Below are 576,716 nucleotides of genomic sequence, written 5' to 3' on the forward strand. Positions count from 1 at the left end.
GCTTACAATCAGATATTCGTCGCCCCTGAGGATATCCCGAAAACGGCCGTGATTACCCCTTTTGGGTTATTTGAGTTTACGGTTATGACCTATGGTCTCCGTAATGCTGGACAGACTTTTCAAAGATATGTCTCTCGGGCGCTCGGAGATCTTGATTATGTCTATGCCTATGTTGATGATATACTCATTGCTTCTTCCTCTGTTGCTGAACATAAGTCTCATCTCCATGAAGTTTCTACACGCTTAAAAAAGTTTCATCTTCATCTCAATTTGGACAAATGTCTTTTCGGAAGGGCTGAACTCGAGTTTTTAGGATATTTGGTGGACAGTAGAGGTATTAGACCAACTTCTGAAAAAGTTAAGGCGTTTGTCGATTTTCCACGTCCCAAGACTATCGTCGAATTGCGTCGATTCCTGGGTCTCGTTAACTTTTATCGACGAAATATAAAACACGCCGCCCAAATTCAGGCTCCACTTAACAACTTCCTTCGAGATTCACGAAAAAATGATAAGCGCGTCATTCCATGGGATTCGTTGTCTGAGGCAGCTTTTGAGCAAGTTAAACACGAGCTTGTAAATGCTGCATTGCTTTCTCATCCTTCTATCAATGCTGAAACCCGGCTAATTACTGATGCCTCTAACATCGGTATTGGAGCGGCTCTTAAATAAAGGATCGAGAATGATTGGAAACCCTTTTTTTTTTCTTGTAAGCTCACTCCTGTCCAGTGTAATTATAGTGCCTATGATCGGGAGCTGACTGCAATGTTTGAGGCGGTAAAATATTTCAAATACTTCCTCGAGGCACGAGACTTCAAGATAGTTACTGACCATAAACCTCTTGTTTATGCGTTCAAACAACGTCTTGATAAGACCTCACCTCGACAGTTAAATCAATTATCGTTCTTGTCGCAGTTTACTACAAAAATTGAGTATATTTCAGGTCCTCAGAATGTCGTGGCTGACGCATTGTCCAGGGTGGATGCTGTTTTGTTTCCTTCCGAGATCACTTTAGCTGAATTTGCTGAAGCTCAAAGTAATTGCCCAGAGTTGAAGACTTTTCTACAAGATAAAAATACATAATTAAATTTAAAGAAAATTATGTTTGGTAGGGGAGGCGATTTTATTTTTTGTGACCTTTCAGGCGAGGTTTTACGCCGTTCGTTCCCACTTCTTTGCGTGATCGTGTTTTTCGTTTGCTTCACTCTCCAGCACATCCAGGTGCCAGGGTCACAGATCGTGTTATCCGGAAAAGATACGTATGGCCTAATATGCATAAAGACATTTCTAAATTATGTAAGAATTGTATTGATTGCCAACGATCAAAAACATCTAGGCATGTCGGTCTTATTCCTTCGCAGATTGTTGCTCCGGATTCTCGCTTTCTCCATATTAACATGGACATCGTCGGTCCCCTTCCTGTCGATTCAGGTTTCAAATATTGTTTAACAATAATCGATCGGTTTTCACGGTGGCCTGAGGCTATTCCTATGCAAAATATGGAAGCATCAACAGTTATTCGCGCATTTATGGATAATTGGGTTTCACGTTTTGGGTCTCCCGAAACCATAACCACTGACCAGGGAAGTCAGTTCGAGTCGATGCTCTTTAAAGGTCTTCTTAAATTCATAGGTTGCCAACGTGTTCGTACTACTCCTTACCATCCTGCCTCAAACGGCATGATAGAGCGTTGGCACAGAACGTTCAAGGCCGCTCTTATGTGTCACGCTACTCGCGAATGGACCCGTGTTCTCCCTACAGTCCTTCTCGGATTAAAATCAAATGTCCTGGATTGCGGTTCTTCTCCGGCCGAATTTTTATACGGCACAACGCTTCGTATTCCTGGCGAGTTTGTCGTCAATGACGATTTTTCCCCGGATCCTCAAGTTTTCCTCGAGGAATTCCGCGAGTTAATGAGGAAGGTCAAACCCATACCAGTTGAGCATCGTCATAAAAAGAGAGCATTCGTGTTCAAAGATTTATATACATGCTCTCATGTATTTTTGCGAGCCGGACATATAAAAAGGTCCTTAGAACCTCCTTATTCTGGTCCACATCGAATCATTGAACGAAAATCTGATCGTATTTTTCAAGTCGACGTGAATGGATCTTCACGCAATGTTTCGGTCGAGTTGCTCAAGCCTGCATATTTTGCACGAGAAGCAGAGACTAATGTAAATAATTCTTCAGCAAATCCTGTGAAAAAGGGCCCGAGCACCTCGACTGAAAATCAAACATCTTCGTCGCATTCTGATGTGGCACTGACTTTCGTTAGTGATCATGTAAATTTTAATTTTAATAAACCAGCGACATTAAGAACTTACTCTCGTAAGAAAAAGGTAAATTTCAGATAGATTAATTATAAACTTAAATTAGACATTATTATTACCAGCCATGCTAAAATGTAATAAATATTTAACTGTTTAAAATTTTTTTTTAATCAAAGCTTAATATTTTTATTTGTAATTTACAGTATTATTATTTGTTTTACAATTGTTATTTTTCTTCACATAATTTTTATATTGTTGTTATTTTTTTTATTATACATATTGTAACGTTGATTTAGAATAATCACGTTATAAAAACCCAAATTGGGTCCGCCGAAACTTATCTGATTAATTCTCGATATATTATTATAGATTAAATCTGTGGAAGAAAGGCATAACAGCATAACTGCATTTGTCATGATTTCGAGATAAATTAATTTTAATGTTCTCTCACTTCTGTCAATTCAGAAAATCAACAGATTTGTTCGGTCTTTTGCATTTAGTATTATTATTTAAAATATTTTCAAAATTCTTTTATAACATTTAATAAAACACACGATTTGATATAAATTTTGATAATTTTTCATCGGAATCATGAGTTTTATTGCACTTATGCGGTTATGCAAGTTCAGATTGTATATGAGTCCAACTTCAGACACTTTTAATGTCACAATTTATTTTGGTTTGATTTGTCATAATAAAAAAAATTTTCATACAAAGACAAATTAAACTATTAATTCGTTAGAAAAAATTATAAGAGTTTATTTAGTTATAAAATTTATTTTTTTATAAAATGTTTTTAATTTATTGAAACGAGAAAAAATTTACTTTACTGTTCAACTTGAAGAATTTTTCAATTTATTTTTTGAAATACTTTCCAAAATTTTTTAGAATAGAAATACCCTTAAAAATAAGTACATAATTAAATGCACAATTTAGGCAATAAAAAATTTGTTCCAGTTTTATTAAAATAAATATATTTAATTTAAAGTACGAAAAATGTATTTTACTAAAAACATTTTATTGCAAAATTCTTATTGTTTTTATTCATAAAGGTTATTTTCATTTTTATTTATGTCAATTTTTTTTGTAAGCTGAATGCAGTTATGTTATTATGCTGGTCTCCTTTTGTCAAAAACGCAATTATGCGATTATGTTTTCCATTATTTTCTACATTAATAACCATTTTAATGATTTTTCAGCTATTGAACTTTAAAGAGCAATATTAAATATATACAAATCTGATGTTATCTCAAATTTGATAAAAATCTCAGTTATGCTGTTATGCCTTTCTTCCACAGAAATACGGTAGCCAGAATCGAACTCAACATTTTATTCCATTATTGTGTCTTTGAATTGTATAGAATCGATATAATATTCAAATGTTGAGTTGTAAAAGAATCAAATTGTTTATTTGCAAGGGAATTCTACACGTTCTGGTTGATTATAAAATACTAATTTATGTATTGTCATTTAATCATCAACCGACCGAAAAGGCATCAACAATTTATAATAATCGGCATGAATCTACTGTCAACCGGCAATCACCTGTCACAAACGTTGGGACTATTGTCATGCTGCAGGGGCGAACCCATATTGCGCATGACCTATATACGGGACCGATGCAGGAAGCCGAGTAACATATTTTCGACAGTTCGTGCCTGGCCGCCGATAGACTTTAACGGTGACACCGCGGTTCAACCGAAAGTTCAGTAAAAATTAGAAAATGGATTACCAGGCTTTGTTGGCCAGAATCAAAGGTTAGTGTCCAGTTTCCATCTTCCTCGTTGTTCTGGAGATAATACCGGTGTACGGTGTGACCGAGGAATAACGTTGAGACGAGCGACCGCATGGCAAGCCGATAGAACGCCGCCATTTTCAGTCGACCGACGAGTATCACCGGCGTGTGGAAGTTCTCATTCTCTCGCAAGTTTTATCTTGTTAAAAATAAAAGTGATTGATTTAATTTTTAATTGAATTTCTCAAGTCAAATTTATTTTATTTAAGTGTTAATTCATTGTGTCTGTCTCTCTCTTCTGTGTGCGGTACTCACGCCTGAGTTTTGTGATATATAAAGTCAACTTCGTAAAGATGAAATAGTGAGCTCGGTTTGAGCTAGTCCGGGAAAGTTCCTATTTTGTTTCTGCTATAGTGATCCGGGTAGTTCACCTACCTGGCGCCGGGGAAGTTCCCTAAAACGGATCATCGATGGTGTATTATAAATTCGGAGTGTGGAATTTATAATTCGGTAACCGGAAAACCGGTAGTTGTCATTTTTGTAACGATTAACGGGTAAAACCCGTAAGCAAAGGTAAATATCGTTACAATATATCATTATCATTTGGGGAGGAGTATGTGGGGAATACTTTCCTTTCCCCTCAGATATGTTATAAGCATGGGCTGGAGCGAGCCTTAGCAACGGTTGCTATGCAGGCTAAGCGTGCGCATAGACTTCACGAGGGAGTTCAGTTCTGCGGTAACTGGTACGCTGTTAAGTACATCTACTTATGTATATAAAAATATTAAATTATAATTAAAGTTAATAAATGATATTTTATACAATTGAAGTATTTAATTATTTATGGTGACATTAAGGAATATTGTTTATAGTTTGGGGATCTATATTATTTCGTATATATTACTCCAAAATCCCCACATGAAATGTTACGAGCAAAAATGTAAATTACTCGCGCAAACGCGATTACTGCTCGGTGATTCGTTGAGTTCAGAATTTGGTTAAATCCTTGATAGGAACCGGGAAATTTCAAATAATAAACATGAATATTCCGTTAAAACGGAGGGAAAAACGTCACAAGTAGAATAGATCATTCAATAATTAATAACATTAATTATTGAAGGAAATCAGTCTTCTTGAGAGTAAACCCAAATAATTTATTTACTAAAGTTCAGGAATACAAAAATGACTAAGGAAACTTAGAAGCAACCTATCTAGTCAATAGTCAACTTAAATCTGCCTATATACAACGTCTCGAGGTAGTCTGAGACTCATGCTCTATGGTGTGATCCTTGGTGAGGGAGATGCGCATGCTCAGCCTCACAGGACCAACAGCCACACACACACATACTATGTATTTACACTCCATGCTATTCTACACAAACATAACATATCTCAGTTATACATTTGCGAGGATTATTTTATATTACATTTAGTGGATAGTAATTATATTAATTATAACAATATTAATTAATATTATCGATGTTACATACATGAATAACCTTATTATTTACTAATTATTATACTAGAACGTAGAGCGTAGAATATTCTTTTAGTTGATAATTATTTACAACAATCTCATTCAACAATGAGGATATTGAATTAAACATATAGATTAAAATATCATTAAGATACAATTATGAATAATTAATTCTATTAATTATTACCGAATGTGAAGTAATTAATTATATTCAAATGCATGTAATTAATGACTTAGTTAATATTCTATTTTATACAAAATGCATATTTGTCGTTGTAGTATATAAAAAATACGAAATCTGGAATTTCCCAATACGTGATTTTATCCTGAGAAAAAGGATAAAATGTACGTTGGTCAACCGATGTGTTTTATGGTTTTACCTCCAAGGAGGGTCTACTTGAGAATTGAAAGACAGTTTTTTATGACATCTTTGGGGTTATCTCTCTTAGTTTATGGTTGACAATTGTGTTTGAGTTTTAAGGGTATATTGTCTTCAGAGTGACAATACACAAACTCATATGGCTGGAAATGTGTTTAAAACCTTACTATTTTTTGTAGCGATATTTTCAAAGACATACTGGGCCTGCGAAACATATTTATTTTATCTTTTGTTATATTTCGGCTATTGATAGAGAGATATTTGAAGAATACAATATTCTAGGAACATATTTACTAAATTGAACGCAGAAAGTTCTTCTCAATCTATGGACAGGATATTATTTTAAATATAAAATTAATATTATATTTTCCCGCGACTTCTAATCGCATTTCGATTAATATCGAATCACGATTCGAGCGAGATAATAGTCGCTCGTTACAGAAATTCGCAAGTTACATACCTTTACGTTATTAGCTTGACTTACGTTATTTACGTAACTCACGTAATTAATGTAAATTGCACTAGTTAGGTAACTTACGTACTTTACGCAAATTAGTAATTTACTTAACTTACTTTTGTTACGTACAATTCGTTAGTACAGTTAGTTTTGAGTCGGCATATCGTATTCCGTGACTGCTATTGGTGATATAATCACAAATAACTATAGTAAAATAAGAAGGCAAGGCAGTCGGTCACCTTATTTTACAATAGTCCTGTTTTAATGACTACGACTGTCTGTATCACTGATTCCCTGAGACCGCTGCAAATGTGAGTAGAATCCAAGATTTCCTTTTAACGTAGACTATTGTAATCATAACAAGACTCTGCGTGGATGAGTACAGTTCCCTTTCTGAACCTGTACATCTAAATTATTAATGAATCCAAAAAATAAATTTCAACACGATTAATACAGTGTTTGGATTCATTAAAGTAACTATAGTAATCGTTCCTACTAAATTCTTAATAAATTACATAGTTTTCGTAATCATTACAAAAAGTGGTCACATATCCGAGCTGTAATATAGACTATTGTAATCATTACGAAAGAATTTTTCTCCGTGTAGCTGTTACCTATAGAATAATTTAAAAGATAACATTTTTGTAATTTATCATAAATTTTTCGAAGAATTTTTTATTGAAATTTTGTAAAGATAATTGAATTTCTTTTGAGTAATAATAATAATAAATTAAATACTTCATTTGGCGGGCGTGACAGTTGCTACTTATTTATATTACTTAATAAAAAAATTTTAAATACAAATTCCATAAAATTCAATTATTTGTTTAATTTTTAAATAAAAAATTATTCCAAAATAATTCATAAAAATAATTTTTTCTCGACAGTTTTTCAATAATTAAATTATTTTAGAAAATCAATTTTAAATCTGTAAAGTCTAATTATTGTTAAAAACAGGAAAAGTTTGAAATAAATAAAATCTTTTCAACGCTGAAGAATAACATTCAGAATTTTCTTATGAATTCTTGAAATTGAATATTATTCCAGCACTTTTGACAAAATTCTCTGACTTTTTTCTGATTTTCCTGAATAAATTTAGAAAAATAGTGATTTTGTGTAGAATTCTACTGAATAATTGAATTTTTTAATGTTAATGACATAAAAATAATATTATTTAATTTTGACTAGAAAACTATTAGAAACAAAATAACAAATAAGTAATTAATTGTAATTAAATGTAATTTATTTTTGATAATTAATAAGTCAAAAATACTGTAATAAACATATCGTCCATTATCGTCTCATTGGCAATCACGCTTTTCTATGAACAATAGTCAACCTTATAATATAACATGCTTAACGGAATAAAAATTTAAGTCTTATTCTCATGTGACATGTAATGTAAAAATTACATTATTGTTATATATGTTAAAAGTGAAATAAGAAACTTCACGCGCGTGTTATTTGTGCTAGTGATGTAAATAATGCATCAGTGCTCATAAATTAAAAAATTTTCCTTTTTTTGTCGAAGTGAGCATGTGAGCCTCCGGAAAGCATAACCACACATAAAATTGTGACGCCCATTGAATTAGCATGGCGGTCAGAATTTTATGGATGGTTATACTTTCCGGAAGCTCACACGGAGAAAAAAGAATAATCAAATTTACTATGAGGAGTGTCAAACTTGAAAAAGTTGACGCTCTTCTGTTTAGAACTTAACCTGAGGAGTGTTAAATTTGCATTTCTCATAATAAGTTTAATTATCCTTAATTTTCCTTTTTTCTCCGTGCATGTTTTTTAGATTTGCCCATTTGTTAATTAAAATTGTTTTTTAGTAATTTAAATAAATTGTATTATGCATTATTATTTGTTGGGTGGTTATACTAGACTAATTTAAATTGATTTCGATGTTGTGCAACGGGTAAATAAAAAAATAAACAGTATTTTTTACAAAAATATTGTAAATTGTTAACTTTGAGTAACAAAAAAATGAATAAACAATTCAAAAATCAGTTTCAAGGGATCTCTTAGAAATTTTATCTCCTTTCATTTAAGACCAAGAACGTCAAAATCCAATAAATTTTGTAGGCTCTAGATAATTTTGAAGAGTAAAGTGTAAAATATCCCACTGTGAGGCGTCCTGCGTAAAAAATGCTGCGCTGGCGCTGAAACATGGTCGCGCTTCCACAAAAATTGCAACATCTCGAAAACTATTAAAGTCTCCATCGTTTTCTTTCTTTTAAATAAAAGGTGAAATTATAAGGAATATTTTATTATAATTATATCGAAAATACTCAAAAATCGGTCCCGTGCTTAATAAATCGATTCAACAAAATTTTTTTACTGTATTTTTGAAAAAAAAAATTTTTTTTCTTTTGAAAAATTCTGAAAGGACATGATTGGAAGTATAACATATTTAAATTTCATTAAAATCCGTCAAATTGTTTCGGAAATATTCATATTTAAAAAAAATCTTATATAAAAATTCAAAATGGCATAACTTTTACAATTTTTAAAAATCCTTTAGTACATTTATTTTTGTTATCAAATATAACAACTTCACCAAATTACAGAATAATCCGAAGACCCCATGCACTTTAACCCTCGCTGGTTCTTACAATTCTTAATCTAGTGGACTGGCGTTATACATACAGAAATAATTTTTACAGTTTATCTTCATATTTTTTTTGCGAAAAACTGAAAAAACTTTTGTTTTATAAAAAAGTGTGTACCCCCCGTTTTTAAAAGGGTTTTTTTAAAAGGTTTTTAAAAATTTCGTCCAAAAAGCGTATATTTAACCCTAGCGCTTATAGTTTTTTACCTAGAGAGCTGAAAATTGGTACACTTTTGTATTTTTACGTGTAGATTACAAGAAAAATATAGTGGAAATAATTAGACTTTATCTTCATTGCGTTTTGAGCGAAAACCTATGTAAATTTTTTTTTTCAATTTTGGATAATAATTTTACCTATGCTAGCTCTTTTAATTCTTAGTCTAGTGGACTGGCATTGGGCATTTTTTATTTATTTCCACGTGAAGATTACAGAAAAAAATTATTGGAGTTCATCTTCATATTTTTTTGCGAAAAACTAAAATTTTTTTCGTTTTAGAAAAAAAAATGTGAACCCCTCCTTGGTATTCACAATTCTTGGCCTATTGGACTGCAGTTTTGCTTATTTTATGTATTTTCGTGTGTAGGTTTCAGGGAAAATATAGCGAACATGATTGGATTTGATCTTCATATTTTTTCAGCGAAAAACTCAAAGTTTTTAAAAACTTCAACAAAAAGCGAGTATTTTACCCTAGCGTTCACAGTTTTTTATCTGAAGAGAAGAAAATTGATTATTTATTTTCACCTGTAGATTACAGAAAAAATGCAGCGAAAAATAGTGGAGTTGATCTTTATGGGTGATTCTCTGCGTAGTGCAGAACTTGGTTTTTTCATGTTGTAATGGAAAAATAAATAATTTTCATATGTTAACTTAAAATTACTTTTGTAAGCACAAACAATAACTTTCTTAAGTTAATTCAGGAAAAGAATCAATTATATTAATTCTAAGAATTTCTCAGTCGCTTCTTGGAAGTTGTTTATCATGGACAGCATTGGAAAGAAAATGGAGAGAAACATGCTCAAACAGATTGAGATTGTTAAGCGAAGAATTATTAAAGAAAATCCCATTGTTTGGAATGAACTCGCAGAGGTTGATCAGGAGAGCGAGGAAGCATTCCAACGTGCATTTTTATGGGAACCGCGAAGTAATGATCAACTTATTGATATTAATTTTACTAACCCGTTAGTGGACAGAAACAAATCATTAACAAAAGTTTTTACTCCTCCTGTTAAATCATCGGTTTTAGTATTTGATAAAAATTTTGAGGAAAAGAAGGAAGAAGAAGAAGTTTTAATTTTAGAGGAAAAGTTAGTGAAAAATACTGTAGTTTCTAATAAAATCGAGCATTCTTCAATGAAGTCTGTGGCAATAAATAAAATAGCAAAACAGATGGTTTCGTCAAAGTCAACGGGAAAAATAAAGAAAATTTCTGCAATGAAAACTGCAGCTTCGTCCGCCACGACCGCTGTTAGAAAAATAGAGAAAGAGAAGAGTAATATTGTTACCAAGAATACTTTTTCGAGAAACTTACCTAGAATAGTTTCTGAATGTATTGTAGTTGACCCGATTAAAATTATTGAAGAGCCGGTTAATAATGTTAATGCTTCTCAATCATATGAAGAGTTGGTAGCCGATTTGCAATTAAATATCGACGATATTGACACGAATCCGAAAATTTTACCGAACTCTGCGGAAAATCCAATTCCGCTTCCGGAAAATTTTCGTCGCTTCGTCAGTACGGTTGCGAAACTTCCGGAAGGACCATGGGTGGAAATTCCTGTGGGCCCTGATCGCTATCGTCTTTGGGTGGACGATGGAAAGTGGGCACTGCGGCTGGATCAACGCTATGGACATATTTGACATGCGAAAAAAACATTGTAAGTGGTACTGCATTTTTGTTTTTTATTTTTTTGTATTTCATTCCCAAGAACGCTTAATAGATTTCACTAGTTAAGCGGGGGGGATGTAACGATAGCGTACGCGCATTGAAAATGCAGCGGTACCAGTGCACTCGGCAGCGTGAAGGAGAGACACGTACGCGCACAAGCCTTGCGTCGCTGACTCCCCTTCCCGCACCGTCACAGCTCTCTCGGCCTCCGTCTTTCTATATCTTTCGTTGCACGATTATCAATTTTCAGTTCGCGGCTCGACGCCTCGAGGAGCACTTCGGGTAAAGAGCTTTGAACTCACTCCTCCTAAATACATCGATACCTTCACTCAAGGGGCTCTTGGTGAAGCTATCGATGAGAAAGGTTAAGTACACCTGGTTATGGGAGAACCCATGCTAAGGTGAACACCTTCACTCTCTCGACCTGGTCTCTGCGACTTCCCTGCGGGAGCTCTCACGAGAAGATGCGGAGACCAATGCACTCTACCACTTGGACCTCACTGCGGGAGCTCTCACGAGAGGACCTCGTTGTAGAGGGTGACACCTGCAGCCTGAAACTCTGCCCCCCAGGTGTATATAGGAGCACTTATTACACCTGAGGCTAAGCGACGGAGACGATTTCTTCCCTCAGGGAGCACCCTGGATAAGAAATCGTCCGTTGAGTTTCCTTATGCAACCCCTGCGCGTCAAGCAAGAATGTCGGCAGCGTACCGACATTGGAGTTGGTCACTCGGTTACCAGTCAGGCCACTCCCTCAGAGTGCACGTACTAGTCGCGTTTGTCACGTTGGGCAATGGGGCGAATTGTAGAATAGTTCCGCGTAGGGAAATTTAATATCTTGAGCTTAGCTAAGCAATGGTTTCTTTTATTTTTATTTTATTTACAGGCGAGAGAACTTGGGTGTAAAACCTGCAGGTCAGGGGGAAGTCACTTCGGGGTAAAGCGACACGAGGCGAGACATTTCGTTAATATTATTTTTCTTATTTTATTGTTATTCTTTTAGGGGCCGTCCATAAATTACGTAACACGTTTTTAGTGAAATTTTGAACCCCCCCTCCTCCTATGTAACAAGTTGTAACAAAATCGTTTTACCACCCCCCCCCCTATCATTGTTACGTAATTTTTTAAAATATTTTTTTACTAACGTTTTTCGAAACAAATTTGTTTATTACTGTTATTTTTAGTATTTATATCCTACAATAGCAATTCAAAATTAAGTTACATATAAAAAACATTTAGAGGAATAATTTTATTAATCATACTGTGCAACCAAAAATATAACATTGATTTTTTAACAATAATTTTATATTATTTATGATCAATAATACTGTTATAGCTTTAAATATATAGATTTCTTCTCTTAAATTAATAATATATGTAATTCTTTATCACAGCGAACAATTAGAATTATATTAATAATTGTTTTTAAATATGATGTTATAGTTTGAATTAAAATCATAATAATACTGGCAATGATTTAACTTTAAAGCTATAATCTCCTCTCTTAAATTAATAACGCATGTTGTCTTCAATTGTATAATCACAATCTTCGATAAATGGGTTTTGCAACCAATTTTCAAATGAGGTAACAACTGGAATAAGTAATTCTTTGTTTGTTTGTGACGACTCGGTTTCATTATTTATGAATTGTTCATCGATATCTTCGATGTCAATCCATTCTGCTTCTTCGCCCGAAATATGTGTTACATAACAAAGTGCTTCACGAGCACGTCGAGCAACTACACGTAGTGGTCGTATTCTAGAAGTTTCAAGTACTCCGTAAGGGTGCAAAGATTTTTTGTGTTTTTGAGCACTTTTCTTTGTAGCTGTGTAAAATCCACAATATTTACACGTTCTATTGAGAAGATCAGATTGCACAGAAGGACAATACATATCGTACGGCATAATCAGAAATCCATCGTGATTTGGCTTTAGATCTAGCGAATGTCGTTGTAAAAGACTAGCAAATGTTGTTAATATTCCCTCATTAGGTGATGGAATCCGAAGTCCTGATTGATCTCGAAGTACAGGAATCGGCGGCAGAAGTCGTCCAAAGATTAATACTTTCTTCAAGTCGCTTCGAAGAGGTTGGCAACAGCTAACATTATCACATTTAATAATCTGCAAAAAGTCAATATTCTGCGTAAAAAATGATCTATTTTTTAATGTATGCATCTATATATATTTATACATTACATACATGCAGGTAATATTTACCTGTAGAAAGTATTGACTTTCAAAAACATGTTTACAATACCATGTTGGACTTGGAACTTCAGGTGATTCTAAATTTTCATTTAATGATGGAGAAATATATTCAGCAAACACTTCAAATCCATCTATTTTTGTGTTACTCCATATATCGCTCAAGATATTCCCAGCATGTTCAAAATTTTCTAGCTCGAGCTGAGAATCGATGGTTTCACCATTATCTCCCAAATGCTTTCCGAACTTGTCATGAGGCAAAATCACACCTGTTAGTTCTCTGCTTAAGGGCGCCATTCGCCGCTCAACTCTGTTGAAAGCGCTCCGGTTTGGCGCATTTGTGAAAATAAAAATACCATCCAAATCAAATTCCTTAAAATGATTGATTGCATGTGCTATCACTTTTTCATATCTACAAATATTTTGTAACAATTTAATAATTTAGAATTTAGAATAATAATAATAAATATAATAATTGTTAATACATAAACGTACCTTGGATTTTCATCCGGCCCACCATCTACTGATAATATTAGTACCGGTTTAATAGATCCATTACTATTCCGCATTATCGTATTGAAACTTTCGAGTTCTAATAATCTTTTCAGATCAAACGCATGGGTAGAGGCAGTTGATGAGTTGTGCTTTGCACTCCTTATTGCTATGTAAGTTGGTCCCGAGTAAGAGACGTTAGTTTTTTTTCCTATTGGCCCATCTTTAATGACAATCCCGGCGTAGACTGAAGGAATAAGTTTATGTCCACCTGCGACTACCCAATCGTGATCTGGGAGTTGTACTCTATATTCGAGGTGCATAATTATGGGAGCTTGCAATTTTGCTGCAGTTTTCCCCAGAGGTACACGAGCCTTGTCGTCTTGGGATAGAAAAGCAACCTAAATTTATTTTAAATTATTTTTATTATTTTATAAAAATTAAAAGACTTTAAATTAATTCAAAGTTATTTATTTAAATTAAATCTTAAATTAAGTTTAAAAATCTTACCTCTTCAGGACTGAGCGTTGAAGCTAATGTTTCAATACAATTTATTGTGGCCTTGCAAAAATGTTGATCTACATGGCTTTTATGTAGATCAGTTTGTGGACGGGAAAGCTTAACCGGCACAGTTTGAATATGCTTTTTTCCTTCATTCGTAGCTGAATTTCTCGGCAATAAACGCAAATAAGTTGCACTTCTAGATATTGTTATTCCCTTTTCAAGAAGATGAGCCTGCAATTGACTAAGTGTTTTGCACGTTCTTATTGTTTCTGATCGACGACGAGAATCCGCAGAGCCACCATGTAACGCAATTTGCGTTATTGCATTTAAAAGTTCAGGTTGCTCTGTTTCTAGTCTGGGTCGTCCAGGTTCATCTCGAATTCCTAATAATTTTGCAATATTTTTATCATTCTTCTGAAGTTTATCAAGATTTTTTTTCGTGTTTGTCTGAATTCTTTTTGTCTATCAGCGTTTCGTTTTAATTTATCCAATGTTTTATTTTCACATTCCAAAGTTTCACGTAACCTTTTTATTCTTTGATCTGTTAAATTATCTCCAAGACCTGCATCTCGTCTAGTTACGGCAGAATTAAGTTCTGATTCTAGTACATGGATTTTTGAAATTTGAGCAGTTTGAGCTGGAGTGTCACGCTTGGGAGTAAGTGCAATAACTGCATGTTCTAAATCTTCTTCATCATTTGTAATGTCCAATACATCTATTTTTCTTTTTTTACCTTTTTTAAATAAATTTGAAAATAAAATTTAAATAGATTTTAATCATTTTTGGTAATTAGTGTTAATAGAATTATTAAATAGTATTTTAACATAAAGAATTTTTGCAAACTGTCAGAAATATTATATTTTCAACTAAGTTTCAAAATCTATTTATTTATAATGTTCAACAATAATTTAAAAGCTTAATTTTTAATTATTTTTAATATTTAACGTTTAAAAAATTATATTACAAAAAGGTTCCTAAAGTTGGAATTATTAACTATTTTTTTATTTTTAATGATAAAATTTTAACTATTTTCACTTCTTTTACTTTTTAGGAAGTAAAAAATTATTTAAGAGAATTTTTTAACCTTAAATCTTGGGAAAAATCGATGGTAACTTTAGGAATCTTTACAAGAAAATAATATTACAAGGCAATTTAAATTGGATACCAAAGCAATAAACAAAGAAATCGTTATTCTTACTTGTCGACAAGTGTGATGCTTCGCTAATTTCTTCATCGTATAATTTACCGTTTTCACGTGAAATAGATTTTAAATGATCTGAAGATTCTGTTAAAATTGGTGACAAGCTTGATACGGTAAGGGACTCTACATTCGATGCCGATGAACTTGGTTGACTTTGATTTGCTAACGCTGAAAATTTAGATGTTTGCTACAACAAATATTCGAATAATAGTTAAATGCATATAAATAGTCAACGATTAATAATTCAGCTTGCATATTATATTTTAAAACAAAAATAATTTATTCTATTTAAACTATTAAAAGTTTCAAATCATTGACCGACACATTTTTATTGACAGTTTATAGGTTATGTTCGTAATGTATAAAAAAAACTTACCGTAGTAAAAAACTTTAAGATATTATTACATTTGTTCTTCTGTGACAAATTTAAATAATCTGATATTAATTCTTCGGCTTTTTTGACCAAATCGTCTTGTAACTTATATTTGTCTTTTAGGTCTTTCCAAATAATAACGACTTCTTCCTGTGCTTTACCAGCAGACTTGGTTGAATGCGATTTCTTATAAGCATCAAATAATCGCTGATAGATATTACCAATATCAGGTTTCATTTTGTAATTAAAGAAAAAATATGACACTAGTTTTTTAAATCATCACTAATCACTAACAAAACTAAAGAAGTACAAAATCATGACAGATGCGAACAGATGATTTTAAAACAGCTAAAATAGTATCGATATAATCGATTCCCAAGAATCGATTCGCGAAATGATTCGATTTTTACTTATATTGAAGTGGCGGCAAGGGACAGCTTTTCAAAAATTTATCGATTATAAAGAGATTAAATACCTTATAAATATTACGTAACAATGATGATTGACCCCCCCCCCTCCCATGTAACATATGATAACATTTTCTCGAACCCCCCCTCCCCCCTAAACGTGTTACGTAATTTATGGACGGCCCCTTACTATGATTTATTATTTTATATTTTAGTTCTTTGTTTTATATTCTTAATATTTTAGGCTACGATACTATTTTGTTATTTTACATTTATTTTATTCTTATTTCATTTTACTTTGTTAATTTTGTTATAAACCTTTTATTCTTTATTTTGTTAGAATATATTTATCTTACGAAGGTTTAATTAATGTCTCATTATTGACTACACCTCTCCTCGAAATTACAGCAAATTGATACATAGATGGCGCTTCACGCCAATCTCTATGGATAATTATTTATTTAATTAAGATTTAAGGGAACCCGGACTTCATCCGGCGAGCGAATTCCCAGCAAATAAAAACCCTATCATTACAATCTGTATGATCCAATCACAGTTTTTAAAGCTTTTTTGAATTTGAAATGTTTCCCGCCTACCCGCCATGCGTTCTCTATGGCGTCTACGCACTTCCGTAACCTCATTGTATTTTACTGTGCGATCCACAGCAGTTGTAAAATTTTCTTTTTGACAAAATTCTTATTTAAAATTTGTGCTTTTAAATCAAATAATGTCCATTAGAAGTTCAGATACAGGTGAGACATCGTCTCACAAAAGGAAAAGTGAAAATATTGCAGATTCGCCGAGAGAAAAGAAAATAAAAACAAGTGAGGTTAGGTCAAAACGTGGTCGTTGTTCTAGTAGTGAATCGAGTGAATATTCTTATTCTTCGTATCAAAAACATAATAATAAAAAGTTTTGTGAAATGAATCGGTATGAGCGCAATGATCGCTCTCGACGCTCACGTTCTCGAGAAAGATCTTATGAGCACAAAGACGGCTCTCGACGTTCACATTCTCGTGAAAGATCTCATGAGCGCAAAGATCGCTCTCGACGTTCACATTCTCGTGAAAGATCTCATGAGCGCAAAGATCGCTCTCGACGTTCACATTCTCGTGAAAGATCTCATGAGCGCAAAGATCGCTCTCGACGCTCTCGTTCTCGTGAAAAGTCTCATGAGCGCAAAGATCGCTCTCATAACTCACATTCTCGTGAAAAGTCTCATGAGCGCAAAGATCGCTCTCTTACATGCTCGTGAGAAGTCCCAGGAGCGTAAAGTTCGCTATCGTCGTTCACGTTCTCGTGAACAGCGTCATAAGCGCAAAGATCGCTCTAGACGTTCAAGATCACCAAAAAGAACGGATGATCATAACAGACGGGACACATTTATTTCAGAGACAGAGCACAACTCTTTCAGTGATACATCTCGGTATCATGTTACAGACAGAGAATATGAATCATCTGATACAGAGAAAAATATTTCTTTTAAGTCCATCGACAATATGAAAGATTTTATGGAAGGCGATGTACAGTTAAGTGAAAAAACACTCCACATTTTAGGAGATAATTCGAAAGGCGGTAATCCTGATCATGCTAAAGTGCATAACGTTCTGCTGACAAAATGGACGGATATTCTACAAAATGGTTTAATAAAAGAAACCTTAGATGAAGTATTAAAAAAGCTTCCTTTCCCGAAGGAATTCGAAGCCATTGCTGCTCCGTTGGTAGACCCTGAATTTAAATACTCACTCGGTGAATCAGGTCTTAAAAAAGATAATTTCCAAATTATCTCTCAAAATAAAATAGGTGCAGCAATGTATGCTATTGCTCTCGCCTTGACCATTATTTTTAATGACGGTTGCAAAGTTGACCTAAAAATTACTCAGTATTTAAGCGATGCAGGTCGAATTCTTGGTGACGTGCATTATAATGTGTCAATAATGAGAAGAGCATTTATTTTACCAAAAGTTAATCAAACTGTCAAAGAAATTAGTGATGGCTTGCCAATTAGTAAATTCCTGTTCGGAGAAGAGTTGATTTCAAGAATGAAGGCAGCTAAAGCGGTCGAGAAATCCAGTAAAGATCTAATGAGACCATCAACATCTGGTGTCAAATTTAAAAGATCTAACCAAAGAAGTCAGCCAAAGAAGACACATACTCCAAACTACAAAAGGACTCCGACAAACTGGAGAGGCTCGAACAGAGGTGGCTACAAGAGCCGGAACAGGGGCAACCTGGACGGGCCGAAGAAAACGAACCGCCCATATCGTCGTCAGTATTAGAGGTAAGCAAAACATCAGGGCGTATAAGGTATTTTGAAAATTCATGGGTAAAATTAACTCAAGATTCAATTATCCTCCAATATGTTACAGGTTATAAAATACCTTTTTCAAGAGATGTATTCCAAAAATTCAAGCCGAGTATTCCTTCAATGACCGAGTTAGAAATTCGAGAATATTCTCTAGCTATAGATAAGCTCGTTAAAAAAGGAAGTATTAGAAAATGTCAACCGTGTAAGAAACAATTTTTATCGTCTTATTTCTTAGTTGACAAACCTAACGGTGAAAAAAGGTTTATTTTAAATTTAAAAAAGTTGAATGAGTTTATAGAACCACCGCATTTCAAATTGGAGGATCATAAAACAGTCATTCGAATATTAACTCCAAACTGTTTTATGGCGTCGTTAGATCTAAAAGACGCATTCATGTTAATACCAGTCGCGGAAGAATTTAAAAAATATTTGCGTTTTGAGTTTTGGGAACCCTCTATGAATTCAATTGTCTCCCTTTTGGACTTTGTACAGATCCTTTCGTGTTTACCAAGTTGTTAAAACCTGTAGCCCAAGTATTGAGAAGTGAAGGTTTAAAATCAGTAATTTACTTAGACGATGTTCTTTTAATAGGAAAAACTAAAGAAATTTGCCATGCAAACATAATACGAACAAAGGAATTACTTGTCTCATTAGGTTTTATCGTAAACGTCGAAAAATCATCACTAAACCCATCTCAAAAATGTAAATTTCTTGGTTTTATGTATGATAGTCGTGAATTTAACGTCAAATTGCCACAAGAAAAAAGAGAAAAGATTTTAAAATTAACAAATAAATTTTATATTAAAGAAGCTTGCAAAATTCGAGATTTCGCCCAATGTATCGGTGTACTCGTTTCAGCTTGCCCGGCAGTCAATTATGGTTGGCTATATACAAAAAATATGGAAAGACAAAAATTTTTAGCATTAAAGAAAAGTGATAATAATTTCGATGTCGGAATGAAGTTATCACAGGAAGTAAAATTAGAACTAGATTGGTGGAAAAGAAATGTCATCATATCAAAAAATCCTATTCGAGATTCAAGTTTTCATTCCGAGATATTTTCAGATGCTTCCTTAACAGGCTGGGGCGCGTATTGTCAGGGTGAAAAGACTCATGGCTGGTGGAATTTAGACGAGCGAAACGAAAATATAAATATGTTAGAACTGCGAGCAGCGTTTAATGCTTTAAAGTGTTTCGCTTCAAATTATCAGTCTTGCCAAGTTCTTTTACGAATTGACAACACAACAGCGATTTCTTATATCAATCGCATGAGCGGTTTACAGTTCCCAAATTTGTCTGAAATCGCCAAAGAAATCTGGCAATGGTGCGAAAAGAAAAATTTGTGGATATTCGCATCCTATATTAAGTCTAAAGACAATTTCATTGCAGATAAAGAGTCGCGCATTCTACCACCTGAGACTGAATGGGAGTTGAACAATAAATATTTTCAATTAATTGTTGAAAAATACGGAAGTTTTGACATTGACCTTTTCGCGACCAGCGTTAATAATAAATGCGATAAATTCGTTACTTGGTTCAAAGATCCAAATTCCATAGCTATTGACGCCTTTACAATTTCGTGGACAAAACATTACTTTTATGCGTTTCCTCCCTTTTCTATTATTCTAAATATATATATAAATATATATAAATATATATATATATATATGTATTAAACAAATTCATAAACGATAAAGCGGAGGGAATACTCATTATCCCCTTATGGCCTACTCAGGCCTGGTACCCTTTATTTTTAGAACTCTTGATAGAGGAACCATATTACCTTTCTCCTAAAAAAGACTTACTTATTTCTCCTTTCAGGAAGATCCATCCCCTAGCAGAGAGCCTTACCCTGGTGGCAGGGAGGTTATCGGGAAAGCATTTCGAAGAAGAGGGGTTCCGGAGAGCGCGATTCCATTAATGGTAAAATCGTTGTCAGTTGGGACACTAAAACAGTACGACAAACCACTTTGACTATGGTGGGACTTTTGTTTAAGAAAGAAGATTCAAATATTCGATGCCAAAGCTACGGAAATTATAATGTTTTTAACTGAAATTTTAGACAACATTAACACTTATGGCACCTTAAACTCGTTCCGATCAGCAATTTCTTTAATAACAATGTCAGAAGTTGGCTCCGATCCGTTAATGAAGAGATTTTTTAAAGGTATTTCGATCGAAAAGCCGCAAGCACCTCGCTAAGACATCACATGGGACCCTCAAATAGTTGTCACCTATATAAAAACATTAGATGAAAATTCAAAATTATCTTTGAAACTTTTGTCCTACAAGCTCGTAGTCTTATTAGCATTAACTACTTCACAAAGGGTGCAGACTCTGTCAAAAATTTCAATACAGAATATTATAATTTCAGACGAAATAATCCAGATCAAAATTCCAGGTAGAATAAAAACCTCAGGAGTCAATAAATCGCAGCCGTGCTTAAAACTTCCATTTTTTCAAGAGGAACCAGAAGTGTGTGTCGCTTCGACATTATCAGAATATATTAAACGGACTGAACCAATTAGAGGAGATGTTGAGGAACTTTTCATTACTTTTAAAAAACCCAATAAAGCAGCTTCGAGTCCAACACTCTCACGATGGATCAAGTGCATATTAACAGAAAGTAGAATTGGTACCTCTTTCTTTAAAGCCCATAGCACACGACATGCATCTAGTTCGGCAGCTAAACGACAAGGAGTTAGTGTGGACATTATCTTTCAGACAGCAGATTGGACAAAAAAGTCACTTGCTTTTACAAAGTTCTACGATAGGCCACTTCTTAATGAAGACACCTTCGCAAAGGCCGTAATTTTAAATAATAATATAACTCATAAATCAGATTAATAATCATTATATAGTTTGTAATACAAAATTGAAAATTGTAAGAAAATTAGTCAAGTCGTAATTATATGAGTCGTCTCGTTCGAATAGATCATTCCCTCCCTACCCAGTAAAATTATTTAAATAAATTTGTACCCTATTTCGCTATTTGGGAGCTTTAAAATAATGAGGTTCCGGAAGTGCGTAGACGCCATAGAGGACGCATGGCGGGTAGGCGGGAAATATATCAAATTCAAAAAAGCTTTAAAAACTGTGATTGGATCATACAGATAGAGTATGGGGCGCATGATTATTCCTCAAATTTCAATTTCCTAATGTTCAAAACATCGAAATTCTTATCATTGAAACATCATTTCGCATAATTTTCAGTTTTCGAAATTTCATTCAACATAATTTTTAATTTATCGATTTATTCTTTATCCTATTATTTAAATAGTCGAATTGTTTTTTAATATAATTTTTAATATGTCGAAAATTTTTTTGACATACATTTTGTTTTTCCTAATGACTATTTGTCATAATTATTAATCCTCCGAATTGCCATTTGACATAAATTACATAGGCCAACAAAATTTGATTCAATTTACTTTCCAAGAATCAGACAATACTTTTCCGAAGAATTTCGACGTGCTGAATCCGAATCTGCCCTCAAAATAGACCCATCACGTCAGGTTTTCGAGATATTTTAACCTAAAAGTGCAAAAAACCTGTTTTTAGTTATATTTGATGTCATGTAACATGAAGAGATAATTTTTTATTTAAAAAGTCAATATTGCATCTAAAAGTGCTACTCTTCCCCTTTAATATCCATTTTGAAAATTTAAAAAATCTTCATTTGTCTCTGAGTTGAATCTCTGAGTTGTTCGTTGAATTTTTTGAGTTTGTCGAATTCTTCGAAAACTGAGTAGAAACAGACAAAACTTCGATAATAAAGCAGATTTTAACTAAAAACATCTAAATTTTAAATAGTTCTGAGGATTTTTGATATAACTGAATACGAATTCGATATCAGATTGACAGAATTGAAAATGGCATATTTTAGGCAAATACAATCAATTTTAAGTCAATCATCTGCCATATTGTATACGCCATTTTCAATTCTGTCAATCTGATATCGAATTCGTATTCAGTTATATAAAACATCCTCAGAACTATTTAAAATTTAGATGTTTGTAGTTAAAATCTGCTTTATTATCGAAGTTTTGTCTGTTTCTACTCAGTTTTCGAAGAATTCGACAAACTCAAAAAATTCAACGAACGATTACTCAAAGACAAATGAAGATTCTTTAAATTTTCAAAATGGATATTAAAGGGGAAGAGTAGCACTTTTAGACGCAATATTGACTTTTTAAATAAAAAATTATCTCTTGATGTTACATGACATCAAATATGACTAAAAACAGGTTTTTTGCACTTTTAGGTTAAAATATCTCGAAAACCTGACGTGATGGGTCTATTTTGAGGGCAGATTCGGATTCAGCACGTCGAAATCCTTCGGAAAAGTATTATCTGATTCTTGGAAAGTAAAGATTTACTTTCTTGTCGGCCTGTGTTATTTATTTATTTTCAAACCTTCGAAATATTATATTACATAACTTTCATTTATCGAAATTTTATTTGTCATAATGTTCATTTACTCGAATTATCAAGTGACATAAAGCGCATTTACTCGAATTCTCATGTGACATAACCTTCAAATCTTCGAAATGTCATATTTAAGAAATTTCATTTATCGAAATTTTATTTGTCATAATGTTCATTACTCGAATTATCAAGTGACATAAAACGCATTTACTCGAATTCTCATGACACATAATCTTTAAATCTACGAAATGTCATATTTTAGAAATTTTACTTTATAGAAATTTTATTTGTCATAATTTTCATTTATTCGAATAACCATTTAACATAACATTTATTTGTTTGAAATTCCATTTGACATAATTTTCAAACATCCGAATTACTTTTTAACCTATAATGCAAGTCACAGAAATTTCATTTGTCCCAAAAATAACAATGGAATTTTCAAATATTTTTCTCATTTCTATTGTTATTTTAGAACAAATTAAATTTCTGTGACTTGCATTATAGGTTAAAAAGTAATTCGGATGTTTGAAAAGTATGTCAAATGGTTATTCGAATAAATTAAAATTATGACAAATAAAATTTCTATAAATTAAAATTTCTGAAATATGACATTTCGTAGATTTAAAGGTTATGTCTCATGAGAATTCGAGTAAATGCGTTTTATGTCACTTGATAATTCGAGTAATGAACATTATGACAAATACAATTTCGATAAATGAAATTTCTTAAATATGACATTTCAAAGATTTGAAGGTTATGTCACATGAGAATTCGAGTAAATGCGCTTTATGTCACTTGATAATTCGAGTAAATGAACATTATGACCAATAAAATTTCGATAAATGAAAGTTATGTAATATAATATTTCGAAGGTTTGAAAATTAAATCAAATGGCAATTCGGAGGATTAATAATTATGAAAAATAGTCATTCGGAAAAACAAAACGCAGTGTCTATTTCGCCCGTTTACGGGCGAAATAAGAAGAATGAATTATTTCGCCCGTCATGAAATCTAAGTAAGTGGGGGAAACGGGCGAAATAGTAGTGGTAAATTATTTCGCCCGTTTATGGTTTTCTAATTAATATTTCTGACAAAAAAGGTTAACTTGTCACTTGCTTCTGTATATATGACGTATATATGAGAAAAGTGAATATAGGTTAGTTTCGTCGCGCAGTTGCGCACGCGCCATTTCAAATTCAAATAATTATGTATGTTTACTTGTTTGTTTATATCATTAACAACCAAATTATGTTTGATAAATAAAAAAAACTATAGTGAGAACAATGCAAAAAATAATTTCCATTTTTAAGTGGCAGATAATAAGCCGAACCCCCCATTTGAAGGCTCTTTGATACTTATTCGGTCTCTGTCTTACTTTACTTGATATAAGAGTTCAAGGTTTTTTTTGTATATTTTTATACAGAATTAATAAACAAAATATTTTTGATTAAAAAATAAAAATTGTAGTGAGATTAATGCAAAAAATAATTTTCAATTTTTAATTGTAGGTAATAAGCTGAACACCCTCAAAGGCTCTTTGATACTTATTCGGTCTCTCATTTTAGGAAGGATTTAATTAAAAAGTTATATATTTTTATAGTAGTTCACTATTCTTTTTTTATCAATAGTTTTTGTGAACTTAATAAAAAACTCTGAATGTTAACATTAAATAGTTTTAAATCATTTTGCATTTTTTGCAAAACCAGTTTTTAGATCTGGGAAGCTTTTTTAAATTAACACAAATTGGATGGAACCAATCCAAACAGCTATCGCATCTTATCGATCCTTCATTATTTTCTTTTCTTTTTAATAGCATTTCACTGATGTTTTGAGTATAATAAATACTTCTTCAAAGAACTGTATGTATTCCCAAAATTTGGGAGTAGAGAATTCTGCTAATAAAGAACCTATTCCCAAGAGTTCTTCTTTTCCAATTTTTAGTTTACGCCCGTGAGTTAAAGTATGGTTTCTATTTGATGTCGACTTTTGTGCTGTAATGTTAACAGATGGTTCTGGCTGATCTTTCGGATCTTCGAAAGCACGTTCGTGATCCATGTAGTACTTCTGTGTCCAACGTTCCAAGCATAGACTTGCATCCATCAAGGAGTAATCCAAATGCTCTCGAACAGCAAAAATGTGCCTGAAAATATATAAATTACCTACTTTAAAACAAACTGACAAAAAAAGTTTTTAATTTAATTGAAAGAATTGCATAACAGGGTTGCTACAAAAATTTAATTTTATATTTGCCTGATTTCCAGACAAAATTTTGTCTTTTCCCCTGACCCTAAAAAATATTTTGGTTCATTCTAAAAATTATTAGATACTCAAAAAAATGTTCTATTATATTTATTTACAAATTTATCTAATTGTAAAATTATTTAGAAAAAAACAACAAATTCTTTTTTAAATAAATATTTAATCATTATTTTTCGATAGGAATTAAGATTTTCCAAAATATCTAATTCAAACCTTTTGAAATTCAATAAGTTATAAGAATACTATTTTCAAATTCGTTTGTTTACAATTCAATTTAACACGAAATTTTGTCTATTCAAAAATTCTTTAATTAATTATATATTCAAAAATAAAAGCATTAAATAATTTTTTTTTAAATTCAGTTAAACTTTTTGAAAAAAATTAATTCTACAGAATTGTTAGTTAAAAGTATGAAAAATTCATATTTTCTAAGATTTTGATTTTAAACCTTTTGAAAATTAAATTATTTCTAAAAAATTACGCTGCAATGCTTTTAATGTTCAATTAGTATCTAAAATTTTAACTGAAATCCATTTTTAATCAATATTTATTAGAAAATTCTATACGAGAATTCAATTATCTATTTATTTTCCAATCAATTAAATACAAAAATAAATAATTTATTGAATAATTGAAGGTTTCTCAAAATTGAATTCTTATATAGAATTTTATCAATAAATTTTTAAATCATTAAATTTTTTCGATAAATTGTACTAAATTTTTTAAGAATAACTAAATTTTTTCGAGGAATTTTATTAAAATTGTAGTAAAAAAAATTGAAATTTTTTTTTAGTTTTATTATTTATAAAAATAATTGAATACCTAAATCAAATTTTATTATTTACGAAAATAAATAAATCTTTGTAAAAAAAATTGCATAGTTTAATGAAATAATGGAATTATTAAGAAGAAATTTTTTAATAAATTGGAAAATAATTGAATACATATGATATTTTTATTATCTATGAAAATAATTAAATATTTCCGTAGAATTTTATCAAAATTTATTTTAAATAATTGAATTCTTTTGGAAAATTTTATTAAAATAGTAGATATTGAAAAATCATTAAATTGAGAAAAAAATTTTAAAATAATCGAAATTTTGCCAAAAAAAATCCAATTTTTAAAAATCTAAGTTCTTTAAAATTTCTAATTAAATTCATTAAAAATTGAAGATTTATAAAATTTTAAATTAATACCTTTTAAAGTTTATCTATTTGTGAATGAAGTTATTTTATTAGAAATTATTGTCAGCAATAGGAAAAATTGAAGGTTTTTTGTTAATTTTATAGTTTATGAGGCAAACAAAAAACACAAAAATTTAGAATTTTTTATGAATTATAAAAATGTAATTTTCCCAGTGCTTTTAATAAAAATTCCTGACTTTTTCCTGACCAATTCTACTTTCCCTGATTTTTCCCTGAATTTTCCTGACCTGTAGCAACCCTGAATAAGCAATAACAAAAATCTTTTAAAATTAAATAATGAAAAAAATTATATAATTTGTTACACACCTACAAGGTAATCCCATTAACAGATTTTCATTGCAATCACATTTATTGTGAGTAACATTTCGAATTCGCGTACTGCCATCACGTTGCACAGATAATGTACCAGTGTTTGATGATAATCCAGTAATCTTATAGACAAATCTCTTGTCCAACTCCTTACGCACAAATTGAAATCCATAACTAATTAGAATTCTGTTATAAAAGTGTTCTGGACTACCTTCTCCAAAGGGTAAAGCTTTTGTTTTCAAATACGAGTAAGCAGCTACTACGTCATGCTCACTATTCCTCGTTGAAATGAGAATAAAAAAGTCTATTATAAATTGCTCCAAAGTAGCAAACTTTGTAGTAATAGACTTAATTTTCCCATTCAGGGACTCTAAACGGTTGTTGGTAGTATTCATGAATGACATTTTCATTAAGTTACTACTTAGAGTTCTTGTCAAAATAAGTAATAACTGCTTTTGGCGTCTCGGTTTTTAAACGGTTATAAAGAGAAAAATATTCCTTATCATTATTTGAATATAACATTTTTTGAATGATGGCTTTCGCTGTGTCTCTTTGGCCTTTAGTTATTTCCAACTTCTCTGCAAAAAGTACGCTCAGTATGGAAGATACATATAAGAACTTTCGCATTCGGGAAACTTTGTTTAAAAATTTCTCTTTCCGAAATATCTTTATCTGCCATTATAGTCTTAACTTTTTCCCATGAAGGATTTTTTTAAAATGTATCCACGAACCATCTTATATTATCGTGAGTTTCATGCATTAAAATGCATCCTACCACGATTTGCGTCTGGCCCTGAGAATCTTCAACCACAATCAGATAAAGAGGTGCTCTTAAATCAAGCAACTTATATGTTGCATCCACACCTATGAACTTGGGATAAGCAGCCATATATTTTTTCATATCGTTAGTGATGAACATAATTCCTTCGAATATATCACCCTCTTTAATTAAAAGTTCACAATCGGCACCTGAAATGTGTATGATAGACTGTAATTACATTGTAAAAAATATTTGTTTCTAAATTTTTTTTAAATCATAGTATAAAAAAACTTATAAAACTAAATCAAATTAAGTTTACCATAGTCATTTTGGAGCGTGGAAATTGCTTTCATTAAGTCATTTCCATCCTACGTTCGAGGTATTAAATTGCACAAATCTTTAGACAGAACTTTTTTTCGTGTTAAAGTTTGCAATTGCTGTTTAACTTTTTTTTATTGGCGTTTAACTTTAGTTCTTGGATAGCCAATTCTTTTTCCTCGCTATTTAGCCTTCTATTTTCGGGTAAGCAGTCATATAAAGCCTGTAAGGAATAAATTTTTAATAATTTAAAAAAAATGTGAATAATTGAATGTTTCATAAAATTGGATTTCTAAAAGTTATTGAAAAAATGAATCTTTTTATATAAATATATTTTCAATAACTACTTAATTTTTCAAATAGTTTTTAAATATTCATGAAAAATTATTCATTTAGTGTTGTAACAAAAATTGTGTATTTCCCTGATTTCTAAATTAAATTAATCAAAACTTTAATCATTTTCCTAAATAAATATTTAAATACTTCTTATTTCTTTTTTCGCAGGAAATAAAATTTAAAAAATTTCAACTTCTGAATAATAATAATAATAATAATAATTAATAAATTAATTAATAAAAAATTATTAATTATTATTATTAATTATTTATTAATTAATTAAATTAATTTTTTTAATTTAAATAATTTAATAATTTCTAAACATTTAAACTATAATCCTTCGAAAAATTCAATTATTTAATTTCTACATTTTTAAACTAAACTTCATCTCTAAATCAATTATTTATATTAATTTTTAATAATTTTCCGAAAGTTCTTCGAGAATTCAATATTATTTAAATACAAAAATTCAATTTTTTATAATAATAGAAACCCTCCATTTTTCTTTTTAAAGATATTATGGTAGAATATTTTCAAAAAATTTAATAAATAAATTCGTAAAATTAACTTTTTAAAAATATTTCTAAATCATTTTTGAAAAATGTGTTACGATCCTAATTATTATAGTTTCCCTAATGTTTCCCGATTTTATTTTAAAATTAATTAAAATAGGGAGGGGAGTAGTAAATAACAAGAAATTACTTTAGTTGAACAAATATATGTGTATTTTATGAAATAAGATAAAATCGATGAAAATAAGAGATGGACATAGGCTTTCTAATGTGAGTCTTAGAGTGGTTTGATTGTTTACCTTGGGACAAAGGGTGATGCTAGTCGCTCAGGTATAATGGCACTAGTCCGTTAATGGTTGACTAATTGTAAGTGGATGCAGTATTGTGTCTCGAGAAACAGGAACACTCCTTTCAAATGGCAAATTTGACTTCCAGATTGACTTTCCAAAATGCACTTTTGAAATTACGTAGAGTAAAGGACAACTACTGAAACTGAGTTTAGAGCACTGCGTCGTAGAGAACCACTTGTTATAGATAAAATTTTAAGACTGGACTTGTACGGAGCACCACTTCTCAATTTGAGACTTATAATTTTGACGACTACATTTTCTTGACTGACTTCTTAGACTGAAGTGCTGTTGATGGTCTGGCTCTTCTTATACCCAAATTTGGCTGCGTATTTTATAAATTGTACGTGTTTCCATGTATTTTACGAATCGTCCACGTTTTCATGTATTTTACAAATTGTACGAGTTTCCATGCATTTCAGAATCTCCTTTGTTACTGGAACACTTGTGGTGACTCACTATTAGATCGCACGTGTACATTCCCTTATTACTTATGTTATTTTATAATTTTGTTATTAATTGTTTATAATTTGTTACAATTTGTTAATTATAATTGTTTAAATTTGTTATTTATTATTACAATTTTGTTGTTGTTGATATTTATTATTACAATTCTATTATTTAATATCTATTATTACAATTTATTATTGTTTATTATTATTTCTTAAAGTTTGTTGTTAAGATTGTTATATTTAACTATTTATTACATTTTGTTATTATTTGTTAATATTTACAATTTATTATTGATTACTATTAATATTTATATTTATTATTTATAATAATATGTAAATAACAATTTTGATATTAACTTTTATTATGATTATTACTATTATTATTAATTATTATTAATATTATTAATTAACATGATTATTATTATTAATTATTAAGATTAATTATTATTCTACATATTATTATTGGAAATAGGTTACGGTGACGTAACAAATGTCTAAAAAATTGAAATTTTATAAAATCTTTTTTAAAAAATAATTGAGTTTGAAAAATTTTTTTTTAAGAATTTTAATTACATATTAATAATTTCTCAAAAATTCTGAAATAAGAAATTTTTAAAAATTTTAATTTAATTTTTCGAAAATAATTGAAATATTTTTATATAATTTAAAAAAAATAATTTTTTAAAGAATTTTAATTAAAAATTTTGAATATGATTATTTTCTCCAAAATGTTAAAAATAATTCTAAAAAATTTTAATATTATTATTTTGTGAACCTATATGTGACCGGGACTGAGAAAAGGGACCTACTTACCAAAAAATCGATTTTTTTTATGATGGTTTCTTATAGTTTAAGGTCCTAGAAATACAATGCAATCAGTCCAGATTGTTAAAAAAAATTTTTTGCAATTGTTTAAACAAATTTAAAAAAAAAATTTTTTTAATTTTTTTTATGAAAATATAAATAATTTTAAGACAAAAAATACTCTTGGTTGTCTAAGTGTCAAGAATATATTCCCTAAATCTTAAATTGAATGCCTAAACCATTTACAAAAAATTCGACTTAATTCCTCGAAGATGATCGCCAAGTATACACCGTCATCGGCAACCTGGTTGTGCAAGTCAAAAAATAACTATGGATTATTGTAGACTTCAGAAATATTCATTATTGTATCAGTTCTGAACTTGCATAAAAAATTTCAGACCTCTAGGACATCCGGAAGTCTTTTAAATTAATTTTGAAAATTCCATAATTTGACTTTTGCAAAATAAATTGTTTATAACAATTACAGGGTTGTTTGAACAATTATTTAACCATGAAAATCGGATTCAGCATAAAAAAATACATAAAGAACACTCATCATGTTAATTTAAAATGTAAAATGTTTCAAGAAACCTAATTTATTTGGATAGAAAACTTTAAACGCGTTTTTCTCGAAAAGTTGATTTTGGTAAGTAGGTCCCTTTTCTCAGTCCCGGTCACATATATATTTGAATTTTCGGAAATATTAAAAATATTTAATATCGAAAATATTGAAAATTGAATTTAAAAAATTAGAACGAAATAATTCAGAGAATTACTTGTTTCAAAACTATTTTTACATTATTTTTAGAACCTAATTTTCATTAATTTTTATTTTTATTCAATTTATACTTCAAGATTATTCATTTTCCAATTTTGCAATTAACTAAGCTGAATAATATACCTCGAATTTTGCAATTAACAAACATGAATCTCACAATAATACTGATCTTGTTAAATTTTAAAATTTGGAAAAAGCATGTTTCTAATAAGTCTTTTGTGCAAGGCATTAATCAACATTTATAATTATTTGTTTAAATATGTGTTAAATTGCTATATTCATAAAACATCATTATGTAGTAAAAGAAGAATTATGTAGCTTAAGAAGACTAAAAAATGCACATTATTACATATAACAGAGACGTAGTTTATGAAAGACTCGTAAAATACCAATATATGTATAATAAATCTAAAAATATTCTAAATCTGGCGGCCATATTGGCTCTGATCTTCTGTATTTTTAAAATCTGATCTCAGCTTCATAATTAGTGATCTCAAAAACCTCTAGACACCAAGTTTCATTGAAATTTTTTAATAAAATCAAATTTTTTAAAAATTCGTCCGCCATATTGGATCCGCCATTTTGAATTTTTCTAATTTGACCTTAGATTCGTAATCAGCGACCTTAAAAACCTCTAGATACCAAGTATCATTACAATCAAACAATTTTTTCAAAATTCATCCGCCATATTGGATCCGCCATTTTGAATTTTTTGAATCTGACCTCAGATTCGTAATCAGCGACCCCAAAAACCCCTAGGTACCAAATTGTAGATAAATCCAACAGTGTGAAAAATTTGTGCATTTGGAAACAATTTTATGGGTGAAAATAGGTACGCAGGAGGGTTAATTAACTATTAAATAAAAAAAATTCGATTTATTTTTGGTAAATAAAATTTACTATTATCTTTATTAACGGTTTTTCACTCACTTCGATTCTCGCTGTCCAGTTAACTTTGACTTTTGATAACTCCTTCCTCCGTGTTTACACACATATTTAATTGAATGATATTCAATGCCCTCCTTCAAAACTTTGTCTTTAGAAGGCTTTGAACTGTCTCTGCTTTTTCCTTTAACGCAATTTCTTATTTCAAAAGAAGAAAACGTTTCTTCTTCAAACTTTTCTATTTTTTTCTTAATTCAGAAAAACTAGAAAAGGTATCATCAACTTTGAGACATACGGCTTTAAGAAAAAAAAAATTTTTATAAATAAAAACAATTTCTTCAATTTATAGCATTAATATCTTATAATATTATATATTATTTTATCTTTTTAATTTAAAAATTTTTATAAAATATTGTACTCTATTACAATTATTTATTTATTATGAAAATATTAAAATAGTACAGATTTATTAAATTTTCAGTATTTATTATATTAGAAATAATATTAAGTTATTAAATTTAAATATTTTATACAAAATTAAAATTTTAATATTAATTATATTTAAAATTTCATTCAATTCTTTATAATTTTAAGTAATAAATTAATTTCTACTTACCTATTTCCTCGATTTCAGAATTCATTTTTCTTTTTTTTCCACGGTAAAATCACGAATACGTCCGTTTTCAGACAAATCTCAGATAGAAATAATATTAATTTGAATTTTGTTTTACAAAAAGTCAAATAAAGGACAAGGGGTAAATTTCATTCAAACCGCGAAGATTTAAAACATCTTAATTTATAGTTTTTATACAATTTAATTTTATTTCCTTTTTTATGATTTACATTTGTTAAAAAAATTATGTAGTAATCAGCGACCCCAAAAACCCCTAGAAAAAAAATAAAATAAAAGTTGGGTGGGGGAAATCCAATATGGCTGACATCAGCTGATTTACCAGAGGACAAACAATGCATTGAATTCAATGGGACAAATCAGTTTTTTAACCATAACTTTTTAAATATTCATTTTTGAACCATAGTGTAATGGAAAATTATTCTTAGAAAACCCCTACATATACAAAACTGTTATAATACATTCATACATTAAAAGCTAATATGCTTGTTACAATTTATATATTATTTGACTTATTCGTACTTACCTTCTTTAGTAATAGACGACATTTACTATAATATGTTTACAAAAATATTGACAAAAAAAAGGTGTAAACTATTATAAAAATTATTTTTTAATTAAATCACTCTAAAATGATCTACACATAATTATTTGAATTTGAATTTGGCGCGTGCGCAACGTGCGCAACAAGGTAGTTCAAGTTGGGTGGGGGAAATCCAATATGGCTGACATCAGCTGATTTACCGGAGGACAAACAATGCATTGAATTCAATGGGACAAATCAGTTTTTTAACCATAACTTTTTAAATATTCATTTTTGAACCATAGTGTACCCAGTGTGCACGTTCCGTAACAATTCCGGAACCGTTCTGTAACTGTTCTTTATTTCCATTAACTGTTACAGAACAGTTCCAGAACGTGCACACTGGGTAATGGAAAATTATTCTTTATTTATCGAAATCTATTTTTTAACCCTTGTGTTCATACCCGGGTACCCACGACTACAGATTTTTTCATTTTACTCACGTAAATATTAAAATTTTGTCTCGGCGCTTCAGATCTACGTTATTTATGATAAATAAAAGCCATTTCTTCAAAAAAAAATTTTTTGTTTGCTATAAATAAATAAAAAATTAGTTTAAACTATAGGTATGCAGTGTCAGCACTCTGGGTGGCTGAGACAAATTGTTTAAAAATTTATTAGATTAACTTGAAATTTGTTACTCGGGGGTTTTTGGGGTCGCTGATTACGAATCTGAAGTCAGATTTTGAAAATTCAAAATGGCGGATCCAATATGGCGGACGAAAATTTAAAAATGTCATTATATTCACTTGAAATTTGTTACTCGGGGGTTTTTGGGGTCACTGATTACAAATATGATGTCAGTTTTTGAAAATTCAAAATGTCGAATCCAATATTAGTAAACGCCACATTGGATCCGCCATTTTTAATTTTCAAAAACTGACATCATATTCGTAATCAGTGACCCCAAAAACCCCCGAGTAACAAATTTCAAGTGAATCTAATGACATTTTAAAAATGTCGTCCGCCATATTGGATCCGCCATTTTGAATTTTCAAAATCTGACATCATATTCGTAACCAGCGACCCCGAAAACCCCCGAGTAACAAATTTCAAGTGAATCTAATGAATTTTTAAACAATTTGTCTCAGCCACCCAAAGTGCTGACACTGCATACCTATAGTTTAAACTAATTTTTTATTTATTTATAGCAAACAAAAAATATATTTTTGAAGAAATGGCTTTTATTTAACATAAATATCAAAGATCTGGAGCGCTGAGACAAAATACCCCTGGTTTAGCTGGTCAGATTATTTTTTATAAATGTTTTGCTATAGTGGGTACCCGGGTACCCCGGGTGTGAGACAACGTAGAATTTGTTGGGTATGGACACAAGGGTTAAAACAATGAAACCAAAATATTAAATTTTATTGTTTTAAAAAATATATTTCGATAAATAAAGAATAATTTTCCATTACACTATGGTTCAAAAATGAATATTTAAAAAGTTATGGTTAAAAACTGATTTGTCCCATTGAATTCAATGCATTGTTTGTCCTCCGGTAAATCAGCTGATGTCAGCCATATTGGATTTCCCCCACCCAACTTGAACTACCTTACTGCGCGACGAAACTAACCTATATTCACTTTTCTCATTTAAGGTACTCTCTCGGATTCGTTCTTGAACCTTTGTGCAACCTACTTGTCTAAATCGCGGCGAGAAAAATCCCTCGCCCTATAACACAGGACCACAAAATTTTTTTTTAAAGAAAGTATTGACCGGACCATGTTTTTTATATGTTTTTTGGGTCGCTGAATTCGAATCCGAATTTAGTTTTGCGCCATCACGTCAAGTTTCTTCAAAATGGCGGATCCAATATGGCTGTCAAATTTTTGAAAAATGTATTAGATTTACTTGAAATTTGTTACTCGGGGGTTCTTGAGGTCGCTGAATACGAATTTCACCTTAGTTTTAAAAAATAAAAAATGGCGGATCCAATATGGCTAACGAATTATTTAAAAATTTATCAGTTTTTGAATTTTTGAAAACTAAGGTGAAATTCGTATTCAGCGACCCTGAAAACCCCCGAGTATAACGTTTCAGGTAAATCCAATAATTTTTTAAAAATTGGTTAGTCATATTGGATCCGTCATTTTGAATTTTTGAAAACTAAGGTGAAATTTGTATTCAGCGGCCCCAAGAACCTCCGAGTAACAAGATTCAGGCGAATCGGATGAATTTTAAAAAAATCGATGCCATATTGGATCCGCCATTTTAAATTTGGAATATTTACGAGTTTTTTTGATTGTTTAACATTATATAATATTTTTTCAGTGATTTAAAGTTGTCTTTTAATAGAATCTTCTGTTTATTTTTATTTAAATCTTGTTTACAGTCAGTTTTTTTTAATTTTATTAATTTATGAAGAAACTTGACGTGATGGCGGAAAACTGAGTTCGGATTCGAATTCAGTGACCCAAAAAACATATAATAGACATAGTCCAGTCAATACTTTCTTTAAAAAAATGTTGTGGCCCTGTGTAATTAATATGTGCATCAAAACTACATTTTAATTGAATTTTTCAAGTGTGTGATCTATTGAAACTCTCATTTAACTATATTTTAATCGTCAGTGCAGGAAATTATTAATTTGCATAACTAACCTCAAAAATCCCAACCCACGTGTTAATTTAAACAAGACTTATAACCTCAATTTAAAGATTTGGAAATCTATTACAATAGTCAAAACCTGATTTGCATATTAATGTTCAGCGAATTTTTACAATCTGGATTCGACAATTACCTAATATTATAATATTGCAATCACAATCAATTAAAGTCAAAAACCAATTTAATTGGATTTAGGCAAGCAATTAAGTCCCTTCTTTTATCCTACATCTCCCTAAAAGTAAGGTAAGGTTAAAACAGATTATTTGTTTAACTGCTACAGCTTGTATACTCGCTTATTGAATGGTATGTGATTTGAATTGCTTATTATTTGTTTTAATGCAGATTATGATTTTTAACTTTTACATGTAAGCTTTGTTATGCCGAGGAGTTTTTTTGTTATTATTATAACTATTGCTCGTAATCTACAATATGGATAAAAATACTCATATTTCACCTATTTCTAGTGACGCGGGACCTGGGGAAGAATCATCTCTATCGCCAATTTACTATTCTCCAACTGATAAATCAACTTTACTTAAATCCAAATTTGGCACTTCCACCCCGGGACCTCATCGCTCGCGACTTTTTAAAAGAGACATTCACTCCACAAGTTGGTCCGACAATTCCAAAAACAACTCATCTACGCAGAATGTACACAAACGTATGTGTGATCCAGAAAACATGACACCAAATACTGGTGAGTTATTAAATCCACAAGACAATCCAAACGATCAACATAATCAGAATGTTTTAGCAACAACAACTCTTTCTCAGCAATCTGTTCTCCCTCCTTTATCTCATAATCCTTTACCAACAAACAACGAAATGCTTCTGTGGCAAGTGAACCAAGTTCCTTTACAAGGAAATTTAAGATACATTCTATCAATGAATCCACCTTTTATCGTCATTCTCCAATTTGATTCGCTTCATGACCCTTCAATTAATTTAGAACGTTACAGTCCCATCGCCTTAGCAAAAAAGATCCGAACGATTACTCCAGGACCCTGTAACGAATAATTATGTTAATCGTAGGGCCCAAATGTGTAAAGAGACTTGAGTGGGTTATGATCATGACTATTCGTTAATTTCCGAAAATATACGAATTATTTCTTGTAACGCGGTAGAATCGCCGGCGAGGTGAATCTCGAGATTCACATTCGCAGGAGTCGTGGAGCTGAAACGTCGCAAACCCGATAGCGGGGTGAGTAGTAAAAATATTGTCTTGAGTATTTTGAGTGTGGTTGATTGCAAATGCATATTTGTTGTTACATTAATGGAATTATTCCAGTTTGGTTGTCCGGGGGATCAATTCGTTAGAATTGAAATTGACCTGTTTTGGATCATATTTGATTTTTCAAACAAAAACTTAATCACGAGTGTGTGAACACGAGGCGGTGGCGTGGCTTCAGCTATTCATTCTTTTTGTGTACGAGTCTTGAGATAGACGAGAGCTTGACAAGGCGTCGACTAAAGTCACTGGACTTCGTGAAACAATCATCACTCAATTTTGTCATTTCTTCCATCTACGGTGGGAACACGACTTTGTTCTAATCGAATTCCCCGAGCTCACGACTAACGACAAAAATTCAGCTAAGTACCTGCGAATTGTGTGTTGTATTTGTTAAACATAAAATTTCTCATTTGTATAATCTTTCTGTTTCAATCATAGCGTAAAAATTTAAAGTAATTAATTAACATATGAATGTACGATATCGTATTTTTCTTGATTTTACATTAACTTAGTTTCAGCTCGAAATTCTAATCAAAAATTATAACTTATAAATTTCTGTGAATGTATCGCAGTTTATAATCTTTGTAAATTTGTATGAGTATGTGTGTATGATTTTATAAAAGGCAAATATTTGATAATTGTTGTTAAATTTAGAATCCACGAAATTTAAATAAATAAATCGAGAAATTATTATACAAACTATCAAGGTCTTATTTTTTGTTTTATTATTTTAAAAAAGAAAAAATATAAGTTCAAGTAATTTAAAAAAAACATAATTCTCACAACCCTTGACTATCTCCGCCAATGGTCAAAACAGCTCTAAAATTGTTTGCTCAGTTTATTCCGATGCTAATTTGATCCTCGATTTTTTTAGGGACAATAATACTAATTATATTGCCTTCCCACCTTTGTCTTTATTTTTTTAAAAAGGATTCATCAGAAATGTTGACTTAGACCTCAGCCTAAAGGATATTTATGATAACATGGACGCTCTATCTAATCCCGTCATCTCATCACTAAAACGCAGAATAAAAGCTGATAAAACTTTCTCTGATATTGTTGAATTAACATTTAATACTCCCACTATTCCAAGAATGATCAACACATACAGCCATCTTTTTACAGTAACTCCTATGACTTGGCTTCATCATCTGATTGCCCAAGATATTCCTACGAATTTGAATTGACCAAAACTTGTTATATCCAAAATCTTGGATTTCAGGGGGCCATTGATTTTCTCGATGCAAGGGGTATCTTACCTCCATCTTCTCCAAAAAACTCTCCACAAAATAAAAGGGCCAGCACACCGAAAACTCAAACTATCTCTAACGATCAAATTAAAGATAAAAATAAAAATTTAACGCAAAATCGAGCTCTTAACATAAACATCATAGACAGTGTCTCACAAAAACACCTATTTATGGAACAAGCCTTAAAAGAAACTCAAAACGCTAACGATTCACTTGACTCTTCAATGAATCAAGTGTAATATATTTTTTTTCTGTTTTATAAAATATAAATCCCTCTGATTAAATCCACTACTTTATTAATTTGTTTGCAACTAAATTGTGCTTTATTTTAATTTGTCTCTAAATCAAAATAAAACTTATTACGCTACATCGCAATTAAAAATTTAATTTAATTAAGGGGTTAAACCACTCTAGAGTGTCAAAAAGAGGTTCTAATTTCAACATTTTTTTAAAGAAAAGTTTAAAAGTAATGAGAAATATGTTTACATATCTCTATCAGGTACACTTTAAAGAGAAAAAAATATACTTTATAAATTTTTTTTTTGTTTAGAAACTACAGATGTACATGCACGTGATGGAAACCCTTTGTAAAAAGAATTCATTCGCGGCCGGAAAGGTTTTTGGTACAATTTTCAATCTAGAACAGAAAACAAATTTTTTTCTATTTTTACATCTCAATAGCTAGAGAAAGACGTAGGGGATTTTTTTTATGTTGCATATTTTTTTAGTTATAAACAATTTAGTGCCTATTTTATTCAGTCAAAAACTCAGTTTTTCCATAAAATGTTCACCATTTTTGCAAAAATCGATTTTAAAAAAATCCCCTACGTCTTTCTCTAGCTTTTGAGATGTAAAAATAGAAAAAAATTTGTTTTCTGTTCTAGGATGAAAATTGTACCAAAAACCTTTCCGGACGCGAATGAATTCTTTTTACAAAGGGTTTCCATCACGTACATGTACATCTGCTGTTTTTAAACATAAAAAAAATTATAAAGTATATTTTTTTCTCTTTAAAGTGTACCTGATAGAGATATGTAAACATATTTTTCATTACTTTTAAACTTTTCTTTAAAAAAAATGTTGAAATTAGAACCTCTTTTTGACGCTCTAGAGTGGTTTAACCCCTTAATATAAATAATTATCTTCAAGTCCTGGATCTTTCACAATGCATAGTTTGAGGCGTGGACATGTGACTCATTTACTTCTCAACTTTGAGATTTTCAAGCGATGCAATATGATGTGGCATGGTCGACCCCACAGCTCCCTTGTGATCGCGCTATGCTATTGTTGTTATTATACAGTCTAAATTAACGTTTAACATAATACATATTCACGAAATATTTTTCTTTTACACTATAAACAGTTCAACCAAATGAATGATTGGTGATTTTAAATTATAATCTCAAGTAAACTCAAACATTTTTTTACATTGGAACATTTAAATTGCTTGACTTTATTTTATCTTGTTTATTTATTTCGTTTTATACGTAACTAAGTAAATCTAATCTAATTAATATAAATAATTAAATTCAAGTCCTGAATCTTTCACAATGCATAGTAAGCACCGATATTGAGGTGTGGGCATGTGACTTATTTACTTCTCAACATTGATACTTTCAAGTGAAGCAATATGATGTGGCATGGTCGACCCCACGTTTCTTTTGTGATTACTTTATGCTATTGTTGATAGTATGCAGCCTAGAATTGATGTCTATCATAAGATAAACTTAATAAACATATTACTTTACATTATAAGCTATTCAACCAAATAAATGATTAATAAATTTAAATTATAATACCAAATAAACTCATATTCTTTCTATATTAAAAAATTGACGTTACTAGATTTTATTTCATTTGTTTGCTCAGTTTTATATGTTTATTTATTTGTTCAATTTTAAGTAAATAATCAACTAAGAATTTAATATATCTATTGAAAATATGAGGGATTTATAATAATAATAATAATTAACACCAAAGTTTGATAGTTTGATACTTAATTTAAGAGATGTATTTAATGAAATTGGATATATGTTGTTTAAAATAAGGATAAATAACATTAACGAACATAAATGAATAATGTGTAAATTTATGAATGTATAAGATATCCTAAATGAAAAGTAATAATTGATAAGCTTCCTCGGCATCATATTTTTACTTCCACATATTTTATTTTGTAACCTCGCTTGATTGATCCTCATTCTTGGAAATTGCCCTGTATTTTTCGGGAACATGAATAATTCCTTTACCAGACCAATATCTCCGGGTGCTTTTAAGATCTGTACATGGAACCCTAGAAGCATATTAAATAAAAGAATCGAATTGGAAACTCTTATTATGAATCACAACCCTGACATAATCTGTCTGTCTGAAACTTGGCTTACCCCTGAAAACCCTAATTGGGAAATAAAAGGATTTATCACCTTTCGCCATGATAGACATTATGCTAGAGGGGGTGGTACATTGATTCTATGTAGAAGAGAACTTGTCTCTGGTAGAATTGATCTCGACAACTGGTGCATTGATAACTTTGAAATAACAACCGTGGGGATCCAATCTGCCATCGGAAGGATAGTAGTAGCTTCCATATATATTGCCCCTAATAATCGCATTTGTAAGGAATCTTGGAATAGGCTATTTACTCAAATTACTCAATTTCCACATGTTGTCATAACAGGTGATTTTAATTCGCATTTCCCCCTTTGGGGACATGATAATTATAACAATAACGGGCTCTCTCTTACAGACACTTTGTCTGATTTTCCTTTGATCATCATGAATGAAGACACCCCTACATATCATAATATCCACACTGGTTATTCCAGTGTCTTGGATTTAGTTATTGTCTCTGCTTCATTAGCCAGCTCTACAAAAAGTGTGGTTCTTGATGATCCATACTCTTCTGATCACTTCCCGTTAATTACAAATTTTGATATCAGACCCTCCTTTTCTATATCAAATAGCACTCGTTTTAATACTTCAAAAATGAATTGGGTATTATTCCATGAAAAAATTAATAATATATCAATTAATCTTTTCAATGAAATTGACGCAGGGTCCATCCTTCCTGACACTTCTACTTACCACAAATTCATAGAGGGCATAGAAAAATGCATTATCGATTCAGGTGGTTTCAAACCAATAAGTAAGGGACGCAAGAAAGGGAAAACAAAACCCATCTGGTGGAACGATGAGTGCACCATAGCTATTGAAAAAAGATCAAACGCCAGAAAACTGTATTTCCAAAACCAAACTCATGAAGCCCTCATTCAGTATACCCGCATTGATAATGAAATTAAAGTTTTCTTACGAAAACAAAAATATGAATCGTATAAAAAATTTTGTAACACCATTAACCCCTCAATGGGTCTTAAGAAGGTATGGAGCGTGGTTAAAGGATTCCGAAGACGCAACTCCCACTGTTCAACTAACATATACAATGATCCTAACTTGCCTGAAGTAGCCTCTCTCCAACAAGAACTATTAAACACCAACATACTCCCTACACACATTCCTTATGACACCTATCCTGATGAAAACAACCCACTGAACAACCCCTTTACACCTGAAGAATTCCATCTTGCCCTCTCTTCTTGCAGAAGGGATACTGCTCCGGGCAAAGACTCTATTACCTACCCAATCCTCAAAAAATTACCAATTTCTGATCGAAAACTCTTACTAGGAATTTTTAATTATTTTTTTAAAAATAGTATTTTCCCTGAATCATGGCGAGATAACCTTCTATTGTTCATACCAAAGCCTGAAGGTAAGGGTTTTCGTCCCATTTCGCTATCATCTAATTTCTCTAAATTATTCGAAAAATTAGTTCACCGCAGGTTGGAGTTTTTAGCCGAAAATTCTGGTTGGTTCCCCCCCTTTCAATTTGGATCCAGAAAGGCAAGATCATCTACTGATTTCACGGCAGTTGCCTATTCTGACATCCTCCTAAGCTTTGAAAGGGGCGAAAACCTGTTAGCTGTATCAATTGACATTAAAGGCGCGTACGACTGTGTCAGACATGATCAATTGGTGCGGCAGATGAGTAATCTGGGAACTCCTGCTCGCATATTGAACTTTATCAACTTTATGACCTTTTCACGTAATCTTTATTTTACCAAAGATGATTCTAACCCAAGAACAACTTATGTTGGTGTTCCACAAAGGGGCGTCCTATCACTATTCCTGTATAATGTATGCACTAGTCAAATCATGAATTACATAAATTTCAACACAAAAGCAACAATTTATGTTGACGATATCTTTTTATACACTTCTCATAAGAACATTGACAATGGTATACAGGAACTGAACACTTCCATCAATAAAATTTCAACATGGCTAAAGGATTTGGGATTTAATATTTCTGTCCCCAAATGTGGTTTTTGCATTTTCTCTAGAAGTAAAATCGATTTTGATGCATATTCAGTTTAAATAAACAACCAGATTGTACCGTGCACAAAAGAGTTGAAATATCTCGGGATAATCCTTGACTCGCAACTCTCTTGGAAGTCACACATTCAACACATAACAAAACAAGCCTTAAAAGCCATCAACACCCTTAAAACTCTTGCAAAGGTTTCTTGGGGTGCATCCTCAGAGTCACTACTCATGATATTTATGGACTTGTTAGATCCTATTTAGAGTGGGGAGCGATTTTTTTCATGGGCGCTGCCAAATACCTTTTAGATAAACTTGATAGGATTCAATATATTGCCTTACGAACTATCACGGGTTGCATGTCTTCCACTCCAATTTATTTCCTCCTGATTGAGACTGGGGAAATACCACTAAAAGTTAGACGTATTTACCTCGCAACACGCTTTATAATCTTTATCTTTATAATCTTTATAATCTTGGTCACAAAATCCCTTAAACAACAACCTTAAAGTGCTTAGAACTCGTGTATTAAACTCTAGGAAACCACCAAAATATGTCACAGAAACAGGAATCTTCCGTAAATTTTCTGCATTGCATGATAAAATCGATACTTGCTTAATCACCAAAAATCCTCTGTTTTTCGATCTTCCATGGGAAGTAACCAACCTTTCAATCCCTATGAATGACCAAATTGGTCATGACATTAAAATATCCACCAATCCTAAAGAAAAACTTTTTCAATTCTTGAATGCGGAATTTCTAAACTACGTATATATCTTTACTGATGGCTCATGTTTTCCTAATCCAGAAAGCTCGGGTGCGGGTTTTTATATCCCTCGTGATAACTTCCGGTTCGGAGTTCCTCTTCCCGGATATATTTCCTCCACTTCAGCCGAACTCTACGCTATTTATGCTGCCTTAAAGTACGCAATATCCGTCAGTATCCAAAATTTAGTTATTCTATCCGATTCCTTAACAGCAATTACTCAAATATCGAAAAGATCATCCTTGTCTAACAAAGATTCTAAATTGCCCTATAAAATTGCAGACTTAATCCTAAATTCTCCTTTCAAACTTAATATACACCTGGTGTGGATTCCTAGTCACACAAATGTCCAAGAGAACATGATTGCTGATAGTATTGCAAAATTCTCTGCTTCATTAATTATTCCCCCAAAAAAGATTGCCTCTATTGGCGATGTCTTTACATGGGAAAAAAAATATGTTGCTACAATCAAAAAGTCTTTGGCCGTATAAAAATCATTCCATAACTGCTGAGAGAGTTTTAAACAAAATCAAATTTGATACAAAAAGACCATGGTATCGCGGGATGGAACTGACAAAGGGTCACACCAGTTTGGTAACTAGACTCCGTATCAATCATATTTGTACTGCTGAGCATTACAGGCGTATGAGGTGGAACTTCCCCAGCGACTGTCTCTGCGGTCAAGGTGAGAAATCTCTAGTACATTTAATAAACGATTGCCCCTCACTTTCTCCGGGAAGACCTGGATTTTTTGGATATTTGAATGCTATAGATGGTAATTTTTCTACTCCTCTGCATGACCTTGATAAATACATATTTACACCTAATAAAGAACTAGTAATTGAAATTCACAAATTTTTCTATCAAGTACAAAATAACTACATTTAAATATATACACCTACATCCAACTTGATAAATGGTTATTTAAAAAAAATACATTTATATAGGATATAAATGAATAATTATGCAGAGCACTGCCATATTATTATAATACTTTAATTCACTATTTTGACTTATCTGTTTTGGCCCTTGCACACTTACCGATCACTTTTTACTCTATTCTCTTGAATTGAATTTTTTTCCAACTTAGTCTATCCTACTTAAATTGCTTGGCATGATTATTTGGGATCTTTGTGTGCATCGAACCTATAACTCTCGACTATGACTGAACACCACCACCAAGTGCATCCTAGTTACATCATGCAGTCCATAACATCTGCTTTATAACTTCTTCATTGTACAATACAATGTTAAGACTGTTTAAACGACTGCATTTATTTTCGTCTCATTGCCGTTCTTGTCAAGGATACCTCAAGAACCAAGCAATCATGGACGCGAGGACGGATGCTCTATAAGGGATGGTGGTCCCTCTCTACTCTACAACACTTGAAAAATCAATATTCCTTTCAATCAGTCCAGATTGTTAAAAAAAATTTTTTGCAATTGTTTAAACAAATTTAAAAAAAAATTTTTTTAATTTTTTTTATGAAAATATAAGTAATTTTAAGACAAAAATTACTCTTGGTTGTCTAAGTGTCAAGAATATATCCCCTAAATCTTAAATTGAATGCCTAAACCATTTACAAAAAATTCGACTTAATTCCTCGAAGATGATCGCCAAGTATACCCGTCATCGGCAACCTGGTTGTGCAAGTCAAAAAATAACTATGGATTATTGTAGAGTTTAGAATAATTTATTATTGTATCAGTTCTGAACTTGCATACAAAATTTCAGACCTCTAGGACATCCGGAAGTCTTTTAAATTAATTTTGAAAATTCCATAATTTGACTTTTGCAAAATAAATTGTTTATAACAATTACAGGGTTGTTTGAACAATTATTTAACCATGAAAATCGGATTCAGCATAAAAAAATACATAAAGAACTCATCATGTTAATTTAAAATGTAAAATGTTTCAAGAAATCTAATTTATTTGGATAGAAAACTTCCCTGGTTATAAAACCGGACAGATTTCGGACTAATCCGAAATTTGTCCGAAACAATGCGGTTTATGGTCAGGTTTCTGTCACCCGAAATTAATCCGGAAAAATCCGAATTCTATACGGTTTGTGAACAACTAGTGAATCCGGAGTTGGTCCGATGAAGTCCGAAATTAATATCAGTTAATTTTAACTAGTGAATCCGGAATTAGCCCGAAGCAATCAAAAATTAGTCCGGACAATTTAGTGAATGTTAATAAAAAAATAATTATGCAAGTTACACATATTAATTATTATTACTTTATGGTACATTCAACATATTTTTCGATTTACCTATCGCAATTTTATTTACCTTAACTTAAAATTTCTAACGCTTGGGGATTCGAACCTACACCTATCTAACATTATAACGCACCGAAGTCGAATACACTAACCACTATACCACGCTCGCATGGAAGTTCAAATTCATAATAGAATTTATGAAGTGCCACGAAAAGAAATGACAAGAAACTAACACATAATCAGTGTTAATTTTAATATTGAAACAAGATAATTAATAATACTAGTAAATTTGTAAAAACAAATTATGACTGCAGAATTAAATATTTTATTTACCATAAGTAAATACCCTGAATAAAAAGTAGGACCGATTTCGGACTAATCCGGAATTTATCCGCAACAGTACGGTTTATTGTGGAGTTTTTTCACCATGAATTAAGTTTGAAATCAATACCGTTTTTTATCACTATTGAATCCGCAATTAATCCGGTTTAGTCTGCAGTTAGTCAGATCATATGCGACTAGTAAATGCAGAAGTAATCCGGTTGGTTTAACCAGTAAATCCGCAGCTAATCCGAAACAGTCTGCTTATATACAGGTTTTTGTTCTATAATCATTCCGGATTAAGTCTTTGAATTGGATTGCATATGGATTGTTTTGGACTGTCTGTGGATTGTATATATTTACAAAGTCTTATAATAATAAGACTTCTTTTCGGACTGGGGTGTTTTGATCGGATATTATTCGGATTGACGCTGACTATTATAGAATTCTTTGCATACAGATTTTGGATTGTTCCAAACTTGTTTCGGATTAAATCTTTTAACTGGTTTAAATTTGGATTATTGCGGACTGATTTCGTATTCTTTACATATTGATTTCGGATTATTTCGTATTTATTTTAGATGAGTTTTTTGACGAACATAATTTCGGATTGTTGCGTAATAATTAAGGACTTAATTTAGACACTTAAGATTAACCCAGACTGATTTAGGACCGTCTATTACTGGATTCTTAGCATACATATTTAGGATTGTTTCGTATTTGTTTCGGAATATGATTTTACCACACTAATTCCGAATTGAAGCGGACTAATGTCGGATTCTTTGTGTACAGATTTCGGATTATTTCGTATTTGTTTCGGATTATACCTTTTAGATGGATTAAATCCGGATTGTTGCAGACAATTTTCGGATTTTTAGCATACAGATTTCGGATTGTTTCGTACTTCTTTTGGAATAGGACTTTGCCACATTTAATTTCAAATTGTTGCGGACTAATACCGGATTTCTAGCTTACAGAGTTCGGATTGCTCCGGACATTTTGCGGATTAAGTTTTTTTAACTAGATTAAACTCGGATTGTTGCGGACTGATTCCGTATTCTTTACATATTGATATCGGATAATTCCGTACTTATTTTAGAAGAATTCTTCACCGGTCATAAATTTGAATTGTTGCGGACTGATTACGGACTGAATTTGTAGACATTCAGGATTACTCCGGAGTGTTTTCGGATTCAGGTTTTCGTTCGGATTGATATCAGACTAGCGCGGATCATTTTCGGACCTTTTTCGTATAATTTTCGGAATAATCCGTACTAATCTGTCTGTAATTAATCCGAAATTTTTACCAGGGTTTAAACGCGTTTTTCTCGAAAAGTTGATTTTGGTAAGTACCTTTTCTCAGTCCCGGTCACAAATATGAAACAGAATGAAAATCTCTAATAAATTGTTTAAAAAATCAGTTTTTCTTGAGCGTCATGGTCTGGCTTTCTTGTCATGGTACGGCTTTTCTGTATTGAACAGCGTGTAACAACAGAGTGAAGCAATAATTGTGACGCGTCGCGAAGAAAAGCACCTAAGAAGCAAAAAATCGATTGTCGGATTATGATTGTTTCAGATAAATTAAAGATTACTTTTTAATTATCTGAACTCAAAATTAATTTTTATCAAATACTTATCTGAAATACTTTCGTAATAATGATTTACAAAACAGAAATTCTTGCTAAGAGTTGATTTTCTCTTTCCTTTTCTCCTCCTCCTGTAAAATTTTCGATATGCTTCTTAGGTGCTTTTCTTCGCGACGCGTCACAATTGTTAAACAATTGTAATTTGCAAAATAACATACAGATAATTATTATTTCATTTGCCTGTAAATATAACAGGTGCTTTCATTTTACCATGACTGGATGGTATAGCCGCAAAGTATATACAGATATATATAAAAATTATTTGTCTAAAAAATAGAAAAATTATAAATATTTTGTCCGGCCCACTCTTTAGATAAAAAATCTTAAGGTTTTGAATTTGTCCGCCCACTCGATTTTGAAACAGAAACAACTTTTGCAGCAGACAGACAAAGTGGTCCCTTAGATCATGTGGACGTCCACATATGTTGATATGAATGATATCGTTGATATGATGATCATCGCAAAGGCAGAATAGTCTCTTATCTCCATCCCCCACAGCACCGAAACTTTCTTAAAAATTTATTAAATATTTACTTGCAATATTCGTCATATTTAACTGAAAAGTTTAGTGAAAATTGTGTAAAGATTTAAATGTCCCGATTAAATAAATGTTTAGCTCGAAGCTTTCCTGAACATTTTCTGAACATGAAATTACATCTTCGCATAATTATAATTATAATTATGCGAAGATTTTATTGAAATGTTCAGGAAAGCTTCGCGCTAAACATTTATTTAATCGGGACATTTAAATCTGTACACAACTTTCAATAAACATTGCAATTAAATATTCCGAATATTGCAAGTAAATATTTAATAAATTTTTAGGAAAGTTTCGGTGCTGTGGGGGATTTCTACCTCTAGTGACACGAGTTCCTTTTGAACTAACCCAATGGGAAGATGGATTTTTACCATAGTTTTTGTAAGTTTCATAATTCTTTTTCAATTATTAATATATTTAGAAAACTCGCTTTCAACGATTCACCAACTTGAGTTTCCTATTTTTATATTCAAAACAGTAGTTTTGAAATATAAATCCATAATTATTATATTATGTTTTCCGATATTGAGAGAACTCACTCAGTATAATATATTTAAATAGTAATCTTTACAAAAATACCGTTATATCCTCGTTTGCTATTCGCTTTTTGTAAAATTCAGTATTATAATATCGAATTTTCCAAACTAAAGTTTCTCCGTGTAAGCACATTTGTTTGTTCTTACAGTATGTCAATTACTTAATGTTTTTTCAAGTATTTAACATATCATGAAATATCAACGAATTTGTACAAGATTTTTTTAAACGGATATTCATTTATGACCTATAAAAAGAAACGAATTATAGTTTTAAACTAAAATTGTAGCTTCAATTTTCTTAAGATATATATTTTGTATTACTTATATTTATGTAAAACTGCAAAAAGAAATTTTTCTTCTGACTAAACCAAATTACTTGACCTTGGATTTAAGATTATCTCTGGCATTTGAAAAATATTGTATATTACAATAAAAAAATATATTTTAAAAAATCCCAGTCGTTTTATCTGAACGAGGTTTAATAAAATACGTTAGTATATCTTGCGACGCAGTCGCAAATATAACTCTGATGCTCAATACTTTTAAAAAAAAGTGTTATACAGTGCTACCACTGAATCAGTCAGCGTTTATTTTCCGAGAGTAAAGGACAACTAAAAGATCAGCACAAAAAGAAATTTAATCTAATTTGTATACACGAATCGCGATTAATTAAAATTTCGAATTAACCTTCAAATTTTAATTCAGGATTAATTAATTAAATTAAGATGGAATTTTTGGAGCCAAACAGACCCATTCGGTGCACATGGACCCCGAACGCTTCAGACACACCTCATTCTTACTTCCGAAAGTAAGTATAATACAAAGAATTCTCTTAGATAAAGAATGCAACAATCATTATTATTATTATTACTACCAAATGTTACGCGAGCGGAACGTGATATTCAATTTTTTATTATTATTATTATGCAAGCATAAATTTTCAAAACAATTCAATTATTTTTATAAGTATACTTATTTTTATAAGTATATTAAAATTCATCACATGAATTAAATTATTTTTTATAAATAAATAATAAAATTCTTCTTAGGAATTTAATTATTTTCAATACAAAGAAACTCTAATATAATTGTTTAAAATAATTCAATATTATATCAATAAATTTAATAAAATTTGAATAGTAAAATTATTCATTACAATTATTAACAAAATCGATTAAATTTAAAAAATTAAAGAAATTTTTTGAAAGAATTCAATCATTCTCAAAACTTTTAATAGTGTATTAATTCTTCGAAAGAATATAATTTCTTTCTATACTTTAATAAAATTCTGAAAAGAATTTAGTTATTTTCTAAAAAGTAAAAAAAAAGATTTAATAAATAAATGTTTGATTTCAATTATTAAGAAACATGATTATTTTAAAACCTTGAAAGAAATTTTTCATTAAATTCAATTATTTTAAAAATTTTTAAATAAAATTATCAAAGAAACCCCATTATTTTAAAAAAATTAAAAAAAATTCTTCATAAGAATTTATTTAGGATTTTCAAAAATTTGAATAAAATTCTTTGTAGGAATTCAATTATGTATTCTAAAATTTTTTTATAAATACATACTTTGCAAGAATTGAATAATTTTCAATACATTAATTTTAAAATTCAAAATATTTAAAAAGTAAACAACAACTAACTTTAAACTTTTTCTGTATTTATAAAAAATTGATTAAGGATAACTTTATATAAAAATCCGCTTTGTCAATCTTATGTTTCTTATGAAAAAAAATTTCTATAAATAGATGAATTTCAAAAGATTTTGATTTTAAATTTTATAAAATTTCAATTTTTAATGGATTTAATTAGAAATTTTAATGAACTTATAGATTTTTAAAAAATTTTAATAATTCTAATTGTTATATATATTTCCACTGGAATTAAAATTTTTAATAATTTCAATGAAAAATCTAATCAAATCTATTATTGAATTATTTCTAAAAATTGCAACTGTAATTCTTCCAAAATTTAAATCAATTCTTATATAAGAATTTAATTATTTAAATACAAAAATAAATAATTTATGGAATAATTAATTATTTTAAAAAATCACAACTGTACCGCTCTTTATTGAGTTTTTGAAATTGGGGCTAAATTTCCTTACTTCACTTATTTTATTATTTACGAATTAACTGTCAAACTTCTGACATAACAATTCGAATTCGCAAAGAATTTTATTAAAAATTTTAAAAATTCTAATTAAATTCTTTTCAGGAATTTCTTTGAATTTTTTTAAAATAATAGAGTTTCTTTAATACCTAATTTGAATTGAAAATTTTGAAAGAAACTGAATTTTATAAAGAATAATTTTATTAACATTGTATTGAAAATAATTGAATTTCTTAGAAAAATTTTATTATTTATGAAAAATAATTTAATTCTTGCGAAGAATTTTACTATTTATAAAAATAATTCAATTAACTTTTAAAATAAATTTTAAGTAAATATTTGAAAATAATTAAATTCTTTCGTGAAATTTTATTAAAGTTGTTTTGTAAATAATTAAATTTCTGTAAAGAATTTGATTAAAATTAAATATATTCAAAATAATTAAATTCATCAGAAAAATTTTATTATTTATGAAAACAATTAAATTATTGCGAAGAATTTTACTATTTGTAAAAATAATTGAAATGTTTCGAAGAATTTATTAAGATTTTAGTAAATGTGAAATAATTTTAAAATAAAAAATTTTGTAATTTGCATAAAAATAAAAAAAGGATGCATGCGCCTGCGAAGGTCAGATGTATCAGTACACGAATCATCCAATCATATATGTATCATTTAAAGAGAATGAAAAAATGTTAGGCAATTTATATTGCACCTTTGTAGATTTATAGCTAAATATAAATTATGTTAGTAAAGTGATATATTATAGAAGGGAATTATATATAGTTTCCTCCTCTGATTCTCTTGAAAAATAATGTGCGAATTTCGATTTTTAGACCTCGAATCAGAAAATTTTTTTTTGATTTAAATCGAATCAAAGAATTAGAAATTGTATTCAGTTCAATAAATAGAATTATCATTAATTTGAATTAATTAAATGTCTAGAACAATAACTATAAAAAATAAGCAATAATTATATTACACTCATAGAAAAATTTTATTCAATTCAAATATAATTCATTTGAATTATAAGCAAAGTACCTATATTTTTTTCAAAGTCTACAAATATCGCTCAATTCTAAACCTTTTCAATTCCAGGGTTGGCACAAAAATTTAATTTTGTTTTTCCCTGAAAGAAAAATTTTCAAAACCTTCAAATTATTAAACCTATTAAAATTTAATAATTTTTAAGAATTCATGATTTGTAATAATTTAAAATTCCATAAAATTTTTTTCGAAAAAAATTAAATTATTTCCAAAAATTTTTTAAAAATCCTTCGCAAGAATTCAAATATTTTGACAATTAATATAATTTTTCACATCAATTCAATTATTTTCATAAATAATAAATAAATTATTTATTTAATTATTTTCAAAAATTTTGTACAAAAATTCAATTACATTTTTCATAAATAATGAAATTCTTAGAAAGACAGAAATTAACAATTATCAATTATTTTTAACAATTTTTGCAAAAATTCCTAGAAAATTTTCAAAATCATTTGTGTACAATTCATCAATGTGACGAAATTTTAATTATTCGAAAATTTTTCTATTGAATATTTAGAAAATAAAAAATTAAAAAAAATTCACAAAAAAAGTTGAATAAAACTTTTTCAAAATCTATCATTTTAACTGAAATTCATTTTTAAAACAATTTTTAATAGAAAAATAATTTATTGAATAAATGAATGTCTCTCAAAATTAAATTCTCATAAATAATTCGGGTAAAATTGTATTAAAAATAATTAAAATTCTATTCTGAGTTTTATTATTCATGAAAATTATTTAATCTCTATAAAAAATTTTATTATTTCTGAAAATAATTAAAATAATGAAATTATTGCGAAGAAAATTATAAAAAATTTGTAAATAATTGAATTCTTGTGAAATTTTATGTATTATTTTATAAAAATAAAATAAAGAGGCCCGTATGCTTCTTAAATAAATAAATAAAATAATTACATGTTTGCGTAGAATTTTATCAAAAATTTTTTTAAATAATTGAATTCTTACCCGAAGAACTTTATTAATTTTTTTTTAAATAATTAAATTCTAGCGCTGAATTTTATAAAAATCTTTTTAAATAATTAAATTCTTTTGAGGAATTTTCAATACAATTTTTAAGAATAAATACAAATATTAAAATTGCATTAAAAATAATTGTATTCTTAAAAAGAATTTAAATATTTATGAAAATAATTGAATTATTGCGAAGAAATTTATAAAAAAATTTAATTGTATTCCTGTAAAATTTTAATTATTTATTAAAATGATTAATAGTTTGCGTAGAATTTAATTAAATTTTTTTTAAATATTTGAATTATTTTGGAAAATTTTATTGAAATAGTAGATAATGAAAACTGAAAAAAAAATTTTGAAAATAATTAAAATTTTGCTATAAATTTTACGAAAATTTTTGAAAATAATTGAATTTTGGAAAAGAATTTTATTATTTATGAAGGTAATTGAAATTTTGACGAGAATTGAAAAAAGATTTTGAACATAATTGAATTTCTGAGAAGAATTTTATTACTTTTAAAAATAATTGAATTTCTGTAATCATTTGTAATTTCTCTAAAATTCAATTTTTTTGTATTTTCAATTAAAATTCTTCCATAAATCCATGATTTTTAATAATTAATTAAATTTATATTAAAAAGTTAAATAAAAATATGTTCAGAAGAATTTGGTTTATTATAATATTTCAAAAATCTAAGTTCTTTTAATTCTAATTAGATTCATTAAAAATTGAAATTTTCTGAAATCTTGAATTAAAACCTTTTGAAGTTAATTTATTTATGAAAATTGTAAACGCAAATCTTTTAAAATTGAATTAATTTAAAAATATTTAAATATAATTATTCATTAAATAATTTCTAAGTAATTATTTTGTAATAGTTCTTTCAAGAATTAAGTTATTTATAAAGAAATTATTGTCAAAAATATAATAATTGAAGAGTTTGTATTAGAATTCATGGTAATGCCATAGTTTATGAGTCAAACAAAAAAGAAACCAAAATTCATAACTTTCTCATAAATTATAAAAATTTAATTTTTTCCAGTATGACTTTTCCCTAAATTCCCTGATCTGTTTCAGCCAAATGGATAAAAAGAAAATATTACCAAATGTTTTGGAAGCAATGGGAGATACTCCAATGATTCGTTTGAACAAAATTCCCAAATTACATGGAATTGAATGCGAAATGCGTAAATAACTCTGTGATAATTTAAACTAATAAAATTTAATTAAAAAATTATTAAAAATTAAAAAATTTTAAAAAAAAAAATTTTTAATTTTAATTTTTTTAATTTTAAAAAAAAATTTTAATTGAAATTATTTCAAGACTGCTTAATATATAATTGAAAAAAATTATTAATTTTTAGTGGTAAAATGTGAATTCCTGAATCCTGGGGGTTCAGTGAAAGACAGAATCGCTTTCAGAATTGTTAAAGAAGCTGAGGAAAAAGGCTTGATAAAGCCAGGGTACACCTTAATTGAAGCATCGAGTGGAAATACAGGAATTGCAGCAGCGATGGTAGCTTCTGTAAAAGGGTACAAGTGCATTATTATAATGCCGAGTTTTATATCAACCGAGAAGCAAGCGATAATTGAAGCTCTAGGAGGTCAAGTCTTAAGATGTCCAATGACAGCTGCATGGGATGGTCCAGAGGGAGTTTTCGCCGTTGCCGAAAGACTGAATAAGGAGATTCCAACTAGTTTTATACTCAATCAGGTAAAATGTTACAAAAAATCAAAATTAAATTCTATTAAAGTCAAAAAAACTTAAAATGAAAATTCTATAAAATTGAAGGAAAATTCAGGGAAAGTAGAATTGGTCAGGGAAAAATCAGAGATTATTTATTAAAAGTACTGGAAAAAATTAAATTTTTAAAATCCAAATCCAAGAAAATTCTAAATTCTTATGCCTTTTTTGTTTGCCCAAAATAAAATATGCAAAATTATCACGAATTTTAATAAAAAAACCTTCAATTTTCTATATCTATTTCTGACTTTAATTTCTTTTTAAATAACTTACTTCTTGAAAAACTATCATAAAATTATTATACTTAGAAATTATTTTATGAATAATTTTACTTAAATATTTCAAAATTAATTGAATTTTAAAAAAGTTGCGTTTACAATTTTTATAAATAGATCAACTTCAGAAATTTTTAATTTGAAATTTTAGAAAATTTCAATTTTAAATTAATTTAATTAGAATTTTAAAGAACTTAAAGAATTTTTGAAAAATTTTAATAAATCAAATTCTTCTGAAATTAGTTAAATTTTTGAAAATATATTTAATTAATTATTACAAATAATGGATTTACTGAAGAATTTTAGTTTAAAACACTAAAAAAAATTGAATTTTGGAGAAGTTACAAATGATTACAGAAATTCAATTATTTTCAAATGTAATAAAATTTAAAAATGAATTTTGGTTAAAATTTTAAATAATAATTGAATATTAAAAGCATTATAGCGTGATTTTTTTATAAGTAATTGAATTTTGAAAATGTTTCAGATTCAAATCTTTGAAAATCTGAATATTTTATACTTTGAACTATCAATTCTGTACAATTAATTATGTTTTATGGAAAAGCTTAATTGAATTTTTTTATATATATTATGAATCTTTTATTAAATATTTTGATATTATTTCAAAAATTTTAACACATTTCTTCAAAAGAATTTAATTGTCTTGATAAATATCAAAATTGTTCCTAGAAATTCAATTATTTTCAGGTATTTTAATAAAATTCTTGGTAAAATTCAATTATTTTCGAAAGTAATAAAATTCTTCTCGCAAAAATCTAAATATTATCAAAAAAAATTTTTTTTTAAATCTAAGATTTCAATTATCTGAAAATGCAAAATTCTTCGCCAAAATTCAATTATTTCCAAAAATTTCCTCAATTCAATGATTTGCAATAAATACTATTTTAATAAAATTTCCCAAATTTACTGCTGGAATTAATAAATTATTTAAAATAGAATTTAGATAAATTTTTTCAAAAGAAATTGAATTCTAGTTAAAAATTTACATAATAATTGAATATTGAAAGCATTATTGCATTTAATTTTTAGAAATAAATGAATTTTGAAAAGGTTTAAGGGGAATTTTAATAAAACTCTTATTCGTGGAAATTCAATTATTTTCAAAAATTTTAATAACATTCTTGATAAAATTTCAATTATTTTAAAAAGTTTTCCTCAGTTTAATGATTTTTAATGTCTATTATATACAAACATTTAATTATTTTCATAAATAATAAAAATTTCACAGTAATTCAATTATTTACAAATTTTTTATAAATTTCATCTTAATAATTATATTATTTTCATAAATAATCAAACTCATCGCAGAATTTTAATTATTTTTAGTACAATTTTAATTAAATACTTCGAAAAATGTAATTATTTTTAAAAATGTTATTAATATTCGTCGAAAGAATTCAATTATTTAAAAATTTGTTGATAAAATTCTTTATAGGAATTGAATTTGAAGAAACTGTAAGGGTGGAATTTGCAACATAGAATTTTACCAAAGAAAAATAAAACGTCACAAATTTACATCTCGACCCGTTACTCCGAAACTAACTTCACCACAACAAAATCTTCACAAATCTCATCGGGGAGTTCCTCTTCTCCAAGCTGCGATGTAAAAACAACTTTGTCAATGGACCATTCCTTTTTACACAAATGACCGTTGAGACGCTACCAAATTATAACGACTTTGGCACTCTCAACCGTTTACAGCACAAACAAAAAAAAAGAAATAAAACACTAAAAACTCTTAATTCATAAAAATAAAACCCATTTATTAATTAAACCAAATAAACTCTAAATTAAATAACAAAATATAAAATAAAATATCTTTAACAAAAATCTTGATAATTGACACTAGTCAAAAACCACGTCGCGACTACTTGAACCTCTGCAAGTAAGTGACAAGCAAGTGTAAATCCGATCTCCTCATCACCGGTTGGCTTCCTCATCATATTTTGCTTCTTCCTTTTTCCTATGGAAAATTGGGAAAAACCCTTCTTTCTTATCCCCACTGTACAGCACCTAAAATGGTCTTGGAAAGGGTCATTGGTCATGTGACGGTCTCTGGCAATTAATCATGCGCGAAATCATTTAAATTCAGATTTCACGAATGACACAGGTCTCGGGTCGCTGAACCAAGGACACACACAAGGGACTTGACAAGAAAACAAGACAAAACTATGATAAGAGAGAGAACGACGAACAACTTACTATAATGAAATTTACTTTTCCTACACACGACAGATTTGGAGAAATAAGTAACGATTCACCTCGTTACAAAACATTCAATTATTCAATAAATTATTTATTTTTTAATTTAAATAATTGAATTCTTCTAGAATTTTCTAATAAAAATTGATTTAAAAAATGAATTTCAGTTAAAAGTTTAGATTATAATAATTGAATATTAAAATCATTAGCATTAATTTTTAGAAAGAATTGAATTTTGAAAATGTTTTAGATAAAAATCTTTGAAAATTTGAATTTTTCGTACTTTTAACTAACAATATTCCGTAGAATTAATTTTTTTAAAAAAGTTTAATTGAATTTTTTTGAAATTTCAAGTTTTTATTTTCTAATATTACGTTGATTTAGGGAAGAATTTTAGTTAAAAATTGTAGAAAATTATAATTGAATTAAAATTATGAAAATAATTTTGAGGAAATTACAGTAACAATATTCTCTATTCTTATAATACCTATAAAATTATGATTTTATCACTCGGTTATCTTTAATTATTGTAAAATATGAAGAAATAGATATGAAGAGATCGATATCTTCATGTTTTATAATAATATTCTTATAAGTTGTTAAATTTAAAAAAGGTTTAAAATCGAAATTTTTTAATATCTTAATTGCTGTGGAAAAATAATAATAATGATAAAATATTTATTTAAAAATGCAGTTTTTGTTGTTTTCGAATAATTTTACAATTAGAGAAATTTCTAAATAAATGTAATAGAACATTTTTTTAAATATCTAATCATTTTTAGAGAGAATCCAGGGCTCGGATCGTCTTTAAGACGCAAGAAAAGTCGCTTTAGTCGCATAAATTTACAACAAAAGTCACGAAAAGTCACATAAAATTTCCGAAAAAGTCAAAAAAAAAGTCGCATTAAATCTTTAGAAAAAAACGACAGAAAGAAAACGCAAAATTGTAAAAAAAAATCACATTTCTTGACAACAGATACATTAATATCAAACAATCCGGAATAAAACTTTAAAAAATTTAATAAAATTCATAGCAAAATCTAATTAGGTATTTTTAACATTTTTTTTTTAAACTCTCTTTAAAATGTCAATTATTGTTATAAATAATAAAATTCTTCTCCGAAATTCAATTATTTAAAAAAAATTTTAATAAAATTCTTCTCTGAAATTCAATTATTTTCAAAAGTACGAAAATTCTTTAAAGAAATTCAATTATATTCAAAATTTTTTTTTAATTTTTCGTCAAAATTTTATAAATAATAAAATTCATCATAAAAATTTAATCATTTTCAAAAGTTCTGATAAAATTCTTTGCAAAATTCAATTATCTTCAAAAGTACGAAAATTCTTTAAAGAAATTCAATTATGTTTATAAATATCAAAATTCTTATGCAAAATTCAATTACTTTAAAAAAAATCTGTTAAAAATTTCAATTATCTTTGTGAATAACAAAATTCTTCTCTAAAATTCAATTATTTGCAAAGAATTTAAATAAAATTCTTGTCAAAATTTCAAGTATCTTTATAAATAATAAAATTCATTCTAGAAATTCAATTATTTTCAAAGGTAATAAAATTCATTCTAGAAATTCAATTATTTTCAAAATTTCCTTTAAATTTCTCGTCAAAATTATCATTATCTTCATAAATAATAAAATTCATCCTGGAAATTTAATTATTTTCAAAAGTTCAGCCAAAATTCTTTGCAAAATTCAATTATCTTCAGAAGTAAGAAAATTCTTGGCAGAAATTAAATTAATTTCAAAATTTTTTTTAAAATTCTTCTCAAAATTTCAATTATGTTTATAAATATCAAAATTCTTCTGCTATAATTCAATTAATTTTAAACATTTTTAAAAAAATCTGTTCAAAATTTCAATTATCTTTGAGAGTAATAAAATTCTTCTCTGAAATTCAATTATTTGCAAAAATTTTAATAAAATTCTTTGTCAAAATTTAAATTATCTTTATATTTAATAAAATTCATCCTAGAAATTCAATTATTTTTAATTTTTTTTTTTTAATTTCTCGTCAAAATTTTAATTATCTTCATAAATAATAACAATTTTTTTAAATTCTCCTCAAAATTTCAATTATCTTTGTAAATATCAAAATTCTTCTGCAAAATTCAATTACTTACTAATGTTTTATAAATTTCTTCCCAATAATTCAATTATTTTCATAAAAAATAATAAAAAAATTTTTTTTATAAAAGTCTTATAATATAAAATAATGATTTTAGCACTCGATCCTCTTTAATTATTATAAAACAGGAAGACATCGATTGCTCCGAGTCGAAGACTCGGAGTGATCGAGTTCTTCATGTTTTATAACAATTTTTCATAAGTTGTTTAATTTCAAAAAGGTTTGAATTTGAATCTTTTGAAAAATTTTAATTCCTATGGAAAAATAATAATTAAATATTTATTTAAAAAAGAAGTTATTGATGTTTTCGAAAAATTTAAAAGAAATTTGTAAATAAATGTAACAGAACATTTTTTTGACTCAAACTTTTTCCTTTAAATTTAAAAAAAAAATTTTAATTTCAGTCGCATTTTACTAAAAAAAATTTTGAAAAAGTCGATTAGTTGCATTTTTTCACAAAAAAGTCGAAAAAAGTCACATTTCCTGAGAAAAGTCGAAAAAAGTCGAAATAGTCGCACAATCCGAGCCTTGAGAATCAAAATTTTCTTTAGAGTCAGGGAAGAAGTGAAAATTTTTTCTGGAAATGAGGGAAAAGTTAGGGAAAAATAAAATAATTTTTATGATCATAGTTTACAAACACTGGGAACGCTTTGGCTCATTATGATACGACAGGAATGGAAATTTTTGAGCAAACAGAAGGAAAAATTGACTATCTTGTCGCTGGATCTGGAACTGGAGGAACTCTCACAGGTATTGCTCGAAAACTCAAAGAATTATCTCCAGAGACGAAAATTGTTGGAGTCGATCCGGAGGGCAGTGTGGTTGCAGAACCTCCAGAATTAAACGATCCAACAATTACCTGGGAAATGGAAGGAATCGGGTAAATAATTTTTTTTTTAAATTAAAGAAAAAAAGTTTTAATTTCTCATTTAGCAAGAGAAAATTATCTCTGGTCTTTATATGAAAATAACAGGCCTCGGATCGACTTTAAGCTTATGACGCAAAAAAAAGTAATTTTATTTTCTATTTCTTTTTCCTGATTTCCAGAAAAGTTATTAAATTTTCTAAAAGTTTCCGATACAATCTAATATAAATGAAATTTCTTGTAATTGATTAAAAAATCTAAAAATTAAAAAAAAATTCTAAAAATTGTATTAATTTTATTTTTTTGCAATATAGATACTATTTTGTACCGACGAGTCTGGACAGAAGAATAATTGATTTTTGGATAAAGAGTAACGATCGTGATTCGTTCTTAACAGCTCGAAGTCTCATTCATGACGAGGGTTTACTTGTCGGTGGAAGTAGTGGAGCAATTATGTCATCAGCAATTAAAGTGGCAAAAAAATTACCGAAAGATAAGCGTGTCGTGGTTTTATTACCAGACGGAATTCGAAATTACTTGACAAAATTTGTCTCTGACGATTGGATGGAGTATCATGGATTCATAGTGAGTTGAAAACATTTTTTTCCTCTATGAATAAAACTAGAAATAAACGAAAAAAAACTCAGGGTTGACAAAAAAATTTAATTTTCTTTTTCCCTGACTTTTCCCTGATTTCCAGAAAAAATTTTCACTTTTTCCAGTGAAGAATTTTATTTTTTAGGAAAATAATTGAAATCCTGTGAAGAATATTATTATTTATGAAAGTAATTGAATTCATGCAAAGAATTTAATTATATTTCTTTTAAATAATTGAATTCCTCCGAGGAATTTTATTATTTTGGAAAATAATTGAATTCTTGCAACGAATTTTATTACATATTTTAAAAAATTTGAATTCTTTTGAGAAATTTTATTAAAATAGTAGATTTTGAAAATATTTGAATTTCAGCAAAGAATTTCATTTTTTGTGAAATGTAATTGAATTTTGGCAAAAAATTTTTGAAAATAATTACATTTTTCGAGGAATTTATTTCAAATTGTGTTAAAAATAATTGAAAACCTTTGAAAAATTGTATTATTTATGAAAATAATTGAATTCTTACAACGAATTTTATTACATTTTTTTAAATAATTGAATTCATGTGAAAAATTGCATTACTTGTAAAAATATTTAAATTCTTGTAAAGGATTTTTTTTTTAATTTTTGTAAATTATTTAATTTTTTTTTTTTTTGAAAATTTTATAGATATATATAAATTATTATAAAACATAAAAATATCAATTATAACTCCGAGTCTTCGAATCGGATCGATTTCTTCATGTTTTATAATAAATACAAGATGACAGAATGCTTTTAATATTCAATTATAATTTTAAATTTTAAGTTAAATTCATTTTTTAATCAATTTTTATTAGAAAATTCTAGAAGAATTCAATTAATTAAATACAAAAACAAATAATTTATTGAATAATTAAATATTTCTTAAAATTGAATTTTTATGAAGAAATTTATTAAAATTTTTAAAAATAATTGAATTCTTTCGGAGAATTTAAAAAAAAAATTTAAGAATAATTGCAACTTTCTATCATTTTATTTAAAATTGTATAATAAATAATTGAAATTCTGCGATAAGTTTTGTTATTTATAAAAATAATTTAATTCTTGCAAGGAATTGTATTAAAAATTTGTTTAAAGAATTGAATTCATGTGAAGAATTCTATTTCTGAAAATAATTGAATTCCGGAGAAAAATATTATTTATGAAAATAATTAATTTCTTGTAAAGAATTTAATTCAATTTGTTTTAAATAACTAAATTTCTCAGAATTTTTAAAGATTTCTTGAAAATAATTAGATTCCATCGAGAAATTTCATTAAAAAATTAAAAATAATTTAAATCTGACGAAGAATTTTATTAAATTTTTTTTTAATAATTGAATTCCTGTGAAAAATTTTCTTTTTAAAAAGAATTGAATTCTCGAGAAGAATTTTATTAAAATATCTTAAATAATTGAATTGCTTGGAAGAATTTTATTTTTGACGAAAATAATTGAATTATTTCGAAGATTTTTACTAACATTTTTGACAATAATTGTATATTTTACGAAAATAATAAAATTGAATTTTATGATCAATTTTATTATAATCTTTCAAATTTATAAAGCAGTTTATCAAAATTTTTTTAAATAATTGAATTCCCATAAAATTATGTATTATTTGTCAAAATAATTGAATTCTTAAGAAGAATTGTATTGAAAATAATTGAATTTTATAGAAAAATTTTATTATCTACATCTTGTAAAGAATTTCGTCAACATTTTTTTAAATAATAGAATTTTTAAAAGAATTTTATTAAAATTTTTTGAAATAATTGAATTTCGAAGAATTTTATTATTTATAAAGATAATTAAAATTTTAAAGGGGATTTTTAAAAATTTTTGAACATAATTGAATTTTTGCGAAGAAGTTTATCACGTTTGAAAATACCTAAATGAATTTCGGTAATCAGTTGTTTTTTAAATTTCTATTTAAATTCATTAAAAATTGCTATTTTCTAAAATTTTAAATTGAAACCTTTGAAGTTCATCTATTTATGAGGATTGTAAACGCAACTCTTTTGGAATCCAATAATTAATTTTGAAATTTTTAAGTAAAATTATTCACTAAATAATTTCTAAATACAATAATAATTTTATGATAGTTCTTGAAGAATTAAGTTATTTAAAAAAAATTATTGTTAGAAATTGAAAAAATTGAAGGTTTTGTATTAGAATTCTTGGCAATTTCATAGTTTATGAGGCAAACAAAAAAGACACTCCAAAATTCAGAATTTTTTTATAGATTCTAAAAATTTAATTTTTTCCAGTACTTTTAATAAAAATCCCTGAATTCTCTGACCTGTGGCAACCCTGGAACTTTAAGAAAAAAATAATTAAAAATCCTTAAAAAATACAATTTTTTTTAATTTCAAGAATACAAAAATTTAATTTTTGAAATTATTTTCAGGATCCCCCCGAACCCATCGAGAAAAATCGCTGGTGGTGGAATCTTCCAGTTTCTAAAATGCAATTAATCAAACCAATATTTTTACGAAATGGTGCGACATGCAAAGAGACAATTGATATTTTACAAAAATCAACGATTCATCAAATTCCGGTTCTAATGGAGAAAAATAAAGTTAAGGGAATTATTACACTCAATGAAATTCAAAGTAATTTGATTCAAGGCCAAATGGATGATGATGATCCAGTGGAGAATATAATGCTAACGAAATTCCCAAAACTCGAAAGTTCAGCTACACTTGGCAGACTTTCCCGAATTCTAAAAAATGAACAATTTGCCATTATTCTAAACAACAATGAATTCGTGGGAGTGGCCAGACAAATAGATTTGTTGAATTTTATCAAAAAATAATGCTGATCATTAAAATTTACTTGTGATATTTTTTGCTTCCATATACATATATATTTTACTATTATTTCTGCACAATTTAATTAAAGCAGTATTATCAACAGAAAATTTTATTTTTTAAAAAAGAAATAATTATGACAAAATAAAAAATTCGAGAAAAATTTAATTGAAAAAGAGGAAATTTAGTTGAAAAGAAGCAATCTTTTTAATTGTTAAAAAAAAACATTTTTATGACGGTGATGAAAAATTATTGCAATTATTTTTGAACGAATTTAAAATAAATTAAAATAATATAATATTTTGTACAATATTTTACAATGAATTAAACTTTGAGATAGAGAAATTTATTAAATTATTAAATTGAATTCCCTTTCTTTATTAACAACTTTGTTTTTATGATTTTGAGGAAAAAAATATAATTTTTTCTCGACAATTCAATCATTCGTTGTATCTCAAACTCAATTAATTATTCCAATTAGTGTTAAACAAGTTAGACTGAAAAATGAATTTTAAATCAATGAAGATTAGGTGCCTGTTGAATGAGACTTTGTTCCTCAAAATTGAAGAAAAATAACTTGATAAAACCAGTAATTAGAGATAAAAAAAAAAGAATGAAACGTCATGCTGGTCAGAAAATAATATGCGAATGCCTTTCTCTTTGCTATAGTTTGTTATAAGCGGTGAAGACGTGAATATGCGAAAAGCCGATTACAGTCGGCTTAATTATTGAGACAATCCGATTGAATTGTCAAACAGTGTCGTGAAAAAAAAATTTTTAATTACTTTACATCTAGTAAAAACTAATTTACTGTCAAATTCAACAAATAAAATTTTATGTTCTTCTGAAAAAAAAATAGAAAAATTTTCTTAATTTTCTTTTACTAACAAGAGAAGTAAATCTCGAAATGGATCAAGTAAAACCGGATAAACCAAAACATTGTACATGGCAGCCAAATGCCAAAGACACGCCTCATACTCAAAGATCTCTGTAAGTAAAAAAATTTAGAAATTTTAAAAATTCAATAAAAATTAACTTTCAAAAATCGAAAATTAATTATGTAAGAATGAAAATTCCATACTTTACATTTATTTAATGGTAGCGTAATTTTTATTTTTTTTTTCCATAAAGCTTTGAAAATTTTTTTTAAAATCATAAAATATAAAAAAATTTTATTTACAATTTTATTATTTGTTTCTACAATGTAAAAAATTTAATTATAAATATTTGAGAAAAATTCTTAGCAAGTCACTTTTGATAAAATTGATAAGGTATCAACGGTCTGAATAATAATATAAAAATAAAATAAATTGCATAATTTTTTCACTGAAAAAAAATCATGTTTTTTAATTTACAAAAATATAATTTATTATAGTTTAATTATAATAAAATACTATTAATTAAAATAAATATTTTTATATTTTCTTGTATATTGAAATAAATAAAATTAAAACATATCATCATAGTTTAAATAAAATCCTATTTTTCAAGTTAAAATAAATATATTTCTATTATTTTAAAGGCACGTAGATCGAAAGAAAATATTGCGAAATATTTTAGAAGCGATTGGCGAGACTCCCATGGTACGTCTCAACAAAATTCCAAAACAACATGGAATAAAGTGTGAAATATGTAAATATTCCAAATTTAATAATTAACAATTAAAATGAATTAAAATCTAATAATTAAATTCCAGGATGACGGCTTTCTTCATAAAAAAAATGCCCGGTCATAATTTTTTTTTCTGTTTATAAAGAGAAATTCTCAAAAATGATTTTCAAGATTTTAATTTAATTAGTTTCTAGAAATTTTAACTAAAATTCTTCTCTAATTCAATTATTTTTTTAATTTTTTGAGAAAATTTCTTAAAAATATATATTTAAAAATATAATCTCAAAAAAAGGTGAATAAAAATGTTTCAAAAATACTAACTTATTCAGAGTTTTTATAACAATTTTTTAAAATTTGAACTTTTCGAAAACTTTAATTTGAAACTTTTTGAAAATTGTTTTTGAATTTTTTTATTTGATAGAAATTAAGGAAGTTATGATTTTTTTAAATTTAACGTCTTCAGAAGCAGAGGACTTTTGAAAAATTGTTTTCTCTCTTGTTCAAAAAGAAAAAAAATAATATAATATATGAAAATTATTGGTTTCTTCTTGAATATTTCAAATATGTAATAAAAAATAACGTTAATAAAGCGGAAACATTAAATAAATAGAAATTCTGTCTAAAAAGTAACTTTTCTCAAAACCGAACTAAGTTTATATTAATTTTTATATTACTTTTTGTAATTTTTATAACTTTCTACAGTTTTGAATCTGAAATAATTTAATTTTATTAAAATTTTTGAAAATAGGTACTTTAAATTGTTTTTGAAGAATTTTTTGGTAATTTTGTGAAAATAATTAAATTTTTATAATTGAATTCTTTCGAGAAATTTTATTAAAATTATATTGAAAATAGTTGAATTCTTGTGAAGAATTTTATTATACGTATGAAAATAATTGAATTCTTGCAAATTTTTTCAACGAATTTAATTAAATTTGTATTAAAAATAATTGAATTTCGTGCGAAGAATTTTATTAGATTTTTTAAAAATAATTCAATTGTTTTAAAGAATTTTATTAAATTTGAATTTTTTTAAAGTTTGTGTCTGAAATTATTCAAAAATTGAATCAATCATTTCAAAAATTTTGAAATAAAATTATTTGCAAAATTATTTAAAGTAAATTTAATTTCAAATCTGTAAAGTTCAATTACAGAAATAGAAGGAATTTATAATTAAATTGAATTTAAAGTTTTTTGGTACATTTTTGATCTTTTTTTCAGAACCTTTTGTTAAATTGATTTCCCGGTCAGAAATCATTTTTATTTTTAAAATAAATATTTAATTATTAAATCCATTATTTTTCCATAAGTATTGAAATTTTAAAAAAATTCAAATTTCAAATCCTTTAAAATCGAAAAATTTTAAAGAATCGCTACTGGTAACTTATTAGAAATTATTTTCAAAATTTCAATTCAATTATTTTCTAGAAATTTAAACTAAAATATTTCAAAAATCCACTTGTTTACAATACAATTTCATGAAATTTTGAATAATTTTAAAGTTTTTCAATTAAATATTATATATTTAAAACTATAACTAATTTCAAAAAGATGTGAATAAAAATGTTTCAGAAAACTATCTTATTCAGAATTTTTAAGATTACATTTTAAAAAAATTCAATTATCTTGAGAATAACGATAGAATTAAAAAATTTCAAAAATCTTATTTTTCAGAATTTTCAAAAAAATTTTTCTAAAATCCAATTTTATTAAAAAATTCTAAGTGTGTATCTTTTTTAAAATTAACTAATAAAAATTTTAATTATTAATCTTTACGCTAAGAAATATGAATACCTTAGAATGTGATTCTTTATAAAATTTAATTATTTATCAATTATTAAATTAAAATACTTTGAAAATTCGATTTGTTAAAAAGTTTCTAATGAAATTCTTTAACAAATTTAATTATTTTCAGTTGAATTTCACAAAATTTCTAATTCGATAATTTTTTTAATTTATTTACATACTACAGGGCTCAAATCGTCTTTAAGACTAAAAAAATCGCTTTAGTCGCATAAATTTACAACAAAAGTCACGAAAAGTCGCATAAAATTTCCGAAAAAGTCAAAAAAAAGTCGCATGAAATCTTAGAAAAAAACGACAAAAGGAAAACACAAAATTGTAAAAAAAAATCACATTTCTTGACAACAGATACATTAATATCAAACAATCCGGAATAAAACTTTAAAAAATTTAATAAATTCATAGCAAAATTTTAATTAGGTATTTTTAACATTTTTTTTAAACTCTCTTTAAAATGTCAATTATTGTTATAAATAATAAAATTCTTCTCCGAAATTCAATTATTTAAAAAAAATTTTAATAAAATTCTTCTCTGAAATTCAATTATTTTCAAAAATAATAAAATTCTTCGCAGAAATTCAAAATTTTTTTTTAATTTTTCGTCAAAATTTTATAAATAATAAAATTCATCATAAAAATTTAATTATTTTTAAAAGTTCTGATAAAATTCTTTGCAAAATTCAATTATCTTCAAAAGTACGAAAATTCTTTAAAGAAATTCAATTATGTTTATAAATATCAAAATTCTTCTGCAAAATTGAATTACTTTAAAAAAAAATCTGTTAAAAATTTCAATTATCTTTGCGAATAATAAAATTCTTCTCTAAAATTCAATTATTTGCAAAGAATTTTAATAAAATTCTTGTCAAAATTTCAATTATCTTTATAAATAATAAAATTCATTCTAGAAATTCAATTATTTTCAAAAGTAATAAAATTCTTTGCAAAATTCAATTATTTTCAAAATTTTCTTTAAATTTCTCGTCAAAATTATCATTATCTTCATAAATAATAAAATTCATCCTGGAAATTTAATTATTTTAAAAAGTTCTGCCAAAATTCTTTGCAAAATTCAATTATCTTTAGAAGTAAAAAAATTCTTGGCAGAAATTAAATTAATTTCAAAATTTTTTTTTAAATTCTTCTCAAAATTTCAATTATGTTTATAAATTATCAAAATTCCTCTGCTATAATTCAATTACTTTTAAACATTTTTAAAAAAATCTGTTCAAAATTTCAATTATCTTTGAGAGTAATAAAATTCTTCTCTGAAATTCAATTGAGCTCCCGCGGGCAATAACTCGATCTGCGCTCGGACGCAAGCGCTAGTACCAGTCGGGGAGCAGTGAGCGCCTCTGCGCCACTCACTGCCACCCGACTGGTATTAGAGAGTGCGTCCGAGCGCAGATCGAGTTATTGCCCGCGGGAGCTCAATTATTTGCAAAAATTTTAATAAAATTCTTTGTCAAAATTTAAATTATCTTTATAAATAATAAAATTCATCCTAGAAATTCAATTATTTTTCATTTTTTTTTTAAATTTCTCGTCAAAATTTTAATTATCTTCATAAATAATAAAAAATTTTTTTAAATTCTCCTCAAAATTTCAATTATCTTTGTAAATATCAAAATTCTTCTGCAAAATTCAGTTACTTACTAATGTTTTATAAATTCCTTCCCAATAATTCAATTATTTTCATAAAAAATAATTAAACATTTTTTTATAAAGTCGCTTATAATATAAAATAATGATTTTAACATTCGATCCTCTTTAATTATTATAAAACATGAAGACATCGATTTTCATAAGTTGTTTAATTTCAAAAAGGTTTGAATTTGAATCTTTTGAAAACTTTTAATTCCTATGGAAAAATAATAATTCAATATTTATTTAAAAAAGAAGTTATTGATGTTTTCGAAAAATTTGAAAGAAATTTGTCAATAAATGTAACAGAACATTTTATTTGACTCAAACTTTTTCCTTTAAATTTAAAAAAAAAAATTTTAATTTCAGTCGCATTTTACTAAAAAAAATTTCGAAAAAGTCGATTAGTCGCATTTTTTCACAAAAAAGTCGAAAAAAGTTACAATTCCTTAGAAAAGTCGAAAAAAGTCGAAAAAGTCGCACATTCCGAGCCCTGATAACTAGATTTGAATCAGTGACTGATTTTGTAATATCAAATTAATTATTTTGCACTAATTCAAATTTAAAGAACAGTATATAGATATTTATAAATTTTTAATAAAAAGCGATTTTTTAAAAATAAATTAAAATAGGTAATAAAACTTTCTTTAATTTGGTGAAAAAATTCCCTGTTTGTCATAAAATTCCTGACTCATTCCCGGTTTTTCCCGGTCAAATTAAATTCCCGGCTATTTCCCAGTTTAAATTGAAATGTTAATTTAAGAATGAAAAATGATTTCGAGATTTTGTTGTAAAGAGAAAACAAAAAACAAATTTCAGTGGCAAAATGCGAATTCATGAATCCAGCGGGATCGATGAAAGATAGAGTCGCGCATCGAATGGTCCAGGATGCGGAGGAAAAAGGTTTATTGAAACCTGGCGACACAATTATTGAGCCAACGAGTGGAAATACAGGAGTTGGTTTGGCAATGGTAACGGCTGTCAAAGGGTATAATTGCGTGACAGTAATGCCTCAATGGATGTCGAATGAAAAGCAATACACGATGCAGGCCCTTGGTGCAAAAGTGGTGAGGACGCCGGTCTCAGGCCTTCCCGACAATCCCGAGGGACCATTCATGGTCTCTGCAAAATTGCTGCAACAAACACCGAATAGTGTCGTTTTAAACCAGGTGAATTAATCCTCTCCCATTTCAGCAAATTTGAACCTATATTTAAACAAAATTTTTATTAAAATTTATTATTGTTTCCTCTGAAATTAAACATTAAAATGAAAAATTTATTTCTTTTTACACAAGAAACAGAATCCAATTTTTAATTGAATGACGAATTAATTTTACTTTTTATAAAAATAAAATAAAAAAAAAAATTTTCAATTCAAATTCAATCAAAAATTTAAATTACAAAAGTATTTAATAAAAAATTCATTTTTTAAAAAATAAAATCAAAAATAAATATAATTATACCTAAAATTATGTGAAAAATTAATTCCCCTAAAGTTTTGAACATTTTCTTTCTATATAAATATTTTTAAAACTTATCTTACTGTGATAAAAAATAAAAATTTATATAATTGAATTAAATATTTACTTAAAACTTCTAGTTCATTTTTTAAAAAAAATTTTTTCATATAATAAATGCAAATTAACAAAAAGTATTAATTTGTCCTACATTTGAACGTTCAAAACTTTAGAAACATTAGAAAAAAATAAAAATTTGCAAATAAAAATTTTAAATAAAGATAAAAATCGATAATTACAAATAGTTAAATTAATATAATAAACATTGGTGAACGAAATATTAAAACAATATTGGGATATAAAATAAAAATTTTTTCCAGTATTCAAATCCGTCAAATTCACTTGCTCATTACGATACAACGGCTGAAGAAATCTTCGAACAAACGGGAGGAAAAATTGATTATTTTGTCGCTGGATCAGGAACTGGAGGTACTCTCACTGGAATTGCTCGTAAACTTCGAGAATTATCGCCTCAAACGAAAATAATTGCCGTCGATCCCCTGGGAAGTCAAATGGCAAATCCTCCTGAACTAAATAAAACTCCAGTAACTTTTTGGGAAACCGAGGGAATTGGGTAAGAAAAATTGTAAATTCGAAAAGACGAATATTTATATAATAATTCTAATGATAGGAATAATAATTATAATAATAAATAATAATAAAAAAAATAATAATAAAAAATAATAATAATAATAATAACAATAATAATTAATTTTAAAATTAATAATACAAACAATAATAATAGTAACAATAAACAAATAATAATCTGTCTGAAATTAAAAACCAAACAAATCGTAAACTTGATAATCTTTGACCACAAAAAAATGAAAACACTAAAATATATGTATGTATTTATATATAAATTTTAATTTATTCGTTTAATTTTTAAAGTGAGTAATGAATCAATGTTCAGTTCAAATTTTACTGTGAATTAAATAAAATATTTTTCTAATACCTATAATTAATAATTTTTTGAATACTGATAAAAAATTTAAAAAACATTTATTGTCAATCAAAACAAATAGATTTCTTAACTGAGATTTTCTAATAATTTTGATTTTATATTCTGTATTTTTTTTATTTATAAAAATTTAAATATCAACGTTTTCAATATTTTAACAATATTTCTTAAATATAATTAAAAAAAAAACAATTGCTGTGTTATAATAGTAACTGTTTTAGTATTTCAGACTTTGCATTCGATAATTAATTTCAAAAAAGTAGCTTTCAAGCTAAAAAAAGTAGCTATTAAAAAATGAAACTTAATTAATTTCAAAAAAGTAGCTTTCAAGCTAAAAAAAGTAGCTATTAAAAAATGAAACTTGACGACCAAAAAAATTCGTTTTAGACACTTCACAAAACTGACGAAAATTCCATTCTATATTTTATTTTCCTGACTTTTTCCTAATTTTCATCAAAAATATTTATTTCCTTCTTATCCTGCTAATAAATTGAATTCCTGCAATGTTTTTATTCATAAAAGAATTTAAATATTTATAAAAGTAATTTAATTCTTGCGAGGAATTTTATAAAATTTTTTTAAATAATTCATTTCTTTCGACTAATTTTATGCAAATTCTAATTTAAATAATTAAATTCCCGAGAAATTTTTATTATTCATGAAAAGAATTGAATTTTTACGAAGATTTTTATAAAAAATTTTTTAAATAATTGAATTCTGTTTGGAAATTTCATGAAAATAGTAGATATAAAAAATCACTGAATTGCGAAAAGTTTTTAAAAGCAAATTTTGACAAAAAATTCAATTAAAATTAAAAATTTTTTGAAAATAATTAAATTCTAAAAAAGAATTTTATTATTTATGAAAATAATTGAATTCTTGAGAACGAATTTATAAGAATTTATAAAAATAATTTAATTTCCAAGAAGAAATTTATTACTTTTAAAAATTATATTGAATTCTTGTAATGAACATTGTTATTTATGAAAACAATTGAATTTTGCAAAGAATTTTATTAAAATACCTGAAAATAATTGAATTTTCGGGAATAATTTTTTTATTTATCGACATAATTGAATTCTTTCGAAGAATTTAATTAAATCCAAAAGATTAATTATTTCAAAAAAATGTAATTAAAATTGTATTTAAAATAACTGACTTCTTTATTGGACAATTTTATTAAAATATTTGAAAATAATTGAATTCCTGTGAAAAATTCTAATATTTTTGCAAATAATAATTGAATTCTTCCAAAGAATTTTAAAGAAACATTTTTTTAAATAATTCATTTTTTCGAGGAATTGAAATTTAATTTTTAAGAATAATTACATTTTTCGAGCAATTCCTGTAAAATTGTAATAAAAATAATTGAAATCCTGCGATGAATTTTATTATTTATGAAAATAATTGAATTCTTGCTTAGAATTTTATAAAAAAATTTTTAAAAATAATTGAATTCCTGAGAAGAATTTTATTATTTATGAAAATAATTGAATTATTGCAAAAAATTTCATTAAAATGTTTAAAAAGAATTGAATTTCTGTAAAAAATTTTGTTATTTTTGAAAATAATTGAAATCCTGTGGAAAATTTTATTTCTGGAAATAATTGAATTGTTCGATTAATTAATTTAAAATAGTATTAAAAATAATTGAAATTAATTCATGAGTTTTATTATTTATGAAAATAATTGAATTTTTGCTTAGAATTTTTTGTAAAAGAAATTTTAGAAAATTTGACCCTCCACCGATTTTTTAAAAATTTTTTGAAAATGCTATTCTAAATAAATTGAATTCCTGTGGAAATTTTATTATTTATGAAAATAATTGAATTTTAGATGAATTCTATCAATTTTTCTTTAAATAATTGAATTCCTTTGCGAAATATTATGGAAATACTAGATATTGAAAATAATTGAATTTCGATTATTTTTTGAAAATAATTGAATCGTTTCAATGAATTTAAATAATATAATTTAAAGTATTTAATTTTTAGAAAAAAAACAATTTTTCAGTTTTTTCAAATAATTTTTTGTTTTGTTTAATATTTTCAAATTTAAATATTGTGTATTAAAAATCATTGAATTCTTGCAGAGAATATTATCAAAAAAATTTGAAAATAATTGAATTCCTTGAAAGAATTTTATTATTTATGAAAATAATTGAATTTTTGCGAAGCATTTTATTAAAATTTTTGAAAATCTTAATTAAATTCTTTTTAACAATTTCTTTCAATTTTTTTTTGAAAAATAATGGAGTTTCTTTAATACCTAATTTGAATTGAAAATTTTAAAAGAAATTGAATTTTATGAAGAATTTCTATCAAGTTTTTAAAATAATCATGTCTGTTAATAATTATAATTAAAAATTTGTTTATTGTATTTTATTAAAATTGTATTAAAAATAATTGGATTCCTGAAAGAGTTTTTTTTCATTTATAAAAATAATTGAATTGAATTTTAAAAAAAAAAATTATTTGCCCTTGCAACACTTGGTAGTTTTACAATAAAATCGGTTTTGTTTTTAATTTCAATAAATGAATTATTTTGTATATTAAAAAAATTATTTCTTGAATATATAAATATTTAATTTTAATTATTTTTCCTTTTTGCGTATATGTAGTATTGTTTTTTAAATATTTTAGCAGAAAAAAATTTCGTTCATTTGAAGGTTTAAAACTTGAGAAAAATTACTTATTAATGTTAGTAAAATTCAATTTAATACATTTTTATTAATATTAACAAATTCGATTTAATATGATAATAATTATTATTAAAATTAATAATTAAAAGCATTTCATTTTCAAAGAAATAAATAATTTTCCAGCCACGTTTATCTTCCGTCGAATATGGATCGAGATGTCGTCGATCAATGGGTGAAATCAAATGATCGCGATTCATTTCTCGCCGCCAGAAGTTTAATTCAAGACGAGGGTCTACTTGTGGGTGGAAGTTGCGGAGCCGTTTTGTGTGCGGCACTTGAAATAGCGAAAGATCTTCCAGAAGACAAACGTGTCGTGATTCTATTACACGACGGAATTCGAAATTACTTGACGAAATTTGTCTCCGACTATTGGATGGAGAGCCGAGGCTATTTAGTAAGTTAGAAAAAAAATAATTTATTCTCCATAAAAGCGAATTATTCTTCTTGATGACGAAACAAAAAAGAAATGAACGAAATAAAATTTTATAGCAATTTTTTCAAATAAAAAACTTTTCTTCTATTTTTCAGGATCCTCCCGAACCAATCGAAAGCAATCGCTGGTGGTGGGATCTTTTGGTTTCTGATCTTCATCTAAATAAACCTTTTGTTATTCCAGAAGGAACAACTTGCGAGGATACAATGAAAATTTTCCAAGAAAAAAAATATCATCAATTGCCAATTGTCAAATCAAACAATGAAATTATTGGTTTCATAACGCAAAATTTGATATTAAGTAATTTAATTTCAGGAAAAGTGCAAAAAATCGATGTGGTCGAGAAAATAATGGAAAAAGAATTTCGTAAAGTAAATCTAAAAACGTCACTCGGTAAACTTTCTCGTTTTCTCGAACATGAACATTACGCCGTTGTTTTGGACGATGATAAAAATGATGAATTAGTCGGAATCGTCACTCAAATTGATTTATTGCATTTCATCAACAGCAGCAGAAATGGCGCAACTGCGTAAATTTAGTTTATCACTAAATTTCGAATTAATTTCTCTCTAAAATCGAATTTAATTACTTAATTACTGCTACTTCATCAAAATTATTTTCATCTTTTCAAATTCATTTGTTTATCATTCAATTTTACCAAATTTCAATTATTCGTAAATTCTTCAATTAAATATTTATTAGAAAATAACAACTTCAAAAAATTTCAACAACAACAAATTTAATTAAACCTTTTCAAAAAAATTAATTTCACAGAATTCTTAGTTAAAAGTGTACAAAAATTAAATTTTCAAAGCTTTTAATTTGAAACCTTTTCAAAATTTAATTATTTCTAAAAATGCATGCTTTTCAAATTCCCTGACTTTTCCAGGTTTTCCAGGTTAAAAAACAGAATTTTTCCAGGTTTTTAAAGCGAAAATTATTCGAAAAAATCAATAACTTCATTTTTAAATAAATATTTAATAATTATTTTTTTTATAGAAATTAAAATATTCAAAAATTTGAAAGTCAATAACATATAATAATTAAAACTTGCTACTTTGTTACTGTAACTTTTTCAAAAATTATTTTCATCATTACGAATATTCATTTCTAGAATTTTCAGTTAAAATTCTTTAATTTTTTAAAAATAATTTTTAAAAAAGTTCATTGTGAATTTTCAAATTCTTTTGTTTACAATTTAATTTTACGAAATTTCGATTATTCTGACATTCTTCAATTAATCATATTAGAAATTAAAAACTTCAAAGAATTAAAAAAAAAATTTCATTAAACTTTTTGAGAAAAATTAATTCAACAGAATTCTTAATTAAAAGTATAAAAAGTTCGAATTTTCAAAGATTTTAATTTAAAATTCATTTTTAAATCAATATTTATTGGAAAATTGTGAGAGAAATCAATTATTTAACTACATACAAAAATAAATATTTTATTAAACAATTGAATGTTTCTTAAAATTGAATTTTCATAAAGAATTTTATCAACAAATTTTTAAATAATTGAATTCTCATGACAAATTGTAATAAAATTTTTAAGAATAATTTCATTTTTCGAGAAATTTGATATAAATTGAAATTTTGCCAAGAATTTTATTAAAATTTTTGAAAATAGTTGAATTTTAGAGAAAAATTTTATTATTTATAAAGATAATTGAAATTTTGACGAGAATTTTTCAGGGTGGCCACTTTTTGTAGAAAATTGAATTCCCGGTTTTTTCCCGGTCAATTTTTTTTATTTCCCGGTCATTACATAATAGATTAAAACAATATTTTAGTTTGAAATGTTAAAAATATTAATAACAAACAAAAAAATTATCTTAAATTATTCTGTATTATACATATTACAAATTTAAACTAATCAATATATTGAGCTCATTTAGAGATAACATTTTTTTGACATTTTTTCGAACTGACAATAATATGAAAATTGTAAAAAAAAATAATAAATTTTTACTATTTTACAAATTTCTCATTTTTTAAATGAACTAAAATTTTTCATAATGAACTTTATGATTGATTCTTTAAAACTGAAATAAACGTATGAAAAATAATAGAAATTATGAGAAAAATCCTGTGGAATAAATATTAAAAGAAAAATCCGCTTAAAATAAAAGGATTTCTTTAAATTTAAATAAGTATATTATTTTCTTAGTAACCCCTCTTCATTCCTAACAAAAGTCTGTTAATTTATGTATTCTCTACTATACCTACTTATGTACAATATACTTCTCGAGTAAAAATTAAAAAAAAAATTTTGTTTGGGTCAGTTTAAAAATAAAATTAAAAATAAATTCCCGGTTTAGTATCAAATTTCCCGGTCATTTCCCGGTCAATTTTTCAATTCCCGGTCATTTCCCGGTTTTTCCCGGTCAAGTGGCCACCCTGTTTTTGTAAATTTTTAAACATAATTGGATTCCTGCGAAGAATTGTATTAAAATTATTTTGCATAAAATTTAATTGTTAGGCAAAGAATGTCATTAAAATTTTTGAGAATTTTTTTATTCTTTAAAGAAATTTAATTAAAAATGTATTGAAAATGATACTTAAATTGTAATAAATAAATTGTAACAAAGGTTTTTATAAGAATTGAATGTCTGATAAATTTTAATAACATTTTTAAAAGTAATTACATTTTTCGAGGAATTCCATTAAAATTGTATTAAAAAAATTGAAATTCTGTAATGAGTTGTATTATTTATGAAAATAATTGAATCTTATTTATAAAAATTTTTATTATTTATAAAATTAATTAAATGTTTTCGTAGAATTTTATCAAAATTTTTTTTTAAGTAATTGAAATCTTTTGGAAAATTTTATTAAAATAGTAGATATTGAAAATTATTGAATTGAAGAAAATTTTTGATAAAAATTTAAAATTTTGACAAAAATTTTATTACAATTTTTTAAAATAATTGAATTGATACAAAGAATTTTATTCAAATTTTTAAAAATATAATTGAATTCTTGCAACGAATTTTAATAAAATTCTCAAAAATAATTCAATTCTTACGGAGAACTTTATTAATGTTTTTTAAATAATTAAATTCTAGCGAGGAATTTTATAAAAATCATTTTAAATAATTGATGTTTTTGAAAAAATTTTATGAAAATTGTGTTTAAAAATAATTAAACTTTTGTGAAAAATTTATTAGGTATTTTTGAAAATAATTGAATTCCTAAAATGAATTTTATTATTTAAGAAAATAATTAAATCCCTATAAAAATTTCATATTATTTATGAAAATAATGAAATTATTGCGAAGAAAATTATAAAAAATTTGTAAATAAATAAATTGATGTGAAATTTTTATTATTTTATGAAAATAAAATAAAGAAGCCCGTATGCTTCTTAAATAAATAAATTTTAATTACATGTTTTAATTATTTATGATTTTTGTTGGAAAGTTTTATTAAAATATAGTAGATATATTGAAAATCATTGAATTGAGAAAAATTTTTAATAATAATTGAACTTTTGACAAGAATTTTATTAAAATTTTTGAAAATAATTAAATTTCGGAGAAAAATATTATTATTTATAAAAATATTTAAAATTTTAATGAAAATTTAAAAATTTTTTTGAGCATAATTGAATTTTTGTGAAGAGTTGTATTAATTTTGCAAATAATTGAATTTTTGCAATCATTTGTAACTTCTTCTAAATTCTCCAAATTATATAGAGCAATTTACTAACTTTTCTTTGCTTTTTCAATCACATTACGGACTTTCTTTTTTTTAAAACTGACTTAATCTCAACTTTACGGAATTAAAAATTTGGGAAACTTGAAAGACTTTCAGTCCTCAAAATATTAATATAGTTAATTAAAAATTTTTTATTTCTTCACACTTTTTATAAAATGTTTAATTTTTAAATTGGATTATATACAATCTACAGTACTTTTATTTAACATAATTATATTGAAATGTCCTCATAATTTCGACAATTCAAAAATAATATTGTATTTCTTAAAAATAAAAGGTATAAAAACAAATTTTTGCATTTTTTCTAAAAACAAAAATTGCACGGTGACAATTGTTGGAGAAAAAAAATATATAAATAATCTTACCTTAAAAAGGATATATTTAAAAAACGAAAAATATTTTTACTATATTCGTTGAACGTAGACGTTAAATTTACAACTTGGTAAAGCGGCAACTTCAGCGTCGACTGTACATGGAATTCCCAAATTCGCTAAACTTCCACGAAGAAGACCACAGGTGAATGCTAATAGTCGTGGACTTTCACGTAGATATTGTTTACTGCCATTGCCTCCAATACTGGCCAATAAACGAAAAGAATTGTCTTGCAGCATATAAGTGCCATGATGATTTGTACGTAAATTATCAATTTGTTTCTGATATAAACTCGTCCAAAAATCTGTGCATATAAATTTTATCGTGTCCAATTCGTCTTTAAATCGTGGCCACTCTCTCGTCAGTCTTTCAATTATACGATAACCAACACTGAAGCCCATTGATTCCAATCGCGATAAATCTTCTTCTTTTTCCTTTCGAAATAAATTTTTAAATTATCTTCACATTGTTATGTAAATAGAAGCAAGGAAAATAATATTTTAAACATAGATTAAAATATAATATTTCTTTATAAATATTAACTAGCAATTGATACGCGCGCTAGCGCACTGAACATATTATTCAATTTATTCTTGTTATGCAAATTACAAAATTTTTTATTTTCAAATATAAATTTTTAAATAATTTTATAATCAAAATTTAAAAAATTAATTTATTAAGTACAAGATTAATTCTTATTGTTCATATTTTCAAAAATTTTAATATAATTCTTTGAAAGAATTCAACTATTTTTATAAATACTGAAATTCTTTGCAGGAATTAAATTATTTTTAATCCAACTTAAATAAAATTACACGAAAGACTTTAATTATTTTTAAAAATTTTAATAAATTCTTCGGAAAAATTCAATTATTTTTATAAATAGTAAAATTCTTCGCAAGAATTAAATTATTTTTCAAAACTAATAAAATTTTTCTGAGAAATTCAATTATTTTCAATACAATTTTAATACAATTCTTCTTCATAAAATATTCAATTGCTTTCAGAATTTTCAATTAAAATTATTAAAGAAACTCCATTGTTTTAAAAAAATTCAAAGAAATTCTTCAAAAGAATTTAATTCGGATTTTTAAAAGTTTAAAAAAATTTATGGCGAGAATTCAATTATTTTCATAAATAAAAAAATTCTTCGAAGAAATTCAATTATTTTCTTGAAATTTGTTGATAAGATTCTTTGCGAGAATTCAATAATTAATTAAATTAATATTAAAAGTTTTAACTAATTTTAGAAGAATTTGAATTAATAAATGTTTATTAATTAGTATATTATTATTTTGCAATTATCGATTCTAAAATTAAGAAGCCAAGAAATTTAAAAAATGTTGCAACAACCAAGAAAAGAATAAAATTTGCAGAAAATGTTCAAAGTTTCATTTACGTTTTAAATAATTGCCTAAAGTTTAAAATTATCTCATCAAATAGTAATAAGTAATTACTAACATATTTACATATTGTATGACAGAGAAAATGTATAACATTTAAATTTTACTAAAGAAAAAAAATTTGCCAAAAGTATCATAACCTCAAAAGAAAAATTTTAACGAATTATATGAATGTTTGCAGACAATAACCATTATTTGTCATAATTTGATAAACTTGAAAAGAAAAATTAATTACCCCAGTGTTAACGGATGTGGTTAATACATAATTAACTATTTCTGCGTGTAAATACTCAAATAAACATTCATCAGCTTCACCCTTGTTTCCAGAACTCGATTTCGGATCCACAAACTGATGCTTCATTTTTGATGACAGTATTTATCTTCTAAAATAACAATTAATTAATTATAAAAAATTATTAGGAGTATTTTAAACGATATATTTTATATTTAAAGAGATAAATATTTTGACATTATTTGATAACTTTGCAAGAATTTTTGACATATGCATAGTTATAAAATTCGCCAGAAGGGGATATTTTTACTATACTATACAGGGTTGGGTAATAGTGAATTCGGTTATCTGCTCTAGAGTGCTCTAAGAGTGCTCCTCGAAAGAGTAGTATATTTCGATTTAACAAATTTGCTATAGTCAAAGCATACAAAGAGTGCTCTCGCACGGAGCAGAGCACTCCGTCTCAGAGCAGAGAGCAGTTAACCGAATTCGCTATAAGTAAATTATTTAATTCCTATTTTAAGGCGGTGTTTACATGCTTGCGTTTGAACGCAGGTACAATGAAACTAGCGCGAAATTTTAAATAATTTAAATGTGTTCATTTTTAATTGTAAAATTTTTATATATTTTTTGTCAATAATATTCCAAAAGTTATTTAGGATTTAATTTAGGAATTAATTTATTATTATTAATTTAATTCGGAAATTATAGAAAAAAAGTTGTAAAATTATTCGAAAACATCAAAAACTTCTTTCTTAAATAAATATTTAAATATTGTTATTTTTTCACAGGAATTAAGATTTTTAAAAATGTAAAATTCAAATCTTTTTGAAATTAAACAATTTATAAAAGTATTATCATTGTTTTACATTAAGAATATTTTGTTACTGTAACTTCTTCAAAATTATTTTTATTATTCCAACTCAATTATTATTTTCTAGAATTTTTAACTAAAATTCTTCTCTAAATCAACTATTTTTATAATTTTTGAAAAAGTTCTTTGAGAATTTTTAAATATATTTGTTTAAAATTCAATTTTACAAAATTTCGATTATTCGAAAATTCTTCAATTAAATCATTGTAAGAAAAATTTTGGAAATTTTTCCAAAACAATTTAGAAAGCAAATTCTACTATGTAATTATTTGGAAAAATTTACTAACATAGATTTAAGGAAATTTTTATAAAAAATTATCGAAAATTTTCTATGAGTTTAGAAACATACTCATGAAATAGCCTAGGTAGAAAAACTCACAAAAGCTTGGAAAAATTTTCTTAAATGTTTAGGAAAATTTTTGAGAATTTGGAAAAATGTCCATGTAATTTTCACGTAACTTCAAATTATTTAAAAACAAATTAAATTAAACTATTTCAAAAAAATGAATTCTTCAAAATTGACAGTTTAAAATATAGAAAATTCAAATTTTCAAATAATTTTAATTTGAAACCTTTTCAAAATTATTCAATTATTTAAATAAAAAATTAAATAATTTTTTGAATAATTGAATGTTTTTTAAATTTTAATTCTTAAAAACCTTTTTTTAAACAAATTTATAAATAATCGAATTCTTTTGACGAATTTTAATCAAACTTTTAAGAACAATTACATTTTTCGAGAAATTCGATTAAAATTGTACTAAAAATAATTAAAGTTCTGCGATTAGCTTTATTATTTATGAAAATAATTGAATTTTATAAAAAAAAAATTATTATTTATGAAATTAATTGAATTTGAGAAGAAATTTATAAAATATAGTATACTAAGCAACAAGTTACGTAAAGGTACTTTTAATAAAAATTTCTGACTTTTCCTTGAATCCCTTATTCTCAGAATTTATGATTATTGTTGTTATAATAGTAATAATCTATATTCCAATTCATATTTTTCAATTTTATGAAAAAAATTTGAATTAAAAATTTTTGAATTCTATTTTTTTAAAATTGCTAATTTTATTTAAAAAAAACTTGTAAGAATTGTTGCTAGTATAAAAAATATAGTATAAAGTACAAACATATAATGGAAGAGACAAAAATTGTTGCAGTAGAAGAAACAAATTCATAACAAAAAGCATTTTTGTTCAATCTTTTAATCCAATTGAATGAAAAAGTGTGGAAATTTCAAGTATAAGATAATATAGTGAAATTCCACATTTTTTTCATCGTAATATAATTATAATATAAATATTAATATATTTATCACTTTTTTTTCTTAATTAGTGTGGAAATTAAGAAAATGCTGATGTTAATATTCGAAGATCGCTCATTGAAAGATATTGTAAAATTTTTTCTATATTAATTGTTGAAAATTGAATTCTAAAATTCCCTTCAATGTAATGATACAAATAATTCGTGGACATGTCAATTACATCAATTTTACGCTTTGCTCTCTCAATACGTAACTTTAATAATTTTGCATAAGCGGAAAATTTATCGTATGACAATTCAATGGTGTTTAATAATGTCTCATCTCTTATGCACCTCGTAATTATATCAAAAGGCTTTACCAAAATATCGTAAAAAGTTAAATTTAATTCATCGATAACTTTTGTTTTCTGCATATTTATTATCTGTAGTCGACATTCATTTTGAAATTCTTGTATTTTTGTTACATCTTCTCTTGAATTAAAACATTCAATTATTCTTTTGTCTCTGGGTGCTAATAATTCAAGACGTCCAATTATCAACTTTAAAAGTACATTTTGTTTTCCTTCAAAAATACTTGAATGTACGTTCTTTTGTATGACATTTAAAAGCTTGTCGACGTCCTCTATTTCATTGACTATAAATAAATAGCTCCAATTATGTACAAAAGCACCAATTTCGGTTCGGTGTACTTTAAAATCGTAGTATTCGCTAATAATTTCAAAAATAATTACAGAAATATATTTCTCTAACTGTGAATCTAGAACATGTGCAAGATCACTTTTCTTTAAATAATTAAATAAGCATCTAATAATTGCAGTACGAAATTCCTCATTTTTTTCTTTAATGTTCACAATCTCTTTATTGTCACTGATGTTCGAAGTTTGTAAATTCTCGACAGAAATTTTTAAATTAATGACTGTAGTCAATAAATCATCTATAATGTTCCTGTCCCTTTCCTTGAGATCTCCGGCAATTAATAACAACTCTGTTATTTTTAATATATTTTGAAACATTGAAGGTGTAATTGTTGATTTTGCTCCACATAGTACATGATTAAGTGTTGGAATCCTTCTCTTCTTAGGGGGCTTAGCACCAGAGGCTAAGAGAAATTTAATCATATTAAAGTGACCCGCGGATGCTGCAAAATCCAATGGTACAATGCATTCTTTTGTTTTCGAATTAATTTTTGCGCCATGCTTCAGAAGAATTTCAACTAAACGTGTATGTTCGGAGGTAGCTGCAATATGGAGAGGAGTTATATTGTCACGAAAGCAACTGTCGACTGAACAACCTGCTTCTAGGAGTATTTTTAAAATTTCCTCATTTCCATTTTCAACGGCAATGTAAACAGCGAATTGTCCCAATTCTCCAGCTAGAGACTTCATTTCTACTTTGTTGAGGATTTCTTTCACATTTTCGATTTGATTCGCACGTACAGCGGAATGAAGTTCAGTTTCCTTGGAGCATAACTCAGCTTCGATTTTGGAAAAACAGGTTAATAGGTATCTCCAAAGTTTTAATTCGCCTCTTGCAAATGATTGAAGAAGTAGGGTATTTTTTGAAGTATACACATTTTGTTTTAAACCGAAATCAAGAAGACATTTCAAGATATCTGTATGTTTATCTGTTGTACAGTAATGTATGAGAGGATTTTTTGTATCTATTATTGATATATTTTCAAGCAGATATTTCACAATGTCTAAATGATGTTTAGCTAGGGCCATACGTAGAGGTTTTGAATATTCATAATTTTTTGAATCAAACTTGTCAAATATATTTGACATTAATAATTTGACTATTTCTAAATTTCCAACTCTAGCAGCAATGGCCATTGATTTCCAGAAGCATGGATAATTTGATTCATTCACATTGACACTTTTTTTTAAAAGACTTTCGACAATTTTAATACTCTGCTTTGCAACTGCGACATTAAGGATCTTTATACTGTCTTTACTTGGAATATCCAAACAGGTACTATTTTCCAAAAGAAATTCGGCTACTTCAATTTCATTTTCGTGTAAGGCAATGAATAAAGGTGTTCTTTCTCTATAATCCTTGACATTAATGGTAGCTCCTTTTTTTATCAGCAAATCAACAATATGTAGGTGGCCTCGTGCTGCTGCCACGTGCAACATTCTTCTGCCAAATACTTTTTCTTCTAAATTATTTTCATTGAGTAGAAAACGAAAGCGATTTAAATTACCATTGTGAACGGCAAGAAAAATAGGTGTGTAACATTCAGTATTATTGTATTCTCCACAACCATCGTCATTTTCGTTTGTATCATCATCATCATAATAGTCATTTTTACTAAAACAAAAGTCACCATCATGCCACTCTTTTCGGTACATTTTTCATTCACCTGATCTTAATAAAAACGAGGTATCTTTCGGTCCTGTTTATACACACTTATAGCGATGTCAAATTCTACATTAAATCTCGCCCGCAACTTTTTCGATGGTACCTAAAAGATTTGAATTTTATCCATTAAACTTTGAGAGAACTTTTGTTAATCAACTATAATTTGTAGATACTTTAAAGTAAAAATAGAATTTATACAATACATACCCAATTGTCCGGCAATTGTTGATTTTCCAAAATAATGTCGCCTTCAAAATGTACTACACAGAGGAGAGGATGAATCACTTTTATAGACTTGTAAAGTCAATCTAAAACAACATTAAAATAATCTGTATTACTTTTTAACATTTATTCTAAATCTATAGCAAAGATTATAGAATATAATCTAGAATTTACATAAATTCGTATATTTTCACAAATTTACAATTATTTTTTATTTCAAATCAAATAAATAATAAAATAATCAGGGTTGTTACACTTTTTCTCTTTTCAAATTCCCTCTGACTTTTACAGATTTTCCAGGATAAAAAAACGGAATTTTCCCAAGTTTTTAAAACGAAAATTATTCGAAAATATCAATAACTTCATTTTTAAATAAATATTTAATCATTATTATTTTTTCATAGAAATTAAGATTTTCAAAAATTTGAAATTCAATACTTTGTTACTGTATATTCTTCAAAAATTATTTTCTCATCATTACAATTATTCATTTCTAGAATTTTTAACTAAAATTATTCTTTAAGTCAATTTTTTTAAAATAATTTTTCAAAAAGTTCTTTAAGAATTTTCAATTTTTTTTTGTTTACAATTTAATTTTACGAAATTTCAATACTTTTAACGAACAAAAAAAGTCGCTTTAGTCGATTAAAAATAAAAAAAAAGTCGAAAAAGTCGTTTATTTTATATATTTTGTATTCCCCTGATTCTTCACTGATTTCTAAATTCAATTAATCCAAAATTTTCAATTAAAATTCTTTAAAAGTTAATTTTTAAAAATTGTAATAAAATACTTGAAAGAAATGATTTATTTTCTATTAAATTTTACGAAAATTTCAATTATTCAAAATCCTTTTAATCGTATACTTTAAAAATTTCGATTATTCTGACATTCTTCAATTAAATGTACCTATTAGAAATTGAAAACTTTAAATAATTAAAAAAAAATTCCATTAAACTTTGTGAAAAAAATTTTAATATTACAGAATTCTTAATTAAAAGTATAAAAAGTTCAAATTTTCAAAGATTTTAATTTAAAACCTTTTGAAAATTCAATTATTACTAAAAATCCATGCTATAATGCTTTCAATATTCAATTACAATCTCGATTATAATCTTAAATTTAAACTCAAATTCATTTTTAAATCAATATTTATTAGAAAACTCTACAAAAATTCAATTTAATTCAAAAATTATGTAACTACAAAAATAAATATTTTATTAAATAATTGAATTCTTTCGACGAATTATAATAAAATTTTTAAGAATAATATTTTTTCGAGAAATTTGATTAAAATTGCATTGAAAATAATTGAAATTCTGCCAAGAATTTTATTAACGTTTTTGAAAATAATTGAATTTCAGAGAAAAATTTTATTAATTAGGTATAAAAATAATTGAAATTTTGACTAGAATTTTTGTTAGTTTTTTAACATATTTTTTTTTTGTCAAGAATTTTGAAAATAATTGAATTCTTGAGACGAATTTTATTAAAATTTCTTTTTAAATAATTAAATTCTTTGGTGAAATTTTATTGAAATAGTAGACATTGAAAATAATTTAATTTTGACAAATTTGTTAAATTAATTAATAAATTGTAGCTAAAATTTTTGAAATAATTGAAATTCTTTGCTGAATTTCAATAAAATTTTTAAGAACCTAATTATACAGTTTTCGAGGAATTCTATTAAAATTGTATTAAAAATAATTCAAAAGTCTGCCATGAGTTTTATTATGTATTTATGAAAATAATTGAATCCCTGTAAAAAATGTTATTATTTATGAAAATAATTTAACAATAATTTGTAAACAATTGAATTCTTATGAAATTTTTATTATTTATGAAAATACTGAAATGTTTGCGTAGACTTTTATTTATAAATGTTTTTTAATTAATTGAATTGTTTTGGGAATTTTTATTAAAGTAGTATAGATATTAAAAAGCATTGAATTGAGGAAAGTTTTTAAGAATAATATTAAAAATTTTTAAAGAATTTTAAACTATATGATTTCAAGAATAAACACTATAATTTTATAAACAACAGTTTTCCAGAATTTCGATAAAAATTCCCGAAATTCCCTGACTTTTCCCTGAATTTCTAATTTAAAGAATATAATAATTTAAACGTTTAAAGTACAATTTTGAGGTTAGAAATCATTTGAGGATTGTTCTTGACAATTAATCTCATATCAACATCACATAAGTATAATACCTAAAATACACTTGAAACTTATCTTAAAATAAGAAAATTGTTATTACTTGATGCAATAAATGTTTAAAAATAAGAAAAGTCTTCTTTTTTTCTTTAAGAAATAAACATCTACATATCACACTCGGTCGTATGAAATCTCCCAAAAATCAAATCGATCGAATATCCATTACATCGAATTTCAAAACATCGAATGCTCAATACATCGAATTTTCAAAACATCGAATGCTCAATATATCGAATTTTCAAAACGTCGATTGCTCAACACATCGAATTTTCAAAACTTCGAATGTTCATTAGATCGAATTTTTAAAACATCGAATGTTAAATTGATCGAATTTTTAAAACATCGAATGTTAAATTGATCGAATTTTCAAAACTTCGAATGCACATTACATCGAATTTTTAAAACGTCGAATGCTCATTTCATCGAATTTTCAAATCTTCGAATGTTCATTTGATCGAATTTTCAAATCTTCGAATGTTCATTTGATCGAATTTTCAAAACGTCGAATGCTCATTTCATCGAATTTTCAAAACTTCGAATGTTCATTAGATCGAATTTTTAAAACTTCGAATGTTAAATTGATCGAATTTTCAAAACTTCGAATGCTTATTTCATCGAATTTTCAAAACGTCGAATGCTCATTTCATCGAATTTTTAAATCATCGATTGTTAATTTGATCGAATTTTTAAAACGTCGAATGTTAATTTTATCGAATTTTCAAAACTTCGAATGCTCATTTCATCGAATTTTCAAAACTTCGAATGCTCATTACATCGAATTTTTAAATCATCGAATGTTAATTTGATCGAATTTTCAAAACGTCGAATGCTCAGTTCATCGAATTTTTAAAACATCGAATGCTCATTTCATCGAATTTTCAAAACTTCGAATGTTGATTTGATCGAATTTTCAAAACTTCGAATGCTTATTACATCGAATTTTCAAAACTCCGAATGCTTATTACATCGAATTTTCAAAACGTCGAATGCTCATTAGATCGAATTTTCAAAACTTCGAATGCTTATTTCATCGAATTTTCAAAACGTCGAATGCTCATTTCATCGAATTTTTAAATCATCGATTGTTAATTTGATCGAATTTTTAAAACGTCGAATGTTAATTTGATCGAATTTTCAAAACGTCGAATGCTCAGTTCATCGAATTTTTAAAACATCGAATGCTCATTAGATCGAATTTTCAAAACTTCGAATGCTTATTTTATCGAATTTTCAAAACGTCGAATGCTCATTTCGTCGAATATCCAAAACTTCGAATGCTCATTTCATCGAATTTCCAAAACTTCGAATGCTCATTTCATCGAATTTTTAAAACATCGAATGCTTATTACATCGAATTTTAAAAACTTCGAATGCTCAATACATCGAATTTTTAAAACATCGAATGATAATTTGATCGAAATTTCAAAACGTCGAATGCTCATTACATCGAATTTTCAAAACATCGAATGCTCATTTCATCGAATTTTCAAAACGTCGAATGCTCATTAGATCGAATTTTCAAAACTTTGAATGTTCATTTGATCGAATTTTCAAATCTTCGAATGTTCATTTGATCGAATTTTCAAAACGTCGAATGCTCATTTCATCGAATTTTCAAAACTTCGAATGTTCATTAGATCGAATTTTTAAAACTTCGAATGTTAAATTGATCGAATTTTCAAAACTTCGAATGCTTATTTCATCGAATTTTCAAAACGTCGAATGCTCATTTCATCGAATTTCCAGAACTTCGAATGCTCATTTCATCGAATTTCCAAAACTTCGAATGCTTATTTCATCGAATTTTTAAAACATCGAATGTTAATTAGATCGAATTTTTAAAAAGTCGAATGTTCATGTCATCGAATTTTCAAAACTTCGAATGCTCATTTCATCGAATTTCCAAAACTTCGAATGCTCATTACATCGAATTTTCAAAACTTCGAATTCTCATTAGATCGAATTTTCAAAACTTCGAATGCTCATTAGATCGAATTTTCAAATCTTCGAATGTTCATTTGATCGAATTTTTAAAACGTCGAATGCTCATTAGATCGAATTTTCAAAACTTCGAATGCTCATTTCATCGAATTTTCAAATCTTCGAATGTTCAATTGTTCGAATTTTCAAAACTTCGAATGCTCATTACATCGAATTTTCAAAACTTCGAATGTTAATTTGATAGAATTTTTAAAACTCCGAATGTTAATTTGATCGAATTTTTAAAACTTCGAATGTTCATTTTATCGAAGAGAATTTAACATCTGAGTTTACTATCTATGTAATATGTTCTTCCTAGGGAATTTTGAAAGTGCGCGAGATTTGAAATCGTTTTGGTAAGTGACAATTTTTTTTATTGAGTAAAATTTTTTTGTTTGTTTACTAATTACTTGTCAGTAAATGTTTATTTTTTTGTTATATAAGTATCACTATTATTATGATTATTTTAATTTATATTATAGTTTTTATTATAAGGTAATTAAATTAAATTGTGATTATCTATTACAATCATAGATGGCTCTAGTAATATGAATATGTGTTTTACAAATTTTTATAAATATTAATCTGTTTATAGTATAATTATTAATATTGTTATTCTTATTATTGTGTAATTGTGAATTTATTATGTATATTTAATGTAATATTGATTTATTTAGAAGTCAGTAAGATGATCGTTAAAAAAAAGTAGTGAATATTTCTTATTTGTCTAAATATTTCGCTTCTAAATGAAGAGTTCAAGTTTCTTTTATCTATTTATAATGAATGATTGAATGAATGAATTAATTAATTAATTAATTAATTAATTAATTAATGTGCATAAATTAAAATTATTTTCAAATTAAATAAAATATTGTGTATTGTTATTATTTTGTTATTTCTTTATATAGTGAATATTAAATTGCATTACTCTCTACTTTAAATAAGAAATAGATTCTATATGTAAGTAATACTTAAATTTTTATTGTAAATAAATAACAAGATTCCTACAGAAATCCGAAATTAAAATTCCATACCTTTTCCATGATTTATAGGTCAAACTTTTACGACATTCCAGTGCAATTTTAAATATAATTTCATTACTTTTGGGCTCTTCGAAAATAGTTTACTTATTGAATAGCCTCGACTCTTTGATAAAAAATTTAAAATTATCTAATATTATCAAAAATTCAAATATCCGAATTGCTTAAAATGCAACATTTTTTCCTCTTTTTTTATGGGATTTAGCTTCATTATTTTTGGGCTCTTCGAAAACAGTTTACTTATTAAATAGTCTTGACTTATTATTATTATTATTATTATTATTATTATTATTATTATTATTATTATTATTATTATTATTATTGTTATTGTTATTATAAATTCGAAATAAAATCACATTTTATATTAAACAAAATTATATTTTTATTTATAATTGTAGAACTACATACATTTTATTTTATAATCGTGAATAAATCTTTGAAACATTAAAAGTTGTTATACTTTTTTTATAAAATTTACATTACTATAAAAGTTTAGTGCGAGTGACTGAAGAAAACGGTGATTTTTAGGAATTTTTTTCAGGGAAATTATTGCATCTAATTTTTTATACAGTTTTGTACATGTATACATATTTGTATAAATAGTCAACATTTTGTAATTTTTTCAAAGAAAAATATTCTTTTTTAATTAAGAGTTATTCGCTATATAAAAAAAATCCAGTTTTCCCACTGCGCTGCAGTGATTGCGGCCTTCTGAGGGACTGAAATAAAAAAAACAAAAAGTTTATTTAAGTCGAAGATATTTGCCGTACAATGACTCTCGGATGTCAAAAAATGGGACGCATGAATATTCCCCACATTGAACTTGCAACAATTTTTGTGGTATCGAAATAAAATACTTAAAATATCTACTTATTAGAACTGCAATAATTCGAGTTTTCTTTTAAACAAATTTTTATCACAAGAAATTAGTATTTGAAAAAATATTTATTAACTACTTTTTTCATTTGACTGTATATTAATTTATAAAAATATCCATGTAGGGAAATATGAAAGAATAGAACATTTAGTTGTTCAGCGTTTTTTTTTAGTATGTATTTTAAAAAATAAAAATTTTGCTTAAATGAAATTTTAAGTGCATAAAAGTTTATTTAAAAGGATTATAACCTAAAAAATTTGTCAATTATCAGAATTTTCATTTCGTAGTATTTCTATATTATCGAATTTTTATGTAACGTAAAATATATGTAATTGAGCTATAATCTCACAGAATTTATATTTAACATAATTTTGATGTACAACTATTTATATTTAGTTGAAATTATATTTAAAATAATTTTTATTTAATCAAATTTTTATTTAACCATATCTGTAGTTAACCGAATTTTCGTATGAGTGAATTTCCAAAGTACCAAATTTATAAAACATAGAATTTTCAAAACGTCGAATTTCTAAAGGTGCTTCTATACCTCCGGTGGATTGGTCAAGCAATCGGCTCGATGAATTTTCACGGTCGGAAAATGTACTTTCATGGCGGGTATTTTTGAATAAGTAAATGTTGAAAAGGTTTTTACTTGAAAATTTATTTAAAAAAATGATTTTATCATAGAAATTCTTTTGAAATTTATGTTAAAAAACATGTTTTATTTCAAAAGTTATCAAATTTTAATTCAAAATGTTTTAATTTTCCAAAGAAGAGTAAAAAGCCTAATGTTTTTGAAATGCTAGTACAGACGGTACAGACTGTTTGTTATGAATGTACATAACCTAGCGTTGTGTTGTCGTGCTTGTGATATTATATTCTAAATTTAATGATTTTATTATTATTATATTAAATAATAATGAACAGACAACACAACGCTAGGTTATGTACATTCATAACAAACAGTCTGTACCGTCTGTACTAGCATTTCAAAAACATTAGGCTTTTTACACTTCTTTGGAAAATTAAAACATTTTGAATTAAAATTTGATAACTTTTAAAATAAAACATGTTTTTTAACATAAATTTTAAAAGAATTTCTATGATAAAATCATTTTTTTAAATAAATTTTCAAGTAAAAACCTTTTCAACATTTACTTATTCAAAAATACCCGCCATGAAAGTACATTTTCCGACCGTGAAAATTCATCGAGCCGATTGCTTGACCAATCCACCGGAGGTATAGAAGCACCTTTAAGCATTAAACTTTTAGAATGTCGAATTTTCATTTGTCCTAACTTTTTTTGCCACAAGAGTTTCCTCTCTGTAATTCTTATTGATATGGTTGATTTAAATTGTGCGGGAAATTTGAAATCATATGTTAAATCAAATTTCGCGCGCAATTTTAATCTACCTTACCGACTAACAACATAGATAGTAAACTCTATAGTGTCAAAAAGTTAGGACAGATGAAAATTCGACATTCTAAAAGTTTAATGCTTTAGAAATTCGACGTTTTGAAAATTCTATGTTTTATAAATTTGGTACTTTGGAAATTCACTCATACGAAAATTCGGTTAACTACAGATATGGTTAAATAAAAATTTGATTAAATAAAAATTATTTTAAATATAATTTCAACTAAATATAAATAGTTGTACATCAAAATTATGTTAAATATAAATTCTGTGAGATTATAGCTCAATTACATATATTTTACGTTACATAAAAATTCGATAATATAGAAATACTACGAAATGAAAATTCTGATAATTGACAAATTTTTTAGGTTATAATCCTTTTAAATAAACTTTTATGCACTTAAAATTTCATTTAAGCAAAATTTTTATTTTTTAAAATACATACTAAAAAAAAACGCTGAACAACTAAATGTTCTATTCTTTCATATTTCCCTACATGGATATTTTTATAAATTAATATACAGTCAAATGAAAAAAGTAGTTAATAAATATTTTTTCAAATACTAATTTCTTGTGATAAAAATTTGTTTAAAAGAAAACTCGAATTATTGCAGTTCTAATAAGTAGATATTTTAAGTATTTTATTTCGATACCACAAAAATTGTTGCAAGTTCAATGTGGGGAATATTCATGCGTCCCATTTTTTGACATCCGAGAGTCATTGTACGGCAAATATCTTCGACTTAAATAAACTTTTTGTTTTTTTTATTTCAGTCCCTCAGAAGGCCGCAATCACTGCAGCGCAGTGGGAAAACTGGATTTTTTTTATATAGCGAATAACTCTTAATTAAAAAAGAATATTTTTCTTTGAAAAAATTACAAAATGTTGACTATTTATACAAATATGTATACATGTACAAAACTGTATAAAAAATTAGATGCAATAATTTCCCTGAAAAAAATTCCTAAAAATCACCGTTTTCTTCAGTCACTCGCACTAAACTTTTATAGTAATGTAAATTTTATAAAAAAAGTATAACAACTTTTAATGTTTCAAAGATTTATTCACGATTATAAAATAAAATGTATGTAGTTCTACAATTATAAATAAAAATATAATTTTGTTTAATATAAAATGTGATTTTATTTCGAATTTATAATAACAATAACAATAATAATAATAATAATAATAATAATAATAATAATAATAATAATAATAATAATAATAATAATAATAATAATAATAATAATAATAATAAGTCAAGACTATTTAATAAGTAAACTGTTTTCGAAGAGCCCAAAAATAATGAAGCTAAATCCCATAAAAAAAGAGGAAAAAATGTTGCATTTTAAGCAATTCGGATATTTGAATTTTTGATAATATTAGATAATTTTAAATTTTTTATCAAAGAGTCGAGGCTATTCAATAAGTAAACTATTTTCGAAGAGCCCAAAAGTAATGAAATTATATTTAAAATTGCACTGGAATGTCGTAAAAGTTTGACCTATAAATCATGGAAAAGGTATGGAATTTTAATTTCGGATTTCTGTAGGAATCTTGTTATTTATTTACAATAAAAATTTAAGTATTACTTACATATAGAATCTATTTCTTATTTAAAGTAGAGAGTAATGCAATTTAATATTCACTATATAAAGAAATAACAAAATAATAACAATACACAATATTTTATTTAATTTGAAAATAATTTTAATTTATGCACATTAATTAATTAATTAATTAATTAATTAATTAATTCATTCATTCAATCATTCATTATAAATAGATAAAAGAAACTTGAACTCTTCATTTAGAAGCGAAATATTTAGACAAATAAGAAATATTCACTACTTTTTTTTAACGATCATCTTACTGACTTCTAAATAAATCAATATTACATTAAATATACATAATAAATTCACAATTACACAATAATAAGAATAACAATATTAATAATTATACTATAAACAGATTAATATTTATAAAAATTTGTAAAACACATATTCATATTACTAGAGCCATCTATGATTGTAATAGATAATCACAATTTAATTTAATTACCTTATAATAAAAACTATAATATAAATTAAAATAATCATAATAATAGTGATACTTATATAACAAAAAAATAAACATTTACTGACAAGTAATTAGTAAACAAACAAAAAAATTTTACTCAATAAAAAAAATTGTCACTTACCAAAACGATTTCAAATCTCGCGCACTTTCAAAATTCCCTAGGAAGAACATATTACATAGATAGTAAACTCAGATGTTAAATTCTCTTCGATAAAATGAACATTCGAAGTTTTAAAAATTCGATCAAATTAACATTCGGAGTTTTAAAAATTCTATCAAATTAACATTCGAAGTTTTGAAAATTCGATGTAATGAGCATTCGAAGTTTTGAAAATTCGAACAATTGAACATTCGAAGATTTGAAAATTCGATGAAATGAGCATTCGAAGTTTTGAAAATTCGATCTAATGAGCATTCGACGTTTTAAAAATTCGATCAAATGAACATTCGAAGATTTGAAAATTCGATCTAATGAGCATTCGAAGTTTTGAAAATTCGATCTAATGAGAATTCGAAGTTTTGAAAATTCGATGTAATGAGCATTCGAAGTTTTGGAAATTCGATGAAATGAGCATTCGAAGTTTTGAAAATTCGATGACATGAACATTCGACTTTTTAAAAATTCGATCTAATTAACATTCGATGTTTTAAAAATTCGATGAAATAAGCATTCGAAGTTTTGGAAATTCGATGAAATGAGCATTCGAAGTTCTGGAAATTCGATGAAATGAGCATTCGACGTTTTGAAAATTCGATGAAATAAGCATTCGAAGTTTTGAAAATTCGATCAATTTAACATTCGAAGTTTTAAAAATTCGATCTAATGAACATTCGAAGTTTTGAAAATTCGATGAAATGAGCATTCGACGTTTTGAAAATTCGATCAAATGAACATTCGAAGATTTGAAAATTCGATCAAATGAACATTCGAAGTTTTGAAAATTCGATCTAATGAGCATTCGACGTTTTGAAAATTCGATGAAATGAGCATTCGATGTTTTGAAAATTCGATGTAATGAGCATTCGACGTTTTGAAATTTCGATCAAATTATCATTCGATGTTTTAAAAATTCGATGTATTGAGCATTCGAAGTTTTTAAAATTCGATGTAATAAGCATTCGATGTTTTAAAAATTCGATGAAATGAGCATTCGAAGTTTTGGAAATTCGATGAAATGAGCATTCGAAGTTTTGGATATTCGACGAAATGAGCATTCGACGTTTTGAAAATTCGATAAAATAAGCATTCGAAGTTTTGAAAATTCGATCTAATGAGCATTCGATGTTTTAAAAATTCGATGAACTGAGCATTCGACGTTTTGAAAATTCGATCAAATTAACATTCGACGTTTTAAAAATTCGATCAAATTAACAATCGATGATTTAAAAATTCGATGAAATGAGCATTCGACGTTTTGAAAATTCGATGAAATAAGCATTCGAAGTTTTGAAAATTCGATCTAATGAGCATTCGACGTTTTGAAAATTCGATGTAATAAGCATTCGGAGTTTTGAAAATTCGATGTAATAAGCATTCGAAGTTTTGAAAATTCGATCAAATCAACATTCGAAGTTTTGAAAATTCGATGAAATGAGCATTCGATGTTTTAAAAATTCGATGAACTGAGCATTCGACGTTTTGAAAATTCGATCAAATTAACATTCGATGATTTAAAAATTCGATGTAATGAGCATTCGAAGTTTTGAAAATTCGATGAAATGAGCATTCGAAGTTTTGAAAATTCGATAAAATTAACATTCGACGTTTTAAAAATTCGATCAAATTAACAATCGATGATTTAAAAATTCGATGAAATGAGCATTCGACGTTTTGAAAATTCGATGAAATAAGCATTCGAAGTTTTGAAAATTCGATCAATTTAACATTCGAAGTTTTAAAAATTCGATCTAATGAACATTCGAAGTTTTGAAAATTCGATGAAATGAGCATTCGACGTTTTGAAAATTCGATCAAATGAACATTCGAAGATTTGAAAATTCGATCAAATGAACATTCGAAGATTTGAAAATTCGATGAAATGAGCATTCGACGTTTTAAAAATTCGATGTAATGTGCATTCGAAGTTTTGAAAATTCGATCAATTTAACATTCGATGTTTTAAAAATTCGATCAATTTAACATTCGATGTTTTAAAAATTCGATCTAATGAACATTCGAAGTTTTGAAAATTCGATGTGTTGAGCAATCGACGTTTTGAAAATTCGATATATTGAGCATTCGATGTTTTGAAAATTCGATGTATTGAGCATTCGATGTTTTGAAATTCGATGTAATGGATATTCGATCGATTTGATTTTTGGGAGATTTCATACGACCGTCACACTACATGTAATTGACTTTTATGACCGTTGAAAGGGGAACTACAACAAACTGCACTTACCTCATATTTTAGTTGAAATGTGACGCTTGTTTGAATATTTTTCACTTAAATTACTACTCGCGTAATTTGTTTACTTTCAAATCAAAATAATAGTGTATATTTTTCGATTGTTGTCGAAATCGAATTCTTGATATTCCCCATATTCCCCAATAATGGAAATCATGAAACAATTAAAAATTCAAATAATCCCACCATTATTGAATCAGTGCCAAACGTCGGAAACAGGAACTACAACAAGAATTCACTTCCACCACTTCCACATGTCGCTTGCTTGCATCACCCTAACCTATACAATTTTTAAAGAAAACGCCGATTTTTTTTTATACAATACAATCTGGTCTATTTTTTAAAGAAAACTTGTGTCATTTTTATTGTAAAAATAATAAATAATAGTTTATAATTATGTCTTTGAAACTCATTGCAAAGTGTAGTGATCCACCGTTAGGTAATTAATACAAATTTTAACGAATTTTTCTAACCAAATTTTCATAATTTTCTAATTTTCCCAAAATTATCTATTTTTAAATATATATACATATAATATATGCAAAGAGTACTCTTTCTTTTTCTATACGATTTTTCAAAAATAACTTTCAATAAATTAAATTATTCTTGAAAAAAAATTCGAATTTTTTTTGTTCGTAAAAAACTGTAATTTTTATTATTTTTTTCAGGTGCTTTGATAGTTAGTGAGATTGTTTCTTTGGAAAAGAAAGTTAAAATTGATGTAAATTGGACGGATGATTGGAAAGGATCTGGAAATGTACAATTATTTGATAAAGAAGGATGTTTAGTTGGAGAAACTGACAATGATGTTGCTCGCTATTTAGCGAGAACAGTAGATTTTAATTTGTATGGTAAGAAGAAAATTTGCATTTAAATACTTACATATTTTTTATTTTCACAGAGCTAGAAAATATTTTACATAGATTCTTTTTTAAATTTAATGTTAAAAATTTTATCGCTTAAGCTAAATTCCATTTAATTTTGTAATAGCAAAGTTTGACGAAATGTATATTTAATTTAACTACTTCATAAATTATAATTTATACATTTTCTATTTATTTAAAAAAACTGTTAACAAAATTTGTTTTCATTTATTAATTGATAAATTTAATATTATTTATTACAAACCTTATATACGAAACAGTCGTAAATCATTTCCTAAACGTAATTCTGTTTACATTTATTTTTATACAAAATCCTGTTTTTTCTCAAAAATGGAATAAATTTGGACCATTTATACTTTCAATCTCAATTTTTTTAATATTTTCTATTTCATAATCACACTTTTTACATAAAATCCTGTTTTTATTTTTTTTTTAAAGAAATTTTGGACCATTTATATTTCTCTTTTAAAAATAAAAGAAAATTTGTTTATAAATTCGATTTGTTATATACAATTTCTAATTGAAAAAAGAAGAAATGAATAAATTTCACGATCATTGTTAGAGTTAAGGAAAAATCTAACGGACAGTCAAAACAAAAGTTAGTCCAATATAATAATTTCGCAATTTTAAAGAAAACGATAAATTAAATTTTAAATTCGTTTTGGTGTAAAGGCGAAAAATTTCATTTTGAACATTTAAAACGATTGAAAGTTGCATTTGAATAAAAATTATAATTTTTTGCTAATAAGAAACATTTGTTAAATTTTAGATTATATTAATTAAATCATTTATTATTGATAAAAAATTATTATTTTTATTTAAATATAACTTTAAATTATTCTGGGAATTGGTCAGGGAAAAATAAGGGATTTTTATTAACTGGAAAAAATTAAATGGTTAGAATTTATAAGAAAATTCTGATTTTTTGTGTCTTTTTTTTGCCTTAAACATGAAATTACCACAAATTCTATAAAAACCTTCAATGTCTTTCTATTTCTGACAATAATTTCCTTCAAAATAACTTAATTCTTGAACAACTGCTATAAAGTTATTTACTTATAAATTATTTAGGTAATGAAGTATTTTTTTTTTGAAACAATTTAATTTTAATTCTGTTAAAATTAGTATTTTAACCGAATTCTTTGAAAAAATTAAACTATCTTAGTAAATATCAAAATTTTTTCCAAAAATTCAATTATTTTCAAAAATTAAAAAAAATTCTCATCTTAAGAATTCAATTATTTTCAAAATTAATAAAATTCTTCGCAGAAACTTAATTATTTTCAAAAAATCTAAAAAAAAAATTGTTGTCAACATTTCAATTATCTTTATAAATAAATAGCAAAATTTTTCGACAAAATTCAATTATTTTCAGGAATTTTAATAAAATTCATTGCAAAATTCAATTATTTTCATAATAATAAATAATAATCACGAATAATAATATTTATCATCATAAGAATTCAATTATTTTCAAAAATAAATTCAATGTTTTTGAATATTCTATTATTTTGATAAAATTTCCAAAAGAATTCAATTATTTTTCGAAAAATATCAATATTGTTTGAAACTTTTTTATAATATTCTTCGCAATTATTATTCAATTATCTTTATAAATAATAAAACTTATTGCAGAATTTCAATTATTTTTTAATACAATTTTAATCAGATTTCTTGAAAAATGTAATTATTTTTAAAAATTTTATTAAAATTCGTTAAAAGAATTGAATTATTAAAAATTTGTTGATAAAATTATGTATAAGATTACAATTTTAAGAAATATTCAATTATTCTATAATAAATTATCTATGTTTGCATTTAAATAATTGAATTCTCATAGAATTGCAACTAATAATTGCAATTTTTACAAATAATTGAATTTTCAGGCCTCGGATATTGGACTTTTTTCGACTATTTTCAAAAATTACGACTTTTTCAACTTTTCTTTCGAATATTGCAATAATTTTTAGTATAAAATGCAACTTATTTTCGAAATTTACAATTGAAAAGAGTTTCAATAAATATTGAAATTTTGTAAAATTTAGGTAATTATTGAAAATAATAAATTTTTTCCAAGTATTTTGTTAGAATTTTTGAAAATCAACATTTGAAGAATTTGAATTGCAAATTTTGAAAATAATTGAAATTAAATTCATCGGAAGAATTTAATTTTTAAAACAATTTTTAATATATTAATATATATAAGAAGTTATCAATCCTCCAAGTCAATCATTCTTCAATATTCTTATATATATTAATATAATTTCACCAAGTGATAAATTCAATAATATTAAATTTTTAATATATTTCGAATAAATTCAATTATTTTCTAAAATCTTAATAAATCCTTCGAAACAATTCAATTATTTTTATAAATGGTAAAATTCTTCGCAAGAATTCAATTATTTTTATAAATATAGTAAAATTCTTTGCAGGAATTCAATTACTTTCTAAAATGTTAATAATTTCTTCGAAACAATTCAACTATTTTTATAAATTACTTTAAATAAATTTTCAAAATTTACAATAAAAAAGAGTTTCAATAATTGAAATTTTGTAAAATTTTATTGAAAATAATTGATTTTTTTCAAAATTTTTGAAAATAAACTTTAAAAGAATTTTAATTGCAAATTTTGAAAATAGTTGATTTCTCAGAAATTTTAATGAAAAATCTTGAAGTGTAAATTTAAAAATGGTAATTAATGAAAATTAGCTTCAAAAAAATTATATTAAAATATTTTTGAAAATAATAATTCTTAGAATTTTTTGCATTCTAATTTTTTCAAAATTCAATTATTTTCAATATTTTCAAATACAAATTTCCAAAAATTCAAATACATACAAAAAATAATAACATTAAAATTTTTTACAATTATTTTTAACATTTTAACAAAACATGACTTTTTTAGATTTAGGTACATATTAAATTTTTGGAGAAATCACGTTTATATTAATAATTAAAATTCTTTAAAAATTCAATTATTTTTTTAATAGAATTTACCAAATTCCAATTGTTTGGAAATTTTGCCATCCTATATAATTGAAAAACTATTATCTTTCATAAATTATTTTAAAAATATTTTTTAAAAATTAATTTTAAGAATTTCTTTATTAAAATTTTTTGAAAATTAATTAATAACTTAAAAAACATGGACAGTTAGAATCATTATAAAGAACTGAATTTTTGTATTTAAATAATAAATTTGCTTATATTGTGGCCTTAAGGTCACAATATAAACAGATTTATTTGACGAAAATTAAGGTCCTGAAAACATTGTAAGTTGTATTTAATTAATTGAATTCTTTAAGAAGTTTAGGAAAATATTATTAAAAATAATTGATTTCGAAAAGAAGTAGAAAAATAGAAAATAATTGAATTTTAAGAAAATTAAAGTTGTAAGTTTTAGAAGTTATTAAATTTGAGAAGGATTTAAATAGAAATTTTTTGAATTTTATTCCCGTATAAAAAACATGCAAGAAGTATTTAAATATTTATTTAACGAAATTATTCAAGTTTTAAATAATTAAATTTAGAAATCAGTGAAAGATCAGAAAAATAAAAAATAAAAGTTTTGAGACGACACTGAAGTAAATAAACGACTTTTTCGACTTTTTTTCTATTTTAAATTGACTAAAGCGACTTTTTTTTGCACCTTAAAGTCGATCCAAGGCCTGCATTGTACTAACTTTTGTTTTTGATTATTCGTTGGATTCGTCCTTAATTAGTAAAATATTTAGCGATTATTATTTCTGCCATAAAAACAAGTATTGAAAGACTGTGTCCAATTAAAATAATAAAAATACATTTTTCATTAACACTTTCCTCAGTTTCCGGCTCCTTTTCACGTTCATAAATACTTGTCATTGTGAGTTGTTGTCTCCATTTATTATTCTCCGACTTCCACAAACCAGTTTCCAAAATTCTCATTATTAATTCATTGAATTTTCCAACGAACGGCGAACCAGGTGCCATTTTTAGTGTCTTGATAGATCGTCGAAATAGTTCCTTAACAATTTTCATTTTTGGTCTCGAATATTTGCTCATTTGTTTTTGAATTTCAATTTTGGCCACAATTTCAGGATAAATACAGGTCACATTCTGATGTTCGACCAACATTGTCATGCAGTCACGTATTATCACCGATTTACTAAGCAACCAGAGTTCATCATCACTAGCGCCTATTTTTGCATTCTCTCTCTCGACATAACTATGAAATGCAAATATTAATTCTGATTTTCTGATATCGTTGATTGTTAGAAAATCCATTTCCTTTTGGAATGGAATAAGCATTTGTGTCATTTCGAGAAAAAACCAGGAGGAATACATCATCCATGCGAAGAATAAAAAGACAAATACAATTTTCTCACGAAACTTCTTTGGCAATGTTGTGGAAAGACCGAGAATTAATTGTATAATGTAGATCGGTTGGGAAAAGTCTTCACTGAATCTAAATATTCTCGTTACAATCCAAACTGAGAATATTAAAACAATCATGAAAATCGTTGCCCAGAGGAAATTTAACGAAACCTTGAAACCATTTTCCCTCATTAAAATTGGTACAACCGCCACTAATTCCGAAAGTTCGATAAAATTGCTCGTTTCAATAGCTCTCGTTTCATTTGCACCCAATGCTGTTCGTAGAAATCGCAAAAAATCATATTCACCTTTTACCAAATGTTCCATTGTTTCATTTTTTCTCCCCCTACATTCTGCTATCGAAAAATTTAGAGCATTGGAAATAATTCTTATTGCCGTTCTTGAATCCGGTCGAGCGTTTATTTTTCTTTGAAGCATTGAATTTAATTCGCCAACTTTTAATTGATAACCATGTAAATTTGTCAATTTATCCGGAAATAGATTCACGCTCGAGGAGAATTTTCTTTTCCCAAAAATTTCGTTGAATTGATTGAAAGTAAAGAGTGTTGTATTTTCCACTAAATATGCCTCAAGATTTATGGGGCGAATTTTTTTCTTAACAATCCGAAGAATACTGAAATTAATAAATTTCTTTTGCCACTGTTCTTGAAATAATTGTCTGTAAATTTTTTCATTCAAATATTCCGTGTCAATGTGAATTAATAGACATTTTGGTCGTGTTCGTGAGCCTGTTAAATTTTTCTCTATAAAATCGAATGCAATTTTAAATTTTGATTGCCAATGTTTTGTATTTGTATTATTGTGAGTTTGTTGAATTAATAGAAATAGTGTTGTTGGTGCGGGATTTTTTAGTAAAATTGTCTCAGTTAGAAAATTGTTGTCCAATATTTCGATATCAACTGTCCAGGTTGCAATTCTTCTTCCAATTTCTTTAATTACATCATTGTTTTCCGTTTCTTTGGTGAAAATCACAACTTGATGGGGTTTAATTTTATTTTCGATGTTGGATGATAATTGCTGTAGCCAATTTTCATTTTTACAATGAACGCAGCTTATGATTATAATTATGAGGAAGTGAAAAAGTGACATGACTTTTAGCATTGCCAGCAAGAGACTAAAAAATAGTAGCAGAAAATAAGTCTTTTTTTCGATTCATTTGTTTGTACTTCAATAGGACATTAAGTGGAACGCTATAAGTGAAAATAGTTTACTAAAAATGTGTTTATTTATTTCCCCTAAAAGTAAAAATAAAATATGTGGGTCAAAATTGTTTTTATTCGAAATACAATTTCTTTCGAAATGCTTTAATTTTATTTTCTTAATTAATTACATAATTTGTTAATTAAGATTCAAAATTTATTTATATTTAATTATTATATAAATATGATTGTTTATAAAAATTAATTAAATAATAGAAATAAAAAAGAATATAATATCTCAAGTAAAAAGTGTCGAGGAAAATCAATTTTTTTGTACGATGTTTATACAATAGTTAAATATTGAAACTGGTTTATTTTTATTTGAGTTAAAAAAGAAGTTAACTTCCTGAATATTTTATTTTTAACTTTCTCCTTTATTTATAGTAAAATTATATTTTTAATAAATTTCTGTCAAATATAATTATAATTATTTATTATTATTGCATACAATTACATAAAATTATATTTAATTATTATATTGAGTGTAATTATTATAATTATTCAAAATTCTGAAAACGAAAGCCACAGATCTGGGAAATCAGGGAATTAGGGAAAATTCATCAAAAGTACTAGAAAATATTAACAAAATTTCATTTTTCTTGGACTTTTTTTGTTTTTCTTGTAAATTTTACAGGACTCGGATATTATGACTTTTTTCGAAAATTTTAGAATATTTGAAATTTTGAATTTTTTCTATGAACTTTTGACGAATTTTAATTGCAAATTTTTAAAATAATTAAATTCTCAAAAATTTTAAGGAAAATCTTCAAGTGTAAATTTAAAAATGAAAATTTGGTTCTAAAAATTATATTAAAATATATTTTAGAAAAAAAAAATTCTTAGAATTTTTCCATTCTCATTTTTTAGAATTATTTTTAACATTTTGGAGAACACAATTATGTTAAAAATTTGTAATTAAAATGTTTCAAAAAAATTTATTATTTTTCTATAATTTACAGAAATTTTTTTAAGAAATTAAATTATTTTCAAAAAATTACAGTACAATATTTTTAAAAAACTAATTTTTAGACTTGTTTTATCATAATTTTTTAACATAATTAATTATCTTCGAACAAAGTGAATTAAAATTCTTAAAAATTTAATTTTATAGACTTAATAAAATTTTGGAAAAAACATTATTTGTTTATATATTATTTTATAATTAAAATTCTTTAAAAATTGTATTATTTTTTTTCATATTTTTCAAAAATTCTTTTATTTTTAAAAGTATTTATCACAATTATTTTAAATAGATTTTATCAAATTTCAATATTATTTGGAAATTTTTCAATTGTACATTTAATTAAAATAATATCTTTCAAAAATTATTTTAAAAAATTAGTTTTATGAATTTTTTTATTACAATTTTTAATAACTTTTTATAATAAACAATTATGAAAAAAAATTGAATTTTTGTATTTATATATAAGTCATTTAGAGGTGAAATTCAGTTAAAAATTGTAGAAAATAATTGAGTTTTTGAAGGACTATAGTTGTAAATTTTAGAAAGTATTCAGAAGGTTTTAAATTGAAATTTAAAAAATAATTTAAAAAATTAAAATCCTGTAGAAAAACGATTAAGAAGTATTTAAATATTTATTTAACAAAATTATTTAAGTTTTGAATTATTGAATTCAGAAACGAGTGAAAGGTGAGGAAAATAAAAAATAGAATTTTTGTGACAACACTGAATTAAATAAAACGACTTTTTTTCGACTTTTTTTGTATTTTTAAATTTTAATCAACTAAAGCGACATTTTTTGCGCCTTAAAGTTGATCCGAGGTCTGATTTTAAAATCACCAGGAATTAATACTTTATTACTTATAAATTATTTAGAGAATAATTTTACTTAAAAATTTAAAAAATAATTGAATTTTATAAGTTGCATTTTTTGAAAGTATTCAAATTGAAATTTTAGGAACTTTGTATTTTACATTATTCTACTTAAAAATTCCAAATGTAATTGAATTACAAAAGGTTTTAATTTAAAATTTCAGAAAATTTAAATTTTAAATAATTTTAATTACAAATTCTTAAAAAAATTTGTTTTTTTGAAAAATAGTTATTCAAATTTTGTTAAAATTAATTGAATGTAATAATTGAAATTTCGTAAAATTGAATTTCATACAAATGGATTTCAGAATTGTTTTCGGTGAACTTTCTTTTGTGTTTGAATAATTAGTTGAATTCGCAAAGAACTTTCTCAAGAAATTATTAAAAATAATTGATTTACTGAAGAATTTTAGTTAAAAATTTAAAAAATAATTGAATTTTATGAGTTGCCTTTACAATGTTTATAAATAATTGAACTTCAAAAGGTTTCAATTTCAAATTTTAGAAAACTGAAGTTTTAAATAATTTTAATTTCAAATTCTCAAGAAGTTACATAGTTTTTTTGAAAAATTTCTATTCAAATTTTATTGAAATCAGTTAAATTTGTAAGTATATTTTTAATTAAAAAATTTTCAATAATTGAAATCTCGTAAAATTGAATTGTAAGCAAATAAATTTGAAAATTATTTTAAGTGAATTTTCTTTTTTTTTTTGAACAATTGAATTCTTAAAGAACTTTCAGAAAAATTATGAAAAATACTTGATTTACAGAAAAATTTTAGTTCAAACTTTCAAACATAATTGAATTTCAAAAGGATTTAAATTGAAATTTTAGTAAACTTCAATTTTATATAATTTTAATTTTAAATTCCTAAGAAGTTACTTTTAAGAAAATCTATATTAATAATCGTTGTATTCCGGTAATCTGTTCGCAGTTCAAAGTTAGTTGTTTGCTCTTTTGTTCCCTAACTTTTTAAATAATTTTCCTTTTTAAATGTTCTGAAAATCATTGACTTCTTCCAAGTATTTATCAAAAAATTTGAAAATAATTCAATTCTTGGCAAGATTTTTATTAAAATTTTTAAAAATAATTGAATTTTTTTGAAGAATTTATTTCAATATTCTGGAAAATAGTGGAATTTCATTAAAATAATTTTTAATAAAAATTTTGAAAGTAATTGAATTTTATGTTAATAATACAATTATTTTCAATAATTGTGAGAAAATTCTTGGCAAAAAGTCAATTTATAAATAATAAAAATCTTCGTAAAAAAATTCAATTCTTTTTATATGATTAATAAAATTATTATCAAGATTTCACTTATTTTTAACAAAATTTTAATTAATTTTTTCGAAAATTTCAATTATTTTTAAAAATTTTGTTAAAATTCTTCGAGAAAATTCAAATATTTAAATTTTTAATTGAATTTTTCACAGAAGTTCAATTATTTAAAAAAATTTTAATAAAATTCAACTATTTTCATAAATAATAAAATTTTTGCTGCAATTCAATTATTTTAAATACAATTTTACAAGAATTTTATCAACATTTTTTCAAATAAAACTGAATTCTTTCTAGAAAATATAATTCAAATATTGTATTGAAAATAATTTCATTCTTGGAAAGATTTTTATTAAAATTCTTTAAAATTATATGGAAAATAATTGACTTCTTCCGAAACATTTCATTATTTATGAAAATAATTAAATTCCTTTTAATAATTTTATTATTTATAAAAATATTTTAATTCTTGCGAAGAATTTTCTTATTAATATAATGAAAATAATTGAATTCTTGCGAAGAATTGTTTAATTTATAGAAATAATTGAATTGTTTCGCAGAATTTTATCTGAATTATTAAAGGAATTTTATTAAAAATTTTTTAAATAATTATTTTTTTCAAAAGAATTTTATCAAAATTGTTGAAAATAATTGAATTTATAATAAAATTTTTGAAAACTATTGATTTTAATTAATAATTCACTTAATAAGTGAATTTTTTAAACTTTAAATCTGTAATAATTGAAAAATTGATTTTTATTCTTGAAAATATAACATTTTTTAATTTACAAAATTTGCTAGTAATAATAATAATAATAATAATTGTTAGTAATAGTAGAGATAAAAATTATAGCAATAGTATTAATTATAATTTTAATAATAGCAATGAATGTTTTCTTATTTGTCTGTTAAAGAATTTTTTTGTTTCTAAAATAGAAAAAATTTTCAAATTATTTTTTGAATGCTTTTATTATAATATTTTTAATTTATAAATGTTGAAGAAAATTATTATAATGAACTTTTTAAAGAGGAAATGAAATGAAATAATTAAATCGAAAAACGATAATAATTTCAGGAAATGATGATCCATTGGATAGAACTGAAGTAGATCATTGGCTTTCATTTGCAATTGGACCACTTCGTGGAACTCAAAAGTTAAATGAATCTCTGGATTATTTGGATAATTTGCTAATGCCAAGAACATGGTTGGCTGCAAAACGATTGACAATTGCTGATATTTGTGTATTTTCTGCTCTTTCATTGGAAGAGGAATTAGTTTCAAGTGGAAAATATCCAAATATTGCGAGATGGTATAAACATATTCTTTCTCTTTCTGCTTCTAAGACAGCAATGGAGATGGTTGCAAAAAATAGAAAAACTTCTGCTACAAAAGTTGTTAGTAAGCCCCGTGGAAAACCAAGTGAAAAGGAAAATAAAGGACAACAGAATTCCAATGCGAGAAAACAGGAGGGTAAATTTATTGAACTTCCTGGCGCTGAGATGGGAAAAGTGAGTCTTTCATTAAAACTTTCTTTATGGAAAATTTAAAAGAAGTTAATTAAAATAAAATAAATCTAAAGCTAATAAAAAATTAATTTAACATTTTTATTTACTTTTCATTTATACAATTTTTTATGGATTTAAAATGTTTCTATATGACTGTTCATTATTATTTTTCAGGTCGTGGTTCGATTTCCACCCGAAGCCAGTGGATATTTACACATTGGCCACGCAAAAGCTGCGCTTTTAAATCAATATTACGCTGAAAATTTCAAGGGTCAATTAATTATGCGTTTCGACGATACAAATCCAGCAAAAGAAAATGTTGAATTTGAAAAGGCAATTCTTGAAGATTTAAAAATGCTTCGAATACAGCCCGATCGTTTCACTCACACATCGGATTATTTTGACCTTATGCTGAAATATTGTGATCAACTGTTGAAGGAAAATAAGGCATTCGTTGATAATACTCCTGCTCAGGAAATGAAAGATCAACGTGAACAAAAATTACCATCGACTAACAGAGATAATTGTAAGTCCTTTTTCGAAATTAATTTTTGCATTTTTTGTTTAACAAGTTTTAAATTTAATTTAAGGTGACTTTCTGGTCAAGGATTTCAAAAAAATCGGTTTTTCTTTTTTTGCTTTAAAATGTTCCTTAGTATCATAAAAATACTGTCCCTTTTGGAAGATGTCACCTAAACTTGCGAAAATGAACTAAAAATACTCAAAACCATTTTTTTAATTCTCTTCTTGTAATTTGTAACAAAATCTAAAAGAAATTTTTGCAATAACTATAAATATAATATATTTTTTACAATAAGAGTTTAAAAAATTGTGTTTTTTCTGACAATTCTGTACCTGAAAGTACCCTTATAGAATTTATGAACTAATTTTTTTCAAGAATTTGTTTCTTTATTGTGACTAGAATAGTCAAAACTTTTTAAATTTTATTTTTCCACTTTCAGCGGTTGAGAAAAACATGAAGTTATGGGAGGAGATGAAGAAAGGCACAGCTAAAGGTTTAGAATGCTGCGTAAGAGCGAAAATCGATTATCAATCTGCAAATGGTTGTTTACGGGATCCAACAATCTACAGATGTAAACCAGAGTCACATCCACGTACCGGCAATAAATACAAGTAATTTTTTACTATAATATTTTATTTTCATTCAATTTTTATTTATTTAATTACAATATTTTACTATGTACTAAAATTAATTATTAATTGGATGACAATAGAGCAATTCCTCGCCAAGTGATCATAAGAATTTTCGACGATTTTAGCAATATTATAAATACTTTCTGAATTTGTTCCTTTATATACATGGAATAAAAATGTATAAAAGTTTTTTCAAAATTCTTACTCAAAATTTTGGTCGGTTTTTCAAAAAATGCACATAACTTTTTTTCTTATTAACCGATGAAGATAATTTTTTTTGAAAAATACTCATAATAAGAAGTACTTTAAAGAAAAATGAAATGTTAAAACAGTTTTTAATTAATTTATTTTTTATCAATCAAACATTATTTTAATAGGTTTTTTGATTAATTTTCTTAATCAATAAAACTAAAAAAATATATTTTACGATCTTATGATTTTTTTAATCATAATCAGGGAAAAGTCAGGGATTTTTATTAAAAGTACTGGAAAAAATTTAATTTGTAGAATTCATAAGAAAACTCTGGAATTTTTGTGTCTTTTTTCTTTGCCCCATAAACTATGAAACTACCACGAATTTTAATACAAAAACATCAACATTTTTTTCTAATTCTGACCAGAATGAATTTTTTAATATTATTTAATTATTTCAAAAGTTTTAATGCAATTATCTTAATAAATAACAAAATTCTTTACAAAAATTTAATTATATTTAAGAATTTTAAAAAAATTATTTACAAAATTCGATTATTTTCATAAATAACAACATTCATCACAAGAATTCAATTATGTTGAAAAATTAAAAAAAATTCTCGTCAAAATTTCAATTAATCTTAATAAATAATAAAATTCTTCACCTGAATTTAATTATTTTAGAAATTTTAATAAAATTCTTGGCAAAATTTTAATTATTTTCAAAAGTTTTTCGCAATTCAATGATTTTCAATATTTACTATTTTCATAAAATTTACCAAATAATTTAATTATTGAAAAAAGATTTTGTTACAATTCTACGTGAACATTCAATTATTTTCATCGCAAAATTTCCAATATTTTTAATACAATTTTAAATATATTTGAGATTTAAATAAATTCAAATTTAAGAAACATTCCATTATTCAATAAAATAATAAAATTCGTTGCAATCATTCAATTATTTTCATAAATAACTTTTCATTCGTCACAGAAATTTAATTATTTTCAGAAATTTTTAAGTAATTCTGCAAAAGAATTCAATTATCTTGATAAACAACAAACTTTTCCACATAAAATCAATTATTTTAAGGAATTTTAATAAAATTCTTTTCCAAAATTCAATTATTTCGATACATACTATATCAAAATTTATCATAAGAATTCAATTCTTTTGAAAACTAATTAAATACTTTTCGAAAATAAAAGTATTTTCAAATTTTTTTAAAAATTCCCGTTAAAAATTAAATTACTTTTTTTATAAATAAATAATTAGCGAAAATCTTCTCAAGGATTAAATTATTGTCAAAAATTTTAATAATATTCTTGGCAAAATTTCAATTATTTAAACGAAATTTAATCAAAATTCTTCACATAAATTCAATTATTTTCATAAATTATTATTTAAATTCTTTTCAGGAATTTAATTGTTTTAAAAAATGTTAATAAAATTCAAAAAGTTTTTAATTATTTTCAAAAATTGTTATAAAATTCTTTAATATGATAAATTTCAGTAAAATTTTAATTAAATTCCTTAAAAGAAATTAATTATTTTCAAAAGTTGTTAATAAAATTCTTTGTTAAAATTAAATTGTAAGAAACATTCAATTATTATAGAAAAATTTTTTTATTTTTGTATTTAAATAATTGAATTCTCATAGAATTTTCTAATAAAAATTGATTTAAAAATGAATAATTTCAGTTAAAGTTTTAGATAATAATTAATAATAGGTATTAAGAGCATTAGGGGGGAATATTTAGAAATAATTGAATTTTGAAAAGGTTTCGAATTCAAATCTTTGTAAAATAAGTTATTGAATTTCAAAACATTTTGAATTTATAATTTTTGAAAATCTTAACTCCTATGGAAAAATAACTATGATTAAATTTATTTAAAAAAGAAGTTGTTGATGTTTTTGAATAACTTTACAATGAAAGAAATTCGTAAATAAATTTATTGGACCTTTTTTTCAGACTCTAATCATTTTTAGAGTGAATCAGAATATTCTTTTCTGGTCCGGGAAAAAGTTAAAATTTTGTCTGGAAATCAAGAAAAAGTCAGGGAAAAACGAAACTAAATTTTTGTGGCAACCTTGATTTTGTTATTTACGACAATAATTAAATTTTTGCGAAGAATTTTATTATTTATGAAGATAATTGAATTTTTTTCAAGAATGTTATTAAAATTTTAGAAAATAATTGAATTTCTGCGAAGAATTACTTTAAAATTTTTAAAAATAATTGAATCTAATTGAGAAATTTCATTAAAATTGTACTAAAAATATTGGAATGTTTTGCGAAGAATTTTATTGAAATTTTTTTATAATAATTGAATTCCTGTTAAGAATTTTGCCATTTGTAAATATAATTGAATTTTTGACAAGAATGTTATTAAAATTTTAAAACATAATTAAATTCCTGCGGAAATTTTTGTTATTTACGAAAATAATTAAATTTTTGCGAAGAATTTATGAAGATAATTGAATTTTTGACAAGAAATGTTATTAAAATTTTAAAACATAATTGAATTCCTGCGAAGAATTTTGTTATTTATAAAATAATTGAATTCTTGCGAAGAATTTTATTAAAACGTTTGAATATAAATAATATAATAATTAATTAGTTTATTGGTATTTTTTTAAAAATATAAATTATAAATTTCAGAGCTCGGTAAAATGGTTTTTCAAACCCCTTTAAAATGTCATTTTGAATAGTTTTTTTCACTTGAAATGGCATTTCAAAAACCAGTTTATCCAGATATGTTAAATTTATTATTATAATAATTTTTTTAGCACGTTTTTGGCACCTAATTTAAAAAAAACAATTTACCTTTTCACGTATTTGAAGGAAAATAGATACTGTGAACCCTGATATTGTACTTTTCTGGTTTTACTAATATAGAATTTTCATTTTGTATATATAAAACTTTTCTCAAAGTTATTTTCTATTGTTGACGATTTTCTCACATTTGCCGATTTAATAAATGTGTGTTTTATTTTCTTAGGGTTTATCCTACCTACGATTTCGCCTGTCCAATTGTCGATGCTGTTGAGAATGTCACACATACATTACGCACAACTGAATATCACGATCGCGACGATCAATTCTATTGGTTTATTGAGGCACTGGGTTTAGATCGTCCTTACATTTGGTCTTATTCGCGACTTAATATGACAAACACCGTTTTGTCGAAGAGAAAATTAACCTGGTTTGTCGCTGAGGGTTTAGTTGATGGCTGGGACGATCCTCGATTTCCAACAGTTCGCGGTATTCTCCGTCGGGGAATGACAGTCGATGGCTTGAAACAATTTATCATTGCACAAGGAAGCTCGAGATCTGTTGTTTTTATGGAATGGGACAAAATATGGTCGTTCAATAAAAAAGTTCTCGATCCCATTGCCGTCAGGTATGAAAAACTTTCTCAATTTTCTCCAATTATATAAAAGTAGAAATTAAATGTTTTTGTATATTTTTATATATTGAAATTTTAATTCTTAATTATATTTTTCTCATTTCTTATTTTATGTAACTTGGTCATGAATTTTGAATCAATTTTAAACTTTTAGTATTTGATTTACACAATTCAATTGTAATTAAGTCTGAAGTTCGCAACGTTTTTAAAAACAAAAATAAAATAATGCGACAATTTTTTTTTACTTTAGCTTCAAATTTATGTTATTTTTGAACAATCGTCTTTTTAGTAGGTAACAATTTATTAAGAATTTATGCACGTGGAAATTAGAGATGAATTTAACTTGAGAAAAAATTTCTTTTTTGAGTTTTCGTTTTTTAAAACGTTGCGGACTTAAGTCTCAAAAATTGCAAATCTTGTGTTTGGTAAAATAAATCGATGAATTTTTTTGCAGATATACCGCATTAAATGCTGGTGAGCTTGTAAAAGTGACTGTGAATGGTGCTAAAAATGAATCTATAACTGTTCAAAATCATCCAAAGGACCCGTCGATTGGCACAAAACAAGTTCGAGTTGGTCCAAATGTTCTTATTGAAAAAGTTGACGCCGAAACATTAGTAGAGGGACAAAATGCGACGTTCATCAACTGGGGTAATCTTTTGATAAAAAAAGTGAAAAAAGAAAATGGAGTCGTTGTGGGTGTTGAAGCAGCACTCAATTTGGAAAATAAAGACTTCAAAAATACGGTGAAACTTACTTGGATTGCACAAGATTCTGCTAAAAGTGGTAGTCAATTCGATTCAAGTTTAGTGCCATGCTACGCTGTTTATTTCGATCATATCATCAGTAAACCCGTCTTGGGCAAGGATGAGGACTTTAAAAATTATATTGCCAAGGATACAAGGGTAAATTTGTCAAAATTTTATTTTTAATTGATAGTAAAATATTAATCTTAACACAAAATATTCATTACTTCATAACAATAACAATAAATCGATTTACGGACCGTAAAGGTCCGTAAATTAAAATAAAGTCCGTAAAAGACAGTTTTTTTTAAAAAAGGTCCGTAAAGTCCGTAATTTGATTGAAAATGCAAAAAAGTTCGTAAATTTACTCGAATTTAACGATATAATTTGGAGAATTTCAGAGAAATTGCAAATGATTGCCACAGAAATTCAATTATTTTCAAAAGTAATAAAATTCTTCGCAGAAATTCAATTACATGTTCAAAATTTTTTAAAAATTCTCGTCGAAATTTCAATTATTTTTAGAAATAATTAAATTGATCTCCGAAATTCAATTATTTTCAAAAATTTTGATAAATAAAGTTCTTGGCAAAATTTTAATTATTTTCAAAAATTTTCCTCAATTTAATGATTTTTAATATCTAGGTACTATTTTAATAAAATTTTCCAAAAGAATTAAATTATTTAAAAAAAATTTAATAAAATTTTCCAAAAGAATTAAATTATTTGAAAAAAATTTAATACAATTCTACTCAAACCTTTAATTATTTTCATAAAATAGTAAAAATTTCACAGGAATTCAATTATTTACAAATTTTTTATAAATTTACTCGCAATCATTCAATTATTTTCATAAATTTTAATGAAATTCTTTGTAGAAATTCCATATTTTTCAAAATAATTTTAATGAAATTCTTCGTAGAAAATGAATTAATTTCAAAAATTTGTCAAAATTTAGTTACCTATTTTCAATGTCTAATATTTCAATAAAATTTCACAAAAGAATTCAATTATTTAAAAATAAATTTTAATAAAATTCATCTCAAGAATTCAATTATTTTCAAAAGTTAAAAAATTCTTCACAGAAATTCAATTATGTTGAAAAATTAAAAAAAAAATTCTCGTCAAAATTTCAATTATCTTAATAAATAATAAAATTCTTCACCTGAATTCAATTATTTTAGAAATTTTAATAAAATTCTTGGCAAAATTTAAATTATTTTCATAAGTACTAAAATTCTTCGGAACAATTCAATTCTTTTTAATACAATTTTAATAAAAATTTTTAAAAGAATACAAATATTTTTAAAAATGTTAATTAAATTCGATTATTTTCAAGAATTTCAATAAAAATTCAATTTATTTCAATAATTCTGATAAAAATCTTTAGAAAAATCCAATTATTTTTATAAATTGTAAAATTCTTTACAAAATTGCATTTATTTTTATAAATAAGAAAAATCTTTTCAGGAATTCAATTATTTTCATAAATAATCATTTCAATTATTTTTAATACAATTTTAATCGAATTCCTCGAAAAATTTTAATAAAATCTTAAAAATTTTATTAAAATTCGTCAAAAGAATTCATTTATTTAAAAATATATTGATACAACTTTTAATTGAGAGTTCAATTTTAAGAAACATGAAATTATTCAATAAATTATTTTTGTTGTATTTAAATAATTGAATTCTAGTAGAATTTTCTAATAAAAATTGATTTAAAAGTGGATTTCAGTTAAAATTTTAGATTATAATTGAATATTGAGAGCATTAGAGCGTAAATTTTTTTAAGTAATTGGATTTTGAAATGGTTTCAAATTAAAATTTATGAAAATTTGAATTTTTTATATTTTAAATTAAAAATTCTATGGAACTAATTTTTTTCAAAAAACTTAAACGAAATTTTTTAAAATTATTTCAAATTTTTATTTTCTAATGTATATTTAATTGAAGAATTTCCAAATAATCGAAATTTTGTAAAATTGAATTTTGTAAACAAATGAATTTGAAAATTCTCAAAGAACTTTTTCAAAAATTATTAAAAATAATGCATTTATAGAAGAATTTTAGTTAAAAACACGAAGAAAAAATTAATTTTGGAAAAGTTACAAATTATTGCAGAAATTCAATTATTTCCAAGAGTAATAATATTCTTTTCAAAAATTAAAAATAATAGAATTCTTCTTAGGAATTTAATTATTTTTACAAATAATAAAACTTATCACAGAATTTCTATCATTTTCAATACAATTTTAATCGAATTTTTCGAAAAATGTAATTATTCTTAAAAATTTTATTATAATTCGTCAAAAGAATTTGATTATTTAAAAATTTGTTGATAAATTTCTTTATGGGAATTGAATTTTAAGAAACATTCAATTATTCAATAAATTATTTATTTTTGTATTTAAATAATTGAATTCTAGTAGAATTTTCTATTAAATATTGAATTAAAAAAAATTAATTTCAGTTAAAAAAATTAGATAATAATTGAATATTAAAAACAATATAGCGTGAATTTTAAGAAATAATTGAATTTGGAAATTAATATTTTTGAAAAAGTTTAATTGAATTTTTCTTTATTATTTTAAGTTTTTATTTGAAGAATAAAAGAATTGAAGAATTTCGTAAAATTGAATATTGTAAAGAAATGGATTTGAAAATTGTCAAAGAACTTTTTCGAAAATTATTAAAAACAATTGATTAAAAGATAAGAATTTTAGTTAAACATTCTTGAAAATAATAATTGAATTGATAATGATTTTATCATTCGGTTTATAGTTTTAAGTAAAATGTTGTTTTATTTGACTTGGACTGGTTATATTTTTGTCAGTAATTGGTCCGCAATTTTTAATTTTTGATCCGTAAAGTCCGTATTTTTAAATACTTTCACTGGTTTGAGCCCTGATTATATATAATATTTATCATTTATAGTTTTATAATTATAATAAATCATCAAGAAGAATAAAAATTAATTTTTAGTGTTTTAGGGATAAAGAAATATTTTTTTCATTTTTAGAAAGAAGTTGAGATGATGGGAGAAACTGAGATGAAGAGGATAAAGCAAGGAGAAATTATTCAAATTCAAAGGAAAGGATTTTTCCGTTGTGATGTTCCATATTCACCAATTAACGCCCACTCATCTCGTGAACAACCTTTAATTTTATTCCATGTTCCCGATGGACACACAACAACTCCAATTACTCAAACTACAAATAATCAAAGCGAAAAAAATACTCAACCCACCAAGCAAAAGGTAAATAAATAAATTTCATTTAAAGCCTTTTTGTTATAACGCTTTTAATATTCAGTTCTTTTTCAAAATTTTAACTGAAATTCTTTCATAAATAAATTCTTATTAGAATTCAACGATAATTGAATTATTTAAATACAAAATTTTTTTAAAATTTTTAATTGTTTTCCAAATGTTTAGTTATTATTCTTTAAAAAAAATTAAAAATAATTTTTTGAAGTGAGAAAATAAAATTCTTTGAAATATAAAATTTATTTCAATGAAATTTGAGAAAATTCGCGATTTTTAAAATTTTTTTATAACTATTTTCGAAAATTTAACTATTTCTAAAAAATTTTAATTACGATTTTTGAAATACTATTTTTTCAGATTTTTAAAATTTAATTTTTAAAATTTAATGAATTTTTGTTTAAGAAATATTTGAATACTTATTGTTATTTATTTGCCCACCGGGAATTAAAAGTTCAAAATATTTTCCATGTAAAAGATTTCGAAATGTGATTACAATTTCTAAAAATTAGACCTGCAATCCCATTTTTAAAATATTTTCTACAATTTTAACTGAAATTCTTTTTTAAAACAATTCTTATAAAAAAATTGTATAAAAATTCAATAATTGAAATACAAAAATAAGTGATAAACAATTGATTATTTCTAAAAATTGCAACTGTAACTCTACTTTTGGATTTTTTTTAATTTGACAAAGTTAATTCAAAAACAAGGTACTAAAGATTTGGAATAATTTTGGTAATTTTTTAATACTTTGGATAAAATTTTCTTACTTTACGGTCCTGTGAAAATCCTGTTATTGTCAAACTCATGATAATTTGAGCTGTAAAACAAAAATTTGAAATCAAAAAGTTCTAATTTCACGTGAGAATGAAATATCTCGATTATTTTTGTATAATAATATTTAATTCAAAAACAGATAATGATTTTTCGTGTTTTTTTACTAAATTCACGTTTTTTGCATTTAACGAACAAAAATAAAAAAATTGAAAAATTGAATAAAAATTGTAGAAGACGAGAGAAATAAAATTTCATTTAGAAATAGTAAAAGGTATTTTGAAGTTTTATGATCAATATATGAATGAGAAAGCATTTTCTTTTTGTATTTACACATGCTTTTTCTGTTTTGAAATCCATAAATACTTGATCTACATTTTATGCTTTTCGATACAATGTGCTGACCATCACATTCAGTTATGTTCTCGAGTATATCTTCACTTGATCTTCACATAGTTTTATCCCCACTAGTTTCCAAAGAGAAGGGGTCTTAAGTCGTTTCCTTAACAATATGTCTATATTGTCGACGATCTCAGTATCTAACAGGAATATTATTCTTGTAATTCACGTGCCAGTTTAGAAAACGTGTTCCTTTACGTCAATCAAACTTTAATTATCTTTCCATATGTTAATAAAATGTTAAAATTAAAATTTAAAATATTTTAGTGAGAAAAGGAGTTGTGAATTATTTAAGAGAAAATTTGCAGGTAAAATCCGAGGTATTTAAAATTGTTCTATAATATGGTAACATTTTTGTGAGGTTAAAAACAAGAATTTGATTAATGAGAGAAAATCTATTATTAATTTACAAATATTACAAAAATATAATTTTTTATAATTTAAATAAAAACATAACAATTAAATGATGATTATAGGTTTAACAATATTTAAATAATTTACATTTTTTTATCAACTTTACAATATTGGTTATTTTAGTTAAGATCATTATTATTATTATTTATATTTATACTATTTATATTCAAAACCTTTTTTAAAAATTTATCGTCAACATTTCAATTATCTTTATAAATATTTATTTATTTATTTATTCAAAGCAAAATTTTTCGCCGAAATTCAATTATATTCAGGAATTTTAATAAAATTCATTACAAAATTAAATTATTTTCATAATAAATAATAATATTCATCACAAGAATTCAATTATTTTCAAAATTAATAAAATTCTTCGCAGAAATTAAATTATTTTCAAGAAATCTAAAAAAAACATTATCGACAACATTTCAATTATCTTTATAAATGAATAGGAAAATTTTTCACAAAATTCAAATTATTTTCAGGAATTTTATTAAAATTCATTGCAAAATTCAATTATTTTCATAATAACTAATAATATACATCGCAAGAATTCAATTATTTTCAAAAGTAATAAAATTCGATTAAAAGATGTAAACTTGTTTTTGGATTTTTTTAAATTTAGTAATGATTTTGAAAGTTGGTTTTGTTAATAATCGACATTTATTTCAATTTAAAATTTGTTAAATTTTAATGTGGATTCTTAACAAAAACAACCTTCAAGATATTTACTAAAATTCAATTATTTTCAAAAATTTTAATTCAATTCGGGTAAAAATTTCAATTATTTAAAAAAAAATCATAATTCAATTATTTTCATAAATTTTAAAATTCCTTTAAATTTTTTTCATACATAACAATATTCATCACAAGTATTTAATTATTTTGAAAAGTAATTAAATTCAATTATTTTCCAAAATTTTAATAAAATTCGTGTCAAAATTTCAATTATTTTCCAAAATTTTCTTTTATCTAATAATTTGTATATAATTTATCTTAAAAAAATTTCCTAAAAGAATTCAATTATTTAAAAATAATTAACCATAAATTATATTCTATACAAATTCTACACAAATATTCAATTATTTTCTAAAATAATGAAAAAATTCCACAAGAATTCAATTATTAAAAATATAATTTTATAAAATTCTTCACAATAATTCAATTATTTTCATAAATAATACAATTCATTGCAGAATTTCAATTATTTTTAATACAATTTTAATCAGAATCCTCGAAAAATGTAAAATTATTTTAAAAATTTTTATTAAAATTCGTCAAAAGAATTCAATTATATTTAAAAATTTGTTAATAAAGTTCTTTACGAGAATGCAATTTTTAGAAACATTCTATTATTCAATAAATTATCTATGTTTCATTTAAGTAATTGAATTCTCGTAGGAGTTTTTAATAAAAATGGATTTAAACATTAATTTCAGTTAAAGTTTTAGATAATAATTGAATTTTTGAGAAGTGACTAATAATTGCAATTCTTAGAAATAATTGAATTTCGTAAAGGTTTTAAATTAAAATCTTTGAAAATTTAAATTTTTTATATTTTAAATTAAAAATTCTATGTAACTAATTTTTTTTCAAAAAGCTTAATCGAAATTTTTAAAAATTATTTCAAGTTATTATTTTCTAATGTATATTTTGAAGAATTTCCAAATAATCGAAATTTCGTAAAATTGAATTGTATAGAAAAGAAATTGAAAATTCTCAAAAGAACTTTATCAAAAATTATTTAAAATAATTGATTTTAAGAATTTTATTTAAATATTGTAGAAAATAATCTGTGAATTGAAATGAAATTTAATTATTATAAGTGATTGAATTACAAAAGGTTTTTTTGAATTAAAAATTTTTGAAATTCTTAATTCCCATGGAAAAATAAAATAATTATTAATATATATTTATATAATTTAAATATTTATTTAAAAATAAATAAAAATAAACTATTTTGAATAATTTTACAATTAAATTTAATAAATGTAATGGAACATTTTTTGAGTGTGTAATAATTTTTAGAGTAAATCAGAATATTCTTTTGAATCAGGGAGAAAGTCAAAATTTTGTCTGGAAATCTTTTTTTTCTGTTATTAAACTCAAACTTCTTTTTCTTATTTTATATGAAATCTTTATTTTTTAGATAAAAAAATTACTTTGTTGTTTAATAAATAAATAATTTTTCTTTATTTATTATTATTAACTTTTAATGTTTGTCATGAAACAAACCTTAATTTTTAATATCTAAATTTTCCGCAAAATTTTGTATATATTTGAAAATATTATATATTTTATGACGATTTAAAAATCCAACAGAAACAATTTGTATTTTAATAAATAAATTATTTTTGAATTGCAAAGAAAGTTTTTTAAACAACGTTTATAATAAAAATAAATAATTTCTTATTCATTTGTAGACCTTAATATTTTAAAATTAAATAATGACTAAATAGAAATTTTCCATTTTTTCAGAATAATGATCTGGTTGAAAAGCAGAATGAGAAAATTGTCAACCAAGGAAATAAGGTGCGCGATTTGAAAGTTGCGAAAGCCGATAAAGGAACAATTGAAGCTGAAGTGAAGATACTATTGAGTCTAAAAGCCGAATACAAATCACTTACTGGAGTTGACTGGAAACCTGGTGCGATCGTCAAGGCAGAAGAAAAAAATCCACAAGCGACAGCATCAAAAATGTCGAATTCAAATGCCAATGATCTATTTGCTCAAATACAGGAGCAAGAGAACAAAATCGACGAGGAAGCAAAGAAACTCTCGATATTGAAAGCTCAATATAAACAAGCAACCGGACAAGATTGGAAGACGGGTGCAATTTTAAGTCAAGCTAAAAATGAGACCAAATCGGCTCAATCAATTTCGAATGATATTGTCAAACAGGGAGACAAGGTTAGAGAATTAAAAAGTCAAAAAGCTGACAAGGGGAAAATCGATCAAGAAGTCAAGGAGCTTTTGAGACTGAAGGTTGAGTATAAATCGGTGACGGGAGAAGAATGGAAACCTAGTGCGGCTCCAGCGGTAAAAGCTCCGGTTAATAATGCTGAAGGTCTTTCGAGTCAAATCGCAAAGCAAGGAGACAAGGTTCGAGACCTAAAGACCAAAAAAGCTGACAAGGCGGCAATTGATCAGGAAGTGAAAGAACTTTTGCGACTGAAAGGCGAATACAAATCGGCAACGGGCGCAGAATGGAAACCTGGTGCAGCTCCAGCGGTAAAAGCTCCGGTTAATAATGCCGAAGCTCTTTCGAATCAAGTAGCCAAGCAAGGAGACAAAGTTCGAGACTTAAAGACCAAAAAAGCCGAGAAAGCGACAATTGATCAGGAAGTAAAGGAACTTTTGCGACTGAAAGCTGAATATAAATCGGCAACGGGCGAAGAATGGAAACCTGGTGCGGCTCCAGCGGCAAAAGCTCCGGTTAATAATGCCGAAGGTCTTTCGAGTCAAATTGCAAAGCAAGGAGACAAGGTTCGAGACCTAAAAACGAAAAAAGCTGACAAGGCGGCAATTGATCAGGAAGTGAAAGAACTTTTGCGACTGAAAGGCGAATACAAATCGGCAACGGGCGCAGAATGGAAACCTTCACCAACCCCACAAGTTAACAATAACTCCAAAGTAAACGAAATTTCCCAAAAAATCACCCAACAAGGTGACAAAGTCCGACAATTAAAGACAAATAAAGCAGAAAAGAATGTTATCGATCAGGAAGTGAAAACTCTTCTCAGTCTGAAAGAAGAATACAAATCACTCGCCGGTCACGATTGGAAACCATCAGCAGCACAAAGTGATAAAAAACCAGAAAAAACGAAAGTCTCGAAATCGAACGAAAAATCACAAAAGAAATCCGAGAAAGATGAGAAGGTAAAGGAGGACACAAAAACAGGAACACGATTAGGACTCGAGGCGAAGAAAAATGAAAATCTTCCCGATTGGTATTCACAGGTGATCACCAAGAGTGAAATGATTGAATACTACAATGTCTCCGGTTGTTACGTTCTTCGTCCTTGGAGTTTCTCCATTTGGGAGGTAATCAAGGATTATATTGATTGTGAGATCAAAAAATTGGGAGTGGAAAATTGCTATTTTCCAATTTTCGTAAGTCAAGCTGCATTGGAGCGGGAGAAAACGCATATTGCTGATTTTGCACCGGAAGTTGCATGGGTGACGAAGAGCGGAAGTTCTGATCTTGCCGAGCCAATTGCTATTCGTCCAACTTCAGAGACTGTTATGTATCCTGCTTATGCAAAATGGCTCGCATCTCACAGGGATCTGCCACTGAGGCTCAATCAGTGGAATAATGTTGTGGTTCGTATTTTTATTTTTTATAAAAACTTATTTTTAATTTACTACTATTTACTACTACTTGCAGGCATCCCAGCTGTTCCACTTTTGCCCCCTTTTTTCAATTTTGTCACCTTTTTCCCCTTTCATGGTGATTTGTCCCCTTTTTCACCTTTTTCTAATAAAAAATAACAGACAAGGTGTCCAGCTACCTTAAAAGCCTTGAAAAGTACTTGAATTTTTTTTGCTCCTTGAAAACCTTGAAAACACCTTGAATTTTATGACAAAACCTTGAAAAATTAAAATTCTTAAAAATGAGATTTATTTTCTTGCACGGTTGCCACAGGTCAGGGAATTCAGGGAAAAGTCAGGGGAAGTAAAATTGGTCAGGGAAAAGTCAGGGATTTTTAGTAAAAGTACTGGAAAAAATTGAATTTTAAAAATTCATAAAAAAACTCTGAATTTTGATGTTTTTTTTTTGTTTGCCTCGTAAACTATGAAAATTATCACGAATTTTAATACAAAACCTTCAATTTTTTCAATTTCAGACAATAATTTATTTTTAAATAACTTAATTTTACAAGAACTATCATAAAATTATGACTTATAAATTATTTAATGAATCATTTTTACAATTTTCATAAATACTAGATTGATAGAAGAATTTTAGTTGAAAATACTAAAAAAAAATGAATTTTGGAAAAGTTACAAATAATTCCATAAATTCAATAATTTTCAAAAGTAATAAGATTTTTCGCAGAAATTCAATTATATTCAAAAATTTAAAAAAATTCTGATCATTTCAATTATATCTTCAGAAATAATAAAATTCTTCTCCAAAATTCAATTATGTTCAAAAATTTTTTTTAAATTCTCGTCAAAATTTCAATTATCTTTATAAATAATAGTTATAAATAATATCTTTATAATTATTTTTAAAAACTTTAATAAAATTCTTGGCAAAATTTCACAGGAATTCAATAATTTACAAGATTTTTAATAAATTTCTTCGAAATAAATCAATTATTTTCATAAATTCGTCGCAGGAATTCAATTGTTTAAAAAAAATTTAACAAAGTTCTTTTCAAGAATTCAATATTATTTTTAGAAATAGTAAAATTCTTCACCGAAATTCAATTATTTTTATAAACTTAAATAAAATTCGTTGGAAGAATTAAATTATTTTGAAAAGTAATAAAAGTCTTCGCAGAAATTCAATTATGTTCAAAAGTTAAAAAAAAAATCTTGTCAAAATTTCAATTATCTTTATAAATAATAAAATTCTTTAATATTCAATTATTAAAAAATTTTTTTTTAAATTCTCGTTAAAATTTCAATTATTGTTATAAATAATAAAATTCTTCTTCAAAATTCAATTATTTTTTAAAAACTTGAATAAAATTCTTGTTAAAATTTCACAGGAATTCAATAATTTATAAATTTTTTTAATAAATTTCTTTGAAATAATTAAATTATTTTCATAAATAATAAAATTCGTCACAGAAATTCAATTATTTAATATGCAAAATTTCATAAAATTTTTCGAAAAATATCAGTTATTTAAAAAGATTTTTATAAAATTCGTCGCAAGAATTCAATTATTTAAAAAAAATTTAACAAAGTTCTTTTCAAAAATTCAATTATTTTTATAAATACAAATAAAATTCTTCACCGAAATTCAATTATTTTAGAAAAATTTTAATAACATTTTTGGGAAAATTTTTAATTATTTTCATAAATAATAAAACTCATCGCAGGATTTTAATTAATTTTTGATACAATATTCTAATCAAATTCCTTGATAAATGTAATTATTCTTAAAAATTTCATTAAAATTTGTCAAAATAATTGAATTATTTAAAAATTTGTTGTATTTTAATAATTGAATTCTCGTAGAATTGTCTAATAAAAATTGATTTAAAAATGAATAATTTCAGTTAAAGTTTTAGATAATAATTAATAATATTAAGAGCATTAGGGGGGAATATTTAGAAATAATTGAATTTTGAAAAGGTTTCGAATTCAAATCTTTGAAAAATAAGTTATTGAATTTCAAAACATTTTGAATTCATAATTTTTGAAAATCTTAACTCCTATGGAAAAATAACTATGATTAAATTTATTTAAAAAAGAAGTTGTTGATGTTTTTGAATAACTTTACAATGAAAGAAATTCGTAAATAAATTTATTGGACCTTTTTTTCAGACTCTAATCATTTTTAGAGTGAATCAGAATATTCTTTTCTGGTCAGGGAAAAAGTTAAAATTTTGTCTGGAAATCAGGGAAAAGTCAGGGAAAAACGAAACTAAATTTTTGTGGCAACCTTGATTTAATATGCGACAACAATTTTTTTTCGTATTAATAAATTATTATTAATTTGAATATTTATTTGGAATATTTAGTAAAAGCTAATATTTCAATTATTTACAATAATCGTGATATTTTTGCCTTATATTATTAATATTAATTTATTTTATATTTAATATTATAATATTAATATATTTTCTTTTCAGAGGTGGGAATTCAAGCATCCGCAACCATTTTTGCGAACGAGGGAATTCCTTTGGCAAGAGGGTCACACTGCATTTGCAACGAAAGCCGAAGCTGACGAGGAAGTAATGACAATTTTGGATATTTACAGAAGTGTCTATGAGGATTTATTGGCAATTCCAGTGGTGAGAGGTCGTAAAACGGAAAAGGAAAAATTCGCCGGCGGTGATTACACAACGACAGTCGAGGCTTTTATCTCCGCTAGTGGAAGAGCAATTCAGGGTGCAACCAGTCATCATCTTGGTCAGAATTTCTCCAAAATGTTTGACATTCAAGTCGAGGGTGCTGAGGAGGGTGGAGAAAAGACTTTCGTTTACCAAAATTCCTGGGGCTTAACGACTCGTACAATCGGAGTCATGGTCATGGTATGTATAATTTCCCAAACAAAATTTTTCTTATTTTTTCAATTATTTGTTTATTTGTTTATTTTTATAATTTTGTAATTGTAGAATCATTAATTTTAATTGTTTTAATAGTATATTTCGTAACGAGTGCGAGCAGTTGGCAATTTTTGAATGAGCACTTTTTTTGGAACGAACTGTAGGCGAAGCGAAGCTTCGCCTACAGTTTGTTCCAAAAAAAGTGCTCGTTCAAAAATTGGCAACTGCTAGCACTAGTTACGAACGATATTTTTCATAACAAGGTGCAAAAAAGTGCCCTTTTTTGCACCGCGTTATGAAAAATTAATTCCTTAATTATTAATTAAACCAGCATAAATATAAGTGCGTGAAATTTTACTGCCCATTGTTGGTTACAAAAACTTTCCTTTTGAAATTTAATGAAAGTTTTGTATTTTTTAAGAAATATAATTTTTCGAAATATAATTCTTTAAAAATGCGATTGTATTTCAAAACAATTTTTGAAAGTAATACAATTAAATTCTTTTAAATATATAAAATTTATTATAATGAAATTTGACAAAACTTTTAATTGTTTCAATTTTTTAAACTATTTTCGTGAGTTGAATTATCTTCAAAAAAATTTGTATTACAATTTTTTAAAAGCCTAATTTTTTTTAGAATTTCGGCATTAAATTATTCAAATTTAAAATAATTTTTGTTAAACAAATTTTTAAAAACTTACTGTTATTTATTTTTATTAAAATTTCAAATAATTTAAGTGTAAAACAATTTGAAATTTAATTATTTCAAAAAATTACAACTGCAATTTTTACAAAAGTCAATTATTTTTTACAAGTATTTCCTAAAATTTCTGTTATAACGCTTTCAATATTCAATTATTATTTTTCAAAATTTTAACTGAAATTCTTTTTTTAAATTAATTCTTATTAGAGTTCAGCAATAATGAAATTGTTTAAACATTTAACAAACATTTTTGTAAAATTTAATTATTTTACAATAATGTTTAGTTACAATTCTTCCAAAAATACAATATTTAAAAATATTTTTTTAAAGTGAGAATAAAATTCTTTAAAATATAAAATTTATTTTAAATTAGAAAATTTCCTATTTTTTCAATTTTTTAAAATTATTTTCGGCAATTCAACTTTTATCAAAAAATTTTAATTTCGATGTTTTAAAAACCTTATTTTTTCAGAATTTATAAATAAAATTTGTCAACTTTAATTAATTTCTGTTTAATAAATATTTGAATACTGATTATTATTTATTTGTCCAACAGGAATTAGAATTTTAAAATATTTGCAATCTAAAATATTTTGAAATTTAATTACTTCTAAAACTTAGAAATGCAATTCTTCCAATTCTTGAAATATTCTCTAAAATTTGAACTAAAATTCTTTTTCAAATCAATTCTTATTTACCAAAAAGTTGTACGAGAATTAAATTATTTAAATACAAAAATAAGTGATAAAATAATTGGTTATTTCTTTAAATTGCAACTGTGAGAAAGAAAATTCATAAATTATTTAAGATTTTGAATATTTGATATTTTTTTTAATAGTTTGGATAACATTTCCTTTCATTACTGTATACTGTGAAAATCTATAGTTATTGTAAAAATTCTAATGGAATTAATTTCACCAAAAAACTAATCACACTATTTATAATTAATTGTCAAACTTTTTGCAAGATAATTTGAACTGCAAATTTGAAATTTTATAAAAATTCAATTTTAAATGAATTTTATTAGAAATTTTAAAGAACTGTAGATTTTTGAAAAATGTAAATAGTTCAAATACTTTTGAAATTAGTTAAATTTTTTAACCTATGTATTTAATTAATTATTCAAAATAATGGATTTATAAAAGAACTTTGGTTAAAAAAAACTAAAAAAATTGAATTTTGAAAAAGCTACAAATGATTGTAGAAATTTAATTATTTTTCAAATATAATAAAATTCTTCTCAGAAATTTAATTATGTTTCAAAAATTTTTAACAATTCTCGTCAAAATTTCAATTATCTTTATAAATAATAAATTCTTTTCCGAAATTCAATTATTTTCAAAAATTTTGATAAACTTTTTGGAAAAATTTCAATTATTTTCAAAAATTTTCCTCAATTCAATGATTTTTAATATTCACGATTTTAATACAATTTTAATCGAATTCCTCAAACAAATATTCTTATAAATTTTATGAAAATCTGAAGAAAGAATTCAATTATTTAAAAAGTTGTTAATATAATTCTTTATGAGAATGCAATTTTAAGAAATTAATCAATTATTTAATAAGTTCTTTATTTTTATATTGAAATAATTGAATTTTCGTAGAATTTTCTAATAAAAATTGATTTAAAAATGAATTTCAGTTAAAATTTTAGATAATTATTGAATATTAGAATTATTATATTAAGAATTTTTAGAAATAATTGAATTTTGAAAAGGTTTCAAATTAAAATCTTTGAAAATCTAAATTTTTCATACTTTTAACTATCAATGTAGAAATAATTTTTTTGAAAAAGTTATTAATTTATTTTATTCAGGGTTATAAAAAACTTTATAGATTTACAATTATTTTCATAAATAATATAACTCATCGCAGAATTTCAATAAAATTTCACAAAAGAATTCAATTAGGTCTTTAAAGAGAAATATTATTAAAAAATTCGTCTTAAGAATTCAATTATTTTCAAAAGTAATAAAATTCTTCGCAAAAATTTAATTATGGTCAAAAGTTTGAAAAAATTATCGTCAAAATTTCAATTATCTTTATAAATATTAAAATTTTTTTCCAAAATTCAATTATTTTTTCAAAAATTCTCCACCATTCAATGATTTTCAATATCTACTATTTTAATAAAATTTTCCAAAAGAAATGAATTATTTTAAAAAATTTTTGATAAAATTCTAAGCAAACCTTTTATTATTTTTATAAATAACAAATATTTCACAGCAATTCAATTATTTACAAATTTTTTTATAAATTTCTTTGCAATAATTCCATTATTTTCAAAAATATTCAATTTATTTTCACAGAGATTCAATTATTTTTATAAATTATTAAAGAACTTTTTCAAAAAATATTAAAAATAATAAATTTATGGAAGATGTTTAGTTAAAAACACGAGAAAAATTGAATTTTGTAAAAGTTACAAATTATTGCAAAAATTCAATTATTTTCAAGAGTAATAATATTTTTTGCAAAAATTAAATGTTGTTTAAAAGTAATGAAATTCCTCTTAGGGATTCAATTAATTTCACAAATAATAAAACTCATTGCTGAATTTCAATTATTTTTAATACAATTTGAATCGAATTTCTCGATAAATGTAATTATTCTTAAAAATTTTATTATAATTCGTTGATAGAATTTAATTATTTGAAAATTTGTTGATAACGATTCTTTATGGGAATTGAATTTTAAGAAACATTCAATTATTGAATAAATTACATATTTTTGTATTTAAATGATTGAATTGTCGTAGAATTTTCTAATTATAATTGATCCAAATATGAATTTCAGTTAAAATTGTAGATAATTCAATTTCGATCTTTGAATGTTTGAATTTTTCATACTTTTAACTGAAAGTTGTTGAGATTTAATTTTTTTGAAAAAGTTCAATTGAATTTTTTTTAAGTTATTTGAAGTTTTTATTTTCTAATATTTAATTGAAGAATTTCCGAATAATCGTTGAAATTTCGTAAAATTGAATTGTAAACAAAAGGATTTAAAAATGTTGAAAGAAATGTTTTAAAAATTATTAATAATAATTAATAATAATTAATTTAAAGAAGAATTTTAGTTAAAAATTTTGGAAAACAATAATTCAATGAAAATGATGAAAGTAATTTTGAATAAGTTTCAGTAACAATATTGTTATAATATAAAATAATGATTTAATCAGTCGGTCATTTTTAATTATTATAAAACATGAATTTTGTCTGGAAATCAGGGAAAAGTCAGGGAAAAATAAAATAAAATTTTTGTGACAATCCTGATTAAATTTTATATCTTGAAGTTTTGATGATTTGATTTTAATATTATTTCAAGGTTCACGCCGATGACAAGGGACTTGTTCTGCCACCGCGTGTTGCTTGCATTCAAGCGATTATTGTGCCTTGTGGAATAACAGCATCAACAACACAGGAGCAAAGAAAAAATCTTCTCGCTGAATGTGAGAAATTGGAGGCAGAATTGAAAAAGACTGGTAATTTGAGAATAAAGGGCGACTACAAAGACAATGTTAGTCCAGGATGGAAATTTAATCATTGGGAATTGAAAGGCGTTCCATTGAGAATTGAATTAGGTCCCAAGGATTTGGAGAAGAAACAGGTGACACTTGTTAGACGTGATACAGCCGAAAGATTGACTAAATCTAGAAGCGATATTTCATCGGCTGTTAGTAATTTACTTGAGGAAATACACGTCGCTCTCTTTAACAAGTGAGTAACATTTTTTACAATTTTAATAAATTAAATTCTTTTTTTTTGTAATTTTGCAGTAAATTTTCATTTTTGAAATTTTTGTTTCGAAAAATAATTTTGGAATTTTTCTCATGAATATTTATTTTATCAATTTCAGTATTTTTTGAAAATAAAACATTAGGTTAATGAAATTAAATTTTTTTGATTTGCAAAAATTCGATGTTTTAATTAGGTTTTAGAGAAAATTGAATTTTTTTTTTACAAAAATGTAAAATTTCTGTAAGTAGATAAAGTTTATATATATAGAATTAAATATAATTTATATACTACTATAATTTTATTTCTAATTAATAATTATAAATACCTAAATAAATTAAATACTAAGTGTATAATATTTTTTTACTTTAGAGCTAAGGAAGAATTGACGACACATGTAAAGCAGGCGCATGAATGGACCGATTTTTGCACTAATCTTGATAAGAAGAATTTAATTCTTGCACCATTCTGCGGAGAAATTTCCTGTGAGGATAATATTAAAACAGACAGTGTCAGGTAATATTTTTTATTTAATTACTAAGTTTTATGTAACATTTTTTAAAAATTTATTACTTGCCTGAAATAATTTAAAAAAAAATAATAATTAATTATTAACCTATTATAAAATTTGAAAAATCCTAATTAAATTCATTTGAAGAATTTCTTTCAACTTTTTTAAAATAATAGAGTTTCTTTAATAATTTTAATTGAAAATTTTGAAAGCAATTGAATATTATGAAGAAGAATTTTATTAATTCTTTCGTGTTATTTTATTTATAAGTTATATTAAAGATAATTTAATTCCTGCAAAGAATTTTAGTATTTATAAAAATAGTTGAATTATTTCGAAGACTTCATTAAAATTTTAGGTAATAATTGAATTTTATTGAAATATTTGAAAATTCTTCCGAAGAATTCAATTAAAATTGTTTTGAAAATAATTGAGTTTGTGCAAAGATTTTACTATTCATAAAATTAATTGAATTGTTTTGAAGGATTTATTAAAAGTTTAGAAAATAATTGAATTTTTTTGAAAAATTTTATAACGAAATTAACGAATTAAGAAAAAAATTTATTTCTTTAGCGAAATTTTATTGAAAATAATTGAATACAAAGAATTATATTAATATTTTTGAAAATATAAACAATAATAATTAATTTTGTACTTAATAAGTGAATTTTAATGTCAAAAGTAATATTTAGACACTAATTAATATAATTTATTAATAATAATAAAAAGAATCAACTTTTTTTGTTATTAAAAATAATAAATAATTCACTATTCATTGAAGCACGTGTATTAAAAATTGAAAACATCAATATTTTTAATATTAATTAATAAATGTTTATTGATTGCAGAGAGGATACGAGTGATGAACCTGGTGCACCTTCCATGGGAGCAAAGAGTCTTTGCATACCCTTCGATCAACCTAAAAACGATCTAAACAAAATGAAATGCATCCACAAGAGTTGTCAAAATAAACCTAAATATTACACTCTCTTTGGACGCAGTTATTAAGAAAACCTTTATTTATACATATTTAAATTATTATATTTCTGCGATAGTAGAAGGTTCTTTAGGGCATCGACTTTAATTTTTTATTTGTAAGTAAAGTCGAATAAAAGACTTGATATTTTATTTTCCTCTATCATTTATTTATTACCTTTATGATGAGTTCATAATTAATTATTAGTTTAATTAATTGTTAATTCGTTCATGTCACAATTACTTAAAAAAAATATTAGTAATTTACAGTCTCATTCAATTTTTTTATTCATTATTTTATTATTTATCTAGTTTGTTAATATTTATTAATTATTAATATAATAAATAATTTTTTATGTCCTACAATAAAGTGAATAAACGTTTTTTTTTATTTTTTAAATTTAAAAAAAAAATAATTAAAAATTAAGTAAAAGAACTGCAAACAAATCAGAAAGTAATTTAAAAATTCATTTAGTACTAGTTAAAATTTATGTTTAATCATTATTTTTTTTATTATTTTTTCATGTCTTATTATAAGATTTTTAAACTGATAAATAATTTTCAGATTCTTTTAAAATTATTTTTGAAAAATATTAAAAAGGAAAAAAAATAAAAATTTTTTTATTATTCAAAAATTATAAAGATATTTTTTTGCTTTTAAAAGTAATTTATAACTTTTATCAAATGTCGATAAAAAATTCTAATTTTCTCTGTTTTTACTTTTTTTTTATTACAATTAATTCATTTATTTAGAAATAATTATATTATTATTTATTAAAATATAAATTGTAGTTTATTTTTTTATCGTTTAATTTATTTATTATGCAATAATTGATACTTTTAATTTTTTCAAATTAATAAATATTGTACAACAATAAATTTATATTATAGTGTTTAGAAATACATAATTAACCCTCCGTCACACACCTAGGGAGGGATTCCCTCTACGGTTTCAGTATTTTTTAAATAACTTTTGTTTTCCTCATTGCAAAATAAAATCAGTTTCTATACCTTTCGACAATTTACTCCTCAACACATTTCTAAAAAAACATTTAGTTTAAACATAATTAATATTTAATTATGAAGCTTCAAAGCCAGAAAAAACTCGAAAAAGTGAGGTTATGTTAAATAAAAAAAATCAAGTTTTCAAAACATCTTTTGTTCCACTGTTGGTTAATGACAAAATTATATTATAAATATAATTAAAATGAATTGTTTAAAATTTTTGTTGATTCCTTTGTTTATGTTGTAATTTTGCTTATTTTACAACGTGGTGAGGGATTCCCTCTAAACGTGTGTAAAGTCGTAATTTTTTCCCATGTGTGTGATGGAGGGTTAAGAATTGTATAAGAAAAATTATTGCGAAGTTTCTAAATACAGATTTTGAATATTCGCGCGCTCTATTTCGACCAATCAGGTAACGTTGAGATTCTGTTCAATCTGCGCAGACGCATTGTCGGCAACAGGCTCCAACAGGCCTCCATGCGTTGGTGAAATTGTGAAGAAGTAAATGAGTGTAAAGTGTTTAACAACATTATTTCCAGTATTTAAGCAAAATTTAAACAAAGGTATACAATTTTTCTATTTTTAAACAATATTTACATAATTTAGAAGTTAATAACTAAGCAAACTAAGCCTAACAATTTTGTAAAATACGTTGAATCAAGTTTCTGAAATCAACCCGGCGAATCTCTAGGGTTATTCATCACATTGCATTGTTTTGTTAATTTGTTTTTTGCATTATTTTTTGTTTCTATCTTTTTAATTGTTGTCGAAAAGTTGTAAAAAGTATCAAAAATGGTGTTTTTTATGCCTAAAAGCATTGTTACAGTTTAAAACTAATTCTTTTGTTGGTATGTAAATGCAAAATTTTTCTTGATTTCCTGCTATTATTGTTATTTTTCGTGAATTGAAAGTTTCAGGAAATTTCCATATTCAAAGATGGCGGCAGTTATAAATTACTAATATCAATTTTAATCCTTTTTTTTTTATTTTTTATAGAGTAAAAATGGAGTAAATTAATAAACATGTAATATTGTGAAATGTGACGCGCCCCGAAAAAAGGTAAGAAGCAAATCATTTAAAGGTTATGTTTGTATTATTTTTAGCTTAATTAAAAGTTTCTGTTTAATTCTGTAAAATTAAAATTAATTTTTTATAATTATTTGAAATACAATGAAGACTTGAATATCAATAGTTTATATTGAAAGTTGACCTTCATCGTGTATTTTAATTCTAAAAATGACAAACATAACCTCAAATTTTTTGCTTCCTTTCTTCGAAGCGCGTTACAAATTATTTATAACGTTCACTGTAAAAAAGACCAATGTTGAATTACAATCGGGTCGTTAATTTTAAATTTTCCAGTTTGTAATTTTACTACGGTACACGTAATAATTTAACACCCATATAGTATTTTCACAATTAAAAAGTAAAATTATTACGCTTATCGTTGTAAATGTGTCACGCGTTAGTAAATGTACATCCCGAATGTTTAATCATTTCGTGATACATTGGAAACTTTTCGCTTCACGTATAACGTTGTATGTTAACAACCCAACCGTAAAAATATTTTCGTGTGTTAAGTAACTTACAGCTGATAGTTTTACCGACAGTATGTAGAATTATGTAGCTGTCTGTAAGTATACATTCGAATATGATATTTTTTGCCCGAATGTTTTTCTACACTGCGTGACGATGAAGTGGCATATAAGAAACTATGCGCATAGGCAAACGTTAATATTTTAATTTTAATTTATTAAAATTTCGACAATTTTAAGAATTTAAAGATTAAAGGAAATTTGTAAAGGTAAGTTCAAATTCTTAACATTTTTCATTTCTTAAATTTGAAAGATTTCTTTTTAATTTTTCATATATATCAAAGTTAATAAGGTAATGTCTTTTAACCTAAAAAGAGACACGTTTTTAATGATTTTTTATACTTAAAAAATTTTATTCAACTGTGTGAATTTTCTGTATGAAAATAATTTTCAAACATAAAAAATTTTTTCAGAATATCTTCATGGACTCTATTGCTTAAGCAGCTCGTATTTTTTTAAAATTAAAGTGGAAAAAGTATTTGTTTTTCCTGTTCTGTTGGGGAATTCGTTAACTTTGTACAAATGACAAAAAAGCTACAAATGTGATTTGTATATTATAAATATTTAATATATTTATTTATTTCTTACATTTTTCCTTTATTTCCTTTTTATAATTTAACCTTTATGTAATACAAAATAAATATAAAAAAAGAATAATTTTAAAATGCAGCGAAATTATTATGTAAAATTACCGACGAGTGGTCGATTTACAATTTGATGCGAAATCACATAAGAGAGGTTATGTTACGAACGGTAAGTAAGTTAACATTCGGGCTGTAATAGTACTACGTCATACGTGAAGCGAAAAGTTTCCAACGTTACACGTTGTAAATTTACATTGGGCTTTTTTACAGTGTTGGATATCATAATTTCTCTAAATAAATTTTTGAAATATACAATTAAAAAGATTTTGAATAATTGAAATTTTGTAAAATTTAATTGAAAATAAATAATTTTTTTAAAGTATTTTATTACAATTTTTGAAAACTAACTTTTGAAGAATTTTAATTGAAAATTTTGAAAATAATTGAATTCTCAAAAATTTTAATGAATAAACTTTAAGTGTAAATTCAATAAAAATGAAAATTAATGGAAATTAAGTTCTAAAAATAATATTAGAATAGTTTTAAAAAAAGTAAATCTCTAAATTATTTCGTTCTAATTTTTAAAATCCAATTATTTTCAATATTTTCAATATTTCCGAAAATTCAAACCACAAAATAATAAAATATATAACATTACAATTTTTGAGAATTATTTTTAACATTTTTGGAAAAAAATAATCATATTCAAAGTTTTTAATTAAAATTCTTCAAAAAATTATTTTTTTTTAATTATACAAAAATTCTTCAATTATTTTCGAAAAATTACATTATAAAATAATATTTATAAGAAACTAATTCTTAGAATTGTTTTACCATAATTTTTTAAGTTTCAATTACCTTCGAACAAAATATATTAAAATTTTTTAAAATTTACTATTTTAGAATTTTTCAGAAGTTATTTATAATTAAAATTCTTCAAAAATTTGATTATTTTTTTTTAATTTTTGAAAAACTATTATTTAGAAAAGATTTAATCAAATTTCAATTATTTTTCAAAGATTTTACTAAATTTAAATTTTTTGGACATTTTTTAATTATTGTATGTAATTGTAAAACTATTGTCTTTCGAAAATTATTTAGAAATATTTTTAAAAAGTAAATTTTAAGAATTTCTTAATTAAAAGTTTTGAAAATATTCTACCTTAATATCTTAATTTTTAGAAATTATTAAATTTTAGAAGTTGAAATTTTTAAATTTTTATTTCCTGTGAAAAAAGAAATAAGAAGTATTGAAATAATATTTATTTAGTAAAATTATACAAGTTTTGATTAATTGAATTTAGAAATCAGGGAAATACAAAATAAAATTTTGGTGACGAGTAAATTAAATAAACGACTTTTTTGACTATTTTTCTATTTTTAATCGACTAAAGCGACTTTTCTTGCTCGTTAAAGTCGATCCGAGGCCTGTAATTTTAGTTTTTAATACATCGAATTTTTAATTGCTTTTTTCTTCTTTGTTTTCATAGAATTTTATAATTTTAATAATTATACAAAAAATTGGAGAATATTTTTAAAAAATCGTTCTATTTTTTTAGTTTCAAAACAGAAGATAAAATTAATTTCAACCATGTCTGAAATTCTTGACCAAATTCCCGACGTTGACATTGATTCGGATGGAGTTTTTAAATACATTTTAATAAATGTAACAGATAAAAAGAGCAATTCTAAAAAACCAATTGTCCGGGGATACGCCAGAGCTCCTTATCACGGTGAGTTTTTAATTTTCTTTTCAATTTTTCTATTTTCTGTTTTATAAAAGAAATTTATTAACATTTTTTTATTCGTGAATCAAAAAAAGGAATTGGAAATATGAATTAAGTATACATTTAAATTGATCTTTATTTATATTATAATTACATTGCTTATGTATCGTAGGCATTAACAAAAATTAATTATATTGTAATTACATTTGCTTAATATTTATATTGTAATTTATATTAATTTATATTATAATTATCATTCTTTCGTTAAAAACAGCACAAATTGAATTTCAATCAGACTCGAATGAAATCGATTTTAAGTAGAAAAATGTTTTTAAATAATTATAATTTACGTGGAGAAGTAAAATAGAAATTAACAAAATTTAATTAAAACTTGACTAAATACGGAAAATTATTATCAAAAATAATAATTACATTCTTTTTAAACTTTTATTTAAAAAAAATTCCAATTCCATTAAATTCTGTTTATCTTACGCTATCTTCATTAATCATTAACTGACATTGATTTCCTTTAGGGAGCGTAATTAATTATACCACAAATGCAGTTTTCAATATTTTAAATAATTACTAATTATAATGAAAATTAAATTTTCAAGTGAATCGAGTTTGTAATTAATTCGCAACATTAATTTTGAAAATTATTTTAAAAAAAAATTAATCTATTAATATCAATATCTGTTAATATCAAAATCAATCTGTTTTAAAAATTCTATTTCCTAATTTAATTAAATTTATGAACATAATAATTGTTTACAATATATTACAGGTCTCGAATATTATAACTTTTTCGACTTTTTTTCAACTTATTTTCAAAAATTGCAACTTTTTCGTCTTTCCTTCCAAATATTGCAAGAAAATACCACATTTTTAGCATAAAATGCAACTTTTATCGATTTTTAAAGTGTGAAAAAAAACTATAAAAAAATTTTTCAAAAATTATTATTTTATTATTTTTGAATCACTTTTTTAAGATATAATTAAATTTTTCAAATATATCTGTAATAAGAATCTTTTTGAATAATTGAAATTTTCTAAAATTTAATTGAAAATAATTAATTTTTTCAAGTATTTTGTTATAATTTTTGAGAATCAACTTTTGAAAGAATTTTAATTGCAAATTTTGAAAATAATTGAATTATCAAAAATTTTAATGAAAAAGCTTTAAATGTAAAATTTAAAAATAAAAATGAATGAAAATTAGCTTCTAATTTTTTAAAATTCAACATTTTCAATATTTTTTAATTACATATTTCCGAAAATTCAAATACACATAAAAAATAATATTTTAGAATTATTTTTAACATGTTGGAGAAAAAAATCATGTTTAAAAATTTTAATTAAAATTCGTCAAAAATTTAATTAGTTTTTTCAAATTATACAAAAAAATTATATTAAGAAATTCAATTATTTTTAAAAAATTATAATACATTAAAATATTTCTAATAACTAATTCTTAGAATTGCTATATCAATATTTTTTGATTCGATTATCTTCGAATAAAGTGAATAAAAATTTATAAAAATTTACTTTTTTAGACTTATTAAAAAATTATAAATATTTATAATTAAAGTTCTTTAAAAATTTGGTTATTTTTATTTATATTTTTCAAAAATTCAATTATTTTTAAAAGATTTTACCAAATTTCAATTGTTTGGTAATTTTTCATTTGTATATATACATAAATACCTAATTAAAAAACTATTATTTTGAAAAAATTATTGAAAAATATTTTTCAAAAAATTAATTGTAAGAATGTCTTTATTATAATTATTTGAAAATATTTTATCTTAATAACTTGAGAAAAAAACACGGACAGATACAACTATTATAACAAATTGAGTTTTTGTATTATTTAAATAATTGAATTCCAGAAGAAATTTCGAAAAATTATTTAAAATAATAAATGTGATTTAGAAATTTAGTTTAGTTGAAAATTGTAGAAAATAATTAAATTCACGTAGGGTTATAATTATAATTTTTAGAAATTATTAAAATTCATAAATTTTACTCATTATCCGCAAACTTTCATATTTTCCTGTAAAAAGAATTTTGTCAGGGAAAATAATTTTAATGTGAGTAAATTGTCAGGGAAATTGATAAACTAAAAATTACGACCACCCTGGTCTTGAAAAAATATTTTTAAGAATATGTTTATTATAATTTTTTGAAAATAAGCCTCAATATTCAATAACTTTAAAAAAAACATGAACATAGTTACAGTTTCAATTATTAAAGAAAAATTGAATTTTTGTATTTAAATAATTGAATTCTCGAATAACTTTCTGAAAATTATTAAAAATTAATATAAATAATTGATTTAGAGATGAAGTTTAGTTAAAAATTGTAGAAAATAATTAAATTTTGGATTTAACGAAATTATTCAAGTTTTTAATGATAATTGAATTTAGAAATGAGTGAAAGGTCAGGGAAATAGAAAATAAAATTTTTGTGACAGCACTCAATTAAATAAACGACTTTCTCGAGTTTTTTTTTTGCGCCTTAAAGTCGATCCGATGTCTGATATTATAAAAATGGCTTAATTTTTAAAATAAATTGAATCAATAATTAATTAATTATATTTCCATATTCAAATCTATTCTGTTTTAAAAATTGGATTTTTAAATCTTTGTCTTATTATTAGAATTTAAAAAATTTTTATTGAAAAATAATTAAGTTACAAAAAAACCGCAGTATAATTTATTGACATTGGAAAAATTTATACAATTTGAAAAGTAAATGTTTTCGTTTTTATTTAATAGAATAATATATGTAACTATTGCTTCTATGTTCAATTTACAATTCAATTCATTTACAACAATTCACAATACAACATTTACAACAATTCAAACATTTTATAAAATTAAAACAGAATACAAAAAAGAAAACAATCCGAATTAAATATTATAGTTAAAAAAATAATTAAATAAGGAAATAGAGAAAGCACGTCAGTTAAACTGAAAATTTTTTAATTACTTCCACTGTAAAATAATTAAAACATAATAGAAACTAGTAATGTTTTTTTATTCTAAAATTGGAGTAATTACAATTTTTAATTAAAGTAAATTTACTCATTAATTATTATGAATTAAATTTTGGATTATTAAAATTAAAAAACAAAAATGTTTTTTAATTTTTATATATTTTTCCACTTTGTATAAAAAAAAGTATTTTTAATTTGCTGAAAGTAAAATTTGTGGGATAATTATATACGCTCCATTTTCATGACTCTAGAAAAGAGAATTTTTTTTTTTTTGTTTTTTATCGTACTTTTTAATTTCACTATTTACAAAGTGCACGCGCTATATAAACGGTACGATTTATGAGACAGGAAATACACAGATGGAGATACATAAGATGCGAACTACTATAATTTTTTTTTTTTTTGTTTCATCGTTCATCAAGGAAAAATATAATTCTGATTTCAACAAACTTTGAGAATGGCAGTCCGATATTATGTACTTTAAAAGTTTTGAAAAAGTTTCTTTTCGTGAAGCTCATTTTTTTCCTTTTTTTTATATATATAGTGGAGTTCATGTTTTTCGAAATAGTGTTCAGACTATATTTTCATTTTTGAGGAACTGTCAGTTTTTGTTTCTCGAGTAGGTATTTATAAATTATTTAAAAATTCTGTATAGTACTTTATTTTTAGAAAGTATTTTTTTCAATTTATTTTTGAAATATTACAGAAAGAATTTAGAAAGAAATTATAGAAATATTTATTCGAAAAATATTTTTATTCTTGAATTACATTTTTTTACTGAATTTATTTACATAAGTACGAGAAATATTAGTTCAAAAAATATCACAAAAAAATTCATAAAATGAATTTTTTAAAAGTATTTTTAAAAAATTAAAAAAAATTTCAAAACTAAAATATAGGTAGGTAAAAAAGGGGACAATTTAAAATGTTTATTTTTTAAGCAGAAATTAAAAGTTAACAACGGTAATTAGTAAAATTTAACTATTGCAAACTTCGCACTCATCTACTAAAACCTACTATTTACTACTTTGTTTACAATTTGCTACTATTTCGATACTATTTACAGATTTCTGACACCAAAAGCTACTTTCTTCTTTTTTTCACAAATCCGCTAATAATTGAAATAAAGAAATTATTCTTAAAAATTTTAATAGAATTCTTAGACACACTTTAAACAATTTTAATTTCAATAAAATTCTTTTAAACGATTTAATTATTTTCAAAAATTTTAAGAAAATTTTTTTGGTAAGAATTCAATTATATGAAATATAATTTCTAAAAAAAAAATTGAAAGAAATCAATTATTTAAAATATTTGCATAAAATATTGTGGAAGAAATTAATTATTTTCTAAAATTTTGATAACATTTGTTTATAAGCAATAATTATTTTCATAAATAATTAAATTGATTCAATTCTTTGTAAAATACAGTTTTAACTATTGGAAGTAGGTAATTGAATTATTTTTTTTTATTTTCATAAATTTCTTTGAACAAATTCAAATATTTATAAGAATTTACTGAAATTCGTTGCAAGAATTCAATTCTTTGTAAACTACAGTTTTAATTATTGGAAATAGGTAATTGAATTATTTTTTTAAATTTTCATAAATTTCTTTAAAAGAATTCAAATATTTATAAGAATTTACTGAAATTTGTTGCAAGAATTCAATTATTTTCATAAATAATAAAATTCTTCACAGAAATTCAATTATTTAAAAAAAATTTTTTTTAATTATTTTTAAAAATTTTGATATAATATTATATAGAAATTCAATTTTAAGAAATAATGAATTATTCAATCCATTATTTATTTTTGTATTTAAATAATTGCATTTTCGTAGAATTTTTTAACAAGAATTTATTTAAAAATGAATTTCTCTTAAAATTTTTAAATTTACACTACTTTCAGTCCGCTAATAATTGAAATAAATAAATTATTCTCGAAAATTTTTATAAAATTCTTTGAAACGATTCAATTATTTTCCAAAATTTTAAGAATTTTTTTTGGTAAAAATTGAATTATTTTTCCAAATAATGAAATTTTTCGCTGATATTCAATTATTTTCAATATCTACTATTTTAATAAAATTTCACAAAAGAATTAAATTATCTAAAATAAATTTTAATAAAATTCTTTGCAAAAACACCAAATATTTTTATAAATAATAACATTTTCACAGATTTTTAATTATTTAAAATACAATTTTCATTAAATTTTTTGAAAATTCAAAATAAATTCAAAATAATTTTTTTAAATTTTGATAAAATACCTTATAAACAGTTAATTTTAAGAAATAATCAATTATTGAATCAATTAAATTTATTTTTGTATTTAAATAATTTAATTCTCCTACAACTTTCTATTGAGAATTGAATTAAAAATGAATTTAAGAAAAAATTTTAGATAAAAATTGAATATTAGAAGCGTTATAATATGAATTTTTAGAAATAATTAAATTTCAAAAGATTTTTAAATGGTTTGACTTTAAAAATTTTTATTTTTGTAAAAATAATAATTTTTAACTTTTTGCTACTTTTTTGAAATGTAATTATCGAGTGCGAAGCCTGCTATTGGTAAATTTTTGTTCGAGTTTTCTGTTTTTTTAAATAAATTTCATCGACTAAATTTTTTTTTAATTTTTAAAATTTTTTTTAGCCCGGAGTAGATTTTTAATTGACAATATTCTCTAAATTATTGTTTGCAAGTATCTTAGATTATTGTTTATAAAATTTCTATGATTAAAAAAATGGTCAAATTATTTTTCTAAAGGGCGACGAGAAAAAAGATAAAAATTTTTTTTAATGTGGGAGAGAAATAGATAAATTTTTTTAGAAAAATAATTCCCTGTTAAATATTTAGATGTAAAATCTAGAGAGATTCTCTTTTTCTTGTTCACTTTGTTCTTTAGTTTTTTCTGTCTTAATATAATTTTTTATACGTTTTTTATACGTACCTATGTAAAAATTAAATGAAGCTGAAGTCAGCAACGTTTTTAAAAACGAAAACTATTCTTTAAGAAAAAGTTAATTTCTTAAAAATTTGTGCACATAAAAATTTGAGTTTAATTAACTTGAAAAAAAATTCTAATATTTAATTTTTCATTTTTAAAAACGTTACGGATTTTAATTTCATAAAATTAAACTAAAATTAGTTATTTTTATAATCTACAGTCGAGAGAAATTGATGTTATTGGGTTTATTAGGTAAAAAGTTACTCGATTTTCAATCCTGACTCTTTTCTCAAAGTTTTTTTTCGTTAATAATTTTTCATTTCTTGTTGTGTAATGTTAATGAAGAATTTTTAAAAAATTAAAAATTTATTGCCAAGGAAGGACTGCCATGATTTAAATTCAATAATCTCTTTTAATAATATTTTTATTAAATACATTTTTTATTTTATTTTGCATTGAATATTTTTTTCATTTTTTAAAAAATAAGAATCAATTTCTCGTTTTTAGTTCATCAATAATGTTTCTTTTTTTTCATTGAGAAAATTTTTTAATATACGGAGAAATTGAATTAAATCTATTTTTTGATATGTAAATTTTTTATTCATAAAGTGTGTATAATTCAAGTCTCTATTTTTCTGTAAAAAAAAAGAATTAGATATTGAACTTTTTAAATATCAATTTAAAAATTTTTGATTCCCCTAAATAATGTTTTATGAAATTCAAATTATAATACATTTGAAATATGAAAATTCTATTAACAGGATTGCCACAGGTCATCGAAATCAGGGAAAATTAATTTTTTTTCTTATTTCTGGAAAATTAAATTCATTTTTAAATGTAGAATAACTTTCTTAAAGTTATTAATATTAAAATCCACTTAAAAAACATGTTAGTTAAACAGATTTGCAATTTTCAGAAATAATTGAATTTTATAAAATTTTAAACTACAAAATTTTTGAAAATTCCAATTACTGTGAATAAATTAATAATAATTACAGAGATCGCAGTGATTGTTTTTATGTAATATTAGATAAAAAAAGGAGATTCATATATGATGAAAATTGGATTTTTCGAATTACAATAAGAAATTATTTTAACATTCTAGAAATTTTACTATATTTAAAGTAAATTTTAGTAAAAATTAAATTTTACTTCAGATTTAGTAAAATTAAATATTTATTTAAATTGTAAATTTTTTCTAAAAAAAAGTTATACATATTCAAAATTTTACCAGAATTTATTTAGAAATATAACCAGGAAAAACTGGAAATTTGAAGTAGGTTTCTCGGATGAATCGTAAAATAGTATCCAAAATAATTTTATTTCTAAAGAGATATAATTAAAATTATTATTAACTCGTTAATTTTAAAAAGATTAAAATTTAAAGATTTTTTAAGAAAATAAAAATTTAAGCACATCAAACCTGGAGTTGACTTAACTTGAAAAAAAAATTCTTTTCTAATTTTCAGTTTTTAAAAATATTGTGGACTTCAGCCTTTTAAAAATAGTTGAATTTATTTTAAGAATTTTATTGCATTGTTCGAAAATAATCAATGGAAATTAGCCGCTGTAATTAATTTAGTTTTAAAAAAAGAAACCCTTAATTTTCTAAAGCAAATTTTTGCATTTAAAAATAAATTTTTAAATAATTGAACTCTACTATGTACTTGAATTTTTTTTATAGGTTTCAAGGAAGAAATCAGAATTCCATTTGGAAGTTACGGAAAAATAGAGTTCAATTTTTTGTGGCAACCCTGATTAAACGAAATTTTAATGATGTATACTTAGTAATTAAATTTTAATTAATTAAAATAATGTTAGGTCATTTAATAATTGTTTACAAAAAATTCGGTTAATTGAATTGATTTTTTTTTATAAATTTTATGAACGAAGCTAAATTTGGTATAAAATAGAATTACCATTAACTTTTTAAACTCATTTAACTTAAAATTCGGCTAAATAAAAATTGGGGCTACTGAAAATTCAGTAAATTAGAAACGAATGGAAATTCGGAAAATTTGGACTAATTTAGTTTCAATATATTATTATTATATCGCGTAAAATGAAAAGAAAAGAATTTTACTTTTTCAAAGTTAAAAACTATATATTTTTCTCTAATTTCATTTTTTTCCATTCGGTCATATAAAAAATATTAATTTTAATTCCTTTAGCAAAAAATAAAATATATAAAAAGCTCTTAACATACAAAATTCTAATCTTCCTTTAATAATACGTTGAAATCCGCAAGGTTTTTAAAAACGAAAGAAAATAAAGAAAGAATTTTTTTTCAAGTTAAATTCATCTCTAAAATAAAATAAATCGTCGCAGGGCTCGAACTAAGTCCGTAAATCCCACAATGGTCCGTAAATTTACTTCAAGTCCGTAAAAGTCAGTTTTTTTGAACAAAGGTCCGTAATTTGATTGAGAAAAGGCGAAAAGTTCGTAAATTGTAAGATATAATTTTGAAAATTTTCGAGAAGTTACAAATGATTAACGAAATTCAATTATTTTCAAAAATTTATAAAATTCTTCGCAGAAATTCAATAATGTTCCAGAATTTATAAACATTCTAGTCAAAATTTCAATTATATTTAGAAATAATAAAATTCTTCTCCGCAATTTAATTATTTTCAAAAATTTTAATAAAATTCTTGTCAAAATTTCAATTATTTTCAAAAATTTGCTTCAATTCCATGATTTTTAATATCTGCTATTTTAATCAAATTTTCCAAAATAATTCAATTATTTAAAAAAAATTAATAAAAATTCTATGCAAACCTTTAATTATTTTCATAAAATAATAAAAGTTTCACAGGAATTCAATTATTTTCATAAATAATAAAACTCATTTCAAAATTTCAATTATTTTTGATACAATTTTAATCGAATTCCTTGAAAAATGTAATTATTCTTTAAAATTTTATTAAAATTCGTCAAAAGAATTCAATTATTATTTAAAAATTTATTGATAAAATTTTTTATGAAGCAATTCATTTGTTTTCATAAATATTAAAATTCTTCGTAAAAATGTAATTATTTTCAAAAATTATAAAACTCATCGCAGAATTTCAATTATTTTTAATACATATACAATTTTTATCAAATTCCTCAAAAAATGTAATTATTCTTAAAAAATTTATTAAAATTCGTCAAAAGAATTCAATTACTTAAAAATTTGTTGATAAAATTTTGTATGAGAATTAAATTTTTGAGAAACATTCAATTATTCAATAAATTATTTATGAATTTTGTTTTTTTAATCATTTAATTCTCGTTGAATTTTCTAAGAAAATTTGATTTAAAAATGAATTTTAGTTAATATTTTAGATAATAATTAAATATTAATAGCATTATAGCTTGAGTTTTTAGAAATAATTGAATTTTGAAAAGGTTTCAATTTAAGAACTTTGAAAATCTGAATTTTTCATATTTTTAACCAAAAATTCTGTGGAATTAATTTTTTTGAGAAACTTTAATTTCGGATTTTTTTGAAATTATTTGAAGTTTATATATATTTTCTAATATATATTTAAGATTAAAGAATTTACGAATAATTGAAATTTTGTAATATTGAATTGTAAACAAATAAATTTGAAAACTATTAAAGAACTTTCTCAAAAATTATTAAAAATAATGCATTTATAGAAGAATTTTAGTTAAATACACGAAAAAAAGATGTAATTTTGGAAGAGATACAAATTATTGCAGAAATTCAATTATTTTCAAAAATAATAAAAAATTTTACAGGGATTCAATTATTTTCGTAATTATTAAAAAATAATGCATTCATAGAAGAATTTTAGATAGAAACACGAAAAAAAATTAATTTTGGAGAAGTTACAAATTATTGCAGAAATTCAAAAAAATTAAATATTGTTCAAAAATAATAAAATTTATTCTTCTTAGAAATTCAATTATTTTCACAAATTATAAAACACATCGCAGAATTTCAATTGTTTCTGATACAATTTTAATCGAATTTCTCGAAAAATGTAATTATTCTTAAAAATTTTATTAAAATTCGTCGAGAGAATTCAATTATTTAAAAATTTGTTGATAAAATTCTTTATGTGAATTCAATTTAAAAAAAACATTTAATTATTCAATAAGTTATTAATTTTTGTATTAATATAACTCAATTCTTGTAGAATTTTCTAATAAAAATTGATTTAAAAATAGATTTCAGTTAAAATTTTAGATTATAATTTAATATTAAAAGCATTAGAGCGTGAATTTTTAGAAATAATTGAATTTTGAAATTAATTTTTTTTTTGAAAAGTTTAATTGAATTTTTTTTATATTATTTTTAGTTTTTATTTGAAGAATAAAAGAATTGAAGAATTTACGAATAATTGAAATTTTGCAAAATTGAATATTTTTAATCAAATGGATTTGAAAATTGTCAAAGAACTTTTTCGAAAATTATTAAAAATAATCAATTGAAAGAAGAATTTTAGTTAAAAATTCTTGAAAATAATAATTGAATTGATAATGATTTTATCACTCGGACATCTTTAATTATTATAAAACATGAAGAAATTCATGTCGAGTTATCGATATCTTCATGTTTTATAGTTAATGAAAAATTTATAGTTTTAATTAAGTAGTTTCAGTAAATGGTTCGTAATTTTTCATTTTTGGTCCGTAAAGTCCGTATTTTTTAATACTTTCACTGGTTCGAGCCTTGTCGTCTGATTATTTTTTTCATTTTTTAAAAACATTGCGGATCTTTTGTTACGATTTTGCTTATAATTTTGTAGTTCGATATATTAATTCTTTTATAGAATTAAAAAAAATTAATACAGGAGGGGGGGGGGGGCTAGGTATTCGTCTATCAATCACTTGTTTCTTTTTTAAATCACAGAATCAGCAGTCATCAATAAATTCGATGTGAAAGCGGTCGTGGGAATTCTTCTTTGATGCTCTCCTCGATTAAATTTAAACACAATGTTTCTTTTTAATTTTTTGTCTTTTCCTTTTATTTTTTATTTCTTTCTTTTCAAATTGCTTATTATTTGTGCAAACTAATGCGCATCATTTCGATTCTTTTACATTGTTTGAACTTTATTTTGTTTATTTTGTTTATTTACAAATTGAATATTGACATTTCTCGAGATATTATTCTTTGAGAGTGATTTTTAAGCATGATGATTTTTGTGTGTATGTATAAGTGTTTTGTGGTTTTTCTTTTATAGAGATAAAAAGAATGAAAGAAAGAAAGAAAGAAAGAGAAAAATATTCATATCGTGTCACTACGAAGCTCTTCTGAAACAGCACCAGGCTCTTTGTATGTTGAATCCTTCTTTACAGTTTTTGTTATTGGAGTTCTTCAAGTTCTTGGTGTTTTCATCGCTATTATTCTTGATCGCAATGCGGGTCTCGTCTGTGAGGACCCCATCCTCTTCTCAGGTGCTTTTTGTTTCATCATAGTGCTTTATCAAATCTATTTCAGCCATTATTTCCTCTTTCGTTTTAATTTCCTTTCTCTCGCTAGTGAATAATTCTTTATTTTGACTTATTGACTGTTGCTCGTCATTTGATTTTGAATGCTCTTCTATTTTTCCCAATGTTCTTGTTGTGTCGCGTATTGGCGATGGACTACTCAATAATTCGAAATTTGGCTCACTGTGTATCAATGTGAATGGAACTTTCACTGATATACCACCGCCGATTAATTCGTCGATCGGCGATATCATCAGTTTTACCTATAATTGGAAAAAAAAGATAATTAACGCAAATACAGACTTGATAATATTATACAGTACGAAAACCTACCACGTCAGTCATGTCCCATGAGTGGGAGTGAGACAGACTTATGCGATTCTCATACTTTCCTATGACTGACGGATAGCTTTTCTTACTGTATATCAAAAGGAATAATTGCTATTGAGTAATAGTTTATGGGAAAATTAATTTGAATACTGCTTGTTTGCTTATAGGTGAATTTTATCGAAAACTGTCGCCAACTATTATTTCAGATTAATATTTAATTAATAAAGAATCGAAAAGCAAAAGAAGATTTAATTTTGAGACTGTCGGAAAATAATAAAAGGAATACATTTGGACAAGTGATTTTCAATGTTTTAAAAATTGTAATTTTCTATTTCGTCTTTGTTACAGACTTCGAACTCACGCGATTATTGATGCTTCTTGACACTTTTTTCACCACAAACAACTATTTAGCTAATATTTTTATAAATAAGTTACTAATGACACTTATTTCGTTAGAAAAAAGCTAATTAATGGCTAATAATTTAATTTAATAAAAGCTAATAATTCAGGGCTCGGATTGTGCGACTTTTTTCGACTTTTTTGTGAAAAAATGCGACTAATCGACTTTTTCGAAATTTTTTTTAGTAAAATGCGACTGAAATTAAAAATTTTTTTTTTAAATTTAAAGGAAAAAGTTTGAGTCAAAAAAATGTTCTGTTACATTTATTTACAAATTTCTTTCAAATTTTTCGAAAACATCAATAACTTCTTTTTTAAATAAATATTTAATTATTATTTTTCCATACACTGAAAAACTGTTGGTAGAGCAGTTCCGCTATTGACTGTTGTGCAGCGCAATGGCGTTGGCGAGCGGCTGCTTGACAAAAAGGTCAGCAGCTCTATCAAAAAGGAGAGTTGCTCGCCCAAAAAGGAGAGTAACTCGCCCAAAAATAAAGTGAGCTGTGCGTTTCTTTTTAACGCAGCAGTTCACCGCATTGGGCGAACAGCTCTACCAACAGTTTTTCAGTGTAGGAATTAAAATTTTTCAAAAGATTCAAATTCAAACCTTTTTGAAATTAAACAACTTATGAAAAATTGTTATAAAACATGAAGAAATCGATCACTCCAAGTCTTCGACTCGAAGCAATCGATGTCTTCATGTTTTATAATAATTAAAGAGGATCGAGTGTTAAAATCATTATTTTATATTATAAGACTTTATAAAAAAAATTTTTTAATTATTTTTTATGAAAATAATTGAATTATTGGGAAGAAATTTATAAAACATTAGTAAGTAATTGAATTTTGCAGAAGAATTTTGATATTTACAAAGATAATTGAAATTTTGAGGAGAATTTAAAAAAAAATTTTATTATTTATAAAGATAATTAAAATTTTGACGAGAAATTTAAAAAAAAAATTAAAAATAATTGAATTTCCTGGATGAATTTTATTATTTATAAAGATAATTTAAATTTTGACAAAGAATTTTATTAAAATTTTTACAAATAATTGAATTTCAGAGAAGAATTTTATTACTCTCAAAGATAATTGAAATTTTGAACAGATTTTTTTAAAAATGTTTAAAAGTAATTGAATTATATATTTAAATTGTTTTTTTTAACAATTTAAATTAACTGTATTATGCATTATTATTTGTCAGGTGGTCAGTCTAGACTAATTTAAATTGATTTCGATCTTGTGCAATGGAAAAATAAAAAATAAAGAGTATTTTTTACAAAAATATTTTAAATTGTTAACTTTGAGTAACAAAAAAATGAATAAGCAATTAAAAATTCAAAAATCGGTTTAAAGAGATCTCTTAGAAATTTTATCCCCTTTGATTTAAGTCCAAGAACATCAAAATCCAATAAAATTTGTAAGCTCTAGAAAATTTTGAAGAGTAAAGTGTAAAAAATCCCACTGTGAGGCGTCCCGGGTAAAAGATACTGCGCTGGCACTGAAACGTGGTCGCGCTTCCACAAAAATTGCAATATCTCGAAAACTATTAAAGTCTCCATCGTTTTCTTTTTTGTAAGTGAAAGGTGAAATTATAAGGAATATTTTATTATATATCGAAAAATACTCAAAAATCGGTCCCGTGCTTAATAAATCGATTCAAAAAATTTTTTTTACTTTTTTTTTGAAAAAAACAAAAAATTTTTTTTTCTTTTGAAAAATTCTGAAAGGACATGATTTTAACTATAACATATTTAAATTTTATTAAAATCCGTTAAATTGTTTCGGAAATATTCACATTTGAAAAAAATCTTATAAAAAAATTCAAAATGGCGTAACTTTTACAATTTTGAAAATTTTTAAAAATCCTTTGGTACACTTATTTTTGTTATCAAATATAACAACTTCACCAAATTACAGAATAATCCGTAGACCCCATGCAAATTGTAATTTTTCTGACGGAGTCTTACCCATTATACAAAAATTTTGTTAAGAAATTTAATTCTTTTTGAAAAATGCCATTTGAATATTTCAAAAAAAAAATTTTTTTTGCAATTTTTTTATCTTAATTTTTTAAGATTGAATTAACTTCGGACAAAGTAAGTTAAAATTTTTTAAAATTTACTTTTTTTAGATTTATTCAAATTATGGATAAATCACATTTATATTTATTAATTAAAATTTTTCAAAAATTTAATTATTTTTTTAATAGAATTTACCAAAGTTCAATTGTTTGGAAATTTTTCAATTGTATATAATTGAAAAACTATTATCTTTCATGAATTATTTTTGAAAAATTAATTTTAAGAATTTCTTTATTATCATTTTTTGAAAATCAATTAATAACTTTAAAAACATGGACAGTTGCAATCATTATAAAAAACTGAATTTTTGTATTTAAATAATTGAATACTCTAAGAACTTTCGGAAAATTATTAAAAGTAATTGATTTTGAGAAGTTTGATTAAAAATTTTAGAAAATAATTGAATTTTAAGAGAATTAGATACACTTGTAATTTTTAGAAGTTATTAAATTTCAGAAGATTTTAAATAGAAATTTTAAAAATTTTATTTCCGTATAAAAACAAACAAGAAGTATTTAAATATTTATTTAACGAAATTATTCAAGTTTTGAATAATTAAATTTAGAAATCAGTGAAAGATAAAAAAAATACAAAATAAAATTTTTGTGACGACACTGAATTTATTAAATAAACGACTTTTTCTACTTTTTTCTATTTTAAATGAACTAAAACAGTATTTTAATTTAAAGTTGTCTATTTTACAAGAATAAAAAGTTTATAATAAGAATAAATATGAAGCTGAAGTCCCAAATGTTTTTAAAAACGAAAGATTATAAAAAGAATTTTTTTTCAAATTAATTTATATATTTAATTTCGATGTGCACAAATTTTTAAGAAATTAACTTTTTACTAAATTACCAAATTTACTTTTTAGTAGATGTTAATTAAAAAAAAAATAATTTAAATTTGTTGATAAATAAATATTGTCTGGTTATTTTACCGAATAAATTTAATGTTTTATTTTGAATTATTCTTTCAATTTCTTTACCATTTAACACCTTTAATTCTTTTTGTAACAAAATTTTTCAATTAATCAGAAATAAGATTAGTAAAAATGCCAGGAAATTTTTTTCTCGATCCTTGCTGGACACCCTGATTATTTTTGATTCATTTAGATTTTGAAGTAAAATTTTTATTGAAAGCCACTTGTTAAAATGTATTTTTTTATTATTTTTATTAAATTTTAATCAATTTGAGTTGATTAACTCGAATGTTAAAAGATTTTAGATTGGTTTATTACTTTTGAAAATTCAATTATAGTTCCAAACAAAAAATAAAAATTTCATTTTTTTAAAACAGAATACTACAACCAAGTTTCATTAATTAATGAAATGCAAAATTCAGAATAATTGTTATACTCGATGAATTAAAAACACAAAGAAAAAAAGAATTTATACTTTATATGAATTAAATTTCAGTTTAATTTAAAATAATTGCAAGAAAATGGTAAATTGTGTATATATTCTGAATAATCTCTAGTTGAAGCGGAAACGTAATATTATCATGAATTAAATTAATCACCTTGACGTAGTAGGAAACATAAATAGCAAAAACATTTCTGTCGTCGGGTCCTTTTCCGGAGCATACAATCGTCGCTGCTAAATTTCCACTGGCTTTGCTGGTGTAACTGTCTTTACTGGTGTAACTATCTTCTAAGGCAATCCAATTTTTTGTGTTGCTTCTCTCTGGATTTAAAGTATAACTCCTTGTGAGCGTAAATCCCGGATCCACCGGGCAACCTTCTCGAGACGATACTAAAGCCACTTTATTCTTGAATTTCCCATTACTAAACATGCACACGTCCACGTGTTGAACTACAAATGCCTGGAAAAAGACATTTTTTACGATATACACTCAGAATGTAATTCATCAATTGGAAAATAAAATACTTTTTAAATATTAGTTATTTTAACACTTTTGTTAATTTCATGAAATGAAATATATTCAATCATAAATTACGGTTGATTAGAGCGTGAATTTTTAGAAATAATTGAATTTTGAAAAGGTTTCAAATTAAAATCTTTGAAAATCTGAATTTTTCATATTTTTAACTAACAATTCTGTGGAATTAATTTTTTTTGAGAAAGTTTAATTATTTTTTTATTATTTGTAGTTTTTATGTTCTAATAAAAAAATATATATAATTAATTGAAGAATTTCCGGATAATGGAAATTTCGTAAAATTGAATTATAGACAAATGAATCTGAAAATTTTGAAAATTTTTCAAATAATATTATAAACTAGCAAATGATACGCGCGCTAGCGCGCGGAACGTGATCTTCGATTTATTATTATTATGCAAATTACAAAGTTTTTTATTTTCGAAATGTGAAATTTTGAATAATTTCAGATTCAAACTTTAAAAACATTCAATTATCAACTAATTTACTAATTAATTATTCTTTTTTATTAATTTCAAAATTTATTAATAAAATTATTTACAAGAATTCAATTATTTTCATGAATAATAACATTCTTTGTAAGAATTCAATTGTTTTTATATATAAGTAGTAAAATTGTTTGCAAAAATTCAATTATTTTTAAACAAAATTTTAATAAAATTTCACCATCGAATACAATTATTTTCTAGATGTTTAATAAATCCTTCGAAGCAATTAAATAATTTTTTTTAATAATAAAATCTTTGCAAAAATTCAATTATTTTCCAGAAAATTGTACGACAGAATTCGATTTTTTTCTAAATTCGTTATAAAATATTTCAAAAGAATTCAATTATTTTCTAAAATTGTAATAAATCCTTCGAATAATTTAATTATATTTATAAATAGTAAAAATTTTTATCAAAAATTCAATTATATTCAAAACAATTTCACGAAAGAATTAAATTTTTAAAAAAATTTTAATAATAATATTTATCGAAAAAATTCAAATAATTAAATAAAATTTTTTAAAATTCTTTCATATTTTAAAAACTTGAAAGAATTTCTTTGAAGGAATTTTATTATCAAATTTTTTGCAACAATTTGATGATTTTCAATCCTACATTAATTTTAAAATTGAAAATATTTAAAAAGAAAAATTATTTAAAAAATGTTAAGAAACAAAAAGCATCAACCTCTCGCATGGATTTGCAAAGCTATGCAATGGGTAAAAAAATAAAAATTAAATTTAAAAATTGTTTGCAATATGCGTCGCATTTGGTAAAAATAACTGCAAAAGTAAAATAATCTTGTTTATGTGATTTTGAAAGGTATTGTAATTCTCATCGATTTAGAGGAAATTAAAAAATTTTTAATATCCGACATTGGGAAAAAGTGACCGCACGTCCCACGTTGTAAATTTACAGGAAACGTTCACCTCATATTGCAACATATATTGAAGTTCTAGAAAAATTTATACGTTTGTTTAATATCATGTAATTACTAGAAATTAAATTATGAGGAGCAGGATAAATTATTATCCAAGTGTTAAATATAGAAACACTAAAATTTTTGTTACGTTTCGATACAGTAAGTTAAACCCAGGCCCTGGACTCAGTCGACTATTGATACTTTTCGACACATTTTTTCACCTCATACAACTATTTAGCTACTATTTTTATAAATAAGTTACTAATTATACTTATTTCGTTAAAAAAGACATTAATGGTACTATTTATATTCAGATTTTAAATATCAATTTATTTAGTGGAAAAATTAATTTTAAGACTCTAAAAAAATTGGGGACCGTAAAAATATCTTCACCTGCGAACGCCAAGGTCATCGTTAGATGGCAGTTTAGTTGATAAAATCAGATTCCTCGCCACCTAGTGACAATCTTGGCGTTCTTAAGTGAAGAAGTTTATTTTATCCCTCAACAACTTTTTTATACTTAAAAAAATGTTTTCGTTTATATATTGTATATTTTTCGAAAATTCAAAATGGCGGATACAATATGGCGGATGAATTTTTAAAAATTCAACGGATTCACTTAAAACTTGTTACTCAAGGGATTTTGGGATCGCTGATAACGAATCTAATGTCAGATTAGGAGGATCAAAAGTCAAAACTCAAGAACTTGAAAAAAAATTTTTAAACTAATACCAGATTCGTTATCAGTGACCCCAAAAATCCTCAAGTAACAATTTTCAAGTGAATCCGCTGAATTTTTAAAAAAATCGTCCGCCATTTTGAATTTTACAAAATTAGCACCGGATTCGTAATCAGAGACCCTGAAAATCCCAAAGTGACTCTTTAGATTTTAAATCAAATAAACAATTAATAGAGTAGGCTTCATAATCATCTACTAAGACCTACTATTTTTTATTTTTTTCTGTATTTTTAAAATTTCTACTGCTTTAAATTCGCTAATACTAGCAATCAAAAAACTATTCTCCAAAATAATAATCAAATTCTTTTAAAGGATTCAATTATTTTCAAAAAATAATCGAAATTCAATTATTTTCAAAAAATATTCGAAATTCAATTATTTTCAAAATATCTAGTATTTTCATAAAATTTCGCAATAGAATTCAATTATTTAAAACAAATCGATGAAATTCATCCAAAGTTCAATTATTTTTATAAATAACAAAATTGTTCACAAAAATTCAATTCTTTTTAAACAAATTAATAAAATTTTTCGCAGTAATTCAATTATTTTAAAAAATTTTAATAAAACTCTTGGCAACTATTCAATTATTTTCATAAATCACAAAATTCATCGCATTATTTTTAAAAATTTAATTTCAATTCCTCGAAAAAAACAATTATTAAAAAAAATGTTTTCTTAAAATTCGTTGAAAGAATTCAATTATTCACAAGAATTTTTCACAAGAATTCAATTATTTTCAAATATTTTAATAAAATTTGTCGAAAGAAATAAATTATTTTAAATACAATTTTAATTAAAATTTTTTGAAATAATTCAATTATTCTTTTAGATTTTAATAAAATTCTTCCCAAGAATTCAATTATTTACATAAATAATTCTTCGAAAGAATTAAATTATTAAAGATAAATAACAAAATTATTCCCGCGAAAATTCAATTATTTTCAGGCATTTTAATAAAATTCTTTGCAAAATTCAATTATTTTCATAAACAACAATATTCATCACAAGAATTCAATTATTTTTAAAAATAATAAATTTCTTCTTGTAAATTCAATTATTTTAAAAAATTCTAATAAAATAGTTCGCAAAAATTCAATTATTTTCATAAATAATAAAAAACTTATTAGGAATTTAATTATTTTCAAAAAAATTTAATAAAATACCACACAGTCATTAAATTATTCTCAAACATTTTAATAGAATTCTTTGTAAAAATTAATTATTTTTAAAAACTTTGCGCAATTCAATGATTTTGAATATCTACTATTTTCATAAAATTTCCTAAAAGAATTTAATTATTTAAAAAATTTTTTGTAAGAATCTGCGTAAGAATTCTATTCTTTTCATGAATAATAAAAATTTCTCAAGAATTCAGTTATATTTAAATTAGAATTTGCATAAAATTAGTCGAAAGAAATCAATTGTGACGCGACCCGAAGAAAGGTACCTAAGAAGCAAACGAATTATAGGTGGTTGGGTTCGAGTTAGATTTATCTTGATTAAAAGTTCATTTTTAATTATTTGAATTTTAAACCAATATTAATTGAATATTTTGAATATAATGAAAACTTGAAAACCAACAATTTTTAATTAATAATTGATTCTCTTTCTGTATTTTTACTCAAAAAATTTAAAACATAACCTCAAATTTTTTCCTTCTTAGGTACCTTTCTTGGGAACGCGTCACAATTATTTAAACAAATTTTATAAAATTCTTTGCAAGAATTAAATTATTTTTATAAAAATATTTAAATTCTTTCATGAATAGTAAAATTTGTTGTGGGAATTCAGTTTATTAGCAGGATAAAAAAGAAGTAAATATTTTTGATGAAAATTAGGAAAAAGTTAGGAAAATACAATAAAGAATGGAATTTTTGTCAGTTTTGTGAAGTGTATAAAACGAGTTTTTTTGGTCGTCAAGTTTCATTTTTCGATAGCTATTTTTTTTAGTTTGAAAGTTACTTTTTGATACTTTTTTAAAATTAATTAACGAGTGCGAAGTCTGATATAGCTTTTTTTAATCACCAACGTAACTGCTACGTACAAAAAAAATGGGAAATTACATTTAATTATTTTTATAGTACTATTATAATTATTATAAACAATAGGTAGAATATTGTTAAAACAAGTTTCAATAAAATCCACTGGCTGTGTTTCCCGGGGGCTAAAAAGGGTTAAAAAAATTGTTAGCAATTTTATTTCAGGGCTCGGATTGTGCGACTATTTCGACTTTTTTTCGACTTTTCTAAGGAAATGTGATTTTTTTTCGACTTTTTTGTGAAAAAATGCGACTAATCGACTTTTTCGAAATTTTTTTTAGTAAAATGCGACTGAAATTAAAATTTTTTTTTTAAATTTAAAGGAAAAAGTTTGAGTCAAAAAAATGTTCTGTTACATTTATTTACAAATTTCTTTCAATTTTTTCGAAAACATTAATAACTTCTTTTTTAAATAAATATTTAATTATTATTTTTCCAAAAGAATTAAAATTTTTCAAAAGATTCAAATTCAAACCTTTTTGAAATTAAACAACTTATGAAAAATTGTTATAAAACATGAAGACATCGATTGAAGAGGATCGAGTGTTAAAATCATTATTTTATATTATAAGACTTTATAAAATAAATTTTTAATTATTTTTTATGAAAATAATTGAATTATTGGGAAGAAATTTATAAAACATTAGTAAGTAATTGAATTTTGCAGAAGAATTTTGATATTTACAAAGGTAATTGAAATTTTGAGGAGAATTTAAAAAAATTTTTATTATTTATGAAGATAATTAAAATTTTGACGAGAACTTTAAAAAAAATTAAAAATAATTGAATTTCTAGGATGAATTTTATTATTTATAAAGATAATTTAAATTTTGACAAAGAATTTTATTAAAATTTTTGCAAATAATTGAATTTCAGAGAAGAATTTTATTACTCTCAAAGATAATTGAAATTTTGAACAGATTTTTTTAAAAATGCTTAAAAGTAATTAATTAATTAATTTAATTTCTGCCAAGAATTTTCTTACTTCTGAAGATAATTGAATTTTGCAAAGAATTTTGGCAGAACTTTTGAAAATAATTAAATTTCCAGGATGAATTTTATTATTTATGAAGATAATGATAATTTTGACGAGAAATTTAAAGAAAATTTTGAAAATAATTGAATTTCTGCGAAGAATTTTATTACTTTTGAAAATAATTGAATTTCTAGAATGAATTTTATTATTTATAAAGATAATTGAAATTTTGACAAGAATTTTATTAAAATTCTTTGCAAATAATTGAATTTTAGAGAAGAATTTTATTATTCACAAAGATAATTGAAATTTTTAACAGATTTTTTTTTAAAGTAATTGAATTTTGCAGAAGAATTTTGATAATTATGAAAATAATTGAATTTCTTTAAAGAATTTTCGTACTTTTGAAGATAATTGAATTTTGCAAAGAATGTTATCAGAACTTTTGAAAATAATTAAATTTTTATGATGAATTTTATTATTTATAAAATATTGACGAAGAATTAAAAAAAAATTTTGAATTTAATTGAATTTCTGCGAAGAAGTTTATTACTTTTGAAAATAATTGAATTTCAGAGAAGAATTTTATTAAAATTTTTTTTAAATAATTGAATTTGGGAGAAGAATTTTATTATTTATAACAATAATTGACATTTTAAAGAGAGTTTTTTAAAAAAAATGTTAAAAATACCTAATTAAAATTTTGCTATGAATTATATTAAATTTTTTAAAGTTTTGTTTTATTCCGGATTATTTGATATTAATGTATCTGTTGTCAAGAAATGTGATTTTTTTTACAGTTTTGTGTTTTCTTTTTGTCGTTTTTTTCTAAGATTTCATGCGACTTTTTTTGACTTTTTCGGAAATTTTATGCGACTTTTCGTGACTTTTGTTGTATATTTATGCGCCTAAAGCAACTTTTTTGAGTCTTAAAGACGATCCGAGCCCTGTGTTTGGTGAAATTTTTTTAAATTAATGCTTAAAAAATATAAATTTTTCGCAATATTTAACCCCTTAACAGTCCATGGACCATATATGGCCACGAAAAGTCGTGCCACCTTTGCGTCTGTGGCCATATATGGCCATCTCAAAAAAAAATACTAAACATGATTTGATTTTAGTAGCGAAGTACATACTACTATTTTTGGGGTCGCTGAATCCGAATCTGAAGTCAGATTTAAAAAATTCAAAATGGCGGACCCAAAATGTCGACTTTAAAAAATAAAAAAAATTCAAATTCGCTTTAAACACGTTACTCGGGGGTTTTTGGGGTCTCTGATTACAAATATGATGTCAGATTTTTAAAATTCAAAATGGCGGATCCAATATGGCGGATAATTTCAAGATTGATGCGTTTCGATCGAAATTTGGTTCCTGGGGTTTTTTGGGGTCGCTGAATTCGAATTTGATGTTCGTTTTTCTAAATGCTAAATTGTGGAATCAATATGTCGATCAAATTTTTTGAATGTTGACAAATTTGTCTAAAATGTTTACTCAGGGGTTTTTGAGGTAACTTTATACTTTTTTCGCATCAATCTTGGAATCATCCGCCATATTGGATCCGCCGTTTTGAATTTTGAAAATCTGACATCATATTTGTAATCAGAGACCCCGAAAACCCCCAAGTAACGAGTTTTAAGCGAATCTGAAAAAAAAATTTTTTTTGAAATCGCCATTTTGGGTCCGCCATTTTGAATTTTTTAAATCTGACTTCAGATTTGGATTCAGCGACCTCGAAAATCCTCGAGAAATGAATTTCCCTTAAAACGCTTTAATTTTAAAATTATCCACCATATTTGGTCGCCATATTGGATCCGCCATTTTTAATTTTCAAAAACTAACCTCAAATTCGAATTCAGCGACCCCAAAAACCTTATATATGATGAAATCATATTTTTTTGTAAACTTTTTTTTCGGACCGTTTTTGGACCACAAGCGATTTTTAACTGGACTGCGAAGGGGTTAATGAAAAATTACACAAAAATATTAAATAGTATTTATAACAGAAGTTAGCAGAAATAATATTAATATTCTGTTGGCTGATATTAATGTAAAATTGATGTAATTATAATAGATACTATTAAGAAATAGTAATTTAATAAGAGGCCTTTGCAACGGAACTATATTATAAGTAAAATTATGAAAATGTAATTATTCAATGTGTACTAAAAGCACTAAGTGGAAATTATAAAGACGCTTAAATTAATGTACTTTTACCACGAATTACATTGTCGCCTTTTAATGAAAAAATATCATTTATCATGTCAAGAAAACAATTTCCAATAATACCAGAATTTTCATTAATTAAACATATTGATTCAGCATTAAATGATGATTAAAATTGAGCGACAGAATATTAAAATTATTTTAGATATCGATTGTGCTTAAATAGAGGCTAAATAATGAAATTGTTTTAGGCCATTGTTGACACATTTCTAACAAAGTAATTTTCGTTCCGAGGAAATAATTAAATCTTTCGAATTTTATCCCTATTCATATTCATTTTAAAACATTGATTTTGTTTCTCCATTTTCTTTACAAAGTGCGCTTCATTTTTTTTTTATTTTTCTGTTTTACAAATCTGTTTAGAATTTTACTTATTTACTTTCTATTAGACATTCAATCGGATAATTGAGATCATATTTTTAATTAAATTTCTCGAATCTAAAATTTAATTATAGTAATTTACGATCAGGTATTTAATTAGATGTTGTGGATTAAATTTTCAATTGTTGATATTTTGAATTCGATTTTATGAATGAGGTTTATGGTCATTTCATAATTTTAATTAGGAATTCTAGAGAATTTAATACATTAGAATAATCGTAAGTTTTCTTTCTGTTAGCAAATTATCTGCATTCATTTGTTATTTGTTTTGAAAATTAAATTTTGTGGGTTAAGTATTGGCATTCTTTATATTTTTTAATGTCAAACTTTTTAATGTGTTTTGATGTGTTTCAATGGTTATGTTTTATATTATTATGTGTTTAATTCAATTTTTAACTTTTCAACTATCATTCATTCTGAAGGTAAATACTTTTTTATAATTTAATTAAATGTATATAATTTAATGTTAACATTATTTCAATATTATTAAAAAAAGTTATTTGATATAACATTCAATTGAATTTTATTTTCATAAATTGCTTAATTACAGAATATTTAGTTTTTAACTTTTTAATAATTTTTTAACTTGCAAAACTCTAAATACTGTAATTATTAAAAATATCATATTTATTTTTCATAATTTTTGACAGATATAATTATTATTAGAATAATAATTACTATATTATTAAAGACTACAACATAAATTTAAATTAACAAAGTATATTTTACAAAATAGTAATTTAATACAATTTTTATTTCCTATAATTTTTATTACATAAAAATATTGTTTAATATAATGTTAATTTTATAAACTTTTAACATTTTTTATGTTTTAAATTAATACGTGATTCATAGAATATTCAACTAATCAATGAAAATATATTGTCAATTTTTTCAATTAAAAATATATTACATCAAATATCTTTTCTCTATATTTAAATAATGTTAACATTAAATTATGGACACATACCTGCCGAGTAAATGATAATTATAAAGTTAAAAATTTAATTAAACAACCAATGTATAGAATTAAAATTTTGGGGCTATGGTACGCCTAAAATTTACCTGGCATTTTTTTTTCGTTGTTTCTAAAAACGAATTTAGAATTTTTTTTAATTTGATGCTTCATTATATTATATTACATCTTGTAATTAAATAATTAATGCAAGTTATAATTAGTATTTTTACTACAGATTTTTTGTTTTCCAAAGAAATTAGAATTAAAAGTTGTTTAACTTTATCATTTTCAATTAATTTAATATTTTGCAGTTATGTTAGATTCGAAAGATACGGAATTCTTTGTTTAAAAAGCTAAATGAATAATTATTTTTTTAATTTTTAGAATAATTAAAAGTTTCGTTATCAAAATTATTTTTAATTTTTAAATTATTTTGAAAATAAAAGTATAAAATATGTAACAATTTTTGCGATATTCAATTTTCTTCGTACGACAAGAAAGTTTAACAGCAATAATAGCATTTTAACAAAATTTATCGGATTCACTTGTTTCTAATGCGTTAAATTTGACATTAAATATTAGAAATTCAAAATAGAACTTCCTTTTCAGGATTCCTACAGAAATCCGAATTTAAAATTCCATACCTTTTCGGTGATTTCCAGGTCAAATTTTTACGAAATTCCAGTGGAATTTTAAATCTAATTTCAATATTTTTGGGCTCTTTAAAAACACTTTACTTATTTAATAGTTTCCACCCTTTGGTAAAAATTCTAAAATTATCAAAAATTTATCAAAAATTCGAAAAACCGTTTTTTTTTAAATTCAACAGTTTTTCTTCTCTTTGATAGTATTTAGCTTCATTATTTTTGGGCTCTTGGAAAATACTTTACTTATTAAATAGCCTCGACTCTTTGGTAAAAAATCTAAAATTATCAAAAATTCAAAAATCCGAATTTCTTAAAATTCAACATTTTTTCCTCTCTTTTATGGGATTTAGCTTTATTATTATTTGAATTTCTATTTAAGAGAAAAAATGGAAAACTGAAAAATTTAGAAACTTTTAAAAATTCCAGGCCTTTTCCATGATTTCCATGATTTTCAGATTCTGTAGGAACCCTGCTTTTGTCTGACTTTCTTCTAAATTATCGAATTCAGTGATTTCTGGGGTGAATTTGGTTAAGTTTTAAAATGATTAATTTCTATTTGAATTCGTTTTTTTTAATTTAGAAAATCTGATGATAATTTAATTCTTTTTTCGTTATGCACGGCAAAAAATATTTAGCTGGATAAACTACAGATTTCACTTTAGTAGCGAAATTTTTCAGTGCTTCAATTAATACTTTCGTTATTCTAGAGAAACTTATTGCTATTTCAAGTAAAGCTTTTTTCAGTGTGTAATAATTATTATTCCTTAAAAAAGTATTTAAATTAAAATCGGTTTATAAAATAAGCAATGCAAAAGATGACCCAGATACTAATTGGAATTGTTCTATCCATAGTTTAAGTCTAGTAATGTAAATTCTATTTAAAATGAGACCATTGAGTGAAATTATTTGAATTTTAGTTAGTTAAATCTCTTTGTTAGTTAATAATAATTATTTCTTTAAATTTTTTAAATTGTTTAAAATAAGCAGCCCCATACAACATTCCCGCGCGCTTGCGCGCGGATAGTGTGGCTAGTTATTATTAATCGTAAGAATTATTCAATTATTGATAAAGAATAAATTACATTTTTTTGCTCAGTAAATTGAAAATATTTCAAATTTAATACTTTCTTATTTGGTATGCGAAAGAAAATTTTGTGTTTTAATAAGAAAAATTCACTAGAAGGAAAAGAAAATTTAAATAATGCGTACGTGGGTATAAGCTTTAATATAAATGGATTTAAAAAAATAATATCAAGTTTTATCATTCATAATAAAAATGTTTATTTTCTTCTTTTTAGATTATTAATATATACCTTTTTTTCGCTTGTATTATTGATAACAATTTTTCGATAGGCGATCCTTTCTTTAAATAAAGTTTTTGCGATAGATCTCTATTTATTGAAATTGCTTATTTCCCCAGAAGAAAATTTTATTGGAAAAAGAGAGAGAAAAAAAACTTAAAGTCACGAATATTTACACTCGATTCCTGAGGAAACGTGTTTGCTTCAATATTCCCGTCTGAATGCAATTTCAAAGTTTTCTTTAATCTTCGAATAATATTTAGACTTTCAAACTATCTTTAGTTAATTTTTTTCAATGTAACATTTTTTTACCAGAAAAAGGCAGTAAAAAGTCTTTTCTCAAATATTTCACAAGAGCCACTAAATGTTATTTATTTACATTGAATTGAATTGTTTGTGATGTATAAAACAGGACTCGAACTAGGTCCGTAAATCCCGTAAAGGTCCGTAAATTTGCTTGAAGTCCGTAAAAGTCAGTTTTTTAAAAAAAAAGTCCGTAAAGTCCATAATTTGATTCAAAACGGACAAAATGTTTGTAAATTGTACGATATAATTTGGAGAATTTTAGAAAAATTACAAATCATCGCAGAAATTTAATTATTTTCAAAAGTAATAAAATTCTTCCCTGAAATTCAATTATGTACAAAAATTTTTAAAAATTCTCGTCAAAATTTCAATTATCTTTAGAAATAATTAAATTCATCTCCAAAATTCAATTATTTTCAAAAGTAATAAAATTTTTCGCAGAAATTCAATTTTGTTCAAAATTTTGTTTAAATTCTCGTCAAAATTTCAATTATCGTTAGAAATAATTAAATTCATTTTCGAAATTCAATTATTTTCAAAAATTTTGATACATAAAGTTCTTGGCAAAATTTCAATAATATTCAAAAATTTTCCCCAATTCAATGATTTTCAATATCTACTATTTTCTTTTCCAAAAGAATTCAATTATTATAAAAAAAAATTAATAAAATTCTACGCAAACCTTTAATTATTTTCATAACATAATAAAAATTTCACAGAAATTCAATTATTTACAAATTTGTTATGCAATCATTCAATTATTAAAAAAAATAATATTTTTACAGGGATTTAATTATTTTCGTAAATAATAAAATTCTTTTTAGGAATTCAATTATTTTCATAAATACTAAAACACATTGCAAAATTTCAATTATTTTTAATATAATTTTAATCTAATTCTTCGAAAAATGTAATTATTCTTAAAAAATTGATTAAAATTCGTCGAAAGAATTCAATTATTAAAAAATTTATTAATAAAATTCATAATGAGAATTCAATTTTAAGAAACATGAAATTATTATTCAATAAATTGTGTTTTTTTGTATTTAAATAATTGAATTCCAGTAGAATTTTCTAATAAAAATTGATTTCAAAATGGATTTCAGTTAAAATTTTGGATTATAATTGAATATTAAAAGCAGCATACCATGAATTTTGAGAAATAATTGAAAAATTTTAATTTTAATTCTGTTGAAATTTTTCCATTTTTTAAATTTTAACGCAATTCTTTGAAAGAAATCAACTATATCTTATTAAATATTAAAATTAAATATTGAAATTCAATTATTTTCAAAAATATTTAAAAAAAATTCTCGTCAACATTTTCAATTATCTTTATAAATAGCAAAATTCTTCGCCAAAATTCAATTATATTTAGCAATTTTTTAAAAATTTATTGTAAAATTCAATTATTTTCATAACTAATAAACATTTCACAGGAATTCAATTATCTACAAATTTTTTATAAGTTTTTTTGCAGTAATTCTATTATTTTCATAAATAATAAAACTCATTGCAGAATTTTAATTCTTTTTAATACAATTTTAATCGAATTTTTCAAAAAGTGTAATTATTCTTAATAATTTTATTAAAATTCGTCAAAAGAATTCAGTTTTTTAAAAATTTATTAATAAAATTCTTAATGAGAATTCAATTTTAAGAAACAATGGAATTATTATTCAATTAAATTGTTTTTTTGTATTTAAATAATTGAATTCTAGTAGAATTTTCTAATAAAAATTGATTTCAAAATGAATTTCAGTTAAAATTTTACATTATAAATTGAATATTAAAAGCATTAGAACGAGAATTTTTAGAAATAATTGAATTTTGAAAATGTTTTAAATTAAAATCTTTGCAAATCTGAATTTTTCATATTTTTAATTTATAAGAATTTTTTTTGAAATTCAAGAGTAATAATATTCTCCGCAAAAATTAAATATTGTTCAATAATAAATAATAAAATTCAATTACCTACAAATTTTTTATAAGTTTCTTTGCAGTAATTCTATTATTTTCATAAATAATAAAATTCTTTTTAGGAATTCAATTATTTTCATAAATAATAAAACTCATTGCAGAATTTCAATTATTTTTAATACAATTTTAATCGAATTCCTCGAAAAAATTCTTAAAAATTTTATTAAAATTCGTCAAAAGAATTCAATCATTTAAAAATTTGTTGATAACTTTCTTTATGGTAATTGAATTTTAAGAAATATTTAATTATTCAATAAAAAATTATTTATTTTTGTATTTAAATAATTGAATTCTAGTAAAACGTTTTAATAAAAGTTAATTTAAAAATGAATTTCAGTTATAATTTTATATAATAATTGAATATTAAATGCAATGTAGCGTGAATTTTTAGAAATAATTGAATTTTGAAATTAATTTTTTTGAAAAAGTTTAGGTAATTAAATTTTTTTATATTATTTGAAGTTTTTATTTTCTAATATATATTTAATTTAAAGAATTTACGAATAATTGAAATTTCGTAAAATTGAATATTGTAAACAAATAGATTTGAAAATTGTCAAAAAATTTTTTCGAAAAGCATTAAAAATAATCGATTTAAAGAAGAAATTTAGTTTAGAATACTTATAAATAATAATTGAATTGATAATGGTTTAATGTTTAATGTTCGAACCCTGTGTATAAAATTCCTATAAAATAATTTGAATTCTCATTTTTTGAATCGTACGAAAGTGAATCTGTAAAAAACAAATCAATACTTTATAAATTTGAATCTACACTTGTAGGAACAATTTAGTAGAAAGAAATTATTAAAACGTATATTTTCGAAACCGACACTATTTGAAGGCAGAGATTTTTTTCTAGATTTTCAAAAAACAAAATAGAAGGACAATTTTCAATTTCCTTTTCAATCAGGAAAAATTTAAAATGGGGTAAATTGAAAATGTTTTCTGATTTTTTTTTCTAAAAAAAAATTCTTCTTCACTCTGTTTAGTGAATGACATTTCAGTTTGAACTTTTCTCAATATTGTCGTGTGATATGTTTCGTTGTCTACGTTTTTCCTTTCATATTGATATTCGTCAAATGAATATTTTTGACGTAACCGATCAGAAAATATTCCTTTCTCGCCTTTTTTTAAGGATACCAGAAATTTATAGATTCATAAACCGATAAATTTAGAAACGGATATAAAGCCTTTTAAAAAGCAGTGAGTGGAATATATTTTCCATTCAGAAAACTTCTTTTTAAACATTCGTATACGTGATGAAGAATACACACACACACAAAAAAATGTATAAAGCAAAATATTGCAATGCGTTTGAAAGAATTAACGTTGAAAGAAAATATACGTTTCAGTAATTAATAATTCAAGTAAAAATTGTTTTTTCTATGTGACGAAAGACTTGAAAAATAGTGATTTTGCTCCAATATGTAGAATAAAATAGAATTTATTTCTTATTGATGTTACAAATTTTGTTTTACATCTCTTACAGCCTTATATACTCCAATATGTAATATATTATCAAATTATAATTTTATATAATTAATAAATTATAGAAAACAATAATAGTAAAATAATATAGTATAAAATAATAAGAAATATATTAAAACATACCAAAAAATAATAAAATATAAAATAATATAAAAATATATTATAATACAAACTTGAAACGTTTTTTTATTTTGCCAAAAATTGATTAATCGACATCAGAAGTAAAATATAAAACATTGACTGGTAATATGATTGAAAAGTATATAAAACTCGAAATTGATCTGCAGATATATTTGTTTCTTTGATAAAAATTTAATTCGATGATTTTGTCTCGAAAAGTTTTATGTCTAGAAGAGTTTCGTAAAATAAAGATGAATTTTACGATTTTCTTCTCGTTGGTTTAAGTCGCATTTTTATGAATTGAGAAAATAACAAATAAATAAACTAATCTTAGAAGAGGATGTAAATTTAAAATTATTTATTAACAGGTATTTTATTAATCGACAAAAATGCATTAGAAAAAATTCTAAATAAAATAAATAGAATTACATTACCGATGGTAATTTTATAGTGCAACCTCTATTTTTTTGATGACTTTTAAATAACTTTAAACTTGAAAAATGTAATAACTAAAATTTTTCCTTTTTTATTATCAATACACTGATAAAATTCTGAAAAAATGATATCTTAACAACAAAAACATTGATTTTTCAAACAAATATTTAATAAAAAAACCCATTTTCAATGATTTGTCTAATTTCTTTATATCTTCCGATGTAAAAAAATAAAAATAAAAATTATTTTATAAGCATTTTTAAGATAATTAAAATGTTTAAATATATCTAATTATCTATAATAAAAATTGTTTTGAATAGTTAAAATTTTGTAAAATTTAATTGAAAATAATAAATTTTTTTCAACTATTTTGTTACAATTTTTGAAAATCAAGTTTTAAAGAATTTTAATTGCAAATGTGGAAACTAATTGCATTATCAACCATTTTAATGAAACATCTATAAATGTTAATTTAAAAATGAAAATTTATGAAAATTAGTTTCTAATTTTTAAAAATTCAACATTTTTAGTTTTTTTAATTACATATATTGCCAAAAATTCAAATACGTACAAAAAATAATAACATTTGAGAATTATTTTTAACAATTTGGAAAAAAATTATGTTCAAAATTTTTAAATTAAAATTCATCAAAAAATTAATTAGTATTTTTAAATTATACAAAAATTCTTTTAAGAAATTCAATTATTTTCAAAAAATTACATTCAAATATTTTTAAAAACTTATTTTTAAAATTGTTTTATCATAATTTTTTAATATTCAATTATTTTCGAACAAAGTTAATAAAAATTTATAAAAAATTTACTGTTTTAGATTTATTAAAATTTTGTCGAAATTATGCTCCTATTTGTAATTAAAATTCTTCAAAAATTTAATTATTTTTATTTAGGATATTTTTCAAAAATTCAATTATTTTTAAAAGAATTTACCAAATTTCAATTGTTTTGAAATTTTTCAATTGTAGGTATCTAATTAAAAAACTACTATTATATTTTAAAAGTTATTTTAAAATATTTTTAAAAAATTGTTTGTAAGATTTTATTTTTTATAATTTTTAATTTTTTGAAAATATTAACTTTAGAAAAAAACATGGACAGTTACAATTATTTTATTATAAAAAATTGATTTTTTGTATAAATAATTGAATTCTAAAAGAACTTTAGAAAAATTATTTTAAATAATTGATTTAGAGATCAAGTTTAACTGAAAATTATAGAAAATAATTGAATTCAGGAAGGTTTATAATTCTAAATTTTAGAAATTATAGAAATTCATAAATTTTACTCATTCTCCGTAAAATCTTATAGTTTCCTGTAAAAATAATTTTGTCTGGGAAAATAATTTCAATGACAGTAAATTGTCAGGGAAATTGATAAACTGAAATTTCTGACCACCTTGATTAATGCTAATTGATCTATAACTTGAATTTTTAAATCATTTTTTTTTGCGGCCTGTGAATTAAAAATTCTTTTCAATTTGCAACTAGATAATTCGATACTTCAGTGTAATACAGTCCTATCTTCTGGTAATATTTAGTACAGTCCTATCTTCAGGTAATAGTTTGTATCGTGCTGTCAAAAAGTAGGGTTAATGTATTAGCTGTTTTCTAAATGCATTTAAGTGGTTAAATTTTATTAATTCACACTAAATTTTTATATATTATGATAAAAAGTCTCTCTTAAAATATAAAAAAATTATTGTTTTGAATGTAATCAATATTTTAAGTACCGTAATTTATTTTTTTTTATTCACACTACAATTTGTCAAATTAGAGATAGCACGGTACAAAACATCACCTCGAGATAGGACAGTTTAAAGTATTACCAGAAGATAGGACTGTATCACACTGAGGTATCGAATTATTACGTTATATGAAAAATTTTAAAAAAGAAAATAAAAACTAAAATTTGTAGGAAACTTTGATGATTGAAATTACCTCGATCCTTTTGACGGTTTTTTTACTATTGTTGGTTACGTTGACACGAACTGTGATTGGATCTCCGCGACTGTAAATTGCACGATCCAAAGTTGCCTCTAAGCGTAAAGGTCCGTCGCTCATGAGAAATTGCTTTTCCATGACTGCATGTGGTATTTTCAGTTCTGAAAGTTGAGTTTTTAAAATTATTTTTCAAAAAAATAATGTCGGGTAGACGTAAATAAAATAACTTTCCTCCACTGTAAAAAACTAATTTTTGCTTGTTATTGAGTGAATCATAATTAATTGCATTCAATTATAAAATTTTACCTTTGGTAGTAAATTATACAAAAAAAAATATAATATTTTTGTTTTTTTTCTCTGACTGGATTTGAAAACAATGTATTTCTAAAATCTTTTCTTTAGATATACATATCTGATATTTGTTTTTAAAAAAAGAAAAACAAACATTAATCGTGGTTTGAATTTGGAATTCAAGTTTAAAACCTGAGTGGGAACAAATTTTATTATCCTTGTGGCGTACAATCTTGAACTACAGTTAAATAAAATAGCTGAAACTCATTGCAAGGTTACGCTCAAAAGTAGACTATAAACTTTCTGCAAACTTTATATTTTTGGAGCCCCGAACATTCATAAACTTTCAAGATTTCTTCAAGAGAGTTTAACTTACATATTTGAAATTCAGGGACTTCCGAAAGAGAATATTAAGATTTACATCTTTTTTCACCATAGTTAACTGAAAATTTAAAGACCATCATAAAAAAAAGCTTTTAACATAATCTGCAGTGAACGACAAATATTTACTTTACATTTAGTAATTTTTAATATTTTTTATTTATTTACTTTTAGCAAATTTTTACTATTTTATAATTTGCGTTTACAAAAATTTTTAAACTAATAAAATTTAGCCTATAGAAAATAGTAAAATTATTTGGGAATATAATTAATGTTTTTTTTCTATTTTAATTTTTAAGTCCGAATTTTAGAACAATTTAATTTAGAAATTAAGAAAAAAAATTAATCTTTGGAAAATTGTTAATTAAAATTTTTTTAGATAGTTGAATTCCCATACCTATGTAAAAATTAAAAAAATTCATTGAATTTTCAATTAATTAGAAATTTTGTCAAATTTAATTGAAATTTATTTTTTATTTTTTAAAAAATTCGGTTTTACTTTTAAAAATTATTTTTAATTATAATCGTATGTTTGATGAATTCTAACTAAAAAATTAGAAAATAATTGAATTTTAAAAATGTTTACACGGAAAAAATAAGTCGCGGAAATTTTCCTCGACTTTGTTGAAGACTCTCGGATTTAGTGGAAAGTGTTTTAAAAATCATATTCACAGTTTTTGAAGAAATAGACTACATTTGAAGAAACTTTCCGCGACTGTCGAAGAAAATGAAGACTCCACGCGCATGTAACCGATTCCGCCACAGTCGCGGAAAATTACAAACCTGAATTTACTCTACAGCGTTCTAATTTTTAATTGACAGTCGCGGAAATTATTTAGAATTTTTTAATGTATATATTAATATCGACACATTGAATAATAAAAATAATAATAATCTTGACAATCAATTATCATAAATTGTTAACAAAAAATGTTAAAAAAACAGTGTTTATTGGTTTTAACGCGCGCAACTTTTGTGCGCACCATTTTCCGCGACTCGTCGACGAAACCTTCTATGAAGTGTTAGAATAATTCCGAGACTGTTTTCCGCTGCTAGGTTTCTAGAAAGTCCTCGACTTTTTTTGGAGAATTTCTGCTAAAATCGTAGAACATTTCTAAAAGTCTATAAAAGATTCGTTCATATCCGAGAGTCTTCGATTAGTCGCTGAAAATTTCTGCGACTATTTTTTTCCGTGTAGGGTTGAAGTTATTAGCAGGATAAGAAAAAAAGTGAATATTTTTTATGGGAATCAGGAAAAAGTCTGGGAAATACAGAATAAAATTTTTGTTTTTTTTTGTGAATCGACTAAAACGAGATTTTTTAGTCGTCAAATTGAATCTTTCGACAGATATTTTTTTACTACTTTTTTCAGTCTTAAAGCTATTTTTTAAAAAATAATTATCAAGTGCGAAGTCTAATTTTTAGATTTTTTATTATTTACATCTGTTACTATTTTTAAATTTTAGTTGACAAAAATTCTCAAATTAATAAAATTAGTTTTTGCAGTAGGTATAATTATAATTATTTAATTATATGAAATTAATTACACTTAACTACAATTGAACAAAATATCGCATTTACAAAATGATTTAGAATTATCCGTTTCTGCTAAATTCAATGTAATGGAAAATTATTAATTTCTCTCTTGGGGGGAATGATTAATAACATTATATACTAATAATTCGCTTAAAAGTATGGTTTCTATTACCTATATATTATTTTATTTATAAAGGAAATAATAAAGTTTCTTTTACCTTCTGCCTCTTCGATATCAGAATTGGTATTGTCGTTGTAAGAGACTTTTATCTTTTGAGAATCGCATTCTTCAATTCTGTTAAGCATTGACTCCCCTGTTGTCGAAGGCACTCTATAAAGGGGGTTTCTTGATTGTGAATTCGGTCCCTGTATCACTCTGATTCCCATTTGAACCATTGTCGTATTTTTTGCTATCAATTTATCGTCAGGTGTCTCGGCTGAAAATAAAAATGTCAAACGTTTCTTTAGATAAAAGAGAAAAAACATTCTTTATCTATTGTAAATTGCATTTGAATGACAGAAAATTCGAAACATTTCATGTTTTGACTTGAAAATATTTTAGTTCATCTAAATATGAGGACAAAGCTTTTCCTTACTTTTCTTACTACTCTCTAAATTTGAATTTGTAAATATTCTTACTAGTGACTGACTTTTTGCTTTTGAATTAGTAAATTTTACATAATAAACTAGGAACAATTCGCGCGTGGCTGACTGCTCACTCACTTTTTAAAATAAAATTAGCAATTTTAAAAATAACAGAACGTAAAAATTTTTAATTCATTTTTTTTTATAAAAATAAGATATGAATTGGAATATATAGTTTTAATATTATTATAATTATTATAATAATCATAAAAATTATAAAAATCATAAAAAATTCTGAATTTTTGTGTCTTTTTTGTTTGACTCATAAACTATAAAATTATCACGAATTCTAATACAAAGCCTTCAATTTTTTCAATTTCTGACAAAAATTTCTTTGTAAATAACTTAAATAATATTGAACAACTATCATAAAATAAATAAATTATTTAATGAATAATTTTACTTAAATATTTCAAAATTAATTTAAAGTTAAAAAAGTTGCGTTTACAATTTTCATAAATAAATCAACTTCAAACGGTTTCAATTTAAAATTTTAGAACATTTCAATGTTGAATGAATTTAATTAAAAATTTTAATGAACTTAGATTTTTGAAAAAATTTTATTTTATAATTTTTATTTTATAATTCAAAATCTTCTAAAATTTGTCAATATATATTTAATTAATTATTAAAAATAATGGATTTATAGAAGAATTTTAGGTAAAAACACTAAAAAAAACTTGATTTTTGAAGAAGTTACAAATGATTGCAGAAACCCAATTATTTTCAAAAGTAATAAAATTCTTATCACAAAATCCAATCATGTTTAAAATTTACAAGAAAATCTCTACAAAATCCCAATTATTATCTTTATGAATAAAAAAATTCTCCAAAATTCAATTATTTTCAAAACTTTTAATAAAATTTTTGTCAGAATTTCAATTATTTTCAAAAAATTTCCTCATTTCAATGATTTTTTAAATATCTACTATTTTAATAAAATTACCCAAAAGAATTCAATTATTTAGAAACAATTTTCATAATTTTTCGTTTTATTCTCCTTCACTATAATTACTATTTCTCGGCCGTAAAAGATTGATTAATAATTTTAATAAAATTGTACGCAAACATTTAATTATTTTCGTAAATAGTAAAAATTTGAAATTTCACAGGAATTCAGATATATTTACAATTTTTTTTATAAGTTTCTTCTCAATAATTCAATTATTTTCAGAAATAATGAAACTCATCGCAGAATTTCAATTATTTTTAATACAATTTTAATCGAATTCCTTGAAAAATGTAACTATTCTAAAAATTTTTATTAAAATTCGCCAAAAGAATTCAATTATTTAAAAATTTGTTAATAAAATCCTTTATAAGAATTGAATTTTAAGAAACATTAAATTATTCAATAAATAATTTACTTTTGTATTTAAATAATTGAATTCTCTTAGAATTTTTTAATAAAGAATTGATTTGAAAATGAATTTTAGTTTAAATTCTAGATAATAATAGAATTAGGAAAATAATTTTTAACAAGTTACAGTAAAAATATTCTTATAAATATAAAATAATGATTTTAACACTCGATCCTCTTTAATTATTATAAAATATGATGAAATCGATCACTTCGAGTCGAAGACTCGAAGTAATAAATTTCTTCATGTTTTATAACAATATTTTTAAAGTTGATAAATTTAAAAAAAAATTTGAATTTGAAATTTTTTAAAATCCTTATTCCTATGGAAAAATAATAATAATTAAATATTTAAAATATTTTTTTAAAAAATTATTGTTTTCGAATAATTTTACAATTAAAGATATACAGTACGAAAACCTACCACGTCAGTCATGTCCCATGAGTGGGAGTGAGACAGACTTATGCGATTCCCATACTTTCCTATGACTGACGGATAGCTTTTCTTACTGTATTCGTGTAAATAAATTTAACAGAACATTTTTTTCAATAAAATTTTTTCTTTTATTTTATAAAAATTCAGAAATTTTCAGTTTCATTTTCAATTAAATTTTCTAACTGACAAATATAATTTATAAACATTTTTTACCTTTATTTTTAAAAAAAACTTTGAATTTTATTAAACCATTGAAATTAGGAAATAGAATTGATGCAAATTATATCCTTATGAAAATTGAGAATTTTCTAAAAAAAATATTAAGAAACGGGAATATCTAATTTTTTTCTTCCCAAAAGAAAAAAATGATTTTGTAAACAATATTGTTATTGAGAAGTAAAAATTATTTCTTACTTCTTAATAATAATTTTTTACCAAATTAACAATTTTCTTGTATTTTTTATAAATAAAAAAGAGAATAATTTGCATAATAATTTAGATTAGTCAAACGAAATGGGTATATTTTTTGTTTGTTAGTAATAATTTTTAAAAAATTTTCTAATTTGCAATATTATTTTATTATAAATCATGAAAAATACCTGCATTCTACTAATTTGTTAGTAAAATTTACTAATTCAAAAGCAAAAAGTCAGTCACTAATTTCAAGATGTCGATCAAAATTCTAAAAATTGTTGAATTTACACTAAAAATCTGCATTTGAACATAAATGGGTTAACTTATCTTGCAAAAAATTCCAAACATTAGATTAATTCGTCAAGAATGTAATGAATTATTATTCTTCAGGTTATTATTGACTATTCAGAAGTTTATGAGTTCCAGGAAATACTGATTACGAATTTATGAGTTCATGAATTATATAAGAAATATATAACTTTTCAGGGGTGCGATAAATTTTTATGAAGTTGTGCATTCTTAAGCAATAATCCATAAATTTTGTAAAAGAATAAAAAATGTTTTGTGACACGTGTGTAATAAATTTAGAAATTGTTTTTTTTTCCAGAGTTCTCTAAATCGAAGGAGACTGTACCTAATATATGGCTTTTATTTCCTCGAGACACAATGTTCAATAACTTTCAATTTTATAGATTTTCATTTTTTTCGATTTTTAATTGAATATTAGCTGTATTGTCAATAATATGATGATTTCAAAGTGGAGATTAATTCATTGTTCTCTTCATTTATATAAAATATAATCGTGTTTAATATACGGATTAGTATTTTTCTGATGAATGTCAATTTGAAAGCAAATGTAAAGCCGACCGTAGCAATTGAATGCAATGTATTCAATACAACCTCGGTCCTTTGAGTTCCTTTTGGAACTTATTTGAATGCTTTTCAATTTTCCCAAGCTTCTGTACTCTTGAATATAAATATATATGTACACATATAAAATGTAGATTTTTATAAGTCGATTTATTGAATCCTCGATGGTACTACAAAAACGTAATACTCCAGCTTTCATTTTTATCTTTCTTTCATGGGCGAAGGTCACTTTCTATGTATATATTATATAAAACAATTTTCCAGGGTTGGTAATTTTTATATAACACGCAAAATGCATGTATAAAGTAGATAAAGTTTTTATCTTAAGCGTTTCTAACTTATTATGCTAATAATGATCAAAATAAAAAAAAGATATTATTTTACAGTAGCTTTATATTTTATAATTCCGTAATTTGAATAATTTTTTTTAATTAATTTTTTATTCTTTTTTTTTACTGAAAATTTACATGATGTTCTTAGGATCAAATATAAATTGATTTTAAAATTGAGTTTTCTCAGTTCTGAAGGTAAAACTTATTAATGAGCTCCGTTTCTGGCTTCGTCGTGATTTAGATAATAATTATTTCTCTCTTGCTGTTAGATTCGAGATATCTAGTTTCACCCTTTAGAATTCTGTGTATTTTGCGTTCAAAGCGATTCAAAAGCAGATTTATACATTACCGAGTAATAAAGGCTATTAGAGCAAATAGAGTTTCAAGTACTTCACTGTTTACATTTAGAGGCTTATTCTTGAATTAAGCTTAAACTATAAATTGATAAATTACCCTGATTAATTCAACGGCTTTGGATTTTTGTAATTGTATAAAAGATGAAAATGAACCTCAAAAAATTTTTAAAGTGATACTTGAATTAATTTTAAATAAATTAACAAAGATTAAGTGAGACTTCTTTCTAAAGTATGGCATTTGTGAATGACTATAAAGTCAATGTAGGAATTTTGAGTTAATGATAAAATCAACTTTTAAGTTTGAATCAAACATAAAATTTTTAAACCTATTTTTTGTTTTAACCAAAAACAGAATATATGTTTGAATTAAACATAAACATGGTGCTGAAATTGCCACCCAGTTATCAGCACTCACTTAATTTTAAAGTTAAATATTTTTTTCTTTAAAACCAACATAAAATTTTGAAATAATAAGTTGTTGCTGATAACTGGGTGCTAGTTTTAGCTTTATAAAAAATATTTAACTTTAAAAATTAATATCAAAAATAAAGTGGGTGCCAGTTTCAGCTTCATGAATTAAACATAATTATCCAAACTGATAATATTTTTGAATCAAATCAGTAGATACTTTCATATATATTAGGATTAATCTTATAAACTGATTTTAATTAAACAAAATCACTTAAAATTATTTTTGTATTTGAATAAAGTATAACGTTTTTTCAGTTTAGTGCGTCTCAACGGAAGGTTAAGTTTTTTTCAAAAGTGGGTCATATTCGTTTATAGGTTTATGAGTATTTAGATATCTATTAATTATGGACATTGACTCTCCAATGAACAGTACAGCATATTTTGTCCCACGTACTTCAAAAAATAATAACTTTCTTAAATCTCAACAGATCAAGTTCAAAAAGGTCTGATTTTGAAGAGAATGCATGCAGTTTAAAAATTATTACTCTTTTTGGAATACACCTCTTTAAAGAGGCCAAATTCATAAAATTTGAAAAAAACGCTATAAATTTTACGCAGCTTTCAATATATTACTTTTGCTTTTGGGATCGTTGATTTAATGTAGCGAAATATTTTTCTAAAAACGCGCAGAAAAAGGCCTGAAAAGGACTGATTGAAAATGATACTTTTGCTTTTTGGGTCGCTGATTACGAATTATTGAATGTAGTAAAATATTTTTCTAAAAACGCTCAAAGAAAAGGCCGGAAAAGGATTGATTGAAAATGATTTTAATTCCATTTAACGAAAGAAAAGTCCTAAACAGAACAGAGTGAATTTTATTTATTAGTATTTAAACGTGGCACACTCTGCAGCACTGGAATATGTTTATATTTATTCTATAATTTCGTATCTGACACCGGAATAAAAATGTGATTTTCTGAATTTGTGGAACTGCTGGTGCATTTTTGAATCGCAAATTCACTGTTTTTAATCGTTCCGTGATATCTAGAAACGTTATAAAAAAGTTATGTTTGTTATATTGCTTTTTGCCCAAGCATAAAGATCATGAGGTGTTAAGACGCTGTTAAGTGATGATGTTTGGAGATTAGCTCTTCTTGTCTGAATTTTCATAGCAGCTCCTATTCCGTCATAAGGGTTTTTCCATGGGCCACTCAGCTTTCATTCCAAAATCTGAATGTTGCTTCATGAGATCGGTCATGTTAAATTTATTTTTAAAATGCTGCTTGGCTCTATCAGAAACTTAGATAATTTTCCTTACTTCATGACTTTTTTAATGTGTTCAGTAAAACAAGAATTGCAGATGAATATAGATATATTGCAACTGAATCATGACTTTAGCAGCCTAAAAGAATGATCACATTTTCGTCACAAAATTTTCCATCTTTACAATAATAATAATAAACCACTGTGTACACAGTAACTTGATTATTATTGTAGTTGAATGCTTGTACAGCATCTTGCACAATAGTAGACATAATTTTAGTTTCTGTGGTTGCTCTGTCAGTTGTGCAGCATGAGCTACTTACAATTTTGATGCAACACACGCAACAAACCGTCGGTTTGGTCTGTCGCGCAATCTCCCCTTTGATAAATTTATATTTAATTGATAACTCATTGAACAGTAGAGGCATTTAGTTAAATTATTAAAAAGCTATTTTCGTAATCACTTGTCGCAATTTTGCGTGCAGATCTCTTAAATAAAATTATTCTTTTTTGTTTTAAAACTTTTCTTCCATTAATCAAGACTGATTTTTTTTATTTTTCATTCTGCTATTGTCATCATCTTCATAGAAATTTATTACTTTATTTATATCAGCTTCTGACACTGCTTTTCCGACTTTTAGCTTAGGTCTCGAAAGAGTGAGGTACAATTTTTTCAAATCTTTTGTTTTTCTAACAGATTTAGGGCTGGTTTAGATTGTGTTGCGACGATAGTAATGTATAAACGGATTTAAAATGCTGCACAAAAAGATTATAAATTTGAAGACGTGTGTCACCAGATTCATCCCTGTAAAACATGTGTTGGATTTCAAGTGGAATTCAAGTGAGCAGTCTTTTTAGAATAAACAAGATTTTTTATTTTGTGAATGAACTAAGCAGGGCTCGAACTAGGTCCGTAAATCCCGTAAAAGTCCGTAACTTTGCTTAAAGTCCGTAAAAGTCCGTTTTTTTGAAAAAAGGTCCGTAAAGTCCGTAATTCGATTGAAAAAGGTCCGTAAAGTACGTAAATTATACGATATAATTTGGATAATTTTAGAGAAATTACAAATGATTGAAGGAATTCAATTATTTTCAAAAGTAATAAAATTCTTCGCAAAAATTCAATTATGTTCAAAATTTTTTAAAAATTCTCGTCAAAATTTCAATTATCTTTAGAAATAATTAAATTCTTCTCCGAAATATCAATTATTTTCAAAAATTTTAATAAAATTCTTAGAAAAATTTCAATTATTTTCAAAATTTTTCCTCAATTCAATGATTTTTAATAGGTATCTATACTATTCTAATAAAATTTTCCAAAAGAATTCAATTATTTAAAAAAAATCTACTAAAATTCTACACAAACCTTTAATTAGTTTCAAAAAATAATAAAAATTGTACAGGAATTTCATTATTTACAAATTTTTTTTATAAATTTCTTCGCAATATTCAATTATTTTCATAAATAATAAAATTTTTACAGGTATTTAATTTTTTTGGCAAATAATAAAATTCTTATTAGGAATTCAATTATTTTAATAAATAATAAAGCTAATTGCAGAATTTCAATTATTTTTAATACAATTTTAATCGAATTCCTCGAAAAATGTAATTATTCTTAAAAATTTTATTAAAATTTATCAAAGAAATTTAATTATTTTAATAACCTTTGCTACAATTTATTTATTACAATTTAAATATTATTTTTAATAAATTTTTAATTAAATTTCTTTAAAGAATAATATTATTGCATTCAGAATTTTTAATGCAATTCTTTGCGTAAATTATTAATTATCTTTATAAATAATAAAATTCTTCTCTAAAATTGAATTATTTTCAAAACATTTAATAAATTTCTTGGCAAAATTTTAATTATTTTCAAAAATTTTCCCTAATTTAATTATTTTTAATATCTACTATTTTAATAAAATTTTGCAAAAGAATTCAAATTATTTGAAAATTGATTGATACAATTCTTTAAAAGAATTCAATTTTAAGAAACATATGTAATTATTCAATAAATTGTTTTTTTTGTATTTAAATAATGAAATTCTCGTAGAATTTTCTGATAAAAATTGATTTAAAAATAATTAAATTTTGAAAAGGTTTCAGATTCAAATCTTTGAAAATTTGAATTTTTCATATTTTTAACTAACAATTCTGTGGAATTAATTTTTTTGAGAAATTTTAATTGCGGATTTTTTTTATATTATTTGAAGTTTTTATTTTTTAATACATATTTAATTGAAGAATTTAAAAATAATTGAAATTTCGTAAGATTGAATATTGTAAAGAAATGGATTTGAAAATTGTCAAAGAACTTTTTCGAAAATTATTAAAAATAATCGATTTTAAGAAGAATTTTAGTTAAAAATTCTTGAAAATAATAATTGAATTGATAATAATTTTATCACTCTATCTTTAATTATTATAAAACATGAAGTAATCGATCGCTTCGAGTCGAAGACTCGGAGTTATCGATATCTTCATGTTTTTTAGTTATGAAAAAATCTAATTTATAGTTTTAAGTAAAATGTTCTCTTATATATTTTTGTCAGTAATTGGTCCGTAAATGGTCCGTAAATGGTCCGTAATTTTTCATTTTTGGTCCGTAAAGTCCGTATTTTTAAATACTTTCACTGGTTCGAGCCCTGACTAAGGTGTAAATTTTGATGAATTGTCATATTTTAATGGTATCCATCTTTAAAAATTATTAAACGAAAGTTCATAAACATTAGTAACATCATTATCAACATTCTCATCACATAATAGTAAATTCCAATTAGTAGAATTTAGGAGGATAACAATGCCATCAATATTTGCATTTTTAAAATCATATACCACAACGAAACTTTGCGAATAATCGTAATTAAAGATATTTTCAGTGCTAGAAAGAACATTAATGAGTAATGGAGGGTGATAATTACCTAATGGCAATATGTATCGTTAGAGGCCATCCATAAATTACCTAAAATTCTTTTGCAAATTGAAACCCCACCATTTTTTTATGTCAGACACTGTTACATACATTAGCACCAATGTTTCTACTGGTCGTAACAAAAAGCTAGACCCCACCATCCCCTTAAAGACTTACTTAATTTGTCAATGACTTTTTACATTAATTGAATATTTTTTGAAAAATTTACTTTTATTTTTTACAATTGGTTATAAATACTTTAGGAGGTGTTTTCTGAAGTCATAAGAAGTTAAAAAATACAATAAAAAAAATAACATTTTTTTAAATTCTAAAGTGTACCTTAAACGTCAGTCTCATATTTTTGTGTTGTCTACACACCAGTGAAAAGTACAAATATTCTTTATACCAAGTTTTTCTAAATCCTGTATTCGGAAGTATTGTTTGAGTTTGTGAATTCATAATTAACACAAGGAAAATTTACGAGGATCATAAGTCATAATTGTCAACCTGCAATTACTTAGAAGCTAATTTGCCTGCGAAAAGCCTATTGTATTTAGACGATGCAAACTAAGAAGGACCATCCGCTGTTCCAAGGTGTAATATAAGAGACCACTAGACTCAGATATTAGAAAGTTCGTGCATCATTTTAATCTTTTTCAATTTTACGTTCATTTTAAAAATACACATTGTTCAAATAGAATTATTTCTTGATTATTTACCAAACTCCGTCCCAATTTTGATTTTCACTAATTAAAATTAAATCGGGAAACACTAGGGAATATAATAATTGGGTTAGTTCGACGTAACAATTGGTTAAATGAGATTTTTATTAATTGAAGACCTCCACGGAATAACGATCTATGACACATTTTACAATAAATGCAATTGTAATGAAAATATGTGCACGTATTATTGAATTTTGAGTCTAAATGAATGAAATGGTATAATTAAATAAATAGAGAATATCATTTATTTATTGGTTTTCATTAGATATTAAAGTAGAAATAACGATTTATGGTATAATTCAAAGTTGAAAATTGCAAGCATTTTTAAATGTGCCATAGATCGTTATTCCGTGGAGGTCTTCAATTATAAATTCTGTTAAATAAAAATATTGTTTAAATTAACAAAATTTTTTAAATAAATTTACCAATGGAAAATTTTTCTACCATTCTATACGTTTATTTTCTATTTTATGAGTTAGTTTTTCTGTTTATTGTCGAGGAGAGTTCGTGGGTCATCATATAGGTCAACTTTAATTAATATGTTCATTTACTTCAGTGTTTTATTTTTAGTAACTTTAGACAATTTATGGAACTATTTAGCAATCTTGTTTTGCAGAATATATACATATTAATTTTATGAGTCCGCTGTTTTTCCATAAAATACACTCTTTCCAAATGTTTTCAATTTAGAGTTATCTTTTTTTCAGACGTTTATATAATTTACAAATAAAAATAATTTTTTTCTCAAATTTTTAACAAATTGGAAAAAAATTTTAAACAACTGTAGTTATTTAAATAAATGTTAGTCATCAATGATATGCTAAAAATGGAAGTTATTACTTTCAAGAATAATAAGAAAATGAAATCTCTTATTTCGTGAAATTTCAGTGTTTCGTTTCTTTATTAAATGTTTGCAAGTATAAATGACAGAGAGAAAAATAGAAATAATGAGAAAAATATGATATCCGCTTGGTATTAATAAAGACTCTCTTTTTAATTTAACAGGCAAGTGCAAATGGAAATATTAAATGAACTCATTTAGTTTTATTTATAATTTTTGTTGATTCATTTTTGCGTTAACAATATATGCGACACATAATCTTCGAAATGTTAATTTACAGTTTCGCATTTGTCTATAAATGCATAGATGCATACTCATATGACAAATAAATTTTGTGGTTCTAGGTGAAACGATTGCGAACTTCTTTTAAAAAATTTTAGTTTGTGCAATATTTTTTTCATTAAAATAATAATAATAAAATAAAATATTGACAAATTTATATTACAAAAATAATGTTGTAAATTTTTATGTTTTATAACTTTGGCATATTTTTGTTCGACAGAAGATTTTTCTTTTGTATGTGAAATCAACGTACCATTAAAGTTTAAATATTTTGAATAAGAACTAACATTTAGGTAATAAATTTGTTTTGCGTCAAATCCATGAGTTTATGTGAGTTTATGATAGTTAAAAACAAAAACGCCCCACCTACCAGAATTAGTTACATTCAAAACTTGTTCGACTCGATTTGAATAACAAATATACGAAGTTTCAACCACACAGTAATGAATGACTTTTTTTACATCAGGGCCCATGGACTATAGAAACTGTTTTTTAATTGAAAAAAATGAAAGTTTTTTTTTAAGAACAAACAGCAACACATATTAGACTATAGCCATATTTTCTAAACAGTGTGCTTCAAGGAAATAATAATAGATAAATAATAGAATTTGGAATAATAGTAGGTATGTAAATAAGTTACAATCAAGTGATAAGAAATAAAAAACACGGTAAATCGTGAGGTGTTAAAATAACACCACAATGGATTTAAATAATCTGCAACACAAAATTAACACCAAAATTAATTAATTAAAAAACCTGGAAAAGTCAGGGAATTAAATTAATTTTAATCAAAATCCTATGGAAAATTATTATTCTCTAAAGTCATTGTTTATTCTTGAAATCTAATTTTACTTAAATATTTCAAACTTAATTCAATTTTTAAAGAGTCGCGTTTACAATTTTCATAAGTAGATGAACTTCAAAAGATTTTAATTACAAATTTTGTAAAATTTCAATTTTAAATGAATTTAATTAGAAATTTTAAAACACCTAGATTTTTAAAAAATTTTAATAACTAAAATTCTTCTGAAATTAGTTAAATTTTTTAATATATAGGTATATTTAATTGATTATTAAAATTAATAGATTCATAGAAAAAATTTAGTTAAAACGACTAAAACAAATTGAATTTTGAAGCAGTTACAAATGATTGCAAAAATTCAATTATTATCAAAAGTATAGTAAAATTATTTTTAGAAATTCAAATATTTTCAAAAATTTTACAAAAATTCTTAGCAAAATTTTCATTATTTACAAAAATTTCCTCATTTCAATGATTTTTAATATCTACTATGTACTTTAATTAAAATTTCCAAAAGAATTAAATTAGTTAAAAAATATTTTGATAAAAGTCTACGCAAACATTTCATTATTTTCATAAATAATAAAAATTTTACAGGAATTCAATTATTTTCATAAATAATAAAAATTTTTACAGGGATTCAATTATTTTCATGAATAATGAAACACATCGCAGACTTTCAATTATTTTCAATACAATTGCTCAAAAAATATAATTATTCTTAAAATTTTTATTAAAATTTATTAAAGAACTTCAATTATTTTAAAAACCTTTCCCTATATTTTCAATACATTTTTAATTAAATTTCCTCAAAGAATTAAATTATTTTAAAAAATTTGAATGAAATTCTTTGTAACAATTCAATTTCTTTTAGAATAATAAAATTCTTCTTAAAAATGTAATTAATTTAAAAAATTTGTCAAAATTCAATTATTTTCAATGTTTACTATTTCAATGAAATTTCACAAAAGAATTGAATTATTTAAAATGAAATTTTAATAAAATTCGTCTCAAGAATTAAATTATTTTCAGAAGTAATATAATTCTTCGCAGAAATTCAATTATGTTAAAAAATTTACAAAAACTCTCATCATAATTTCAATGACATATCTTTAAAAATAATAAATTTTTTTTCCAAAATTCAATTATTTTCAAAAATTTTAATAAAACTCTTCGTAGAAATTCAATTATGTTAAAAAATTTACAAAATTTCTCATCAAAATTTCAATTATCTTTATGAATAATAAAATTTTTCAACAAAATTCAATTATTTTTGAAAAATTTTTATAAAATTCTTAGCAGAATTTCAATTATTTTAAAATTTTTAATACGATTTTTATTAAATTTTTTAAAAAAATGAAATTATTCCTAAAAATTTTATTATAAAATTTGTCAAGAGAATTAAATTATTTAAAAATTTGTTGATAAAATTCTATATGAAAATTCAGTTTTAGGAAACATTCAATTATTTAATAAAATATTATAAAATTTAAGATTATAATTGAATATTGAAAGCATTACAACGTGGATTTTCAGAAATAATTTGAATTTGCAAAAGCTTTTAAATTAAAAACTTTTGAAAATTTGACTTTTCAACACTTTTAATTGACTTTACCCTTTCAGTCATAGTGGTCGATAAATCGACTACCTTTTGAGATGGTTGAAAAAAATATAAAAACCTATTAGATTTGCTTGAAACATGTTACTAGGGGGTTTTTGGGGTCGCTGATTACGAATCCGCTATTAGTTTTCAAAAATTAAAAATGGCGGATCCAATATGGCGGACGAATTTTAGAAAATTTAACAGATTTACTTGAAACTTGTTTCTTGGGGGTTATTGGGATCGCTGATCACAAATCTGAAGTCAGATTTTCAGAATTTAAAATGGCGGATCCAATATGGCCATATTGGATCCTATATTTTGAATTTTTAAAAACTAATACCACATTCGTTATCAGCGATCCCAATAACCCCGGAGTAACAAATTTCAAGTGAATTCGTTAAATTTTTTATAATTTGTCCATCATATTGGATACGCCATTTTGAATTTTAGAAATTTTGCAAATCTGACCCCAGATTCGTATTCAGCGACCCCAAAAACTCCCGAGTAACAAGTTTTAAGTAAATCCGTTTTATTTTTAAAAATTCGTCCGCCATATTCAATCCGCCATTTTAAATTTTAAAAATTTTGCAAATCTGACCCCATATTCGAATTCAGCGACCCCAAAAACCCTATTTACAATAGCGTTTGTAATATTTTGTCTATTATCCTAATTGCGTGACTGAAAGGGTTAAAGAAGAATTTTAGTTGAAAATTCTAGAACTGGATAAGTCAGGGAATTTTAAAACAGTAAAAGCGTGACGACAACACTGTAACTTACTAACTAACTTACAAACTTAATTACTAATTAACTCAATTAACTTACTAACTTATTAACTTAATTAACTTACTAACTTATTAACTTACTAATTTACTAACTTATTAAATTACTTAGTTACTAATTAACTTAGTAAGGTAGTAAGTAACTAAATTAAACAAGTTAGTTAGTTAGTTCGTTACTAAGTTAGATTACAGTAATTTAGCTTATTAGTAAGTTAGTTAGTTAATTAGTAAGTTGGTTTTGATTTAAAGTAAAATTTCAGTCATAGTAAGAAATAACACAAAAATGGATTATTTTAATCCTTTTTGGTGTTAATTTAATCTGCAACGCTTTTTAATACCTCACAGTTTACTGTGTAATAGTCTCGAAATTGTTAGGTTAAGTTGTAAAAATGTGTGGTTTTTGCGATGATGCTTTTCAATAGCGCGACGTTAAGTGCTATAGGTGCGACGTCGATTTTTGTAAGTTTATAAGTTGGTAGTAAACAACTGTCTTGAATTCCATTATAGAGAGAGAGAAAGTGTAAAAGTAAATAAATTATGTATAATTAAGTTACATTTACAATTATAACATAATATAATGATAACTTTCTATAACACAGAAAAAAATTGTAGTCATAATGTCTCCACTCCTTTCCACATACCCGGTAAAAACGAGTGTATTGAAATCGATTGAAATGATTACAAGTATAGCTGAATTCTTGAAATCATTTTAATCCAAACGAATAACATTTTTGTCCATCAATAAATTTATTCCAATCACAGTAATCTATTTGAACACACTTAAATTCAGTTGAATTCCTGTTAACATTTCAAATCTGTTAAAATGACGAAAAATGATATCAATTGAGGCCTTGGATCCAATAACTCGCCTGACGTTCGAAGGCACGCGCTAATACCAGTCGTGGCCCAGAGGCGCTCACTGCTCACTGACTGGCAGTTGCGCGTTCCTCCGAGCGTCGGGCGAGTTATTGGATCCAAGGCCTCAATTTAATCCAGTTTAATGCTTTCTGAAAATTTTAAAAAGTGAAATCATTTGAATCCTTTCTTGAACATAAACATTGTTAACATTTTAATTTTTTTGGATTGAAATGGATTAAACTGATTACAAATATGCTATGAATTCTCAATCATTTTAATCCAAACCAATGTCGTTTTCGTCCTTTTTGTGATATCATTTTAATTCATTTTAATACACACCTTCTTACCGGGTACTTAACTATCACAACATAATGGCGGATAATTTCAAGATTGATGCGATTCTATCGAAATTAATTTCTCGGGTGTTTTTGGGTCCGCTGAATTCGAAATTGAGAGCAGATTTTCAAAATTCAAAATGGTGGATCCAATATGTCGACCAAATTTTTTTTTAATGTTACCGGATTGGTCTAAAATGTTTACTTGTGTGTTTCTGGGTCTGCTCCAATCCTAATAAGTAGTGTTTACATTTGTGTTATTTCTGTGTAAAATAATGTAACTTATCGTTTATTTAACTCACCAACAAACACTCGGAAATTGTAGCTGGTGCCGATTGGTGCTCCATTGTATTCTTTCGCAGGAACTAGTTGAACTGATGGAGGTGATAATGGCATCAACGTCATTGTAAATGGATGTGCATTTCCTCCGTACTTCTCTATTAAATGGTTCTGAAAAAAACAATAATTTTCTTTTAATGGGTGATATATTTAAATTTTCTTATTTATCATTTAATTTTCTGAAGTGATTCGTTACAGAATATTTAGCTTTTTTCTTAGGATATTCATGTTCCTGCTTTCAATTTATATATGGTTTCCACAGGTCAGCGGGAATTCAGGGGAAAGTCAGGGATTTTTATTAAAAGTACTGAAAAAATTAAATTTTTAGAATTCATAAGAAAATTCTGAATTTTAGTGCGATATTATATTGTTTGATGAAAATCCATAATCTTAATTATTTAAAATCATCCATAATCTATTAATATTATGGATTTTCATCAAACAATATAATATTGCACTAAAATTATAAATCCAAACAAAATAACAGCACTATATTCTGAATTTTTGTTCAATATTTCAAAATTAATTGTATTTTAAAAGAATTGCATTTATCATCTTCATAAATGTGGATCAATTTCAAAAGGTATTAATTTGAAATTTTCTAAAATTTCAAATTTGAATGAATTTTATTCAAAATTTTAAAGAACTTATATTTTTTAAAAATTTTAATAATTCAAATTCTTCTGAAATCAGTTATATATTTAATACATATTCAGTTAATATTATAAAAAATAATGGAGTTAAAGAAGAATTTTAGTTTAAAACACTACAAAAAAATTAAAGTTCAAAATTTTTTTTTTAATTATCATGGAAATTTTAATTATCTTTATAAATAATAAAATTCTTGTCAAAATTTCAATTATTCTCAAACGTTTTCCTGAATTTAAAGAGTTTCAATAATATCTACTATTTTCATAAATTTTTCCAAAAGAATTCAATTACTCTGTAAAAAAGGGAGTTAAATTTTAACTCCCCAGGGGATTCTATAAAAGTCGCACCCATTGGAGAGTTAATGCCAGGGGAGTTAAATAAAGAGAGTTAAAATTTAACACCCAAATGCTAACTCCTTATGGAAAAAATAACTCGCGCGGGTGTTGAATGAAGGGAGTTAGAATTTAACTCTCTTTTGGAGTTGATTTTTAACTCGAAAAATTTAACTCCCAACTCCCGAGTCCGTTAACTCCCTAAATTTTTTACAGTGTATTTAAAAAATTTAAAAAAATTTAAAAATTAAATTTAATAAATTAAAAAAATTGTAATAAAATTCTACGCAAACATTTAATTATTTACGTAAATAATAAAACAGAAGAATTGAACAATTATTTTCAAATTTTTTATAAATTTTTTCGCAAAAATACAATTATTTTCTTAAATAATAAATTTTTTTGGTATGGGATTCCATTATTTTCTTAAATAATAAAATTCTTTTTAGAAATTCAATTATTTTCATAAATAATAAAACTCATCGCAGAGTTTTAAAAATTTTTTTACAAAATTCTTTATAAGCATTCAGTTTTAAGAAATATTCAATTATGCAATAAATTATTTATTTTTGTATTTAAATGATTGGATTCTCGTAGAATTTTCAAATTGAATATTATTTCAAGAATATTAACGCAATTCTTCGTTATATTTCAATTATTTTTAATTTTTTAATAAAATTTCTCGATGAAATTTAAATATTTTCAAAAATTTTTTTAAAATTCTGAAAACTTCCATTCTACGCGATAATTCAATTATCAGGGCTCGGATTGTGCGACTTTTTTGACTTTTTTTCGACTTTTCTCAGGAAATGTGACTTTTTTCGACTTTTTTGTGAAAAAATGCGACTAATCGACTTTTTCAAAATTTTTTTTAGTAAAATGCGACTGAAATTAAAATTTTTTTTTTTAAATTTAAAGGAAAAAGTTTGAGTCAAAAAAGTGTTCTGTTACTACATTTATTTCCAAATTTCTTTCAAATTTTTCGAAAACATCAATAACTTCTTTTTTAAATAAATATTTAATTATTATTTTTCCATAGGAATTAAAATTTTTCATAGATTCAAATTCAAACCTTTTTGAAATTAAACAACTTATAATAATTAAAGAGGATCGAGTGTTAAAATCATTATTTTATATTATAAGACTTTATAAAAAAAGTTTGTAATTATTTTTTATGAAAATAATTGAATTATTGGGAAGAAATTTATAAAACATTAGTAAGTAATTGAATTTTGCAGAAGAATTTTGATATTTACAAAGATAATTGAAATTTTGAGGAGAATTTAAAAAAAATTTTTATTATTTATGAAGATAATTAAAATTTTGACGAGAAATTTAAAAAAAATTAAAAATAATCGAATTTCTAGGATGAATTTTATTATTTATAAAGATAATTTAAATTTTGACAAAGAATTTTATTAAAATTTTTGCAAATAATTGAATTTCAGAGAAGAATTTTATTACTCTGAAAGATAATTGAAATTTTGAACAGATTTTTTTAAAAATGCTTAAAAGTAATTGAATTATAGCAGAGGAATTTTTATATTTATAAACATAATTGAAATTTTGAGAAGAATTTAAAAAAATTTTTTAAATTAATTTAATTTCTGCCAAGAATTTTCTTACTTCTGAAGATAATTGAATTTTGCAAAGAATTTTGGCAGAACTTTTGAAAATAATTAAATTTCCAGGATGAATTTTATTATTTATGAAGATAATGATAATTTTGACGAGAAATTTAAAGAAAATTTTGAAAATAATTGAATTTCTGTGATGAATTTTATTACTTTTGAAAATAATTGAATTTCTAGAATGAATTTTATTATTTATAAAGATAATTGAAATTTTGACAAGAATTTTATTAAAATTCTTTGCAAATAATTGAATTTTAGAGAAGAATTTTATTATTCACAAAGATAATTGAAATTTTTAATAGATTTTTTTTTTTAAAGTAATTGAATTTTGCAGAAGAATTTTGATAATTATGAAAATAATTGAATTTCTTTAAAGAATTTTCGTACTTTTGAAGATAATTGAATTTTGCAAAGAATTTTATTAGAATTTTTGAAAATAATTAAATTTTTATGATCAATTAATGTAGGAAATTATTTGCTGATGAAGAATTTTAATTAAGGAAGATTTCGACTATATCAGCAATTAGTGACATCTATTAGACGTCAATTGAACTCTTTGGTTTAGAGTCAGGTGTTATTCTTAAGATAATTATTCCGATATGGTTGTCGGTAAATAATTATATTTTTGAATTTAATTTTTGATCTGAAAAAATAAGCTGCGTGAACGACTGCACTGTGCATCTGTGAGGACTCGAACCCCAGTTAATAGCTGCCTTTCGCGGGACTAACGCCTACCAATGCAGGCCAAATGCTACCAATGTAGGCGTTAGTCCCGCGAAAGGCAGCTATTAACTGGGGTTCGAGTCCTCACAGATGCACAGTGCAGTCGTTCACGCAGCTTATTTTTTCAGATCAAAAATTAAATTCAAAAATATAATTATTTACCGACAACCATATCGGAATAATTATCTTAAGAATAACACCTGACTCTAAACCAAAGAGTTCAATTGACGTCTAATAGATGTCACTAATTGCTGATATAGTCGAAATCTTCCTTAATTTTTATGATCAATTTTATTATTTATAAAATTTTGACGAAAAATTAAAAAAAAATTTTGAATATAATTGAATTTCTGCGAAGAATTTTATTACTTTTGAAAATAATCGAATTTCAGAGAAGAATTTTATTAAAATTTTTTTTAAATAATTGAATTTCGGAGAAGAATTTTATTATTTATAACAATAATTGACATTTAAAGAGAGTTTTTAAAAAAAATGTTAAAAATACCTCATTAAATTTTTGCTATGAATTTTATTAAATTTTTTAAAGTTTTATTCCGGATTGTTTGATATTAATGTAGGTATCTGTTATTGTCAAGAAATATGATTTTTTTAGAATTTTGTGTTTTCTTTTTGTCGTTTTTTTCTAAGATTTCATGCGACTTTTTTTTTACTTTTTCGGAAATTTTATGCGACTTTTCGTGACTTTTGTTATGTAAATGTATGCGACTAAAGCGACTTTCTTTTAGTCTTAAAGACGATCCGAGCCCTGAATTATTTAAAAAACTATTAAAATTCTTTTCAAGGATTCAATTATTTTCATGAATATTGGAATTCCTTTTAGAAATTAAATTATTATCATAAATAGTAAAGCTCATCGACGAATAATGGAAATTTCGTAAAATTGAAATGTGAACAAATGAATTTGAAAATTCTCAAAGAACTTTTTCAAAAATTATTAAAAATAATTGATTTAAAGAAGAATTTTAGTTAGAAATTCTAGAAAATAATAATTGAATTGAAATGTTGAAAATAATTTTGAAGAAGTTACAGAAACAATATTCTTATAATATATAAAATAATGATTTTATCACTCGGGCATTTTGAATTATTATGAAACAGGAAGAAATCGATCACTCCAATATCTTTATGTTTTATATTTATTAATATTTTTATAAGTTGTTGAATTTTTAGAAGGTTTGAGTTTGAAATTTTTAAAAATCTTAATTCCGATGAAATAATAATTATTGATTGAATATTTATTTTAAATAAAACTATTTATGTCAAACTTTTTTTCTAGAAATCAGGGAAAAAACAAATTTAAATTTTTCTGGCAAGCCTGATTTTATTTAGTTTTAAAATTTAATTTTTTCTTTGAATTCAGAATCTGCGTCGATCCGCAAGCGTATATTATATAGATGTAATTTGACGTGTTTATTTCCATTCTTTAGTTCGCGTGTGCTTAATTTGTGAATTATATTAAAAAAATTTGAAACGTTGAAATAAATGCCTATATTTTTTTATATTTTTCAATTTGTATTTTATTAAAAAATATTATTTTGTTTGAAGGATAAAAGATTCTAATGGAAATCAGTGGTTTCAGTGCGCCAACAGTTATATCTAAATGATAATTGAAGAAAGTTATATATTTTCAGATTTTCTATTACCCCCAACATTTGAATTAGGTCAAAGTCTTTATTTCAATGTGCCATTAACTCGCGCAGGTATTTTGCTCTATGCTTTTGGGAACGGATAATAAATAAGGATTTACGCACGATATCTGAAGCACGTGAACAGAATAATAAATTTATTTCACCCATATGTTATGATTACGAGTCCGAATCTTCCAATTTGTACTTGTGCACGAGCTTTTACACTATTTTCTTCTTCCTCAAACATTCTCAACCCCATTTATTAAGTTATTTTTGACATTTGCTCTCGTGTGAATGTTTAAATTTTCAAACATGGAATGCCAATAGTTTTGTCAAATGCTAATAGACAATGGTGAAAATTTATGTGCGCAGTTGTTGTCAACATTTTTTTCTTCCTTTTTTTTAATATGAAGAATATTTCTCAAAATTCAAAGATCGATAGGTACATTATTATAATGTGATAAAGGAAAATGGATGAGGGAAGCTTTCTGTTAGAATTCCTGTCAATAATATTGCTTTCGAGTTTCAATCAGTCTTTTACCTTTTGGCATCTTGTTTCTTCGATCAAACTTCTTCGTGGAACGAGAACTTCCGTGAGCAATTAATTTTTGTGGTATATCAGCAGAATTGCTGTATCTATGAAAGTAGATGATGAAACGATTGAAAAAAAATTATAAAAAGCAAAATTCTTCGGAGGTTATCAATTTTTACTAAGCGGTTTTACTTAAAAAGAATAAAAAACGTTTTTAAATTTTCAAACCTCGGATATTATGATTTTTTCGACTATTTTCAAAAATTACGACTTTTTCGACTTTTCTACCAAATATTGCAATAATTTTCAGTATAAAATGCAACTTATTTCGATTTTTATATATAGTGTTAAAAATAACTATAGACAAATCTTCGAAAATTATTTTTAAATATTTTTTATAATTAAATCTTCAAAATTTACAATTAAAAAGAGTTTCAATAATTGGAATTTTGTCAAATTTAATTGAAAATAATTGATTTTTTTAAAAGTGTTTTATAAAAATTTTTGAAAATCAACTTTTAAAGAATTTTATTTGCAAATTTTGAAAATAATTGATTTCTCAAAAATTTTAATGAAAAATCTTCAAGTGTATAAATTTAAAAATGGTAATTAATGAAAATCAGCTTCTAAAAATTATATTAAAATATTATTGAAAAAAATAATTTATAGAATATTTACATTGTAATTTTTTAAAATTCAACAGGGTTGCCACAGGGCATGGAAGACAGGAAATTTAGGAAAATTCAATTATTTTCAAAATTAATAAACTTCTTCAAATAATTTCAATCATGTTCAAAAATTTTTAAAAATTCTTGTCACTAAAATTCAATTACTTAACAATTTTTTAAAAATTCCTTCAATTATTTAAAATTTTTTAATAAAGTTTCTCGAAAGAATTCAAACATTTAGAGAATTGAAAAAAATAGTTCTCAAAAATTCAATTATTTCGAAAAATTTAAATAAAATTCTTTTAAAAATTCTATTATTTCAAAAAATTTTGCCAAAATTCTTTACAAGATTTAGTTAATAAAATTACAATTTTAATAAAATTTTTCTTTACAATTCAATTATTTTTAATACAATTTTTCTTACGAATTAATTTTTTTTCTTCAAATAATACATTTTTTATAAGAATTAAATCATTTAAACAAATTGGAATAAAATTTTTCGTCAGATTTCAATTATTTTCAATTTTTTAATGAAATTTCTCAATGAACTTTGATTATTTACAAAAAGTTTTTAAATATTCTGAGAAATTTAAATATTTAAAAACATTTGAATAAAATTCTTCACAAGAACCTAATTATTTTCATAAATAATAATATTTTTCTCCGAAATTCAATTATTCTCACAAATAAAAATCTTCACATCTTCAATTCTTTAAACAAATTTTTAATAAAATTCGTTGCAAGAATTCAATTATTTTCATAAATAACAAAACTTATCGCCGAATTTCAATTATTTTTAATACAATTTTAATCGAATGCCACGAAAAATGTAATTATTCTTAAAAATTTTATTAAAATTGGTCGAAAGAATTCAATTATTTAAAATAATTTGTTGATAAAATTATGTTTAAGAATTAAATTTTAATTCAATTATTCAATAAATTATCTATGTTTGTATTTAAATAATTAAATTCTCGTAGAATTATCTCATTAAAATTGATTTAAAAATTAATTTCAGTTAAAGTTTCAGATAATAATTGAATTTTGGAGAATTTACTAATAATTGCAATTTTTTGAAATCATTGAATTCTGTAAAAGTTTCTAATTAAAATCTTTGAAAATCTGAATTTTCCATACTTTTAATTCAAAAATTCTATGGAACTAATTTTTTTCAAAAAGCTTAATCGAAATTTTTTAAAATTATTACAAATTTTTATTTTCTAATGTATATTTAATTGAATAATTTTCGAATAATCGAAATTTGACGTAAAATTAAATTCTAAACAAATGGATTTGAAAATTCTTAAGAAGAACTTTTCCAAGAATTATTAAAAATAATTGATTTTAAGAAGAATTTTATTTAAAAATTGTAGAAAATTGAATTAAAATGAAATGATGAAAATATCGTTATCTTCATGTTTTATAATAATGTTCTTAAAGTTGTTGAATTTTAAAAGATTTAAATTGAAATTTTTAATAATCATAATCAGAATATTCTTCAGGATCAGAGAAAATCAAAATTTTGTCTTAAAATCAGGTTTCGTGGTAACCCTGTTCAATTATTTTCAACATTTTCAAATGCAAATTTTCAAAAATTCAAATACATACAAAAAATAATAACATTAAAATTTTTTGCAATTATTTTTATTTTTTTATAAAATTTTTTTTTTATTTTTTTTATTTTTAACATTTTAACAACATTTAACAATCATGTTCAAAATTTTTAATCTAAATTCTTCAAAAAATTAGTTTTTTTAAAATTATACAAAATTTCTTTTAAGAAATTCAATTCTTTTTGAAGAATTACATTACAATATTCTTAAAAAAAACTTTTTCTTGTAATTTTTTAAGTTTCAATTATTAACTTCAAACAAAATAAATTAAAAATTTTTTAAATTTAATTTTTTGGATTTATTTAAATTTTGAAGAAATCACGTTTATATTAGTAATTAAAATTCTTCAAAAATTCAATTATTTTTTAAATAGAATTTACCAAATTTCAAGTGTTTGGAAATTTTTCAATTGTATATCATTGAAAAACTTTTATCTTTAATAAATTATTTTTAAAATATTTTTAAAAATTAATTTTAAGAATTTCTTTATTATAATTTTTTTTTAATTAATTAATACCTAACATAAAAAACATGGACAGTTATGATTATTATAAAAAACTGAATTTTTGTATTTAAATAATTGATTTCGAGTAGAAGTTTAATTAAAAATTGTAGAAAATAGTTGAATTTTAAGAAAATTATTGTCGTAATTTTTAGAAGTTATTAAATTTTAGAAGGTTTTAAATAGAAATTTTTTTAATTTTATTCCCGTATAAAAACGCAAGAAAGAAGTATTTAAATATTTATTTAACGAAATTATTCAAGTTTTGAATAATTTAATTTATAAATCAGTGAAAGATCAGAAAAATAAAATTTTTGTGACAACACTAAATTAAATATACTACTTTTTCTATTTTAAATCGACTAAAGCGACTTTTTTTGCGCCTTAAAGTCGTTCCGAGGCCTGAATTTTAATAATTTGAAAAAAATAATAAAACAAGTCTTTTTCTTAATAGAAAATTTAAATAAATTTCCATGGGAAAATAAAACAAGTAGTAAATTGAAATAATAAAACAAATATACATAAGATTATAGAAAAAAATTGTATAAAAAATGTAAAATTTACATTTCTTTGAAAAAAAAGTAATTTTCTTTTTTTTCCGAGAGAAAAAAATTGCTGGTTTCATCGCTTTGAAAAAAAATTTTATTACTTTTTCCATCTTCAGCGGTACTCTTGTGATTCAAGGGTCTAGACATACGATGTGAGTTCGTTGTCCTTTAAATCAATGAGATTGAGAGGAGCTATTGCGCTTCAACTTACCACTTTTATTCTGAAAATATTTTGATAACTGTGTGGGGAAATAATTACATCTCAGAAAATGTACCATTAATCGAATACACGCGGCACTTGAAACTTTTTCTAACGTCCAACCATCGGGGAGGGTACATCGAATAAAATTTTTATCATCTGAAATTTTTAAGATCTCCTCAAGATGTCGTCAACATATCTTTTATACATTATAGGGTTAAAATCCAAGCTAATTATAGTAATATTTTCTAAATGTTCCATAACGATATTGGAATTTATTAAATTTGTTATTAAAAAAAAATTTTATTTTCAATAGTCTTTTGTGCTTTATCTAGTGGAATATTTTGAAACATCAGGTTTGCCACAAAAAATTAATTTTGTTTTTCCCTTACCTTTCCCTGGTTTCCAGACAAAAATTCGACTTTTTCCTTAAAAAATTGTTGACCCTAAAAAATATTTTGATTCACTCTAAAAATGATAGAAACTCAAAGAAATGTTCTATTACGTTTATTTACCAATTTTTTTAATTGTAAAATTATTCGAAAACATTGATAAATTATTTTTTAAATAAATATTAAATCATTATTATTGTTCCATAGGAATTAAGATTTTCAAAAACTTTTAAATTCAAACCTTTTTGAAATTCAACAACTAATAAGAATATTATTATTAAATATGAAGATATTAATTTAGTTTTTCGATATATTCATGTTTTTTATAATATAATTTAAATTTTCATAACATTTTTCAGAAAGAATTAAATTATTCCCAAAAATTTTAATAACATTCTTTGCAAGAATTCAATTTATTTTTACAAAAAGTAATAAAATTTTTCACATGAATTCAATTATTTTCCTAACTAAAAAAAATTCTTCACAGGATTTCAATTATTTTTAATTTAATTTTAAATAAATTCATCGAAAAATGTAATTAATTTCAAAATTTTTTAGCAAGAATTCAATTACATTTCACAATATTAATGAAACTCTTCGCTGAAATTCAAATATTTTCAAAATCTACTATTTTAATAAAATATTTCTCAGAATTGAATTATTTAAAAAAAATGTAATAAAATTTGTTGCAAGAATTCAATTATTTTCCTAAATAATAAAATTTTTCACAGGATTTCAATTATTTGTAATACAATTTTAAATAAATTCTTCGAAAAATGTAATATTTTAAAAAAAATTTATTAAAATTCTTCAAAAGAAATCAATTATCAATTATTTTTAATAATTTTTGCAAAAGTTCCTTGAGAATTTTCAAATCCATTAGTTTACAATATTCAATTTTACAAAAATTCTATTATTCCGAAATTCTTTAAATAATTATTTAGAAAATAAATATACATAAAATAATTTTTTAAAAAATTCAATATAACTTTTTCAAAAAATGAATTCTACAGAATTGCTAGTTAAAATTATAAAAAATTCAAATTTTCAAAGATTTCAATATATGAAACCTTTTCAAAATTCAATTATTTCTAAAAATTCATGCCATATAATACTTTTAAAATCCAATTATTATATCTAAAATTTTAACTGAAATTAAATTTTTAAATTAATTTTTATTAGAAAATTCTACAAAAATTCAATTATTTAAAAACAAAAATAAATAATTTATTGAATAATTGAATGTTTCTTGAATTTCAATTTCCATTAAGAATTTTATCAACAAATTTTTAAATAATTGAATTTTTTCGACGAATTTTAAATAAAATTTTCAAGAATAATTATATTTTTCGAGGAATTCGTTTAAAATTGTATTAAAAATAATTGAAATTCTGCGATGAGTTTTATTATTTATGAAAATAATTGAATACCTGTAAAAAATTTTATTATTTATGGAAATAATTAGAATCTTATCAAAAATTTTTTTTAATTAATTGAATTCTTTTGAAAAATTTTAATAAATTAGTAGATATTAAAAATTGATGAATTGAGGAAAATTTTCGAAAATAATTAAAATTTTGCTACGAATTTTATTAAAATTATTGATAATAATTGACGAGAATTTAAAAAAATGTTTGAACATAATTGAATTTCTGGGAAGAATTTTATTTAAATTATTGATAATAATTGACAAGAATTTAAAAAATAAATTAATAAATAAAATATTTGTTAAAAAATTCTACTATGAGATTTATTATTCATGAAAATAATTGAATCTCTGTAAAAAATTTTATTATTTATGAAAATAATTTAATTATTGCAAAGAAATTTCAGAAGAATTTCAATTATTAAAATTTTTCAAAAATCTGACTTCTTCAAAATTTTTATATACAATTAAATTCATTGAAGGTTTTGTATTAGAATTGGTAATTTCCTAGTTTATGAGGCAATCAAAAAATACAGTAACATTTTTTGCAACATTTTTTGTTTCTTAAAAAAAATGTTTTTACATTGTTAATTGTTAAACAAAATTTTATTTATAACTTATAGAAACACTCTGAGGATGGTACTCGTATTAAAATATCAATTTTTCGTTTAAAATTTTATAGTTTTAAATTGATCGTTTGACTAAAGTACAATTAATAATTTTATTATTTTCTAAAAATTTATTAACACTTTTTTAATTTAGAATTTTATACTTATAATGCCGAAAATAAAGTCATTAAATTTCTCAAGATATTTTTTCTTCCATTCTAGTGAAAAATTAAATCTTAATTTTTTTCCTTCTCTCAATACATCGTGATATAACCTCGGATATAACTCGGTATTTGCTAAGAATGAATATTATTTAGTTGCCCAGATGGGATGTAGACTATAAAAGAAAAAGAAACATTGCAACTTAAGAATCACGTTTTATCTAAAATACAGAGCTGTGGAAAAATTAATTAAATTTAAAAGTCAAAGAAATTCATTTAGAAAATTGAAATACAATGTTAAATTCTGATTATTTAAATGTAATGGAAAATTTTTGAATTTTAATTATTTAGAATTTCTATTTTAAAGAATTAAATTTATTATCCAGTTCAGGGCTCGAACTAGGTCCGTAAATTCTGCAAAGGTCTGTAAATTTGCTTGAAGTCCGTAAAAGTCAGTTTTTTTAAAAAAAAGATCCGTAAAGTTTGTAATTTGATTGAGAAAAGACGAAAAGTTTGTAAATTGTACGATATAATTTGGAGAATTTTAGAGAAATTACAAATAATTGCAGAAATTCAATTATTTTCAAAAGTAATAAAATTCTTAGCAAAAATTCAATTATGTTCAAATTTTTAATAAAATCCTTGTCAAAATTTCAATTATCTTTAGAAATAATTAAATTCTTCTCCGAAATTCAATTATTTACAAAAATTTTAATAAAATTCTTGTCAAAATTTCAATTATTTTCAAAAATTTTCTTCAATTCAATGATTTTTAATATCTACTATATTGTAATAAAATTTTCCAAAAGAATTTAATTATTTAAAAAAATTTTCATAAAATTCTACGCAAACCTTTAATTATTTTTATGAAATAATAAAAATTTTACACGAATTCAATTATTTACAAATTTTCTATAAATTTCTTTGCAATCATTCAATTATTTTCATTAATAATAAAATTTTTACAGGGGATTCAATTATTTTCGTAAATAATAAAATTCTTTTCGGGAATTCAATTATATTAATAAATAATAAAACTCATTGTAGAATTGGAATTATTTTTAATACAATATTTCAATCAAATTTATTATTCTTAAAAATTTCATTAAAATTCGTCAAAAGAATTCAATTAATTTAAAAGATTTATTGATAAAGTTCTTTATGAAAATTGTTCAATTTTAATAGGAACATATAATTATTCATTAAATTATTTATTTTTGAATTTAAATAATTGAACTTATGTAAAATTTTCTAATTAAAATATGATTTAAAAATGTATTTCAGTTACAATTTTAGATTATAATTGAATATTGAAATCATTCAAGCGTGAATTTTTAGAAATTTATTTATTTATTTATTTATTTAGAAATAATTGGTTTTTGAAAAGGTTTAAAATTAAAATATTTGAAAATTTGAATTTTTTATACCTTTAACTAACAATTTTCTAGAATTAATTTTTTTGAAAAAGTTTTATTGATTTTTTTTTTAAATTATTTTTATTTTCTAAATAATTAATTAAAGAATTTCCGAATTAGAGAATTGTCTTTAAATTGTATTGTAAACAAATGGATTTGAAAATTCTCAAGGAACTTTTGCAAAAATTGTTAAAAATAATTGATTTCGTATGAAGAATTAAAATAAAATGTTTTGAAAATATTAAATTTTCCGAGAATTTATTTTAATTTATATAAAAAATTATTGAAATCCTGTGAAGAATTTTATTTTAAACTTTTTCCAAAATTATTTTTTTATTTAGGGAAATAATTGAATTCTTGCAACTAATTTTATTACATTTTTTTTAAATAATTGAATTCTTTTGAATATAATTTTATTAAAATAGTAGCTTTTGAAAATATTTGAATTTCAGCGAAGAATTTCATTAATTGTAAAATGTAATTGAATTCTTGCTAAAAATTTTTGAAATTTTTCATTTTTCGAGAAATTTATTTAAAATTGTATTAAAAATAATTGAAATCCTATGAAAAATTTTATTATTTAGGAAAATAATTGAATTCTTAATTGAATTTTATTACTTGTAAGAAGAATTGAATTCTTGCAAAGAATTTTATTAAAATTTTTGTAAATAATTAAACATTTTCAGAAAAAATTTACATATGGAAATTCAAATATTATTATGAAACATGCAGATATCAAAAAGCTACTGATATCTTCATGTTTTTAAATTTTCAAAAGGTTTGAATTTGAAATTTTTTGAAAATCTCAATTCCTACGGAACAATAGTAGATAATTAAATATTAATTGAAGAATTTACGAATAATTGAAATTTTGTAAAATTGAATTGTTAACAAATGAATTTGAAAGTTTTCAAAGAACTTTTTCAAAAATTATTCTAAATAATGGTATGGATTTATAGAAGAATTTTAGTTAAAAATACGAAAAAAAAATTTAATTTTGGAAAAGTTAGAAATTATTGCAGAAATTCATTTATTTTCAAGAGTAATTAATAATGTTCTTCGCAAAAATTAAATAATATTTAAAAATTTATAAAATTCCTCTTAGGAATTCAATTATTTTCGTAAATCTTATGTTGTTAATAAGGGGCCGTTCAAGAAATACGTAACGCTATTTTTCGGAAATTTGGACCTCCCCCTCCTCCATGTAACGCAATGTTGTATACATTAGCGCCATTTTTTCTGCTGACCGTAACAAATAGCTTGACCCCCCCTCCCCCCAAAAGCGTTACGTATTTTTTGAACGGCCCCTAAATAAATATACATATATAAATAATAAAACTCATCACAGAATTTCAATTATTTTTAATACAATTTTAATCGAATTTATTATTTTTAAAAATCTCATTAAAATTTGTCAAAAGAATTGAATTGTTTAACAGTTTATTTATTTAATTATTAAACTTTTTAAAATTTTTTTAATTTAAAATTTAGTTATAAAACATTTAATTATTATTCAATAAATTATTTGTTTTTGTATTTAAATAATTGAATTCTAGTAGAATTTTCTAATAAAAATTGATTTCAAAATGAATTTCAATTAAAATTTTATATTTCGCATTTTTAAATACTTTCACTGGTTCGAGTTCTGACATTTGAAAATCGACGACTTTTATTTTTCGATGCAATAGTTTTTAGAATTTATTAAAATTATTTTTCTATGAGTTAATTATCTTTATCTTTAATTCTTTCTAAATATGGAGTTAGTCATATTTATGTAAGCTTTTGTTTTATAATAATGTGGTTAGGGGTCATTCACATGTTACGTGATATAATTAGAAAGGGGTGGGAGTGGGTAGATAATAATGTATCACGCTCTATTGTAATTTAATATTTTAACAATAGAAAAAGTATCACGCAGAGAGGAAGCGCTTCTAAATTACTGAAAATATGAATCAGGTAACATATGAATGACCCTTTTTGTAATTTTGCTTTTATGTTTTTCCTTTTAATTTCCGTATCTAAAAATAAGAAATTATTTTTATAATATCATTCCTTTTTACTCACTGCTTTCTTTTCTTCCTTTTAAAGATGTTTTACTTCCTTTTTCTTAATATCAACGCATTAATACTTTCTAAATCTAAAAAATCGATAATACACTGAGAAAAATTGTTTTTTAAACCAAAAATAAGTAAAAAATTTGTTTGATTTAAACATATTTTATTATTAAATAAAACTATTTTGATATTTTAAATAAAAAATATTATGATAATTTCTCATGGACCCTGGACTTAATTTTTTGTTTAAATTTATAATTTTAAAAAAATCATTTATTATTTTTTCATTTTTCAATTGATCTAAAACTTGTTAAGTTGACTTTTATAATTTTATGATAAATTTTTAATGGAAATATCGAGAAAATAAATTTTGCACCATATCAGAAAAAGATTGACGGGTGAATGGTGAATTATTAAAATCTTGTGAAATTAATTATTTACGGTGTTTATTAATAATTTCTCAATTGTCAAATACAATATACGATAAGTTAAATATTCTTTCATTAAAGGCAATCAAGATAAAAATGAATAAATTTTATATACATTTTATCGAACATCTCAAACAAAAAGATGAGATTTCATTTTAAATTATCTACTGCAATATTTAATTTTTTTTCCTTTTTTTTATTTAACGAGTTTATTAAAGGGTGATAATATAGATTTAAAAAGAAAATAATTATTAATAAAGAGAATAATTGAAAAAGTATAAAAAATATAAATGAGAATGGATAATTCTAAAAAGAAAATAAAAGTATAAAATCAGTTCTTAATTAAAAAAATAATTACAATCTGTATTAAAGTAGTTGAGAAAGTATATTTTATTCAGGCAATTAATTTTTTTACTATTGATTTAAAAATTAAATTACAGGAAAAAAATGCTCATTGAAAAAACTTTCTTGAGAATAAGTTTAAAGTAATTAAAGTATCTAGGTGAAAAACACTTTTTATATTCTGAAACTGTTAGTCTCAATAAACTTTAGCTACTGTACTTTTCTTCATTCGACTTTTACTTTATTTTCCCATGAAGCTTTTGGTGCAGTGAAGGGATTTATTTTAATAGGTACTAGAATACCTTATGGGTTCTTAACAATTTTCCACGTTCGTTCGACGATTCTTATTTAATCAATGTTTCCTTTTTCTTCCAATTTTGCCCTTTTTTGCAAAAAAAAAAAGAAATACCTCATCAGAAATACTGGTTCAGCACTGGCACATATGGTAAAAAATATGTTTATAATTTAGTACTAAAATAAATGAATATTAATAGAAATCTAAATAATTTTTCAATCTGAAAATATGAATTTTGAATAAGAAAAATAAAATGATAAAAAAAAGTATTAAAAAATAGAAGAAATTGTTAAAAACAGAGTCAAGTAAAATTGGATTATTCATATAGGTAACCTTTTGTTCTGATTGTTTTATTATGTAAATTAAAGGACGTGATAAAATTGTTTTTATTAATTAACCTTTTTTCTTAGTAGTATTTTAAGAGGATCGTGAATAATAAAGAGGTAATTCTGACAGGTATATTTTAATAATTTTCCTTCAACGTTTGGAAATCTAAATGAATTTCTCTCTGTTGAGTCGATTAATATTTAAGAAAGGAACACTTAAATTTTAATATACTTTAATCCGTTTGTCACGATCACCTGCATCAAATTAACAGACAACTTTTTTTTAAAGAATTATTGAAATTTTATCAAAAATTTTCCACATTTCAATTATTTTTAATATCTACTATTTAAATAAAATTTTCCAAAAGAATTCAATTATTTAAAGAAAATTTTAATAAAAATTTTACAGGAATGCAATTGTTTACCAATTTTTTATAAATTTCTTCGCACAAATTCAATTATTTTGCTTCCTCATAAGGAAGCTTTGCATTCGTGACGATTTTCAATTTTTTAAAAGAAGGTTATATGGACTCATTTTCATCTATAACACCCGTGCAGAAATTTTGACCGGGGCCATGGCACTTTGCCCGATCTGGCCGCCCTGTCGGGACCCGGTCGGGGCCATGGGATTTCCCCCGATCTTTTCGCTACCCAGGTAGAATTCCAATACTGACTGCATTTTATTATATTAAAGCTTGTTATTTGATTATTAAAGAATGGGGAGTATTTACTTCAATATTAATGATTATTATTAATATTTTTGTAGTAAATAAACTTTTATGAGTGTCATTAAAAATGTAAATAGTTATTAGAATTGCTTTTATTGGACTAAGTTTTTAAAAAAAATATTTTTCTTATTTTCTTTCATTAATTTAGACAGACTATCTTATTTAAATTAATAATTATTTATAATTATTATTATTGTTAATAATTATTTAAACCTATACTTTATGTAACATTATTAAGAATTATACACAAAACACTTAAAACTAAGACGGAAAAATATCGCACGCACGGGGGACCGAACCCTAGACCTCGAGGACGCAAGTCGAATACACATACCGCATAGCCACGCAAGCTTGAAAGCGACCTCGCTTAAACTTCCTTTTGAATCATGGGACCGTTATATACAGTGTTATCATAATAAATTGACTGTATCATATTTATTTATAGAAAAATTATTAAAAATGTATGTTATATATATATATATATATATATATATAAATTAATATGTTTATCATAATAATATGGTAAAAATTATTAATTTAATTATTTATTCTATATTATTTATAATTTAACTATTTTTTAAAATAATAAAAATTTTTTCATTATTAATAATTCACAATAATACTAAAAATTATTAATTAATAATAATTTATTTTTTTGCCTTAAACATGGAATTTCAATTTAAGTGTGAAAAACAATTAAGAGTTTTTAAGAGTTATAAATGTCAAAAATAATATGTTAATATTATAACCACAAAAAAATTTAACATTTTAGGCAATATTTTTGGTTATCACCATGATAACATCGACAAATGGTTCACCTTCGACAATTGGTGCGTTTGTCCTATTGTTTTAAATTAAAGGAGAATAAATTCTTAAGACATCCCTCGAGGACAATTTTTGAGTTTTTAATTGTTTATAATTTTTATTTTCAAATTTCAATCAAAGTTAACAAATTAACACAATTTTTTAAAAACGGACGTTTATTTTCTTATTCCGTTACTGCACATGCTCTAAATCAGTTCAAATTAATCCAATATTACCAGCAGACAATTAAAAACCCATAAAGTAATATATTTCAATTGTCATAAACAACATTAATTAACAAATAGTTAACTTATGATCCTGTCCAACAGAAAATTTTTGTTGCAAATTTTCTTTTTTACTTAGGTTCTTTTAAAGAATATATGTCTTTTTTGCTTATAATATAACTTATTTAAATATTTAATATTATATATCCGTGGTCTTTTAACATTATCTAAATAAAAAAGTAAACGTGAAAAAAAAATTTTTGGTGGAAAGGAACAAAAATTAACTATTTGTTAATTAATATTATTTGTAACCATTTAAATAAGTTATTTTTTAAACAAAAAGGACACATATTTTTAAAATGAACTTAAATTAAAAAGTAGACGTGAAAAAAAATTTTTTTGGTGGACAGGAGCATAAGTTACATAACTATTTGTTATTTAATATATTGTTTATAACAATTTAAATAAGTTATTTTTTAATCAAAAAGGACAAATATTCTTTAAATAGACTTAAATTAAAAAGAAAATGTGAAAAAAAAATTTTTAGTGGAATAGGAATCAATGTTAACTATTTGTTAATTAATATTGTTTATAACAATTTAAATAAGTTATTTTATAATCAAAAAGGGCAAATATTCTTTAAATGAACTTAAATTAAAAAGAAAAGGTAAAAAAAACATTTTTTAGTGGAAAGAAATCAAAGTTAACTATTTGTTAATTAATATTGTTTATAACAATTGATATAAATTACTTTCTGTTTTATTAATTATATGGTGGTCATATTGTATTAATTTGAACTGATTCAGATCATATGCAGCAACGGAATAAGAAAATAAGCCTCCTTTTTTGAAAAATTGTATTAATTTGTTAACTTTGATTGAAAATAAAAATTATAAACAATTAAGAACTAAAAAATTGACCTTAAGGGATGTCTTAAGAATTTATTCGCCTTTAATTTAAAATAAAGAATACTGAAACCGGTTAAGAATTGTAGGCTGTAGACAGTTTTGAACAGTAAATTGTAAAAAAAATCCCATTGTGCGCTGTTTGTAGATCCTTGGGCAAACCCGGTCTGGTCCTGGTCGGGGCCACGAAGTCGGGGCCAGATCATGAAATCCCGACCGGGGCCAGGGCGGTAATCGGGAACAAAAGTGGCGATTTCTGCACGGGCATATGTATATTCAATTCTGAGCAAATGTCCAGATGTATGTGTGTGTGTGTATGTCACAAAAATTGTGTATAAATTATCTCAAACAAATTTTGATGGATTGTCTTGAAATTTTGCAGGTTTATTGCAGTCATTAATACCTAAAATCTGACACAAGGATTTTCAAAAATATCTAAAAAAAAAATTTTATACAATTTTTTTAAAATTCAAAAAAAAATTTTTTTTGTATTTTTGTAAATAATTTTTTTATCTGTTAATATTTTAATTAATTATTCTCAAAATTACATTCCTGACAAGAAAACGAATCGATTGATGTATACAAAGTATATTTTTTATCAAAATTTATAAAATTAATAGAAATTTTTCTTTTTCACAAAAAATTCAAATTTTGTATTTTTTCATAATTTATTTAATATTAATATTTTTAAATGATTATTCTATCATAAAAAAAGAAGCAATTTGCATATGAAATAGAGGTGTGTATTTAATCGAACCGAACATTAATCGACTCGACAACAGAAAATTCGAATCATTTCGAATTGCAAAAGTTTGCAAACCGCAATATAATTACATTTAATTTATGAATATATCTTGCTGCATCAAAAAGAAATTTCCTTAAGAAGAATGTATGCTTTGATTGTTATGCTTTTGAAAAATCATAATTTGGTTTTCATGGAGATTTGTACCTAAAATGAAGTAATGAATTTATTATTAACTTTAGTAAATATTTTATATGTTTGATTGGATTCTATCCCGATTCTATGCGATAAATTTAATTTTATACATATGTTTAGATGGAGTTTGCTAAAATTTTGTAAGTGAATTACGTCACGAATTTATATTTTATATGTTAAGGAAGCTAAATGGTCATGAAATGAACAACTTGTTTAATTTTTTAATAAAGTTTCTCAAAAAAATTCAAATATATTCAGAGAATTGAAAACAAATAGTTCTGAGAAATTCAATTATTTCGAAAAATTTAAATAAAATTCTTTTAAAAATTTAAAATTCTATTGTTTAAAAAAATTTTGACAAAATTCTTTACAACATTTAGTTAATTAAATTGCAATTTTAATAAAATTTCCCTGTACAATTCAATTATTTTGCTTCCTTATGTGGAACCTTTGCATTCGTGACGATTTTCAATTTTTCAAAAGAAGGTTATATGGACTCATTTTCATCTATAACATATGTATATTCAATTCTGAGCAAATGTCCAGATGTATGTGTGTGTGTGTGTATGTCACAAAAATTGTGTACAAATTATCTCAGACAAATTTTAATGGATTGTCCTGAAATTTTGTAGGTTTATTGCAGTCATTAATACCTAAAATCTGACACAAGGATTTTCAAAAATATCTACAAAAATTTTTTTTATCTACACCGAAAAAAAATGCCTAGGACCCGTATACCAGGAATTGACTAGGTTTCCTAGTTGCGAGAGGAGCCAACTATAGAATCCTGGTCAAAGTAATAAGATTCAAGCATAGTTAAAGTGACCAGGAAAATTAGTCGATGTAATCAGGAAAAAATAGTCAAATTGATTAGGAGAATAATATTAGATTTACACTGTGTATCATAATTATTTGAAATTGCTAATCAAATTCTTATTATCAAATAAAAGAGAAAAACTAATTTAAAAAAAAAGAAAAAAATTAATTATTGTATTTGAACATATTTATATTTGACTTTGTATTTATATACCTTAGAATTAATTTAAACTTATGAAATAAATATTTGACGCAGGGGGGACGCGAACACCTGAACCTAACGAATACGCACTTTGAAACCCGGAACGATAACCACTACACTAAACACGACTTGGTATTTTAATTTTTTAATAGACACTAGATTTTCGAGTCCAAATACAATACTTAATCAGATGATGTTTTATACATTTCGAGTACACAATTTTATACACTTGTCAAAAACTATTTATTTTTAATTATTTATGACATTCAAATGAAAATAAATTTAAATACACAAATTATTGAAAAGGTAAATTTTCAAACACACTGCGCGATTAAAATAGTAAAAATGTTGTCACCACGTGCGTAAAAATTTGTAAAAAAATTTGTTAAGCAAATATTTAAAGTCTCAAATTCTTTGTTTAATAGAATATTTATGTGCCAATCTTTCAATTTTCAAAAAATCTTATTTATTGGAATATATGTTTAAATAAACTTTTATTAATACAATGTATTATTTAGAAAAAATGATATATGAAAAAATGTATAATTTAATTAACTCTTGTATGACAAAAATTTTTCTTAGGCAAATGGTAATTTTATAGAATGTTAATTAAAAAGAATATTAATTTACAAGAAATGAAAGTGAAACGAATTCTAATTTAATAGAATACTTAAATGTCTGAATTATAATTTGGCAGCATGTCAATTCGATCGATTTTATATTTGTAAGAAATTCAATTTGACATAATATCAATTTATAAGAAACACTTTTTCGTAGAATTTTAATTTATCAGAATTGTAATTTTGTAGAATATTAATATTGCCAAATCTAATTTTAGTAGAAATCTGCTTTATCAGAATGATCAAATGTTCGAATCTTCAAAATTTCTAATTTCATTTTTACCTACAATCAATGTGACATAAATATTTGGCGCAAATTTAAAAATTTAATTTCTGATTGGTCAATTTTTAAATTTGCGCCAAATATTTATGTCACATTGATTGTAGGTAAAAATGAAATTAGAAATTTTGAAGATTCGAACATTTGATCATTCTGATAAAGCAGATTTCTACTAAAATTAGATTTGGCAATATTAATATTCTACAAAATTACAATTCTGATAAATTAAAATTCTACGAAAAAGTGTTTCTTATAAATTGATATTATGTCAAATTGAATTTCTTACAAATATAAAATCGATCGAATTGACATGCTGCCAAATTATAATTCAGACATTTAAGTATTCTATTAAATTAGAATTCGTTTCACTTTCATTTCTTGTAAATTAATATTCTTTTTAATTAACATTCTATAAAATTACCATTTGCCTAAGAAAAATTTTTGTCATACAAGAGTTAATTAAATTATACATTTTTTCATATATCATTTTTTCTAAATAATACATTGTATTAATAAAAGTTTATTTAAACATATATTCCAATAAATAAGATTTTTTGAAAATTGAAAGATTGGCACATAAATATTCTATTAAACAAAGAATTTGAGACTTTAAATATTTGCTTAACAAATTTTTTTACAAATTGTAATCTTTTTCTATAAAATATCGTTCAAATCTATTTTAGTTTTAAAGATATTTTTGTTTAATTATTATTCTTATTCTAAAAAATTCTTTCAATTAAGACTTATGTTGTTTAAAAAGTATTTTTACTTAAAATTTGATTAATGATTCATTACTTAATAAGACATTATTTACCTATAAGCATTCTGTCTTACAATTATTTTTTAGAGCTAAAATTATACTAAAGTGATGTTTTGAGAAATAAAATAATATCTCGCAAATATTCTAGTAAATCATCTATATGGGATAAGAAGTCGCGCCTCCTAGTCAATTTAACAAGGATTTGCAGGGTTGTTTTTGCCAGGCTTGAATTTGTTGAATCAACATAGCGATCCTAACCATAATAATTAGGAATCCTTATTACTTTTACTAGATTAAAATTAACTATAGAGTCATAGTTAATAATACCATCGAGATTTTTTTCGGTGTAATTTTTTTAAAATTGAGGCTCCGGATCTTAAAAGGGCACACGCGCGAACACACGGCAAATAATTTGGCACCTGGAGATAAAATTTTGAAGTTGTTCAAAATAAATTTTAAATTATTGTTTCTTATACAGAATTTTAAGGCGAAACTTTTTTTCTAATAAAATTTTTTTATATAATTTCTCGTTTTCACGTAAATTGAAAAAAACGTGATTTTTTGAGTTAAGAAATTTTAATGAATTTTTGACTTCAACTCGTGACTACTTCGTTAAATATTAATATTTTTCCACGAAATTTACACAGAATATTCTTCAAACTATTCCAAGAGTGAAACAATATTTGTAAATTTAAAAAAAAATTGTATGTCAAAGTAAATAATTATTTAAATAATTTTGTCGGAAAAATGATTCTCCTATTTTCAATTGAAAAAGTTGAGTGACGAATTTTCGTTTTCGGAAAACTTTCAGCGACAAAAATGTTCATTAATATGTTAGGAAGTTTTTTGGAAAATATCTCGCTATTTGATAATAAATTAAAGACAATAGAGCAATTTTAACATCGTCGCGCTCTGCTGTAAAATTGCGGCGTGGCGGCACACGTGTAGCATGGCCGCCATTACAAGACCAATGTATATGTTACGTACCAAGCCCGAAATTGTACAAAGCCCGATCTGTATAACGATTTTTGTACTGAGCGCGGTTGGTACAAGCTGTTTTGTACAGAGCTGTTATTTCCGGACTCTGTACAGAGGTATTTGTTCTGAGCTAGCTCGGTACAGAGATGTTTGTACAAAACTAGCTCAGTATGATTTCTCCGTACAATGTTGTCCATAACAGTTGATTTGTTTATTGTTGACACTTTACCAACAATCAAATCAAAAGAATAATGATTAATAATTTAAATTATAAATTGGAAACTGTTCTCGATGGAGATAAAAATTTAGTTATAATCCTCTACTTATTTAGTTTAGCATTGGTGTTGGGATGTGTTTCTGTTGCCGTTTGGTTTGGTTTTGTTATGGTTCTTGGTTTTCACTATTTAGCAGTTTAGTTTATAGTTTTTGTGAAGTTGTTGTCTAGTTTACGATAAGAAACTGACACGTTCTCTGACAGTTCGGAAAACAATGGTTTTTCGTCTGGGCTGAATCTAATCTGTGTCTCTGACAGTTGGTAAAAAAGGTTTATCAACTGGGCTGTAATGTTTTGAAAATCTGACAACTGAATAAAATATTCAGTTGTACTGGAATATAATGCCTGAAAATCAGGATAAAAATCAGACTGATTCGGCTGTATCCTTCCTTTTTCTCCTGTTCCGTTTCCAACAAAAAGATCTTTATTGATAAAATGTTCCCACTTGTTATTACCTACGGCTCACTTTGAGTGATAAACGCCGGAGCCCTGCTGAGAGGGTCGAGGCTTCAGACTCAACGTCGGCGACTAACAATAAGGCGCCAGACTTAACGGCGGGGACTAACAATAGAAGCAAGAGGAGAGGGAAAAAACCACCTGGGATCGAGGAAGGAAAAAGAAGATAATTTTGGCAGTATTGACGAAGAATTTGTTTAGTGCGGGTGTCTTCACGTCTAATAATATTCATTTAATATAGGTTCTATTACTGTTAATGTTAACAAAAATATATAATTTGCTTTAGTTATTTGTGATGCTATATATAAGAGTAAAATAAAATTTGTAAAATTAAAAATATTAGAAAATTTTCTTGAACCCAGAACAGAAACGATTTCAGTATTATAGCAAATTTATTCGAAGGTACACGTAAATATAATCATGAATACTTTTGACATAAAAAATTATTTTTAAAATAAATTGTACAATGATATAATACAAAAAGTAATCGATTTAAAAAATGAAATTAAAAAAGTTTAAGTGATTATCGGCGTTTGAGAAGATATGACGTATTAATAATTGAAGATGAAAAAAAATTGATAGTTCCTTTACATAATAATGCCAGCGAAAATGTGAAATATTTTGTTCATAATAATAAAATTTTTAATATACTAAAATCTGCTCATACTAAAACATTCATTTCTTTAAGGATTGTCACCGGCAATATAAGGAAATGAGAGAAACTTATAAAAATTTGACAGTTTGTTCTGTATATTATTTTAGAAACATATGAATTTTTTCAGAATTTTTACCACGTAGTTTTTTCTTAAAAAAATTAAGTAAATACTTTTTATAATATTTAAATCTTGAAAAAATTTTATCATTAATTTTTACATCTTTTTTTAATGTTTTTTTTCTTTCAATAAAATAAATATATAGGTTTTTTGATAAAAATTATGAAACTGAAATTTTTTTTTGAGGTTGCAAACATGCAAGATTTAACATGGGAGCAATAGGAACAATCCCCTAGCCCCTCACCACCGCCGTGACAATCCTTAATCGACTGCTATGGACAACATTGTACAGGAGAAATCGTACTGAGCTGGCTTTGTACAAACATCTCTGTACCGAGCTAGCTCAGTACACATATCTTTGTACAGAGCCCGGAAATTACAGCTCTGTACAAAGCAGCTTGTACCAACCGCGATCAGTACAAAAATCGTTGTACAGATCGGGCTTTGTACAATTTCGGGCTTGGTACGTAACATATATACCCAACGGGAAGTTGCCAATGTTAACGATTGGTTCAATAATGGGCCATGCTTGGTACCCAATGGTTTTTTCTTGGCAAAACAATTGGCAACCATCATTGGACCACCAATGGTTTAAACTTGGGATGATCACGCTACTGCCAATGATCGGTAGCCAAGCATCGGGCCAATATTAGTTGCCAAGGAATTGCCAAGGAAACAAAATCGATTTTCAAAAGCTTGATTTTTTATTGGCAGCCAACAAAAAACCAAGGTTTTGAAAATTGATTTTTTTAAATTATTAATTAAAATATATTTTTCAAAAATTTATTTAAAAAAAAAAATATTTTTCAAAAATATATATTTTTTTAAATTAATAGAACATATTAATTTAATTTGTCACCTCTGGTAAAACAAAGATAAAAGACTGATAAATTCCCTCACTTTATATCTTACAGTGGAGGGATAACTGTGAATGTCTTTGCGAGAGAGGAGCAGGTACTTATAGAGTCAGTGAAACAGGTCACAAGCGAGAAGGAATCACTAGCATGCACTCTGGCGGCGCTTGTCGGAAGTGGCGCAACGTTGGTTGCCAAGCGCTGTGTCGATAACGTCAGGATATGCATGCGCGCCAGAAAACAGTTCCGACAAGCGCCGCCAGAGTGCATGCTAGTGATTTCTTCTCGCTTGTGACCTGTTTCACTGGCTCTATATAAGTACCTGCTCCTCTCTCGCAAAGACATTCACAGTTATCCCTCCACTGTAAGATATAAAGTGAGGGAATTTATCAGTCTTTCATCTTTGTTTTACCAGAGGTGACAAATTAAATTAATATGTTCTATCAATTTAAAAAAAAATATATATTTTTGAAAAATATTTTTTTTTTTAAATAAATTTTTGAAAAATATATTTTAATTAATAATTTAAAAAAATCAATTTTCAAAACCTTGGTTTTTTGTTGGCTGCCAATAAAAAATCAAGTTTTTAAAAATCGATTTTGTTTCCTTGGCAATTCCTTGGCAACTAATATTGGCCCGATGCTTGGCTACCGATCATTGGCAGTAGCGTGATCATCCCAAGTTTAAACCATTGGTGGTCCAATGATGGTTGCCATTAATGTTCCAATAATGGAACGGAGTTCGCCAAGCATGGTCCATTATTGAACCAATCGTTTCCCGAATAAAAATTAAAGTCGTCAGTATGTAGGATCTATGTTGGCTGGCCTACCTGGCGACATAGGCCTGCGAGTCAAATCGGACGTAATGCCTACGTAAGAATGTAACGCTCGTCGCTTTAAATTCTACGTAGGCCAACAAGCTAGAACCTACGTATCAGTATTAATGTAGGTCGTACATAGGCCACATGATGTATGTTCTACGAAAGAATGTAACGCTCGTCGCTTTACATTCTACGTAGGCCAACAAGCTAGAACCTACGTATCAGTTTTACTGTAGGTTGTACATAGGCCACATTATGTAGGATCTACAATCGCTTGGTTACATCTACTCTATGTATGGCAGAATATGTAGAGCCCACGTAGCAGAAGTGCATATGTTCTACGTAGGCCACGCTATATAGAATCTACGTAGTATTTTTCTGTAATATTTACATAGGCCTGACTATGTAGAATGTAAATAGAAATTTTGAATGTAGTCTATGTAGGCCAATTGTTATAAGATCTATGTAGTGCTAATAAGTACTTTCTACATAGATTTATAATCACACAAGATATATATATATATATATATAAATTTGAAATTCTATAATTTTATTAGATAGTAATTGTTGACAAAAAATTCTAAACTGCAATGTTTTTTTTGCAAAAAGTAAAAAATTATATTTTTATGAATTTATCACTTGGTAAAAATTACACAATTTAAATTAGAAGGAAATTAAGTAGGGATTTATATTTAATCTAGTTTTGGTTTTCACATTACATGCGGGAATTCAATTAATGTAGTTCTAATAAACAAACAAACTACGGAATAAAATTAAGACATGATATTCAATTATATATAAGTATATTGAGATTCATTCAGTTTCAGTTATTCAGTCTACTATTCCTTTACAATTGTAATTATAAATTAAATAGGTAGTTATTATATTCAATTTAATTATAATTATTTCATACACATAAATTTTCTTAATTTATTGAATAAATGAAATTAATAATTTCCACAAAATATAATTAAAATATATATCAGTCCTTTAAAACTTTTTATTACACAAGAACACTTAAACAATTCACTTTAATATTCACTTTACAATTCACTTTTCACATATCCATTTTAATGCAAAAAAAATTCTGCTTACGAAAAAATTCACTTCACAAAAAATATTAACTTCAAAATAATATTGACACACACGGTTTTAGACTCTTTGTGACGAATGCTAAAGAGCAACTGACGCTCGAAAGACCTTCGGAAAAAGATTTTACAGAAAATATTTAAAGTTCCTGAACATTTGCCCTGTATATTTCTATCTGAAAAATTTCTAAGTTTTTGTCTAAGTAAATCTATAAGAAAAAAAAAAGTAGAAAAGCTATAAAATAGTCCCCCTCTTACAATGAGGAACCCTTAAGATGGTCAACTACGACTAACCAGATGTGACAAACTCTTGAAAATAAGAAAATTCTTTTAACATTTTATATATTTTGCCTTTAGAGAAGAAATATTTACCATTTACAATAAAATTAACAAATGTAATTTTTTATTTGTTTACAATATAATTGTTATTATTTAGGATTATGGGTATAAAATAGAATAAGAAACAATATTATATTTTAACTTCTGCTTTTATTAAATACGCACTTGGAAAATGCATGTAATCTTTACTCTTTGCCTGATCAATTAAGACTAAAATGGAAATCACAGAACCAGAGAAAACTGACTCACATAAGCCTAATACTTCTGCAATAGTCTTTGTTCAAAAATGGTTTACAAAATTTGATAGCCGTCCGCCGTCCTGTCGTCTCAATATATAAACAGTTTAAAAGAAAAACTTATACGATCTTATATTACATTTCTAAGAAAGAATGATTTTTGATAAATAATTATTTTATAAAAACTAACAGTTATTTTTAAATAAATTGAAATTTTTAGAATAAAACTGCTGATCTAGTTATAAAAATATTTCTAACTTTTTGACAGTCAAAATTTTGAAATAAAATTTAGGATAAAAATATCTTTCATTAACAGACAAATAGCTTGTTTTATTTTATTTTCAATCATTATTTTCATTTAAAAGTCTTTGTATATCCTATATAAATATTACATCTGTAGACCTACATAGAAAGGCCTGCTCATAACTTATCTCGATATTACGTCGACTGTCCTGTATATTTCCTACATATGAATGCAGATGAAGATCCTGCCTAGATTTAAAAATTAAATGCCTACATAGAAAAGCCTATTCAAAACTTACCTCGACATTACGTTAGATGACTTATATCTTTCTTATGTACAAATTCTAATGTAGATCCTACATAAATTTCATGTATATGGGCCTACATAGAAAGACCTACTAAAAACTTACCTCAATACTACGTTGAGTGGCCTATATCTTTCCTATTTACAAATTCTAATGTAGATCCTACATAAATTTCATGTATATGGACCTACATAGAAATACCTACCAATAACTTACCTCAATACTACGTTGGGTAGCCTATATCTTTCCTATGTACAAATACTAATGTAGATCCTACATAAATTTCATGTATATGGGCCTACATAGAAAGTCCTACCAAAAACTTACGTCAATACTACGTTGGGTGGCCTATATCTGTCAGACATAAGAATACCGATGTAGATCCTACATAAATACAACAATTATAGGCCTACATAGAAAGACCTACCCAAATATCACCTCAATACTACGTTGGGCGACCTATATCTGTTAGACATAGAAATGTCGATGTAGATCCTACCTAGATTCAGAAACTGCAGGCCTACATAGATATGTCTGCACAAAACCTATGTCGACACTACATTGTGAGGCCTACATCAATTGACTATAGAAAGGCCTACGTATATCCTACATAGATACTACATCTTATAGGCCTTCATAGGAAAATCTACGTACACTCTACATAGAATGTACATAACTTGGCCTACATAGAAGGCCTATTTTAATCCTACACAAAAACTACGTAGTAAATACATAGGCCGTACTATTTTTTTACTCGGGTTACTTCCCATTGGGTATAGTTAGACATTGTTTACGTTTACAGCAGAGCGCGACGATGTTAAAATTGCTCTATTGTCTTTAATTTATTATCAAATGGCGAGATATTTTCCCAGGTGCGAATTTTGGTCGGCCGCCAGAGTTGGAAGGTCGGGCGCAGGTCGGCCCATCTATGGCTGCCAATAGGTCGGCAGCCAAAGTCGGGCCGACTTTGGTTACTGTTTCCACCCAAGTTTGGGCCGACTATGGGTGCCAAAGTTTAGAGAACCTAATTTTAGTTGGTCGGGCCGACTCTGGCCTCAGTCGGGCCGATGGTCGGTAAAACTATGGCAGCCAGAGTTTAGAGAACCTAATTTTAGTTGGTCGGGCCGACTCTGGCCTGAGTCGGGCCGATGGTCGGCTAAAGTATGGCAGCCAGAGTTTAAAAAGGTTAATTTCTGTTGGTCGGGCCGACTTTGGCCTGAGTCGGGCCGATGGTGGGTTAAACTATGGCAGCCAGAGTTTAAAAAACCTAATTTCAATTGGTCGGGCCGACTCTGGCCTGAGTCGGGCCGACGGTCGGTAAAACTATGGCAGCCAGAGTGCAAAAAACCTAATTTCACTTGGTCGGGCCGACTCTGGCCTGAGTCGGGCCGACGGTCGGTGAAACTATGGCAGCCAGAGTTTAGAGAACCTAATTTCACTTGGTCGGGCCGACTCTGGCCTGAGTCGGGCCGATGGTGGGTTAAACTATGGCAGCCAGAGTTTAGAGAACCTAATTTCACTTGGTCGGGCCGACTCTGGCCTGAGTCGGGCCGACGGTCGGTGAAACTATGGCAGCCAGAGTTTAGAGAACCTAATTTCACTTGGTCGGGCCGACTTTGGCCTGAGTCGGGCCGATGGTGGGTTAAACTATGGCAGCCAGAGTTTAAAAAACCTAATTTCACTTGGTCGGGCCGACTCTGGCCTGAGTCGGGCCGATGGTGGGTTAAACTATGGCAGCCAGAGTTTAAAAAACCTAATTTCAATTGGTCGGGCCGACTCTGGCCTGAGTCGGGCCGACGGTCGGTAAAACTATGGCAGCCAGAATGCAAAAAACCTAATTTCACTTGGTCGGGCCGACTCTGGCCTGAGTCGGGCCGACGGTCGGTGAAACTATGGCAGCCAGAGTTTAGAGAACCTAATTTTAGTTGGTCGGGCCGACTTTGGCCTGAGTCGGGCCGATGGTGGGTTAAACTATGGCAGCCAGAGTTTAAAAAACCTAATTTCACTTGGTCGGGCCGACTCTGGCCTGAGTCGGGCCGATGGTGGGTTAAACTATGGCAGCCAGAGTTTAAAAAACCTAATTTCAATTGGTCGGGCCGACTCTGGCCTGAGTCGGGCCGACGGTCGGTAAAACTATGGCAGCCAGAATGCAAAAAACCTAATTTCACTTGGTCGGGCCGACTTTGGCCAGAGTCGGGCCGTTGGTCAGTTTGAAGTTGCAGCTTATAAAATCATTTTTGTTCTTAGGCTTTCATGTAAGCGTAGCGTAATGGTTAGCGTGTTAGACTTCGGTGCGTTAGGTTGCGAGTTCGATTCCTGCGAGCGTTAGAAATTTTAATTTGTATTTATGTGTAAGATTGCGTTTAGTGTTAAGATGTATACAATAAACAAATAAATAATGAATAATAATAATTAATAATAATAATAAATAATTAATAATTTTTTGCAATCGGTCGGCCGACTTTTGGCTGCCAAGGTCGGCACGACCAAGGTTGCCAAAGTGAATCCGACCTTCTTTCTCATGGTCGGCAAAGCTTTGGCACCCCTGGTCGGCCCGACTTTGGCAACCATAGTCGGCACGACCATGTCAGCCACTGGACGGCGGGTGTTACAATTCGCTAGTTCGGCCGACCTTTGGCTGCCAAGGTCGGCACGACCATGGTTGCCAAAGTCAAGCCGACATTCTTTCACATGGTTGGCAAAACTTTGGCACCCCTGGTCGGTCCGACTTTGGCAGCCATAGTCGGCCCGACCATGTCAGCCACTGGACGGCGGGTGTTACAATTCGCTAGTTCGGCCGACCTTTGGTTGCCAAGGTCGGCACGACTATCCACTTGGTCGGCGCGACCATGGCCCGACCAACTTTTCGCACCTGGGTTCCAAAAAACTTCCTAACATATTAATAAACATTTTTGTCGCTGAAAGTTTTCCAAAACAAAAATTCGTCACTCAACTTTTTCTCAATTGAAAATAGGAGAATCATTTTTCCGACAAAATTATTTAAATAATTATTTACCTTGACATACAATTTTTTTTTAAATTTCCAAATATTGTTTCACTCTTGGAATAGTTTGAAGAATATTGTGTGTAAATTTCGTGGAAAAATAATAATATTTAACGAAGTAGTCACGAGTTGAAGTCAAAAATTCATTAAAATTTCTTAACTCAAAAAATCACGTTTTTTCAATTTACGTGAAAACGAGAAATTATATAAAAAATTTTTATTAGAAAAAAAGTTTCGCCTTGAAATTCTGTACAAGAAACAATAATTTAAAATTCATTTTGAACAACTTCAAAATTTTATCTCCAGGGGCCAACTTATTTGCCGTGTGCTCGCGCGTGTGCCCTTTTAAGATCCGGAGCCTCAATTCAGAAAAAATTTTTTTTTGTATTTTTTGAAATAATTTTTTTATTTGTTAATATTTTCATTAATTATTCTCAAAATTACATTCCTGACAAGAAAACGAATCGATTGATGAATACAAAGTATATATTTTATTAAAATTTATAAAATTAATAAATATTTTTCTTTTTCACAAAAAATTCAAATTTTTGAATTTCAAAATTTTGTACGTGAATTACGTCACGAATTTTTATTTATATATTGAAATGAAGAACTTGTTTAATATCTATGTTAATAAAATTTTACAAAAGAATTTAATTATTTAAACAAAATTTAAATAACCATTCAATTGTTTTTAATACAATTCTTCTTAAGAATTCAATTATTTTCACAAATAATACATTTTTTTATGGGAATTCAATTATTTAAAAAAAATTGAATAAAATTCTTCATAAAAAATCAATTATTTTCATAAATAATAAAATCTTACTCGAGAATTTAATTATTTTAAAAAATTTTGTCAAAATGCTTTATAAATTAAAAAAATTATAATAAAATTGATCATAGAATACAATTATTTTCGATAAATACAACTTTTTTTTCTAGGTATATGCAATTATTGTCAAAAATGTTTGTAAAAATCTTTGAAACAATTAAATTATTTTCGTCAAAAATAAAATTCTTCAAATTCTTCTAAAATAAATTTCGAATTGATAATGGAAATCTACTTGTATATTCTCTCCCATTATATCTGAGGGTTAAAAGTTGCGCAGAAAATGTGTACGATCTGATGCGCGCGAAATTATTTTTCTGACATTTTATGTATTTAATTTAGGGGTTAGGTTGCCATATTTATTCATTTCGCGCCGAATAAGGAAGGGATTTCTCAAGATGGTTAATTTGTCCCTCTGTTATAAACTCATTTTCCCTCCAAGAGAAATGGCACCAATATCTGTCAATGGTGTATTTGAACATTTAGATTGTTATCCAACAGCTAACTCTCAAATATCAACGATTTGTCCCTCCAGATGTTTAGTCCAATACTGCAGTTTTCTCACTCTCTAAATTTGAATCAGCGAAAAGTCGCTGATTCACCAGCCCAGAGTATGCAGCTGATGAAATAGCGTATATGCACTGATTTTCCAGCGTATATACGCTGTTTCATCAGCTGCATACTCTGGGCTGGTGAATCAGCGACTTTTCGCTGATTCAAATTTAGAGAGCAGTGTATTATAAAACATGAAGAAATCGATTACTCCGAGTCTTCAACTCGGAGTAATCGATTTCTTTATGTTTTATAACAATATTCTCATACGTTATTGAATTTAAGAATATTAATTTCTATGGAAAAATAATAATTAAATACTTATTTAAAAATGAAGTTATTGATGTTTTCGAATAATTTTACAATTAATGAAATTCGTAAGTTAAATGTAATAAAATATATTTTTGAGTATCTAATCATTTTTGGAGTGAATCAAAATATTCTTCAGGTTCAGGGAAAAAGTGAAAATTTGGTTTGGAAATCAGGGAAAAGTTAGGGAAAAACAAAAATTAAATTTTTGTGGCAACCCTGTAATAATTTAGTGAAACAAAAATCCATTTGTTTGAGAAATGAAAAAAGTAAATGAATCGATTGATTTTGAGAATTGGTTGCTAAGTTCATGTTATGGATGATCAGAATTGGATGTAGAATATATATGTCTGATTGAAAACTATCATAACTCCTGGCAGTGAGTGACGCGTTCAAGTGAAATAGGTTTTCCTGAAATCGGCCTCTACTACTGTATACAGGTCAAGTAATACTTGTGTATTATAATGGAAATGTCTGCAGTAGTACAGACCGATTTTGGGAAGACATCCTTTCACATGAGTGTATCTCACCTTCTGTTCTATAGGAGATATAACAGTCTATAGTCAGCCACAATCAACTTACACCATGAAAATCAGTAGATCATGTGATCCTTCGATCACTCATCTACTAAAACCTACTATTTACTACTGTTTTTACGTTATGCTACTATTTGGGTACTTTTTTTTAGATTTTAGTCACTAAAAGCTATTTTTCTGTTTTTTTTAAACAATTTCCACTACTTTAAATTCGCTGATACTAGAAATCAAAAAACTATTCTCAAAAATTATAATCAAATTCTTTAAAACGATTTAATTATTTTCAAAAAATATTCCAAATTCAATTATTTTCAATATCTACTATTTTCTCATAAAATTTCGCAAGAATTTAATTATCATAAATAATAAAACTCATAGAAGAATTTCAATTATTTTTAATAATATTTTGAAATTAATTAATCGAAAAATTCAATTATTTTCACAAATAAAGTTTATACCTGTTTCTAAAAAAATTAAGTACTCAAAACAATGTTTATAAAATTCTTATTAAGAATCCAATTATTTTTAAAAATGACAACATTTTTCACAGAAATTCAATTCTTTTTAAACATTTAAATAACAATTTTCGCAATAATTCAATTATTTTCATAAATAATAAAATTCTTCTTAGAAATTCAATTATTTTTGAAAATTTTAATAAAATTCTTTGCAACTACCTATTCAATTATTTTCATAAATAATAAAATTCGTGACAGGATTTCAATTATTTTTAATATAATTTTACAGGAATTGCTCAAAAGATGTAATTATTCTTAAAAAATTAATTTTAATTCCTCGAAAAAATCAATTGTTTAAAAAAATGTTGTTTTAAAATTCTTTGGAAGAATTCAATATTATTTACAAAAATATTAGAATTTTTCACAGGAATTCAATTATTTTTAAAAGTAATAAATGTCTTCGTGGAAATTCAATTATTTAAAAAATTTCTAATAAAATTGTTCGCAAGAATTCAATTATTTTCATAAATAATAAAATGCTTTTTAGGAATTCAATTATTTTCAAAAAAAATTTAAGAAAATACATCACAGACATTCAATTAAAGTAAAAAATTTTAATAGAATTCTTTATAAAATTTAATTATTTTTAAAAAATTTTCGCAATTTAATGATTTTCAATATCTACTATTTCGTAAAATTTCCAAACAGAATTCAATTATTTAACAAAAGTGTTTGTAAAAATCTTCGTAAGAATTCAATTCTTTTCATGAATAATAAAAATTTCTCAGAAATTCAATTATTTAAATTAGAATTTGCACAAAATTAGTCGAAAGAAATGAATTATTTAACAATTTTTGTAAAATTCTTCGCAAGAATTAAATTATTTTTATAAATATTGCAATTCTTTCATGAATAATAAAATTTGTTGTAGGAATTCAATTTATTAGCTGGATAAGAAAGAAGTAAATATTTTTGATAAAAATTAGGAAAAAGACAGGAAAATAAAAATGGAATTTTTGTTAGTTTTGTGAAGTGTCTTAAATGAGTTTTTTTGATCGTTAAGTTTCATTTTTCCATAGCTACTTTTTTTAGTTTGAAAGCTACATTTTGCTACTTTTTTAAAATTAATTATCGAGTGGGAAGTCTGCAGAAACATCTTAATTTACGATACTTTAAAAAACTTGACGGAGTAACTTACTTTTCTAAGATGAAAGAAATATCTTCACTGCTAAAAGGTATGTTAATTTCAATTCTAATTCTCCTCGTGAATTTTAAAATAGATGTAATATTTGGCTTTAAGACAAATATTTATTATTTTTCGATCTGAGTATTCGCGAAAATGAAAATACAAAATATACAATAACCCAGTAGGGAATAAAATATTTATAATTTTTGTTGACATTTAATTAACATACTTTTCAAGATTGGAAAATACAGTTTGCTTCTCTGTTGGGAGAAAATTAATTTTTTGTGTGTGTATAGGTATGAAATACATACTTTAAATTCCTTTTCTAGCTTTGATGTTCTCTATACTCTGTAAGATGTATAACATTATGAGTATAACATTAACATATGTATTACATTAAAATTCTTAGTATATAATAATTACTCTTTTAATTTCGATACAGCAAATTTAGTTGTCATTATTAAAGAACTCACTATTCAACTAATTTAAATGTGTCGTGTATTTGATACAACTTGAAAAAGGAGGTAGTATTACAGGGTTGCCACGCTTTTGCTCATTTCAAATTCCCTGACTCATCGATTATTCAGGTATTCGGAAATTCTTCAATAAAATATATATTAGAAAATAAAAACTTTATATAACTTCAAAAAAATTCAATTCAACTTTTACAAAAAAATTAAATCTACACAATTTTAAGTTAAAAGTATGAAAAATTCAAACATTCAAAGATTATAATTTGAAACCTTTTCAAAACTCAATTATTATCCAAAGTTTTAACTGAAATTCATATTTGAATTAATTATTATTAGAAAATTCTACGACAATTCAGTTATTTAAATACAAGAAAAATAATTTATTGAAGAATTTAATGTTTTTTAAAATTGAACTCTCACTTAAAGAATTTTATCAACAAACTTTTAAATAGGTAATTAAAATTCTTTTCACGAATTTCAATAACATTTTTAAGAATAATTTCATTTTTCGAGAAATTAGATTAAAAATGTATTAAAAATAATTGAATTTCTGTAAAAAAATTTGATTGAATTGAGAAAAGTTTTTGAAAATAATTGAAATTTTGTCAAGAATTTTATTATAATTTTTTTAAATAATTGAAATATTGTCAAGAATTTGATTAAAATTTTTGAAAATAATTGAATTTTAGAGAAAAATTTTAATATTTATAAAAATAATTGAAATTTTAACTACACGGAGAGAAGAGAATAGTGAAGGCGACTATCGGTTCAGTTCTGATAACTAAACAGTCTTGTTAATTTTCGACGGACAAATTTAACAGTCGCATCTACTACACTATAGTAGGAACGACTGTCAGTTTAGTCAGGGATACTAAACAGGAACTAAACCGCCAGGGGCGCTACTAAACGCATTTTGTTGTCACGACTATAACTCTTCTCTCAGTGTATAACTTTTTTTTAAACTTTTGACCAGAATTGAATTTCTGCTAAGAATTTTATTACTTTTGAAAATAATTGAATTCTTGAGACGAATTTTTTAATAATATTTCTTTTTTAAATACCTAATTATTTTTAATACACAAATAAATAATTTATTGAATAATTGAATGTTTCTCATAATTTAATTCTCATAAAGAATTTTATTAACAAATTTTTAAATAATTGAATTCTTTTGACGAATTTTAATAAAATTTTAAATATAATTACATTTTTCGAAGAAGTCGATTAAAATTGTATCAAAAATAATTGAAATTCTGCAATGAGTTTTATTATCTATGAAAATAATAATTGAATCTCTGTAAACATGAATTGAATATTTTTGAAAATAATAGATTTATTGCGAAGAAATTTATAAAAAATGTTTAAAATAATTCATTTCTTTTGGAAAATTTTATTGAAATAGTAGATATTGAAAATCATTGACTGGAGGAGAATTTTTGAAAAAAAAATTGAATTTGTTATAAAGAATTTCATTAAAATTTTTGAAAATAATTGAATTTTGGAGAAAAAGTTTAATATTTATAAAGATAATTTAAATTTTGACAATAAATTTTTTTAAACATTTGACCATAATTGAATTTCTGCGAAGAATTTTATTACTTTTGAAAATAATTGAATTAAAAATAATTGAAATTTTGCGATGAGTTTTATTATTTATGAAAATAATTGTAAATCTATAAATTTTTTGATTATTTATGAAAATAATTGAATTATTGCGAAGAAATATTGTAAAGGCAACTCTTTTAAAATTGAATTAAAGAAAAATTAGATTTCAAGAATAAGCACAATAACTTTAAAAAACAATAATTTTGCAGGATTCCAATCAAAATTTTCTGACTTTTCCATGTTTTTTCAAGGTTTATAAAAATTCCCTGACTTTTCCAGGTTTCCAGGTTGCGTGGCAACCCTGTATTATGATTTTTTTCGAGAAGGAATTTTCCATTTTTTATGTTTAATCATCTCCGCTGGCTCACAATTATTTGATTACACCCGAGAGAGTGATAAGAACGATGGATCTTCCTTGCAATGAACTTCAGTCTATAATTATATTTCAAGTCTGTGAAAGGTGAAGGATAATGACTAATGATCAATTTTTCTTATTTTCTTCTTAACCAAATTTTGTTTGTTATTTCAATTTTCTCTTTTCTTTCCATTTAGTCTTATAAAAAGAAGAAGAATTTTTTAACTCGAAAGAAAAGTTTCGAATATTACAATTTTTTTTTGTATTTTTTATCTTTCACAGCGAATAATTACAAAAAAAATTATTTAAGGGCAATAAACATTAAGCTATAAATAATTTCAAATTTATAAATAAATAAATAAATTTATAAATAATTTCAAATTTATATAAGAGTCAAAATTTCTGAACTAGGTCACTTAAAACAAACTTTTTAAATTTGCATTATGTCTAAACATGATTTGTTACAGCCGGGTAATACAAAAACATTCCCGGAATGCGTTTTCAAAAATTCTAATTTTTCAATTAGTTATAAACAAATAAACTTTGAAGTACCTTTTTGAAAAATTCACTATTTCTTCGTTGTTTTTTGATAAAATTTAATAATATTTGGCAGAGATATACAAAAATAATGCCTATTAATAACAATAAGAATTTAAAAAATTCATAATTATTTATGTAATATAAATTGTTAATTAATTAAACAATTGAAGTTTTAAGTGACTTTTGGAATAGTTACGAAAAAAATTCAAAAACTACAAAAATCTTTGTTCTCAACAATTTCAATTTCCAAAAAAAAGTTTTCGTACCTTTAAAAATTGTGTAAATGCAAATTAGAAAAATCATAAAATCGTGAACTATTTTGTCTCCTTGCTGCTTAATATACTATTTTTTATCGACATTAATTAAGAAAAAAAAATCAAAAAAAAAAAAATCAAAAAACCTATTAAAAGTTTCTGATGATTACAATTTATTAAATTGTTTAAACAATTAATTGTTGTTATTTTCCTATAAACTGTACTTAAGGCTAGAAATTTCTAGTTTTTTCGCAATAATTGTGAAATTTTTATGAGTAAAACATCTACTAATGATAAAAAATAAATTAATTAAACATTGTTTAAACAATTAACTGTTATTTTTCCATAAACTGTACTTAGGGCTAGGAATTTCTTGTTTTTTCTAAATTGTGCAACATTTTTCAGGAGTACATCTACTAATGATAAAAAATTAAAAATAATTATATATAATAATCGTCGTGATTCCAGATTTCCGGATCTCTGTCCACACTTGAAGTTAGTTATAGTTATTCTTTTGTTTTTTATACGTTTTGATAGAAAATAGAAATATACATATACATATACATACATTATAATAATCGTAAGTTTCCTTTCCGTTAGCAAATTATCTGCATTCATTTGTTTGTTTTGAAAATTTAATTTTGTGGGTTAAGTATTGGCATTTTTTATATATTTTTTAATGTCAAACTTTTTAATGTGGAAAATACTTGACTTATTAAATTGTCTCGACTCTTTCGTAAAAAATCAAAAATTATCGAAAATTATCAAAAATTCAAAAATCCAAATTTCTTAAAATTCAATATTTTTCCCTCTTTTTTATGAGAATTAGCTTCATTATTTTTGTGCTTTTGGAAAATACTTTACTTATGTAACAGTCTCAACTCTTTGGTAAAAAATAAAAAATTATCGAAAATTATCAAAAATTCAAAAATCCGAATTTCTTAAAATTCAACATTTTTTCTTCTCTTTTATGGGATTTAGCTTCATTATTTTTGTGCTTTTAGAAAATACTTTACTTATTAAATTGTCTCAACTCTTTGGTGAAAAATGTGAAACTATCGAAAATTATCAAAAATTCAAAAATCTGAATTTCTTAAAATTCAACATTTTTTCCTCTCTTTTATAGAATTTAGCTTCATTATTTTTGTGCTTTTGGAAAATACTTTACTTATTTAATAGTCTCGACTCTTTGGTAAAAAATCTAAAATTATCAAAAATTCGAAAAAATTCAAAAATCCGATTTTCTTAAAATTCAACATTTTTTCTTTTTTTTTATTTGATTTAGCTTCATTATTTTTGTGCTTTTGGAAAATACTTTACTTATTAAATTGTCTCGACTCTTTGGTAAAAAATCTAAAATTATCGAAAATTATCAAAAATTCAAAAATCCGAATTTTTTAGAATTCAACATTTTTTGCTCTCTTTTATAGGATTTAGCTTCATTGTTTTTGTGCTTTTGGAAAATACTTTACTTATTAAATTGTCTCGAATCTTTGGTAAAAAATCTAAAATTATCGAAAATTATCAAAAATTCAAAAATCCGAATTTCTTAAAATTCAACATTTTTTCCTCTCTTTTATAGAATTTAGCTTCGTTATTTTTGTGCTTTTGGAAAATACTTTACTTATTAAATTGTCTCGAATCTTTGGTAAAAAATCTAAAATTATCGAAAATTATCAAAAATTCAAAAATCCGAATTTCTTAAAATTCAACATTTTTTCTTCTCTTTTATGGGATTTAGCTTCATTATTTTTGTGCTTTTAGAAAATACTTTACTTATTAAATTGTCTCGACTCTTTGGTAAAAAATGTGAAATTATCGAAAATTATCAAAAATTCAAAAATCCGAATTTCTTAAAATTCAACATTTTTTCTTCTCTTTTATGGGATTTAGCTTCATTATTTTTGTGCTTTTGGAAAATACTTTACTTATTAAATTTGTTACGGAAATGGCGTAACAAACCACCGTGGAAATTTCGTTTTTCGTCCCCGAAAACAAGTCGCAATGAAAATGAACTTGGGTTATGACATAAGTTTCATGTCTTTCAGGAATCGCATAAATACTTCATGTGATAAATGTTTTTCTTTTACATTTAAATTTGTAGTTTTATCGTAGAACAATAGTTGAATGTAAGCTTTGAATAACAATTTAATTTTTGTTTATTTGTTTGTTAGTCATCTGTATTAAAGAAAAACATTTACCTCATGCATGTTAAAAAAAAAAATCACACATACAAAAACAGTAAAAATCCACCTTAAATTAAGTATATCACTAATTTTGTTTAACCTATCCATTTTACCAGTGGAAGTTTAAAATAAACACTTAATGCTTTATAACAGGATACCTTAATTTAAAGAAAATCATTACTCTCATCCTTAATACATAATATAAAATACATTCATCGATTCAAGATTACAATCTTATGTTTTCTGAAAAACGATTACAATCAGATCTGTCGGAATGCAACGCTACTTTAAATAGTTTTTATAATTAATAATGTCCGACAAGAATTATTTTCACTTAGTTTTGAAATGTTGTACAATACTATAAAAATTGAATTATAAAATAATTTTATAAATTCTGTTGTACCAAAAAAATTAAAAATATCGAGTTGCACTTCGGCAGGTTATACTGTAAATTTTAGACATCGGAGAAGTTTATTTATTTATTTATTTAGAAAGAGGATAATTTTAATAATTGCTTTTTAGTGTGTGTATTTTAAGTTTATACCCCTTTCTAAATAATTTATATTTTAGTCTGGAAAATTTTATAAGATTTACAATATTGTTTACGTGAAATAGTTGAATTTAATTTAGACAAATAATTTAGTAATTTAGATGCGTAAACATTAATTTTCCATTTTAACTGATAACACACGTCAAACGAATTTTAAATGTTTAACATATAAATAAAATAAGAATAAGAGAATTTTTGCCTCATTGTGTTATCTATTATCTATCAGAAGAGAAAGATACATTTATTTGAGGTGTGTTACCTTGTCTGATTTACCAAATAGCAATCGAATTAGGTTCGTTGATAAAAAAAACGAAAGAAGAAGAAAAGGACTCCTTCACCAGTGGGTTTTGAGTGACTGATGACGATCCACTTCTGGTTTTAAAATTTTGTTGAATGGGCTCTTGATTTGCTCATTCAGCTGAATATAAATATTCGAAATTATTTCTGTCATATTGGGAATAGAAGTTGCGTCATCAATTTTATTTAGACCTAAAATTTAGACAAAAATTGTTAATAATAGTTTCAGTGGAAAATAATGGTTAAAATTGGCAACCATTATTTTGTTATTACTTGTCAGGAATTTTGAGTTGTTTTCATGTATTCGTATAGTATGTCTTGGTCTACTGTGAATATTAACTGATTATATATATATTTTTTTTTTATAACTTTGGTCTGAGATTGGGCACAAAGAGTATCAAGATTCATCCACGGTTAAAAGTGATGTTTACATCACCACCGCGGATAATTCCTGTCACAAATTCTCCTTTAAATAAAATGCTTTATGAATTTTGTCTTATATTGTTAGGTTATGTTCAGAGTCTTTAGTGAGTCACGTTTCGTTATGTTGTATTCATTAATTGTATTCGTCACGTCGAGAGGCAAGAATATTATTTATTATAAAATAAACAACATTCCTGCTATCAAAAAAAATATAAAAAAAAGATATATTGCAAATAAAAACATAGCTCTCCATTTTGTCTCGAAGATACTCCAAAATTTCATATACTTTGTGTGGTCAAATTACTTTCATATTGTCTTGTTTTTTTTTTAAACTTATTTTAGCGCATTATTTCTACTATGCAAGAGAAAGAAAGGAGTGAAGTCATTCTTTTGATCACTTATACTTCTAGGGTGCATTTGTATTTACGGTACTTGTGCGGGGATGATTATGATGCAACACCAAGTAACCTTTACCTTCCTTTCCGTAAGTGTCCCCTAATTAAAAGAAAATGACCATCAGTCTGATTCATCCCTAATTCTCTCAAATGCAAGCGGCAAAATTGCTATAATTAATTTACTACATTCTTTCATAACCTTTGATAACAAAGGTGGAGAAGAAGTCAAAAAAAAATATTAAATATTAATTTAATTAATTAAAATTGATTTTAAATTTTGAAGAGAAAATAATATAAAGGAGCAATAAGATTATTAATAAAAATTATATTTTAATCGAAATTTATACATTTCTTTTTCGCCACCGAGGAATATTCCTGCGGCTTGTATAATAAAATTGTTTATAACTTATAAAGGATTTATTTATTTTGATATTAAACAAAACAGTTATAATTGCAAGCAAAAATAACTTGAGAAAAATTATTCTGCATGATTATCAACATAAAAATTATATATATAAAATAAACTTTATTAAATGCAATGGTTTCCCTGTCATTCAGAGCTCGAGATTACATTGAAAAATTCTGACCCTTTAGGATGCGATACAAAAGTTTAAATCCTTGTAACATGTGCCTTTATATTTAAATTTAAAATCTATATGTAATATGTGTATACTATTAATCTCAAGTGGTTTTGCTTTGTCATAAAGCTTACTTTTATCCTTAGCGTATTCTAATTACCACAAAAGTGGAAAACTTTTAAATTTTAAACTGTTTTGTGCTTTATACTTGAGAAATTTTTATTTATTATTTTTTTTTTTTTTTTTAATTCAAGAGTTACAGTAAAATATATAGAAATTGCAATATTTTTTTTATGTATCACATAAACATGTGTCATTATTTATAGGTTAGAACGTCTAAATGATTTTCCTTACATTAAAGCACTTTAGTTTATAAATGGTCATTATTCATAATTATTTAAAGAATGTTAAAAAAAATTAACAAAGCAAAACCATTAAAGAATTACTTAATTAAAATACTTTAAAATACTGATTATTCTAATGTAAGTAAATGTGGTTACAAGTTACATGATTTACATAATATCTTTAGGAACAAAAAAAAAAAGAACTCTTGTAATAAAAATAAATTCCTTTAAAATTAAATTGATTTTAGTAATGATTCTTTCAGTAAATTTATTATCAAATAATAAATTGAAATAGTTAATACAGGCTACAGCACAAGAGGGAAAGGGATATAAAATGCTTTACACGCAGTACTAGTATAGTACGAATACAGTAACCGTACGATACTCTAAATTACAAAAACCTTAGTATACCATACAATCACCGTACCCGCACTACACCAGTATATCGTACTGGTACGACATACCAGTGTAGTACCTGTTGCTGTACAAAGGCAGATGGCGAGCACAGTACCAGTACGACTCATACGCCATACTTGCACTGTACATGCATCGTACCAGTACACTGGTCAACTGGGTAATTATAAGTTTAGATTTCTTTCCGCCACCGCGGAATATTCCTGCAAATTTGTTGCGAGAATAGAGAAAGAGAGAGAAAACTAAATAAGCAAACAAAACAAAAATTAATCATTTAAAATTTTTGTAAATCATTAATAATGGTATTAATGATTTTGTGAAAATTAAAAGAGTGTATGTGTAATTTATCTTTACAATGGTGAAAAAAAATAAATTTTTTTTTTTTTTTTTTTTTGTTTTTAGAAAATACAAGAACATGTATTTATGATAAAACAAAATTGTTCCATAATTATTAAGGCCATATCAATCTTAATTAATTATAATTTCAATCGTTTTTATTCTTTAGTAGTATTTTTTTTTTTTTTATTAATTTTAGAAGTAAAAGAGGGAATAGAAAAAGAAATACAATTCTGGATTTTAATATAAACACAACTGTGATTCAACAAAAGGATATAATAATCAATAATCAATTACAAAAACCTTTAATATTCAAATTTTAATATCGAAATGAATTAAAAACAGCTAGAATCATGGTATCTACCTAAATTTTATTTTTGACTACAATCAATTATGTATTTATATATTTTTACATATATTCGTCATAAATTAAGATAAACGATAGATACAAAAAAAAATTAATAAATTTGTTAATTCAGTTATTTATGATTATTATTATTGATTAACTACTAGTTAAGTAAAATATTTATTAGTTGATTATATTATTTTTATAATATGATTATTCAATCAATGATTAAAGAAATGATACAAGGCCGATTATCCACCCGAATTTAGATAATCAAATTTATTCTCATTTTACCCCTATATCATTAACATATAACAATCATATTTGTTCATTATATTATATTATTTATAACTGTAATATAAATTACTTTACAAATAAATTTTATTTACATTTATTTATTAATTATACTTAATAATATTTTATAAAGATACTGTTATTAATTATTCGTTTAATTTATTAACTGAATGATTATAATTATACTAATTGTTTATTATAATTTCATTTACACATATTTCTTTATACTGAAGCTTCTAACCTAAGAATTTTACAAGAAATATATATATATTTTTTTTATTTTTACTTAATTTATTAAATTTTATAATTATAATTTAATTAGTGATTCTAGAAATAATACAAAACTAACTATCCACCCGAACTTAGATGGTAAGTTTTACTATCATGTCCTTTTTCATTTGAAAAAAAAAATTTTTTAATATATTTATTGATTATATTATTTATTATTATTATATATTTTTCTTTTATGTAATATCGATTATCTTGTTTTATTGTTATTTGTACAATTAAGTTTTACTTTTATTTATATTTATTTACTTATCGATTATTATTTATAATATATATGTAAAAAAAAATTATTTACAGTTTAGCCGATATTATAATTTGATTGACTTAATTTTATTTCGAGGTTGATGTTTTGATTTATCATGATTCTTAAATCCTTTGAAAGAATCACAAATATTTTAATTTTTGTTGTAACTGTTTTTCTTTTCCATTAATAAAAAAAAACATTTATTAATTGTTAGTAAAAAAAAATAATAATAAAATTAAATTTTTAGTTTTATTATATTGAAATATTAATTTTCAAGAAAAAAAATTGAAATAAAAAAAAGATAATTTAACAGATTGTTATTTACTATTAGTTGTATTAGAGTATTTCTTAAAAATTATGCGGAAAGATTCTAATTACAAGGACATAGTGTGACCTAGTGTACTCGCATATAAAGAGTAACACGTCTTTCTTTGTAACCTGATACGTGAAGAATGATGACAAAGACTTTCTTGCATTTAATAGAGAAAATAAGAAAACAATTATACAATTTAAATCACACCCCTTTTTTTTAGGAACCAAAGAAATTTTAAATTAAAAATTGCAAAAATTTTAAATTGATATATATATATATATATATATATTTATAAAATTAGATATTTCTGAATTCTAAATTGACAGGTTTCTTTTCAATTGTTTTTTTTTTTAAGAATAAAATTGGAGTTGCGGTATTTTTTTTTGTAATATTAATATTCTATCGTTTATATTGCCATTAGAAAAATATATTTTTTTTTATTAATAATTAAATTATTCCTGGAGACAAATTGGAGAGCATTATAAACTAATTGGTTTTTCATTCATTTGCATACAAAAAAAAATAAGATAAAATAAGGAAAAGCATATGAGAAAAAAAAAATATTTTCCCTTCTTTCCCGATTCTAATTCCATCTTTAAATTGGTGATTATTTTTCATCGCCACCGCGGAATATTCCTTGCAACTTGCATGGAATAGGCATGATAAAAAAAATGGAAATAGAATCAAGAAAATACTTATTCTTTCATAATATATGATTCTAAATTTTGATTCTGTGTTAAAACAGAAAAGTCCAAAATACAAAAAAAAAGAAATTCTCCCAAAAAAAATTAGAGGAAAATTGTTAGTTGGAAAATGAAAAGTTGCAGGGAAAATTGTCTAAGAGATGATAGAGTTTAAAATTTCTATAGCTTTTTCATTTATAATTGGTTTGATTAAAATTGTTATATTTGATTTTATTTTGACGTCTAATCTTTCTGCAAGTTTCCTTATTTCTTGCAAATGAAATAATTTGTTAAGTATTTTATAATAGAATTTCGGAGACTTGTCTTCCAGTGAGCGTATCACGGAGACTTGTCGTCACGGACTATCTACGACAAAATCAAATTAAACGTACAATTTTAATTTTAACTTATAACAAATCATTCATTTGAAAAAGAATGATTAAAGAAATTGCATAAGGAATATGAATTGACTATTCTTTTTGCGAGTTCTCTTTCCTGTTTGTTTAAAATTACTCGACATTGTCATTTTTAATAGCGACAAAAATTCTTCTTATTCCTTCACAAACAAACTATATTTTTGAGTACTTTGTAATAGAGTTTCGGAGACTTGTCTTCCAGTGAGCGAATCACGGAGACTTGTCGTCACGGACTATCTACAACAAAATTAAAATTAAAAATAAAACGTCTAGTTTGAATTTTTAACTTGCAAAAAAAAATATATATATTATACTTGAGAAAGAATAATTAGAGAACTTATTGAAAAAATAAAAATAAAAATAAAAAATAAAATATTGAAAAATAAAAATTAAAAACCACCTTATTCCTTTTATAGAGTGATATATTATTTTTAGAATTATTTTGTGATAGAATTTCGGAGACTTGTCTTCCAGTGAGCGAATCACGGAGACTTGTCGTCACGGACTATCTATAACAAAAATTAAAAATTAAACGTTTAGTTTGAATTTTTAATTTTTGAGAAAAAGAAAAAAAAATATATTTCACTTAAGAAAGGATAATTAGAGAATTTACTTAAAAACAGACCAAAACACTTATTCTCTCAACAAAAAGGAATGTATTATTTAGGATTATTTTAAGAGTAGAATTTCGGAGACTTGTCTTCCAGTGAGCGAATCACGGAGACTTGTCGTCACGGACTATCTACAATTAAGGTCCCAAAATTGAATTAAAATAATTTTTAATTCTATTTCAACATACCCATTGTTAGAAAGAAGGAGGTGATATAGAGAAATTTGAAAATTTAAAAATAAGAAAGAAATTATTAAGTGAAAATTTCGAAAGGAAATAGAAATCCCTTATAAGAAAAATTCCTCCCTTAAATTCTGAGGGGTAGCAACGTCAGGAAAAATCCCACCGCTGCCACCATCAGTTTGTTACGAACGAGAAAATATTTAAATAATTAATATAGTTGATTTAACTATAATGATTATTTTGGGCTTTTGAGATGGCCCTATTTTCCAGTTTGTTGGAGGAATTCAAACTGCCAGAGCGTGAGCTCTGTTTATCTTACTGGGATTCGTGTTTCCTAGTTGCCGAAAATTCAGAAATTAATTAAGGGGGGGGGGTAAGGAGAATATAAGAAATTAATAGAAAGAAAATTAAGAATAATAGTTATGATTTATTATTGTAAATTAAAGAAAGAATCCATCTACCTCTCAAACAATGCAAGAAAGGAGGATGGGGTAAAACTAGCCAGAACGATACAGTTACTTACCCGTTCTGGAACCTTAAGTCTACCGCCAGAATTCTGCCGACGGGCGAAGATTTCACAATACGCACTATTTATTGTCCTTGAGAAATTGTTATAAACAGAAAATATTTTGTAATTAAATATATTATAATTATTAATATATTTAAACACCGTGGGCTTTTGAGATGGCCCTATTTTCTTTAATCAATTTCTTAAGTTAATCGTCTCAAAAATTAAAATAGTGGGGAAATAAATTTAATAAAATCCTTTCTTGTCAAAAGACCGGCCGGTTTCGTTTGTTGCCGCGTCCGCCCTGTTTTAATGGTTTGAGGAATTAACTTAAGAAATTGATTAAAGAAAATAGGGCCATCTCAAAAGCCCACGGTGTTTAAATATATTAATAATTATAATATATTTAATTACAAAATATTTTCTGTTTATAACAATTTCTCAAGGACAATAAATAGTGCGTATTGTGAAATCTTCGCCCGTCGGCAGAATTCTGGCGGTAGACTTAAGGTTCCAGAACGGGTAAGTAACTGTATCGTTCTGGCTAGTTTTACCCCATCCTCCTTTCTTGCATTGTTTGAGAGGTAGATGGATTCTTTCTTTAATTTACAATAATAAATCATAACTATTATTCTTAATTTTCTTTCTATTAATTTCTTATATTCTCCTTACCCCCCCCCCTTAATTAATTTCTGAATTTTCGGCAACTAGGAAACACGAATCCCAGTAAGATAAACAGAGCTCACGCTCTGGCAGTTTGAATTCCTCCAACAAACTGGAAAATAGGGCCATCTCAAAAGCCCAAAATAATCATTATAGTTAAATCAACTATATTAATTATTTAAATATTTTCTCGTTCGTAACAAATTGTCTCGAATCTTTGGTAAAAAATCTAAAATTATCGAAAATTATCAAAAATTCAAAAATCCGAATTTCTTAAAATTTAACATTTTTTCTTCTCTTTTATGGGATTTAGCTTCATTATTTTTGTGCTTTTGAAAAATACTTTACTTATTAAATTGTCTCGACTCTTTGGTAAAATATGTGAAATTATCGAAAATTATCAAAAATTCAAAAATCCGAATTTCTTAAAATTCAACATTTTTTCCTCTCTTTTATAGGATTTAGCTTCATTATTTTTGTGCTTTTGGAAAGTACTTTACTTATTAAATTGTCTCGACTCTTTGGTAAAAAATGTGAAATTATCGAAAATTCAAAAAATTCAAAAATCCGATTTTCTTAAAATTCAACATTTTTTCTTCTCTTTTATGGGATTTAGCTTCATTATTTTTGTGCTTTTGGAAAATACTTTACTTATTAAATTGTCTCGAATCTTTGGTAAAAAATCTAAAATTATCGAAAATTATCAAAAATTCAAAAATCCGAATTTCTTAAAATTCAACATTTTTTCTTCTCTTTTATGGGATTTAGCTTCATTATTTTTGTGTTTTTGGAAAATACTTTACTTATTAAATTGTCTCGAATCTTTGGTAAAAAATCTAAAATTATCGAAAATTATCAAAAATTCAAAAATCCGAATTTTTTAGAATTCAACATTTTTTGCACTCTTTTATAGGATTTAGCTTCATTGTTTTTGTGCTTTTGGAAAATACTTTACTTATTAAATTGTCTCGAATCTTTGGTAAAAAATCTAAAATTATCGAAAATTATCAAAAATTCAAAAATCCGAATTTCTTAAAATTCAACATTTTTTCCTCTTTTTTATAGAATTTAGCTTCGTTATTTTTGTGCTTTTGGAAAATACTTTACTTATTAAATTGTCTCGAATCTTTGGTAAAAAATCTAAAATTATCGAAAATTATCAAAAATTCAAAAATCCGAATTTCTTAAAATTCAACATTTTTTCTTCTCTTTTATGGGATTTAGCTTCATTATTTTTGTGCTTTTAGAAAATACTTTACTTATTAAATTGTCTCGACTCTTTGGTAAAAAATGTGAAATTATCGAAAATTATCAAAAATTATAAAATCCGAATTTCTTAAAATTCAACATTTTTTCTTCTCTTTTATGGGATTTAGCTTCATTATTTTTGTGCTTTTGGAAAATACTTTACTTATTAAATTGTCTCGAATCTTTGGTAAAAAATCTAAAATTATCGAAAATTATCAAAAATTCAAAAATCCGAATTTCTTAAAATTTAACATTTTTTCTTCTCTTTTATGGGATTTAGCTTCATTATTTTTGTGCTTTTGGAAAATACTTTACTTATTAAATTGTCTCGAATCTTTGGTAAAAAATCTAAAATTATCGAAAATTATCAAAAATTCAAAAATCCGAATTTCTTAAAATTCAACATTTTTTCTTCTCTTTTATGGGATTTAGCTTCATTATTTTTGTGCTTTTAGAAAATACTTTACTTATTAAATTGTCTCGACTCTTTGGTAAAAAATCTAAAATTATCGAAAATTATCAAAAATTCAAAAATCCGAATTTCTTAAAATTCAACATTTTTTCTTCTCTTTTATGGGATTTAGCTTCATTGTTTTTGTGCTTTTGGAAAATACTTTACTTATTAAATTGTCTCGAATCTTTGGTAAAAAATGTGAAATTATCGAAAATTCAAAAAATTCAAAAATCCGATTTTCTTAAAATTCAACATTTTTTCTTCTCTTTTATGGGATTTAGCTTCATTGTTTTTGTGCTTTTGGAAAATACTTTACTTATTAAATTGTCTCGAATCTTTGGTAAAAAATGTGAAATTATCGAAAATTATCAAAAATTCAAAAATCCGAATTTCTTAAAATTCAACATTTTTTCCTCTCTTTTATAAAATTTAGCTTCATTATTTTTGTGCTTTTAGAAAATACTTTACTTATTTAATAGTCTCGACTCTTTGGTAAAAAATCTAAAATTATCAAAAATTCGAAAAAATTCAAAAATCCGATTTTCTTAAAATTCAACATTTTTTCTTTTTTTTTATGGGATTTAGCTTCATTATTTTTGTGCTTTTGGAAAATACTTTACTTATTAAATTGTCTCGACTCTTTGGTAAAAAATCTAAAATTATCGAAAATTATCAAAAATTCAAAAATCCGAATTTCTTAAAATTCAACATTTTTTCTTCTCTTTTATGGGATTTAGCTTCATTGTTTTTGTGCTTTTGGAAAATACTTTACTTATTAAATTGTCTCGAATCTTTGGTAAAAAATGTGAAATTATCGAAAATTCAAAAAATTCAAAAATCCGATTTTCTTAAAATTCAACATTTTTTCTTCTCTTTTATGGGATTTAGCTTCATTGTTTTTGTGCTTTTGGAAAATACTTTACTTATTAAATTGTCTTGAATCTTTGGTAAAAAATCTAAAATTATCGAAAATTATCAAAAATTCAAAAATCCGAATTTCTTAAAATTTAACATTTTTTCTTCTCTTTTATGGGATTTAGCTTCATTATTTTTGTGCTTTTGGAAAATACTTTACTTATTAAATTGTCTCGAATCTTTGGTAAAAAATCTAAAATTATCGAAAATTATCAAAAATTCAAAAATCCGAATTTCTTAAAATTCAACATTTTTTCCTCTCTTTTATAGGATTTAGCTTCATTATTTTTGTGCTTTTGGAAAGTACTTTTCTTATTAAATTGTCTCGACTCTTTGGTAAAAAATGTGAAATTATCGAAAATTCAAAACATTCAAAAATCCGATTTTCTTAAAATTCAACATTTTTTCTTCTCTTTTATGGGATTTAGCTTCATTATTTTTGTGCTTTTGGAAAATACTTTACTTATTAAATTGTCTCGACTCTTTGGTAAAAAATGTGAAATTATCGAAAATTCAAAAAATTCAAAAATCCGATTTTCTTAAAATTCAACATTTTTTCTTCTCTTTTATGGGATTTAGCTTCATTGTTTTTGTGCTTTTGGAAAATACTTTACTTATTAAATTGTCTCGAATCTTTGGTAAAAAATGTGAAATTATCGAAAATTATCAAAAATTCAAAAATCCGAATTTCTTAAAATTCAACATTTTTTCCTCTCTTTTATAAAATTTAGCTTCATTATTTTTGTGCTTTTAGAAAATACTTTACTTATTTAATAGTCTCGACTCTTTGGTAAAAAATCTAAAATTATCAAAAATTCGAAAAAATTCAAAAATCCGATTTTCTTAAAATTCAACATTTTTTCTTTTTTTTTATGGGATTTAGCTTCATTATTTTTGTGCTTTTGGAAAATACTTTACTTATTAAATTGTCTCGACTCTTTGGTAAAAAATCTAAAATTATCGAAAATTATCAAAAATTCAAAAATCCGAATTTCTTAAAATTCAACATTTTTTCTTCTCTTTTATGAGATTTAGCTTCATTATTTTTGTGCTTTTAGAAAATACTTTACTTATTTAATAGTCTCGACTCTTTGGTAAAAAATCTAAAATTATCGAAAATTATCAAAAATTCAAAAATCCGAATTTTTTAGAATTCAACATTTTTTGCTCTCTTTTATAGGATTTAGCTTCATTGTTTTTGTGCTTTTGGAAAATACTTTACTTATTAAATTGTCTCGAATCTTTGGTAAAAAATGTGAAATTATCGAAAATTATCAAAAATTCAAAAATCCGAATTTCTTAAAATTCAACATTTTTTCCTCTCTTTTATAGAATTTAGCTTCATTATTTTTGTGCTTTTAGAAAATACTTTACTTATTTAATAGTCTCGACTCTTTGGTAAAAAATCTAAAATTATCGAAAATTATCAAAAATTCAAAAATCCGAATTTTTTAGAATTCAACATTTTTTGCTCTCTTTTATAGGATTTAGCTTCATTGTTTTTGTGCTTTTGGAAAATACTTTACTTATTAAATTGTCTCGAATCTTTGGTAAAAAATCTAAAATTATCGAAAATTATCAAAAATTCAAAAATCCGAATTTCTTAAAATTCAACATTTTTTCCTCTCTTTTATAGAATTTAGCTTCGTTATTTTTGTGCTTTTGGAAAATACTTTACTTATTAAATTGTCTCGAATCTTTGGTAAAAAATCTAAAATTATCGAAAATTATCAAAAATTCAAAAATCCGAATTTCTTAAAATTCAACATTTTTTCTTCTCTTTTATGGGATTTAGCTTCATTATTTTTGTGCTTTTAGAAAATACTTTACTTATTAAATTGTCTCAACTCTTTGGTAAAAAATGTGAAACTATCGAAAATTATCAAAAATTCAAAAATCTGAATTTTTTAGAATTCAACATTTTTTGCTCTCTTTTATAGGATTTAGCTTCATTATTTTTGTGCTTTTGGAAAATACTTTACTTATTTAATAGTCTCGACTCTTTGGTAAATAATCTAAAATTATCAAAAATTCGAAAAAATTCAAAAATCCGATTTTCTTAAAATTCAACATTTTTTTTTTTTTTTATGGGATTTAGCTTCATTATTTTTGTGCTTTTGGAAAATACTTTACTTATTAAATTGTCTCGACTCTTTGGTAAAAAATCTAAAATTATCGAAAATTATCAAAAATTCAAAAATCCGAATTTTTTAGAATTCAACATTTTTTGCTCTCTTTTATAGGATTTAGCTTTATTGTTTTTGTGCTTTTGGAAAATACTTTACTTATTAAATTGTCTCGAATCTTTGGTAAAAAATCTAAAATTATCGAAAAATATCAAAAATTCAAAAATCCGAATTTCTTAAAATTCAACATTTTTTCCTCTCTTTTATAGAATTTAGCTTCGTTATTTTTGTGCTTTTGGAAAATACTTTACTTATTTAATAGTCTCGACTCTTTGGTAAAAAATCTAAAATTATCGAAAATTATCAAAAATTCAAAAATCCGATTTTCTTAAAATTCAACATTTTTTCTTCTCTTTTATGGGATTTAGCTTCATTATTTTTGTGCTTTTGGAAAATACTTTACTTATTAAATTGTCTCGAATCTTTGGTAAAAAATCTAAAATTATCGAAAATTATCAAAAATTCAAAAATCCGAATTTCTTAAAATTCAACATTTTTTCCTCTCTTTTATGGGATTTAGCTTTATTATTATTTGAATTTCTATTTAAGAGAAAAAATGGAAAACTGAAAAATTTAGAAACTTTTAAAAATTCCAGGCCTTTTTCATGATTTTCCTGATTTTCAAAAGCCTTTTAAAAATTCCATACCATTTCCATGATTTCCATGATTTCCAGATTCTGTAGGAACCCTGCTTTTGTCTGACTTTCTTCTAAATTATCGAATTCAGTGATTTCTGGGGTGAATTTTGTTAAGTTGTAAAATGATTAATTTCTATTTGAATTCGTTTTTTTTGAATGTAGAAAATCTGATGTTAATTTAATTCTTTTTTCGTTATGCACGGCAAAAAATATTTAGCTGGATGAACTACAGATTTCACTTTAGTAGCGAAATTATTTAGTACTTTAATTAATACTTTCGTTATTCTAGAGAAACTTATCGCTATTTCAAGTAAAACTTTTTTCAGTGTGTAATAATTATTATTTCTTTAAAAAGTGTTTAATTTAAAATGGCTTTATAAAATAAGCAATGCAAAAGATGACCCAGCTACTAATTGTAATTGTTCTAGCCATAGTTTAAGTCTAGTAATGTAAATTCTATTTAAATTGAGACCATTGAGTGAAATTATTTGAATTTTAGTTAGTTAAATCTCTTTGTTAGGTTATAATAATTATTTCTTTGAAATTTTTTAAATTGTTTAAAATAAGCAGCCCCATACAACATTCCCGCGCGCTTGCGCGCGGATAGTTTGGCTAGTTTATTTATTAAATTTTTTAAACAATTAATTTCTGTTATTTTTTTTACAAACTGTACTTAGGGTTGGAAATTTCTAATATTTTTTCAATTATGCAACTTTTTCATGAGTAAAAAGTCTACTATTGATAAAAAATAAAAAATAATTTGATTTAAAACTGTTTAACCTATGTATTGTTGTCATTTTTTCATAAACTGCACTTAAGGCTAGAAATTTCTAGATTTTTCTAAATACAATCAATTGAAAAATTAAAAACTATAAATTGTTTAAACAATGGTTGAATAATAAATTTTTAGTTTTTCTATATTACTTAAGTGTTTAAATTATAAAAAATTGCGTATCAAAATTTAAATCACGATTTTTTTGTAAATACAAATTTCAGAAAATTAAAAATTATACCATTCGAAAGCTTATAAAATTCTACGATAAATTATATATATAACTGAGAATTTTAATAAATTAAAAAAAGATTTTATCACTAGACAAATTTGAAAAATAAAATTTTTTTTGTCAGTTTTTTAAGTCTCATCTTTAATTTAAGACCAAAAAATTTGAAAAATCTTATTCGGTTCACAAGATATCATTATTGAATTAGTCGATTTCGTACTTATTTTGACACTGAAAATTGCTAGGACATTCATAATGATATCTTGTGAACCGAATAAACTTTAAAAATCTTATGATTTTTAAATTTTTTTGGTCATAAATTGATGATATTTTTGAACAAATTTTAAGTTACAATTAATGTTTGAAATTTAAGCAAATAAAAAGTATAATTTAACTAGAAAAAAATACTTTCTTGATTTTTCATTAAAAAAAAGCTTTTTTTTTATTTTTCGTTTTAAAACTTCACAAAGGACTTCAACCTCATTTTTGAAATTTTTATATTGTATGCAAAAGATTGAAGTTATATTCAATAAAATAAATATTTTAAAAATATACCTATTTTTAAATATTAAAAAAAAATTTTTTTTCTTTGACTTAGATTTAAATTTACATTTTTATGAATTTTTAAAATAATAGAGTTGCCGCCGCTGGTTAGAAAAATTAGAAATGTTAGCGAATTTTATTCAATGTAGAGGAAAAATATCAAATTTCTAGAAATGCGCTGCAAAAATTCAGATTTTTTTTTTGAATTTCCTGTTTTACCTTAACAACTTTAAAAAATACTATAACAAAATTCAGTTAAAAAAAAAATATTATAAATTATTGATTTAGACAAGAATTTTAGTTAAAAATTCAAGAAAATAATGAAATATTATATGGAAAAGATCTAAACATTTTTTAAAATAATTAAATTTCAAAATTAAAATTTTTGAAAATTTTTATTTTGAGTTACTTTAATTAAAAATTTTAAAAACTTACTTTTTTTTAAAATTACAGTTCATATTTTTCTTTAAGTTAGTTGAATATTCAAATATTATTTATTTAAAAATTTTTCGAATAATAGAAATTTCGTAATATTAAATTGAAAATAATTTAATTTTAGACAAAGTGTATTTGTAATTATTAGAAATATTTAAAAGTTTCTTATTGATATAAATATTGTTTATTAAACATTTTTATGTTTTTTGAAAGAAAATTAAAAAAATTATTTGATAATTGAATTTATTCACGAAAACTTAGAATTGAAGTTACTATAAATATTGGGATAAGAAAAAATGTGAACAATTTTTCTAATCAGGAAAATAGTTAACTTTTTGTTACAATTCTGAATAAATTAAAAGACTTTTTTTTACATAAAAGTATATACCGTATGTTGAAGTATTTTCTGTGGTTTAGTTTCCCATGCGGAAAAGTTCGGCCAGGGTCAAAGTCTATATGTATGAAGAAAAACTGTGTCATGCTTGCCTTATTTTCTTGTATTCTAAATGTGTTCTTAAAATTATGATTTTCCTTCCCTCGAGTTCTCTAAATTTTTTTCGTTTACTATTGTCCATTAATTTCCCTATAAAAGGTGATTTGAATCTACAATCTACGAACCAATCGTTTAAAGAAAGAAATTTAAAAATTCTATTTTTTTTAGATTATAAACATTGTTTGTAAAATTTTTTATTTCTTAAGAAAATGTGTTTTAATTTTTTTAAACAATAAAAACGGTAAAAAATTTTAATTCATTTACTATTTTTTTCGAAATACAAGAAATAGTAAAGTATGTCCTACTACTTTTATAAAAAAAATTTAAACTCTCAGAAATTGAAATTTTAATAATAGTGAAGTAAATTTTACTATTTCTGAATATGTTGCAAAGCGTAAATTCCTGTAATTTTAGTATTATTTTCTAAATGATGAATGTTATTCTTACATCTATATTTTTCCCACGTAGAAAATCTTAAGTTGCGTTGTTTAGAAAAATATTAAAATAGGACAAAACAAGATAATTTTTGCAAAGGTTTTTAATTTTAAATTAAATAACGTTTTTTTCTATTTTGAAAATTTTTGCTGCTTTGAAGAATTTTTAGATAAAATTTTTTCTCGAGAAAAAATTTATATTAGTTTCCATAAATTTCCTTATCATATCTTTCTTAGCATATGAATATCACATTATTTTTCCTTTCTTTTTAAAATTCCCATGTTTACAGAGTATAAACATTTTATAACGAAAATGATAATTTAGTTAATTTAAAATATATATTTATTAATATTATTTATACATACTAGCAACAATTCGCACGCGGCTGACTTTTCATTCATTTTTTTAAATGATATTAGCAATTTTAAAAATAACAGAACGTAAAACTTTTTTATTCAAATTTATTTTCATAAACATAAAATATGAATTGGAATATAGTTTTAATATTATTATAACTATTAATAATTACATTTTTCGAGCAATTCCTGTAAAATTGTATTAAAAATAATTTAAATCCTGCTATTTTTATTTATGAAAATAATTCAATAGTTGCTAAGAATTTTATTAAAATTTTTTAAAAATAATTGAATTCCTGAGAAGAATTTTATTATTTATGAAAATAATTGAATTATTGCGAAAAATTTTATTAAAATGTTTAAAAAGAATTGAATTTCTTTGGAAATTTTTGTTATTTTTGAAAATAATTGAATTCTTTCTAAGAATTTTAAAAATATTGTTTTAAATAATTAATTTTTTCGAAATATAATAAATATTATGAAAATTTTATTTTAAATAATTGAATTCTTGTGATGAACATTGTTATTTATGAAAATAATTGAATTTTACAAAGTATTTTATTAAAATGCCTCAAAATCATTGAATTTTCGGAAATTATTTCGTAATGTATCGATGATGAATTCTTTCGAAGAATTATTTATGTAAAGAATTGAATCCTTGTGGAAAACTTTATTTGTGAGAATAATTGAATTTTTCAATTAATTAATTTCAAAGTAGTTAAATAATTGATTTTTAAGAAATTTTTTTAAAAATGCTATTCTAAATTAATTGAATTCCTGTGGTAATTTTATTATTTATAAAAATAATTGAATTTTAGATGAATTTTATTAATTTTTCTTAAATAATTTATAAATTCTTTTGAAAAACTTTATTAAATTAATATTGAAAATTATTGAATTAAGGAAAATTTTTGAAAATAATTGAAATTTTGACAAGAATTTTATTAAAATTTTTGAAAATAATTGAATTTTGAAGAAGAATTTTTTTTATTTACAAAGATAATCGGGATTTTTACGAGAATTTTTTTTTCAATTTTGAACATAATTGAATTTTTTGATAAGAATTTTATTACTTTTGAAAATAAGTGAATTTCTGTAATCATGTGTAACTTCTTCAAAATTCAAATTTTTTTTAGTGTTTTTAACTAAAATTCTTCTATAAATCCATTATTTTTAATAATTAATTAAATATATATTGACAAATTTAACTAATTTTAGAAGATTTTGAATTATTAACATTTTTCAAAAATTTAAGTTCTTTAAAATTTCTAATTAAATTCATTCAAAATTGAAATTTTATAAAATTTCAAATTGAAACCGTTTAAAGTTTTTTTATTTATGAAAATCGTAAACGCAACTAATTTAAAATTGGTTTGAAATATTTAAGTAAAATTATTCATTTAATAATTTATAAGACATTATTTTAAGATAGTTGTTCAAGATTTAAGTTATTTAAAAAGAAATTGTTGTCAGATATAAAAAAAATTAAAGGGTTTGAATTAGAATTCGTGGTAATTTCATAGTATATGAGGCAAACAAAGAGACACGAAAATTCAGAATTTTCTTATGAATTCTAAAAATTTAATTTTTTTCAGTACTTTTAATAAAAATCCCTGACTTTTATTTCAATTCACTGTGTCAGAATATATGATTATTCTTAAAAATTTAATTTCAATTCCTAGAAAAAATCAATTATTTAAAAAAAATTTTTTTTTTTTTAATTCTTTGGAAAAATTCAATTCTATTTACAAAAATATTAGAATTTTTCACAGGAATTCAATTATTTTTAAATATTTTAATAAAATTGTTCGAAAGAAATCAATTATTTTAAAAACAATTTTAATTACATTTTTTTGAAATATTTTTATTTTCATATTTACAAATTTTTTATAAAATTCTTCTCAATAATTCAATTATTTTCAAAAATAATAAAATTCATGGCATAATTTCAATTCTTCTTAATACAATTTCAATCAAATTTCTTGAAAAATGTAACTATTCTTAAAAATTTTTTTCAAATTCGTCAAAAGAATTCAATTATTTAAAAATTTGGTAATAAAATTCTTTATAAGAATTAAAATTTAAGAAACATTCAATTATTCAATAAATAATTTACTTTTGTATTTAAATAATTCAATTTTCGTAGAATTTTCTAATAAAAACCCAGGCACACAAAAAAAAAGTGTCGTGGCCGAGACACTACAGTAGTATATTCCCATGTATTTTTGGCCGCTGAATCCGAATCTGAAGTCCGAATGCTCAAATTGGTTCTTTTTTTTAGTTATACTTAAAAAACGACTCAAAACACGAATTTGAACCAAAAAAATTAAAAATTTTTTTTGTGACATAAAAATAGCATATTTCCATGTATTTTTTCCCGCTGAATCCGGATGCGAAGTCAGAATTGATAGATGTGCTCAAAATTTTGAGCTAAACTCAAAAAACGACTCAAAAAACCAAATTAAAATGACGAAAATGAAAAATTTCTTCTGTGATACTGCAAAAGTATATTCCTATATATTTTTTCACGCTGAATCCGAATTCGCAGTAAGAATTGACAGATTTGCTCAAAATTTTGAGATAAGCTCAAAGAATTGATAAAACAAGCGATTTAAAATAAAGAAATGGAAATTTTTTGCTATGATACTACATTAGAGTATTTCCATATATGAGGCATTCCATGTCAAGTGATCCAGGTGTCTTACGGTGTAATGCTTATTTCGATAATTTTTTACTCTTAAACTATTAAACATAAAAATTTGGCAAGGTACATTTTGGAAAGGTTTTTTCATGCTCTTTCGATTGAAAATAAGCATTTAAAAAAAAAAAAATTTTTTGACCCAAAAAAATCAAAATTAAAAATAAATTTTAATTTTTTGGAAAAAAGGTCCCATTTTTTTTTTTTTTTTTTTTTTTAAACGAAAGCTGAGGTTTTTTCCTAAAAGGACATATAAATGAAAAAGTGGGACAAGAATGTTTAAACATTGAAAAACAGAGGTTTCTACTCTCTAAACCCGGTTTTTAGCTCTGTTTACGAGAAAATTCATTTTTTCAATGTTTAAACATTCTTGTCCCACTTTTTCATTTATATGTCCTTTTAGGAAAAAACCTCAGCTTTCGTTTAAAAAAAAAAAAGGGACCTTTTTTCCAAAAAATTAAAATTTATTTTTAATTTTGATTTTTTTGGGTCAAAAAAATTTTTTTTTTTTAAATGCTTATTTTCAATCGAAAGAGCATGAAAAAACCTTTCCAAAATGTACCTTGCCAAATTTTTATGTTTAATAGTTTAAGAGTAAAAAATTATCGAAATAAGCATTGTACTGAAAAACCCAAAAATTTAACCCCCTCCCCCTCGGAAAATATTGGACTAGGTAAAAAAATATTTTCACGAAAAATTACTATCTATTAGTACTACAAAAGCCCCAAGTTTTGCTACGATTGGAGAAAAATTTTTCTCCACCCGGATCACTTGACATGGAATGCCTCATATGTGACGCGACACGAGAAAAGGGACCTATCGCCGCAAAAGAGAATTTTACAGGGAGAGCGTTTAAAGCGACGCCATGCGCAGAAAACCCGTGTATTTACGCGTGCATGCTTAACTTTCGGGCTTTATATTATTAACACTATTTAAGTTTTTCAACTTTTGATTTTTTCACGTAAAAGAGCAAAGAGTAATCTGTCGAATAGCACCATAATCTCAAAATCGATTTTTTTAACGATAGGTTCCTTTTCTCGTGTCGCGTCACATATTTTTACACTCGGATCTCGCATTTGAAGTCAGAATTATTCAAATGGCTCAAAATTTTGAGACACACAAGAAAATCTGTTAAGTTACAAAAATTAAAGTCAAGAAACTCTACTTTTCTTGCTAGTACACTACATTAGTATATTCTCATGTTTTTACATCTGCTTCTAAATTCAAAGTTAAAATTATTAAATTGGCTCAAAATTTTAAGTTAAATCCAAAAATGCTCAAAATTTAATTTAATGCAAAAGAGTTCATTTTTTTGGTATTCGGTAGTGTATTCTCATGAATTTTATATACGCTGAATACAAATTCGAAGTTAGAATTATCAGAATGACATAAAATTTTTTAGAACTCAAACCCTGGTTACAGGTACAAGGGAAATAAATTTTCGTCCAATATATCACTAGTTAAGACAGAGTTGTTTGAGTGAGGTAACTCTAGATTCGTACTGAATACCAAAACCCTCCATTATTATAACATAAGGTTTCGACAAAAATTCCCTTTTAAGTACATGCATGTTTTTGAGCACTTTTAATGAAACCAGGGACCGTCACGAAGGAAAAGTATCGTGTCGCATTACAAAAATAGCTGATTAAATAATTACATAATATGTGCACAACCATATTATACAAAACTACGAAATAATATTAGGGGCCATCCATAAATGACGTAAGATATTTTTTTTTGCGAAAATTTGACCCCCCCTCCCTCCGCCTTACATAGGATATTTTACATACGTTAGCGCCATTTTTTATTGTTCGTAAGAACTTGCAGACCCCCACGCCCCCTAAATGTCTTATGTAATTTACGGATGACCCCCTATATTATACTATATAATATAATAACTTAGTAACAAATTCAATATGGCGGACATGCGCAGAAGTGCAATTTAGTATTTATTGCAATACTGCGCATGTCTTAGTGTAATGGTAGGCTACTGCGCAGCAATAAATACTATATTGCACTTCTGCGCATGTCCAAGTGTAGTGGTAAACTACTGCGCACCAATATATACTAAATTATACTACTGCGCATGTCCAAGTGTGGTGGAAGACTATTGCGCAGCAATAAATACTAAATTGCACTACTGTGCATGTCCAAGTGTGGTGGTAAACTACTGCGCAGCAATAATTACTAAATTACACTTCTGCGCAAGTTTTACAAGATGGCCGTATACGAGTTAATAGCTTGTTAGCATTGCTTATTTTAACATGTACGACACGATAATTTCGTATCGTGTCGCGACACGATACTTTTCTCGACACGATGCATCGTGTCGGGCGTCGACACGATACTAATTTTCGTGTCACATCGTGTCGGTGGCAAATAAATGTAGGGGAACATAGTCGAGGTCGGACACCTTTTTGACTTTTGTTTATAACTTTTTTTTAAAAATGAATTTGGACAATTGAAGTATATGGTTGGAAAGTCCTGTTTAATAGGAACATCTTTTCTGTACAAAGTAAATTGATTGGTTTTAAAATGAAAAAGTTATAAAGATTTAAAAAAAAAAAAATTTGTAGTCGAGGTTGGTCTTTACAGTCAAGGTCGGCCATGTTTAAAATTCAAAGGGCATTAATCGTTAAAAAATAAAATAACATGTTTGGAGTTACGGAAAATTTATTCTTTATTGTTTACAGTTTGTAACTTAATGAAATAACAAAATAATAAAAATAAACAATGTAAAAAAATAAATATAAATAAAAAAATATTTTGCACTAAAATATTAATAAAATTAAATAAAAATATTAATAAGATGATCAATTATATTATGAGTTATACAGAATTGCAGTTTTTGCAAATGAAGTAGCTCGTCCTCATCTTTGCGCATTTAGATAGATAGTTTTATTTGTTATAGATCACATGAGATCATACAAAGGAGTATTTACATGAGCCGACCAAGTGACAATTTTTTTAATTTCTTACAAAATAAAACAAAAATAAAACAACATTCAAACATTCATAAATGAAATCTCACTTTCCCTAATTTTTAACATTTCTATTATTATGTGTACTATTTTTTTAATCAAGGAGGGGTCATTTAAATTAAAATCTAAGAGCCATTTATCAGGTAAACCCGATGTATTATTGAAAATTTCTGTATGTTTATATCGAACTACATTATAAAGAGGACATAACGACAACATGTGTATTAAATTTTAAACGCATAGTATTGCGTAGTATACGCGTAGTATTAAACGCATTTTAAACACATAGTGGCCGACCTTGACAGTAAGTAACATTACCGAATTGTTGTAACCATAAAGAAATACGTTTCGGGATTCGATTTTTTACTTTGTTTTTCTTTCAACCATGAGTCCCACAAATTTTCTGCATACTTGCCTTGACGATTCAATTTGTTTTTTATCTTTTATTAATGGTTTTTCACATTATGCACAAAACTTTTTTTGAGCTTTTTTTGTACCGACGTCACAGAAAACACAATTTTCGATCCTCCAAAAATGTAATTGAACAAAAAATTAGGTTTTACTAAGACAAGCTTCGACAAGCATGCGCGTACACGGAGAAAAAAATCAGGGCTTTTCAGCATGGAGTGGTCTGTACCTTTAGCGCATGGGCGCTTCCTTACGGCGAAAGAACGAATTTGTACGATTGCAGCAAGAGCTCGCCCTATTTTAGTAAGGAGCCTTGCTGCAATCGTACGAGTTCGTTCTTTCGCCGCAAGGAAGCGCCCATGCGCTAAAGGTACAGACCACTCCATGCTACAAAGCCCTGATTTTTTTCTCCGTGTAGGTGGCGCTAGTGAACTTGACAAAAAAACGCGAATGGCCTACCTAGACAGTGGTCCAACCTCGACTATACTCCCCTAACAGAACATTTTTTTGAGTAAAATTTTTTCCTTTTTTTTTTCTAAAAATTAAAAAATTTTCAGTTTCATTTTCAATTAAAATTTGTAAATAGAATATTTATAAAAAAAGTTTCCCTTTATTTTTTAAAAACTTTGAATTTTATTAAAACAATTATAATTGAGAAATAGAAATTATGTAAATTTTTTTTTTAAATTGAAAATTTTCTACAAAAATATTAAGAAACGGTAATATCTAATGTTTTTCTTCCCAAAAGAAAAAATGATTTTGTAAACAATATTGTTATTGAAAAATAAAAATTATGCATAAAATGGGTATATTTCCTACTTTTTAATCAAAATTTTTTAAAATTAACAATTTTCTGGTATTTTTTATAAGTAAACAGGAGAATAATTTGCATAAGAATTTGGATCAGTCAAACGAAATTTGTTATAGAAAAAAGCATATAATAAACAAAATGGGTATATTTTTCATTTGTTAATCATAATTTTTTTTTAATTTTCTAATTTCAAATATTATTTTATTAGGTATAAATCATAAGAAATACCTGGATATTTTCGATTTGTCAAACAATATTTTTTAAAGAAAAAAAAAAAAGCATACACAAAAACTAACTTCAAGCTGCGAACAGAATAAATAAAAGAATACAAAAATTAATGTAGATTAAAATAATTAAAATTATATTGTACATAAATATACATAAATAAACTGCTAATAATAACATAATAATTATTATTTAACATTATGTTTACTTCTATATCGTAAAAATAAATTCAAATTTCCTTGGCAGCTATAAATAGTTTCGAATATAATAAATACATTTAATGAGGGAAATTTATCAAAGCAACAGCTCACTTACTTAGTTTTATTGGTTTTCTTATGAAAAAAAAATTTATTGTTACAATGAAAAGTTGTTTTGATAATGAGATTCGTATTGCACCCCCCGGTGTGTGATTCACGTGAAATGAGTTCGCCCTGGACCGATACAAGTTGGTAGGTCAAGGTCAGGGTCAGGGTCTGTAGTTTGACTCCTGCCGCTGTGCAACACGTTGTTTTAAATATAAGAAACCTGTCTGTTTTCTCATTAAAATTGATGTTTGTTTTTCTATCAATTTCAATACATTTCTCTTGTTTTTCCAAGTGCCATTGTTTCTTTCTTTTTTTTTGTAAAATTTTTCGATACATAATTAACTATTCTTGTTGCTATTTAATTATTTGTTTATTTTATTTTTTTATTATTGATTGTAAATTTAATTAATTCTAACTGAATAATATTAAATTACAATTCAATCGTAAATTACAAATAATATAATTGATTTCATATAATCCCGTGTGGAAAAAGCCCCCATCAAGCCCACACGACGTGAGGGCCCCCAGCGGGGGCCGACGAGGGCTGATCCATGTGGGCAAATCCATGAGGGCCACTCCGAGGGCCCGCATGGATTGTCCACATTATTGACTTGCAAAAATTTCTAAGTCCAAACCTCAAATCATTTTTTATTACTTCAAAATTAATGTTTAGAATGATTATAAACAATAAAAAACACCTTTCTTGTTATGGTGTATTAGTGTCAACAATGTTTTATTGAATCATCAAAAGCAAGTCAGCAAGTCACCTACAATAAATAAATAATCTTCAAGTAGGTCCCGTAGCACAGTGGTAAAGCGTTTGTCTGATAGTCCGTAGGTCGTAGGTTCTATACCCGCGTGCGTCAGATTTTTTTTTTTTTTGGTCACGATTTAATTAAAAAAAGTAAAAATCGTTAAGTAACATTGTTATTTATTAATAATTGAACTTGTTTATTATTAATAAATAATTAATTTATTAACTTAATTTTGAAAAATAAAGGTGAGGGTAAGTTGAGGGCAAACGCGAGGGCCACGCAGGGGGCCGACGAGGGCGCCCGCGTGGGCCAACACCACTTTTCCACACGGGATAGTAATATTTTATTATATCTATAAAAAAAGAATCGATATTCAAATATTAAATATGGTATATGTCTAAAATCATAAAATACTGTTTATCGTTTCGAGAATAATATTTTCATAAAATTCATGTCAATATTTCCGAGGGAAATTCTTTCCGTTTTATAGGAAATTGGTTTTTAAGCGGAGTTTTAAGTATTTCCTTCTTTCATTAAATTTAATATATAGCCATTTACCAAGTTTTCTCATAACTAACTGAGGAAAATTAAAATTCTCTTTCGTGACATATTATCTGATATTTCTCATATCATAGCATGGTACTTACAACATTTTGTGGAGAATGCTCTATTTATGTCGTATATATATCTGTAAATTTCTAGACATTATTGATTAGAATGCTTCTGCTTTTTTTCAATTTTTTATGCTAGAAATTATTTCTATTCTCTTTTATCTTTAATTTCAAAAATAAAATAAACTTTCTTTTATTGCATCTTTTTAAAAATATATATACAATTTTAAATAATTTAAAAAAATTATATATTTTTTGGAAACAATCGGGAAGTTGTAGTTTTAGATGACAAATTTTTTATTTTATTATTAATCGGATACCAATATATCCACAGAAAGAAAGTGTGAGTTTAATACTACATTTGGTGTTAAATTAACATTGAAGTAAATTGAGTAAATTTTTTTTCAATGTCCATCAAAAGTAATTAATTTAGATGTTGTTTATTTACTAATGAAAATTAAAATTAATATAATTGTGACTGAAATTATAATTACTATTTATTATTATATATAAAAAGTATCTACTGTAAATAATAATTAGAAAAATGGTTCGTAGTGAAATGAAAAATCAATTGTACAAATTTATTAATTATTAACTATATTAATCTCCGCATTCTTTCTTTCATTCTGTCCGCAGTTTGAAGTTAGTTTTTGTGTATGCTTTTGTTTTTTTTTTCTTTAAAAAATATTGTTTGACAAATCGAAAAAAAATTTTTAAGAATAGTTTCATTTTTCAAGGAATTTGATTAAAATTGTTTTAAAAATAATTGAAATCTTGTGATAAGTTTTTATTATTTATGAAAAGAATTGAATTATTAAGAAGTAACTTATAAAAAATTTGTAAATATTTGAATTCCTGGAGAATTCTATTATTTATGAAAATAATTAAATGTGTGCGTATAATTTTATTAAAATTGTTTTTAAATAATTGAATTCTTTTGGGTAATTTTATTAAAATTGTAGATATTGAAAATGATTGAAATGAGGAAGATTTTTGAAAATAATTGAAATTTTAACTAGAATTTTATTAAAAGTTTTGAAAATAATTGAATTTTGAAGAAGAATTTTTTTATGTTACGAGTTTTTTATTTTATAAGCGAGAAGCTTTTATAAGCTTTTTTTTTATATTTTTATTTTTTTAGTTTTTTATTTACGAGATTTTTTTTCAATTTGGAATATAATTAAAATTTTGTGATAAGAATTTTATTACTTTTGTTTGAAGATAATAATTGAATTTCTGCAATTATTTGTAACTTTTCTTCAAAATTCAATTTTTTTTAGTGTTTCTAACTGAAATTCTTTTATTAATTCATTATTTTTAATAATTAATTAAATATATATTGACAAATGTAACTAATTTTAGAAGATTTTGAATTATTAAAAATTTTCAAAAATCTGAGTTCATTAAAATTTCTAATTAAATTCATTCAACATAAAATTTTTATAAAATTTAAAATTGAAACCGTTTGAAGTTTATTTATTTATGAAAATTATAAACGCAACTCTTTTAAAATAGAATTAATTTTGAAATATTTAAGTTATGAATTATGAATTCTAAAAATTTAATATTTTTCAGTAATTTTAATAAAAATTCCTGTCTTCTCCCTGAATCCCCTATGACAGAATATATGATTATTATAATTTTAATAATATTAAAACTATATATTCCAATTCACATTTTATTTTTGAAAAAAAAATTTGAATACAAAATTTTTACGTTCTATTATTTTTAAAATTGCTAATTTTATGTGAAAAAGTGAGTTAGAAGTCAGTTGCGTGCGTAACTAATGTGATTTATACAAAAGAAAATAATCAAAATTGATATTTTGTTATATTCGCAAAATATTGAATATATATATTATATTTATATACAATTTGCAAACACGCAAAATTGATATATTATAAGATGTTGGTCAATTTATCAAAATTAACCGAAAATAATAATCAGACAAAGTGCCCAGCTTTGGATAATCCAATATCATTATATTGATTAATAGACATATATATTTATTAATTTGATAAAGGGAAAGTTTCATGAGCAGTATCGGTGTCACTAACTTGCTGTTCAGAATTATTATATTCTCCATTCAGTATTTATAGATTAGAAATATAATAATATTGTACCGAGAAAATGAAAATAATTGTTAAAGAAAATATTTCTGTATTACTATTTTTTAAGATATTTAAATTTTTAGATCTGCGCGATTGATGAAAAACATGCAATATAATAAATAATAACATTTGATACATTATGCATAAAATAATAAATAATTATACAGTGCCGCTCAATAGGATTTGCCCATCCTACAGCAAATAAAGACATTATACAAAAAGTGTGTTAATAAAAACGATGGAATAGTCGATCACTTCGAGTCAGGATTAAAATAGTGTTTTATTTTAATTTCTAATAAAGATAAAAAGTTGGTTTAATGTCTCATTCAATTTTAAATAAAAATTTTAAAAAGTCATTTTAAAGGTAATAAAATAAACTATTAAAAATGTCAATTATTTACAATATCTCGTTTTTTGACCTGCGGCAAATGGTTCTGAAATGTCTTTGTTTGCTGTAGAATGGACAAATTCTACAGAAATAATATAAAAATATAATAATTAGGTAGTAATTAAAAAATCTTTACAGTATTTTAGACTTTTAATTTTACTTTCAGCCTGTTCATAAAAAATAACAAGATAATATTCTTTTTTCAGGTAAATAGAAATTTCTACATATATCTCTCTATGTTTAAGGAAAATGACGTAATAATTTCGATATTCAGGTAACACAAAAATTTAACATCTTTTTTCACCTTATTTATAAGATAATATAAGTATCGTCAACCGGGGCTATTTTTTGTGCAGCGAATATTTATTTTTTGACTCGACATTTCTTTAAAAATTAGAATTTAAAATAAAAAGGAAACATCGCGTGCACAGAATAGCTCCGCAGTTGACAGTATACTTTCGTTTAACATTTTTTTTTTGAAATTTGAACCCCATTTATTATTTAAAAATGTTATAATATTTCGAATGCGTGGGAAAAAAATTATGAATTTTTGCTCATTTTTAGACCATCTTATTGTTAGTGAATTCTTCCTTCAGTGAAGTGGTTATAATCAATATATATATATATATATATATATATGAGAGACGCATGACTACTCACGAAATCTTATTTGGCATGAAACGATTTGAAATAAATTTCATTTGACATAATTGTTATTTGACATGAAACCATTTAACATAAATTTCATTTGACATAAAATATATTTGGTATGAAAAACATTTAATTTGCTATTCATTTGACAAAAGTTTCAATAGACATTCAATTTATATTGCATAAATGGCATTTGATATGATATCCATTTGACATATTCATTAGACATAAAATTTATATGACATAATTATGTCATTTGACATAGATTTAATTTAACATAAATTTCATTTCACGTAAAACTCATTTAGCATAATTTCCATTTGGGGTAAGAATACACTTGACATTAATTTTATTTCACATAAAAATTACTTGACAGAAAATTCATTTCAGGTAAAATTTGTTTAACATATATGTCATTTGACGTAAAATGCATTTGATATAAATTTTATTTTGACCTAAAATTCATTTGTCATAAATTTAATTTTACATAAAGTTCATTTAACATTAAAGACACTTAACATAATTTTCATTTGACATAAAAGTAATTTGACATAAATTTCATTTGTCATAAAAATTATTCCACAAAATTCTCATTTGACATAAAAGTCATTAGACATAAAAATATCGCCATGAATTTTAAAAATAACCAATTAAATATTAACAAAAACATTGTGATTAGCCAATTTTGAAATTCGCTTCTATATTTTCATGTCAAATGATCTTTATGTCAAATGAAATCTATGTCAACTGAATTTCATGTCAAATGAAAATTGTGTTTAATGACTTATGTCAAATGAGAATCATGATAAATGACTTTTTCGTCAAATGAAATTTATGTCAGTTGAATTTTAAGTCAAATGAGAATTATGTTAAATGACCTCTATGCCAAATGAAATTTATATCAAATAAATTTTATGTCAAATGAGAATTATGTTTCAGACTTTTATGTCAAATGAAATTATATGAAACGAGTTTCATGCCAAATTAAATTTATGTCAAATAAATTTTTTGACAATTCAAATTTATGTCGAATAAATTTACGTTAAATGATATTTATGTCAAGTGGGAATTATGTTATATGAGTTTTATGTAGGATGAAATTTGTATTAAATGAATTTGATGACAATTAATATTTATGTCAAATGGATTTTATGTGCAATGAAATTTGTTGATAAATAATGTTCATATCATGTGAAATGGTCTTAAATCTTAAGTGGTTTTATACCAAATAACTATTTCAGACTTCACACTCGATAATTAATTTTAAAAAAAGTAGCAAAATGTAGCTTTCAAACTAAAAAATGTAGTAAAAAAATAGCTATCAAAAAATTAAACTTGACGACCAAAAAAAACTCGATTTAGATACTTAACAAAACTGACAAAAATTCTATTCTATAATTTAACTCTTGGGAAGAATTTTATTAAAATTTTTAAATAATTCATTTCTTTCGACTAATTTTATGCAAATTCTAATTTAAATAATTGAATTCATGAGAAATTTTTATTATTCACGAAAAGAATTGAATTCTTAAGAAGATTTTTACAAGAAATTTGTTAAATTATTGAATTCTGTTTGGAAATCTTATGAAAATAGTAGATATTAAAAATCATTGATGTGCGAAAAGTTTTTAAAAATAATTAAAATTTAAATTTAAATTCAATTAAAATTTTTGAGAATAATTGATGTCTGTGTGGCGTTTATTAAATTTTTTTTGAAAATAATTGAATTCCTAAAAAGCATTTTATTATTTATGAAAATAATTTAATTCTTGCGAAAAATATTTATTACTTTTAAAAAGAATTGAATGCTTCACGGAGAGAGATTTTGTATTAATATTTGTTAAAATTGGCAATAGAATTTAATATATTCTTTTTCAATTTAGGGAAATCGTGTTTTATATTAAAAATTAATATTGTGCATATTAGTAGGCAGCCCTTGATATATTTTACAAAAATTAATAAAATTGTAATACAATTTAATAAAAGAATTATAATTTTTAAAAATGACTATATTAAAATCGCAGTCCGTGAAAGTATCGAAAGAATAAGAAAAATTGAAATAGTTCTTTTAAATTTTAGAATAAAATACATATTTCAATCTTTAATATAGTCAATACTAAAAATTATGAGTGAGTCGAAAAGGACAGGAAATAAAAAGACGTAGGAAGGAGGAGGATAGAATTATCGTTTCGAAAGTATTTCGCACACACACCAATGAGCTAACGCAAGCATCATACTATACATCATACTATACAAACACAAACTATATACAATTTCGGAGATCTATGTTAAAACCTATAAACGCATACATATAAACTTAACTTAAAACAAATAAACGCAATAACGCACGCACGCTGTACATTGGGAGATACAGTTCTCAACTTCCTTATATACTAAACTCGAGAAATTTTCTGAACTTGTGAGAAAGTGATATTTTCTCCATATTTTGTTTAAAAAAGTTCTTAATTTATTTTACATTATAAATACATACTTTTGTATGCTGGGTCAAAATTTTATTCAGAAATGTTTATCATAATACTGTTTTTAAAATTGTTTGTTTCTGGAAAATGATTTCTATTGAAATTATATCCAATTTTTCGTTATATAAAAAAACCCATCATTTAATTTATTGGCATAAGAAAATGCAGCATATCTTAAATCATTTTTTTTAAATACCTTCCAATGTCCTAATTCATTTTCGTACACGGAAAAAAATTAATATCTAAACTTGAAATAATATTAATTTGAAATCCAATGGAATGTAAGTATGTCTAAAATAGACATTATAGTCACAATTAAATTCACATCTCTGATTTAGAGATTTGTTAATTTCACAACTTATCTGATGTGAATTACATTGCGTTTTAAGTTCATCATTGTCAAAGAATATTTAAACCATTTTAATTATTTAAGTATTAATTTTATATTTTAAATGCAGTTTCATTCCCAGTTTTCACTTTCCATATTTTACGAATGTTTTTCGCGTTATCACGTGTGGGACATATTTTTATTTATTAGTATTTTCAGGTTAAACTTTCGTTTGACACTTGAAAACCTAACCTATATTGAAAGTTGTACCAAACCATGTTTTTTTATTAAGAAATAGAAAAAGAATGTTTATATTGTGTGATGTTGAGATAATTTGATTCAAATAAAGAAATGAAATAATAAAAAATTCATATTATCTTCAAAAAATGTCCAATTTTTTATGATTGTCAATGGATTTGTTTATAAGTTCATACTAAAAGAAAAATATACATTCTTTGAATAATTCTCACTCTAAATTGTGATAAATCATAAAATTTGAGATTTCTAATATCATTTTCAGGCATAAAAATACGGATTCTTCACACTGATAATATATGCGGATTAGATATAACTCTAAATTTCAGTTTTAGAGATCTGTTCAAATCACACATCCGATTCCAGTGATAGTTTATGCCTAAATCTCATATTAAATCTCTAATTTAGAGATTAATTTTTTTCCGTGTAAATTTTGAATGCTCTCAAATGCTCATTTAAAAGACAATGGACTATATGCCTTTTACTACAATTAGGAAATCTTCATTGTCGATTAAAATTATTGAATGAACAAAATAAAATTGTTCACCCAATTCCGACACATTTTGACACATCAAATTAAAATATTTTGGGGTAAACACAACGTGCACATGTTGCCACGAGGTTTGACTCGGATAATTTCGGAACTGCTCGACTGAAATATTCGGCTAATCTCGGACAGCTTCGTAACCGCTCTACGTCAGCCCATAGCCTGCTACTAGGCTGGTCATAATTTTTATTATAGTCGATAATACTATTCATAACTAAATTAACAACTTATGTAATTCTTCGATAGTATTTAGTATAATCATCTGGTAATACTTTTTACTATTGCATACTTTCTTACTTATAATATTACAACTTCTTATTGACTATTTCAATTTCTATTACTTCAGAATAATACAAAGTAATAATTTGATTATAAACTTTCTTAAAAATGGTAATATTAATTCATAAATGTACATGATTTCCCCAAATTGCAATCGGTTTTACTAAATACTAATATAATAATACAAAATATTAAAACAGAATCTCTCTCCGTGTTGTGATGAATATTGCTATTTATGAAAATAATTGAATTTTGCAAAGAATGTTATTAAAATGACTGAAAACAATTAAATTTTCGGGAATAATTTTTTTATTTTATCGACATAATTGAATTCTTTCGAAGAATTATTATTATTTGTGTTTCATTATTTATGAAAATAATTGAATTCTTGCTTAGAATTTTATCAAAATTTTTTAAAAAATTGAATTTTATGCAAATTTTAATTTAAACCATTGAATTCCTGAGAAATTTTTATTATTCATGAAAAGAATTGAATTCTTACGAAGATTTTTACAACATATTTTTTAAATAGTTAAATTCTGTTTAGAAATTTTATGAAAATAGTAGATATTGAAAATCATTGAATTGCAAAAAGTTTTTAAAATTAATTAAATTTTACCAAAAGTTCTATTAAAATTTTTTACAATAATTGAATGTCTGTGATCTATTTTATTAAATTTTTTTGAAAATAATTGAAATCCTAAAAAGCATTTTATTATTTATAAAAATAATTCAATTCTTGCGAACGATTTTATTAGACTTTATTTTATTAGATTTTATTATTTAAAATAATTGAATTGACAAGAAGAAATTTATTACTTTTAAAAATAATTGGATTCTTGTGATGAACATTGTTATTTATGAAAATAATTGAATTTTGCAAAGAATTTTATTAAAATGCCTCAAAATAATTGAATTTACGTGAATAATTTTTTTTACTTATCGACATAATTGAATTTTTTCGAAGAATTATTTATGTAAATAATTGAATTCTTAGGAAGAATTTTATTAAAATTTAAAAGAATAATTAAGTTATTTCAAAAAAATTTAATTAAAATTGTATTTGAAATAATTGATTTCTTTTAAACAATTTTATTAAAATATTTAAAAATAATTGAATTAATGTGAAAAATTCTAATATTTTTGTAAATAATATTGAATTCTTCTAAAGAATTTAAAAAAAACTTTTCTGAACAAATTTTTTATAATTCTTTTTGGAATAATTCAATTATTTTTATAAGTAATTAAAGTTTTTACAAAAATTCAATTATTTTCATGAATAATTAAACTTATCATAGAATTTTAATTATTTTCAATACAATTTTAATCGAATTCCTCGAAAAATTTAATCATTCTTAAAAATTTTATTAAAATTCCTCGAAAAAATTCAATTATGTTGATAAAATTCTTTATGATAATTCAATTTAGAGAAACATTCATTTATTCAGTAAATTATTTATTTTTGTATTTAAATAATTGCATTCTCGTAAAATTTTCGAATAAAAATTGATTTGAAAATGAATATTAAGGAATTTATTAAAAGCATTATAGCATGAATTTTTAAAAATAATTGATAATTGAATTCTTTTGAAGAATTTTAATAAAATTTTTGAAAATAATTACACTTTTCGAAGAATTTACTTAAAATTGTAGGTATTAAAAATAATTGAAATCCTGTGAAGAATTTTATTAATTTATGAAAATAATTGAATTTCTGCGAAGAATTATATTAAGTATTTTTGAAAATAATTGAATTCCTGAGAAGAATTTTATTGAAATGTTTAAATAGAACTGAATTTCTGTGAAAATTTTTGTTATTGTTAAAAAGAATTGAATTCTTCATAAGTATTTTATCAACATTGTTTTAAATAATTATTTTTTTATGAAATATAATAAATATTATGGAATTTTTATTTTAAATAAGAGAATTCTTGTGGAAAATTTGTATTTGTGAAAATAATTGAATGTTTCGAATGCTTTTTGAAAATAATTGAATCGTTTTAAAGAATTTGTTAATATTTTTTGAGAATACTTTTTTTATTTCTAGTATTAGCTTTTATTGGCTTAAATCTAAAAAAAGTACTTAAATAGTAGCATAACGTAAAACAAGTAGTAAATAGTAGGTTTTAGTAGATGAGTGCGAAGCCTGATATTTTGTCAAAAAAAGGTTTCGGGAATAAGCATGCTCCTCAATATATGCACTAACGAAATTTTAATAATTTTTTACTTTTAATTTTAATAAGTTTTAAGTGTTGACGGTATGATTTTATGCGAAGTGAATAGAATCGATCTCCAATCTCACTGCATAGTTCAGAGTATTATTAGGTAGAAGTAAAAGTTTTTTCAAAAGAAGGCAAGCTGAAAAATTTCTCCAGCACTTATATATATATATATATATATATAAAAATCCAAGTCCCCAAACCCCATAAAATAAGATGTCCAAAGTTAAAGAAGTAAGAAGTTTTGAGTAAGTGCTCCATGTGTCCGCTCCCAAAGAATGTACTGTCTGTATAATACCGCTGAAATCAGAAGAACCCAAACCCGTCTCATGATTTGCAGTCGAGCAGAGAGAAACATAAAAATATATAAATTTTCTCAGTGAGATTTATATATACTTATTTTTATAAATCACGGTCAGAAGTTGAATATCCTAAACGTGATAATAATTATTATGATTTAATATTTGCGAAAATATTAATGATGCTAGGTGAAAATTAACTTCTTGCACAAAGAATGTTCTATATGAATTCTATAAATTTTGCTACGAAAATCTGGTAACGCATATTTGATGAGAACTAGTTGAATATGTAGGCGCAACAGAATAGATGATAATTTGTTTTCCTTGAACAAAGCTCGCTTTCCCTAATTAAACTTCTCAGGTTACTGAGCGAACCACCATTCGTTGTTGCATACTGAATAGTTTTAGTTCTGTTCAATTATATATATATATATGTCTGTTTGCATTTTCAAATTGAACACAGGATATTATTTTAATTTGTCTTTTAAAAATTAAGTTAATTTGAATGAAACAACATGTATTTAAAAGCTAATTTCACAGGGAAGAAATTATATCATAACTTTTGTATAATTTATCCTAATAATTCCACATATCTAAATTATGAAATTTGACGAAATGAAACATATTCATTTTATTAGTCAAATTTTCAAATTTTTATTTTCTCTTTCTTCTGATTAATTGCATTGTTTATTAGGTTTTAGGTTGAATTTTAATTTATTTAGTTCGTTAAGTTTGAAATAAAATAATCACACATTGAAAGAAAAGCATGGGTCATAAATTAGTAATGTAAAACGTGAAATACAAGTTAGTTTGAACTTTTCATGTTAAAATGTATTTACAATTTCCTCTATTCAGAGAGCTGAAACAATTATCAAAAAACAAGGGATGACGAAATTCCACTTGTTTTTGATACTGCGAGGAATTACAACTCTTATAAATTATCGGCTGGTATTTTCTCACAGTGCTTAGTTTATTATTCTCTAGAACGCACATACGTCACGTTTGCAAATCGTTCACTGAGAACACACTAATTTATGCGATAGTAAACTATAAGTTTATTTATGACTTGCTCCCAACGAAATTGATGATAGGAACACCTGTTCAAAATTAGGGACAACGAGTCAATCTATTCTGTTCGAACTTGCAAGAGTTTCAGTCTCAAAATTTGTGGCAACTGAAGGATCAAGTTTTGACTACGGCACTGTTTCAAACGTTAAGAAGACGTCAATTGTAATTTGGTAAAGCTTGTGGAAACCTGTATCACATATAGAGTATATTAATTCGGAGCTAATATTGGGATCCTAAAAATAAATTTATTTCTTTACTAAAATTAACTTATAACTATAGTAAAATTAAACTAATTAAACTTATCCGAGAGTCCTGTTTCCAAATTATTGTTGTTCACCTCAATGTCATTTGACCGAACTGTCATTTTACCGAATTGCATTTATCCGAACTATTATTTTAACGAAATGTCACTTTTACGAAACGCCATCTTTACGAATTGACACTTTTGCGAAAAGTCATTTTTGCGAAATATAATTTTTACCAATTGTCATTCTTACGAATCGTTATTGTTCCAAAATGTCATTTTTTCGAATTGTCATTTTTACGAAATGTCACATTTGTGAATCGCCATTTTTACGAATTGTCATTTTTACGAATAGTTATTGTTCCGAAATGTCAATTTTTCGAATTGTCATTTTTGGGAATAGTCATTTTTTCGAATTGTCATTTTTACCAAATGTCAATGTTGCGAATTGTCATTTTTGCGAAAATTGCTTTAGTAAACTTGTATACATATATAGATTTACTATAGCAATTTTTGCAAAAATGACAATTCGCAACAGTGCGTGACATTTCGTAAAAATGACAATTCGAAAAAATGGCAGTTCGCATAAATGACAATTCATAAAAATGATATTTCGCAAAAATGACTTTTCGCAAATATGGCAATTCGTAAAAATGGCGATTTGCAAAAGTGACAATTCGTTAAAATAACAGTTCGAATAAATGCAATTCGTTAAAATGACAGTTCGGTCAAATGACATTTGGGGAATAATCATGCGCCTCCTCAACAACTTATAAGAATTTTATTATAAAACATAAAAATATGAATCAATTCCTATCTTCATGTTTCATAAAAATTTTAATTTCCATAAAATTTAAAAAAAAAAAAAATGTAATTATTTACAAAAATTATAATAAAATACGTTGCAAGAATTCAATTATTTTCATAAATAATAAAATTCTTCATATGGTTTCAATTATTTTTAATACAATTTTAAATAAATTTCTTGAAAAATGAAATTATCTTCAAAAATTTTTTGCAAGAATTAAATTACATTTCACAAATAATGTACATCTTCGCTGAAATTTAAAAATTTTCAAAATTTACTATTTTAATAAAAGTTCTCAAAAGAATTTAGTTATTTAAATAAAATGTAATAAAATTCGTTGCAGGAATTTAATTATTTTTACAAGTAATAACATTTTTCACATGAATTCAATTATTTAAAAAAAATTTGATAAAATTCATTATAAGAATGCCATTATTTTCATAAATTATAAATTTTTTTTGAGGATTTCCATTATTTTTAATACAATTTAAAATAAAATCCTATAGAAAAATGGAATTATTTTCTTAAATTTTTTGCAAAAATTTAATTACATTTCATGAATATAATGAAATTCTTCGTTAAAATTCAAATATTCTCAAAATCTACTATTTTAATAAAAGTTCTCAAAAGAATTCAATTATTTTAAAAAAAGTTTGATAAAATTTGTTGCAAGAATTCAATTACTTTCATAAATTAATAAAATTCTTCACAGGATTTCAATTATTTTTAATACAATTTTAAGTAAATTCTTCGAAAAATGTAATTATTTTCAAAAATTTTATTAAAATTCTTCGAAAGAATTCAATTATCAATTATTTAATTAAAAATTCATGCTATAATGATTTTAATAAATTCGTTAATATTCATTTTCAAATTAATTTTTATTGAAAAATTCCACGAGAATGCAATTATTTAAATACAAAACAATTATTTTATTGAACAATTAAATGTTTCTTAAAATTGAATTCTTACAAAGAATTTTATCAACATAATTTAATTTTTTCCAGGAATTTAAATAAAATTTTCAAGAATGATTAAATTAGAAGAGAAATTCGAAAGAAATTCGAAAGATTTCGAAAGAAATTCGATTAAAATTGCATTAAAAATAATTGAAATTCTATGATGAGTTTTATTATTCATGAAAATAATTGAATTCTTGTAAAAAATGTTATTATTTATGAGAATAATTGAATTATTCCGAAGAAATGTAAATAGAAAGTTTATAAATATGTAGTTGAATTTTTGTGAAATTGTTATTATATAAAAATAATTTAATGTTTGCTTAGAATTTTATCAACATTTTTTTTTAGTAGATATTGAAAATCATTGAATTGAGGAAAATTTTTTTAAATAATTGAAATTTTGCCAAGAATTTGATTAAAATTTTCGAAAATAATTGAATTTCAGAGAAGAATAAATTTAATTATTTCTAAAGATAATTGAAATTTTGACGAGAATTTTTAAAAAATTTTGAACATAATTGAATTTCTGCGAAGAAATTACGCACACAGACTATGTCCAAAAGTTTCCGGTACGTAGATTTATTATTTACAAAAGAAAAAAAATAAAAAAAACCGTTTATCACGTACAAATGAAAAAATTTGATTTTTCCAGTTGCTGATTACGAATCTAAAGTCCGATTTTAAAAATTCAAGATAGCGGATAACTTTTTAAAATATTTTATTCGTAGAATTCTTGAAGGCTACAAAATTTAAGAAAATTATGAAAATTTATAATTTGAATTCTTTTATTTCATTTTTTAATTAAAATTATTAGGAAATTAGGAATTTTAAATAATAATTTTAGGAATTTTCACTTAGCAAATTTTTTTTAGGAATTTACATTTTAGGAAACTTATTTTTAGGAAATTATTAAATTAGGAAAATCGTTAGAAAATCGATTTGTGACAATTTTCTAGTGAAACTATTAATATTTTCTAGCAGACATCGAATAGCTTAGGTTCAATAAACTGTATATTAAATATTCAAATAAAATGTCTTCCCATGAATTCAAAAATTAAATTTGGTTAGAGAAACTTTCTTTGGATTCTGCTTCGAAAAAAGAATACGCATTTTTATATTTTGAGAGTTGATGAAAGTAGAAGTTATGAATTATTGAAATTTAATGTTTTCAAAAACAGCTAGTGTACTTTTCGAAACCGTTTTTCGTCCTCAATATCAGAAAATAGAAAATAATGTACTGCATGGAATTTGTCGGAAGTTTCATTAATGTTTTAAATATGCAATCAATAATAACGAATCTATCATGGAAAATACCTACTTTTAAAAAATTGAGATTAAACTTAAAAAGTTTTTTTTCTCAATGATGGAGACTTTCCATTTTTAATTTTTTTCTTTTAACTTAATCTTTAAAAAATGATAAGTTTTTTCATGCTTTTGCGCATGTGGTGTTGTTTTATTTAATTATTTATTATTTATAATATTTCTGAAAATCAGTGAATGCATTTTGGAGTTACATTTTGTAAATATACAACTTAGTTTTATTCAATTTCTATTGAATGTCATTTGTTTGTTTTTTGTGGATCAATATTATTTATTTTGAGAGGAGTGTCAACATAATTTGCAGATTGTATCATTTTTGATTATTTATTTCCGATAAAGTTTTTTTTTTAATAGCTGTTGCAATCCACTTGAATTGAAAATAAATAATCGTTCGAAAAAGATTAATTTCTTTGATTTATTAACCTCGTTATTAAATTTTTGTTGCTCAGTGTGAAAATTCCTTCTCTTACTTTTCAAAAGCTTTGTTTAACTGAAAAATTTTCAGCTGACAAATTAAGCTTTCAGTTAAGAAAATATTCACTAAGATAAAGTTTGTTGTGAAGTATTTTTACACTTAAAGAAACCGTTTAGGAAATATAAGAAAGTCTCTTTCATAGAATCATGTGTCAGTAAAAAATTTGCCGTTTGAGTTACTACGATGTAATACAACGAACAATTATTGTAAAAAGTTTTAGTACTTCACGTACTGTAACACAATTCCTTTTGAATGATTTATTATCAATATTATTTCCCGTGTAATGGAATAATTACTTTTGTTGACAAAGAAGAGAAGATTTGAGCGTTTTTATTTATATTGACGATTGTGGACTGAATGAAATTGTAAGAAAAAAAAACGATTCAATTGTTATACAAATTTTATTGTTTGTCTTGACTCAAAGGATTTTATAAATATAAAGCGTTTAATGTAATGAGTCCTGCTTTATTCATTGTTCAATAAGCTTTAGCGAAATAAAAAGGGATTATAAAATAAAATTTAACTGTTTCATTGAATTATTTTTGAAGAATAGAGAGGGATTAATATATTGGAAAAAGTGGGTATTTAAATATTTCAGTGCAAACATTTTTCAGTGGTGATTTAAAAGGTTTATTTTGTATTTATTTGACAAATATTTAATTATAAAAATAATTATATATCATATAGAATAATCTTAGTATTTTTCTCTTTTCCTGTTGTAAAAAGATAGACAGAAATATCCTCCATCAGCATTTGGTATTGGAACAAATTTTTAGATTACGATCTTTCTGTGAAATCCTGATTATACTAAATTGAAAATTCAAGATAGAAAGAGAGTCGAGGTTAACTCAGTATTCAGAGTTCTTATCAGGTACATCCTCTTTAGAAAATTTTCTTTCGACTAAAAAAGAGAAACTAAGAAAAACAAAGTGAGAAAGAAGTAATGATAGTTCTTAACAAATGTGAATTTGTAAATTATTAAGTAAAAAAGTGATTTGTTGTTTTAGTGTTGTGAAGAATATCTGATTAAGTGATTTAAAGTTTTTTGCTTTTTAGAAAGCAGACTCATAAAAAATTAAATCAATTGAAAGAAGGAGTGTTCGATAGACCATAAATCAGAGCTTTGTTTCGAGAGTATCTCGAAGGTAGTAACCTTCGTTAGTACAATTAATTCTTTGGAAAAAGAGCCTTGCTTAGTTTTAAGGTAAAGGCCAAGAACTTCTTGGGGGCCATCCATAAACTACGTTACCAATTTAGGGGGGAGGGGGGTCCAAAAATCTACAAAATTGCATTTAACACAATGGTAACGAGGGGATCTAAAAAGAATGAAAAATTAGTAACGTAGTTTATGGACGGCCCCTTGAAAAATACAAAGTCATGGCTATAAGCAAATCGTGTTGAACATTATTAAAAACTTTCAAAAACATGTATTTCATTTTTTACCCTTCACCTTTAAAAGTGAATAACTTTAAATTTCAATTTTATTACTCTTTTAACCCTTTGACAACACTAGGGTTCTCTCAGACCTCGTGCTTTTTTCAAAAAGCATTTTAACTATATTTTAGTATTTTTAATAAGGAATTTAAAGTGAATAGACAGACCTATTTTGCAGTGATTAAACTATATTAGAAAATTCTTTAATTAGTTCAGACGATCACTTAGAAATTGATTGAGATTTAAGAAATGATAGTGGAAAGAGGTGTGCTTCAAAGGTTAATAGAATTAATTCACTGACTCAACTATTCCTGCCTTTCTGCAATTTTCAATATCATATCAGAACGAAGATTTTACAAAGTGAGTGTATCTTATTAAAAATCGGAGCCAATAGGTAATGCTGACTCAGGATATCTTTTTTCTTCTTTGTCTATATAAAGTAGGATATGAACACAATTCTAGAAAGAAGGAAGGAAGGAAAGAAATAATATAAAGATTGATATTTGATAAATAAATGATCATGGGAAGGTAAATAATTGAATAAGAAATCCAATGTGTTTCGTCAGTAATGCGACGTTTCGTTGGCTAAGGTTTGCCAACCTCATCAGGCTAAATTTATTAAAAACAGAAAAGGCACTTTAATATTTATAAAGGTTTTCTAAAAAACACTATTTTTCACTAAAGTAATTAACAACGAATAATATCCTACCTAATTCATTAAAACATAAAAACACTATTTTAGTTCGTCATGAAGAATAAAAATTAAATAAATAAATTAAAAAACAAAACACGACACATATTCCACACAAGAGATTAAATTTATAATTATATAGAAGAAAAGGAGACATTCCTCTACAACGACTCAGTGTCAACTGAAATAAAATTAGAAACTGAGATAAGAAAGTCAAAACTATGAAAACTAAAAGAGTCAATGAACTGATATGTAAACACAGGTGGTCAGCAAGATATGTTATTGTTTTGTCATTATGGACATGAGTCTATACATCTGAAAAGAGGAAAGAACGTTTTATTTAGAGTGAGAATATCTTCTTTTCTGTTAATAGTGGAATGATTTGTTTTTATGTGGATCATTTCCGATATTCGTCGTTTTATAAAATTTTTTTCATTGTCCAAAACCTTCACATTTTCCCAATCAAAATCATGATTGAAATTGATACAATGTCGGTACACTACAGAGTTGTCATTCACTTTTTTATGTTCGTTTATGCGAGTTAGTAAAGATCGTTTCGTCTCGCCAATATATGTTGCAGGGCAGGTTTTACAATCAAACTTATATACAACATTTGTTCTATCCCATTTTTTTGTCGAATCTTTACCTAGTTTGATGATAGAACTAGAATTTTTATTTATAAGAGGAATAGACGTGCAATTAAACTCTCTAAGGATATTTGACAACTTGAAAAAACATTTTTCATTAAAAGGTAAACAAACTTTTGGAATTTTACTATATATATTAGTTTTGTTATTATTATTATTAACATCAGAAAATTTTATTTTATTAACACGAATCTTGATATGTTTTTCAATGAAGTCTGAAGGATAGTTATTGTTTTTTAAAATATTTTTAATTTTTTTCAAGTTGTCAAATTGGAATTTTTTATTGGACAATGAAAATGCCCTATCTACAAGATTATATACAATATTCTTCTTCTGTTGAAGTGGATGATCTGAAAAATAGTTAATGAGTCTATCTGATGAAATCGGTTTTTGATACCAATTTGTAATAATTTTGTTGTTGTCTCTGATAAGCTTTAGATCGAGAAAGTTAATAGAATTTTCTTTTTCTTTTTCAACAGTAAATTGTAATTTTCGATTGTAAGAGTTAAAAGTGTCAATGACCAGATCAACATGTTCTTTTTTTATGGCTAAAATTGTGTCATCCACATACCTATAATAGAAAAGTGGAACACAATTATGTTTTTCTTTTAACTCTTTTAAACATTCAGTTTCCAGATCATCCATTACAATATCCGAGACGAAAGGTGAAATTGGAGAACCCATCGGAGTTCCGTATGTCTGTCTGTAGAATTTTCCATCAAAAGAAAAATATGTATTATTAAATACAAATTTAGTAAAATCAATAATGTCAGAGAATGGAATTTTACATTTTTGGTTTATACAACTAACACGTCGATCCAAACTCTGAATGACCAACTCACAAGACACATTTGTAAACATGGAACTTACGTCAAGTGAGATAAAAGTGTAGCTGTCGTCCATAGTAACATTGTCTAATTTGTTTTTAAGTTCTAAACTATTGTTAATGTGTGACCGAGGTAAAGTAATACAATTTTTTAAGGAGTTGTACAATATTTTTGCGAGAAAATGAGTAGGGCTATTTATTAAGGAAATAATCGGACGAAGTGGGACATTTTCTTTATGTATTTTTGGGAGTCCATAAGCTTTAGCCAAAACAGTGTCAGTCAAAGTCAATTGATTCGGGTGATAAACTTTGTCAAGGAATTCATTTTCATTTAAATATTTAAGAATTGATGATGTATTTTTGATAAGTTTTTTAATTGGATTCTTTTTTATAAGTTCATATGTTGTAGTGTCAGTAAACATATTTGTCATTTTTTGATTATAGTCAGTTTTCTTTAAAAGTACTGTCACATTGCCTTTATCGGCAGGAGTGAAAAAAAGTTCAGGATTATTTTTTAAAAAAGTTTTTGTAATATTTAATTTTTTTGAAAAAGATTTATCTTGATTAGTTAATGAATTCTTATTTTTCAAATTATTTGACAAAACATCAGAAAATTTTCCCCTTAAAGTATTTTTTGAATTTTCATCAATGTCGACTTTTGATAAACAAAACTCTAAGTTTTTTACGGTATTTATAATATCTACCTTAGAGATGTCTTTTGAAAAACAGAAATTGGGACCCAATGATGCAACTTCAGCCACTTCTGACGGGATCACAATATCGGTTAAATTTTTGAACCAATTTGGTTTGGAAATTTTGGTTTCGACTGATTGTTTTTTTATTAATGTTGTTAATTTATTTTTATGAATAGTATTATTGGCGTGTAAAATGCGAATGAACTTTTTTCGTGAAAGATCAAAAAATCTGTCACGAGACACGTTGTTAAAATTTGAATTTTTAATACTAAGTTCACAATAATTTTGAAGCTTTTTTAAGAATTCCACATGTAGATGAATGTCGTTGATTTCAATGTTTAATATGTTTCTTAGATAAGATGCATTTAATTTTGCAAAGGTTTTTTTGCATGACTTACTGTAAAAAGATGTAATGTTTACACGTTTTGTATATCCTTAGAGAGTTTAATTGCACGTCTATTCCTCTTATAAATAAAAATTCTAGTTCTATCATCAAACTAGGTAAAGATTCGACAAAAAAATGGGATAGAACAAATGTTGTATATAAGTTTGATTGTAAAACCTGCCCTGCAACATATATTGGCGAGACGAAACGATCTTTACTAACTCGCATAAACGAACATAAAAAAGTGAATGACAACTCTGTAGTGTACCGACATTGTATCAATTTCAATCATGATTTTGATTGGGAAAATGTGAAGGTTTTGGACAATGAAAAAAATTTTATAAAACGACGAATATCGGAAATGATCCACATAAAAACAAATCATTCCACTATTAACAGAAAAGAAGATATTCTCACTCTAAATAAAACGTTCTTTCCTCTTTTCAGATGTATAGACTCATGTCCATAATGACAAAACAATAACATATCTTGCTGACCACCTGTGTTTACATATCAGTTCATTGACTCTTTTAGTTTTCATAGTTTTGACTTTCTTATCTCAGTTTCTAATTTTATTTCAGTTGACACTGAGTCGTTGTAGAGGAATGTCTCCTTTTCTTCTATATAATTATAAATTTAATCTCTTGTGTGGAATATGTGTCGTGTTTTGTTTTTTAATTTATTTATTTATTTATTTAATTTTTATTCTTCATGACGAACTAAAATAGTGTTTTTATGTTTTAATGAATTAGGTAGGATATTATTCGTTGTTAATTACTTTAGTGAAAAATAGTGTTTTTTAGAAAACCTTTATAAATATTAAAGTGCCTTTTCTGTTTTTAATAAATTTAGCCTGATGAGGTTGGCAAACCTTAGCCAACGAAACGTCGCATTACTGACGAAACACATTGGATTTCTTATTCAATTATTTACCTTCCCATGATCATTTATTTATCAAATATCAATTAAACCATGGAAGGATTTAAATCTACTCAATTATCAATTTCGAGTCTTGGATCGGAGATAGACTCAACCTTGTTGTCAACATCCTTTTTCACATATATTGGTGAAAAATATGGAAAACATCTTAAAGATCTTTTAAAAAAATGGACATCTACAAATAAACAATTGGCGACGGCACTTTCAAAAAAGGTTTTTCTGTTGAGTTGTAGAAATAACAACGTCTTTCCTCAACATATCATCAATCTACAAAAACGTGTAAACATTACATCTTTTTACAGTAAGTCATGCAAAAAAACCTTTGCAAAATTAAATGCATCTTATCTAAGAAACATATTAAACATTGAAATCAACGACATTCATCTACATGTGGAATTCTTAAAAAAGCTTCAAAATTATTGTGAACTTAGTATTAAAAATTCAAATTTTAACAACGTGTCTCGTGACAGATTTTTTGATCTTTCACGAAAAAAGTTCATTCGCATTTTACACGCCAATAATACTATTCATAAAAATAAATTAACAACATTAATAAAAAAACAATCAGTCGAAACCAAAATTTCCAAACCAAATTGGTTCAAAAATTTAACCGATATTGTGATCCCGTCAGAAGTGGCTGAAGTTGCATCATTGGGTCCCAATTTCTGTTTTTCAAAAGACATCTCTAAGGTAGATATTATAAATACCGTAAAAAACTTAGAGTTTTGTTTATCAAAAGTCGACATTGATGAAAATTCAAAAAATACTTTAAGGGGAAAATTTTCTGATGTTTTGTCAAATAATTTGAAAAATAAGAATTCATTAACTAATCAAGATAAATCTTTTTCAAAAAAATTAAATATTACAAAAACTTTTTTAAAAAATAATCCTGAACTTTTTTTCACTCCTGCCGATAAAGGCAATGTGACAGTACTTTTAAAGAAAACTGACTATAATCAAAAAATGACAAATATGTTTACTGACACTACAACATATGAACTTATAAAAAAGAATCCAATTAAAAAACTTATCAAAAATACATCATCAATTCTTAAATATTTAAATGAAAATGAATTCCTTGACAAAGTTTATCACCCGAATCAATTGACTTTGACTGACACTGTTTTGGCTAAAGCTTATGGACTCCCAAAAATACATAAAGAAAATGTCCCACTTCGTCCGATTATTTCCTTAATAAATAGCCCTACTCATTTTCTCGCAAAAATATTGTACAACTCCTTAAAAAATTGTATTACTTTACCTCGGTCACACATTAACAATAGTTTAGAACTTAAAAACAAATTAGACAATGTTACTATGGACGACAGCTACACTTTTATCTCACTTGACGTAAGTTCCATGTTTACAAATGTGTCTTGTGAGTTGGTCATTCAGAGTTTGGATCGACGTGTTAGTTGTATAAACCAAAAATGTAAAATTCCATTCTCTGACATTATTGATTTTACTAAATTTGTATTTAATAATACATATTTTTCTTTTGATGGAAAATTCTACAGACAGACATACGGAACTCCGATGGGTTCTCCAATTTCACCTTTCGTCTCGGATATTGTAATGGATGATCTGGAAACTGAATGTTTAAAAGAGTTAAAAGAAAAACATAATTGTGTTCCACTTTTCTATTATAGGTATGTGGATGACACAATTTTAGCCATAAAAAAAGAACATGTTGATCTGGTCATTGACACTTTTAACTCTTACAATCGAAAATTACAATTTACTGTTGAAAAAGAAAAAGAAAATTCTATTAACTTTCTCGATCTAAAGCTTATCAGAGACAACAACAAAATTATTACAAATTGGTATCAAAAACCGATTTCATCAGATAGACTCATTAACTATTTTTCAGATCATCCACTTCAACAGAAGAAGAATATTGTATATAATCTTGTAGATAGGGCATTTTCATTGTCCAATAAAAAATTCCAATTTGACAACTTGAAAAAAATTAAAAATATTTTAAAAAACAATAACTATCCTTCAGACTTCATTGAAAAACATATCAAGATTCGTGTTAATAAAATAAAATTTTCTGATGTTAATAATAATAATAACAAAACTAATATATATAGTAAAATTCCAAAAGTTTGTTTACCTTTTAATGAAAAATGTTTTTTCAAGTTGTCAAATATCCTTAGAGAGTTTAATTGCACGTCTATTCCTCTTATAAATAAAAATTCTAGTTCTATCATCAAACTAGGTAAAGATTCGACAAAAAAATGGGATAGAACAAATGTTGTATATAAGTTTGATTGTAAAACCTGCCCTGCAACATATATTGGCGAGACGAAACGATCTTTACTAACTCGCATAAACGAACATAAAAAAGTGAATGACAACTCTGTAGTGTACCGACATTGTATCAATTTCAATCATGATTTTGATTGGGAAAATGTGAAGGTTTTGGACAATGAAAAAAATTTTATAAAACGACGAATATCGGAAATGATCCACATAAAAACAAATCATTCCACTATTAACAGAAAAGAAGATATTCTCACTCTAAATAAAACGTTCTTTCCTCTTTTCAGATGTATAGACTCATGTCCATAATGACAAAACAATAACATATCTTGCTGACCACCTGTGTTTACATATCAGTTCATTGACTCTTTTAGTTTTCATAGTTTTGACTTTCTTATCTCAGTTTCTAATTTTATTTCAGTTGACACTGAGTCGTTGTAGAGGAATGTCTCCTTTTCTTCTATATAATTATAAATTTAATCTCTTGTGTGGAATATGTGTCGTGTTTTGTTTTTTAATTTATTTATTTATTTATTTAATTTTTATTCTTCATGACGAACTAAAATAGTGTTTTTATGTTTTAATGAATTAGGTAGGATATTATTCGTTGTTAATTACTTTAGTGAAAAATAGTGTTTTTTAGAAAACCTTTATAAATATTAAAGTGCCTTTTCTGTTTTTAATAAATTTAGCCTGATGAGGTTGGCAAACCTTAGCCAACGAAACGTCGCATTACTGACGAAACACATTGGATTTCTTATTCAATTATTTACCTTCCCATGATCATTTATTTATCAAATATCAATTAAACCATGGAAGGATTTAAATCTACTCAATTATTAATATAAAGATTGTTATAGATAACTAGTTGTAAAAAGCGTGCAAGCTGTGTTACATTTTTCGAGTCATAGTTATTTATCAATCCATTTTTATCAAGGTCTCTAGTGAAAGCTGTAATCGACCCTTATTTAATTATTTAGAACAACTAAAATTGTTGCTCCCTTCCTCTCAACAAAAATATTTTGAGTTAAAGATCATCCCACCAAAAAAATCATTAATGAATTAATACACTGAACTGTCAATTTACCGAATTGCATTTATCTGAACTGTTATTTTAACGAAATATCACTTTTGCGAATCGCCATTTTTACGAATTGACACTTTTGCGAAAAGTCATTTTTGCAAAATATCATTTTTACGAATTGTCATTCTCACGAATAGTTATTGTTCCGAAATGATATTTTTTCGAATTGTCATTTTTACGAAATGTCACTTTTACAAATTGTCATATTTTCTAATTGTCATGTATGCGAATTGCCAATTCTTCGAATTGTCATTTTTACGAAATGTCCCTGTTGTGAATTGTCATTTTTGCAAAAATTGCTTTTACGAATTTTTACGAATTGTCATTTTTACGAAATGTCCCTGTTGCGCACAGGTGTTTGGAGACAAAAAAAGTTCAGTTATCTTTCATCTTTTAAATGTTGTTACAAAACAAATTTTTAAAAAAAATTTTTTTAAGAAAATAAAAAATTATATAAACAAATTTTTTTAAATTTGGACGTTTTAAAAAAAACATAGCTGGCAATGATAAGAATAGTTTGCAAAATGTTTCAGAGTGTTCTTCTTGAATTTGATGTGTTAAAATAAATTTTTAATTTTATCGTGCAAGTTTTATGCGCTCTGCACTGTGCACGTTTTTTGAAAAAATTAAAATTTTTCAAAATCCATACGATTGATTATTTATTATCGTAAGAAAAGCATACATGGCAACGAAAAATAATAAAAAATGTAGAATTAGTTGAATTTTTTAAAAACTACTATTAAAATTTGAGCCATTCAAAAATAACCATTTCTAGGGGTATCAAAATAATTTTTGCTCCTTAAAAACAATTTTTTCTGAAAAAAATTCCAAATCACCCCTATAAAGGGGTGTTTTTTCCATAAATGAACAGCTACGATTTTCGGGTTAAGTTTTCTCTTTTCAGAGGGTGCTAAGGAACCAGTGGGTAACAATGAATTGTTTTGGCATCGTAGGCAAACTTTTTTTTCCTTCCAGACACCTGTGTGTGAATTGTCATTTTTGCAAAAATTGCTATAGTAAACTTGTATGCATATGATATATAGATTTACTATAGCAATTTTTGGAAAAATGACAATTCGCAACAGTGACATTTCGTAAAAATGACAATTCGAAGAAATGGCAGTTCGCATTCATGACAATTCACAAAAGTGACAATTTGTAAAAATGTCGATTCGCAAAATGACATTTCGTAAAAATGACAATTCGAAAAATGATATTTCACAAAAATGACTTTTTGTAAAAGTGACAATTCGTTAAAATAGTGATACACAAAAGTAACATTTCGTTATAATAACAGTTGGGATAAATGCAATTCGGTCAAATGACATTTGGAGAATAATCATACGCCTCCGCCTATGTATAATATTCCAGAGATTATTAACGTTTGTTTATAGAAATTCCACTATTGATATATATATATATATATATATATATATATATATATATATTTATTATAACATTGATAACAAAAACATTGATATATATGTATTACTTTGTAATTTGAACTCTTAAATTAGACTAGTTATTTATTAGTTACGAATGGAAGATTCATAAATTCGAATTTCTCCAGTTTGAATGTCGAAAAACCGACATTCGATATTATATCTTAAAATTGTTGATGAGAATGCAGTTAGAGATAATACATGATTTAAATAATTAATTAGTGTTAGATTTAATAAAGGGCGTTTTTTTGTAAGCTCGTATAAATTGTTAAATAAATAAATGACCCATTGATGATCCACGTGATTGAGGGCTGAGAATTAAATAAAATAATTAAGAAAAGCAAATATAATTAAAACATTTTTACTGTTCCATTATCGTTTTCTTCTGCCGATTTAAATGTGTCTCCTTGATTGCACAATTTTTTTCGCTCACGTTTAGTGCATATGTCGATTTCTTACTCTACGTATCTAGTCTAGAATTTATCCCATGATCTATTGTGACAAACGTTGCTAAGATGTGCACTCTGAGAAATTGGTCTGTCTACTTCTGGAAAAGATCAATTCAATATAGGAACGCTGCCCATATTCTAACCCATGGTGCGTTCTGAGGCATGAGATCTGCTTTCCAAGGTAAAAACCTTGTAATCGCATTTTCCGTAAGGTCGTGGTTTGTTTATAACCTAACTGAACTTCGATCTTATGTGAAGGTTATTAGGTTTTTACTTTGGACAATACACGGAAAAAAAGTACGTGAAATTTTAATTGACTGGGTGCTTGACTTTTGGATGGAGACAGAAGTTCGTTAATAAAGAGAAACCTGTCTTCGAAAAAACGGTAAGTTAGTCCAAGAAAGATTCTAGTACTTTGAGGCAGCACTTAAATGAAAGTACTAGAAATTTTCTAGTACCAGGTTATATTAAAACAAAATGCTGTCAATGAAAGTCTAACAGCTGAAAAAAGAATGTATATAGTACTGGCATATTTGTCTTTCAATACTGGTCAATGAAATTTTCATGGACTTTTGAAAAATAAAATACGTTAAATTTTAGTAAAAAAATTCATTTAATTATTATTATTATTATTTTCACTTATTTATATTACACACAACATCACAATTTTTAAGTATGAAGACACACATATACAATTATCGCAGAATCGCAGAATTAAATTAATTTAATGGATAAGGGGGATCGAACCTACAGAACACTAAGCCTACCTAACACGCATATATTTTATAACTTAAAAACTAAACGATTAAACCGCACGGCCGTCGCTCGCTGTCGACAGGGAAACCGAACCGTGAATATAACCTACAAGTCAGGGCAGTGACAACAACATCTGCGCCCCATTCGACATAAGAATTTTTTTAACATTTGCATGAACATTTAAATTAGTAAATAATTAATTTCAATTGCAAAGAAATTTAAACAATTGTCAAAGAGAAATTTTATATACTACAGATTAAACGCCATGGCCATCGTACGCTGATGAAAACCGGAACTAGCCATAAATACAACTTACAAGTCAGGGTCGTGACAACAATATCTGTACCCCATTCAACATGGAAATTTTTTAAAAATAAATTCAAATTGAACATTCCTTGATAAATTAACATTATAAGAAAGTTACAAACATAAAAAAATAGTTTCATTTCGAAAATAAACATCAATCACATCCAATGTTTTGCAATATAATAATAACCATCAGATAACATATTTCTTGCACTAATTGGAGAATTGTAAGTGATGTCAGTCATATTAAGAACACAAAAAGAGAAATTAGTATTATCAAAAATTTTATATGCTTGAAAATGTTCAATCAAAAAACAATCGTGCATTAGCTTTGAAACAATTTGAATATTGTTTTCTAAAACAATAATTTTATCAACTAAATAAAATTTAGGGCCATCCTCTGAGAAAATTGTTATAAAGCAATTACATTTAATTTTGCGACCCAAAAATATAATCCAATTGGTTAAAGTCACTTTCATTCCAGAAGTAAAGGGTAGTAAGTGATAAAAATTTGAAACACCGTCTAAATCTTCAAAATTAACACTTTTTGTTGGTCCAGTTGTAAAAGGTTCTATATTTTCATCTCTAGCCAAAAACTTGTAATTAAGTATTAGTTGATGTTTACAAGCGATTGTATGGCAAATATTATTTCTACAAATTGATACATGAGATGTGATTTTTCCTTCTTTATGTTTACTCTCGTTTCTTAGGGAGCTTACTTGAGTTAGAGGCCCAATCTTTTTCATTATTCTAGGATAATGAATTAGAAAGTGGTGTTTGAGTTTAAAATGATTTGGATAAAGATTGGATAATGCCTTTAAATATTCTGTAATTTCTGTGTCCAGTTGAATGTGAGTAGATTTGTGAATAGTTTTGCTGAAGGCTATTTCAACTATTGCCTTTAATTTAATTATCAATAGCCAATGAGAATCTCCTTCAGGAACTAATGGTCCCAAAATAAGAAATAAACTTCTGAAAAAGTTCATCATTTCAGCAGCTGATCAAATAATATAGCCGTTTTTTAAATGTTGAGCTGAAATTGACAAAGGCTTATTTAAATTGTCATCAACTCCGTACTGATAACCGGATAGTCTGCAATTTAAGTCATCAAGGGTAAAATATTTTTCAGTGAAAATGAAATAATTTAAGATAAGGGCTAAATCGTAACGTAAAATTCCTTCTGAAATGTCATGTTGAGTATCGACACTCATATTTCGAACAACATGAAAATCTTCGATTTCGCTAAAGACACAATCGCTTTTTATTCCAGACTGTGATATGTTTTTTAATTCCAATTGATTTTTATAATTTTCTTCGTTGCGAAGTACACAATTTCGTTCATTAAATACTTTGATAATATCATGTCGTTCATTGAGACAGAAGCGGCAAAAAAATTTGGCCGAAAAGCTTTCGGGAGAACCTAATAAGGCACTCATGCCAAGATTATCACCCAGAAGTAAAATGAACTTAAAAAAAATTCTTACTTCTTTGTTGTCAATACACACAATTATGCCTTCACGCAGTAAAAAATGGAGGTCTTCGATAGCTTTGGTGAAAACGATTTTATTAGAAAATGCTGCCCGATGTTTGCTATTAAAAAGCAGAAAAAGAAATATGTTGCTCACTTTAGAACGAATTTCCGGTGGTAAAGTTAAAATGTTTATATAGAAAGCCCCACATTTATTAACTCCTTTATGGCTACCCAAAGGATTATTGCACTCATAATCATCGAAATACCCTACGACAGGAATGATAATTTTATCCGAAGAATTTTGAATTATTTTTTGCCGAAGAGAACACTGAATAACGTTAGTTATTATTTCTTTATTCTTTTCTATTGTCTTTGTATATTGCAACGTTCTATCTAAAACTCCGGGTAGTTCGAAAAACAGTTTTAAAACTTTTCGAAGGGGTATAAATTGAGCATAAAGTTCCTTGTGTTTGATTATTTTTTCTCCGCCCTTTTCTGCAATAATTTTTATTTCTCCAAGCTTGACATTTTCAGGAGGTATGAAAGTGTTAAATTTTTTAAAATGTGAAAATCGTTTCGCTTCAGTTTCAAAATTTTTAAAAGGTGTTGAAAATTCATCTAAAATATTTGAAATCTCATCAGTTGTAAAAGAATTTTTACCCAAACATTTAGCTTTTGTACTAAGTTCTTCCTTAATGCACTCCATATTCTGCTTGAAAAGTTTAGAAACTTCAAATAATATTTCATCGACCCTTTTCCTTGCGATATCAGGATACTTATATAAGTTAGCAATAAACAATTGTACATTCTCAGTAAATAAATTTGGAGTGCTATTATTTGAAGAAAAAGAATCATTGTAAAAAATGTCTTCACATTCATCAGAAGAAGTGTCTGAATCTACAAACAAAGACTTCTGAAATAATATCTCATTATTTTCCTTATCTTCGACAATGTCTTGCTTATGTAAATTACTTAAAGGTTGACTAAAATCTGTTGTAAAATTATTTCCTTGTGCAGGAATTTCAACTTCCTCGATTGTTAATGCAGGAAACGAAGATGTGTGTTTAATAATTCGATGCTTTTTATAAGAATCAAACAAAATATAATAATTAGAGCAATCAGGTTCCGCACATGAAAAGTTATTTAATAACTTATGCGATGTTTCGACATGACGTACAAGACTTACATTATCGTTAAAATTTAAATCACAGGCGAGGCACGAAAACATTTTTCTTTTATAGATAAAATTAACTTTTAAGATTTACAAATATAAAATAGAATTTGTAATAAAATCAAACGAAATTGAAACTAACACTTAAAAAAACATTAGTGTGAACAATAATACTGTATGTATGTTAGTCTATTTCGAACATTAGAAAAATCTAAGATTTCTGTTGTTCTTTTTCATTCGCCTTAGTATTTCTTTTTATTACTACTTGAATTTCCTTAGACAGTGTCTTTACTTTTAAAGCAGCTCCTTTCGGAGGAAGAGGAATTTCGTAAAAGGCTAACTGCAAAAAGTACCAAATATTACAGCATTCTGATGGATATTCACAATCCAATGCAAAAAAGGCTTTGAAAGTCAAATCGAGAGCAACAATAAAAGATTCACATTCGAACCAGAAGTTGTTAATGACCATGAAAATCTGACGATATTTAACGATTGTTCCTACTAGCACTACAAGAGGCTGCAAAGTTAGTTTTTTTGCAAGAAGCACAGTTTTTAAATTTTGTAACGCACAATCCGCTTCATTCTCCGTCTGAAAAATTATTTAAAGTGTTTTTTCATTTTCAAAAAATAAGAGTATATTTAAATTACTATAAATCGCTAAAAAGCAGTATGCTTACTGGAATTACAAGCAAATATGTGTCCCTCTTCTCATTTCGTTTGCAATTTTCTTTCGTTCCTGATACTTCTACATCCGGATTTTTTCGTTTTCTTCCTCGACCCGAATTTCCGCAGGGTAAAATGTTTGACTACAAATAAACAACTGTAGCACACCTTTCATCTGTAAAAAATTAATTATTGTTTAACACAAAAACAATTTAAGGGCTTTAACAGTTAACAAGAAATAGAAAAAATTTATTTTTCAGAAAAAATATGTTTGTAAAAAAGTCTTTAAAATGGATATAAATCTTCTATGTTAATTACCTATTGTTAATGATGACAAGACATTTAAATATGTTTTATCGGAGACTGACGGTTGCGAGTTTTTAATTAATTTTATTAAGTGATCCTCTGCAATTTTCCATTTATCAAAAAGGGAATTGGTTTTTGAATAGTGAAGAATTTCAAAATCTATTTTTATCTGAAATGCAATATAAGACACACTTTTATAAATATAATTCGTTACAAATACTTTATAACATTATTTTATCCACTAAGGAAAATTACCAGTTCAGTTCTTATTTGCTCTCGTAACGCCTTGAACATAGAAAAGTAATCATCTATACTCTTTTTTTCAATTAATAAAACATTTCTCCTATGGGAGTATGTATCTATCCAGTATTCTTTCACTTTTTCTTTCTCGTCTGAACTACTATTCAAGTAATCAATTTTTAATTGTAGGGTTGCTGCAAACAAATATAAGGTTAGAATTAAGATACTTATTTTTCTACATAATTTAAATAAAATGTTTATACAGTAGAGACTCCATTATCCGGACTAATGGATGCAGGCACTTGTCCGGATAATCGAGTAAAGTACGAATTAAACAAATTTTTGATTCATAATTTTATGTATTTATTTGCATATGTATTAAAATAAGACTGAAACAAACTAAAACTTTTAAAGTCAACATTAATAAATATTTAGTTAGAAATATTTCAAAATATTTACATAAACATTTTCTTAAAATAATTAAAACACTTTAAAACGCAACATTTCGTGTAAATAAATTTAAAATAGAAGTTAATTAACGGCTTGAGACCTTATAAACTTTATATTAACCCTAGAAGGAGTACGTTAGTTTACTCACCCTCTAAGGAGTAACTGGGGTGTCCCGACACCCCACGCTTTAAACTTGTTTTATAAGGTTTATATTTGACGTAAAAAAAATTCTTTACAATGAATTGATTGGTTTTTTAGTAGGGAATACAATAATATTATTCATATTTTGATAAATTAAAAAAATTTTGAAGAAAAACCATAAAAACCCAAAAAAAACACCAAAAAATTGCAAAATTGACTTTTTTCACAAAAAACGTTGTAGTTTCTTAAAAATTTGACTAATTTAAAAACTATTTTAGGCTTTTAAAGTTAAATAGATACGCTTTTAGGGGAAAAAATTAGTTTTTGTATTACTTCCAAAAAACATAATTATTTGAACATCTGAAGTGAAAGAAATTAAAGACAATTGACGAATAGTGAAAATCATAAAAATGAACTATAAAATGGACTTAAACAATTAATATTTACTAGAAATGGTGTTATAGATTTAAAATTTTACAAACTTAATATATCTGAATATATTAACATTAAAATTAATAACTTATGAAATGATTCTGTAAATTAATATTTAATCAAAGTTTTAATTAACAATTCTTAATAACTCTAATATATGTTAAAATATTATTAACAATATAGAATTTATAATTTAAATTTGACTGTCATATACTACATTTTTCTGTATTAGAATTTAATTTCTGACTGTAGAGAGAGCACAGAAATTTTTAATAAATCTTAACTCAAATATCATAAGTTGTTACAAATACAGAATGTCTATTTTTCATAAAAATAGAATTTTTGTATAAAAATGTTTCTTTTTTATAAAATACAACTTTTTCATGCATAACCTATCAATTTATATTTTATCAGATGATTTTAACTGATTAAAAACGATTTTTTAAAAAAATTTGAATTTACTTATCTTGACAATTTTTCTAACGTTAGGGAGTAACTGGGGTGTCCAGACACCCCAGACGTATTTTAACAGGAGATAGAGCTCTTCCTAGAGCAAAACTTTTGGCGGCACATACAGGTGTCAAAAGATAGAGGTTTAAACTAAATTATCAACGGGTTTTGAACGTAAACAAATTATTGGTTAAGCCATGGGAATACTTTGAATTTTGCTTGGGGTGTCCAGACACCCCAGTTACTCCTTCTAGGGTTAAAAAAAAAAATTTTATTTTTTTGTCCGGATAATCGAATATCCGGATAATAGGGGTCCGGATAATGGAGTCTCTACTGTATTTACGTTCGACAATAGCAGTTTCACTAATAGTTTCTTTTAATTTTGGTGGTGACTTTAAAATCACACCGTCTTCCCTTAGCTGAGCTTTAACAAAGAAGTAATGACCCACAAGTTTTCCAGCTGCTTGGATTTTTTCACCATTTTCTACTTTAAAAGGGGTGTAATAAGTTTCTGAAAGCTCGCATGAGAATAACTTGGCAATAGTATCAGCAAAATTTTGAAATTCTTCCTTTGTTATTCTGTAAATAAATTAAGTAAACAATTATAAATGTCGAGTTCTCTGTAACAATATTTTACAATTTAATATTTTCAAAACTATTTTTAAAAACTTACATCCAATCTTTTAAAGGAAATCCTTTAATTTATAATTTTAGTAACTCTGCCTTTTTCTTTTCTATAAAACTGTGTACTAACAATTTTCTTGTGTTGTCAGTTATGAAATTATTGTGGTGTTCGTAGGAAGCCAACACTATTTTGGTATTGCTCTCGCCCAGAAGTCGTTTCAAGGACTAAATTAAAAAACAAGAAACATTTATAAATCGATATAGAAGCAATATTTGGAAAATATCAAACAATAGTGTGACAAACATTAAAAGTAGGATCTGTGTCCCAATTGTTGATAATTAATATCTGCGAATGACTCGATTCCGTAAGTTGCTCGGACCAATTTTGATCAACTTTCAAACCCTCTACATTTAGCGGGCCAATGTTAACACTATCAACAGTTAACTGCAAGTAAATGAAAATACTTTGTTAGTTCAACGAATGAATGAAATTAATTAAAATATACATTTAAAATTAAAAAGTAATTGAAACAGTGGCATTTTCTAGACACAACTTAACACTTAACTTCTTTTTATGGTTTGATTTATACTCTCTATGTTCAATTATCTTACCTCTTCGACATTTTCCAATACACGTCTGCAAAAAATAAAATTGTATGTACCTACAATATTGAGTGAGAAAATATATACAGAAAAAAGGTTTGATTCGTAAACTAGTTTAATTATTTCTACAAAATGCTTCATATATATATATATATATATATATATATATATATATATATAAAATTGGACAAGTGCGAGTTGTACTCGCACTGCAATGGCGGGTTCCGTACACAAATATTAAAACAATACTTGCAACATTTATCGGTAATTGGTAGAATTAAAATAAACAATTGAAAAAATATATTAAAATCATTTAATAAAAAAGAATACCTAAAGAAAATTAAAGTATTGTATATCTAATATTATAAACAATAATAAGCAGAGGAACTATAATTTTGAAAATTTTGTTCCTCTGCTTATTATTGTTTACAATATTAGATATATACAATACTTTAATTTTTTTTAGTTATTCTTTTTTATTAAATGATTTTAATATATTTTTTTAATTGTTTATTTTAATTCTACCAATTACCGATAAATGATGCAAGTATTGTTTTAATATTTGTGTACGGAACCCGACATTGCAGTGCGAGTACAACTCGCACTTGTCCAATTTTTTTTTTTATTTTTAGTTAATAAATTAAAGTCGGAAAACAATCTCTCATTTATTCTCTTAAAATTTCACTCTTCCTTAAAATATTTAATGTCACGTGTTTAAAATAAAAAAAAATTAAAATAATTTTTTTGATTTTTTTTCAAAAAGTTTCTTAAATAAATTTTTTGTCGTAAGACTGTAATAATACACTAGGATACCAATTTTCAGCTCATTAGGTCAAATAATGTAAAAGTTAAGAAAAAAAAAATTTTTTTTTTAATTTTTTCGTTTCCCCTTGACAACGCTATGGACATTAATACATAGCAAGTTCTCTTTATTTTTCCTGTAATATTCACGATAAAATACACCAGTATGCCAAATTTTAGCCCTCCATGTTGAATAGTTTAGAAGTTAAGGGGGGGGGGGGGGAAATGTTCACTTTTTATGCATTTTTAGCTAAAAATCTTGTTATTTCCTTGACAACGCTATGCCCAGCACGTCCAATCACATTCGCTATATTTTTTCTGTAATCTACGAGTGAAAATACATATCTGGACCAAATTTGAGCTCTTTAGGTCAAATAGTTTAGCCGCTAGGGGGGGACACGATTTGGCTACGGACACAAGAGTCTCACCAATAGGGTTCCGCCGTTACACCGTAGGTGTACGGAACCCTAAAAATGTCAAATTTCTCACTCTATGGGTATTTCACTTTATATTTATATTATAAAAAAACGTAAGATTAAAATTAAAAATTAATTTTATTGTCACAGTGTAAAGTATTATGTACAAATTCTGTACAATTTGAAATTTTCATTTACGTTGTGAAGCAAGTTATGGAAAATCTAAACTAGTTTCTGTATTGAAAACATTTTTCTTCGTGTGTGTGTTTCAAATGTATATAAACTATTTTTCATTGCCCTACTGTGTTATTTCTCTCAATTTCATAAAATATTCTAAGCAGAATCTACAATATAAAAAAATTATGAAAATAAATAGATATATTCTACAAATAACTTAGGAAATATAATTTTATATAGGAAGTTATTCAACAAGTTGTTACTTAACCTATAATTTTTCAGATATACACACTTTTTGCTTTAAAAACATAATTTGCCATAACCACATTATATATAAATATAAAAAGTAAACTTACACATTACCCTCCTCTTGTGAAAACATTTTTATTTTGAGTCAAAGAAGTTTTATTCGACAAATTTATCACATCATACACTGAAACGGGAAACCACGAGGCACTGAATGAAACACAACAAACAGAATGAAGTCACTATATTCAACATAACCGCACTTTTACGTACGCGCAGTCGCCCGTGCGCATATTCTCTACGAATTCAAGAAAATTTTCAGACACAGTCAACTAGTCTTTCACGTACTCTCAAGTATCTGTTCACGTATAAATCTTAAATATATTAAATTTTTAATTTTCTAAAAATTAAAGGACTTTTTTAGAAAATATAAATGACTTTTTTAAATTCATTTATGAACTGTGCATTAAAGATTAAAGAATATTGTTTCTATTACAGTACTTGAAACATTCTAGGACTTTTTTTAAAGTTTCAAGTAAATACTATGTTTCTTAACTAAAGGGACCATATGAAAATAGTGTCAATGCGGGACACCCGCTTATTTATATGATTTAGTAAACAAAAAAAAAGGTCATTTGTGACAAGAAAAAAGAATCAGGGAATTTGTAGGCGTCAATTTGAGCGGAATTAAAACAAAGGCTCGTCTTATGACATTTACATATTTATATTATGCTTATTTTGTAACATTGAATCACATATGTTCTGACGATTGAATTTTTCTTAAAATATCACGAAGTCTATCTCTCTCACACTTATATACGCTACTGTGCTAACCTGTAGATGCAGGATATTCTTAACTATTTTCCGGAATATGCAGGACATTTTATGTCAAATGCGGGACGTTTTGCGGGACGAAGGGGAAAAATCCGGGACAGTCCCGCACAATCCGGGACGTATGGTCACTTTATTCTTAACGAAAAACGCATGAACTAATATCGGAATTTTGCTTATATCCAAAAGTCAAGCACTTTCAAGGAATGATTCACGTACTTTTTTCCGTGTAGAGATCATCTCCGTGGTTTGGCCTTAGGTTAAAGAGGGTCAACCTTTATTTAACTTGGGTAGAGAGCGAAAAGTGAACTAGGATAGAGGAGAAGTTTATTCGACGCAAATGCAACATAATTCCCTTCTAGTGCATTGTATTCACAGACGAGCGCCTCTACTAAATACAAGGCAATGGGGGTTGAGATCGCTTCCTGCTAGCCCGAGGAGCGCCTCGAGGCATGTCTGTAGTTTCTTAAAGTCTAGTTGCGTTTAGGATCTTTTACAATTCTTTTTAAAACTATGATATCAATTTTATCTTAATACCATTCCCTTCATACCGGACTGAATCACATCATTGACCTCAAAACAAAAACTCAGAAAGTAAAAGGTACATAATTATGTTATTTCCTGAAACATCAAATTTTATTTGCACTGAAACCCCGATTCTACAACCAGTTTGGGCTTAACGTTGTGATTCAACAAAATGTACAAGTTCATTTCACGTTAAATTAAAACGTCCGGTACTTTAGAAATGACCATTATATTTAATAAATTTAATTATAAAATGATGACCGTGAAAAGGAGATAATTTAACCAGAAGAAAAAGAAATCATGCAAATAAGGATGTATCCGCTGATTTTTCGATAATATCGATCGTGACTAATGAAAATTTGAGTTAACTTTTTGAGCATCATTGATAATTGGATAGACTGTACGTAGTTATTGATAGTTCATTACCAAAAATTTGTGATTAAACTGACCTGCAACATAGAAATAGGTTCTTGATATTCAGGACCCGAATATGGTGGATACAACTGTTTAAAAGCCATCATAGCTTCGTTGCAAAATTTTAGTCCCATTACTTCCTCATCTTCTCTTCCATACCGAAACGTTAGTTTCACCTGTCCATAAATCTGAAACATTAATAAATAAGGTAAAAGATCCAGTAGTCGATCGCTATTTTGAGAACTATTCATAAACAAGTTAATAACTTGCAAATAAATCGCTACTTCTCAACATTTCTTTTTTAGTTCTGTAGATGACGTTCCTACCTTGAGATTCGTAATTTACAAATCAATTTAAATTGAAATATTTATTTTTTAAGAAAATGTTTAAAAGACAATTGCTTAGTTGATCAGCCATTAAAATAACATTAGTACCAATACTCAGTCACTCGACATCTAGTAATCAATCAGTGTTTATACAAATGGATTTAATAATTATTAAGAATTTGATTAAATTGGCATAAAGAAAGCTTATAACATTTGAAAATATATTTGGAATATTGTCACGTCTTACACCTGGGCAACAGATACAAATAGGGTCATCAACGTTTTTTCACCCTCCTATAGAGTCACTCATCTACCTAATACAGGGACCAGTCCAGCAACCGCCACCAAGTTAACTAGTTGTGTATTGTCATCAAGTGTCTTCTACGACTCCAGTCCAGAAAACCTCTTCAAGTACCAAGTTCCTTCTTCGAAGTCTCGTCTTAGTTAAGTTCATTCAAAGAGATAATTTCTACTTCAAGGCACGTTTCTATTTTGCTGAGGACTGTATTAACAACGGCATTAACAACAAATAAATAATTCGGTTATTCCAAGTATGAGGGGTGTTCAATCTAATCTGCATCGACACCTGGACTCCGGACCTTTCGCTTTTAGCTGTCCCGAAAGCAATTTGAGGGAAATCTACTGCATTCTCTGTTTCCGCTAATCAAGGTCATATTCCTCCTCCACCTCACACTGAAGGAGGTATCGCTTGTTGGATTTACGACTCTATGAATAATTTTAAAAGGCAAATAACTAATACTATTAAATTTCGTCCCCATTTAAATTCTTGATTGATTCCACATAGTTCTAATTTTGTTTCAGTGTGCCTGAATACATCTGGATCTACTCTTTCTATCTCATTCTAATTGTAAAGGATTCAAATAAAAACTTTTATAATTTAATTTCAATTTTAACAGTTCCTCTTTCTTAAACCTGTCCCTTCAGATCAGAGCCTTTCTCTCTGTGAATAAATCAGATTTGAATTACCGATGCCGGACAATTTGAATGTATATAATTTATGGTATTAGTCTGCTTCTGAGACATGATAATATTATGCTTTTTCTTTATATCAATTTAATCAAATGAAACATTTCTTTCTTTATGAAAAATTGTATAATAACAGGATAGAAAAGTTAATATCTGTTGGCCACATTTTTTTACATATATGACACATGTATGCTTTTCATGAAGTATGTTAGTTCGTATTGAAAGAAAAGGTGAAGAATTGAAAAGTAGACAAGGTTCATAGGGAACATGATGGATGCAAAAAAAGAATCTGTTTCAACTTTGAATAGGAATTAATCAAATAAATTTAAGAAGAAAATGCTCAAATTCTTGACATCGCTTCTAAAGTTTATGGAATTTTTGTTCTGTTGAGTATTTACATAGGATAGTGAATTTAGTTTTATTTGTTTATTGATATTTGTGTTCATAAGTTCTAATTTTTAGGGATCCACAATGTTTGTCCGATGTAACAAGAATTACAATTTTTACAATTAATTTATAATTAAATTAGTTTTTTGAAATTTAAGAATTAGTTTTTGGAAGTTTTATTAAGCTTAAAAATTGTATTCACGGATTTAAAAACAACTATCATATTACAATTTTTCATCATTTGGTCTATATTTTTAATTTCGTAACTCTCAATTTTCTTATTTATATATGTATACTTATTTAAAAAGATGGTTGGATATCCATGTTCCTGTAAAGTATTGAAAATCAGGTCTTCTTTTGATACTAATTTCAATATATTTTCATAATTTAAAGACCTTTAATTTTTTTATTTTCCGTTATACTTCCACTGTAAATTTTAAAAAATTATCTTTAGAATTTAATCTATCAAGTAAATCAAATTTATATTTAGGTAAACAGCAAATAGTATCGAAACGCATCAAAATTTTGTTGATGTTAATACTAAATGTTGCATCTACAGAATAACTTGAAATTAAGAGATACTTATACTCTATAAAATTTTAAGTCTTTAAATTTCTTTACTAAAATAAACAAAATTTAGAATAAAATTTTAAACGTAAACAACTTCTCAGAAACAACTGATTGATAAATGGTTGTAAGAATAAATTGAAAAAATGTTACGTTTATAGCTTTTAACTGATTGAAAAGAATTAAAAATTTTTTTACTTGTTTGCCTTTCAAGGAGTCACGGTCAAAGACAAGAACTCCTCGCAGCGTGTCTATTATTCCTCCACTGATGAAAAGATCTCGACTTTCCAAGCAAAGTATCAATTTGTTGTTATGAGACTGCTTCTTATATGCCCTGAAACAGAATTAAATTTAAAACTTGATATTTTATCGAAATACAATATTTTTTATAGGAAAATAATTTCTTTTATACTCTAAGTAGTAATTATTTGATATTAAGGGAGATAAAATTGTAATTAAAATCCAATTAATTATTATTATTTGTCTTAGAGTTTATTTCAGTTAACTGTATGTAATATAAAATTTTAATTAAAAATGATTGTGTGGTTTTTGATATTTGTAAAAGTAAACTTTTATTTTTAACGACTCTCGCGTGGGCTTTACTACAGAGATTTATATATAATAATGTTGAAATGTCATAGACAATGAAAAAAAAAATTTTTTTATTTCTGTGAACGAGGAGAGATTCACGATTTCATTTGTGTAAATTCCAATCAGAGAGATCAGTGATGTGTAGACAGTTTTGCGAGAGTTGAAAAACATGAGAGCCTCTCAGTTGTAATCGTTGAGAGTTATTATCAAAGCTTGGATCATGATAATTGAATGCTGTCCTGTTCTACTACTGAATGAAATAAAATTTTGATATTTAATGTCACTTATCATTGTTTTAATATTTTTAATGCTTGAAATCTTTCCAATTATCTTGTAAATGTCAAAATTTTGTCATTTTATTTCATTTTAATTTCCGTTTATTATTTTCATCGATTTTACATTTCAATTTTTTTTGTTAGATAACATTAAATTTAAAAAAAAGTTTAGTTTTTTATCATAATTATTGTATATATTGTAATGAATGTAACAGACAAAAGCGAGTAATATAAAGTTTCAAAAACTTAACTATTAATAATAGTTGTAACGACAGAAACAGTATTATGGAATAAGAAAACGAAAAGACGTTATAATAATAAGAAACGTATTTACAAAGTATGAATTCGGTGACGTAGAACGATTGACTGACAGGTAAAATCGATTTGACGTAAGTGACGAAAGTATGAATAAATTGTGGGAAAAGAACCCATTCTCTCTTGCAGCTTCGAATATTCAAACGTATAAAAAAGCAATCTGAAAAGGAACTGACTTCGAGGGATTTACCAACTTTTATATTCTTCTTGTATAGATCCGCAGTCGAACTAAAAGTTTTTTCACTGCAACGCTGTTGTAGCGTGTAGGATGCATATGGAATGGGATAGAAAATGATACAAATATATATATTCGACTTTTTTTTAACCCTTTTGATTCGCATGCTACACACTGCAGTGACGTGTTTTGTGCAAGCGCTCTTGAGAATAAAATTGTTTGGAAAGAAGTGAAACTCCTTAGCTCAGAAAACCTCAGAGGGTTCGGTGAACCACACAAGTTGCCGAATGGCGGTGAGACTGCTCTTTGTATGCCCGCATAGTGGAACTAGCCTTTCACTATTGGTTGCCAGATAAGAACGACGTTCAAAGAAAGAAACGAAAACTTCTGCTCAAAATCAACTACAAAGTCAAATTCATGTTTTAAATTCAGAAATAATACTTTATGCACTATGCAATAATTTTAATAACAATAACAAATTGTAACAAATAATAACAATTATAAACAATTAACAAATACCCCGTCCCAATTTTAATTGTTACTAATTAAAATTAAATCGGGAAAACATTAGGGACATAAGTGTAGGTTAGACGTAACAATAACATAGAGAATAATGCGAAAGCAGAGAGGGTTGACAAAAAATTTATTCATAAGAAGAATATGGAAGTACCCACTGAAGTCAGTGCAAATTATCGAGGACTACCTAAAATCTGTTTGTAAAGATAATATTTATAATTTTTAGAAAGGATGATTTTAGTGAAAGAGTATATAATAGATTATTTGTAGCCAACTGAATAGTTTCTTTTCTTTCGTGCAACGTCTTGGGAGTTGTGACTTTCGCCAAATCTGATTTAAAATAAAGTCGTGCATGATTAATAGAGAACGATTGTCACATGCTCAGTGATAAGTTCCTAGTCTCTACTGTGCAGTCCCATGGGGAAAAGAAGAATCGTACCAATTTTCCTAAGGAGACGAACAGAAGAGAAAAGACGTTGAGGAAGCAAACCAAGTATATCGTGGCTAATCAGATTATTTGACATGGAGGATTTGATTTGGAGGATTGATAAATTTCTTGACATTTAATATTTAACATTTGTTTGTAGATTTCTAAAAAATTGTGGCACGATTTGACGAGTGTTATTTATTATATTAAAAAATTCTTGTTAATTAATTTGTAGAGTTTGGCTTTTGGTTAATAAAGAGTTGTTTCAATTGAGATTGTGTTGTGCTTTATAAGTTTTTTGAGAATTATATGAATGACTGGATGTGGGTACCACAGAGTAGCGTAAATTTGGCAGCACCTCAAAGGTCGAGTTCAAACAAGTTTGTTGGTACAGTGTTGGTTAGAACTCTGTTTTGCATCGCAACGTCGTTCTTGGCAGAATTCTCCAATGGGATGTGTGGAGATTGGGGTATTTAGCAGTTACCAGAAATAGAGAAATTCAATAACCGATTTCGATGCACATGATTTAATTCAATAACTCACTATGTTAAAGTTTACCACTAAAATTTATTTATCTTTACGTTACAAACTATAGAAAATTTTTAAAAAGTGCAAAGGACTTTTCGTCTTAATTTTTTCAGTAGAATATGACCCTTGAATATGTACACCCTCGACTGGGACATAATAAATAAAAATAATCTACATAAAAAGTTTGTTCTTTTGCAACAAAGCTGTAGTCAGTCGTCCTTTAGATATACTATAGAATTGTAAAAGGATAGTAGAAAGAATGAATAAGGGATATCAACAATTTTATGAGCTACTAGTATCGTTAATGTTATTATCTGAATCAATATTAATGTCAATTAACAAAGGTGGGTGAGTTATCAATCGGCAGAATACAATCATTTTAGAGGCCCACAGAGAAAGTATCGCAGTCACCAAAAACCAAATCTAAAAGTGATTCATGACAATTGTAAATATTATTTAATTGAGATAAGCATAAAAAATTGATTGTATGAATAAACTCTGCAACAATTCGGACTCGATTATTTAGTAGTTCATTTGGTAATAATTTATTGATTGATTAAAACTTTAGCAGAAGAGGAGGGTGTTCTTGAAAATGACGTCACGATGGGGGCTCGAATCTGTGATTTAATGAGGGTTAGTTGGAAAAAAGTTCAAAAAAGCGTGACGTTTATGAACGTCCCCTAAAATAAAATGTTTCGCAATAAAATTATGATTCTGTTATTGATTTTTACAAAGATTCGTAAAACTACTTAGTTATAAAAATAAATTGCAGACAGTTAAAAGAAGATTCGTGAAAAAAACTGCTTACTCGTCAATTTTTTGATAGACATGTTTATACTAGAGGGAGGACATTGTTTATTAAGATAATTTTAGGAACGTGTCTCATGGTCATTATTTAATATCCGAGAGAACACTTTTAATTCAAGGTCATCTTTTGTCCATTAAAGACATATATACACATACACACACACAGACCAAACCCTTTTTGGGTTTATAGATTCAATTTATATAAATGGGTGCGTCTGAAGTATTTAACACGCAATCTGTTATTTTAACATTCTCTTTTAATTCTATCTCTTTTATTGTTTACCATTAAATTTTGCTTATGAACACAAAGTAATTAAATTTTCCTGTTTCATCATGTAATTTTAAATAATTTTGACCCAACTCTGTCCCTTTTAATATATTATAAACCACATTTTATCCATAAATAATAAACTTATAATAATATAACAAAAAAGCTGTTTCTGTTTATTATAAAATTTATGCTTCCACCCCGACAAAAAGACAATTCATCAATATTCACCTCATAATGGTAATTAATTACTTATTTATTAAACGTCTGCTCTCATAATTATTGAAATATATACTGAATTTAATGCTGAAATTGATTATGAATATTAATGAAGGATGTGCTAATTGTTATGTATTTTTAGTGATGCTTTAAGTTAAGCAATAATAATAGTAAAAATGACATTTTTAATATTGGTTAATAGTTACACAAATTTTGAACTAAAAATCAAAGTTTGACAGATGAATTTATTGAATTTTAATAAAGTCAAAAAATTAAGAGAAACATAATAGGTTTACTTTTTTATTGTAATTCAAGCAACTTCTAGATTATGTTTTCTTTTTTTATTCTTACAATACACTGATGACAATATAATACACACTTGATAATTTATATCAACAACTCTGAAATGAGACTAACTGAAATATAGTTAAATTTCTTAGTGACACTGCTATGACACGATCAAGCAAAAGATGAACAAACAATTTGCAGTTTTATAATGTTGTAAAGAAAAACAATGAATGAAAATAATTTTCGCAAGATATATTAATTTTACATGGAATAAAATTTCATGCAGAAGAAAAAATAAAATTCTTTGAGTAATGTGTGAAATTGAGAATGATATCAAATCAGAATTAATTTTGTCATAGGAAGCCGATCCTCTAGAGTTTATAAATTCAAATCAAGTTGAGGAGAGGGAATCGACTTCAGAACTTGATTCACTGTTCCAATGTGAAGGGAAGAGACGTAGAATAGGGGAAAATTTCAAGGAATATTGAACATTGAATGTAAGTGGAAAAATCAGTTTGTTCAAACATTGTCGTCAAACAATGTTCTTAGTCATATGAATGACCATAATGACAATTTGAAATTGCAGATGAAAACCAAATTTATATATGCGGATGGCAAAATTTTTCTTAAAAAAGTACCCGTAAAAAACAGAAATGTCTGTTACGTTTTCAATTTTAAAATTAATGGACATATAAAGGGTACTTTGAACTTTATTTTGTCATATTTTATTTATAAAAATAGTTTTTTTTAAAACTTCTATATTTCTATTTTTATGGTCTTTGATACGAACACCAACCATTCTATTTGATTGCTCAACATAAGATGCAGGACACTTTTTGCAATCGAGCTTGTAAACTGTATTAGTACTTTCTGGTTTTATGTTTTTGTCTTTACCTTTTATAACTAAATTGTGGTTCATATTATATATAACGTTTGATGATAGAATCACCTACATGTTGTGAACCAACATTAATAAACAAAGATGACACATCAAGACTAATGAAAATGTGGTTATCTGGAATAGATTTTAGTTTTTTTTATTGAATTGTATTCATAATTATCAATTTCTGAATAACTGAATATTCCCACGGTAATAACGTTAAAGGTGTCATTAAATGTAAATAGTTTGGGTGTGACGGTTGTAAAAAAATGTTTCCAAGTATTTATTTGATGAAGGACCACTTGAAAAGTCATACGAAAAAGAGAATCGCTTGTCCCGATTGTGGAAATTATGTTATCGACAAATCACAAACTTCTTGAGTACCGCAGAAGGCAAATGCCACTTGAAGGTAAAAGAGGTACTGCAATATTTTTAAAAACGATGAAACTGTAATCTTCCATTTATTTGTTTGTCATAAAATAAAAATATTTTGTTTTAATGACAATGTTGCTAAAAACTATTTTTCGATAGCTGTTTTCAGTAATTCAAACCATTTTAAATCAAATTCTCGTCATTTAAAAAAATTATACTTCTTAAAAGAAAAAGAAAATTATTCTTTTATTTATTGCCGGTAGCCGGTTAAATTTAATAATATTCAAAGTTAATAATTTAAAGGGAAATTTACGTCAGATGAGTAAGAGAAAAAAAATATAATAAAAAAGAAAAAAATTAGAAAATTTGCATAGTGTGTTTAAAATTGTGATAAAAGCGCGTTTAACCGAATTGTTATGAGAAAGTGAATATTCATGAATATTTTTTATTGAATTTTTTAGAGATGATTTTTTTTTATTTATTTACTTTTGCTGAGTGAGTTCCCACAGTTTTTTTTCCTATTTTGTTTGTTTGTTTTATTTTGAATACAAAAATCCAAGTTTGAGAATGTTACACTTTACTATTGGTTTTTATCGTTAAAAATAGAATTTTCACACACATTGCGTGCAATCTACACACTAGTAGTTTAATTGAATTCACAAATTGAGTTCACTTCGCGGACTACTTTGATTGAGAGGCATATTCAGGACAATTTTCAAAAGATACTAATATCAGAATTAATTTAGCTACATGTCATGTCAGTATAAAGTGTAACGCATCTCTATTTGATATACGCAATGATAAATGGATTATTGCAGGTAGAGTTATTTGCGTAATAGATGAAACTTTTTTAAATTTGATAAAGAAAATTTAGCAAAAAAGTTCTGTGTATAATAGATTATTTATTTGATAAATTATTCTTTTGATTTTTGAAGATGTTTTAAAGGTAAAAGAAGAAATACTATCTTTAACTTTTTTTATTAAATAGACGATAAAATGTTTCGGTTTGTATAAAAAAATCAGACTACATTGCTAAACCTTATGATTTACTTTCTGACCAACGTGCTTATAAAGAAATTTTAACGAAAGGAGGTTTATCTAAACTACAATCACAAACTTATAAAATTCTTAAAAATTTAAATGACAAGGGGTCGTCCATATACCACGTGGACACTTTGGGGGAGGGGGGGGGGGTTAAAAAAGTTTGAAAATGTCCACGATCCCATGTATTTTTGTGTCCACAAGGGGGGGGGGTCAAAAATCTTTGAAAAACTGTCCACGTGGTATATGGACGACCCCCAATGATTTTTTTATACATAAATATCATAATAATCAGTTAACTATGACTAATTCCTTTTTAGCAAAGTTTTAAAATTTTATGGTTTACCAAAAATCCATAAAGACAATGCACCTCTTCGTCCAATTTATTTTCTAATATCATTGAAAATAATTATGAAATTAATTAACATTACTCATGTAAAAACTTAAGGAAATTAGTAAGTTTGAAGTGAATTGAATAGTCACTACGCATCCTACGTTTCTCCATATGGCCCAGTTGGTCAATAAAGTGTCGATTATTGTCCTAGGGTAATAATAAGTACTTTATTGTTTAGGGTAATAAAAGCCTCAAAAAGGCTTTTCTCCTAATATTGGTTAAAACTTTTAAACTTACAATAAATTTGTTTGCATTATCCAAACAATTAAAAAGTTCGCTCTAAAATAATTCTTGAAATCTAATTTTTCTTTAATTCAATTTTAAAAGAGTTGCTTTTACAATTTTTCTTCGCAATAATTCAATTATTTTCATAAATAATAAAAAAATTTATAGATTTACAATTATTTTCATAAATAATAAAACTCATCGCAAAATTTCATTGTTTAAAATCATTATAAACATTAATTTGTTGATGTAAAAAAAATTTTTTGTTTGGACTTAGAAATTTTTGGTATAATCAATGATGTGGACGATCCATGAGGGCCTCTCGCGTAGGCTCTCAAGGATTTGCCCTTAGGTAAGTTCAATATTTTCAAAAAAACTAACATTAAATATTTGTTAAAAACGTGTTTTTTATTGTTTAAATTGATTGTAAACAATAATTTTTTGTTGTAAAAAATATTCGTTGTTTGGACTTAGAAAAATTGTTGAGCAGGGCATTCATAATGGCTAAGAGCAGGGGCCCTGCTGGTGCCCTCGTAAATTTCCATAACTTTGTAATAGGATTTCTGGAAAAATGTCACTTAATGTTTATTTCAGGTGCTTTGAAATGTAATTTAATGCAATCTGAACTAAAGTTTTTTAATAAAAAAAATTTTTTTTTGAAACTTAGATAAATTTTTGAGCAGGGCAACCGTAAGGGCAAAGAACGGGACCCCTGCTGGTGCCCTCGTGGATTTCTCCTCATGGATCTTCCACGAGGGCCCCCAACGGGGGCCTCGGAGCTGTGGGCCTCGAACGTGGCTTTTTCCACACGGGTTCATATTTAAAATTTTATTAAAATTCGTCAAAAGAATTCAATTATTTAAAAATTTGTTAATAAAATTCTTTATAAGAATTGAATTTTGAGAAACATTCAATTATTCAATAAATTATTTATTTTTGTATTAAAAATAATTAGGTATTTAAAAAAGAAATATTATTAAAAAATTCGTCTCAAGAATTCAATTATTTTCAAAAGTAATAAAATTCTTAGCAGAAATTCAATTATGGTCAAAAGCTTAAAAAAAAGTTATAGTCAAAATTTCAATTATTTTTATAAATATTAAAATTTTTCTCTAAAATTAAATTATTTTCAAAAATTTTAATAAAATTTTTGGCAATATTTCAATTATTTAAAAAAATTTTAATAAAATTCTTGACAAAATTTCAATTATTTTCAAAAACTTTTCTCAATTCAATGAAATTTTTTTTCAGAGATTCAATTATTTTTAATACATTTTTAATCTAATTTCTCGAAAAATGAAATTATTCTTAAAAATTTTATTGAAATTCGTCAAAAGAATTTTAATTACCTATTTAAAAATTTGTTGATAAAATTCTTTAAATGAGAGTTGAATTTTAAAAAACATTGAATTCTTCAATAAATTATTTTTTTTGTATTTAAATAATTGAATTGTCGTAGAATTTTCTAATAATAATTGATTGAAATATGAATTTCAGTTAAAACTTTGGATAATAATTGAGTTTTGAAAAGGTTTCAAATTATAATCTTTGAATGTTTGAATTTTTCATACTTTTAACTTAAAATTGTGTAGATTTAATTTTTTTGTAAAAGTTGAATTGAATTTTTTTGAAGTTATTTAAAGTTTTTATTTTCTAATATATATTTTATTGAAGAATTTCCGAATACCTGAATAATCGATGAAATTTCGTAAAATTGAATTGTAAACAAAAGGATTTGAAAATGTTGAAAGAAATTTTTCAGAAATTATTAATAATAATTAATTTAAAGAAGAATTTTAGTTAAAAATTGTGGAGAACAATAATTGAATTAAAATAATGAAAGTAATTTTGAATAAGTTACAGTAACAATATTCTTATAATAGATATAAAATTATGATTTTATCAGTCCAACATTTTTAATTATTATAAAACATGAAGATATCGAATGATATTGATATTTTCATGTTTTATAACAATTTTTTTTAAGATGTTTAATTTCAAAAAGGTTTGAATTAAAAATTTTGTAAAATATAAATGTAGTTTTAAAAACCTGGAAAAATTTCGTTTTTTAACCTGGAAAACCTGAAAAAGTCAGGGAATTTGAAATGAGCAAAAGCGTGGCAACCCTGTGACAAGTTGGAAAAATTTTAATTCTGTTAAATAAGAATCCTCTTGATAATTAGGTCGGTAACATGACAATTCAGTTAAATGGCAGATGTGTGAAATTACCATTCTCTTATAAAATAGGTCTGTTGAATGACAATTATGTTACAAGTGAGGTTGTCGAAATGACGATTCCCTTGAGTGTCAAGTCGATTGTACAGCTATTCTATTAAATGTCAAGTATTTTTTTCGTTTTTTTTTTATGAAGTGACGGATTTATTTTTTTACGATGCTCGTCACTCCGAATATGCTTCCTGCTCTTGATATTCCCACTTTCTGAATAAATATAATAATGTACCCTTCTTCTAAAATAATTTTAACCATAACCACAGATAACTTCTATTAGGTACTTTTGACATAGAGACTTAATAAGATTTTGACGTACTGAATTACAGAACGTAAGTGGCGTGATACATCCGTAACGCAAATTCAATTTCTCAAAAGCGTATTCCAGGCGTAATGGAGGTCAACGCGCCTAATGCCACTTCCTTATTCCTGACTATAATGTTTAAACAAGGGGTTATTGATCGTCAAATTGGCCTTTTTCATTTTTAGCGTCTATTTTATTATCAGAAGTATTTCGATTTACTGTTTTTCCATTTAACTATAACAATGTATGAACAAATTTTTTTGGGGAAAATAATTTGTCATTGTCTTTAGTTTTAAAGTTTGTAATGGAGTTTTCACTTCAAAATAAAATATTTATAATAATATTCTGATATTCACAATAATATAAATAAACAATTAAAATAAACAATATACCTAATAATAAATAATAATAAAAAAAAATTTTGAAAACAAGAAAATGTTAACAAACGTGAGATCTTAAAAATGGATTATTAAGACCAAGAAAAGTAAATAGAAATATTATTAAATAAAAAATTTTTAAATAACAATTTCAAGCCAAATTCTTTTACCCAATATAATCAGAGGGAAAGAGAGAAGAATTATTTTCAAGAATTTTGAACTAAAATTCTTCTTTAGATCGATATCTTTAATAATTTTCGAAAAAGTTTTTTGACAATTTTCAAATCAATTTGCTTACAATATACAATTTTACGAAATTTCGATTATTCGTAAATTCTTCAATTAAATAGGACATATAAGAAAATACTAACTTCAAATAATATAAAGAAATTTAATTAAACGTTTTCAAAAAAATAAATTTCAAAATTCAATTATTTCTAAAAATTTACGCTACATTGCTTTTAATACCTAATCAATTATTATCTAAAATTTTAACTGAAATTTATTTTTAAATTAATTTTTATTAGAAAATTCTACTAGAATTCAATTATTTAAATACAAAAATAAATAATTTATTGAATAATTGAATGTTTCTTAAAATTCAATTCCCGTAAAGAATTTTATCAACAAAATTTTAAATATTATTGAATTCTTTCTGCGAATTTTAATAAAATTTTTAAGAATAATTACACTTTTCGAGAAAGAAAAATTTTATTATTTTTTTTATTTTTTTTTTAAATAATTGAATTCTTTTGGAAAATTTTATTAAAATAGTAAATATTGAAAATCATAGAATTGAGGAAAATTTTTTTAAATAATTTAAATTTTGCCAAGAATTTTTATTATCAAAATTTTTGAAAATAATTTAAATTCAGTGATGAATTCAATTATTTCTAAAAATTCACGGTATAATGCTTTTAATATTCAATTATTATCTAAAATTTTAACCAAAATTCATTTTTAAATCAAATTTTCTTAGAAAATTCTACGAGAATTAAATTATAAAAAAACAAAATTAATAAATAAGTTATTGAATAATTGAATGTTTCTTAAAATTGAAACTTCCATAAAGAATTTTATTAATAAATTTGAAAATAATTGAAATTCTGCAATGAGTTTTATTATTTATGAAAATAATTGAATTCCAAAAAACAATTTTATTATTTACGAAAATAATATTGAATCCCTGTAAAATTTTATTATTTATGAATAAATTGAATGTTTGCGAAGAAATTTATAAAAAATTTGTAAATAATTGAATTTCTGTAAAATTTTTATTATTTTATGAAAACAATTAAAGGTTATTTTATTATTTGTTTTTAAATAATTGAATTATTTTGGAAAATTTTTTTAATATAGTAGATATTAGAAATCATTGAACTGTGGAAAATTTTTGAAAAATAATTCAAATTTTGCCAAGAATTTTGTTTATCAAAATTTTTGAAAATAATTGAATTTCGGATTTGAATCTAATTATTTCTAAATATAATTGAAATTTTGACGAGAATTTAAAAAAATTTTTAAATATAATTGAATCTCTGTGAATAATTTTATTACTTTTGAAAATAATTGAATTTGTGCATTAATTAGTAATTTCTCTAAAATTCTCCAATTCAATTTTTTATATATGTTAAAAATTAAATTCCTAAACTTTTTACAAAAATCCATTTAGAATTTAAATTAATTTTCTAATTCAAAGGTAGCAAATATAAAATTAAACTAACTTTTGTTTCGATTGTTTGACGGATTTTATTTTAACTCACTTTTATCTGAAAGAGAAATCCTATTGTCACTGGAAATACAAAAAAAAAGAAACTATTTAATTTTTTTTAGTTGCTGTTCTTGTTGTTATACATACAAGGCTATAAATTAATGCGAAAGAATTTTTTTTCCTTTTTAAAGAAAGAGTTTTGTGTTCTGGCTTGTTTACTTCTCGTCATTTACCTTTCTGTACTTGTGTTCTAACAAGATTATTTTGTAAGCACCGAGCAAAGTTTACCATGTGGCTTACCATTAAGACTAAAGGGAACTTTTTGTATTGTTCAAACAGTAAAGAGAAAATTAGTTTTTAAAAACTTTTTTTGCCAGGGAAAAAAAAAATTTTCTCTCTTTACCTTGACTACTTGTTTCAATGAAGATCAGGAATTAGTTTCATGGTGAGTTAATTAAAATGTTTTTTTCTTCCTTTTAAAACATCCTTTTAAAGGTTTTTCTTTGAAAATCAAATTAAACTCTGAAGATTCACTCTTTTCAGAATGAATTTTGCAAGAAAGCTTCTCGATTATTTCGTACTTTTTTTAGTATCATGTTTCTTTTTGCAGCGTAGTTTTTTTATCAATATTCTTATTTTATAATTCGAAAAAATATTTGAAATTATTTCTCACCTTGTTAGACATTGATTGGTGCCTGAGACACATATACCAGTTGTGCTGTCAATTTTTCTGTAACAAAAATAAAATTTTGTGTTAAGAATTTTTTTTTATTTTAAACAAATTTTTAATTTCTATATACTTAATACCCATATATTTATATTTGATATTTGCTATAAATTTAGATTTTGATTGGCAATTTTGAGAGATTGACCTTTAATAATAATTACATTTGCTATTTACATGTCAATTTCGGTTTAAATGATGTTAGTGCAGTTTGCCACACATTATTGATTTACAAACGCTTATAAGCTATCAACTATTATCTCTTGGAATTATAATACAGATTTTCTGAAAAGAAAAAACTTGACACTTTTTCATCAATTCTACAATATTATTATTTGATATCCTTTGATTTATCACTTAATTAAATCGAGTCCGTTACGTAAACATTGTATTTATCTCAGATTTCATATTGCGTTACGTGATTTGTTCATTAAATTGTTAATTATTAAATACTAAATTGAAAAATAAATTTAGTTGAACTAAAATAATAAAAAAACTAATTATTCTTTACATTTCTATGCATAACAATAATTATTATTATTTATTTCTATATTTTATTTATTTAAAAACAAATGTTTAAGTTAATGGTGTTAATAATTCAATACAAACAAAAAATTTTGGAACTATAATCACGAAGTCAATTTTAATGTATTTTCAAGTTCACTGACCGAAAAATCAGTAAACTGCACATCAAGCAGGTAAACTATTTTTGTTTCCCGCCCAATATCAAGTGATGATGCGTCATAGACAAACACACAGGAATATTAAATGACCGTCGAAATTGAGCAGTTTATTATCTCGTTTCTCTACAATCTTTCTAAAAATGACATTTTGTTATTAAAATTTTTTTTTAATTTAATTTTTTCTCTGCGATCTTCGATCAATATTTCAATATTAATTCAATTTTAAAATAATTTCGTTTACAATTTTCATAAGTAGATGAACTTCAAAAGATTTTGATTTGAAATTTTGTAAAATTTCAATTTTAAATGAATTTTCCAAAAGAATTCAATTATTCAAAAAAAAAAAAATTTAATAAAATTCTACGTAAACATTTCATTATTTTCATAAATAATAAAAATTCCAGAGGCATTCAATTATTTACAAATCATTTTCATAAATTATTATTCAATTATTTTCATAAATAATAACATTTTTTACAAGGATTCAACTATTTTCATAAATAATGGACTTCAATGCTGAATTTCAAATATTTTTAATACATTTTTAATGAAATTCCTCGAAAAATGTAATTATTCTCAAATGATTTTATTAAAATTTATCAAAGATATTCAATTATTTGAAAAACCTTCGCTACAATTTATTTATTAGTATTTAAGTATAATTTTCAATACATTTTTAATTAAATTTCTTTAAAGAATTAAATTATTTTAAAAAATTTTAATGAAATTCTTTGCGTAACAATTCAATTTTTTTCAAAATAATTTTAATAAAATTCTTCGCAGAAATCCAATTATGTTTAAAAATTTACAAAAATTCTCGTCAAAATTTCAATTATCTTCATAAATAATAAAATTTTTCTCTGAAATTCAATTATTTTCAAAAATTTTAATAAAATTCTTGGCAAAATTCAATTACTTTCAGGAATTATAATAAAATTTTTTGCAAAATTCAATTTTCAAGAATCTTAATAAAATTGTTTGCAAAATTCAATTATTTTCAGGGATTTTAATAAAATTCTTTGTAAAATTCAATTATTTTCAAAATTTTTTTAAAATATTCTTTGCAAAATTGAATTTTCAGGAATTTTAAAGAATTAAAAACTCTTTTCAAAATTCAATTTTCAAGAATCTTAATAAAATTTTTTGAAAATTTCAATTATTTTCAGGGATTGTAATAAAATTCTTTGCAAAATTTAATTATTTTCAGGGATTTTAATAAGATTTTTTGCAAATTTCAATTATTTTCAGAAATTTTAATAAAAACTCTTTTAAAAATTCAATTATTTTCATAAATAACAATATTTGTCACAAGAATGCAATTACTTTTAAAAATAATAAAATTCTTCGAAGAAATTCAATTATTTCCAAATTTTTTTTTTAATTATCGTGAAAATTTCAATTATTTTAATAAATAGCAAAATTCTTCTAAAAAATTCTATTATTTTTAAAAATTAAATATTGTTCAAGAATAATAAAATTCTTCTTAGGGATTCAATTATTTTTGTGAATCGTATGTTGTAAATAAATAAATAAATAATAAAACTCATTGCAGAATTTCAATTATTTTTAATACACTTTTCATAAAATTTCTCGAAAAATGAAATTATTCTTAAAAATTTTATTAAAATTTGTCAAGAGTATTCAATTATTTAAAAATTTATTGCGAGAAAACTCTTTATGAAAATTAAATTTTAAGAAACATTCAATTGTTTAATTAAAATATTTATTTTTGGAGTTAAATAATTAAATACTCGTAGAATTTTCTAATAAAATTGATTTCAAAATGAATTTCAAATTAAAATATTTGAAAATTTGAACTTTTTATACTTTTAATTAAGAATTCTGTAGAATTAATTTTTCTCAAAAAGTTTAATGGAATTTTCTTTTAATTACTTAAAGTTTTTAATTTCTAAAATATTTAATTGAAGAATGTCAGAATAATCGAAATTTCGTAAAATTAAATTGTAAACAAAAGAATTTAAAAATTCACAAAGAACTTTTTCAAAATGAAAAAAAATTGACTTAAAGGAGAATTTTAGTTGAAAATTCTAGAAATTATTTCTTAGAATAATCGTAATGATGAAAATAATTTTTGAAAAAGTTACAGTAACAAAGTATCAAATTGCAACAAATTAATTCCAATTAATTCGAATTTTATTATTGAACTGAAAAAAATTGAAAATATTCCGAACGAACTAGAACGAAACTATAAAGAATGTCAACAGATTTTTGAAACGTTTTAAAAATATTTTTATTTAAATAGATTATCGTTTTTTTCTAAATATTTCATGTACCTATATTTTTTTATACTTGAAGAATGTTTTGAATATAATTAAAAAAAATTTAATTGAGGTAATTTTTTAATATTTTATGTTTCTCCGTTTATTTAAAATTAAAATTTAATTACTTTAATACAATATTTTTAATTAAAAGTATTCTCAGATTTTTTAATGATGTTCTTTGAATTTCAAGAAAATTATAGTAATTTAATATGAAAATATTTTTAATAATATTATTACGAAATTAATTAATAATTGTTAGAAAATTTTTAATTATAATAAATTTTCGGTTTTCATATGGTAACTTTCTAAAAATTAATTAAATTAAAATTATAATTATATTAAATTAAAATTATAATAATATTAAATTATAATTATAATTAAAAAGTTTTCTTTAATAACAGTATTTTAACAAACTGATAAATAATAATAATAACAAAAAAAATAATAAAAATAAAAATATTTTATATTCTATTTTTTGATCCGGTATGTAATGAATAAGTAAATATTTAGTGTAATTTTAATAATTTAATTAAAAAAATGATTGAAATATCCTTTTTTAATAATCTAATTTTACCAGATTTTATTAGGATTTTTCGAAACTTGTTAGAGAAAACTATTTTTATTTATTTTTTTTTTGTTTGAGAGGGAGAGTGGAAGATCCATTGATATTCGTGGAGTAGCATTTTTAGTAATATTTTCTGTACAAGTCAACACCGTTTATTACTAGTTTTATTAGTCATAAAAATTCTATCTTCGTGGAATGAAAATTGAAAATCGATGAAAATACTAAAAATAGATACTACATGCATTTTTGCACCGAAATTAAATTCAAATTAAATCGCTCTTGATTTTTAAGTAATGGAAAAAAATATTATATATATTTATTTTTTAGAATCTCGTCTCGAAACATCTTGCCTCAGAGTTGTTAATATTCTGGATAAATTTTAGAAGCAAGCGAACTATGAAATTTTAACCTAAATTTCTATATTTCTTTTTTGCTTCTTAACATTGATTTTTATGTATGTTTCCGATTTGTTGGCATTTCTTATGTTATGTTTATTTTTTGATTTTACATTTTTGATTTTTGATTTTTGATTCATATTTTAAGATTATGATTGTTATGATGAAAATTTTGACCTGAAAGATAAGATTTATATTTTATAGTTGTTCTTGACCTGCATTTTGAGTTTGAGTTTTCTAACAATATTTATTGCATTACAGAGTCGTCAATAATTTACTGTTTATTATTTCTTATTCTGGGTTGTCACGATTATTTAATTTTATTTTTCCCTGACATTTCCCTGATTTCCAGACAAAATTCTCACTTTTTCCCTGACCCTAAAAAATATTACGATTCACTCTAAAAATTATTAGAAACTCAAAAAAATGTTCTATTACATTTATTTACAAATTTCATTAATTGTAAAATTATTCAAAAACATGAATAATTTCTTTTTTAAATAAATATTTAAACATTAAATAATGTTTAAATATTTATTTAATATATATAATATAAGAATAAGAATATTCTAGAACATTATTCTAGAAGAATTCAATTATTTAAATTAAAAAATAAATAATTTATTGAATAATTGAATGTTTGTTAAAATTGAATTCTCATAAAGAATTTTATCAACAAATTTTTAAATAATTCAATTATTTTGACAAATTTTAATATGAAATTTTTAAAAATAATTACATTTATCGAGGAATTTGACTAAAATATTGTATCAAAAATTAATATTAAAATCCTGCGATAAGTTTTATTATTTATGAAAATAAGTAAAACTTTTACCAAAAATTTTATTAAAATTTTTCTAAAATAATTGAATTTCAGTGAAGAATTTTATTATTTATAAAAATAATTGAATTCTTGAAAAGAACTTTGTTAAATTTTTTTTAAATAATTGAATTCATGCGACGAATTTTATAAAAATCTTTTTAAATAATTGATATTTTTCGAAAAATTTTATGAAATTTTGTATATTAAATAATTGAATTTATGTGAAAATTTTATTATTTATGAAAATAATTGAATTATTTCAAAGAAATTTATTAAAAATTTTATAAATTATTGTATTCCTGTGAAATTTTAAAAAGAATTTTATTCAAGTTTTTAAAAATAATTGAATTTTGAAGAAGAATTTTATTGATTATAACAATAATTGAAATTTTGACGAGAATTTAAAAATTTTTTTTTTAATAAATTGAATATTACAGAATTTTATTATTTATAAAGATAATTGAAATTTTGACAAGAATTTTTTTTTAATTTTTGAACATAATTGAATTTCTGCGAACAATTTTATTCCTTTTGAAAATAATTTAATTCTTCCAACGAATTTTATTCAAGTTTATAAAAATAATTGAATTTCGCTGAAAAATTTTACTATTTCTAAAAATAATGGAATTCTTGAAAAGAACTTTGTTAAATTTTTTTTAAATAATTGAATTCCTGCGACGAATTTTATAAAATTCTTTTTAAATAATTGATATTTTTCGAAAAAATTTTTGAAATTTTTTATATCAAATAATTGAATTTCTGTGAAAATTTTATTATTTATGAAAATAATTGATTTATTTTGAAGAAATTAATTAAAAATCTTGTAAATCATTGAATTCCTGTGAAATTTTGCCAAGAAATTTATTAAAGTTTTTAAAAACATTTGAATTTCGTAGAAGAATTGTATTATTTATAAAGATAATTGAAATGACGTGAACTTTTTAAAAATTTTTGAACATAATTGAATTTGGGAGAAGAATTTTATTATTTTTAAAGATATAATTGAAATGACCAGAATTTTTTTATATTTTTTAATATAATTGAATTTCTGCGAAAAATTGTATTACTTTTGAAAATAATTGCATTTCTGGAATTATTTGTAACTTTTCCAAAAGTCAATTCTTTTTAGTATTTTTAACTAAAATTCTTTTATCAATCTAGTATTTATGAAAATTGTAAAAATGATTCATTAAATAATTTATAAGTCATAATTTTATGATAGTTCTTGTAAAATTAAGTAATTTAAAAATAAATTATTGTCTAAAATAGAAAAAATTCAAGGTTCTGTATTAAAATTCGTGGTAATTTCATAGTTTACGAGGCAAACAAAAAAAAAACATTAAAATTCAGAGTTTTTTCATGAATTTTTAAAATTCAATTTTTTCCAGTACTTCTACTAAAAATCTCTGACTTTTCCCTGACTTCCCTGACCTGTGGCAACCCTGTTATTATTTATATTATAATTCATGTATTATCTATTTATTTCAATTTATTATTCATAACAATAAATGGAAATTTATAATAATAGAAAAATTGATTGAATGTAGAAAAAGATATTGAATGAAGAAGAAGATGGAAAATATTTTTCTCTCTTAGAAACTATATATAAAATAAGAGCAAACATTGTTAGAATCTTTCTCCAATTTAATACATATTTTCAAGGAATAATAGTTACATCCCACACCCACACATAAAGACAATCTTAATTTATTTTGTTCTAGGGGAAGTTTTAGAATAAAATATCTCTTAAAAGTAACTTTAGCTTTATTAATATTGTCCTCCGTTTTTATCGGTGAATTATATGTCAATAGTAAAAAGGTTTAATCTAAAAATATATTAGCAATATAAAATAGAAACTTTCTTTAAAAATCATGGAGTTCAATTTAAAAATAATATCATTTTTATCTGTTTAGAAAAAAAGTTTTTGTTATTATTTTTTAAGAGACAGATTTTTTTGAAAAGTTTGTGTAATGAAATAAATTACTTGTCTGCATGTGGTGGATTCCACGTCAGTTCAACACACTTATTTTCATGACTTGTTGGGATTTGGCTGTACTTTTGTAAATTTATTACTTTTATAGTGATAAACAACTCCACCAAATATTTTTTCAAAATTTTAAAAATTACCAAAAATATGGCATTTTTAAAATTTTTGGCTTTTTTTTTTAAAGTGCTATAACTTTGGTTCTAAGTAACCGATTTTGGATTTTAAAAAAAGGATTTCTTTGGTTTTAAGTATATTTTAAGTTAAAATTAATATAAAAAAGAAAAATTCAAAAAAAATATTTTTTTGAAATTTTGAAAAATTAAAAATCCGTTTTTGAAAAAACATCATCTTCGATTTTTTTCAAAATATTACTAAATGTTAGGGCAAATGTGCTTTACATGTCCTGTAAGTTTCATCTTGGGATCTCAAAGGGATTCGGAGTAAAAAAATAAAACGTAACCACAAATTAATTAATTAAAAATCACTATTCATACGTTAAATTTCATTAATTTTACTTATCAATATATTAAATCGAAAAAAAGATATTATCAAAATTTTGAAACTCCATAACTCAAAAAATATTTTATCAAATTAAAAAAAATTAATATTTACACTTCTACTAATAATAGTAACATTTTAGCAAAGTTTAGAGAAAATTCATTTTTTTACCTGGGCAGTTGAGGAATTTTGCCCCATATAGGGGAGAGTGGGGCAAGACGGGGTACCGGCCTTATTTAACAAACGAATTAACCAATCGCGATTATATTTTACATAATACTGCACCGAGACGATAGTATCTTGTTTATAAAATCTAAAAGTCATGAGAACAAATCTTTTATCTGTTTTCCTAAAACAACTGTTTCCGACGATTTTCTTGTCATTTTTTCACTTTTTTTAGGAGGCGTTTATTATTTAATAATAACAGTTAATGAACTATAATATAAAAAAATTTATAACTGGCAAGGGTTACAGAAGAAGGGAGCATATGTTTTTTTTCTTTGTTGAATCGTAAATTGTAGTAATTAATCGTTTTATTCAATTTCGTAGGTGCGGGCAAGATGGGGTAGGGGAGAGTGGGGCAAGACGGGGTTCACAAATTAAGCAAAAAAAAAGAGAAATAAGAGAAGTTAAGAAAACTACTAAAATCAAGACTGAATAAAATAAGAGTGACCAAAAAGAAAAAAGCTTGTCAGGTTAAATCATCAATTAGCGATGGTAAAGTGGAAAATACACCTTGTCTCTATTGTAATGGTTATTATTTAGACTCAAATGAAGGCTGGGCTGCTTTTTTTGTCTGCGGCCAATGGGCTCACTGCAGTTATGCATGAAGATGAAGATGCAACCTTTACTTGTGAAATTTGTCGACAGAAATAGGTTGTTTCTTTTAGTACACCATCTTGCCCCCTGGTGGGGCAAGATGGGGAGATTTGCAATTTTTTCCATATTATTAATTTTATGATTTTTTAAAAAACAGATGGCTTTTGTACGCCTTTATTACTAAAGACTGATTCCTAAAGATGATTAAAAAAAAATAATAATAAAGTATATATTAGATAATTTTCGTTTTTTTGCGCTTTAAACCTTAAGTACCCCGTCTTGCCCCACTCTCCCCTATGTTCGTAATTTGTGGTTACGTTTTATTTTTTTACTTCGAATCTCTTTGAGATCCGAAGATGAAACTTACAGGACATGTAAAGCACATTTGCCCTAACATTTAGTAAAATTTTGAAAAAAATCAAAGATGATGTTTTTTCAAAAACGGATTTTTAATTTTTCAAAATTTCAAAAAAAAAAATTTTTTGAATTTTTCTTTTTTATATTAATTGTAACTTAAAAAATACTTAAAACCAAAGAAATCCCATATTTAAAATCCAAAATCGGTTAATTAGAACCAAAGTTATAGCACTTTAAAAAAAAAGACAAAAATTTTGAAAATGCCATATTTTTGGTAATTTTCAAAATTTTGATAAAATATTTGGTGGAGTTGTTTATCACTATAAAAGTAATAAATTTACAAAAGTACAGCCAAATCCCAACAAGTCATGAAAATAAGTGTGTTGAACTGATGTGGAATCCACCATGTAGTATAATCGAGATCATTAATTTTTAAGTCAAAAATAAATATTTTATTATTCAGATGTTTAGTCCAAAAATTTGCTACTATTTGGATAATTTTTTTTATTTGTGACATAAAAAGCTACTTTTTTGTTTTTTCGAATTTATACTGCTTTAAATCAGCTAATAATTGAAATAAAAAAATTATTCTCAAAATTTTTACATTCTCATCACATGAGAAAGTATTAGTTTTGGTCGAAAATTGACTTTCGCTAATTTCATGAAATCTCGACGTTTTGGGGTCCCCTGAGTCCGAAAAACATGGTCTAAAAAAGTGTCTGTCTTCGTGTCTGTCTGTAGACACAATGGTGTCGCCACGATAACTTTTGAAAAACTTATTGTATCAACTTGCAACTTTGCAAGTACAAAGTTACTGTTAAAATACAGATCGAGTTCGTTAGCCAGCCATTTTCGTCGAAAACTACACAAACTACAGTACTTTCAAAAATTTAAAAATTCAATTTTTTCGAATTTCAATATTTTTAACTTTATATTACTTTAGATTAGAAAAATACAAACAACTTTCCTCTACAACATTTTTTCATAGAAAATTAATTTTTTTAAAAAAGTTTTTGGGTCAGGCTAGCTGAACTAGGTTAACATTTTTTTATTGATTTTCTAAAATGTTATAACTAAAATATATTTATAAAAGTTTTAATATTTTGGAAAATCAATGAAATTTTTTTTACATAGTTGTACTTCAAATTTTTATAAAAATTTAAAACACTAGTTATTAGCAATATAAGAAAAAATGTAATTATTTTATATGAAAATTAGAAGAAAATGTATAGGTAATTAAATTTTTATGATTTTTCTGAATAATCTAAAACGAGATGTTTTTAGTCGTCAAATTTAATTTTTCAATAGCTACTTTTTTACTACTTATTTTTTCGGTCTTTAAGCTGCTTTTTACTACTTTTTTAAATTTAATTATTGAGTGCGAAGTCTGAGGTCATTTCATTTGAAAATATTTTACTTATTCAGCAAAATAATTTGTAAATTGATTTTTTTGTATATTAACGTTTTTCTCATAAAGTATAAAGAATTTCATTACTGAAGTGGTAAAATAACTTTCTTAGTTCCTACATTCAAATTTTTCTTTTATTGACTAAAAGATTTTACGGTTGATAGGGAAATAATTTTGTTTGAAAAGGAATTTAAGAAATAAGAAATGAAAGAGTTTCTTTAGTTTTTATGTTACGGAAAAAGTTTTGCTCTAAAACAGCATTAAATTTTTCGTGTAAACAATTGCAAATTCATTAAAAATTTCTACTATTTTTTAGTAAAATTTTACTAAAATTTAATATTTTTAAGTTTTATTTATTTATTTTTTTTAATTAATTTTAAATTTTTTACTCAAGTTTTTTGAAAAATTACTAAGAGTTGATAGAAATTGTTACTAACTTACACTTGTGAAAACTTTTCAGTTTTTCACTAATTCAAACTATTATTTTTAAAAATTTTGTATTCTTAATAATTTTTTTTCCTTGAAAGTAATAAACATATTATACTTGTTGACTAAAAACATGCGAATTTAAAATTGAAAATCGATTGAATCAACATGCAAAAGTTACTTTTTCAAACAAAATTCTGAAAAAATGAAATCATATATGCACTTGAATGTTAAAATGCTTCTTGATATGAATCAATTATTTAATAGTTATTGTACCTTTGAAACTAAAGTACATTGCATTTATCAGTTTCATGAATAAAATATGAATGTCAAAAGCCGAAATATTAAATTGGATACGAGACGTAAATTTCCAGATCCATGTAACTTAAAATGCAAAACGAGAAAAATGGGTCACTGTCTACTCTAAACCATTTCAAGTAAACGTTTTTTATTCACAAAATGGAAAAACAAAATATAACCCATTACTATTTACAATATATTTATGATCTAGAAGTAAAAGAATCATCAATACTTTAAATTTAGAAAATCTTTTCTCCTTACATTGTTTTTTTCTATCAATAATTAATAAGAATTTTTTAATTGTAAAAAAGAAAATAAAAAACAACAATTTCCACACAGTAAATCGTGAGGTGTTAAAATAACAATAGAATGGATTAAAATAATCTGCAACAGTTTAATTCCTCTAGGATTAAATTAACACCAGAAGGGATTAAAATAATCCATTTTGGTGCTATTTTTGACTAAGAATGAAATTTTACTTTAAATCAAACACCAAGTCAACGATTTAACAAAGAAAATCAAAGTGAATCTAAGTCTAAGATTATTAATTCAAAGTAAGTCGAAGTCTAATTCTAAGCCTAAGCAAAAGTCTTAGTCATCGTTAGACTAAGACTAATACTAAGACTAAGACTAAGACTAAGACTAAGACTAAGACTAAGACTAAGACTAAGACTAAGACTAAGACTAAGACTAAGCCTAAGACTAAGACTAAGACTAAGACTAAGACTAAGACTAAGACTAAGACTAAGACTAAGACTAAGACTAAGACTAAGACTAAGACTAAGACTAAGACTAAGACTAAGACTAAGACTAAGACTAAGACCAAGACTAAGACTAAGACCAAGACCAAGACCAAGACCAAGACCAAGACCAAGACCAAGACCAAGACCAAGACCAAGACCAAGACCAAGACCAAGACCAAGACCAAGACCAAGACCAAGACCAAGACCAAGACCAAGACCAAGACCAAGACCAAGACCAAGACCAAGACCAAGACCAAGACCAAGACCAAGACCAAGACCAAGACCAAGACCAAGACCAAGACCAAGACCAAGACCAAGACCAAGACCAAGACCAAGACCAAGACCAAGACCAAGACCAAGACCAAGACCAAGACTTTGACTAAGACTTAGACCGAGACCAAGACCAAGACCAAGACCAAGACCAAGACCAAGACCAAGACCAAGACCAAGACCAAGACCAAGACCAAGACCAAGACCAAGACCAAGACCAAGACCAAGACCAAGACCAAGACCAAGACCAAGACCAAGACCAAGACAAAACCAAGACCAAGACCAAGACCAAGACCAAGACCAAGACCAAGACCAAGACCAAGACCAAGACCAAGACCAAGACCAAGACCAAGACTTTGACTAAGACTTAGACCGAGACTAAAACTAAGACTAAGACTAAGATTAGGACTTGGACCAGGACTAAGATTAAGACTAAGACTAAGACTAAGACTAAGACTAAGACTAAGACTAACACTAAGACTAACACTAAGACTTTGACCGAGACTTAGACTAATACTTTGACTAAGACTTAGACCGAGACTAAGACTAACACTAAGACTTTGACCGAGACTAAAACTAAGACTAAGACTAAGATTTGGACTTGGACCAGGACTAAGACTAAGACTTTGACCGAGACTTAGACTATTACTTTGACTAAGACCTGGACCGAGACTGAGGCTTTGACCGAGACTAAGACTTTGATCGAGACTAAGACGATGACTAATAGTAAGACTATGACTTTGACCAAAACTTAGACTAAGACGTGGACTTTAAGCGAGACTTAGACTTGGACTAAGACTCGCTTTGACTTTTTTGACAAATCGTTGGCTTGGTTTTGATTCGAAGTTAAATTTCATTTATAGTAAAAAATGACACCAGAATTGATTATTTTCATCTGTTTTGATGTTAATTTAATCTCCAACGCTTTTTAATACCTCACAATTTACTGTGCATTCGAAAATTGACCAAATATAACAAACTGTCTAAATAGTACCTATAATAAGTAAAATAATAATAAAATAATATGAATATAATTGAAGTACCTTGATATAAGTCTGTTAAGAAAACTATTAAAACCTAAATAGGTACTTTAAAACTCAAATCGAATTTCTAAGATTCATACACTGACAATTACAATGCTAATATTGGCTAGCATTTAAATTTTTACTGAACAAGAAAAAAGATAGGGCTGTCTTTTTTATTTGGTTGCTCGTATTTAATTTCGATATGGGATTATCCTCTTATTATGTACGTATAGGTAGCAATTACCTTTGCTGGAAGCATAGGAAGCATATTAAGCTAAAAGCATCAGATGTGCTTGAAACACGAGAAATAAGTGTCTGTATCGAAAGTGGGACTATATATACACATACTGAATGCACTTTATATACATAGAGAGTTGATTCGTGGTCGTAAATTTAACACTTTTTGAATTTTTATCCTCTCAAAAAATGCAGAAAGGTTTTTTTAAAACCCATGAAGTTAAAGTAAGATTATTTACTTTTAAACATCGGTTGCAAAATTGAAATTTTTATTTTTTACGTTTCTTCATTCAATCAAGAAATACCATGAATCCGTTTACAATGAATCGGATATTTTATCTTGTTAGTTGAGGCGCCAACTATAGGGAAAGTTTGTTAAAATGACAAGATCATTAAGTTAGTTAACTCAATTATTGTCAAACTTATTCACATTATGAACTTAACCTACTTTTTTATTTAAAAACATATTTTTTTTATTCAAAATTAAAGCATCAAACAAATAATTTGTTTGAATTGACAGTTGACAGCTGTCTAAGAAACTGTCAACTTTTATAAAAAGTGCTTTTCTTTATGTCAAAGTGTCCATAAAAGAGTTATTTCAGTTGCTGATTAGGAATTTGATGTCAAATTTATAATTTGACAGTTGACAGCTGTCAAACCAACTGTTAACTTTCATAAAACTGATTTATTTTCCATAAAAATGATTCTAAAAGGGTTTTCATGGTCGCTGATTACGAATATGAACTCAAATTGACAATTTGACAGTTGACAGCTGTCGAATAAACTGTCAACTTTTATAAGTAGTGATTTTTTTATGTTAAAGTGTCCATAAAAGAGTTTTTATATTTGCTGATTGAGAATTTGGTGTTCAATTGACAATTTGACAGTTGTTAGCTGTCAACCCAACTGTCAACACTTGTGAAAGTGATTTATTTTTGAAAAAAATGACCAAAAAGGGTTTTAGGGTCGCAGATTACAAATTTGAACTCAAATTGACAATTTGACAGTTGATCACTTTTATGTCAGTTGACAGTTGCTTTGACAGTTGTCAACTGTCAAATTGTCAATTTGAGTTAAAATTAGTAATCAGCGACCCCAAAAACCTTTTTATAGTCATTTTTATAAAAAATAAATCACTTTTATAAAAGTTGACAGTAGGTTTGACAGCTGCCAACTGTCAAATCATTAATTTGACATCAAATTCGTAATCAGCGACCCTGAAAACCCTAGGAATGGTGTCTCATTGGTTTATAAATTGTCCCTGTTTTGCTCGGGTGTTTGTTTAAAATGAGCAAATACTTACTAATGTAATTAATTTATTATGCCAATCATTATAAATAATTTGCACATTATAATTATTTTTAATAACTTAAAAAAATTAACATTCAAAAAAGTTAAATATATGTATTAATTTACACTTTAATTTTTCTCTCTGGATTTTTGACTGTTTTCCACCAGAAACTTAAAATGATATATTATTGTATATTTTCATTAAACACAGTTTTACTGTAAATTGTTTTCATTGAAATGAAACTTTAATTTTCAAAAGTACTAAAATTGCTCTCTGTGAAGTAAAATTTTAATTGAAGTATATTTTGGTTATATTGAAAGCTACAATATTCCATGTTGAATCTATAAACGTAGTTTATTACGTACATGTTACGTTATGCTCAGATTTGTAGAGTCGTAAATTATGGTCAAATTTTAGCGACAGTTCCCTAGTTTCAATCAAGAACAATTTCGCACTAAACTCTCTAGTCTAAAATTTATTCATTACAGAAAATCTTATGACAAAAGTTTTTTATTCATTTCATATTTTTTCACGGAGAAAACTTTACTTAAGAATTATACTTGAATTTATTAAGCAATTGATAATATGGTAAAAATTGACGATTATTTTCAGAAAAAATTTGAAAATCATTTAAGAATTTTTCATATTCAAATTTTATTTTCACTCCACTTGTTTCACTTTACTTTCACTCCACTTTCATTTTACTTTCACTGCAATTTTACTTTTAATCAAATTTTATTTTCACTCCACTTTCATTTTCACTTTCATTTTCACTTTCACTGTCACTCCAATTTCTCTTTTACTCAGATTTCATTTTCACTCCACTTTTATTTCACTTTCACTCCAATTTTACTTTTAATCAAATTTCATTTTTACTCCACTTTCATTGCACTTCCACTCCAATTTTACTTTTAATCAAATTTTATTTTTATTTAAATTTTATTTTCCTTACAGTTTCACTCAAAATTTATTTTCACACCACTTTCATTTTCACTCAAAATTTATTCTCACTTTACTTTCACTCAAAATTTATTTTTACTCCACTTTTACTTCACTTTCACTTTCATTAAAATTTTATTTTCACATTCATTTTCACTCCACTTTCACTTTAATTTTATTTTTACTCCATTTTCACTCCTAATATCAACTTTTATTCCACTTCCTACTTCAATTACAATATCCTTGTGCTGAGTACAATATTGAAGAACGAGTCGTAGTACGAGCGAAATGGAGTGGAAATAAATGTGAAAGTGTAGTAAAAATTAAATTTGAATGAATGTGAAAGTGGAGTAAAAATTAATTTTGAGTGAAAGTGGAGTGAGAATAAATTTTAAGTGAAAATGAAATAGGAGTGAAAATAAATTTTGAGTGAAAGTGAAAGGAAAATAAAATTTAACTGCAAATGAAAGTAGAGTGAAAATAAAATTTGAGTGAAAGTGAAAATGGAGTGAAAATAAAATTTTAGTAAAAGTAAATGTAGAGTAAAAGTGGAGTGAAAATAAAATTTGAGTAAAAGTAAATGTAGTGTGAAAGTGGATTAAAAATAATATTTCAGTAAAAGTGAAAGTGGAGTGAAAATAAAAATTGATTAAAAGTGAAAGTAAAGTGAAGTGGATTGAAAATAAAATTTGTGTTAAAGTGAAAGCGAAAATGAAAGTGGAGTGAAAATGAAATTAGAAAAAGTGAAATTGGAGTGAAAATGAAGTGAAAGTGGAGTGAAAACAAAATTTGAGTAAAAGTAAAATTGGAGTGAAATTACATAATCGACCCCTGGGATTAAAAATTGTATGACGAATTATAATTTATTTCAATTATTTATCTGATTGAAAACTGAAGAACTTTTTCGCAAAATATTTATGTAAATAAATAAATATTCATATTAACAAAGGTGAGAGTAATTCGATGTGATAAAATTTCGAATAAATTATAATGCAAAGTAAATTTTTGTAGTAAAAAAAATGTTATATCTCACAACTCAATTGCTATATATGTACAAGTAATTGATATTTCATCTGAGATCTCATAATTACAATTTAATCAATTTAAGAAAAATGCTAAGTCACAGATTATATTAATTAAAAATCGACAGTTTTTAAAAGTTATTTTTTGATAAAACTGTCGCTACATAATTGAATCTGTAAAAATAGTTTTTTTTTTAATCTAAGAAATCCGTTGAAAGTTTTCTTTTTTCTTCTAAAGGATTTTCAGACCAGCGCAATCTTTTTATATTTAGTGTTCTTAAGTTTTTTACGACCTTTTGTAATCGTACTTAATCCGATGTAATCCATTTTATGCTTTGAGTGCTTCAAGAAATAAATCCACTTGACTGATGTAGAATTGCTTATTATCTTTGACAGAATAATTTATTTAGAAAGATCCCATCATTTTCGAATTTTATTTGTTTTATACATCGCAGTTTCTTCAAATTATATATCTTATTAATTCTCCTATTGTATATTTTATATTATTTCCAAGTAAAAATAGTCATTTTTCATTTGAATTCTTTCTCGAAAAATGCATATTATTAAAATAAATTTATTTTAAAATAAATTATTTAAAATACTAAATAAATAATGAATAATTTATTTAATTGAAAGAAATGTTTTTTATTGATTTGAGTCAATGTTAATATTGATGTATGTAATGAAAGAGAGACTTGAAGTGGGTGCATTTCTAAAATATAATGCACATTACATTCGACAACTTGTATATATATAGATTTTCCCCGAAGGATAGATTAGATCGAAACTGAGACACGTTCAATTTCCTTTAAGTGGCAACTAGTTTCAATTCCCACGTTCTAAGAGGAAGACTACTCAGCTAGGTGTAAATTAATTAACTGACTTAATTAGCCAGTAGGTGTATTCCCCTGGACAAGAAAGGCTCGAATCGTCAAAGTAAATGTGGAGAGGACGTTGGGTTTATCACTTACGCTTTTCATCGCTGATAGAGGTACTTGCACTCTCCTACGTGGCTTTCCTTTCGCTATGTATTAAGCTATAAAACACTTTTTTACTTTCTGTATTTTTTAAAATTTAGAGTCTTACATTCTTTGAACGAGATGAAGTTGAGTCTCCAAAATTTATGGAAAAATGAAACCAATCGAGAGAGCGAAAGGAAGGGAGTGTATTGATTCTATGAATCGGTCGTATTAATAATAATTAAGAAAATGTTAACTTTTCCAGGTTTTCCAGGTTAAAAAATGGAATTTATCCAGGTTTTTAATACAACATTATTTATAACTCCCTGATTTGCAGACAAAACTTTGACTTCTTCCCTAACTCTAAAAAATATTCTGATTCACTCGCAAAATGATGAGATACACAAAAAAATGTTCTTTTAGATTTATTTACAAATTTCTTCAAAAGTAAAATTATTCCGAAACATCAATAACTTCATTTTTAAATAAATATTTAATCATTATTATTTTTTCATAGAAATTAAGATTTTCAAAAATTTGAAATTCAATAACATAAATAAGGATATTGTATTTTGAGTAAAAGGCTTATCGGTCGTGTTTATTTTTTTAAAAAAGTAAAAATTCACTTTAAAAAATTTTTTTTTCTTATTAACAAAAGTGTCGACGTTTCGGGTCGGTACCGACCCATCTTTAGGACTAAAAACAGAAAATAACGTCGTTATTACCATCGACACTTTTGTTAATAAAAAAAAAATTTTTAAAGTGAATTTTTACTTTTTTAAAAAATAAACACGGCCGATGAGCCTTTTACTCAAAATACATAATTAATAAACGGTCACTAACTTCAAGTATACCTATATATAATAATTAAAAATGAGAGAATGATAAAATTATTATTTTATATTATTAGAATATTATTACTGTGACTTTTTGAAAAAATTTTCAAACCCATTTGTTTACAATTCAATTTTACCCAATTTCATGGATTATCCGGAAATTCTTTCATTAAACATATATATTAAAAAATAAAAACTTTAAATAATTAAAAAAAAATTCAATAAAACTTTTTGAAAAAAATTATTTCCACAGAATTATTCATTAATAGTATAAAAAGTTCAAATTTTCAAAGATTTTAATTTGAAACATTTTCAAAATTCAATTATTTCTAAAAAGTCAAGCTATAATGGTTTCAATATTCGACTGTAATTTAAAATTTTAACTTAAATTTCATTTTTAAATCAATATTTATTCGAAAAATCTACGAGAATTCAATTAACTTATTTAAATACAAAAATAAACATTTTATTAAATAGTAGAATGTTTGTTAAAATTGAATTTTCCTAAAGAATTTTATCATCAAATTTTTAAATAATTGAATTCTTTTGACAAATGGTAATATAATTTTTAAGAATAACTTCATTTTTCGAGAAATTTGATTAAAAATAATTGAATATCTCTAAAGAATTTTATAAGATTTTTCAAAATAATTGAATGCCTGTGAAATTTTTATTATTTATGAAAATAATTAAATGTTTGAGTAGAATGTTATTAAAATTTTTTTTTAAATAATTGAATTCTTTTTGTAAAGATTATTAAAATAGTAGATATTGAAAAACGCTGAATTGAGAAATTTTTTTTTTTAAACTTCAAGTTTTAATAAAATTTTTAAAAAAATTTTTAAAATAATGGAATTTTGGAGAAGAATTTGTCTATATGTTAAAATAATTGAAGTTTTCACGACAATTAAAACAAAATTTTTAAAATAATTGAATTTCTTCAAAAAATTTTATTACTTTTAAAAGTAATTGCATTCTAGTGACGAATATTGATATTTATGAAAATAATTGAATTTAAGAAGAGTTTTTTTTATAATTTTTGAAAATAATTGAAGTTTGCAAAGAATTTTATTAAAATTTCTGAAAATTGAATTTTGCAAAGAACTTTTTTTAAATTCTTGAAAATAATTGAATTCTGCAAAAGGATTTTTTTTAAATTCTTAAAACTAATTAAATTCTGCAAAGAATTTTTTTTAAATTCTTGAAAATAATTGAATTTTGCAAAGAATTTTTTTTAAATTCTTGAAAATAATTGAACTTTGCAAAAAATCTTATTAAAATCCCTCAAAATAATTCAATTTTGTAAAGAATTTTATTAAAATCCATGAAAATAATTGAATTCTGCAAAAGGATTTTTTTTAATTCTTAATAATAATTGAATTCTGCAAAGATTTTTTTAAATTCTTGAAAATAATTGAATTTTGCCAAGAATTTTATTAAAATCCCTGAAAATAATTGAATTTTGCAAAGAATTTTGTTAAAATTCTTGAAAATAATTAAATTTTGCAAAGCATTTTATAAAAATTTCTGAAAATAATTGAATTTTGCAAAAAATCTCATTAAAATCCCAGGAAATAATTAAATTTTGCATAGAATTTTATTAAAATTTTTAAAATAAAATAATAAAATAATTTAATATATTTTCAATAAATTTAATTAGAAATGTATTGACAATAATACTTAAATTTTAATAAATAAATTATAGCAAAGCTTTTTAATATTTAAATTTTAATAAATAAATTATAGCAAAGCTTTTTAAAATAATTGAATTTCTTGATAAATTTCAATAAAATTTTTAAGAATAATTACATTTTTCGAGGAATTTCATTAAAATTCTATTAAAAAAATTTAAAGTCTACGACGAGTTTTATTATTTATACGAAAATAATTGAATTGAATACGAAATAATTGAAAATGTTATTATTTATGAAAATAATAAAATATTTACGTAGAATTTTATTAAAATTTTTTTTTTTTTAACTAATTGTAAATTTTATTAAAGTTGTAGATGTTAAAAATCATTGAATAGAGGAAAGTTTTTGAAAGTAATTGAAATTTTGTTAATAATTTTAATCAAATTTTTGAAAATAATTGAATTTCTCCAATTATTTGTAATTACTTCAAAATTCAATTTCTTTTAGTGTTTTTTACTAAAACTCTTCTGTAAATCCAATTTATTTTTAATAATCAATTAAATATATATTAAAAAATTTAACTATAATTTCAGAAGAATTTAAAATCAACCTACTTTTGAAAATTGCAAACGCAACTCTTTTAAAATTGAATTAATTTTGAAATATTTAAGTAAAATTATATTTCAAGAATAAACACAATAACTTAAAAAACAACAATTTTCCAGGATTTCGTTCAAAGTTCCCTACTGACTTTTTCAGATTTTTAAAGGTTTATAAAGTCCCCTGACATTTCCAGGTTTTCCAGGTTAAGTGGCAACCCTGCAAATGAATTAGTAGTGTATTAAACTTTTAATAAATACAAACGTTTCAGTAACAGTAAAGAAACAGTTAGGGGTACTAAATTATCTAAATTATCTTGTAAAACTTGACATGAATTTATATTCGGAATCGGAAAATAGTTAAACAGCATCTGCACATAGAAGATGGTATGAGAAACTAATGAAACAGGAACATCATTTATATAGATAGGTCCTAAGTTTAAACCTTGAAATACTCCAGATGAAGATATGCAAGACAGAGGTAAAACCACTATATTGAACAACATTAGATCGACTAGATAAATGAGACGCAATTAATTGGTTTATTTTATGAGGCAGGTCAAATGTTAGCAACTTGTGCAACAATAATAATTTATTATCAACTTTGTCAAAAGCCTTTGATAGATCAATATGTAAACTACATCAACCTGAGGGTAATCATTTGAAAGATCATAAATATGTTGCGTGAGAACTAATAAGTTTATAACTGTAGATAAATGCTGATAAATGATTTTTATATTACTAACATCAATTCTTAAGGGGTTACATTGGTCAAAACTTCCAAAAAATGTATGTTTTTTTAATAATAATTTTTTTTTCATAAAATAAATAAATTTTTTTATTTGAACGCACATTGATATTTAAAAGTACACTTTAAAATAAGTAAGTTATCAAATTTTTGTTAAAATTGGCCTGATATTAAAAATCAAGCAAGTAGCAACAGATTCTTTGTGCCCTTTAAAAAAAAATTGCTATTTGCGGTGGTTAATATATCTTCTTTCCTGCTTCATTTAAAATTAAAAAACAAAAAATTTTCTGTTAGTGAGTGAACATAGCTCGTAATTGAACGAAGGGTTTTTAAAAAAATGAAAATTTGAATGTTTTTCAGTGTTTTTTTGTCAAAATCAGTTTTTATCTAAAATGCAGGTTACGTTCTGTTTAGTTGTATCTGCCATGCGCATTATTAGATCAGCATTCATAGGGCTATAACAATTCAACTGTATAGCTGTAACACACCCAGTAAAATAATATGGTATAGTTTTAGCCAAAATAATATCATATATCAAGAGAAGTTGATCTCAGTGTAACTCAATTTCTTACTCTGACTCGTCTATCCCATCCTTTACCTCTTATCTCATCGTCCTTCCTATTGGCCTCATTACTTTTGGTCGTATCTATCTCTTTCCACATTCATTTCCTATGTACTATTCCTAAATATATTGGTTACTCAGTACAAGTCGACAACCAATTATTCGCGAACTTTAAAGTTACACAACTGAAACACCATTTTTATTTCAAAACTATTCTGTGATATAATTATTTGTCAACCTATAAAGCAAGAGTTCATAAATAGCTGACAAAAAGTCTTATAATTTGTTTCTTCTAATTGTTTAATAATTTGAGAGTTAACACAGTTTTTCTAAGGATATCAAATTGAGACAAGAAACGTATCAAAACGTTGCATTGTAACAATTTTGATACGTTTTTTTTTTGTCTCAATTTGATATCCTTAGAAAAACTTATTCTATATAATAGGTTTAATCGATATACACTGAGAAAAAATGCTATTGAATCAATGATATTGATATTTGTTTATCGCAATAAACGGCATATTCAATATCGTTCGAAAGCATCCCTGGTTAAAAATTCGGATTAATTTCGGACTATTCCGAAATTTGTTCGAAACAATGCGGTTTATAGTCACGTTTTCGTCACCCGGAATTAGTCCGCATAAATCTCAACTCAATACGGTTTGTGTATAACTACTAAATCCAAAATTTGTCCAATCTAGTCCGAAGTTAGTCAGATTATATGCAACTAACAAAAATATGAAATTAGTCTGATTAAGTCCGAAATTAATCTGGTAATTTTAACTATTAAATCCGAAACTTATCCGAAACAATGTGGTTTATGGTCAGGTTTTTGTCATACGTAATTAGTCCGGTTATTATCTGGTAAACCTACCAGATAAATCTGGTAGGTTTAAACTAGTGAATCCGCAGCTAGTACGAAGCAGTCTGGTTTATGTTCAGGGTTTTGAATAATGAAAAAATCCTTACGAAACTGGGATCGAACTCGCATATCTTGAAGCACTGCGCCTTAAGGGGTTATGACACTCTAGGATTTTCAAAAAATCGATTTTTTCTTTTTTGCTTTAGATGGTCCCTTGGAGTCTCAAATGTTACATATTGAAAGATTATGGACGTAAGAAATTCCTAAATAGCTTATTTTCAAAGTTTCGTGCAGTAGAGGGATTCTGTTTAGCACTAGTGCCATGTAGCGCTTTTTGCTATTCAGCGATTAAATTAGAAAATAAAATTTTTAATTTGTTAATGATAATTAGACTGATAATAGTCTAATATTATTTTTATTTTTAAAGTAATATAAGATTAAGAAATAAAAATAAAAATAAATTTAGTTCTACTATATAACGATTTGGCAAGAATATGTTGTCAAATTACTACGATCATCAATTGTTTATAGTTAAATTATGTGTCTACATGTATGCGTGCTAACTATTGTAGAAGCTATGTTCAAGCAATAGAAATATAGCGCCAATGCTATGTAGTGCATCTTGGTATTGAGAAGAAACCGAACACATTTTTTGTAAACATCCGTGGGTTTATTTAAATTTTAAATTATAAGGATAATCTAAAAATGAAAACTATCAAAGATATGTTATTCAGAAATTTTTTGTTATAGGTAAGTGAGAAACAATTCAATTTAGTATTATATATTACAATTTCAAATCGTTTAAATTTAAAAAGTTATTATATTTACTATATTTATTTAGCAAAATAATTCTACCACCATTAATTTGTTATTTAATTTCCAATTTAAAACATCTTTTGATCTTAATTTTCTAAGGTTAAATGTTTGTAATCGCTATGATAGCGCAAAGCTTTGTAGACACAGAATTTAACTGTAAACAATTGATGCTCGTAGCAATTGACAACATATCCTTGCCACATCGCTATATAGTAGAACTAAATTTGTTTTTATTTCTTTAACCTTACATTACTTTTAAAATAAAAGTAAGATTAGACTATTATCAGTCTAATTAGCATTAACAAATTAAAAATATGTGTTCTGTTTTTTTTCAATAGCAAAATGCACCATATAGCAATGGCGCTATATTTCTAATGCTTGAACATAGCTTCTACAATTGGTAAGCACGGCACTACTTAACGTTGTGCTTGACAGAATCCCTCTACAGGGCTTTACAGCGCGCTTAAAGGGTACTTGAAGGGTCTACGCAGATATACAGCAGATGTTTTCAAAGTTGTTAGTGACTAGAGTGTATTCAAGTAAGATAAGAGTAAGATAAGGACCTTAATCAGGAAGAACAATTATATGGTGCAGGCATTGCAGATTAAAGGTAGTGGAGAGTGGGGCAAAGGCGCTATGCGGGGCAAAGACGTTTTTTAAAATATCTCCTTTATTTTCTGTCTATTCCAATTAGTATTACAAATTAAGTTAATTAATATACATCGATAAATGTAAACCTAGCGCCTTTGCCCCACACTCCCCTATTTAAAAATTATGTATGCTTTTTTACAATTTAAAACTTTAAACGCGATTATCTCAAAACTACATTTTTCGAACTGGCCGCACCAATAATTTTTACAATTTTCAACCGATTAAGTTCAAATTTTGCACACATCTTTAATAATATATTGTCTGAAGGAAAGCGTAGGATTTTTTTTATTGCATAGATCATTTGTTAATAACAATTTACTGACCAATTTTTTGGCAAATTTTTATAACTAAACTTTAGAAGTACGCCAATCGGACAAAAATCAATATATCCAAAAAATCCTACGCTTTCCTTTAGCTACTGTAATAAGGAATAAGAAACAATTTTGATAATTATGATATTTCAAAATTTACAGGAAATTTACAGCGCCACAAATTTCAATAAAATTTTATATTTATATTTTTTACACTTTAATAAATGTACAATAAAGTCCTCAGATCATAATTGTGATTGCCTTCGTAGTTTGCTTTAAAAAATTTTCTAAAAAACACCTATTTTTTCGACCTCGGCCGCTGAAGACAGATATGAACCTTGTACTTACAGCTTTAGTATATCTTCAATTAAGTGTTCTGATTGGTATTATGGAATAACAGTGCTCGTAGGTTAAGTTACGAACAAATTACAAAATAGTGGCATTTGGAGCAAGATGATCCCTCAATGGGTGTACAAGATGATCCCCCCTGATTCCCATGTATTTCGTTTCACCTCAAAGTGAATTTTCTAGTATTAATAAAAAATTCAATTTTTCTCGCTTTTTATATGTTTTTATTATCAAAACTAACTTATTTAAAACAAAAATTTGAAATCTACATCTATTTTATTAATTTTCTTGTTGTAGACAATGCCTCCTAATTATAAAATAGAAAAATGAATCTTGGTGAGTGTTTAAAGGCATTTATAACCTAAATAAAGCATATTTAATATTAATATACATTATTTTTTCTTCAATTTAGTCTCTTTTTTCAATAATTGGGGTAAGATAAACCTACGGATCATCTTGCCCATCCCGGTGTCCAAGGCGATCCTTTTGTAAGGTTTTAGAAAAATTAAATTTACTTGTAAAATATTAATTAGCTGCATACATTTCTAATCAGAAAAGTTAGATGGATTAATTATCTACAAGTTTGTACAAAACAAACAAACAAACAAACTCAAAAATGTTGATTTTTCTATGAATAATGGTCATTCTCCCTTAGGGGGATCATCTCGTACACCTTTCCCCTATATTTCAAAATTCTAGTGTGTCAAAATTCTTGTCAGATAATAATTTCTTGTTAATAATTGTCAAACTGATCCCCATAGTTGACTACTTCGATGAATATTACGTGACCGGAAGACCTGGCAGAGGTAGAAGAAAAGCAGTACCTCCCAGATATTCTATCGCAATTTGGAACCACTATCAAGCAACTATTGATGGCTCACATAAGACGAACAATATAAGCGAGGGATGGCACAATAGGTTCCGTTTAATTGTCGGAAAACACCACCCGGACTTATATTCGGCGTTACGTGAGATACAGAAAGAGCAAGCGGATAGTGAGAAAATGATAGCAGAAGTTAGCCTTGGACGGTCCGTAAAAGTAGCACAAAAGAAGAAATGGTTCGAGAATCAAAGTCGCTTTCGCTCGATCGTATTAAATTATGATACGTATAAAAGTGATGACAATGCTTTGGAATATCTGAAACTTGTGTCTTACAATATCGTGTTATAATTAAATGTCGGGATTTGCATTTGTCGGGAAATCGCCTTCGGGAAAATTACTTGTTGGGAAGAGAGTTGTCGGGAATCTGCAGTCGGGTAATCTACCGGTAATCTCAATTTATAGTTGGGATTTGTCATCTGGAATTAGTCCTGATAAATACGAACTCAATGGTTTTAGAATTTTTTGAATTGAAATTGTTATTTGACTTAATGTTTGTTAGAAAAAACTCTGTAATCAATGACACTTTGGATTGTTTTGTACTTGTTTCAGAATAGGATTCTGCTTCACTAATTCCACATTTATGCGGACTAATATCGGATTCCTAGCATACAGATTTCGGATTATTTCGGATTAAGTCTTTCAACTAGATTTAATCCGGATTATTGCGAACTGGTTATAGATTGTCTACATACAAATTCCAGATTGTATCGGACAGATTGTTTCAAAATAGGATTTTACCACACTAATTCCAAATTTAAACTGACTAATATCAAATTCTTTGCATACACATTTTGGATTGTTTCGGATTATATTTTTTAATTGAATTAAATCTAAATTGTTGCATGCAGATAATTTCCAAATTATTTACATACAGATTTCGGATTGTTTCGGAATAGGGTTTTTCTTCACGTAATTTCAAATTGTTGCGGACTAATATCGGTTTCCTTGCGTACAGAGTGCGGATTGTTCCGGTCTTGTTGTGGATTAAGTTTTTTAACTAGATTAAATTCGGAATGTTGCGTACCGATTCCGTATTCTTTACATATTTATTTGGGATAATTCTGTACTTAGTTTTAGTGATGCACGACGAGGTTCTGTTCTTTCATAAAATTGTAACCTACTTTTTTATTTTTTATTCATGTAGAGTGGTGCTTTATAATCAGTTATAAATGAATAATTTGTTTATAATAGCTATTGAACTTAAACCACTGAATATGGCACTTATTTAATTGTTTAATAACTCAGTAAATAATAAATAAATTCTTCTGACATTCTGGAAATAATAACATCTATTGTATTGATTACTTCGAAGAATGAAAAGAAATGTTAAACAACGTAGGAGGCACCTCTAAGAAAGGACACACTTCCGTAAAAGATAAAACTGAAATGAATAATACAATTTAGTGATGAAGAGAGAAAGAAAAATCTCTAAAGAAGATAAACGATAAAGCAACGAAATTTTTTTGCTTTAAAGGAGGCACCTTTTAGACCTTCAAAAAAGTACCTTTAAAAAAGATGAAGCTGAAGGTAATGAGGTAACTTTCAGTTGTAAAAAGAAAGAGGTGGAAGCATTTCTGAAAAGGAAGATAATAAAATCAAGACAATTTGGTGATGAAGGAAGAAGAAGGTATCTGCAAAAAAGACACTTCAGAAAAAGATGAAGGTAAAAGCAACGAATACCTTTTTGTATTAAAGAAGGAGAAGACATCTCTAAAAAAGTACACTAGCCTGGCCATTTTTGTAAAATTATTTAATATCAATGAGTGCCGGGCTGAAAAAGTTTCCCTTTCATCTAAAAAAAAACAAATACAAAAATAATTAAGTGAATGTGTGAATAATTAATGGACCCAAAAACTGATTGAATGTGAAAAAAGAGCTTTTATTGAATGTTTGCAGCAATTTTTAATGTATCTTTAAAGAAAACAGTTCTTTTCTGTATAGCTATACCAAGAATATAATATGTATATATATATAAGGGATTTCTTTCCCCAAAATTTTATTTAAAAAATTCAAAAATTGTTGAAGATACGCAATTTTGAATTTTAATATTAATTTTATAAAATTTTGAATATCTCGGAATATTGTTTGTGGATTTTTATAAAATTTACACATTTTTCAGGTAAAAATTTGTAATTTAAAATAAAAATTAAGTTAATAAAAAAAATTAATTTTTAAATAAAAAATTGTAGGTATATCTCCGGCTGCTACTCTTGAAAAAATTTATTTTCAATAGATTTTCTTCAACTTTTGAGATAATGTTTCTTTGTAAATATTTAAATGTGGTAAATATTTCAAAACTCTTTGCCGTGTCAAAAAACGAGATATTGTGGCTGATATTTTTTATTTTTAACATAATCGCATGTAAGAGTTAAAGTTTGAACTTCAATATCTCAAAATTTAGCATCGCAAAGGGTTTTTCAAATTTTTACCACATTTAAAGGGCACCCGAAGAGATATTTTCTCAAAATTTAAAAAAATTCTATGAAAAAACAATTTTTTCAAGAGTAGACAAAGATTTTCTATGGTAAAAAGCACAGAAAATTACTGTAGAGCCTTAAAAATTTCCAAAATTAATGAAGAAATTGTCGTTTATCATCAATTTTTCAAAAATTTAGGAACCGTTTGTATCACAAACCGACAGTATTTACTAAACAAGAATCAAGCAATATTTTTCCGAAAGTTTCAACGTGATAATTCCGAATCCAGCGTCATGGTAGACCCTGCACGTCAGGTTTTTGAGGTATTTTAACTTAAAAGTGCGAAAGACCAGTTTTTTGACATCAAAAGATAATTGTTTTGCCAAAAGTTCAATATTTCATTTGAAGACGCTACTTTTCTTCTTTAAAATACATTTTGGAAATTTAAATTATTTTCATTTTCCTCTAAGTAATCGTTCATTCTGTTTACTGAGTTTGTCAAATTCTTTGAAAACTAAGTAAAACTAAGTAAAAACAGACAAACCTTCGATAATAATGAAGAAGAATATTATTACTACAAACCAGGATATAAAATTCAAATACTCCTGTGTATTTTCGGTACAACTTAATGCGAATATGATGTCAGATTTACCAATTCGTCTGCCATATACGATCCGCTATTTTTAATTTTGAAAGTCTGACATGGAATTCGTATCCAGTTATACCGAAAATCTGCAGAACCATTTGAAATTTAGATGTTTGTAGTTAAATTTTTCTATATTATTTAAGTTTTGTCTATTTCTACTCAATTTTGGTAGAATTTGCCTAACTCACTAATAAATGAAGATTTTTTAAATATCCGAAATGAAAAAAATCGAAAAACTGAGTTTATTCAAAATTTCATAAACCAATTTTTTCTTTTTTGTCTTAAAATTATTGTATGGCTTTACTGAAACGATACCAAAAAAAAAAATTGGATGGGCAAGAACTTTTGGGTTTTTATTCGAAGCTCACCTTCTTGCTAGTCTTTTTTTTTACAAAAACTCCAATATCTCCGGGACCAGATGAGTCTTCATCAATTTTGTTTTATTAAATTAAAGGTGAATTCATAAGAATTCTAAATATGTTGATAACACTTTTCAAAAAGGAGTAAATAATAAAAAAATGGTTTAAAAATTTTTTTTAAAATTTTTTAATTTAAAAACTATTTTTTTTATTAACATTATTTTTATTTTAAAGTGAAAAATGTGTAAACTTCATAAAAATCCATAAACAATAGTCCGAGATGTTCAAAATTTTATGAAATTAATATTAAAATTAAAAATGTCATTAAAATCTCTCTTTCTATAATATTATTAAGTTTTTGGGTCTATTAATTATTTATAGATCAACTTAAGTATTTTCGTATTTGTTTCTTTAGTTAAAAAGGAAACTTTTTCTACCCGGCGCTCAATGATATCACCAGATTAAAAATTATCTTAACAAATCGCGGCCAGGCTAAAGTACACACCTCCAAAAAAACGATAGTGACATTAACAAGATGACAATTTAACAATTTAGGGAACAAGAGACACTTCTAAAACAATGGACGTAAATTCGAAAAAATGAAGTAAAATGAAGCTGACAGCAACAAGAAATTGATGAAAAGTGAGATCAAACTTGATGACGTCGTATAGAAATGTGATTGAGAAAAAAAATCTCTTCTATTTTCAAACTTGTTAAAACTAATTGAAAAAGGGTCACTTATCTGAAAGTGAATCAGTCTGATCTTACGTAATCTTTTTTCACTATAGACTTAAAGCTTTTTAAAAGAAATTCATTCCCCCGGGGTTTAGCAAATAATTTTCTTCTGATTCAGTGCATTAAACTGTGAAAGTTCATTATAATTCTGATATTCGAATACATAATTTTAAAAAATGAAAATTTATTCAGAATTAGATTTAGAAATTGTCAGTGTATCATAAATTTAACAATTTATTATCTCTCTCTCTCTTTCTCTCAATTCACATACATTGTTATAATCCACTGGGAAATGATTACTGGACATGAATTCCATTTTACGTAAATTGACTTTTAATAATGTTCGAAATTAGCAAACAAGAACAAATTCATTTCACCAATACAAACTTTATTATTTATTTATTTATTTATTAAAGTAGTAAACGGGACTGTGCCCTTTCGTACAAAGTACTCTTAATACTAATTTTATTGCACTAAGCAAAATTACTAAATATTATCAAAAATGAAACATAAGTAGCTGAACTTAAAATAATGAACTACATATATCTCTAAAAACAAGTTGACGCAAAAGTGTGTGAAATCTCGTAGAGTTACGATCAAAAAAATCAATATCATTATAAACATCATTTGCTTCTCTACAAAGCCTGGCCATCAAAGAATGATTTCCATAATTCGTTCTATGAAATGGAACAGAGAATAAAGTAAAATACCTAGAAGGTCTTAATGGTAGACGTAAATTAATTAGTTAAAATATAACTTTTTGGGTGAAAAATATTTGTTTTGAAAAATAAAGACATTTTAAAATAAAAAGATACTTTTTTTGGTGAATAAAGATTAGTTACAGATATTGAAATATTGGATATTTTTTTCCTTTTACATTTTCGGATAAAAAGTGTCACGCAAAGCTTTAACAAATGACAATGTGACAATATTTTTCTAGCTAAAAATCAAGTTGGGATTAAATTCATGTATAGACTTCCCCTTTTATTTGAAAGCTTTATCGTTGATTTCTCTTTTGTGTGTACGTGTGTGTGCGCTGACTAAAAGAATTGGAATAGATAGAGATCTATTTCATGTAACCTTTTGATAAGGGTGACAAAAAAAAGTTTCTAGAAAGAAAAAAAAAGGATTTTATCCTGACACATATTTTTCCGCTTAGTTGGTTTTCTAGCATCGCAGAAAGATTGAGAGCCTTTTGCTCTGATGTCGATTCACGAAAAGAAACTTTCAACATTTCCCTAGTGACAAATATTTATAGAATTTCTGTTGCAAAAGATTGTATCTATTCCTAGATTTTCTTTATATTTTATTTTTCAAATTATTTTTAAATTTTTTCAAGTATTAAAACAAATATTATTTGTTTATAAATAAATGTTTATTATCCCCTTGATGAAACATATTTTTTTAATTCTATCTAATTCCTATAAATTTTCTTTATTCTATTTTTCAATTTATTTTTACATTTTTTCTAGGATCAGAATCATTGTAATTTGTTTATAAATAAATATTTATTATCCCGTTGATAAAAGATATTTTTTTAATTATTATAAATTTCTTTCATAGACATATTTTCATATTTTAAATTCAAAATATTTTATTTTTAACTTTATTTAAAGAATTTATTTTTAACTTTATTAAAAGAACTAGCAAATGTTACGCGCGGAACCTGATATTCAATTTATTGTTATTCTGCAAATTACAAAATTTTTTTATTTCAAATATAAATTTTTGAATAATTTCATAATCAAAATTTTTAAAATTTACTTTATGATGGCCCCTAACATTTTTCGGAAGAATTCAATTATTTTTACAAGTACTTATAGTAAAATTTTTTGCAAAAATTCAGTTACTTTCAACAAAATTTTAATACAATTTCACGAAATAATTGAATAATTATTCGAAACAATTCAATTATTTTTTTAGTAAAATCGTTTTAAAAATTCAATTATTTTCAATAAAATTTCATGAAAGAATTCAATTTTTTTCTTAATATAAATTTTTTCAAATGAATTCAATTATTTTCTAAAATTTTAATAAATCCATAAAAAAATGGAATTATTTTTTAATTTTTAATAAAATTTTTCGAACGAATTGAAATATTTTCTCAAATTTTTATAAAACCTTCGAAACAATTCAATTATTTTTATAAGTATAGTAAAATTTATAACATGAATTAAATTATTATTTATAAATAATAATAAAATTCTTTCCAGGAATTCATTCATTTTGAATACAATTTTAATAAACTTGAACAATCAAATTTTCAATTATAATTATTAACAGACACTATTATTTTAAAAAGTTGGACAAACTTCTTTGTTTAGTTCAAATAGTTTAAAAATTTTCAATTTTAATTATTCAAAAAAATTTAAAGAAATTTTTTAAAAGAATTTAATTATTTACAAAGACTCTAATAAAATTATTCAATAGGGTTTAATTTACTATAATTAATTTTAATAAAATTTAAATAGTAAAATTATTAATTACAATTATCAACAAAATCGATTATATTCGATAAATTAAAGTTTTTTGAAAGAATTCAATTTTTGGCAAAATCTTTATAAAATTGTTTTATCATTTAAAATTTTAAACTCATTATTTTAAAAAGTTTGTTATAAAATTCTAAGAAAAATTTAATTATTTTCTAAAAATTGTAATAAAATTCAAAAATTTAAAAAATTTAAAATTATCAACAAAGTCAATTACATTCGATAAATTAAAGTTTTTCGAAAGAATTCAATTATTGTCAAAATCTTTATAAAATTCTTGTATCATTTAAAATTTTTAACTCATTATTTTAAAAAGTTTATAATAAAATTCTAAGAAAAATTTAATTATTTTCTAAAAATTGTAATAAAATTCAAAAATTTAATGTTTAATTTTATTTATTGAGAAACACGATTATTTTAAAAACTTGAAAGGAATTGTTTATAAAATTAAATTATTTTCAATATTTTCAATTAAAATATGTAAAATTATTAAAGAAACTCTATTATTTAAAAAACATTTAAAGAAATTCTTCAAAAGAATTCAATTAGGATTTTCAAAAATTTTAATAAAATTGTTCGCGAGAATTCAATTATTTTCATAAGTAATAAAATTCTTCGTAGGAATAATTCAATAAGGTAATTCTCAAATTTTTTCATAAAATTATTTGCAAGAATTCAATGATTTCCAATACAATAATTTTAAAATTGAAAATATTTGAAAAGAAAACTTATCAAAAAAAGTTAAGAAATAAAAAAGCAAACAACAACTTCAAACTGCGAACAGATTAGCGGAATACAATGATTATTTTTAATATAGATTTTAATATTTTTACACTATTATTAATTTTTTAATATTTATTGTTTCTCTCTTTATTATTCTAATAGTTCTCTAATAATTATTTAAAAATTACTTAATTTATTAATTTCCTTTTATACTTTTAAGTGATTTTTTTTAGAAAATAAATGAACTGAAAAAATGAAAAGAAAAAAATTCATAAGTAATTTCGTTTTAAATGTTTTTCTTCCTGTAAATAAAAATAAGGGGTCGGGAAGGAAAATTCCAAGAAAAGAAGTGAGATATATAGGTTATTCACGTAACTATTCCTCAAGGCAGAATTACTTTCTAGTAAAGTGAGAAGTTTCCAACAAAAATAAGTATTCCTCTATCTTCTTGACGTTCGTGATAATAAATATTGTACTTAGAAGATAGTTCTCAATGTTTGATGAAAGAAAGATAAATTTCTAGCTTTTATCTTTTAATTCCTTTTCCGCACTGGTTCTTAGATATAAATTTCTTAGAGTGAGCTTTCTTTCTCTTTATCAAATTGTATATATCTTTCGTGTGAAAGTGAAAATCAAGTTGTTTGTCGCTCATTATTATTGGATAGCAATTCTCACTTTTCGATAAATTACTCTGTCTTTTCAATCTAACAGAGAATTATCAGGATTTGTTTTATAATTTTCAACTATATTTTCTATTTTACTTTCTTTAATTAAAAAAAAAAACAGTGTTTTTAATTAAAAAAACAGTGTTCTTAATTTAAATAAAAACAATAATAATAATAAACAAATTCTTCAAGTTCTCTACTAATATTAGTATTTAGTAGAAGTAGTAGCTTAATATTATAATAAAAATAAAGATTTTCCGTCAAGATATTAAAAAATTTACTCCATAAAATTAAAAGATAATTAAAATTAATTATAATAATCGTCTTATTCATTCTTTAATTCTGTCCACACCTGAACTTAGTTTTTGTGTATTCTTTTGTTTTTTTTTTTCTTTAAAAAATATTATTTGACAAATCGAAAATATGCAGGTATTTTTTCATAATTCATAATAAAATAATATTAGAAATTAGAAAATTTAAAAAAAAGTGGTGATTAATAAATGAAAAATTTACCCATTTTGTTTATTATATGCTTTATTTTTTATAACAAATTTCGTTTGACTGATCTAAATTATGCAAATTTTTCTTTTCTTTATTTATAAAAAATAGAAAATTTGTTAAAAAATTATGATTAAGAAATAGTAAATAAATACCCATTTTATGCATAATTTTTATTTCTCAATAACAATATTGTTTACAAACTCATTCTTTTATTTTGGGGAAAAAAAACATTACATATTCTCGTTTCTTAATACTTTTGTAGAAAATTTTCCATTTTCATAAGGGAATAATTTACATTCTTTCAATTTTTTAATTACAATTGGTTTAATAAAATTCAAAGTTTTTTTTAAAAATAAATATTTAAATTAAATAATAAAATAAAATAAAAATAAATAAATATTTAAATTCTTTAAAAAATCGATTTCATGTTAAATTGTTTGTAAAATTCAATTGTTTTCAATTATTAAATTAAAATTCTTTCAAATGTCGATTTTATTGAAAATTTTGTTCTAAAATTCTATTATTTTTCAATCATTATATTAAAATGTTTACAAAAATCGACTTTTTGCGAATTTTTTTTTTAAATTAAATTATTTTTCAATTATTAAATTAAAATTCTTTGAAAAATAAATTTTTCAGAAAAATTTCTTTGAATATTTTAATTATTTTTCAACTATTAAATTAAAATTCTTCAAAAAATCGATTATTATGAAAATTATTCGTTAAATTCAATTTTTTTTCAATTATGAAATTAAAATTCTTTCAAAACACAATTTTTTGGAAAATCCTTAAAAAATTCAATTATTTTTCAATTTAAATTACAATTCTTTAAAAAATCGATTTCATGTAAAGTTGTTTGTAAAATTCAATTTTTTTTCAATTATTAATTTAAAATGCTTTTAAAAGTCAATTTTATTGAACATTTTTTTCTAAAATTTAACTATTTTTCAATTATTAAATTAAAATTCATTGAAAAATCAATTTTTCAGAAAAAATTTTTGAAAAATTCTATAAAAAATCGATTTTATGTAAAATTGTTTGTAAATAAAATTCAATTTTTTGAATTATTAAATTAAAATTCTTTCAAATGTCGATTTTATTAAAAAGGAAAATTTTTGAATTTGTAGAAAATAAAGGAAAAAAATTTACTCAAAAAAAAAATGTTCTGTTAAATTTTTACGAATTACTTTAATTGTAAAATTATTCAAAAATATCAATAATTTCTTTTTTAAATAAATATTTAATTATTATTATTTTTCCACAGGAATTAAGACATTCAAAAATTCAAAATTAAAACCTTTTTGACTTTTTTATTAAATTTTTTTTAAATAATTGAATTTTTCTCGGAAAATTTTATTAAAATAGTAGATATTAACAATAATTGAAATTAGGACAAGAATTTTATTGCTATTTTTGAAAATAATTTAACTTTGGGGAAAAATTTTGTTATTAATTTGTAAAGATAATTGGGATTTTGACGAGAATTTCTTTTTAATTTTAAACATAATTGAATTTTATGAGAAGAATTTTATTACTTTTGAAAATAATTGAATTTCTGCAATAAATTATTTGCAATTTCTCCAAAATTGAATTATTTTAGTGTTTTCAACAAAAATTTTGAATTTAAAATTTTTAAATTCTATTATTTTTAAAATTGATAATTTTATTTAAAAAATGTAGTAAAAAGTTAGCCTTGGTCCTAGTTGTATTAATAATTAAATATTTAAATTAAATATTATATTACATTTAACAATGAAATTTATTAAAGACGCAGTGTGAGTAAATACAAATTTAGAAACTGAGGAAATACAGTTTTTTTTTATATTATTTATATAACTCTGTAAATAAATGTTCTAACGCTCCTATGTCGCCTTTACCTTGCGCTCTGTATTGTTGGCTATTAAATAATCGTAAATGTGTCAATTTCCTCGCAAGATGTGACGAGACATTTATTATTTTTTGGATAATTTATAACTCTATATTTTCTACTCTTGAGTAAAAATATGTAACAAAATTATTTTCAACTTTGTTAATCTAAATTCTTTACGTATATAGTTTTTAAAAATCGAATTTAATATTATTTGTTTTTTCATATTTTTTTAAATGAATAAAAAGATGTTATTATTGATGACACAATTTTAAATTTAAGATCTCTTTGTTTTTTCTTTTAGAATTTCAATCCCTGATTTATTATTTTATCTCCTACCATTTCTTCCTTAATATTCTTCTTCCTATCGCTACTTCTTTAAAAACTTTTTAATTTGTCAAACTTTTATTCATTTCATTACTATTATTCTCTTTTGAAAATTTCTATTATAATATTATTTTTAAATCTTTTATATAATATGTCTTAAAATATTATAACTTTCTTTGTTAATCTTTCGATTATTACCCTTTTTTCTATTTGTTTGTTTTGGGATCAACCGTATATCACATGTGAACGGTTTTGGGGTGTTTATAAAAAATTCACGATTGTAGGAGCGGGAGGAGTAAAAATTTAATACATTTTAAAATTTCGAGCCACTGTATTTTTAGTAACATATTTGAAATATTTCTGAAAAATATATTTTTATGATATAACACAAATGATACTTCGATAGCAAAATTATAATTTTATTATTTTCATAATTAACAAAAACTGTAATAAATGTGGTGCAATGTGTTTTTAGAAACTATGAATCAACAAAGCAAAATTTTGATGTAAAAAATACGAAACATTAAAGAAAATTATGTGAAATTTAGTAGGTAAAGTTACGCATTAAAATTTAATTAATATTCTTCAAGTTTGATATAATTTTACTAAATTTCAATTTTTTTTAAGTTTAGTATCTATTTTTTATATCAAAATTTTGTTTTCTCGCATTTCTCCCCAAATTGTAATTAATACAATACGTATTATTCTCTCTCTGTGTACTATTTTTAAATAAAAACTTTCTTTCATTTCCAGGCTTCGTAATCCTTTTACTAAAACCAGGGTGGCCTCTTTTTATAGAAAATTGAATTCACGGTTTTCCCTGTCAATTTTTTGGATTTCCCATAGTCACTTTATAATAGATCCCACACAGCACCGAAACTTTTCTAAAAATTTATTAAAGATTTACTTGCAAACTTCGAAGAATTTACCTGCAAAGTTTAGTGAAAATTTTGTGAAGATTTAAATGTCCCACTTTAATAAATGTTTATCTTGAAACTTTCCTGAACATTTAAATTACATTTTCGGCTACTTTATTATAAGCATAAAAATTTAGGGAAATTAATAAATAATTGAATTCTCGTAGAACTTTCTAATAAGAAATAAGGGGCTGGATGCTATAAGGGGATACGTGCCATGTTAAGTTAATAGCGCGTATCTCCTTATAGAATCCAGCTTCTCAATTGATTTGAAATTGAATTTCAGTTAAAATTTTAGATAATAATCGAATACATTGAAATCATTTAAAGTATTTTAATTCCTGTGTAAAAATAAGTAGGTATTTAAATATTTATTTTTAAAAGAATCTTTCTATTCTTAAATATAATTTAATTTAAAATAATATATATATGAAATAATTGAGTCGTGTTTAATTTTTTGATAGTTACTTTTTTACTCTACTTTTTTCAGCCTTAAAGCTACTTTTTTTAAAATTAATTATCGAGTACCTTCCAAGCCTGTATTTATAATTTTTTATAAAATATTGTAATTTATCATTTACAATTTTTATTTATTTTAATACAAATATTATTATTAGGTATATATTATATATTATAAAAATATTATTTTCACGAAAAAAGTCCACGTGGACAATTAATTATGGTAGGAGAAGGGAGGGTCACAAAGTGATTCAAAATTGTCCACGTGGTACATGAGCGACCCCTTTTGAGATCTTATTTATCTTTTCCATCTATTTTAATTTTCTCTCATCTTTTTTCTCTTTGTCACCTTTTTTCATTTAGAGAAATTACGAGAAGTAAACTACAGGAAGGGATTTCTGTAGTATTGTTATATCTCTTCTTTCTTTTATTGTTCCATGTTAACTTAAGTTAGTGACATGTGAGTATAATACAACACTAATAAAGAATTATATAATATTTGTCGTCTTCGTATAGTCATTTCTTCATTCATTTATTCTGTCCACACCTGAAGTCTGTTATTTTATACTTATGCTTTTTGTTTGTTTTTTTGCATATTTTTGACAAAAATTTATAATTGTATATTTTATTTTATTTAAAAAATGTTTATTAATCTAAAAAATTTATTCTTTTTATTTATTTGTTTTAGATTATATTTTTTTTTTGCGTTGCCGAGACAAATTTTGAAATGACGAGGTATAAATTATAAACATTATGATAAAATAGAAATACAGCAAATATTTTTTCTTCCTTTTTTTAAGAAAATAAATAATTTACACTATTTCTATTTCTACCTCAGCAATTTTTAAACAAATTTCATTTTTTTAGAAATAGAGGAAAACAATTTTTATACGATTTCACAATCACAATTGAGGCCTTGGATCCAATAACTCGCCCGACGCTCGGAGACTCGCGCTAATGCCAGTCGGGTAGCAGTGAGTGGCCCAGAGGCGCTCACTGCTCACTGACTGGTAGTTGCGCGTTCCTCCGAGCGTCGGGCGAGTTATTGGATCCAAGGCCTCAATTTTTAATTGAAAATGTAAAACGGAAAATTTTAAAAGATTTTTATTTTTATAAAAGTTACTCCACTTCTATTTCTCAATTAAAAAATTTTTTAACAAAAATACAAGTTATTTTTAGAATTAGAGGGAAAAAATGTTTATAAATTCAATTTGTCAATCACAATTTTTATTTGAAAATAAAACTGAGAATTTTAAAATGATTTTTATAAAATATGAAAAAGAATCCAGTATTCGTTTTTTTCAAACTTTTAGTTTCTTCTGTAAAAAAAATTTCCATAATATCTATTTTTAATCACAATTTTAAAGAAATTACAATTTTTTTTAGAATAAAAAAAAAGTTTCATAGTAACTATATTTTTATACAAGATCTTGTTTTTCTTCTTTTTAAAAAAAAAATATATTATCCTAAATTTAGGCCATTTATATTTCTCAATTACAAGTTTTTAATTAAACTTCCCGTTGTTTTTTAGAAATGAATAAAAAAAATTTGCATAATTTCTATTTTTAATCACGATTTTTTAATAAAATAAGTTTTTTGAAAAATAAATGGAAAAATTAGCATAATTTTAATTTTATATAATTAATAAATTAATTAATTAATTTATATTATATTATTATTATTTATTAATTATTTTTAAAAAATTTATCTCCTTTAAAAAAAGAGTTATATATATATATATATATATATATATATATATATATATATAAATTTCTTTTGCAAAAGTGCTTTATTTCTGAAGAATGGTAGGGGGGTAAATTTTTCTTGAAGATTTTTTTTTAAGTTTTTGTTTTTAAGTTTAATTATTAACATTAAAACGAAAAACTTTACGCGTGTTATTTTAGCTAGTATTCTTTGAATATTAAATAATTAGTTTCTTATAGATGTAACCAATTTTTTTAGTATTTTTTATAATAATTTATAATTGTAAAATACATATTAATATCTTTATTATCGAAACATTTATTTTGAAAAATAATCTTTTGTCAGTGAGTGTACACTAACCTAATAATATAAAATATTGTTTCTAATCTTAAAAAAAATATAAAAATCATTGAGTTTATTAAAATTATTATTATTATTATTATCATTCAATGTTGTAAATATTAAATATGTATTACTATTTTTCAGATGTTAATTAAAATTGTTTTTTCTGTTTTATGTTTCAGGTGAGTCCATACTCATTGTTTATTACTTATTAAGAGTGAGTAGTCGAATTTAAATTTTTGAAATGAAAATTATTATTATTAAATTTGCAAATCTCGAGTGTTCAGTTTAAACATATTCAATATTCATGTTTTTAAAAGTGTCATTAATTGCGACAACAAAAGTGCACTTTATTTTTAAACTCAATTCCTGATTAAAGCTATTCATGAGCAAACTATTTTTTTTAATTCAAAATGCTTTGCAATTCCGTGCCGTGTATCTTTTGTTTACAAAAGAGAGCAATCTAAATATAAAATATTATTCCACGAGTAAAAAGTTACTTTTTTATAACTGCTTTCATTATTATAAAAATTATTAAAAATTTCTTTATGTTAATTATTTTATTTTATAACTTATATATAAATTCTTTTTTTTCTTAATGAATTGAATAATTTATTTTTTTCATGTAGAAACAATAAATATGAAGCAATTGAAGCATATAAATCTTAAATAAAATTAAAAATAAAGAAAGAAATTATTAATTAACTATATTAATTTAAATGTTCTTTCATTCTTTCATTCACTTTTTCTGTCCCTCGCACTCTGAAGTTGTCTTTTGTTCTTTACTTCTAAAAAAAATTAGAAAATTATTAAACAACTGTAATTAAGAAATAGAAAATTTATTTTTTTTCCATTATTTTCTTTTTGAATCACAATTTTTTAAAGAAAATTATTATTTTGTTTTAGAAAAAGAAGAAAAACATTTACACAATTTATATTTTAATCTAATCTTTAGAACAGGATTTTCCACAGGAATTAAGACATTCAAAAATTCAAAATTCAAACCTTTTTTAAATTGAACAACTTATAAAAGTATTGTTTATAAAACATGAAGATATCAATTGCTCCGAGTCGAGGACTCGGAGTGATCGATTTCTTCATGTTTTCTAATAAATTAAAGATGAGCGAGAGATAATAGTATATTAAGCAACAAGAGGAGAAACGCAGCCATTTCTTTACGGTGATTTTTGTGACACGAGTGGAGGTCGAGGGCGCCGTAGGCGCCCCGAGACCGGAACGAGTGTCACAAAAATCATCGTAAAGAAATTGGCTGCCTTTATTCTCGTGTTACTTACGATATTTTTTATTCCTAATGCACAAAAGCGGCGATTTCAGATAGCAGACGACAGGGAGTAAAAGTCATTCACTTGTTCGATTTGTATGAAAATGGCGGCCGATTTCTCCCTTGGGCAAGAAAAATGCATGTGAACAGCTAATTTTCTTGCCCTTGGGAGAACACGGCCGCCAATTTCATACGGTCGAAGAAATGAATGACTTTCCTCCCTGTCGGCTGCTATCAGAAAGCGCCGTTTTTGTGCATGTGGGATAAAAAATCATTATTTTACATTATAAGAATATTGTTATTGTAACTTCATCAAAATTATTTTCATCATTTTAATTAAATTATTAATTTCTAGAATTTTAAATTATTTTTTATGAAAATAATAATTGAATTCCTTAAAAAATTTTATTATTTATGAAAATAATTTAATTCCTTGTGAAATTTTAATTATTTTATGAATATAATTAAATGTTTGCGCAGAATTTCAATAAAATTTTTTATAATTGAATTCTTTTGAAAAATTTTAGTAGATATTATAAAAATCATTGAATTGAGGAAAATTTTTGAAAATAATTAAAATTTTTGCCGAGAATTTTTTCAAATTTTTTTAAAATAATTGAATTGATTCGAAGAATTTTATCAAAAAATTTGATAATAATTGAATTTCTTCGAAGAATTTTATTGTTTATGAAAATAATTGAATTTAGGAAGAATTTTATTAAAATTTTACATAATCTTAATTAAATTCTTTTGAAGAATTTCTTTGAGTTTCTTTAAAATAATGGACTTTCTTTAATCATTTTATAAGTAAAGGTTTTCAAAGTAATTGAATTCTATATAAATAATTTCTTTCAAGTTTTTCTAATAATCCTCTTTCTTAATAATTGAAATTAAGCATTTAATTCTTGAATTTTATTAAAAATTTTTGGAAAATAATTGAATTTTTTTGAAAAATTTCTTTAATTTATTGAATACAATCGAATTTTTTAATAATTGTATTAAAAATAATTGAATACCTGAGAAGAATTTTAATAATATATTTCTTTTTAAATAATAATTGAATTGTTTTGTAAATTTTTATTAAAATAGTAGATATTAAAAATAATTGAATTTTGATATTATTGAAATTAATTTAATTCTACGAAGAATTTAATTCAAATTATTTTGAAAAAAAATCGAATTGTTAAAAATTTATTTCATTAAAATCTTTGAAAATTAATTTTAAGAATAATTACATTTTTCGAGAAATTCCATTAACATTGTACCAAAAATAATTGAAATTCTGCGATGATTTTTATTATTTATGAAAATAATTGAAAACCTACATACCTATAGAATTTTATTTTTTATGAAAATAATTGAATTTCTGGTTAAAAAAATGTTATTCTTCATGAAAATAATTGAATTATTGCGAAGAAATTTACAAAAAATTTGTAAATAATAGAATTCCTCTGAAATTTTTATTATTTAAAATTGTCATTTTCTAAAATTTCAAATTAAAATTTTTTTTAATAATTGAATTCGTTTTGGGAAATATTTTATTAAAATCGTAGATATTGAAAATCATTAAAATTAGAAAAATTTCTGAAAATAATTGAACTTTGGAGAAGAATTTTGTTATTTATAAAGATAATTGAGATTTTTACGAGAATTTTTTTTAAGATTTGAACATAGTTGAAGTTAATAAAAAGAATTTTATTTTTTTTAAAGAATTTTTGCAATTATTTTTAAATTCTACAAAATTGAATTTTTTTAGTATTTGCAACAAAAATTTAAATTAGAAAATTTTCAAATTTTATTATTTTTAAAATTGCCAATTTTATTTAAAGAAGGTAGGAAGAAGTTAGCCGCGCGCTTTAGCGCGCAATTTGTTGCTAGTTATTCTTTATAGTTTATTAAACAAAGGTATTAAGAAACATTGGTTTAAAAATTTATGAAAAAAAATTAGGTACGAAGAAGAAAGATGGAATTAAGAATTAAATAATTCCTTGAATGTGCGGTTGGAGTTAAAAAATTAACCTCAACTCATATTGAAATATATAATTGAAAAAAAAGATCCCCTTGATAATTCTCTTATTCATGTAATTTTAATAAAGTTCGCTGCTATTCTCTCTCGTGTTCTTTTGTAAATTATAAATCATCTCTAATGTGAGAGACCGAAATAATAAGATCCACCACACACACACACACACACACACCCTCTTCCTTACAAAATAATTAATTGCACAAAACACTTGAGGAGTCCCTCCGTCTATTATTCTTGCGGCAGCCGCAGACTTCGAGAGACCCCCTAAATAGTACGTCGCACCTTCTATCAAATATTTATCCTGAAACATCCCATTTTCTTTTTTTCGGACACTTTTCCCTCAATTCCCGAAAGGTCTATAAACAATGGCAAATGTACACAAGCAAAGATACAGTTTGTAACATCAATTTTCTAACAGGAAGAAAAAAAGTGCGGAGAGTGACCTATACCCTCAAGTAGAGACACTCGGTGGTTTTTTTTTCTACAGACATTGAGTTTTTTTTTCTTTTTATTCAAGACAGAGTTCTTTTAACGCAGTCGACAACATTACGTTTTTTTGCAAACTATTATCATTTCCAAGAAAATACTTTGACATTATACTTTTCATTTATTTCCTTTAAACTTTTTAAAAGTGTTTTCTTTACAACTAAATACAACTGGGAGGAAATTAAAGCCACCAGTGAATTTCATTTAATTAACATTTATTTTCAAGAATATTTTTTTCTCTTTTTTTGCTGGAAGTTGCAATTTAACTAAATATAAATTTACTTTGTACCATTTTATAATTACCTCTTGTCACTTTAATTTATAATTATAAATTATATGGGGCATTCTCCGTGAAATTTTCACACAAAAAATTGTTTTTAATTAAAACAATAATTTAAATTTCTTTATTTATCAATGATTGTGATGAAAGAAAAAAAAATCGAAAATCTATTACTTCAGTTTTGAGAAAAGTCACTTTTTAGAAGGAGTTTCTATTTATTTAATGCTTCCGCTCTATTAACGTTATTTTTTATTACATATTTGAAATATTCAAGAAAAAACCAATAATTTTCATATATTATATTATTTTTTATCTTTTGGTATAACAGAGAAAAAAGTGATTCAAAATAATAAAAAAAAAATTTTTTTTCAAAGTCCAAGGTTCCGACCATAAAGAGATACACAAAGAACATTTCTATCAAATTTTAAGTAAATCGGTTGAGTAGATTTTAAGGCATTGTGTCAACCAGTTCGCACTTTATTTTTTCAGTCCCCACTTCACCAGTTTATAACTTTAAAAATTTTTTTTTAAATATAAACCTTAAAAAAACCTGGAAAAGTCAGGGAATTTTGATTGGAATCCTGGAAAATTATTGTTTTCTAAAGTTATTGTGCTTATTCTTGAAATCTAATTTTTCTTTAATTCAATTTTCTTAATTCAAATTTCTTAATTTAATTTTAAAGGAGTTGCCTTTACAATTTTTCTTCGCAATAATTCAATTATTTTCATAAATAATCAAATGTTTTTTACAGAGATTCAATTATTTTCATAAATAATAAAAAACTTTATAGATTTACAATTATTTTCATAAATAATATAACTCATCGCAGAATTTCAATAAATTTCAATAAAATTTCACAAAAGAATTCAATTAGGTATTTAAAGAGAAATATTATTAAAAAATTCGTCTGAAGAATACAATTATTTTCAAAAGTAATAAAATTCTTCGCAAAAATTTAATTATGGCCAAATGTTTGAAAAAATTATCGTCAAAATTTCAATTATCTTTATAAATATTAAAATCTTTCTCCAAAATTAAATTATTTTCAAAAATTTTAATGAAATTTTAATGAAAAATATTCAATTTATTTTCACAGAGATTCAATTCTTTTTAGAAATATTAAAGAACTTTTTAAAAATATATTAAAAATAATAAATTTATAGAAGATGTTTAGTTAAAAACACGAAAAAAATTGAATTTTGTAAGAGTTACCAATTATTGCAAAAATTCAATTATTTTCAAGAGTAATAATATTTTTCGCAAAAATTAAATTTTGTTCAAAAGTAATAAAATTCTTCTTAGGGATTCAATGAATTTCACAAATAATAAAACTCATTGCTGAATTTCAATTATTATAATACAATTTGAATCAAATTTCTCGATAAATGTAATTATTCTTAAAAATTTTATTAAAATTCCTTGATAGAATTCAATTATTTGAAAATTTGTTGATAATGATTCTTTATGGAAATTGAATTTTAAGAAACATTCAATTATTCAATAAATTACTTATTTTTGTATTTAAATAATTGAATTGTAGAATTTTCTAATTATAATTGATTTAAATATTAATTTCAGTTAAAATTGACTCAGGCTTCATAGTCTGTCCCCTATTTCCCTAAAAGTCCCTTTTTTTTAATTTTGGCCCCTAAACGTACCCTATTTTCAAAATTTCCCCTAAATTTTCTCTATTTTTTTCTTTTATCTTATTTTAATGATGAATTCACACAAAATTTAGCTTCGTAAACTATGAAACTGACACTAATTCTAATACAAAACCTAAAAATTTTCTATTTCTGACAAGAATGAATTTTTTAATATTATTTAATTTTTACAAAAGTTTTAATGCAATTATCTTGATAAATAACAAAATTCTTCACATAAATTCAATAATTTTTAGGAATTTTAATAAAATTCTTTACAAAATTCAATTATTTACATAAGTTACAATATTCATCCCAAGAATTCAATTATCTTTACAAATAGCAAAATTTTTCTCCAAAAATTCAATTATTTTCTAAAATTTATAAAAATATTTTAGAGCTGTGCAAAATAATTCGAACCGAACTGTTCGAATTTTTTCGCCCAGTTCGAATGTCGAAAAACCGACATTCGACATTTCGGCGCCCCAAAAACGAACAAAATTCAGTTCGGTTCGAATTTTGGACAGCTCTAAAATATTTGCAAAAGTTCAATGTACTTTCAAAAGTTTTTTGCAATTCAATAATTTTCAATATTTACTATTTTCATAAAATTTATGAACAGATTTAATTTATAGAAAAAATTTGTTGATACAATTCTACGGAAAAATTCAATTATTTTCATAAATAATAAAATTTCATTTACGAATTCAATTTTTTTCATCGCAGAATTTTAAATACTTTTAATACAATTTTTAATAAATTCCTTTAAAAATGCAATTATTATTAAAAATTTTATTAAACCTTGAGGAAAGAATTCAATTTTAAGAAACATTCAATTATTCAAATAAAACAATAAAATTCGTTGCAATAATTCAAATATTTTCATAAATAACATTTAATTCGTCGCAGAAAATCAATTATTTTCAAAAATTTTCAAGTAATTTTGCAGAAGAATTCAATTAGCTTGATAAACAACAAAATCGCATAAATTCTTCCCATAAAATCAATTATTCTAAGGAATTTTGATAAAATTCTTTTCCAAAATTCAATTATTTTGATAAATATCAAACATTCATCACAAGAATTCAATTCTTTTGAAAAGTAATTAAATACTTTGCAGAAATTAAATTATTGTCAAAAATTTTTTAAAAATTCTTCTCAAGAAGTCAATTATGTTCAAAAATATTAATAAAATTCTTCTCATGAATTCAATTGTTTTCAAAAATTATTATTTTAATTCTTCTCAGGAATTTAATTATTTTAAAAAAATTTAATAAAATTCTTCAAAAAGTTTCTAATTATTTTCAAAAATTGTTATAAAAGTATTTAATATAATAAATTTCATTAAAATTTTAATTAAATTCCTTAAAAGAAATTAAATATTTTCAAAAGTTGTTAATACAATTCTTCGTAAAAATTAAATTTTAAGAAACATTCAGTATTATTTATTTTTGTATTTAAATAATTGATTTCTCGTAGAATTAATTTATTTATTTTTTGTACTTTTAACTAACAATTCTGTAGAATTATTTTTTTTGAAAATGTTTAATAGAATAATAATTGATGTTATTGATTTAAAGTAGAATTTTAGTCACAAATTCTAGAAAATGTTAAGTGAATTAAAATGATACTTACACAAAAATAAAACCGCTGCCAAGTTGTACATTTTTATAATTTTGGTGTTCATTTCATGAACACTTTGCTTCCTCATAGAAATAATAATAATTGAAATATAAGAATTACTTTTTATAAGAGGGTTAAAAATCATTAAATCTTGGACCAAAAAATGTGTTTTTATATATATTCTATAAGATGGTAATAATAGTTTAATAATTACACATGAGTTAAGAAACAAGAATGTTGAAAAAATGATATTTTCCACAATTTTTGATTTTTCAAATACCAATAATTTAATAATTTCTGCCCGAATCAGGTTAAAAAGTAGGTCAATTGAAACGTTTTTTAAAGCTCTTTAAGTTGGTAATAATTTTTTGAAGTTACTTTTACATAATTTAAAAAATTTTTTATAAAAGTCTTATTTTTCAAAATTTTAGATTTTTAAAAGTTTAATATCTTTGGTTAATATGGACGAAAAATGTTCAATTAGGGCTCAAAAGATGCGTCTGAAAAAACTCTACAAAATTAAAGAAAAACATTTATAGGTGTCCTAGCATTTTTTTAAGTTATGTCCAAAAAACGTTTTTTTACAAAATGAAAAATGCAAAAAAAAAAAATAGTTAAACTTCATGAATCGGGCTGAAAATACTCTCATTTTATGTCCCCCGGGGAGACCTACAATTTAAAAAAAAATTGAGGCCTTTAGCTCTTTCTCGTTCTGAGATATTGAGGCAAATGTAATGTTAGTACACACACACACACACATCAGGACAAATTTTTAAAATCCGTTTTTTGGACTTCGGAGGTCAAAATACGTCGAAATTTTTTTTTATTTATTTAGAACATTTATACGGGGAGTTCCTGTGCATATATAAAGTACTAAAGTATTAGGCATAATAAAAAAAAATTTATAAATATGTCAAAAAATGACAATCCAAAATTTTGCTAATACAAAGCTTCCTTTATGAGGAAGCAATACTAAAAATGTCAAACTTTCTTTTTTATTCTACTCGGAAAAACGCCTGAAATTGAGGCCTCTCGACCAGAATGCCCCCTTAAACTTAGGTTAATATGAAAATATAATCTTAAAATTTAGACTAAGATTCTCAAAAATCAAGAAACGAATATAACTTTAAGATTTCAAAAGTAACTATGTTGTTAGGTCGGCTTAAACTTTAGGTTCAATTGCAATAGGTCGATAACGGAAAATATTGATTTAGATCGAAAAGAAGAAGTTCATAAAGAAACATATTAAATTTTTGTCCACTTGTAAAAAGTCAACACTACCTTGAAATTTAGTTCATATACTACATACCATCATATCAACAGGTGAATAAATGTAACTTTACAATCTGGGTCAAAGTACGAATACAACCACAAAATTCTAAGTCAGTAGTGACAGGTCAACAGACTAATTTAATATTTATAGATAAAAGGTGAAAAATATCTTCACATTTAGGATATCATGAATTTAGGCAAAACACATAACAAAATTCTTGCGATTAGACGATTATATTTTGTTGGGGGTCGTCCATATACCATGTGGACACTTTGGGGGGGGGGGGGTAAAAAAGTTTGAAAATGTCTACGATCCCATATATGTTTATACTATAAGAGCTTTGATTTTTTTTATTTGGAAAAGAAATTGACTTTAACCCTTAAACCGCACACTGCCGAATCCATCCTTAAACCGCACACTGGGTGTGCGACACCCGGGGACGTTTAAGTGTGCTCTCCAAGCTGGAATAGGATATTATCTTTTGGAAAAATTATCTTATATAGCTCGGTACATCTATTTTGAAGGAAAATAGGTTTCATAATGATTTATTTAATTTTAATAATTAAAAAAGAGTTTTTTAAAACTACTGAAATTACCTCAAACCAAAAACTGGGTGTCAGACAATCAGAAATTTTTCGCCGACAACTTCATAAAGTTATCAAATACACAAAGACACTTGGCAGACTAATGTCACTCACGAAACATAAATTTAAGTACAAAATGTACCGACCAATATAAACTCATGTTCAATTTTTACGAATTTAACCGAAATATTAGAGTAAAAAGCTAGAATATGGGTGTCGCACACCCTGGGTGCGGTTTAAGGGTTAAAAGAAAGCTAATTTTTAAGGAATGAAAAAAATCGAACCTTGAGTGGACCACTCCTGAAAAATTGCGAAAAAGATCAGAATATTAATAAAATCTCAAAGAATTGCAAAAGTTATTCTAAATTCTTTAATATGTACCTAAGTTAACTTCCATCGATTATATAATATAGTTTTAACTGCTTTTAGTATATTATCGAGTTTCAACTCACTGCCATTCTTTACTGCATTCAACGACATACTGACATAATATCTATTTAAAAATCACAAAAAATATTAATAAAGAACATAAAACATATAGTTTCAAACTAATTTATTGTCAATTTATATCCATCAAAAAGAGATAATTTCCTCGCAAAAATATTGTAAAAACGGAGAAGGACGCGCCTCAGTGAGTCTTCCCCTATCACCCCTCCAAATATAAATCCGAAATATTTTATCCTCTCAAAATGAGACGTCAATTCCAAACCGTTCAAAACTCCTTTTTCCGTATTTCTAAACAATTTTTTCAATAATTATTTAACAAAATTAGGTTATTTGGCTAAACTACTTTAAAAACATATTTTATCTATTATTTTTATAATCTTCAATAGTTTTATTATTTAAAAATAATTAATTCACTAATTTTAAACATGAATTAATACTTCTTTTTTTTGAGCCACTGATTGAAAATCTGAAGTTATATTTTAAAAATTCAAAATAGCGAATCAAGATTTTTAAAAATGAACAGATTTGCACAAAATTTTATAAACTTTCTATATTCTCGTGGCAATTTTAGATCCCAGGGAAAATCCCTGGAAAAGTCAGGGAATTTTGATTGTAATCCTGGAAAGTTATTGTTTTCTAAAGTTATTGTGCTTATTCTTGAAATCTAATTTTTCTTTAATTCAAGTTTCTTATTTCAAATTTCTTAATTCAATTTTAAATGTGTTGCCTTCACAATTTTTCTTCGCAATAATTCAATTATTTTCATAATTAATAAAAAACTTTATAGATTTACAATTATTTTCATAAATAATAAAACTCATCGCAGAATTTAAATTATTTTTAATACAATTTTAATGGAATTTCTCGAAAAATGTCATTATTCTTAAAAATTTTATTAAAATTCATCAAAGAAACTCAATTATTTTAAAAAGCCTTCCTATAATTTTTTTATTAGCATTTAATTTTTATTGTTAATTTATTTTTTATTAAATTTCTTGAAAGAATTAAATTATTTTCAAAAATATTAATGAAATTTTTTTTAACACTTCAATTTTTTTCAAAATAATTTTAATAAAATTCTTTGTAGAAATTTCATTAATTTCTATAATTTATCAAAATTCAATTATTTTCAATATCTACTATTTCAATAAAATTTCACAAAAGAATTCAATTAGGTATTTAAAGAGAAATATTATTAAAAAATTCGTCTGAAGAATACAATTATTTTCAAAAGTAATAAAATTCTTCGCAAAAATTCAATTATGAACAAAAGTTTAAAAAATTTATTGTCAAAATTTTAATTATTTTTGTAAACATTAAAATTTTTCTTCAAAATTCAATTATTTTCAAAAATTGTAATAATAATTTTGACAATATTTCAATTATTTTCAAAAGATTTAATAAAATTCTTGGCAAAATTTCAATTATTTTCAAAAACCTTTCTTAATTCAATCAAATTTTTTACAGAGATTCAAATTATTTTTAATAGGTACAATTTTAATCTAATTTCTCGAAAAATGAAATTATTCTTAAAAATGTTATTGAAATTCTTCAAAATAATTTTAATTATCTATTTAAAAATTTGTTGACAAAATTCTTTAAATGAGAGAGTTAAATTTTAAAAAACATTCAATTCTTCAATAAATTATTTTTTTGTATTTAAATAATTGAATTGTCGTAGAATTTTCTAATAATAATTGATTCAAATATGAATTTCAGTTAAAACTTTGGATAATAATTGAGTTTTAAAAAGGTTTCAAATTATAATCTTTGAATGTTTGAATTTTTCATACTTTTATCTTAAAATTGTGTAGATTTAATTTTTTTGTAAAAGTTGAATTGAATTTTTTTGAAGTTATTTGAAGTTTTTATTTTCTAATATTTGATTGAAGAATTTCCGAATAATCGATGAAATTTCGTAAAATTGAATTGGAAACAAAAGGATTTGAAAATGTTCAAAGAAATGTTTCAAAAATTATTAATAATAATTAATTTAAAGAGGAATTTTAGTTAAAAATATTTTGGAAAACAATAATTGAATTGAAGTGATGAAAGTAATTTTATAATTATTATAAATCATAAAGAAATCGATTGCTCCGAGTCAAAGACTCGGAGTGATCGATTTCTTTATGTTTTATAACAATTTTTTATAAGTTGTTTAATTTCAAAAAGGTTTGAATTAAAAATTTTGTAAAATATAAATAATGTAGTTTTAAAAACCTGGAAAAATACCGTTTTTTTAACCTGGAAACCCTGAAAAAGTCAGGGAATTTGAAATGAGCAAAAGCGTGGTAGCCCTGGATCCTTTATTTTTAATTTTGTGAAATAACAAAAAATTTTTGAAACTTTTCATTCAATTTAGTTCTCTGTATTTCAATCAATTATAAAATGTTTTTGGATCAAATTTGAAATGAAGTAATGGGTGGCCCACTTGAGAAACAGTGCCTCTCATATATTTTATGTTTACAATAATTTATATATACAAATATATTTATAAATGCAACTATTTTTTAATATTTACTTAAAACTGTTTTTATAATTTTGAAATAAAAAAAGAAAAATTAATAAGTATTGGTTTATTGAAGAAATTGAGATAGGGGAGTAGAGAGTCACATAGAATCGTCAGAACAGAAATGAAGAGCGTGTTTTTTACTGCGTTTTCCCCTAAATCAGTAATAATGAAATTATCAAAGATAAAAGATGGATTGGATTATGGCTTGTAGATTATCTAATTAATAGCTTTTGTAATTAGCTACTGTAAACTAATTTCTATTAAAAGTATGTATCTTTAATTTACCTAATTATTGGAGTATATTGCAGTTGAAATATATAATTATGGTAATAATAAATGTATTTGAAGAAAGAAATATTTTATTTGCAAATATAATTTTAATTAAAATATACTTTTATTTGTGATATTTCATGAAATTATATTTATCGCTGACAAAGTTTTTAACTCGCCGTGATTTTAATTAAAATGTTCTTTTTTTTACCTTTGTTAATTAGAATTCTACTGTTGATTAAAATAATTTCAAAATAAAATGTTATTTAAAGGACGGCGTTTTTAATTGAGAGAAAATATATATTATTGAAATATTTTTTAGTAAAATATTTTTTTCATTAAAAAAAATGTGTGTGTTAAATATTATTAATTTCGAGCATTTATTGTTTAGGAAAAAAAATTGGTTTTTAATTAAAAAAAATATAAGTATGGATATTATTAAATCGTTTTGAAAATGAATAAGGGATAAAATGATGAAATGATAAGGGATTAAGGAATAGTTTGATAAATTGAAAAGCAAGGGTTTTAAATGAGAGAGAGAGAAAGAGAGAGAGAGAGGTAGACGGTTAAGGTGATGAGAAATAATACGAGGAAATTTAAATATCATCATTATTTTGTTCCGCTTCCTTTTAATCCCTCTTTTATATACATTTTACTCTTTTTTTTCTTTTCTCCAAAACTTTCATTATCCATTTTTTCAATTTTTTTTCCAAAACCCTTTTTTCCTACCCCTCCATTTTTATATTCTGTGTTTTTTTCGAATTATTCTGATTCACATATTATTTTCCCATTGATTTCAAGTTTTTGCCCACAGCTTAGCCCACAGTTAAAAAACAAGAATATTTTTTTTATAAAAGCGAAAAATTTTAAAAATGAGGAGAATTTTTCTTTTTCCATTGTTTTCAAGCTTTTGCCCATAGTTAAAAAAAGGAAATTTTTTTTTAATTCGAAGGAATTCATTAAGGGGTAGAATTGTCCTTTTTTCTATTGTTTTTAAGTATTTGCCCACAGTTCAGTTAAATATTCTTATTTTCATGATTCAGTGTTGGATTCGCTCATTATACGGGCCGTCCATAAACTACGTTAACAATTTTTCAAACTTGTTAGACCCCCTCCACCCTCGTTACCATTGCTTTATCAGGAAGACAAGTTTTTTTTTTAAATTTGAATTCCCGGCTTCTCCCGGTCAATTTTATAAAATTTCACAGTCAAATTTTTATCAACAATTAAACACTATTATTGTATAATTTTTTAAATGATCAAGAATGAGATCGAAAAAGCATGAAGATAAACAAAGACATTTAAATTAAATTCTTTTCAATTCTATTATTTTTTATAGACTGCTGACCACCTATAGATTGTTGTTGGAATGTTGCTGAATAAAAATTCTAAAGAATAGAAAATTTTATTTTAACTTTTAAGCGCTTTTAAGTAGTAGCAGCCACAGCCGAACGTTATTAGAAGATCATAATTGACATAAAAAGACGTTTAAATTAAATTCTTTTCAATTTTATTATTTTTTATGGACTGTTAACAACCTAGGTTGTTGCTGGAATGTTGCTGAATAAAAATTCTAAAGAATAGAAAATTTTATTGTAACTTTTAAGTGCTTTTAAGTAGTAGCAGCCACAGCCGAACACTAGTATAGATCATAATTGTCATAAAAATACGTTTAAATTAAATTCTTTTTAATTCTATTATTTTTTTTATAGATTTTTAACCACCTACGTGGGTGGAGAGTTTTCTTTTTAAAATTGAAATCCCGGTAAAATTTTTATCAACAATTAAACACTATTACTGTATAATTTTTTAAATGATCAAGAATGAGAACGAAAAGGCATGAAGACAAACAAAGGAATTCTTTAAACTTCTATAACAGCGGTTTAGTACTTTAAATTCTGTTTCGGTTTTTTGTGAAATTAAAAAAAATTTATCATTTTTGGGTATTTAACAAATTTTAAGAACAAATAGTAGAAAGAACACAAGAAATTCCCGGTTCAAAAAAAAAATTCCCCGGTCATTTCCCAGTCAATTTTTAAAATTTCTTATGCAGTTAAAAATTTAGAATTCAGTTAACTAAGAAAGGTAGTAAAATTACAAAAACAACTACAACTACAACTACAACTACAACTACAACTACAACTACAACTACAACTACAACTACAACTACAACTACAACTACAACTACAACTACAACTACAACTACAACTACAACTACAACAACTACATCAGCGGATTCGGAGTAATTAATTATTTTTTTATGGATTCGTCATCAGTGATCCCGAAAACCCCTGATTAACAAGTTTCAAGTGAATACGGTAATTTTTTATTTCTTCGTCCGGTATTTTGAATTTTTAAAAACTAAAAACTGATTCGTTATCAACAATTCCGCAAAAGCCCGAGTTGTAGCTTTCAAGCTTTTTCTAATAGAATAATTTAAAGATTTTATAGTACATTGACATGTTAAAGAAATTATGATTTCGTTGAAAGTAATCCGAATCTTTTTTGTCCTCTATCTGCGTCAGGATGCTGAGCGTTCTATCATTAAAGTGAATAGTTGAAGAGAAGGGGTTAAACGTGAGCAAAAAGAATAGAGAGGGAGGAAAAATAAAATTTCCAACAAAGAGAAGGGATTAAATTAAATAGTTAAAGGGTTCAAGTGGAGAGAAGGTAGAATCCTGAAAAAGTATAGCGGTATGGTAAAATTTTTTGTACAATACAGAGAGAGAATTTTTGTTATACTGAAAAATATCAGCAATAAAATTAGCGAAAGAAAATGAAAATTTTTGTAAAAAAAATTCTTACCTTTCTTTTGATGATGGTTGTTTCTCTTGATTTTTAGCCGTTAGTTGAGTTTGATTATCAATTATGTTGCTTCTTTCTATAACAGTTTGAACTGATAGACTTGTTGATGTTGCCGAGAAATTGTCGTTCTCGGCCATATCGATTTTGATTATTTCAGCCTGGCCACAAAGGCCCAGGAAGCAATAGACAATCACACACACAATTTGATTATCGTTAACACACCACAAATTGTAACAAACATATATAAACACTTAAACTAACACCAACAATTCACTATTTCTAAAAATCATTCCTATTCTCTTAGGTACTAGAACATTTTCTTTTCCCATCCGGCAATCAGTTGTTGCTTTTTATTTGGAAAACTGTTTATGCAGCATGATTCTGTTCCCCTCTTTGATTTAACATTTACTTTTTTTCGCTCGAAGCTAAAGAGATTTTTTGATTAGATCTTTAAGAGTTATAGGCTACATTGATGATGATGATGATAATAATAATTCCCTGAATTGTGAGGGTGATTTTTTTTCTTTTATCAAAAGAAGGTATGGAATTTTGTTTTCTTCAGTTACTTGTGATTTTTTTTTATATAACTAAATCCAAAAATAAATGGTTTCGTATTTTCAACTCTGATAAATTCACAAATGATTTACATCGGCGAGAAAGTTTTGCTTAGTTAAAAAGCTTTTTTTCAGTGCTTACATTTCAACACGAGGGTTTTAAATATTTCAAACTTTTATATTTATTTTGAGATTTTCTAAGTATTCCATTTGTGAATTATTTTATTTTTAAAATTAAAATTTAGTTTATAAATCTCTATGTACTTATAAAATTTTTCAGTTATATTATATAAAAGGAGAAAATTGATTTAAAATTTTTAAGTATAGATAGAGAATATAGTATAAATAATACCCGCGGTTAAAATCAATATGGTATAAATATAATCCAATTTTTTAAAAATCGATAATAATTGAATTTCTAGGAACTATATTTTCTTGTTGAAATTATTTTCTTCTAGTGTATTCATGCGATGAAAAGTGTATTGTTATATTCATGTATTTCCCTTGAAAGGATATTATCGAAGGTTTCGGTCTATACACAGAGCCTAGAAAAGTGAAACGATCAGCTTTCAGTGACCTGCAGAAAAGAAGACGTCAAGAATTCTTGTTAAAAAAGTAGTGTCGAGATGGAAAATAGAGTACTGTGGGTGTAGGGTGGAAAGAGAGAGAGGGTGGTGGCAAATAATACTTCTCGACGCTTGGCGTGAAAATGTAGTGGAACATCGATATTAAAATCACAACCCTTGAAAATAACTGAGCCATTTTACCAATACGAGTCACTTAAAATCTTATTGTTTTTATACATCTATATAGAGACATACATATGGGGCATTCCACGTCAAATCGGAAATTATTTTGCTTTTGCATCTCAAATTTTTTTTAAACATTTTTTTTCTTTTAGTACTCTTTGAAATGAGCTACCTTGATTTTTTTCAAATTTTTTCATAACGCGGTTCAGGAGATACAGATTTTTGAAAAATGACATTTTTTACGTAAATTTTTTTTTAAATGCTTATAACTCGGTCAAAAATTGATCAAATTGGACGTTTTTATAATGAAAAGTTTTGTTTTCATGCGTAGTTTTTAATAAAAATATTTTTAAAAAATTTTTAAATAATTTGCGATAAGATTTTAAAATTTTTAAAATAAAATTTCATTTTTAACAATGTACAGTACCGTCCGAAATTGTCAGTCCACCCATTTTTAAAAGAATGAAAAAAATTTTTTAACATAAAATTCATGAAAACTAAAATTTTTTTTGGTTTATATTTTGAAAGAAGATAAAATTCTGGAAAGAATAAGACCTTACAGAAGTCATTTGGCCAAAATTTGTAAAAGATATTCTTAAAAATCGTAATTTTCAATGTTTTACAAAAATTTCAATAACTTCTAAAATAATGAACGCTTTTTAATAATCTTAGGCTTATTTTAAAGGTCATGTTCTACGAAATAAGAATTACTTATAGGCATTAACCTGTAATTTTTTATTTGGAATAAGCATGACGTCAAAGTTGAACAAAAAAATTGGAAAAATTTGAAATAAATTTTTTGTACTAAAAACTATTCTAGAACATATATAAAACATGATATGGTGTAGATTTTTCAAGAAAATTTAATAAAAAAATATGTTTGGATTTCAAAAATTATTTTTATTTTAATAATATTATTTCAAATTTTTTGAATTTTTTTGTCCAACTTTGACGTCATGCTTATTCCAAGTTAAAAATGACAGGTTAATGCCTATAAGTAATTCTTATTCTGTGGAAAATGGTCTTTAAAATAAGCCTAAGATTATTAAAAAGCGTTCATTATTTTAGAAGTTATTGAAATTTTTGTAAAACATTGAAAATGACGATTTTTAAGAATATCTTCTACAAATTTTGTCCAAAAGACTTCTGTGAGGTCTTATTCTTTTCAAAATTTTATCGTCTTTCAAAATATAACCCAAAAAAAATTTGAGTTTTCATAAATTTTATGTTAAAAAATTGTATTCATTCTTTTAAAAATGGGTGGACTGACAATTTCGGACGGTACTGTATGTATCGATCAGTTTTTTCAAAATCTTTTGTAAGAAACTAGCACTAAATTAACAATTTTTAAGCCTTGTCTGATCGTGGGCAAACGAGGGGATCTATTAATTTTGAAATTTTTAATTTTTATATACGCAGTGGTGACTAAATGACTAACTTGCCATTTGACAAAATCACACAAATTTTTCACAGCAAATGTGTTTTCAGACTGAGTCTCTGCAAACTTAACTTTCTTTCTGTGTAAAATTGTAATTTGGTCAAATGACAAGTTAGGCCTACCGCGTTTTCACTATGTGTATATAAAAATTAAAAATTTCAAAATAAATAGATCCCATCGTTTGCCCACGATCGGACAAGGCTGAAAAATTGTTAATTTAGTGCTAGTTTCTTACAAAAAATTTTTTAAAAAAATTGATCGATACATACCTTATTAAAAATGAAATTTTATTTTAAAAATTTTAAAATCTTATCGTAAATTATTATAAAATTTTTTAAAAATATTTTTATTAAAAACTACGCGTGAAAACAAAACTTTTCATTAAAAAAGCGTCCAATTTCATCAATTTTTGACCGAGTTATAAGCATTTTAAAAAAAATTTACGTAAAAAATGTAATTTTTCAAAAATCTGTATCTCCTGAACCGCTTTATAAAAAAATTTGAAAAAAATCAAAGTAGCTCATTTTAAAGAGTAGTAAAAGAAAAAAATGTTTAAAAAAAATTTGAGATGCAAAAGCAAAATAATTTCCGATTTGGCGTGGAATGCCCCATATATATACTATGATTATATATATTTTTTTCTGTGGTCTATTCATGAATTAATAGTATTTGGATATTGAAAAATTTTAAGTTTAATCTCAACCGTAAGTATCAATAATAATAATTATTATTAATTATCAACTATATTAATCTCCGTATTCTTTCATTCATTATCTGTCCGCAGTTTGAAAATACAGCTTTTGTTTTTTTTTTCTTTAAAAAATATTGTTTGACAAATCGAAAATATGCTTTTTTCTATAACAAATTTCGTTTGACTGATCTAAATTATTATGCAAATTATTCTCCTTTTTATTTGTAAAAAATACTACAAAATTGTTAATTGTTACAAAATTTTGATTAACAAGTAGGAAATATACCCATTTTGGACATAATTTTTATTTTTCAATAACAATATTGTTTACACTCATTCTTTTTGAAATTGTTTTAAAAGTATAATAATATTTAAATATAAAAAATGATTAATTTGTAAGCTTTCTTAAAAATTAAAAGTTTTGAATAATATCATTCAAAAATTCCAAAAAATAATTGAATTTTGGAAGACTTGCAGTTCAAATTTTCATAAATAATTTTTCAAATGGTTTTACCTTGAAAGTATTTCGAAATTTTAAACAAATAAAAAACAATAAGTATTACATTTAAATATTTATTTTACAAAAATGATTGAAATTTAAAAAATTTGTTTAGAAATTTCTAAAGAAAATTAGATTTTTGAAAAATAGTAATTAAAATTTTTTTGAAAATATACTTGAATTCACGAAAATAATTTAAAAAAAAAAATGAAACAATTGGAAATTTTTTTTTGTAAAATTTTGTTAAACTAATTATTTTGTCATCTTTAAAAATGATTTATAAATATAATTTTTCTTTAAAAATACATTATATTATGAATTTTCAAAAATTATTCTATTTAAATAATTCAATTTTCCTAGTTGAATTCTGATAGAAATTAATTTGAAAAAATTTTCAATTTAAATTTAGGAAAACAATTGAATATTTAAAGCGTTATAACAGGAATTTTAGGAATTAATTATTTTTCTTTAAAAATTTTTTAAGTTTTCAATATTTTTATTCAAAAATTCTAAAGAAATAATTTTGTATTTTGGAAGAGTTACAGTTGCAGTTTTTAGAAATATTAATTATTAAATTTCAAAAGGTTTTTTATTGAAATTTAAATGTCTATGGAAAAATAAATAAGAATAAGTTTTTTTTTTGTTTAACAAAAAGTATTGAAATTTTGAATAATTTAGAAATTCTGAAAAAATTTGTTTCTTGAAAAAATGTAAGAAAAATTTGTTTTTTAAAATAATTGTATGTCCGAAAATAATTTTAAAAAATTGAAAATTTTGTCAAATTTTATTGAAATAAGTTTTATACCTATTTTAATGAATTTTATTTGTTTATTTTTAAAAATATTTTTGAAATGTAATCTTATTTCTGAAGAATTCTAATTGAATATTGAAAATTTGGAAACAAATTGAATTTTAAAAAAATGTAGAATTATAAAATAGTTACCAAGATTGTTCCAGTGGTACTCGAAAGTTCAATTATTTAATAAAAAATATTTTATACATCTAAGTTGTTAGAAATATCTTGGCGATTTCTATACGAGTTGTTCAAATAATTCTTAATTTTTTTAAAATTTAAAAAAAACTGTTAGAAAAATTATATTTTTAAAAAAATAAAGAATTTTTATTAGATTTCAAAAAGAAAATCTTTTAAAGTAACAACGTATTAGTTATAATTAATACTGTCATTCAAATTTAATCCACCATTTAAATTTTTTTAAATTAGATAAAAAAGTTGGTTCTTATGGCGAATGTAATTTATAAATTTAGGTCAAATTCAGCAGGTCTAAATTCTCACATTTTTTTCAATTTACGTAAAAATGATAATCTAGAGGTGAACATATTTAAAAAATTTTTTTATCCACAATTAATAAATGTTTTTTGGCTTCGGACCAAAGTTTGAAATTTAAAAAAAATGACTTGATATATAAGATAGATAAATATTTCGAATGTCGATTCTCTAAAAAAAGAGAAACAAAAAAAGGTGCTATGGGATTAAACTGTAAAATATTGAAAGCATTAGTTTTGATACTGTCAACTTTATTTTTCTCGCACAAATTCTGAAAATAATGGATACTATCGAATTTTTTTTTGCAATTTTTTTCATTTCTAAATTCAAAGATTATAATTTTTAAGCATTACTTTAGCACTATAGTATGACGTTTAAAAAAAAGGTAAAAATCCGCTTGTTATGTACGAAAGTGTAGAGAATGGACGCTTTGAGAGCCTCTTTTCCTCGTTTAAAAGTAAAACTGGTGAGAGGCAAAAAGACGCAATGGAAAAGATTCCAAGCCATATATTCTCCGGGGAATGTGAAATCAGAAAGAGAGAGAGAGAAAGAAAGAGAGGGAGGAATTTTTTTTAAAGAAAAAAAAACTGAATGCTGAAATCTAGTGGAAAATATAATTCCATATAAGTTCTTTTCAGAGAAAAAACTTACAAATTGTTTTTTCATGTTGGATTAGTTTTTTTGTAATCTCAATTGGAACGTTGACGTATTTAAACTAAAGTAACACAACGTAGCGTTACAGAGGTCGAGGTAAAACTAGTTTCAAATTCAGGAAGTCAAGTGGTGACCCTCTCAGTTATAATCTCTCTTTATACCTTAATTGCAAGGTTCATATTTTTGTTATTGTTGTTAAATGCGAAATGTAATGGTAACGCATAAGATATCAGTTATGTAACCATAACTACAAAATTTATGCCAAATTTATGCCAAACTATCCATTTTTGATAGTTTTGGATCCATTTTGGCTCTGTCATTTCAAAATTTTAAAAACTGACTTTAAATTCGTTATCAGCGACCGAAAAAATATAAGTATACCAAATTTGAGTTAAAACCGTTTATTTTTTTAATTTGCAAGCCGCCATATTGGATCCGCCATTTTGAATTTTGCAAATCTGATCATAGATTCCTTATCAGCGACACCGAAAACTCGCGAGTAATAATTTAATAATAATAATAATAATTTAAAAATTTGTTTTTTACTATACTTATTATATGCTAAACATTCTGTCTGACTGAATATGTATTTTACTACTGGGGTGCCGTTCACGTAACTTTCACTTTTACTCAAAAAATTTTCACTTTCACGACAAAAATTGTTAACTTTTAATTTCACCCAAAAAAATTGTCACTCGATTTAATCAAAAACGTATTTACTTTCAATTTCACCAAAAAAAAATTTCACTTTAACCCAAAAAAACTTTTACTTTAAATTACACCTAAAATATTTTCATTTTTAACCAAAAGATTTTCAATTTCACCTTAAAAAATATTGACCTCCATTCAAAAAAGTCTCACTTTTAATTTCTTCAAAAAACATTTCACTTTCAATACCAAAACAAATTTTGTGTGAAATTTTTTTATAGAAAGTGAAAGTTAAAATATTTTAAAATTAAAAAAAAAAAAAAAAAAATTAAAATTAAATAATAATAATAATAATAATAATTATTATTATTATTATTATTATTATTATTATTATTATTATTATTATTTATTAATTAATTAATTAATTAAAATTAAAATTTTAAAATTAAATTAAAAATTTATTGAGTGAAAGTGAAAATATTTTGGGTGAAATTAAAAATGTTTTGATTGAAAGTGAAAATATTTTTTGTGAAATTGAAAATGAAAATATTTTGGGTGAAATTGAGCTGCCGGATCAAAGAAGGGCACATAAACTCGCCGCGCTGAAAAACGTTGGCCCCTGGCCACTTGAAATTCAACTTTTGATTTAAAATGTTTATTATACATATCCTTATAGAAAATTTGATTGCGCATCTTTTTTTCTTATAAAATTTTTTTCTATTTATTACCGTTTTCGAAATAATGAAGAAAAACCATTTTTTTGAAAACATAAAATTTAATTAAATTTTTCACTTCAACTCGCGATATTTTAGTCAATTTTGGATATTTTTTAATGAAAAAATAACTAAATTACTCGGTGAAATATCCTGCGAATGATGAAAAAAGAAGAAAACTGTTTTCATTAAAAATAAAATTGTTATTAATTTTTTTCTAAACAATTGCAAAAACCGTGAAGTGCAATTTTCACGAGCTTCGTTTAACGGGCGAATTTTAAGCAATAACAAACTTCCAGTGAGAAAGTTGTTTATTATAGTCCAAAGAAGTTTTCTGGAAAGTTATATTATAATTGAACAATTAGCAACAAATTGGTGAATGTTTAAAGTTGCGCGCGCGGCTGAACGTTTGACGCGCGTTTGCTGTTATAAGCTCGACTCAATATGTCACGGTGTTTCAAAACGAAAAAAAACCAAATTTAGTTTGCTGTTAAATTATATTTATTAATAATAAAACAATAATCAAATATAGTTTTTTTATATTATATAAATTATAATTTATTGTAGTAAAATTATTCTTGTAAAAATTAGTTAACAATGTAGAACACTTATATTATAATAATTCATGATAACAGTTAAAACTTTTTAAATTACAACTTTCATAAATTATTCTTTTAATTGAAATCACTGTTATCGCTATAAGATTCATCATTTTGACTGACACCTTTGCTTGTACTTTTTGTTCCCACTGTTAATAAATAATCGTTGATACATAAACGTCCTTTTTCGGTGACATAGGTCAATAAACTTTTTACATCATTTTTTTTAGACTGAGTGATTCCTATCGTAGGCGGTTTGCATTTGGGAAGATCTTGGATCTTTTGAAGATTCGTTTTTATTTCGAATTTTTTGGGATTTTTTAAATCGTAGTTTTTAAAAACTTCAATATTTCCATTTGAAGTGTATCTGATCACTGAAGCTTCGCTAATTTTTAATCCTTTCGGCTTTATTAATTTGTTTTTAAATAATTTTTTAAAATCTTGAAGCTTGTCAGTCGCTGATTTATCTACTGTGAAAGGTGGATTTCTTGCGTTTTTAATTAAAGCGCAATAATCATCAAAGGTTTCAATGCGCTCGAGTTTTTTCTTTTTCTTAGCATACATGCCGAAATTACGGTCACATTGGCAGTAGGAGTGTCAGCGAACAGGAAATATATGTAAAATCTCGACATTTAATTCCATTGACAAAAGAAAGCAGAAAGTAAGCACTGTATAATTACGATTTTGCCCAGGAGCCGCATCAGAAAAAAAATATATTTTTTTATGATTTTCTGCATCAAATTCTTTCTTCACGCTATCATAAAGGAAGCTGCAAACCGTATTTGCTCCTTTTTTTGTGATTCCTTCAAAAAAGGGATACATATAGCTGCTTTCTGAATTATGTATGTGAACATTAAACAAATAAAGCCAAACTAAACGTTTATAAAATTGATCATTTACGGGAATCTTTGGCAACGGTAAATTTTGCGCGTAATCAAACTCACAACACAAAACGTTTGTTTCTGATAAATACCGATTTTTTAAAGTTAAATAATCGTTGGCTTTTTGTTTATGTTCAACATAATTCTCATTTTCATTAGTATTTGTTTCACTTTTGTAACATAAATTACAAACATCCGTGCGAGGAAGTCTAAAAGAAAATGGCAAATTGTGGTTAAAATATTTCGCGTACGTCGATCTGTTTAGAGGTATTTCATCTTTTTGCGTGACACTTTTATAAAATTCAACGAACAAATCATAGAGTAAATCCAAAGTTAATTCCGAATTTTCAAAATACTTTAAACCAGTGTTTTCTCTTCTGTAGTGAGATGATCTATGAGGTATACTTATGCAATGGATTTCAATCAACTCTTTTAAATCTTCATTTAATTTTACTACATGATTACCATGTTTTCCTCGAAGATCGCACACAGTATCTTTGTTTAAAATTTTATTTTGCACAGTCCGTATTCTTTTTATTCCTATATTGAGTACTTCGCAAAGAAATTTTTGGCAAATTGGAATATTTTTGCTCTCGTGCAATAATTCGAAGTTCCAACGAATTAATCTCGGTTTTGCAGAATTTTTATTTATTAATATGGGATCGCTACACTTCATTACTGTACTCAATAAAACATTTTGTTTGTCATAATTGGCTAGTTCCCAAAAATTTGAGTAAAATTTTTGTTGATCTGAAACGTTAATTTTCTCATAACATTTTAAGCGCTGACAACAGGAATCGACTTTTTTAAACGTTTTTGCATCAACCGCTTTACTTGAAGTAGATATATATTCTTCTCCCTAAAAAGTAATTATTAAAAATAGTTTTTTAAGGATCTAATTTACCAAATAAATAAAGAAAAAATAATTTTTTTTGTAGTTGTTTTGTAGTTATTAAAAATTTGGACGTGGTCGACGATTCCATTTTCTACTCTAACACGAAGTCAAAAACTTTAAAAATAAAAATAATATACATTTACATGTTTATTATTTTTATTTTTTTAACAAAATTCTTATATAATGCAAGTAATAGTTTTTTTTATTATTTTAATCACTTTTACCTTGTTACGCTTTTCTTTCCGAACGTTTTGTTCCCAATTTTCCGCATTTCTACTTCTTTTTCTTCCATGATGATTTGAGTGATCAGACATTTTAAAAATAAATTTTAATATAAAAACAAAAAACACTTTAAACAATAGTCCTTCACATATGACAAAATTTTTTTTCACCTCTCAGGAAAATATGTATCTTTTTTAACGAATAAGATAAAAGAATACGAAAGATCAGCACGTGGAAGGTTTGTTTTGATTTACTTAACCTCTAAGGCAAAATAAACCAATATTAAAATATTTTTCTGTTTTAATTTAACTTATAGTAACAATTTGTATATTTGTAACACTTTATAAATATACATTTACAAAAAATTAATTATTACTATAGAATTAATTTCTAATTTAAAAGAAAAACTTGAAAATTTCAAGTGAGATAAAAGCGAAAAAACTGAAAACACCGTGACATATTGAGTCGAGCTTATAACAGCAAACGCGCGTCAAACGTTCAGCCGCGCGCGCAACTTTAAACATTCACCAATTTGTTGCTAATTGTTCAATTATAATATAACTTTCCAGAAAACTTCTTTGGACTATAATAAACAACTTTCTCACTGGAAGTTTGTTATTGCTTAAAATTCGCCCGTTAAACGAAGCTCGTGAAAATTGCACTTCACGGTTTTTGCAATTGTTTAGAAAAAAATTAATAACAATTTTATTTTTAATGAAAACAGTTTTCTTCTTTTTTCATCATTCGCAGGATATTTCACCGAGTAATTTAGTTATTTTTTCATTAAAAAATATCCAAAATTGACTAAAATATCGCGAGTTGAAGTGAAAAATTTAATTAAATTTTATGTTTTCAAAAAAATGGTTTTTCTTCATTATTTCGAAAACGGTAATAAATAGAAAAAAATTTTATAAGAAAAAAAGATGCGCAATCAAATTTTCTATAAGGATATGTATAATAAACATTTTAAATCAAAAGTTGAATTTCAAGTGGCCAGGGGCCAACGTTTTTCAGCGCGGCGAGTTTATGTGCCCTTCTTTGATCCGGCAGCTCAATTGAAACAGAAAATTTGTTGGCAAAAATGAAATTAACAATCTTGTTGAAGTGAAAATTCTTTGGGTGAAATTCTAAGTGAAAATTTGGTCATGGCAAATGAAAGTATTTTGGGTGAAATTGAAAGTAAAAATTTTTAAGTTAACAGTAAAATTGAAATTTTTTTTTGGTGAAAATGAAAATATTTTGGGTAAAATTGAAAATGAAAATTTGTTGGCAAAAATGAAATTAAGAATCCTTTAGAAGTAAAAATTCCTTGGGTATAATTCTAAGAGAAAATTTTTTCATTGAAAATGAAAGTATTTTGGGTGAAATTGGAAATTTTTTAATTGACAGTAAAAGTGAAAATTTTTTTTGTGAAAGGGAAAATATTTTGGGTGAAATTGAAAAGGTTTTCATTAAAAGTAAGAATTTTTTGAGTGAAGGTGACATTTTTGTGAGTTAACGTAAAAATTTTTTGCGTTAAAGTAAAAATTTCTTTCATGAAATTGAAAGTGAAAATTTTTTTTGTGAAAGTGAAAGTTACGTGAAAATTTATTTTTAAAAAAACTTGTGACTTATTAAATTTGCCTTTCATTATATTATAGTACCTAAATAATATTTGATAAATATTTGCTCTGATTAAATTTGTTTTTCTTTAACTTTTTTAAACTTTAGGGCACAATTGGAAAATAGTTACCTATTATTAAAATATAAAAATATTTTTTATCAACTTTATATGACACTTGAAATATTTGAATAAATTTACTTACTTATTTAGTTATTTTATAATTTATAATTTTATTTTTTTGTTTTTTTATTTTTATAATTTAGGCATTTTTTAACAAATAAAAATTGTATTTTATTAATATTTTACAATTTCGTACTCTGTACCTCTGCTTTATTAAATTCCACTGTAATTAATAAATTCTTGAAATTTTTATAAACTCGAAATTTTCATTCAAATTTACAGAGGGAATTTTAAAAATTATTGTTGCAAAAATTTAGTTAAGTAGGACGAGGCAAAAGCGAAAAAACGTTGATTATTTTCATTGCAAAAATGTATCCAATTAAGAAAACAGCAGAACTTTGTGTACATAATGTGTATATGTATATGGACTATTTCATAAATGTTTTAAGCTCGTTTAACGATTTTTATTTTTATAAAAATTTCTCTGCGGTTGAAACTTTTCGTTTGATCTAAAACATTATTATTTTTTATTTTATATTTAAAGTTAAAATTTTTAAGTTTTTGTATGCTTTTATGTATCAAAAAATTTGTTGAATATAAATTAAAAATTGAAAATTGTGTCTTAAAAAATTCAGGGAAAATTCAAAAAATTTATTATTTTGTTTGTTTTGTTCGTTTTATTATTAATTGTTATTATTATTAGGTACTATTATTACATTTTCACCGTTACTCTATTTTTAATTGAAAAAAATTGAAACAAATACTTAATTTATAAATAAAATATTTATTTACAATTTTAATAATTTAACTGAATATATAATTATATATTTTAAAGAAAAAAAATATTTTTTTATAGAGAAAATAAAAAAGAGATTTTTTTAGAATCTTAAATTTAGTGAATTTCTATCATTTCTTTTTCCTCTTGAAGAGGGAAAAAAAAGTTTTCCCACTTTGTTCTTATTATATTTGCCCTCTTCCCCCTTGGATATATCATAAGATGAAGAAGAAGGGTCCAGATATATGAAAGTATTCTCAGAACGTCAATGGTGTTTGAACATAAAGACGTGATAAAAATGCGATGATAGTAAAAAAATCTATATACATACATATATAATATATTTTCTTTTTGAATTTAAAACAACAGTTTGAAAAATTATTACAAAAAAGTAAAAATATGGGATATATAAAATCTCTGAAAATTGCCATTGTACATAATTAAAATATACCGCGAGACAGATTTTTTTTTGTTAATCAAAAACTTGTTCCCAAGAGAAATATTCGGTTCTGATTGGTCTCTACTAACATAAGATATACAGAAAAAAAGTCCCTTACAATCTGGAGATGGAAAAGTTAAGATTCGAAGTGAATTGGATTTCTTTTTAACTTGAACTAAATGTCATTTCTGACTTTCGTGAACAAAAATTCTCTTTTTTATTTGCTATCAGAAATCTGATTTTTTTAAATATAAATTAAATAATAAATTATCGTTTTATTATTTAAATTCAGTGAATTTTAACATTGTCAAGAAATTTTTCGGAGTAATCGATATCTTCATGTTTTATAACAAATATTTTTAAAGTTGATTAATTTGAAAAAGGTTTGAATTTGAAATTTTTGAAAATCTTAATTCCTATAAAAAAATAATAATAATTAAATATTTAAAAAAGAAATGATTGTTTTCGAATAATTGTAGAACTAAAGATATTCGTAAATAAATTTAACAGAACATTATTTTCAGTAAAATTTTTTCCTTTATTTTCTATCAAAAATTTTCAGTTTAATTTTCAATTAAATTTTCTAAGTGACAAATATAATTTATAAACATTATTTTCCTTTATTTAAAAAAATTTTTGAATTTTATTAAAACAATTGAAATTAAGAAATAAAATTGATGCAAATGATTTCCTTATGAAAATTGAGAATTTTCTACAAAAATATAAAGAAACGGGAATATCTAATGTTTTTCTTCCCAAAAGAAAAAAATTAGTTTGTAAACAATATTGTTATTGAGAAATAGAAATTATGCATAAAATGGGTATATTTCTTACTTCTTAATAAAAATTTTTAACAATTAACAATTTTCTACAATTTTTTATTTTATTCTGAATCATGAAAAAATACCTGCATATTTTCGATTTGTCAAATAATATTTTTTAAAGAAAAAAACATACACAGAAACTAACTTCAAACTGCGAACAGAATGAATGAAAGAATACGGAGATTAATATAGTTAAAATATAGTTAATAATTTATACTTAAACACGCACAAAAATTGAAATTGAGAACGATGTAAAATCTTATAGGTTATATTTCTTTTCATTTTTCTTTGAATAATGGATTCTATTTTAATTTTTTAAAATGAAAAGTAACTTTTATTGAATTTTTCAAATATAATAAATGCTAAAACATAATTTGTTAGAATAAAATTTAATCCACTTTATGTATTTTAATTTGAAACGTAACAAACATAACCTATAAGATGCGTCCATAACCCATTCGCGTCACGTCAAGAATAAATATGTTTAATTATTCTTAATAATAAATTTCAATAACAAATAAAAAATTATAATATTTTATGTCTAAGAAAGCAAAATAATAGCTTCTGAGCATAGAATGTTCGCATCTCAGGTTATAAAAAAATGAAACAAAAATTTCGATTTTAATATTCTTTGATAAAGAGTAATTTTCTTTTTGTTTTTCGAAACTTTTTTTTTCTCTCTCTCATGCCGGGAAACCAATAGTTCCTCATTATCGCTTGACACGTCTTTTCGGCACCGAAATGTCCCATGTCATCATGATTTTTTCTAATTACATTATTTACCATTCTCTCAGGAACATAGAACAAAATCTCATCATTACATTTTCGATAAACTAATCCATTATGCATTTCATACAATTTATCCTCGTCACTTTGCAATTTTTCTGGAATTTCTTTTATTTTTTTATCCAAGTTTTGATTTATTGTTAAATTTGACTCAAATGAATTTTCTTCGACTATCATCACATTCACCATTCTACTCGACGCATCCACGTGTTTCATACGCTCGCCAGATCTATGCTCGACAGTTTTATCATTTCTCTCGAGTTCGAAACACTATTTTTCGATGCGCGGACATACATCTTTTTTGTCGAGAGACATTTTCATTGCGTTGCAGTCCGTCACAATTTTAAATTTTATACCTGCCAATTAAATATGAAAGCGTCTCTCAGCATAATTCGTCGGCCTTATGCCTTCAGACGACACTCGATAGCCGAGATACTCGATATCAGATTGTAAAAACTCGCATTTATCTACACGTAGTTCGAGATTATTTTCAACCAAACAAGCAAAAACTAGTTTCAAAATTTTCATGTGCTCTTCGAGTGTTTCTGTCGCTATCAAAATATCGTCCCAATAAATAATAACCTTGCCCGACTTGATAAGCTCTGCAAAAACTTTATTTATAAATCTTTGAAAATACGCGGGACCCGTTTTTAATCCAAATGGCATTTTAAGAAATTCGAATCGTCCTAGAGGTGTTATAAATGCTGTATATTTAATGGAATCAGGTGCAACATCTGAATGGTAAAAACCGTCCTTCAAATCGAGCAAAGTAAAAATACTCTTATCTTTTAGCTTATCCAATTGATCTTCTATCAAAGGCAAAGGGTAATTCACTGGCAAAATAATTTTATTTAGAAACCTATAGTCTACACAGAGTCTAATTTCGCCATTTCTTTTCCTCACAAGCACTATTGGTGCTGCATAATGTGCATCGCCTTCTCGAATAATTTTTTTCGCGATAATCTTATACAGAATTAATTGTAATTTTTCTTCGTAAGAAAGTCTTCGACAACCAAACAATATGGGACTGTCGCTTGACAATTGCAAATTTAGCTCTGTCCTGTGTTTTGAAAATTCAGGACGTTCTTTTTCCAAATAATCGGAAACAAACAATTTTTTTAATAACAAACGAGTTGTATAATCTACCTCAGGATTAATTTGCAAAGAATCTTCTATATTAGGTTCTGGAATATCAATTTAAAAATTTCTCTAATTGCCTTAGCTTCTTGTTTTTGTAAAGCGACTAGCCCCAAATCAATCTTTTTTAATACATCTCGACCTAAAAGAACAGACACACGCATCGTACTGTCAGGTACAACAAAAACATTAATATCACGTTCAATTTTATCAATTGTTACATTTACAGATATAATTCCATAATTCTCCAACATACTATTATTTATTCCGCAATACTTCACTGATGATTCCGCATCTGGAGTCCTGACGATCGCCTCCGGAACCAAGCTCGTTTTTATGAAGCTTATTAGACTGCCAGTGTCCAATAATGTGTCGAAAATCACCGCACTGTTACCGAAATTATAAGAAAGCTCTCGAAAACACTGATTATCGATGGAAACTTCGGGGGAATAATCACTCTGCAGGTCTCGCGCACTATCACTCAACTGATGAGATGGCTTCCGAGAATCGTGCTGATCGATGGACTTCTCGGAAACAAGGTCGTTCCGCAGGTTGACTGCTTTACATCCAATCTGATTTTCCGGCTGTTCCTCTGATGAATGTTTTGACAAATTAGCGATTTGATTTCGGCCCTTGTCTTGCGTCGATCTCTTCGGGCAATCCCTCGACTGGTGACCCAACTCAAAACATTTGAAGCAAGCACCGGTAGGTCTCTTCGGAAGTCTGCAGCTCGACGCCATGTGACCGGTTCTACTGCAGTTAAAACAGCGTACCATATTTTGTTTTTCACCGACTAATGGTTGACTTTTTACAACATTTTCTGAAGCTGTAGTTTTTGATGGATTATTCGAACTATTTTCATGGTTATTTTTCGTGTCACCTCTTAACGAAACCTTTTCGAAAGCGGTCAAGAGATCCTGCGTATCCGCAAATCGATGGATTCTTGCCTGATTCCTTAGTGACACATCCGGTATACCGTCTATTAAATAATCCACCAATTCTTCATTTTCAACCGTGATCGTATTTGATAATATTAGTTTCTCGTGGAAATAATCCGTGAAAGATTCGGAAGGTTTCCACGATCTGTTCTCAAATTACCTTCTTAATGTTAATCGGTCAAGTTTCTCTCGTTTCATTAAATCCTGTTCTCTGCGCAACAATTCAATTTCCTTGTCTCGGCTCTGTATTCCTGAAAAATGGCTTGCTGCTGGATCTGGAACGGAACCTTGATTCGTTTCCGAGTCTCCGCCAGTAGTCCCATCAGTGGTTAGTTCGCTCGGTAGCATCATGGGTACGATCCCCATCCAAGCATCTGAAGGGTCCGCCTCCTGTAATTGCCTTATGATTTCTACCTCCCCCCCGTGGAAATGTTCATCCTACAACATGCTTCCTTCAAGGCAGCTAACGTGAACTTGTTGGGATCCATAACACACAGTTAAATTAAATCACGTGACACTCAAAATTGGCACTAGGGGCAATTACAATTGCGCACGCTCTTGTGATTGAAACGACGCACCACGTTCTTCTAAGGAACTGATTAAACTGAAAATGATGCAACTGAAATCCGCCATTAACCAAATTTTCAATTCGAATCACAAAATCGGCTTCAACTTAAAAGTTTTTGATTCAAATCGATTCAAACTCGCGGACAGAACTTCCCGGGCACTCGCGCACTTAATTAACCAGCTTCAGAGTAAATAGGAATTTTCTTTTAAGTATAATTAGACCAAACCAGAATAGCGTCACTAAACACGAGGTACCCGGCAATTTTATCTTAAGTTTTTAGCTTCCACGACGAAAAAATATAACTTTTGACACTTAACTTTTTCACAGTTTATTCGCGAGCGTTTTAGGCATAGTTATCCCACTTCTGAAGTTTGTAAGAAATAAAAAGGTCTTTATTTAAAATAATAAAATATATATATATATATATATTTGCTGGACAGTGTCAAATTACAGAAGGTTCATGGTGGACTGTCCATCGTCTTCTGAATTTCCCCGATTACAATATTTCCCCTACTATTATCACATTAAAGTAGGCGTTCGTCACAATACACATATACAATTCTCACAAATATCTTTTTTTAAAGAGTTATTCGCTATCTCCAAAAAAAAAAGTTTTCCCACTGCTGTAGTGATTGCGGCCTTCTCAGTGACTGAAATCAAAAAAACCAAAAAGATTATAAAACTAGAAGATAATTGCCGTACAATGAGGCTCCAGTTTTTTTATTGAATGAAAAATAAAATTTTGGGATGCCAAGAACCATCGGATTTTTTTGGCGAAATTTAAAAGCTTTTTTTAAAACTCCGCCATTTTGTTGCAATTCAATATTTTTTGACATCCAAGGGTCATTGTACGGCAAATATCTTCTAGTTTAATAATCTTTTTGGTTTTTTTTATTTCAGTCATTGAGAAGGTCGCAATCACTGCAGCAGTGGGAGAACTTTTTTTTTGGATATTCAGGAGATAGCGAATAACTCTTTAAAAAAAAGATATTTTTCTTTGAAAAAATTACAAAATGTTCACTATTTATACAAATATACATGTACAAAACTTTTAAAAAAATTAGATGCAATAATTTCCCTGAAAAAAATTCATGAAAATCACCGTTTTTTTCAGTCACTCACACTAGTTGTGCCCCTTAACCTGGAAAAGCTGGAAAAGTGAGGGAATTTGAAAAGAGCAAAAATGTGGTAACCCTGATCAAATTATTGTTCATTTTAAACTTGATAGTATGCACTATTGAATCAAAATAAAAAAATCTCTACTTCATGCTATTAATTTTATAAGAGATTTAATTATACGTTCGAAATACATTTCTTGATATTATATCATTTTCTGTCAACACTATAACTTCTGTAATAATATAATACAACATGAAATTAAATCTATAGTGCAATAATCAATAGCACATGTTATTAAACCAACAGTATTCGTATTAGAACAATATTGAATATGCCGTTTATTGCGACAATCAAATGATTCAATAGCATTTTTTTCCCAGTGTTGTTGCTGATTAAAGAGAGTGAAGAGGGCACTTGAAAAGTGCGGATAGATTTTTTTGACGCGAAAAGAAGATTCTTCCTTGTCGTTCGCTGCTTTTAGGACAAAATTGGGATCCAAAGTGCAGCTATCAGGAGTTGGTCAGCTGAAAGCTCATTGCTGATGGAACAAAGAGCTTTGCTTTCCAGTCTCCTGCTTTGGAACCCACGCTGTCTTCCTGCAATGTGCCTAGAAAGCGTCATTAATCTAGCTCACCAGATGGGATTAGACAAAAGGCGTTTGTCTACTGCACCTGTGCTTTAAATTTACTTCATTTTCCACTACCATTTTTTCCCTCTCCCCACACACTTCTCACTCAATATTCATATAAAATTAGTTCTCCCGCTACTTACTCATTCCACTTTATTTTTCAATGTTAGTAAGCTTCGTGAAAATTTATTATATTTATTTGTAAATCCACGTGATAAACGATTCTACGGAAAGCGCTCCACGGATATTTCATATGGAATTCGGTTCAGAATTAGGTGAAGAATTCTTCAAAAATAGCCAATGAAGAATGTTTGCAAAAATTATTTACAAAACATCGGTTTTCGTAAAATCGATTCATGTGTAAATGAAGAGAATTTTAAATTATTTGATAAATTTTAGATTCTCATCATTATCAGAATATATTTTTTAATTAAAAACTTTTAAATTCTACCTTTTATCTTCTATAATTTCGTATTCCCATTCTGCCAGTCAATGCCTATGATTATTACTTCTGAAACTTGTGAAAGTCGAAAAGTTTGTTTAGTTCGTCTTGCATGACCTCATATGTGTTTCTAAGATTCACCCTTTATACAAAATTTCAATTTCTACAATAAGTAAGTATTAACTTCGCTAGTGCTCCAATTATTGCTGAAAAACTGCCGTGTAATTTAAATTTGAAAAAAAAATTAATTTTGAAAATAACCAGTTTGTTTGTAATTCTAAAAAACGTGAACGTATGTAAGATTTGTAACTTACTTAATTCGTAATTTAATTAAATCATAATTTAATGTTTGTAATTTTAACGAAATGAACTTTTACTGAATTCAAGAGAAGTTAAAATATTTTAAAAATAAAATAAGTTAATATGACTAATTGAGGATCAGGATCAAAGAACTAGTTATGATATATTAATACTCAAAATTCTCGACTTAAAAAAAAATAATTCAAAAATTCAATTTCTTCTAAGCATTTTCTTTTTATTAAATACAAAATATTACAAGAATGTTCCTCCAAAACTTGTGATTTAAAACTTTTTAAGTATTTTCCATTTTCAGGGCAATGATTTTTATATAAAAAAATTAAAACCGATTCCTTGATCGGCATCTTCAATTTTCGTCAATATTAGGCATTTTAAAAAATTTCTAGTTTTTTATAACAATTTAATAGATATGTAAATAGAACTGAAATATTTTAAAAATCTTATTTTTTAGAATTTTAAGTCAAATTTTTCAAACGTTCAATTTAGGACAATTTTAATTTTAAGATTTTTAAAATTAATGAATTAATAACAATTTAAAAACTATAAGTATATTCGATTATGACTTTGTAAAATTCAGTTATTTCCAAGTTATTATCAAAAACTTTTCTTTGACAATTCGATTTTTTTAAATCTCTAATGACATTCTTCGGTAAATTCAACTATTTTCAATAAAATTGCACAAAATTTGAATTAATTTGATAATAAAATTATTTAATAGAATTAAATAATATTAAAATTAAATAATAATTATTTAATAAAATTTTTTAATAAAATTATTTAACCCGTTGCCTGTTTGCGACCCAACGTTGGGTCGTGAAAGTTTTAGCAAAAAATAGAAATTTGTTATTTAAATTATAAAATAAATTCTTTTATATCATTATTCACATACTGTAGGTATCAATGATACTAGAAAAAGTAATAAATAAATAATTGTTTATTATTTTTAAGTAATATAACAATTTAAAAGATTTTGATGGACATTTTGGGGCACTAAAATGAATATTTTTCCAAACAGTGAAGGGGTTAAAAACTAAAGTAGCTTTAAAAAAATTAAATTGGAATTTCTCAGAAACCTCATTTTTTAGAATTTTAAATAAAATATTGTTTAAAATATATATGTAAACAAAATTTATATTTTTAATTTTTTGTCTCTGATTACGAATCTAATGCTACTTTTTCAAAATTCAAAATAGTAGATGCAATATGAATGTTCAAAAACCAACATTAGAGTCGTAATCAAGAAACCCCCGAATAAGAAGTTACAAGAGAATTGCATTAGGTTTTTAAAAAATCGTGCGCCATATTAAATCTGCCATTTTGAATTTTGAAAAAGTAACCCACATAATCAGTGACCCTAAAAATCCCCGAATATCAATACAAGTTTTAAACTAATTCAATGAATTAAAAAAAAAATATTCTCCGTATTGAATCCGCCATTTTGAATTTTGAAAAAATGACCTCGAATTCGTAATCAGCGTCCCTAAAAACTTCTAAGACCATATATTTGGTTTCTCAAAATTTCCCCCTCGCTTTCAGGCAGCGTCAAAGGTTTAAAATAAAAAGTACAGGATGAGAAGAGTTATAGTGTGTTGTACTATTACGCATTTAGTAAGAAAATTTGAGTTGTGACAAATAAATATTAAGTAAAGGTTACAAAACAGCGTTCAATTTTTTTTTTGCGATCGAACTAAACATAGTAGTAAAGATGAATGTCTGCTTAGTAAAGCAGACATAACTAATTCTGTTTAAATTTTTAATCATATTATTAATTTAACTTTAAAAAATATATTAAAATTAATTAAAAAGCTACTTATTAAAAATTAAACGAAATCGAGAAAAAATATTATTTTTCAAAACTTTATTTGCGATGTTGCACTTATTATTTATGCTTGTTATTACAATAAATATTAGGTTATTGCTATCATAATTATAAAAAAAATTTAGCTGTTTATTTAAATATGCGACAAATATATTTTAAAAGAAATATAGATTTTATAATTTTCTCTATTTAACTAAAAAATTACAGAAATTATAATTTTTAAATTGGTTTATTATTGTTACCTTATATCACCGTTAGTGTTTTTTTGTAAAATATTACTTGATTTCCTTCTTGTCCCCCATATATAACACATTCTTGGAAAAATGATTAATTTATAATAATTATTTAGAAAGGTTTCACTATTATATTTATTATAAAAGAGGTTAATTTTTATTTTGGCAAATTGTAAACAGAATTGTAGATATGACAATTCATATCGTAGACGATACTAATGAAGTTGGAAGTCTTAATAACTAAACGGCCGTTTAGTGAAGTTTACTTTTTGTTTTGTTGAACGAAAATGTCACCATATTGTTTAGTAACTATGACTCAGGGCTGAGTAAAATTTACAACTTTCTTCTCTCCGTAAGGCTACACAGCTTTAATTAAAATTATTAAATTTTAAATTTTAAAATTACTAACAAATAAATTTTTTTTATTATATGCTTCTTTTATAACAAATTTCGTTTGACTGATCTAAATTATGCAAATTTTTTTGCTTTTTATTTATAAAAATATTATAGAAAATTGTTAATTGTTAAAAAATTCTGATTAAGAAATAGGAAATATACCCATTGTTGCATAATTTTTATTTCTTAATAACAATATTATTCACAAATTGATTCTTTTTAAAAATTGTAATTAAGAAATGGGAATGATGCAAATTATTTTCTTATGAAAATTGAGAATTTTCTACAAAAATAATAAGAAACGGGAGTATGTAATGTTTTTCTTCCCCAAAGAAAAACTTTATTTTTTTTAAAATAAAGGAAAAAAAAGTTTATAAACTCTACTTGTCAATTACAAATTTTAATTTAAAAAGATGTTAAATCTTTTTAAGTTTTCAGTGAAAATAAAATAAAAAATTTTATTCAAAAAAATGTCCTGTTACATTTATTTACGAATTTCTTTAACCTGTTGACTGTCGCTGACGCATATATGCGCAAAACTAAACTGGCCAAAAGTGATTCATGACGCATATATGCGCAACTTAAAAAAGGTGATTAAAAACTTCTTAAATGTTCCTGAAACCGGTTACTCGGGGGTTTTCGAGGTCGCTGATTACGAATATGACATTCGTTTTCCAAAATTCAAAATGGCGGATCCAATATGGCGGACAACAAAATAAAAAATTGATCAGATTGACTTGAAACGTCGTACTCGGGGGTTTTTGGGGTCGCTGATTACGAATCTGACATCAGTTTTTCGAAATTCAAAATGGCGGATCCAAGATGGCGGAATTTTTCCAAAATTTGTCGAATTTGTTTGAAACTTGTTACTCGGGGGTTTTAAGGGTCGCTGATTACGAATCTGTCATTATTTTTTCAGGGTATTTATCGAAATTTGATTTCACTAAAAATTATCATACTGATGTCAGATTAACCAGTTTCAAACAAATTCAATAAATTTTAAAAAATTTTCCGCCATATTGAACCAGATATTTTGAATTTCGAAAAACTGATTTCAGATTCGTAATCAGCGACCCTGAAAATCCCTAAGTATTCAGTTTCAAGCCAATCTGAGCAATTTTTTATTTCGTTGTCCGCCATATTGGATCCGCCATTTTGAATTTTGGAAAACTAATGTTAGATTCGTAATAAGCGACCCTTAAAACCCCCGAGTAACAAGTTTCAAGCAAATTCGACAAATTTTGAAAAAATTTCCGCCATCTTGGATCCGCCATTTTGAATTTCGAAAAACTGATGTCAGGTTCGTAATCAGCGACCCCAGAAACCTTAGGGTACCAAGTTTCATAAAAATCCATTAAAAATTTTTTCAACACACTTTTGGCCCAAACAGTGAAAATCTCGTTGACAGCCAAGGGGTTAATTGTAAAATTATTCGAAAAACATCAATAACTTCTTTTTTTAAATAAATATTTTATTATTATTATTATTTTTCCACAGGAATTAAGACATTAAAAAATTCCATACTCAAACCTTTATCGAAATTAAACAACTCATAAAAGTATTGTTGGGTAGGTCCATGCCTAAAAAATCAAAGTTGTCCCCTAGTTCTTCGATTTTGTTGAAACTTCAAAATTTGAAAGTGGAATACATGCCAGTAAAAAGCCCAAAATCGATTTCGAAAAATTTTGGATTTACGAGATTTTTAAAATTTTTTTTGAAATTTTGAAAATTATATATCTCAAAGAAAAATGAATGAAATTTAATGAAATTTTCAGTAAATGCTTATTGTTTACTTACAATTTAGAAAAATATTTCGTAAGAAAAAAAAATTTTTTTAAACAAATTATTTAAAAAATAATTTGTAAATAAACAATTTTTTGAAAAGTGACATTCTTTTGCTTTTAATAATTAATGATTCGATTCCCACTTATTTCACGAGTATTTTCAAAAAAAAAATTTATGGAGGGTTTGAAACTTTAGGAGATATTGAATTTTTTGTCCTTGCGCGCAACCGTAAAAAGCGCATTTTCAGGCTATACCTATTCTACATACAAACAAATGTTTAAAATTACACTATAATTCGTAAATTTCAACCGAATTCAATTTTTTTTTTTGAAAATGACAGGCTATAAATTTGTAAGAATACTGTGCATTTTTAAATTTTTTATTTGTTTAAACAAATTATTATTATTATTGTTAATTACATTCACAACAAAAGCACTTTATTGATTTTACAAAATTAAGTAAAATTAACTTTTGGAAAGCAAAATAACACAATTAATATTAAATTCAATTGTTATAAACAATTATTTAAACAATTTTTTAACCACGTTTGCTTTTTTTGGAAAATAATTTTTTTTCTTTGTAGAATCAGAAGTTTATTAGTAGCTCTGAAATAAAAGCTTAAAAAATATAGTTCTTTAAAATAGTTATTTTTATAAACATTTTTCTTAACAAAAATTTAATAAATTTTATGAAATATTTTTGCGTAATTAAATAATATTACATACCTACTAACAATAGGATAAGTGTGTTAATTGTGCTGTGGTTGTTTTGGATATTGTTTTGAATTATTATTATTAAATAAATAATGTTATAAAAATTTTTTATTAACAAGAAATTAATAAATTTTCTAAAATTTATATGACAAATAAAAATTTAAAAAATGCACAGTATTCTTACCAATTTATAGTCTGTCATTTTCGAAAAAGAAAAATTAAATTCGGTTAAAATTTACGAATTATAGTGTAATTTTAAACATTTGTTTGTATGTAGAATAGGTATAGCCTGAAAATGCGCTTTTTTCGGTTGCGCGCAAGGACAAAAAATTCAATATCTTCTAAAGTGAAATAAGTGGGATTCGAATCATTGTTATTAAAAGCAAAAAAATGGCACTTTTCAAAAAATTGTTTATTTACAAATTATTTTTTAAATAATTTGTTTTAAAAAAAAAATTTTTTTTACGAAATATTTTTCTAAATTGTAAGTAAACAATAAGCATTTCCTGAAAATTTCATTGAATTTCATTCATTTTTCTTTGAGATATATCATTTTCAAAATTTCAAAAAAAATTTTAAAAACCTCGTAAATCCAAAATTTTTTAAAATTTTTCGAAATCGATTTTATGCTTTTTACTGGCAAGTATTCCACTTTAAAATTTTGAAGTTTCAACAAAATCGAAGAACTAGGGGACAACTATAATTATAAAATTAAAAAAAATTATAAAATAATTAAAGTGATAAAATCATTATTTTATACTTATTATAAGAATATTATTACTATAAGTGAAAAATTATTTTCATCTTTTCAATTCAATTATAATTAAATGTTTGTGTACAATTTTATTAAATTTTTTTTTAAATAATTGAATTCTTTTTGGGAAATTTTATTAAAATAGTAGATATTGAAAATCATTGAAATGAAAAAAATTTTTGAAAATAATTGAAATTAGGACAAGAATTTTATTGACATTTTTGAAAATAATTGAACTTTGGGAAAGAATTTTGTTATTAATTTATAAAGATAATTGGGATTTTGACCATATGTATTTTTTTAAAATTTTACACATAATTGAATTTTATGAGAAGAATTTTATTACCTACTTGTGAAAATAATTAAATTTCTGCATTTATAATTTCTCTAAAATTGAATTTTTTTGTGTTTTCAATAAAAGTTTTAATTAAAAATTTCTAAATTCAATATTATTTTTAAAATTGCTGATTTTATTTTAAAAAAGCAAGTAAAAAGTTAGCCGCGCGCTTTAGAGCGCGAATTGTTGCTAGTTAGTGAAATAGTTTTAAAAATTTAATGAAAAATTTTAACATCATAATTTTTTTACATTGATTTTTTTATATCCATTATTTTTTTATATTTTTATATTCACGTATCATACATAATCGACACGTGCGCTGAAACTATAATTTAAAAAATATATTCTACTTACTGTAATTTTCAAGAATCAGAATAAAATTAAACAATTTTTTTTTCTTATGAAAGAAGTGAAAGATCAAATAAATCGTTCCCTCTGTGTACATCATTCATTGAAGTATATTTCAGAATATTCCAACATGACACAGTGTGTTTTTTATGGTTTTATCGACTTCAGATGTTTACTCTAGTGTATAAACTTTTTTCATTATATTGATTTCACTGAATCAAGGGAGAGAAAAAGAATGTAATAAACCTCAATTTTTATAGTCTAATTTTTCATTCTCGTCTATTTGTATATTTTTTTTCATTCCTTTAATTAACATTTTCGTTTATTTAACGATAAATTTTGTTCTGTAATGAAGAAAAAGAACGCGAAAAATTATATTCCAATTGGTGTCAAAAATTTCTTAGAATTTCTTCGTCTTTCAAATCAGCTATAGATCTTAACCCCTTAACAGTCCATGGCCCATATATGGCCACGAAAAGTCGTGCCACCTTTGCGTCTGTGGCCATATATGGCCATCTCAAAAAAAAAATACTAAACATGATTTGATTTTAGTAGCGAAGTACATACTACTATTTTTGGGGTCGCTGAATCCGAATCTGAAGTCAGATTTAAAAAATTCAAAATGGCGGACCCAAAATGGCGACTTCAAAAAATAAAAAAATTTCAAATTCGCTTGAAACTCGTTACTCGGGGGTTTTCGGGGTCCCTGATTACAAATATGATGTCAGATTTTCAAAATTCAAAATGGCGGATCCAATATGGCGGATAATTTCAAGATTAATGCGATTCGATTAAAATTCGTTTCTCGGGGGTTTTTGGAGTCGCTGAATTTGAATTTGATGTTCGTTTTACAACATTCAAAATGGCGGATCCAATATGGCAGATAATTTCAAAATTTATGCGCTTCGATCGAAATTCGGTTCCTGGGGTTTTTTGGGGTCGCTGAATTCGAATTTGATGTTCGTTTTTCTAAATGCTAAATTGTGGATTCAATATGTCGATCAAATTTTTTGAATGTTGACAAATTTGTCTAAAATGTTTACTCAGGGGTTTTTGAGGTAACTTCATATTTTTTTCGCATCAATCTTGAAATCATCCGCCATATTGGATCCGCCATTTTGAATTTTGAAAATCTGACATCATATTTGTAATCAGAGACCCCGAAAACCCCCGAGTAACGAGTTTTAAGGGAATCTGAAAAAAAAATTTTTTTTGAAGTCGCCATTTTAGGTCCGCCATTTTGAATTTTTTAAATCTGACTTCAGATTTGGATTCAGCGACCTCGAAAACCTCCGAGAAATGAATTTCCCTTAAAACGCTTTAATTTTAAAATTATCCACCATATTTGGTCGCCATATTGGATCCGCCATTTTGAATTTTCAAAAACTAACCTCAAATTCGAATTCAGCGACCCCAAAAACCTTATATATGATTAAATCATATTTTTTTGTAAACTTTTTTTTCGGACCGTTTTTGGACCACAAGCGATTTTCAACTGGACTGCGAAGGGGTTAAATGAGATCATTTGTAAATTGTCAAATTTTTGCCCGTTTCCGTTTGCCATTCTGACAGAGTTAAATCGTTCAGATTTAGTGGTAGCTTGAAATTCATTAATTTCTTTCCACCCCTTTTTCAAAGGTGACAAAAATATATTGGGACAATTAATTTTCAAAAAATTTTTGACAACAAAAGTATTTTATGATTCGATAGAATATATCAATCAATGTCTTGATAACTGATTTAATATATAAAACTATTAATATAATAATTTTTTTGTTCTAATGGTTAATGTAAAACGAAAATAGAAGTAAAATATGAAAAAATTTGTAAAAGTTACAAAAGTAGTTAAATTTTTTAAGTAAATTCAAAAGTTCTGTTTGAAAAAGAAGATAAAATACATTGTTAAATTGACTTTAGAATCGAATAAATCGTCATGATGAGATTTTGTACAGTGGCCGTTGGAATTTTATATACTCTTAAACTGTAAGTCAAATCGAGTGAGTCAATTTAGCAAAGGAAATTGAATTTATAAGAATGTAGCAAGCTTTTAGAGTGAGGCGAGCTATTTTTAATTTTCTTTAAAAACCGACGAATATTGCGCATATAAGTTGATTTATTTTTCATGGAGGAGAATTTTCTTTGCTGTATATTTATAAATTGATGTATATATATATATATATATATATATATATGTGTGAAATTGACCACATGTCTTCTTGACTGTGAGGAGTTTGAGTCCCATTAGTGGGAAACGACACTTCCACTGCCACCTGCCGCAGAATTCTATTGCCAACTCTCTTTGCCGAGAAATTCAATATAAACAAGAAACTCCCTTGATTTCCCAGATTGTCAATACGGAAAACTTTCCTTCTATCCTTTCACATGTATAGTTGTCACTATTCGTAAAATGTTATCATAAGCTCTTTGAATAGACTGCAAATCGTTACATTATCTCTGAGATGTTATTTATATTTTCAACAAAAGAAAACAAGTTTAAGTTAGTTGCTTCTAAGGAGATTTTTTTAAAGATTATTATAATAACTAGCAAAAAAAAAAAAAAAAATTTTTAATTCAAATTTATTTTCATACCCAATGGGAAATTTACAATTAGCGGAGTACTGCGCCAGCACTGGCAGTACTGGCAGCTACGCTGACAGACAGCACTGGCATAACTCTGGGATGATAACGCTGTGTAACTCTGGCGAAGTACTGCTTGCCAGTGCTGACAGATAGCGCTGGCGCAGCACTGGACCAGTGCTGGCTGAGAATATTGCCGCAATAAATGCCGTATTGTTATTAATTAGTCGTAAATTCATAATTATAAATAATTTAACAACAAAATGGTAAATAATATTAATAAATAGTTATTATTCATAAAATATTTCTCTTCTTAAAGAAATTGTATTAAAGATGGAAACTAACAATGGATATAGTAAATGAAGTAGAAAAAAATTGTTTATAACATTTAAAAATTAAATAATAAACAATTACAGTAAGTGTGCATTAGATTTTCATATTTTAGTACCTAACGATTGGAATCTAGAAATATCGCAAACCTATGAAAATAAACAAAATTGCTGACGAGGGGAATCGAACCTACGACCTACGGACTAACAGACTAACGCTCTAACCACTATGCTAACGACACATGTGTACAGTAAAGTATTAATATCTCAGTATCATTCAGACATACAATTATTGAGTCAAAGATGAGAAAAAAATAGGGATACGTTAGAAATAATAAATTGAAATAAAATAAATTAAACTAAATTTTTAATAATTAAATTACTTTACTTATTCTTGTGCAAAATTCAATTAATTTCAAATTTTTTTTTAAATATCTTGTCAAAATTTTAATTATTTTCATAAATAATAAAATTCATTCTAGAAATTCAATTATTTCCAAAAGTAATAAAATTCTTTGCATAAATTCAATTCTTTTCAAAAAAAATTTTTGATTTCTCGTCAAAAATTTAATTATCTTCATAAATAATAAAATTCATCCTAAAAATTCAATTATTTTCAAAAGTTCTAATAAAATTCTTTGTAAAATTCAATTATTGTCAAAAGTAATAAAATTCTTCACAGAAATTCAATTATTTTCAGAAACTTTTTTTTAAATTCTCGTCAAATTTTCAATTATTTTTATAAATATCAAAATTCTTCTGCAAAATTCAATTACTTTAAAAAAATTTTTTTTTAATCTGTTCAAAATTTCAATTATCCTAATAAATAATAAAATTTTTCTCTGAAATTCAATTATTTTTTAAAATTTTAATAAAATTGTAAGCAAACATTTAATTATTTTCATAAATAATAAAATTCATTCTAGAAATTAAATTATTTCCAAAAGTAATAAAATTCTTTGCAGAAATTCAATTCTTTTCAAAAATTTTTTTAATTTCTCGTCAAAAATTTAATTATCTTTATAAATAATAAAATTCATCCTATAAATATAAAAAAAAAGTATTACTCTTTTATTTTATAAAAAAAAGAGTAGTTTACTCCGAGTCTTCGACTCGGAGTAATCGATATCTTCATGTTTTATAACAATACCCAGGTGCGAATTTAGGTTGGCCGCCAGAGTTTGAAGGTTGGCCCAAGGTTGGCCTAACTTTGGCAAGCAAAGTTTTGGTTGCCAGAGTTTGCCCAACTTTGGCAAGTACTTGTGCCCACAGTTGGCCCGACTTTGCAAGCCAACCATTAAATGCAGAGTTTAACCAACCGTCGCGCCAACTTTGGCGACAAAGGTTGGCACAACTTATCCAAACGTAGTTTAAAAGACTTTCAGTTTCGGTTGGCCGAACTCTGGGCCACGGTTGGCCCAACGGTTGGCAAAACTTTGTCAAATGCAGTTTAAATGACTTAAACTTTCTTGGTCGGCCAAACTCTGGGCCACGGTTGGCCCGACTGTTGCAGCTTTAATATACCTTTTGCGTTATGCACTCCCATGTGAGCGTAGCGTAGTGGTCAGTGTATAAGTCTTCGGTGCGTTAGGTTAGGGGTTCGATCCCAGCGAGCGATAGATATTTTCGAAAATGTATGTATGAGATTGTGTTTAATAATAATAGGTAAAGGTTATATCTGATGTTCCCGCTAATAATAACGTGTTAATTGCTTAAATAATGTAGTTTTTTAATAATTTTTTACCTTTGGCTGTTGAAGTTGGCCAAACTTTGAAAATTGTGGTTGGCCCAACTTACGCATCTAAAGTTGTGCCAACTTTGGCGTCAGTCTTTGGACCAACCATTGAAATGTATAGTTGGCACAACATATGCATTGTAAGTTGGGCCAACTTCCTTATGAGTTGTCGGGCCAACCATCGTCGCCATTAGACGGTCGCCGTTATCATCTGTATGGTTGGCCCAACCTTTGGCACGAGAAGTTGGACCGACTTTGTAAAAGTTGGCCCAACTATGGGCCGACCAAAAATCGCACCTGGGTATTTTTAAAGTTGTTTAATTTCAAAAAGGTTTGAGTTTGAATTGTTTTGTGACAACAAATAATATATTTTGATAAAGTTATGATAAAAATTTTTTATGCAATTTACCTAGGAAGATTCACTAACTTTTTACAGAATTAAAGTTTATAAATAAATATCAATAATAATTTGTTTAAAAATTGTTTAGACAATTTTATTTTTAATCTAAATCGGCATTTATATTGAGTTTATAGTAAATTGCAAAATTAGAAAAAATCTGCAATATTCTAGGTACCTATAAGAAATTAGTGAATAACTATAATAATTGTTTAAAAATTGTTTGAAATTGTTTGAGCAATAATTTTATTTTTAATTTAAACCGATATTTGCATAAAGTTTGGTAAATTACAAAATTAGAAAAAACCGCAGCTTTCTAGGTACGTTCTGTAAAAAGTTAGTGAATAATTATAATAATTTGTTTAAAAACTGTTTATGTAATATTTTTTTTAATCTGCAGCGGCATTTTATAAAGTTCGATAATTTGCATATTTAGGAAAACACTGCAACTTATCTAAAGTAAATGTTGTAAAAAGTTCATAAATATTATAATTTATAATTAATAATTGAGGCGTTCAGTCAAATAACTCGATCTTCGCTCGGCTAAAATTTGTGAAGCCAGTCAATGGCATGAAACATAGGGGGAAAAAAAATTTCAAAATTTCGATATTTGAAAAACGCTATCTTAAAGAAAATCAAAAAGCACAACTTTTTTCTTATTGTCATTTTTTTATAGAACGATTATTTTTTACAAAAAAAAATAAAAAGAGAAAAATTTTTATTCTGAAATTTAATGAAATTTTAAAACATAAATCGCATTATCTACTACAAATATAAATGAATTTGATTGCAATTTGATATGTATACTCATTAGGGTCTCCTGAAACTGAAAAAGTCTTAAAATTTTGAAAAATTATTCATTGTTTATATTTTTTTTTATTATAAATGATGACGTGTCAACAATGAAGCTTTGTAACTTTCAACGAGAAAAAGTATGCGGGGAAGTTTTGAGTTCAGCAAAGTTGCAGTGAGAAAGTTGTTCCTCAATATTTAAGGAAGTTTTTTGGAAAATTTCAAATAAATTAGTTAACAAACAAAAAAGTTATGTAATTTTTAAAGAATGCGCGCGCTGCGCGTTGACTTCAACTTAACCTATAGAGACGTGAAATATGTCTATTTTCACAATTTTACCACTCACATATTATGCAGTTCATTTATTTCCATGCTTTATTATTTGAATAATAATAATTTTATTTGTTTACAAAAATTAGCACATTAAAAAATTTGACAATTTTTTTTTTTGTTCAACTAAATATATTTATACTTTTCAGCAATTTTTATTTTTACAATTATTTCACACAATATTTAATATACTGAGAAAATTTGTACTTTTTTTAAATATATACATTATTTGTCTACGTAATATTTTCCTATTAAATAGATTAGTAATAGACTAGTTATAATTAAAAGTTTATTGTATGGAAATTTCTTAATTGCTTTGTTTATAAATAATCACAATAGCAAGAAATGTAAATAATCACTTCTACATTTTCATTGAAATTAATATTAGAAATTATAAATAGTATATTTTGAAAGAGTACAAATTTTCTCAGTATATTAAATAATATAAAAAATAATAATAAATAATAATAATAATAATAAAAATAAATAATTGTAAAAATAAAAATTGCTGAAAAGTATAAATATATTTAGTTGAACAAAAAAAAAATTGTCAAATTTTTTAATGTGCTAATTTTTGTAAACAAATAAAATTATTATTATTCAAATAATAAAGCATGGAAATAAATGAACTGCATAATATGTGAGTGGTAAAATTGTGAAAATAGACATATTTCACGTCTCTATAGGTTAAGTTGAAGTCAACGCGCAGCGCGCGCATTCTTTAAAAATTACATAACTTTTTTGTTTGTTAACTAATTTATTTGAAATTTTCCAAAAAACTTCCTTAAATATTGAGGAACAACTTTCTCACTGCAACTTTGCTGAACTCAAAACTTCCCCGCATACTTTTTCTCGTTGAAAGTTACAAAGCTTCATTGTTGACACGTCATCATTTATAATAAAAAAAAATATAAACAATGAATAATTTTTCAAAATTTTAAGACTTTTTCAGTTTCAGGAGACCCTAATGAGTATACATACCAAATTGCAATCAAATTCATTTATATTTGTAGTAGATAATGCGATTTATGTTTTAAAATTTCATTAAATTTCAGAATAAAAATTTGTCTCTTTTTATTTTTTTTTTGTAAAAAATAATCGTTCTATAAAAAAATGACAATAAGAAAAAAGTTGTGCTTTTTGATTTTCTTTAAGATAGCGTTTTTCAAATATCGAAATTTTGAAATTTTTTTTCCCCCTATGTTTCATGCCATTGACTGGCTTCACAAATTTTAGCCGAGCGAAGATCGAGTTATTTGACTGAACGCCTCAATTAATAACAATTTAAAGAATTTTTGATTAAACATTTTTAACTATTTTCACTATAATTATATACTTTACTTCAATTATTGATTACAGAAAAAAAAAGAATGAAAAATTGTTAAAACTTTGATAATCTCTCTGTTCAAATTAGTAAATAAACATTCTTTGAATTAATCATTATTTTCTATAGCTTTTATGAAATTTTTCTCAAAGACTGGATTCTGAATTGAACATAAATTTACCATACTTAGACTTTTAACTCTCCATCAGTCGCCATCACCCAGTTTCTTTCTTTATTTATAAATTTTTAAAATACATAAAATTATAATTCCATATTCTCAGTACTTTCACAGCATACTTTAAATGCAGCAAATATCGGGAATTTTTAACGCAAAGTGAGAAAACTTCTCTCCATGCGACATCGAGTACAGTCGATTTGATTTGTTATTAATTTTTTTTTAATAATTAACAGAAAACGAAAGGTAATTTTACTTTTATTAGGCTATTTATAAATTCTACTATATCAAAATTTAAAAAAAAATTTCATTTTATAAAAATTTCGTACTCATTTTTTATGGTAAGGAGTTTACTCACCAGCGACCAACGAGTTAGGTACAAACTTTGATGCAACTGACGGAATGCAAACTGACATTAGAGAATAACATACTAAAATTGACAAATTGTACATAAATTCATACATTTTTCTAATCAAATTTAGTAAAAGTGTGCAACAATTGTTCCCGGTTACTATTGAACGCTATATGATAATATTAATAATGTGTCAAACAAATTGTATTTAACTGAACAATATTCTCCATTCAAAACACTAATTTGGTTAAATGCAACTAACAACTTCAATTAAAAATTTTCTTTCGGATAGCCAAACAAATTTTACGTATTGTTTTATCGTAACAAATAAAATTGATTAATTAAACAGTTAGGTTCGGTGAAATAAACTTTTTCTCTGAGTGTAAGATAACAGCAAGTGGACAAGTGTAGCAACAACTAAAACAGTCGTCCGCCATATTGGATCCTTCGTTTTTAATTTTTAAATCCTGACATCAGATTCGTAATCAGCGACCCCAAAAACCCACGAGTAAGAAATATTAATCGAATCCGATGAATTTTAAAATAAATATTGCGCCATATTGGATCCGGCATTTTGAATTTTTAAAAACTGTCATCAGATTCGTAATCAGCGACCCCAAAAAACGCCAGATACGAAATTTCATAAAAAATCAATATTATTTTTAAAAAGTCGTCCGCCATATTGCATCCGCCATTTTGAATTTTAAAAATCTGACATCAGATTCGTAATTAGTGACCCGAAACACTATTTTTTTTTGGTCCTGGTTTCCAAAAATGTTTGATTTTTTTGTGTGTGGAAAAAAATTGAATTTTGTTGGACGGTTTAATCTTTTTTTGTAAATTTACTCTAAAGATTCGAAAAATATATATTTCATTATTTAATAAAGATTCACTTGAGAGTTGAATCGTAAACAAAATAGTCTAAAGTTTATTAAGGACTAACGGATTAACGTTTTTTAACACGACAAATAAAATAATACCCTTGTTGAAGAATTTCTGTCTTTATCAATCAAACAAAAATATCGTGTAAATCTCTTCCGTTTAAATATTTAATGCCTTCCTTTCTTCCTCTATTCATAAAATTGACGAGAATAGTTTTCTTCACATTTAACATTTCCCTTTTTTGCTCTGGTCAAGAAAAAACCGCTGCCAAGTTGTATATTTTTTTTATAATTTTGGTGCTCATTTCATGAACACTTTACTTCCTCATGGAGATAAAAATAATAGAAATATATGAATAACTTTTTATAAATATGGTAAAAGTGATTGAATTTTGAGTCAATCAATGTATTTTTAAATACCCTACAAGATAGTTACAATAATTTAATAGTTAAACAAAAATTTTCAAACAAAAAAGTTGAGAAAATGTCATTTTTCACAATTTTTGGTTTTTAAAATACCAATAATTTCGAAATTTATTATCGAATTAGGTTCAAAAATAGGTCAATCGAAGCGTTTTTTAATGCTCTACAAGTTGATAGCGATAATTTTAAAGTTACTTCTACGTTTTTCAACAAAATGTGCAAAAAAGTCTTATTTTCCAAAATTTTTGGTTTTTAAAAGTTTAATAACTCCGATTAATATGGACGAAAAATGTTCAATTAGGGCTCAAAAGATGCGTCTAAAAAAACTCTACAAAATTATGGAAAAACATTTATAGGTGTCCTAACATTTTTTTAAAGTTATGGGCAAAAAACGTTTTTTTCAAAACTAAAAATAAAAAAAAATTTAGTTAAACTTTATTAATATATCAGAAAGTACTCTCACTTTATGTCCGCAGGTGAGATCTACAATATTTAAAAAAAAATTCAACGCAAAAGCTCTTCATGATTTCGAGATATTTATGAAAATGTGATGTTTACACACACACACACATACGGAATGACATTTTTTAAAAATGTCATTTTTGAACTCCTGAGGTCAAATAACATAAATATATGTCAAAAAATCGAACTTGAAAAATTTTGGTATTACAATACTATCTCTATGAGGAAGTAATAATTAATTATAAATTAATTATAATTATAATATATTATATTATATTATTATCATAATTATAATTAAATTAATTATAAACTCTTTGGAAGGTAGGTACTTTATTTCATTAATATACCTAAAAAAATTATAATTTTGTATTAATAATTTAATAGTGGAAAATCTGTCACTGAAATAATTTCTCCCATTTTGAAAATAAGATTTTATAGATTCAAGACTGTATAGGTGACGGATTGTAATTTAAGAAATATGTAAGGAGAGAAATTAATAAAACTAAATAAATAGATCATATTATTATTAATAAAATATTTATAATGGTGTAATTATAAATTTATAAATAATAATAAAATAAAAGTTCACTAAATTTTAAGAATTGTGAGATAAGAGTAAGGGCGAAAGAAACTTTTACCTTCTACTTTCTTCTTCCCTAGTTTCGTATGTACTCATGTTAGTCAATAGCTGGAATTACTTCTGTAAATATTGTAAGTCAGAAAGTTCGGTGTAAAACTTGAAAACTACTTTTGCGCGTCACGTTTAAACCACGTGTTTCTAAGAATCACTCTTAATTTAAAATTTTTATTTTTACAGGTGAATGTTAAATTCATTAGCGTCAGAATTTCTAAATAAATTCTAAATCGATACGACTATATGTATTATTTTGACGAACTTGAGTTCAATAATAATATTGATTTTTTGAGTTGTGAAGTCACTTATAAACTGTTTTGTTATAAAGAGAAAGCAACTAATTGAATTTTAACCAACAACCGAGCATTTTGACCTCAAACAACATCCCACCGTTGCATTGCACAGGTAATTTAATAGCTTTTCGAATAATGGGTTGTTGGCTGAAATAAGATTAGTTGCTTTTCTTACAGATCACTTTAAGTGACGTAACACCTCGAAAGAGCAATGTTTTCAATTAATATAATCCTGCACGAGTAAAAAAAATTTTTGTTTCATTTTTTTCGCTTAAAATATCAGTATTATTGAGAAAAACATGAATTGTTCGATTGTCAACGAAGAGCTTCAAATTTATTAATATCTATATGCCTCATAACTGACTGATTTTTTTGAATTGTTTTCATTTTTTTTGGTCTCTGAATCTGAATCTGAAATAAAAATTATAAAAATCAAAATGACGAATAAAAATAATTCAAATTTAACTAATTTTGATAAAAATGCTAATACGGGGGTTTTTAGGGTCGCTAAATCCGAAATAGTAGTCAGAATGTAAGGTTTAAAAATGGTTTTAAAAATAAATAATCAATAACTAGAGAAACTTGAAATCAACTTTTATGTAAATTTTAATGCAATTCTTATGTTTCTAAAAGAAGAAATATTTGGAATATAGATTTTTATTTCGAAATTACCACACATTGTAGCAATGTTGTAACTTTATTTTTGTATACCCGTATTATATCAATTTTAGTATAAATAGATTCTGAAATAAAACAATTTGTTAAATTGTATTAAGAATAAATGAAAATGAAAAAAACAAGCTTTTCAACTTTAAAATGAAGTCTATGAAATGGCCAAATGAACAAAATCTGAGATTCAAACTTTGACCTAGTCGAGGAACGGCCTAATTGTCTAGAAACACAATTGTTTGAAAATTCAATTGTTCAAAATTATAATTGTTATAGTAACGCAATTACTCTTTTTATAATACAATTATTAAAAAAATATTTTTAAACAACAATCGTTGACAAAATTGTAATTATTTAATTGATGATGAATTAATTGATGAAAAGTACTTTATTATAATAATTAGACAAATGTATCTATTTCCTTTTTCTTTGTTACGATGTATAATAATTGTTTTCATATTTTTGTCATTTATTTATATTTCTTTTTTTTCCGAAAATATTTTTATATAAATATTTTCTCTTCGTATACACTATTTTCCAATGGAGTGACGTCTGTTTCGATTCGATATGCAAGGTGAAAACAAATTTAACAGGAACAAATAAAGCCCTTTTGAATGGACGCTTAATTGACTATTAAATTACAACAAACAAACGTTTGACGCCTTTCAACAAAGTTTTCTAAAGTATATTTGTTGCTGTGGAAAATCATAGCGTAATTTATTTATTTAACAAATAAAAACTATTATAGGTATAAGTGATTTTTGTTTTTTAATTTTTTTCCCCTTCAATTTTATTAATAGCATTTGAAACATTATGACGTCACAATTTGTGCAAATCATGTGTTCTAAAATTATCATTTCATAATATAGTTCAAATACACTTAAATGAAAACAATTTTGATTAATATTACTTATAATAATGAAAAGTAAATAACATTATCCTTGTTTACTTACATGAATAAATAATTTATAAATATTTAACATTTTAGCGGTCAATTCACACGAGCATGAGACTGAAGTCCGCAACGTTTTTAAAAGCAAAAATGAAAAAATTAATTAACTAATATTAAAACGGTTTAAAGGCCATGTAATAAAAAAATTTTAAAATAAGAATGAAAAAATACTGCGACGATTTATTTTATTTTGGCTTCAAATTTACATTATTTTCGAACACTTATCTTTTAAGTAAAAATATTAATGATTATAATAAAATGAAATGTGACAAGATATTAAAATGAATAACAAAAGAATTAATATTAAAAAAATAAATAGAAGAACCATGAAAAATTTGAAAATTTATAAAATAAAATTATGAAACAAAAATATTTTCAATATTCCATTTATTTATGGTTTGATTATTATTATTCCCCTCTGAATAATTAAATCGCCAAGCAGAAAATGAATTTTTTTTAATTTTCATTTATTGCTATATTCAATAATATAATTAAAACCACAAATTTAATATTAGTTACAGTTTGATGCATTACCTAAAATAATTTTTTTCTACAACATTTAATTACTAACGAAAAATGGTTTTTAATTATATCGAGGTGAATATAGAATTAAAAAGAAAAGATAAAAAAAAATTTGTTTCCCTATTCATATATGCATTTAAATTGTCCCGTTTTCAACGAAATTCTATATCGTTAAAGAATAGAGAAAATTTAGGTCGGCGAGATGTTTTTATTTTCACGGAAAATGGTTCTTCTATATGAAAGAGGATATAGTACAGTTGCAACAGGGTTGAATGTTTGTCTATAACTAAAGCCGTGAATTTCTCTCATGAGGATCTTCATAATTTTCTGCTTTAATAACAAAACAAGAAAACAGAAGGAAAAAAACAAAAAATACGTATAAATATATGCTTTTTCGAGTGTAGTAAATATCGAAAATAGAAATTCGAGAGAAACGAAAATAGTGACATTCATTTTATTTGTGATGTAGATTTTCTCCTAATATATAATAATTAAAATTGTTAATTTTGAAAATTGATAATACTGATAATATAATTACGCAATGATTATAATTTTATTATATTTTACAATTATAACAATTTTAATAATATTGTGAGTAAATTTTTAAACTTTTCTATGATTTAATTCTTTATTTAAAAAATTTTTTTTTAATAAATTTTTTTTATAAAAACCGAAGTAAATTAAAATTTTTATTATACTCTACAATTCATTAGAATAACTTGCTAAAATTGTATATATTTTGCCCATAAAACTTGCATTGAAATTGTTGATATTTTTTCATGCATTGAATCATGGCATTTTTATTAACTTTTTTTCATTATTGTTTGATTTTTCAGTAATTTTTGTTCACAAAAGGATCAGATGCCTTTATGTTTCATATAAAAAATGAACAATAACAGCTGTCAGTATTTGTAAAAAAACCAGCTTTTGTTCAAAATTTCCATATCGAATTATTTTTTTTTAAATTAATAATTATTTAACAATTGTTATAATGGAAATTTATTTTTAACTAGTTTCAATGAAAAATTTCCACCATGCTATTTATTTAATAACTAAACAAGTTCAAGGCAAATACAATTTATTAAAAAAATTTTATATAAAAGTGTGTATTTATTATTTTATTAAATTTTGCTCTATAAAATATTCATTAACTTTAATTAAAAAATATTTTTTCTTCCGTGGGGTATTAATTTTTATTAAAATAAAATAATTGAAAATGAGAAAAAATGAATATGAATTTAATATTTTTGATTTAAAAAGAAAGATTTTTATTTGGGTAATTATTTATTTTTTGTAGAAAATTTATGTACGTAATTAGTTCATTGAAATTTTCAGCCTGAAAAAAAACTTTATGCTAAAAATTACCAGAAACTGTCGGGACGAATAAAAAATCCACTATTTTTCTACATGTTTTCTTTTTATGAGTATGACACAAAATTTAATTATTAGATTTCAATAAATTTCACTAAATGTATTTTTCACAATAAGGGAAAAATTATCTTTAATTGAAAAAAAATTAGAAATTCATTATTTAAAAAAAAATTTGTTGTTCTGCGATTGTTAAGTGAACCACAAGTGATAGACGGAAGAGTAATGCAAGCGCAGTAAAGCTCCGGACGTCTGGCGTCTTGGCGCGTCAGCCGTATACTGAAATACCGGCGTCGCGACGCCCGTGCGATTGCGTATATTCACGCATCCCTTTTTGCACCGATTGGAACAATATACATATATGCCTAATATGTGTATGATCTCAAAAGACCATCGAACGACGCAGGTATCCTTTTGTTTCTACAATTCGATTTTATCTCCCATAAATTATGATACTATTAAAATCTTCCTCCGATAAAAATGAAAGAAAATAATATGCATATACTGTTAAATATTTATTGAAATTTTTCATTTTTCAATATAATAAAATCACATATGATTTTTTTTACATTATTCATTTTTATTGTCATTTTTTAAATTATTTTTTATACTTTATTATTTTTATTACTTTTATAATTAGTATAATAATTCTTATTATTATTTAATATATTGAGTGATAAGAGTGATTTTAGAATTTATTATAATAAACATTTTGTCATTTTATTGCTTCGTATTCATTTTAATTCATTGATTTTTATTGGAAGGTCGAATAATAATCGTGCCCAGGTTTTGATTAACATCTATTATCGACTCTCTAAATCTTAATCAGTGGAAGATTGAGAAATAGTGACAACCTGCTCTCTAAATTTGAATCAGTTAAAAATAACTGATTTTGAAGCAAAAAGTTTTTTGGAACCATTAAACATAACCTTATTAATATTTCAGGTCCAACTTTCAACCTCATAACTACCCCTTTTTCGATTTATTTAAAAAAAATAACAGTAAAACTAAAAAAATTTCGATTTTTTTAAAATTAATCGTTGAATAAGTGTAATATTTTTTTACAGCCTACCATTTTCAATTTTTCACCTCAACCCTTATCTCAAAACCAACCCCTAAGAAAAATTAACATATTGAATATTGCCCTCCAATTTTTTATTTTTATAACACAAGCGACTGCAACAAAATAAAATATTCCGTTATTTGAGATCGGGAAGTCATTTTCCGTAGTTTTTGGTGCGATGAATCCGAATCTTAATCGGAAGTAGTAGATATATTTAGGACCGATTTCACCAACACCGATTAAAAGTTAATTAATGATTAAATCCTCAATTAACCAATCAGAAGCCTTTAATATGTCTTTAATCATTGATTAACTTTTAATCGGAAGTTGGTGAAACTGGCTCTAAATGATGAAACAGAGAAACATAAACATTGAAATTAAATTTTCAAAAATATCAATTTTTCGCTGAGAACCATTAAAGATCAACTCCAAATATTTTTGCTATATTATTCCTAAAATCTACACGTGGGGGCGCATGATTATTCCCCAAATGTCATTTTTCCGAAATGTCATTTTACCGAACTGCACTTTTGCGAATAGTCATTTTTGCGAAAAGCCAATTTTGCGAAATGCCACTTTTGTGAATTGTCATTTTTTCGAAAAGCTATTTTTGCGAATTGTCATTTTTGCGAATCGCCATTTTTACGAATTGTCAATTTTCCGAAAAGTTATTTTTGCGAATCGCCATTTTTACGAATTGTAATTTTTCCGAAATGTCATTTTACCGAACTGCACTTTTGCGAATAGTCATTTTTGCGAAAAGCCAATTTTGCGAAATGTCACTTTTGCGAATTGTCATTTTTGCGAAAAGCTATTTTTGCGAATTGTCATTTTTGCGAATCGCCATTTTTACGAATTGTCAATTTTCCGAAAAGTCATTTTTGCGAACCGACATATTTACGAATTGTCAAATTTCCGAAACGTCATTTTTGCGAATTGTCATTTTTGCGAAAAATACAATAGAAAACTTGTAGTTCTATAAATTCACTATTGTATTTTTCGCAAAAATGACAATTCGCAAAAATGACTTTTCACAAAAATGACATTTCACAAAAATATCTTTTCGTAAAAATGACAATTCGCAAAAATGAGTTTTCGAAAAATTGACAAATCGTAAAAATGGCGATTCGCAAAAATGACAATTCGTAAAAATGGCTATTCGTAAAAATGGCTATTCGCAAAAATGACAATTCGCAAAAATAGCTTTTCACAAAAATGACAATTCGCAAAAGTGACATTTCGCAAAATTGGCTTTTCGCAAAAATGACTATTCGCAAAAGTGCAGTTCGGTAAAATGACATTTCGGAAAAATGACATTTGGGGAATAATCATGCGTCCCCTACACGTGAAAATACATAAATAATGCAAAACTGCAGTCCACTAAGCCAAGAATTATGAGGGCCAGGGGGGTAAAATCTTTTTTTTTTTAGTAAATCGTATAAAAAATTTCTAGTTTTTCGCTAAAAGAAATTTAAAGATCAACTCCAATCCTTTTCTCTGTATTTTTTCTGTAATCTACACGTGAAAATAAATAAAAATACCCAAAGCCGGTCCACTAGACTAAGAATTGTGAGAACTAGCACTGGTATATAATTATTATCAAAAATTTGAAAAAAGATTTTATGTTTTCGATGAAAACACAATGAAGATCAATTCTAATCATTTCCGCTATATTTTTCCTGTAATATACACGTGCAAATACATAAGCGTGCCAATTTTTAGTTCTCTAGCTAAAAACTATGAGCGCTAGAGGGTGAAATACTACGCTTTTTTGAGGAAATTTTAAAAAACTTTGAGTTTTTCGCTGAAAAAAATATGAAGATCAAATCTAATCATGTTCGATATATTTTTCCTGGAATCTATACACATGAAAATACATAAAATAAGCAAAACTGCAGTCCAATCGGCCAAGAATTGTAAAAACCAATGGGGGGTACACACTTTTTTCTAAATCAAAAAAAATTTCTAGTTTTTCGCAAAAAAAAATATGAAGATGAACTCCAATAATTTTTCTGTATGTTGATTGAAATCTACACTTGAAAATAAATAAACATGTATAACGCCAGTCCACTAGATTAAGAATTGTGAGAACCAGCAAGGGTTAAAGTATTTTCGAGCTTGCGAATAGAGATTTTTGTTTTTTTATGAAAACACCATGAAGATCAATTCTAATCACTTCCGCTATATTTTTCCTGTAATCTAAGCGTAAAAATACATAAGTATGCCGATTTCCAGCTCTCTAGGTAAAAAACTGTGGGCGCCAGGGGGGGGTACATGCATTTTTTCGAAATTTTCGAGTTTTTCGCTGATAACACTATGAAGATCAATACCAAATATGTTCGCTATATTTTTCCTATAATACATTTTTGAAAATACATATGCATACCAATTTTCATCTTTCAAGGTAAAAAAAAAACTGTGAGCGCCAGGGGGGGGAACATGGTCATTTACCGTAACCGTTTTAATAGGGTTCCTACTGGGTACGGAAAGCTAAAAAGGAGCAACAAAATTAAAAATTTTAAAGTTACTACAAATATGGTTATTGTAAAGGCATTAAAAAATTTACTTTTATCATTGATTATAAAAATTATTATATTCCAATACATAGATGTATAGTAAATACATATAATAATGTTATATATACGACCTGAAATTGTGTAAAAACCGGACAAGGTATACGTGGAAGTTCCAAAAATTTTTAAGCGTTAAATGAAAGAAAAATTTTCTTTCAATTTAAATGTTTTCATAGATTTCTAATTGAAATAAAAAAAAATTAAATTTTGCAGCTTTATAAATTATTTTTAAATATGTGACGTAATATTATTAGAATTAAAATTTGTTTCAATTTTCCCAGAATTTTTCACAAAACAATTGTCAATTCATTAGTTAAACTTTGTTTGTTAATATCCGAGCGTCATAGAAAATCCCGGGTCCCTACGCGGAGAAAAAAATTTTGGTTTCTACCAACCGGAGACCCCGGTTAAAACTACTTGACCGACACGGGCGTTAACATAACTTCTGATACCCAAGTCAGCACAATTTGACCGCCAGGCAGTTTTGGCTTTGCTGCCTCAAGTAGTGTCAATGACACTAATTTTATTTGTTTTGTATAATTTTATTAAAATGTTAAAAAATATTATAAAAAAAATATAATTATCATATTTATTTGCATGAGTTTTAATTTGTTTGCTTACTTAAATAACAAATATTTTACAGCATAAATAAAATAAACAATTCAGATAAGAGAAAAAGGTAAAAACGACAATTGAAACTTGAATTCGAATTATAATATACCTTTTAATTTTGTAATACCGTTTACATTTTACTTAATAAATAAATAAATTCCTGGATTTCATGTGCGAGTTTCATGTTTTTTTCACTTCCACTCCGATGTATATATGTACAAAAATTAATAAGTAAACACATAAATAACAAATATACGAAATATATAAAATAAATAATTTATTTACTTTATATTAATAAAAATTAAATGTAAGGAAGATTGGGGAATTGTGGGCCACACTTTTTTAGCTCAATATCTTACACACAAAAATTTTTTTTTCAAATTTTTCGTGTCAGTAGGAGGTATAAACTAACATATATCATAGTCAATTTCCCAAAATTATCACTTACCTTAAACAAATTTTAGTTTTACCAAAGAGTGCAATTTTATGATTTTTAAAAATGTTGGGAAATTGTGGGCCACTGCCTAAATTAAGTTCAAAATCAGAAATAACGATGAAATATATATTTATTAAATGGTTAGAAATATTAAAGATGTTCTAAATGTTATTAATTATTAGCGTTTAAAATTAGAAAAGAAAAAGTAAGAAAATTAAATTAATCGGAATCACAATTTGGACAACTAAAATTGGCTCCATTAATTACAAATTTTTAAGTGAACAGCTTTATCGCATAAATCGCAATGAATCAAATTGTTTTTGTTAAATTACTGTATCTATGAGTGATTTTAATAATATGTACCTGCATTGTGCAATTAAATCGCCAAAAACAAGCAATAAATACTTCAAAAGTGTCCCACAATTCCCCAAATGCTTCATTTTATAAAAAGCTTTGTTATTATTTATTCATTTTAATTTAATGCAAAATTTCTTTTTTGAATCAAAGTACCAATGCCACACAATAATTAAAAAAATATTTTCCATAATTTTTTATTCTTGAAAATCCTTGTAAAAATAATAAAAATATAAAAGGCCCAAAATAAATATTTGAATGCAATTTTTCAAGTGATTTCTGTTTACGGTTTATAGGTAATTGTAACGCGTTGTAAAGTAATGAAATGCTAATGAAAAATTTACTTTGGACGAACAAAAGAAAATAAAAAAAAAATTGCGTGATCAAACTTATAAATATTATTAAATAATTGAGGTGGCCCACAATTCCCCAATCTCCCCTAAATTAATAAATAATTAAAAAAATATATATCACAATTCAATCAATAAATAATAAACAAATTTATAATTTTTTATACATTATTTGTAATTAGTGAAAAATTATATTCACATCTTATACTTGTAGAACTTGATCATCAAAATATCGATAATATTTTCAGAATTATTTATTTTTTATTTATCCTTACTTTTTCTTTATTTTCGCTTTTATTTTTTGTTCTTTTTTTGTTTTTATTGCTGTACACTGTTTACTAACATTATCTTCCACTGTTGTTAGCTCCATGCTTTTTTATTGTGTTTTTGATTATTATTGTTATTTTACGACTATTTTCTTTCTGATGGAAATATTTTTTTTATGAAACTACTTTTGGCTTCCGAAAAAAATGGGATTTCTCCTATTTTTATGATACGAAATAATTTTTCTTTCTTTCTTTTTTTTTGATTGAAAATTCGCTTTATAAAAAATTCTCTATGTAATAGTATATGGCCTTGTTTGTTTACATTTTCCATTTCTCCTCCTCACCTTCTTTCTCTTTCTCCCTCTTTTTTTCTCTATTTTTTATAAGTGATCTTTGTGGATAAGAAAAAATATTGTATTTCAATTTCAATGTCTACTTTAGAATTTGCTATGTATTCATCGTTATATGAAAATAATAGGGCGTTGCAATTGTATATGGTAGACAAAAGTGGAATTGATATAAAAATAGAATATATAAATGTGGGACATTCTTTTTAATTACTAAATTAACGCACTATTTTCATGTTGAAATCAAAATTGGCAGTATATACACTTGTGATAATTGATAATATTAATGTTAACAATAATTTTATATAATGAAATAAAATAAAGTACAATAAAATAATTAAACTTAAACTATTATTACATTATTAAAAATGATATTCGAATAGAACTTAAAATTGAAAGTTTATTTTGTCTCTCGTTAGTTGAATCCTCAGGCTAAAAATATTATTTTACTCCCTGGGGACAAAAATAGTCGCTTTAACCCCTAGGGTCAAACATGAATATTTTCTTCTCTCCCTAGAATATTTTATCCTTTCAATAGGTCATTTTATCCCCTGAGAAAAACATGAGCCAATATTAGAAAATGTATTTCACTAGAAGATAAGAAATTTCACCCCTATTTCGAGGGCGGTTATTTGAAAAATGAATTTTTAAAACTATTGTTTTCTTATTTTTTCATCACTGCTTTAATTCAAACAATATTGATGACAAAAGAATATTAAAAAATATTCTAGAAAAAGTTTATTAAAAATTACAAAAAGTTAAAATTTAATTTTGAAATATAAACGCATAATATTAATTATTAAAAAAATATTTTACAATATAAACTTTCATTCAACATTTAATATAAAATTGATTTATTAAGTTTGGTATGTTACTGTTTCAGAATTCGAGACTTTATATACAGGTACGTTTAGATAAAGATTTTTTTGTGGTAATTCTGTCGCAATCCATTCTATGTTTCATTAAATAGTAATTAAAATAAATTGACATTTTTATTATTGTAAAAATAAATGAAATATTTTTAGCGAGTCTCTGCTTCATTGAACAAAATCAGAGACAATTTAATTTTCAATAAACCAATTTTTCCCATGCGCTCTTTCTCTCTTTGTTAATATTTTCATTTCTGCTTTCAATTTAGAATAGTACATATTTTTTTATTCTTTATTGAAAAATTCTTCTAAAAAATAATATTTCTTGAAATTAAACCTAAAAGTACCTAATATTAAAAAATAATCAACTTAAATATATTTAGAAAAATGGAACTTGATGATTTTGCAAAAAACAAATTTACTAACTAATTATTTCATAATATTAAGACAGAAAAAAATAATTCCAAATTTTGTTCCCTTAAAATATGCCCGTAAAAGTGTAAATAATGTTTTAATTTATTATTTATCTGCCTTTTTTCTTTATTATTTCTTTCCTTACTAATTAGTATTTATTTATAAATATTAAATTAAACAAATTAATAAAGTAAGAAATAAAAATCTGTAAATAAAAGAAAATAAATTGTTTTTCCTGAACGTGGAGTACACGTATGTGTATGATGTTTAAAAGCGTTACACGTGCATCAGGTGGGTAAAAAGTTTTTCATTCCGGACGTGAAATTACTCGGAAAAGTGAAAAAGAAATTTTATGACCAAAGATATGAAAAGTGTCGTTAACTTTTCATTTTTAAACAAGAAACGATATTTATTTATATTGTCCAATAAATAAAAAAGGGGAGAAAAACGTTTATAATTTTTTCCATGTACTTGTAAAATACTTAAATCTGTCTCCTTTTTAATATAAAAGTAGCTATAATAACTAAAGAAAAGTATAAGTTTTTGATGGGGGGACAATGTTTGATGAAAAGTTTCTTGAGGAAGTTGCCTTTTGACGGGAGCGGAAGTTCGAAGATCGTGAAAAGCTGATAATATTCACAGATCGGCACCGTCCCTGAGCTTGTATCGATCGCCCAGGAGAAGGTCGGCCAGGCAGTTTTATCAGGAGCAAGGCCAGTCGACGTTCCTTTTATTAGGGCGCACCATTAATTTTTGATACCTTCCTGCTGACTTGAATGACATTCGTAAACATTGAGGTGCCCGCTCCCCGTGCGCCTTTTTATTGCACAAAAAATAGTGCTTGAAAGAATGCTAAATATTTGTCCATTTTATCCAATTAGCGCGACACGCTAATACTGCTTGCTGACTTTATAATTTATTCAACATCAAGGTAGCATTTCTCTTCATGTGTATAGAAAATATCCCGTTTTTACACTCAGTTTTAAAACTGAATTTCACACACGGAAAGTTGTGTGGAAATTGACTCTTTTCATAACAGTGTGGAAAGTATTCATTCTATAAACTACTTTTATTCGAAGTACTTGTATTAATTGCTGGTCTTGAAAAAGGCCATTTGATGGTACTTTTAAGCTAACTTATTTTGTGGCCTTGAAAAAGGCCGATTGATAAAGTGTGGCCAGTTTTGTTAGTTTCTATGGTTATAGTTATTAGCTCAAGTTCGAACAGTAGTATTGAAAATAATACTATTTAGTATGTTTGGCATCATGAAATTGGCATAAGCATACTTTGCATTTTGCTCATATTCGTTCAGTTTTGCAATTCGCAATGTCGCATTTTTTATAAATACCAATGTTTCATTCATGGTTACTAATAGGAGGCGTGTTAACAAACTTTTGACGTTTCGGATTTCTATTACTGATGAAGTTATCAATGCACTGTTAAAAATTGGAGTCAAACTTTACACCAAAAAGATTAAATTGATGTTGTTTTAATCTCACAAAGTGTGAATGCTTCCATTTTATTGATTTTTTAGTTTTTAGCTAATCCAATCAAATTATAGGAATAACATTTTTTGAGATTAAAACAATATAGTTTTCAATCTTTTTGTGCAAATTTGGAGTCCAATTTTTAACAGTGTATTGATAACTAAATTGTAAAATTTACAAATTTCCTGTATTACACACTTTGTACCTTCTTTGTTATCTGAATACAATTTGTTGTTCAATGACCGTAGCATTTGTGATAGCAGACTGAATCAATCTGAAGAATAGAGACCAAGACAATTTTTTTATCTCTAATAGATGGTGATAAAGCATTACATTGTTGATCGTGAAAAACAATTCCTTCTATGTTTTTGTTATTCATGGAGAATGCTTTTGAAAACGAAAAAGACTGTTTTTTCTTCTCATGGTATCTTTGCATTGGTATTTTTGGTTTATTTTTATACTTTGTAGAAAGAATAGAAACAGGCTCACAGAAAAAACTCGGACTCATTTTTGTTGCAACTCAAAATGAGTCTATGTTAAATGACATAGAACTCTAGATCCTAAACAAATGAATTTAGAGGACCTACAATCGCTGTACCTGCTTTACCTTGATATATTACAAAGCCATAATGGGTTGATGTAAACATTTGCCGGTGAATGTGCGTATTATCCAAAATAGGAGTGAGTAGATACGTAAATGTTAGTATAAATATTCCTTTTTTGGTTTAATGCACTTTAACTAGTAAAAAGAACACATTTACTACAATGTGTTAAACAAAGTCATTAGATCTTATTTATTTTAACAAGGACCAGAGCTATGACATTTAGAATTATATAAAAGGTTTTCTGCTTTGCAAGTCCAGCTATTTGTATCACACTTTCCTTTACAGAAGCATTTGTTAAATTCCTGTCCGCCGGTTAAGGATTGAGTTAACAATTTCACGCAATGTTACTTTCTGGAGAACATTCTTGTCAATTACAATAAAAATTGCTACATTTTCAAAGTTTTCAGGAACAGCTTCTTCGGAATGGAATGTTTCTAAAATTTGTGATTCCGATGTCGCTTTTTTTATTATTGCTTCTCAATTTTCTTCCATGTGAATTGAGCTGACTACTCCCTCTCGTATTTCTAATTTATCATTATTTATTATTTCTTCTAATACTTCTTCGCATTTATGTGAGTTAATCAAACTCTAGTTAATCAAATCTACCTGGTATCTGGAATTAAATTCTGCAGCAACTATGGGTTTTACGACTAAGCCTCGCTTTTTGCATTTCGATTTCTTTTGTTACGATATAATTATCATTAAACATTTTTTGAGCTAAATAATTAATTTTCTGATTACTTTAGATATTCTGAACTGTTATTCACAAAATTGACATGCTCAGCTTCGTAGAAAATAATAAAATCCATTTTTAATACTTACCAGCAGAAACAAATTCTTCGTACGCACTGCTACCTTTTTGGAAGTAATATTTTGGTAAGTCCACAGAACCGGTCGACTTCAGGTTACTAACTATCACCTTAGACTTGAGCGTGAACAACTCTAAAGTTAGCCTTTTTCTAGGAGCATATCTACGGATTGAAATAAAATGAATTAAAAATGTGCGTGATTGTTAAAAAGCGTTATTATAATTCTTATATTCAAATGCCACATTCTATCTCTAATTTATAATGTCAAAAAATTATTATTTACAAAAAATTTTTCATTATTAATTCATTTAGTTCATTATGAACGTATCAGTCGATGTAAAAAATTGAATAACTTTTCATTTGTTATTTGTTTAAACTTGCGTCAAAATTAAGATTATTCAACATATAGAATTAAAAAAAATAGATGACAAAATGATGTTAATATTAATTTATTATTATATTAATCATAAATATGTTAATATATTAATTGTCTGAAACAAATAGTTATAATGAATAATAAAATCATTCATGTTTTGCACATATTACAAAAATATTTATATAGAAAACAAAACAAGAAAGAAATACACATTTTTAATTATATTTTTAGAAAAAACTCATATTTTCGTTTTTGGCTTTTATCTCGCACGTCATTAAATTAAAATTAATCACGCAAGAAGGTAATTGTTCTAAATTAAATTTTGAAAAAAATTAATCATAATTGAGAGGTGTGCATTTAAATTTAAAATTTTTATTTTAATAAGTGAATATCGATCAATTCCGTGGATTTTCCCATTTATCCATGTAACTGGATTTTTATTATAATAAACTCCTTTCTCACTTTAAAATTCCATATTCTGTAAATTTTTACACTAAAGCAACTAAAATGTGATCGGCACCCGGCATCCACAAGTCGAAACATGAAATTCATAATGTATGCTCTGATCTTAAAGATTGGATTTTAAGAAACCCAGGAGGAAAAGTCGGACGAATGTCGGATTATACAACCGCCTGGGATCCGCGCCCGTACGGACCGCCAGCACCGATGGTCTGTACCGATTCGGATCCTAAAATGCAACCGGCGCGGAACAGATTAGGCTCCGACTTTTGGATCCGCCTTTCTACTTTCGTCAGTACTGGCGCGGTACTGGATTTGTTCCGCCTGCAGATTTCATTCTTCTACGCGCGTCGGAAGAATGACGGATGTTAGGTCTGTACTGGCTCGGTGCTGGGGCGGATCCGACTGCGGATCTCGTCATTTATTGTTATAGTTTACATTATCAGTATAATCATAAATTTATTTTATTATTATAATTAATTATTACAATAACTAATTGCATTTATTATAATATTATTATTAGTTAACCAATAAATAAATTAATAGTATTCATGCAAAGGAAGAATATAAGAAACTTAATTTTTTCATTATATATATAAAAATCCAACTTTATTAATGTGCAATTAAATAAATAATTTTTAATAAATAATATATTAATTTGAAAGAAGTAAAATATATTTAACTTGAAAGAAAATGTGATCAATATATTATAATGCCTACAATAAATAACATATTAAATACAATATATAAAAAAGAGATTATTATTAATTAATTTATTATTAATTAATTAATAATCTCTTTTTAATTTAAACAATATATTAAGTAATTATTTATTGACACTTTTCTGCAAATTAAATAATTAAAAAAATGTGTTGTGCATTAAAATTTTATTCAATTTAATACTATTACTTATATGTTATAAATTGTTTTGCATTGAAGTTATGTTCATATTATTCGATATATTATGTAATAAAATATTAAAAAACATAATAATAAAAATATAACATTTTTTTTTTAAACGAAATATTGAAATATTCATAAATACACATTCAGTAAAGTATTGAAAATATACCGGTATTACATCAGTTCGTATTTCCAAATTGCCTATTGCCGCGTAGTAATTTTACAATTTTTATTTCAGCTAGTGAGACTTGAAAGCATTTAAGGTTTGAGAGTTCCATGCGAGCGTAGCATAGTGGTTAGCGTGCGTGATTTCGGTGCGTAAATATTCGGTTAGGCGTAGGTTCGTACCCCCAAGCGTTAGGATTTTTCAAATGTGTATGTAATAAAAAATTGCGTTTCAGTGTATAAAGAAATAAAAAAATGTGTAAAGTGAACTGTCAATGAATTGTCATCCGTATTTATCTTTTGCAATTAATTATTATTTTTTTATTGATATTTGTTGAAATTATCATTTGGATCCGACCCGGTTGTCAGTCGGTAGAATGCCAGCATTGCCAGCGCATATCTGGCTAGGAAATGAAAGATCCGCAGTCGGTACAGTGCCGGGTCCCAGCCGGTTGAATTATACACGGAACGGCTCTTCGCGGCCGGTTACCGGGCGGTAGAATGCCAGTTCCGAGACGGATGGCCAGCCAGCTCCTGGCCAAGTCATCTTTTGGTAGAATACCAGTTCTCGGGCGGTAGGCAGGCGGTTCCCAGCCAGTACCACTACTCCGGCGTCGGTACAGGCGAGGATCCGCGCCGGTTGCAAATTTCCCACTGGGAAGAGGAACTGTTAAAATTAAAATTATTAAAGTTATTATTTAAATTCTTTGTAATTAGAATGAAAAAGAAAGAGTAGATCCAGATGTCTTTAGGCACACTGAAACAAAATTAGAACTTTGGAATCAATCGAGAATTTGAATGGGGATAAAATTTAAAGTATTACACTGAGAAAAAATGGATATTAAAACTCTTAATATATTAGATATTAAAAATGAGATACTTAAATATATTATCTAGATTTTAACGCTTAGTATATCAGATGTTTAGATTTAATATGTAGTGTATTGTAGAATATAACGTTTAGATACTGAACTTGACAATCTAATATATTGAAATTTAATATCTGTGCGTTGCGCAAGCGCAACGTCTAAGGCGCCTACAGCAGCCTACAATAAAGCAAAAGTGAGGTTATATTATCACCCTGTTTTGACGTGCGAGCATGAAAATGGAAAAACTTACGTCGTAACTGCCAGCGAAAATTAATATTTTTTAAGTTCATTAACAAAATTAAGCAAAAAATTAAACAAAATTACAATAATTTTGCAAGGAAATTATTTTATAAAAGTTTTTAAGTGGAGTAATTTGAGTTTCATTAGTTCACCGCGGCCACTAGAATTGGCGCCACCTCCTTGACCACTGACACATAGACCCAACTTGTATGTGGTTTTTCCCACATGACCATAATAAATAAAAAAAACATGTTATCATATTCTTTAGTAGTAATGTCGCGAGTATATAATTAAAATTTATATATGACATACGAATTAATAAATATTGACTACAATTTCATGTGTTTTTTTTAAATTTTTCTTGCAATGACTGGGAAAAATAATAATTTTTCCCGCAGTCTCATCAAGAAAAATAACCGGAAGAAGATCAGGATTTTTGTTTTAAATTAGGACCCTGATTATTTATAAAAATTAAAAAATTGCTATTATTCTATTATTATTATTATCATTTATAAATATTAATTAACAAATTATGTATTATATCTGTAATTATATTATAGAATAAATTAATAATTATTAATGCACTAATAATGTAATTATTTGGTAATAATGAATAGTAAATTATATGCGCTGTTTGTCGAATTTTGAAATTTTAGGAATTTGATTATATGTTTAAGAATTTCTGTCAAGTTCTGAGCTCTACTTCGTGGTTTTCAGAAACCAAATGTTGTTATTTTACTGCAAGATTTAAAAATAAGGTACATTTAACCTATAATTTGAAATGACGTTTGCGTATATCTTAGATAGTAAAATTAAATATCCAAGATATTTACAGTCTTACAGTTCACTTTCATAGATATTGAATTTTAACATCCTGGATATTATAGGTTAATATATTCTGTCCAATATATTTAGATAGTGAAATTAAATATCCAAGATACTTGTCTTATAGTTCACTTTCATAGATATTGAATGGTAATATCTAGATAGTAAGCCTTAATATCCATTTTTCTCAGTGTAGTTATTAACTTGTTAAAAGTCAGTTTTTGGATCTTAATATAATTTTTGTTTTGAGGTTTAGGCCAAAGAATCATTTTTTTATATGACTTGGTAATAATGAGTTTTTTAAGTCGAAGTAAAAATCTTGTCTGATTAAATAAATTATTTAGCTTGATACTTAGCTTTGATTCTTTGGCCTAAACCTCAAAACAAAAATTAGTTATTAACCTTTTAAAATTATTCTTAGAGTCGTGAACCTTGCACGCGATGCTTCCTTCAGTGTGAGGTTGAGGAAATGACCTTAACTTACAGAAACAGAGAATGCAGTTAGAGATTTCTCTCAAATTGCTTTCGGGACAGCCAAAAGTGAAAGGTTTAGAGTCTAGGTGTCGATAGGGATTAGATTGAACTCCCTTCAGACTTGGAGTAACCGAATTTTTTATTTGTTGTTGATGCCGTGAAAGTGCAGTCCTTAGAAAAATGGAAATGTGGCTCGTAGTAGAAATTATCTTCTTGAATTAACTTGACTAAGATGAGGCTCAAAGAAGGAACTTGGTACTTGAAGAGGTTTTCTGTACTGGAGTCGAAGAAGATACTTGATGACAATACACAACTATAGTTAACTTGGTGGTGGTTGCTGGACTGGCACGAAGAACACAGGTATTTGCTTAGACGGTAATTTCTTGACTGGCGAATTTGCCGAGGGTAGCACCTTTTATACAGTTTCCTACAATGGAACAAAATGTTAATGCCACCTACTTTAATTGCTTTCTGGGTCATTTTTTTCTATTGACTCGAGTTTTCTGATTAAATCGAAACAAAATGTTAGTTTAAAATTTAAGTGTCAATAAATACTAGCAAGTTTAACACCTTTGATTAATTAAATATTTAACTCTGTCCCCTCTCTTCTTCCTCGGAGGTTCTCGGATTACAAGCAGCGTCGGATTAGCCGGAGGCCGAATTAGCGCCACCGTACTGTATATATACTAACAGTGGTAACCAGCTTATTCAAACCAAAAACCCCCTATTCAATTTGATAATTTTCTTTGACAATATTGTTTTCCATTTGAGTTAAATTTTGAGAATAGCCCGCGTGGAAACAGAAAAATGGGAAATTCTAGCAAATTATTACCAATGACTCTAGCCAAAGTAAACAATCTGTAAGTCATATTTTGAAACCTAGGCCAACAATCTACCGAACCTTTGCTGATGGCAGAAATTGTTTAAAACCTAAAATTTTTTTATATTTTGCCCATTTCCAAAATCTATCAAACCATGGCCAAAGGCAAAAATTTTTTAAGGTTTTGAACAATTTTTGTCCTTGCCTATGGTTTGCTAGATTTTTACCAAAGTTGAAAATTGTAATGATGTTTTACTTGTTGATCAATGCTTAAAAATATGGTTCAAAGCATATTTACTTTAACTAAAGTTTTTTGGACATAGCTAGAATTCACCATTTCTCCGTTTCCATGCAGAAATATATAATATACTACAACTTTTGAGTCTTGACCTTTTGAAAAAAACCTCAATAGTTATAGGAATTTTATCAATTTAAAAGTAATAAAAATATATCAAAGTTATTGCTGAAATTTTTCTCTTTCGAATTTATTTCAAAAATATTTCATACTATTGTGTAATTGAAACGAATATAGCATGTAAAATGAAGTTAATCAATTATTGTGTAAATTGTTCTTCATCAAACAAATTAATTATAGAAAATCTATTATTGAAACAAACTGATTTCTGATTGACACGTATTCCACAGGGTGATTAGAGGTAGGCATTTATTGACGTGTGAGCATCATAGGTTGTTTGATTAAATTTTGTGACTTAATGTCAAACTTTGATTGAAAGCAAATTAGTATTGTTTACAAATCAGAAATAAATGTATACGTTCGCCATTAATCAAACGTATATTAATTATAACGTTAATTGTTGAAAATTGTCGAAAATGAAATTTATTTTAATATAAATATATGACAAAAGATTGAAAGTAAATACGTATATTTCAGTATAAAAAAATCATTGACCTGTGAATCCCTTTATTTTAAAATTATTTAATTATATCATCTACTAACCTTATTAAATTTAATAAATTTGTGTTAGACCATATAATCTTAAAGATATGCTCACTTTTTGAACTGTTCCTTTTGGCATAGACTGAAAAAATATGTGTGCACTTAGCCACTTTATTTTGACCTAAATTTTAAAGTTAGTGTAAACAAGATAGTAGTCGGCAATGTAACAATTTTAGCAATAACCACTCAAAAATTGTCACATGGCTGTTTTCTGTCAGGTTTACCCTACTACCTTTTTGATTTTTAGACCTCTTGACACTCCTCTTGAAATTTTTTTCCATCTATTATCGTTGCTTGTACTTTTTGTTTCCACTGCATAAATAATAATAATCGTTATTAAACAAAAATCCTTTTCCGGTGATATAGGTTAATAAACTTTTTACATAGTTTTTTTAGACAGTTTCCTATCGTGGGAGGCTTAAACTTGGGTATATCTTGAAGATTCGTTTTTATTTTAAATTTATTTTAATTTTTTAAATCGTAACTTTTAAAAACTTCAATATTTCCATTTGGAGAGTATCGAATCGCTAAAGCTTCGCTTATATTTAATCATTCGACTTTATCAATTTGTTTTCATTTCATTTTTTAAAATCTTGAAGCTTGTTTGTCTGTGATTTAACCACTGAAAAAAGGTGGATTTTTAGCGTTTTCAATTAAAGCGCAATAATCGTCAAATGTTTCAATGGGCTCGAGTTTTTTTAGTGTACATGCCGAAATTGTGGTCACATTGATAGTAAGAGTGTCCGCAAACAGAGAATGAATATTTCATAAACGAACACCTTAAATAACAATATATAAATTTTTACTCTGATTATAATATAATCAATGTCTTTCAATTAGAAATTATTGTTTTTGGCACATTACAAACAATTTTTAATAACTTACTTTTACTTTCATGTCAGGATACAGGATAATTCGTTTATCAGCACCTGCATTATCTTTTATGAAATCCATCCAGGCTATAAATTCCGGTGTTTGAACTATTGACTACTTCGATGGCAAAACAATAATTTGCTTTTCTTTTAAAATTTCAGAGTAGTCGAGTTTGTCTTTCACATTCGTTGGGAAAATTGAAGAGACAGCTCCTACTTTTAAATTTGCCTTCTCTCTTTTCATTTCATGTACTTTGCCGTTTATTACATTTAAAAATTTTTTTTTAATATCACTTTCTTTAAAATGCAATTTACAAATGACATGACTCCTCAGCAATTCTTTTTTATTTTTTGTTGGAACAATTTGCTTCCAATATTTATAACTATTTGCCTAATACATGATTGCAACAAATATTATAATTTAAATTTATTAATCAAATATTTAAATATTTAAAAAAACAAACCCTTGGTTTAAAGAAAGACAATTTTTGTCCTTTAATTAAAAGAGGAGAAGTGCATTTGTCCACAATGCACGTGGAAGGCATACTTCAAAAATCACTATTTTGCCACAATTTTATTGCGAACCACTTTCATAACGTACACTTTACGAAACACTGTTTAAATTTACAAAAATAAACTGCCCGGTAAAAACGAGTGTATTGAAATCGATTGAAATGATTACAAGTATAGCTGAATTCTTGAAATCATTTTAATCCAAACGAATGACATTTTTGTCCATCAATAAATTTATTGCAATCACAGTAATCTATTTGAACACACTTAAATTCAGTTGAATTCCTGTTAACATTTCAAATCTGTTAAAATGACGAAAAATGATATCAATTTAATTCAGTTTAACGCTTTCTGGAAATTTTAAAAAGTGAAATCATTTGAATCCTTTCTTGAACATAAATATTGTTAACATTTTAATTTTTTTGGATTGAAATGGATTAAACTGATTACAAATATGCTATTAATATGCTATTAATTCTCAATCATTTTAATCCAAACCTATGTCGTTTTCGTCTTTATTGTGATATAATTTTAATTCCTTTTAATACACACCTTCTTACCGGGTGCTGCAGATTATCTCATGCTTTCTTGTTTACAACCGAAGTACACTTTTTATCCGCGAGGGGCGTGACGTCCGGGAAAGTTAGACGAGATGACTTGTAGTACGAAAAAATGGCACACTTTTCACATCATACTGGCATGACCGTTAAGTCTCCTTATACTACTCCATGCCTAGTAGGTACTACCCAGTAATAAGGGGTGAATTAAAGTAGATTGGCACTTTTATGCTCTTAAATTACAAACCAATTTCGTTTTTGTCCGCAATCTTAATGAATTCCTTTTCTATTGTTAAATTGATAATTTCTATCCAATTCAATTCTCTGTAACCACGTGACCAGAATTTGAAACCCCTTTAATGCCCTTTAAAGAATTCAATGTTAATTAAAAGGCATTAACTCAACTCCACAACAAATGATTCCCTTAAATGTCATTAAAGTGAATTCAGACTCTGGTCACGTGGTTACAGAGAATTGAATTGGATAGAAATAATCAACTTAACAATTGAAAAGGAATTCATTAGGATTGCGGACAAAAACGGAATTGGTTTGGAATTTAAGGGCATAAAAGTACCAATCCACTTTAATTCACCCCTTATTACTGGGTAGTTAATACAGAAATTTTTAGATTCAACCCCCCACCCCTGTCAAGAGGGTGGGGAGTTAAAATTCCAGCTTAAACTCGAACATGTGTTTTTAAACATTTGTAGTTTCTACTTAAATTATTCGATATTACAAAAATTAAAAATTGGTTTCCAAAGGTTTTTTTGTGTACTTTCAAAATATTTTTTCTACGATTTTTGAAGGTGGCCAATTACTGTCGTATTCTTACTTGTTTATTTGCAAATTTTTTAAACTTTTTTTTGTAAACATGATTGGTTAATTAAATAATTAATTACCTTTGTAGCCTTGGTGCCTCTTAAACGCAGCAAGGATCATACTCAAACGTCGATAAAGATTTTAAACATTAGTCCTCTGTCTCTAAATTGAAGAAATCCTTAAACAAATAGTTCCAAAATTAATTTTTAAATGATAACAAAGCATTTATAAAAATACCAATAATTATTGTTAGAATAAAAAAGTCTTTGAATTTTATCCAATGAATGCTAGAAAATTACCTGAATTATTACCAGAATTTTTTTTCCACTGACTGCAGGAATAATTGTTTCGACAGCAAAAATTCCCAGACAAACGATTTCTTTTTTGAGTTAAAAATTTGCCAGCTTTGGAAAATAACCGTTCGGATGGTACGGACGTAGCCATTAAACTCAGGTACTTTAGAGCAACTTTTGCTAAACTACGACTTGTTAAGCTCAATTCTTTCCACACTTGCAGGGGATCTGAATTCAAAGTCCAGACAGGATTTTGTAAGTAAAGCTTTAATTCGTTGGGCAGACTATCCTCTCTATGAACGTTGTTACGAAGATTTTCGTGCGCCCTTACAATCAACTGGTTATGATCATCTTATATTAAAAAGTTGTGTTCTAAATCTAAAACGGGAAAATTTTAATTCAGAAATACAAGTTGTTACTTTTTTAAGTATAATAAATTTTACATGTAAATAAATATTTCTATAAACTAACCTGCAGCTGCATCTTGATCATTTTGTAGAGTAGCTCGATCGTCTTCGACCAATTGAATAAAATTTCGCATCTCGTCGGTGATGAAGCGCACACTTCTGGAAACTGCTAAGGGGTCCTGGAAGTGAATTTTTTTAAACCTGGGATCTAAGATAGTTGCCATTGCTAACATATGATTGAATTCAACCTGTGACCACCGTTGTCTGATTTCTCGAATAATAGCATTTTTTAACTGAGTCGAATATTTTTCGTACGTATTCAGACGTTCATACTGACGAGACAACAAACGAGTAATAGAAGTCACTTTGCTGGCTGTCACATATTTTTTTTCACTCATGTCGCGAGTAACTGACTCAAGCGGTCTTAAAACTTCCATAACTTCAGTCAAGACTTCGATTTCAGCTGCCGTCAACATCGAAGGACCTTTAGGAATGTCGAGGAGAACAGTGCTGGCCATCTGCTCAAGTTGTAGAAATCTTTCCAACATATAAAAAGTTGAGTTCCATCTCGTAGGAAGATCCTGCTTTAATTTTAAATTAGTGTGAGTTCTCTGTTTATCAGATGCATTATTCGATTGGCGGAAGTAAGTGACAATATTTTTAACTTTTGTAATTAAATCGGTGAGTCCGTTTACAGATCTTAGTGAATATGTTGCAATTAGATTTAGGGTGTGCGCAAAACAGCGCAAATGACCTTTCTTTCCAATAAATAGCTCTGCTGCTGCAATCACATTTGAGCCATTACCAGTGACTAGAGCTGTAATTTTATCAAGAGGAATTTCCCATTCTTGACAAGCTTCCAATAATTGTTTTTGAATATTGACTGCAGTGTGTTGAATAGACATTTGATACAGTCCCAAGTTGAAAGAAGTCAATTCATATTCATATTCGAAATGAACGGTGATGCCAAGGTAACTTTTAGAATTCATACTATCCGTCCATAAATCTGTTGTCAGAGTAAAATTAGAGGATTCTTTAATGTTTGATAATTGACAATGTTATACGTGAAGTGAAAAACTTCTAACGTTTCACAATAACAGCACGTAGTAATTTCGAATGTTTTTGAATTTAAGGTTAAGTGTGTATTATATATATTACATTTTCAATACATACCTTTTAACCTCTTGGCATGAATACACTTTTACTTGTAGTCTCTTTTTATCTAATCTCCTTGTAAAATGTAAATTTATATTTACTGCTAGTCACAATTTACTGCATTTTTCAATACACTTTCAACAGTTTTACCATGCCTGCACCATACCGAAAGCCGAAATTCATTAAGGCATATTTGAAATTATATAGTTTATGCACTTTAGGTTGATTCACATTTTTCAATTTTTGGACAAGTTAAAATTTAAAGCCTACGTAATTGGCTAGTCTTAATGGTATACACAAATTTAAACGACGCTATTGGCTATAAGCTTTCTTTAACTGGAAGTACAGTTTAAAGGATCCAGTTATATAATCCAGCCAATAATAATTAATAATAAATGTATTAAAAAATAAGAAAATGCAAACAGATGTAAAAAATATAAACATCGGTTTCAAACATCGGAAAAAAACCTCGATACATCGAAAACATCGAAACCAAAACATCGATGTTTCAGATGTCGATGTCCCATCACTAGGTATGTTTTCGTTGCCTGCACTAAGTGTAACTTTTACACCACCTCAAGAGTAGGTGCAAAAAGTGTAGCGAAAAGTATGGTAAAATTGCGTCACATCCGGCAAAGAGAACAGCATAGTGCAGGTTAGGTGTTAAAGTGTAAGGGTACGTTCCCATGTTGAGCAGAAAATACAATGCAAAGCAGAATTTCGTGAGAGTGGGAAGGATAGTGATATCTGACTATTTCTCTTGCACTCACGAAATTCTGCTTTGCATTCTGTTTTCTGCTCAGCATTGGACTGCACCCTTAGAAGTGCAGGCAACGAGAACATACCTTATATAACAAACATTTAAAATCAAAAGTTTAACTTCAAGTGACCACGGGCCAATGTTTTTCAGCGCAACAAATTTATGTGCCCTTCTTTGGTCAGGCAACTCAATTGGCAATTTTAATAAATTACACAAAAAATTTAACAGTCGAAAATTTTGGAGAAAAAATTGAATTTTCTTGAATTCAATCCATTTGTCTAAAAATATGTTTGAACGTTTATAATGATATACGTGTCCTAACATTTTTTAAAAGTTATAGGCAAATAACTTTTTTCTTAAATTAAAAATATAAACCAGTGCCAAGTTGTATATTTTTATAATTTTTCTCTTTGTGTTCATTTCATAAACACTGTGCTTCCTCATAGAGATAATAATAATAATTTAAATATATAAATAACTTTTTAAAAAATAGATTAAAAATGATCAATCCTGGGTCCAATAGATGTATTTTTATATATAGGTACTCTATAAGATGGTTATAATAGTTCATTAGTCACAGAATTTTATATGTTAAAGTTTTCTTAAGCCAAAATTTCTTTCTCTTCCACTCTGATTTTTACATGGCTCATAGGAAAAAAGATGAGCTTTCGATTGGGACAGGTTAGAAAAAAATAAAAAAACACGAATTTTTAAGATATATTGAAATTCAGAATTTGACCTTGAATTTCAAGATCAAATTGAAAGAAAACAACTTTTTTTTCATCACCATCTTACAGCTCGTGAAAAACCCTTTAATAATCACTACACTGAAAAACTGTTGGTAGAGCAGTTCCGCTATTGACTGTTGTGCAGCGCTACTTAACTTTAAACCCACAGCTCTATCAAAATTAGGCGAGTTGCTCTCCTAAACTTGACTACCAATGGCGTTGGCGAGCGGCTGCTTGACAAAAAGGTCAGCAGCTCTATCAAAAAGGAGAGTTGCTCGCCCAAAAAGGAGAGTAACTCGCCCAAAAATAAAGTGAGCTGTGCGTTTCTTTTTAACGCAGCAGTTCACCGCATTGGGCGAACAGCTCTACCAACAGTTTTTCAGTGTATTCATACTTTTAATTTGATTAATTTTACTTCACAATAATTTAAATCGAAAAAAGACATTTTCAAAAAAATCAAAATTTTGAAACTCCATAACTCAAAAAATATTGAAAATATCATTCCTAGTCCATAATACGTTGTAAGCTTTATCATTACTTTATTAGTTAAAGAAAGAGTCTTAATTTTTACAGGTTTTTTTTTAGCCAAGGATTTTCTTGTTGTTTTTCGTTTTTTAGGTGGAACTTTGTGTTCTTGTTCTTCAGCTTGTCTTTTTTTTCTTCGAGATTTTTCTTAGCTTTTAAAAACTGCGTGCAATACAAATTCTTTCTTCTCAACTATAGAGTTGCCATTATAAATATCAGCATCCAATAAAGTAAATGTTTTCGTGTCACCGTCTCTGATATATTAGCGATATTTCACTCTAAACTTTTCTTCTGATCGTTTAAACATTTCTATTATCCCATCGACTTCAATTTTTTCCGAACTTCCTTCGTGGTTTGCTGAACAAATGTCCTTGTGATCCTCATATCATTTCAAGTATTCTTTGGTACCTTCTTTTCCTGACCACTTTTCACAAGATTTACAGACTTTTAATTTTACTCGTTCTCAGGACAACCCTTTTCTACGTTCTTCTGTTTTCCTTCATTTTTACTGATTTTTTGAAAATTATTTCAGCAACAGCTTTTACAGCAGCATGTATGTTTTCAAGCAATAAATAAAAACAACTTGTACTGATTTTAGAACCCAGTTCCATTATATAACAAAACATATTTATGCCAGCCAAACCGACACCAAGTAGCCGCATAACAGAACAAAATCGTCTGTTAATTTCATACGCACTTTTTATCATAGGACAAGAGTTTATTGCAGATTTTTGACAAGAACATTTCACAATTACTTTAAACCCCAATCCCTGCGGAGACTCTTTAAAAAATTGAACGTCACCATCACACAATTTACACTTTACTAATGATTATAACGCTGTAAGCATAAATATAGAGAGGCTCAGTTAAGCTAGTCCTCTGCTTCTCTAAACTTAAATGTTTTTTAACCTCTTCGCTGTTTAGAAAAATATTCAAATGATTGGCCCAAAATGTCCAGCAAAATCTTTACGATAAATTTTTATGAAACTTAGAATACAAGCGTTTTTGTGGTCGCTAAAATCAAATATGGCGTCAAAAAAGAAATCCAAAATGTCGGATCCAATATGGCAGACAAAATTTTTCAAATTTAAAGAGATATTTATAAAAGTTAGTATAAAAGGATTTTTGGGGTCGTTGAATTCAAATATATGATTTAAAAAAATTCAAAATAGCGGATCCAATATGGCGGCCAAACTTTTTAAATTTGAAGCAGATATTCATTTAAATTAGTATGTAAAGGTTTTTGGAATCGCTGATTCTAATTCTAACGTAAAAAATTAAAATATCTATTAAAAATGTTGGATAATGGATTTATATTTTGTGTGAATTCTTTTGAAAATTTGTTCGACATTTTTAATTTTTAAAAATGAATATAAAATTTGAATTCAGCGACCCAAAATACCCCTCGATACTGAAATTGACAAAAATCCAAATGAATTTTAAAAATTATGTCTGCCATTTTGAATTTTTAAAAATAAAGGTCAAATTCGAATTCAGCGACACCATAAACGCTTATGTGAGCTAAATTTAAAAATTAATTTTTTTCATGGATTTTACTTGTTTTTAAATTGTTATATTACTTAAAAATAATAAATAATTATTTATTTATTACTTAATCTAGTATCATTGAAACCTATAGTGTGTGAATATAATGATATAAAAGAATTTATTTTATAATTTACATAAGAAATTGCATTTATTTTGAGCTAAGAAGTTAACGACCCAACGTTGGGTCATTAACAGGCAACGGGTTAAATTCAAATTACATAAATAATAATCATTATTATAAAGATAATTTTAAAAATATATAATATTTAATTGTTTAAATATATAATTATTCGTATCATAAAACACCTTTTTTTTGTTCAAAAAAATAAACGAGGAATTTATAAGAAAACTATGGAATTTCAAACTTTAATATTTATTTGACTTTTCTTGAAACTGGTGTCTGGAAATAAATAAGTTCCTGCTCACTATTGAATTAATAATTGATGGAATACTAAATGAAAATTTATAAGAGTAATTACTATATATATAAAATTTCGTTCCTCGTCACATTTGAGATGATGATGATAATATTTACAGAAAAGGTCATAGATGCTCATAGGACCGGAAGCGTGAGCGTGAAGCGTGAATATGGTTTCCAGACTATTAGATGTTTCATTGTGCAGAAAAGTCATTGATTCAGAACTCTTCAAAATGGATCTAGAATAGAAAACTGAGTTGCTTCATAAAATTTTAATTCTAAAGTTTTGTCTTACTTTACATAAAGAATCATTTAAAAGTAACTTTTTTCATATAGAATATCAGATATAAAAGTCAGTCACTTATTTAAATAGTAATATCTCCACTTAGCAATAATCAGTAAAACTAAGTAATTACTCATTCATTTATAATTTTTATTACTAACAATCAGTTTTTTTAATTTTAATTTTTAAATTTCATTTTCTTTTCTTTTTGTTACTACTAACAATTAGTTTAATTTAATATCAATTTAAATTATCCCTTTTGTATTTTAACTTCTAATAATTAAAATAAATTATTGTAATATAATGAATGATTTTTAAATAATTATTTTCTATCAATTTTCATTTCCTCTTTTTAAGTTTTTGCGAACAATTAACTTTTACTAACAAAAGTTTCTTTATTATTATTTTAATTTAATTAAGTTTTAATATTCCCTTCTTTATTCTTTACTAATTATAACAGTCATTTATTTTAATTTAATTTTAGTTTTTTCTTTTTGTTCATTACTAATAATTATTTTTTTAATATTATTTTTATTATCTATTTAAATAATTCCGGATATTCTTTGTCATGGGTTTTTTTTCTAAATAATTATTTTAATTTTTTGTATTGTGTTTGTTAAAGAATTATTTTTTTTACTAATATATTTCTATACAGTAAGAAATCAAGTAATTTTTTTTTATTAACAATTAGTTTATTTTAGCAAATTTAAAGTTAGAGATCATTATTTTCAAAGCTGGCTGAGATAAAGCTGATTTAAGATAAATTGAAGTTTTCACTAAACAAATTAGTTAAAATTTTATGAATTACTATGAGAACATTTAACCTTCGCTTGAGCGGATCCCATCCTGGGTAGGTCGCAGCCCATATTAATATTGCATTATCTACTAGAGTTTTGCACCAACTTTCAAACAAAATTTTAAGTAACTGAACAAAATCTAAAAAGCTTTCGGAAAATGTAAACAAATTATGTTTAAAATATTTTTTATTGTTTATTTATAACATTTTGTCAATTTATCTATAGATAAATTGACAAATAAATTTGCATTGATAAATCTTTATATATGAAGATTAATTACTTGGTAATGTGCATGGTTGCACAGATCAGGGAAAGTAGAATTGGTCAGGGAAAAGTCAGGGATTTTTATTAGAATTACTGGAAAAAATTAAATATTTAGAATTTATAAGAAAATTCTGAATTATTGTTTCTTTTTGTTTGACACGTAAACTATGAAATTACCACGAATTCTAAAAAAGAACTTTAAATTTTTTTCTATTTCTAACAATAATTTATTTTAAATAACTTAATTTTATTGCAGAATTGATATAAAGTTATTACTTATAAATCATTTACAGAAATATTTTTTTAAAAAACTTTAATTTCAATTCTGTTGAAATTACTTTCAATTTTAAAAATTTTAACCTCGATTTTAACGCAATTACTTGAAAGAGTTTAACTATCTTAATAAATATTAAAATTCTTTCCAGAAATTTATTTATTTATTTATTCAGAAATATACGGGCAATGCCCATTCGTACAAAAGTACTATAAAAAATACTAAGAATAATACATATATTTATTTGGCCGCATTAACATTGCTATTATTATTGTTATCATATATATGGGCAATTCCACGTGAGATTTCAGTCGACCTCTTAAAATCGGCCGAAAATATTTTTTTTCTATTCTGTATTGAAAAAAAACAGATACGTATTTTTTTATTATTTTTTTGGAGGCCAAATTTTTGAGTTATGAATTTTCAAAATTTTCGCTTTTTAAATGTAGGTATATTTTTAATGTCAGATAACTCAAAAAATATTGCTTCTTTTTATTTTTTGACAAGAGAAAAAAAGTTTTGTTTTTCTCTCTACTTTTGAATAATCATAACAACAAATTTTTTTTTTCATTTTTTATTAAAAAAATAAAAAAATTTTATAAACAAATTAATTTTTTTTAACTTTGGGTATGATAAATTTTTAATTTTCTTTTTTTAAAACATACCTGGAAATGATAAGAAGGTTTTGCAAAAAGTTTTAGAGTGGGCCTGACAAGTTTGATGGGTCCAAAAAAATAATTAAGCTGTCCATGCAGGTCGCACGCACGTGGCACAATGGGATTTTTTTACAATTTATTATTAAAAATTGTCTAGAGCCTACAAATTTTGTCGGATTTTGATTATTATTGAATTTTTAGGCTCTAAACAATTTTTAATAATAAATTGTAAAAAAATCAAATTGTGCCACGTGCGTGCGACCTGCACGGAGAGCTTAATTATTTTTTTGGACCCATCAAACTTGTCAGGCCCACTCTGAAACTTTTTGCAAAACCTTCTTATCATTTCCAGGTATGTTTTAAAAAAAGAAAATTAAAAATTTATCATACCCAAAGTTAAAAAAAATTAATTTGTTTATAAAATTTTTTTATTTTTTTAATAAAAAATGAAAAAAAAATTTGTTGTTATGATTATTCAAAAATAGAGAGAAAAACAAAACTTTTTTTCTCTTGTCAAAAAATGAAAAGAAGCAATATTTTTTGAGTTATCTGACATTAAAAATATGCCTACATTTAAAAAGCGAAAATTTTGAAAATTCATAACTCAAAAATTTGGCCTCCAAAAAAATAATAAAAAAATACGTATCTGTTTTTTTCAATACAGAATAGAAAAAAAATATTTTTGGCCGATTTTAAGAGGTCGACTGAAATCTCACGTGGAATTGCCCATATATACATGGGAACGCAAGTTGGTTACAAATGTACTTAATGATATTCCAAAAAAATCAATTAAACTACTAAGTTCATTTGCCTCCATTCGCAATCTATTAACCACCGAATTATCAAGATATCTAGTTCTAGACAATTGAATATTAAACAATTGCTGATGTCTCAAAGATCTACGTGGTACATATAAATTAAAGAGACAAAGTAAATCCGGACAATTGATTAAGCCATTGATAATTTTAAACAAAAATAACATGTCTGCATATAAAAATCTTTGTGATAACAAAGGAATACCAAGCTGTGCTCTTAAACCTGTGTAATCATGGCTATAGTAATCAAACGGAATATTCAACTGTCTAGCCACGAATCTCAAAAATCTGTTTTGCACACGCTCAATATCCGTTATAAAACAATCTTGAAAAGGTCTCCAAAGTGTGGAGGCAAACTCAAGGATTGGCCTGACAAGTGAAAAATACAGAACTAACAGGGTTCTAACATTATGGAACTGTTTTGCATTTCTTATAACAAAACCCAAGGCTCTTGTGGCCTTATTTATTATCTGCTGGATATGGTCAGTAAATGAAAATGAGTTATCAATCAAAATTCCTAGATCACGTACCAAAGACACTCTAGACATTATTTCATTAGCAAAAATATATTTATTTATTATTAAATTAGAAGTAGACGAAAATGAGATTGTTTTACACTTTTTTATATTTAAGTAAAGTTTATTTTTTTCTGTCCATAACTGTAATTGGTTAAGATCATATTGCAATTGCATATAATCACATTCATTTGTAATCGATAAAAACAATTTCAAGTCATCAGCAAATAACAAAAATTTACAAAATCTAAAAATGTTTAAGTCGTTAATAAAAAGTAAAAATAATAATGGTCCAAGATTTGATCCTTGAGGAACTCCAGACGTAGCAAAAAAAACATCAGAATACTCATACTCAACACGTACTGAAAGTGTTCTTTCAGAAAAAAAAATTAAATTAAATTATTTTCAAAAAATTTTTTTTAAATTCTTGTCAATGTTTTAATTATCTTTATAAATAGCAAAGTTCTTCGCCGAAATTCAATTATATTCAGGAATTTTTATGAAATTCATTGTATAATTCAATTATTTTCATAAATAACAATATTCATCACAAGAATTCAATTACTTTCAAAATTAATAAAATTCTTCACAAAAATTCAATTATTTTCAAAGAATCAAAAAAAAAAAAATTGTCAACATTTCAATTATCTTTATAAATAATTGATTAGCTAACTTCTTCGACAAAATTCAATTATTTTCAGGAATTTGATTAAAATTCATTGTAATTATTAAACAAAAATTTTGACAATATTTTACACGAACATTTAATTATTTTCCAAACAAATAAAAATTTCACAGAAATTCAATTATTTAAAATAGAATTTGCATATTTCGAAAAAATCAAATGTTTTAAAAGTTAGCATAAATTTTTAATTTATTTTTAGGGATTTTATTATTTTTATAAATAATAAAATCATTGGGAGGAAGTCAATTATTTTCATAAATAACAATATTGATAACAAGAAATCAATTATTTTCAAAAATTCTAATAAAATTCATTGCAAAATTTAAATTATTTTCAAAAATTGTTCTCAATTCAATAATTTGTATATGAAATTATATATATTTGAAAATTTCACAGGAATTGAATTATTAAAAATAGAATTTGCATACATTTTTTCGAAAAAAACCTATGGTTTGAAACTTTTTTATAAAATTCTTCGCAATAATTTAATTATTTTCATAAATAATAAATCTCATTGCAGAATTTTAATTATTTTTAATAAAATTTCAATCGAATTCCTTAAAAAATGTAATTATTCTTAAAAATGTTATTAAAATTCGTCGAAAGAATTTAATTATTTAAAAATTGATTGATAAAGTATAAGAATCCAATTTTAAGCAACATTTAATTATTTAATAAATTGTCTATGTTTGTTTTGAAAGAATTGAATTCTCGTAGAATTTTCTAATAAAAATTGATTTATAAATGAATTTCAGTTAAAGTTTTAGACAATAATTGAATTTTGGAGAAATTACTAATAATTGTAATTTTTGGAAATAATCGAATTTTGTAAAAGTTTCAAATTAAAATCTTTGAAAATTTGAATTTTTCATACTTTTAATTAAAAAATTCTATGGAACTAATTTTTTTCAAAAAAAATAATTATTAATTAAAAATAACTATTAATTGGTAAATAAATCTTAAAATATTCAAATTAAACTATACACGGAGAGAGAATAAATAGTAAATTTTGTAAAATTATTTTACAAATTGAGTGAAAAATGTGACAAAGCGAAATTTTTATATAAAAAATACTTCTTGATGTTTGATACAAATATACTAAATTTCAAATAAGTTTTTTTTAAGTTTAGTATTTTTCATATCAAAATTTCGTTTTGTCCGTGTAATAATTAAATTACACTAAACAAAATTCTAAAAAAAAGTAAATAAGTGATTAGTGAAAAAAATATTCATATAATGAGATAAAATATATTTGATAATTTAATTATCCTCTTAAACTGCATCAAATAATAACAATTTGTCCTAATTGTTTTAGTGAGTAAAATTAAATCGATCAGAAGGGGGATTTTAACTAGTTTATGAAGGCCGAATAGCCCTTGAGAACTTTTACACGTTATAAAGGAAGTGTGTGAAAGTTCATCATGAGATTGCACTGCACCAATATTTCTCCACAAATATTACATCGATTATTCTCGTGTTATTAAGTTCAAGGGCTTCGAGAAAGACAGAAAAAGAGAGTGAAAGGTGGATGAAAAAATATTAAATTTCTCATTTCTCTCCCCTCCTACTACTACTACTATTAGTACTATTACTATTTACAGTTTTTAATTTTAAATTATTTTAATTTGACATTTTCTATAAAGGTGAGCAATACTCCTCCTCGAGGGAATTTCCGATAATTTGAAGTTTAGGAAACGCGACAGGAACCCTTTGCAATTGATGAACTTCCGCTTCAAGTGGGTGTCTCTTCAAAAGGGTTGTAATTGCCTAAATGTTCATGATGACCTTTCATATTTCTTAATAGACTTTCTTAGCAAAATTCTCATTTAGTTTAATGACTTAATAAAAATTATGACAGCTAAATTAAATCTTTTCATATAAAACAGTAATTTAATTTTTTCATTTTTAATCTAATAAGTACTTCATTATATTAAGTCTAAAAATTTGAATTTGATTTTTTTTTATATTAATTAAACCATTCAATGAATCACTTTTATAAGTTTATATTGAGTCGTTCTAAAAACTCAAGCCAAATTTTATTCCTATGTAAAATTTCATGCTATCCATAATAATTAAAAATTTAAATCCTACATGTATTTTAATAGCATTTTCTATAAAAACAAACTTTTATTTTGATGGAAAATTTGAATCAATTTTTATGTTTAAGAAACTTGGAAATTAACCTAACTTTGAAAAGGATCCTGTAGGAAATACATAAGCTTTGGCCCCCAGTCGATTTTTTTATAAATTTGGAATTTAAGTTTGTATTCAGTTTGAGTATTAAATTGAAAAAATTGACTGGGACCAAAAACTAATATATTTCCTTCGGGATCCTTTTAAGAATTTTATTAATAATTGGTTTTTAATAGAATATGTATAATATTGATTTATTAGTAAAAGTTTTAAAAGAATTTTTTCTAGAGGTATTTATTGTCAATTTTTTACTGTATAATGGAGATTAAATGAAGTTGAAATATTTTTTTCTTGTTATTACAGTTATATCCCTAAATATAATAAAAAAAGAATTTGATCGTATTTTCTGCTTTAGGATATCAATCATTTGATCGTCGAGCCCTCTTCTCCTTCTTAAATTCTTCACTAGCATCCTTCTCATTTTACCCCATTTATTAAAGACTCATCTTTTTTAACCTTCTCGTTTATTTTGGATCTTTCTTATTTCTCTGTCAATATTTTGTTTTTTCTATATTCACTGCGACATATAAACATTTAATGTTTATTTAACAACTTTTAAATTTATTTCTTCACTCTTTTACCATTTTTTATAGTCTTCTCTATAAGTAATGAAATACCCACGAGGGTGGGGAATTCTATCAAAGTTGTAACATAGGGGAGAGTTGTACAGAATCATTAGGCTATAGGCAAAAACATTTTTCATAATACGTTTACTATTTTTCCTATATCGCAGCTTTATGTTTACAGTTTACCCGAGTAGAAATTTAAACCCAACTTTATAAACTTGAAACATAGATTCTATTTAGGTTTTAGCAGTCGTAAAGTAGGTTATGACCTATTTTAGGCCCTAGAGATTAGGTAAACACATTAGGGCCTAAAATAGGTCATTAGTGCCACTTTTTCTGCTGGTCGTAAGAAATAGTAGGACCACCCCCAACTCTAAATATTTAAAAGAAATTTTTTGTTTTATAAGAAAATGAGAATTGTTAATAGTCATTGATATTAAAAAAGACACAACACACGCGTTGCAGGGCGCGTTATTTTAACTGCAGTTAATAATATAATAAATGACAAATTTCTATTCTGTGATTAATGTTGAGAGAAATTTAATTAATTTTCCAAAAAAAGTAATGTGATAAGATTTTGCAAACATGAAGTGAACTTTCTGCAAACACGTCTGCTTCAACTTGCTTACACTTCTAGTTTCAATCATGAATTTAAGCCACTGAGGATTTAGCGCAAAAATCTCTGGCGCACGCATGTGGCTGTAAAACAAGAAAGACATAAATAAAGTGTGGAAAACTTCCTTAGGATTTGTCGTGTTTAGAATAAGAATGAACTATCCTCAGGCAATTTCTAACTAGTTGCGGATGCTGTAGATATATAGTTTGATTCAAAGAGGATTTAACTGTCCTTAATTCAAGTTGTAAGACCGTAATTCGATTTTCTCTATAAAGACGTGTTAGAATTCATTCCTCAGACATTTCTCTCCTTCTGCTTCTCTCGACTATTCATTCAACGACCTTTTAAGTGAAAAGACAATGAAAACCGTACTTGTAAGGAAGACATGATTTAATTCCAGACTTAAATCAAAAGGCACTTCGTTAAATTCTACGATGCATAGAGAATTCAATTGCAAACCCTTAAATTCAGCCAAACTGTCAGTAAAACATTTCTTGTCTTTTATGCTAATCAATTATTTTCCTACTTCTCCCTAACAAGTCATTTTTTTCAATTTTTAATATCAGTTAATTATAATTTTTAAATAAATATTTCATGCTACCAGAAACGAATTCCTCTTTCATTCCTCTTTCTCAAGCCTCTCTTTAAATAATCAAAAAAGGTTCATTTTTTTCTAGTAGGTCATGAATGAAGAGAAAGAAAATAAATTAATGTAAAAAGTAAGAAGATAAGATAAAAATGCATCAAGAATGAAGATAAATAGGAAGAAAGTATTTAAAAGTGAGCAAAAACAAATGCAAGCATTAAAAGAAAACTATAAAATAAAATTATAATAATATCTTAATTTATAAATAATGATTTTCACCCATCATTCATTACGCCCCGGGTGGCTTTTTAAAAAAGCTAAGATGCAGTGACTTTTCTGAGGAATAAACATTTAAATAATATAAAAATGACAAAATAAAACTACAAAGAGTAAAAAAATTCGTAATAGAGAGATTTTGAAAAAAGAATATTGAAGAGAAATAAAATTTTTAAAGAGATGTATGGAAAAAGGGTTTACAGGTAAAAGCACTTAGAAGCAATCCATACACTTTAAGAAAAGCCAATGTAACTTTACTACATTCGACGTTGGAAATTTGTTTTATTACGTCTGACTCAGTGAATTCATCATCGACTTTTTATTTAACACATCCATTTTAAATACATAATTTAATATCCCAGCTTTCTGTTAAGAAACAAGTCGCATGTAATTAAACCAATTTAGCTTTATGACCTGAGTCGAAATTTAAGCCTTATTAACCTAAACTATTGGCTTTATTTAGGTTTTAGCAGCTGTACAGTAATTTATGATTGTAATACATTTAGACCCTACTTTGACTCGAAAAAGTGGCAAAAATTTACAAATCTGACACGTTTAGACCTAAAGTAGGACCTACACTGAAAAAAATTTAATTGAATCAAAAAAATGTTATCTATATATAAATACTTCAAGTATTTTTGCAGGTAGATCAACAAAAGAAAAATATTTTGACGTCCATGAACATCAAAAGCAACCGTCCAAGGTTGTTTTTTTATATTAATTAACTCAAACAGTTTTGCTTTTATTAAATTCTTATTGCACAGAAAACTTTCCATAATATCTCAGCTTCAATTTAAAAAAGAAGTTGCAATCCATTTGTATTTTTTTTATATACCACTTTAATTAAAGCTGTGCAAAGTGGCCGGGTTCGCCTGGCGCATGAGTGAAATTATTTAAATTATATAATTTCGGTAGCGATGTAAATTTATTTTACTATTTTTGAACAAAAACACTGTCAGACAACATAATATACAAGTAATTGGTCCTTATCGTGAAAGTAATATCAATAAATATAATCAATAAACATTAAAGAAAAATAATTTAATTAATATAAATAAAATTCTTAAATAAATGAATATTTTATTTAAATAATATATAAACATTTTGAATAAAAAATAATTTAATTATTTATTAATATATATATATTTATTTTTTCCAAAACACGAAAAATGTGGAAATATGTATTAAAACTGTATATTTGATTATTAACCTGGAAAATAACATTCAGCAATATTTTCAACGTAATATAAGAATTGATTACTTTTATTATAAAATATTAGAACACACCGTTAAACTCTTTGTGAATTTTATTAAGATAACAAGTTAACCAAAAATTCAAACAAATTGATTAATTCTTTTATAAAAAATTACAGCGCAACTTCAAGTCAAGCTCTTTGTGAATTTCATTGAAATTGCAAGTTAACCAAGAATTCAAACAAATAAGATTTCTTGCTGAATCGTGACTTAAACGATTGCGATGTTTACGACTGATCATTCCTGCTTTTGAAAACTTGAATGGAAAATAAGTCTCTAGCCATTCGGCTGAAATTTGGAAAATCGGCTTCAGGATTTTTCCACCATACTCCGATATTAACATATTTAGTTTCTCATTCCATTGAAAGATATTTGTCAATCTCATCTCGACAGTTATTTCTTGTTTCATTTTGAGGGACTGATAATGTTTTCTTCTTTTTTCTAAAAAAGAGAGTTAATGTTCAATTCATCCTCCATGTCATCTTCATTATTATCTGGTTCATCCAATGCAGAAGAAGAATCAGTTTCTCTAGAATCATTTGCAACATTAACTATGGAGTATAGTACATTTCATTATAAACAGTTTCAAATTTCCGAAGTGATTGATCTACCATTTCTTTTCCCCAATTCTTTAAATAAAATGTTTGAAGCTTGTGTCTCGGATCTAAAATCAGGATTGCACAATATATCCAATTGAATTTTGAATAGTGCTTTAAAAGTTTTTATAGTGCTGCTTCAAGAGCATTTCTTAGTTGAATTTCTAATCCACTGTTATCTTTCTTTTTATTTAATACTTCAATTCCTTTCTCAATTTTGTCCAAAAGCATGTTATAGCCCATAATTACCATTGAAATTATTATTATATTTGACATCTGACAATGTTTCTGAAAAGGTTTTAAAAATAAAAGCATTTTATTCCTGAGGTGTTACAATTTTTCATTTTTATCTTTGTCAAAACAGGTTTTACATTTCGCAAACTTTTTTCCGTTTTCATCAATTCCATAATCAAATATAAACTTTAAAGCCTCAGTGCGATCATTTTTTTCGGTTTTTCGTCGTTTCGCCTCCATTTTTATTGAAGTAGGATCAACCAAAAGATTATTTAAGACTAACCAAGATTTGTCAAAATTTAAACATTTGACTGACCAAGAATCTTGGGTTTATATTATTCTTGTTATTTCAAGCGACATGAAGCAAGTTCAAGAGTATCTTATCTTGAATTGCATCACTACTTAGTGGATTGTTGGAAATGGAATGTGGGAATTGTGAAAAGTGGTAGAGTATGAAAAATATGATGTGAAATGTGAAAAAAGAGGAGTCAAAAAGTTAAAAGTAGGATGTAAATACTGGAATGTTGAATGTGGGATAAACGAAGCGAAAAGTGGGAAATTAAATCTGAATTGACCTCGTGTCCTGTTTACTTGATAAAATATAATAGTCTCTTTAAAATTCGCACATACTCCTTCTTTCAAGTATCTTCCTCTTTCTCACAAATTTATCCCTCTTTGCAAATGTATTCAGACTGTTAATTTTCCTACGTAATTCCTACACTAGATCCTTCTTGTTCCTCACTAATTCTCGTATGCACTACTTTAGTCAATGCAGTCACTTCTCCTTTGCTACTTCCTTATTATAAAGTTACATATACAAGAGGAATTAACGTATACTTAAAAAGAGATCAGAAGAGGATAAAGACAGTAAGTAGGTCAGATCTTTGACATATGTAATGTGATATATAAAATAATATAAACAAAATTCTCAATATTAATGAGAAAGTTAAAAGCTAAAGAAACAGAGATAATTGATTAAAGTTTATATTCAGAGCATGAAGAAAATGAAAATTTTTCTTCCTCGCCATTGAAAATCGGGTATTAAGAGAGAAGTTTTGTATAGCAATTTGTATTTTTTCTCCCCCGGACCAATTTATCCAGCTTCGCAGAGCCGTCTGAACTTTTAAATTAACGCATAAATCGACGTCAGGCGAATATCATCGGCCGTTCATATCTCTTCTGCAAACACACACCGACAACTTCCTGTTTCTATGGGCATCTGCGAATTTCTGCTCGTTAATCATGCGCGCAAACGTACGGGGCTCAAAGCTTCGTAATTAGTGGTTTTCCGTCATGGTTACGAATTTCTATAGTATGCATTTACAAATTAAAGTGTAACGACGCTTTAATGATTATTCACACGCGACACACTCGCTGAATCCACGTGTTTTCTAAATTTAAGAGTTAAAACATTCACTCTACTCATGAATTTTCCTTTGTTTTATTTCACATTATTATTCTTATATTTCTTTGTCTGATTTATACTTTTGTCTGATTTTTTAAATAACTAACAATTAGACGAAAATATTTTAATCTCAATATAAAATTTTTCCATCGTTTAAATTAATCATTATTGTTTCTAATTTGAAATAAAGAGTAATTTCTCTCATTTTACCTCAAATGTGACCTATAATATTTAATTTTCTACATTGTACTTGTCACGTTTTGTCACTATTTTATACTTGACATTTTCCTCGGCCTTTACGTTTTTCTTTTCTTTTTTGTCAAACTGAAGCCTCCATTTCTTTTTATCTCTGCTAGTATTTCACGACCTTTTTTTTTATTATAAAGAAAAATTTCATAATTTCTTATTTTTCGAATTTTATTATTTTAACATCAAAAGATGCTTTTTCGTTTGACGATTTACATAAATTATATTATGTGTATACCATGCATGAATTTTAAATTCGTAGATTTTTATAATAATAATAGTGATTAATATTTTCATTTGCGAATTATTAAATAATTGTGAATATTTTATGTCTCATTGCTGTCGGAAGTAAAATTTGTGTTTAGTGATTAATTGAAATGGGGGGGGGGAATAACATTGGATATTAATGAACGTAATTTCGAAATTTAAGGGTGAATGGGAATTGAAGGATAGTGTTTATATTCGTTTTTGTTTTTCTAATTATTTATTTGTAATAGTAAAATATTGTATGCTTATCTTTTCAAGAAAAAGGTTATAGCAATGTTTATGCGACCGTTTTATTTATTTTTTAAAAAATTTTTGTGATTTTTTGAAATCCTTAACCAAAAAGTTCCCTTAAACACATAAAAATTTAAGTTTTACTCATCTCAAGTGTTTTAATATACAAATCTGAAGTAGTCTGTTCAATTGGAAGCATTTTTTTATCGAAAATTTTCAAACTCGATTTTTTTTCTATTTTTTTTATGTCTTCTAACTTTAAGAATTTAAAATTCACATTTTTGAAAAAATCAATAGAAAACGGAAATAAATGACAGAAAAAGATTATTGTAAATACTAAAAAATGGAAAAGAAATAATTAGGTGTCAAAAAAAGTGAAAAACCTTAAACAATAAAAAATGCAAATTTAACGAAGTGCGAGAAAAAATTAAAAAAGAAGTTTGTAAAGAAACAATAAAATAATATTATAATCAGAAGTTTATAATAAAGCTATTAAATAGATCATTGTCCAGTTCTTCTTCATTGTTATGATTCTATAATGTAACAAACAATAATTGGATATACATGTATATTTATTTGTTTGTTTAAATGTTATTATATTTAACTATTGTTGAGGCAAATTTGATAAACTGTAATATATGTATATTCGATTATAATAATTCATGTCGGTTGAAAATAATTATTTATCTCAACTTGGTGGAGAAGAGATCGCGTGCTTTTTCCAATATCAGGATTAAATGGACACAATAAATCTTCCAAGCAGGCTTTGGAAATTGATTACAAAAGATAACTTTGTCATTTTTTATTCTTGTTAATAATATTTTCTTTCCTTGAATAGCGATAGTCATTGTTAACATTAATTTTAAATAGAGAATAAATTTATCAGCTTCGACTATGAGATTATTAATTCATTTAATGATATTTATTATTATTTGTCTCTTAATTAATTAATAATAATATGAATATTGCAAACATATTTTATTAAATCTGTCTACATAAAAATAAATAAATCAATTATGAATTAATTTATTATTGTAAATTGTACTTTTTAATTATAATAATAGCAATTTTTGTAAACTAACTTTCCGAATAAGTGACTTAATAATGCAAATACATTTCGAGTAATAAAATATTTATTTTAAACATAAATTGTGGTTGATTTTAAATTATACATGATCAGCTTTTAAGTTTACATTAAACAAATATATTTGTGAATTAATACATTCATGTAAACAAATATATAATATTTTCAAATCAAAGCAGTAAATATTTTCTATTTATTCCAAATAGATTTATAAACTGATATTATAAAAAATTATCTAGAATTATTTTTATATTTGAATTATGTGCAATATTTAAAAATTATAAAAAATTAAAAATATCTTAGGCAATAAAAATAATGTTAAAATTGTTTATTACTATCTGTATTCATTGCTTGAAGATATTTACGTGTATATATATATATATATATATATTTACAAAAAAGTTTTTGCATTTTCATCACTGTTTTCATTTCAAATTCAAAATACGAGCAAAAGTAACTTTCAACTCTTTCATATAATTAGAATTTCAAAACTTAAATTACAATTCATGCGTTTATAATTTAGTTTTGATTGAATTAATTTCACTTGTGTTTTAATTGCATTCAACTTGATGGATGCAAAAAATAATTTTTTTTCTTTTATTTCAAACATTTTTTAGAATTTTTTTTCAAAAACTTAATTTCTAATTGAATCTAGTTTTTTTTTAGTTTTTATTGATGTAAATTATTCTCGAAATTATCATTTATAATTAAAAGTAAAATTTTGCCAAGAATTATATTTAAATTTACAAAATTTATTTATAAGTCTATTAATGTTAAAAAATGTTAATTTTTTTGAAAGATAAAAAAATAGCCAAATTATTGAAAATTGGATTTTTGTTCAGTATCTGACGGAAAAATTAACATTTTTTTTCGTTAAGGTGTTATTTTTTCAGAATTTTAACAGTTTTCTAACAATACAAAGGAAAAAATTTTCTCTCTTAATTTGAATCAGCTAAAAATCATGGTTTTAACTGACAATCAGTGACTGACTTTTTTCTTCTGATTCAGTTAAAAATAACTGATTTTCAGTGAAAAATAACAGATTTTCAGTAAAAAATAACTGAAAGATTAGTTAAACTTGACTAATTGAATCAGTCCAAAAATATTTACTGAAGCATCAGCTACTTTTAACTGACAATCAGTTATTTTTAACTAATTGTCAGTAAAAATATTACTATTTGAATTAGTGACTGTCTTTTGCTCCTAAATCAGTTATTTTTAATTGATTCAAATTTAGAGAGTTGGATATTATTTTTTTCAAGTTAAAAGTTATTTAATATTCTTACAAGTTATTGAATTTCAAAAAAATTTGCATTCGAAATTTTTCGAAAATCTTAATTGCTATGGGAAAATAATAATGATGAAATATTTCTTTCAAATACAACTATTGATGTTTTCGAATAATTTGATAATTAATGAAATTCGTAAATAAATGTCTAATAACATTTTTTTGAGTATCTAATAAAGAGTGAATCAGAATATTCTTTAGGGTCAGGGAAAAATTCAAAAAGTTTCTTTGGTAAACAAGGAAAAGTGAAGGAAAAAATAAAATAAAATTTTTATGGCAACCCTGTTTTAGAACAAGTGTTAATAAATTTTTTTCTAAAGCCTTGAGAAGTTTCTTTTTTAATGATAATTTATTCTTGACTGCAAAGGCAACAACAGGTAAATCTTGGTCCTGCGATATTTAGCACTTAGCGAATGACTTGCTCTAGCTTTTAATACCCGCTGAGAGGCCTCATCGATTTCTGGTAATTTCTAACGTGTTTCTGTTTCGCCACAAGCACTAGACTCTTGTCACCACATTGTGGTTTGCTTTCAGCTCACGGTTAACGGCAATTGGTCAGAAAACTGACCTCTATCACGTCATTTATTAATAAATGCCATTTTCCCAAAATCATCATTTAGTTTATCAATAATCAGATGACAATAGTGGCAGTATTTTACAATTTTCAAATTTTTTCAAATACAAAAAATATTTTTTTATAAATTTAAAAAAAAATATATCTAAAAAAAATTTTTAGAGTAATCAGTAAAATAAATTATAGTTTTATAATGAAAAATTAGTATAATTTTCTTATGGTTTTTTTATGATTCAAACGTTTTGAACAAAAAGTTTTTAATTGAAAGTTTAGAAATAAGTAGTTTTGAATGTTTACTGCAGAAATGTGTATAAGGATATTTCCATATGATGAAAATCTTTCAATGAGGAAGTGATAAGTCATTATTACGATGCGAGACCATTAGAGTGTTTGAAAGAGGGGGAAAGAGGCTAATCACATGATTCTATTTCGTCTAATATTATGATACAAGTTAGGAACAGATTATAAATATAGAAATTTTCAAGTGTTCTTGGCACGAATTTTTACCTCGAGTATTGATTTAAATCAAGCGTAACTAGAAGAAATAATGGAAAATTGCCAGTTTTCTATGACACCTCTCGTTACGAAATTAACCAAGTTATCTTCCTCTCTAAATAATTAAAATAACTGTCATTTTTATACTTTTAGGCTTTGCGATGTTCCTTATAATATTCACTATTTTCGTTTTTTATGTTCAGGGTTGCCACGCAACCTGGAAATCTGGAAAACCTGGAAATGTCAGGGAATTTTTATAAACCTTGAAAAAACCTGGAAAAGTCAGGGAATTTTGATTGGAATCCTGGAAAATTATTGTTTTCTAAAGTTATTGTGCTTATTCTTGAAATCTAATTTTTCTTTAATTCAATTTTCTTAATTCAATTTTAAAAGAGTTGCCTTTACAATTTTTCTTCGCAATAATTCAATTATTTTCATAAATAATAAAAAACTTTATAGATTTACAATTATTTTCATAAATAATAAAACTCATCGCAAAATTTCAATTATTTTTAATACAATTTTAATGGAATTTCTCGAAAAATGTATAATTATTTTTAAAAATTTTATTCAAATTCATCAAAGAAATTCAATTATGGTCAAAAGTTTAAAAAATTTATCGTCAAAATTTCAATTATCTTTATAAATATTAATATTTTTGTAAAAGATGTTATTTGTTTTTTAAAAAATCAATCCACATTTACTCAAACGATTATTTATGTCAAATGTGAAGCTTTTTGTCCATCGACGATGGACCTCTTCAGACAATATATGGAAACTGCAAATTATTATTATTAAACATAAGTTAACGGTTCATAAAAACAAAAACAATACTGTTATTATATTCCATTATAGTAACATTATGTACATAGCCTCAACTTACCAATGTGGATATCTTTCATCACATATATAATTCTAATAACATTTTACAAAACAATCATCATATAAAAAATCCGTTTTTTGCATCCTAAACGTTGAGATCTTTTAAAGGGTCATATTGGCGGGTATTTTGTCCCTTTAAATTATTCTGAACAGGGAACAACACGTGCCTTGATATGACAGATATGTATATCGGTTAGTAAGTAGAGGAGAGAAAAAATCTGAATTTGATACATTTAAAAGGTTCAGTGTTCAGTTGATAACTCTATATTCATAAATGGTAAAAAAGAAAACCACTATATCAATCAAATTTAAAATGAAAAACAACTTTATTTTTAAAACATTAAAATTTGATAAAGTAAAATGAAAATAATAAAAATTAATTCAAAAAACTTTTTTTTGATGGAGACCTTATGGATGGAGACCTTATCTTTAACTGATACAGTCGAATGGAAATTGACATATCTACCAGAAAAAGTGCCTTTATTGTACCAATTGGTCACAATATGGTCATCCCTCACGACCATGGTATCAAGAAAACTTATACAGTTATCATTTTCAATCTCAATTGTAAATTGAATACTACTATTATAACTATTAAACGAATCTAAGAGATTGTTGACACTGTTTTTATGAATAATGACAAAAATATCGTCAACGTATCTACGATAAAAAAGGTGAGGAAAAGTTAATTTTTTTAAAACATCAAATTCGAGTTTTTCCTTGACAACGTCAACTATAACACCCGACAGTGGCGATCCCATTGGGGTATTAAATAATATTAATATTTTTCTCCAAAATTCAATTATTTTCAAAAATTTTAATGAAATTCTTTTTAACAAATTCAATTTTTTTTCAAAAATTCTCCTCCAGTCAATGATTTTCAATATATCTACTATTTTAATAAAATTTTCCAAAAGAAATGAATTATTTTAAACATTTTTTATAAATTTCTTCGCAATAAATCTATTATTTTCAAAAATATTCAATTTATGTTTACAGAGATTCAATTATTTTTATAAATATGTAATACGATTTTTTACAAGGATTCAATTATTGTTTTCATAGATAATAAAACTCATTGCAGAATTTCAATTATTTTTGATACAATTTTAATCGAATTCTTCGAAAAATGTAATTATATTTAAAATTTTATTAAAATTCGTCAAAAGAATTCAATTATTTAAAAATTTGTTAATAAAATTCTTTATGAGAATTAAATTTTGAGAAACATTCAATTATTCAATAAATTATTTATTTTTGTATTAAAAATAATTAGGTATTTAAAAAAGAAATATAGGGTAAGTGTACTAATTCCTGCGGTATTTTGGTCAAGACGTCTTTTAACTATAAAATATAATTTTTATATTGATCAAATTGAACTTATGTCTTATTAAATTTGTAGTTTGTGTTATTAAGATATGTTTACAATAAATAACATCTCTAAAATATAATTTATTTTAATAAATTTAATGAATTAAAAATAATATTCAATGCGTTTAATTCTGCGCGTTTGAGTCAGTTGCTGCGCATCAGTTGCTGCGCGAATTTAATTCCTGTGGGTCAGTTTCTGCGCATAATTTCGTGTTTACTATGAAATCAAAATGGGACAATGATTTTAATCAATGTTTAATTGAATAGAATATAAATTTATTAAAAATAAATATATATCATATCCCTAGTAGAAATTTGTCGTGGCATGACTAGATTTATTCAAGTTACTGTACAGTTTTAGTCATGGAAGTTTAATCTAGCTTAACTGGCGAATTACTAGACAGCTACTGCATAACACTGTTAAAGAAAATATAAAGTTGAACTTGATTATTACTGCATAGAAGTCCTGTACAGTTATTTTCATGGCACTGTCGAGGCGTTCCGAGAAATGATGTTCCAAAGTTTGTCGTGGCGTTAGCGCTACCGCCAGTTTCAGTAACTAAACAGTTGTGTATTGACATTTTCGAAATATTTTCTATAAAATAAATCTTTTGGTTTTACAGTTTATAGTTTTTATAATTTTAATTTTGTTCTTTTATTTTACTGTTGACAACTAAATAACAAATTTTTTAAATTATTTAATATTAAAATTTTGATTTAATAATAAAAATTTCTTTTCAATCAAAATTTATTTTTAATGACAATTCCTTTAGAAAAAAAAAATTTTTTTAAAATTCGCTTCAATTAATTGAGTTAATTAAAATAACTAATTTTTTAAATTCAGAAGACAATTTCTTTTCAAGATTATATACTCTTATTATATGTATAAATATTAATTTAACAAACCTGTTACATACAAAAAGTTAGAATTGGTCCAATAAAGTGAGGTTATGTTTTACATTGATGAATTGACGTTGACATATGTATAGCTCTCCAATCTGAATAACAGAACTGTCTATAATTAATGACAGTAGACAGTAACAATTTATTACTAATTCCTTACGGAAAAAATAGACATAATTCTAGTTACACCCGCGAATTATTTCTTTCAGTGTATACTCTGATGTATTTATGGAAAATGTCTACACAACACTGTTCAGTTGCTGGACTGACGGTAGCGCTAACGCCACGACAAACTTTGAAACATAATTTCACGGAACGCCTAGACAGTACCATGAGAATAACTGGACAGACAGAACTTCTATACAGTAATAATCAATAAGTTCAACTTTAGAGTGTTATGCAGTAGCTGTCCAGTAATTCGCCAGTTGAGCTAGAAAAGATGAAAAAGGGAACTGCTTTACCTGCCGGTAGAGTATGGTTCTTATTTTTCCGGAATCGTCCATCGACTAGAACGGCCGTGATGCGTAAAGCGTGCGTTTAGGTATTTCGTCCCAGTGTGACCCGAGTTCGCTCCCCGAAACCGCTAGATATTTTTCGTTTGAACTGAATTAATTCTTCATATTAGGGTTTACTTATAAGTTTGTAGTGTGATAAAATAATAATATTTATTTCAGTGTTGTGCTTAATTAAAGGAAAAAGTGAATGTTGTTTAATGTAAAAAAATGACATGTGTTCAAGAATCAGTAATTTTTATATTTTTTTTTAATTATGTAGTTATTTAAAAATAATTTTACAGATAATTTATTATAAATCATTTATTATACGGAACAATAGATACACCAACAGTAAAAATATAGTTTCGTAAAATTTTAATTTATTTAATTTGTTGACAAAAAAATTTAACGTTATATTTTCAAATTTGTACGTGTTTAATACGTAACGTCAATATAAAGAAAGTTTTGACATTTCCAAGTGAATTATTTTGTATAGTTTTTCTACAGGACTGATGATCAGAAACTGTAAAATTTGACTGGACAATAACTTGAAGAAATTAGCGTGACATCACTTTATAGTTTTTAGCCAGTTTAACTGTAAAGTGCCTCGAAATTTTCCAGTGGAACTGTCCAGTGCCCTTAAAGATACTATGACAAATTTCTACTAGGGATATTAACAAAAGTAACAAATAATTTCTGAATTATCACATTTTTGAAACATTTAGTTAAAACTTAATAACAGAATTCTTCCTTAATTAATTTATGTATTTATTAAATTTTATTTAGTTTTTCCTCCATAATCTTCATTTTTTCTTTCATTTTCATAATTTTTTCTTGCTCTTTTTCAAAATAGATAGTCTATTGTAACCAGTCTTAGTTGATTTTCTGAGGGCGCAGAAATTAAATCAAGCCCAAATTCTGTGTTAATTACTACTCTTAAAAATAAAATATAATAACAGACAAAAATAAAGTAAAGTTTAATTTTTCTTTTAAAACAAGGTTTTCTTTATCTAAAATCATCATAATAATAACCACTTTAAGTCTAAAAACAATAATAAAGCCTTTTTTATGTAGGTATTTTTGCACCGCCAGCAAAGTTAGCAATGAAAATAAATAAAACCTTGCACACGTCAACTTTTAATTAAAATAAAATACATAAATATTATGTTTTGGTATATACTTCCTATATCTATATTTTAAAACTTACATCGTTAAGTAATTTTTAAAAAAAATTTCAAAATTATTTGTGCCCTGAACAAATGTATTCACTTAAATTATTAAAATGCCGCAGAAACTGAAGCACCCGCAGCAATTGACGCACTTACCCTATTATTAAAAAATTCGTCTCAAGAATTCAATTATTTTCAAAAGTAATAAAATTCTTAGCAGAAATTCAATTATGGTCAAAAGTTTAAAAACAGTTATAGTCAAAATTTCAATTATTTTTATAAATATTAAAATTTTTCTCTAAAATTCAATTTTTTTAAAAAATTTTAATAAAATTCTTGGCAATATTTCAATTATTTAAAAAAATTATAATAAAATTCTTGACAAAATTTCAATTCTTTTCAAAAACTTTTCTCAATTCAATGAAATTTTTTTACAGAGATTCAATTATTTTTAATACATTTTTAATCTAATTTCTCGAAAAATGAAATTATTCTTAAAAGTTTTATTGAAATTCGTCAAAAGAATTTTAATTACCTATTTAAAAATTTGTTGATAAAATTCTTTAAATGAGAGTTGAATTTTAAAAAACATTGAATTCTTCAATAAATTATTTTTTTTGTATTTAAATAATTGAATTGTCGTAGAATTTTCTAATAATAATTGATTGAAATATGAATTTCAGTTGAAACTTTAGATAATAATTGAGTTTTGGAAAGGTTTCAAATGATAATCTTTGAATGTTTGAATTTTTCATACTTTTAACTTAAAATTGTGTAGATTTAATTTTTTTGTAAAAGTTGAATTGAATTTTTTTGAAGTTATTTCAAGTTTTTATTTTCTAATATATACATTTTATTGAAGAATTTCCGAATACCTGAATAATCGATGAAATTTTGTAAAATTGAATTGTAAACAGAAGGATTTGAAAATGTTGAAAGAAATTTTTCAGAAATTATTAATTAATAATAATTAATTTAAAGAAAAATTTTAGTTTAAAATTGTGGAAAACAATAATTGAATTAAAATAATAAAAGTAATTTTGAATAAGTTACAGTAACAATATTCTTCGTAGTTATGTCATAAGTTTTAGAGTTTATAATATTTGAGGAAGTGAATATGCTTGAAATTCTAAAATTTCATCTCCAAACAAACATTGTTTACGAAACTAAATTTTGTCATTTAATGGAAAAAAACTATCCTCAATTCTCGATGAATGTATCTAATTTACAGTTAATTGTAAATGAATACTTAATAAATTGCTTATAATTGGAAACGTGTCGAATATCGTATCTGAATATTCTCCGCAGCATCGTACTCAATTCATTAGTATGGCATACCAACCACTATACGTATCAAGGATTCATTGTAAAATGATATTGACTATACCCTCACAGCACCGGGATATTCAGGATATCCCAGAGACGTCCTGGGGATATCGATTTGTTTTCGGAAGTTTGGATATCCCTGGATTATCCTCTGGATATCCATGGACGTCCCTAGGATATCCCAGAGATATCCAAACTTCCGAAAACAAATCGATATCCCCAGGACGTCTCTGGGATATCCTGAATATCCCGGTGCTGTGAGGGACTGTTTGTGCGATAATTACAAAAGGGATTTTTATTCAAAGTGTTTGAAGTGTAACTGTAAAGACATTTATAAAGGATGATAATAAAAATAGAATTGAATTTTATAGAAAATTAATTAAAAGTTTATGTAGTTTTTCTAAAACTATTTTGTTGGAAATAAACATTTTAAATTTTAATTAAATTAAAGAGAAATAAATTTATTATGTAATAATTATATAATAAATAAATTCGCATAATTAAATAATGTGCGTAATAAGGAAGATTATAAAGAAAAATATATAAAGTTTCATTGTAACTTTTACGAAATAACATTCAGGGTTGCCACGCTTTTGCTCATTTCAAATTCCCTGACTTTTCCAGGTTTTCCAGGTTAAAAAACGAAATTTTTCCAGGTTTTTAAAACTGCATTTATATTTTACAAAATTTTTAATTCAAACCTTTTTGAAATTAAACATCTTAGAAAAAATTGTTATAAAATTTACACAACTTAAGTAAGTTACATAACTTACGCAAGTTACGTAAATAACAAAAGTAAGTTACACAAATAAGTAAGTTAACTTACGTAAATTACGTAAAATATAAGTTACGTAAATAATGTATGCTACGTAAAAATATAAGTTACGTAAAAAATGTAAGTTACGTAAATAACTTAAGTTACGTAATAGACGAATTATTGTAAATTGCACTAATTAGGTAACTTACGTACTTTACGCTAGTCATGAATTACAAAAAAATTTTATTTTAGTTGAAAATTTTCTTTTTTAACTTTACAACAGTCATTTGTAATCAGAAATATAGCAATAGTAGTCTTTACGAAGAACTATAGTAGAATAAGAAGGCAAGGCAGCCGCGGTCACCTTATTTTACAATAGTCCTGTTGTAAAGGCTACTACAGTCTGTATCACTGATTTCCTTAGACCGCTACAAATGTGAACAGTATCCAAAATTTCCTTTTAACGTAGACTATTGTAATTATAACAAGTCTCTGCGTGAATGCCTACAGTACCCTTTCTGAATTGTACATCTAAACTATTAATGATTCCAAAAAATAAATTTCAACACGATTAATACAGTGTTTGGACTCATTAAAGTAACTATAGTAATCGCTCCTACTAAATTCTTAATAAATTACATAGTTTTCGTAATCATTACAAAAAGTGGTCACATATCCGAGCTGTAATATAGACTATTGTAATCATTACGAAAGAAATTTTCTCCGTGTAATTTTGTAATGGTTAATTGTTTATTTTATATGATACATTATCAGTCAACTGGTTGATTTACTATACATCTACGAAGAATTTTTATCAGTTTTTCCATCCCTTAAAACAGTAGTATACTTGAAATAACTTGTTTCTTAAACCTCGCTTAACTACAGCATAAATATTTTTTTGTACCTCATAAAATTTTTCTAGGGAACTCTAGTAACAAGTTCATGTAAAAAAAATCCGTCCGTTTTACCTTTTAACAAAAAAAACTAATGTTTTTGGTGAAAAATAGATATTCCGTTTACATTTACCGCAATTGACCCTAATTACTTTTTAAAAGAATTGAATTTTTCTGATGAATTTTAATATTTATCAAAATAATTGAATTTTGGAAAAGAATTTTATTAAAATTCCTTAGAATAATTTATTTCATGGGAACAAGAATTATGAAAATAATTGAATTTTCACATTGAAATTTATTAAAATTTTTAAAAATAATTGAATTTCTAAGAGGAATTATAATAAAATTTTTAAAACTAATTGAATTTCTGAGATTTTTATAATTTGCAAAAATAATTGACTTCCTTTAAAACTTTTATTATTTATGAAAATAATTGAATTTTAAAAATGAATTTTATTAAAACTTTTCAATGTAATTGAATTCCTGTAAGAATTTAATTATTTATGAAAGTAATTGAATTCTTGCATCAAATTTTAACAAATTTTATCAAAATTTTTAAAAATAATTAAATTTTTAAGAAGAATTTTATTAAATTTTTTTAAAATAATTGAATTTCTGAGAAGATTTTTAAAAAAATTTTGAAAATAATTTAATTTCTGCAAAATATTTAATTACTTTTCAAAATAATTGAATTCTTGTGATGAATTTTTGATATTTATCAAAATAATTGAATTTTGGAAAAGAATTTTATCAAAATTCCTTAGAATAATTGATTTTATGGGAAGAATTTATGCGATTTTGTTGTTTATCAAGCTAATTGAATTCTTCTGCAAAATTACTTGAAAATTTTTAAAAATAATTGATTTTCTGCGACGAATTAAATGTTATTTATGTAAATATTTGAATTATTGCAACGAATTTTATTGTTTTATTTGAATAATTGAATGTTTCTTAAAATTGAATTCTTTCCTCAAGTTTTAATAAAATTTTTAATAATAATTGCATTTTTCAAGGAATTTATTTAAAATTGTATTAAAAGTATTTGAAATTCTGCACTGTAAAAAAAGGGAGTTAAATTTTAACTCCCCCGGAGGGTCTATAAAAGTCGCACCCATTGGGGAGTTAATGCCAAGGGAGTTAAATAAAGAGAGTTAAAATTTCACACCCAAATGCTAACTCCCCATGGAAAAAATAACTCGCGCGGGTGTTGAATGAAGGGAGTTAGAAATTAACTCTCTTTTGGAGTTGATTTTTAACTCGAAAAATTTCACTCCCAACTCCCGAGTCCGTTAACTCCCTAATTTTTTTACAGTGTGCGATGAAAATAATTGAATTCGTAAATGAAATTTTATTATTTATAAAAATAATTGAATTTTTCCGTAGAATTGTATCAACAAATTTTTTCTATAAATTAAATCTGTTCATAAATTTTATGAAAACAGTAAATATTGAAAATTATTGAATTGCAAAAAACTTTTGAAAGTAATTGAACTTTTGCAAATATTTTTATAAATTTTTGAAAATAATTGAATTTTTGGAGAAAAATTTTGCTATTTGTAAAGATAATTGAATTCTTGACGAGATATTCGTGAAAATTTTATAAAAATAATTAAATTTCTTCGAAGAATTTCATTACTTTTGAAAAAATGGTTGAAAATACAATTTTTATAAAGAAGGTGAAATAAAACACAACAGAAATAAAAAAAAGAAAACAGAAAAAACAGTTTTTGTCAACTCTGAAGAGAAAATTAAAAAAAAAAAGAATTCTTATTCATAATTTAATATCTAGAAAATGAAATTAAATTGCGCTCTTTATTCCCAGCTACCAGCACTTGAATTATATACATTACGAATGGAGGAGAATTTTATTTCAAGAAATAAATAGAAGCTTACAAGAAACAAACAAAAATTGAAGAAGAAAAAAGATAAGAATAAAATAATCAACAGTCGAGGATATATTGAACAATCTCAGTCTGTAGTTGAGTGCAAAATATGTTAACTCATTTTCATTTTTCCCAACTGACGTGCGCACTCTATATTCTCGCGGCATTACAAAGCATTCTTTTATTCTTCATTTTTTTGTCACGATGAAAAATTTTCAGGATCGTTGTCTTTTATATTATATATTTATGAAATTTCAGATCTGTTACACTTTCTTAATACTAAAAAAGTTCAATTTTAAAATAACAAAAAATTAAATAACGCAAGAAAATGTAAATTTACTTGCTTAATAATTGTGATAAAAAATGAGTCTTATTTTGAGAAAAGCTATTACTTTATATTATCTTTTAGTTTCTTACTCTTACTCTTCTTTTTATAGTTTTATTTTTCTCTTCTCTGATCTTTCTTATATTCCGATTTTCAAGTTTTCTCTTGTTTGGAAAAAGGTCAGTAACTTACGGACTTCAATACAATTTTGTTTAATTGTAGAAAAAATCTTAATTTAAAAAAAATGATTATAAAATAATATTTGAAATTGGAAAATTAGAAAATTAAAAAAAAATTATGAATTACAAATAAATTTTGTTTTTTATAACAAATTTCGTTTGACTAATCTAAATTAGGCAAATTTTTTTGCTTTTTATTCATAAAAAATATTAGAAAATTGTTAATTGTTAAAAAATTATGATTAAGAAATAGGAAATATATTCATTTTATGCATAATTTTTATTTCTCAATAACAATATTAATTGTTCACAAACTCATTCTTTTCTTTTGGGAAAAAAACATTAGTACATATTCCAGTTTCTTTATATTTTTGCAGAAAATTCTCAATTTTCATAAGGAAATAAATTCAAATAATTTGCATAATTTATATTTCTTAATTACAATTGCTTTAATAAAGTTGAAAGTTTTAAAAAAATTTAAAGGAAAAAAATGGTTATAAATTCTATTTGTCAATTGCAAATTTTAAGTGAAAATGAAATTAAAAATTTTTAAATTTAAAAAAAAAAGAAAAAAATTTTACTCAAAAAATATGTTCTGTTACGTTTATTTACAAATTTCTTTAATTGTAAAATTATTCGGAAACATCAATAACTTCTTTTTTAAATAAATATTTAATTATTATTATTTTTCCACAGGGATTAAGATTTTTAAAAATGTCAAATTCAAACCTTTTTGAAATTAAAAACAACTTATAAAAGTATTATCATTATTTTATATTAAGAATATTGTTACTGTAACTTCTTAAAAATTATTTTTATCATTTCAATTCAATTATTATTTTCTAGAATTTTTAAGTCGAATTCTTCTCTATATCAACTATTTTTAATAATTTTTGAAAAAGTTCTTTGAGAATTTTCAAATACATTTTTGTTTAAAATTCAATTTTACGAAATTTCGAGTATTCGGAAATTCTTCAATTAAATGCACTGTAAGAAAAATTTTGGAATTTTTCTAAAAAATTATCGAAAACTTCCTATGAATTTGGACTTTGGAAAATTAAATTAATTAAAAAATGAAATTTTATATAACATTTTAAATTAAAGTTTTTTGAAGTTCATATTTATGAAAATTGTAAACTCAATTTTTTTTAAAATTTAATAAATATTGAAATATTTAAGTAAAATTATTCATTAAATAATTTCTAAGTAATAATTTTATGATAGCTTTTCAAGAATGAAGTTGTTTAAAAAGAAATTGTTGACATAAGTAGAAAAATTTTAATTTTGTCTTTTGGTGATTTTCATAGCAAAAAAGACACAAAAATTTAGAATTTTCTTATATGTATTGTAAAAATTAAATTTTTTTTAGTACTTTTAATAAACATGTCTGACCTATTTCAATTCATATTTTATTTTTATGAACATGAATTAAAAATTTTTAAATTATATTTTTTTAAAATTGCTAATTTTATTTTAAAAAGTATGTATAAATTACAAACCTTAGATTTTAACGGATCATGAAATTTAATATGTTTCAGCCGATATATACGACGAGGTTGAAGAAAAATTGAAGAAGTTGGGACCCAACATAAAGTCAAAATGTGTCGGAGGTGGAAGAATTAAGCACGACTCTGACCAAAATGCCATTAACGTTTATGGATACTCTCAGGTATTTAAAACTTTTTTTTACATCTCCATAACCTACCTGTATGTATTTAGTTACTTTTATTTCAAACTAAACGTAACATATATACTTCCTTCTTTTAATTGCAAAAAACAACAATTTTCATGTAATGAAACATTTTGAAAAAAAATAATACATGAATTCATTAATCTTCCTTTCGTGACCCACTTTTTATTCACAGCTTTGATAAACTGAAGCTGGAAATTAGTTTATGAGAGCTTGACTCGCAACAATGCAAACTTCATCTTTCGCTAAATGGAAAATTCTTTAGAAATCAAGTAGAAAAATAGTCGTGTTAATGTTCAATATACATTTAACTTTAAATGGGTTATACTTTTTATAATTAAATACAAGAGGCTCAATTAAAAAATCATAAGTTACAATCAAAGATTCATTATAATGGATTATCTTCGCGAAAATTATATTTTAAATAGTAATTTAATTAATATTTAATTATATTTAAAATAGTAATTACGGCAATTTTTGATACGGTAATGAATGGAAAATTAAAATCATTTTTATCTAAATCATTTTACTATATAGTTTGAGAAAAATATTATTTTAATCTCAAAGAGATCTTTGTGAAGAAGAAATAAAAATAAACCTTAGATCGAATCACATCCATCAGAAAATTTACATTTAATTAGCCACCCAATTCATGATAAACATCGCGTTTAGGGCGCGGTAATGATTCAAGTGACCTCATGGAATGTCACTCTTGTTCATATGTTTCCACAAATAAATTGTATATATTTGTCTGGAAAAATAATGAAAAGGTTAGCAGGATAAGCGCCTTGGCACCGATTATTATCATTTTTCTGTTTTACAATTTTAACATTTTCGTAACTTCAATTATAATGATCTTCATCCACGTGAACAACTTTTTGTCACTTTTTGACCCCCCCCCCTCCCCCTAACTTTCCACGTGGACATTTTTTGGTGAGAAATTAATATTTTTGGTAGAACATGATTTTCAATTAAAATTTTTCAAAACTTGATTTTCAAAAATAGTAATAAAAATTTTGGGTGTAGTTCCGAAAACGTCCCACCTCCGATCCAAAATTTAAATTATTTTTAATTAATTAATATTAATTTATTAATTTTTTAATTAATTTATTTTTTAATTTAATTTATTTTTTAATTTAATTTATTTTTATCCAAAATTTAAAAAAAAAATTATTTTCAATTATATTTTACAAAATTTTAATTTATTCTAAATTTTTGTAATTATAAGTACCTATATTTTAAAAATTTAATTATCAAATTTTTAACACTAAAAATTGCAATAAGTAGCATTTTATACTAAAATATGCAATATTTTTTTTTTAAAAAAGTCGAAAAAGTTGCAATTTTTGAAAATAAGTCAAAATAATTTGCATTTTTTGAAAATAGTCGAATAAATCAAAGTATCCGAGTCATAGTATCCAGGGAAAATAGAATTGGTTAGGGAAATCATGAAACTATACAATTTCCACGAATTCTAAAAAAACGTTTAATTACTTTTATTTCTGACAATAATTTAATGAAGTATTTTTTTGAAAAAGTTTAATTTCAATTCTGTTGAGATTAGTTTCAATTTTAAAAATTTTAACGCAATTCTTTGAAAGAATTCAACTATCTTCATAAATATTAAAAATCTTTCTATAAATTAAATTATTTTCAAAAATTTTAAAAAAAATTTATTGTCAACATTTCAATTATCTTTATAAATAACAAAATTCTTCGTTGAAATTACATTATATTCAGGAATTTTTCTAAAAATAATTGTAAAATTCAATTATAATTTTTCGCAATAATTCAATTATTTTCATAAATATTAAAACTCATTGTAGAATTTCAATTATTTTCAAATTCCTCAAAAATGTAATTGTTCTTAAAAAATTTATTAAAATTCGTCAAAAGAATAAAATTATTTAAAAATTTGTTGATAAAATTCTTTATAAGAATAAAATTTATAATTAAATTTTTATAAGAATGAAATTTTTATTAAAAATTAATTTCAGTTAAAGTTTTAGATAATAATTAAATTTTAGAGAAGATACTAATAATTGCAATTTTTAGAAAGAATTGAATTTTTTAAAGGTTTCAAATTAAAATCTTTGACAAATCTGAATTTTTCATACTTTTAATTAAAAATTCTATGAAATTAATTTTTTTCTAATAGCTTAATCGAGATTTTTTAAAATTATTTCAAGTTTTTATTTTCTTATGTACATATTTAATTGAAGAATTTTCGAATAATTGAAATTTCACGTAAAATTGTATTGTAAACAATTAGATTTAAAAATTTCTCGATTAAGAATTTTTTCAAAAATTATTAAAAATTGATTTAAAGAAGAATTTTATTTAAAAATAATTAGAAAATAATTAATTAAATTGAAATGATGAAAATAATTTTGAAAAAGTTACAGTAACAATATTCTTATTTTATAATATAAAATAAGAATTTTTATCACGCGATCACCCTTAATTATTATAAAACATGAGTCATATAAACACTCTGAGTCATCTTCGTACAGGAATTGACAAATTTTATAAATAAACAATTTAAAAATGTTAAAATATTAATTTTTTTATAATAATCGAAAACTTTTTAGATTTTGTTCAGTGACTTAAAATTGCGTTCAATTTTTCTTCTACACAATCCACTATAAAATCACCCAAATTTCTAAATTTGTTATTCATATTATATTGAACACTTTGACCTAAAATTTTTTTTAACTATTTTAATTTATAATATAATATAATAATTTAGCTAATTAAAAATTCAAACAAAAATAATTATCTTTTTTTTTAATTTTAAAAATGATTTTGAATTATCTAAAACGACCGAGATGATGAAAAAATAACTTTTTAAATTAGATATTTGCAAGAAACTAATGAAATATTGTTCTCTTGCAATTTCAGGGATTTGGAAAAGCTGATCATGAAGTGTCTGTTGATCTAATAAAAAAAAAGTATCCCTCTTACGAAGTCACCTGGTCCAATGAAGGATATTAATTATTCAAAAGGAAAAATATTTTTGACAAATTATTTTTCTTTTACACTACCTACTACATTGTTATTTAAATCTCATTTTAATAATTTTCTTTTTTGAAAAATAATTTATTAAAAGCAGAACGATTTTTTATCTATATTGTGCCCTTATTTATAAATTTAAAAGGATTGTAAAGTCTCCGAATAGCAAAATTTTTGTACACTAATAAATAAATAAAAATAACAGTATAATTAGTTTTTTTGCGACTTATTTATTAATTATTTATATTTTTTATTTATTTTTTATTACACTGGAAAAAAAATTTGATTAAAATAACTGAATACATGACTATTATCATAATTAAACATTTACTTGAATCAAATAATTTTTGAGTCAATTAAATGTTATTTGCTTTAAATACTGAAATTATTGGTTCAAATATACCATTTAATTGAATCAAATAAAAATTATTTTATTCAAGTAAATGACTTAATTATTTTATTCTATTATTCTCATAGCATGAGAAAGTAATATTTTATTATTAAAATATTAGAAATTTAAATGAACATAATTTTTATATTAATTAATAATTAATAACAAATTTATTTTTATATTAGAATATTATTTTCGTTGTATATTACAGTGTAAAAAAATTTATTTAAAAAATAATTCAGTATTTGTACTACAGAGGTCAGCACTTTCCGGAGGCTTTACTCCGTGGATAAGTGTTGATAAGTTACCGTTTTAAAAACGTGAGTTACCATGTGAAATTTGAATTCGAAATATCTAGTGTAAAAGTATCTTCAAAGAGAGTGCCACTGTTTAATTTTTTCTAAATAAAAAATTTCTTTATAAATAAATTTCTAAATAAATTTTTTCTAAATAAAAAATTTCTTTCTAAATAAAATCTATTAAAATTATCACAAAAAAATTATTGCATTAATATTTATACGTTATTTATTGTTAAATATTGTTTGTAGAAATTTTTTTCTCTTTTTTGCATTTAACATTAATACAAAACTATTATATACCTATTTATTAAAAAAGCAATTTTTAGTTTAGAAAATTACAATAAAAATTATTTTACGAAAAATAATTTTCGGAAAAAATAACAAAGAGAATGAAATAAAATTTAATAAAGTCCAAAAATAACTTCAAAAAAAGAAAAAAATCTTCATAAATATTTATTTTATTAATTTTATTTAATTCATAAAATAATTTTTTCTAAATAATTCTACGAAGTAATAAATATTAAATTATTTTTACTTCAATATTTCTTTTTTAATTAAAAATTTAAATATATTTTTACTGTATTTTTTATTTTATAAAAAATATTTTATAATTATATGTTCAATAATTTAGCATATAGTTATTATTACTATTATATTAAATAATAATACCTAATAATAATAAATTAATTTATTATTATTATCAATATTAATTACTATATACAATGCAATTAAAATTATAAAGTTAAGAATTATAATTATATTATAATTATAGTGTTATAATGAAAATAAAAATTATAAGATAATAAAGTGTTTCTAACAGTTACGTGCAATTTTTTAAATATATATATAGTGCAAGAAACAAATGAATGAAAACTGAAAACAAACAATTGTTCACAATGGTGAAAAAAAAGAAAACAAAAAAAAATGAATTAACTTCGTTCACATGGTAACCGGCAGTCAACATTCAATCAGTTTGGAAAATTTTTAGGCCCTAGTAGATCGTTTTTAAAATTTCAAGTTTCAATTAAATAAAATTTTTAAATTATTAAATTAAATAATAAATAAAAATTAGAAAATTATTAAAATCATGTTTTCGCGAGCAACAAAATCAGTCGTCCGGTCTCTGGGACAATGCAGATTCAGCGTTGATGGAAATTTGAAGGTTCGTTTTTCTTCAATTTTTCAACTGAAATCGTCAAACAAAATTTTTTTAATTACAAAAGAAAAATATTTTCAACAATTTCTTATTAATATCGCCAATTTGCAAATTTAATAAATTATTTTGAATTTTTGTTTGAAAATTGAAATGTTTCAATTCCTTTAAAGAACATTACGTTCAATCACATTAATTTATAACTAAATATCTTAAATAAATAATTAAAATTAAATAACTTAAATATTTTTCAATTAATAAATAATAAATTTTTAAAGTAAATTTTTTAAATAAATAAATTAAAATTTTTATAAATGTAAATTAAAATTCAGTCACAAATTCATTAGATTAAATTGATAAAATAATCAAACAATTATTTACTAATATTTACAATAGTAATAATAAAAATAATAATAAAAAATAAAATTTTATTAAATATCAATAAGTAAATAATTTAAAAGCAAATAAAATAAATACTGACAAAAATTTATTAACATAACCAAATAGAAAAAAGTAATAAAAAAATTTTATTTTATCCGGTAAAGAATAATTATTAAAATTTATTATTTTATATTTAATTTTATTTAATTGAAAAATTAATTTTAATTTATTTATTATTAAAATAGTCGTAATTTAAAAAAAACTCAAAAAAAATATATAATTATACACATTGGATAATTAATGAATTTTGCCTTTAAATTTTTGTGATATCGAAATGAATATACATTTAAAAATTAAAATACACTTGAAATATAAGCAAAAGACTAAAAGTTTTATTATCTTTTTTTTCATCAGGCAATTGGAGCAGCTGGTGAGGTGGGTTCAACCTTGCCCCCATGTTTGAAAAATGGTTTAAAATTTGAACCGACGGCTGTCAAAAATTTGGGGCCACTTGAACAAATGACAACGGCAGAACACAATTTTGGAAAGGTATTTTAATCAAATTAAATTATTCAAATTTAATTTTTCATGTTTATCATACATTATCATAAATTATACAAATTACAAAAACCTCGATTTTATTATCATTGATTTCAAAATACTTGAATAATAAATTTAATAAATTTAATAAAATTCATAGAATTCATAAAATTCATAAAATTCCCATAAATATTTAAATTATATTTTTATTAATTATTTTTATTTTCAATTTTATTAATTATTATTTTAATATTTGTTAATTAATTGTTAATATTTGTTAATTGTTAGTTGTCAATATTAATATTTTCATTTTATTCATAATTAATTATGTAATATGTAATTTAAATTTATTATTTATTGTAAAAAAATCATTTTTAAAGTTTTTTATTATTGGAAAATAATAATTTTTTGTTACTTTCTGTTTATTTCTATATTTTAGTCAAAAATATTTTTCAATTCAAAAATGTTTACTTTTTTATGAATTATAATAAATAATATTTATACACTACTATTTTTATTTATAATTTATTTATTATTGAATATGGAAAAAAATATAAAAATAAATAAAGTGATTGTAAATTAAACTGAGATGAAACTAAATTATCGTGAAACAAAAATTAATGGTCACAAAGAATAAAATATGAAAGCTCAAAGGCTTAAGTGACTTGTTCCCTTTTCTTTCGAAAGTTTTGAAATTGTTTTCGAAAAGAGAATACAAGATATTTAGGGAGATAAATTTAATTGTTTTTACAGACAATGCCTGAATTAACTCAAGCTCGACTTCAGTTCAGTTCAGAAAGCACAAGTTCGGAGTTAAATAAAAATTCACTCCAGGGAAGCAAACTTTCCAATTTTGAAGCGAAAAATGTAGGACGATTATTTTTTTAAAATTATATTTCTTATATTTTATTTTTAATCCATATTTTGCTTCTTTTTATTATTTATTTTTAATGTTTTAATTTATATAATTTTTTTCATTTTATTTATTTTTATTAATTTTTATTTATATTTATTCAATAAATGAAATTATTATAATTATGGCTAAAGTTTACAATGCATGCAATTAATAAATTGCTAATTTATTTAAATGGAAATTTTTTAGCAAAATTAAAATGTTTTTTATTTCAGGAAAATTCGGAGGACCTTGTCGACATTCTGAAGAAGTTGCCAATTGCTGAGGAGGCAGAAACTGCGAATAATTTACAAATGATCCCTTACTCATTACAGGTATTTATTGACAATTTCTAATTATTTATTAATAATTTTCTTTTAATTTAATTTTATTATTTTATAATTTTTAAACCAAATTTTTCGAAAAATTGACTATTGAAATAAATTCTAAAAATTCATTTTTATGACGATACTATTTTTTTTTAATTTAAATTTTGAAGTAAAAATAAATTTATATATAATTAATACAGTTTAAAAAATGTTTAATAAATAAATTTAATAAATAAATTTGTAAAAGCTTCTTTTAAACAAAAAACGAGGCTTTAAAAGTGAAGGACATTTCTTTTCCTAAATCATTTAATTAATATTTCCGAATTTTCTATTTTTAAATATCGTCAAAGAAAATAAACTGTCATTTGATTGGATGACACTATTCTAAAACAATTTGGGTTACTGCTGGCTTGAAATAATTAACTTAAAATAAAAAAAAATAAATTAAATTTTTGTTAACAAAATTGAAACAAAAGACTTTTAAAGCTTTTAAATGATTGTTTCATTTTTTTAACTTTCGAATATATATTTTCAATTAATTTTCTCTTAAATTGTGAAAAAAAATTTCTTTCAAAAAAAATTTCTTTATTCTTCAAATAAACTATTTATAATAAAATTAAAATTGCTTTCATTTATTTTTAACTTTGAGACTTTTACATTTTGAGAATAAAACAGTAAATAAATAAATAATCGAAATAAAAATATTTGAATAAATAATTAAAATTTATTGTTGAAAAAAACAAAAAACTCAGCAGTTACCCATATTTTGTTTTAGGATGGGCGAAACAATAAGAACAACAACAACAACTGTCGACAAATTAAAATGGATTCTCGAAGATTTTGGAATACAGAAAAAATAAATAATTCACCAAAATTTGCGAATATATTTCAAAATTCATTTAAAACTCAGAATTACTCTACAACTAGAAGAAGATTTTCAACAATTTCCATGAAATCAATATTTCCTCTAAACAATAACAACAATAAAATTATATTTAATTACAAAAAATTCCAAATTCTCAATATAAATCAATTTCAATTTATTCAATTGATATCAATGAGTAAACAAAAAGATGGTTGTAAAAAGAAATTTGAAGATTATTGCAAAAAAATGAAGTCAATGAAGAGTGGAAATTCCGATTCGTGTAAAAATAAAAAAGAACAAAAATGCCCCGGCGGAAGTAGTGAGAAAAAAGATCGAAGCTCCTGCACCAATTCAAATCGTGAACATCCCTGTAAGAAACAAAAAGAAGAATCTGCAGCAAAATTAAAAGAAGATTCATGTAAAAAGAAGTGTGAAACGAAGAAAGTCGATCCGTGTAAAAAGAATGGTAAAAACACAGATCCTTGTAAGAAAGTAAAAAAACCTGATCCTTGTAAGAAAAAAGAAACGGATTCCTGCAAGAAAAAGGAATCCTGCAGTAAAGAAGAGAAGAAAACAGAATCTTGTAAAAAGGAAGAAAAGGATCCTTGTAAGAAGAAAGAAAACGAAGAAAAGGATTCATGCAAGAAAAAAGAGGAAAACGATTCTTGTAAGAAAAAAGATCCCTGCAAGAAGGATGAGGATCCTTGTAAGAAAAAAGATCCCTGCAAAAAGGATGAGGATCCTTGTAAGAAGAATGATCCTTGCAAGAAGGATGAGGATCCTTGTAAAAAGAAAGATCCTTGCAAGAAGGATGAGGATCCTTGCAAGAAAAAAGATTCTTGCAAGAAGGATGAGGATCCTTGTAAGAAAAAAGATCCTTGCAAAATGGACGAAAAGAAGACCGATTGCAGTAAAGAAAAAGAAAAGAAACAAGATTCTTGTAATGGAAAGGAGGAGAAAAAAAATGATTCTTGCAAAGAACACGAAAAAAATAATTCTAGCAAAAAAGATGAAAATGATTCTTCATCATCGTGCAATAAAAAATTAAAATTAGATGATCCTTGTGCCGAGAGGATCGATCCAAACAAAAATTAAGAAATGTCCTTCCATTCAAAAGTAAACGAATTCGAAATGTTGAAATGTTTTTGCAAATTTTATTATAAAGTAAAAGTAAACGAAAATTATTTCAAATAAAAAATTGAAAAAGAAATAGTTCTCTATAAATTTAGAAAAAATATAACCACACAATTAATTATTAATTAATTATTAATTATTGATTATTAATTATTAATTATTAATCTTTTCACAATTAATTATTATTTATATCAATTATTATTTTTAATTTTATTAGTAATCAATTAGTAAAAAATTACAGTAATAAATGAATAATTGATTTATTATTTAATTTTTAAATCAAAAATTATTTTATTTTATTTATCATAAATTTATTTATTCTTTAAAAATTACATTTTGTCTATTCTTGAGTTTCTTATAATTTTCATCTTTTTTTAGTCGGAAGACGGACTCGCAAACATGTTCACTCCCCATCAAATTAACATCATTGGTGATAAAGTAAGTGTTCAATTATATTACTTTCTATAAATCTAATAAAATCTATTATTTCATACTTCATGTAGAAAATGAAAATAATTTTCAAAATAAACTGTTTTTTTTTATTTTCTTTATTATACTTTCGAATAATTTGCCTAAGCAAAAAATGACAATTTCTTAGAGAAAGATTACAAAAAAGGAAATATTTTTGCAAAAATTAAATAAATCAATAAATATACAATCAAATGAATAAATAAAAAATAAATAAGAAATAGAAAATTAACAAATTAATTAGTAAATAAATTAATTAATAAAAAATGAAATTATTTTTAAAAAATTAAAATATAATTTAATGAATAATTTTATAAATAAATAAACCAATATTGAATAAATAAACAAATATGCTTATAAAGAAAAAAGTAAATGAATAAATAAATTTATAAAGATAAATTATAAAGAAAATAAATTATATAAAATTAATATTATTAAAAAAAAAATAAAAATAAAAAAATTTTTTTTAAACTTTTTAAATAATTTAAATTTTTAAATTTAAATTCAATCAAATTTAAAATAAAATTAAATAAATAAAAGGAAATAATAAACTTTTAAATAATTCAGGTTTCATACTCATCTACTAAAACCTACTTTTTACTACTTTATTTACAGTTTGCTACTATTTGGATACTTTTTTTAACATTTGTGCCACTAAAAGCTACTTTTTTCTATGTTTGAGAATTTTTACTACTTTAAATTCGCTAATAGTTGGAATAAAAAAGTTATTAACAAAAATTTTAATAAAATTCTTAAAAAGAATTCAACAAATTTTAATAAAATTTTAATAAAAAATTTTCTGAAAGAATTTAATAATTTAAAGAAAACAATTAGTATAAAATTTTTTGCAAACATTTAATTATTTTCATAAATAATAAAATTTTTACAGGAATTCAATTATTTAATACACAAACTTCATAAAATTTTTCCAAAAAAAAAATCAATTATTAAAAAAGATTTCCGTAAAATTCTTCACAAGAATTTGATTATTTTTATATATAATACAATTCGTTGCAAGAATTCAATTATTTTTATAAACTTTTCTCTATTCAATGATTATTTCTACTATTTTAGTAAAATTTCCCAAATGAATTTAATTAACTAAAGAAAAATAAATTTGATTAAATTTTACTCAAACATTAAATTATTTTCATAAATAATAAAAATTTCACAGAAATTCAATTATTTCAAAATTAAAAAGCAATTGACATAAATTTTTTTGAAATTAATTCAGAAATTTTCACAAAAATCTTCGTAATAATTCAATTATTTTCATAAACGTTTGAATTTTCTACAGGGATTCAATTATTTTCATAAATTATAAAATTCTGCTTATAGAAATTCAAAATTCATAAATAATAAAACTCATCGTAGAATATCAGTTATTTTTAATACCATTTTAAATAAATTCTTCAAAAAAGTGCAATAATATTATTAAAAATTTTATTAAAATTCTTCGAAAGAATTCAATTGTTTTAAACATTTATTGATAGAAAATTCTTTATAAGAATTCAATTTTTAAAAAAATTCAATTATTCAATAAATTATAGTATAAATAAATTAAAAATAACAAAATTCTTTGCAGATCTCCAATTATTTTCAGAAATTTAAATAAAATTTTTTTCTCAAGAATTTAAGTATTTTTGTTAAATAATAAAAATCTTTGCAGAAATTCAATTATTTACAAAAATCTTAATAAAATTCTTCACAAGAGATTAATGATTTTTATAAATATCAAAATTTTCGAAGAAATTAAATTAATTTTTACACAATTTTAAAAAAATTTCTCTACTTTTTAAACAAATTTTTTTGAATATCTCAATTATTTTTTAAATTTTAATAAAGTCCTGCGAAAGAATTCAATAATTCTTATTTTCAATACAATTTTAATTGAATTCCATGAAAGAATTAAAAATTTTCGAAAATAATTATTCAATAAATAATTTATTATTGTATTGAAATTTAAATAATTTGAATTCTCATAGAACTTTCTAATAAGAATTGATTTAAAATTGAATTTCAGAAAAAATTTTAGATAATTATAAATATTAGAAGCGTTATGGTGTAAATTTTCAGAAATAATTAAATTTCAAAAGTTTTTTAGAATTGATATCTTTGAAAATTTTAATTGTTTTTGGAGAACTTGAATAATATATTTATTTTTAAATATAATGATTAAATTTTTGAATAGTTTCATTCCAAAATTCTAAAAAATAATTGATTTTTGGAAGAATTGTAATTTTTCAGAAATAGTTAATTTTCAAAAAGGCTTTACATTTAATCATTAAAAATATTTCAATTCTTGTGGAAAAATATTGGTATTTATTTATTTATTTACAATGTCCCCGCGGTCAAAAGACCGGTATTTAAATATTTATTTAAAAAAATATAATTAAAACTATAATCATTAAAAATATTTCAATTCTTGTAGAAAAATATTGGTATTTAAATATTTATTTAAAAAAATATAATTAAAAATATAAAAAGAAATAAAAAAATATTAAAATCATTAAAAATATTTCAATTCTTGTGAAAAAATATTGGTATTTAAATATTTTTTTTTAAATATTTTATTTTTGAATGTAATTCAATTTTTCAATTTAGGAATTATGAAAAAATTGAGTTGTCAAGTTTAATTTTTCGATAGCAAAATTTTTTCTATTTTTTTAGTCATAAAGCTACTTTTTGTCACTTTTTCAAAATTAATTATCAAGTATTAAGCCTGATAATTAAATAAAACTGATGTATAAATAAACAAATTATTAAATAACTAAATGAGATGAAAGTAAAAAAAATTGGATTTGATAATTAAGATAACAAAGTATAAAATGAAAAGAAAAAAATGAAACTTCCTTTCTTGTAATCAGATCTAATGAGAATAATTCTAGAAAGAAACATTGGAGTAATGAACTTGTAAGACCTGATGCCGTGGCTCCACCTCCTGCCTCTTTCACTCTCACCCTCAGTCGACTGCAAAAGGGCCAAACCTTTTTAAAGCTATCGACTTTCTTATTAAAAGTATAAAAAAAATACAAAAAAAAAATTTGTAATCGAGTTGACGTGGTTAATTAAGTCTGATTAAAGTCAAGTCAGATGAAAAGTTGAATTTGCCAGAGTCTGGGGAAGGCTACGGCAGCAGGGGCCCTTGCTTCGAGTTCAGTAGCTCTTCTCCTGGCCCGCCTTCTAAGGCAGATCCTCAAAGCATTCGCCTCTTCTCCAAGGTCCCTGCCATCAGCGAAATGATGTTCCAACTGTTCGCCAGCAACATGACCAGCAGCAGCAATTCAATGGACCGCACCGTCAATGATGACTACTTCCCTCAAGGCGATGAATTCGAGGACGAAATTGGAAAAGACGATTTCCCCCGTAATCGAAATGCCAAACGTGACCTAGACGATGACATTGAAAATATGACGCCCGTCGCTCTCCTTCAATCCTCGCATCTCACCATTTTCCAAACACTCCAGTTAAATCCACTTTTTGGCAAACTCACGAATCTCCTCAACAAAGAAATTAACGACAATGAGACTATCGAGAGACTCAAGACCCTCGTGAAGAAAGCCGTCGATTTCAAGCGACGCGTCTTCCAGACCAAAGGCGAAGAGGATCAAAAATTCGAATCAAAGAACGATGAAAGCAAATCCAACTCGAATGGACACGACAAGCTCGTTCCTATATTTTAAATAATTTTTAGTTTACGTCCCTTGAGACTGAGGAGGAGAAAGGGTGGCAATAAAAGAAAGGAGGTGGTGGTGGTGCCAAAGCAGAATTATTTATTGTGGCATCTAAAGAGAAATCTTTAATCTTTAAAAACTAACCAGATGCAGAGTCCAATGATGTGGCTGGGAGACAGTGATTGCGGCGAGGATCCGCCAAATTGGCCATCAAAGAGTCCCTGCTCCGCGCCCGAAGGCCCTTGCAAACCACTTCCATGTCCTGCGAAACAAAAAAAGAAAAAACACGAACGGAAGCCCTTCTGCGTTCGATGCCCTCCTAAAAGGCCGTGCAATCTTAGAAAATGCTAGGGAAACAGAAACAAAAAAAAAAAATTGTGAAACAAAAACTTCTTTCTCCCAATTCACCAGGCGACAACACCAATCTTCAAAAAGTGTTTTCTCTCCGTCGCCAATCATCTCACGAGGAAACTTCGAACAATGAAAATATCAAAGGAATTACAACGATGGATCTTTGAAAGGAAGATGAGAGTTTATAGGCCACCCCGTGAAGCACCTCCTCAGCCTCCGTTGCCACAAGTCTTTCAGTTTGACACAAGAGCTAATCGATTGAAATCAATGATGGCGATGATGACAAATTTCAGGAATTCATCGAATTCAATTTGCCTTCATGTTGGCAATGATAAAAAGTGCATGAAAATTCTCTTTCCAATGCTGACTACAAATTCTTTGGTTCGTATTTGTTTTCTCCTTTTTGAATTTAAAAATTTCTTTTTCCTTTATTCTGCACCTTTTTTCTCGACTTCATTTTTTGTTCCTTTCTTTACAATTTATTTCTTCCTTTTAACCTCGTTTAATTATGCTGCACCCTCGCATACATTGTTCTAAATTTCTCCTCCAACCTCTTTGGAACATTCTTTGTCAGGGTAGCAAAAAAAAAAAAATAAATAAATAAATAAAAAAAAAAAAATTTTTAAATTTAAAAATTTTAAATTTATTTAAAAAATTTAATTTTGTTGTTGTTTGCTTTTTTGTTTCTTAACTTTTTAAATAATTTTTCTTTTTAAATATTTTCAACTAGCAACAATTCACGCGCTAAAGCGTGCGGCTAACTTCTTACTACCTTTTTTAAATAAAATTAGCAATTTTAAAAATAATAGAATTTGAAAATTTTCTAATTTAAATTTTTGTTGAAAATACTAAAAAAATTCAATTTTGTAGAATTTAAAAATAATTGCAAAAATTCTTACAAATAAAATAAAATCTTTATAAATAACAAAATTCTTCTCCAAAGTTCAATTATTTTCAGAAACTTTTCTAATTTTAATGATTTTCAATATCTACGATTTTAATAAAATATTTCCCAAAACGAATTCAATTATTTAAAAAAAATTTTAATTTGAAATTTTAGAAAATGATAATTTTTAATGAATGAATTAAATAATAAAAATTTGAGAGGAATTCTATTATTTACAAATTTTTTTATAAATTTTTTCGCAATAATTTAATTATTTTCATGAAGAATAACATTTTTTTAACCAGGAATTAAATTATTTTCATAAATAATAAAATTCTATAGGCACGTAGGTTTTCAATTATTTTCATAAATAATAAAAATCATCGCGGAATTTCAATTATTTTTGGTACAATGTTAATGGAATTTCTCGAAAAATGTAATTATTCTTAAAATTTTTATTAAAATTAATTTTCAAAGATTTTAATGAAATAATTTTTAATAATTCGACTTTTTTTCAAAATAATTTGAATTAAATTCTTCGTAGAATAAAATTAATTTCAAAAATATCAGAATTCAATTATTTTTAATATCTACTATTTCAATAAAAATTCACAAAAGAATTCAATTATTTAAAAAGAAATATATTATTAAAATTCATCGCAAGAATTAAAGTATTTTTCATAAAGAATAAAATTCTTCTTAGGTATTCAATTATTTTCAATACAATTATTAAAAAAAATTCGATTGTATTCAATAAATTAAAGAAATTTTTCAAAAAAATTCAATTATTTTCGAAAAATTTTTAATAAAATTCCAGAATTAAATGCTTAATTTCAATTATTAAGAAAGAGGATTACCTATTATAAAAACTTGAAAGAAATTATTTATATAGAATTCAATTACTTTGAAAACTTGTAATTAAAATGATTAAAGAAAGTCCATGATTTAAAGAAACTCAAAGAAATTCTTCAAAAGAATTTAATTAAGATTATGTAAAATTTTAATAAAATTCTTCCTAAATTCAATTATTTTCATAAAAAATAAAATTCTTCGAAGAAATTCAATTATTATCAAATTTTTTGATAAAATTCTTTGCAAGAATTCAATCATTTGCAAAAGTTTTATAAATTTTTTCGTAATAATTCAATTATTTAACAAAAAAATTAATAAAAGTTCTTCATAAGAATTCAATTATTTTTGAAAATTTTAATAAAATTCGTTACAAAAATTCAATTATTTTAAAAAAGTTTGATAAAATTCTTCGAATCAATTCAATTATTTTAAAAAAATTTGAAAAAATTCTCGGCAAAAATTTTAATTATTTTCAAAAATTTTTCTCAATTCAATGATTTTCATAATATCTACTAAAATTATTCAAAAGAATTCAATTATAAAAAATTTTATTGAAATTCTGCGCAAACATTTAAGTATATTCATAAAATAATTAAAATTTCTCAAGGAATTCAATTATTTTCATAAATAATAAAATTTTTTAAGGAATTATGATTTTATCTTTCGGTCATCTTTAATTTATTATTTAATTCAATTGAAGAATTTTTCAAAAACTAATTTCTTGATAATTTTTGAGTAAAATAAATTTCAGATTCAAGTTTCCTCAAAATTTCAATTTGTAATCTTTTAAAATTGAATTATTTATAAAAATTGTAAAAGCAACTCTACTAAAATTAATTTTGAAATTTTGAAGTAAAATTATTCGCTAAAGAATTTATTGATAATATGAGATTCTTTCAATAATTAAAATTATCAAAAAAATGCAAATTCAAACCATTCGAAATTCGATAATTTATAAAAATTATTTTCAAGATTTAAATTTAATTATTTTCTAGAATTTTTAACTAAACTTTTCTTCTCTAAGTCAATTATGTTTAAAAATTTTTAAGAAAGTTTTTTTTGAGAATATAATTATCCAAAAGATAAAAAAATTTCATCTAAAATAATTCTGAAATACAATTATTCAAAATTCAATTTTACAAAATTGTGATTATTTGAAAATTTTCCAATTAAATATATATTCAAGAATTCAACTATTTTCCAAAAAATTTACATACAAATTTTTCAAAAACTAACTTTTGAGAATTTTCAATTAAAATAACTTAAAATTTCATTTTTTGTAAAATTTTCAATTTCAATCTTTTTAAAATTCAATTATTTATAAAAATTATAAACGCAACTTCTCTAAAAGTCAATTATTATTTCAATTTTCAAGTAAAATATTTCTTTAAATAATATTTTTTTAATTCTGTTGAAATTAGTTTCAATTTAAAAACATTAACGCATTTCTTTGAGAGAATTTAATCATCTTAATATATATCAAAATTCTATCCAGAAATACATTTTCAAAAATTAAAAAAAAATTCTTGTCAACATTTTAATTATCTATTATAAATTGTAGTCAAATTCTTCGTCGAAAGTCAATTATATATTCAGATATTTTTATAAAATTCATGGCAAAATTCAATTATTTTCATAAATAATAATATTAATTCGGAGAATTCAATTAATTTCAAAATTAATAAAATTCTTTGTAGAAATTCAATTATTTTGAAAAAATAAAAAAAAAAATTGTCAACATTTCAATTATCTTTATAAATGAATAGCAAAGTTCTTCGATAGAATTCAATTATTTTCAGGAATTTTAATAAAATTCATTGCAAAATTCAATTATTTTCAAAATTTTTTTTAAAAATTCATGACAAAAATTCAATTATTTTCAAAAATGATTCTTAATTCAATGATTTTCAATATTCTGCTATTTTTATAAAATTTCCCAAAACATTTTAATTATTAAATAAAAATGTTGATAATATTCTACTCAAACATTCAATTATTTTCCAAAAATATAAAAATTTCACAAGAATTCAATTATTTAAAATAGAATTTGCACAAATTTTTTTGAAAAAAACCAATTGCTTGAAACTTTTTTATAAAATTCTTCGCAATAATTCACTTATTTTCATAAATAATAAATCTTATTGCAGAATTTCAATTATTTTTAAATACAATTTTAATCGATTTCCTCGAAAAATGTACTTATTCTTAAAAAGGTTATTAAAATTCGTCGAAAGAATTCATTTATTAAAAAATTTGTTGATAAAATGATGTGTTAAGAATTAAATTTCAAGAAACATTTAATTATTCAATTTTATTTGAATTTAAATAAATTGAATTCTCGTAGAATTTTATAGTGAAACTTGATTTAAAAATTAATTTCAGTTCAAGTTTTAGATAATAATTGAATTTTGGAGAAGTTACTAATAATTGCAATTTTTATAGAAATAATTAAATTTTGTAAAAGTTTTAAAATAAAAATCTTTGAAAATTTCAATTTTTTATACTTTTAATTAAAAATTCTGTGGATCTAATTTTTTTCAAAGACCTTAATCGAAATTTTTTTCAAATTATTTCAAAATTTTTATTTTCTAATGTATATTTAATTGAAGAATTTGCAAATAATCGAAATTTCGCAAAATTGAATTGTAAACAAATGAATTTGAAAATTGTCAAAGAAATTTTTCGTAAATTATTAAAAATAATTGATTTAAAGAAGAATTTTAGTTAAAAATTCTAGAAAATAATAATTGAGTAATTGAAATGATGAAAATATATTTAAAGAAGTTTTAGAAACAATAGTCTTATATTTTAATATAAAATAATGATTTTATTACTCGTTCATACCTTTAATTATTATATAAAACATGAAGAAAGCGATCGTACTTTTCCTAAATTTTCCCTGAATAAATGAATGAAAATAAAATATAATTTCTTTTTTCTTAGGTCTGGCGAAGGGATTCCCTCACAAATCGAATCTTCCAATCATTTTCAAGACCCATTTCAACGGCCGTCATTTTACAAACCTCCGACTCGAAATGCAAAACAATCACGGAACTTTGCACCAAAAAGGAAACATGCAAGACAAAGAAATTATGTCCAAAACAGAAAGCAACATGTCCGGAGGAGGAGAAGAAACCAGAAAATAAATGCAAAAGCGGTTGTCTACCAAAATTGAATAACTCAGGGGATAAGCGAAAATGTGAGACGCCCGAGAAACAAGAATATCCACCGACAAAATGCAATCCAAAAAAAATCGGCGGTCTCAGTCCATGTCCATGTAAATTCACACCGAAGGAAATGTGTCAGGAGATTCCTGCCAAAAAAATATGTCCCCCACCACCGTCACTGCCGAAATCGCCCTCTAAACCAATAGTTTTGTGCCCGTGTCCTCCACCTCCAAAATTGCCACCCACTTCCTGTCCATGCGTACCGGAAGTTGTCAACGAGATTTGTGAAAATGAAAAACCGCCTAAACCGTGTCCGCCGAAACCAAAGAAACCCTGCGCCAATCAATCGTACAATTGTTCCGAACGAAACGAGGGCAAAAAGCGAAAATAATTATATTTCAATTGTCAACTTCAAAATTTTCTCATCCAAATTCTTTTCTAATCACATAATTCACAAAATTACTATATTTTGAATTCAAAAATAATTGTAATCGGTTTTTCAAAGAGGCAAAAATTCAACGACTACTTTTTGTGATAATTTATTTCAACATTGTTATTAATATATAATAGTCCAAATAAAATGTTAACAAAAAATAAAAGAATAATTTAACAATTATTAAATTTTTTAAAATTCATATTGAGGCCTTGCAAAAAATGAGTAACGTTTTAAGGGGCGAGGGGAGGGTAAAGCTATTTGCTGTCAACAGAAAAAATGTTAAAAAATGTTCAAAATTACAGGAAGAGGGGTTGGAAAGCATTATATCGCATTTGCCATAAAAATTTAATTGTCTTTTTCTGAATTCTTCATAATTTCCAGACAGAATTTTAGTCTCAAAAAAAATATCCTGATTCACTCTAAAAATGATTAGATACGCAAAAAAATTTCTATTACATTTTATTAACGAATTCCTTTAATTGTAAAATTATTCAAAAATATTATTCAATTAATATTTCAATTATTTTCATCATTTCATTTAATTTTTGAGAAATTTCTTTGAGAATTTTCAAATCTAATTATCAACAAATATAAATTTAATTTGTCAACAATTTTCAAATTCATTTGTTTGAAATTTAATTTTACCATTTAAATTTCTATTATTCGTAAGTTCTTTAATTCAATATATTAGAAAATAAAGACTACAAATAATAAAAAACAAATAATTAAACTTTTTCAAAAAAATTAATTCTACAGAATTATTAGGTTAAAAGTATGAAAAATTCTGATTTTCAAAGATTTTAATTTGAAACCTTTTTAAAAAAATTTATAAGAATAATTACATGTTAGAGGAATTCGATTAAAATTGTATTAAAATCGTAGATATTAAAAATCATTGAATTGAGGAAAATTTTTGAAAATAATAAAAAATTTGCTAAGAAATCTATTAAAATTTTTTAAAATAATTCAATTTTGGAGAGTAATTTTATTACTTATAAAGAACTTGAAATTTTGAAGAGTTTAAAAAAATTTTTTGAAGCATAATTGAATTTCTGTGAATAATTTAAATAATTGAATTCTCGAACAATTTTTTATAAGAATTGATTTGTTATGGACAAATAAATAATAATCAATATTCAAATATTTATTAAACAGAACCTAATGAAATATTGAAAAATTTTATTTAGAAATTCGGAAAAAATAAGGTTTTTAAAACATCGGAATTAAAATTTTTTGATAAAAATTAAATTGTCGAAAATAATTAAAAATTTTAAAAATAGGAAATTTTCTCAAATTTCATTAAAATAAATTTTATATTTCAAAGAATTTATTATTTTTGGAAGAATTGTAACTAAACATTTGTAAAATAATTAAATTTTACAAAAAATGTTGTATTTAAACAATTAAATTATCGTTGACTTCTAATAAAAATTGATTTAAAAAAAAGAATTTCAGTTAAAATTTTAAAAAATAATTGAAAATTAGAAGCGTTGTAACAGGAATTTTAAAAAGGTTCTTAAATTGAAATCCTTTAAACAATTTAATTGCCGTAGAAATATAATATTATTATAATGTTTATTTAAAAAAATTTAATATATTATTTTCCTTTAAAAATTATTCAAGTATTGAAAAATTCTAAAAAAAATAATTAGTTTTTGGAAAAATTGCCTATGTAATAATTAGAAATAATTAAATTTCAAAAGGTTGTACATTGAAATTATTTGAAATTTCAATTAAAATAAGTAAACAATAAATTTTTAATTTTATTAATTCAAATCCATTTGTTTATAATTTAATTTTACGAAATTTCGATTATTCTGGAATTCTTCAATTCAATTATATTATTAGAAAATAAAAACTTCAAATAAAAACTTATAATCTAAAATTTTAACTAAAATTAATTTGTAAATCAATTTTTATTAGAAAATTCTACGAGAATTCAATTTTGTAAATTAAAAACGAAATAATTTATTGAATAATTGGATATTTCTTTAAATTTATTTCTCATAACAAATTCTATCTGCAAATTTTTAAATAATTGAATTCTTTAGACGAATTTTAATAAAATTATAAGAATAGTTACAATTTTCGAGAAATTCGATTAAAATTGCATTAGAAATAATTGATATTCTGCGATGAGTTTTATTATTTAAGAAAATAATTGAATTTGTGCGAAGAATTTTATTACTTTTAAAAATAATTAAATTCTTGAGTATTGTTGATGAGTATTGTTCTTTAAGAAAATAATTGAATTTTGCAAAGAATTTCATGAAAATTCCGGAAAGTAATTTAATTTCTAGGAAGAATTTTAATATTTATCCAGAAAATTGATTTCTTTGGAATTAGTTACTTATGCAAAATTATTAATTAAAATTATAGATTTTCCAAAAATTTGAATTTGAAACCTTTTCAGAATTTAATTATTTCTCAAAAATTCAATTTTTTAGAATTTTTAAATAAAATTCTTCACTAAATCAAGTATTTTTAATATCATTCCTCTCAATCAACTATTTCTAATAATAAAATAATTTATAATTAAATATACATTAAAAAATCAAACTATTTTCAAAAGAATTGGAATTAAAATTGTTCAAAAGAATTAGTTTTACTGAATTGTTAATTAAAAGAATTAAAAATTCAGATTCTCAAAGATTTTAATTTTGAAACCTTTTCAAAATTCAAATAAAAAAATTTGAATTAAAATTTTGGAAAAAAAAAATAGTTTTACAGAATTGTTAATTAAATTAAAATTTTTTCTCTGAATCAATTATTTTCAATAATTTGAAATTGATTCAAAATTCAAATTTTCTAAAAATTTCAAATTGAAACCTTTTGAAATTTATTTATAATTTATAAAAATTATGAACGCAATCTTATAAAATTCAAATATTTTTGAAATTTTTAATTAAAGTTCTTGATTAAATAATTTATATGTAATAAGTTTTTAATAGTTCTTTCAAATTTCGGCTATATTTTCAACAATACAACAATATCAAGAAAATAAAATTAATTCTTTAATTAATCAATAATTAATTATTAATCAATTAATTAATTAAATATAAATTATTTAATTTATTATTAATCAATCATTAATTATTTTTATATCCATTTTTTAAAAGCAATTCAATGATCATAAAATAAAATAGGACCAGAAAATATTTAGACCCTTTTTGAATTTTTATTTTTCTTAAAAATTGATAGATTTTAAAATCCATCTGTAATTTTGTAGAAAATATGTTTTTGGTATCCATAAAATTTTTATGGAGAATTTATTATTATTTTATTATTATTATTCAAGAATTTTTTTTTAAAAGCATTGTTTTTAGGGTAAAAAAAATTAAAATTCAAAATTCAAAATTCAAAAACGGCCAAAATATTTTCTGACCATTGATTCCTATCAAAAAATTAAGTATAAAATATTTTTATGAAAGATTGATATTATTTTCTTGATACAGTTAAAAATATATCCAAACCCTCCGTTTAGGAATTAAATTATAATAAAATTAATTATTGATAAAAACAAGGGGTTTTTTTATTAGAATTCTTGGTAATTTCAAACTTTTAAGGTAAACAAAATATAAAATAGATCAAGTGTGAAAATTAAAAATTCCAAACTGTCGAAAATAGAAAAAAGTTGCTGCTTTGCCATTTGTCTTGATCTAAACGTTGCAAACTCCCTTGAAATTTTGGTGAAAATCTCCAGCGCTCCGCACTCTTCCCTTTTTCGTATATAAATGTCGATATTATTACAACGAGGCGCTTTTGATGCCAATTTCATAGCTGGCGCACTCACACAGAAGGAACATCCAGCCGTGTTCAGTTATTGCCCAATACAGAGACGATCGTCGGGGAATCGAATCATATGATTGGACCGATCTCCGGCAGTAGAGATCGATTTCCTATTTACAACCACCCGCTACCGTTCTCTCTTGCCCTCGACTTCCTGTTCTGTCTGCCGTGACATGTTCCAGCGGAGGCGAGGGTTCGAACAACTCGCAAAAACAATTTACATTTATTTTATTTATTTTTATTTTCTCCATCATTTTTTATTTCATTCCATCATTTTTTGGCATTTAAATTTCATTCCTTCATTTTTAATACATACATACATACATTATTCGAAACATCAATAATTTGCTTAGGATAAGTATTTATAAATAATTATTTTTCTATAGAAATTAATAATATCAAAAATTTCCAATTTTTCAAACCTTTTGAATTTCGATAATTTATCAAAATTGCTACTGTAACTTCTACAAAATTATTTTCAAGATTTCAATTCAATTATTTTCTAGAATTTTTAACAAAACTTCTTAAAATCAATTATTCTCATCAGGGTGTCCAGCAAGGATTGAAAAAAAAAATTCCTGAATTTTCGGGATTGCTGATTATGAATCCGATGTCAAATTTTGAAAATTCAAAATGGCGGATCCAATATGGCGGACATTTTCAAAAATTCATGGGAAAAAATGCTTTTAAAATATTAAAAATCAATTTTTCCGATTAGAAATTTTTTTTATGGATACAAAAATATATTTTCTACAAAATTACGAATAGATATTAAAATCTATCAATTTCCAGGAAAAATAAAAAATCAAAAAGAAATTTCCTTCAACCCAAAATTAAATATGGCGAGTTTAATTTTAAAAAACAACAAAATTTTCACCTTATTAAGTTTGAAAATTTTTTTTACCCATAAAACGTGAGTGAATAAAATTCAATTCTCAACTATAGGTGCATGAAAATAGTACCTATACTTTTAAGGAACGTAAACAGGGTGTCCAGCTACCTTGAAAACTTTAAAAACCTTGAAAAGTACTTGAATTTTTTTTGCTCCTTGAAAACCTTAAAAACACCTTGAATTTTATGACAAAAAACCTTGAAAAATTAAAATTCTTAAAAATGAGATTTATTTCCTTGATGTTTTATGTTGAATTCTTTTCAATATTCCAATTATCTTTATAAATATAAAAATTCTTCGCCGAAATTCAATTATATTCAGGAACTTTAATAAAATTAATTGCAAAATACAATTATTATTTTCATAAATAACAATATTCATCACAAGAATTCAATTATTTTAAAAATTAATTAAATTTTTGTCAGAAATTCAATTATTTTAAAAAAATTTAATAAATTGTGGTCAACAATTCAATATTATTTTTAGAAATAAATAACAATAATCTTCGACAAAGTTCAATTATTTTGAGGAATTTTAATAAAATTCATTGCAAAATTCAATTGTTTTCGTAAATAATAGTATTCATCACAAGAATTAAAATTTTCATAATTTTTTTCGCAAAAATGAATTATTTAAAAATTTTCCATTAAATTATTCGCAGTTATTCAATTATTTTCAAAAATTTTAATAAAATTCATTGCAAAATTTCAATTATTTTCAAAAATTTTTCTTAATTTAATAATTTGTATATCAATTATTTTAAGAGAAATTCTCAAAAGAATTCAATTATTTAAAAACAATTTTGATTGATGTCTCTTAAATCGATGTTCTTTATATTTCTAATATTTTATCAATAAATTGTAGGATTTAAAGTTATTTATGAATAACTGCGTTGTATTGTGAAATTATAAAATTGTTTATAAGTACTCTCTAAATTTGAATTAGTAAAAATGTTTGCTAATTTGAATTAGCGATTGACTATTTTTGCTTTTTAATTAGTAAATTTAACTAAGAAAATTAGTAGAAATAATTATTTATTAGTAAAATTTACTAATTCAAAACCAAAAAGTCAGTCACTAAATCAATTAGCAATCATTTTTACTAATTGAAATTTAGACAGTAAGTAAAAATTTACTTGAAATGCACTATTATACTCAATTATAAATAACAAATATTTTAAAAATTAGTACCTTAAAAATGGACATTAAAAAAAATTATTTTGGACCTTGAAAACCTTGAAAAGTCCTTGAATATTCTTTTAAAGAATCGCTGGACACCCTGGAGAATTTAAAATTTCAAGATGGCGGACCAAATATGGCGTCAAATAATATATGAAGTAAAATTTGAAAGCTTTGGTCACTATTTTTCAAAATTACCAAAAGTTTATTGAATTCGCCTAAATTTTGTTACTCTAGAGTTTTTGAGGTCGTTGATTAAGAATTCGATGTTAGTTTTCAAAAACTCAAAACAAGGCGGATTAAAGTCAAAAATGACGGACAAAAGTTCTAAAATTTATTCAATCGAATTCAATACGTATTACGTATAACATTTTGGTATTTTGAAAAATAGTGACCTCAAAAAGCCTTCAAATTTTACTTCATTTTTGACGCCACATCTGGTCCGCCATCTTGAAATTTTAAATTCTAGTTTACGTCTCTTAAAATTATACTATTTTTATGCACCTATATGGTTGAGAATTGAATATTATTCACTCACGTTTTATGAGTAAAAAAATTATTTATCAAACTTGAAAAAGTGAAAAATTTTTTGAAATTAAAACCGCCATATTTAATTTTAAGTTGATCGAAATTCTTTTTTCACACCGGAATCGAAAAGAGCATATTCAAAACCAATAAGAATCATACTTTTGGTATAAAATATGGTCTGTTTTATTCATAAAAGAATAGGTTGAAATTGCTTAAAGAATTTTCTTGTTTTGGGCGTTAATGGATTATTATATTTAAATATTCTAAGAACTAACTAGAATTCTGAGTAACTAACTAGAAATGCGCAGTAATTGGTATATTTTACTTTAATATTATGTTTAATATCAAGTATGATAAAATTTGTCGTTTTTAGTCTTTACACCGACTTCGGAGCGAGCTTCGTAGTAAGAATTTTTTTTTGCAAAACAGAATACTAAAAAAAATAATCATTGAGTTTTCAAAAACCGTTTTCCCTGAAATTGAGCAAAAAAAAAAACGAAAAATGTTTCTAAAAGTTTCGGTCAATACGAGAGATTTTTAACCGAAGAGATAGCTAGAGAAACACTGGTAAAAGAGAGTATTGGTTGAGTTGCTGCTGCGGATATTCGAGCGGGATGGATAAACTTTGAAGCGACTGTCCCTAGAGCTAATGCATAATTCAGAAATCGTCACTGCCGAGGATATTGCCAATTTGGCGTCGATGAAAATACGATCGGATTTGTTAGAACCGCCTGTGTTTCCAAGTACGTCCAGTGAATTTAACACCTTCAATCCTTACATCCCCTTCTCACATTTTTAAACTATTATCGAAAACTTTCTTTTACACTTGTTTAAGAAAACACTTTTTTCTCTCCTCTTCTATGAATATTTTTATTGAAAAATAAGTGACGAGATAAATGAAAGCTGAAACGGAAGTAAGTTTCTTAGTGTTGTAATTTATTGATGTTATTACTATTCCAGTATTATTGGTATGAATTTTTTTTACATTTTATCTTACGCTTTTTCTAGTTCCCCTATTATTAATAATTAATTGATTATATAGATTCTAGTCAGTGAAGAAAAATTCTTTTGTACACTAATTTTGAATGATGCAAACGTCATTCAAAATTAGTACAAAAGAATTCCAAAACGACAGGAAGAAATGATGAAAAAATATTTTCCGAAAATTCACCACGATCTTGTTTAATAAACAAAATGAATATTAAAATTATCAAAAATTATGTGATTTTCGGATGTTTTATTCTCTTCTTTTTTGTACACAGCTGAGCAATTCGACACAATGTTTTTATGGATTATTGATGGTCCAGGCGTATCCTGATGCAGCATAATAACATAATTACGCGTATGTTGACAAATTGAATCGATTCCAATTTATTCTTTTCACAAGTTCCTCCTGACCACGAGTTTCGTTCGTCCATTATAAATATTTCATGAACGTCTACATTCTCGTATATGTCCGTGGAAAATCGCCAGACATAGGATCATCCTCTCTCTCTCTCTTTTTCTGTCCACCCACTTCTATGCCAGGAATCAGAAATACCCTTCGCTACTTTTAGTCCGATAATCTTTCATCAATCAGAATCAGGAAAGAGCTTTACGCGCGGTGAAATAAGAAGTGTTAACGTAGAACGGATCAGTATAAAAAATAATGGAGGGCTATGAAAAGGGGAGAAATTTATAACGATATCTTCTAAAAGAAAAAGACCATTGCTATCAAGTTTTATTCAGGCTTTTGTGTTTTTAAACCAGGATTAACTTCATTTTATGTTCTTCTCTTTTTTCTTCTTCTTGTTTTGTGTTTATCTGATGATGCTCATCTCAAGAGTAAGTAATAATATTGTAAGTGATTCAAGACTAGAGGAAAAGAGGAATCATTCTTCTTAGATATTTAATTCTCATTGAGATGATTAATATAAACTGTTTAGTTGTCCTCACAGTAAATTGTGAGGTATTAAAAAACATTGCAGATTAAATTAACCCATTTAGTCCCAAAAGTCCGTTTCTTTCTCTTCAAATTTGCACTTACCATTTTCAAAGATGGTGGTCTAAAAAAATTTGCACATCGTGTTTCTTATGTATTTTTTCCCCTTCTTTCAGAATCTGTAAGAAAATTTAACTTTTGACTTAAGGATTCAAAGTTATGATTGTTTAAACACAAAAAACACAAAATTATTTGGTTTTTGTTTCATTAAAACTATATTTTCGATTGGAAATCACTTTAGAAAAAATTTTGACTGACAAAATATCGCGTCCAAAATGTATGACCTTTCACTTAGGTATTGCTAGAAATTTTAATTTTTTCGAAATTCAAGATGTCAGCTCAAAAATGGTTGATAAAATATCAACATTTTGAATGGTCAGAAAAATAAATTTTAGACACAATTTCTCATCATAAATGAGTAAAATTAGTATAGAAAGAATATCTATGATAAAATTTTATCATTATGACTAATTTAACAATATTTAAAAAAATATTTAAAAACAAATTGTTTTTTTAAAGTCACAAATATTGAGAAAAATTTGTTTGTTTACATATCGCTCTTATTTTGATAGTTGCAATGAATGTCGAGGATAAAAATTGTTTAACATTATTATTAAACAATGTTATAAACAATTTTATAAAGAAATTAAGAATTGCATTGACAATAATTGAAGCTGAAAAAAATATCTTCTTTCACCGACTTTTCTACTGTTCTCTTAATGAATCTTGGCGGTGAAAATTATTGACCACAATTATTTAACAACTTTATAAACAATTGTTATAAACAAATTTGAAATTAACAACATATAAACATGTAATAATTTCGTTCTCTCTTTTACTATTTTTTTCTATAAGATTAATGAATCTTGAAACTTTAATTTACCTCCTAATATTTTTCAATTAAGTTATAAACAATTGTTGTAAACAAATTACATTTTAACAACATTTTTTTCTTTTAATATCCTTTTTCCATGTCATTTCTATGTGAGAGTAATGCTAATATCTGCACTTTACCTTCGGTTTTTATAAATAAATAATTTGGTTACAAGAATTATTTATAACTTTGTTAAAATATTTATAATTAAATTTAAGTTTTAAGATATATGAACCCTATAGAAAGAGAATAATTAAAACAAGAAACTTTTTTTTATATTTAATTGTTATTAAAATGTCATTGTTTACAATAATTGTTTATAACTTAATTGAAAAATATTAGTAGGTAAATTAAAGTTTCAAGATTCATTAATCCTACAGAAAAAAATAGTAAAGGAAAAAACGAAATTTTTACATGTTTACTTGTAGTTAATTTGAAATTTGTTTATAACAATTGTTTATAAAGTTGTTAAATAATTGTGTTCAATAATTTTCACCTTTTCATTAAGAAAAATTCATTACGAGAACAGTAAAAAAGTCGGTGGAAGAAGATACTATTTTTCAGCTTCAATTATTGTCAATTCTTAATTTCTTTAAAAAATTGTTTATAACATTGTTTAATAAAAATGTTAAACAATTTTTATCCTTAACATTCATTACAACTATCAAAATAAGAGCGATATGTAAACAAACAATTTTTTTTCAATATTTGTGACTTTAAAAAAAACAATTTGTTTATAAAAATTGTTTAAAATATTGTTAAATTAGTCATGCATAGTGATAAAATTTTATCATAGATGTTATTTGTATACTAATTTTAGTCATTTGTTATGAGAAAATGTGTCTTGAATTTATTTTTTTGACCATTCAAAATGTTAAATATTAATATAACATTTATATAATATAATATTATTTATATAATATTTATATAACATTCAAAATGTTGATATTTTATCAACCATTTTTGAGCTGACATCTTGAATTTCGAAAAAATTAAAATTTCTAGCAATGCCTAAATGAAAGGTCATATATTTTGGACGCGATATTTTGTCAGTCCAAATTTTTTCTGAAGTGATTTCCAATCAAAAATATAGTTTTAATGAAACAAAAACCAAAAAATGTGTTTTTTTTTTGTTTAAACAATCATAACTTTTAATCTGTAAGTCAAAAGTTAAATTTTCTTGCAGATTCTGAAAGAGGACGAAAAAATACATAAGATGCTCGTTACGAACCATAATCATCAAAAATTGCTTAAAATTTGCTGTAAGCGCATTCTAATGTGAAAAATCAAATTTTTCAGTACACTTATAGTTTTTTAGATCCTACTTAGCACTAAAGTATAGCCTTAAATTTTAACATCAGAAAAACGTTGTTCACTAAAATATGTGGACATGTTTTATCCATACCTGATGAATATTGTGATTAGAAATTTGAAACTAGATTAAATAAAGCACATTTTCTTGACCATGAATTAAAAATTGGAAAAGTGGTTTTTGAAGATGATGATGTGAGAAAGCGAAAAAGCGCAGATTTGCAAATGTATTCGAGAATTGAGATTTGGCCACGGCTCGAGGAGGCGGGATAAGTAAAGATTTATGATACCGGATGCGCAAATACGGTAAAACTTCCCCGTTTCCGGACTGGAGAAAACTTTTCTCGTGCGGCGTTCGCCTGCTCTTTTTTCCTCCTTCCAAATCCTCTATAAGGCGCTTTCTTTACTTATGTATATCACAGTCGCCAGCGACTTTACCCAGAATATTGTCATCCATCGTGAAAGTATATTTCTTAACTTTGCAGTCAACTGAAAGGTTACATACTTTACATTTCAAAAGCAAAATGAACAAAAAAATTCCCGTCATTTTTCATCACAATCCCAGTTTCAAATAAATTACTTATTGAAGTTATGAAAAATAATCGCAAAAATCACTTTATAGCATAATACAGATATAAAATCCTGTGGTGGAAAATCTGGTAAGTGAAATAGAGTCGAGAATTGACATTTTGTTAATAAAGAAGACAAAAGGGGTGAATGTTCTTTCTTGGTAACAAGTCATATAGCGAGTTTTATACTCTCATTCGACACCCATTAGTTCTTTGTGTATTTTTCAACGCCCCACACAAATTCCACTCTGAGGTCTGATTTAACGGTTTGGTTTATGTATATCTATGTATGAAGAACCCTCGACTTTCACCCCAAGCCGCTTGAAAACAATTGCCAAGCGGTTGTAAATGTATTAATCTGCCCTCTCGACTTCGGCCAGTGCGCGGGACTACCCTTCAATGTAATGACGCAAGATCAAGTGCGGTATTCGTCTCGTCGGCCTCTCACGTTCCATGCTACATGCGTGAGAGCGCTCACATTGCCTTCGTGGGACATTTCCCAAGTCGAGGGTCACTTTCAATCCTCTCCATGTAGCCACGACCTTTAACACTATACACTCAAAATCCCTTCGAGGATTTTATAACTGTAATTTAAGACAAATTGCACTTTTCAATTATGAAAAACTGTTCGTTTATCCGTATTTCTTTTCACATTTTATTTAGTCATCAATTTTATAAAAATGGATTTTTTATTTATTTATTGATTGAAAATATGTCTCTAGGGCTTAAAGCGTAGTACTCTTACCATCTAAAAGTTGCAAACTACAACCTATCTTATACAATATTAACTAAGCAATTACGCTAGGTAGTTTTATAACTTAAAAGTCTAAAATAAACCTATGCAATGAAGAGGTGAATCTTAAACAGTTATTATCAAAACTGTCAACAATATTTGAAATAGAAGTAACCTATCTACTCAATCTTGTTACAAAAGAGTGATATCCGTAGTATGTTCGATGAAAGAACTCCAAAAACATTGTATAATTTCTAGTCACCCTTATAGGGACAGACATATTAAATAATGATAGTAAATTTAAACAATTATTTATACCATTTATAATCTTATAAAAAAGTCAATTCATTAAAAAAAATCTGGATGCAATTAGTGGAATGTTAAATGATAATCTCAACGTACTGTAGTTATTGGAGTATCTGTCAAATTGTATATTAAATTGTCTCGCTACAAAACGAAGGAATTTGTTTTTAATTATTTCAATTCTAATCATGTTAAAATCATAAAATGGTACCCATACTCCAGCAGCGATCTCACCAAGAAGAAGTAAAGAATTCTTAGTGTATTAATATTATGGAACATTGATGCATTTCTAATGATAAAACCAAGAGCTCTTAAGGTTTTTGAAATTATTTCAGATGTATGTATATTAAATGAGAGATCACTGCATAGAAGCAAACCCAAGTCCCGAATACAAGTAACTCTTGTCAATCCTTCTTGACCAACAGTATAACAATAAATCAAAGTACTTTTTTTGAAAATAAAATAACATAACTTTTTTTGACAATTATAGACATTTGATTACTGTTACACCATTGAATCACGCGGTCAAAATCAGCTTGAATATGTAGTGGACTTGAACTAACAACATTATAAAGTTTAAGATCATCAGCGTAAAGTGAAAAATGAGAATTTTTGAAAATAATTTTAATGTTATTGATGTAAAGAATAAACAAGAGAGGTACTCATTTTTAAATTTAACTATTTGGAACCTATCCGATAAATAACTTTCTAAAAATAAAATTATATTTGAAGATACACCCATTCTACGCAATTTTTCAATAAATATACTATGATTAACTTTAGCAAAAGCCTTAGTAAAATCAGCGTATATTGTATATTACTAAATAATAAGATAATAAAACTAAAAAAGTTAACACAATATAATGATAATAATAAAAATATTGTACACATAAACTAAATACAAGAAGTTCAAAAGTCCCGCTTTTATTCTAGATTGGGTTAAATGCCCAGTCTTAGGTAAATTGGAAATAAATCGGATGCAGGCATTCAGTGATCGTTCTAACTTAACGTTCAAGTCATCAATGATATCATCATATACATGGCAGCAATATTCAAACAAGGGAAGATAAAAATAACCGATTTGACTAATAATAATCGAGTTGAACAGAGAATACTCCAATAGCACGTAATGTTCCAGTAACCCGAGACAAAATTTTCAGCCTACTTTCAACATGCTTTGAATCTACAATTCTTTACCCCTTAAAAATCTTATAATATTCATTTGAAACCGACTTATAATAGATATTTGCTCCTAACGAAGCTACAATCAGGCTAAATTTTGTCCAGTTTTTCCTATTTTCTGGTTGATTGTAGTGTTGTAAGGTTTATTTTGCAGCCTCAAAAGTTTGATAGAAGGTTCGACAGTGCGATTTATACCTGTTAATGAAGCACGTACATGTAGGGTTAAGATTCCTTAAGGTAGCGTCTGGAGTGTTTTCATATTTATGGCATATTTTATTGCTAAGCAGGATTAAATAAAAGAAAATGACGTTTTTCAGATTTATGAATTTTTTATTTGTTACTTTTACAATTATAGTTTTTATATTTTAAATTAAATTAAACTTTAAACGTTATAACAAACATTATTATTAAGTTTCTCACTTAATTCGAATTTTTTTATATTATTGCTCTTTTTTCTTTTTGTATTTTATTTATATTTTGTTGGAATCTTTTTATTCATGATGTTGATATAATCGACCCTTGTCAGCTTTACATCGTCCATTTAACAATCTTCTTGTCGATTCTAAACAATAAATAAAATAGATTAATATTGCATAAAAATATTGCCAATATTTTTGCAAATATTATATTCGACTTGAAGCAATAAAGCATGGCAACATTGTAGTGTCGATGCTTGAAAACATTCAGATAATATTGTCATTTAATACAGCGGTAATTTTTATTGTGATGATCTGGAGACAACGTTGAAATAATTTATAATATTTGTTCTAAATACAAAATATTTAATACTATGCGAAAATGCTAGGTATAATATCGTTTCATTATTGCCTCAGTAATATAACATTTGATTCAAATAATTTTTTTAATGTAGGGTTAACAATGGATATTGGATTTTTACGCCTAATACCGTGATATTTGGAGTTATTTAATATTATTACACAAAGTAAATATCACTTACCTCCAAACATTACAAGCCTTGCTAATTAACTTTTTGATTTCTGTTTATTATAGTTCACCTACTCCTTGATAGTTTTTATCTTACTTGTCACCCACAACACAAGCACAAAATTGTTTTTTATATTTTTATTACATAAATTTTGTTTAAATCAAATTTTATTCGACACTTTTAAAAAGTGAGTGCAAACTTTGTCGTAGTTGACAAAAAACTAATTAACAAACTAACTGCAATATGAGTTTTAGGCTATGTGATAGTTGTGTTTTTACTATAGTAAATTTTTGGGTGGGAAATTTGGAAATCCCAAAACTATATTTTGTGTATATTTATTCATATATACCTCTTCATATCCACTAAGCTAAACATCTTTAAACACTTACTTTAGGATTGCTAACAATTTTTGGTCCCATTTTTATGATTGCCTACATTTTTATGGTCTGTTTTCAGGAACGAAAAATGATATTTTTGGGAAAAAGGAGATTCGAAAATAGATGTTTTAGGTTCAAACGAAGTTGGTGAGGAAGAAAGTAATGTATGTCAGGGTTAAAGGAAGGTTAGTAAGGTTGATTCTTTCAGAATCATAAAATTAAGAAGTTCTTTTGAGGTTTATAAGGTTTCTTTTAGGGTTGGAAATATACAATCGAAGGTTGATTAAACGTTAAAGTAATGCCATAAGGGTAAAAAAAATCGTTAAAAGGTTTGAATCAGTTTTAAACTAGGTTTTTAGGGGCCAATGTAAGTTGAAAATTTCATCTCGGGAATATTGACAACAATGAGGCAATATTGGTAATGTTAAGGCAGTGTTCTCAACATGGCTGTAATATTACGTGCTACTGGGGTAGAGCCTTTTATTTCGATTCAATTGTTGCAAAGTTATAAATGTTTTACACGAAATACTATAGACTTGCTCTTTCCATGACAGGGTTAGATCCATTACTAAACGAAAGTCCTTTATTGTTTCTTCGAAATAAATTAGAGTGTTACATACCAAAAGTGAGGGAAGAGCTATTATATGGATTTCATAACAGAAGCAGTCGATGATGCAAAAACTAATAGCATGGGTCTCAGCCGAATTCAGTGTCAGTGCATTAATTCTTGCTCACTCAACAACATAGTCAATATGACATTGACCTTTCCGGAGGATTTCAGAAAGAGTAGACAAAGGATCAGACAAATATATTTTAAAGTCATCAGCGTATTTATGGAATTTACAATATTTCATGTTATTACAAAGATCAGAGACGAAAAAATTAAAAAGAAGAGAAGAAAGGGCTGCATCTTGAGGAACAGCAAATTCGAGTCTGTCCCAGTTTGAAAAATTATCACTCCTGTTAATAATTTTCTGGAAACGTGAATTCATATAAGATTTAAACCATTTACGTACAGACTTTGATACATTAAAGGACCCTAGTTTATACTATTAGTAGGTGATTCACCGATGAAAAAGCCTTTGAAAAATCAAAAAACACGGCAACCGTAATACATTTTTTATCCACAGCAATTTTTATATTAGTGGTAAACTTTAAGCCTGCTGTACTTGTACTATGTTTAGCACGAAAGCCAGATTGCAAGGGTTCAAAAGTTTGTTTTCGGATAGATAGGACGTTAATTGTTTACAAACTATCTTCTCCAGCGGCTTCGACAGGGCACAAGTAATATAGATATCGATCTTAAATCACTAGACGTCTTTGGGTTGTTTATCTTGGGAATAGGTCGAATGATACTCGTTTTCCTTATATTAGGAAAGATTACCGTCTGCAGGGAATAATTATAAATGTGAATAAGAACAGAAAGTATAATAAGATGGGCCATTTCATTAACATTACGAAAATTCCATAAAAGATTAGGTTGTTGATTCAATTCAGATTTAATAAAATCGAACTCAAACTCAAAGTGCATCAAATCATGAGTGAACAAGAATATCACTGGATGATGACCGTAAGAGAGTACCCTGTCCAAGGCATTGACGAATATAGCGTTAATTCTAGACGGGGAACATTAAATCATTAAAGGGAATAAAATATTTCCTCTAAAGTATTGAAATCAACTTAAGCAATTACGTTTGAGTGTTGCTTTAAATTCTAATTTTACGCGGATACAATTAAAATTTCCGCTTCTTTGAAATCGTAATTGCAACCTAAACTAATGCAGTATGAACACGAACGTATCATTACAATCGATATCATTTTAACGGCCCAGTTTTTTTTGCCATTAATTGAAGAATATATTATATATCAACTTTAATTATTCTAGTATTCAATATGAGAAAATTTTTTTTAACATTTTGAAACTATACTTCCATTCAGTAATACTTGATCTAAATGAATTATTAAATATTTAACAGTTTCTACATGTTTTGTAATTGCACTCAGTAAAAAAACAATGATGCTGTATTTATTTAAAACTTCTTGTGTTTATTGACCTTTAATGTTTATTTGATATTCCTGTCAAAATAACTGGAAATCCCAATCATTAGTGCAAATCAATTCTCCATAAACGGATTGTCTTGAAATTCGTTACTCTAGGTTACCTCCTTCTGATCAGGTATGCCATAAATCCAACCTTTATGCGTCCGAGCACCGTCAGCTTGTCAGCCTGATCCTGGTCAGTAACAACAACTGTGAGTTTCATCCCCTGCTTGTTAGGTCCAAGGACCGTCACCTTTCTGCTTCATGCCGGTTCCTTCATGACACCTGATAGTGCCTCCTACACCTCGTCCTCTTGGGTAAGGTAATCCAGGTCGCGGATCTCTAGAGTAACCTTTCGGTCCACGTTCTGCACCTTACCCAAGTCACCCACTCTTCTCACTTCAGCAGTAAACCCGCTCTTGTCTGAGGAGCTTCCTATCCTAATAAGGAGATCTCCCTTCTCGGTTGGTCTTGCTCCAACTACTCTTGTCTGACTTGCCTCCGAGTTCACCTCCTTACGGACCTTTCCCAACCTTTCTAACCTTGGTTAGAAAATAAAATGGATACGTTTTTTTATATGTGTGTTATTGGAGTTAATGGGATAACTATTTTGCAACAGTAGTTCTTTTACAATATTTAAATTCTTCTGATGAAAAATACGGTTAGAACGTTTTATGACTCTATCAGTCAGATTATAAACAATTGAAATTTTTTGTGATATCGGATGTTGAGTCAAAAAGCCTCAACATAGGTTTTCATAAATTCTCCTACTTTACCCCACTTGAAATTGGATTTTAGCAAGAGCCTTAGTTTTTGGTACGGCCTATGCTAAAGCCTCAGTTTAAATAGTACAAAGTAGGGCAATTTCTACACGGGTAAGTAACAGATTCGCTATTTTCAAAAAAATTTACATCCTTTTGAAAGCAATTCAATGTAACAGCTAACACTTTTCAACCCTTGAGCACCCCTTCCAAATGAAAATCGACAAGACTCATTTAAAAAGTGCATTAATTGAGGTTTATGTGTATATAACTAAAGATAAATTCGATAATAACAGTGGTGCAAAAGCTCAATATGAAAATGATTACGGACCGCTTGATTGGCTCGCTATTAAACCCCTTGACATTTAACCCCGTAATTACCGCTATGTCACCCCGGCAATAATCTCATGGTTTACGAGCGGATGAACACAAATACACACACATTCACACACTTCTATGTAGAAAAACATGCACACCACGTTACACGATACTATCGCTATATAAAGCTAGACTTTCAACCCCCTGTGGGCTTTCCGCGGACTGTGATTTTCTGATTAGCAGTGGGTCGAGTGCCTGCGGTTAACCGTTGATAGGTGGCGCACGATTGCTATGCATGGGCTGGGATTCGAGACTGAGCTGCTTCCTCAACCTCCGTCAGAGCCGCAACTAGTCAGGGGACACGTTTCAGAAATGACGGGTATTCATCGTGTCGAAAGTTTCTTTTTTTTATAAAAATATTACCTCTTATCTGTTAGATAATTTTCCCAACCGAAACTTCTAAAATACATCCCTGGATTATTTTTGCATTCGAGTAGGTTCAATAAAACAAAAAATTAAGTTTAAGTTCTTTTCTTTATCTTACCACAATGGATTCATTGCGGACTGATTCTGAGCTTATATAGTTAATTGGGAAATAGTTCCTAATTTCAAATTAATTAAAAGCAATTTTGTTTGTTAAGTAAATAGACAATTGAATTACAAAACTTTTTAATTTCTCTAGATTTAAAATTTTCAAGAGCAATATACATGAACCGTTTGATTCGCAACACTTATGAATGTAAAAAACAAATACGGAAAAAAGTCACTTCCCTCACTCTCGCGATAGAAACACCCCACATGTATTTCTTTAGGAGTTTATTGTGTACAGTAACCCCCTGATCAGTTCAAGTATAATTCCCACTTAAATACACTATCGGGGCCATTTTCTGCGAGAGAATTCAAGTACCCTTTTGAACTTTGAATGATACTTGAAAAAGCAACTGGTAGTGAGCAATTTGGTAGCACTTTTTAGCGAGAACCTTTTGTTACCGATTGCAATATTCGAAATAAAAGCCACGAACAACCGAGTGAAATGGAACAATGTCATTAAGTTGGATACTGAGTCGAAAATTCCCAAGAGTCGGCGAGAAAAAATTTTTTTATTGATCGTTACTCGACGCTTTCAAATGTATGAGTCCCTTTTTACATCTTCGATATTGTAATTTATATGAACTAGAAAGACAAAGCGCTCAAATTATTTTATAATCAGAAAAGTTATATTAATTTTTTTTACATCTAAATCTAAATTTAAAGGTTATTTTAACTCTGAATCTGTAATTTGAACCAAAATTTAATGATTTATTCAACCCAAATTTTAAAAATCTCTTCGTTCATGACCTGTCAGTATTGACCTGAATTCCGAGTTTTGTTTTAAACTTTAAATTTAATCTTAAAGTTTAGTATTACATTCCCTCCTGACGTGTGAATCATAAACTAAATGATATCGTATATTTTTTGTAAGAAAAAAGAGGAAAATAAGAAATATTTGAAACTGCAATTTGCTTAATATATTTAACGTTGCTGACAACTAGTAGCGATAATGCATTCACGAAGAACGGAAACTACGCGTGTACTAAAGATTATTTAGGGCTATATTTTCCCTGAAAGAATTGCTCACCCATGCACGTGTCATCACGTGCCATCAAGTGCCCTGAACCCCTGTTTAGTTCTGCACTTTACGCTCAAATGTGCAACGTTTTAAATAATTTTCTTCCCCTGATTTATTACCACAAGCGATATGTGGTATATGTAATTTTTACATTTACAAGATTTTTATTTATTTCTGATAATTCTCTTATTCTTCATACATGCACTCTGAAACTTATCCCTGAAATGCAACGTTATAATTTCACTGGGTTAGTGGAAAAAAAAGTACGCCTTGAATTTTGGTTGAAAAAGACGGCACCTCGCTTTTTTAGTTGGTGAGTATTTATTTGTATAAAGAATACAATATTCCTTATATTAGTTCACTTTTCATTTAAAAAAAAGAAAACTATGGAGACTCAAATATTTTTCAAAAAAACATTAGGCTAAAGTCCGCAACGTTTATAGAAACGAAAAAATTATGAAAAAATATTTATTATTTTAGCTTCAAATCTAAATTATTTGTAGGTACTTATCATTTAAATTTGAAGCTAAAATAATAATTCTATTCTTGAAGAAAAAGTTTTGAGCCACATACAAATTTAAGATTAATTAACTTGTAAGAAATTCTTTTTAATTTTTTCGTTTTTAAAAACATTGCGGACTTTAACTTTATTAAAAGAAAAATAAAAAGATATAGACAAGAATTGTTTTAAATTCTCAAATAGTTCGCTTAAAACTTATACTGTTACACAGGAATTTTCGGGGTAGCTGATTACAAGTCTGTGACCCAATTTAAAAAATTAAAATGTCCGATCCAATATGGCGGACGAATTTTTAAAAAATTGTTGAATTTTTGTTTTGAATTTTTAAGAGCTAGGTACAGATACGTAAACAGCGACCCCGAAAACACCCGAGTAACAAGTTTCAAGCAAATTCTGTCAAATTTTTTTATTTTGTCCTTCATTTTAGAACCACCATTTTGAATTTTTAAAATATGCCTACTTATATAATCAGCGACCCCAGAGACCTTTTCTTAAAAATTCAATAATGTTTTAAAACTTTTGGTCGACATATTGGATCAGCCATTTTGAATTGTTGAAATTTACACTGAGAAAACATTATACTTAATTTAAATAGAAAAATGATTTTAATCGATTTTGTTTAATTAAAATTAGTTTGTAACAGGGGCCGATGCTGAAACGAAACTAAATAGAAAATTACTTTCGTTTTAGTTCTTGAATAATCTAAAAACGAAAGTATTTGAAACTATTTAGTTTCGTGTCGATTCGAAACTAAATTAACGTCTAAATATTAGTTTAGTGTCAACTTAAAACTGAATTAATTGATTGAATGAAGTTTCGTGTCGACTCCAAACAAAAGATTAAAAAACATAACTATTTAGTGTCAGTTACAGAAAAATTGTTTCCCTTGACTTACGGAACTAAAACAACTTACGTAAAAATACGTAACTAGAACAACCTACGTAAGTCACGTAACTAGAACAACTTACGTAACTTAATCTAGTTACGTTACATACGTAAGTTTGGTTAATTACAAAAATTACTCTAGGGGGCCGTTCAAAAAATACGTAACGCTTTAGGGGGGAGGGGGGTCAAGCTATTTGTTACGGTCAGCAGAAAAAATGGCGCTAATGTATACAACATTGCATTACAGGGGGGTGGGGGGGTCCAAATTTCCGAAAAATAGCGTTACGTATTTTTTGAACGGCCTCTAGTTACGTAACATACGCCAGATCCATTAATTACGTAAGACATTCTAGTTACGTAACTTACGTAAGTTCTATTTTTTACGTAAGTTACTTCAGTTACGTTATTTACTCTGTTTACGTAACAATTGTAAGTTATATTAATTACGTAAGTTACTCTAGTTACGTAATTTATTCTGGTTATGTAACTTATATTAATTGTTTAAGTTGCTCGAGTTACGTAACATACGTAAGTTCTATTAATTACGTAAGACATTCTACCTACGTAATTTACTATGGTTATTAATTAAATTAATTACCATTTACCATTTACCATAAATTTCATTTGAAAAAAATCTATTTGGTATAAAAAACATTTAATTTGAAATTTATTTGACATACATTAAACATACAATTTATACTGCATAAATGGCATTTAATATGATATCCATTTGATATATTATTTTATTAGACATACAATTTATATAACATATATATGTCATTTGACATAGAATTAATTCAACATATGGGCAATTCCACATGAGATTTAAGTCGACCTCTTAAAATCAGCCAAAAATATTTTTTTTCTATTCTGTATAGAAAAAAAACAGATACGTATTTTTTTATTTATGTTTAATTGTCCAAATTTTCGAGTTATGAATTTTCGAAAATTTGGACTTTTAATTGTAGACCTATGTTCAGTTGCTTATAACTCCGAAAATATTGAGTTTAGAAAAAAGTTGTCAAAGAATGAAAGTTTTAGTTTTCTTCCGACTTTTAAGAAATGTAAAAAAAAAATTTTTTTATAAACAAATTAATTTTTTTTAACTTTGGGCCGGATTTTTTTTTATTTTTTTTTTATTTTTTAGTACCGTCAAATAGGGTAACTTCGGACGGTTTTCGATGTTTTTTATTAATATTTTTTATAATATAATATCTGGAAGTTTGACGTTCAGAATATATCATCCTTAGGGTCTTGTGTGTTGATATTTCTAGTTAACATTTTTTTATTTACCTCTGTTATTTTCTGTGAAGTAAAAAACAAGTGTCCCGAGTTAGCCTTCAAAGTGGGGTAACTTCGGACACCGTATAATTTTTTGTGTAATTTAAAATTATTTTGGATAATTATATTATTTACGTACTTTTGTTTTAACAAGAAACTATTCTAAGGTTCTCAGACTATTTATTATAATTTTTTTAGAAAAACAAAAACTAATTAAATTCAATTAATGGTGCATTTGAAAAATGAACTTTTTTAAAATTTAGCGATTTTTAATATAATTTTTTGGACATAAGAATGTAATACAATTTGAGAATATAAACAATATTTATATATTTAAAGCTTTTAAACATTTAATAAAAGTAAAGTTTGACTCAATTTACTGTAATCAACGCCAGAAGACGTGTATCTGACCATTACATTTTCTTAAATAAAAATAATTTACGAAATAATTTTCGAATTTAAGTTATTGAAATTAGTGTTAATTTTATGTCAAGACATAGTAGATTAAATTTTAAAAAAGAAATAGCTTTTACCTTACATATGTTCGCTTATAAAAATAAGTTTTTTCATAAAGTTCAATAACTTCCTAAAATCTCTTCTGACTAAATTAATTTTTTTCTTAAATTTTTTTGATTATTTTTATTTCTCAACTGTCATATAATGTTCCTTGAATGTTTGGTAAAGCAATAGAAATTGGAAATCCTTATAAAAATTTTTAGGTAGAATGGAAATACAAAATATTTACAGAAATATACGAATGTCCGAAGTTAGCCTCCTGTCCGGAGTTAGCCTATTTGACGGTACCTTATAATATAGAGAAGATTTTCCAAAAAGTCCCGAAATGGGCCTGATGTGTTAAATGAGTTTTAAAATATTTTCAAAAATCACTTGCAAGCATCACAGTGGGATTTTTTTACAATTAACTTTCTAAAACTGTCTACAAGGTATAATTTTTAATATATTTGAGTGTTCTCTGTTTTAAATGAAAGGGTCTACGTTGTAATCAGTTTTAAAAAGTGAAATGTAAGAAAAATCCCACTGTGATGCTTGCAAGTGATTTTTGAAAATATTTTAAAACTCATTTAACACATCAGGCCCATTTCGGGACTTTTTGGAAAATCTTCTCTATATTATAAGGTACAAAAAAATTAAAAAAAATCCGGCCCAAAGTTAAAAAAAATTAATTTGTTTATAAAAAAAATTTTTTTTACATTTCTTAAAAGTCGAAAGAAAACTAAAACTTTAATTCTTTGACAACTTTTTCCTAAACTCAATATTTTCGGACTTATAAGCTACTGAATATAGGTCTACAATTAAAAGTCCAAATTTTCGAAAATTCATTACTCGAAAATTTGGACAATTAAACATAAATAATATCTGTTTTTTTTCGATACAGAATAGAAAAAAAATATTTTTGGCCGATTTTAAGAGGTCGACTTAAATCTCACGTGGAATTGCCTATATATATTTTATTTGATATAAAAATCATTTAGCATAATTTCCATTTAACGTAAAAATACAATTGACTTGAATTTTATTTTACATAAAAATCACTTAACATATGTATTTCAATTGACATAAGTTTTATTTTACAGAAAATTAATTTAAGGTAAAATTTGTTTAACATATACGTCATTTGACATAATATACATTTAATAAATTTTATTTTGTCCTAAAATTCATTTGTCATAAATTTCATTTGACATAAATTTCACTTGACATAAATTTAATTTGATAAAAATGTAATTTAATATAATTCTCATTTGACATAAATTTCATTTTACATAAAGTTCATTTGACATAAAAGACATTTAACATAATTCTCATTTGTCATAAAAGTCATTTGACATAAAAGTAATTCAACAAAATTCTCATTTGACATAAAAATCATTTCACACAAATTACATTTTACATAAAAATATCTGCGCGAAATTTAAAAGTAACCAATTATATTATATTATCAACAACATTGTGATTCGATAATTTTGAAATTCGCGCCTATATTTTCATGTTAAATGAGAATTATGTTAAATGGCATTTATGCCAAACGAAATTTATATCAATTTAATTTTATGTTAAATAATAATTATGTTAAACGATATTTACGTCAAATGAAATTGATGTCAAGCGAATTTTATGTCTAATGATATTTATGTTAAATGGATTTTGTATCAAATGAGAATTACGTTAAATGACATTTATGCCAAATGAAATTGATGTCAAATGAATTTTATGTCAAATGAATTTTGTAACAAATAAAATTTACGTTAAATGAATTTTATGTCAAAGAAATTTATGTTAAATAACTTTTATGTCATAAGAAATTTATGTTACATAATTTTTATGTCAAATGGGAATTAAGTTATCTGAGTTTTATGTATAACATAATATTTCTGTTAAATGAATTCTATGGCAAATTTTATTTATGTTACATGGTTTTTGTGTGCAATGAAATTTATGACAAATAATGTTCATATTATATGAATTTTAAGTTAAGTAGTTTTATATCAAATAACTATTTGGTCAAAAAAGATTTCGGGAATATAAGCGCATGCGCCTCGAAACTTCATTCAATCAGTTAATTCTGCACGAAATTCGGACGAATTCCTAACGAATTTTTCATAAATTCTTTGTAAAAATGCTGTGTGAAATTATTTTTAAAAAATTGTAAGCTATTTTTACGTGAGGTATTACCAACGGATAACTAGAAAAATTTTTACAAGAAAACTGTTAAAAAATTCGTTAGGAATTCGTCCGAATATTGTACAAAATTCGTTCGGCAAAGAGGTCGGAAAATTATTTAAAAAAAATTTTTTCAGCAATTATTACGTGCGAAAAAACTACTGGATTCCTAGCGGAATTTTTACAAAACATTTCCTATAGATTTTACGGAGAGAATTCCGTTCGGATTTCCGTGTGGAATGCTTTTTTAATGAATTTTGTATCCGTTTTTCCACCTGGAATTCGCACGAAAAACGTTCCAAAACGGAACACGAATTCCTATCTCGGAAATTTTTTTCGATGAACCAAGCAAATGTTTGGTTAATTGTAGTGCAATGCACTTATTTAGTTGATTGAACCAAACTTTAGTTGTTTCAATGAAATTTTTTGATGACTATATACGAAGCGTGTCATTTTCTTGACTGTTTTTCTTGTTAAAGTTCTTGTTGATCTGTTCTTTTCTCAAAGTGACAATCGTTTGCGACTATTGATGAGCATGAATTTACGACTGAAGAGGGCGGGCGCAATCCGTGATTTCGGGCGCGGCCAAGAAGCGATTCAGCGCTTTCTATTGTTATCGAAATTGCCGGGCACAATGGTCCAACGAATTTACGATGTCATGTCGTCTTCTAAGCGCTACAAGCTCTATCGATCTTCACTGTCATTGACTCTCCTTTAAACTCTCTTCGCATTTTACTCATTATTATATATTTTATAGATAATTTATCAAAGATGACAAATACATGTATTTTCACTATTTATTATAAAAATTGCATCTTTTATCTTGTTTTCTTACATACAATAAAGAATATTTTCACTCTTATTGGTTCTTTTTAATTTTGGTTTCTGATTTTTTCTATTTTCGCTTATGGCTTTATAAAAAAAAATAAAATAAGATTTTCGAATTGTAAACGTTTGTTAGCGTCATACATGATTGGATGAAAGTAATAAAAAAGAAAATTGCTCATCAAAAAGGGAATATTTTTGAATGTTTGCAGCCGATAAAAGAGAAAGATCCAGTTGTGTTTGGTCAGTCACAATATTCATGGTCTGAGACCTCTTTGGGGTAGCGATCAACAACTTCGTATCAGTTTATTTGATCTAAGATTTGAATACATGAGAAGAAAAAAGATTCATGTTTATTTTATTTCCATTTGCCATAGAGACTTCTTACCCTCTCTGCATTTTTCCGATAAAAAAAAGGAATCACCAATGAATAGATTTACATAACTACATGATATTTTAATGTAACCGAAATCGTGTTTCTTTTTTTATTTTCGTTTATTCTTCAAAAAGAAACAAATTTTTTCTCTTTACTTTTTTATTCAGAGCTTAATTTTTATTAAGGTGTGTAACAATATTTTTCAAATTTCAATATTTATTTATTTTTAGTCCCAAATTTTTATTCGGGAGAAAAATTATTTTGTTACGAAGCACGAAATTTTTAGTTTGGTTTCAAAGAAAATTTGAAGGATCGAAGTTATTTCTTAGAACGAAAAATTTTATTAAAGTTAACAAATCATGTTTCCTTAAAGAGCAAAAATGTCGAAAGTGGACTACAGTTATTGAAACTTAGAAAATTTTGCGACGTTCAAAGTACATTTTATTAATTTTTATTTGAATTTACACTTCAAACGTATTAAAATTTAATTTGAAAATAGTAACAGTTGGAAAGCAGAAATGAACAGAATTCCAGAGAGTTTAAGTGAAAATTATATTCTATATTTTCAAAATCATAGTTCGTCACACTTTGCCTATATAGTTTGAAAATTAACTATATATTAATCTCAATATTCCCGTTTCTTAATATTTTTGTAGAAAATTCTCAATTTTCATAAGGAAATAATTTTCAACAATTCTGTTTCTTAATTTCAATTGTTTTAATAAAATTTAAACTTTTTTTAAAATAAAGGTAAAATATGATTATAAATTATATTTGTCAATTAGAAAATTAAATTGAAAATGAAACTGAAAATTTTGGAATTTTTAGAAAATAAAGGAATAGATTTTATGGAAAAAAATGTTCTGTTAAATTTATTTACGAATATCTTTAATTGTAAAATTATTCGAAACAATAATTTCTTTTTTACATACTATTTTAAATATTTAATTATTATTATTTTTCCATAGAAATTAAATTCTTCAAAACATTCAAATTCAAAGCTTTTTGAAATTAATCAACTTTAAAAATATTGTTATAAAATATGAAGATATCGATTACTCCGAGTCTTCGACTCGTGTCGTGAAGGGTTTTAATTTAAGTGTTTTTAAATATCTTTTTATATTTTGTGTTTCCATTGCATTGTATTGCGTACAAATCATTTTTTGCAAAATATCATATTTGGGGTGATGTGCAACACTTTTTTTTGGGGTGGACGTAACTACTTTTTACGTGCCATAACTGCGATTCACATGATGAATAAAAAATTCTTAGTTATTTTCCTTTAATTATATTCCTCATTCGGTTATTAGGTAATAAATAAAAAATTAAACAAAAAAATTTTTTTTTCTTTGGTGAAATCTTCACTTTTCAGAGGTCAACTATACCTTAGTAAATTTTTTTTTGGCAGATTTCGATTAGTTTGCATTGGAAAAGCCTAAAATTAATAATTAAAGAGATTTTCATCGATATTTATGCATTACATACCTGAATTTTACTGGTGTTGCACATCACCCCAACTTTTTTGGAAAATGCAAAAACAGACGTTCTTGAAAAAGCGAAAAATTTGTAGGAAAAATTTAAAATTCTGAAAATCTAATAATTCAGAAATATTCTATTATAATGCCTCTAAATCATTCAATTTTGAAATATTTAAAAATTTAATTATTTGACATGTTTTTCGTCCAACGAAAAAAAACGTTGCACATCACCCCACATCACCCTACTTTTAATAAAAATTCCTAATTTTTCCCCAAATTCCCTATGTCAGAATATATGATTATTATAATTATAATAATATTAAAACTATATATTCCAATTCACATATTTTATTTTTATAAAAAAAGTTTGAATTAAAAATTTTTACGTTCTATTATTTTTAAAATTGATAATTTTATTTTTGAAAAAAGTGACTGAGAAGTTAGCCAATTATTGCTGGTACAAAAAAATAGGTTTTTTCTTCCCACGATTCGCCATATTTTGTCAATAATTTGAAAATATGAAAACAGTAGTTTTTCTTCTTTCCATGATTTGACATTCTTTACCCTCAGTTCAAAATTTTAACAGTAAACTTTAAAAATATAAAAAAAACCTTTTTTCTTCCTCCCATGCTTTGACATACCTTTCCCATGGTTCAGAAAAAAAATAAATTGAAAGGTTCTGTGTTTTATATCAATTGTTTTAATGAAAAATTAATTTTTGTTTTGAGGATTTAATTTTTAGATTTAATTGAATTTTGAGGATTCGCTCATACTTTGTGAAAGTAAGGGCCATATTTCGCCATCCTTTACCCATTGATAGTTTCCCATAGTTTGATATTATTTTTTTACCCCTAATTCCATTTCCACGCGGGAATTGTTCCACCACCAGATGTTTTGGAGCTGATATCTAATAATAATGACCAGCTAAACAGTGAAGAAAACAAAAAAAATGCTTCTTGTGAAATAAAAGAAAGGAGAATTAAAGCGTTAGGGTTAGAAGCGGATGAACGATTCTTGTGGACATATGGTTATAAAAAATGATGAAAAAAAAGAAGCATTTCGTGACTTGAAATGTGCTTTTGAATTTTCAACGAATTATTATAAACAGGTGCTTAATAGTTTGCGGACATTGGCCCATTGACAAGTCAGTGTAATTCAATGATTTTGATTGGTAACAGATTTCTTTTGGATTTCTTTTGAAACGACAAAACCGCGGGCACGATCGACGATTAGGCATGTGCCTTTCGAACGTTTTTCCGTTCCGAATTTCTTCCTCTTTCGTTCGGCACGAACTTCCGAAACATATGATGTCCAACCGCAGCCCAATTCCGGTTTCAACTGACTCCCTTTTTCTCTCCTTCTGGCTCTCTTACCATTTCTCTCTCTCTCTCTTTCTCTCTTTCGACTTTTAAAAGCCAACACGCTATCCATCAAAAACCTCTTTCCTTTTTCTATTCTTCTCCATTATGCCACTCATCGAGTGATTTATTTTGCGGTTTCCTTCCAAATCGCATTCATCATTCTACAGTTTCAATTTTCTAACAATCACCTAACGAAAATATATTTTTTTTATTTTATATTTCTTGTATCGGAAAAGTGGAATCAAAATTTTAATTTCTCTTACGTTATCTTTTCAACTAGTATAGAAGTTTGCAACAAGAATGCAATTGCTCATAAAATGAGGAAGAAAATTTCTTCCTCATTCTTTAAAGACACTTTTGTTCTGTCAGATAAAAAAGTAATGAGAAGAAACATTTTTCTGTTTGACAATTACCGATTAATGATGCGTCAAAGTACATCATCGTAAACGACCTTCTAAAAAATGCCAGCGATATTAATTTTCAATTGAACAATAAGTGACTTTAGATACTAATTTCGAAATTTATAATAGAAAATTCCATTATACTTCTGTACTATAAAGACCTTGAATATAAATTTAAAATATTTTTCATAATTAACAGGATATGTTTAAATATATAAAATTATCACTGATTTAAAAAATAATTGACAAATCTAAGGGAAAGATAATAATTCAGACTTTCTATTTTCCTTACATTTTTCTAATTCCGAAAAAAATTTAACCTGTTTCCGCTATCCCAATAATAACTTTAATTTTTTGTAAAATTCAATAGATTTCAAATAAATTTTTGATATTTTTAAACATTTTTCTTTAAAAAAAAACTCGACTACTTTTAAACATTTGTAATAAAATTTTTAAAAAATTTCTTTTAATAATAAAAATTTAATTATTTCTAACAATTATTTCAATTGTAATTTTTCCAAAAATTTAATTATTCTCATGATTTCAGAAAAACTAACTTTTTTGAATTTTCAATTAAAATAATATAAAATTAAAATTTTCTAAGTACATAGAGCTAACGTAATTTCTTATAAACAAATTATTAATTTAGACGTTAATATTCGTGAATCTCTATAACATTTGTTACTCATGAGTTTTCGGGGTTGATGATTTCGAATCTAATGTCAGTTTTTCAAAATTCAAAATGGCGGATTCAATATGGCGCATAAATAATTAAAAATCGCATGAAATTTAATCAGGGTTGCCACTGGTCAGCGAATTCATGGAAAAGTCCGGAATTTTTATTAAAAGTACTGGAAAAAATTAAATTTTTAGAAATCATAAGAAAGTTCTAAAACTTGACGTGTCTTTTTTGTTTGTCTCATAAACTATGGAATTACCATGAATTCTAATATACAAAACCTTCAATTTTTTCTATTTCTGACAATAATTTCTTTTTAAATAACTTAAATATTATAAACAAACTATCATATAATAAATAAATTATTTAATGAATAATTTTACTTAAATATACTGAAAAATTAATTCATTTTTAAAAGAGTTGCGTTTACAATTTTCATAAATAAATGAATTTCAAACGGTTAAAATTTGAAATTTTAAGAAATTTGAATGTTGAATGAATTTTATTAGAAATTGTAATGCACTTAGATTTTTGAAAAATTTTAATAATTCAAAATCTTCTAAAATTATTATAGTTACATTTGTCAATATATATTTAATTGATTATTAAAAATAATAATGGATTTATATAAGAACTTTAGTTAAAAACACTTTAAAAAAATTGAATTTTGAAGAAGTTACAAATGATTGCAGAAATTCAATTATTCTAAAAGTAATAAAATTCTTATCACAAAATTCAATTACATATGTTCAAAATTTACAAAAAATCTCCACAAAACTCTAATTATTATTTTTATAAATAAAATATTCTTCTTGAAAATTCAATTATTTTAAAAAATTTGAATAAAATTCTTGGCAAAATTTCAATTATTTATGAAATAAATTTAATATTATTTCTAAAAATTGTTAATAATTCAATGATTTTTAAATGCCTACTATTTTCATAAAATTTTCCATAACAATTCAATTATTAAAAAAAATTTGAATAAAATTCCACGCAAACATTTAATTATGTTTATAAATATTAAAAATTTCATAGGAATTCAATTATTTACAAATTTTTTTATACATTTCTTCACACTAATTCAATTATTTTCATAAATAATAAAACTCATCGCAGAATTTCAATTATTTTTAATACAATTTTAATCGATTTCCTCGAAAAAGTTTAATTATTTAAAAATTTGTTAATAAATTTCTTTATAAGAATTTATTATTCGAGAAATATTAATTTATTCAATAAATTATTTGTTTTTGTAATTTTGTATACTTAATTAATTGAATTCTATTTATCATTTAGAATTTTCTAATAAAAATTGATTGAAAAATGAATTTCAGTTGCAATTGGAGATAATAATTGAATTTTGAAAAATTTTAATAAGTCAATTTAAATTAATAAGTCAGTCTTCTAAAAAAATTAGTTCAATTTTTTAATAAATATTTAATTAATTATTTAAAATAATGGATTTATACAAGAATTTTTGTTAAAAACACTCAAAAAATTAAATTTTTCAGAATTTACAAATTATTGCAGAAATTCAATTATTTTCAAATTTTTTAAAAAAATTTCGTCAATATTTAAATTATCTTTATAAATAATAAAATACTTTTTCGAAATTCAATTACTTTCAAAAATTTTAATAAAATTCTTGGCAAAATTTCAATTATTTATGAAATAGATTTTTTATTATTGACTTTTTGCTTTTGAATTAGTAATTTTTACTAGTGAATAGTAATTTGCACTAATTTATTAGTAAAAATTACTAATTCAAAAGCAAAGAGTCAGTCACTTAATTCAAATTAGTAAACAATTTTACTAATTCAAATTTAGAAAGAGTTTCAAATAAATTTAACAGTACTATTACCTTAAATTTAATATAATTTTTAGAACTTTAAAATAGTAGGTATAATCAAATAAACGAATTAATTCGGACTATAGGTTTTCAATATAAAATTCTCCTATGTTTTAATTTTGACTTTACAGTTTACACATGTTTTAACTTATTTAATTCCTTCCATATTTGAGCGATTTTATTCAATGTAAATTGTTGCAAAATGTTCGTTTATTTATTTATTTTGTGTTGTTCTTATTTATTCAATTGATATTAATAATGGATTATTTTTATTTTCTTTCTAACTCTAAACTTCCAATGTTTGGTAAAATTTTAATTTCTTCGACTTGTAATGTAAAACATTTTATTTCTAATAACTCCCTAAAGAGGAAATCATATTGATTTCGAAACGTAGGAGAATTTTATATTAAAAACCACTAGTTTGAATGGAGTCGTTTATTTTATTACCTTCTATTTTAATATAAAATCAACCCGCACATAAAAGTTTTATTCAATATTTTTAGAACCTAAACGCAATAAAAAAAATGTTGAGCCAAAATTTTCTTCCATCGTTTGTAAAACGAACTTATTGTCATATAACTTTAGGACGCTAGATAGCATACACAATTTTTCTAAGGATATCAAATTGAGACAAAAAATGAAAAAATGTATCAAAATTGTTGCGATGCAAAGTTTTGATGCTATATAATCGTCTCAATTTGAAAATCATAGAAAAACTGCGTGTGTTTGATAAAAATAAAAAATTATAGTTTTTTTTCATACTATATATAAAACTTTCTTCCATAACTGCATTCTTATTCATAAAGAAAAAACAAAATTATTGTTTTCGACCAAAATATATCGAAGTCCCTCTCGGTCGATATGAATGAACAATATATATTCATATATGAAAGGAACGAAAACGTTTGAGATAATTTTTTTTCGTTTCAAAGGTTTTTACTTGATTTCGACAAATTTCGTGTGTTTAACGTGTCGTAAACTGACTGAAGTCGTTTAACACGAATATCCTCTTAACAGCGAGAGCTAAATAGAGCCATGATTAGCTGGACCAGTGACTGAGAGCGAAGATATACGAGTTAAAAAAGGGACACAAGCGCAAGAGAGAGGAACAGGTTCGGATTCTATTAAGATAAACCGAGTACCTGTATATGTATACTAATCGTGTCCATTCACAAGTTTTTCTTACTATCTCGTTTTGAAAAAGAGAAGAATCTAAAACACTTTTGCCGAATGCATTTTACTCGCATAACGTTTAGCTTTTAAAAGGTTTCGAGATTGCTCGAAATTAATTCTACAACTTGGAATTCCCATAAATTTTCTAGGAACTTTGTCGTCTCTTACAAGCAAGTTTATTATATACTTCTTTTTTTTAAACTAAACCAATATCTTTTAACACTATATAGGTAAATAAAGGAGTAATATGTATATATATATGTTCAGTCGCTTCTGATAAATGACAACGATAGAGTTTAAATTCTGATAAGAGGAACCAATTTTCTGCCGATAGATAAATTTTAAGTGTTGACAAAAAAAAACTATTTCGAGTCTAATAGAATGAATCGTATAACAATTTTTTATTTTTGCTTATAAAAGAAAGAAAAGTGATACTTCTCAGATTATGGGAACTTGTATCAAGATAAAGGGTATTCAAATATTTTATAAGATAAGAAACTTTATTTGTAATCGTTTTTGTTAATAACATTACTCTTCTCTATCTAAATAATATACCTGCTAAATTTAACAAATATTAAAAAAATAATTTTCCGTTTCAGTTGCTTGAAAAGGTTCTTCTTAGCTTTAAAAAGTATCAAAAAATACAAAATGAATATGAAAATAAAATTTCAAAAAATAAATAAATTTAATAAATTACTTTTTGTAATCTTCACATGGATATGCAATGATGTCAGAAGATAAATTTCCCCTCAAGAATGACACTTTTTTGGTATAAAATCCAGTGTTTCCACAGGTCAGGGAAATCAGAGACAAGTTTTAGGGAATTTAATCGAAAATACTGGACAGAATATTAAATTTTTAGAATTCATAATAGAAAATTATGAAATTTTTTTGAAAATATGAAAAAGATTTAAATACTTTTGAATTTCTTTTTAAAATTGTTCACCTTATAAACTTTCAAATCACCACGATTTTTAATACAAAACTTTAAATCTTTTTACGTTTGCTAATATTTTAACTTTATAGAGTTACTATTTTAAAATTCAAAATAGCAGATCTAATATGAATTTACAAAAACCAACATCGGATTCATAATCTACAACCCAAAAAACCGTAAAATCCGTAAAAGTCGGTTTTTTTTAAAAAAGGTCCATAAAGTCCGTAATTTGATTCAATTACACAGCCACACAAAAAAAATAAAGTGTCTTGATCTGGGGTCGAGACATATGTATTCTGATGTATTTCGATGCGCTGAATCCGAATCCGCTATCAGAATTTGGTCAATAGGTCCTGGTTTCGCTCTAACCTCAAAAAATACCTTGAAATTGTTAAAATGGTCACTTTTGATTGATCAAAATTGAATTAAATTGAATCTAACCGCATATTGATAATTTTCTCAGATTCCTTAATTTAAATAAACTATTCCATAAGCTTTTCAATTGAAAATTCATATAAAACATTAAATATATCGAACCTAACCTCAAAAACACATCTAAGATTCCAAACAAACAAATGATACCATTCACAGCGCAATAAAAATTATGTAAGCTCATGAAAGTTACAACTTAGGTGTTTTATGACTGCTGATTACGAAGCCGGTGTTAGTTTATCAAAATTCAAAATGGCGGATCCAATATGGCGAGCAATATAATTAAAATTTGTTTGGATTGGCTTGAAAATCGTTACTCGGGGGTTTTCGGGGTCGCTGATGACGAATCCCATGTCGGTTTTTAAAAATTCAAAATGGAGGATCCAATATGGCGGTCTTTATTATTTTAACGTTTATTTTAAATTTATTACTCGCGGTTTTTCGGGACCGTTGATAACGTATCGTATAGCAATTTTTATAATCTTAAAGTCTTACGAATTGTTAGAAAAATTGTTAGAAAACAATTCGTAAGACTTTAAGATTATAAAAATTGATATAGGATTCGTTATCAAAAGTCCCGAAAAACCGCGAGTAATAAATTTAAAAAAATCGTTAAAATTAATAAAGACCGCCATATTGGATCCTCCATTTTGAATTTTTAGAAACCGACATGGGATTCGTCATCAGCGACCCCGAAAACCCCCGAGTAAGAATTTTTAAGCCAATCCAAACAAATTTTAATTATATTGTTCGCCATATTGGATCCGCCATTTTGAATTTTGATAAACTAACACCGGCTTCGTAATCAGCAGTCATAGAAACACTTAAGTTGAAACTTTCACGAGCTTACCTATTTTTTATTGCGCTGTGTATGGTATAATATGTTTGTTTGGAATCTAAGATGTGTTTTTAAGGTTAGGTTCGATAGATTTAATGTTTTATATGAATTTTAAATTGAAAAGCTTATAGAATAGTTTATTTAAATTAAGGGATCTTAGAAAATTATCAATATGCGGTTAGATTCAATTTTGATAATTCAAAAGTGACCATTTTAACGATTTTAGGGTATTTTTTGAGGTTAGGGCGAAACCAGGACCCATTGGCCAAATTCTGATGGCGGATTCGGATTCAGCGCATCGAAATTCATCGGAATACATATGTCTCGACCCCAGATCAAGACACTTTATTTTTTTTGTGTGGCTGTGTTATTTTTCTAAATAACAAAATTCTTTTTAGGAATTCAATTATTCTCGCATAAATGACATAAATAATAAAACTTATCGTAGAATTTTGCCAATCATTTTTAATACAATTTTAATCAAATTCCTCGATAAATGTAATTATTATTAGAAATTTTATTAAAATTAGTCAAACGAATTCAATTATTAAAAAATTTGTTGATAAAATTCTTTATGAGAATACAAATTTTAAGAAACATTCAAATATTCAATAAATTATTTTTTGTATTTAAATAATTGATAATTCAGTTCTAGTGGAATTTTCTAATAAAAATTGATTTAAAAATGAATTTCAGTTAAAAACAAATGAATTTGAAAATTCTTAAAAAACTTTTTTCAAAAACTATCAAAAATAATGGATTTATAGAAAATTTAATTATGTTGAAAAATAGTAAAATTCTTCTTAGGAATTCAATTATTTTCAGAAATAATAAAGCTCAATGCAGAATTTCAATTATTTTTAATACAATTTTAATCGAATAATAATAAAATAATTCAATAATTCAATTCTAGTAGAATTTTCAAATAAAAATTGATTTAAAAATGAATTTCAGTTAAAATCTTAGATTATAATTGAATATTAAAAGCAATAAAGCGTGAATTTTTATAAATAATTTAATTTTGAAATTAATTATTTTGAAAAAGTTTAATTGAATTTTTTTTATATTATTGGAAGTTTTTATTTTCCGATATATATTTAATTGAAGAATTTACGAATAATTGAAATTTGTAAAATTCAATATTGTAGGGGAATGTAGTCGAGGTCGGCCCACTTTTTTACTTTTGTTTATAACTTTTTTTTAAAAATGAATTTGGACAATTGAAGTATATATGGTTGGAAAATCCTGTTTAAAAGGAACATTTTTTCTGTACAAAGTAAATTAATTGGTTTTCAAATGAAAAAGTTATAAAGATTTAAAAAAAAAATTTTTAGTCCAGGTTGGTCCTTGCAGTCAAGGTCGGTCCATGTTTAAAATTCAAAGGGCATTAATCGTTAAAAAATAAAATAACATGTTTAGAGTTACGGAAAATTGATTTTTTATTGTTTACAGCTTGTAACTTAATGAAATAATAAAATAATAAAAGTAAATAATATAAAAAAATGAACTGTCCAAAAAATCGCGAATGGCCTACCTAGACAGTGGTCCAACCTCGACTATACTCCCCTAAATAAATGGATTTTAAAAGTTGCCGAAGAAAGTTTTGGAAAATTAATTTATTCTAGTGAAATTCTATAGAATTTTTTCAGCTGGGCCGCCATTTTTAATTTTGAAAAACTGACCTCAAATTCGTAATCACAACGACCCTAAAAACCTCTATAAGAACATGTTTGATTTTTAAAAATTTCCTCTTCAAATTTCTGGGGCCTAAAAGGGTTATCTTTTATGATTAATATAAATAAGATAATAATTAATACGATAAATGAAATAACAACGTAGGACATGAAAAATTTCCTTCTTTTTTAGAACTATACCGATATAAACATGACATAATAATAGAGTTATTGTCCTCAGGAAATTTTGTAAATATTTTAAAACTTTATCGTCTAAAAGTTTTCGTTACTTAAAATAAAATGAAATATTGATGCTAAATGACTTTCTGAATACAAGAATATGACATAATAAAAATAAGTTGTGACTATAAATATTAAAGAAATTTGTCGCATTATAGCCTTAAATTAGAATGGGTTGGAAAATTGTCATAATTTTGGAGTAAAAATAAAAAAAAAAGAATAAGCACTTTAAGGAAATTGCCTTTTTACAAAATGAATATAAACTCCTGTTATTGAAAAAATTAAAGTATAATTTGCACTCCAAAAAGCAACTAAGTTACTTTTCACACGTCAAACGTCAATTATGAAAATGGACTTAGGATAATTTGAGTTAATGGGTCCTTGAGAGTTTATTAAAATAAATATGGCATTTGAGTGCGTTACCGTTGTGATTATGAGAAGGGACAGGTGACGGTGTACTTTTATAGTTACGGTGGTCTGATTTTGCGTGACTACATGTTATTGAAAGAGACATCTACGCACACATATAAAAACAACGCATGGTCGAAAAAGTTTACGAGCTTCCATATATGTGTACACACACGTATATATGTATAATATTACAGAATACATATATTTTTTCAAACACGAATTTTAATGCACACAAAGCCGAATAAAACTGTGTACATGTTAAAAAAGGAACTTATCAACCAACCGCTGACCACTGCTACGCTAATGTCCCTAATTACATCCTTGCTTGATTCCTGTTAGTTCTCGACGCATTAGGTTGCTCTCGGAACCATGCAAAGTCACAAGGAACAAAATTACTTGTCTCATGATTCTCGGACACATTTCAATTATATTTCCCTATTATTTTTTTTAATTAATCAAAATCAACAATTTTATGAAAATGTATTCTAAACAACAATTATTGTTATTCAGAAAAGAGAAAATTGCTGTTTATTATTGAGTTATGTTTAATTGCACTTGAAACGTATTTCAAACAGAAAAAGGAACCCGCGTGAAAATATGGAATTATGGATAAAAGATGGCAAACTATGATAAAGTATGTAGAACTATGGAAAAAAAATTATTTTTCATATTTTCAAACCATGGGGAACCATAGGAAGAAAAAACAATTTTTTTTTAATTTTCAAACTATGGGCAATGGGCAAAGTATAGCGAACCATAATGGGGAGGAAAAAAACAATTTTTTAAAACATGGGCAAAGTCTGGCGAACCATGGAAAAAAGCAAAATTATTTTTTTTATATTTTTACACTATGAGCAAAATATGACGAACAATGAGGAAAAGAAAAACTATTTTTTTTATATTTTTAAATGGGCAAGAAATGGCGAACAAGGAAAATATTTTTGTTGACAAAGTAAATGTTATAAATAAACTTTATAAAAAAAGAATTTTTTTTGCAATAAATGTAATTGTGTCTAACCAACAATATAAAATACTTTGAGAATCATTTCCAAACAGTGTTTCGGGTCGCTGATTACGAATCTGGGGTCAGTTTTTAAAAATTAAAAACGTCGGATCCAATAGAACGGAATTATTTTTGAAAATTGCTCAAATTCACTTGAAATTTGTTACTCGTGGGTTTTTGGGGTCGCTGATTACGTAAATAAAGTCAGATTTCAGAAATTTAAAATGGCGGATCCAATATGGCGGACTTATTTTTTAAAATCGAACAAATTCGCTTACTCGTGGGTTCTTGGGGTCTCTGAATACAAATCTGGAATCAGATTTTTAAAATTCAAAATGTCGGACCTAATATGGCGGACGAATTTTTTAAAATTAATGAAAATAAACTTCAAACTTCTTACTTATAGGGGTTTTTGGTGTTGCTAATTAAAAATATAAAGTCAGTTTTTGAAAACATAAAATGTCTGATGCATTTTAGACGATAAATTCTTCAAAATTTATTTCAAGTGAATTTGATTAATTTTAAAAAAATAAGTCGGCCATATTGTATTCGCCATTTTAAATTTTGAAAATTTTGAAACCCCCTAAAGTGTACTTGGTTATTAAACCCCTTGAATACAAAAATGTATGCTTCAAAGTGTAAGTTTAGTTACTAACTAAGTAACTAACTAACTAGTTAGCTTAGTTACGAACAAACTTACTAACTAACTAACTTAGTTACTTACTACCATACTATGTTAGTTAGTTAGTCAGTAAGTTTGTTAGTTAGTAAGTTAAAAAGTTATAATTGAAAATTTTGAAAGTAATTGAATTATATACAAAGAATTTTTTCAAATTTTTAAAATAATCGTGTATATAATAGTTTAGATGTACAGGTTCAGAAAGGGTACTGTAGGCATTCACGCAGAGACTTGTTATAATTACAATAGTCTACGTTAAAAGGAAATCTTGGATACTGTTCACATATGTAGCGGTCTAAGGAAATCAGTGATACAGACTGTAGTACTACTGCTATATTTCTGATTACAAATGACTGCTGTAAAATGAAAAAAGAAAATTTTCAACTAAAATAATTTTTTTTTGTAATTCATGACTTGCGTAAAGTACGTAAGTTGCCTAATTAGTGCAATTTACAATAATTCGTCCATTACGTAACTTAAGTTATTTACGTAAATGCAACTTATGTTATTTACGTAACTTACATTATTTACGTAACTTATATTTTACGTAACTTACGTAATTTACGTAAATTAACTTACTTATTTATGTAACTTACTTTTGTTATTTACGTAACTTACGTAAGTTGTGTAAATTATATAACAATTTATACAGGCAAGAAATCTTGTACCTTCGGTGCGTGTGTTAGAAAAAAAAATTTTTACTATGGAAATCTAATAAAAAATAGACCTTACAATATTAAAGACTAACAATGAACAATAATTGTATTAATTATTGAGAACGAAGTGATTTTTTTACATTTAAAGTGTATAAGTCTTTCTCGCAAGCGGTGAATTTTTAATAGCAGTTAGTATATAAGGAAGTTTAAGTCATGTATAAATATGTGTAAATTGCGATCGTTATTATGTTATGCGTTTAGTATTTAAGTTAGATTTATGTACTTAGGGTTTAGTGAAATTGTCTAGTTTAATAATATAATTAATCTTGAAGTGGGTTGTCTTGGAAGAGTGAAATTAATGTGCAATACATGATTAGAAGTCATGAATTACAAAAAAATTATATTTTAGTTGAAAATTTTCTTTTTTAACTTTACAACAGTCATTTGTAATCAGAAATATAGCAATAGTAGTCTTTACGAAGAACTATAGTAAAATAAGAAGGCAAGGCAGCCGCGGTCACCTTATTTTACAATAGTCCTGTTGTAAAGACTACTACAGACTGTATCACTGATTCCCTTAGATTGCTGCAAATGTGGATAGAATCCAAGATTTCTTTTTAACGTATAGACTATTGTAATCAGTCACATAGACTTTGTGCTAACTCATATTTAGTTCGTATTTATTTCAAATAAATTTTTAATGAGTACGTTCGACTTACAGAATTGTTACAACGAAGCTACTTTAGGTATTACGAAAAGTGGTCACATATCCGAGCAGTACTGTTCGACTATTGTAATCATTAACAGAAAATTTTTCTCTGTGTATTTATTTTATTGTTTTTTATGTTTATTTTTTCTAATATATAAAATATATTACAAAATAAACAAAAATTATAAATCAAATATAAATTAAATAATTTAAATAAAAAAACATCCATATAAAAATTACAATTCGAAACTTTTCGGCCCTGAATTTCATGGCACTCACACAGTCACAATTCTCACTGATATAATCCCTTCTACTTCTAACTGGGGAGTTTCCGCCGTATAGAAGTCCGCCGTAGCGAGGTTTGCCTGTATTTATAATATTATTGAATTATATATAAACAAAATTACCACAAAGTTTAGAACTTTTAAACTATTAACTGCAATGTAATCACAGTAGGTATCACTTTAAAAACAATGCTTTCAAACATTTTATAACCGAAATTTAACTATGTCTCTGCTAGAAACAAATGAGTTCAGTTATCCACGTCTAAACATAACCAAAAACTTTGTCTTCATAAACAATAAAAATAACCTTAAGCATTCAGTGCTGCGAAATAATGCACAAGAATTTTTCTAGGGTGTCCACCTTTGGGCCCTGGCCATCTTGAGGCCCTCTACCATAATTAAGTTTGTTATTTAGTTAGCTAGTTAGTTAGTAAGTTAGTAAATAAGTTAGTAAGTTAGTAAATAAGATTACACTGCAAAAACAAGTGTCTCATTTTGAGACGTTTTGTCCCATATTTGAAACACATAAGATGTCTTAGTCCACATATTTGAAACAGATATGTGTCTCATTTTAAGACGTTTCAAAGTGTCTTACACATTTAGCAATGCATTTTGAGACACGAAATGTGTTTCGAGTATCCGTCTCACACTAAGAAGACGTTTTACGTGTCTTATACGCATTGAGTTACCTTTAATGTCTTAAAATGAGACACGAGATGAAATTAAATGTCTCAATATAAAACAGATTTTGTATCTCAATGGTTTAAACACTTAAAGCAACTCATTTTAAGACACGAGTGAGATACCAGTTTTTGCAGTGTAGTACTAATTAAGATACTTAGTAAGTTAATTAGTAATTAAGTTTGTAAGTTAGTTAGAAAGTTAGTTAGTATGTTAGCTACCCACCGTAAAAAAATGTTGGCTCGCTCAAAGCTTGCTCAAGACTCGCTCAAGGCTCGAGACTTGGTTGAAGCTAAAAATTCCCCCAAAGCTCAAGGCTCGCGACTTAATTGAAGCTAAAAATTCACCTAAAACTCAAGCTCGAAACTTGGTTAAAGCTAAAAAATCCCCTAAAGCTCAAGGCTCGCTCAAGGTGCGAGATTTGGTTAAAGATAAAAATTCCCCTAAAGCTTAAGGCTCGAGACTTGGTTGAAGCTAAAAATAATCCTAAAGCTTAACGCTCGCTCAAGGCTCGAGACTTGGTTGAAGCTAAAAATTCCCCTAAAGCTCAAGGCTCGCTCAAGGCTCTCTTAATGTTCGAGACTTGGTTAAATTAAAAAATAATCATTGAACGTAAAATTTGTATCTTTATTAAGAGAATAGTCTTAATTTTTAAATCAAAAATAATTTCTGCCTTAAACAGTGAAGAAATTTTCAGCTTAAAAACAACTACATATTTTAGATAATAAAATTAGACATAAAAATTCAAATAAGAACAACAAAGATTACATTATTCCAAATTTTTATTCAGTTAAAAGTAATTTGCCTTCAGCGAGTATTAAGTTTGAGATGAATTTTTAGCTTCAACCAAGTCTCGAGCCTTGAGCTTGAGGATTATTTTTAGCTTCAACCAAGTCTGGAGCCTAGGGCGAGCCTTAAGCTTTAGGATTATTTTTAGCTTCAACCAAGTCTCGAGCCTTGAGCGAGCCAACATTTTTTTACGCGGGTAGTTAGAAAGTTAGTAAGTTAGTTAGTTAGTAAGTTTGTTAGTAAGTTAGAAAGTAAATAAGTTTGATAGTTAGTAAGTTGGTAACTAACTGTCTGTTGTCCCTGGTGAAGCTACATTCGACGAATTTTGACAAACCGTTGACTTAGTGTTTGATTTAAAGTAAAATTTAATTCATACTCAAAAATAACTGTGACCAAAGTCACAAAACTATGGTTTTGAAAATAACTATATTTCGCCATATTAACCCATACTTTGCCATATTTTCCCCATACTTTAATTTCCACTTGGGTAATGTATCGTTTTTATTAAATAATGTCATTTAAAGTTATCGCATTTGCCTCTTGAAGTTGTATTTTATCGTCGAAAAGCTCTTTGGCGAAGGAGCACCTTTTCATTCTGAGTAAGGACGCAAGGCATGAGTGGTGTTTAATAAAAATAATGATAATATGAGCATTTCGTGTCTTGGTAATGAGACCCAGGACCTGACTATCTTCTGGGACCATGTCTTTGATAACTGGGGTGCATCAATCATCCCCTCTCGCCCACCCCACCCAGCGTGCCATCTGCCTTCCTTTAACACAGGTCGAGACAGTCAGGTAATAAAGACAAAACTTTACGGTATCTCGAGGACGAGAGTTGTCTCCCGGTTCCAGACGCATCCTCTCTTTCTCGACCCAGAGAGAAATTTCGAGGAGAGGAGTGAACCGTGTTAAGTGACACATTATCCCGAACAGGGCGCAATTTTTACGAATGCAAATTCGAACACGACACGTCCGCCGCTCCCGGTAGCCGAGCTAAGCGAGAAATTCAGTTATACCAGCAATATTTATTATTGCCACATTATTCAAATTGTCCTCGACTCGACAGAGAAAATAAACTGCTATGCTGCGAGGGTATATTTTTGATGACTCGAGTTTTAGGTGATTATTTTCCTCTTACTGCACATTATATGTTTCGTTCAGTATTTTCATACTGATAAATTCTACTTTATATATTTAAACAATGCGATATTTTATTTAATTTCAAATTTCCATTATGTTCAAATGTTGTTGCTACTGTTGACGCTACTGTTCAAGAAGTTCCATGATATTTAGTTTTTATAATTTCATACTAAATTCAGTGCGGAATACAAAACGGTGGAAATTTTTTCCAATAATTTTATTACCAAGGTTGCCATGCATTTGCTTATTTGAAATTCCCTGACTTTTCCAGGTTTTCCAAGTTAAAAATGGAAATTTTCTAGGTTATTAAAACTACATTTAGGTATTTTTATTATAGGTATTTATCCAATATACCCCGTGTAGAAATTGCCCTACTAGGGCCATAGTAAGGAATGAAACGCCGCGCCCGATCAGGGCCAGATCGGGGCGACAAGAAAATGTGGATTTCCTGATCAGGGCCACATCGGGCGCGGCGTTTCATTCCCTAATAGGTCGGCCCTATCCGGCCCTGATCAGGGCCCCAGCGAAATTTCTACACGGGACTCAATCAGGGTTGCCACAAAAATTAAATTTTGTTTTTCTCTGATTACAAGACAAAATTTTGACTTTTTTCCAGACCCTAAAGAATATTCTGATCCACTCTAAAAATAATTAGATATTTAAAAAAATGTTCTATTACGTTTACTTACAAATTTCATTAATTATAAAATTATTCGAAAACATCAAAAACTTAATTTTTAAATAAATATGTAGTCAATATTGTTTTCCATAGGAATTAAGATTTGCAAACATTTCAAATTCAAACCCTTTTGAAATTCAACAACTAATAAGAACATTATTATAAGACATGAAGATATCCATCACAAAAAGATCACGTATAGTAAAAAAAAAATAAAAATAAAGATATCCATCACAAAAAGATCACGTATAGTAAAAAAAAAAAAAAAAAATTTCATTCATAGTAAAAAAAACTAAAATAGATTATTTAAATCTTTTTTTGGTGTTAATTTAATCTATAACGCTTTTAAATACCTCACATGTTACTGTGATTAACTTATTATTTTCTACCATTGTCTAAATAAAATTCTTCTTTAAATTGATTCATTTTTAATAATTTTTAAAAAAGTTAAAGGTAATGAATTTATCATTCGGTAATTAAATATTAAAGGTGAAAGAAGTAGAAGGGTCAAAATTCGTGAAGTGGGCAACTAATTTTCAGTTAGTCTAGATTTTTTCATGAAATTTATGATTTTCTGTTTGAAATAATAAATAAAAAATATAAGTTGAACAGTTTTGCAAAATTTGATTTTTTGTTCTAGTTATTTTTAAATAAACTTTTTTGCATGACTTTAGAAAAGTTTGTTTTTCTAATAAAGTAATAGGTAAAATTTAATGATTTTTGGTATGATTATATAAAAATAACACGGTTTTTGATTGACATTTTTCATTTTAAACTTTAACGTAATTTGATAAAATTATAAACAATTTATTTAAACAAATGAAAATAAATTCAACATCTCGATCTGCTTGTTTATTTTTCAAAATTGAATATTGTTCCTTATTTAATGCCCAAGTATTTCCAAAAATAAAAAATTGGTATTTTACATTTGTTCAAAAGACATAAATAATTATGTTAATAACAATAAGCATTAAAAAATCTTAAAATCTTAAAAATATTTTTTTTAGCTTCATTAATTAACAAAATTAATTTTAAAAAACCTATTAAAATAATGTTTGAGTGTTTTTGATGTATGAAAAAAGTATGACAATTTATTAAATTATTTAAACAATTAATTGTTGATATTATTTTTAATCTGTACTTAAGACTAGAAATATCTAGTTTTTTCTCAATAATTGTGCAATTTGTCAAGAGTAAAACATCTGGTAATGATAAAAAATAAAAAATAAATTAATTAAACATTGTTTAAACAATTAATTGTTATTTTTCTCATAAAGTGTACTTAGGGCTAGAGATATCTAGTTTTTTCTAAATACAAACAACTGAAAAATTAAATAAAACAAATAATAAAATAAATGTTAATACATTGTTTAAACAATGGTTAAATAATAAATTTTTAGTTTTTCTATTATACTTTAGTGTTTAAGTTATATAAAAAATGTCACAATATTAAGGAATTTATAGTTTTAAGTACAGTAAATTGAAAAATTAATAGAATAAATTGTTTAAACAATGTTTAAATATTTAATTTTTTGTTTTTCTTTGACCCTCACAGCACCGGGATATTCAGGATATCCCAGAGACGTCCTGGGGATATCGATTTGTTTTCGGAAGTTTGGATATCTCTGGGATATCCTAGGGACGTCCATGGATATCCAGAGGATAATCCAGGGATATCCAAACTTCCGAAAACAAATCGATATCCCCAGGACGTCTCTGGGATATCCTGAATATCCCGGTGCTGTGAGGGTGATACTTAAATGTGATAGTTACAAGAAAATGCACAATACAGAAAGAACTAGAAATTTCTAACCCCAAGTACAATTTATAAAAATGTAACAACAATTAATTATTTAGACAATGTTTAATTAATTTTTTTTTTATTATTAGCAGATGTTTAACTCATGACAAATTGCACAATTATTTTGAAAAAAGTAGAAATTTCTAGCCCTAAGTGCAGATTTAAAAAAATAACAACAATTAATTGTTTAAACAATTTAATAAATTGTCATACTTTTTTTCATACATCAGAAACACTCAAACATTATTTTAATAGGTTTTTTTTAATTAATTTTGTTAATTAATGAAGCTAAAAAAAATATTTTTAAGATTTTAAGATTTTTTAATGCTTATTGTTATTAACATAATTATTTATGTCTTTTGAACAAATGTAAAATACCAATTTTTTCTTTTTGGTAATACTTGGGCATTAAATAAGGAACAATATTCAATTTTGAAAAATAAAATAACAGATCGAGAAGTTGCATTTATTTTCATTTGTTTAAATAAATTGTTTATAATTTTATCAAATTACGTTAAAGTTTAAAATGAAAAATGTTAATCAAAAATCGTGTTATTTTTATATAATCATACCAAAAATCATTAAATTTTACCTATATTACTTTATTAAAAAAAAACTTTTCTAAATTCATGCAAACAATATGTACAACAAAAAAACGAATTTTGCAAAACTGTTCAACTTGTATTTTTTTATTTATTATTTCAAACAGAAAAACATAAATTTCATGAAAAATATTGACCAACTGAAAATTAGTTGCCCACTTCACGAATTTTGACCCAGAAGTTTTTTAAAAAAGTTCTTTGAGAATTTTCAAATCCTTCTGTTTATAATTCAATTTTACGAAATTTCAATTATTCGGCAATTCTTCAATTCTAAATATATATTAGAAAATAAAAAATTCAAATAATTTTTTTAAAAAATCCATTAAACTTTATTAAAAAAAAATTAATTCTACAGAATTGTTAGTAAAAAGTACTTCTAAAACTGAATCAGTGAAATTTGACTGAGAATCAGTGACTATATTCTCGCGATTTAAATCAGTGAAATTTCACTATGAAGAGCAGTTAAAAACGATTAAAATTTCAGTCATTTTTCACTAATTGGTGAATTAAAAAATAACTGAAATTTCCAATATGTGTGACAGAAATTTTCAGTAGTTTTTTAATTGGCGAATCAATGGAAAATGACTGAAATTTCAGTTATTTTTAACTGATTTTTAGTGAAATTCCACTGATTCAAATCGCGAGAATAGAGTCACTGATTCTCAGTCAAATTTCACTGATTCAGATTTATAGAGGAATTCGATTAAAATTGTATTAAAAATAAATTAACTTCTGCGATAAGTTTCATTATTTATGAAAATAATTAAATTATTACGAAGAAATGTCTAAAAAATTTGTAAATAAACAAATTTTTGTGAAATTTTATTATTTATGAAAGTAATTAAATGTTTGAGTAGAAATTTATTAAAAACGTTTTTAAATAATAGAATTCTTTTGGAAAATTCTTGAAAATTATTTAAATATTAGACAAGAATTTTAATAACAGTTTTGAATATAATTGAATTTCGGAAAAAAAATTTATTATTCATAAAGATAATTGACAATTTTTAAATTTTGAACGTAATCTAAAATTTTAACTGATATTTATTTTTAAAAAAAATTTTATTAGAAAATTTTACGAGAATTCAATTATTTGAATACAAAAATAAATAATTTATTAAATAATAGAATGTTTCTTAAAGTTGAATTCACATAAAGAATTTTATCAACAAATTTTAAAATAATTAAATTCTTTTGACGAATTTTAATACAATTTTTAAGAATAATTACAGTTATTAAAATTGATATTAAAAATAATTGAATTTCTAAAAAGAATGTAATTATTTATGAAAATGAATCCTATTGTAAATATTGTTATTTTATTATTTATGAAAATAATTGAATTATTGCGAACAAATTTATAAAAAATTTGTAAATAATATTGAATTCCTGTGAAATTTTTATTATCCATGAAAATAATTATAAATGTTTGCGAAGAATCTTATTAAATTATTATTTAAATAATTAAATTCTTTTTCTTTTGGAAAATGTTATTAAAATAGTAGATATTGAAAATTATTAATTTGAGGAAAAGTTTTGAACAAAATTGAAATTTTTCTAAGAATTTTATCAAAATTTTTGAAAATAAATGAATTTTTGGAGAAGAATTTTAATACTTTTAAAAAAAATTGAATTTCTGCAATCATTTGTAGCTTGTAGCTTCTCCAAAATTTAAGTTTTTTAGTGTTTTTATTACTAAAATTCTTTTATAAATCTATTAATTTTAATAATTAATTAAATATGTATTAAAAAATTTTAAATAATAGTTTCAAAAGATTTTGAAATAAAATTTTTCAAAAATTTTTTAATATTAAATTTATTGAGAACTGAAATTTTCTAAAATTTCAAATTGAAACCTTTTCAAGTTCAGCTGTTTATGAAAATTGTAAACGCAACTTTTTTAAAATTCAATTAATTTTGAAATCTTTGAGTAAAATTATTCATTAAATAATTTATCAAAATAATTTTATGATAGTTCTTCAAAAATTAAAATATCAAAAAAGAAATTATTGTGAAAAATAGAAAAAATTGAAGATTTTGTATATTCGAATTCATGGTAATTTAATAGTTTATGATCTATTCGCTTTCGATAATTAGTTTTATAGAATAAAGACAATAATTTCTCAGGATTCCGATAAAAATTTCCTGACTTTTCCAAGTTTTTCAGGTTTCCAATTTGCGTGGAAATTTAAAAAAATATTAAAAACCGTTTTTATTCTATTCTGATATGTTTTAATAAAGAAATGTTAATTTAGAACTCTTTTTTATGTTATAATTCTAGGTCAATAATACGTTTTATTAATTATATTCTTTATGCATATGCTCCGAAGAGTGTGATTCATTTATTTCTTTAATTTCACGTTAATTTCTCGAAAAATTAGTTTCTAAGAATACGTTGTATAAAATTAATTATGACTTAGATTTAGACTTATTCCTCTTGGAAATATAATATAATGATATTATTTTAATTTAGAAAAAGCCTTGATGGAAGATAAAATAACAATCACAAACGGTGGTATGAATAAAATCATTATCACGGTCACTTGTGACAGAGTAGTCTATGCGTATAAACCGCAACATGGCGTACGTAGACAGATAATTAAATAACAATTAGGTTCAGGTGGGTTGTGCAGTGAAGCGAACGTGCGCGACTTACACCACATTTTCGAGAGTCCAACATATTATAAGGGAGAGAAGTGTAAACGTTAATTCTTGACATATGGCTCGTACATTGAAAAAAATGACGATTCATCCCGGATCCTTCACGTCTGTTTGCCCTCTCTGTGTATTACACCAATTATTTTATCTTTCGCTCTTTCATTTCTCTGTTTGTGATCATTCGGCCGCGAAAGTACGGTACCACACACAGTGACCACGACTTTCTATTGAATACGTGTATATTCATTTAATTTTTAAGACCTTTTTGTGTTCTATTTGACGAACAAAAATTATAATTCCTGTACGGACTAGCGTCATTCTAACTTTGCGTTTTTCTATTCCTTGATTAGAAATAAATACTTCTAAGAAAACTTATATCAATTTGAAATTTTAGAAAATTTCAATTCTCAATGAATTTAATTAAAAATGTTGAAAAATTTAGATTTTTGAAAAATTTTATTTCAAATTCTTTTGAAACTAGTTAAATTTTTTAACATATATTTAATTACAATTATTAAAAATAATGGATTTATAAAAGAATATAAAAAAACACTAAAAACTTTAATTTTAGAGAAGCAACAAATGATTGCATATATAAATTCAATTTTTTTAAAAAGTAATAAAATTCTTCTCCAAAGTTCAATTATTTTTAAAAATTTTAATAAAATTCTTGGAAAAATTACAATTATGTTTAAAATTTTTTCTCAAATTAATGATTTTTAATATTTACTATTTTAATAAAATTTTCCAAAACAATTTAATTATTTAAATAATATTTTAATAAAATTCTTTGCAAACATTTAATTATTCTCATGAATAATAAAAATTTCACAGAAATTCAATTATTTACAAATTTTTTACAAATGTGTTCGCAATAATTGAATTGTTTTCATAAATAATAAAACTATTTACAAGGATTCAATTATTTTCATTAATAATTACATTCCTTTTAGGAATTCAATTATTATTAATACAATTTTAATAAATGTAATTATTCTTAAAAATTGTATTAAAATTCGTTGAAAGAATTTAATTATTTTAATAATTTTTTTATAAAATTCTACTTAAACAGTTAATTACTTTCATAAATAATCAAAATTTTACAAAAATTTAATTAATTGTAAATTTTTTAAATATTTCTTTGCAATAATTCAATTATTTTCATAAATATTAAAACTCATCGCAGATTTTATTTATTTTTAAATACAATTTTAATCAAATTTCTCAAGAAATCTATAAATTAAAAATTTTATTAAAATTGGTCAAAAGAATTCAATTTTAAGAAACATTCAATAATAATTTATTTATTTTTGTATTTAAGTAATTGAATTCTCGTAGAATTTTCTAATAAAAATTGCTTTAAAAATAAATATCAGTTAAAATTTTAGTTAATAATTGAATATTAAAAGATAGCATGAATTTTTAGAAATAATTGAATTTTGAAAGTGTTTTAAATCAAAATCTATGAAAATTGGAATTTTTCATATACTTTTTACTAACAACTCTGCTTAATTAATTTTTTTGTAAAATTTTATCATTTTTAACCTAAAAACATATATAAGATGGTCAAAAATATTTAAGTTTTGTAAATTTTTTGAAAAATATTAAAAACTAACAGAAGATCGATTTTTAATATTCAAATCTTTAAATTTTGCCGAAATTCCGGAAACCCTGAACATTAAATTTTTTCCTACTTAATGCGCTGATTCTAAAAAAACAGTTATAATTCACGTTTAGCTCATTTGCATGGTAAGAACTATAAAAACTATGGATTTTTACATTTATTTTGGTAAATATAAAGTACCCATTCCAAGAAAGATTTGACTATAATTTTTATAGTTTTTAACATGAAAATTGGTTAAACGTAAATTTTAACAATGTTTTTTGGCATCAACGCTTCAAATTACGGAAGTATACCTACGCAGTTTGAAAAAAATTAAAGGTTCAGGGCTATTAAAATTTCGGCAAAATTTAAAGATTTGAATATTAAAAATCGATCTTCTGTTCCAGTTTTTAATATTTTTCAAGACCAATTTTTCCCCATGTATATTTTACAATTTTAAACAATTTCTCGCATGGATTTGCATTATAACGAAAAGAAAGGAAAGAAAAATGATAAAAATTCTAACCTCTTCAAAAATTAAAATTAAATATTTTTGACCGCATCTTATACGTTTTTAGGTTAAAAATGATGTAAAAAAACTCTTTGCTTGAAATTTCTTACATATAACTTTACGGGGTCATTAATTACGAATTTGACTTTAAATTGTCATAATTTACAACAAAAAAACGGAAATTTTTTTAAAAATCGATTTTTTTTGTTTAGAACTCGTTAATTAGGGTTTTATGGACGAAATTTGCCTATATTATTCGACTAATTTCTGAATAAGAAATATTTTAAATGAATTCCACGCAATTTTCTAAAGAAATTAGTTACACTATTACAAAGAAATTAACTTCAATATTTCCATTTTTGAATTTTACAAGTATATTTAACCATTTTTATTGTCTTCATAAAAATATACTCCCGAGAAAATATCATATTCCAGAATAAGTTTTATACTTTAATCCTTAAATTGTCGATGAATGCGCTTTTTTTTAATTATACATGTATATAATATTTCAAGCGGAAATATTAACATTTAACTGCTTGTCTCTTGAGTTTCACTATATATGCTTAAAGAAGAAAAAAAAAGTTTTAACTGACAAATAATTAACCATAATTGAAGTCGGAAACAGAAAATTAACTCTCAAGTTAAATTTCACTGATTTAAAACTAAGTGCGAGCTCATACAAATACTTTTGTATTTTGCTCTATAGAAATATGTGTGTGTGTTTTATATTTTTAGTCAAAAGAAATAATAACTAAAAAAACTAAAATTTACACTTATATTAAAACTTACGTTTCCGGTTTTATTCCATTTGAAACACATTCAAAATAGTTGAATTAATTGATTACATCTCTATTTTCGGATAATTGCAAGGGTCCCATTTAATAACAACAGCCTTTTAATGATTAGAATTGTCATTGTTTGAAAATTGTTTAGAATAACTGCGAGGAGAATAGAATTATAATAGTTTCCAGGAAATCGAGTCTAATTAATGATGTTTTTAATGGTTTCAAAGCAAACCGTACGGAAAATTTCCATGCCCCCTGGGGATTATCACGGAATTTTTGATAATAATTTATATTTCCGATGTAATTCCGATCGGAATCAGAAATTTAATTTCTATTTGTGTATGATTCAAAATATTCTATTCTATTATATTTATAATTTTATAGAAAATAACTCAAATCATTAACCATTTGGTGGCTTTTTCTGAGAAGTATAAAGAAAAACGATTTTTTCGGAAAAAAGAGATTAAGAATTTAGAAGAAAAAATAGAAATTCGCTTCACAGTGTCATTTGAAAAAAAAAGAAATAAAAGAAAAGAAGCAAATCTCATTTCCTGACGATGAACAATTGTAACGGAATAAAAAGAAACTAGGAGATGTGTATAATATAATGTTGCAAGTATACATGAGCCTTTTGGGTGCGAAGAAAGCAATCCAATTTTCAAGGTATCAATTAGTGGCGCACTAAAGTGTTCCCTTGGCATAGACACCTGACCATCTGCCGTTCACAACATTTATTTTTCGATCCGATATCTTTACATCGTTTACATTCACCAGCTGAGTTACAATGTGCTGACAATGAATCGTGGGAGCCTCAAGGATCCATCTAAATCGTGCCGCCCTTTCATCGCTGCGGGGGTGCAATTTTCGTTAGCTGAATATACCACCCTGATGCCCTCCGGGATAATCACCAACAAATTACGACTCGTCACTCCACAAAATAAACGCTACTGAATTCACTTCATAATTTTATTATTTCAAACTAAAAAATTTTCCGTTTTCGATAAGAAATTAATTTCGCATTTTTAGTATAAACTATATCATCACAAGCACAGTTTTTCTGCACGGAAAATCTTTGTTCAAGAAAGATTACAAAATTTCTTCAGGAAGTGAGGATATGGAAAAATTATATTTAACTGTTCATTAATGTTTTGCATAATAAATGAAACTAATAAATGAAACATAAGTACGAAACTGAAAATAAATCCTTTTTAATATTTTAGGAAAAGACATAAATGAAACTTCAAAAATAATTTCGGAAAATGGTTGAAATAATTTTATATTTCTTTTCAGAATTATTAGTTCTTTATAATTCTTTTGGAATTATTCAAATTCTTTATCATATAAGATCTATATTTCTCCGTTTATAAAAATGACAAAACTGTAATAGAATCGTTTTATCAAAAATAGAATTATTTTTTAATTTATTAACATAAATTTGTTATTTTTTAGTTTTAATTGTAATGAACAAAATCTATATTAATAATCGTCGTATATCCGTAATCTGTTCGCAGTTTCAAGTTAGTTGTTATTTGCTTTTTTGCTTCCTAATGCTTTTAAAATATAATTTTTCTATTCAAATATTTTCAATTCTAAAATTATTGTATTGAAAATCATTGAATTCTTGCAAAGAGTTTTATCAAAAATTTTTGAATATAATTGAATTACTTCAGAGAATTTTATTATTTATAAAAATAATTGAATTCTCGCAAAGGATTTTAATAAAATTTTTTAAAAAATCGTAATTAGATTCTTTTGAAGCATTTCTATGAATTTTTTAAAATAATCGTGTTTCTTCTAATAATTTTATTAAAATTTTAAGAATATAATTAAATTATACTGAGAATTTTATTACAATTTTCTAAATAATTTAGTTAATTCAAGGATTTTTATTAAAATATAGAAAATAAATAATTAAATTCTTTTAAAAAAATTCTGTAATTTATTGATTATGTCGATTGTGTTAATAATTATAATTAATAATATTTTACTGTTAAAATTTTATTAAAATTATTGATAGAATATTAAACTCTTTTAAACAATTTTATTAGAGTTTTTGTAAATAATTAAATTCATTTGGCCAATTTCTTTAAGTTTTTTTTTACAATAATGTAATTTTTTGAATAATTTTAAGTGAAAATTTTGAAAATAATGGATGTAAACAAAGAATTTTTTTTCAAATTTTAAAAATAATCGTTATTATTTATAAAAAAATAATTTAAATTTTAAATCGAATTTTACTACTTATAACAATAATTGAAATGTTTCGAAAAATTTATTAAAATTTTAGAAAATAATGAAATTTTTTTGAAAATTTTTAAAACGAATTGAGATCAAAAAATGAATTGTTTCCAAGGATTTATTAAAATTTCAGAAAATAATTGAATTTTTTTGAAAAATGTTCTTAAAAATTAAAAAAATTGAATTCTTTCATGAAATTTTATTAAAATTGCATTAAAAATAATTGAATTTTTGAAAAAAAATTTCAAAAATATTTATTTTAATACATAAAAAGATTACAGGACAAAAAATCCAATCCAAAAAATCTAGACCGAAAAATCCAAGAAAAAAACCCAAAGTAAAAAAAATCCAAAATAAATAAAAACGTCCAAAGTAAATAATGATACAAGTGAAAAAGCCACGTTTTTAATTTTTACGCTATAAAATCGGAATTTAATATGTTAATGTTATAATCGCAGGATTTTAATTATTTACATATGTAAATAATAAAATTCTTTAAAAAAATTCAATTATTTACATAAATAGTAAAATCCTTCACAAAAATTCAATTATTTACATAAATAATAAATTTTTTTTACAAAAATTCAATATTGTTTTCGTAAATAAAAAAATTTCAATTATTCTATAAAATTTTTAAAACAATAAATTATTCCAAGAAATAAAATTATTTTCTCAACAATTTTAATAAAATTTTTTACAAAAATTTAATTATTTTTTTCAGTATAATTCCAATTTAATTGCTCGATTAATTTAATTACTTTCAGAAATTTAATTTTTTAATTAATTAAATTAAAATCTAAATTAAAAATTTAATTAATTTCGATTCACAGTCATGAAAATGAGCATCCCCCCAAAAAGGACAATTTCATAAAAGCAACCATTTAAATTTTTATGTCTCAATTTGTTTCATTGAATTTTTAATTTCTTTGGACTTTTTGACAAGGACCAAAAATAAGTCCAAAGTGAAACGATTTTTTTTCAATGTTTTTGGATTTCATTTACTTTCGACTTTTTGGTTTGGACTTTTTGCTTTACACTTTTTGTCCGGATACCATATAAAAAATATATTTCTAAAAATAATTGAATTGATTCGAAGGATTTATTAAAATTTTAGAAAATAATTGAATTCTTTTGAAAAATTTTATAACCAATTTAGAAAAAAATTGAATTCTTTCGTGACATTTTATTTTAAAAATAATTAAATTTTTGCAAAGATTTTACATTTAAAAAAATAATTGAATTTTTTCGAAGGATTTATTCAAGTTTTGAAAAATTAATAAATTCTTTCGTGAAATTTTATTAAAATTTTATTGGAAATAATTGAATTTTTAAAAAAAAATTTACTTTTTTTAAAAATAATTTAATTCTTCCAAAGAATGTTATTATTTATAAAAATAATTGAATTCTTGGAAAGAATTATATTAAAATTTTTAAATTATTTCTCACAAATATTGTTCTATTTGAATTAGTAATCTATAATAGTAAATTATAATATTGGTTAACATTAAAGTTAGGAGTGGTTTTGCATAGTTATACTTTCTATATTATAATAAATACATTTAAATAAATAAAACATTAAAATATATATCAAAATTGAAATGTATAAGTAAAATAATTACTACACGGAAAGAAAATTATATTAAATTTTGTAAAAGTGCTTCTCAATTTAGGGAAAAAATGCGACAAGGCGAAATATTGGTATCAAAAATATTAAACAGTGAAAGGAATAATATGAAATTTAGTATAATAATATCAAATATAAAGAATTTTAATCTAACTTTACTAAATTTCAAATTATTTCTTTCACTATTTAGTATTTTTGATACCAAAATTTCGGTTTGGTGCACTTTTTCCCTAAACTGTAAAAACTTTTGCAAAATATATATGATATGTGTTAATATATCTAATAAATTTTCTCTCCGTGTAGCTTTTGAAATTTCGTCAAAATATGGAATCTTTTCAGTCGAAAAAATTAACCTTTACTTTATTATTACATATTATATTTATTTTTATTTAAATTAATTCAAAAAAATTAATTTTAATAAAAGCTCTTGAATTGTGTTCTTGTTTTAAATCTTAATTCTATAATTAATTAATTAATTAATTAATTTTAATTTAATTTAATTAATTAATTAATTTTAATTTAATTTAATTAATTAATTAATTAAATTAATTTTTTTAGTACTCTGTACGAATGGTTTCTGCCCGTATATACTTTTGAATAAAATAAACAACTTTTTATCAAAGATTTTAAAAATCCCCAAACATATAGAAATAATAAAAGAATGAGAGGGGAAAAAATCACTATCTCCAAGAATTGATTATAAAAATTAGAAGAAAAACCAGCTCCCAAGAAAGGATCCAAGGTCCTTGGATCAATTTGCAAACACGTGGATTCCCATTCATGAATGTTTTGTGCCTTTTTCCCCTGAGGCTTATAACTCTAAAAATCTCTTTTTAATAGATGCCCTCTTCTTCCAGTTCCTCAAAAATAATAATTCGTAAATTTATTCCTTTAGTCACAAAACCGAACCGACATCCGGTGTCAATGATAAAAATTATAATCGATGATTCCATCAATGACCAGCGGCTAAAAGCAAGAAATAAAACTGACACATTTAGAGACTAAATCATATAAGATTAGATAAGACAGAAAATTAGTCCCAAATTTCCGTCAAGGCAGGCAAACAAAACTTATTTACGAAATTCAAAAACGCAGGTCAAAATATTAACCCGAATAGTTCAACATTTAAGTTTTACCTTAAATGTTTGACTTTTCAGTTTAAACTAAATGAAGAAATACCTGCTTAGTGAAATGACAATCATGGACTAAAAATGTTGTGGCACAATTACAGGTTTTTATGTGTAGATTAAAATTCTTGAAATTCATTACAATTATAGTTTACTTACTCCGGTTTTTTGCTTGAAACTTAATAATTGAGTTTGTAAGACATATGTCTTACAAAAGTATTGGATTTATATTGCAATTATAAGTTCATTTTTTCATTTTTCATTTTTTTTCTTTTTTTTTAAATTTAGTTTTGGGTCGACGCGAAACTAAACTTAATTGCCTGGTAAGATTTCCGCAAACTCACGTCAAGCTTGCTTGTAAAAATGTTATATTATGCGGTATTAAAAATTAGATTAAAATTAAATTTCTTGAAACTCGTTCGCTTGAAACATTTTGCAACCTTATCAGATTTATTTGATACTTGTTCCTCGAGGGTTTCTGGGGTCGTAGATTATGAATCTGGCATAAGATTTTTTAAATTCAAAATGGCGGATAAAAATTAAGAATTGTTTCGATTTTTCTGAAATTCATTACTTAGAAATTTTTGGGGTTGATAAATAAGAATCTGTCATCAGATTTTCAAAATTCAAAATGTTGGATAAACTTATAAAAATTTTTGAATATACCTGAAATTCATTATTCGGAGGTTTTTGGTGTCGCTGATTATGAATCTGTCATCAGATTTTCAAAATTCAAAATGTGATTTCAGATTTATAATCAGCGACCCCAAAAACCTTCCTGTACTAAGTTTCATGAAAAATTACCAATTTTTTAATTTTAATGTCCGCCATATTGGATCCGACATTTTGAATTTTGGAAATCTGATACCAGATTCGTAATAAGCGACCCTAAAAACCCTCGAGTAACAAGTGTCAAGTAAATCCGACCAATTTTTATACATTTCTTTTGTACTGATGTTTTTTAATAACGTTTTTTAGCCAATTGCGTCTATCTTTGAAGCGCATTTTTAAAAAAACTAATGAAGCTAGAGGTGCGGGGTTTTTTCTATAAAAAGAAAACATCTTTTTCTATAAGAATCTCTGAAAAAGTGAAAATTGATTTTTTTGACCTAAAGTCCCTTTTAACTTATCAGGTCACATATAATAATAATTTTATTTAATACAATACGGCATTATTAACTAAACAGAGGCGCGATCATGTAACTTACACTTTCACTCAAAAATTCTTAATTTCACTTTTACTCAAAAAATTGTCACGTATTCACTTTCAATAAAAAATTGTCACTTTCACATTCACTCAAAGAATTGTCATATTCATTAAAAAAAATTCTCACTTACACTCACGAAATTTTGATCGTCTCTAAAAAACTATTTACTTCACTCAAAAAATGTTAACATTCACTCATAAAATTTTACTTTCCCTAAAAAATTCTCCGTTTCGCTCACATAATTTTGAAGGGAAAGTGAACATTTTTGGGTGAAAATATTTTGAGTGAAAGTGAGAAGTTTTGAGAAAATTTTGTAAAAGTGAAAGTTACGTAAACGAACCCCTGGGAGGTAATTACTTAAGGGGGCAGTCTGGGTCTTTTGCACGTATTTTGAAGAATTTTTTTTTTCATAGTGAAATTTATTTAAACATTTTAATGTTTTTACATATTATTACACATATATTAAACTAAATAAAAAAATTTGTTTATATATTTCTTGTTGTTAATAGCGAAGAAATGTCGATTTGAAAAAAAAATCTCGAAAATCTGGTTGACATGATATCTTCAGTCAGAACAGACGGAATCAAAAAATTCAAACGGATTATTAAAATATAGGTAAGTGGTTACAGCCTGAACTAAAATAAAAAATTTTCATTGAAAAATAACAAAATGGCGGACTTTTTACTTTTTTAACCCTTCTTTTGCAACTAAAATTGTTTAAAAAACAGGTTAAAAATTATTTAAAAATTATGATTTTAGTTCAGGCTGTAACCACTTATCTATATTTTAATAATCCGTTTGAATTTTTTGATTCCGTCTGTTCTGACTGAAGATATCATGTCAACCAGATTTTCGAGATTTTTTTTTCAAATATTCCGAATTCCATTTTTCAGATCCTGCATTCCGCTTTTCAAATTCCGCATTCCGCATTTCACTTTTCAGATTCCTCACTCCACTTTTCGCATTCCATATTGGACTTTTCACATTCCGCATTCCACTTTTAGATTTTGCATTACACTTTTCAAATTTCGTATTCCACGTACCGCTTTTCACATTCCGTATTTCACTTTTCACATTCCGCATTCAACTTTTCAAAATTCGTATTACACTATTTCAAATTCCGCATTCCACTTTTCACATACCGCAATCTACTTTTCACGTTCCGCATTTCACGTTTTAGATTTCGCATTCCACTTTTCAATTCAATTTGAAAAGTGGAATGCGGAATAAGAAATGTGAAAAGCTGAATGTGGAATACTGAATTTGAAAAGTGGAATGCGAAATCCAAAAAGTGAAATGTGGAAAGAAGCGGATGATGAAACGCGGAATGCGGAATACTGAATTTTTAAAAGTGGAATGGTTAGTTTTAAAGTCTTCAGGAATTTTTTTTTGCTTATGCCCAAAAAAATGAAATCAATATTTTCTCTCTCTTTTATTCCGGGAAAATTTTGGATTTTTCTTTTTTTAATATTGCACTTTAAACTGTTAGAGAATCAATTATTATTACCCAAAATCTAACTAGATGGACAAAAGTTATTCGTTTTTTAAAAAAATGTACTTCAATGTTTGATGTCCGGTAAAATCCTCAATTTAAAAAATTTTTAAAAATCTCTTTTTCCGAAAATCTTCTGTCATATAACACTACATTTAGGTATACCAATAAGTGTCACAAAAATTAAAAGACCCATGACCAACTTTGATTTTTTTGAGAAACTTTGACCCGTATGTGGAATACGGAATTTGAAAAGTGGAATGCGGAATCTGAAGAGTGGAATACGGAATGTGAAAAGTGGAATGCGAAATCCAAAAAGTGGAATGCGGAATAGTTATGTAATCGCCCCCCAAAACTGACATATTACCTCGAAATTAAAATGAAAATAAATAATTAGCAATCATTCAAATATATTATTAGATTATACTATTAATTTAAAAATAAAAGTGGTACACTAAAGAGAATATAATATCCAGGGCCGGATTTAGGGTGTCAGAGGCCCTAGGGCACTAGGGCCCTGGGGCCCTCTTACCCGGGAGCAAAATCAATCAAATTTAACACAATATATATTTGAAAACGTAAAAACAAAAATAGATATATTTATTTTGAGACTATTACAAATTATTCAATTAAATAATTTGTTATGGTTATCAACAATGTTGTGCAAACATTTTTCACATATTAACGACACTTTCTTGATTTTTTAGAAAGAAACTCTTTAATTATTTTGTTGGTATCCACTGTTTTTAATAATTCGCTTTCAATTGATAAAATAGCCAACGATAGCTGCGCAAACCGTCATTATTCGCATGCAGCTTGAATTGTAATTGTTTGAAATCGGACAATTTTCAAAAATTGTCGAACTGCAAATCAATTACAATTTATATTACATATAGAAACTGATTTACTATTATAGACAGGGTGTCTAACAAGGATTGAGAAAAAAATTCCCTGACTTTTCCCTGACTTTTTCCCTGACCTTTTACTAATTTTATTTTTGCTTTCTTGAGAAAAAATATAGTAACTGAAATATTTAACAATAAATTAATATCTAATGATAGAAAAAAACGGTGATAAAAATCTTCTAAGTTTTGTTAGGTTAAAAAAATTTTTTATTCACAAAAATTTTTTAGAAATTTCCCTGACTTTCAATGAAATTCTCTGACATTCCCTGACTTTTCCATGACTTTTCCCTGACCGTTAGACACCCTGATAGAGCATTTACACATATACACTTCTTGTGACAAGAAGACCTCTTAAAAATTGGGGGCCCCTGACGACCGGGGGCCCCAGGGCACTTGCCCTTTTTGCCCTACAGCAAATCCGGCCCTGATAATATCGCTTTAAAAAAGGGACACAATTTTCGTAAATAATTACAAGAATATTAGCCGTATTTTTGAAAAGTATATAATGTGTGGTTGATGTGTTTTTTTGATCGTCAATTATGTTTTAAAAAAAATAGCAGCTCGTATACATAATACAGTTTGGGACAGGTGTCGTCGACAGCGTCGGTGCGGCGGAAGAAGAGAAAGGAGCCAGCAGGAAAATATATAACGCAATGCGTCAAATCGAATTAACCGGGCACAATTACGGGGAACAAATCCGTGCCGGGCAGGCGTTAATGAGCGTCACAGGAAGTGGTTGTTCCTTCCCGCGCGACCGCAACTTCCGGTTCGCTTGGGGGCTCCCTCTCTCTCTCTCTCTCTTTGCACATATAACATAAACTATGGATATATGTACAAGGGGACAAAATACACTGGTGGTTGTGTGATAAAATCACCTAATTGTTTCGCTAAGCGTATGCGAATGTCCAACTTGCGCACAATTTGCATTATTTCATACATATGCACGACAAACACGTATAAAACTAACATTTCTGTTATGCACATAACAAGAGTCGTTTTTATTTCTTATCCAGTGTGACAAAAATATTATATCTAATTACTGGCCAACACTTTTTTTTAATATTACTTTTTTAAGTTTGTTATTTTTTTAATGTTATTATTTTGTAGTAAGGGACGTCCATTAATTACATGTGATATTTTTCTTTAAATCTTGACCCCCACCCATTTGGTGAGACTTATACATATTTTGGTGTTGATTTCGGGGTCGCTAATCACAAATCTACAGTCAAATTTCCCTGTTTCAAAATCGTGAATTCAATATGGCGGAAGAATTTTTAAAAAGTTTAGTAGATTTTTATGAAATTTGGTATTTTTTTCAAGATTTTAAAGCCGTAAATGAGTTCGCTACAGTGAAAATACATACCCGAATAAAAAGTAACGTTTACAAAGAAATATGTTGAATTTAAAAAATTTCACTTTATATTTGTAGTAGTGAGTCCAAAATTCTCTATAGATACTAAGTTTCATAAAAATATTTTTTTTAATTATTTCGCCATATTGGTTTTATCGTTTTGAATTTTGTAAATCTAACACCAGATTTGTAATCAACATCCTCTAAAACCCCTGAACAGTAAGTTTTATAAAAATCTACTAATTTTTTAAAAATTCCGCCATGTTGGATCCACCATTTTTAATTTTGCAAATTTGACTTTGGATGCGTACTCAACAGCTTTAAAAAACGAATGCTTTATAAATTTGGATAGGTTTTTTGAGATTAGAGGAAAATTCTGACCTGATGAGCAACTCTGACTTCAGATTCGTATTTAGGGCACCAACATACGTGAATATAGAGTACAGAATATTTTTTTTTGTTAGGTTACGTTATTATCAAAAACAGCACGTAATATTTTTAATTTTTTTTTTATATTACTTTAACATTACATTGGATATTCGCAATATTAAAGTAATATAAATGAGATTTTCAAAATATCTGCTGCATGGAGGTCGTCCATATATTACGTCACATAGAGTGTCACATCGGGGAGGGGATCAAAAATGGTCAAAAACAGTGTGACGTAACATAAGGAGGGCCCTATGTAAATATTACTCATTGATATTAAGCTAAAATTTCACTGTAATATTAACCCTAGAACGGAAATATGATTACACAGCCACACAAAAAAAAAAAAAGTTCTGATCTGGGGGTCTCACTATGTAGACTTTATGTTTTTTGGGTCGCTGAATCCGAATCCGAGGTCCATTTAACCTCATCAGATCAGGATTTTGACATAACCTCAAAAAACCAATATGGCGGACACATTTTTGAAAAGTTCATTGGATTCGCTTCAAATTCGTTACTCGGGGGTTTTTGGGGTCGCTGATTACGAATTTGAAGTCTGATTTCAAAAATTCAAAATGGCGGATCCAATATGGCGGACACGTTTTTGAAAAATTCATCGGATTCGCTTGAAATTCGTTACTCTGGGGTTTTTGGGGTCGCTGATTACGAATCTGATGTCGGTTTTTCAAAATTCAAAATGGCGGATCCAATATGGCTGACACATACATATTGGATGCGCCATTTTGAATTTTTGAAATCTGACTTCAAATTCGTAATCAGCGACCCCAAAAACCCCCGAGTAACGAATTTCAAGCGAATCCGATGAATTTTTCAAAAACGTGTCCGCCATATTGGATCCGCCATTTTGAATTTTTGAAATCAGACTTCAAATTCGTAATCAGCGACCCCAAAAACTCCCGAGTAACAAATTTGAAGCGAATCCAATGAACTTTTCAAAAATGTGTCCGCCATATTGGTCTTTTGAGGTTATGTCAAAATCCTGATCTGATGGGGTTAAATGGACCTCGGATTCGGATTCAGCGACCCAAAAAACATAAAGTCTACATAGTGAGACCCCCAGATCAGAACTTTTTTTTTTTTTGTGTGGCTGTGTTATTTACCATCTAACGGAAAACTGGGGTGATTTGGCACCCCAGATTTAAAACATTTGTAAAAGGTTTCTAATTTACTGAAAAAGAGATTTAGTATAGAGCATTTTCTTCGTTTTTCTATAAGGAAGATGATGGTATTATTCATTTTTTAATAAAGAAAAGAGAAATGTAAAAAAAAGTTGTAATAACGAAATATAATCCAAAAATTTCTCAACATTGGCATTTTTCATTAAAAAAATGGTAGTTGATGGATGAAAAAAAGTTGATGAAGCTTGGTAACTACGGGTTTTTGAGGTTTTTGATTACAAATCTGAAATCATATTTTCAAAATTCAAAATGGCTGGCGAAATTTTTAAAAATTGATGAATTTTGATGAAACTTGATTTGATGAAACTATTTAGGGGTATTTAAGGTCGCTGATTACGAATTTGAAAACAGATTTTCAAAATGTCGGATCCAAAATGGCGGACGAAATTATTTAGATAAAAGAAGGAGTGTTTGATGTACCTCAAATTACAGCGGTGTTAAAGGTAAACACATTGTTTTCACAATGAATAAATTGGACATCAGGTAACGCTAATGCCGACGGTCTTGTCTACAAATAAATAAAACTGTCGAATATAGATAAATTAAGATCAAAATTAATATTTTGAATTTTGACTTCAGATTCGTAATCAGCGACCTCAAAAACCCCTAGATTCCAAGTATCATAAAAATCCATCAATTTCTAAATAATTTCGTCCGAAATTTTGGATCCGCCATTTTGAATTTTGAAAATCTAACTTCAGATTCGTTATCAGATTTACTATTTTGAATTTTGGAAATATGACTTCAGATTCGTAATCGGAGACCTCAAAAACCCCTAGTTACCAAGTTTCTTCAAAATCCATCAACTTTTAAGAAAATTTCTAAAAAATAATCAATTTCCAAATAATTTCGTTCGCCATTTTGGATCCGCCATTTTAATTTTAAAAATCTGACTGCAAATTCACAATCAGTGACCTTAAAAACCCCTATTTACCAAGCTTCATCAAAATCACTCAACTTTGAAGAAAATTTCTAAAAAATCATCAATTTACAAATAATTTCTTTCGCCATCCCTAGTAGAAATTTGTCATAGTATCTTTAAGGGCACTGGACAGTTCCACTGGAAAATTTCGAGGCACTTTACAGTTAAACTGGCTAAAAACTATAAAGTGATGTCACGCTAATTTCTTCAAGTTATTGTCCAGTCAAATTTTACAGTTTCTGATCATCAGTCCTGTAGAAAAACTATACAAAATAATTCACTTGGAAATGTCAAAACTTTCTTTATATTGACGTTACGTATTAAACACGTACAAATTTGAAAATATAACGTTAAATTTTTTTGTCAACAAATTAAATAAATTAAAATTTTACGAAACTATATTTTTACTGTTGGTGTATCTATTGTTCCGTATAATAAATGATTTATAATAAATTATCTGTAAAATTATTTTTAAATAACTACATAATTAAAAAAAAATATAAAAATTACTGATTCTTGAACACATGTCATTTTTTTACATTAAACAACATTCACTTTTTCCTTTAATTAAGCACAACACTGAAATAAATATTATTATTTTATCACACTACAAACTTATAAGTAAACCCTAATATGAAGAATTAATTCAGTTCAAACGAAAAATATCTAGCGGTTTCGGGGAGCGAACTCGGGTCACACTGGGACGAAATACCTAAACGCACGCTTTACGCATCACGGCCGTTCTAGTCGATGGACGATTCCGGAAAAATAAGAACCATACTCTACCGGCAGGTAAAGCAGTTCCCTTTTTCATCTTTTCTAGCTCAACTGGCGAATTACTGGACAGCTACTGCATAACACTCTAAAGTTGAACTTATTGATTATTACTGTATAGAAGTTCTGTCTGTCCAGTTATTCTCATGGTACTGTCTAGGCGTTCCGTGAAATTATGTTTCAAAGTTTGTCGTGGCGTTAGCGCTACCGTCAGTCCAGCAACTGAACAGTGTTGTGTAGACATTTTCCATAAATACATCAGAGTATACACTGAAAGAAATAATTCGCGGGTGTAACTAGAATTATGTCTATTTTTTCCGTAAGGAATTAGTAATAAATTGTTACTGTCTACTGTCATTAATTATAGACAGTTCTGTTATTCAGATCGGAGAGCTATACATATGTCAACGTCAATTCATCAATGTAAAACATAACCTCACTTTATTGGACCAATTCTAACTTTTTGTATGTAACAGGTTTGTTAAATTAATATTTATACATATAATAAGAGTATATAATCTTGAAAAGAAATTGTCTTCTGAATTTAAAAAATTAGTTATTTTAATTAACTCAATTAATTGAAGCGAATTTTAAAAAAATTTTTTTTTTCTAAAGGAATTTTCATTAAAAATAAATTTTGATTGAAAAGAAATTTTTATTATTAAATCAAAATTTTAATATTAAATAATTTAAAAAATTTGTTATTTAGTTGTCAACAGTAAAATAAAAGAACAAAATTAAAATTATAAAAACTATAAACTGTAAAACCAAAAGATTTATTTTATAGAAAATATTTCGAAAATGTCAATACACAACTGTTTAGTTACTGAAACTGGCGGTAGCGCTAACGCCACGACAAACTTTGGAACATCATTTCTCGGAACGCCTCGACAGTGCCATGAAAATAACTGTACAGGACTTCTATGCAGTAATAACCAAGTTCAACTTTATATTTTCTTTAACAGTGTTATGCAGTAGCTGTCTAGTAATTCGCCAGTTAAGCTAGATTAAACTTCCATGACTAAAACTGTACAGTAACTTGAATAAATCTAGTCATGCCACGACAAATTTCTACTAGGGATTTTGGATTTTGAAAATCTGATTTCAGATTCGTTATGAGATTTATTATTTTGAATTTTGGAAATCCGACTTCAGATTCGTAATCAGCGACCTTAAAAATCTCCGGGTTTGGTAGCGTTCAGTCATTCTCTGTAAAAATGATATAAGATCTCAATTTTTAAGTAAAATCTTCAAACTATTAAAAAAAAATCATTTTTCGCATGCAGAAACATTAAATTTATGCTTTTTTGATCAATTGAAACATTTTTACAAACAAAAATTCACTTATTAGTTATATTTTTATGACGTAAACTGAAAACTGGGGTGGTATGGCACCCCAAACGACGTTTAACACCATACCAATCAAAATTAAAGTAATACTCGCCGTGTACAAGAACCTGAATGAAAATTTTCATAAAATATATCGCAAAGTTAAAATTGCTTTTAACCTACAAACACTTTTAAAATATGTCACTATTATAGTACATAATGTATAGTAATACAAAGAGTGTTTAGTACAGTAAATAATAATTTCAATGAATACACGGATCAGGAGGGAATTTAAGTGGATTCCATAAAAACGGCTTTGTTTGCTATATATATGTAGAAGAACAACTTTATTTTACGCGATAAGAGCACTTTTAGTGCCATTACTTGTTTCGCAGAAAAGAAGAATGAATGAATTTTCGTGAAATAAATCGAGAGAGTGAGAGAAGGAGAGAGGAGAGAGAGAGAGAGATGATCGACTGCGGGTGGGAGGACGCGTTCCAAGCTTTGGACATAATTAGATGTTGTACCTTCTCCGGGTATACCGATAAGACGCAGTCATTATTTCCGTGTTTAGATAACACTATACTCTGAAGAAGGTAATAACCACAGGACTCTGCCGGATTATTGGAACGCGGCAAACATATATACACCCACCTTTATGTATATAATGTCCAGCTGCGTGCTCGCTCAATTACATTTTTATTTTTTCACCTCAAATCTCATGTCCCGTCCATTTTTCAAGTCATCGATTATAACGTACGACTAATTAGCTTCCAGATTGTACAAGTCAGAATATTGATTCGTTCAAATTATATCTATACAGTCGATATATGTGTATAATGAATTAACATATTTCATTTGTACCGATAAAAGAAATTTTTATTTTCAACTTGTTTGCTTAATAAATCAATTTATTTCATTTGTCATGTATATATGTCGCCAATGTTCTTAAAAACAAAAATCCAATTTGACTTTTTTTCCTCCAGAGTAGTAGAATGTTTTTCTTGGAATTTACTTTGTAAATTTTTTCCAAATTAGGTGAAACAAATTATTCTATTCATATAATCACAGTTGTTACAAACCTTTAGTTTTTTCTCTCTAAATTTAAATTAAGCGCATCAGGGCTCGAATCGGTGAAAGTATTTAAAAATACGGACCAAAAATTAAAAATTACATACTAATTATTATATTAATAAAAAATATATTACAATTCGGAGTCAAATAAGAGAACATTTTACTTAAAACCATAAATTAACTTTTCCATGTTTTATAATAATTAAAGATGACCGAATCAATATTTTATATTAAAAAAATTATTGTTACTGTAACTGATTCAAAATTATTTTCATCATATTTTAATTCAATGATTATTTTCAAGAATTTTTAACTAAAATTCTTCTATAAATCAATTATTTTTAATAATAATTTTCCAAAAAGTTCTTTGAGAATTTTGAAATCGAATTGTTTGCAATATTCAATTTTACGAAATTTCAATTATTCGTAAATTCTTCAATTAAAAATATTAGAAAATAAAAACTTCAAATAATATAAAAAATTTCAATAAACTGTTTCAAAAAAATTAATTTCAAAATTCAATTATTTCTAAAAATTCACGCTATATTGCTTTTAATATTCGATTATCAACTAAAATTTTAACTGAAGTTCTTCTTTAAATCAATTATTTTTAAAGAGCTTTTGAGAATTTTCAAATCCATTTGTTTACAATATTCAATTTTACGAAATGTAACGAAATTTCGATTATTTGGAAAATAGAAAATAAAAACTACAAATAATTATAAAAAAAATTCAATTAAACTTTTTCAAAAAAATTAATTCAGTTCAATTAATATCTAAAATTTTAACTGAAATTCATTTGTAAAAAAATTTTTATTAGAAAATTCTACAATAATTCAATTCAATTTGAGGAATTTTAATGACATTTTTAAGAATAATTACATATTTCGAGGAATTCGATTAAAATTGTATTAAAAATAATTGAAATTATGCTGACTTTTATTCTTTATGAAAATAATTTAATACCTAAAAAAAATTTTATTATTTATGAAGATAATAATTGAATTATTGCGAAGAAAATTATAAAAAATTGGTAAATAGTTGAATTCCTGTGAAATTTTTATTATTTATAAAAATAATTGAATGTTTGCGTAGAATTTTATTATTTTTTTAAAATAATTAATCTCTTTCAAAAAATGTTAGTGAAATAGTATAGTAGTTATTAAAAATCATTGAATGAGAAAAATTTTTGAAAATAATTGAAATTTTGCCAAAAATTTTATTAAAATATTTAAAAGTAATTTAATTTCGGATAAGAATTTTAATATTTATAAAGATAATTGACTTTTTAAAGAGAATTTTCTTAAGTTTTTCAACATAATTGAATTTCTGCGAAGAATTTGATTACTTTTGAAAATAATTGAAATTATGCAATTATTTGTAACTTTTCCAAAAATAAATTTCTTTTATCGCTTTTAACTAAAATTCTTCTATAAATCCATTTTTTTTCAAAAATTAATTAGATATTAAAAAAATTAACTGTAATTTAAGAAGAATTTAAATTAAATATTTTTCAAAAATTTAAGTTCTTTAAAATTTCTAATTAAATTCATTCAAACTTCAAGTATTTTTAATAATTAAATAATTAGTAATTAAATATATATTGTAAAAAATTCAACTAATTTTAAAAGAATTATAATAAAAAATTTTCAAAAATATTATTTCCACAGAATTTTTATAGAAAAAATCAAAAATTCAGATTTTTAATGATTTTAATTTCAAACCTTTTCGAAATTCATTTATTTCTAAAAAATTGCAATTATTTGTAATTTCTGCAAATTTGAATTAATTTTTTTTTATAGTTTTTAATCAATAAATCAATTAAATAATTAATAATTAATTATACAAGAAAAATTCTATTAATTGTTAGTTAAAAGTTATGGAAAATTCTGATTTTCTAAGATTTTAATTTGCAATGTTTTCAAAATTCAATTATCTCTAAAAAATTCATGCTATACCTAATGCCTTTAATATTAAATTATTATTTTATTAAAAATAATTGAAATTTTGCAATGAGTTGCATTATTTATGAAAGTAATGGAATTATTGCGAAGAAATTAAAAAAAATTGTAAATAATTTAATGCGTGTGAAATTTTTATTATTAATGAAAATAATTAAATGTTTGGGTAGAATTTTAATAATTATTTTTGTAAAATAATTGCATTCTTTTGAAAAATTTTATTAAAATAGTATATATATATATATTGAAAATCATTGAATTAAGGAGAATTTTTGAAAATATAATTGAAATTTTGCTAAGAATTTTATTAAAAATAATTTAATTTCGGAGAAAAATGTTATTATTTATAAAGATAATTTAAAATTTTGGCGAGAATGGAGAATTAAAAAATTTTTTGAAAATAATTGAATTTTGTAGAAGAATTTTATTATTTTCAAAAATAATTGATTATTTTGATCAGAATTAAAAAAAAATTTTTTTAAATAATTGAATTTCAGAGGAGATTATTATTATTATTATTCATAAAGATATACAATAGAAATTTTGACGAGATTTTTTAAAATTTATGAAAAGAATTGGATTTCTGCGAAGAATTTTACTACTTTTGAAAATAATTGAATTCCTGCAATCATTTGTAACTTCTCCAAAATTCGCCACACTAAACCCTATTAATATATTCTTAAACTTAAAGGTTCTTTCTATATTTTTGACTTGTTTTTTATTTTCGTTATTGTTCCTTGTTACTTACTGTCAAGTGACTTAAATTTTTAGGTCTAATTTAATGTTTGTGCACACCTACTGATCAGTATAGATGAAATCTTTGACAACATTTTAATTACCATTTTTTAGTTTACTTTTTGACCTGCATGAATTCTATTCCAAATGTTAATGTTATTTTTGCTCTTAACCTTAATTTTCAAATTATGTTTCACTTTTTGACTTGTGAACATTGCCAAAAAGTAATGTATTAAATTCTATTTAATTCCACTACGTATAGCTTTGAAAACCCGTTTCTGCAGATATGTCGATGGTAATAACAGATTTTTTGAACGATTAATTTTCACCCATGAAGAAACAATTTGACCAAGAGAGTGCCAGTGGAACCACAAATAAATATGTGGTTTATAACTATATAGTGCAAGGCTGAAGAAATTGAAGAACGTTTTTGTTTTATTCCTTTCTTACCCCTCGAATGTCTAAAGGTAACCCCCTCCCCTCAATCTATTCATGCCGGAGACCCCTTTTTACTCTGGTTGGTTTCCCATGGATTGCTGGCGATCATTATAAAAATTAAACGACGTTCATGCGATTGATTATTGAAATTACATAGCATTCATCTTATATATAGAGAAAGAGATAGAAAGAGAAAGAGTTAATGTAACGTACTATATAGATGGTGTTGGCATCGTGACCAGCACTCACGACCTTAATAAGTCGTTTTCGAAGTAATCGTAGCGGGTGTGTCATTTCATTTCTCGTAATTTCGTGGATATGGGTCCGAATGCCGGAGGGAAGATTACACTCATTCAAAGATTCTGGGTCTGTTTTTTTACTTGAATCAAAGACGCGACGGAAATCTAAAAAAGCCTCGGGCCATAAGGTCTTTTGCTTCATTTATTCCATACAGAAAGAGAGCGAGCGGCGAAGAATATAAGTCAATTGTATGGGAGAAACATTTTTTTAAATCGAATTTAGAAATATAAATAAATTCATCTGACAAATTAGATCCACTTTTTTTACGCAGTTACTACTAGAGTAAAATCCGGTACTAGACATTATCATCATTATCGAAGAGCGTTGCTGCAATATATTGTTTATCAGCCATCGCGCTACCAAGAATTTTTTTCTACCCGGAATATCAGGGGCTTCCCGGGACCAAAATGACCAAAATATTTTTTTTACTAATTGCAAAAAGACATAAAATTTATCCAGAATTAAATTTATCCAGAATTTTTCTATATAATCGTATGTTAGCATATAAAGAACTTTACTAATATTACTAATTATTGTTGTTTCCTATTTTTTTTACATAACACTGTGTGGCAGTAAAATAACACTTCAAATCGGACCTATCCGAACTTGTTCGTCTTGAAAAACTAAAAAGTACTAGATGTATTAAATTACTCTAACACCCCCAAAATTTAATTTTAGGGTCAAAAAACCGTTTTTTGTGTATTCATGTAAAGAATTACTCATAACTTCCTTAATTTTCAACCGATTTACAAAATTGTTTTCTTTTTTGAAAGGGGAAAAGCACATCATTTTAATCGTGTATTGTTCGTTTTGTCAAAATAAAAATTGACAAAACCGCAGTTGAAAATATTTGCGATTTTTCGATTTTTTCCCCATTTTTTCAACTTTAACGAGGTTTTTAGAATAATATTCGGATTTAAAGATTATTTTCATAATCATTTCTTAAAAGTATACTTAATTCTGCGTAAATGGATATTTCTTGAAAAAACTTTAATTCAAATTGACGGAGTTATTTGAATTTTAAGATTTCAGAATTTTTTCGCTAAATTTGCAAATACTTCAAATTTAATGTGGAATTTACATCAGGGCGCTTTAATACATTTAGTTTTCACCAAATTTAATTGATTAACCGTTTCGTACCCCCGGGAAACCCAGCCTGTGGATTTTATTGAAACTTGTTATTCGCTGGTTTTTGGGGTCGCTGATTACGAATCTAAAGTCAGAATTTCAAAATTTTCAAGATTCAAAATGGCGGATCCAATATGCGAATATGATCAATTTTGAAAAAAATGTCCACCAACTAGAATTTTGCAAATTTTGAAAATCTGACTTTAGATTCGTGATCTGATACCCTGAGAAAACACCTAAGCAAAAATTTTAAAGCAAATTTGATCAAATTTAAAAAAATTAAATTTTACTTTTTTTAAACAATATTCTCCTATTGTTTATAATCATTATAATAGTAATATGTAATTTTATATTTTTATATACATAGTAGTTACGTTCACGGAGAAAACTGGATATTCAAAAGTAGATATTGAAAAAATATATTAACTCTTTTAACATGAAAAATATTAAACTTTAATATCTAGATTAGGGTGCGTAAAAAAATATCCCACTTTTAATTTTTTTTAATGCTACCTCAAAATATTGTTCTTCAATGAAAAATATTGAATACGTATTTTTTCTTTTTTAAATAAAATCATTTTTAAAGGTCGCGCTAGTCCATTTTTCATAAAAAAATTTATTTTTCCAGCTTTAAGTTCTGGAATAGTAAAAAACAATGTAAAAGAAAGTTATTATGCACGTAAAATTATTTTTGTCCTACCTGCACGGAAAGTATGTCATTTCGGGCACTTAAGGCGGGCACAAAGTAACACATTACGCCCGGGAGTGGGGGAAGCGGGCGGAAAAGTATTTTGCGCCCGCTTGTTAATTATTCGATTTTCTTCATTAAAATGCGACATTTTCGACTTTCTTTTTAAGTTGACTATAGAACTGCAAATATTTTCAACTTGTTTTACTTTACCTTTAAAAATTTGCAATTTTTTTTTATTTTCTCTAAAAAAAATTATGAGACATTTGGTTTTGTTCCTATTTCGTTTATCAAAATTGTCAATTTTAAAAGTTCTTGTTTCAGTTTTGTTTAATTATTAATTACTACGTTCTAAATAAATACTGTGTTTCCAGAATACATTATTTTTTTATTTCTATTTTAAAACTTCTATCATTATAGACTTCATTCGATATAATGTTTATATAGAGCTTAATTTTTAACTAATATGAGCGTTTAATCGTGCGTGCCCTCAATGCCATACTTTCCATGCAGTTAGGACAAAAAATTATGTTCGCATCATGGGCGCAAAGGTGATTTCGCCATCGTCGCAATCACCTATTTTGCGCCCTTGTTACGAAAATAACTATTTCATACTTCTACCTTAAGTTTACAATGTTTTCAGCAAAGAAATAAATTACTTACAAGGCATAAAGGATCTTAGAGTTGGCCATATTTTAGTTTTTCCGTAAAAGTATTTCCAAAATACCCACAAATAAATTTTTTAAATGTCAAACATTGGTGGGATTTTGTTGTGGGATAAAAATGCTTTCTCTAAATACTTTGGATAAATAATTAATAAACTTTCAATGGACATAAATCATCAAAAAGTGTAAAAATTGATAGTTTGAAAATGAAATACAAATAACACTGGCCTGCAAATTTTGACTTAATTCTGTTACATAAAAGATCACATCTAGATTAAATTTACGCATTTTCGATGTAGAAGACGAATCCGACCTTCAAAATGACCCATCACGTCAGGTTTTCTTGTAATATTGGCCTAAATTTCCAAAAAATGGCTAACTTGGCTATTTCACGAAATTTTTTTTGGTTAACTAATTTTTTTTCATTTTAAAAATTGCATCGTATAATACTATGTCTAAGCTTTAAAACCCATTTTTTAAAATCGTTTTACGATTTTTTCAAAAAATGTTACGTAGACTTAATTGTTTTTATTTAAGCAAATTTGAGGTGGGTTAGAATTCCTCAACTGTTTTTGTCAAAAAATGAATTTTCTCGAAACTTTGCTAAAATGTCACTATTATTAGTAGAAGTGTAAATATAATTTTTTTTAATTTGATAGAATATTTTTTGATTTACGGAGTTTCAAAATGTTGACTTTTTTCAAAATATATTTTTTTCGATTTAATATATTGATAGGCAAAATTAATCAAATTATAAGTGTGAATAGTGATTTTTAAAGGGTTTTTTACGAACTACAAGCTGGCGATGAAAAAAAAAATGTTTTCATTCAATTTGACTTATCAATATATTAAATCAAAAAATATATATTTTGATAAGGGTCAAAATTTTGAAACTACGTAAGTCAAAAAACATTTTATTAAATTCAATAATATTTATATTTACATTTCCACTTATAATAGTAACATTTTGGCAAAGTTTCGAGAAAATTCAACAACATAAATTTTTTTTGACCTGGGCAGTTGAGAAATTTGCCTTAGGTATATAAAACAATGAAGGATGAGGTAAGTATTTTGAATTTTGAAATTCGTTTTTTTAATAAAAAAAAGGATTACCTGAATTTAAACGTAATGAATGTTTTCCTTGAACAACAAAATGTATAGAATAATGTAATGAATGATTTTAAAAAGTAAAGTTATATTTTCTAATTTGTGTATAAAAACTTGTTTAAACAATTTTTTTAAATGAATTACCAATATAAAAATTGATTATATATTTTTGTTAAAAATTGTGTTATTTTACCTCTACTCCGTTTCATATACTTACCTTAAACTTCAAAAGTTTGATATAACTACATTTATCTAAATATGTAGCCTAAATAAAAACAATTTCAAATCTACGTAACTTTTTTAGAAAAAATCGTGACGCGATTTTTAAAAATGGGTTTTAAAGCTTAGACATAGTATTATACGATAAAATTTTTCAAAATGAAAAAAAAAATTTGGTTACCAAGAAAAAATTTCGTGAAATGGCTAAATTAGACACTTTTTGGAAATTTATGTCAATATTACAAAAAATCCCGATGTGATGGGTCATTTTCAAACTATCAATTTTTACACTTTTTGATGATTTATGTCCATTAAAAGTTTATTAATCATTTATACAAAGTATTTAGAGAAAGCATTTTTATCCTACAACAAAATCCCACCAATGTTTGACATTTAAAAAATTTATTTGTGGGTATTTTGGAAATACTTTTACGGAAAAACTAAAATATGGCCAACTCTGAGGTCCTTATTCCTTGTAAGTAATTTATTTCTTTGCTGGAAACATTGTAAACTTAAGGTCGAAGTATGAAAATAATTTTACGTGCATAGTAACTTTTTTTACATTGTTTTTTACTATTCCAGAACTTAAAGCTGGAAAAATCAATTTTTTTATGAAAAACGGACTAGCGCGACCTTTAAAAATGATTTTATTTAAAAAAGAAAAAATAAGTATTCAATATTTTTCATTGAAGAACAATATTTCGAGGTAGCATTAAAAAAAATTAAAAGTCGGATATTTTTTTGGGCACCCCAATCTAGATATTTAAATCACATGCTAGATATTTACGCTTAACATCTAGATATTTACTTTTAATATGTAGGTAGATGTCCCTATGTTAAAGAATAAAAATATTAAACTTTAACATCTAAATATTTACCTTAAATATCCATTTTTTCCGTGTTGGTGATTGAAAAAAGCTATATCAATTGTTTATTGGTTTAAAATGATAAGAGTTTTATTAAATTTTGTACCGGATGTTGTACATATGTACCGGAGGCGCAGAAGGGTTAACTAGAAAGGCAAGCATGTCAAACTATTTTATTGATAGATTTAAATAACGACTGAAATATTAAATGTCCGTATTTAAGGCAAGGGTCTGATGAAATTTCAGAATTGTGAAAAAGCATATGAAAAATTCGACAGTAAAAAATAATAAAAAAATGTGGAAGAAGTTCAAATTTATATTTTTCGAATTTTTCAGGTATTATTTTATAAATTGTCAAATAATTATCTGTTTTTTAATTTGAATAATATATATAATAGATTTGAATCCTATAAATAATGTTTGAAAAAACATTGACGCACCTAATCAATGTAAATTAATATAGAAAAGTTTTAATTTAAGCGGATCCTCCTCTTAAATACAGCCTTTTAATATTTCAGTCGTTATTTAAATCTTAAAAAAAACAGTTTTACATACTTACCTTTCTAGTTAATCAATTAAATTTGATGGAAATAAAATTTAAAGCGCCTTGATGTAAATTTCCACATATAATTTGAAGTAGGTACATATTTGTAAATTTAAAAAAAAATTTCTAAAAATCTTAAAATTCACGTAACTCTGTCAATTTGTATTAAAATCTTTCCAAAGAATACTCATTTTACGCAGAATTAAGTATAGTCTTGAGAAATTATTATGAAAAAAAATATTTAAATTCGAATACTATTTCTAAGAACCTCGTTAAAATTAAAAAAAAAATGAAATTATATGAGTAATGCTTTACATGAATACACAAAAAACTATCTTTTGCCCCTAAAATGAAATTTTAGGGGTGTTTAGGAAATTTCTCATATACCATTATTCATAGTTTTACTAGACCTACAACTTGTACTATATAAGTGCAGGCACTTATTTTCTTTATTACAATTTTCATTCATTCTTGTCAAAATTATATTCCTGGTATGAAAAAGAATCGATTCATGTATATAAAATATACATTTTATTAAAATTTATAAAATTAATCGTTATTTCTATTTTTCACAAAACATTCAAATTTTGTATATATTTTTTGAAATTTAATCTCAACACTTTAAAATAATTATTCTATAATAAAATATTAAGCAATTGGTATATATTATATTGATATTTAAAACATCTTATTTTTCCATCTTCCACCTTAGAAACCAATGCATTTTAAGATGCTTTTGATAACTTTTTCGAAACAACTTACAAGTGACTACAATAGTAGGTATCTTAAAAAATAAGATGTCTTCTTTTTACAGTGTGAATCACATTTTTTTTTCATTAACTTTATTTTCACTTCAAAGTATATATTTTTACGTAAAAGATTTGTAAGTTTTTTAAAAATCCGTGTATAATATTCCAAAATACTATAAAAGTTACACAAAATTTATATTAAAATTCAAAATGGCGTAGCTTCTACAATTTATTGGATTTTTACAAATAATTTCAGGAAGAAAAGGACTTTTTGCTTATAAATCAGTTATTTTCAACTGATTCAAATTTAGAGTGTGACGTGTAAAGGTCCAATTGTAAAATATAAGAATTGTAATTGCATGCTGAAAAATCAAAGAGAAAGAGAGAGAAAAAAGAAACAGGGAGAGAGACTTGAAAAGTTCTGAAATAGAAAATTGGGATTTAAAACATAATGTAAGTGAAAGAAAAGCAAATACTATAATCAAATGTGATTTTAACAATTGAAATGATTTTGAATTTTCAAAAAAAAATTTCTTTTAAAAATTAATGATGGTGGAAAAAAATGTTTGAAATCCGTGGGAGAAAGATAAACTGTCCGATACAATTTCCTGTTTCCATTCAAAAGGAAAACGTTTTAAAAAGAGTCGTCATTCAATGATTTCTTGTATTTTTTCCTAACTCCTAATGGTCGAAAATTGTTTTGGTACCTGTTTCTTAACTCGGTGGTGGTTGCTTGTCCTCGTTTCAATTAGTTCTATCTACGTTTCTACATCTACATCTATATCTACAATACTACGTTAACCCAGTCGACTCACGTGGCGACGGCCTTTCGTTTGGCGCCATATCTCGCCTCGTTCTCGAGGTCAAATTAGGAACCAAGTTAACAAATTGGTCTTCTATATAAATTTCATTGAAACGATTAACTACTATTGTCTCACATAAGGAACGTTCACTCTCGATTCAAACATACAATTTCGTAATCTCATGTATTTCTTTTTGTTCAATATGGGTCTAAAGAAATCATATAATTCATATTAGAGTCGATCATTCGGAATAACAAGAGTCATTATCAATTACAGATCCCTTTTTTTGTTTTTATAGTTTATTAAGTGTTCAAGTTCCCACAAAAGTTTAGATTTGTTGAAAGTTTAGGTCATGAGATAGTTCAATAAAAACAGGGTCACTACCCTCTTTGCGCGTTTATTTTTTTTAATGGGGTGTGGAAAAAAGTGCGCATTAAGGGGTCTCGCTATGCTATGCAATTTTAATTTCTTGCTTGGATATACCATAGAGAAATAATTTTGTGTTAAACGAATTTAATAGGTTTGGACCTGAAAAATTAAATTAAAGCTTATTATTAGAAGCTAATAATATAATATTTAAATCCTATAAGTTTTATTATTTATAATTAATTATTATCAACAAAACTTTGTGCTATACTCACAATGCATTATTCGATATAATGATTGCATCTATAGTCGGACACCAGAGTTTTTAAAATAAACTTCAATAAAATATTTCTTGTTTGATTACAGAGGTTGTTTATACCGTATATAGAGGGTAAATAAATATTATATTTTAAATTAGGATATTTCAAATAACTAGCAAGTGACTATACTAAAACAACTTAGAAATTACGTCCGAAATTTGAATAATTTTTTGCTTCCATTTTTTGACAGGTCTCGACTTTGAGGTTATGTTGGCCTTAAAAAAACTTTTCTAATTTAAATTTTTAAAATTTTTATAAATTTGTATCATTGAACAATGTGGTAAGTCTAATCCACACACAATGTTGCTCTTGAATTCGTATTTTCTATTTACACAACTTTTTTATATTTTTTCTGTAGTCCTGATGAGCTGTGTTCACAGTGAAAATGCATTCGATGAAATAAAGTAATAATTGCTGATTTTTAACAACTTTTTTAAATCTTTTGGACCCAAGGCCACAATATAAACAATTTTATTTGACAAAAATTAAGGTCCTGAAAACACTCTACGTTATAAAAATCTTTTTAAATAATTGATATTTTTCGAAAAATTTTATGAAATTTTGTATATTAAATAATTGAATTCATGTGAAAAATTTTATTATTTATAAAAATAATTTAATTATTTCAAAGAAACCGTAAGTGAGGCTAAATTGAGGGTTCACGTGCAATAAGGGGACGCGCAGGCTATTCGTTGTCCTCTCGCGCAGCCGCAGAATCGCTATACGCGGGGACTTTCACTTCCATGCGTATCCCCTTATTGCACGTGAACCCTCAATTCGGTCATGTAGGGTAAATTCGCTCAACCGATGTCTATTTTTTAAAATTCGATTAACATACTTTTTAGACAGAAATATTTAAGATTTACAATTGTTTTGATTAATATAAATGCTAAACTTTAATTTAAAATTTATTTGCAGCAAATTCATTGGTAACTTTCAGTAGAAATTATATTTAAAACACAAGTGAATAATTTTCATATTGAACAAGTAGTATAAAAAAGTAGGGAATAAAGCTTTACTTCAAAATTTTTAAGTTGAATACTTCTGAACATTACATTTCCTGTATCTCCAACATAATTTTCATAAAGCACAAAAATTTAAGCAATAAACAGATTCTGCAAAAAATCAATTTAAAAAAAAATTCAAATTTGTTGTGTAAATTCGCTCAGGAAATAAGTCTACAAAAAAGATGTTTGGGCCTGGATATTTTAAGTATGTTAATTACTTTAATTTATAATTCGATTTTTTTAAATAATAGTACTCTTATAACTGAAAATTAAACGATTTTAAACGGTTTAAGCACTAAACTGTCAAACTTAACCTTGTTTTTTATGGTTATGAGTACGTTTGATTGAATGATTGAATCTAATTACTTATTGATAAAACAATATTAAATATTTATTCCAATAACTTTGTATATTGTTCTTAATTTTTTTCTTTATTGATTCTAAAGAATATTTAGTTTCATTTTTGCAGATTATAATATATTTTGCCAGAATAATAATGGTGAGCGAATTTACCCATCATTTAAAGGTAAAGTCGCTCACAAAAAAACGGCTTATAAATAATTTTCTGCAACATCTTTTAATTTCATTATGCAGTAACAGGAAAGATAAAGGATTAAAGATTATATATTTTCAGTGACAATGTTTATTTTCATCGTTTCCCGAAGTTATTTAAAAAAGAATTGAAAAATTGAGCGAATTTAGCCTCACTTACGGAATTTATTAAAAATTTTATAAATTATTGAATTCCTGTGAAATTTTAACAAGAATTTTATTCAAGTTTTTAAAAATAATTGAATTTTGAAGAAGAATTTTATTAATTATAACAATAATTGAAATTTTGACGAGAATTTAAAAAAAAATTTTTCAAATAATTCAATATTAAAGAATTTTATTATTTATAAAGATAATTGAAATTTTGACAAGAATTTTTTTTTAATTTTTGAACGTAATTGAATTTCTGCGAAGAATTTGAAAATAATTTAATTCTTCCAACGAATTTTATTCAAGTTTATAAAAATAATTGAATTCTTGAAAAGAACTTTGTTAAATTTTTTTAAAATAAATTGAATTCCTGCGACGAATTTTATAAAATTCTTTTTATATAATTGATATTTTTCGAAAAAATTTTTGAAATTTTTTATATTAAATAATTGAATTTCTATGAAAATTTTATTATTTATGAAAATAATTGATTTATTTTGAAGAAATTAATTAAAAATTTTGTAAATTATTGAATTCTTGTGAAATTTTGCCAAGAATTTTATTAAAGTTTTTAAAAATAATTGAATTTCGTAGAAGAATTGTATTATTTATAAAGATAATTGAAATTTTGACGTGAACTTTTTAAAAATTTTTGAACATAATTGAATTTGGGAGAAGAATTTTATTATTTTTAAAGATATAATTGAAATGACCAGAATTTTTTTATATTTTTTAATATAATTGAATTTCTGCGAAAAATTGTATTACTTTTGAAAATAATTACATTTCTGGAATTATTTGTAACTTTTCCAAAATTCAATTTTTTTAGTATTTTTAACTAAAATTCTTCTATCAATCTAGTATTTATGAAAATTGTAAAAATGATTCATTAAATAATTTATAAGTCATAATTTTATGATAGTTCTTGTAAAATTAAGTAATTTAAAAATAAATTATTGTCTGAAATAGAAAAACTTTAAGGTTCTGTATTAAAATTCGTGGTAATTTCATAGTTTACGAGGCAAACAAAAAAACATCAAAATTCAGAGTTTTTTCATGAATTTTTATAATTCAATTTTTTCCAGAACTTCTATTAAAAATCCCTGACTTTTCCCTGACTTCCCTGACCAATTTTACTTTCCCTGACTTTTCCCTGAATTGAAGCTAAAAACTCGTATAAGTCTTGAGACTGAACTAAGACATAAGGTTCGCTTAAAGCTCAAGACTTGTTTGAAGCTAAAAACTTGTCTAAAGGTAAAAAAAGCTAAAAACTTGTCCAACTTAAGGTTGGTCTGTAAGAATTGATTAAGACTCAAGGCTCACTTATAAGGCTCAAGACTTGTTTGAAGCTAAAAACTCTTCGAAGACTTAATATTGACCTAAGATTTAAAACTCGCTCAAGACTTGCTTGAAGATAAAACTTTGCCTATGATCTTACATTGCTCTAAAGTAAGTCTTGAGATTTAGGTGAGATTCAAGCATTAACGTATTTTATGTCTTAGACGAGTTTTTAGCTTCGAACAAGTTTTGAGCCTAAAGTGAGCCTTGAGAGAGCCTCAAGCTTTAGGTCAATCTCAAGTCTTAGACGAGTTTCTAGCTTCAAGCATTTCTTGAGCTTTAAGTGAGCCTTGGTGGAGCTTTAATAGCCAAAATTTTTTTACGCGGGTTTAAGAAGAAGCTAAGTATTCATGAAATGAACACAAATATAATAACAAGAATATACAACTATTATTTGAAAATATTGTTAGACTTGCATGAAATTTGTTACTCGCTGGTTTTTGGGGTCGTTTATTACGAATCTGAAGTTAGATTTTGAAAATTCAAAATGAAGCATTCAAGATGGAGAATATTTTTCAAATTGATAGTTTTTTATGAAACTTACAATTAGTACGTCTGTATTTTTGTGGTGGCTAATTTTGACAATATAGTTGTTTACTAACGTATAGTTTTTAACCTATTAGTTCTGGAGATTGCGTTTTTCTAATTATCAGAACATTTTAAGTAATTCTCTGAGTGTATTACGTATTTAAATATATAAAGCACATATATAAATATGATATTAAGCTAGAAAAAAATTCGGAAAGCTCACGCGCGGTATATTTTGAAAACAAGAGAGATATTATGTTCATCAGCAAAATTATAAAATTGATCAGACATATAAGTCATAATCTTTACAAGTGAGCGCAGAAACGAAGGGAATAATATGAGAAAATTGTAGACTAGTAAAAAGGGCAAAAATGAATGGGACACGATAAAAGTGATGATGGGGGGCAAGAAATAAAATGTGGCACGATATGCGAAGAAGAACAAGTGGATGGAGACAGCAGGGAATGAGGTGAAAAGAGTGTGGATGGCGACAGGATGAGATGGAAGGGCGCGCTTATATATAGAAGAGGCAAACACTGGAGGGTACAAAAGTATAGAGTGTGTAGCACACCAACCATAAAGACTATACATATATATATATATATATATATATACACGATGGGAAGTCGCGAGGGAGGGACGATTCAAATTAAATGCCACGAAAACAAAAAATGATCGCGTAATGATAGTCGGGACTCGTTGGTTGCAACTTGGCTGTACAAGTTTGCAGCGGGGGTGAGGGGGGAAGGGTTACCGTATGATTACTAGTGGACCAATGGCTTTTCTGAGCGCGGCCATCATGGTCCAGCCTGAGACGTACAATCATATACTCTATACGTCCTTATGCATCTTTCGACGGAGAGAGATAACTCCGCAGAACTACCCATCTTCCTAAGGGGGATATATATTCACTTGTTTCGCTATATATGTACATAATTACTCCTTTTACTGTAGATATCCAACAATAACTGTTTCAATTTTCCTTTTAACATACTCTAGTCACTATTTTCCTATTTCAATTTAAATAGTAACGTGTCCAAGCAATACCAATCGAGTATTGAGAAGTTTTTTTTATAAAATATTACAACACAACGTCAAACTCTTTGTGAATTTTATTTCGATAGCAAGTTAACCAAGAATTCAAACAAATTGATTAATTCTTTTTATAAAAAATTACTGCCCAACGTCAAGCTCTTTGTGAATTTCATTAAAATTGCAAGTTAACCAAGAATTCAAAACAAATAAGATTTCTTGCTGAATTGTTACTTAAACGATTGCGATGTTTTCGAATGATCAATCCTGCTTTTGAAATAAACAATCTTTCTCCAGGAACCGAAGTCGATTGAATAGAAAACAAATCTCTAGCCATTAGGCTTAAATTTGGAAAATCGGCTTCATGCTTTTTCCACCATACTCCGATATTAACGTCTTCAGTTTCTCGTTCCTTTAAAAATTATTTGTCAATCTCATCTCGCCAGTTATTTCTTGATTCATTTTGAGGGACTGATAATGTTTTCTTCTTTTTTCTAAAAAAGAGAGTTAATGTTCAATTCATCCTCCATGTCATCTTCATTATTATCTGGTTCATCCAATGCAGAAGAAGAATCAGTTTCTCTAGAATCATTTGCAACATTAACTATGGAGTATAGTACATTTCATTATAAACAGTTTTAAATTTCCGAAGTGATTGATCTACCATTTCTTTTCCCCAATTCTTTAAATAAAATGTTTGAAGCTTGTGTCTCGGATCTAAAATCAGGATTGCACAATATATACAATTGAATTTTGAATAGTGCTTTAAAAGTTTTTATAGTGCTGCTTCAAGAGCATTTTTTATTTGAATTTCTACTCCACTTTTATCTTTCTTTTTATTTAATACTTCAATTCCTTTCTCAATTTTGTCCAAAAGCATGTTATAGCCCCCATAATTACCATTGAAATTATTATTATATTTGACATCTGACAATGTTTCTGAAAAGGTTTTAAAAATAAAAGCATTTTATTCCTGAGGTGTTACAATTTTTCATTTTTATCTTTGTCAAAACAGGTTTTACATTTCGCAAACTTTTTTCCGTTTTCATCAATTTCATAATCAAACACGGTGCTTTTTAAACCGATTTAACTGAAAGGTTCTAGCACCTGAAATTTTCTTCTTGATTTCGATTCTAGATCACAAGTACATCATTTTCCAACAAAAACGAAAATCTTCTGTGGAGCCGTTTTTAATAAAAGTTGATTTAAAAATTCAAAATAACGAAAATTCAGATACACATTTAAGAAAGAATATCATCAGAAAAAACTTGTATATATTAAAAAGCAATTTTTATATGATTACCAATGTCCTATACCTATAAAATTATAATAGTTTACGTCAGAGACGAAGAAAACTAACCTTTTGCATGTGCTTTCAGTTTTTCTTTATTAAAAACTAGTTAAAATGAAACAACTTGCTTCAAGAATTTTATTTTCGCACAGTTTTTAATAATAATGAAATATAACATTTTATAATCTAGGAAAATGTTACAATACTGTTATATATTATGTAACATATTATGTAATTTATAATTATGTAAACATGTATAAATATAACATAATATAAAATATAACACAACCCTAAAAAAAGTATCCTGCGCAAAAGATCATAGTACGATAACCCCATGTATTTTGGTAGGCTGAACACGAATCCGAAGTCTGATTTGCTCCTTCATGTCAAGATTTTTTTCTAACACCAAAAAACATGTCAGATTTTATGTAATAATTTTGGTAACATACAAATTTTTTAAAATTGATTAGATTCGTTTCAAACTTGTTTGTCGGCGTTTTTTAAGGTCGCTGATTACGCATCTGGTGTCAGATTTTAAAAATGCAAAATGGCGGATCCAATATGGCAGACTAATTTTTTAATTTTTTTGGATTATCACTTTACTTGGAATCTAGGGGTTTTCGGGGTCGCTGATTTCAAATTTGTAGTCAGAATTTCAAAATCTAATATGGCGGTCATTTTTTCGAAAATTGTTTTATTATGATTTAAAATGGGTAAAATGTACAGTTTTTATCTACAGTAGTTTAAAGTTACGGTACATCCGAAAAAACTCAAAAAATGTTGCTCAGGAGTTTTTTAAGTCCCTGATTACGAATCAGAATTTTAGAATTCAAAATGCAGGATCCAATATGACAAGCAAGTTCTTAAAAAATCTATCGAATTTACACGAAACCTGTTATTCAGGGGTTTTAGTGATTTCATATAATGATTCTGAAGTCAGGATTTCAGAATTCCAAATTGCGAATCCAATATTGCAAACAAGTTTTTAAAAAATCTTTCGAATTCACACGAAGCCTGTTACTGTGTGTTTTTTTGGGGTTCTTAATGACTTGTTTGCAATATTGGTCCCTAATATCCGCAATTTGAAACCCCCAATTATCACGTTTCGTGTGAATTCGGGAAATTTTTCAAGAACTTGTTCGTCATATTGAATTTACCATTTTGAATTCTTAAATGCTGATTTCTGATTTGTAATCAGCGACTCCGAAAACCCCTAGATACCAAGTAAAGTAAAAATCCAAAAAATTTTAAAAACTTGTCTGCCATATTGGATCCAGCATTTTTCATTTTTAAAATCTGAATTAGTAACCATAAAAAATTACTTTTTTTAATATCTACAAGTTTTTTCTGATGATATTCTTTCTCAAATATATATTTCTTGAAGAAAAGCTGACTTTTCGTTGTTTTGAATTTTTAAATCAACTTTTCTTAAAAACGGCTCCACAGAAGATTTTCGTTTTTGTTGGAAAATGATGTACTTGTGATCTAGAATCGAAATCAAGAAGAAAATTCCAGGTGCCAGAACCTTTCAGTTAAATCGGTTTAAAAAGCACCGTGCAAATATAAAATTTAAAGCTTCAGTGCGATCATCTTTTTCAGTTTTTCGTCGTTTTGTCTCCATTTTTTATTGAAGTTAGGAATAACTGAAATATTATTCAAGGCTAACCAAGATTTGACAAAAATAAAACATTTGAATGTCCAAGAATCTTGGGTTTATATTATTCTTGTTATTTCAAGCGACATGAAGCAAGTTCAAGATAATCTGGTCTTGAAATGCATCACTAAAAAAAATTCGTCATAAAAATTACCGTTTTTATTACCACTGATTTGACAATTATTTTTTGTTTTTCTATAACATTTCTGTTCTAATAATGTCAATAACTAATTTAAAATACTAACTATAAAGTGCGGTTCCAACTACTATCCGGTTTTATTTTCTTATATCATTTCTCATATTTTCTCAATCTTCTAAATGTTCTACATTTATATATCTTATGTTTAATAGCAATTATTAAGGTGCAACTTTTGTCACATTAGCAAATATAATTCTCTTGCGTATTTCTACATTCTGTCTAAAAATAGTTCTAAAAATTTTTAATTTGTAGAACTATTTTTTAAACATAGCCGAAATTGTAAAATTATTTTTTCTTTTTAAAACTAGAAATTAACTTTGACCTAAAGTTTGCAATGCTTATCTTTTAAGGGGGGGGGGTATAGTTAATTCGGTGAAAAAAACGCATGTTTTTTAGAATTTTTTTAGAGATACGCAGAAAGTTAATTTATTTTATCACTTTGCATATAACATTGCAACATTTGAACAATATTTTTTTAAATTTTGATTTAAAAATATTAAAAATTGAGCGAGATAATGAGATTTTTCTCAGCCGCGTCAAAAAAAAAAATGATTTGCGGTGTACACTCTAACTCGCAACAGAATCATCCAAAACAAAAAAATCAAAATGCATTTGTTAAAGGAGATGTTTTTTGAGGTATTATCGGAAGGGATTTTTTTGTTTTTTTACTTTTCGATTTTCCGTAGCACTTGAAAGCCAAAAAGTCGATTTTCTTTTGTAAAAAATCGATTAATTTGTTATTGTAAAATTGGTAATTTTTTAATAAAAAAATAATGGCTTCCGATGTTACCTCAAAAAACATCTCCTTTAACAAATGCACTTTGATTTTTTTGTTTTGGATGATTCTGTTGCGAGTTAGAGTGAACACCGCAAATTTTTGGAGGCGCCTGAGGAAAATGTTAGAATCTTGCTCAGTTCTTAATATTTTTAAATTAAAATTTAGAAAAATATTGTTGAAATGTTGCAGTATTATATGCAAAGCGATAAAATAAATTAACTTTCTGCGTATCGACAAAAAAAATTCTTAAAAACATGCGTTTTTTTCACCGAATTAACTATACCCCCCCTTAAACTGTAATTCCTAACCTTAATTTATCGATCCTTATTTTATATCATTGACGCAGAACTGAAGGACATTTTGTTTTGTTTTCCTACGATTTTATACACAATAAAAACAGTATATCATTATAGAGGAATCTAGCTGCAATATACTGGAAATATTATTAAGTTCTTTGTACGTAAACAAGTGTATTGATGACTAAACCGATTAAATGCTATTCTCAATTTTCTTGCAGTGTAATAATGTACACTAGTACATTATTTTTTAATTTATTCAATCGTGTAACATATACACTTTAACGTTGCCGTTAGAGAATAATAGAGATAAAATGATTGGTATCTCTGGTAAGAGATATATGAAACTGTACGGTCCTAATTTTATTGCTTTCTGTCCCCTTTTGGCTTATTCTCATTGACAATAAAAATTATTATAAGCAAAAAAAGGTTAAATGCATACATATAAGAAATGTTATAATTATTTTCCAAAATTCAATTATTTTAAAAATTTTTAATAAAATTCTTGGCAAATTCAGTTTTTAAAAAATTCTAATAAGATTTTTGCCAAAATTTCAATTATTTTCAAAAATTTTCCTCAATTTCATATGAATTCTATTATTTACATATTTTTTTTATAAATTTCTTTGCAATAATTTAATTATTTTCAATAAATAATCCAATTTTTTACAGGGATTGAATTATTTTCATATAAATATTAAAATTCTTTTTATAGGAATTCAATTATTTTCATAAATAAAACTCATCGCAGAATTTTAATTATTTTTAATACAATTTTAATTGAATTCCTCGAAAAATGTAATTATTCCTCACAATTTTATTAAGGGGAGACCCCACATTAATTTTGACCCCTTTAAAATAAAATTATTAAAGGAAGTAATATTTTTTTTCTTGCATCATTTTTAACCTGAAAACATATAAGATGGTCAAAAATATTTAATTTTAATTTTTGAAGAGGTTAGAATTTTTTTCTTCTGACCTATTGCATATTATTGCAAATCCATGCGAGAAGTTGTTTAGAATGGTAAAATATGCATGGAAAAAAATTTTCGTTAAAAAATATTAAAAACTGTAAGAGAAGATCGATTTTTAATATTCAAATCTTTAAATTTTGCCGAAATTTCGAAAGCCTTAAATCTTTAATTTTTTTCCAAATTGTATATATTTACGTAATTTGATGCTATTATTCAAAAAACATTGTTAAAATTTATATTTAGCTCATTTTCGTGGTAAATTCCATAAAAATCATAGTCCGAAGCTTTTATGGTATACTTTATATATACCGAAATAAATGCAAAAAGCCATGATTTTTATAGTTTTTACCATGAAAATGAGCTAATCGTCAATTTTAACGATGTTTTTTTGACTCAGAGCATCAAATTGGAAAAAAATAAAGGTTCAGGACTTCCGAAATTTCGGCAAAATTTAAAGATTTGAATATTAAAAATCGATCTTCTCTTACAGTTTTTAATATTTCTTAACGAAATTTTTTTCCATGCTTATTTTACCATTCTAAACAACTTCTCGCATGGATTTGCAATAATATGCAATAGGTCAGAAGAAAAAATTCTAAACTCTTCAAAAATTAAAATTAAATATTTTTGACCATATTATATGTTTTCAGGTTAAAAATGATGCAAGAAAAAAAATATTAGGGTCAGATGGGGTAAATCGAAACAGTAGTTATTTCAGTTAAATAAAAAATTTTTAAAATAAATACGCCCTTACATCTTAAAGCTTATATCACCCCCAACAAGTTCTAAGTATTTTCCCATTTTCCGTTTGTCAATTAGCAGCAGTATATACAAAAATATTTCCTATTGGATAAAAAATTGAAAATCAAAGAAGACACCCTTTCACTATTTTGACTCGCATTTGGAAAAAAATAAAGTAAAAATTCATACTAAAATTTATAATTATCTCTTATATTAATACTACAACAAAAATCAACTTTGATTTTTTCATTTTGCAAACTTTAATAAAAAATAGAAGACTGTTTCCATATACACCTAAAAACTGGAAATTCGGGGTAAATAGAAACAGCAGAAATTTCAATAATATATCTTATAATATGAATGAGAAAATTATTTCTATCAAATACAACACTATAATAAGAGAGAATAAGAGATAACGGGAGAGAATGAGAGAGAATAGGAGAGAACAAACCTTTATTTGTGTAATGTGTTTCAACTTTTGTCATGGTTTATTTTTAATTGTTAATAATAATACAATTTTTTATGTAATTCTTTGTATGTTTTAACATTTCCATACTTGAAATTGATTTTTTCTTAAATTTTGTAAGAAATAATCAACTGTTTCTATTTACCCTTAATTTTTGCAAAGTTGAAAAATTTAAGAGTAAATAGAAATTGATTATTGCGATTTAATGATTCCCATATTTTTTACTACTCCATAAAATTGTTCCACGGAAGTGAAATAATAACTCAATACACAAAAAAACCGAAAGCATTCCGATTTAAAAGAAAAAACTTATGTTATTAGTGAAACTTAGCAAATCTGTTTCTATTTACCCCAACTGACCCTACCTCGTTTAATAATTTTATTTTAAAGAGGTCAAAATTAAGGTGGGGTTTCCCCTTAAAATTCGTTGAAAAAAAATCCATTATTTAAAAATTTGTTGATAAAAATTTGTATGAGAATTCAATTTTAATAAACATTTAATTATCCAATAAATTATTTATTTTAGCATTTAAATAATTGAATTCTCTCAGAATTTTCTAAGAACAAATTATTTAAAAATGAATTTCAGTTTAAATTTTAGATTTGAATATTTATTATTCAAATTATTCAAATATTTAAATAATATTTGAATATTAAAAGCATTATAGCATGAATTTTAAGACATAATTGAATTTTGAAAAAGTTTCAAATTAAATTCTTTGAAAATCTAAATTTTTCATATTTATAACCAACAATTTTGTAGAATTAATTATTTTGAAAAAGTTTATTTGAATTTTTTTCTGAAAGTATTTGAAGTGTTTATTTTTTTATACATATTCATTTGAAGAATTTCTGAATTCAAAAATTATTAAAGATAATTGATTTAAACAAGAATTTTATTTAAAAATTCTGGAAAATAAATAAATAATAATTGAATTAAAATGATGAAAATAATTTCGAAAAAATTATAGTAAAAATATTCCTATTAGTATATAAAATAATGATCTTATCACACGATTATCTTTAATTTATTATAAAAAATAAAGAAACCGATCATTCCGAGTTTTCGACTCGGAGTAATCAATTTCTTCATGTTTTTTAATAAATATTCTTATAAATTGTTAAATTTCAAAAAGGTTTGAATTTGAAAATCTTGATTTCTGTGGAAAAATAATAATGATTAAATATTTATTTAGAAAAGAAGTTGTTGATGTTTTCGAATAATTTTACGATCGTTTTTAACAAATAGAAATTTTGTTAATATTTTTTACAAAATAAATTAAAAATTTCTTAAACAAAATTTGAATTATAATATTTTTTATAATTTTTTTTACTTAAAACTTGTACTTTGTTTATGAATTGTAATTGAGAAGCAGAAAATGTGGAAAATATTTTATACTTTCTAATTTTAATTTTTCAACAATTTTTAAATTTTTTTTAGAAAAAAGGAAAAGTAGCTTAGACAAATTTTGATTTGTCAAACAATTAAGTTTTTCATATTAAAAAAAATGAAAATATTTTGCAGGATTTACATTTATTAATTACCTAGAATGTTTGTTACAAAATGCTAATTTTTTTAGAAACAAAGAAATAATGAATAATAACATTAATAATTTTTTTTATTAATAAAACTATTTTTGAATTACTTGAAGAATAAAGATAATAGGTACAATTATTAGAATAAAGAATAAAGATAATAAAGACAGAATACGACGATTATTATAGTTAATTAATAATAATAATAAAGTTCAGTCACTTTTTACGTCAAACATTGAAAACTAGCAGATATTTAAAGAAGCACTTCAAGTTTCATGAGTTTCAATTTTAAAGATTCCGAAGGTGACAGTCAAGTTAATTTCAAGTTTAAGAAATTTTTGCTGCTCTGTGCAAAGTTCTTTATAAAAAGGCAGACATTACCTAGCAATTCAGCTAGTCGAACAGAACATGAAATTTTTGATAAAAGGTAATCATAAATTTTAATGTTTGTAACTTATGAATGTAATGTAGTTAAATTTCTTGAACTGTTGGCATAGTAAATGTAATATTAGCATAATAAGTGTATTTTTTTTTAAAACTAAGGTTGTGACCATTAGGATATTGAAGCCATATACTAATACTTGAGTAATCCCTGCTTTGGCAATATAAATGTAATAGAGAGAACATTTTTTCAACCAATAAATTATTCCTCCTTGAAAACAGGGAATTATTTCGCAAAGAAAATGCATTTTATTTTTATATACTTTGTTGTGCGATGTTTGTAATGTAAAACGTTTCACGCCTTTTGTAGCGGATTTTAATAATAGGAAGACATAAAATTGTTTCTTCGTACAATTTGCTGAAAAAAAGTATAACTTTATAATCAGATCTTTCATATATATATAAATATGTTGCATGATGGCAGTCACGAAATTCACAATGTTAATTATTTTCAGTAGAAGAAACGACTAATTGCAAGTTGCATTTCTTTGCTTCCTTAAAAAATCACACCTGCGCTTACGAGCGTCCTTAATTACTCACTCGCAATTCACCCACAATGCATTTCCGCCTTTTACTGTGCGCGCGCGATATCAAAGGCAGAAAAAAAATGTCCTAACTATAATGTTGAATATATTCAACTCGGAACTTTAGTTTGAATTTAATAACCGCAGGGTCTATTGGCATATATATACATAAAGTCTCGAGGGTCGATTGGCGTTTTCGATTAGGAATTGAGCATAACTTCCGGAAAAGACAAGAGAGAGAAAGAGAAAATAAAACAAAACAAAACTTTTCGAGGGTGCTTTACACAAATATGTATAAATAGAAAAGGAAAACTAGATAATGGCCGCTTTCACGTTCTGTAGCCTCACATTGTGGCTAGCCGAACGTGCGTAATGTAACAACAAGTAATTGTTATCCGAGAGTATAGCAGACTTCATAACGCTAATTACCTGGCCCAGGGGCTCTCAACCTCGTCCGATTAGACCTTAATTGAAATTTTTATGAGCATTAAAGTCTCTTCCTTTTTTACAAGAGAAACACAAAGGGAGAGAGAGAGGGAGGGAAATTTATGTGAAGTGAAAAGTAAGTGGCGACGTGAAACACTTTCTGATGCATTTATTATATAAACTTCCCTCAATGAAAGCAAATTATGTTCACTTTGTTGCTAAACACATAGAGTTAATTAGAAATCTTATTTTCTTATAATTAATGTGAATATGATCTGCACACCTGCTAATTATCATCATTATTCTTTCTTCACACATATACACACTTTTTTGGAAAATAATTCACAATTTCTCTTGTAATAATATCAAATTATAATCATCTAACATAATAAAAATGAATTTGATTAAAGGAAAATTAGCGAATATATTATAAAACGATTTCTCTGTCGTTAATTTCAGGAATACAACAACTTATATTTCTCGACCTTTGAATTTTAATCTTAATTTTAAGTATACCTGTTCATTTATGGAATAACCTTGTGAATTTAAGTTGTAAATGTATGGTATAAGTATATAAAATTAAAGTTTAATTTGAAATATATGAGAACTAAAATTTCCATCAATTTAAAATCTCTATTCTTGTTTATAAAAAAAATGCAGAATCAATTTTTTGATTTTAAAATAACACCAATAATTTTGTAATTTCTGATCGAATTAGGTTCAAAAATAGGTCAATCGAAGCGTTTTTTAATGCTCTACAAGTTGGATAAGCGACTTTTAAAGTTCTTCTTATATTTTTTTGAATAAAATTTTCAAAAGAAATTATTTTTCAAAAGTTTAGATTTTTTAAAATTTTATATCTAAAAAAAATGTTCAATAAGAGGCCTAAAGAAGCGTCTGAAAAAAATTCTTAAGTAAAATTATTCTCTGAATAATTTATAAATAATAATTTTATTAAACTTCTTCAATATTTAAATTATTTATTCCGAATTTATTTATTTATTTACAATGTCCCCGCGGTCAAAAGACCATAAATGGGTTACTAAGGAAAACAAAAAGTGTGTATATAAAAAAAAATAAAATTAATATTAGTGTATTATCGCAAATTCTCTGTGTATTGCACTAAACATCTCAAAAATGCTGACTGATTAGAGAAAAAAAGATCCAAATCCGGACGCATATTGTCAAACATTCTGTTAACATGGTAACACGCAAATACTATAGGAGAAGTCGAAGAGACAATATTTTGTTTGTTTAATTGATAAAAAGGTTCAACATTTCTTGAAGACAACCTCGGAACTCTAAAAAAAATTTCGCTTAGTAAGTACGGACAATCGACTTGAGACCTAATAATTTTAAACAAAAAGGTGGCCGCAGTTATTAAATGGCGTTCAGCTAGCGTCATGAAACCAAAACGCTGACATAATAGTAAATAGTCGCAACCTCGGTTAGGATACATACCATCCTTCTTAAAAGCCATATATTTTAAAAACTTTTTTTGAATCGACTCAATTTCTTTATTATATTTATAGTAGTAGGAATTCCAGATTATCCTTGCATACTCTGTTCGTGAACGAATAAATGTGTTAAACAATAATCGATATGTACTAGGTTCAGCCCACGAATTTAAAGTCAGATTTAAATTCGAATTCAGCGACCTCAAAAACCTCCAAGAAACGAATTTCGATCGAACCGCATCAATCTTGAAACTATCCGCCATATTGAATCCGCCATTTTGAATTTTGAAAATCTGACATTATATTCGTAATCAGCGAACTCTAAAATCCCCCGAGTAGCAAGTTTTAAGCAAATCCGATGGATTTTTAATTTTCTCGTCCGCCATTTTGGATCCGCCATTTTAAATTTTGAAAAAGGAACATCAGATTCGTAATCAGCGACCCCGAAAATCCCCGAGAAATTAATTTCCGTTGAAACGCATCAATTTTAAAATTTTCTGCCATATTAGGTCGTCATATTGAATCCGCCATTTTCAATTTTAAGAAACTGACCTTAAATTCGAATTCAGCGACTCCAAAAACTTTATATATGATGAAAGCATATTTTTTTGTAAAAATTCTTTTTGGACCATTTTTGGACCACAACTACCTATTTTATACTTTTTATTTTAAAAAATTATGATTTGAAATTAGTTAGAAAAATAAACAAGTGAATTTCAATATAAAAAATTGAATAACAATGGTTTTTTTAGCATTATCAATCTAAAAACAATGTTTCTTTCAAAAAAATGCTTCAAAAATAATAAAAATCATTTTTTCACTCGGCAATTTTTTTTTCTATAAATGCATTATTTTTAATAATCTTTGAAAAAGTTCTTTGAGAATTTTCAAATTAATTTTTTTACAATTCAATTTTACAAAATTCCAATTATTCGTAAATTCTTTAACATTAAATAAATGTTATTAGAAAATAAAAGCTTAAAAAAATCCAAAATTGAAATCCATATTAAAATCGATTTTTATTAGAAAATTTTACTAGAATTCAATTATTTAAATACTCAACAAAATTTATTGAATAATTGCATGTTTCTTAAAATTGAATTCTCATGAAGAATTTTATCAATAAATTTCTAAGTAATTGAATTCTTTTGAAGAATTTTAATAAAATTTTTAAGAATAATTACATTTTTCGACGAATTTGATTAAAATTGTATTAAAAATATGTAATTGAAATTCTGCAATGAGTTTTATTATTTATGAAAATAATTGAATTCCTAAAAAGAATTTTATTATTTACGAAAATAATTGAATCCCTGTAAAAATCTAATTATTTATGAAAATAATTGAATGATTGCGAAGAAATTTATAAAAAATTTGTAAATTATTGAATTTCTGTGAAATTTTTATTATTTTATGAAAATAATTAAAGGTTTGCGTAGAATTTTATTAAATTTTTTTTAAATAATTGAATTCTTTTGGAAAATTTTATTAAAATAGTAGTTATTAAAAATCAGTGAATTGAGAAAATTTTTTTTAAATAATTGAAATTTTGCAAAGAATTCTATTAAAATTTTTAAAAATAATTGAATATCGGAGAAGAATTTAATTATTTCTAAAGATAATTAAAGTGTTGATAAGAATTTTTAAAAATTTTGGAACATAATTGAATTTCTGCAAAGAATTTGATTACTTTTGAGAATAATTTAATTTCTGCAATCATTTATAATTTCTCTAAAATTATCCAAATTATATCGTACAATTTACGAAGTTTTCATCCTTTTTTGAATCAAATTACAGACTTTACGGACCTTTTTTTAAAAAAAACTGACTTTTACGGACTAATGAAATTAAAAATATCTATACAAAAATAACTAATTATATACGTCAAAATTAGCTTATTTTTTGTTATACAAAAAATAATATTGTGTTCGTTTTACAAGATTTTAGGTTCATTTAAACAGTAGCTTAAAGTATAGCTCGTCAAGAGGTGCATTTATTCTTAACAATATATGTCATAATTGAAAGGATGAGGCTAGCATAACATTATAAGTCGGGTGAAGAACATTTCAGTTCAAATTGCAATTTACAAATTTGCCTCGCACAGTTTTTCTAAGGATATCAAATTGAGACAAAACGAATCAAAACGATTTCAACGATTTCAAACAAAATAGAAAAATCTCAAAATTTATGACAAAAAGAAAATGTGAACTTGAAAAATTAGATAAAAAAATGACGGATTAAAACAGATAAGTTTCCATCGGTAGAAAGTTGAGTGACGTTTATTATGTCAGAATAAGCGCAATTTCCGGTGTCGGTATTCTCGTGAGCGCTTTTTCTAAAAGGAAATGCATATTATACGAAAAGGAGACGCCAAAATATGGACAAAAAATGAGAAACTCGATTTAATGTTTTTGTTTAACAATAACAATAACACTTAAGTCGCAGTGTAATTGCATCCTGTCCTTAGACCGTGCGCACACTTAGGAGATCTCACGCACTCGTGCGCACTTGCTGCCGCGCGTAAAATGCAAAAAAAATAAATAAATAAGAAAAAGTGAACACACCATAATCCACAAAAGAATCTTGCGCACAACTAAAGATTTCCTATCTTACGGCTCATCGCTGAAGATTTCACTTGGTGCTCGTGTGAAACGCAAGTAAATATATACGCCTATAATGATGGAGCGTCGAAGAGAGCTTAGCCGGCGCTTAATAACTCGTTAATTATCGTTTTAGGAAATCCGCGAAGAGGAAGCCAATTACTTTACGTAACACTGCCATGTTCATTTCACCGTCTGCCACGGTAATTGGTTTAATTGCCTTTCGTAAACGTAATTAGATTTTAATTTACTTTTTTCTATATTAAAATTCTATCAATTACTTTTCCCCTTGTTTTCCTTTTTGTTTTGTCCCTCAATTTTTTCACTTTAATTTCGCCCAAACTCTAGAAACTGTTTGTAAACAAAAACTTAGATTTCGCAAACTATCACAAAGGTGATTCCAATAAAAATATTTTCTGACCTTTAATTTTAAGCCTTATGGGGTAAATTAAGCTTGGACCTATTTTAAAATTTATTTTTTCATACAATTCGAAAAAACAGTGTTAATTACAACATATAATTTGAGTGAAATGTTTTCTGAAATGACTAAGCGTACATTAAAAACGATAAAAAAAATTACTGTTTATGATAGAAGAAAAAAAATGTTTGTGATTTCTTTGTCCTTCCGCCCGTTAAGCTCTTATGACTTCAAGAGAGCGCAACATCATAATAATCATATATATCTGACAGCCGGACACGCTTCTCTACAATTGGCCGATTTGAAGAATTTATATAACTCCATTATGATCATCCACTGCCTCTTTTACGGTTAAAAATGCCATAACGTATATGTATAAACGTACATATATATATACAGTATATATTCGGCCTCGTTATGCTAATTAACTTGCAAAAACTAACGGAAATTGTTGATAATTCACTCGTTTTTTACAAAAAGTGATAATAATTTGTTTGTAACAAAAAAATTTAGATTTCGCAAAATTCACAATTTACTTCCTCTCATTTTTTATTTAAATTGCACATATACTTTTACAGATGAAAAGAATTCGTTATTTAAGAGAATATATTACTGGATGCCTATAATACTCCATAATGGAACGTAACCACTTCGAAAATTGTCTTATTAGTTACTATAAAGGAAACGTTTATATTTAAATTGCTTGTGTCCTGTGACCTAGAGAACTTAGTGAACAATTTGAAAGAAAAAGTCTTAATTTTAAAAACTTCTATTGTTGAAGTCTTTACGAAAATATTTAAAATAAAAATTACTGTTTAATTGCGTTAAATTTAAAAATTACTGAATTAAAGTGAGTATAGTATGATATGACAAACCCGTGTAGAAGTTGCCATTAGAGGTCCTGGTAATAATTGGGTGTATATATGTGGTCCAGAATATAGTTTTCTACAATAAAAATTTTTTACTCTTTCTTTAATAATAATAAAAATATATTCTGATTAAATCATCGGCCCCATAAACCTTATTTAATTTTTTAAAACAATTTTTTAACCCTTTGCCGCATAGTGACACTCTTGAGTGTCACCTTTTTTCTCCACTTTTTTGCATTTTTCAAGAACTATTTCATTTGTTTCAATGACAAAAAGGGTTTTTGGGGTCGCTGAATGCAATTATTCTGGAATCAGATTTTCAAAATTCAAAATGGCGAATCCAATATGGCTGACGAATTTTTAAAATTAATTGAATTTACTTAAAACTTGTTACTTGTAGGTTTGTGGGGTTGCTGATTACAAATATGAATTCAGTATTTGAAAACATAAAATGTCTGATATGAGTCTTGGTAGCTGTGGATTTTTTAGTATCTCTAATTGCAAATTATTATAAATATTAATATATTTCGAATTTTAAAAACTTGACTATCAATACGTTATCAACGACCCCACAAATCTCTGAATAACAAGTTTTAAGCTATGTTGATCATTATTTAAAAAAATGTCAGCCACATTAGAACCGCCATTTAAAATTTAAAAAGTTTCAAGTGAATTTTAGAAATTTAAAAAAAGTCCTCTATTTTGGATTCGCCATTTTGAATTTTGAAAATCTGACTTCAGATTCTTATTCAGCAACCATGACATAATCTGTTAAATTTTGCAATAAATTTTTTTTCCGTATATGTTGCCCAGTTCAATCAAGATGTTACTCCATACAATCTGGATTGTAACTAATACAATCCGTATTTGTATCATTAAAAAAAGTATCTAGTGCAATAATTATGTTATCCCATGACACATTTTTCTCTCAGTTTTCGTAAGATAAAAAATGGACCAGTCAAAGATGAGTATCAGGACCATTAGAGTCAGTAAACCAAAAGGTACTTTACAAAGTATGGACTCTTGAAAAGAGTTTTTTCACTTTTCTTCTAAAAAAAACCTTATACTTAACAAACAAGCTATAATTTTCAACGCAGTTAAAAATTAGATTTTTATCAAAAATGAAATAAAAATAAGAAACCTTACAAATGTTCAGAAAACAATTTAAAATTACAACTTCCGAAACGAAAGTGACAAAGGTAATGATAATTACAGTGAAAGTGAAATATAATACAGTAGGTGTATGACTTTTTTTTCAAGCTCTGAACTTGTCCTATCTGACATTGTTATCGCCATCTTTGGAGTTTAAAACTTGTACTAAGACAAGGAGAGCAAGGACATGTTTATAAGGAGAACTCGAGAACCGGAAGTTTAGTGACGTTTCACTCGCCTCGGGACAATAGCGAACTCGAGGAAGTAATTCGTGAGGGGACTTTGTGTACTGTTTAGACACCGGTGTCGCCTAAGACTTCTGAGCATTGTCTTGACAACTTAGCGGTTATTTTACACGCTGTTAACTCAGTAAGCTAGCTCTGAGTTTACCGCTGTTTCTATGTTAATGAGTATATGTCACGGGTGCAAAGATAGTAAAATAAAATAAGAGAGAAAAGACGCGCTCTATTATACAACCACAGAAAATTAGACACGAGTTATCTTAAAACTTATACCAAGTGTTTTATATTTCTTTCTTCTATGAAAAACTTTTTGTTTCTTTAATAACTTTAACCAGTTTAAAAATTTAATAGTAATTCAATGAACTGTGGACAACAAAAAAGAATTTCTAAATGCAAATAAACCATTTTATTGAAATTTTAATTTTTTGTTTTACTGATTTAAAATGTAATTTGTATGGAATTTGCAATATAAATTTAATTTTTTTGTTAAACTGTTTTATTTATTATTCTTTTCTTACATAAGGCTTTTCTTATTTAGTGTATAAACATACAAAAGATTGAAGACAACATTATGATTTCTTGTATCTTAGTGAAAATGGTTCTTTTAAAAAGCATTTTACTTTCTTTTTATACTTTTAGCATAGTTAATGTTCATCCTTGGAATGCCGTAGAAATTCTACCTTACTAAAGAAAATCTTAGGTAAATGACATTTCAATCAAAATAATAATAATTTCAATACTTGAAGTTTGGCATTATTTTTAAATGTTAAAACGTAATTTAATTAATTTATCAATAGATATTACTTATGGCTCAGGAATCGGGTACTAAACTCTGTATGATTACTAATAAAGAATAAAAATTGAATTATTATTTAAACAATTTTTAACCAAATTAATAATTTGTTTATAAATTGTAATCTGTAAACATAGAGTTTAGTAAATTGCAAAATTAGGAAAAAACTTAAACTTTCTATGTGCATTTTGTAAAAAGTTGGTAAATAACAACAATAATAATTTGTTTGAAAATTGTTTAAATAATAATTCATTTTTCATTCTTTATATGTAATCATATAGAGTTTAGTTTGTAATATCAATATATCGTATTTATTGACATAGAACAATTTTACTGTAAAACATTAATGATTTTATTTTTTTGCAATATACAAACTAAACAACTGGTCAATTTTCAGTAGTCTCGTACATACTTTTTTAATTCTTATAAATAAACAAGTAGAAATGAAAAACAAATTTAATTCATTTATTTTTCGAAAGAAGATAAAATTTTGTTCAGTGACTTAATATCACGATTCGATTGATGGAAAAGTCGAGCAGATTTTAAACTTTTTTCATTGTTTGGTCATACCGGGTGACCGCTCCGGAGCGCGAAGGTTAAAAATTTTTTTTAGAAAGATAGAGAAAACATTTTTTTAACCCCAAAAATTAAAAAGTTAATTTATTTAAACAAAATTACATTTTTTAATTGAAATTTTGATCATTTATCTAAAGTATAATTCCTCAGTAGGATCTTCTCAAATTTTTATTAAAATCGGTTCATCCGATCGCGAGTAATTAGTTATTTACTAAAATGCTATAAGTAATTTTGATCTTTGTTACTTTTTGCAAATATTCTCATTTCGGAAAACTATTTGCAGGTTTTTATTATTCTAGCACAGGTTTTATTTTAATTAAAAATAATAAAAATTTAAGACGAAGTTAAAAAAATCTTAAAAACATTTAAAACAAAATTTGAATTCTTAAAATTCTTTTAAGTATGGAAATTGGAAAAGATTCATTGCTTTAACACAAATTGAGATTTATTTGAATATAAAACTGCTTTGTTTTGATTAAAATAAATTTAATATTTGGAGTAAATAATTAATTATGAAGAACAATTGCATATTTGATACAGATAAATATATAGTTATTTCAAAAAAACTATTTTATTGATCCAAATAAATATTTATTTGAATTAAAAATCGTGCATTATTGAATCAAGTAATTTTCATAATTGATTTAAAGCAATATTTATTAGATCCAATTATTTCAATCATTTTTCATAAGTAATTTGTATTTGGTACAAATATTAGTATATAATTTTAATAATATTAGTAAAATCTACTAATAATTACACTGAAAAAAAGTATGGAAGGTGCAGGCATAATTTAGGTTATATTACCCATATATATAGTTTTGTTGGAATAAAAACAGCTTAACAATTAGGGTATTTTAACAATACCATTAGAACTAGGCGAAAATACATACATATTACAAATTATAGACAAAAATTCATAAACATAACCAAATTCCTAACATACCGAAATCATTTCTTTCAGTGTAGTAAAATTTCACTATTTGTTAGTAAAATTATTACTAATCAGACGACCACCTGCCCGTGGCACTGCAAGAAATTGTGCGCCCCACTATCCGCGTGCACTTGAGCATCAGTCCTGGGACTGATGGTGAGATTTCCCGTTTCTGGCCTGCTCACATGGGGTACCTTATTTGAATTTTGTGAATCCATTTTTTCTTGCTGTTTGGTTGTCCTTTAGTGAAAAGCCCCACCACCACGGCAAGGTCTACCGAACATATCCATGATGCCAGTCGTGTTTGGCAGCGGGCCCACTTCTCCCTGCACATCAAAGACATCAATGATGTTCGGCAGTGAACAACCAGCGGCGGACAACAACCTTACAACTTAATAATAACCATATCATTAAAGCTTACCACACCCTATACTTGTAAGCTAACCTCAACTTTTACATGTAAGCTTACATTGACTTTTACTTGTAAGCTTACCATCAGGCGGAACTTTTAAGTTCACCTTATGTCTACTACAAGTATACCGCGCCGCGTATGCTTACAAACCATATAATCGACACCACAAACTTGCAGCAAGATATTATGCTTTGTGGGTATTAAAGAGCACTTTTTTAAAAACGAACACTTTTCAGTTACACACTTTTTTCTTCAGATTTATCTCCGTTGTAAATTACCGAAATATTTACACCCTCAGTACTAATAATTATGATTCCCTGCTTTATCACGAGTATTTCTAATAAAAAAGTCAGTATATTGCATTAGGTCAAAAGTTATAAAGATTAGTGTCCTTTTGTAGGGATGTGAAGTAAGCATGCCTTTTGACAGTACCTCCTATAGGAAAACACCTCCTTTGCCGTAGGCGGTAGCAAAAAAGTGCCACTCCGCATCACTTCCGAAATCATTATCAATCAGCTGTCGAGTCATGTTGCAAATAAAATTTTCATTTTGTAAATTGCCCTCTTTTTTATAATAAACAACGTGAACAATGTTGTGCTTGAATTTCATTTTGAATTTTAAAAGTGTAATTTTCGGAAAAATCCTCTGTGACAATAAATTCTGCTTCACCTAATTTGTCTTTTAATTTTGATAAGTGTTCTGCCTGACATTTAGCAATAAAGTCGTGCTTTAAAAGAGCCAATAGATCTGTTGCAAGATTTTCTAAAAAGACTTTGTGTGATTCCGTGACGATTGAAAATTGACATCTATAAGAAATATACTTCAAATGAATTAAGTGCAAATGATTATGAATAGAAACATAAGTTATAAAATTATTACCTGTCAGCCGAAAGCCACTGATGAAATGAAATCTCTTCTATATTCTGATTCATCAAAGTCGATTTAATTTCGTTTAAAACGTTTTTTTTTGCCAGGCAATTTTTCGCAATTTAAAAGGAAACATTACGAACAAGGATTTTAACAAACAAGTTTTTTTAGTAAATCACAATAAGAGTCAAGAAAATTTCTTTTTTTAAATAGCTCCTGTTTTAGGGCTTGAATTTTTAACCTGACACTTTGGTGAGTTTTGCAAAGACAAACATTGTGATTGCCTTTTGATCCAACTAACACGCATCATTAAGGTGGTCTTAAACTTTGGAATCTTGAGAGAGATATTTGTACTTCGGGAAATTCTTTTATGGCTACTGTTATCACATACTCACACTTACACATACATAAAAATTAAAAACAATTTGCTTAATTATTTATAAAATTTAATGTTTTTTCATAAATATATATATATATATATATGCATATACATGTACTACCGTCTACGAGAATCAGGACGATTACCCGCGACTCTATAAAAACATGCCATCGCTTTTTCAATTATATCTCGTAAATAAAAGGAGATACAAAAAAAACTTAAATACGGTTAAAAAGCTGATTAACTTTGCGTAAAATAAGCCGTCTTTGAAGTCATTTCGTTAACAATTTTTTGAGTTGTAGAGTGAGAAAAAATTTTTAAAAATTATCAAATTTTCTCATTTTTGTCTCTTGACTTCAACTTTTTAAAAAATCTAAAAAAATTTAGATAAAAGTTTTTTTAAAACACGGAAATCTTCATTAGAATTTCAGCTTTAAAATAAGCCTTCGAAAATTAAAAAAGATTAATCTGTCTTTGATATATCATTAAAAATGTGAAGCCGTGTTTCGACCGATTGGTGCATTGAAATTCAACTCTGACAACTCGATTCTGGCTTCGCGCGGCTGGGAATGAGAGAGAAAGCAGGGACGAAATCATGCGGGGGAACGATAAACTTTCGAGTTTCTTTATATTACTCGTGAAATATCATTATTTGTTATTCCCCAGCATAAATTCGTCCCTCTTTTCTTGCCCATTCGCAGCCACGCGAAGCTAGAATCGAGTCGTCACAGTTAAATTTCAATGCACCAATCGTCGAAACTCGGCTCCACATTTTTAATGATATATCGATGACGTATTAACTTTTTTTAATTTTCGAAAGCTTATTTTAAAGCTAAGATTTTAACGAAGATTTCTGTGTTTTTAGAAAACTTTTATCTAAATTTTTCTAGATTTTTGAAAAAGTTGAAGTCAAGAGACAAAAATGAGACAATTTGATAATTTTTAAAATTTTTTTCTCACTCTACAACTCAAGAAATTGTTAACGAAATGTCTTCAAAGACGGCTTATTTTACGCAAAGTTAATCATCTTTTTAACCGTATTTAAGTTTTTTTTGTATCTCCTTTTATTTATGAGATATAATTGAAAAAGCGATGGCATGTTTTTTATAGAGTAGCGTGTAACATAGTTGTAACATAGTTCACAAACAAATACACAACACACACACATACAAATTAATGTATACACATTAGGTTCATTGTTTATAACAAATTAATATTATTTGTAATTTTTGGTATTCTGGACGGAATATATCACCCTGTATATTTCTAAACTTTTCTAAATTTCTTACTTTTCTTAGTTTTGAACACTTTTCGGTTTTCAGGTAAATAGAGACCCTGAGACCCTTTTATATTGCCCTGTTTTTTCAACTCGTTGCAAGTTGAGACTTGCAAACTTTTTGTACATGTGTACTACAGATGAGTCATTTTTCTACATCTACGAGACCCTTTTTGGTAATTGCATAGAGTCAGTACCTTTTGCGCTTCCATCCAGAGCACATGCATAATTCACGGAAACATTCTCAAAAATAAAAGCAATTCTTAATTTAATCAGATTTAAACTATTTATTTATTTTTGCACCTTAATCACCAAAGTGGTGGCCCGACGTGATTTGTCTTTTATTGTGTGATTAAAATTGCATTTTTATTTCAATATAATATTCGGAATTTTTTTACTATAAAATAAATATGGCGAACGAAAGTGATAATAGTGAATCGTTCGATGCCGCATTACAAAGTGCATTATTTCGTTCACATTTAAACGTGAAGCTCCGGAGTTTTATTTATTCTTGTTGGGTTTTTAATATAAGTAAAACAGGTGATTGTAAAACACGAGTTTATACGTTAAAATTGAACACGTTATTACTCTGTTAACTGTTCATCAGCTAGTTGATCTTTCGATTGAACATAGGTAATTTTAACTTCTTTTCTATTTATTATGTCGTGAATAAAATAATACCTAACATCAATATGCTTTGATCGCTTATGATTCTTAAGACTGTTTGACATTTTTATTCCTGCTTGATTATCAACAAAAATTTTTACAGTAGTGCATTCAACATTAAGTTCATTTAAAGAAATGAACTTAATGTTCATTTCTTTACTGAGAAATGAAATGTGGTTACGTCGTACAGACGTAACCA

The 576,716-nt window shown here is 25.4% G+C and overlaps 15 protein-coding genes and 1 long non-coding RNA gene across 25 annotated transcripts; 8 read left to right on the forward strand and 8 right to left on the reverse strand.

The window, feature by feature from the left end:
• Positions 1–12,319: 12,319 nt before the first annotated feature.
• On the reverse strand, positions 12,320–14,730 carry LOC122503338. Its single transcript, XM_043613840.1, has 4 exons — positions 14,023–14,730; positions 13,516–13,913; positions 13,033–13,432; positions 12,320–12,936 (listed from the first exon to the last, which is right to left on the reverse strand). Exons 2-4 carry the CDS (start codon positions 13,833–13,835, stop codon positions 12,325–12,327), a joined length of 1,332 nt encoding a protein of 443 aa, XP_043469775.1. The 5' UTR covers positions 13,836–13,913; positions 14,023–14,730; the 3' UTR covers positions 12,320–12,324.
• Positions 14,731–16,797: 2,067 nt separating this feature from the next.
• Positions 16,798–19,610, forward strand: LOC122503337. Its single transcript, XM_043613839.1, has one exon. It carries the CDS (start codon positions 16,930–16,932, stop codon positions 18,274–18,276), a length of 1,347 nt encoding a protein of 448 aa, XP_043469774.1. The 5' UTR covers positions 16,798–16,929; the 3' UTR covers positions 18,277–19,610.
• A 4,715-nt stretch (positions 19,611–24,325) lies between these two features.
• LOC122503339 lies at positions 24,326–26,928 on the reverse strand. The gene is made up of 2 exons (XM_043613841.1): positions 26,510–26,928; positions 24,326–24,876 (listed from the first exon to the last, which is right to left on the reverse strand). The coding sequence occupies exons 1-2, from the start codon at positions 26,920–26,922 to the stop codon at positions 24,543–24,545; spliced, it is 747 nt and encodes a 248-aa protein (XP_043469776.1). The 5' UTR covers positions 26,923–26,928; the 3' UTR covers positions 24,326–24,542.
• Positions 26,929–27,090: 162 nt separating this feature from the next.
• LOC122503340 lies at positions 27,091–29,300 on the reverse strand. The gene is made up of 3 exons (XM_043613842.1): positions 28,738–29,300; positions 27,592–27,813; positions 27,091–27,481 (listed from the first exon to the last, which is right to left on the reverse strand). Exons 2-3 carry the CDS (start codon positions 27,623–27,625, stop codon positions 27,225–27,227), a joined length of 291 nt encoding a protein of 96 aa, XP_043469777.1. The 5' UTR covers positions 27,626–27,813; positions 28,738–29,300; the 3' UTR covers positions 27,091–27,224.
• Positions 29,301–48,912: 19,612 nt separating this feature from the next.
• Positions 48,913–63,261, forward strand: LOC122503341 (cystathionine beta-synthase-like). Its single transcript, XM_043613843.1, has 6 exons — positions 48,913–49,226; positions 53,637–53,746; positions 53,924–54,273; positions 59,576–59,826; positions 60,126–60,396; positions 62,839–63,261. Exons 1-6 carry the CDS (start codon positions 49,144–49,146, stop codon positions 63,244–63,246), a joined length of 1,473 nt encoding a protein of 490 aa, XP_043469778.1. The 5' UTR covers positions 48,913–49,143; the 3' UTR covers positions 63,247–63,261.
• A 326-nt stretch (positions 63,262–63,587) lies between these two features.
• LOC122503342 (cystathionine beta-synthase-like) lies at positions 63,588–74,584 on the forward strand. The gene is made up of 6 exons (XM_043613844.1): positions 63,588–64,231; positions 64,764–64,873; positions 69,119–69,468; positions 70,137–70,390; positions 73,602–73,872; positions 74,007–74,584. Exons 1-6 carry the CDS (start codon positions 64,149–64,151, stop codon positions 74,442–74,444), a joined length of 1,506 nt encoding a protein of 501 aa, XP_043469779.1. The 5' UTR covers positions 63,588–64,148; the 3' UTR covers positions 74,445–74,584.
• A 3,076-nt stretch (positions 74,585–77,660) lies between these two features.
• On the reverse strand, positions 77,661–79,944 carry LOC122503346 (trafficking protein particle complex subunit 6b). The gene is made up of 2 exons (XM_043613850.1): positions 79,641–79,944; positions 77,661–78,436 (listed from the first exon to the last, which is right to left on the reverse strand). The coding sequence occupies exons 1-2, from the start codon at positions 79,764–79,766 to the stop codon at positions 78,035–78,037; spliced, it is 528 nt and encodes a 175-aa protein (XP_043469785.1). The 5' UTR covers positions 79,767–79,944; the 3' UTR covers positions 77,661–78,034.
• Positions 79,945–81,735: 1,791 nt separating this feature from the next.
• On the reverse strand, positions 81,736–96,517 carry LOC122503392 (ankyrin-1-like). Of its 2 annotated transcripts, none has more exons than XM_043613905.1 (3): positions 96,381–96,517; positions 84,349–84,449; positions 81,736–84,244 (listed from the first exon to the last, which is right to left on the reverse strand). In XM_043613905.1, exon 3 carries the CDS (start codon positions 84,129–84,131, stop codon positions 81,861–81,863), a length of 2,271 nt encoding a protein of 756 aa, XP_043469840.1. In that variant the 5' UTR covers positions 84,132–84,244; positions 84,349–84,449; positions 96,381–96,517; the 3' UTR covers positions 81,736–81,860. The 2 variants fall into 2 exon arrangements, with proteins under 2 accessions (XP_043469840.1, XP_043469839.1); XM_043613904.1 differs by lacking the exon at positions 96,381–96,517 and adding an exon at positions 86,621–86,759.
• Positions 96,518–96,623: 106 nt separating this feature from the next.
• On the forward strand, positions 96,624–131,138 carry LOC122503324 (bifunctional glutamate/proline--tRNA ligase). 3 transcript variants are annotated; one of them, XM_043613815.1, is made up of 13 exons: positions 96,624–96,825; positions 97,055–97,237; positions 107,039–107,472; positions 107,644–107,995; positions 108,432–108,603; positions 111,821–112,222; positions 112,683–113,133; positions 115,996–116,232; positions 120,307–122,151; positions 124,641–125,042; positions 129,090–129,481; positions 129,872–130,015; positions 130,859–131,138. In XM_043613815.1, the coding sequence occupies exons 1-13, from the start codon at positions 96,783–96,785 to the stop codon at positions 131,016–131,018; spliced, it is 5,217 nt and encodes a 1,738-aa protein (XP_043469750.1). In that variant the 5' UTR covers positions 96,624–96,782; the 3' UTR covers positions 131,019–131,138. The 3 variants fall into 3 exon arrangements, with proteins under 3 accessions (XP_043469750.1, XP_043469751.1, XP_043469752.1); XM_043613816.1 differs by lacking the exons at positions 96,624–96,825; positions 97,055–97,237; positions 107,039–107,472; ... (3 more) ...; positions 112,683–113,133; positions 115,996–116,232 and adding an exon at positions 117,570–117,722; XM_043613817.1 differs by lacking the exons at positions 96,624–96,825; positions 97,055–97,237; positions 107,039–107,472; ... (3 more) ...; positions 112,683–113,133; positions 115,996–116,232 and adding an exon at positions 117,580–117,734.
• Positions 131,139–132,396: 1,258 nt separating this feature from the next.
• On the forward strand, positions 132,397–455,762 carry LOC122503404 (14 kDa phosphohistidine phosphatase-like). Of its 2 annotated transcripts, XM_043613927.1 has the most exons (5): positions 132,397–132,553; positions 135,729–135,902; positions 406,478–406,498; positions 452,386–452,516; positions 455,439–455,762. In XM_043613927.1, exons 1-5 carry the CDS (start codon positions 132,496–132,498, stop codon positions 455,529–455,531), a joined length of 477 nt encoding a protein of 158 aa, XP_043469862.1. In that variant the 5' UTR covers positions 132,397–132,495; the 3' UTR covers positions 455,532–455,762. The 2 variants fall into 2 exon arrangements, with proteins under 2 accessions (XP_043469862.1, XP_043469863.1); XM_043613928.1 differs by lacking the exon at positions 406,478–406,498.
• LOC122503405 lies at positions 133,301–134,172 on the forward strand. Its single transcript, XR_006301740.1, has 2 exons — positions 133,301–133,794; positions 133,999–134,172. It is a non-coding gene; the product is annotated as an uncharacterized LOC122503405 (long non-coding RNA).
• Positions 146,459–399,880, reverse strand: LOC122503402 (arrestin, lateral eye-like). Of its 4 annotated transcripts, none has more exons than XM_043613922.1 (10): positions 399,591–399,880; positions 359,469–359,893; positions 304,756–304,812; positions 292,339–292,474; positions 289,909–290,061; positions 186,710–186,857; positions 171,399–171,617; positions 168,970–169,133; positions 151,623–151,925; positions 146,459–147,551 (listed from the first exon to the last, which is right to left on the reverse strand). In XM_043613922.1, exons 2-10 carry the CDS (start codon positions 359,603–359,605, stop codon positions 147,252–147,254), a joined length of 1,617 nt encoding a protein of 538 aa, XP_043469857.1. In that variant the 5' UTR covers positions 359,606–359,893; positions 399,591–399,880; the 3' UTR covers positions 146,459–147,251. The 4 variants fall into 4 exon arrangements, with proteins under 4 accessions (XP_043469857.1, XP_043469860.1, XP_043469859.1 ...); XM_043613925.1 differs by having other exon boundaries at positions 359,469–359,932; XM_043613924.1 differs by having other exon boundaries at positions 359,469–359,966.
• LOC122503401 lies at positions 269,985–272,022 on the reverse strand. Its single transcript, XM_043613921.1, has 2 exons — positions 270,137–272,022; positions 269,985–270,036 (listed from the first exon to the last, which is right to left on the reverse strand). The coding sequence occupies exon 1, from the start codon at positions 272,020–272,022 to the stop codon at positions 270,412–270,414; it is 1,611 nt and encodes a 536-aa protein (XP_043469856.1). The 3' UTR covers positions 269,985–270,036; positions 270,137–270,411.
• LOC122503400 lies at positions 272,705–276,619 on the forward strand. 2 transcript variants are annotated; one of them, XR_006301738.1, is made up of 2 exons: positions 272,705–276,467; positions 276,568–276,619. XR_006301738.1 is itself a non-coding variant. In XM_043613920.1 (2 exons), exon 2 carries the CDS (start codon positions 273,644–273,646, stop codon positions 276,182–276,184), a length of 2,541 nt encoding a protein of 846 aa, XP_043469855.1. In that variant the 5' UTR covers positions 272,705–273,423; positions 273,524–273,643; the 3' UTR covers positions 276,185–276,619. The 2 variants fall into 2 exon arrangements, 1 of the variants encoding a protein (XP_043469855.1); XM_043613920.1 differs by having other exon boundaries at positions 272,705–273,423; positions 273,524–276,619.
• LOC122503403 lies at positions 367,783–369,396 on the reverse strand. The gene is made up of 2 exons (XM_043613926.1): positions 369,299–369,396; positions 367,783–369,038 (listed from the first exon to the last, which is right to left on the reverse strand). The coding sequence occupies exons 1-2, from the start codon at positions 369,386–369,388 to the stop codon at positions 367,896–367,898; spliced, it is 1,233 nt and encodes a 410-aa protein (XP_043469861.1). The 5' UTR covers positions 369,389–369,396; the 3' UTR covers positions 367,783–367,895.
• Positions 455,763–457,191: 1,429 nt separating the features above from the next.
• Positions 457,192–471,547, forward strand: LOC122503406. 2 transcript variants are annotated; one of them, XM_043613929.1, is made up of 7 exons: positions 457,192–457,401; positions 458,188–458,322; positions 459,067–459,180; positions 459,442–459,540; positions 461,912–461,971; positions 466,087–466,407; positions 470,708–471,547. In XM_043613929.1, exons 1-7 carry the CDS (start codon positions 457,327–457,329, stop codon positions 471,320–471,322), a joined length of 1,419 nt encoding a protein of 472 aa, XP_043469864.1. In that variant the 5' UTR covers positions 457,192–457,326; the 3' UTR covers positions 471,323–471,547. The 2 variants fall into 2 exon arrangements, with proteins under 2 accessions (XP_043469864.1, XP_043469865.1); XM_043613930.1 differs by lacking the exon at positions 459,067–459,180.
• The last annotated feature ends 105,169 nt before the right edge of the window (positions 471,548–576,716 follow it).

This window comes from Leptopilina heterotoma, unplaced genomic scaffold (genome assembly GCF_015476425.1).
Source record: "Leptopilina heterotoma isolate Lh14 unplaced genomic scaffold, ASM1547642v1 Lhet_26, whole genome shotgun sequence".
Taxonomy (NCBI): Eukaryota; Metazoa; Arthropoda; class Insecta; order Hymenoptera; family Figitidae; genus Leptopilina; species Leptopilina heterotoma.

Excerpts from the sequence above, each read along its gene's own strand:
- LOC122503338 (XM_043613840.1), bottom strand. The coding sequence starts at position 13,835 with ATGCACCTCGAATATAGAGTACAACTCCCAGATCACGATTGGGTAGTC. Across the intron at positions 13,433-13,515 it reads GGGCCGGATGAAAATCCAAG|ATATGAAAAAGTGATAGCAC; the intron begins GTACGTTTATGT and ends AAATATTTGTAG. Across the intron at positions 12,937-13,032 it reads AAAGTCAATACTTTCTACAG|ATTATTAAATGTGATAATGT; the intron begins GTAAATATTACC and ends GACTTTTTGCAG.
- LOC122503337 (XM_043613839.1), top strand. The coding sequence starts at position 16,930 with ATGAGCGCAATGATCGCTCTCGACGCTCACGTTCTCGAGAAAGATCTT.
- LOC122503339 (XM_043613841.1), bottom strand. The coding sequence starts at position 26,922 with ATGAAAATGTCATTCATGAATACTACCAACAACCGTTTAGAGTCCCTG. Across the intron at positions 24,877-26,509 it reads TTAATGGGATTACCTTGTAG|GCACATTTTTGCTGTTCGAG; the intron begins GTGTGTAACAAA and ends ATATATTTTCAG.
- LOC122503340 (XM_043613842.1), bottom strand. The coding sequence starts at position 27,625 with ATGAAAGCAATTTCCACGCTCCAAAATGACTATG. Across the intron at positions 27,482-27,591 it reads CACGCTCCAAAATGACTATG|GTGCCGATTGTGAACTTTTA; the intron begins GTAAACTTAATT and ends TACACATTTCAG.
- LOC122503341 (XM_043613843.1), top strand. The coding sequence starts at position 49,144 with ATGGAATTTTTGGAGCCAAACAGACCCATTCGGTGCACATGGACCCCG. Across the intron at positions 54,274-59,575 it reads CTAGTTTTATACTCAATCAG|TTTACAAACACTGGGAACGC; the intron begins GTAAAATGTTAC and ends TTATGATCATAG. Across the intron at positions 59,827-60,125 it reads TGGGAAATGGAAGGAATCGG|ATACTATTTTGTACCGACGA; the intron begins GTAAATAATTTT and ends TTTGCAATATAG.
- LOC122503342 (XM_043613844.1), top strand. The coding sequence starts at position 64,149 with ATGGATCAAGTAAAACCGGATAAACCAAAACATTGTACATGGCAGCCA. Across the intron at positions 64,232-64,763 it reads CCTCATACTCAAAGATCTCT|GCACGTAGATCGAAAGAAAA; the intron begins GTAAGTAAAAAA and ends ATTATTTTAAAG. Across the intron at positions 73,873-74,006 it reads TGGAGAGCCGAGGCTATTTA|GATCCTCCCGAACCAATCGA; the intron begins GTAAGTTAGAAA and ends TCTATTTTTCAG.
- LOC122503346 (XM_043613850.1), bottom strand. The coding sequence starts at position 79,766 with ATGAAGCATCAGTTTGTGGATCCGAAATCGAGTTCTGGAAACAAGGGT. Across the intron at positions 78,437-79,640 it reads CCACATCCGTTAACACTGGG|GAAAAAGAAGAAGATTTATC; the intron begins GTAATTAATTTT and ends TTATTTCGAAAG.
- LOC122503392 (XM_043613905.1), bottom strand. The coding sequence starts at position 84,131 with ATGTACCGAAAAGAGTGGCATGATGGTGACTTTTGTTTTAGTAAAAAT.
- LOC122503324 (XM_043613815.1), top strand. The coding sequence starts at position 96,783 with ATGTCTTTGAAACTCATTGCAAAGTGTAGTGATCCACCGTTAG. Across the intron at positions 125,043-129,089 it reads CAATCGGAGTCATGGTCATG|GTTCACGCCGATGACAAGGG; the intron begins GTATGTATAATT and ends TATTATTTCAAG. Across the intron at positions 129,482-129,871 it reads CACGTCGCTCTCTTTAACAA|AGCTAAGGAAGAATTGACGA; the intron begins GTGAGTAACATT and ends TTTTTACTTTAG.
- LOC122503404 (XM_043613927.1), top strand. The coding sequence starts at position 132,496 with ATGAGTGTAAAGTGTTTAACAACATTATTTCCAGTATTTAAGCAAAAT. Across the intron at positions 135,903-406,477 it reads CGCCAGAGCTCCTTATCACG|AATTCGAGACTTTATATACA; the intron begins GTGAGTTTTTAA and ends TTACTGTTTCAG. Across the intron at positions 452,517-455,438 it reads ACGTTTATGGATACTCTCAG|GGATTTGGAAAAGCTGATCA; the intron begins GTATTTAAAACT and ends TTGCAATTTCAG.
- LOC122503401 (XM_043613921.1), bottom strand. The coding sequence starts at position 272,022 with ATGACAAATATGTTTACTGACACTACAACATATGAACTTATAAAAAAG.
- LOC122503400 (XM_043613920.1), top strand. The coding sequence starts at position 273,644 with ATGGAAGGATTTAAATCTACTCAATTATCAATTTCGAGTCTTGGATCG.
- LOC122503402 (XM_043613922.1), bottom strand. The coding sequence starts at position 359,605 with ATGGCCGAGAACGACAATTTCTCGGCAACATCAACAAGTCTATCAGTT. Across the intron at positions 304,813-359,468 it reads CAACCATCATCAAAAGAAAG|AAAAATTGACAGCACAACTG; the intron begins GTAAGAATTTTT and ends TTTTTGTTACAG. Across the intron at positions 290,062-292,338 it reads ACTCCTTGAAAGGCAAACAA|ATTTATGGACAGGTGAAACT; the intron begins GTAAAAAAATTT and ends TTAATGTTTCAG.
- LOC122503403 (XM_043613926.1), bottom strand. The coding sequence starts at position 369,388 with ATGTCTGATCACTCAAATCATCATGGAAGAAAAAGAAGTAGAAATGCG. Across the intron at positions 369,039-369,298 it reads GGAAAGAAAAGCGTAACAAG|GGAGAAGAATATATATCTAC; the intron begins GTAAAAGTGATT and ends ATTACTTTTTAG.
- LOC122503406 (XM_043613929.1), top strand. The coding sequence starts at position 457,327 with ATGTTTTCGCGAGCAACAAAATCAGTCGTCCGGTCTCTGGGACAATGC. Across the intron at positions 457,402-458,187 it reads GCGTTGATGGAAATTTGAAG|GCAATTGGAGCAGCTGGTGA; the intron begins GTTCGTTTTTCT and ends TTTTTTCATCAG. Across the intron at positions 466,408-470,707 it reads TGCTGACTACAAATTCTTTG|GTCTGGCGAAGGGATTCCCT; the intron begins GTTCGTATTTGT and ends CTTTTTTCTTAG.